We start from the raw sequence: 576,716 nt of genomic DNA on the forward strand, positions 1-576,716 counted from the left end.
GGCATTGTGATTCCGTACACTTGCTGCAGGAGCTTCAGGGCAAGTAAGCCAAGCTCCATAACTGTAGGGCATGCATAGATGCCCAAAAATGCATCAGAGTCACTAAACATGACTTTGCTGGAACTGAGATGGCAGCGTGCCGCAGTATACTGCCACTATTCGTAATGAGCACACCTTGAGCACACTTTATACCAGCTTTTGAAACCAGTCCTCACTAAAGCTGTGAAAGGCCAACAGATGCAACCCCTACATCTAAAACCTAGAAAGCAGATAACAAAAGTCCCACATTAATTGTCTAAAAAAAATTTAAGACACTGTGTATTTTTTACTTCAACACTGAAGAGGTTAAGAGACAGTCGCTTGGTGTCAGTTCCCCTCTGCTTAGGGAAATTCAGCTGTGGGTGTGCTGGGAGGAGTAACTGCAGCCTGTATGTCAAAATCTGAAGGCTGCTCAAAAAAACACGTCATAAACTGAGCTTTGCCATGGTGAGAGCAGCACTGGCATCCTCCTTCAAATGGGAAGGACCTGCCCAGCCCTGCCACAGCAGCAGCTCACCTGTGAGGCAAAAAACACCAGAGCCAGGCTGGGGCTGAAGGGGAGACCTCGCTCCCCTGCCCCCCAAGCCAATGGTACCAGCAGCTCCCCATGGGACCAGTTTTCCAGCATCCCCAATACCAGCCTTGGTTGCCCACTGTGCTGTTTCTGGTGATCTGTGCAAAACCAGAATGGGCATTTTTGGAAAGTCCCTTCACCAAGCGGGCTGGGGCATGGGGTCCAGGGGTGGGGCTCGGCCTTAACTGGGGTGCGCAAGGCAAGTTGGGTTTCGGGAAGGCACCCGCCCACAGCCACCACTCTGACTTCCTCCTTTCTCCCCTACCAAGCGACAAGACAGAAGGAGGAAAGATCTGCACAGTGCAGAGCTCCCAATGACCGGCTGCTGCTGCCAGCCAAGCTAGAGAGCTTGAGGACCACCAGCCTCACTTCAGTCCCAGCAGAGGAGCCAAAGAGAGGGCTTGATGTGAGGCAAGTATTGCGTTTTGGTTTTGTACACCTCTTTTCTTGGGGGAGGCAGATGGGTGACAAAGCAGTTTCGTAGCCAAGGAGTTTTCAGTGAATTTGTTTCATAATTCTTAATCCAACCTCCTGTCAGGCAAGTGCTTGGGTGTGCTGCGGCTTGATGTACAGCCACGGGGCTCATCGCTCCCTCTGGTCAAGCGCAGCCTTGCCAAAGGCAGACTTGCCTGATCTGCAACATTTCTGCTTTCAGAGGTAGGAGAGAGCCTGGAAGTACAGGTGGTTATTATGGGCAGGTGTCGGACCCTCAACAGCTCCTTCCTCACCTGCCTGTGGGCCTGGAAAGCAGAAGAGAGTTAGTGCAGTACGGCATGCTCCTGCTCTGACCCGGGGTGATCCCATCGCACCCTCCAAAATGACTGCTGGGGGCTGCACCAGATCCTTTGTGAGAGCCACCCAGAGCAGCCCCTGTCCCCCTGGTCACTCCTGTGTGGCTGCAGGACGTGATAGCTCCAATGGGGAGAGGGAGCTGGCATGTGATGGGATGGTGAGGCACAAGGATGACAGGAGGCTTGGTGCAGGGCCATTGCTGGCACACAGGCACAGAGGAACTTTCCCTGAGCGCAGGTCACACCTTGCTCCTATGAACAACCTTGACTTTATTGTGAGTAGGGGTTGGTGGCAAAACAGTTGCAAATGGCCTGTCCCATCAGGGCTTGCTAAATGAGGATGCCTTCACCAGGGAAGGTCAGGGATAAGAGCTAGGAGAGGGGGTGAGATCCTTGCTCTTCTCCTTCATCTCTCTCTGTATGCATTACATTCTGCAAATGGCCACTGAAAACACATGGCAGAGGCAGGGAAAGCAGCAGAGGCTGCAGGCGAGCTTTCCCTGGGCAGAGCAAGTCCTTCACCAAGTCTCAGATACACAGGCTTGCTCACTAATGCAGCAAAGGGAAAATGTAGGACACATGAAGTACACTTCACGTGTCATGCAGAGGCCAGACAGACCGCCACTGTTTGGTTTTGAATCAGGCTAAAGCAGACAAACTTCCATTTTCGATTATTTTTAAAAGCCTGTCTCCCAGCCTCACAGGGAGATGAAAAGCAAACTCACAAACGTTCACAGAGATACCACGCCATGCGGCTGACACGGGTGCTCGTACATTGCTGCTGAAAAGTATGAGAGCTATAAATGTTGCATTTTTCTACCACGGTTTTCACATCCTGCTTTACTCGGCAGTTTTACACTCTGACGACCATTACTCATCCCAGGGCTATTTCAACTGCAAGTGACCTCAGTGGGTTAGTGATCATGATGCCTGGCTTATTTTCTCAGAGGAGGACACATTGCTTGAAACATGAGACAGTGGAAGTCTTCCACATCTGCAGCCTCTCTCCTGTGCCTCTCAACACAGCTCCTTGTGCCAGGATCAGAGGCGAGCCACTTCTCCATGCCATTGCCAAGGGGTGGGATGCTCGCCAGGAGGCATGCAGTCAGAAAGCACTGAGGACACAAGAAACAGCTTGTCTGTTCCTAAACAGTGTGTGGGTAAACATGTCCCTGGTTAGTCTAGGACAAGCGCAACAGGACACTGGCACTGGTGACAGCAGGAGGCTCTGATCAGTGATCCAGGCAGACCCTGAAAGGCTGTTTTATATATCCATATTTATCTATCTCTATATAAGCAGTTATAGATAGATAGATAGATAGATAGATAGATAGATAGATAGAGATGATGCAGGCAGACCGTGCAAGGCTACTTTTATTTACATATATATATACACATACATACATAGAGATAGATGTGTGTGTATATATAGACATAGGCACACACATATTTTGCACAGAGGGGATGCATTTGTCTCAGCCAGAGATTAGCACTGTGTATGTCTGTCTGCTTTGATGGAAACTATCCATCTTGCCCAAACTAAGCAAAAGAAGTGAGATCTACCTCCCCACCTTGCTGCGTCCTATACCACTCATCATCACACGTGCATGGCAGCCTCACTGTCACAGGCAGATGGTGCAAATGTTCTGAGAGTCCTCCCAGGATGCTGCACATGGGAGACCATCCTCCTATTTCACAAGAAAACATAGACAATTAGCAAAGCAGCGAAGGAGATTTACAGCCTTAAGACCGCAACACCCATCTCTGCTGTTGAACGCCTCTTATTTATAGCAATGAGACTGCAGCTAGCTTTGACACTTCCCCTTCAGCCCTATTTATAAATCCCAGCTTGCTGCCCAGTGCTGCTCTCCAGTCTGCTCCATCCCAGCAGCACCCCAGCACCCGCCAGGTGCCCCGTGAGGCTGCCTTGCTCAGGTTTGCTCCTGCCAGCACGTGGGATAACAGCACCTGGGGCTGTCCTTGCACATGTCCCCTGGGGCTGCCTTCACTCTGCCTGTCTCGCAGAACCTGCCAAGCAGAAGGATGAGCTGTGTGCATCCCTCTGCTTGCTGTAACTTTTGAAAGAAAGGGGAGAAACAAACCTGTCCCCAGCAAAGGACAGGCAGGAACAATGCAGGTGGGACCAGCCATGGCGATACAAGGCCGGGACTGAGCCACATGGATGGCAAACGCAGATGGAGAACATGCTGCAGGGGCCTCTGCCTGCGGCCTCCTAACACAGTCAGACAGAAACCCTTCTCTGAGTGCTGTGAAGAGGCAGACAAAAGCAGAAGCCCCATTTGTTCACTTTGAAGGACACCCTACGTCACATACACACTCATCCACCCACATAGCAGTGAATAACTTCCCACCACAGCAGAAGAAAAGGAAGCAATACACTTTCTGCTGCTGTTCTCCCCTTTATACTCCTGCTGTGGGGAAAGAAACAACTGTTAACGTTACAAAGGCATCCAAATGGAGTCCAGAAAATTAACCCTACAGTACAAAATTCATTAGCAAACAGAGCTGGGTTTACATTTTGGTTCCCAATCTACTTCTGCAGACTGGGAGGATTTTTTTAATCCCGTTGTAATTGGAGACCCACTCCCTTTTATGGGATGAACCTGTCAGTATGAACCTACTAGTTCCAGCAAGCCAAGTACAAGATGCTCACAGAGCCTCAGTCCACAGCTGAGGCTTATACAAGCTCCCCCCACCCCGGCTTAAATAAGTCACACACAATCAAAGGCTTTTTCTTCCACGAGGGGGAGAAAACTGGCATTAGGTGTCATTCTAAGAGGCAGACAAGAGGTGCACCAGCTGTGAAACCCAGCAGGAGCCAGCTTGTGAGAACATCAGGAGTTTATCCTTCTGCACCTATCCCCCAGTTTCTCCTCTTGCAACAAAGGCTTTGCAGCAATGCAAGCTCATGCATTTTCTTCACCCCTGGTCACCACGAGTGCACTGCCACCTTCTGAGCATTGGGCACACCTTGTCCCAGGTTACCTCATTGCGCTCCCACCAGAACGAGGATCTCTGCCAGTGATAAATCTGCCTTTAGCAGTGCAAGAAGGAGCAGGGAGATGAATATATTTTCTTACAGACCTGGAGAGAGGCAGCTGTTGGTTACTGCAGGGCTGGAAGTCTTTTACTGGGAGCAAAACTATGCATGTGAACCAGCAGAAAGCTGGAGTTCGCCCCACATTACCAGAAGCTTTTACTGCTAAGACCCTTTACCTTTCATGACTTTAACAACTTTTACCTGTTACCTGCAAGCCCAAGAAGTGCTGACAGAATTTGGAGGTGACCAAAATGTGTTTGTTGGCCAGCTAAGCAATGTGCAAGTGGCAAGTGTGTTTCACGCCTGTAGTCTGGTGGAGACCAGGCCATCACGTGGGCTCAGTTCATACCTTACCATGACATTTAAAGCAGCTAAAAATTAGCTGATCCATTAGGAACTAGAAAAATAATAGATGTGGGACTGTTTGGGAAATGATTACATGGCCCAGGCACTCTTCGCCCCTGGCTTGTCACCTGTGGAATGCCCACAGGGACGCAAGGAGCACAGGCATAGGCAAGGATGGGGCTGCCATGTGCATGTTTGCTTGACAAAATGGCATGGCAGAATAGAGTCCTGTGCTGTGTCACCACAGGGGTTTGACCTGGTATGTGCAGATGTGAGGTGGCACTGCTGTTGGAGTGCTGCTGGGGAGGTTGGCTCCAACATGGGTCTCCCAAGGCTGCAGATCTTCACATTCAGATGACTTCCACTATAAGCCGTGGTGGCAGCCAGCCGTTGTGATCCAGTCACATCTCTGAGTCCATAGGGCAGCTAGGCACCAAGCCTCACTGCAGTTGTCACAGAATGACATCCATCTATCTCCCTCAGCAGCCTAATAGAGCTAATAGGCTGCCCAGGAGAAGACCAGACCTTTATTCAAGGCTGACCAGTGTCATCCTTGACTTCTCTGGTGCCCTACAGCACCCAAGGAGCTAAAAAGAGAGACGTTCTCATGCTTCAGCAGCAGATCTGAGGAGCCGTATTTACCCGTCTGGCCTCAGCACCTTTTGAAAGTTTATCTCGCCTCTCATTTCCTTTTCACTCAGAGCTGCTCAGTTTGGCAGGTTCGCAGGAGAAGCTGATCGCACTTCACAGCACTTGCAGGAACCAGGGAGGGGCTGGTTGGTTGCTGAGAGCAGTGAAAGAGCTATTACAAAACCAATGAACTGTCTTCCTGATGTTGTGTCTAATACTGTAAAAAAGGGAAATGTTTATTGTTTCTCCATGCTTTTTTTTTTTGTCCTTTTCCTTTTTTAGCAAATTCCTCTTTTCTCATTCACCCGAACATGTCCGTTTTGTAAGGCCACAACTCTGTCAGGTTTTGCTCCAGGACTGTGCTGGGGGAAAGGTGCTATGAGAAACAGTGGTGATAATGAACATAATTTTATCAACAGCGTAGTAAACCACTGCTTGTGGTGCAGTCCGGAGTGGCCACACAAAGAACCATGCAGGCTCACGTCAACTTATTCCCACCCTGCTTCAGCACACTGCAAGTGGGTGGTGGCAACACACCTCCACTGTCTCCTCCACAGCAGCCCAGGGTGCTGCATGCTTGTTGCTTACCAGTTCACATTTCTGCTGATCCCTGAGAACAATTTAGCCACTGGGTGGCTAGCATTAGTTTCTGGACTCAGGAAATGTACTTTGGAACAAGAAGCAAGTGGTGTGAGCAGCCAGAATAATTTGCACCTGGGAAACAAGTTTGAGAACAGGATTTCAGTCATGCTGGGAACTGCTGGTGTTACAGCACAAGTTGTGCCTTGAGGACAGCAAGCACCCAGGGGCTTAAAGGAGCCCTGGGCTATGTGCTGGGTGTCCCTCCCTGCTAGCTGGTCAGAGATATGCAATCTCTGTGCACAGAGATGTGCAAAACTTCCACCCATGGTGCCACCCTCCAGCCCCCTCCCTGCTGCTCTAGAGCAGTGTGGATCTGATGCCAGCATCCTGCCCTTCCTCTTCATCCTGCACACTTGCACAAGAGCCAGTCCAGTGGTTGCCACACTGGACCCCACCAGGCAGCTGGAGTGAGTTTCTCCACTTCCCTTCAGTGGCCTCGCCCAAGAGATGGGACATGGCCCCCATGGGCGTGTGTACATCCTATACGTGCGGGTGGGAAGGTGCCACCAGTCTCTCTCATCCAGCATGGATGAAAAACGCGAGCCAGGGAAGGAAACACCGTGTAAAGTTTCTAAGTCTCTCTTTGAAATAGCATCAGTTTCTCCCTGTGGAGAAGGAGAAACATTTGCTCTTTCCCTTCTGCTCTCCCCTCATCAGAGCTGCCTGGTCCCTAGTCCTAGCAGGGTGCTGCCTGCTGTGGGAGCCTTTCTGTGGCGTAAGGGAGCATTTTTCTGATATTTTGGCCAGTTGGACTAGTTCAGCTCATAAAAAAAAGTTAAAGTTAAAGCCGGCAGTAATGAGAAAGGGAGTTAGAAGTTTTCTTTTCCAGCACTTATCCCAAAATTGTATTTAAGATTTGTACTGCTTGTTGGAAACCCTCATCAGAAAAACTTATATTAATTCACTACATGAAATATTTAATTTCCTTGATGTATTAGTTAAATGTATAGAAAGTATCAACAGACTTCTTTTCTGTTAGTTAATTAATCAAAAGGCTTCTTTTGTTTATTTTTTCTCCCATGTCCATCCAAATGGAGCTTAACACAGAAGCTGAAAAACTTCACATCTAGTAAAAACTAAATGTGGCGCTCGAGATTTTCCAGTATTACATACATGTATATATGTAAACACAGATGTAAAAGAGTCTGGATAAATACCACTTCAATCTATGTAGCAGTTTAGCTGGATGCGTACTGACACAGTGCAAGTTCCCGCCCTGCTGACTTTTGCATTTCACCAAAAAGATGCATTTCATTGCTGACCGACTTACTTTTCTAAGAGCGTGTGAGCTCTCACAGAGGGCACTCTCTCAGGACGTACTCTGCAGTGGGAAAGAGACATCCACCTGGTGCCACCACCCTTTGCAACCACTCTCTGTTGGGTTTGATGTCTCCCTTCCCTGTGGCTGCTGTATGCCAGGTTGTCACAGGGGTGCCTTTTGTCTTGCAGAAAATGACACGTGACTGCTGCTTCTGGCTTCCAGCAGTGACCTGGGTGCTGCTGCTGGTGACAATGGGTGAGTCCCACCTGTCCTTCCTCCCTGCCTTATCCTGGTACCTCACGTGGGCAATGAGACAGCGCTGGAGGCAACTGGAGGCAGGCACCAACATAGCACTAAACATGGCACTGACAGCCATGCAAGGGTCAGCCCTGCATTTCCCAGGATCTGGTGTTAACTCAAGCCCGCCTGGCCAAGGGGCAGCAAGGCAGGGCCTCCAGCAGAGGTCTTCTAGGCTAAGTGGGCTCAAGTGGTTGTACAGTGTGGGTGCCCACTGCTGGAGTCTGAGCACCCCACAGCTGCTGCTGGGGTGGGCTGGCTTCTCCTGGGTGTCCCACCATATCAAACTCATCTCCTCCCTGTTTCAGCCTTCACCATGGAGTGCCCCAAGATCAAGGTGGGGACGTGCAAGGACTGCATCCAGTCTGGCCCTGGCTGTGCCTGGTGCAAGAAGTCGGTAGGTCCATGTAGCCCCCCATACCGTCAGTGAATGGAGAGGCACCCTGCATGCTGCACTAGTGCAGGCCTACTCTGTGGCAGAGCAGGTGGACAGCATCCTGGGAGAGTTTCATGCCCTCCCTGCACAATGAGGCCTTCCTTTCTCCACCCATATCCCAGAGACCCAGCAGACATGGTTCGGGAGCTGGGTAGTGTGGTAGGGTGCCTACTTATCTCCCACTCCTCTGATTTTTCCTGTTGATGTTGCAACACAGAATTTCACCAAAGCTGGTGAGCCGGACTCCATCCGCTGCGACACCAAAGAGCAACTGCAGCAGAAGGGATGCCCACAGAGCGAGATTGAGTTTCCAGGCAGTGAAGTTAGAAGGACACAGGACAGTGCATTGAGCAATGATATACAGCTGACTCCCCAGGAGGTGCACCTGAAGCTGAGGATAGGTACGGTTTCTGCGGTGTTGGTAATAATCTTCTGCTCACCTCCAGGCTCAGCTGGGTAGCAACTAGAGCTGGCCAGCATTTGTTACACACGCTTTTTGCCCACCCACCCCGCTTCAAAACTGAATGGGCTGTTGGCAAGAGATCACTCCTGCAGGGGAACTGAGGGATCTCCTGGAGAGAAGGGAATTACAGAAGCTGAGGAGTCCCAGAGGAAAAGCCCCAGTGGAGATGTGAGGACAGGTGACAACTCAGAGAGGGCAAGGATGGAGCATGTAGCTATGCTGAGGCATGTTGTAGGTCACATTTCCTCCACGTTTCCTCCCAAAGAGAGAAGGATCCCAGCATGGGGTGGGTGGTGACACAAGATATGACCCTGCACAGCACAGCTGCTGATCCTGCTGTCCCCATCCCACAGGGCAGCCCGCTACATTTGAAGTGAAGTTTCGCCGTGCCATGGGGTACCCCATTGATCTCTACTACCTCATGGACCTCTCCTACTCTATGCTGGATGATTTAGAGAAGGTGAAGAAGCTGGGAGGGGAACTGCTCAGAGCACTGGAGAGTACCACACCCTCTCGACGCATAGGTAAGCCTGTCTGGCACAGGGCCCCCACACAGCTGTTTGCTGCTGGGAAGAGCCGTGCTCTGCTGGAGGGCAGAGCAGACTGTGGGGTGCAGAAAGCATGAGCCATCCTCTGCCAAGCTGCATGCCAGGGCAAGGGATGTGTACACATACTTGGCACCCCATGTGGGAGCCAGGAGGTTGTCCATGCCCAGTGCCATGGGGACAACCACTAGCCCTACCTGCTTTCGCCCCTAATACTGTGGTCCTGGGCACCTAGGTTTTGGCTCCTTCGTGGACAAGACAGTTCTGCCCTTCGTCAACACACACCCTGAGAAGCTGCAGAACCCTTGCCCCAACAAGGACAAGCAGTGTCAGCCTCCCTTCGCCTTCAAGCACATCCTCTCACTGACCGACAATGCTAAGAAGTTTGAGAGCGAAGTGGGGAAGCAGTTCATCTCGGGGAACCTGGATGCCCCAGAAGGGGGGCTGGATGCCATGATGCAGGCAGCAGTGTGTGGGGTGAGTCCCTAATGAGCTAGCCCCATGTCTTCCCCGTTCGCTGCAGCTGTGGGTAGGTGTGAGGTCTGCTGCCTCTGCTTACAGCTCCTTCATCAAGAGCTGGCTCTGTCCCTCTCCAGGCAGGCTGCAGGTACACATTGTGTAATTTCAGGCCTGCAATCCGTGCAAAAGTACTAATTTGGCAGCCGGGCAGGTTATGCCCAGGCTGGGTACAAGAGAACATTTCAATCCAGAGCCTCCTGAATCTGATCCCCGTGATCCTCCTCCATACCCCCAACCCCTTCCCATGGCTGTTGTGTCCCATGCTTTGGCAATGGCAGTGCCGTGCCCAGGCACCCTGGCCCCAGCCCTGCTCAGGGACAGGTCTCAGTGCTGTCCATGCCACTTGCAGGACTTGATTGGCTGGCGCAATGTGACCCGCTTGCTGGTGTATGCTACCGACGACGGCTTCCACTTCGCTGGTGATGGCAAGCTCGGGGCCATTCTGACCCCCAACGACGGCCAGTGCCACTTGGAGGACAACATGTATAAAAAGAGCAATGAGTTTGTAAGTACTCCAGGCTGTTTTCCCGGGTTTGCTCAGTGGCTCCACACCCTCAGCCCTTGGGGGCATCTCCTGTTACCTCTGCAGTGGAAGCGGGCAGCCCCTGCGGGGCCCCAGGAACCTGCCCCAGTGTGGCAGGGTGATGGATACAGTGCACCCTGGGAGCAGAGGCAATGCTCCCTTGGGTGCCCCACCTCACGCCTCTGTTTCAGCACTCGGCATCAGGCAATGAATTGCTGTTTGGGGTGCTCTGTGTGACCTTCCTCACAGCAACTTTATCAGCAAAAGCCAGGCACTGACCTCAGAGGTAGCATGGAGGTAACCTGAGACATCGCCATTCAGGTGGCAGTCTCCCTGTGTTTTATCCTGACTCCGTTCCCACAAGCAGAAAAAAATGTCACTTAAAAGCATATCGCTGAGACCACAAAATCGTCATAATCTCAAAACTGAAGAGAGCTGCACCTGAGCCTAGGCTTCCTTGTGGCCGTGCTGCCACAAGCTGCTGGTTATGCCGGGACCGGATGGCGGCTGCACAACCCTGGCGGCCCACCTGCCTGCTGGTGGGGGAGGTCACGCTCAGTGCAGCCCCCTCTCCTCACACAGGACTACCCCTCTGTTGGCCAGCTGGTCCAGAAACTTGCCGAGAACAACATCCAGCCCATTTTTGCTGTCACCAGTAAGATGGTAGACGTTTACAAAGTAAGTAGACTTCAGTTGGTTCAGGTGCTTCCTGTCCTTCCCTGTAAGGACAGATGTGCATCTGTCCTCCTGCTGCTATTGCTGTCGTGTGGGGGCTCACTCCTTTGCTCTCCATTGGCAGAAACTCAGTGAAATGATCCCAAAGTCAGCAGTGGGGGAGCTGAATGAGGACTCCAGCAACATAATTGAACTCATTCAGGTGGCCTACAATGTAAGTGATGGATAAGGATGTATTTTACCTATCTGGCAGGAGTTAAGCAAGGAAAAGTTCCCATTGTATATCCTCATCGTCAGAGAGCTGGTGGAACTGGGGTTTAGGGGATGGGACACACTGAGCCACTCTGCCCACGGCAAAAAAGAAGTTTTCACCTCTCTGATGCCATTGCCTGCCATTCCCACCCCACTGCAGGAGCTGAGACTCTGGCCTGGAGTGCTCCCTGCCCTTGTACACTGGGCTGGGGGAAGCAAGCCCCATCCTCTTGCTTCTGTCTCTTCTTGGGCTGACTGCACTCTCTCCACCATTTCCGCACAGAACCTCTCCTCACGGATCATCCTGGACCACTCCACCCTGCCAGATGTCCTGGATGTCAAATATGACTCCATTTGCAATGCAAAGAAGGTAGTCTCAGATGAAGCAAGAGGGCAGTGTGACAACGTAAAGATCAATGACGAGGTATGTTCTCCTGTATTAGGAATGCCATGCAGCTTGCAATGTTCCTGCTGCCTTTTCTGTCTAACTGCAGGAACACAGACTGTTGTTCCAGAGTTTTTGTTCTCATGAATTTAAGGTCCAAAGTGTCCGAAGCACAGTGGGAGAGGGGTGGGTCCTCCATTGTGCTGGATGTGTGTGCTCAGCCTAGGGCTGATACAACCCTCTTATTACGGAAGCTATCTGATGGTCTCCAGCCCTTCCCTTCCCTTTCTCACTCTGCACCTTCTAGGTGACCTTCAGAGTGAAGGTCACAGCAAAGGAGTGTATCCAAAGCCAGTCCTTCACTATCCGGCCGCTGGGCTTCACAGACACGCTCACCGTCCACCTAGACAGCAACTGTGACTGCAACTGCGAAGAGCAGCCTGACCAAACAGCCTGCAATGGAAAAGGCAACATCGTCTGTGGGATCTGCAGGTGAGTGCTGTTTCCCCCCAAATATTATTTCAAATGCGGCCAGAACTGGGGAGCTGCTAGGAGAGGGCTGTTAGGACAAGCCAAGGGCAGCTGTGTGCTGTGCTTGGTTCCTCACAGCAACTTTGTGCCTGCAGGATGTGGGGCCTGGTGAGGGCTCAGCAGAGAGATTTACACTGAGCAGTCAGTCATGGGCTTGCCTGGAAGCTTTGAACCAATTTTCTTATTTGGAGAGGAAGTTAAAGCTTGCGGTGACAAGGGACACAGTGAGGTCTCTTCTGTTTGTGGAGTCTCTGATGCTTTCCAAAGGGCATCCATGCATCTGCCCAACCATCCATCCACCCACCCTTCTATCTATCCAACTATCCACCCATCCAACCATCTACCAGCCCATCTGTCAAGCAGATGCTACTTTCTGTAGAAATCTCTTTAAAATCCCACTTCTGAGCTGCAGTTCGTGTACATCTTTAAGCATAAGTGCTGCTTTATGGCCCTTCAGTGTGGGAGAGGAAAAGACTGGGTTTCCTCAGGAAACACTCAGATCTCCTTGCAAGGCTTTGGAAATTATAAATATAATAATGATTTCCGGGCAACCATTTGGTGTTGTAAATATAACCAGCACAGAGAGCAGCATTTCTGAGGTCTCCCACTGACGTGCTGCCCAGAATTAGCACCAACACGTGGTGGTGCGGACGCCTGGTGACATGTTTGTTTCCGGTGAGGCTGTCCCACATTTGCTCCACTTTGGCTGAGGTCTGAGCCCAGCCCCGCACATGCTCTGCAGCATTTCTGGCAGCTGATGACCCAGACTTGCTCCTCTCCTCTCACGGCAGCTGCAATTCAGGCTACACGGGGAAGAACTGCGAGTGTGAAACCAAGGGCAAGACCAGCAAAGAGCTGGAGGGCAGCTGCCGGAAGGACAACAGCTCAGTCATCTGCTCAGGACTAGGGGACTGCGTGTGCGGGCAGTGCGTCTGCCACACCAGCGACGTGCCCAACAAGCAGATCTACGGCACCTTCTGCGAGTGCGACAACATGAACTGCGAGTTCCACAACGGCTCCCTGTGTGGCGGCACCGGTGAGCAGCTGGGCAGAGGGAGGGTTGTCTTGCTGCCTGAGCTGCACGAGCATATTTTCATGCTGCCCTCACAAAACCCCTCCCGGAAAGGCAGCCTTAGTCCCAGCACAGTGGCTTCTTCCGAGCAAGGATGTGGCCAGAGCTGGCAGAAAGTGACCAGTTCCCCCTTTTCACTCTTCCCCCATCCCCATCCTCTGTGTACCAGGGAAGATACCTCTGGATAACACGTGGGTAGAGTAGATAAGTTGCATTGTCAGGGCAGCTCCCTGCAGCCCCCTCCTCTGCAGGCAGCCCTGAGCCTTTCAGGACCATGAACAGAGCGGTTTCCCCCCACAGAGCGAGGGCAGTGCGACTGTGGCAAGTGCAGGTGCACGTCTGAGTACCAGGGCAGCGCCTGCCAGTGCAAGAAGTCGACGGAAGGCTGTTTGAACAGCCGGGGGAACGAGTGCAGCCTCCGCGGCTCCTGCCACTGCAACCGCTGCCAGTGCCGGGGGGGCTATCAGCCCCCGTTCTGTGAGGAGTGCCCCGGCTGCCCCTCGCCCTGCAGCAAATACGTGTGAGTGATGGGGCTTAGTGGTGGGGCAGGGGTGGGGACAGCCACCGCTGTGGAGGTAAGTCACATCCACCTGTGTTGCAGCTCCTGTGTGGAGTGCAAGGCCTTCCAGAGTGGGCCACTGGAGAAGAACTGCTCGGAGGCCTGCAAGAACATCCAATATGTTGAAGAGCCACAGGCACGGAGCCGGCAGTGCAAGGAGAAGGACTCCAAGAACTGCTGGATCTCCTTCCGCATGTCCCAGGATGATGGAGAGGAGATGTACACTGTCACTGTTGACCCTAAGAAAGGTACCCCCGCCCCACTCCTTGTGCCCCAGCCCTACCAGCTCTCCCGGGGGCAGCAGATGAATTGTCTATGTTTGCTCTACAGAGTGCCCGGAGCCTCCCAACATCGCGCTGATTGTAGGTGGGACCATCGCCGGTGTGGCTCTCATCGGCCTGGTGCTCCTGCTGATCTGGCGGCTCCTGACAGAGCTGTTTGACCGCCGGGAGTACCGCAGGTTCGAGAAGGAGAAGTCCAAGGCCAAGTGGAACGAGGTAAGAAAAATTGTCTGCAGCAGTGGGGCACACCGGGCCTTGGGACACCTGCATGCAGGGAAGATGGGCATGGACGGGACATCACTTGCAGAGGCAGCCACAGCTGGCAGTGCCCGGAGTGTTGCAGACCTGGATCTTCCCACTGCTTGACCTTGGGGCTGCCAGTGCTGTCTGCATCATTCATAGTCAGGGTGGGGTGAGTAACACACTGCTGAAAATCCAACACTGTGCAACACTGAGGGACTTTCACCCTTATCCTTCCAGGCTGATAATCCCCTATTCAAGAGTGCCACCACAACCGTCGTGAACCCCAGATTCGATGGGCAATGAAGTGGAGCAACACTTGTCAGCACTGGGCCTCACCATTAAATAAGGAAATGCCAAGCTAAGGAAATCTCAAACTAAGGCTCCTACCTCTTCTTCTTTATTCTGCTGGTTTGTTCCCTTCTTCTAAAAGGCCACCAGCACGTCATGTGCTGACTGAGGGCCTGCATGGCACCTGACTCTCTGCATGGTGCTCGCTGGTTGAGTTTTGGGAGGAGAGAAGAGCAGCAGCTTTGCCATGGACAGAGCTGCAGAGTAGGTCTCACCAGCAGGGAAGTACCATAGCTCCCATAGCAGTTACTGTCTGTCTCAGCTAACTTTGCCTTGTGGCATGACCTTCGGAGATCAAGTTCCAAAAACAGCGTAGTGCACATAGTGCTTCCGGCTGTGATTTCAAAACTGCTATTACCTTTCTGCTCCAGCAGGCTCTGCTCAGAGGCTCCTCCACGCCCAGCCTTCCCCTGCTTCACTGCTCTCCACTGTTGCATTTGCAGCTCATTTCTGAAGCACTCACTTCTGAGAAGGATGTGGAGGGCCCCCAGGCTGGGGGGTCTGCTCTGGATGTTGCTGTACCTGGAGGTGATGGGCAGCAAGGAAACATGCACTGATTTATTTTTCTAAGTCATCAGCTGCTCCTCAGTGTTGATCCCTTCTCAGAGCTATGACGGGCTCCTCCACATTTCTACCTGGGCTCCTGCAAGCTTGGCTTACCTCCAGCAGGCCTTGAGACTGTTGCATGACAAGGAAGCAAAGCAGCAGCAATCTGAACCATAGAACATCAGCACCAGAGGTAATGAACGAGTGAAACATTGCCTACAGCTCAGACCTCAGCAACAGCTTCTTCTACCATCTTCCAGGTCTAGATCTACATCAGACATGCTCAGGACCAGGAATGCAAAAGACTTGGCATTACACAGAGCATCTCCAGCTCAGTGCTTTTTCAAATTCTGCACAGCAGCTAGGTCCTCTTATGCCATCATCATTATTTTGAAATGTGTACAGTTCTGTATTTGCTTCAAGTTTGGGAATAATTTGCATATAGCTATATTATGTCAAATCTCTGTTTGCCCTATGAATATGTTTAAAGTTAATAAAAATTAATATATAAATACATCTGCATACGTCCTACTAAGAATCAGGTGCTAGGGCAGCAGCTGAAGCACATATCAAAAAAACTTCAGCCAAGTCTTCACCCCACACCTGGCTGTGTGAAGACTCCAGAGGCACCACCCTAGGGCTCCAGGTCTGTGACGCTATGCCCATTGCCAAGTACCCAGACAGAGGCTTTTATTACTCAAATACAAAGAGAGAATCTCCCTTATCAGTAGCTGTGGGTCTCACTGCTGGTGTAGGCTGTGCAGTACACGCACAAATATGAACAAGTTTAGCAGAACAGTTAGAGAAAATCAATGGGGAATGCAAGCACAGAGATTCAGACCTTTTCTAAGAGAAGTATGACCAGTAATTGCACTAGACAGAAGTATATCCTAGGATATGTACAAAAGCCAAGAGGGAAACCTGAGCTAAGAGGGTCCTTCATGCCCCTTGGTCTTGCTTTAGTCCAAAGACTTGGTGGTGGAGCCTGTGTGGACATGCCTGCAACAGTCATAAGTATTTCACAGGCAGGTGTGAAATGGCCCTTCCTCCAGACTTCAGGCAGTGACACTGAACATCCTTTCTTAAGGTTAATTTATTTTTGATAGAAATGGAACAACTGTATTTTCCTTGCCTTGGCGAAAGGAAGCTGGCTGATTTTCAACCAAGAACCTTCCAAACACTGTTCCAAAATCACAAATTAGCTCACGTTCCCAAGTTCACCTGAAATATAGCACATCTAAGCAGGGCACAGCTTTTGAGCACACTGGCCAGTGCATAGGCATGGACACTGAGATAATATTGTTTTCAATGTCTTGGTGACTACTACTTGTGAGGGGCACAGGAGGTAAGGAAGCCAGGATAGAGGAACTTACCCACATAGCACACAGACAGCAGTGGAGTTAAAAGAAATGTGTCTTGACAGAAAAGCAATAAAGAAAAAGGGTTGCAAATTTTAAATAGCATTTTCAGATGCAAGAATTGCGGGCAAAATACGTACCTAATTTCAGTACTTAAAAGGGGAGTTATAGAAAAGATGGATAAAAACTTTTTTGCTCAATCAGATAATGACAGGACAAAGAGGAACGAATTTAAACTAAAAGAGGGGAGACTTAGATCAGAGGTTAGGAGGATATTCTTCACACAGAGGGTGGTGAGGCACTGCAACAAGTTGCCCAGAGGGGCTGTGGATGCCCCATCCCCGGAGGTATTCAAGATCAGGCTGGACAAGGCCCTGGGCAACCTGATCTAGTGGGTGGTGTCCCTGCCCATGGCAGGGAGAGTTGGAACAAGATAATCTTTAAGGTCCCTTCCAACCCAAGCAGTTCTATGATTCTATGATCTATTTTTCAAACTATGTGGTAGCTTTTGAATTATTTATGAGAAAATACCAACAATATGGCAGGGATATGTTTCTTTCACAGATTAATAAGGTGTTTCAGAAGGAGAAATGTGACCCTGCCTGCAGAGTGCCTCAAAATGGGTGCTGCATGAGCCTGCCCAGCTCTAGAGGCATGGGTACAATAGGCAGCCTCATGCCTGCAAGCCAAGCCTTCTAAGTATGAAGCTGAGATACCTGGAGATATCTCTCATCCAACTGGAAAAGGGCGGAGGGGAGGATTAAAAGTGGAGCAAAAACAGATTTTGGTAAGAGTTGACTTCTGAGCCAGCAATACTGGGACGGTCCCAGTATGGACTGAGACACCCTGACCCATTCAAGTGTCTGGCTGGCTAGAAGGGTGTGCTCCCCACACTAATGCACACAAAACCCATGCCCAGCCTGTGACACACAGCACTGCTCAAGAGGCAATGCTACTGAGATTAGGCAGAGAGACATGAGTCCTTGCAGAGGCTCTGTAGGCTCTCTGTAACCCAGTGAGTTCCTCTGACCTGGAGAGAGGAAGAGGGACCACTGCTTCCCTTGGGGAGCAGCAGACAGAAGGGCTGCAGGAGTTGCCAGACTACATTCCAAGAAAAATAAAATACATCAAAGTGAAACAGACACCTGTGCCTTTGCTTTATTACATCCAGGACCTCCCCTTACATTTGAGCCACTTGGGTGCTGAAGGGAAATTTTCCAATACTCTTGATGTAATGGCACCAGCCCCACAAGCTCTGTATGAAGATGTCTGAGTTCCATGTCAGTCTTTTTATGAGCAGGTAGGTGCCGCCTAGTCCTGCTGCCCCCATGATGAAGAGCCCTCGATTAATTATCTGCAAGTACAAAGAGAAATCCTGAGCAACCAGCGAAGCCCCTTGGCCAAACAGCTCAGATGCCTGGTGCCAGCCAAAAGAGCAGCCCTCACCCAGAACGTGTCAGGAGGATGTCAGCTGAAAAGGATTATCCGGGCTGAAGGAGCAGCTCCAGGCAAGGAGCTGCCAGCAAGGGAAACACAGTACCCTGCACATGCATGGCCCCCTAGGCTCTCCCCTGTGCCACCCTCCTGCAGGTGGGCTGTCTCAACACCTTCACCCACCTGGCAATATCCCACCACCAAAGCTCTCTCCCCTGCAGCTGAGCAGTGCCGGTATGCAGGATGTGGGGGCTCACAGCAAGGGGAGGATGACCACAAACTCTTACCTTTTTCTGCCATTTCCAGTGCTGAAGTGCCTTGTGGTAGCGAATTCTGCTGAAGGTCACCTGGGGGGATTGCATGGTCAGGTCACCAGCTCTGAGACAGGTGGGAGCAGCTCACAGTGAGCTAGGATGGTGGGGAGCAAGATTTGGCCTTACCATGGTGTAGAGCGGTATGATGGTAGAAGGCATGAGGGCGTGGAGGAAGTTGTCTACCCGCTTTCGGAAAATGAACCATGTTGAATTGACGTGCTCTCGCATCTGCAACAGAGCAATCACCACCTGGATGTCTTGGCAGAGCCCCATGCTCCTTGACAGCTCTTCCCCAAGCTCTCACTGCCTGTCTCAGGCAGGCGCCATGGGGAGCAGAGCCCGCCCAGCCTGAGCATTCCCAGCACAGAGCAAGTAAACAGACAAATTTGGATGACCCCTGACAGGGCCCCAAGGCAGCACTGTGAGAGCTGCCATCTCCCTGTCCACTTGTGGGTTCCTCACTGGGTAACGAGGCAGGACACCGCTGCAGGGATAGTCCCCAGGACCACAGCCCGTGTGCTGTTCGCTTACCTCTATGTAGTTGTACATGGCTAGGTCTGAGATTGCATGGTCATCTGGCACCCTCAGCCTAGAGAACTCAGGGAGGCAGGCACCTGGGAAAAGAAAACAGCCGCTCACAGGCAGCTCCCCAGCAGGGCCTGCAGCTGCTTTCAGCTCCAGAGAGCTTCCCTTCAGCCATCTCACTCACCAAGGTCATTGTGGAACTGGTCCATTAATTCATCAAAGACCAGACAATCCTCAAAGCCCTGGGAGGAAGATGGGAGGGTAAATAGGCAACAGGAGTCACACATTCACAAGAAATGCCCTCATATATTCTTAACTAATGTAGCTGTTGGCAAGCACAGTGTCTCGCTGACCACAGCTTCACAGCAGGAGGCTTCCTGACAGGGATCTTGCAGAGCAATGGTAGTAGGTGGCCTTCCTAAGCATCCTGGGTCTCCTACTGGACCACCCATCCCCACCCGCCCCCAGGTAGTCCTCTGCCTCGTGGAAAGGTGGCACCACTGTCCTGTCCCTTATCTGCTCTCCAGAATGCAGCCAGGTCCAATCAAGCAGACAGGTATCTGGAAGGAGTTCAACACCTGCCCATGCAGAGGACATCAAACTGTGGAATGGGTCAGCCCATGAGTTCTGTGGAGCTACACTCTAAAAATGGGCATTTCTGGGTGAAAAGAGTGGGGACCTGACTGACACAGTCCAGAGCAAGCTGTGAACTTACTGCATTCATGCCTTGTCCGTAGAAGGGCACAACAGCATGAGCAGCATCTCCCATCAGCACGCACCGGGAAGCAAGGTGGTAGGAGGAACACTTCACAGATATCATGGCCTGGGCTGGCAGCAAAAAGTAATCGTGCTTCAGCTCTCGCCTTCAGGCAAAACAACAGATACTTCACTTGGTGGGACTGCAAGAGACAGCAAGAGCAAACCATGCCACGTCCAAGCTTGGGAAGCTAAGGCCACAGGCATTGTCTGCCTCGGTATGCAAAAATCACACCTGTTCACTGTTATATTTGTGCTGGTAAAAAAAAAAAAAAAGTGGAAGACCTATTTCATGAACTTCCCACTACACATTAAGCAAGCATGATGTATGTACATTGAATAACATGATTTCACAAAGGCAGATAGCTTTGCTTCCCATAGCTGTGGCACAATATAATCAGACCACTCTTGCTCGGGATCCTACTGACACCAGTCAGTATGTGTGCTGGAAAGGCTGGTTCTGGTCCCAGCCCCCCCCCCCCCCCCCCCCAGGACCTTCAGGGGTAGTGAGATGCTCCAGCTCCATGTTGCTGCCCTGGTGCCATTTGCCCAGCAGTGAGAGCCAGCCAGGGTCCCACTGCACGGGGAACATCATGCTGCTGGGAGCTGCCTGCTCTTGTCTCAGACCTGACTCTCGTTCTAGCTACAGCTAAGTGCCAAACTTCGCATAGTCAGCACAGTTTGTTTGTTTGTTTTTCCAAGCATGATATCTGCCAGCCTAGCTTTTCTCAGTCTGTTAGCTGAGTTACACAGATGCTGAGATTTTAGATATTTCAACAGTGGGACTAGCTTCACACTGCTGTTTTCTGTGCACAGACCTCACCTTAGTTCTAGTCAAGCCACTTCATTCACCCAACCCTAGTATCAAAAAACCCCATAGGTTATTATCTGCTAATCCATCTCCTGAGTTCAAGAACTTCAACAGCAATACAGAAGCAGTAGGAGGTGACCCACTTTTCACTTCCCACAGTGGCAGGGCCTGGACTGTACCTCCAAGGTACAGAACAGTGCTCAGTTGTGACTTAGAGACTACTGCAGGATGGGACTGTGTCTTGCTGCTGAGTCTGTTACTCCACTGAAGAAGCAATGTGCACCCAAAACTCTCTGTTCCCCCTCTCCTACAGACCATGAAGAGACACTCGAGCAGGGTTCACATGATGCTGGCCCACCAGCTTCAGCAGAGTCCCTGTCACGGGGAGCACATCCCCTGGTGTGGTGGTACTGTGCTGAGGAGCAACAGGGGGCAATGGGGACACTTACTCTCCGATGAGGGGGATAGAGTCTGGGAAGTAGGTCTGGAAAAAATCCAGTACTTGCTCGCCGGTCGTTAGCTTCTCGAATTCCTCAAAGGGCATGAAGAGTGTGCAGGTGAAGGACTTGTCCTGCCAGCAGGGGAGGAAGATTGGAAAGAAGCCCAGAGGCCACAAAAAGTACCTGAAGTACGGGCCAGCAGCTGAGTGCCCGGCCTGCTGGTCACCCAGCTGTTGCAGTGGCCAGTCTACCCAGTGGGGACCAGCACCTAGACACTCCATGTTCCATGGTTGTTTACATGTCCTGGGCGTTGCAGGGGTGAAAGGGGTGGCAGACAAGGACAGTGCAGGATTTGCTAAAGCAGGCCTGGCAGGCTGCATTTGTACTCCAATATCTGATGGACATCATCCAGCTGCAGATAGAGAGGCAGCTGAGGTACCTGCTCAGCTCTGCGGGACAAAGCTAGCTCTGGGGGTGCTGCCCTGCACCCCCCAGGTGGAGGAAACTCCTGGCTCAGGCTGGAGGTACCTCCAGGCACCTCTCCAAGCAGGCATCAGCCCCCCCAGCCCACGCCACGCGTCTGCCACCACAGCCAGTTCCTTCCCACAAGCTCCATTCCCATGCCCCAAAGGAGCGTGCCTATGGGTTATCACCATGTTGGGCAGTGCAATCATCATGAAGGTGTTTCTTGGCCAGATGTGGAGGTAGTTTGGTTCCATGGCAAACTGAAAGAGAAGTAAAATCACCTCATATCCCTGATCTGCTGGGTCTTCTCCAGACTAGCCTCAAGTTCCCTCCACACCAGTACACCAGTTCCTGTCCCTTGTACCTCAGGAAGAAACAAGGACCTCAGGGCCCCTTTCCACTTCCTATAGCATCTAGTGAGGCACAGAGCAAGAACAAGTGCAGGGCAAACCAGGGAGAGATCGGCTAGTTTGTGCCCGCTGTTGTCCACACAGGCACATTTGCATATCCCCAAGAACTCCCTGAGTTGGCCCCACCAATGAAACAGAAACTCCAAAAAAAGCAAGAGATGCGTACCTTCTCCTAGAAAAGCTTTAAGCCCTTGTGAGGCTGACTGAGCCCCAAGTGAGAAGTGAGTTCCTCTAGCACTGCTGTAACAGAACCACTATGAGGGAAGTGGGTGCCACACCTGGAGAGGCTGCAGCAACCCTGGGACAGGCACACTTACATCTCCATCCCTTGGGGGGATGGTCAGCTCCATGTAGCCGTGAGGAATGTACTCGTGACTGTAGTTGAAGCGCGTTTGCCTCATGAACTGCTTTCTGACAGTCGAGAAGGCTCCATCGCATCCCACAATGAGATCATAGGTGACTTCCAAGGGCGGCTGGTCAGACCTGGAGGCAGGAGAGTCCCTTGGAACAACCCCGCCATAAACCCCAAGCCAGCTCATCATCCCAGGGCACAGAAGACCTGCCTTTTGCAATTTGCTGCAAAAATGCCTGGGTCACCTGCAGCATTATTAAACTTCCAGGATATGGGGAGTGTCTTTCACTGAAAACATCAGAATAAGTCGTTATTCTGCAGACTGTTGAATGTGTAATTCTGCCAGATATGTCCAAGTACACAGCAGGCACTGTTGGTATAACGCTGCTGTTGCATAGACCCTCCATCCCCAGATAAATGGGATGACACAACCAAAACTTAACACAACTGTGAAACAAGGTCATTACTTGCCCTTTCTGGTGAGCAATCTGACCCTGAAAGCCAGCACTACCGAGACTGGCACATTTACTTCTTGCACAGGTCATCAAGCGTGTGTCTCACCTGTTACCAGCCTGCTGGGGGAGGTACTTCAGCTTTTTCAGTCTCTCTGTGAACTCTGCTTTGATATCTCTGCTTTCCAAAGCTGATACCAAGTTTTGTCCACTCAGGAGTAACACAGTAGTTTTGAACAGAAATTGCTCAATTGTTTGAGGTTTTATGAATTATTAAGCAGAAATAACCAAACACAGCACTTTATCCCAGGCTTGCACGGGACTTACCTGTTTATGGTTAACGTCCCCAACTTTGCATTGCACTCCATGAGCTTGTGTCCAAAGTACAGTCTAGTGTTGGAGTACTTCTCAGCAGCTGTGAAAAGACAACTACAAGTAGAGGCTTGTACTGACCCCAGAAATATTTCCAAAGGATCCCTAACTTACAGGGATTTTTTGTTGTTACTGCAAGTCAGACTGTTGTGCTGAGCAGTGGCAGGCAGGTGGGGCACACTAGGATGTGTTTAGTTAACTCTGGTGAAAAATATTTAAAAAGGGCAACGAAACCTAAAAAGATTTCTTTCTTCCCTGCAGGGACATGGGTATTCACCTGTCTCCACCATCATTATGTTGTATTTCAGGACAGGACACAGTGCCTGCAGCCAACAGGAAGTTCAGGGCAATGTCACCGTCCCTGGGGGTGTTTAAGGAAAGGTTGGACGTGGTGCTTAGGGACATGGTTTAGTGGATGACATTGATAGTAGGAGGATAGTTAGACCAGATGATCTTGAAGGCCTTTTCCAACCTTAATGATTCTATGATTCGACTTGGACAGCACAGATTACATACTTGGCTGCAGTTTCTATTTGGCTAATACTATTGTGGGCTGCAGAAAATGTCACAAGATGTAGGAGATACCTCCCGTTCTGGCTGGCAAAGCCCCAGTCAAGAGCAAACATGGGGAGAGCTGCTCCTTGGCGGTTTCTGCACCTGCAGAAAGGCCTCAGGGGGACTTGTCTGAATATACTTTTGCTGCAGAGGAACAGCAGAGAACCAGCACAGGAGAAGAAAGGGAAGACAATGCAGAAACACCAGCGGCAGCAATGTAGCCAGCACAGCTCTGTGACAAGCATATAGCCACAAAGACAGGACTTTGTACATTTTTGTAAACAGAGAGGACTGTATCCAGGATAGCAAACTGCAGACTGCTCCTGCAAACAAAAACTCTCCCAGGCTCCATGTCTTGGCTAACCACAATGGATAAAGCATTGTTCTTTCTCAATTCCTCAAGTCAATTCCTCAAGTGAGTCTGAATTCTGCAAATTGCTCAGCTGGCACTTCCCACACTCAGCAGATGATGTGTTGTTCCTACCCATCTGAACCATCTGTGGAGAGGGTAATTAACTACAGAGCAAACAACCTCACCAGACCTTCACCTCTGTAACGTGCAACGCAGCTCCTGCCTTGTGTTTCTGCTCATTTCTTACCTACAGCTTGCTCTTCCATGGATGCTAGAAGATGGTGTTGAGCACCTGAGTCTCAGATCTACAGTGCAGGCAGAGGATTTCATTTCAAGTGCTACTGCTGAATTCTTCTTAGTAATGCAGGTCGATTGCATATGTGCAAGAAAAGCCTGGGGCTCAAAGGCACTCAGCTGCAGTCTCCCGTTCATCAGGCAAACCCTAAATTTTTGGTGACTAGGGTATATAAGTGTTTGCAAATGGACCTGGAAACTTACCTGTTAACAGCTCTCTGTTTAAGTTTGCTCTGTCCACAGAGAGAATGTACTGCAAAACAAATAAACAGAGAGTTCAGAAAGCATTTCTGAAGGCCATTTTTCACAGAAAGATTACGCATGCCACCTCCTCAAAATCTCCTAGTAATGACCCTGCTGAAACTGGGGTGCTTCCTTCATACAATCCCATCCCCACTCACAGCATTAAGACCATAAGCCCAGGCTGGGCAGACATTTCAGGCAGGAAACCAAAATGAGACTGACCCAGGCACACTGCAATGAATGTACTAAAGATGAGCTGTGCAGAGAAGCAAGGGAATCAAAACATGCATGTTGTGTTTGCCAGAAAATGGAAGATCTTTACAGAATGATTGGGATGCATCAATGGCTACATCAGAATAAGTATGGTAAGTCTGATGATGCATAAAATCAATGCTGTGTATTTTTGCAGGATGGGGAGAGAGGAAATCCTGAGATGAGGGTAACCTAATTTCTTCCAGAATGCTGTTGTCTCTATTTTGGCAGGTGCACCACACTCCCTTCCCACCACCCATCACAGAGACCCCTTGTACTCTGTGAAGCACCCCCAAAGTGAGAGCATGAGACAAATACCTGGTTCTTCTTGCCATATGGAATGGAGTATTTCTTCCCAGATGGCGTGTGTATTCTCCGTGCATGCATGGGGATGCCTTTGGACACAATCTGAAATAGAAGGGAGGAAAACGCAGTTTTCCCACCAAAGCTGAGCCATCAAGGGGCAGGACACAACCCACCTAGTGCCATCCCCCAAACACCACACTCCAGGCAGAATGGAGCAACCTCTGCTCGTAGGGTTTCTGCAGCCAGCCAAATGGCATGGGAAAAAATTGCAAGGTAAATGCAGCATGCAGATGTTACATGGCAGTGGGCAGTTCAGGACAGTGCTGGGTCCTGATCACAGAAGTCAGCATGCAGGGGGACCAAGAGTCAGTCCAAAGCTTGCTGAGGAAGCTAGAGAGAAGACCAAGCCTAAAGGTCAAGATCTGGGGGAAAAATACAGATTTTGGCATGTCAGAGGGAAAACTAGCCCCTTCATCACATCCTTCTGTCACTCTTTTGGGAGGCCACTTGCTTGTGTCCCTTCTAGGAGGGAGGAGAGGCGGGCACTGGCAGGAGTTGCCTGAGTGGTGGCAACCCAGCGAAGCTCTCTCTGCCACACACAGAGCCCAGCTGCCTGGGGCTGGGCATCCCCAGCAGTGGCAGCAGTGCTGCGACATGGCAGGGAGCCAGGCTGGAGGCATGCTGCAGGGGGGCTTGGCCTCAGCCTCCCTGAAAGCAGAGCTGCCCCTGCAGTGGCACCCATCCATCACCAGCTGAAGCCAACATCTCGACCCCAAAGACCCTGCACCTATAGAAGCAGTGAGGGTACCTGCTCTTCCATCCCCACAGCCTGGAGGGCCTGGCGTCCTCTGTGGGACAGGGCCAAGTTAATGCTTCTGCCACGGGCAAAGCTGGACATCCGAATATCTGCACAGAGAGAGCAGTTGGTTACACAGACACCTTCTGCATGGCTGCACCATCCGAAATCCCTGCAGTGGCAGCAGGTGGATGGTGGGGAGTCTCCCATGTTCCCCCAGCCCTCCAGCTCTGAGACCAGCTCTGCAGCATCCTGCTGAGAAACCTGGTCGTGAGATGCCCCTTCCTTGTATGGGATGCTGTTTCACATGCCATCCACACAGCAAAGTGGGCAGGTCACGGTCAGTTGCTGGGAAAGCATCTGAGCCACTGGAGAGGGGAATGGGCAGCTGAGTGTCCCTTCCTCTGTGCCTTCTCCAATCTCAGAGAAGCTGCTGCAGCTGAGTGCAGCAAAGGAGCCACAGGGTCCTGACACCTCTTTGTAGCACCAAAGGACATGTTATCAAAAAGAGAAGCTTCCCACCTCAGCAGAGGGAGCTGAGCAATTAATGTCTGACAGCTTCCCATCCTTTGCTGAGTGTCACTGATGCTTTTCAGGACATTGGCAAGTCATGCTCTCAGATTTCCCTGGCTGTTCAGATAGTGTGTGTCACAGGGCCTTGTCCCAATCCCGAGACAGATGCCATCTTAGCAAGAGCCACAGGCCCAAAGATTGGGCAGAGGGGTAGGATTCATCCTCCCTGGAAGGCAGGTGAGAACACCCATCCTCCTGGCAGCAGCCAACTTATGGTGCTTTGGCAGCAGCAGAAGTGGATGGACATGTAGCGTTGCTTCCAGCGCCTCAGTCACTTCAGGAATGGTGAGTGTTATCCTCACAGTAACAGCTGAATGCAGCTTGCTTCAGTTAAATTAACCACAGGCTTTTTTAACCCAAGAAACTTCTAGCACATACAACATCCGGCAAAGAGTTTAACAGTTCAACAGCTGTGAAGAACCATTTCCTTTTGTTCTGAACTTGAAACATGCTGCCTTCACATGAGGCTGGCTGCTGCTCCTGCCAGAGTGAGCTGCAAACAGCTGCTCATGATGCCTTCACCATGCCCTGCTGTAGGTGTGCTACTTCTGGTCTTAGGAGTCTCGGCTGGGCTGGTCCTCCCTGATGAGAAAGCTGCTCCCCACACCGCCCATCCTGAGACCTTCTTGTTGATAACTGCTTCCTGCTGCAGGGGCTCAGAGCTGTGTATGGTGCTCAGGATGGGTGCCTGGGAGTTCTGGCCTGCTCCAACAACTTCCCAATCAAGATGCTATCAGAGACCACATTTCACACAGAGCTTCTCCTACTCTCACTGCACATTTCAGTTTAGTTTCACCCTCCATAAGTGTCATTCTCATCTTCCATTTTGTTGCAGAGGTGCTGAAGGCAGATGATTTCTCTTCCTTTCAACAAGCACCTGGGCACTGGGCTGTGCCAGAGCTACAGCCAGTTCAGGCAGGAACGAGAGCAGCTCTCTTCCACAAGCTGCAGTCATGTCACCCTCTGATGGCTCCCTCAGAAGTCAGTGCCACTGCACACCAAGCTTGTCTGGGACACTTCAGAGCATGCCCATACACACTACTGCAGCAGTGCCATGTTGCTGCTCATCCCTCCAGTACCTGTAGTACCAGGTACCCTCCAGTACCTCCATTCCTGTTTGCGAAGTCCTACTTCTGCTACAGCTGGAGCTCAGAGTAGGGGCATGTGCAGCTCACTTTTTTCCCCGTGACTAAAGGTCTTCATAACCTTCAGCTTGCCCCATACATTACTCTTCAACTCACAGTCACAAGCAGAAATGAGGAGAATGAGGAAATAACCTGACAAGAACCATGCTTTTCTGACAGCTTAAGAACTCACTTCTGCAAACACCCATGGCTAACACGTAGTGCTTGCTGTAGCATGCTGTGCCAGAGATGTGCCCACTCATTCTGTGCATCATTTGGAGTCTTTTCAATGTGGTACCCAAGTTTCTGAGCATGAGCTGTGATGTTCCAGCTCCTTTGACAGCATAATGTAACTAGTAAATACAAACACTACTGCATTTTGACAGAGGCAGACAGCTCTGCAGTAGTCATGCTTCTGTGTGCCAGGGAAGATTACTCTGAGAAATGGAAATACTCCACTGAGGGCCTCTTGTGAACTGTCACACTTACCAAAGTGTTTGTTCCTCCCTAATAGTTTCTGAACTTGTAGCTTTCTTCCAGTGCTTCCAGACTTTGCTACTAGCCTTTCTTGAAGGCAGGGACAACCCTCTTGTTGAACATGGATTCACTACGCTTAGTGACAGGAGACCCTCCTCACCACTATTAATGGCATTTAGGAGTCAAGTCAGTGCTTTTAGCCCTAAGAGCAATGCTGCAGTATTAACAATAGCAATTGTTCTCAAAGTTCTAACACCTAGTTCAATGGCACCGTACTATACTTCTTAATGCAGAAAATATTTTTTGAAAAATAAGGATTTGAATCAGTATTTAAACCAAGGCCATAAAAAAGGGCAATTATTAATATTAAGTAATATCTGAAGGGCTGGTTCTCTCCACACAAGGCAGTGTATTTCAAATAAATGCTTCCCCCAACCACCACAGATGCTAAAGGAAAGAGTGAAAAGGACATCCACAAAGTAACACTTTCAGATTCTGCTTTCTCCCTGCAGCTTCAGTGAGGTCATGCAGTTCCTCTTTTGCTTCTTAAAGAGCTATTACAAGTAAAGGGACACAAATATATTATTAAAGCAGTAATGTTCAGGCTGCACTTACCTTCTCTGGCTTCATAAACATCAACATGGAAACCTCGTCTAGCAAAGAAACAGGCATTTAATGCACCCACCTACAAGAGAAGGATCAGGAATGATGGATGAAGTGTTTCACTATTAGCTATATCACAGATCACTATTGAACTGCATCTCCTTCACAACGGAAAACAGCAGTCAGAGGGTGCAGTCGAGCAGAGATGAAGAGACCCTTTGATCAAGAACCATAGAGGACTTCTTCCTAGAGAGAAGGACTCTGGCACCCCTGATGGGCCTGCAGAGCCTCAAAGATCATCGTTACAAAAGTTAGCCATCATGGCTTGTTACATAAAGTAATATCCAGCTCGGGACTTGCTTACTTGTCAGTAATTGTGCAGGGCTAACTCATTCAGCCAGAAACAACAGGAGCTGGTGCAGGCAAGCTCCCTTCTCCTCTCTGAGCTATATATAGACACTAAAGGACGTGGTGTAGTGATGGGACTCAGTGATTTGGGCTGATGGATGGACTTGATCTTGAAGGTCTTTTCCAACTTAAACGAGTCTATGAATCTATATTTGTATTTCTTGGAAAAATGTTAGACCTCTGCAAAAGCAAGATATTACCTTAAAAAGGACAGCACTTTTCATTTAAACGGATGCCTTTTTCTTCTTTAACTTCCATCATTAATCATATCAGAACGAACAGAACTACAGACTCTTCCCACTCTTTTTCCAGCAACATAGGGACCAAGAAGGTAATGGCCAAAAAAGTCAAAATGGAACTTCAGGTGCTGTAAAGCTTCATGCTGTCTTTTAAAGTCAGACAACTCTGCAGCTAGCAGTGGAAGAAAAACGGTCCCAAACAAAAATGGGAAGGGGAAGGCATTTTCTGTTAGCTTAGCATTTACCAAGTCTCAGTCCTTGCAAAACATTTCACATTAGGGACTTGGTTAAAGCCAGGAACAGCCAATGCAATGAAAGATCTGGCAGCTGACTCTGCTTTAGGTGCCCTGAAAGGACCAAAGTGGAACTTGTTCATTCCCCATCCCCCTGTGACTTATTCTACTGTGTGGGAAAGAAAAGAGAAGTACCTGTCCTGGTATACGTACAATACCCAAACAAGGGCTGTATTAAGTGTACCTTTAAGTCTCTGCAATATCTCAGCAGCAAAGCTTTCCCTCAAAGATCCCTTCTCATAGTAAAAAGTCCTAGTTGCACAAACAATCCTTGCTGCCTCCTGCAGTAAGACCTCAGCCAGCTCCCTGACAATACCCTGCTCTCTGGCAGAAAAAAATAATTTCAAGAAAAATAGGATTAAAAGGAGTATTGAGATTTGAACTCAAGAGAGATGATATTATTCCCTTAATTTGCAAAACAAATCAGTTAATGAACTATGTTTCAAACAAGCAAACATCATACAAAGGTGAAAGACAATATAAGCAAGAGATTTGGCAATATTTTTCCTTTCCCATGCCAACCTGCCTGGTTACAGTGTGCAGAGCAGCTCACTTGTGCTGGAGCTGCCTTTCCAGAGACCTTCACGTTCAAGCTCAGCTAGGAGCTTGGAGCTCACCTTCATGTCCAAGCCAAGCAGTCACCCACTCTACCTCCCAGCAATACTTGCATAGCCCCAGCTCCCTGGGGAGCACAGACAAATAGCAGACAGGTTGTATTTCCTACCAGACCACCTCCAACAATGGCAACTCTTTTCCCATGTGTGTTGCTGGACTCCATTGCTGTGACAGCCTCTCGACAGCGAGCTCTGAGCACTGCTGTCCCTGGGGAGGCTGGTGTCTCCTTCGACCCTGCTGCCTGCTCCCTACTCCCCAGAGGGCGGAGAATGGAGAGGATGTGGGTGGCCGCGTCATGCCTGGGTTGATTCCCTAGTTAACGTTAAAGCTCAACTCCCACCCCAGGCTGCCAGCACACCATGCTGAGCCTTAGGCAGAGATGCTTACCTACCTTGGTGTGAATGTGGTGGTCTTCAACACAGCTTCTTTTGAAAATGGCAAAGCAGTTCTGCAATCTTCAAGCACATAATGAAAGGTTGCCTCCCTGCACGTGGAATAAGAGGAGAACTTGCATGGACCTGGCTTTTGGTTGCATTGTGCTGCTCGTCCTTGGAATGACTCTGCTGAGACAGTGCTGCACACAGGAAGCTTTTAAGAGGGAGGAGTTAATTCACCTGTTTTAGTACTGGGATGTTCAGGAATAAATAGTAGCATTCTGCTTGCCCTAACCAGGGGACATACGTGTTTTGTTATTCAACCATAAACACATATTTTCTGACCGTCATGAAATTCAATTTTCCACTGTTCCAATAATGTTTATCCTAGACACAAAAACTAAAGGACAGTGAAAATACATACATTAACATTCAGTAACTACCATTTATTGCAAAGTGAGCAATGCACTGCCCAAAACTACATATCTGTTTCAATGAAGCACTAGACACTTGCCTGGCCCACAGTGCCAGGCAAGGCGAGCAGGTCATGCCCAGGGACAGCAGCACAGGGTCAAGACAGAACTATGGAGTTAAGAAAAGCCTGAGGTCAGGACCAGGTGATGGCAATCAGAATCAGGCACAGCCTCATAATCACCAGGCACATCTATAATAGCAAAACCACCCTAAAGTTAGCCTACACTAAATAGTCAACATGATCCATTAGCCACAGGTCCAACCTTAAAGAGATTGCTGCCCACCCCTAAACCTCAACCCTGGTGGGGGCCCCAGGTGAGTCTATTCATTAAATTAACGTTCTGTAAGAAAAAATCATGCCAAAAAAAAAAATAAGGAAGAAACCTGGGATTCATTTTATTTTATTTTATTTTATTTTATTTTCCGAGTCTAAATCCTGACTATGTGAGGGAAAGGGTGAGAAATAATTAAACAAATATACATGCACAAGTCCAGGCTGCTTAAGTCACTCTCCAAAAACTCTGGAAAGAAAACCGTAGGTTGCACTGTGAATGTGAGGCTCAGGAGAGACTGAGAGTCAGAGCCCTCCTGGGGCAGAACACATGAACTGCAGATAGTTGGAGGTACCAGCATTGCACTTAATGTTCAAAGCAGATGACTGCAAAAGCAATTTTGTTTTTCTCCATTGAGAATTATTTATTCAAATACTGAAAGCCATGTCAATCTAACTCATGCAGTTAGGGCAGAGTGCTGATCTTTAGGAAAATCAAATGCCAGGATTTTGCTCTACTGTGCAAGTAACTGGCATTTGGACTGTTCATGTTCATTTTTAATTCCCCGGACAGGTAACTCCTGCAGCACAAATTTATCTGTGAGAAAGTAAAACTAAAAATGTTGAGAGAGGTGCAGTGGTTTAACAACACTAGGCAGCTCAGCACCACCACACTGCTCTCTTACTCTCCCTCCTCAACAGAACAGGGGGAGAAAGTACGTTGAAAAAAGCTTGTGGGTTGAGATAAGGAAAGGCAGATCACTCACCAGTTATTATCACAGGCAAAACAGACAAAGCATGTGAGAGATTAATGTAATTTATTACCTATTGATAACAAACTAGAGCAATGGGAAGTAAAATAAAACTAAAAACACCTTTCTCCCCCCATCTACTCTCTCTGCCTCCTCCCCTCAAGCAGCATAGGGGAACAGGGAATGGGGGCTGCAGTCAGTCCATAATGCTTCATCTCTGCTGCTCCTTCATGGTCACTTTGACGTGGGGTCCCTCCCATGGGATGCTGTCCTTCCCAAACTGAGCCTGTGGGGGCTTCCCACAGGCAGCAGCTCTTCAAGAACTGCTCCAATGTGGGTCCATCCATCAGGAGCAAACTGCTCCAGCACGGGTCCCGTACAGTCAGCAGCTCCAGCCCGGGGCCTGCTCCTGTGGGGGCTCTCCATGGGCCGCACCCTCCTCCAGGCCACATCCACCTGCTCCACCGGGGGCTCCTCCACGGGCTGCAGCGTGGAGATCGGCTCCATGTGGGACCCATGGGCTGCAGGGGGACAGCCTGCTCCACCAGGGGCCTCTCCACAGGCCTCAGGGGAACTGCTGCTGCCTGCCTGGAGCACCTCCTGCCCTCCTGCTGCACTGACCCTGGGGTCTGAAAAATTCTTTCTCAGTTTCTCACTTCTCTCTCCCTGCTGCTGTTGCACAGCATTTTTTTCCCCCTTTCTGCTGTCACATAGGCACAGCCAGCATTGCTCACAGCCCAGCTCTTGCCATCAGCAGGTGCCTTTTGCAATCCACTAGAGCTGGCTGTTTCCTCATATGGGTAAGCTCCAGTGCTGTGCTCACAAAGGTCTCCCTGCAGCCCCCCCTGCTACCAACACCTTGTCATGTAAGCCCAGTATAGGAAGAACACGTTAGTTGATGAATTCTGGCAATTAATCCCTCATTCAGGAATCCTGTGTTAGTTTGCATTACACTCCCCAGGAAGGGAGCTGTCCACTCAGCAAAGGAGCATTTCCCCAGGTTACTGTGGGACTGTTTGGGACAGGATGTCTTGGTTCTGTGGAAATAAGGCAAAAATATTGTGACTGCTTGCTGCTGCTCTAGGTTTGGAATATGCGAGGAAACAATGGACAAGCAGAAATGGGTAAGCAGATTGCAGGTGCGTGGTACATTTTTTCTGAGGATCTGCAGTCTTCCTCTTGCTCACTTCTTGTACCAACAATATGCAGATGTACAGACATCAGGCTGTCAGTCAGATTATTTAGTAACTCTTCAAATACAGGTTGACCTCCATGATGGTATGGTACACTTGCAGAGGAACACATGCTGTCAGTATGTGGGCCACCTGCAACAAGAAAAATGTCTTTATTGTGTTTGGTAATAGCCAACAGCACATGCTCGCTGCAGCTGCAAAAGGACAGTATAGATGTATAGAATCTCATAATTCACAGTGAAAGGTAGCTAAAGAGGGAGAAGACAGATTAAAAGTCATGAGAAGAACAATTGTTTTCTCCCTTTGCTGCCTTCCCCCTCGCCCTCCTAATTAAACCACTCCTTGTATCAACCCACAAGCTTTTCTTTTTTCAACATATTTTCTCCCGCTGTCCTTCAGAGGAGGGGGAGCTACAGAGCAGTGCGGTGGAACTTAGTTGCCCATCCATCAGCATAAAACCACCACACCTTGGCATGAGCAGGCTGGCTTATGGGGCAGTGTGGCTGCTCATGTGCCCATTCAGGTAGTAGTCCCTGGTATCATCTCCTTGCACCTAGACAGCAGACGAGGACAAGCTTCCAGGAAGCAGCAAAGGCACAGGCAAGTGAGCCCTGTGAGGAGAGGGCTGTATACCTCTGCTTGGGGACTTCAGGAGTGTTTCAAGAATATAAATCCCATGGGGAATGTTGGCTTGAATGCAAAACAAAGCCAACTCTTATTTAGCAGGTAAACTGGCTCATATCGTCACAGTCCATTGACTTACATCTGCACAGCTGGGAGTGTGCTGCTGGCCCAATGACTAGCTGAGGATGTAGGTGGGAGCCTTCCGCTTGGCATCAGGAGACCCGCAGGCATGGCTGGGGGTAGCAGCCCCGGGGGAGAGTAATGGTGGTGGTGATGCACCGCGGACAGCTGGGGCCTGTCTGATTTCGTGGCCATGGGAGTGGCGAGCTGCAGGTCCTAGTTGGAGAGAGGCAAAGGGTGATAAGCTCCCAAGAAAGGGAGCTTAAGGTCTCCAGTTGAGCAGCTGGTTTCCCATTCAGTCACCTCTTGGTACAGGAAGTTCATCTCATGCCCAGAGATTGGTTTCACAGGCTCGAACATACAGGGTCTGGCAAATGCTCAGTGAATTCAGATTTCACCTGGATGTTCAGAGTAGTTTGTCCCACCACGCTATGTCAGAGAAACCTACATTTTTTTGGTGGAGTAGCCCTGAGAGGAAGGTGGAGAACAAAGGGTCACTCTGTTCATCTGCTGCCTCCTTCAGACGCAGACCCTTTCACCCAAGGTGATGCTCAGCACAGCTCTGACACATTTCTGAGGAACTACTAGTGCCACCTGCCATGTCCACAATGAATCTGTCCCAGGACAGCTGTTGGGGAAATAGATGATCCCTTGCATGCCATGCTGGCTATAGTGGTGCTGGCTCCTGAGATGTCAGTGTCCTGAAATGTGAGAGTGAGCAGCTGCTGTTGGCATTCCATCTCAGGCAGACATTTGGTCTCAACAGCTGCAAAAGATGTCAGCTTCCAACTGCACAGGCCATGGGGATGGGTTATGGAAGGCTATGTTTCCTACCCTGCTCTTAAATGTAGGGGATTTTAAGCCATTTGTTGCTTTTGCAAATAGCAGGTAAGAAAGGTGGGAGTGAACTGGTCAACTACTGCAGAAGCGTGGGTGTTGCTTTCTTAATAAATGGCAACCTCAATCACCAAGACAAAGAGAACAAAAATTCTTCTTGCAGCACTGGGAAGTCATGGTTAGCCTGAAAATGGAAGGGATTTCAAAATATAGGGGAAGACTTTACAACACTAAGATATCTCATCCTCCCTGAAGATTAACAGTCCTTGCTGCTTAGGTAATAAATGCTTCAGATTAGAGACTAGAAATACGTTTTTCCAAAGCACTTAAGGTAGCTAAGGAGCTATATATCACCTTGTTAAAAATAGCTTAGGAACTGTGCACCTAAGGATATGTTCAAAATTACCTACATTTTGTTAGGCACTAGACAAATTTTGGAAACAAACCTATAGGGATCCACACACAAAAATATCCATAAGACATGTCTTTTCAGACCTTGCTAGTCATTGATTTTTGGTGAGACAGTAGCTAGAGCTGTGAAGCTCCAAGTATGACCACAAAACCTGTGCTTCAGCTCTAGCCAGTTTTAAACTGCCAGGTCAAATTTCACCAGTTACAGGGCTTGTAACACAAGTACAGTTCTGCTGCTTGCAGCAAGTGGACAAAAGTCAAGCCATACTGCTACAGACTAAGTAAATCACTGGTGCTATGAAGACACCTGTACACACCAACACAGATGATGTTTCAATGAAAGTCAACAGGTGTCAGGCTCCCAAGGCTCCAGGTGCAGCAGCAGATGCCTAGCACAGACCTCTTCTCTGTATGTTAGTACTTCAAGTGTGTAGGCCAGATACATTTTAAGAGCTGGACTGAATCTAGTCTGCACTTGCGCGTTTGACATCTTCTGTTGGGTCCTCACATGGTGCTGAACAGAACTGCATGTGAGACCTGCGGGACACCCTGGGCAGCAGAACTTGTTTTGTGCAGTTCCTGCAGCCCCCAAAGGACAGTAACTATTGTCCTACATGAGCAAGGATGCCCTTTGGATGCTGTGTCATTACCTGTTGTCTGTGCTGAAGGAGGGGAGAGCTGGATCCAGCAGGTTGTGTGAACGCCACTGATGGCAGAGACTTCAGCATCATATTCTGCATGATGATCTGGTGCATCTGTGCATTCTGCATCAGCATCATCTCTACCATATCTGTGAAGAGGTTACCCGAAGGAAAAAAGCAAGAGCTTTATCAGCTACAGAGGCATCTCAGTAGGGACTGCCCTCCAGCTTACAGACTGGTCACTACAACTGAGATAAAGCAGCAGAAAGGGAAGGTTGGATAATATTAGGGTTATGTGGCCAGGTAGTGCAAAATGAATGTCTACAAATAAGACCATTAAGACCAGGTCTCCTGTTTCTCCTCCCTTCCACAAGAAAGCTGCTGTTGAGCATCTTCTCTTTGTTAGTTCCCCTGCAAGTCTACCCCTCTAGCTACGCTCATTGGCAGGCTGGGGGAAATCTGTGCACTGTAGCTCTCTCCAGGAGACACTAGGAGCATGGACAGGCATCTTATGGCACTCTCCATGGCTTTGGCTCCAGATTATTGTTGTCCACATGAGAGGTTTCTTTGATTTTACATGATATTGCAGTGCCACCTTCAGATTCCCTTCTATGTGCATCACATCCATTTACCACGATCTCTGGATCCTAATTACAAAGGACCTGTGCAGTAGAACTATTTTAAGTATGACGAGGAGGAAAAAATAAATAAAAACAACTCTTCTTTTTAACTGGTCATACTGTGCCATAAGGAAACCTTTGACTGAAGGTTGAGACGGGGAAGTCACCCCAGGTTTATGTATTATTTCACAATAGCATCCACCTATGTTTAGAAACAAGCTCTTCTTATTGGCATTGTACTATATTCAGAAGAGTCTTGTGTCCAAACATGGGGCATAACAAAGGCCTGTATTGTTCTGAGGAGATTAAACAATAGGTTAAGAGGAAACATAAGAAGAAAAATGGAGCTTAAAAGCCAATTTGTGAATTTTGGAATCATCCATTTGCATGAATTTGACCTTGCTAATGTTACTCAGTGTCATGGCTTGAGCTATTTTTTCTTCCCCAAGCTTCTCTGGCACCTTAACCTGTCTTTGCTAAGTTTATTGTCTTTTATTTTTTTACATTTTTAAATTTATTCTTTTTTATTTTTAATTTTAGTAATAAGAATTTGTCCAAAAGTCTCTCAGAATTGGTATCTAGTTTTACAGAGTGCTATTCCCACAGCCCTGGCAGAAGCCTATTCGCTGAGTTTTATGCTGTCCCCTGACAGCATCCAACTTCCTCTCACAGTGGTACATTTCCTGGGTATTCGCCTGTGCTCAGTGATGGGACCTAATTGCTAGACCCAGGGAATTACCTTCTTTAATGCTTCCAGAGCGGGGAGCTGCAAAAGGTTGGGCAGGAGGTATCTGTGCTATCAGCGGAGGCAGCTGTGGTAGCTGCTGGATGATAGTAGCAGGCTGAGGAGGCATCTGGATAAGAAAGGAAAATGGAGAAGTCAGGATTGTTTTTGGCCAGTGTTTCGTAGGAGTGAGGATCCTTACCGCCTGCTGGATAATCCTTGGTGCCTCTGCTTGGGGTGCTGGAAAAGGTAACTGGTAGATGTGGGGGGCGGCAGCGCTGCAGTTCCTAAGGTGTCCCCCAGCCAACACAGAAGGCTGTGACAGCTCTTCCAGAAGGTGCTGGTCCTGCAAAATCAGGTATCTGATTGAGACCTGCTGCTCTCCAGCCCCTCTGCCTGACTAGCAGGACCCAGCTAATGACTCTAAATGAGAAGAGAACTGAATACTTCGCAAAGAATTAAAGGACAGAAAAGAGCTGAATCCATGTGGGCAGCAGACATGCAGATAACCTGGCCCTTTCAGTTGTGTACATAGAGGTCTTTGCCTGAGAGGGCTCAGCTCAGGGAAGCACAGCAGCTCCTCGCCCATGTTTGCAGGAGGCACTAGGATTAACCTGCCTGGATCCACCACTGGGCATGTCCTGAGCACAGGCTCAGTCAGCAGAGCACATGGGCTTTCCTCAACTTCCCATCAGCCTCCTTCCTGCCCTTTATTTGGGAGGCATGCTTTTCATAAACCGGGCTCAGTGCATTCACACTACTTGTTTAAAGTTAACATCTAATTTTATCATCAAAAGTGTACTCTTGTGTTCACCACATTAAACTGCACTCCTCACACAGTTACTTGACAACATGGAGGGCTCTTACCCTAAGCTCCTGCAGGAGATCTTTCCTTCGCCTCAGGGCACTTTGAAGCATATCCTCTTGTCTGTTCCCTGAAGGAGGAAATGTCCATTATCTTTTTAAAGGATCACAAAGACAGAGCATTATAACACCTGCATTATGAGTTTAAGTCTGGAAAACATGTTATGAGATAGCTTGATTTCTTCTAGAAAAAGCTTTAAGCTACTTTTCTTGTCAAATCCATGAATGGATACTGACTTTATAGCCCATGTAGACACAGCTGCTTGGCAGCTCTACAAAGGCAATGCGCCTTCTCTGAAAATAAACTTTTCAGATTGCTCTTTAAAGCCCCCTTTTAACCTCCTTAAAAGAGCTTCAGGCTTAGAATATCATTTCAGCCTGAAAATTTCTAGTTGTACTGTGCACAGTTTATGGCATATCAAAACAAATTCAGTTTTGAAAATCAACTTTTCTGTTTACATTTTGTTCTGAAACATTATCTTTTTCAGATCTTCCCACAGAAGAAACTGATTTTGAACTCTGCTGAAATGAAAACAAACAAACAAACAAACAAAAAAACATATTCAGATACATTGGAGGCATGCCTAGCATCTATTCTGAAAAGCATCACTTAGTATTTTGAAGCTGAACGTTGAGTTTTTAATTTTTGGCCACCACATTGCAAGTTTTCAACTATTTGCGCATCATCTCAATAAATATGAGCTCAGAGTAAATTCTAGAAATGTTACTGATCTTCTACTGGTTGGCTTTAATCCACAGATAATACAATTATAAGCACTGCATGTGTAATTAGATCCTGAATTTGGTTCAGGTAAAGAGCAGGAATCCCAGCTTATTTATAAGGTTTTTGAGGTTTAGACAATTCTTTATGAAAGCTAGAGAACCAGCTAGAAGACGATAAATAAGGGAGTTCAAAATAACTTGTGTCTTTATAAGAGTCTTTTAGCAGCTGCTGTGATGGTTTACTCATGAGTAGCATGTTCCCTTCAACACTACTTGTGTGGAAGCTATGCATGCCATGTACAATGTATGAACCTTTTTGCACGGCATTTCAAGTCTCCTGGTAAAATGAACATTGGTGTTTCAGCTCTTACCAATCGAGTCCTCCAGACCAACTTTTTCAGTGTGATGATTTGTTTCATAAGCTGAGTCACTTTTCTTTTAAATTGGAAATCATGTTCTGGTCTGCATGGGGCTGTATTGTTCAGGTTCAAACATGCAGAACAGCATTAGTAATAGACTGGGCCTTCTGCTTGGACTCCTCAGAGAGGCATGGCCATCATAACAACTCTTTTTCAAGCACATGATCACTTATGCTAAGCATACAGATGGATTAGGACAGGGGCTCACTTCTGGATATAGGTGTTAGCACAACCAAAACAACCAGCAGTGTGCTTCAGCTTAGCCAGCATCCACAGCTGAGAAGCCACAACAGAAAACCTCTGCAGGAAGGCATTCTTTGTTATGGTAGCAGACCTGACTAGCTGATTGTTTGCCTTTGGCCAAAAAAAAGTTGGAGAATTTCAGAAGGCAAAATGCAGACAGCTGCAGTGTTTAGCAAGGTTATTCTCCTTGCATCAAGACTTCTAAGGTTACTGGCTTGGATAGGACCAAGACACATATGCTGATTAATATTGTTGTGCATGCTTCACTGGGACTTGCATTGGCTACCTCAGGGCTGTATGCATACTTAGATACCCAGACTGAGCTAAACCAGCACAGACTCAAGTTTGGAGCCTCCCTCCTGTCCTCCAGACAATGTCCATGCCATCAGAAGCTGAGACAGATAAAGTTCTGACTATTCAAATGCCCAGACACTGAGCACACAGGGGCAGATGCTCCTTCAAATTTTTAGGAAGGAGATGTAATCATCTGAAGTGATCCACTGAGGGACATGGCTGAGAACATCACTAAGCCCTTTCTGTATCACATCCATAGCCAGAAAAAATGTTTCTCTTACTTGCTCTTGGGACAGGTGAGTCCATCTTCCCTAGGTTCTCCTGTTCCTTTTCTAGTCTCTGTTGGTAGAGCCGCAACAAAAATGATTGTTAGTTAGGCAGCAAAGTTCACAACAATTTTCAACTCCATATTACAGACATGAGTTTGGGATGGAGGAAACAAAGCAGAAATTGAGGTAAGGGACACTTTTAACTGCTAAATCAGCCATCAGAGCTAGTGAGGGCTACTAAAAGTATAGAAGTATATAGAAGTATGAAATGTCTCACTATAAATCTAGTCATAGCAAAAGAACGGTAATGCTTTCAACTGTAATGCCATCCCAGACCTAGAAATTGATAGCACATTGAATCAGAAGACTTATTTTTTAGGGTAGAGAGAGAGATCATACAAAGAACTGGATACCAGACAGTTTTGGATACTCAGTGCATTTATAGGCCCAAATGGCTCTGACCAGCCTCACCTGGGGCTTCCATCCACAACCTGTGCCCATATGCCAGGGAGCTCCTTTAATCTCAGCTCTAGGTCTTCGGTTCTTTCGTAAGCTGTGCTGGATGAATACTGGTCTCCAGTTCAACCACAGCCATGCAATTGAGTGGTCACAGATCCTGTGAACCCTAATCCCAACCTGCAGACATTCCCCATTTTGGCCTCAGATCTGCCTTTTCACCACAAACTTAACTGATGGATCTGGACTTTTAGTTGAACCCTGCCACCATCTCGAGCTCTACCCTGCTTGCCTTGTTTGCCCTGTCCTACTGGCTGTGCTGTTATGGTCAACTCCCAGCTCTGCAGGGAGCAGCTGCCCCTTGTGGCTCCCTGATGCTCAGAAATGGGAGTGGAGACCTTTCCCTGATGCACAGGCTCTTTTTTTGTCTCCTGTGTTCTGCCCAGCTCCATACTTGTGAAAGCTTTCCCCTCAAGTGTCTGGTACATCTAAGACAAAAGACTACACCTTGAAGAGAGAGGTTAGATGCCACTTCAAGCAAATTGTTTTCCCTTATAGACAATCTTTAAGTGGCTTTTACTTGTAACACTACTGCACATTGGTCTGCCTCTGCTTATGTGATGATACAAGTTCTCAGTTCTGCAAGTCCTCTTTTTATCTCAGTAGAAATATAATTGTTTAAAATACAGTGTTAATGCATAAACACGCAACAGCAAAAAGTAAAGCAAAGGTGACCACTGCAGAATTATTACCTTACCTTTTCTAGGAGTTTGAGTCTCAGTTGGGCCATGTGATCCACCACTGAAGGATCTGTCATTGTAGTAGTCCCCCAGAAGAGCAGGCAGGCAAAAGAGTGTTAAATAGCTAAGCAAAGGCAAATAGGTTTTCAGTGGTCTCTTCTTCCAATCCACAATTTCCTAGAAAAAATCCATTGGGGGAAAAAATAAAACACGATTTGGAGAAACAGGGGAAGAAAATAAAAGCTTCAGTTTCACTGCCAGGTCAAAATGAATAGAGATGTCCACCACCATATCATAGACACGGCTTTTTTGTTCATTTCTGTCAATGCATTTTTGTGCTGCTGGTTGCAATGGTCACAGAAGGGTAACTCAGCGTGAGTATTTGTCTATTCTTAATGGTTGCTAACCTCTCAGTGGCAGTGTCTCTAAACCTTGCCCTCTGGATTGATAGCATAGTCTTCTACGTAGCTCTGAGTTTTGTTCCTGTAGCTTGGTTGCTAGGTTTGCAGTGCCATTCCATAGCATAAACAATTTAATCTCCAGGTGTAGAAGTTTGCATGTAAATATCCATTCACATATGGGACAGGGAGAAAAAAAAAGTTTTTTTAATTTTAACCATAAGCCCAATGTCAAGGTTCAGAATATGATCTGATTGATTGATACGCGACAACAATATTTATCTGACTGTAAGGGGCCCATATGCTTTTTACATAGCCTTTCATGAGTTTTCATGACCAGATAGTAAAGAAAAAATGAAAAAAAGAAAATAAGGAGTAGAGCTGGAATTCACCCCAGGATGAGTAATCAACAAAGAGACTGCATTATAACAGTCTTTTGCTTACTGTCTTCTGAGCAATACCCCTGGGCTGCCTTCTCCCTCCTAGCAAAGCCATATCAGCATAAAATACAAAGCAACATTTACCAGAGACAGCCATAAAATCAAAATCAAGGCATGAGAAAGAAACCAGGTGATATATACTCTTCCTTGATATCATATTTCAACCCAGCTCTGCCCCTAGGAGAGGAAATTTACAACCCCTTCCTTACTTGAAGGCCATGGAAAAGCCCCAGCTGAGCCACTGCTGACAGCTGGAGTGGCAGATAGACAATTGTACCTGACTGTGTGGGAGCAATGCAGATCACCTCCTCTAGCTGTGACCCACACAGCACGTATGTGCAATCTGTCCTTAAAAACACACAAGTGGGTAGTCACTGGAGAGATTATAATAACTGAGACATGTGGGTCCCAAATATAGCTGCACTGTGACAGACCTGGGGGTCAGCTTTCTTTGACAGGACTCATTTTTGATTGCTAAGAACAACAAAGCAGAACACAAAACACTGTCATCTGCCAGCAGTTTAACATTTTTTATCCCTTCACCTTTTTGGAAAGTGCAAGAGCCTTTGACAGGGAGTTGCCTAGGTAACAACTTTAGCATAAGCCTCATTATGCAAGTAAACTCTGTAAATATAGAAATATAGTTTACTTAGGCAAAAGAAACAAACAAAAAGGTTTACATTTAGGTTGTTTAAAATCTAGATTCCCCCCAAAATTACTCCAAACTTTAAAATTTGTTATACAAAATAGCATTTGACTCTTCTCCATGCTCTTTTCCTGGTATGGAAAACGTGTCTTATACTCCTGTAACACATCCCCATTCAGATGTCTTTTTTTTCTAAGCTAGAGAATCTATTTATATCTTCTTCAAGCAGCAGATTTTCCTTACTCATTAATTTCACAGCTTGGAAGAGGCTGGGAAAATATAATGCAAGTGCCCACAAGGACACTTCTTCTATCCATCTCTTGGCCTCTGCTATCAGCCACGCTTAGGAGGTGCTGCATGCTACACTTCTGATCAGACCTTGTTTGTCTGGCTGTTTGTCTCATGTTTATCCTAGTTACTTGTCTTTGTACATTTCCATTTCATAAACTCTCTTGTGATGGGGTCACCGGAGCTGCCTGTAATATTTAGGCAGTGATGTAGCAAAGCAAGAGCTGCGTTGATGTTTTCAGACAACCACTGTTACTATTCATTGCTGATGGCGTAGTAGCCTTTTTGACTGCTGATGAATTTTAAGTTGATGTTTTACCATTAACTGGTTTACTAAAGTGCGCCCTAGCAGTTAAGTTTCTAGACCCTTCATTGCAACAGAAATATAGGGTTACAAGAAAGGTTGACGAAAACAACCAAGTTGAAGTATTAAATTAAAATATAGTGAGTGTTAAACAACTGAGATGACATATAAAAAAGAGCAAGAGAAATGCTGTGGGTAGCCCAGAAATACATTAGCTAAAAAATGCTTTCCAGCAAATCTGTTAAGATTGGGCTTTTCTCACACTTCTGGATGTCCTGGTCACAGCAGGATCCCTACTGCTTGGATATCTTACAAGCTCCTAATGACTTGCCAGCAATATACCAGACAGACACAAAAGTGTATTGTAGAAAATGATCTATAGTTACAGTGAATCACAAACTAGGGATCACAAATGAACATGAAGATGCAAAAAAAGCAAAACCAGACAGTTTTAATTCTACAGAGCATTAACAGGAGTGTTATGTGCACCTCACAGGAGATAATTATTCTGCTCTATTTAGCAGTGCTGAAGTTATTTTGAATACTGTGTCTAATTTTAGACATGGCAGTATAAAAGGGAAAAGGAAGTCCAGAGAAAAAAATGCTAATAATGGTAAATTTATGTAATATAAGTACTGAAGAAGACTGGGAAGAACAGGCTTTGTTTAATTTATTGAGTAAATGATGAGAGGGGGTCAACTAGCAATATTTAAATTAGTGAAAGGAAATACAGGTCCCAGACAATTTATTAGTAAATGATGGATCAGCAATGTAAGAAAAAGCTTTCACAGAAGGTGTTTATAAACAATTTACAAAAACAGCTGTGATGAACATCATAGGCAGATTAGATCCTTCTTTAGACACAAGAATTGCTTAGATGATGAGGTCCAAACCTGTACCGCTATTCTATGATGTCTCTTATTGATTTTGATACTTTATGCCCTTGATTTTAATTACCATGATTTCTAAAACACACTAGAAAAGGAACCAACCAGACACACATGGAAATATCAGGAGACAATAAACTCTTGTGCTCAGGTCCCATAGAAAGGATTCTTTATCATTTCTTGGAAGAGGGTTTTCATTTATTAAAAGAGAGATAAAAATAATGAAAAGAGTATTAAGAGAACGAAAAAGACGCACACAAAGAAGTTCACCAGTGGAGAGGTATATGCACTTTCCTGCCGATCAGTTCTTTGCTTCTGCCAATTTTAATGCAGCAAATTAACAACCAAGAGCTCTCAAGCTGCACTATATATATAGCATATATATAGTATATACAATATATACATTATATACTATACACTAGATATACACTATACAATATACTACATATATACTACATATATTATATATTATGTATATTATATATAGAATATATATAGAATGCATATATATATTCTATACATACTACATATGTATTCTATACATACTATATATAGTATACAATATGTATAGTATATATATGGTATATTGTATAGTGTATATCTAATGTATAGTATATAATGTATATATTGTATATACTACACATAATATATACTATATTATGTACTATACATATATAGTATGCTATATTATTTAGTATGCTATTGTAATAGCATACTATATATATATACTATATATATACTATATATAATATTTAGTATATATATAGTATATATATATTATATATAATTATAATCATATATATTATATAGTATGCTATTGTAATATAATTATATATATTATATATAATTACTATAGCATAATATTATACTATGGTATATAGTATATACACCGCATATACAGAGGGTGAAGCGAACTGAGCGCCCTGCCCCTGAGGGGCGGGCCGGTGTTCCCGGGGCAGCAGCCGCCCTGTTTCTATTGGCTGGCACCGCCTCGGGGCGGGGCCTCTGCGGGCGGCCCGTTTGAAAGTGTCCATCCAGCGCGGGCCCGCCCGCAGCGCGCCGCTCTCCCATTGGCGGCCGCTGAGAGGGGGGGCGGAGCAGAGGGAAGGCCCTGGCTCACGACGTCGATCCCAGCAGTCAGTTGGCAGGGGGTGGGCGGGGCGAGCCTAACGGCCGCTCCCTCTAACTGGCCGGCGGGCAGGCAGGGAGCCTCCCGCCCGCTCCCTGATTGGCCGGCGCTGGCTGCGGCCGCTTCAGCCGAGGCGGGCGGGGCGAAGCCCGCGGGGCGGCCATGACGGAAGGCTGCCCGCGCGCCGCGCCGTGACAGCGGCGGGCTCGGCCCCCAGCACCATGCAGGCGGCGGAGGCGGACGAGGAGGGGGCGGCGGTCGCGCGGCGGCGGAAGCTGGAGGCCGGCAGAGCCAAGGTGGGGGCGCGGGGAGCCCCGGTGCGTTACGGGGCGCTGTGAGGGGCGGGGGGGCCGCCGGGCGCTGCCCTGGCTGCCGCAGCGCCCGCTCCCGCCCGGCAGCTCCGCGCCTGCCTCGGCCTCGCAGCCCTCACACCTGGTGTGTGGGGGCAGCCTCGTCCCTCAGGGGGTGCGTGGTTGGCGTTTGGGTTGGTGCTGGGAGCGAGAGCCTTGAGGACAGGAGCTCCTCGGGTTGGGAAGTGTGGTTACCTGTGGCAGGGCTTCTCCTAATGTTTCCTGTCCAACTCTTCTCTAAGTGCGGTGTCTGCTTATAGTTAAAAAAAAAAATGCGTGCTTGCCTTGAACAAGTCACTAGTTCCCACCTGTTGTACAGCTGTTGTTTGCCATTGGGGAAAAAAAGTAAGTAGGGACCTGCATTAAGTTTCAAGTGATGTCTGCACAGCCAGTACTGCATCTTTTTGTTTGTTTGTTAAACTAGGTGCCAAATATCTCATATCTTACTGTTTGCAAACAAAAATCATTAGCAGCCTTGTCCCTGGCAGCTCCATCAATGCTGCTGCCTTATGGCAACCAACAATAAGAGCAAAGAGTGTAGAAGTGTGGAAAGGCAGAGATGGGTGTAGTGCTCCCTTTGCTTACTAAAACGTCACAGAGTTCCATTATTTACCTAGCAGACTGTGGGCACTAGATTTAAAAAAAAATAAAAAAATCAACACAACACCTGGACTAATTAATAGAAGAAATGTTTATTGGGGCTCATTAAACACAAAGATCCTGTGTTTTGGTATAGGAAGGCAAATGCCAGCTATAGATTCCTTGGTATGCTCAGCTGGCTTCTAGCCCGTGGCTATGTGCTTGCCCTGCTTTTATGTCTTTACTTACATGCCTGCATGTAAGATGGACATTCGGTCTTATTCAGTGGTCCTTCTCATGTTCTTAAGCCCACAGTAGTATTTGGTCATGTCGCTGAGTAGGTTGGCTACTGGACTGTAACTTGTTTAAGAAACTTCCTTTGGATAGCTTGTATTTTTGAGGAAATCACTAGGGAAACATCTTTCTTTAGTGTTCTTATTCGTGTTGTCCTTGTGAATGCAAATATTGTTTTGAAAGTGACTAGGTGCAGTGTTTTCTTCCTCTGGTGAAGCCCTACAGCCGCCTAAGGCAATTCCACCTGTGGGCCAGAACAGCAGCATTCGTTGTTCGTCCAGGTCAGCTTCCTGAAGCATCTCCCTGTGGTGCTGCACAGGACAGGAGCGTGAGGCTTGTGTGTTGCAGGTGTCTGGTTACAAGGCAGGTTGCTACAGCAATGTGGTCATGCTAACCATGTCTGATACTGCTTGGATCTGGAGGTGTGAATTGTTGTTTAGTATGTTGCTTGTCTAATCCAGAAGTCTTGGTCTGCTAAATAATGATTTGGGAAAGGGCTATCATGCGTATGATTTTCTCTTTAAAACAGTGCCTGTGGTTTTTCATGTGGGGATGAAAACTCCATTATTGAAATGTATTTGAAGTTGCTACCAAATAATAAAAACAAACCCAACTTCTATATCAATTAGAAATTGACATTTGGCAGCTACTAAATACTGACTGTGTCAGGTTTTTCAAATTTCCATTTCTCATAAATGTAATACTGATGGTGAGGGTAATAATTGGAAAACGTAACCAAAAAACTCACACCCCAACAAACAAGCAAAAAATTGTGCTCTTTTTCCTCTCTTCTCAAGTTAGGTAAGGTGTGTGTTAGCCTGCTGTACATCTGGTTACAGAGCTGTGTGCATCATACCTTGTGTGATGTTTCTTCTGTTCCTGCATTTTATGTGGTAGGAACTCAACAAGGAGTGCATGTTTCCCAGGAAGTCTTCCTGCTTCATGAGTTTGAGATTCTTAGAAATTCTTTCTTGATTGTCCAAGAGTACTTGCTTATGTTTACTGTATCTAAGAGGTGGGTGTCTGATTAATCTGTTCCTATTTGGGTGCTGATGTGGTGTTCTGCTCTGTTGCATTTTCTTTGGATGTTCTTTTGGTACTGGTTTCTGAAATGTGTAAAGCAGTAAGTCAGAGAGTGAATGATGTTCCCAGGAGGCTGGGGAGAGCTGAGCTGCATGCCATTTGCTGCAGCTTTCCTGTACGCTGGCCTGTGCCACTGGTGTTAGCCTAGGATGCTGCGGGGGAAGAACGTCACCATAGCAGTTCCACAAAGGGGGAAGTAAACCCTTGTGGGCCTGTTGTAGTGCCAGGATGTTCCTGTGGCTGTACCAGTCCAGAAGTGCCATGTGGTTGCTGTTTTTAACTGGCTTAAAAACAGCAGCTGACCGGTGGAAGTCAAGTGAAGTTTGAATCTATCTGTAGCTGTGAAAAGGCTACTTCTGTGCTGGGAGCTGCTTTGGATACTGTCATGGGCAGTGCTGTTGGTGCAACGTTGGTTTACTAAGTCCTGGCTAAAAGTAAAGGTCTCACCCATGTATGTGCTGCTAGAAAGCAAGCTGAGGGTCAGGTCGATCAAAAGGGGCATGACGGGATCTTACTGTAATGGAGGAGGAATCAGTGCTAACTGCTTTCTTCATATTCATATGTACTACTTTGTGTCACTTGATTGTGTATTGTCTAATGACACTTAAATTTATGTAGCTCGTTAAAGGCTTTGGAAACCTGGTAGTGCCCTAAAGGATGCTTTTTCTCACCCAGTGATCCCATAAGTTTGCAATTTGACTCCAGACACTTTCATGGGATAATAAATCCAGTAGGTACCAGGACTTTTGGAGTAGTTGGTAATTCTTGTATAATGCTTACTTTGCCTTCATTTTTTAAATATATAAGAGTTTGACAAAAATTTCTTTTTTGGTTTGTTTTTGAGATGTGCATTTAAAAATTTGTACTTGTATAAATGTGCTGTCATGGTAAATCTTATTTTTTAGTGACAAATACCTTTTTTGGTCTTGCTTCATGAAATCAGTGACTCCTTTCTAGGATGAGAACCCTCTCTGCCTTTTGTTTCTCATCTTCTCTATGCATTTTACTCCGATTTTCTTTTTTTTTTTTTTTTCTGCTTCAGCAGCTTCCTCTACTTTCTGTTATTCTGCAGGTTTTCTCCTGTCCCCTTTTCTTGTGTTATCAGCTTAATTAGTGCAGTAGCTATTTTTCACATACAATGCCATCAGTAAGTGTTAGAGTTAACACCTGACATCAGCAAATAGTATTTGTCTCATGACAGCTTTATTTAATGGTCTGCAGGATTTAATCATTAAAAAAATGTTGGTATATAACTTAAATGCTTGCGAGAAACCGGTGTCTTTCATATCTGCATAACATGTATATTTGCAGAGTGTAGATACTGTGTATCTGCTGAGTAGTTAAACTGTCAGACAGAAACTTCTGTAATGAAATTGACATGGGTGTAAGGAGAGAGAATCTGAGCCAAACAAAGGGGCAAGATTTTTCTGCAATGTTTGCTGTATTACAGGAAAACCAAGCTAGAAAACAGTAGATTCTCTCAGATATTGCAAGTAGAGCATGGCAGTTGTGAGTACTTCCATGCTGTCATTATTTTCACTATCTATTGTATCTCAGTGTAGTCGATAACCTTGGGGAAGGCTTTTTCCCTACTAGGTGGATGCCTGGATTTATGCTGTGAGGGAGATGCTGCTTGGAAATGCTGCCTAAACATAATACTGGAGTTGAAAATACGATAATCCTTTTTAAGCTGTTTAAGGTGCTAAGGAAAGTTGGGTAATAAATTCTCTCAGTGACATTCTTTGCAAGTCCCTGGTGCTTCACAGAGCTGTGATAGTCTGATAAAGTAGAGCATCTGATTCTTCAACAGAAGAAATTAAAATGACCTGGCTTAATTAATTTTCTATTTATGTACTATAGTCTGCGTTCTTGCTGGGAAGTTTTGCTGTATTCACTTAAGGGGGTGGCAGGGAAGGAGCATGAGGACTTACTTCTGATAATTTTAGTCTTAACGCTTATGCTTGCAAAGATCTGTTTAATGCATTTCTAGGGGGTTACTGGTTTTGCCTGTCTTGCAGAAAGACTGTTCTTTTTTTCCTGATGATAGTAGTATATTAACAACTTGTTCCTTTACTAATCTGTCCTGCTGTAATTCTGAATTATCGTTGACAAGTGAAGTTTCACTGAGTAAAATTTGATTCCTGTGTTGAAATGAGTCTTTATAGTACTGGTGTGAGATTTCTTGATTAATTGCACAGTTACCCAGTATATTCTGAATGCGTAGAAAGTAGGGAGATAAAGCAGGTTTTCAGCACATGTATATATTTTGTCAAGCTGGGATAGTTCTCGTCACCCATGAGTGCGTTAATTTTGTGGTCCTGCTACCTTTTCCTCACTTACCTCTCCCTCTACCTGTTCCAATCTTTTCTGCACAGTTTGCTTACTTCAGACAACGAAAAACAAAAGGCGACATCGCGCAGTCGCAGAAAAAGACGGCGAAGAGGAAGGGCTCGTCTGTCCACACGCATGACGTTCCGCAGGAAGAGCACGCACTAGTGGCCCAAGGCTGTGACTCTCCAGATGTTGGTAACGGTATAGGGAATCAGGCTGAAGACACCAGCCTCTTAGAGACAACAGCAGAAACAGAGGTAAATGTTAGTATTTCTTGTGTTTCACTTCACTCCACCTGCAGATAGCAAGTATTCCAGATGATTGTTATGTTTAATTGCGTATTAGCTCTCTGGCATTGTCAGCTGGCTGCTATTGAGAAGTAAGGAAGTGACCTTTTTCTTTTGTCATAGTTAATTCTCTTAAGGTGATATAACTGGAAAAAAAAACACACTTTATTTAACAGGTAACTATGCTTATGCCTGATGTATTTGAGGATGTTTGAATGGGTAACCTACTAGAGGAAGTGCTGTAGGCATGTGAATAAACATGGAAATATATAGCCTGTGATACAGCTTGAGATAGCAGTTGTCTACTAATAGGTTTACTCATCTGTTTGAATTAAGCAGTTGCTTTCTTGCTTCAGCTCACCAGCAGTTTTTTTGGTCAGCTGTGGGTAGTCACATAGCTTTTCCATCTTTCTTTCTCATAATAAAAATGTAGTTTTGAACAATATTTTTTAATAGGAATTTCTTGCATTGGAAATGGCTGACTATGACTTTCACAAGCCTCAAAAGCTACAATTCAACTTCCTGGCTACCACAAATTGTATCCATCTCAATCTGGGATTTTACTTAAAGTCATTTGAGTGTGTTTCAGCACTTTCTCTAAGCAAAGTTTTTTCTCTAAGCAAAGTTGATTTGGGAGGGCAGTGCATTCTGCATAAAAAGCAGCTTGATGTATTTTCAGAAATACAACAGTAGCATCAAACTAGGATATATGCAAACCTGAAACAATGCAGAATACCATTTTGTTTATTATCCCGTCTGTTGTGACAGTATTGCTAGTGCTTTGAGGATATCTTGAATGTATCACAAGAATTAGAAAGGCTTTTATAAAACTGCTTGCTAAACTGTCAGCATTAGAAAAAAAGTTTGCAGTATTTTTGTCACTTAACTGTAGCATTAGCAGCAGTGCTCTTGTTAAATTCATGTGAACTTAAGAGTTTTATTTTAAGTTCATTGCTAGTAAAAACCTTCTGTCATAATACCCTGCTTATAAAGTAAATGGAATTGCTTTCTAGGTGATGTAGACAGTGGTCAGTGGAGACTTGGTGCTGATTCAACATAAAAGCAGGGCTGTTGGCTCCCTTTTCTAAATAGTGCTAAAGTCATTTTATTTTGTGTTATGGGTAAGTCTGGTGATAGTTTAATGTCTTTGAAGATACCATGCTACAGTAAGAATATGCGTCAGAAAATAGTATTGCTTTTGTAACTGAATGAGTTTCATATTTCTTAACTCATTCTGTCAATTAACACACTAATATTTAGTGGTAGATTAAAGAGTGATCAACTGTACTTGCAGGCCACAAAAGCAGGAGATAAAACATTGAATTTCTATGGTGAGACTTAGCCCTAATTTTTTTTATTAGTCATTCATAATAATTATAAAAATTCTGCATTTATTTAATTGATTTGACCATGGATGATCATCCAAATAAATGTTTAAGTCAGTCTCTCTCTGTCATTTGTGTGTTGTCTTGCAGTGTGGACCTTTCTCGCTTGTGCTTAGAGTGTTTCCAAAATAATTCTGCTTTTCCTTATGTACCTTTAAAACGTCTGTGATTTGGTGTTTGTTTTATGTTTGCTTACCAGAGGAGTGCTGATATGTCCATCCATGATGCAGTGGATGATCATGCTGCTGAAGTAAGTGTGAATTCTTTCTGTACACTTAGTAAAAGGTGCTGATACGTATCTAAAGGAAGAGTATAACTGGTTACTAAAGTGCTGTGTGTATATAGATACTCAGCATTCTTATCAAATGCCTTTTATAGTTAAAGCTGGCATTGACGTGCACATGTGTACTAGTTGTGAAATTGGTTGGTAAGAAAAGTGTACTGAAATCATAGGACTTGTCTGGATGAATTTGAATTATGTTTTTAATTTAAAAGTAGGCTTATTCTTTAATTGTTTCATACATTTAAAAACAAAAATAAATACATCTGAAGTGCAAGGTACTGTCTCTTACAACAGAATTGTAATGATATTGCTTCTAAGAAGCCACAGGGTTAACTGTAGCAATTTTTTCTTTATACTCAATTTTTGTTTTGCTGTTTGAAGCCAACATGGCACTTTGCCACAGTTTGGCTCTGTAGTATCACAACTCTTCTGCCCTTTATCTTGTGAAAATGTTACCTATGGAAAAACTATTTGAATTTTTAAAGAATTAAAATAAATTATTTGAAATAAAATTTAAAGAACTTATAAATATTTCTTTTTGTTAAATATGAAGTTTAATTGTTGATTTACTTTTAAAATAGAATTTGCCCAGAATTTAAGTTTGCATCTGAATTTGTAGCCAGAATTGTCATAAAACAGAAATGGTATATTGTTTTGGTGAATAAAAAACATTTTTTCTTTTATGAAGGAAGTTACAATAAATTCTGCTGCAGAATGCAGTGAGCTTGATGCTAAGATGTGTCAAACTAAAATAGCTGAGTTAGAGGACAGACTTCTGGAGAAACAGGAAGCGGTTGAAAGGCTCACTGCACAAATGGATGAACTACAGGAACAACTTACCCAGCAGAGAGACTCTATGCAGCTCCAGGTATGTTTGATAGAAATAGACAATGGGGTTAGTATAACTTTATTTTAATTCAAAAATATGTAGGACACAAAACTCTAAGTGTTGTTTTTTATTGAAAAGTACTTCACCTTATTAGCATGTGTTGCCAAAATCAATACTTATATTTTCTCTTCATCTGTTAGTGTAATCAGTGTCCAGGCCTTCATATTATTTGTATCAAATGTGGATGAAATTAGATTTGAAGTAATTTTATTTTGAGAGATTTTGTTGAAATGCTTAGATAAACATTTCTAAGCAGAAGAATTTTGATATTTCCTTTTTTTTATTAATTTTTGTCTTGCTGTATTGAGGAGTGAATCTTTACAGAATCATAGAATCATAGAATCATAGAATATCCTGAGTTGGAAGGGACCCTTAAGGATCATCAAGTCCAACTTGCAAGAAAATACTTGCAAGAATCACTAAGAAAAGCAGCATTAATCATTAATTGAATTGGGGTTCAATGTAAAAGTATAGAGCTTATATTTTTACAAATACTGATGTTAAAAACATATACATCAAGGTCATTCTTTCAAGTGGTGGAAAAACAAGAACAAAAGAATGTATTCTTCAAACTATTTAAAAGGAAGAGCTTACTGAAGTGTCATTGTTCCAGTGGATATATACCTGAAAACCACTTAGTAGATGTAGCTAGTCTCCTTTTAAAATATTCGTGCGGGTGGCAGACCTCCCTCTTTCCCCTCTTTTCTGCTGAGATGACAAAGATCATTATGCTTGGTTGTGTGTTTTTTCTGGTGCTTTTTTACAGGTGCACTTTTTAATATGGACAAGCAATTAAGTAGGATAATGTAAATTTTATTAAACTGACATAGATCTTTCTCTCTCCAAAAATATTAAAAAAGATATTTTAAATTTCCCCTCGCTAGCATTTTTGTGTAAAGGTAAGTTATCGGGTGCATCTGAAGAATAATTTTCTCTTTTATGTGTTTTTTTCCTCTTTTTAGGATTGGGAAACAAAAATGTTTCCTGTTGGTAAGGAAACACCTTGAAAAGATAGATGTGATTACCAAAAGTTGTTGTTAATGTATCCCATCTCATTAGCTTTCTCTTGCATGGCTGAAGAACTGACATAGGAAAAAATTTAGGGGGTACTAAGTAAATCTGTTACAGCCTGTGGAAGACTTAAACTTAATTGCTTTTACATCACCAATATGACCTACAAAATTTCCAAGTAAAAATATATTTTTCATTATGGTATCCTGTCATTTGCTTAAAACAAATGAGTTTTAGTTAGCTTCTGTATCTCTTTGAGATCAGCAGAAGATTTCTCTTTTATCACTCCTGTTAACACGTTTTAACAAAAATATTCCTAATCCTATGGTGTGAACTTAATACAAGTTCCATCTAACAGTGGATTCTAACAGCTTTGCTTTAGGCAAGCTCACTCTGTTCATAATATGCTAAGAATATTTTCATTTTAAAAAGTGTATTTCTTGTGACTCACTTAGGAAACAACTGTTCAAGAGCGAAATGAAGTTATAAGGAAAGTAACAAGCTGCCTTCAACAGGCGAAGAAGGATCAAAATGACCTACAAGAAGAGGCTTCACATGTAGCTGATCAGATCCATGACTTACAACTTCAGTTACATCAGGTATGCTCCTTCTCTAATTTTAGCTTCCTTACAAAGGCAGGTGGAGGGAGGGGGAACAGATTTTGAATTTAAACGCACAAAACATCCCAAGCTTATTACATACCTCTTCATAGTTCAGTTTGCGATGCAGCAGTGAAAATGATTTCAGGGCAAGGCAGAGTTGTGGTTGTGGGTTGTTTTTTTTCAGTTGCTGGAGAGAACTTCTGAGACATTCTTGTTTTTCCACTTACTTCTATGTAATATTTGGGAGGTCATTATAATCTTGTCCCTCAGTTTAGTATCTTTTAGGGAATTTTCCATAATACTTTGTGTTTGGGATCTGTACACAACACTTGCTGTAACAATGTGACCAGTTTACCTTGCCTTTGTAGAAGAAAGCTCTGTGTGGCTGTATAATGCATAGAGAGAAATGACTGTAACAGCTGAGCTGTAATACAGAAACTTATGTTGAGGTAATGTGTATTGTTTCAAAGAGGGAGATTGTTGATGTAACCCCTTGATACATAGGAACCTGCTTCTGTGCAAGAAGTTGATCGTGGAACTGAGACCCTGGATGCTAGGACATATTATGTCCTTTCATCTGCTTTTTTTAATGATGTTCAGTGGCTACTTTCTGCTAACACCTGAATGCTTGTTCTTTGAGGAGGCTTGTAGTATGTGCCAGTAGAAATAATTCTCTGCTGAATGAAATTCTGACTTTGGAAAAGAACAAAAAATACTGCTTTGTGTACAGTTCTAAATGGTATTGACAAAATATTCAGTAATGGTGAAAACTGTTCCACAAATAATTGTTGGGATTTCCTCCGTAAGCTGTTGAAATACAATAATAATGCCTCTAAATAGCAATTCAGGCATATTTTAAGTAAAGGCTACTGACATGGTGCAAATTGTTCATGGAATCGCGTCAATTTTTGTAAAAGGTAAAAATATTAGTACTGTCTTGAATATATTGATATTTTTATTGGTTTTAGCAAAGTTTTTAGAAAGCATTTTAAAAATTTAAAGTTAATAAAAATGCATTCTATTTTGCCCTCAGACTTCTTTTTTCTTTTTTTTTTTTTTAAATGGTGGTGGTAAACATTTTACTTTGATTTTGGAGGAGTTGGGAAGTGAAAAACCCTTTACTATTGAGTTGTAAATAGTTTGGAAAAAAGTGTTAGTTTTGTTCATTGTCTTCTTAAATGAATGTCCATTCTGTTGGAAGTCCTGTCTCATTTTGGGAGCTTCGTAGAGATGAATTACTTAACAATTTAACGTTATATTTTTACAGTTCTTAGACACCAGTTATGTTTAAAATACTGACTTTTTAGGAAGTTTCGTATCCACTGAGAATGAAAGAGACAGTAGATCTATATTAAATGAATATGGTATATTTTATGCATGCGGTGAGATTAGTGTAGGAGTTAATATAATATAAATGTTCTGATTGTGAATACATATGTGCTCAGGTTAATGAGATGCTAAAGAGTAAAAGCACTGGGAAGAAAGAGGTATTAGAAGCCCAGCAGCAGATGTCCTTGTTTCAGAACCAATTTAAAGAACAAAATATACGCTTGGAGATGCTGCGTCAGAGAGCACATGACCTAGAAGTACAGCTTGAGTCTTCTCAGAAGGTAAAACTGCTTGAAGTTCTTTTATAATTTAAGAGTTCTAGACAGTCACGTTTTTGTTTCAGTTGTGTAAGCCGAGTTGATTGTTTTTGGAGGAAGAATCTGTAGTGAACGTTTAATTTGTGCATGAGCTAGTATGGTTGCTTCAGAACTGAAACTATTCTTTAGCCTGTAATTAAAACTACTCTTCTGAAGGTAAGAAGATAAGGCAAAATAGCTGTTCACAATTTAATTTTTTTGTAAGAAATGAGAATTCAATTCTGGCTCTTTAAAATTTGCTTAAATATTGAAATTACTCAATCTGTTTCCATAACAGAAGAGATGGTCTTTAACTCTGTTACTCAACTGTTGTATAAGAAATTGCAGTCAGAAATAGGACTGCTGAACTGACATGGGAAGGTAATTGGCAGAGGCTTCAAGGGGATGAAGGTTGCTGTGCAAGCATGTAATAATTTTACTGTTGCATTTGAACGGTTACTTTTATTTTGATATACATTTTAACTGTATCTCTAATTATGTTAGTTTCAGATACAAAAGAGAAAACCTGGAGGGAGCATTTTCATGTAAACATTTCAGGAAAATAAATAAAGTTGAAAAATTCTGCCACCTTAAATTACATGTTTCAAATTTGGTGATAATTCTGAACTGCTGAAGTGGTATGGTCATGGGACAAAACAAGTCTGTCTTTAGAACCAAATTTATAGGGATTATGGTTGCTATTATATATTGAAGGAGTATCTTAGAAGGTCTGATTTCCTTTAAGCACACAACCAACCATGCCATAGGTAGAAGTCTTAAATTTTTAAGTCAAAGATGAATCAAAATTTGACATGGCTGTTCTTTGGCCTATTTCTCCAGTGGAAGGTGTTTTCTGTGTGTAAATGGATATGAGATGAAGAGGTGTCTGCAGAATTTATTATTTTACTCACTTCTATTCAAAATACATGGAATTTCAGACAGTCTTCCTTTCTCTCTGGAGTCAGTGGCATATTATTTGTTATCCCATGGAAAACTTGATATTATCATGCTGATCAGTGTTTCAGTAGTGCATCCCATGGTCAAGGATATGCTTAAAAATCATATTGCCTAGGCCAATGATGCTCTATGCGCTTAAGGGTATATATTATTTGTGAAGAGACATGAAAAACAGGAGGTTTAAGGAAAGTAAAACATCACATTTCATGTATTTTATTTTTAAGAATACCAAAGATAAGGAAAATCTGCTTGTTCTAATGGAAGAGGGTACGAAAGATACAATACAGCAGCTATATGAAAGCATAGGAGAAAAAGAACAACACATTAAAAGTCTTCAGGATCTCCTAACATCAGAAAGATTTAACTTGTCTGTACTACAACATACTCTTTCTCTCCGGGACTCAGAAATAACAGAATTAAAAAATGAAATAACATTATCAAAAATGAAAGAACAGCAGTGTACTGAAGAACTGAAAACTAATCACGAAAAGGATATTTGCAAACAGTTAGAGAACTTGAGGGTTGAGCTAGAGAAATGCCACAGAAAAGAGATTGCAGAAACCAAGCAGATATATGAAGAAGAAATGATTTTAAAATATAAAAATGACCTTGAACAGTTAAAAAAAGAACTCTCTGCTCTGAATTCTGAAGAACACAATCAGAATTTGAACAGCATAATAATCGACTTAAATAATAGTCTTCATGAGTCTGAAATTCATAAAGAAAATTTGAGGAAGAAACTTGAAAACCAGCAGGAAAAATTCCAGAGACAGAAGACTGAAATTGAGGTTCAGTACAAAATTTTAATTGATGTCTTTAAGTCTCGTCTTTCTGAGGCAGAAGAGCAGGTCAAGGAGGCCCAGCAATATAAACAAGAAAAACAGCACTTGAATGAAGAGATTCAGGAACTGGATTCATGCATACACGGATTACATAAAAAGCCTCTTTTTGAGGCTGAAAACAGTGCAGATGCAAGGCAAGAATACAATGAAGAGATTGTCTCCAATAAAAATCTAATGATCTTGAAGGAAAAACACACTTTACCAGATGCTTCACTCTCTGCAGCTCTGGTACTTGAGGAGGTAATGAATAAACCATGTCAGTTTAAAGGTGAGGAAGAGTTTGTTCCCGAAGAACTAGAGTTCCAGTGCGAACTGGGAGTAGACTCATCAAGAGGTGAATCAAAAGAAATAATGAGTTCAAGGATTGAAGAAAGTGAAGGTAATGAAGGAGATTACCTGTCTGAAGAACAATTGTCAGAACCTACATTTTTCACTGTTGATGAAGACATGCTGGCTAAATATCTCGTCTCCACAGAAAGGCCAGAGCAGTCATATTTGTCAGGCAGTTCTGAAGGTTATGCCATTGAAGAAGATAGATGCAGTAGGTACAGATTAGACAGTAATGTGCTTTTAGAACCCAGCATGGATTTTAAATCTCCTCTATTCAACTTTGGCCTTGATGAAAAAACATGTCATAGCAGTTTGGCTCAAGAGACTTTTGAAAAGACTGAGGTGGAAGTAGAGGACTTCATTTCATTTTTGTCAGATGGTTCCCTGCAGCAAAACAAAATAAGCAACTGTGATGTTGTGAAGGATGATGAGAGAGCTTCACACATCTGTCTACTAAACCAGCTGACAGAACAGCTTCATGAAAAGGAGTCAGCCTTGGAAACATCTCAATGGGAGACCCAAGAAGCTGCTGGAAAATGGAAAAAAGTATTAGCTGAGCTCTCTCTTATGCATGTGGAACTGAACAAGGAACGTGAAGCACGGGTTTGTTGTGAAAAGCAACTTCTTCAGAAAATAGAAAAGGAGAAAGAACTTGAAAACAAAATAAGCCACCTAATAAAGCAACAGGGTGAGAATGGTGGCCAACCTTACCATGCTGTGGAGCCTTTAACACAAACGTCAGAATCCTCTACCTGGCAACAAATGCTGAAAGACCTCCAGGAAGAAAGAGAAATGTTGATGGTGCAGCTGCGAACTCAGGAGCAATTAGTGAAAGAAGTACAAGAGCAGAAAACAGCTTCTGATTCTGTAACAAGTGAAGTACAGTCTCTCTTTGGGCGTCAGTTGGCTGTTCTGCAAAGTCAAAGGGATCAAATGCAGACCCAGCTTGATGCTCAGAAGGCTAAAAATCTGACAATAACAGAACTTCTTGGTCAGAAAGCTGTACTTGAAGAGACATTGCTAAAAGAACAGGATTTGCTCAAAGCTGAAATCAGTAACAAAGAACAAAATTTAGCACTCTTATTGAAGGAAAAAACAGTGTTGTGCAAGAGATTATCATCCATGGAGAAGGATCTAATAAAAGCAGAGAATGCTTTAGCAGCAAATGCTAGCATCATAGCAGATCTTGAGAAAAACATATGTGAACTTAATACTGAGGTGCAAAACCTCAAAGAAGTACAGGAGTGTGAAAGATTGGGATATGAGGACAAGTTGAACTTGAATAATGCAGAAATTAATAAACTTAATGCTGAAATAGAGGCAAAAAGTACTGAATACAATGTGAAAGAAAGCCAGCTAATTGAAGAAATAACTCATTTGAAGAAGGTTCAGCTGGAGCTTGAAAATCGCTTGCAGGAGTCCTTTCAGTCTGCACAAGCTGTGCAGGAGGCACAGTCTGAGATGGTGAAACATTACAAAGAGGAAATTGATAAAATGGAGTCTCAGCACCTTGTGGAATTAACTAAAGTGAGTTTGACACACAAGAAGGAGGTAGGCAACACCAATAATGGCAGTTTTGGGGTTTCAGAATACTTAACGTACTCACTGCAAATGTTTCTATCTCTGTTTTCAGATAGAAGAATTAAATAATGAAATAAAAGATAGAGCTGAAAAGCAGCAGAAGTTAGAGGAAGAAAGAAAAGAACAGCTTGCTTTAATAAAAAAGGTAAATGGGGTAATCAGGCTTATTTCAGAAAAATAAACTAATCTTGCGTTGTTTGTCCATAATGTTTTGGAGGTGGAAAAATCTATTTGTAACTGTTTTTATTTGTCTTTGATTTGGGGTCTTGGGGAAGGGAAGATTTTGACCGGTAACTTTTTAGTGAGACTAACAAACGCTGTTTTGAAGAAAAACCTTTACCTGAGTGTTCTGTGCAGGTACATGAACGAGAGCATGAACGTGAAATCTCTGAACTAATTACTAAGCATGAAGAGGAAATGGAGGATCTCCGTGCTTCACTAAATAGAGAACACCAACACCTGTTGGATGAACTTCAGAAACAAATGGCAGCCACACACAAAGCAGAGATTGAGCAAGCCCAGCTCCAATCACAGGTAAAATAAAGAGACACAGTAATTACTGTATTTCTTGCAAAGAGAAGGCTCCTTGATTTATATTTTTTTTTTTTGTTTGTCATGTGTATGCTATTTTATGAAATGCTGAAATTTAATTAAGAATGTTTCTTTAGTGGGCAGTAGTTGATATGTTCTGAAAGAGCTCCCTAGGATCATCCTCACTGCTATTGTATATTGACATTAATTTCAAAGGAAATCTGATGCTTCAATTAATGGCCTAAAAAAAACAAAAAGACAAAACAGTCAATTTTCATGTCAAGTTTGACAAATTTATAAAAATAAAATATATATTAATGTATATATTCCATTAATGTAATTTGTATTACTTCTGTGTTTAAGTATGTAAACCTGACTTTCCCCTAAGTATTTACTGGGCTTTTGAACACTTCCAGTAAATACAAAGTAGAAATGGTTAAGAACGTGTCTAGTCATAAGTCTAATTACAAGATACTGGTATACTATGTAGTTTGTCCAGGAATAGGAAAGTTGTCAGCCTGTTTTAGCTGCCATTTCTAACTGATGGATGTTTAATACTTCTGGTGAATTTAATTTCCACTTTTCAATACCACTTTAGAACTTTGCTTTGAATCATTTTATAAGCAATAGCAAATAAGAGGAATTTTGTAATAGACAATGAAGGGATGTGGTGTGCTTGTGTGAAGAAATTGTGAAGAAATGGACAGACGCAAGGTATTTGGTTGGAGATAAAGTTAAGAGGCAGGTAAGGGAAACCACCTACTTTACATGGAAAATAATTTTTAAATCTGTAATAGAAGTCAGTTGATTTTGGGGTTCTGTCCCTGCCATGAAGAAACATTTTTCAACTACAGGAAAGCAAAACTTAGATGCATTAGTAGTTGAAAGCAATTCAAACTGAAGCTAGTGATGAAAACAGTGAACAGGAGAGGGACATGCTTTTTCTTCTCCATTACAGACCCTGCACAGTCTCGAATTGGAAGCTTTACGCCTAAGCTTAAATAATATGCACACCTCTCAGCTTGAGCTTACTCAGTCTAACTTGAGAAAAGAAAAGGAAACTGCACTTGTGGAGCTACGGGAGATGCTCAATGATAAGCGTGCTCAGGAAGTAGCAATTCTGCAAAGCCGCCATCAGCTGGAGTGGGAGAAGATTAAAGAACAGTGCTTGAAGGAAAAAGAAGACCTTAAGTCAAAGTATCAGCAAGAATTAGGTATTAAAATTGAAATCCAATCAGTATTATTCTATTCTTTGCTATCAGGGTGTAGAGCTGGCCTTTTGACTGAAAGCTGGCATTGCCTTGATTAGGGGCATTGGCTAGGCTTGCATGTGCATGATGACATCTTACATGCAAAAATGAAGTTGTCTAGACCTAACCTTAATTCTTCTTCAGCTACATTGGTGTTTTGTTACTACCTCTGATTTAAAAAGAAAAAAAAAATACTGAAAAAACTAGCTGGTTTTAGGAAGCATTAGACAGAGATGTCCCAAAGAATTTAATCGGTGCAAAGTGTAGAGCTTTTACCCTATATGTTTAATGGTCTTTTATTGTCCTAAGTCAACATTGGCTGCTGTGTTCCCAACAAGATAGAAAATTCTTCCTGGCTTGCATGCTTTTATGTTTCAAAAGTAGGAGAAAGTAGTTGGAAAGGAACTGAAAGGCTCAGTGAGAAATTGAACCAGCTGTTTTTTCTGATATATTTGATATCAGGTTGTGTTTTGTCATGACCAAGAGGAATGGTGTAGCTATTAGAACTGAAGGCCTGCTGATGGTGGTCGGGGCATTTTGGAGACTTTTTTGCCCCCTCCCAGGTCAGAAGAAAATTTCTGAAGAAAGATAAGGCCTGCAGCAATTTTACTGAACAAATTTTAGGAAAAGTTGTCCTTCCCTGAGAGGTGGATGATGTTTTGGGTGCTCTGTCTCTTTGACTCAAGAATAGAAAGGCATTTGCAATCACCAGTACAATGAACTGATGGCATGGTGGAATTTGGGAATAGGAAGAGGTCTGGGCGTAGTTCTCAGGATCAGTGTTCTTTACATTTTGGTGCTGTAACTTGATAGGAATGTAACTGCTTCAGAGTGCTTGATTGCAGGGACTGAGAAAAGTCCAGAATCAGGTGAGGCAGGAGAGAGGAGAGAATTATGGATGCTGTTACCTGGAAGGATAGAGGGAGGTGGTGATTGGGCATGGCCTTGACTCATTTGGGTGTTGTGACACTTGTCTTTTAACATAGATGAAATTTTGTCCTCTTCTTGACCACTGGCTGGATAGCTGGTACCATCTCAGTCTCTGGGATCTTGTTTCTCGCTGAGAAACTTCAAGTAATGCCTTAAGATAAGGCAACAGTACGTTGCAGCTGTGAGGAGGGGACTGATAGCACTTCCCAGAGTTCTTACAGACCAAGAAAGGTGCTGAGTCGGAAGTTGGAAAGAATCTGGGGAGGAGTTGAGAAGGTGTCATTGACAATGGAGCAGACAATAGCATCTGACTTCCATTCTGTTTCCTAGGCATTTTTAAAAGACACTTGAAAAGAGGTTGCTACTTGCTGCTGCCTGCTAATTCTTTTGCCATGTCTCTGAAGATACAGATGGTTCTAACGCTTGAATGTTGTGCAATGAAATACTGGCAACTAAAATGATATTGATACGCATTTGAATAAATATGTTTAGGAATAAAGGAGGTGGTTCATATCCCTTAGACTCAAGTAAACTTCGCTTTGCTAATTAAGCTGACTTTAACCTCTAGACTTGTCTTAGCAGTTTTAACTGCTAATATCTATCATTTTCTAAACTGGAAGTGACTTACTGGGATATACATAACAGTAGATTTACGTAATGGGTTTAGATAGAGCCCAGCACCTTATGCTGCTGCATGCCTACCTATTCAAGACCTGAGTTTGATGTTGAAAATGTGTATTTCACCTATATTTCTGCTTGTCATTTAAGCAAGATATTTTACATACATTTATTAATAAATAGTGTTTTATTTCACAGTTGATCAGAGAAAGAAAATAGAAATGGAAATGGAAGAGAAACATATCCAGATATTAGAGGTATAAATTCTATTCTTATACAAGAAAAAATGGAACTTCTTCCTGCTCTAGTTTAGTGAAAAAAGTCCTGCCTCTACAACATATTTATTTAAAAAAAAAAAAACAAAATGGGGGGGTGGAGGGGAAACAACTAAATGTGTTTGCTTTAACAATGTTCATATCTTGCTCTCTTAGACTGTCAAAAGAGACTGGGAATTAGAGTCCAAGATGCGTTTAGAAAACATGTGCAAAGAGCTCTCTGAAAAACATCAGACTGAGATGGCAGAACTGCAAAAAGCTCTGGAAATGGAATTAGAAAAGGTCAAAGTGGAGCTGGGACATGTTTCTCTTGAGAAGGAACAGTCTGAATGTAAGTGCCATGGTCTGGGAAGTGCTTTTCTTTATTGAACAATAAGAAAGCTAAGTGTTCTAAAACAGACATAAAAAGCAAATATAAAATATATTAATGTATTACTTCAAAACTGGGTTGATGGCATGAGACTGTCTTGAAAATAGGACCTGAGTCTTCATAGTCCTTCCTGGTCATCTGTTCTACTTCTTGCTGCTGAGTGTTGTTGGAGGAATTCTGTGTTCGTAGTCCATAAAGAAATGTTTGATTTCCTTTTACTGGTAAATGTGCTTCTAGTTCAAGGTGCTTGTTTATATATACAGAGAGCAGATGCTCATCTCTCTGGTACTACTGCTGGTTACCTCTTAGTTAACAGTGTGGGATATAGAGAACTAGGTAGCTCTGTGTAGAAATGTTAGACTTTGAAACCCTTTATTTTTCAAGATTTTTGTAATGATATGGGAGTACTGTCACGTATGGCTGTGAATCCTGTAGGAAATGTCATAAGCCAGCATTCTGTCTGGACATATGCCTTTTTATTTTCATCACAGTATGGTTACGTAGGTTATTCAGCATCTAGGATGGTGATGTAACAGAATTACTTTTTAATTATAGTAAAATGTATAGATCTTGAGAAACAGCACCAGTTAGCCATCACAAAGTTACGTGAACAGCTGCAGACTGAACATAACCAACTCCTAGAAGATATAAAGATGAAAAGCCAAGAAAAAGAGCAGAATCTTCAGAAGGAGGTAAATAGAACTTCTTAGCTTTGAAGGGTTGATTACTCTGTGTGTCACAAAAATAGACTATATACTCATCACTTAGGTAACTTGTTTGTATTTAGGGGTTTTAAAGAAAATGCAAAGTACGTTCATAAAATAGGTATATACTCTGGGTCTTTAGGGATTCAAAATCTTCTGAACACAACTGCTGTTCTGCAATTCAGTGCCACTCCTTCTGTATTAATGCACTTGATGTTTTGGTACCTAAGTTACTTTCTTATCTAGCTAATACTTAATTCTTGCTAGTGATGACAAATACAGCATCAGGAACAAAACCCTCTGTTAGAGGTGTAGGTCTAACAGTTAAGTACTACTCAGTATCTCTGGTAACCTGGGTCAGGATCTGAGAATCTGCTTGTCACTAGTGTTTCTACCTTGTCCTGACAGAACTGTCTATGTTGCATGATAATAATCAATTAGAACAAAACTATTTATTTTTTCTCCATAGCTGGAAAAACTTCATAACATGCATGAAGAATTCAAGACTCAGTCACAAGAAGAAGTCAGGCAGCTTTGGTCTCAACTTGACAGTACCCGAGCAAATCGGCAGGAGTTAAATGGTATGTTCAAACTGGATGCGTTTTGTTCATGTGGAACTATGCGTTGTTGATATGAAAAGCTTTTAATCATGTACCAGAAGCACACATCTAGGTCACAGATGTGTAGAGTAGGTTATACCCTAGTGATTGTGTGCCTAGAAGGTTTCTGAAGTGAGAGGCAAGTCAGCGCTGTACTAGTCAGTCCTGCAATGTCAGAAAGCGTGGTGTGGCTGTGACAAAATGCTCACTCTTGTCGTTTTCTTTTTCCCTCCTGCTCTACCCCTGCATGCTATAAAAATCTTTAGTGAAAAACGCTTTAATTGCAGCTTTAAATGTTATGTAGTTCAAATGGAGAAAATGCTGGTCTATGGAATGTGCTCCTATTTATATTCAGTAGAAAAAGGGCTATAAATTCAGTTGCGAAAACTGTTAATTGTAGCTAGACAGTAAAGATGACTGCTCGGTTTTCACGAAGTTTGGTGCAACTGTGAAGGTGTTCTCTTTTATTTGGATATAATTAGGATATCAGTTTAGGTTGTTGATTTATTTTTTAAAGCAGAAATCTTTCAAAAACTGAGTGATTAGGTTATGTCTTGAGGTAAAAATGTTCTATTTCCTCTTCAGTTGTGAGATGAGTTAAATAAAAGCCTTTTTCATTGATGCTCAAACTGGAGATTCACCGTCCTCTGACTCTTCTGAAACGCATAATTCTTAGATATAGAAAAGCTTCAGATTAAATATCTGTACTTTAAAAATAGAATAACAACCTTCAGGTAATACTACTGAAATCAGAATGAATGATGTTGTTTTCTTGCAAGGCTAAAAATAAGCTGCTTTTTCCAAAAGGATGGTTTAATTTTAAAAAACAAATCACTTAAACAGGAGCAGTGTTTGTTTTTTTGTTTTTTTTTTGTTGTTGTTGTTCGTCTTATATGTATCTGCATTAAAGTTTTAAAAAAGTCTTAAAGCTTGAAAGAAAATCTCTGGGGTATTGACAAAATGTGACATGGTGAGCTCTATATATCTTAAGATTTCTTACTGACATTATTAAACTTAGCATAGTCAACTTTATGGTGTAGTAATCAGTTGACACTTTTGGTTGAAATGAAATGTGAATCTCTCAGGTGTATGTGCACAACAGATGTATAATAAATGAAAGAATTAATTTTGAAGAGTTAAAACAGCTAGGCAACATAATTTTAACATTGCTGTATGTGTTTCCTTTGTATTCAGACAGCACGACTTAGTATTTGCGTGAACTCCTATATTTCCTCTCAGTAGCCCTAATCTTTATTAATCCTTCAAATGTCTTTCTATGTATCTAATCACTCACATTACCATTATTTGGACCCTTTCTGTTTCTCCTTCATCATGCTTGAGATGGTGAATCCAAGATGGAAGCCCATGTTCCAGGTGAGGGTATCTCTTTTTGCATGAGGAGATCTTAATGTTTTGTTTTACTCTACTCTTCTCCACTCAAGTCATCATTTGACAACGCATTTGAACTGGTTTGAGGATTTACCACAGTGGTTTCAGAACACAGAGCAGCATTCCAATTACCTAGCTGCTGACTAAAAAATTATATTCTAATTCAAATTGTCTAATGCTTTCTTATGTTAATGTTATGCCAGCAGACTGCTGGTTAGGTAGCACCTACCTGAGATTGGACTTTCCTTGCCTATGCTATTAGTGTTCTCACCAGTCCCTGCTTGTCACTTGATTCCTCTGGTCCCTGTACCTGTCAATGGCTGCCTTAAGAAGCAGACTTAGGCCATGTGCTTACTGCTCATATTCTTTCTGTTTGCATGTTTGCTGTGAGGATTCTTTTCTCCACGTGTGTTTTCTGGTGGGGTATACAAAAACATACTGTGACAATCAGCTACGTTGCTTCTTGAGTGGCATCCTCTTGGGCTGTGCTGTGATAAAGGGTAGCTTGCTGAAGCAGCCAAGATGACTGTTTTCTACTGCGGTTGTTCAGTCTGGAGAAGAGGAGGCTCAAGGGAGACCTTATTGCTCCCTACAACTATCTAAAAGGAAGTTGTGGGGAGCTGGGGGTCGGCCTCTTCTCACAGGTAACTAGTGATAGGACTAGAGGGAATGACCTCAAGTTGTGCCAGGGGAGGTTTAGATTGGAAATTAGGAGACGTGTTCTCAGAAAGAGTAGTCACCCACTGGAATGGGTTGCTAGGGGAAGTGGTGGTGTCACCATCCATGGGGGTGTTTAAGGAAAGGTTGGGCGTGGTGCTTGGGGACATGGCTTAGTGGGTGACCTTGGTAGTAAGGTGATGGTTGGACCAGATGATCTTGGAGGTCTTTTCCAACCTTAATGATTCTATGATTCTATTTTTTTTTTTTTGTCTACGTGGCTTTTTGATCAAGTGAATTTGGCTTTTGTGCAAGCTTCTGATGGATAGCCAAATGATTATTAAAGTATTCCAGACTTTTTTTTTTCTTGTGCCATGTCTTTCTGCATAGTTCTGTGCTAAAGTTGCTTTTCTTTGGAAGTTTTCTCATGGAGCAAATTAAATGATCTTGACTGAAGATTAAGCGTTACTGCAGAGCTCTACATGTCAATGGCCTAAGCCCAAGGCACAAAGAAACTAGGGGGGCTAACAGTCTGTTGAAAGTTTTGATTGTTGTGATAATGTTTTCTCTGAATGCAGTATAAATGGCGAATGTTGTTTTACTGTCTTCTGAGGAAGGAAAGTTTTGGTTTTCAGAAGTTCATTTCCTTATGCAGTTTGCAGGATAGCGTTTTGCTGCCATCTCAAAAACTAAAATTTGGCTGATCTTCACAGAATGACTTCTTGAGCTGTACACTATTGAGTACTTACATTGTTCTTGTCTCCATTCCAGAATTAAGAGAGCAGCTCCTGGCTCGTGCATCACGGGTGGAAGAAATAGAGCATTTAAAACAAGAATTTGAACAGCAGCGTCAGCAAAGAAAAAGTGAGCATGAGACTGAATTAGAACAGTTGAGACTTTACTTTGAACAAAAGTTGAGAGTTGCTGAAGAAAACTACAGAGAAGAATTGACTTTCTTGCAACAGAGACTGGAAGAACTGAAAGAATATTCATTGTCAGAGGAGGTGGTCATGAGCCAGGATCAAGCAGGGGGTATCAGGTAGTCTATTCCTTTTCTTTTCATCTCATGTTATGACGGAGTGCTTCCATTCATTTGTATAAAAGGTGATGTTAGCCATTAAGTATGTTGGGACTGGACATGAGGTGATTTGAAGTTAGAAAGCCAGCAATGGAAGTTGAATATGACTTAGATGGGATATTAGAGAAAACTTCTTCACTGAAAGGGTGGTGAGGCATTGAAACAGGCTGCCCAGGGAAGTAGTGGAGTCACCATTCCTGGAAGTCTTTAAAAGACGGTTAGATGTGGTGCTTAGGGACATGGTGATCTACATGTGACTAGATGGGGGGGACATGATAGGGACATGTGACTTAGAGGTTTTTTTCCAACCTAAATGATTCCATGATTCATGAAGCTGAGTGGAGCTGAGTAAGGCAGCCCAATTTACAATATGCATTTATAAGTGATTTTCCTTGAAAAGCAAGGCATAAACATTGAGAATAAAATGAATAAAATAAACTTTTTGAAGTAGATTATCTTCCTATGAAAGGATACAGAAACAAGTATATAAAACTCCCCTCAACAAGGAAAACTTCTATTCTCCTCTTTTGAGACGGTCTCTTCTAACTCTCTACCACAAAGTTGCTAATCAGTTACTTCCACATAATCCCTCTGCAAAAGTACCAGGATTTGCAAAGTCCTTTCAAGCAGCCTCCAGAGAACACAAGAGCAATCCCTATTTTTACTGGTACCAGACCTGTAGCAGAAAGACATGTGGGACACTAAGCCTGCTGTAAGCAGCCTATTCTTCAGTTTTAGTATTTGGAAGTCATTTTTACTTATTCAAAGCTGTGGCAACCAATCTTTACATACAGCCCAGAGTTTGTTCCAGTACCTGACAGTGAGGGTGTCACATGAAGCACTGACATTGTTATGCTAGACTTTATCCTCACCAAGAAGGAAGGGCTGGTGGGGAAAGTGGAGCTCAAGGGCAGCCTTGAGCTGTAATGTAATAAGGAGGGATTACATGATCTTTACTATCCCTTCCAACCCAAAGCATTCTATGATTCTGTGAACGTGGAGGATGCTTTCCCATGTAGCTATTACTGTTGCTCTTTGCCTACTTTCAATACCATATTGTAAGTCAGCAAGTTTGTTTAACCTAATTTGTGACACGTGATATGACTTTAAAACTCTTTCTCTCCTTAGTTCTGTCACAGTTTTTGGTGAGACTGCTGAGAAAGAGAGAAGAGATCTTCATCTTCATCAGCTAAGTCAACAGGTGGAGCAGCATAAGGTAGTATTTCTGATCTATTGAAGTTCTTCTAGTCAATATGTGATCCGTATGAAAATTATGTCTAATTCCCAGTTATCAAGAAAGTTAATTATATTTGAGATGTTTATTATGGCTTAATTATTTTTGCCAAATGTGTATTAAATCATCAGTTCTAAATAATTCCCAAATTAGAATAGATCAAATGTGAGGGTCTGTGTGTCTTTTATTGGGGTTACCCTGTTCCTAATAAGGACAGAGTTCTTATCAAATCTCTTCCACACAAGTACAGATTTCACCGAGTTTTTCTCTGTAGCTTCTGTAGTGATTGTGCTTTTCATTGCTCTCTGTTTTCTGAAGTGTAGACACTAATTTGCTCTCTTTTACGTATACGTCTATTTTCATGTCCCTTGTAAGTTTAAGATAAAACTTACGTTCGGTTTAATTGAAGTTGTCTAACAGTTCCCAAAGATTTCTTTTTCATTTTAAGATTTCTAAATTACCTTTAAAAATATTAATATTTTTAGTGAGGAAACAAGACCTGCACAGGACAGCATGAGCTCAGTTTCATTAGTAATATACACAAAATCTCAGTGATAAAACAAATGAGAAGTATATATAATTTTTTCCTAAATTGCTGTAATTTGTTTCCTAGCTGAGTGTGAAACTGCATTCATAGATTGATGTCTAGGCTCTGTATGTAGGGAAGGTGGGGGGTCTCTTCAGTGTTGAGAGTTGATGGTTTCTCCACCCAGATGCTTGTGGGACCTTCTCTATTATACTGTCAAATGGCTCCTGAAACTCTGCTGACTTGTCGTGTGATTCCAGAGCATATATACCTCGAGGGATTCTGTTGCAGTAGTAGCAGATGAAGTGGCAGGAGCAAATCAGCAGGGTTTTTGTAAGCCAGATAGATACATGTCAAGCACACGCTGCGTAGTGCAATTAATTTACTGCTCCCCTTGAAAGAATCTTGGCATGGTTTCCTCAACGCAAAGCTGAAGATGTCTTTTTAATCCATTTTTTTTATATAGGGAGAACTTGCCTGTTTGCAGGTACAACTTAAAGAACAGCACAAACATGAATTAGATTCATTAAGGTCTTCCCTTGCACTTCAATATAAAGAGGACCTAAGGAAAATGAAGAAGGATCTGTCAGACAAATATATAGTAGAAATAGAGGAAATGAAAAGAAAGCATTGTTTAGAACTTGAGCAGCTCCGTGCTAGGCTTTCAGATGAACATATCAAAGGTAAGATTAACTGACAAACTGGGAAGTAAAATGGTAAGCTGCTTGTGTGGCTTATGCTTTTCTTTAAATATTTAAAGGTTATCTGATGAAATTAACTTTTTGTTGTTTTTTTTTTGTTTGTTTGTTTTTTTATAAAGAACACTTAACACTTCTTAATTCCTAATGTTGAGCACTTTGCTTTTGACTTTTATGGTTATGTTGAGTTGTTCATGGCACCAGGCCTGTTGGGCTCTAAGAACTGTTTGGACTGTGCTCTTAGTCATATGGTCTGAATTTTTGGGTAGAGCTGTGTGGGGCCAGGAGTTAGACTTGAGGATCCTAGTGGGTCCCTTCCAACTCTGGATATTCTATGATAATAGGTTTTATTGGTGGAGGCAGCAGATGACAGCACATTGTCACATCCACAAAGCTTATAATGTTGTCTCACATGATCTTCTCAGAAATAATACAGCCAGGCTGTCTAGGAGACTAATTACCTAAATGAAAAAGGTTCCTTTCAAAGATGTGGTGACCAGAAGTTGCTTATTCTGTGGTAAAAACCTACTGCAACTGAGGAGCAGTTGCTAAAAGGAGTTAAGTTTACATGATGTCTAGACTTGATATCTAGAAGGTTGATGTCAATTTGTGAATTAACACTAAAAAACACTAAAACACTAAAACTTTCAAATAAATATAATCTGTCAGGCATGTTAAATACCTGATATGTTTAGGTGAAGTAGGACATTTCTCAGTTCATTCCACAGAATACATCAACTTCCGTTCTTTGTTCCACACCTCTTTTGCCAGTGTTTTTCATAGATTTGATTGCCCTCTGTTCATTTAACTTCAATATTATTTTCCTCCCACATTTTCCAGTAGTTGGTATACATATTGGAATGAATTTGAGAACAAAAAGGAAAGTATTTATGGAGAACAGAATTTACAATAGGTAACTTTAGCTATAGAATTCAAGATAAAGTTCCTCTTACAGCTAAGTTTACATAAAACTAGCCACATAAGTCGCATTAATTTCTTAACAGTTGCTGCTTTTCTTGAAAAAAGCACTCTTGTAATTTATATAAATATGCCGGCTCGTATTCAATAGGAAATGCACGTATTGTTGAGGTGCAGATAAGGAATCATGGCAGTTCTTGTATTTGCAACCTCTTTCTGAGAGCACAATATTACACACATTTTAACTCATCCATAACTCACAGTTAACTATGTAACACACAACTGTATCTGTGATTCTTGTTTGCCTCTAGTTAGTATGACTACTGATAAATTGCATCCCTGATAATATTCAGCTTTATTACTGTGCATTACTGTGACCTGCTAAATAAATTCTAGAAAGTCATTTCAGTGTTTTTTGTTTGTTTTGTTTTCCACCAGAAATCACCAAATTACGCCTACAGAGTGCTCAAGATGCAGCACGTCAAGTTGAAATGGAGGTTGCCACAAAAGTGTCTGTGCTGGAGGAAGAGCACAAAGTCAAGCTTTCTCTCCTCCACTCTGAGAAACAGCATATTGCAGAGCTTTCAGATGAAATAGAGCGTTTAAAGGAAGAGATTGCTAAACAAAAAGATATTTCAGTGCAGAATGAGAAGCATCTGAAAAGGGAAATGGAACAGGTAATCCAAGTTACAGGGCTGTTTGTATAGAGTTGGGTAAGTGCAGATCTGCTAGGTAGGCCAGGAGAAGTACATGTGGCACTTATTTTAAAATGTGCCTAGTTGGTGATGGTAGCTTCAGGTTTAAATAGAGTTGCATGGATACGCTTTGATACTGGAATGCAAGTCTGAAGTTCAGAGCATATTAGCATTGAAGAAAAGTTAATCTGCAAGGGAACTAAGCATTTAAGAGCACAGACAGCGTGAGGGGACAAATGTTTCAAGGGTTGGTCCAGTCTACCATTTTCATTAATGTGGGTCAAGCATATGTACACTGCTTCTAATACAGGCAAGTACATAAGTTCATCCTGTGGAGCAGCACTTGATAGGTCTAAGTAAGGTCATGCACTTCCATACTGTGATGTATCACGCAGTAATGGAAAATTGAGCAGAAAGCAATGTGGCAGGCAGATAGAAAAAGCCCTTCTGCTGAATATGTTACCACAAAGCATTTTCTGGTTTTGATAGGACTGTCTTCTGAAGCAAACAATCAGAATTCTTTATTCTCTTCTTTTCCCCTACCCCAATTAATTCTTAAAAGTGAATTGTCAATTTATAGGTACTTGAATTCATTTTAGCCTTTCTTTTGTTTGGAAGAGTGACTTGTCTGTGAGAATCAAATCTCTCCAAGACATTAAATGCCTGGGAGTATTTACTTCAGTTGGGTTCTGTTATTTTATGCAATTTTAATAAATGTGTTCGCAGGTAAAATATAAAATTGCTGAGAATCACAAGAATGAATTAAGGGAAGCCAGAGAAGAAATCCAGAAAATAGAGACTATGTACAAAGAAAAAGAGAATAAATGGAAACGTGAAAGTGAGGACCAGAGAATCCAAGCAGAAGAAAAATTATCATTGTTGCGTGTAGAACTGCAAAATAGATTGGAATGTGAGAAACAGAATTTGCAAAAGGAATTTGAAGTTCGTGAAGCAGAAATGAATCGGCTCCAAGATTACCAAGCTGCCAGAATTGTAGAATTAGAAAAGTTAGTAAAAGAGCAGCAAAACAACTTGCAGCAACTGGAGGACAGTCTTGCAAGTGCACAGGCTATCCAGAAATCTCAGGAACAATATGAGAGTGATCTGCAGGCAGCCAAAGTGCTCATGGAAGAAGAAATGGAAAAGGCCATGCTTTGTCTGCAGAAAGAATGTGCGCTGAAACTTACGGAAGCACAAAACAAGTAAGTCTTAAGTGAAAATGCTCAAGTACTCATGAGGAATGATTAGTCTCTCATTCAGATGTTTTCTTATTTTAAATCTGGGAAGTGACAGTGATGTAGGTTTGTCACTTGATGACACCAGATTACTTATATATGTAAAGCTTTATCAAGGAACAGTAATGCTGTCCATTACAGTTTCTATAGAATTTTACTTCAAGTAAATGCATTAAATCTAGTCTAGCAAACGTGGTCTAGTTCTGACTGTTATATTTCACTTCAGTTAAGAATACACCATGCAGATGAAAATCCTGTATTAGTCTTAGAGGAAAGGAAACATTTAGGACATATAAATGGGAAAATTCTTGAAATATTTTCAAGGTTGTTCAAACTATTCAAACGAATTTGAGCAAGCCTTCCCCAGTAAATGAAGCTTTAGTTATCCACTGAATGCTGAGGTTGATGGTTGATACTATAATTAATGATTACTGCAAATTGGAGCATTTAAGATATTAAATCTTCTCCATCAAGCTTTTAAGTAGACCTCGGAAAGCTGAGATTAATTTGGAGAAGCTCATGTTTCCCTCATATGCTTCCACAGTGGTTTTAAGTCTTAGTCTAAACCTCATACATTTAGAGATGTTGTCTGCAAGTAAACAGTAATAAGGCACACACTTGAAATGTATGTACTATTTCCTAGATGCTTTTGTATGGCAATATTTGCTCAAACTGGTTTTGAAATTCATCTTGTATTTGTGGCCTCTTTGTCAGTGTTAATTTCCTGTACTACCCCATCAATGGGCTTTAAATGAGACTGAGAGAGCAAGGTTTGCATGTTACTCTGTATTAGTAGGAATTTAATAGGGGTTCCAGTCTAACTAATAATATCCAGGTATGACCAGCTTACATTGCCTAAACTGTAACTTATGTGGCTGTGAAATCATCGTTGTGGTTTGCTTTGAATTAGCTATGTATTAGAAACATAAAGCTGAAGGTGTGGAGGCTAAATAAGGCCTACCTCTTTGTTATTTGTTATTTCAACAAAAAGTGCCTTTTTGACAATATTCTTTCAACTTTATTGGAAATAATGTAGATTTATGGAGGAACAGAAAGCTATGACTCAGAAATTTACTACTGAGCAAGAGATTCTTCTCCAAGAGCTGAAGAAGAAACATGTTGATGAGCTAGAACTCCAAAGTCAGCAGTTACAGGAAAAGCATAAGCAGCAAATTTTGTCTCTTACAACTGAGTTTCAGACAAAGCACCAAGCTGAAATTGAGTTGCTAAAATCTACACTAGAAAGTAAACATCAGATTCAGATTGAAGCTTCTGTTGCTGAACTGCAGACAAAACATCAAGCACAAATTGATGAACTGGAGGCTAAACACTTATCAAACCTGGATTCCTTGGAGTCATCCTACCTGTCAGAAATTCAGAATATAAGAGATGAACACAGGCAGGTTCTTGAGAAGCTACAGCTGCATCACACAGAACAGTTCCGTGAAAAGGACAGAATGGATCAGGCACACTTGGCTCAAGAGATAGAGAGGTTGAAATTAAAGTATGCCGAGGAACTTCAGCTTGCACAAAACAATTTGAAAATTGAGCTAGCTACTGTGCATATGGAAAAACTTAAAACTATGGCTATGGAAGCAGAAGAATTTCATAAGGTGAGTCAGAAAGAGAACTTAACATAGAAGGTGAAATTTCATGTTATGTTTTTAAGCCTGGCTAAGTGTGAGAAAATGTTGAAATGCATGGGATCACTTTTTACCCTTGTTCTTTGAGGGTGTTTTCTACAGGCTCCTTTGTGCCAGCACTAAAACTTGCATGGTCATACTGCGAGTTGAAGTAGGAAACCAAAGATTAAAAAGTCTGTCTGTCATCCCTTCCCCAAACACTCAGACTAATGAGTTTTCTATCTCAGTGTATGGAGAATATACGTGAGATGCAAGTTTAACATAATTTCCAATTGGAGGGTCTCTGCTTTGTGGCTCGGAGTTCCTCTGTCTAGTAGAATTACCATGTAATTCTTTAGAACTGAGTGGTATTGAGTAAATGTATTTCTGTAGGTTAAGGTACATCTCTGTGAATCGCAAGGTCCTCCTTAGTGGTATAGACCTGAGGGAAGAATAGAAGAAAGGTACTCCGAGTCCTAGGTGGGATTTGGGGAGTGGCTGGTGAGTGTGTGTGTGTCTTGTGTTAAGGTGCTTAAAAGGAGGAGTACAAAGCACAAGTGTGTATGGACAGACATCTGAGATCTTTTATGGTTTGGGTATGTAAAAAATGATATCAAAATTTTTCCAAGTCAAAGAGGTAAGAAGGCTGTTATTTCATAGCTGATACTTGACAATCCTCCAGATAGCTGTAATGTTTGTTGTCGTGGTTTTAGTTTCGTTTTTTGACTTCTCTCACCATGTCCAGAAAAGGCAGGGGACTTACAGAACTGTTAGAGATGGGAAGCATAAACCCATTTCAGTGATACAGAGTATGTGCATGTGTGTGTATACTTCTTATTCATGAGGCAACGTTGATCATGTTTACTTAAACTTTGATACAAAAGGACATTCACTTTACAAATGAGTTACAAAAATATTTGTACTTTTATAACCTTTTTACTTTTTTTTTTTTTTACCCTTTTTAAATTAATACTTATACAGAATGATTTGAAAACAGCTCTTCAAAATCAAAGACGTTTGTTGGAAGAAGAAAAAGATCTAGCCCTGGATATATTACGTGAGGAAGTAGTGCGTATGGAAGAAAAACATAGAAAGGCGCTGCAAGAACTTCAGGATCTTCATGAGGCAGAAATTAAGAAACATAAGGAGGAATACTCCAGGGAGTTGGAGGAAGAACTGGGGAAACTAAAAGCACAGCATGAACATGAACAAGAGGTCAGAGAATTGCAAATACCTGAACCTGAAATAAGCCATTCATTCACACTGAGTAAATTCAGTTTTATTAATTTTAGAAGTTAGGGAATATTCCTAGGTGCTTTTTTTTTGGTTTTCTTCTAATAGTATCAATAGGTAAGAAGGGACAAAAATAATATTTGTAAGCCATGCTCTATCTAAAAAGAACTTAATAGTTCATATATGCACATTAGCCTTATTTTTTTTTTTAGTTTAAATCCTTGTCTATAGTGTTTCCTCTCTACCTTTGGGGTGGGAGGGCACTTGCTTTTTTTTTTTAATTCCTGTCCTTCTGAATTCAATATTTTAAAGCTTCCATATTTGATCACAAATAAATAAATAATGATTTGGGTTATTAACTATTTGTGGAAAGTAACTACTCACTTTAAGCTTTTATTAGTGAGCAACTTCACTAACATTCATTTATTTTATTAGTGAAATTATAGTAGGTAATGTTTTTCAAATAGGTCTACTCAAGGAAGATTTCAAACTGCATTGTTGCCACTAAAGCTTTTCAATTTCTTGTTGAAAATGTTTGTGTAAGTTTGATGTTTACTTTCACAATGAAGGCTAAAAAGTGGAAAGTTATTTTCTGAAGACATTACTAAATGTCTTAAGCCCTTGATTCAAGAAACAGGATTTCTCTCTATTCCAGTGACTACAGTGACTCTTGTTAGAGGGTGTTGGGGGGAAAGCTCTGTACATTTTTGGTGCACTACCATGTTTGAAATATAGTCACTCATGGCATAAAAGCATTAAATATAGTTACCTAACAATTAATCCTCTTTGCAACAAGCATGCTCTTGGTGTATTTCTTTCCCTCCTCCTGTTCTTTTCCGTTTTGGAATTGTAGAATGCTTTGGGTTGGAAGGGACTTAAAAGAACCTCTAGTTCCAACCCCCCTGCTGTGGGCAGGGACATCTTCCACCAGACCAGGTTGCTCAAAAGCCACATTTGACCTGGTCTTGGGCACTGCCAGGGTTGTGGTATCCACAGCTTCTCTGGGCAGCCTGGGCCAGGGCCTCACTGCTCTCTGAGTGAAGAATTTCTTCCTTATATGTAATCTAAACCTACCCTCTTTTGGTTTAAAGCTGTTCCCTCCTGTTCTATCACCCGCGCTCCATGATAGAGTCCATCTCCTGCTTTCCTGTAGGCCCTCTTTGGGTGCTGGAAGGCTGCTATCAGGTCTCTTTGACTTTAGCCTTTTTTTTTCTTAGGCATATGTCTGTTGAGGAAAAAAGTAAGTGGGGTCTGTTAGGTTGACTTGATGGTTTCATGAATATAGGAGATCTTTAGTACCTTATATATTTTTGTTGCTTCTTACCTATTCTTATTGACTTGCTTTTCCATAGTCAGTATGATGATAGATAGCAGTTTTGTATGGCTCTGATGTCTGGAGACAATTATTGTGAAATTTCTCTTACGAGTTTCTCTGGGCTTTATGGTTTGTTTTTGTTTCTTCCTTAGTTATAACACTAGCTCAAATATTTTGTTATTCCCTTGTCTGCAGATGTATGCTTCTGCATCGGCCTCTGAAGTAGAAAATGTGAGGACAGCTCTTCTGTCTCAGTTTGAGGAGGTAAAAATGAAGCAACAGCTTCAGTTCCAGGAAGAGATTGAGCTGCTGAAGTGTCAGTCAGAAGTGCTCCTTGAGCAGCAAATAGCACAGCTGAAGGTAAGGTCTAATTAAAATGAACTTCAGAGAATGTACTGGTAGCTTGCTTTTTTTTGAAAATGAACGATTAGTATATGTTATTGTATTTCAGCTGTATGATCTTTAAAAGGCAATCCATTAGTTCTCTTCCTTGCTTCTCAGTGTTAGAACTAGAAAAGCAGTGCTAAAAATAATATAGTGTTCTGTTAAGGAGTTATAGTATTTACCATAGGATTCACTTAATCCTGAATTGGTTGTGAAATGGTGCCCTTTAGATTAAAAAAAAAAAAAAAAAATCAGTGCTAAGTATTTGCTCTGAGAAACAGTCCTTGTGTAGATTTATGTTCATTTTGTTGCTTGGAACTTGATTTTTCTTCTTAGTGTCTGCAGAGACTGTATTCTTGATCAACCAAGTATTTCCTTGTCTACAGCACTTGTGTATGTACAGCAAAAAATGTTCAGTTTTCTAAGCTTTTGTCAACTGTTTGATGTCTGAACACTTTGTGCATGTGAATTTTATTTGTTGGTCTTTTCTGCTTTCATCATTTTGATTCCAAACTTTCATCTTGATGAGAATATCTAAAAATTATCTCTTTTTGGCATCATTTATAATGTAGTAATTGCCTATCATCTGTGCTTCATGCCAGATGCCGTGGTTGGTTGGTTAGGTGTCAAGCACGCTCAGTTATAAGTGGGAAAGATGCACTGTGGTTCGGAAGAGAGAGGGAAACTCACCAACACCAACATCAATGCTTGTATGCATCTCTGTTATTGCTGTGCTGAGCATGTGTTGAACTCAACATGTTGATCAAAAATAACTTTTATATTTGGTTATCTACCATCCTCTGTATTTGTGTCTCCTTAAGAAATGTCAACAGAACCTTAACTGTATCTCTCATCTCTTCAACCTGAAGTAGGATGCTTCCTAAGAGTTGCACAAACAGTTGCAACTGGATGCTGTGGACATGCAGATAATTCCTCTTAACTTCCTGCCTCTGGCCAGCTGCAAGATCCTATCACTTAGATGCAATCTCATACCTCTGTGTCTGGTGGATTATCTTTTGAATCAGAGGACATGTATCTTGAAGTGTATCTTGAAAAGCTGCTCGTGGTAGGGCCATTGCTGTCCTCCCTACAGGACTATGTGGGTTGGTTTTGGTATGTTGATTACCTTGATGACCAGTTTCTTGTCCCAGAAGAGACTGACTGCATCTCTTGGCAATGTCAGGCTGAGCTGCATTATAGTCTGCTACAGGTTTTTACAATGATCCTTCATTGCTACTTCCCCCATGCTTGTTTATGGGGTTGTCTTTGCGCCAGCCAGTTTCCTTGTTTTTTTCCCTCTAAGCAGGAAAACTGATGGAAGATCTGACAGAAATCTGGTGCTTTAAGTCATTCAGAGTTTCTTTTGTACAGTCTTACATTCTGTATTAGTGGATGCGTTGCTTCTGAGAAGAATAGGCAGACTGTTGGAGAGACTTTGACAAGCAACTGTCTTGGTTCTACCTAGACTTCAGCAAGACCCCTTAGTCTCCCCCAGTATTCTCCTGGAGAAGTTGACAGCCCATGGCTTGGATGGGTACACTCTTTGCTGGGTTGTCCTCTTCTCACAGATAAGACTAGAGGGAATGGCCTCAAGTTGCACCAGTGGAGGTTTAGGTTGGAAATTAGGAGGCATTTTTTCTCAGAAAGAGTAGTCAGTCAGTGGAATGGGTTGCCTGGGAGGTGGTGGCATCACCATCCGTGGGGGTGTTTAAGGAAAGGTTGGACGTGGTGCTTGGGGACATGGTTTAGTGGGTGACATTAGTAGTAAGGTGATGGTTGGACCAGATGATCTTTAAGGTCTTTTTCAGCCTTAATGTTTCTATGATTTTGTGTTTTCTGTCTTGCCTACAGCTAGGCACTCTGCTGTTTGAGTCTGTAATCCTGATGGACATGGCTCTTCTGCTTTGCTCTGTCTTGTGGACTCCTGGTAGGAGTTTGTATTGTTATTGCTTGAATGCAAGTCTTGGTCTTGGTCTTGCTTGAGATGGCAGGCCTTATGGTGTCATCAAGCAACATGTAGTCATCAGCTGAGGAGGTGGTGATGGATGGCTTACCTCTGCTCAGTATAAACATCCTCCACAAAGGATCTAGGTGTGTTTAGGTGATGTCTTAGGTTTTGGTCATATGTTCACTCATACCCTGAATTTTATTTTATTCCTTGGGGGGAAAAAAAAGCAGTTTTCTTCACTTAATGCTACTCGCACTCGCACTCACACTCACACACACACACCCCCCCACCTTAAAGGTATCTTTCACCATGGAGTTTATTGATGTTCATAGATGTGAACTTGCATATATTTTTTGTAGTGTGATCATGACATCTCATTCCCCAGTTCAGATTGTTGCAGGGTTCGTTTTAGCCTCTTCATGAAGGGATCCCTGGGCCTTGTTTCATCTCTCTTATTTGCTGATTCACGAGTGGGTCATATCTAGAGTAGATACATTCTTCTGAGGTAGGCAAGTTATACGTTGTAAATTTACAATTTTTTTCTTGAAAATCACTTGTCCTGTGTGGAACTCAGTGCTATGCATGTTGTATTACTTGCAGTTGATGAAAGTGGCTTTTGTTTGTCTCCATCTATCAGTTTTCTGTTTTTCATTATTGTCTCAGCAATTTGAAATGACACGGGTCTTAGGAAGTGCACTCAGGTAGTTAATTTAACTAGTCTTAAATCATAATTTTGTCATTAAAATCATAGTTTTGGCATTATTTTGTTGATTTGGGGTTTTAACTGTGTAAGTTATTGCTAATTAATCTGAGAGGTAAGGCTTTGTGTATTTAAACAAAAAAGGGGGAATATGTTGATGTGTATGGCTCTTTTTGTTTGCTTTTCTCTTTTCCTTCTCCCTGTATAATTCAAATTATATGTCACTAATACAGGAGGAATTTGAAGCTGAAAAAACAGCATCACTACATGAGAAGTTGCAGGTGTTAACTCAGGAGAGGGAGAAGTCACTGGCTGTTTGCCAAAAGGAGAAGGAGACATTATCAGCACAGCTACAGGAAAAAGCAGAAAGAATTATCCAGGTGTGTGGAAAAATTTTTAAATTAAATTTTGGTTGTCATGATTATATTTTAGCACAGCGCTTTCACCTTTCTGAAAATAAATGTAGAGAGACTATGCATAATTCTTGTGATTGCTAGTTTTCAAGGGTTTCATGGACTCTGTCTCTTAACTGGAGTGCTACAGTAGTCATGTAGAAATTGAAACTGGGTAGTAGCTTGAAAACTGCCTTTTATATGAAAACATTGGATGTTTGCATTTTGTTGTCTATGTACCGATGCCATTTGTTTTTATTGCATTTTTTTCCCTAGAAAATAGTGTTCTAGCTTTTGTTAGACCAAGTGACCTATAATTTGAGGCAGGTGAGACAGGCAAGTGAAAAGTATGGATCCAGAAGTGGCAAAGGCAATATTTGTTCGCCAAACAAAGCAAAATATTATGCATCCTATAAAGCAAAACTATCAGCTGAATCTAGGTTACCCAGAAAGCTTTAGATATGGAGGAACAGCATGAAAAAGGTGTTCGTCTTACACTTATAGAAATATAAATTGTTTTCAGTGATGTAAAATAATAGCTTCGAGTTTTACTTCATTATTATCTTCTGCTTTGAAAATAGTGATGTCTTGCATTTCAAAAGGCTCTGACCAAATGTAAAATTGGTGTATTGGAATGTTCTGTTAGACTTTTATGGCTAGCAGGAAAACTGAGAAGTGGTAGGAGTAACATTAATGCATTTCTTACAGTAGGTGAAAATCTTACTGTTTTCCTGTTGTTCATGCAGGATTTAGTGAGAGGTGAGAAAGTTGGTAGGGAAATAAAATGGCTTTTCTTTCCTTGCTGTGCCCTCCCAAATAGATATTTTGATTAATTTGTTGGCTTACTTTTGAGACGGTTTGTAACAAAATAGTACCAGTTTGGCAGTAAATTTGGGAGTTAGGGATGGGTGTATAAACCAGTATAGATACTTATTTATATTTTTAGTGGGATAAAGGTGTCATCTGGAAAGAATTATGGGGAGAAAAGGCACTTTATAGAAAATTCGCTCAGAGAGAGCTTATAAAGGAAAGAAGAAAAATGGTTGAGCGATTATAGTGTATCAGGTTGCTGTTCAGGTTTGTGTTCTAGTGTCAATGTATTCTTGGGACATTGCTTTGAGTTTTTAAGGCATGAACAATGAAAGCAATCTGAAAGTAAAGTAAGTTTTTACAAGCTCTTGTACTGCTTGTATGCATTGAATCTGAATGCAAATGAGGCAGCCTCTTGAAGTAAAATCTGCATGAAAAAAGAACTTTAAAAACACATACAATTTTACTGTGCCTGCTGACACAGTGACAACTCAATAACCAAAGTTATTAAGCAGGTATTCTTTATTACAGCGCCGGGTGTGGGGGGGGATTGCTCTGCCTAACACACACACACACACACTAAGGGTTACTGGCAGTGTGCTTATATTAGTGGGACAAATACATGTTAATTTCATTTCCCATAACTCTGTTGCATATTCATCAGGTCTCCGAAGAATCATTAATGTAGGTTCCTGCCCCTATTTGCATGTGTACTGGAGTCCTTGGTTGGTCGTCCAGCATACTCTGGTGATCTTTTGATGAAGGCCAGAAGTCTTACTCACTGCTAAACTCCAGACCCTTCCTTTCTTTGACAGACTTCAGCAGTCAAACCAGTTCTTTCTGATTCCATTATCTATGCATACAGTCTTTTATTTCCTTATCTTTGGGGTCATTAACATACAGTTGTGCTAGCTAAGATCTACAGAATCATCCTTTATCTTTTTCCCTGTCTCACTGCTGTCCATTTCTAGAAATTTTGGAAGCAAGTTTACATAACAGGTGATGATTGTGATTATACAGAAAGTAATGGAGGGTAAGATCACAAAATCACAGAATGCTAGGGATTGGATGGGACCTTGAAAGATCATCTAGGCCAATCCCCCTGCCAGAGCAGGAATACCTAAATCACGTCACATAGGAACACGTCCAGGTGGGTTTTTAAAAATCTCCAGTGAAGGAGACTCCGCAACCCTCCCAGGCAGCCTGTTCCAGTGTTCAGTCACACTCACCACAAAAAAAAAAAAAAAGAAAAAAGTTTTGTCTCATATTTAAGCAAAACCTCCTATGTTCTTGTCCTGTCATTGGATGTCACCAAGAAGAGCCTGGCCCCACCCTCCTGACACTCGCGCTTTACATATTTATAATTGTTAATAAAGTCACCCCTTAGTCTCCTCTTGTGCAAGCCAAACAGACCCAGCTCCCTCAGCCTTTCCTCATAAGGGAGAGGCTCTACTCCATTAATCATCTTTGTGGCTCAGCACTGGACTCTCTCAGGGCAGTCCCCAACTTATACTAGTGTCTGGGATTGTTCTTGCCCAGATGCAGGACTCTACACTTGCCCTCGTTATATTCCGTTAAGTTTCTCCCTGTCCTATTTTCCAACCGGTCAAGGTCCTGCTGGATGGCAGCACAGCCTTCTGGTGTGTCAGCCACTCCTCCCAGTTTTATGTCACCAGCAAACTTGCTGATGGCCCACAAGATCGCTGATTTGTCTGGTGCATTGTTATTGTATTTTCCACAGCTGGAAAAGGAAGTCGAATCTTTAAATCATAAGATAGAGGAGATCAACTGTGAGCTGGAGACACTTCTACAGCAGCGGGACAGAGAGAACCAAGAAGGAGGGAATTTGATAGTCATGTTGAGGTCTGATATTGAGCAGTCCAAGGATGAAAGGTTTGTCCATCTTGGGTTGTATAATGTTTATTGGTTGTTGTTATTTCTCTCACTTCTTCACAAATAACTAAATTAAGCCAATTTAAATTAACAGAGTAAGATAATGACAGTATTGGCTTTATTTGCAAACATGTTTGAGTTCTGTTACTACCAATCTGTATTGATATGGAGAGCAAGTTTTTTTTCCTACTTTCCCTCCCTCCCCCTGGCCCCTTGTGGTCTAATGGAGACTTTGGTGTTTTGGGGTCTCCACTGTCTATAATCTTGGCAAAAGCTAGGAAATATAGAGAGTGCCTCTTTACTCTAGAAACTTTTCAGTGCAATGTAGATCACTTTGATATGTGGTTGGAATCTGTGGATTGGAGAGAAGCTGTCATGATGAATAATCTTCAAGAAGAATTCCATTTCTAGCCTTGCTAAAAACAAACAAAACTTGCTTACTGTTTTGTAAGCTTGCAGGGTTTAGTGGAGCTTCTATTCCATAGTTTGGTTTCCTTTAGGATATCAAAGTGTGACAGACTGCTAGTTCTTGTCTGTTCTGTGCCTGCCTTGGGTATTTCTACTTATTTGTTCAAACTATCATGAGTACCTGCAGCAGGAATTATAGAATGTTGCATGCTTCAGAAGTAGTATCAGTATTTTATTCCCCTAGTTACTTTAATGTCACAGGTACTGCTGTAGTAAACATGTTTTGCCTGCTGGTGCTTGATGTTTCTGATTGCAGTATGATCTCTCCATCCACTTTTTAAGATACCTATGTTAGACTGTCAGGTTTTCAGTAGGTTTGAAGTCTCTTCAAACAAGTATATGCATTTTTTTTGCCATGTTCCATGTACTTTTGTTCTAGGAAAAAAATGCAGGAATCTTATCAGCATACTTTGAAATTGCTTATGGAGTTGGTGAAGGCTGCAATAGCTATTGAGGACCTTATCTGTAGCAAGATTGGTCTTTGCCTTGATGACAGTTTGGCTTCTGGAGATTCTAGGGAAAGTCACAGTATTATGGAAGAAATGGGATTTGCACAGTATTTTAAAGCCAAAGAGAAGTATCATCTAGAAAAATGTGAGTACAAATCAGCATAACTATTTAGTTGATTCATGTTCTTGAAAAATGACTTTTCATTTCATATTATATGAAAGAGGCTCTGAATGGGTATCTCTCATGTTTTTTTCTTAGTTTCAAAGTTTTTCCACACTTAAGATGATAGTATCTATCATTGTTCTTTCATTTTAATTTTTAGTAGTGAAAATACTAAACTGTGACTTGAAAAGGATGAATGGATCATAGGACAGGAGAGATTAATCTGATGGATACAGAACCACAGTCCCTCTTGTATATAGCACAATATTTCCAAGCATTGCGAAAGACTGTCTTAATGCGTAAACATCAAATAACTCCATGCTGACAAGTTTTTTTCACCTTGTAATATATCTTCAGGATTAAGCAGTATTGCTGGCTGATGTCAGTTGTTATTTGAGTGGCCAGTTCTGTGTCATTTTCCTATGTTTTTAAATAGATTGCTTATTTTCAGTAGATGAACTGCTTGATGAAACTCTCACAGAACACAACCAGCTGTCTCCAGTGACTGAAGAGGGGTCTGAGTTGAGCCAATACTTATGTGAAAGTGTTTTTGTGAAGCCAGAAATGGCATATGAAAATGAAGAAATGATAATGAAAATTAGTCATCGTTTGCGCACTGCTGTGGAAAAACTTTTGGAACTTGTTGCAGAATCAACGAAAGAAGTAAGATAATGTCTTTACCTGTATAGAGGTATAATTATTCTGAAACTATGAAATCTGTTTTAAGGCTTTTGTATATTTAGCACCTTGTGGGATTGGCTACCATGAGGAAAAATGTATTTTCTGAATACATGACATATTATCAGTAAAGGGAAGCATGTGAATCCCCTGCTTCTTACAATGAATATTTGGCCTTTACTTGAGTATTTCTTGTAAATGAGAGCTAATGTGTTGTGTGTTTTTTGCTGTGTTTTTTTTTTTTTTTTTTTCCTTAGAGGAGATCCTGTATGAAAGAGATAAGTTGCCTTAAGTAAATTTAAATTAGTATTTTGGATGCATTTGGTAACTTCTGGAGAACAGAGTTAAATGCGATAAAACCTCTCAAAAACTTGACATTGATGCTTCTCCAGCACTGATGAGCAGATTAAAGAAAATTCAGTCACATCTTAAAATGTGCTAGGAATATGTAGATAGGAGCAGGGAAACATCTTTGTAATTACATAGTACTGGGTTTTAATAAGAGGAGCTGGACTCAGTATCACAAAAGAATTTGAGTATTTCCCTACTAAAATTACTGCCAAGATATTCAGCTTTGGGAATAGGCATCATAAATCTGAGGTAGATGCCAGAGTACTCTATACGTTTAGAGGACTTAATTCAGTATAGTAATTGGTTTGAGAAAAGAAGCCCCTAATTTAAGAGAAAGTATGAAGGGAAAAATATCTAAAATTAGTCTTCTTGTTAGATGATTATCCCTGGATTGCACAGAATACCTAAGTGAAATGTTATACTCATGGCCCTTAAGAATCCCTTCTAGAATGAGGTGATGCTGCTTTTGGGTACTGATACGAGTTTAGTACCATGTAGCCAACTTGTTAAAGAATTTGCCTAAGCCATGAAAGATCTAGATTCTAGGTTACTTTCATCGGCTGCATTCAAGCATACTTTGCTCACTTCTGTGAAATGTCTTATCTGCTGGGATAGGTGCCATATCTTGGAAACCAGATGATGCATTTACTTCACTGTCTGTTAGTGGGTAAGACTGAAGGAGAGGCTGAGGTCACTTGGTTTCTTCAACTTGGAGGAGACTGAGGGGAGACTTCAGGATGGCTTGCACCTTCCTCACGAGAAAAGCAGGCACTGACCTCTGGTGACCAGCAATAGGACCCAAGGAAATGTCATAAAGCTATGACAGGGGAGGTTTGGGTTGGATATAGGAAAATGTTTCCTTCACAGAGAGGATGGTTGGTACTGGAACAGGTTCCCCACAAGAGTGGTTGTAGCACCAAGCCTGCTGGAGTTCAAGGAGCGTCTGGACAATGCTTGCAGTCTGATTATTAGGTAGTCGGTGTGGTGTTGGACTCAATCCTTGTGGGTCCCTTCCAACTTAAGATATTCTATGATTCTTGAATTTAATAAGTGCAAGGATGCTTTGAACTGTACATGATTCAGGGAGTTGAGCAGCCTGGCCAACAGAGAGATACCTCTTTATGCACAGTAAAGAAACTCACGTGCCTAAAGAAGTTTTGTAGTGAAAATACAAGTATGTGAGTACATGGAATCACTAGAATGCCCAGGGGTCTCGGGCAAAAACAACCCAATACTAAAGCAAAACTTCAAAAGCTGACCCTTAATTTTTGATCGTTACTATGCATTAAGGGTAGGTTTTTTGTTTAAATGCCTGTAGTTATTGTTGCACTGCGTGTGCATCCAAGATCTCATGCTAGGTGATATTGTTCATTTTTAGCTGGAGAAAAGGCATGAAATCCATGCACAATTTGAAGATGAACTCAGCCGCCAAAATCAGGAGACTGCCCAAGTGGTTAGTCAGCACCAAGAGCTAATGGAGTGCCTAACCGAAGAAAGTGAGGCCAAGAATCAGCTGGCACTAGAACTTCATAAAGCAGAGGGTAAGAGAATGAAGCCAATATGAAGAGATTTCTATGTCACTTATTCATAACTTACTACTCCAAATATTTATGATATGTGTTTCATTGTTGATTGCCTGTCTGTAATCCATTTTTTGCGTTTCAGATTACTCAGTTACTTAAAGCGTGGATTGTTTCTTTCAAATCTAGTGCTTGATTCACTTTATCAGATTTGTATTTCCCTGGGGCAAATATGATAGTGTTTAGTCCTATACTTATTCGATTGACTGCATGTGAAAAACACCGTAATTTTTAAAACAGCAGTTTGTGTTCCTGCATGTCTAAACATGGGAGTTTGGATTATTGTAAAGATGATGTACTCCCAGTATAGATCTGCCCACCTGTATGACCCTGGAAATGTTCAGCATGAACTAAGCAGTGTTTGGTGGTAGTACAAGCATAAAGAGATTCTAGAGGAGACAGGAAGGCTGAGGCTGTTGATCTCAACACTATCACAGACTTCATATCAACAGTTTTATTCTCCTTTGTGAAGATTAAGACCTGAAGTATGCTGACTTGGCCTGTATTTTTTGCCTTTATGCAGGGGAATCCTTTATGGTTTCCATGTTCTGGAACTGAAGTCCTTAAAGTTGATCTTCTCTTCCTAATTGTGGCATCTGCTTTCCATTCCTCTTCAGTCATATTCCTTTAGGCTTACTTGGTCTCTCCAACATCCTGTTTCCTTTCTTTCTGTGAATCATTTGTGGATTTCTTGGGCTCTGAATCTAGCACTTGATCTTACTTCTTGGAGAGATTGTTTCTTTGAAGGTTTGTCCCCTGTAAAGGACATATCAGGCTGCCCTACATTCTGAGGTGATCCCAAGCCATCAAGGCTTGATAATCCCCATGTACATTCCACTTTTTTGAGGAGTTTTGTGATATGACAGCCTCATAAAATCTATTAGAGTATATAACTTGTACATGTTTTTCCTCAAGATTCTTGAAAAAGCCTAGCTACAGTATAAGCTTGTCACCTTGTACTTCCTTTCTACATCCTGCCGTTCTTTGTTTACTCATGTTTTCAAGCTGTTTTTTTTCCAATATATGAGTCTGTCTACTGCTTTATTTGCATTCTGACTTGGGATTTCAGGCATTATTGAAGGCTATGTTGCAGAAAAAGCTGCGTTGGAGGAGGCTTTGAATCTGAAAGAAGAGTCTGAGCGTCGCCTTGTTGTGGAGCTGGAGCATATGCGTGAACGTTTCCAGGAACTAACCCAGGAGCAGGCAATTCTTGGTGAGGAGTGGTTCTAATGATACCAGTGAATTGTCCCGATCTCATGGTTTGCTATCCTTCTCTGTGCTGCTTTTTGACTCTGCATTGAACGTTTCAAATAGTGCAATATTGAAAAAAAAAATGTTGAAAATATTGAGAATTTGGTGTGTGGGGCTTAAACATGGGATTGGAGCACATCTGGAATGAAATGAATTTGTAGGAGTGAGGATCTTTTGTGCTTTGCAAAAAACCTCTGGGACAGAAGGGGTGTGGAACTGAGGTTGAAAGGGTTGACTGAGGGAGGGAGTTTGAATGACTCCTAGTTAGGAGCCATTTTCTTTTGTAAATATGGTAGTCTTAACAAAGAGGTTTTTAAATTTTTAAGCACGCAGTGGGCAGCCAAGTATCTGATTTTCTTTTGTGTGTGTTTTTAAAACTTCTGGAGATAGTCAATTTGCTTTTGTTGCTCTCAAAGTACCTGAACATAATATTTTAAATTCAGAGTGGCTTAGGGTTTTTTTGTTGTTTTTTTTTTTTTTGTACCCTACACTGATAACCTTTTTATTTTTGTGTTCTTCAGGTCTACTCAAGGAAGTAGAATTATTAGCAAAGGAGAAATTAGAGCTTCAGTGTCAGGCGGAGAAGGACCATTCCAACTTACGCTCTCAAATGAAAGTTTTGGAGGTGGAATTGGAAGAACAGCTGCATAGTAATCAAGACCTGGCTAAGCAGTTACTGGAGGTTGCTGAATTAAAACAGCAAATCCAAGTCCTTGAAAAACAGCTTAAAAAACAGCGGCAATTCATGGATGTAAGCAAACTTGATATCACACTTTCGTGGTTTTGGATATGATAAATATTCTTCTTAGTTGGTGATTGTGACTTGGAAGATGGTTCCTAAAATATGATGATGATTCTTTTCTTTAAATCATGGTTTTGATATTCTAGTCTTGCAAGACTAGACTTAAAATAAAGAGGAGAAAAATAAATCTTTTTCTGTAGTATTATGAGACATTTTATCCTTTTTGGAAATTAATTGCTGATGTTAGTTTGTATGTACGTTGGAGTTAATTTTTTGTCTTCCACTAAAATTTTAGCTATGCTTTAAGGACTTCTTCACAGCATTAAGAAAAAAAAAAAAGTTTTGTTCTCAATATTTTAATGAAATTAAGAGTTTCTAAAAAGGTTTTTATTTTCTTTGTCTGGTTCGGTAGGAACAAGCTATAGAAAGGGAACACGAACGTGATGATTTTCAACAAGAAATTCAGAAGCTGGAAGAACAGTTAAAACTTTCAGCAAAATTGCAGACTTCAGGAGAGCTGAGAAAGTATGGGGTGAGTAAAATCACATTTAGCGGCTAATGGAGGCTTACTACAATTAAATGCCAAAAACTATATCTGCTTTTGGGGACTGGCTCTTGAGAGACTTCTTTCCTGTTGTCCAACAGAGCAGGTTCAACTGCCCCCACACCCTTTACATGCGTTCCATGTCTGGGCTACATTTAGGGGTGAGGGATTACTTGCATTGCTTAAAGAGGTAGAAATAAATGCTTTATTTGAACCTATGCATTACAGTAAATGTTCACAACCTAGGCATCTGGTTTACGTAACTATGGAGAAGAAGAACACGGACGCTCTGCTCTACAAAGCACATCTGAGGAAAAGCTTCTGGGTCCCAAACTGGTTTAATTTTTCCAGCTATACCAGTTCTAATAAAAGATATTTTGTCTTTATGCCATGTCCTATTTAAGCTTATAAATCAGTCCTTTTGTTCAGATGCTTGTTTGTTTCATACTTGGTTTCAAAGATTAACTTCTGTTTTTCTTGTGTTTTTTTCTTTTTTTTGCATAAATGAACATTATACAGAACTATGAATTGATTCTACAGGTAGGGAAAACAACATGAACATGTCTTTAATCTTTCTTTCCTTTTCCTTTCAATCTCTTCTACTAGATATTACTATATATGCTTTTTTCCCATTCTTCCTTTGTCAAGTCTGCTTCAGCTTGACTCAAAGATAAGGATGCATGTTTTAGGGTGGCAGAATTCTTGCAGGGGCTGGGAAACTGCTTTCAACTTAATTTTCTGTCCATAAGTATTTGATTCTTATGGATGGGGTACTGCATCCAGTTCTGGGACCCTCAGAACAAGAAAGATGTCGACCTTTTACAGTGGGTACAAAGGAGGACCCCAATGATGATTAGAGGTCTGGAGCACCTCACCTATGAAGAAAAGCCGAGAGAGCTGGGGATATTTAGCCTGTACAAGAAAGTGTTGTGGGGAAACCTTATTGCAGACTTTCAGTATTGAAAGGGGGCTTATGAGAAAGACGGAGAGACTTTTTACAAGGGTGTGTAGTGATAGGACAAGGAGTAATGTTTTTAAGTGGGAAGAGGGTAGATTTAGATTGATTATAAAGAAGAAATTCTTCACTATGAGGGTGGTGAGGCACTGAAACAGGTTGCCCAGAGAAAACGTGGATGTCCCATCCCTGGAAGTGGTCAAGGCTGGGGTTGGATGGGACCTTAAGCAACCTGGTCTAATGGAAGTTGCCACTGCTTATTGCATGGGAGTTGGAGTTAGATGATCTTTAATGTCCCTTCCAACCCAAATCATTCCAGAATTCTTCTGGCCTGTTGTTCAGATATATTATCTGCAGTTATTTACATTAAAATTGCCTTTTGGCATGCAAGGGGAAGCTGAGAAATGTAATAAAGATAATGGAATTACAATAATATACTGTACCACAGCCTTCAGCTGTTGTTTGTGGCACCACTCTTAGCAAAACTTCAATGTGTATACTAAACAATTTTCTTTCCATCAATTCATTTATGTTCAGTCTATGAAATTAGAGATGAGGAAAAGGCTGAGGTGCTCAATGCTTTCTTTGCCTCAGTCTTCAGCGGCAAGACCAGTTGTTCTCTGGATACCCAGTACCCTGAGCTGGTGGGAGGACATGGGGGGCAAAATCCACAAGGAAATGGTTGGTGACCTCCTACAGCACTTAGATGTATGCAAGTTGATGGGGCTGGATGGGATCCACCCGAGGGTACTGAGAGAACTGGTGGAAGAGCTGACCAAGCCTCTTTCCATCATTTATCAGCAGTCCTGGCTATCAGGAGAGGTCCCAGTTGACTGGCAGCTAGCAAACATGACACCCATCTACAAGAAGGGCCGGAGGGTAGTCCCGGGAAACTATAGGCCTGTTAGTTTCACTTCAGTGCCAGGGAAGCTAATGGAGCAGATGATCTTGAGTGTCATCATGTGGCACTTACAGGGCAACCAAGTGATCAGGCCCAATCAGCACGGCCTTATGAAAGGCAGGTCCTGCTTGATGAACCTGATCTCTTTGTCACTTCTATGACAAAGTGACACGCTTAGTGGATGAGGGAAAGGCTGTAGATGTGGTCTACCTTGACTTCAGTAAGGCTTTTGACACCATTTCCCACAGCGTTCTCCTCAAGAATCTGGCTGCTCATGGTTTGGACTGGCATATGCTTTGTTGTGTTAAAAACTGTGTATCCGGGCCCAAAGAGTTGTGGTGAATGGAGTCAAATCCAGTTGGAGGCCGGTCACTAGTAGAGTCCCCCGGGGCTCACTACTGGGGCCAGTCCTCTTTAATATCTTTTTTGATGATCTGGGTGAGGGGATCGAGTGCACCCTCAGGAAGTTAGCAGATGGCACCAAGTTAGGTGCGTGTGTCAATCTGCTCGAGGGTAGGAAGGCTCTGCAGGAGGATCTGGATAGGCTGCACCGATGAGCTGAGGTCAACTGCATGAAGTTTAACAAGGCCAGGTGCCGGGTCCTGCACCTGGGGCGCAATAATCCCAAGCAGAGCTCCAGGCTGGGAGATGAGTGGTTGGAAAGCTGCCTGGCGGAGAAGGACCTGGGAGTATTGGTTGATAGTTGGCTGAGTATGAGCCAGCAGTGTGCTCAGGTGGCCAAGGAGGCCAATGGCATCCTGGCTTGCATAAGAAGCAGCATGGCCAGCAGGGCTAGGGAGGTGATCGTCCCCCTGTATTTGGCTCTGGTGAGGCTGCACCTCAAGTACTATGTTAAGTTTGGGGCCCCTTGCTACAAGAAGGGCGTCGAGGTGCTTGAGCAAGTCCAGAGGAGGGTGACAAAGCTGGTGAGGGTTCTGGAGAACAAGTCTTACAAGGTGCAGCTGAGGGAACTGGGATCATTCAGCCTGGAGAAAAGGAGGCTCAGGCGCGACCTTATCGCTCTCTGTAGGTACTTCAAAGGAGACTGTAGTAAGGTGGTGGTTGGTCTATACTCCCATGTGCCTGGTGACAGGATGAGGGGCTAAAGTTGTGCCGGGAAGGTTTAGGTTGGATATTAGGAAGAACTTCTTTACCGAAAAGTTGTTAGGCATTGGAATGGGCTGCCCAGGGAAGTGGTTGAGTCACCATCCCTGGAGGTCTTTAAAAGACGTTTAGATGTAGAGCTTAGTGATTTGGTTTAGTGGAGGACTTGTTAGTGTTAGGTCAGAGGTTGGATTTGGTGATCTTGGAGGTCTCTTCCAACCTAGGTGATTCTGTGATTATATAAATCAGTGTTATAGAAGCAAATCATGTATGAACAGCTGAATCTGTGGCAGAGTGTATTATCCATGCTGGAAGACACCAGATTGTCACCTGCCTTCTGTAACCTCTGATAGGAGCTCATTAGATTTATTTTTAGAAGTAGAGTGGTTATATATCATTCTGCACTCATCTTGGTTTCTCATTTACTTTGATACCATGCATTATGACTTTCTGAGGCTGTATCACACATACAGCCTACATGTTCTTTGTATTGTGGCAAAGATTTTGCTTTGAAGTCCATGTGACTTGTTGAAGGTAGATCTCTACCCAGAAGGTATACCTCTGTGGCAGTCTTTCATTAACTCTTGAACATACAGAATCATAAAGGATGTATGTAAACTTATTCAAAGTATGTCAGAGTGTTAAGGCCATATCTTGCTTTCCATCCAAGATTGTTAGATGGATGATAGTTGTTTAGGAACCACTAGTGTTTATGTGGCTTAGTAAAGGGAAATTTTGAAAAACATAAGACAAAAAAATAAGACATAAGAAAAACATAGATGATGTAACTATTTGCAACCTCTCTCAAAAGGATCAAAATTTAATGGAGAAAGGGACACAATGGAGGTAGCTAAGCACATGACATTTGTGGATAGGATGAGGTATGTCTGCAGTCTGCCAAAACACATCAGAACAGTTCTTACATAGTTGCTTAGTGAATCTGTATTGTCAATAACTGCTTACCTTGCACCAAAACAACTCAGTTCATTTGAAGTTTTAATTTCTGCATGTAGTAGTTAGAGGTTCATAGTTTTTCCCTTTGCTCTTCAAGATATACGAGTGGGATTATTTTTTATTTTGTGAAAAAGTGCTGACTGGTGCTTGGAACTACCATCTGAGAGTTTTCCATGGGGATGAAGGTTGTGGAAGTGTTTCCTTATCTGCAGAATTGCAGCACTAGCTTTCTAGCAGTGTGGTATTAGACATTGATTAAGTTGCATATTTTTCTTTCAATTCTTGGTGTTTTCTTTCAAACTGTAGTTTCCAGAAGTAATGAAAAAGGCTTCTGAGGTTATAGAAATACATCCAATGCTATTAGTAATGATCCATTTAATCTTGAGTATTTTATCTTAAATTAAATAAAGTTCCTTCTGATGAGCATTGGGACTATTAAAAATATAAAGTGTGTGTAATCAGTTTTGTATTTAAGAGCCACTGCATTTGGAAAACAAGACTTCAGAAAGTTACTTTTTCATCCTTTCTCCATGTCTGATTTTATTCTTTTCTGGGATCTTAGTATTAGTTTAGTTCATAGTAGAATTCTTCGTTCTTAGCATGAAATGACTCTTGCCTCCAACTGGAAGCTTCTTACGTTGCCTGAATATCTATATAATGTGTTTTCTGTATAGGTAGACTCTCTGCAAGCAGAAATAAAAGAGAAGATGGATGATTACAATAAGCTGTTATTAGAAAATGAGGAAAAGCATCAAGAAATCATAGCTCGTGATAAAGAGATAGAAAAACTGGTGGCACAAGTACAAGAACTGGAGCAGAGCAGTACTGAAGTCTCAAAGACCATTAACTACTTGGAACAACAACTACAGAAAATGAAGAAAGTAGAAACTGAATTAAAACAGGTAACTTTAAAATACTTAGTTAATTGGAAAGACGTTAGGCAGATAATGTCTTTGTAGCAAATATCAATGACTCTGTTACAGTGTTCTTTGAGACTCTTCCTTGCATTCAAGGGTGAGTTAAACCATTTTATTAATGGCAGACATTGCAGCCAATGTTTTAAACAACCTCTGCATTTATGGACCATAAGCCGACTTATTATATTGACAGCTGTCATGTTTTGGTGGATCAAAGGTTTTCTTCTCTGGAAGTTCCTGAGAGATAGTATTACTAAATATTAAATCTGGTGGATCTTCAATAAGCAACTTTGTTAAAATTGTATAAGCTTAATCAGTAGCTCTTCTTGCTATATGCCACTGGAGCCAGGTTTTTTGCCATGCTCCCAGAATTTGTTTTGTTACTACAGGAGATTTAAATACAGCTTAATTAATGGAATTGCATACTGCTTAGCAAAATTGTCTCCTCACAGACATCTCAATAATCTTTCCTACCTTGTTAGGCTAAATGTTTGTTTCCTCCCAGCAGTTTTCCTTCAATAAATGTTGTTTGTGTGTCTGTCAAGTTTGAGGATTCGAGAGTAGTGTGATCTAAACTAAATATTCTCTATTATTCTGTAAATAGTTGCTTCCGTTATTTTTTACTTTAAAAATTGTGAACAAAATATTTTTATTTTAACTTAAGCTGAACGTGATATAGACTAGCCAGTTTTAGTGTAAGTACTACTATTACTATCTATTTGGCACTTGTGAGATTGTATCTGGAGAATTGTTCAAGACTCCCCTGAACAAGAAAGACGGGAATACTAGAGCAAGTTTAATAAAGGTCCAACAAGATAAGATGGTTGGGGGACTGAAGTAAATGATTTATGAGGGGAAGCTGAAAGACGGGGTTTGTTTGTCTTTGTGGAGATCATATTGTTGCCAACAACCATATAATGTGAAGTTAGAGAGAATATGAAACCTTGAGTTGCATGCTGAAAGGATGAAAAAATACAAGCATAAACTGCAACAAGGAAAATTCCAACTAAATGGCAGTGGAAAAAGTCATACTGGGGTTAGTCAATGTTTGAAAAAGATATTCAGAGTGGCAGTGGTTTCTCTAAAATGTCTAGAGTTTGGCTGTCCAAGGCCCTGACCAGAGCCAAGTTTGTTCTGCTGTCAGAGGTTGAACCAGAGACTCTAGAGACCTAAGCTATTTGGTAATTTAATACAAATGCGTGAAAGCTTTGTTTTTTTTCTGTTTAGTTTGCTTTGGAGTGGACAGAGACTGCAATATGTTTGTTCCTGAAATTTTGCTTTTTGTCCAGGCTTTCTTTTATCCATGTGAATTAAAAACATTCTTCTAGCTCTCTGAATGTCCTAGTCAATTGGTTGTTCTTAAAGCTCATAAGCCAAATTTAGACTCTTTTGAGAAACTAATTCACCAGTTTTAAACAAGGTTACAGCTTTGAATTTACTAACAGTAGTCATTGTAACGTGAGGCAATTCTGTGCAGAAAATAGATGTCAAATGAGCTCTCAATGATTGCAAGTCATGAAGTTTTTCTATAAAAATACATTTGATTTGAATGGCGACTATAATTTTTACTACCCCCAAAATTCCAACATACAAAAATACAGGCACTGCAGCTAACAGACTAGTGCTAATATGAAATAGGCCTTGGAAAGAGTAACTTTGAATATGGAACAGTATCTTTTTGTGAAGAACAGTGTCTTAATTCACAGTTATCAGATCTATTTATCATGTCGTCTGCCTAGAGTAGGTATTCTTTGTTCTTTTCTGGCCCAATTTCTTTCAGCTGCCCAGGTTGTTGGTAAATAACATTGATGGTTTTGGTTAGGGTTGTGCTGGGAGAGGCTTGGCCCTTCTGAGTTGATGGCCCATTCTTTTGCTTTGAGGTCTTGCAAGTGGGACTCACTTAAGGAGCCTGTTATCCTTATCCGACATGTTTTGCAATCAGACAAAGGTGGTACCACAGTATGCCCTAACTTCACGGGCATCCAGAATCAGGTTTTACATTGATGCTTTGCATAAAGCTCTGTTTTTTGCCTGGGTTGCTGCTTGCTTTTGCTGGGTCACTGTTATGACCTTAGAACATAGCAACAGAAGAATGTTAAGAGAAACATCACTCTTGTGTGCTGAGCTGTGCAGACACCATGACACACTTGTAGCTCTGCTGTGCAATAAATGGAAGAACATCTGAGGGGAAGTGGCCTGGTTCTGCAGTAATCCAGATCTGCATGTAGTTATTGGGAGCTTTTTGTGAGTGATCAAGATGAACTTCAAAATGGTGCGGATAATGTCTGTCTTTTTAGTTGACATCGAAACTGAAGATAGACACCGGTGTTGTTTGGGTTTCATCATAGTGTATGGCAGCAGAAGACCTGAGGGGCTGGTTAATATCACAGATACTGTGTGATGGCAAGAAAAATTCATCATAACTTAACTGGCTGTATCCCCTGTAATTTCCCCTTTCCTCTTGTGTGTTTTGTGTATGTGGGGACTGCCCCAGAGCTGCCAGAAGGCCAGTGGGGAATGCTTAGAGGCTGGTGGGTGGAAGTCCAATGGACCCTTCAGTATCTGCATAAAGTTTTGAGCAGCTCTTTTAAATACGTGTTGTTGGGCGTGCTGTTTTGGTAGTGTGGTACAACATAAACTTTCTGATTTTTTTTACTTTTATTGACGTCTCTTTCATTTTAAGATCAGAAGGTGCTGTCGATGTACTCTGGGTTTTAACTCTCTTTAATTAGATAATAAATAGTAAATTTATTTTTGGCAAATTATATAATGAATCGAAAATAATCCTTCTGTTAGAGGTTTATTGAGCTATGGTCAGAATAAGTGTTGAACAGCAGAGGCAGTTCCTGCTGTAGGTTTCATGTCCAGCTTTCCTTTATCGTTTTAAGTACAAATATGTATGCATGCTATTTGGATGACTTCCTAAGTGAATCTTTCTATGTTGGACTGACCCAGATCCTGAGGACTGTGTTAGAACCACAGAGAGGACTGAAGGAGAAATTTAAAAATAAATAAATGAAGGAAGAAAACTATGTCAACTTGTTAGACCACAAATCTGATGCAAAAATGTAGTGCTGGTGCTTCATTTTATGATTTATCATGATATATTTGTAGGAGATGTTTGGTCTACCCAAAACTCTCCACCTCTTATATTTAGCTTGTTCTTACATTGGATTTTTCTGGGAAAAAGAAGTTTTCTGGTAGAATTATTCTGTCCAGATGGGTTTGTATATTGACAGCAATTAACTCTAACATAAAAATTCCTTTGCAGGATAAAGAAGCATTGCAACAGCAGCAGTACAATAACCTTATTCAAATCTCTGCCCTACAATCTAAATTGGATGAAGCGAGGCACAGAGTACCCACAGAAGGCACTTCTGACCAAGGGCTGAAGGAACAGTTACAGGCAGAACAGGAAGCACTTGAGAGGAAAGAGGGAGAGGTAATTTGAGTTTTGTTAGTGTTCTGTAGATTTTTGGGTCGCTTACATAATTCTAGAATCATTTTGTGCAAACTTGTAGCTGAGAATTTAAGCCATTCAAAGATCAAATGACAAAAGTTCATGTACTAAGTGTGCCTTTTTGACTAGTATTCTCTGTGGTTTGGTGTTAACTAAGCTTCCACTTTTTTTCTTTGTTTTATTGTCCCTCTGTCTGTTTCCCATTCCTCTGGAAATTGTCTTGTGATGATTCATATCAGCTTTGATTGATCAATTTCTGTTGTAAACTGATTTTCTTCCCCCCCCAAAGTTGAGGTGCAGCAGGAAACAGATAAATTTTTGTTTGAGAGTAAGTGATGATCCTTTTAAGAAAAGGAGGGCCAGTGATGCATAATGGTGTCATCTGACCCTCTACAATTTGTGGGCCAGAGAATTTTGGCGATGAGTACTTGTACCAAGCTAAGCTAAAGTGCAATATAACTGATAACATTATTTAGACCTTTTTTTGGGTGCACATGCACACCCACATACTCATCCCTCATGCAGTATTTTTATGTAATTTTGCACAATTACTTTTGCGTACGTAATATACAAACATACAGCCCAGTTTAGGTTGTGTGAAGAAAAATAACGTATGGATGACCCTTCAGTTAACTCTACACCTTTGTTTCAGAAGCAGTAAGCTAATAAAAACTCATTTTTTACACATTGAAGTTTGTATCTCTACAAGTCTTATTTCAGGATTCACCAGTCCCTCTTAAAGCACTTGAAACTCACTACACAGTAAGGCAAGAGAGAAAAACCATGAGAAATATGTAGTTACTGACTCTTACAGGGTGAAGTTGTCAATGTTCAGATTTCTTCTAATAGTTGTGTACTGGGATTAGCACTGCAGTGCTAATTTCCCTCTTTTAAGAGGAGGAGAATGGTGTTTGGGTTACTGTTTATGATTACATTAAACATCAAATGCTAACGTTTCTCACTGCTATCTCAAACTACATCAGCGGTCAGACCCTGATTGTCAAGAACGTAAATTAACACATCTTTTATGACCAGTTAGATTTTATTTTAAAGAAAACAGGCAACCACCATTGCAGCAGTTTGGTACCTAGCTGAGGAGCTGGAATACTAGCTTCTTACTCCTTTTTATGTCTCAGATATTTTATTAATTTATTGAATTTAATTAGGGAGAGTTTAAACCATAGAATCTGCTGAAGCTACTTGTTGTAACTAAACATAGCAATGAATGAAACTTTATTTCCTGCTTAAATAGGAGACTAAATTAAAACAGCTATGCATTTTCTTATTTCTAGATTGCAAGCTTGTTAGAGCAACTAGATCAATATAAAGATAAACTGACAAGTAAAAATGAGGAGATACTGCAGCTGAACTTGCAGCTAGAGTTGCAAAAAAACCTTAGCACCTCCAGCATCAGCCAGCTTCAGCTAGAGAATGCGTGCTTGAAGGTAGGTTTTCTTGGCTTCAGCGTGTTTCAGGTAAAACTTCAGATACCTCCTTTCTTGAGTGTTGTGGTCTTTATCTCATAATGTGATAAATATGTACTTCGTTTCTGTTGTCAAGTTATTATTGTATTCCTATTGGGAAAAGATATCTAGAACAACAACAAAAACAAAATACTATAGATTCATGCTTATGGCATTATCTTCTGTGTTCATTTGACACTAAAAGCTTAGCTTTTCTTCTGGTCCTGATAGATTGAGCCTGCAGCATTGCTGTATAGTAAACATGACACTCTTTTGTATGCATTCCTGACTGACCTCTATGACCACAGCAAATGTTGTTAAGTTATAAAACTGGTTGGTTGTCAGTATGGCAATTAGTGTTTATCTGTTACCTTGAAAGTTAAGGAACATTGTGACAATTTAATCCAGTTGTACAAAACCAAATGAAGGAGCTATTGTTGTGTTTTTTTTGTTTTGTTTTGTTTTTTTAATTAACATTATAGTAAGGAGGAGGGTGTTTAAGTAAAGCCCTTAGGTCTGTTTTGCTACTAGGCTGGGGGAGAAAGTAAGTCCTTTTGAATGAGACTTCTGTTTTTCTCGACAGGAGGATCTAACAAAACTTCATGTAAAGCAAAATCAGGATTTAGGTACTAGTGATACCTCAGCTCTGTCATTCCCGGAAGCACTACTTAAAGAAAAGAATCAAGAAATTGATCATTTGAATGAACAAATGAAAAGACTCAAGCATGAGCTAGAGAACACTCTGGAGAATACAGTAAGAAAGTTTACTAGAAGTTTAGTGCTTTATTTTGATGTAAACAACAAATACAGAATCAAATTGCAAATGAAGACTATTTGATATTTCTCTTAGGAAAGTAGAGAGTATTCTGAGTAGCTACCCACCTGAAATCTGTAATTGTTTCTGCTATCAAATGTGTGATTTTAAAAAAACGAAACAGAAGTAGTTTGAATTCTATGTGCAATAGCAATTCTTCCTACGCATATTAATATTCAGACCTTATCCTTTTGCTCAGGTTGTGGAAAACCAAAAATCTGAAATTGAAGAACTCAGATCTCTCATTGAGCACCTTCGTAGTGACCAGGAACGGCTGCGTAAGGACAAAGATGAAGAGGTAGAGCAACTTCATGGTGTAATTGAGAAACTTCAAAAAGAGTTGGCGCAGTTTGGACCAGTATGCCATGAAGTTAGTGACAACCAAAGTGATCTTTATCAACTTGGATTGGAAAAATCAGCAGAAGACCTTCAGAATGAATTGAAGGGATTGACAGATTTTCAGGGTGATACTGATGTGGACAGAAGAAATGCATTGCTAATCACCAGTGTGAGAGAACTTCAGGAGAAGCTAGAGCTTGTCTCAACTGCTAGAGAAGCTCTGCAGCAGCAACTGGAAGACAAAGAATCACAGTTGAAAATGGAAGTGGAAATTTTAGAGAAAAAATGCCAAAACGCACAGGAGTCATCAAAGCAGCACCTTGCAGAACTAACCTCTCTGAGAATACAGTACAATGCACTTCAGGAAGAATACAGCCTTTTCCAAAAACGCACATCTCAGAGAGAGGTTGAAGCAAGAATTACTACTTCTCGCATTCAAGAACTTGAAGAAACTCTGAAAGAGAGGGAAGCAAGTATTCTAGAAAAAGATACACAAATGAAGATAATGACAGATCAGAGAGAAGCTGACAAAAATGAGTTGCAATACTTAACAAAACAAGCAGCAGAACTTGAAACTGAATTGAAAAAGAAAGATGCAAATCAGGCTCAAGATGTTTATAGTCTTCAGTTACAAGTTTCTAGACTTGATTTTCAGGTGCAAACACTGAATCAGAAAGAAGCAGCTAATCAGAGAGAAATCAATGAACTGCGAGGTAGCACTGCAAAATTGAAAGATCAGATCAGGGCATACGTGAAAGAGCTTGAAGCCTTACAATTGGAAAGAGATGAACTTATTTCACAGTTGAAGTTATCCAAGTCAAAGGAGCAATGTAATAATGAAGATGCTAACTTTCTCAAGGTATTCAGCCAAGGAGGAAGAAAAGGTGAAGCCCTTAAAAAAGGAATGGAGGAATTGGAAGGAGTGGAAGCTTATGTTGATCAGTCACTTCCAGTTTTGCTTTCCCCAGCTGATATACTGGTATGTAATTATTTTATTAATACTATTATGCTGTTGTTTTAAATAAGCCAATATTGTGAGTCTCTACAGCCCTATCGTTATTCCTTTCAGTGCTGTAATAGTAGAAATAAAAGTGCTGATGGCCTGTACTACTACAGGTTCTAAGAAAGAGTGAAAATGAATATATAAATGTTATATAAATGGATGTAATGAAAATTAGGAAATTAACCAAAATGAAAGCTGGAGGTGCAGCAAAAAGGTGTTTGTTTCTCCTGGGCTGAAATGACAGGTACAGGAACTGTACACAGAGCTTTTTATTTTAACTGTTTTGTTTGTTTGTTTTTTTCCAGTGCCCTGGGTCAGGAATTAAGATAGTTAGGGGAGATTTGTCAAATCAGGAAAGCAACGTGTTTTGATTTTTATTTATTTAAAAGTAGGATGATCATCTACATAGCTGCAAGGAATATTGTTTTTCCTGTTTGATGAAAAAGTCAGCTCTGCTGAAATAGGTACACTTTCTTATTGTATGGGATTTTTTTTCCCTTTGATGATACACTTGTTAAAAAAAAGCCCGTTTAGTTTGTATATCAAATAAATGAAAGTGTTGGATTATTGTATAAAATCTGGGAATAATAATAGATTTGATTATAATTTCTGCAATGAGTTTTTAAATATATGTTTTTCAGTTTGTAAAATCATATTTAAATTGCATTAAGAAATAGTTTTATCTCGTTGTAGGAAAAAGGTGAAGTTATGTTTGACTCTATGACTCACAACACAAATATAAAATCTCAGATTAAACAATCACAGGAAGATATCTCAACTCAGGAAATGGACATGATGAACAGATCTGAAGAGAAGCAAAATTTGAAAAAGCATTGTCAACTAACATTGGAAAATGATCAAAGTCCTGATTCTCCAAAAAACAATTTGAACATCTGCTACAGTAAAGAAACACGTAAAGATTTCCAGGATTTCATTGTGGATATGGCTTTGTGGGGTTCACCTGAGATTGTGAGGAAGGAAGATGCAAGCATGGAACTTGAACCAGTGCTTCATGTGACACCCTTTTCAGAAGCTGAAAACACAGATTTTCAAGTGGTACACGTTAGGTCATCCCTTCAAGGAGATAATTCTCTTTTGATGGGATTTTCTAACCTGTATGAAAATGGCAGTGAAGAAGCAGTACTGGGAGTAGATGTAAAATCTCCAGTTTTCTCTGAAAGTACCTATTCTGTTGATGACAATGAACACGTTATCGAGAAAAATTTGTTGGTAAGTGATATTTCATACCTTGATTTCATTGTATTTACACAAGACTGCTCAGCTCTGTTCCCATCCTAAATCATTGTTGGATGATTGGCTCTAAGTAGTGGAAAATTACACACAGACACACAGAGGGTACGAATAGCGTTGTTCTGGATGTACCACTGTTAGAACCTCTCTCACTGTCAGATACTGGAGCAAACTCTGGGCTGTATGTAAAGGGAATGTCTTCCTGCAGAGTTCAGCTTCTCTCGGACACACACAACTTAAATTGACAGGCTCTGATAGAGGCCAGAGAATTTGGGCTTGTTTGGGTTTTTTGGCTCCACATGAAATTTAGCATGGCTCTTATTGTGCTGGTGCAGTGGGCCATTCATGAGAGAGGTTGCCCTTTGTATATTGGAACTTTATATTGAACTTCTAACCCTTTTTGATTTGAAAATGAATAATCTTCTGGATGCTGACACAACAGTGGATGTTGTGTGTGTGATTTCAGGTTGGCTTTTAGGGAACCTCATTGTGAGCTGTCCTTAAGATCCAGTCCACTGTTATACCCCCCATAGACTGAACAGATTTCAGTAGAGGCTTATAATTTCTCCTCAATTACCGTATTTTATATTTTAAATTGCACAGTATTGAAATTTATTTTCATGCTGCAGAAAGCAAGTTTTTGTTCTACTTGCAAGTTGTAAAGTGTATGTAACGTTCCTATTTCTTCCATTTTGCTACAGAAGAAAAGTATCTAAAGGGAAATTATTTACAGTATTCCTCAGAATGACACGTCATCTGAGACTAAATGCGAATGCTTCTCTTTCAAAGACTGTTCTGTTTCTTAAGGCTACTGAAAGAGAAAAATGTAGACAGAATGGTTTTCAAGGAGTACTGGTGCTGCATGTGCTGTCATTTGCTGCCTCTAACTCTTCGAAGGAGTAGGCATTTACTCAAGTCAGCACCAGTAACAAAGGTGCTGTAAATAGAGACATCTCAACAGCTGGGTTGAGAAAACTAAGTTAATGTGAAAAATTATTTCCAAGCAGATGAGAGAAGCAGATAATCTAACCCCATCTGATTTGCAAGATGACATAAGATCAAGAGGATCTGCCACAGATGTGATGAGCAATGAATATGGCAGCAGTAAGTTCAACTTTGTAGATTCCTTTCACTTTTTTGATAGCTTCAGGAGAAAACTATTCTAACGTTGCCACTTTCCCTGATTTTCTTTTACTGTGCATCTTTTTTTACTGTGCATCTTTTATTTGATATCTGTGCCTTTCTTAGTTGGTTCAGAAGACGGTCACGCTAGTGAAAGCCTACTTTTCCATCTTCGTCCCCTTTCATACTGGACAGGAGACATGGGGTTTTGAGTTTTAACTTAAAATCATCATTGTCGTTCCTGGTGCTAAAGGCGACTTCTAACCTTTTTACCTGATTAAGTTGGTTCGGGTTGAAATAACTCTTAAGTTATTTCAATCAGCTAACCATGCGTTTATGCTAGCAGAAGGAATCACAGTTATTTGTAAGCAGTTATGCTGTTTTCATGTTCTCTTCAGCTTTCTAACACCTGGGGGCTGTCTCTTTCTCTAGGTACCAGCTCAAATTTGGCAGCTAAACTAAAGCAGGAGCTACAACCATCAGACCACCTAGATGCAAGTTTCATGGCTTACATGCAGTACCGAGGCATGTTTTCAGATGTTATGGAATCAATGAGAGAAAAGGAAGTACTTTCACCAGAGTTGAAGGTAATATATTGCTAACATAAACATACTATCAAATTAAAACTGAAACAGTAGAAATGAAATGCTAATATAAAATGGAGTTAGCTGTTGGTTTCTAAGCTAACTGCTTTAGAAAATTTACACAGTGAACTGTTCTGCAATGGTTTAAACCTCAAGTTGATTATGATTCTTGAGACAAGCAAAAATGACTCATATATAACAAGCCTGTTGACTTGCTTGTACTCGCTAGAATTACAGAAGTTTTGTTAGGACAACACTGGTGATGTTCCAGCATGTGGCAGGGCTGATTTGTTGATTGATGAGTTTATCTCAGAGGCTTTACAGAAAGCTGTTTCATAAAGAAATATATATAGTTGAAATGGTGCTCCCTTGCCTGTTTTTGACATTCTGATCTGATGGAGATCTGTGGAAACACCACTGTATGGAGGGATCTTTCAGATGGTTCAAAGAGGAGGAAAAAATATACACAAGACTGAGCAATGATTGCTTACTCCAGTCATTAAAGTGAGTTCAAGAAGGTATATATCCCAGGGACTCTTTTGGTGCTGTAGCTGAGCAAGCTCTTTGTGATTCCAGAAATTCCAGCTGGTAGAAGGGAAAAATTCAGTGTTCCAAATCATCTCCTGTGTGAGGATGGCAAGAAGTACAAGGCTTAGTGTGGTAGACTACAGGGTTTTCTAGTACAATACTATTTGAAGAAACTTAAGTAATGTAAAACTAGAAGTATATTTCCCAGTGTGTACTTGCTGCCTCCCAAAATGTCTAACAGACACTTTCATCAAGCTCGGAAAATGAAGGAAGATTTGAAAAAGTAGAGATTTATTTTTTTTATTTAGTTGCTTTTATGGATCATCAGTTACTGACTGGAAGATCTAAGTGCATGTTCCGATGCTGAATGTTTAGTATGACATTTCAGTGTGCTTCTGCTTCTCTTGTTAATATTTACTAAAGGGTTGCATCATTAAGCATTCCTTCTTGAAGTATTCAGTATTTTGATTCCAGATGCAGAAAAGCAACTTGGGTTGATTCAAAAGTTAAGTCATGCAGAGAAGTGCAAAGAAGAATACAAAAAGTTAAGGAAAAGTACCTTGTATTGTTGTTGTGGTAGCAGTAAGTAGTAAAGAGAAAAAGTTCTATGTCAAGGTTGGGTTATTTCTGGTTAAATGTACATAGAAAATGATTTAAATCTCCAGTGACATTCATCATAATGAGACCAGAAAACATTTGTGCGTGATGTAATAACTTGTGAATGGAGAATTTTATTTAAAAGAGATTATTTTACCCAGTAATATCAAAGGAAACAGTTTCTACTGTGTAAATTAAGATTATGTACAAATAACATCTCTTGAAATAATCAATCTGCTAAATTAAGCCAAGGTTGTCTAAATATATAATTTTCTATCATCACTGGAGTTTAATAATATGACTTGATAGAACTTGACCTATTCCCGGAAAAAGTGTTTAAGGGGTGTGTGTGCATATTCTGAGTTTACTAAGCATGTTAAGTACCAGGGCAGAACTTCATGCCTTTACTGATGTTACAGCCTAGGACAGCCACCTTATTTTTGTTGTCTAGTCCTATCAGACTCCACTCATACATTGTCAAGATGCTGATGCCTGTTTCCTAATGTTGAGTGTTTTCTTTTTGTTTTTTTTTCTCTTGTCAGACTGTGCTGAAGATGGTATATGAGGAGAGCTGCAAAATATTGGCTTTGTCAGAACATTCCTTTGGTTTTAAGGATCAGAAAAAGATTCATCAGACCACAGCAATGATGGAGGGATGGCAGAAGGAGGGCATCGCCTTGTTGGAAGCTATACAGTCACTGAAGGATTATCTTAGCAAGGTGGCAGATAGAGGAAACAAGGTATGAAAATAAAGATGTCTTGTACCCTTTAAAAACTGGTTAACTTGTTTTGTGTGTGTATATATGGAGAGAGAGATGTATTTTATATATATATATACTTATATATATAAAATAAGTATATATATATATATAAGTATATATATATATAAAATAAGTATAGTACGTATTGTATGTGTTTATATATGAGGAGCGGGGGACTCTTTCTGAGATTTGAACAGGCCTCTCAGACACCTTTGGTCTGCTTGAATTAGCAATTAGTTTTATGCAGTAAAGATATCAAAGATATCTGTAGGTTACAGATTGGTAAGAGGTGCCTTTTTTTTTTTTTTTTTTTTTTACAGGAACATTCAGATATTACTGCTGACTGGAGAGCAGAATTTCTCCAAGCAGTACAGAGTGTGTTTGAGAAGGAGAGAAATGTGTTGCAAATTGACTTGAAGTCTCAGTTCTCCAATCCTGGGTGTGGCGATGAAGTTTCATTAGCAGAAAGGCTAGAGTATATCATGAAACAACAAGTAAGAAAACCTTAGTGTTATGCTCCTAAATCACTTCTATTCCCCATTCTTTATTTGGGGTTAGATCTGGACATGTTGCATGGATACCACTATTATTTTTATAAGTTTGTTACTTCCATTGTTAAATAATACCATGTGCATTAATTTGGATTTTGTATAGGATGAGTAGGCTTTTCTAGTCTGTTTTGACACTGTTTTTCTCAAGCTCTTCTATTATAGAGCCTATTGATTATTTTACCTGGCAGCCAGAAAAAAATAGTGAGCAGGAGACTGTGATAGGGAAAAGGAAATATTTGATAAAAGAATCCCATCTGGAGCTTCACAAACTTCTGTTGCAAAGGGTGTATCCTGAGCTAACTCCATAACTGTTTGTTGTTTTTTTTAATTATTATTAGTTTTCATCTTGGTAACTGCTATGTATGAACTATTATTGTTACTATTATGCTATTTCGAAGCTAATGAAATGAGGTCTTTTGTTACTTCATTTTAATTCAAACAGTTAATGTTAAATATTTATTTAGTCATTTGAAGTTGCCTCTCTGTAAAACTTGTACTGAGTGGTTCTCTAGGGTTTATCTCTGTTGAAAGAAAAATGGAGATAGACTTGTAGATTTAATAGTTGTATCATTTTCAGGAGGAACAGAGGCAGATGGTTGTAGAACATCTTTTCTCTTCAGATCGAAATAGCTTGCTCTCTGAGATACAGGACCTTCGAGCTCAGCTACGCATGACACACCTTCAGAACCAGGAGAAGCTGCAGCAGTTACAGGAAACCCTTACAAATGCAGAAGACCATGGGAGCAAACAAGAACACCAGCTTCGGAGGAAAGGTAGTAATTGCCAAGTTCTCGTTGCCCAGTTTTCTCTGTCAGTTCTTTCCTTTTTGCATAGCAGATAAAAAGCCAGTTTTAGCAGAGGAAGAAGTGGGCCTTTTCTTCTTTCTAATGTCATTGTTTAAGATAAATCTGTGAAAAGCAAAGAGAAACTTTAAAAGAACCCAAAGCAATTGAGTTGAAGGCTGACTCTCTGTATGTATACAGGAAAGAACATTAAGTCTAGTAAGACACCCGTGGTTGTTTTCAGGGAATTCTTTGTATATATATATTTGCTAGTAAATGTATCGTTTTGTTTAATGAGTTATAGAATCTATGAGTAAAAGGTTATTTGCAGTATATCACAGTAGGTCTTAAAGTCTCACTCAGTTTTTATATCCTCACTTTTCCTGGTCCACTAGCAGGCAAAGCTGTAGCATATGTATGCATCTTTCTGCTTGTTCTTATAATATTTGAAAATAAATAACTTCTCAAGACAAGAATGCTTTAATACAACTATTTTTCTGCAATTTGAAGCAGTGTAACTGACAATATATTGTCAAATTCTCTGTAATATAAATAACTACTAACATTTTCTTATCCTAGTTGAATTATTAGAGTATAAACTTCAGCAGGAAAAATCAATTGTAAGTGACTTGCAAAGCTCATTGTCTGAGGAGCAGAAGAGAGTCTCTGAGACATGTGAACTCTTGAATCAAGAAAAAGCAGAAGTATCAGCCCTGAAGTCAGAGCTATATGAACATAAGCAAGAGAATGAAAGGCTACAAAAATCCCTAGAAGAGCATCAGAGGGAAATAAACAAGTTCCGGTGAGCAGTAGATTTTATTTATTTAAATTTATTGACAGGTCTGAAAAACTTTTATACTCATTGGGATCACAGATGTGCCTCTGTCACTTTTCATGGATATGTTTGCTTTTTTTTAGTAACAAATTTATTTATTCATTGATTCAAATTCAAATATTTACCTTCCCAGTAGCACTTAGTTCATAACCTTCTCAGCAGTCAAGGCATGTTGTATAACTGTAATAAAAGTACACAGAGAATTGCCTCTTAGAACCACTTCTGTTCTACCAGGATAGATAATTTACCTATATCTTTTAGTAGGTACTAACTAGGACAATTTTAGTTTTGCTTGCACTGAAGTAAGCTGTTTTAAAATGCTAAATAGTTGTGACTTGAAACTGACCTTCTTAACTGAGGCTAACTCACAAAAAAGTAATCCAAAATCACTTGCAATGGATGTTCTGTTCAGAACATAAAGTGTCATTTTGAACTTTTCAGTTTTGAATTGGAAAATAAAGAAAAGGATTTGACATCTGCTCTCCAAGAATTGCAGACCGAACGCCTGAGAGAAACAGAGCTGCAAGGCTTGCTTGAGGAACAACAGTTCCAGCATAAGAAAACAGAAGATGAAAATAAAAAGGCCTTGGAGGTAATGCCCTGCATCTTAACTTCGTGTACAAAAGAAGTGAATGAACGCATTTTTGCACTGTTTTTTGTATCCAATGTTTTTGTTCAATAACAGTTTTTAAAAAATAGAAGTTACTTCTACCCATTGTGCATAGCATTTTTTCCCTTGCAGAATTAAAGCTTTCAGTTACTGTCTGCACATACAGAAATAAGCAAATGTTGTATGCATCTTTTTTATATCTTAATGTTTTCAGAGCCTTATACTTTCTCTTGGGGTCAGTTTTGTACTGCCCCTACTGTACAGTGAAAGCCAGATTCTACAATTGTGTAATTGCACCCTTTATTCCAGAGCAAATATGCCATGAGGATGTGCTGTGTATGATCAACTAAGATTATAAAGAAAACCATTTAATGATACATACACTTGGCAGAGAGTATCTGGAACCTTTCTGATGTAAAATTTATTTTTGGAGGTTAACCAAACTTTATTTATTTCTGTACCCTTTCTTCTGAACCGAATAGAAAACAAATGAACAGCTTTCTCACTGATACTGTGATAGCAGTGACTTAGTTCTTGTAAAAGACTTTAGAATGACTAGAAAATTATGATGATTTAACATAAACCTTTTGCAAAATTAGAAACCAAAGCCAAACTCTAACTCCAGAACAATCCTGGTTAGATAACCAAAATGGGGAGAGACAGTTCTGACTCTGTTTTTTCTAGTCTGTCTTCTCATTTGTTATCTTTCTGATAGGTGTTTGAGTGTGTAGGTGTTTTGTTTTGTTTTTCCTGTTTGTGTGGTAGGCATGGTGCTAACATGTTCCATCTTGTAAAAGGACTGCTCAGGCAGAGAAGACAGGGACCACCTTATTTAAAGGCTAAAAAGAAGTGCATGGCCCAAGATATGGAGTTATGCTACAGATTAAACTGTTCACAAGTGCCACTGCAGAATGCTGATGGAATACCAGTTTGTGCCAGATGTCTGCCCTATAGCCACATGACCTAGATTCCTATATGGCCAGAGAAGATCTGGTGCTGACTGGAGGGAGAGGGTAGAAACTCCTCGTTAGGACTTCAGCAGTGCTAGTTCTGTCTGCAAGCATTGTGAGACTGCCCATTCAGTTGCTTCTTTCCCTTTTAAAGATGTGGTGATGGCAACGCACTACCTCACAAAATTGACCTGAGAATGGATTATAATCATCAGTCTATGCTGTGTGCTTCAAATAGATGGGCTGTAAAATCTAGAGATTTTACAAATGCTCCTACTGCTTAAGCGTGTTTGGTTCTTTTAAATCCGTACAGTTTTTTCTGCTTCAGGTGTCATTTATTAAGGCATTTGAGTGATGTAAAGAACATTGACTACCAATGAGGATCATACTGATTGAAGAGGCAAAAAAAAAAAAGTGCTGCAAGATGTTTTAGTATGATCTTTGGTTTTGTTACTTGGTGTCATGATGGTTCAGGTTAGAAATTAGGAAATATTTCTTCTCAGAGTAGTCAGGCAGTGGAACAGGTTGCCTAGGGAAGTGGTAGAGCCACCATTCCTGGGGGTGTTTAAGGAAACATTGGACGTGGTACTTAGGGACATGGTTTAATGGGTGATGTTGGTAGTAGAGTGATGGTTGGACAAGATGATCTTGGAGGTCTTTTCCAACCTTAATGATTCTATGCTTCTGGCACTCATAATTAGAAAATTAAACTTGTAATTTTTAATTAAACTTTTTAATACCTGAACTGCTCTAATTCAATCTTGAATTTCTCCATGGATAAAACAGAAGGTTGAAAATTGAATGCTTGCCTACTCCAACAAAGGAATGTTTATGCTAGAATATTAATTCATGCCTCTCCTTTTGAGCAGGATTTGCAGGCTGCCTTGGAGCTGCAGTCAGTGCAGAATAGCCAGCTGTCTGTATCCTTAGAGCATGAGCAAATGATAAATGATAATCTCCGCAAGGAACTTCAAATAGAACACTCACGCTGTGAAGCGTTGGTGTCTCAAGAACAGAAAAAAGTGTCAGAGCTACAGAGAAATTTGGAAGCTGAGAAAAATCGTTCATTGGAGCTCTTGAATTCCTTGAATCATGAACGTGTTTTGACAGAACAGTTGAGCATGAGAGCTAAGGAAGACGCTTCTTGTCAGCACAGGGCATCATTGCTGGAACAAGCCTTTATCCGAGAGCTTCAAGCCAAGCTGGAAGAAGAGAGGTCCCGAACAACAGAGCTCACTGCTATTCTTGACAAAACACACCAGAAGGCTGTTCATTCTAAAAGGCAGCTAGAGGCTGAAGTACGGATGCGTTGCAAAGAAACACAGAAGGAAAGAGAGGTCAGTAACCAACTACAAGCTACAATGAAGTCTCTTCAGAGTCAAAAGCAAGAGGTAATCCACTCCCTAGAGGCCCAGAAGGAACGAGAGGGAAAGCTGAAAGCTGATGAGGAACAATTGCAGTTAGTCTTTGAGACAATGCAAGAACAACATAACAACAAGAAAGAGGAGAAAGAGCAGAGGCAACAAACAGAAATGGAAAAAGAGACAGACAGGCAGAGAGATCAAGAAAGACTGGTAATAATGTTTATTCAAGTCTTCTCTTACTCTGGAATAGCCATAAACAGAGAACCTGTAAATAGTATTCTTCAATTAAAATACCTGAAACAAATTGCTCTGAAAAAAATCATTAGACAGCTGTTTTTCTGCTTTTTTCACCATTCTTGTTTCCAATTTCACCCTTCCTGTTTCTTAGCTCCTTTCTCGTTAGAGGCGGAGGGAGGCTTTGTAGACTCTGGAGACTTGTCAGTCACAGAGTCTGGAAGTTTTGGAGAAGATGCCTTATCTATAGTAATTAAACGGCTTACTGGTGGCCCTGGAGTGCAGTAATATGTCTTCTCCTATAAGGGGTTTGTGGGTTAAGGAACGCACTGAGATGGGTATGTTAGTTGGGTGTGATGCTTTTATTTCTGTTTATGCAGACTGAGAATATATTATATTTTTATATAATCTGTATATGTATGCATAAGTAGCAATTTATTACTATCTATTCTGTTCAAATAGAAAAATTTGGAACTGCAACACCAGAGGGATGAACAAAAAATTAAAGAGCTGCAAGGAATACTGGCAGTATTAGAGTTAAGAGAAAGTCCTTCGTCTTCCAACAATCAACGAGAACTGTTGTGTGCTTTAAACAAAGATCAAAATGCCAAACAACCCATGACAAAAGAAAGTGAAAAACTGAACTTGCAACAGCAGCAACAGCAGCTGGAGAAGATAAGACAGCAGTTGCTTTTTGTAGCTGCATGTCTGAATGAGTTCATATATAAAATAGTAGATAAGTGAGTAGCCATTTAAACTCTGTTGTGGAATAGTAATTTTCTTTCCATCCTGCTTCTAAACTCATGTGGGTCATGGCTGAAAGCCCTGTGCTGAAGGAAATGACTAGTGTATCACTTCCTCTGCTTACAAGACCTACCTTGTGTGAAACCATGGTTTCATGGTGGCAGCAGACTGTTTAAAAGGTTGTCATCACACTGCAGCCATTCCTGTTAGAAGCTTGTGTGCCTGCTTTTGAACTAGATCTGTGAAGTGACTTTGCTTAGAAAGAACAAATCCATAAAGAAAAACCTTGAGTTGGAAAGAATTTTGTCAGTTTGATAACTGTAGTAGTTTGATTGGAGAGCAATCAAAAAAAAAAAAAAAATCAACACAGCTTCAGGTTTGGAATGGGAAAATCCATCGAGCATGGAAGAGAAAAGGTAGTCATCAGGAATGAGTGGCCAAGCAGCAGTAATTATTTTTTTTTCTTTGGCAACAAAGTAAAATACTGTGGTAACATTTAGCTGCAGCCTGAATTTGTATAATAGAATTTCAGGCTGGCATAAAGTACAGGCTTCTGAATAAATTCTTGTGCAGCAGTATTTAGAAATTCTACTCTTTAATAAAAGCTGTTAATTTCTTTGTGTATTTGTAGTATTTTGTGTAGTAAATAGTACATAAAGACAGCATCAAGATTTTAAAAGGTATTTCAGTGGGGAGAAGGAATCAGATGTATACTAATCTCAATACAAAATTACTACAAATCAACCTGATACTGAAAAAGTATTTCAATTTAACAGAACAGTTAATGATTGGTCTGCATCAAATAATGAAGCTCTAGCATCTTTACTGCAGATGTTAAAGGAACTGAAATCAGATTTATTGTCTCCTCCTGCATCTCAGGTGAGGAAAACAGCATATATTTGATTATTATGAAGTTGTTCTTTATTCTTTGGGTTCTAATATGTACATAAGTTGTAGTGGTAGTGATTGTTGTGTTGTGTTTTTGTTGTTGTTGGTTTTTTTAACAATTTTTCCTTTTTGCCGTTGGGATAGGAAAAAAAAATAGGAACACTTCTATTTACACCATCTTTATGTTCGCATATTTAATATCATACTCTTGCACTTCGTGTATTGTGAAGTCTGTTTCTGATGCCATTTTTTTCCTAGCTATGTAATAAGTATGTAATAAGCTTGAGGTTATCAAACCCTGGGAAATGTTGCTGCTTCTTCTGTATGCATCCGGACACAGTTATTTTCCATTAAATTGCCAAGCAGTTTTCAAAAAGTGTGGTAATGGTTTTTCATCTCAGGAGGCACGTCTTGTTTCATGTTTGCGGTATTACAGATATCTTATACCTAGGGATTATTGAAAACTGAACTCGGTTCCATAAAATTCCATATTATTCACCACAGAAGTTTGTACTGTCATAAATATCTTTCTTTTCTATTTAAGAGAGCTCTTCAAATGCATTGCAGCCATTCTGACCTTTTTTTGATTTATGGCTAACAATCTTAGTTCTGTTAAATTCATCCTTCCTCTACTCCCTCATCTGCTTGACATACAATTTTGTAGAAGATCCCCCAAAAACCTACCTTTGAGAAAAAGTTGTGACTTTTCAGAACATGAGGCTTTTGGTAACTTCTTTTCTCATGTTCTTTGTAATACAAGTCTGATCTATGAACAGCTGGCTAGGCATGGTGCAAGCTCTCTGGTAGGTGTCTCTGAAGTTGATTTGACTAAGCCTTCCTCTCACAAACCTATATGGCCCTCTGCTGTGGACAAAATGGTCAGAGAGCTTGTGGGGAATAAGGACAACCTAATGGCTCCATTTAAACCTGACTTAGCAGAGGTAAACTGTTTGTCTGGCTTAGCTTACTCCAAGTTATTACTTTACTGGAATAGGGGAAAAAAAAAACTGAGAAACATGTTTGGGTCCTTTTTTTTTTTTTTTTTTTTTTGGTATAATTAGGCCATTGTCTTCAGAAACTCTGCTATAAATGCTTTTCAGTGCTCCTAAATTTTTCTGAGGTCATCTTCTGTTAGCAGGCCTCTTAACATTATTTTTTTGGTATTCTTGGTATAACAGTCTGTTCTGTTGTTGGATCAAACTTTGGTACTGGAGGAAGCAATTGTAATGATCACAAAAAATACAGGGACTCTATTTTTGTTTAATGAGAGGTTCCACTTAAAAACCTAAAGACGTGCTTTTCTTTAGTTTAGAGAACAAATGCACCTTGATGTCCTTAGTTCTGTGGTCACAAAGATCCCTCCTCTCTGCCCTCTTTTCAGGCTTTTATGTTCTCTAGAATTGCCTCTTGTTTCAGGTTCCTCCTTGAATTTCTCCTTCAGTTAAGTGTGCTGAACTACATGCTCTGGAAACTGAAGGCATTTACTTCTGTTACTTCCTTGGGTTGTGATAAGTAGAGGACTATTAGGTATACAGGCAAAATGCTACAGAGGAATTTGTACCAAAACAAATAGGCAGTAATCGTGCCAAGTGATGCAGTGGAAATCAACCTGATGGATATCAGATAGGACTCCTCAGGTATTACAAGCATCTGTTACTGCCTTCAAACTGAGCTTTTGCAGCTCTGTCTACAGAATGCCTAGGATGGCAGGACTGTAATCCTTACTGGGATGCTTGCTGGCAAGACTAACGTAAAGTAGCTTCCGTCCAGTTCAGTGTAATACAGATGGGTTTTGTTTCCCATGTTTGAACTATTTTTAATAATAATTTGAACTATTTTAAATAATTATTATTTGACATAATTGTATGTCCTCTGCTCTTGTTCTCAAGATGCTATTTTGTCCCACCTCTGAAAGTATAGTGGCACTGATCAGACATATACAGAGGGAAGGAGTGATTTGATTAACAATTAATTTGTAACTTCTTAACTAGGGCTGCTTGTGTATTTCTGTTTACTTTTGTACCATTTTGTCCCTGAATGCCACTAGTGACTATCAGGATAGCTGTTTTTTAGTCTGTCCGTAAAGTTAGGTTATTACTTCCACAGCCAAATATTTCAAGTCAAATAATGTGTGAGAACTATCACAGCTCATGTACTTTTGTTTTCTTTTTAGATCAGATCTACAGATGATGCTGATTCTGTTCAACAACTGGAAAGAGACGCTTGGCAGCAAGAGAGAAGCATTCTGCAGAATGCACTGAAGCGGGCAGAGTCAGAACTGGCTAAAGCAACTGCTGAAATTGAAAACAAACCAGTGGTAGAAACTTCCAGTCCTAAGGTAAAATGATAGTGATGGCTAGCCAATGGAGCATCTGGAGCTTCAGGAGCAGACAGTGCTGGAAACATTAGCACATCATTTAAACCGTTGGCACTTTGCTCTCAGTATCTTTGTCTGTTGCACAGATTTGCTGTGTGAGAACTATTACCAACTCAAGGTCATAAAACCGTCTGGAAAGTTCAGTCCTTGGATTATCATTCTTGATCATTGCCTAAGTGATTATTGTCACATGTAGAGCAACTAATTTAGTAATTCTGCTTGGGTTGTCTTTATTATTAATATGATAAAAACTTGCTGTTATAGGGGGGCAGGAATTGCGCAGTTCAGATTTGTAGGGATGAAATTGTTTAGGTTGGAAGGTCTTTAAGACAACCAAGTCCAACCATCAGCCTGACCTACTGAGTCCCATCACTAAACCAAGTCCCTCAGTGCCATGCCCACACGACTCTTAAATACCTCTAGGGTTGGGGGACTCTACCACTTCCCTGGGCAGCCCATGCAATTCTTAACCACCCTGTCTGTGAAGAAATTCTTCCTAATGTCCAATCTAACCTCTGCCGTTTCCCCTCAGCATCCTCCAAAACAAACAATCGCAGTCCCCTCAGCTGCTCCTCATAAGCCTTGTTCTCTGCTCCCTTCAGTGGCTTCCTAGCTCTTCTCTGCACATGCTTAAGCAATTCAAAATCTTTCCAGTAGTGAGAGGCTGAAAACTGAACACAGCATTCAAGGTGTGGTCTCACTAATGCTGTGTACAAGGGGACAATCACTTCCCTGGTCCTGCTGGCCACGCTGTTTCTGATGCAGACCAGGCTGTCATTGGTGTTCACTGCTTGCTCATGTTCATCCAGCTTTCAACCAGCACCCCCAGGTTCTTTTCTGCTGGACACCTTTCCAGCCACTAAGATTTTAAATATCTGTCAGTTTATGGCATTTAATTTGAATTTAATGCTGTAATCTTTTGCTGTAATCTTTTCAGTTGCCATTTTAAAAGGTGATCTTATAGTTAAATGATTTCAGAAGCTGCATAGCTGCATATTAAATTAGGAACATTCTTTCCTCATATGTCCTATGTCAGAAAAGATCCTTTTTAACTTTCTTGATATTAGACAGAAACTTGCACCAAAAGTCACCTACCTTTTGGAATCTCTTTCTACATTTAAATGTGAGGGAGATCCGGATTTCTTGTCAAAGCGTGAAATTATCAAACATCTAGATTTTCATATTTCTTTTTTCCTAATCTTAAATACTTTTATTCTGACAAACTTAATTATAATTAAATTAGGTGGGTACTTAAACTGATGTGCTTTATGGTTAATATTTTATACAAGTGCTATTTTAATTGTTAAGGAGTAAAACAGTTTTTGAATCTCAGGTATGACAATTTTGTTGTGAAACTTTCAGGACATTTAAGGCAGTCTGATACTCCAAAGTTGTGTGCTTTTAGCTAGGTACAGAGGTGTTGCGGCTGCCCTTGTATCTGTAGTATAGACACCACATGAAGACAGTACACCAATCAGACATCATGCCAAAACTTTAGTCAAGTCAAGACTCCGTGGGTGTACAGAAATTCAGTAGACTACTACAAACCTTCTTATATGGTGTTCAAAGTACAATACCACTACTTTGTGACTTGGACAGTTTTGGTGCAGAGTTGGTAGTACAGATACTCATTCAAAAATTCATTTTAAAGAGAAATGTACAGTTCTTCCATACTTCATAATTATTAAATAGCTTTCTACAGTATCGCAAAGCAAAATAAGTTTAAATAGTGATGCATAACTGATTTGTGGAAAACCTTGCTGGAAAAAGGAATCAACTTTTCTGGGCTTGATGTAGCTAAATTTTAATGGCTGTTTGTTTTTATTTTTTTCCTCCAGTTGCAGAAATTATATAGGAAGTATCTAAGAGCAGAGAGCTTTAGAAAGGCTCTAGTTTATCAGAAGAAATACCTCTTGCTGCTCCTCGGTGGATTTCAGGACTGTGAGCAAGCAACCCTGTCTCTAATAGCACGTATGGGAATCTACCCTGCACCTGCAGACCTGCAGCTTTCTGTTTCCCATTCTCGCCCTTTTACCAAGTTCAGATGTGCAGTCAGAGCAGTCATCGCTGTATCAAGGTAAAACCAGAACATTTGTTTTACTGGAAATATAAAAAATGAATAGTTCTGATGGTTTATGATACTTAATATTAAGCAAAAGCTTTCTCCAAAACTAGTTCAGATGTGACTCATTAGCTGTAATTTTGGTCAGATTTCTATTTCAGAGTCAGTGCTAAGTTGCATTTGTACTAAACAAAAGATTTGTAAAAGCTGTATCTGTCATCTTGAGAGATGCTCAGATGCAATATATTTGCAAATCAATGCACAGCAATTAGAAACTGAGATCCTTTCAGTTCTTATCCATTTGGATGCACTGGAAAAATGTTATTAAGAAGCTAAAGACTTCCAGGAGATGGTACAGGATGTCTTTGTACTGTTGTCTTTGAGGTAGACGCTATGATAGCCATATCAAAGGATGGAGGAAAGTGACCTCCAAACTAATCCTCTGAGGCAGGAGGAGCTGCCACAAAACTCCCTGGAGGTTAGAGTCAGAGTGGAAGAGCAGTGCCAAAACTTGCAGACATTTCCAGTGCCTTAGAGCCAGATACAAACGAAAGGTGTTATCTACCATCCCACAGCTCACAACGTCAGCATCCCAAGACTCAAGAGGATGTTGTGGTTAAGCTCCAATGTCTGTTCCTTTTTTGCTATCCAAACTTGAACCATTTTGAGGGACTGGATTACTGGATTTTTCTTCTTCCCTAGATGTATAGGGTCCCATAGATTGTGTTCTTAAGAGATTTCTTCAGTGTTTAGTAACTTCGGGGGGGGAAAAAAAGTACGTAAAGAGATTTTAAAAAAAAAAAAAAAAAAGTCATTTAAACAGTCTGCTGTTACCCCTGGCTCTTAAGCTCAGGTCTTCCTGGTGCTGCATAGTAGTTATAGGCAACATAATCCTCATTGGAGGACACTGGCAGTAGCTGTGCACTGCACACTGCTGGCTCTGGTGTAAGCAGAAACTTTCATAAATTGCAGTGAATTTAGTTTCTGACATGGCCTGTGGCAGATTGGAGAAGAGCTAGGGTTTCTTAGGCAGTGTTTGCTTGCTCTTTTCATTTTCATCCCTTAGTTGGCTGAAAGCAAGTGTCCTGTGGGCTGCATCTAGCTGTGTCTCCATGATGAATCATATCCATTCAGTTAGCAATATAATGAAAATGGCATTTGAGTCAGTGAAGCCAGGTGTTCTGGGATTTTATGATGACAGACTCCTGTCAGCTCTCAAGAATTCTTATGGATTGTTGTGTTGACCTGCTAGACTTTAAATGTTATTTAATGTAAACCAAGTGTAAATTGTGCTGTGCTTCTGGAACCCTCGGAGTATTGTTGTAAAGCAAAATGGTATAAGCCTTCATTTTAAGGACTGAAATTGAAGAATTCTTTCTCCATCCGTACAAGGATTGTTACTTATATTGTTTCATATGATTTGTACCAACAAAGAGTTTAATATTAAAACTTAGTTTATTTTTGCTTGTTATTAATGATCATACAAATTAATTTTGTTATCAAGGTTGAAGTTTTTGGTGAAAAAGTGGAACAAACTTAACAGAAAGAGTGTACAGGGTGAAACCATTCCTCACAGTACAGGAGGTAATACAGGTAAGGCGTTGGGGTAGTTACACTTCTTAAATCATAATTTTTCATACGTAGTTAGAGCAAAAAATAGTTATTAGAATTTCTCTGGGGGGAAAAAAATGCTTGTGTCAGATGTTCTCCATTTGCAGGAAATAATTTGAACACTGAAATGTCAAACTTCTGTTAAATTTGATTTAAAAAAATACAAAAAAGGCATTAGCTGAAATATATTTTTTATCGATGCATTTAAAACCAAAAACAAATGTATGCTGCTGCAATTCTTGTGTTTTTATTTATTTATTTATTGGTTGTATTTATAATAGGCTGCATTGAGTGGCTTCTCAGTGAATATTTTTTTAACTGTTTTCTTCTTAACGCAGCCTCCGGTGCTAGAACAGAAATTCTGAAACAGCAGCAGCTTCTAGCTGTTAATGTCAGCTCTCCTCCAACCCGGGACACTGGGTTGTGTCACAGAACCAGCTCTGGGAGATTTTTGAGCCACTCGCCCAGATCCTCTCACTGGTCACACAACAGGTTAGTCTGTAGTCTGCATTCTGTGTAATCGCCATATTGGGCTGTCTTTCCTAAAAATGTAACCACTTATTGGAGGAGGTACTTGAACAAGAGGAGGCATTTGTTTTCTTAGGTCTGGTAAGTATTTAATTTGGTTCAGGATGCTACAGGAGAAGAAAAATTCTCATTTCCTTTGAGTATGTCTGATGTTCTTTGACTGAGAATACTCCTAGTGGCATTCCCCGATTTAATTTGGACAGGCTGAAGTATTTAAAATGGTAATGTCTGTTACCTTCTTTGAGGAGTAATTCTTGCTGCTTTTGCCTTCTAAACTGGAGATTTACGTTAAGAATGCAAGAAAGTAGGTTCACCTTCCAGCAGAAGTGGCTTTTCTACCATAGGACAACACTGCATTAGTATTAGTTGCCTTTGGACTGTGAACACACTTGAATGGGAGGTGGGGAACTTGCTGTGTGTGTTTTTTCCAGTTTTTCATTAATTATGTCCAGTTCTGCACAGGAATACGATCCCAGATGATTGTTGCTGGGTTGTATGTCACAGGTGGCATTTTGCACAGTGTTGCTAAGAAAATGCCTGAGCTGCAAGCTCAGTGCTGGAGCTGGAGGGACGTGGCCTTCATTTGTCACTGACCTTCCCAGTTCCAGACTCTCCAAGCACCCAGAGTAACCTCAGATAATGCATAGCCACAAGTTATTCCTCATTTGTGGCTTCCTTCTTATAATACAGACTTTTAGCAGTTGATGTGAATGGTAGTATTTCACATTTCCATCAGCATGGCATGTTTTTTTTTAAACTTTCTTATTATAAATTGGGTACTTTATGAATAAAATTATAGTCTGCTGGTTAAAGAAAACTGAGTGTTGTGATTTAACCAGGTAGGCTGCTGAGTACCACACAACCTCTCCCTCACTTCTCCTCATTGGGATAGAGGAGAGAACTGTAAAGGATAAAAATGAGAGAACTGGTGGATTGAGGGATTGAGATAAAGATTGAGGGGGAGGTATAGGGGGAGGGATGGACAGCTGATGTACAAAGAAATTGTTTACCTGGGCTGACATGCCCATCCAGATCTTAAGCAATAGTAGCTTAAGTAGCTATCCCGGAGCAGCCAGTCCCCCTACCCTGTCTAGCTCCCCCATATTAATTGTTCAGCATGACCTCAGATGGGATGGAATACCCCTTTGGCCAGTTTGGGTCAGCTCTCCTGGGTCTGTCCCCTCCCAGCTCCTGCTGCACCCCCAGTCTGCCTGCTGGCAGGACAGTGTGAGGAGCTGAAAAGTCCTTGGTTTAGTATAAGTACTACTCTACAACAGCTAAAATATCAGCATGGTATCAATGTTATTCTCATCCTAAATCCCAAACACAGCACCGTACCAGCTACTAGAAGGGAAATTAACTCAATCCCAGATGAAACCAGGACAGTGTGCAATAAGAACAAAACTCTGTGTTTTCCTTTTTAAGATCGACTCCATCCACAAGTTCAGCTTCAGAAAAGTCATTTGTGCCTACTCAGGATCCTGAACGATCACTAACAGAATATATCCATCACTTGGAGGTTATCCAGCAAAGACTAGGAGGTTTGCAACTAGGTAAGAGGAACCACGCTACCTCTCAGAACTGCGAGCAGTCTGGGATTCTTTTTACAAGGGTCTTCCTACAGTACTTAAAGACTCTGCCTATAATACTTAGAGAATGTAAAGAACATCATTTTAATTAATAATTTGGGGGGGAGGGAGGGGGATAAAAAATAAGTCTCTGAAACTAAACCTTTTTGTGAATCATACCTAAAACTAGTCCACATGTGGCATTTCTTTGAACAACTTCAGTGAAATTCTTCAGAGATCAAGGTGAATAATTTCCATGCGATTTTTCCTCTCCTGTTATCAAGTCTAAATTAGCAAGTTGTGTATTTTAAATGAATTTTATGGAGTTAACTTACCTTCAAGTCAGAGAATCATTGTAATAGCTGAATAGGGCTGCCTCTCTAGCATGAACTATCGTATTTCCCTCATTTGTCACTGTGTCACCTCAACCACTCCCCCTCCTCAAATGGGGAGACAATATGATGGAAAGATATGATTAGATGTGTTTTCCAATGTTTTCTTATTTTTGGGACTTATATCTAAACTGTTTCTGGTGTATTAGTATTTCTGGATTGCAAGCAATGTGGCTGTGATTGTCAGGGAAAAGACAAGTTTGCTTAATTCAAGTATTTATTAACAAGAAGTTATTAAAGAAGTTATAAAAGTATAGTGAAGTTAGTGAAGCAGTAATTCTAAATGAAAAATTTATTAAAACAGCAGCATAGTATTTACAATATGCACACACAAAGGAGTGGATCACACAGCCCATCCCATGGCTGCTCCAGGGAAGATCATGCCTCTGCACACCAATCCCAGCAGGTGGCTAGGGGAGGGCACCCATGCTAGCCCAGGTCACTGACAGGAATGAGATCATGCTTTCCACAGTCCAAATCAAGGTGTAGCACATAACTTCATCCCCTTAGCGGGGAGCAGTACAAGGCTCCAGTGCTTCCTGCTGCATGACTCCACTGACTCTGTGCAGTTAGAAGGGCCTGCTGGCCATTCCTCTTTGGAGCATATTCCCCAAAACTTGCTTTACCCATCCGGGTTTATCTTACTGAGTTTCCTGGTCTCAACATCTGTGGACCATCAAGTCAGATAATGTTATTAATGTTTTTGTCCAACTGTTACCCCTTTTGTCTGCTATTGCTCCTTTCTTCCCTGTATTGCTTCTAGCTGCTCATTCCCAGGATCAGTTGTTTAATTCAGAAGGTCAGTCTTGGGTCACTACGGTCACTGTTTTCCATGTTTCTTCCACTGAGCATAACCACTGTCAACTGCTGTTTCCCAGCAGTCTTTCATTTTATAACTGTCCTTCAGCTTATGCCCAAAGATGTCTGGTTTCATGTTGGTTGACCTGAGATGAGGAAAAAAATACTTCAGTGAACCAGCAGACTGACTTCTGTGGCAGTCACTTGTGTTCTTATTGCTGGCCACTTCTTTGGTCTTTACCAGCAGATCATCTCTGAGGTGATTTTATGGGAGAAGGAGTAGGCATTCAATTGCTGATCACAGTATTAAATAGTGACTCTTGGCCCTGCAGTTACTGCAGATGCTCATTCAAAACACATCTACTTCACTGGTTCCTCAATTCAGTGTTCAATCTGAATACTTAATCTACATTGTAGAGATACTGTATTCTCATTCAGTTCCCACAAATTATGGAAGGTATTGGTAATTGTGAGTAGTACTTGTTTATGCATTTGGAAAAATAACTTAAAGGTAACTTCTGAGGCAAATTCTTACACATGTTGCAGTCCTAGTACATTTTTAATGTTCACCTTGAAAATTTAAACTTGAAAATCACATGATTTTCATTACAATCACAAACCTCTGTAGAAAGAGAGAAATGCTGGCTTTGAAGTTCATAGGAGCCTGGTATAGCTGGACAATAGCTCTGGTGAAAGTCCAGAACGTTGCTTGTTTTTCCCTCTGACTTGATCTAATACAAGTTAATAAATAAATAAATAAATAAAGTTAGAAGTCTAACTTTGCTTACAACTCCTACTCTTGCTTATATCTCTAAAAGCAACAGCTACAGTGACACTTCCATATGGAAACTCTGACATTGTTCTCAGCAGGACTTTTCTTAGAACCCTTAACATGACTTTGTGTTTTGTTTTTTTTTCCTTTTCCTGAATACTGTAATCGTTCATGGCAGATGCAGGTAACCAAGAATTTCAGAATTGAAACCTGATAGTATTTCATAGAATAATGTATTTTTGTGTTATGCTAAGTGTGAAGTACTTTACTGGAATACAATTTAGAGCACAGTGCATACCATTTTTGAAATTTTCAGAATGGAAAGATATGGTATTGTAAGGATGACTTTGTAAGGAGTTACAGAATGATGCAGTAACCTTTAGAACAGTGCTTTGAGCAAAATGCGTTCCTAGGTGCTAATGAACTTTACAACATCTACTCAATCACAATACTTGATCCAGCAACAGAATGCACATTGAATCATTGCAAGATGGGTTGGGTTGAACTAAGCAATTCTGTTGCTGTGTGTAGAGTATACCTGCGATTGAGCATTTTTCTTGATGTGTGAATGTTTGCTTTGTTAGGATTATAAGCTTTCAAGTCTTGTTTTGTATTGTTCCTAGGTGGCTTGTGAAAATGGTAATTGCTTTCAGTGTAGCTCATATGAAGCACATTGAGGAAATAACATGCTGCTAACTGCATCCTGTTGGTTCATAACACAAGCAGTTTTCTAATATTGCTTTGTTTTATTTAAATTTAGGACAAGTTCCAGGCCCACCTCGCCAGAGAAACATGAAAAAGTGATCTGAATGCTTCTGAAATCCGTACCACAAAACCTCCTAGTTATTGGTTCCTTCTGAGTTATTCCCTGGCGAATGGAAGCACTTGTCATCTCTTGTGCAAATGAATAAAGGGCAGTGCTTTTACATCAGATTTTTATATGACTTTTTATTATATTTTAGTACTTTTAAGAGGAGATTACTTTTCGCTAAGAACAATGTTTTACATTGTCGTATGGAATTACTACTAAGTTAACAGCTGAAGTGTGCTGGCATCACTGTTATTGTCAGTTGTCTGTTTATTTTTCTATAGTGTATAGCTGGATTCTTTGTTAAAAAAAAGTTATTAAAATGTCATTTTATTAGTGAATTCTTACAGTGTATGGTTATGTTTCCACCTTACAAATCTTTACTTTTTTTTCCTGTCAAAATTATTTGGGTTTTAATATTTCTCTAAGATCATTGACTAACACAACTTTAAAAAAAAAAAATACACAAAACAAAACTCCAAAATCTCAAAGATGCATGTAGTCTTCTGTGAATTTAGGATTTGCCTTTTTTTAATTTATTTCCCTCAGTCTCATGATTTTCCAGTTCAGTGTCAAGCCACTACTCCCTGAATTCTTCTGTGATTGAGCTTGTTCTCATACAAGTAACAAAAAAACTCTAACATTGCTTTCAAATCCTACTCTTGCTAATATCCTTAAATCAACAGCTAAAAGGTGCTTCCGTATGGAAACTCTGGTATTGTTCTTAGGACTTTTCCTAGGAACTTTAACACCATGACTGCACTCACAATATATTTGGTGTTCCTGGATAATCAGTATTACTGTATTCATGCCTGGAGTTTGTGTCACTTGGCCTTATGGATGTGGAGGTCTGGTACCAACCTTTGGAGCAGGAAGATAATGCTCCTGACGAGTTTTGGAGGTGCTGGACTGCCCCTGCTCCTCTTGGCTTCTCAACAGTTGTTTCTGCCTGTTGATTGTAGCCTGACTCAACAAACTGTTGTCCCTGACAGCTCTGGGTATTTTTGTCATTTTCTGGTGGGAGCACCCAACGCTGTATTTCTGGGTTACAGGAGCAGAGCAGGACACTATGCAGGCTCATGCCTGCAGCCCTGAGAAAGCATAGCTGCCCTTGGGCAGTGTTGTGACTTGGTGATGAATCTCCCATGAGTCATTAAGCACCTAGGTGCTATTTCCCACAGGCCTGGTGTAGGTGGAGTAGAGAACATTTCAGTTCTTCCTTTGCCCCTTGCCAGGCTGTTGGTTCCAGAGGCAAGCATGCAGACAGGAGCCACGTGGTGCTCTGCAGACCACAGCTGAGCTTTGTGCCAGCCCCTTAAGAACTTCTATTAGAGACAACACAGCAAGACATCCTGGCTATTCTTCAAGAAATTAATAATGCACTGCCTCCTTCATGTTCAGTAAGAGCTTCTGCAATGCCTACTGTCACTAATAGTGAGCTAGCACTGTGCTAATTCTATAAACTTTGAGAGCTTTTCCTAGACGGGCTGAAGGTTGCATTGGGAAAAAAAAAAAAAAAAAAAAGGATCTCACCCATGTTGCTGTGAAGGCTGACTCAGTCTTCCACTATCCCTGATAATGGACCTGTACATTGTCCCATACCTGGGTTAGGGTCAGTGTGTGCATATGATCCAGTCTGTGCAATGTTATCTTCACACATGTACTGACTATTCTCCTATGACAGCTATTGGAGAACCTATTATACCTGATTTGGCCTGAATTTACGAGATTTAATGAAAAAAAAAACAGTACCTAATTTGATATAAAATCTTGGCAAGAATAAGTTAACTTCTGCAAAGTTCTATACCCATTCAAATTGACAAAATAAATTTATGCTGGATCAGTAACTTTAAAAAAAAAAAACAATCTGTTGCTGGAGAACAGAGAAGGTTGTGAGGGACATGGCAATTGGCGGCCATCTTGGTCATGTGAGGGACATGGCAATTGGCGGCCATCTTGGTCATGTGAGGGACATGGCAATTGGTGGCCATCTTGGTCATAGTGACCATGAAGTGGTTGAGATTAAAATCTTTGGTGATAGAAGGAAAACTGCTACCAAAACATCAGCCCTGGATATGGGGAGAGCAGAATTCAGGCTGCTCAGGGAACTTGTTAGCAAGGTCCCCTGCGAAACTGCTTTTGAAGGTGTTGACATTCATCAGTGCTAGTCAGTCTTTAAGCGCTGCCTCCTAAAAGCACAGGTTCAGGCAATTCCAAAATATCAGGAAGTCAAGCAGGCGGGGCAGTAGGCCATCTTTGTTGACCAGGGATCTTCTGGATCTTAGGCATAAAAAGAAAGTGTATGTCTGCTGGAAGCAGGGTCAGGCAATGTGGAAGGACTACAGGTATGATGTTCACATTTGTAGGGAGAAAATTCATGCGGCCTAAGCTCAATTAGAGTTGAGGCTGGCTAGGTCTGTGGGAGAAAATAAAAAGGGCTTTTTTAAATATGTGACGAAACATCACGTCAAAAAACATCACACGATGGGTGAACAATTGGCTGACAGGTAGGGCTCAAAGGGTTGTGGTAAATGGGTCCATATCAGGCTGGCAGATGGTCATCAGTGGAGTCCCCCAAGGCTCCATTTTACAGCCAGTTCTCTTCAATGTTTTTATAAATGGTTTGGATGTAGGACTAGAAGGTATTTTGAACAAATTTGTTGATGATACTATTGGAGGAGTTGTTGACTCTGTTGAGGGTGGAAAGGCCTTGCAGAGAGATCTGGACAGATTGGAGAGCTGGGCAAACACCAACCGCATGAAGTTTAACAAGAGCAAGTGCCGGGTCCTGCACCGGGGACAGGGCAAACCTGGCTATACGTACGGACTGGGGAACAAGACATTAGAGAGCAGCCCCACAGAGGGATCTGGGGGCAGTGGTTGACAGCAAGCTGAATGTGAGCCAGCAGTGTACCCTGGCAGCCAGGAGGGCCAAATGTAACCTGGGGTGCATCAAGCAGAGCATCGCTAGTCGGTCAAGGGAAATGATTGTCCCGCTCTACTCTGCGCTGGTGCGGCCTCACCTCGAGTACTGTGTGCAGTTCTGGGCACCACATGCCCGGAAAAGAGGAGGCTGAGGGGAGACCTAATTGCGGCCTACAGCTTCCTCATGAGGGGGTGGAGGGGCAGGCGCTGATCTGTTCTCTTTAGTGACCAGTGACAGGACCTAAGGGAATGGACTCAAGCTGTGACAGGGGTTCAGGCTGGGCATCAGGAAGAGGTTCTTCAGTGAGAGGGTTGTCATGCACTGGAACAGGAACCCCAGGGATGTAGTCACGGCACCAAGCCCGTCAGAGTTTAAGAAGAGTTTGGACTGTGCTTATGGTCTGAACTTTTGGGTAGACTTTTGTGGTGCCAGGAGTTGGACTTGATGGACTTCCAACTCAGGATATTTTATGATTCCACGATTCCTTACACCTGTGACACAGGCACCTCACTAGTGAGTTGTCCTGTATTCAGAAATAACTCTGTCATTTTCTTTCCTGCTGAAGGGGACACCAGCTGTGGTGGAAGGGCCATGTTCTTCCGCCACACCACTCAAGAAGGAGCAGGTGCAGAAAAAACGTCTACTCTGAAGGCTCAGGGGGGCTGCCCTGCCACTGCCTCGCGTGTGAGGAGACCCTTCCGCGGGCTTCGCAGGCGGAGGCGGCCGGCTCCTCCTGAAGCCCCCTCCCGGTGCCAACCTCCGCGGCGGGTCCTCGCCCTGCCTGCGCCGCCAGGGGGCAGCCTCCGGGGGCTGCGGCGGCGGCTGCGCGGTGCGCGGGGGCCGGCCCGGTGCGGCCCGGTGCGGCTCGGCGCGGCGCTTCCTCCCGCTCCCCGCCCGTCCCTCCCGCGCCTTGCGGCCGCGGCCGCTCCCCGTCCTCCCGCCTGGGGCCGCGCTGGGCGGCGGCTGCGGCGGGGCCCGCGCCATGGCGGCGGAGCGGGGGGGCTGCTCCCTGGACGCCGTGCCGCTGCCGCCCGAGGTGCGAGAGAGCCTGGCGGAGCTGGAGCTGGAGCTGTCGGAAGGTGAGAGCGGGGCCGGGGGGGGGGCTCGGCTCCTCGGGCCGGGCCGGGGCGCGGTGCCTGTGCCGGGGGGTGCCGGGGGGCTGCGAGGCCGCGGCCTGGCCGCCCTGCGCCGCCTCACGCCGCGCTGCGGCTCTCGGCGGGCGGCTGGGAGGACGCGGCCGGGCGGGGTGGGCCCGGGGGGGCTTCGTTCCCCAGCGGGTCGCTACAGCGAGCCCGGAGCGGCTTCTCAGCACCCGGGCTGAAATGTGCTCTGCTGGGCTCAGGTCAGAGGGCAGTCAAGTTTCTTTTTAAGCAGCTATTTGGATTCCAGTAGGCGGGTAGTTCCAGAAGTCCTGTTAGTGGCTTTCGCTTGTGGTCTCTGTTATGTGACTGGGTTCTGTGAAAATATCACTTTTTTTTTTTTTTTTTTTTTTTTGTACCATTTCTTAATAATAGCTAAGATATTAAGCTTTTAGCTGCGATTCAGAATATTTTTATATTTTTCACTGTCCCAAGGACCAGTGAGGGAAGGAGGTTACATTCCTCTCCTGGCCTGGTTTCACAGAGATGCGCTGGCAGACCGAGGTTTCTCTCCCGGTGCTGTAGTTAAGCCCTTCTGCCTGTTTGCTGTCCCCAAAGGCACGGTTTCGTCCTGCTATCTCCACTCATGTTTGATGATGATGATGATGCTCCTATGACCCTGTGGCAATTACATTTGTGTTCTTGGATTGCTTTTATTTGTTTGTTTTGTGCTGTTGTTAGACTGTTTTGGTTGTTTGGTTTGTTTTTTTGTGCATTAGTTGCCTGGCTGGCCACATGGACAGGCAGGCTCTGGGTGCTGCAGAGCAGGCAGGGCAGGAGACCAAGACAGCGCCTTCTGGGAGCAGGTGCTCGTTACGCTTCCCCCGGCTATGTGGTTGGACTATACCTCGAAGTAGAGTAGATAAAAAGCTATTAATACTGTGGCCCTGAGGTAGAAGCAACTGATCTCCTCCTTGAGTGTTGCAGTTTTCAGATCAGTGTGTTCAGGTGGGCAAAACCTGGGTTATTTTACCTCAGGTGTGCTGGCTGAAAGGTGGTGGTTTAGGAAATGGTTCACAGGTCAGCTGTCTTTCCTCAGGTGTGGGACCATTGCTGCAGAGGTAGGGGAGAAGCAGAGGAACAGTAATGCCGGGTTCTCTGCATTTAACCTGCTGCTGCACGGCTGCTGGGTGGCCGAAATAGCACCAGGGCTTACCGCTGCCTGTGTGGGAGATCTGATTCCTTTTTTTGCTATTCCTTTTCTGCCTTGCCCAAATGTCTTCAAAGTGTTTCTGGGTAGGAATCCTTCAACATCTAAAACTATTTTATGCATTTGTGTTCTCTGATCGCCTGGTGTTTGCACGCGCTGCTTTAGCGGATGTCTCTGTAATCAATATTCAGATCTTGTTTACTTGGGCAGGAAGGAATAGTGATCTCAAATTATATATTTGTATTTTAATCTATGTAAAATAGAGTACAGCACAAAATTCATATCTACTTCTGGAAAGAGTAAGTTGATACTTGCAGAGATGGTCAGTTATTTTGACCTTCTATAGACAGGGGAGTATCCTCCTCCGAGATGGACTTACATGATGGGATTCTTAATGCTACAACAAAGCAACAGGTATTTGTGGTCTTTAACAGATCACAGTCCAAGGCCACTGTTAGCTTCAGTTTGCTGAAGTTGTCAGAAGCCTTTTTCCTGTATGCACAATGCTGTCCTGAGCTCTGCGTGTGGATGTTGTAGTTGGCCTCTGCCTTAACCGAGGCTGGGACTTTTGCAGGGGGGGGCATGAGCAGGCTGAACAGAGGTTTGAAGGGGGATTTCTTATGGTGAATAAGCTCTAGATTAGCGAAGGTCACACTTGGAAGGATGTTTCCATAATGCGAGAGGAAGTGTCAAGGGAGGAAAAGGAAATTTGAGATCGAGTGCTTTCCTACTTTGTATGTGTATTTTGTTGAGATGTCATGCGTGCTGTGTTGGGACAGGAATAAAATATGTTCTTTTTAATTAAATTATTGTCTTTTATAAATAAATCAGGGAGATGATTAAGAATTTCCTCTCCTTTTTATATACAACAGGTTGTTGTAATGAAAGTTAGGAAAAGTGTTTGCCTTTAGAGGAGGAGAAAAATGAAAACAGACTATGCACATTGCTTCCTTCTGAACAATTCAAAATATGAGCTGAAGTGCAGCAGTTCAGCTTATAAGAGTTTTGGATGGAAATGGGACTCTGACATGCTGCGGTTTTGATCTTGTATTGTGTGATGCATCCTTTCACTTTTACAGGAGCTCTCTTAATGTTTTAAATTACAATTATTTACATTCTTTAATGGAAAAGTAATAGGTGGGGGAAAAAAACAGATGTGAAATTCTACTGTGTTACTTTGTTTTAGCAGCATCATAATTGCTTTTATTGCTTGACTAATAAAGATAAGAAAACTAAAAGGTCTGCCACAACCTCTTTGGGAGATAAGGACAATTTTGAGGAAGTCAGCAGCAGCTAAGCTGAACTGTATCTCATTAACCTGTGGACCGTGTGGAAGTTTTCCTAACTTATGACTGTAAGATGCTGCAACTTCTTGATATTATGGAGAAATGAGTGGTTCCCTAATGAGCTTACCAGGATGCTTGGTAAAAGCACAAAAGTAGTGATGATAAAGTCAAGTACTTCAATTCTGTATTAGTCAGTATAGTTCTCCTTGAGAGGGAAAAAAAAAATCTCCCTTTTTTTCTTAAAAGTAAATGTGCAGTGGAGATTTTGTAAGATAAATGTCAATGTGTTTGTTGTTTTTTTTTATTTAAGCCTCCATCTCTTTTATGATAGCATATCATGTTTATGTGAAATTTTATGTCTATAAAGTATTTGTACAGTGCTTTTCGTTAATATGTGATAATGTTGAATAGCAGTTCTCATTTAGACACAAATGCTACTTATATAATTTATCCATTCACTAAAACCACATTTTATTTTAAAACTCTGTCGGAATATGTTTTGACTGTTCTCTTGTGCTTTCTCATAATTTTTAGCTATATTTTTTCCATGGTATGTTACTGCAATTTGCTGGCATTTGCAATTAGATGCCTCTTTTGAGTAAGAGAGAGAAGCTTGAGAGGTCATCAAACACTTCCTGTGATAGAAATAGCTCCTGGTGTTTCAAGAATTTCTGAAGCTCCGGTTTGTCTTCTAGAGATGTTGGTTGTGGTACGTCCCTCAGCTTGTGGCTCAGGATCTCACACAACATAAGACTGTACTCGTGTCTTTTGCTGGACTCGTGTTGTACTTGTTGTTATGCAGTTCTTATGAGACCAGGTCGTGTGGATGCATAATGTGATTTGCCTTCAGTAGATGTTGGACATTTGGAGACGAGTGTGGGATAATGGGCCTTCAGGCAGCTGTTTGACCAATGTTGCAATGGCACAAGGCTTTTCTGCTTGTTTGCTTTTGTTTGTTTGTTTTTGGGGGGAGGGTGTCTTAATTTTTGATCAGCTTTAAAATGCAAATAAAAGGACTTGGATTTTCATCTGTTTACTGGGAGTTTTGTAAGTCAGGCTTATTTTGGAACTGAACTGAAACTTTTAGCAAAGATTACCTACTCTAAATAGGCTTCTTTTTTTTTTTGTTCTTCTCCCAATTCAAATAGTTATCCCCAATTCAGTGTTCCCTCAATTCAAATAACAGTTACACTGCTGATTGCAAATTTGCCTGATGGCAAATTCTCCTCTTGATGATTTCTGTCAAACAGTCTTCAAAATCAGTCTAGAGACAAAAGTGTTTGTATTTCCTTAGTTGTAACTTTATTTTATTGTTTATTTGGGGTGTTATGTTTTCCAACCCTTAACGCATCACTCCAAAGTGTTTCCAGTACCTAGTTAAGTTAGTGGAAATCATGACATTTTAGCCTGGGATTTAGATAGAAAGATAGAAAGTTTGATGTGCAGATTGAGATGTTTGTGTCTGCTTAGCAAAAAGCTCAGTTTTGCATAATACTGATTCAATTATTTATTTCTCTTATAAAAAAAAAAAAAATGTGTCTGACAAGGAGACTTGGTCTGTTTGTCTTGGCATCTTTTGAGATACTGCAGTTAGTATAATGCATACATCTGAGTGGAAGAAGGTGCCAACTAAGAAGGGTTTCCTGAAAAAAATCAAGATGTTTTGTGTCTGACTTTCCTGGCTATTCTGTGACTCTAGCAAATGGTTTTTGTAATCTCTGCTAGGCAGTGTTTGCCTATACTAACTCTCAGGTTGGGTTTTAAAAATACAATTGATAACAACACTTTTTTGGACAGAATACCTTTGTTAAAATACCTAAAGGTGGAAGTTAGAACTGATGTGCTTAAATTAATTTCTTTTGTTACACTAGCAGGATTGACGTGGTATTAAAATACCGCGTATAAAATCAGGTGATGAAGATGCACACACAAGTTAACCTGTTTTCCTTATGATAAAGTGTGTTGTTTTTTTTTCTGGTCTCAAGGTGGGAGTTTTTCTATTATGAAAATCTTGAAAACATATGTGTGTAAGTTACATTTATTTACCACTGCTGTGATCATTTTAATTTTGGAAGCAAATATAATCTGAAGATTGCAATGAGAACTGTTAGGACTGGAGAGACAAATACTTTGCAAGTGGATGGTAATCTGTAAAACTTGACCTGCAACATCTTTGTTGCTTAATTTCTGGGCCTCTCCAACAGAAACTGTTAATTGTATGATAATATGTGAGGTATGCCAAGTGCCCATTGGGATTGAGTAAGTCTACAACACTTGTCCTTGCATGTTACACTTGACACAGTTCTCAAGTAGTGGTTCGCTGATGAACTTCCAGGATAGTTGATACCCTTTGATCTGGTTTGCTACTGAAATAAGTCACCTTCTATGTAAAGGAAGCAGATTTCTGATTTTTTTTTCAATTTATTTTATAATAATGGTCTGACAGATTTTGATTGCAAAACAAAAGTGATGTCATGAACATTACCCTCCTGAAATATTTGGAGAATATAATTATCATGGTTTGACCTTGTGGAAATCATTGTTTTGCTGCTGTGTCTCTAAGTGCATTCACAACTTTTGTCACTCTTATATTTCTGTTGTGTAATGCATGTCTGGAATTGTTATTAATAAGAGATTGTTATTTTAAGAAGATCATCGATTTGATAGTGCAAAGGGGGGATTTACACAGCCTGTAACTGACCTCTAGGTAGAGGATTTCACTTGCTACTGGTTGAAATGAAGATGGTGAATGTGCATATGGAATTCCACAGCTCAGAGAGTGACCTGGGAGTCCTGGTGGGCAGCAGGCTAACCGTGAGCCAGCAGTGTGCCCATGGGGCCAAGAAGGCCAGCGGTATCCTGGCCTGCTTTTGGAAGAGTGTTGCCAGCAGGTCAAGGGAGGTGATCCTCCCCCTCTGTTCAGTCCTGGTGAGGCCACACCTGGAGCAATGTGTCCAGTTCTGGGCTCCCCAGTACCAGAGGGACATGGAGCTACTGGAGCGAGTCCAGAGGAGGGCTACTGAAATGATGAGAGGACTGGAGCGCCTGTTGTACAGGGACAGGCTGAGAGAGCTGGGCCTGTTTAGCCTGGAAAAGAGACGACTGAGCAGAGACCTCATCAGTGTGTCTAAATATCTGAGGGGACGGTGCCGAGAGGATGGAGAGAGTCTCTTTTCAGTTGTGCCCAGTGAGAGGATGAGAGGCAACGGGCCTACACTGAAGCACGGGAGGTTCCTGCTGAATATGAGAGGGCATTTCTTTACTGTGAGGGTAACAGAGCGCTGTAACAGGCTGCCCAGAGAGGTTGCAGAGTCTCCTTCTCTAGAGATATTCAAAACCTGCCTGGATGCCATCCTTGCAACGTGCTGTAGGTGATCCTGCTCGGCAGAGGGGTTGGATGAGATGATCTTCAGAGGTCCCTTCCAACCTCAACCATTCTGTGATGATGATGGTCTGTGAGATGATGAGGGACACCTATGTACAGAAATTAACAATTTAATTAACAAATTAACAATTTAAAAGGAACAGAAACTCTCTGGAGCTGGGAACCATGTTAACATCTCTACTACAATTCTTCCAGATTATTCCATTTTCCAAGTAAGAATTCATATAGCAAGTCGATAAAGGAGGAGTTTTTTTGATCACTCGTCCTGGAAAGGGAGACCAAGCAAAGCTGCCTTCCCATCTTTCAGGTCCTGGCTATTTGAGGTAGGATCTGTTGCCTGAGTAGGAATTAGCCAAATGGGTCTCAGAGGCACGTTACTGATATGATTAGAAACTGCTCCACATGGATCTAGTTCCCTTTCTCTTCCTGGCGGAAAACTATGCAAGGTTTCTCTAGTTCATTGTGTGCTGTTTTACAAGTTTCTGTTATTAAAAGCAAGGTCAATAAAATTTCACTTTACCTGAACCAGGAATGAGAGAGAGCCACAGAGCTACATTTTGTAGACTTTGACTCTGTGGTCTCTGGAACGGCCTGTGCCTCCTGCAGCTCTGTACTAGCATTTCCAGCATCCAAAGTTTTTGTTTTAAAAGAATCTAAACAGCCTGAAGTACATCTGAAAAACACCTTTCATAAGCAAGTGAAGATTCTGATTTGCTGTAGCTTAATGGCCAATTTCAGGTGCTGATAAAAATTGTAACTTGATATCCTATGAAAATAAAAATAAACCAAATCAGAATAGTGTCAATATATGACAAAAACCACAGCTTCATACTCATTTAGGCAATAGTTGCTGATACTTCAAATCATGGCATCACAACAGGTTTGAAAAGTCTAGAAATACAGGGGTAAATTGGTCCAGCCACTTTAATTAGAGCAGCATTTCCTGCTATAAAAAAAATACTCATTTTCTTCACATGTTCCTTCATCTGTCCCACAATCACATTAGTCAACTACTACTGCAATACTTCTGTGATAAGTCAGTTCACTGCATTGCTCAAGAAAAGTAACCCAAACCCTCACAAACAAGGCTGATGTAGCTGAAAACGGAGCACAGAGACAAGGGCACACAGTAACTCTAGCACTGTGCTACTGCTGACACATCAAGCTACGTTTCATGATTTGACCACCACAAGATAATTTCTCAGTTTACTAAACTACTCAAGGAAGACAAACTTGCAACCAGCAACACAGAAACACAAAGCAGCCAAAATAATCCCTTTTCTTACTCGTGTCCTTTGGGTAAATTATGCGTGCAACCAGAAGTCAGTGGAGACCATACTGAACCAAACTGGCAGAGCTCTGGACTGAGAATCCTTGATGCACATACTCATGGAATCATCACACAGTTGCACTAGAACAAGGAGAAAAAGACCTCTAACTCCTGCTTATTGAGGGCTCTGGGTTCATCAGTTTTGACTACTGATCATTTTCAGGGTCATGAATTTTACTGTGCTTAAATGTAACCCAACGGCATTAGAAACAAGGCAAAGAGCAAAAACGAACAGTCCAAAGTACAGCCATTGTAATTCACACTATATATACTGTAACATCATCTAGCCATTTTCTATAGTTTTTAGTGAGGTCTACTCAGACAAAAAGAAAAAAAATAATGTAAGTACTTGCTTTCTTCAAATACCAAGTTTCAGATTTTTTTTTTCTGAGCATTATTTTTTAAAGAAAAATCCTTACCTGGTTCTTGTCTCTGGAAACAGAGAGTACTCTTTGCAGACTGAAAGAGTTCCCACCAAGTACAAATTATACACAAACACCTGAAATTTGAAACTTAAGTATTTTTGTTAGAAAACAATTGTAAACAAACATTTTCCAGTGATCTTGAATGTTAGTTCCAAATCTAGCCTTCCCAGCGTGTTTTAATGACACAATATGCCAGACGTTTTCTTTGTGAAGACAGATCTCTGCATTTTCTTAATATTCCTTATAATATAGGAGAGATCTCATTCCACTGAACTTTCACAAAAGTCAGTCATCACTCCAGGAAGCAAAAGGACCTCAAAAGATGACAAAACACAGTAGCATACCTTTTACCCCTCAGCTGCCCCTTAACACAGTTTTACCACGTGCAGAAAGTTGCTGCCAAGAAGTTGATGCACAGATCAAAGGTGAAAGGCATATAGTTATAAAAGCACAGGGCATGCAGGGGTAAGCTTGAAGCCCACCTTGTTTTATTAGTAACAGGATCATAATGCTGAAGCTCCAGGGTGGCACAGAGCCTTGCACAGGGGACAGTAACAGGGACGTGCAGCACGATGTTGCTCGTACACAGCATGTGCCGCTAGCATCAAAGTCGGACCTACCAGCAGGTCCTGAGCAAGGGGCTCTGCTGACATGTAACATGGCCACGTGAAATCCTGAGAGGGCAAAGAATCTTTTAAAGCCTGGTGAAGAGGGAAGGCACTGCATCAATGCTCACCATTAGCCCCCTCTGCCCTTCCAAATTACATGTTCCCACTATTGACCTTGCATAGCACGTGGTACTTACTGAAAGTGGTAAACTGAATCTGCTCAGCACAAAAAGTGGTCATCCATAGTCTTTATACCATTGACAGGAATACTCTTTTCAGCCTCACTGTTGCATTGTTATCTTCCACATCACATATACCCTTACTGTTTCCTTTCCACCCATATACCTTGCTGCAAGACAATGGAAAACAGAACCCCAAATCCCCAGCTTTTCTCATCTCCAAAGAAGCTGCAGTTCCAGAACCGGCCTGCAGAATCCTCTTCCTGGTGGGGTGGAGTTGAAGGCTCCAACTTGTATTCAGACAACCTACCATTACAGATTTTCAGTTTTCTGTATGCGAGTGGCTTTTTCAAATCCTATCTGGTAACATATCAAGTAGCTTGTATTTTCCTTGCTTCTGATTAATCACAGGTCTGTGGTGCACTAACGTATTGATCTTGCACCATGCAATTTTTTATAATTCAAGTTCTAGAAAAGCTCTAAGCGCTGCTGTAACCAGCAAAGAAAATGACTCATTCCAGACTGAATCCAGGACAGCTCTGGAGGAGAAGAAGCACAGATACAGGCAGACACCAAAACAACTTATTTTGGGCATAGATTCACATTGCAGTGGAGCTAAATCACTAAGTCCTGCTCCACCCTTCTCCTCAGGATTTAATCCTGCCAGTCAGTGTAAAACCCATCTGCTTATGTGCTAAGTCAATTCAACTCACTAACTTGCTTTTAAAAAGTGTGCTTTTTCTCTCATGCTAATTCTTCTCCACTGTACCACACCACCAGACAGGCACCAGATATATCTCAAGATAAAAGCCCATGGACAGGAATTCTGCTTCTGGGCAATTGCTGCTTAGTCTGGTGAAAGAGCGCCCTACACAGAGAGGGGGGACTGCAAGAGACAACCTCCAACCCCCCTTCATAGCAGCCAGAAAACAAAAAAGGCGAACAAGATCCTCATTGTAAACACTGAGAATCTTTTGTGCCTAAGACGGGAAATGGAAAGAATGAGCTCTTGCAGAAGCAGAAGGGTGCCCCAAAACTTGATCAGAAAACCATGACACAAAGGATAATAGGGCACAGAGGAAGTAGCAGAAATGCAGCATTACACTTTTCCAGTGGGAAGGAAGGAGACGGCCTATAAACTGATACTTCCTGTAGATACATAGGCACACACACTTTCTAAACTTCGACGTCAGCCTGTGAAGTATAAACAGCGTGCAGTAGCAGAGAGTATTGTTTTAAGGGTAAATGAGAAAATATTACCTCACATCTCTCTTCTAAAGTAGCTCTTTACTTTGAAAGCAGCCTAGGGGAAAAAAAAAAAAAAAGAAATAGAAATAAAAGAAACAATAAAATTAGGAAAAGAACAAAAATGGATGTCCTTACATCTGCAGATTTCAAGTAGGCAACACTTTCACTAAACACGCAACTGCTTTCAGTAAAAACAGCAGAAGATAAGAAGTGTAAGGATACTCTTGGCTAAGACACACACCAGACTCATCCTCACATGTCCCAGAAAATAGGAAAAAAGGCAGAGGGAGCAGAATAACGCTGACAGAAAATTAGAATGATGGAGAAAGAAGCAATCAGAGCAAAAGGGAAGGAGTATTATAGACAAAACCAAGGTCAACCATATTACTCCACTTTCCAATAAGACTTTCCAACATGGTTACTGCTCATCTTTAAGGCCAACCCAATACTCCATAATGACAACCCTCAAAATCACTTCTCACTACCCTCTAAAATAGAGGGGAGAAAAATTTCCAGTCTAGTTGTACAGGTCAATTTGTTTTTATCTCACAGCCTTAAAGAGGGATACGTAGGACTTTGAACTCTTAACATCAGTTTTGTAAACTGCCATCTCTCTTGAGGCTTGGGTAGTAACAATAGTACATTTCCTCTGCAGAAGTAACTGCGCCTCCTTTTTAAGGAAGAGACTTTTAATTTGAAATAATTAAAAAGGGGGGTGTTAAATACACCAGTAAAAATGTGAAAAACTCATTTTCACTGTAGTAATCCAACGAACAGGTAAAAGACTCCCATTTATTACTGCTGCAATTATATTAATGTGCTTGGATAACTCTGAAACATTGGGGATAGTTCCACTTACAGCATCTCTCAGATTACAAAAAAATCTGCCTCTGATTTTGGACGGAACACCTCAAAAGTACCACTCACCTGCCCCATCACGGGTAAGAACAAGCTTTGCAAAGTCAGGAGGCTGAGGCACAGGGTGGAGGAGGACAAAGACATAAGGGACAAATGCTGTCACCTGAGTGCCAGCTAAACCATAGTTCTCCTGCTTAACCCAACAGCAGTGCCTTTCTCCTCGGTCTCTTCTTCCTTCTCCTGCTCCGCCAGCACACCAGTTCACTGTTTTGGTAAGGTTTGATGCCTGAACAGTTTTAGAAATCTGCTCCAGCCAAAAATAACGTTTTGGATGGAGGAAGCATCCCTACTTTGCTGGCAAACTAGCCAAATAGCGTTACTCTGAGAAGACACCTGGCACTTCAGTCCTACCTACCCTGAGCCAGTGAGCAGTGAGAGTCTACACTCACCTTCCAAAAGGAAACTCCAATCTAGACCGTACAAAGTAAGGATGATATTTTCATTTTACAGTCTAATAACAATAATATTATTGAAGTCATCATAAGTAACTGTCCAGTAAGGGAAAATCTTCCTTCCAACCATCACCTTAATAGGCAAGTTAATTTGAGTTTTCTGTCAGAATCACAGATCATCACAGAATGGTTGAGGTTGGAAGGGACCTCTGAAGATCAACGTCCAACTCCCCTGCCGAGCAGGATCACCTAGAGCACATCACACAGGATGGCATCCAGGCGGGTTTTGAATATCTCTAGAGAAGGAGACTCCACAACCTCTCTGGGCAGCCTGTTACAGCGCTCTGTTACCCTCACAGTAAAGAAATGCCCTCTCATATTCAGCCAGAACCTCTTGTGCTTCAGTTTGTGCCCGTTGCCTCTTGTCCTGTCACTTGGCACAACTGAAAAGAGACTCTCTCCATCCTCTCGACACCATCCCCTCAGATATTTAGACACACTGATGAGGTCTCTGCTCAGTCGTCTCTTTTCCAGGCTAAACAGGCCCAGCTCTCTCAGCCTGTCCTTGTACAACAGGTGCTCCAGTCCTCTCATCATTTCAGTAGCCCTCCTCTGGACTCGCTCCAGTAGATCTATGTCCCTCTGGTACTGGTAGTTATGGCCTCAGCATTGTAGTCTTACACTAGTGTTAAGATTATAAATAATATTTTAGATATTGAAATGGCTGTTTATAATTCCTGTTATTTATAACTCTTGCCCCAGCAAGTTATATGGGTCTTAAATTTTGAGAAAAGTCTGTGTGCTGCAAAATCCTAGCAGGCTTGGTGTGGTGAAGAAGGTAAACCCCTAAGTAGTGATCACAATAAACTAAAAGTGACATCAGCTAAGTAATAACAAGAGGTAGTCTTGCTATATTAAAACAAGCAATGGTTTGAAAAGTCAAATAGAATTTACTAATTATTTATAATTCTCTGTGGTGACTGAAGCATATTGTTGGACAAATCGATGGCTCATGTAGTACTGACATTATGAAAACTGTTATCACATAGATTCTCAGTGCCCTTTTATAGGGAAATGCTGAACTTCAAGACTTGAGAACTTACATTGCAGTTGCTTTCACTGGAAATCATATTTGGTAGAATGACTGTAGTAAAATTGTTGACCGTTGCTGTATAAAGACTGTTGTGCTTCTAGCACAACACCGGACAATATGACTGTTAATTGGAAAGGGAATAATATTGTTGTGTGCAAGTGGTAGAAATATCTTTGGCAAAATGTGGTTCCAGTTATTTTAAATCAAGATATTTCTGTAAGTGCAATGCTTCTCCATTGTGATCAAAGGGGGAAAAGTTGATTACACTGATGCACTGCTTTCGGTTGATGAATCAGATGATAAAATAGGAACTCTATGGTGATTTTATGCTCACAGAATCACAGAATGCTGGGGATTGGAAGGGACCTTGAAGGGATACATGTCCCTTAGGGCTACAAAGCCGGTGAGGGGTCTGGAGCACAAGTCATATGAAGAGCATCTGAGGGAGGAGGGGTTGTTTAGTCTGGAGAAGAGGAGGCTCGGGGAGACCTTATTGCTCTCTAGAACTACCTGAAAGGAAGGTGTGGGGAGCTGGGGGTTGGCCTCTTTTCACAGGTAACTAGTGATAGCACTAGAGGGAATGACCTCAAGTTGCCAGGACCAGATGATCTTGAAGGTCTTTTCCAATCCTAATGATTCTCTGATTCCATGTTAAGAACATTACCAATTTCCAGCTTCTGCAGGAATGGACTACACTGGTAGCTCTTACAGTGAATTTTATTATCAGTTATAACAAAGGAAGTTGCAATAAGACCTCAAGGAAAATCTGTGCAGAATAGTGACTTTGAAATTACTTTTTGTTTTCCTAGCTGCAGTGACTTGTCAGCGATTAGCAAAAGCTGTACGAGTCATCAGAATTGCTTGCTTTTTCAGTCTTTCTTCTTCTGAGATGAAGGTAGAATAATGTTGCTTTCAAGAATGTTACAGGAAGGGAAACATATCAACTATAAAAGTTTTAGAATTTTAAACTCTCAAAATATTTTCCATTATCTGTGAACTAAAATTAGTTTCTAAATCTTTGAAGAAATCAGTATAGCTGTTGAAAGAAGACTTCAGTATCTAAGAGAAGTATATGAGGCTTTAAAATTATTATCCACTTGTCAGTTTTTAACCCCATGGTTTATGTGTTAAGTCATGTACACTGAAAAAGATGAAAAGTAAGACAGTTCTGGAAAACTCCCTTGCCCTTGTTCCCTAGAGAAGCTAAAAATGTTGCATCTCATTTCTGAAGTGCAGGAGGATTTATCCAGAAAACTCTATAGAGAGTCTAGGAATGTTATGATTCAGTTATTTTCTTACAGACCAAGATATGTGCTAAGAAACATTGACTCATGTAACATCAGAAAAATTTTGCAGATTGTGGATATTGAAAAACTTAAAATCTGAGAGCTTTGAAAAACAGAATTTTTAGTAATGTTTAGTAAAACAGTATTTTCAGTAATATACTAAGGCAGTTTTCTTGGGAAAGGAATTACATTTCCAAAACAGAAATCTTGTACAAATACGCCTCTACTAGTACTAAGGAGATTTTCCACAGAAAAAAATCTGCACGTAAGGAATGAAGGTGGTACATAAGTGCGAAGTGAACTAGATGCTGCTCAGGCTTTGAAGGGCTGGAGCTGTAATAGAAGAGCCAAGTTCATAAAATCTTGGTTGTATTGCTTAATGTCAGTATTTCCAGAGATTGCGTATTAGCCATTTATTGTTTGTTACCTATCTGTCACTTGAATTTTTAAGGAGGATGCTGTTACAGAGCTTGGGAGGTTATTCCTTGGGTTATTCCCATAGGAAATGATTTGTAGTTTTTTTGGAGGGTACTCAGGAGCTACCTCGCTGTCATTTTCTAGTAGAAGTTTATTACTTAAGATTACCAGATTCTGCCTTAAAGAATATAGTAAATATTACACAGAAACCAGCCTTCTCTATTCAAAAAAAAAAAAAAAAAAAAGAGTTTAAGTGTCATACTAACAGATAATGGGGAAGTTGATGTAACTCCATATGCTTTTGCGGCTTATAAGAAGCTGTCCAGCAAACTCCTGGAAAGGCTATATTTTCCAGGAATAAAAAAGTAAAATGATATTGTGACTTGATAAAGCCATGGCAAATTCGTGGATAGTAGCTCAATTGGATTTTTTTTTTCTTCATATAAGGTAAGAGTGCAGAGGGAAGACTGGGGAATTTCTGATAATCCTAATCAGTTTGGATGAATGAGCAAGTGAAGCTTGCATTTGTAGAGGAAATGTGGGGAACTTCTACATATTAGATTAACTGGGACTTAATTGATTTTAAATTCCACAGCTGCTTATAAAATGTGCTGAGACTATTAAAGTGTCTTCTGATCGTCACTCAGAATGAAGGGACTAAATATAGCTGTTTGAAATCCTTTACTCTAACAGTACCTGTATTTTTTGTATTAGTTATATAAGGACTTCTTTATTCCCGTGTAAAATAATATGCAGCATTGAAATGTTTATCTGTTGGAAATAGTAAAGAGTTTGACTTACGAATGTTTAAACCAAATCATCAAACAATTTAAATGTGATTTGAGGTGTCCATTTAAAAATGCTAGTGCATTTCCTTTGTTATCTCCCAATCTTTCAAGTCTTGGTGGTAATAGCCATATAAAATGTGGTGTTGAGGCATAACTGTGTATTATGTAATGACTTACACTGAAAAAAGTAACTTAAAATTCATAACTTTCAGATAGAACAGTCCTTTTGTTTATTTATTTATTTATTTATTTTTGTAATTGTGTGGTTAGATGTCTATGCCCCAGTCCTTTCTGGTGGGAACAGAAGGTAAATATTGTATAGCTTTGTAATGCTTTCCTAAAATTGCAGCATTCAGACCTCATTGGTTACTTAAGAAATAATCAACATCCTTTTTAGAAGCACTTCTGCAAAACAGATTTTTTTATAAATTAGTGAACTGCTGTGCTGGAAACAGATTTCAAGTAGCCTGTTAAATAAACATTGATTGAGCAAGTACTGGGACAGGTATTTAACATGGCATCCATGCCATGTCCCATGTCATTCCCCTGCCTGCCTGTCTATCTTCCCTGTGTTGTGTGATCCCCATCCATAAGCTCTGTTCTGGAAACCCATTTGCTTGAAATTTAAAAGGAAAAACAAGCAGCCTTTTAGCTTGATCTTCTGACAATTTTGTCTTTGTTCTGACACCTAAAGATTTAATAAACCATGTCTAGCCATTAAATAGTTGCTGCATTTGGAAGGGTAATGCCTGTGGTGCCTTAAGTTTGCCAAGGCTTATGGAGTCAAATGTCAAAATCTATTGCTTGATACTTTTTTTTTTTTTTTTTTGCCATTTTGGGTACCACAGTATAAAAAGGACGTGAAACTATTAGAAAGCCTTCAAAAGAGCAACAAAGATAGTGAAGGGTCTAGAGGACAAGACGTATGAGGAGTGGCTGAGGTCCCTTGGTTTGCTCAGCCCCGAGCAGAGCAGGCTGAGGGGAGGCCTCATGGCGGCCTGCAGCTCCCTCACGAGGGGAGCGGAGGGGCAGGCGCTGAGCTCTGCTCTCTGGGGACAGCGACAGGACCCGAGGGACGGCATGGAGCTGGGACAGGAGGTCAGAAAAGGTTATCAAGAAAAGGTTCTTCACCAGGAGGATGGTCAGGCAGTGGACCAGGCTCCCCAGGGCAGTGGTCATGTCACTGAGCCAGCCAGAGTTCAGTTTGGACAACACTCTCAGACACATGGTCTGATTTTTGGGTGGTCCTGTGTGGAGCCAGCAATAGGACTTGAAGATCTTTGTGGGTCCCTTGCAACTCAGGATGTTATATGATTCTATAATTCTAGCACGATTCTGCTGCTAATGAGTTTTCCACATACATTTTTTTTATGTTCTGATCTCTTAAATTGAATTGCAAGAGACTGTGTAAAAAGCAACTTAACAGTTGATAGGTCAGCTTTGTTCTGCAGATATCTGGAAACTGTTTTGGAAATGCAGGTTATACAAGGTGAAAACAGATCCAGGTGTTATCTTTGGAGACATCAACTTCTGTACAAGTGGTGCTATTTTTTATTTTTTTTTTAATTTTGGTGCCCTGCTTTCCAGACCGTTACCAGACCCAGGTGTTCTGCAGGTTGTTGCTGCTCCATCAGGCTCCAAACACCAAGAGCTGCCACTGGCAACCTTAGGGGCACCCCTGAAATAAATCCCCATGCAGACTAATCTGAAGATAGGATCAGATGATTTCTTGTACCATAACTTACCTGAATTGAGATCATTTTGTGCATAAATAAGTTCAAATTTTTTGAGGGTGAGAAAGTACGGCCACGTTGATGGCGGCCCAGTAACCTCTTCACAGCTACCCCCCATTCAGTGCCCTGACTGTGACCTTCTTCTGGCAATCCTCTGATCCAAAGGCTGTTATATCTTGGCAGGAGAACTTGAAACAAAAAACTATTCAATATTCTGTTCTTTGAACAATGTTTCCTCAGTGTACTGGATGAGTCAGAGGTCTTATTGAAAAATAAATGTGATAATGTAGATTTTCTCAGTACTTGCCTGCAAGGGGACTACATTGGATTGAACAGACAAGCTTCAGTCTGATGTTTTTGTCCCATATTTGTCTTTGTAACAGTAATGTTTGTCTATGCTTGTATTTTGTGCAGAGTTTTTATATTTGTACTGAGTGGCATTGTTGTTTTTTTTGCCTTAGAATTGCAATTCTAGAGGAGGTTGTGCTGTGCATCACTGTTAAGGCATCCAATAGGTGAACTTTAAAAAAATTCATAGATGAGTACGATATTAAAAGTATATATTAATAAAGAGATTTCAGGAGATTAAGTGATTAATAATCACTTAATTGTGATTGCTGTGAAAGAGCTGTGGTGAAAGCTACTAGCAATAGGAGAGCTCAAGGAAAACACAACTGTGCGCTATTATTACTAAAGAAGTTTTTTACCAGTGGCTGGGATCGATCCTCTATTCTAACTGTGGGACTCAACAGACCCTTCTTGTGAGTCAGTTCAGATCACTCACTTGAAAGAAAAGAAATACTCCCTACCTACCTAATTTTTTCTCAAATATATGTAATATATTTTGCAGGGTTGGTGAGCTCAGCCAGGCTTTGGAAGGGTCTGAATGCTGGTGCAGCATTGTAGCAGAAGCTGTGGTTCAGGGCATGCTGAAGGGGAGCAGGTTGGTCTCTTTCAGCCACAATCCTGTCTCATTCAGCCGCACCTTTTGCCTGCTTGCCAGGGTGAAAAATAGTTTTGCTGCCACACCCCTCTTCAGCCACCCTCTTAGTGAACTGAAGCAATTTTCTGCACATTTCAACGTCCTTTCAACAGCGCTTGTATTCGTAACAGCACCAAACTTGCAGACCAAATATGATACAAGCTCTGGATAAAGCAGTATGGTATGGTCACGAGAAAGATGGTGATCGCATGTGTTAGAGAAGAAAAATGAAAACCTCTTGAATGAGTTTGCCTGACTTTGGCACTCATAACTGTTCTAGTACAGTTACATTTTCTCTGTAGTTTATTGATATTTCATTGTAGGCAGATGTCAAAAGTGAAAAAGAGGATCTAGGATCTGTAGGAAGGAAGAAGACCTAGCAGCTCACCTGGCACTAAGTGAATCATCCTGGCTTTTTCTAAACTTGCCAGGTTTGTGTTTAATTCCATGTACTTTGTGATTGCACGAGCTCTAAAGCTGGGAAGATGCAGTGACTGGGGGATGTAGGCAGAACTATTGGGTCTTTCAGCAGCAGTAACCTCATTGGTTTTCTTCAGTGTTTTCCTTGAATGCTATTTCCTTTGTTGTCTTTCGGACTTGGCTTAGGAACTTCCTTAGCTACTACACTCACTACCTTCTGTTAAGCACCTGGTCACTTTTAGAATCTTCACCTGCCTCTTGCTGCTGTTGAACCTGCAAGTGTATTTTGAGAGAGAGAAAGTCTGTGGTCTTTTGAGACATGGTTTTGTGCTGCAATATTTCGGCCACTCTCCCAGTGCTGATCAACAGTGGGTGAATATTCTTGTCTTTGTTACCTGAAGTCAGACTTCCTTTGTACAAGATCCATATTGGGGAGTTGGCAGAAAGGAAACACTGTGGTTTGGAAAAACAGGCTGTGGCAATACAGAGAGTTGTCTAAGTAGTTATCATTGTCTCCAACCTGATTTGGGAAGAGCTGTTTCCCAGACTCAAGAAAGCAAGAAACTGGCCGCCATGAAAACAGAGGTTTAATATTGGCAGATTTTAAGAGCTAAAGCAATTTTATTCTCCGTATCTGGAGGCAGATGGGAGAAGATGCTATGAGCAATATAGAATACCTCCTCATCCCTTCTTCTATAGTTACAAGTGTTGTCGTGCCTGGGTTCAGAGCGCAGAAACATCAAAGCATTTTTTGAAAGATACGTAGTACTTGGTTGGATATTCCAGTTCACAAAAGAACATGTGCCTGTGGAGAGATTTACAGTCCTTCAAGGATGGCAGATTATCCTGATGTGCAGGAGACTTTGGTTAAAAACTTTGCCCATTTTTTATGCCTATCAAAAGCAACCATAAAGATGAATTAGGAAAGGGAAGAATGAAATTGATGTCAGGTTACATGAGTTAGAAATTTGGAGCTACCGAGCAGAATAAATATGTGACCCACTGAGACTGAAAGAATAAGTAGATTAAGGATGAAGGAATCCTAAGTAGTATAGATTATTATCATATCAAAATTACAGATTTCTCAAATAATTTGGGAAAGGTAGAAATACTTAAAGGAATTCCCTGTTGTACATAGGGAAGGCACAGAAGATGCTCTTTTTCAGCAGTAATTGGGAATGTTTAACCTAGTCCACTGGAGTGAGACAACTTTAAATCAGCAGCTGAGGGCAGTTTGCATGCGTGAGGCTTTGAGAAGGGGGTGGAGGGATTCTAGTGGAGATTTTTGAACTGTTGTCCCTCATCTTTGAAGAGATCATCCAGAAGATAGAGTCAGGCTCTTCACAGTGGCACATGCAGGGAGGGTGGGAGGCAGTGGACTTGAAATGAAGCAGGACTGGATCTGGCAGGAGATACGGAGAAGGATTAGGATTGCCCTTTTTCACCCTGAGGGCAATTGGAGTACCCAGAGAGGATGTGCAGTTTTTGCTTTTGAAGGTTTTCAGGACTATATAAATACCTGAGCAACCCAATCTGACCTTTTAATTTTCCTGCTTTTACCAGGAGGTTGGACTAGAGATATCTTAGGGTCTCTCTGAGCCTGAATTACTCTGATGTTAATTTCTTTCAGTGGTACTAGAAAGAGAAGGAGAAGAGGAAACATTTCAGGAAGGCTTTGCTTGAGAAATGGAGGAGAAAGATTTAGGAGGCTTACCAGGAATACTCCACAGCTCAGAAAGATCCATTAAATGTATCCTTTGAATGAATTAGGATGCATTGAGTAACACAGGCAACGAGCAGACAATAGATGAGTATATCCTAGGACAGGATGAGGTACATATGAATACAGAAGACTTTAGAACCTTGTTTATCTTTAAGGACCAAGTACTGAATTGTAGGATTGCAAGGGATCTCTGAAAAAGTGGTCTTTGAAGTTAGTGATGTGATTGTAAGAAACTAGGAAGATTAAAAGTCACTCAGAGTTATCTAAAAAGCAATTCAAGGTTGGGACATTAAAAATGCAATTATAAATAGGGCTACTTCCTGAATAGAAACATTTTTATTAGACTTCCTAGGTTTGGCCTGATTATAGACACTTTATTTATCTCAAGCAATTGTCATCTGAATACTAAAATTTTAGATTACAGTGAGAGTAATAAAGGTAAGTAGATAAGTAGCTTGAAAAGTAGGTTTAGAGGCAACATAAAGTATATGGCTGAATCCATTACTTATTTGTAGTCCTTAGTAACCTCAAACTCAGTACAAGTTGGTTCTTTTAATCTTTGAAGTAGCAAGGTATAAAACCATATCACTAGTTACAATTCCAGCACTGAAAAATACTGTATTTGAGTGTTTGTATTCTTGAGTAGCAAATAAAAATTTGCAATGGAATATCATTTTTGTAGATAAAAATAACTGAACCCCCCGTTCTTGATTAGTCTTTTACCTGCAATTCATATCCCGAGCAAGTGAAGGTTGAGTCTGAGCTGTTAATTTGAGCAGATATGAAAAATACGTGACTACTTGGAGAAAGGTAAATTGCTAAGTTCTTTCTGATGTCAATACTGTTTTTCTAGAAGTACTAATACTTCCAAAGTTTGTGCTGGGAAAAAATGTCAACGTGATGCTGCTGATGTAGTTCTTGATGACAGTCAATAATATATACCAAGGGTATATATTGATGCATGTAACTTTCTTCAGCTTGTAAGAGGACACAGGGATACTCATGATTTATGTCATAATGCTATAGGAAAGCTGGATCTGGTTTGATAAATTGCATTTATAAACTCTGGGTGAAGATTATAATAATTTCACAAAATATATCAGTTGAGTGATTCAAAAAGAGTTTTCATACTTAAAAATGCCTGATGAAGTTGCAGTGGTTTGGAAATGCATTGTATTTTGAAGCTCGTGTCTGTGTGGAAATTCAGACTTGTAACTTAACAGGAACGTAATGAAAATAGTTCTTCATTTCATCTTCTGGTGCAATAGTAGGTAAGATTGTGTTTCATTGAAGGGAAGCTTCTCAACTTTTTAAAAACAGGACTATTTAAAACTATAATTTTTAATAATTACAAGGGCAGGAGCCAATGTCAGCCTGGTATACCTACAGAGGTAGCTGACATCTATCAATCTCTTTCTCTATTCTGTAAAGAGCCCTAATGGAATAGAAGGAAAGTGGCAGAAATTGGGCTTTTTCCTTCTCTCTGTGGAGTGAGCTTGAGGATTTACTGGAGCCATGTATTATCAATGCATTAAACAGACTGACTGCGCCTGGAAACTTGCCAGATTGCTTTTGTGATCCAGTTATTTAACCTTCCTCTACCCTGCCTGACTCTGTACCCTGTCTACCCCCAGTGCTGACTGGCAGAAGAAATAAATAATGACTTGTGAAGTAGCACTGAGAGCTGCAGAGCTGCTCTGTTTTCTTTTCCTACATGCTTCTGTCATCAGCAATTTCTTCAGGACTGGTTGCTACATTATTTACAGTGGAAGACAGACAGCGTGAGAAACCGGGCCATTTCTTCCACGGTCTGCATGGTTCAGTGTTTGTCAGAGACACCTTTTGATTTCCCAGCTGTGACACCAAGTGTTGCTGGCTTTTCTGATTGTTGATTCTCGTCGTAGTTCTTAGAAATGCCGTGCTTTCACAATGGACAAAAATCACAGATGCCAGAGTAATTATATCTTCCTTGATTATTTTTGTTTGATTTTGAAGTAAGTCAAAATCAAGTAGCAATGCACTGTTCCTTTTTTAATACTCTAGAATTATGTAAAATAAAACTTCAAGTTGTTTCATTTAACAAATACTTACCCAAGCATGTCTAAGAAGTAGAATGTGATGATTGCTGGATCAGTTCTCCCATCCCATCAATGCTCCAAATATGGTGACAGCCTGTTCCGAGAAACACTGGACATTTACATGACATTTTTGCACAGGTGACTTCTGTGTTATGTTTCAGATAGGCAACTTGCCTGCCTGTTCAAACCACCAAAGAACCATCTCTTCTGGCAGTGCCAGTATTCACACTGTTGACTTCCACTTTATAATGAAGAAGTGGTAAAAGCTTCCGCAGTGATTTGTCAATAGATGATAGTCCTGAGATTGTAAATGTGCTTGCCAACACAATCCATACTAAACTGTGGAATCCTTAAAGATGTTAGACTTGCAAGAGAAAACATTTTTCTTTCGATCTGTATGTTTAATCCACAGTCATCTTGTTCAGAAATGTCTCCATTGACCTCTGCAGATCGTCCACCAGGAGCCATTTCCTCATCCATAGGAAGTACTGTGCTCTCACACTACTTAGAGCTGCTCCCAGCAAGAATTTAAGTGCAAACTACTGATTAAGGACTGGAGAAGTCGCTCAATTAGTAGCAAACTCACCTTTCCATGAGCTTTTCTCCTGTCTCTGACTGTTCCTTATCCAGCAGAAGCTCCTTAGGACTCCTCAGTGCACAGAGCTGAAGCCACAAAGGAGCTTGGCTCCCTTAATCAGCAGCTATATGCCTGAATGGATTTGGGGTAACTACATTATAGATTCTTTGTGCACAAATTAAGGAAATAATGGTTATAGATCACTTCAACATTTTCATCTTTGTTTAGATTAATTTTGTTGGAGCCTCTGACATATTTTAAAATATGTCAGGTATCCCAGGCAGGGTACTGACAACTCAAACCATCCAAACCACTGCCTAACTCTGTGGTGTTCCCAGCTGGTTCAATGAGGCTGAGAAACCTCAGATTGCTTTTGTGTCATCTAATAACTAGGGAGAAAGTGAGGCTAAATGACAGCAGCTGTGGCCCTGATGTACCAGATGTGGCTCAGCATCTCTTTTGGGAAGAGACAGGGATTACAAAGAAGCCAAATAAAGTGGGTTAATCCCACTGCACCATAGCGGGCAAGGGGGTGGGGAGTGAGTGTTGGGGAGGATCCCACTGCTGAGCTTTTGAGAAAGGAAGAAAGAAATCCTTGTTAATCTTCTCTGACCTGCTGTTGGGGCTGCAAAAGTCTACGGAGATGCTTTTTGACTTTAGACTTTTCCTAACACGATTCAAGGAAAATGCTTAGAGTCAGCATTCTTTTTTTATCCACTAAAATCAATGAATTTTCAAATGCAGTGGGAAGCAAAAGTTTGAGATTCTTGTTTAAATGAGACTTTCTTTCCAACCCTGTCTTCTGAGCTGCTGCTTCTACACCATACCTCTTCAGCTGGGTGATGCCTGACAAGGTAGCTGATCTGCGCAGAGGTTTGATTTAAGGATTGAATCCTTTATGGAGCTGTGATAATGACTGTCCTCAATGAAGTTGCGGTATGGAAAATTTGTATTATGCACAGCTTTTGTCACATAAAGAATTTACTGAGGGATTGCTTTGGTCTTCCAAATTACTTGTGTTTTAAGATACTGTTCTTCCTGCTTGTGCTTCTTCGATGTTTTCTTACCGCCACCACTGAAAATGATACATCTTTTTCTCTGGTATTTTCCTTCCTTCTTTATAGAAATGACTTATTTAAAGAACATACTTTGTCATTTTCATCATCTATACCGAGACACATCTGACTGTGCATTTGTGGTTTTGTTTAGGTTTGGTTTTTGTGTCACATTTTTATATAATTGTATAATGATATATAATATTAAATATAATTATGTTTCCACATATTTTCTGTTAAAAACTTCTCTGCTTAGCAAAAGTGATTTGATATGAAGCATTTACGCAGGTTTCTGAGTAAAAAGTGGCACATTCTGTTTGGTTGCAATGTGAGGTACCTGCAGGGACTGAGGCATTCTGCGACCTACCTCTGTGGGGTTTTGTTTGTTTGTTTTTAGCAATATCTTCAAGCTCTCATTGATTGTTTTTTTTGTACACTGTCAGTAACTCTAAATGGTGCATATTCACGTAATTGGTGGGATTTAAGTTACTTTATTTCTGTTACTGATTGCTAATGGTGATTGCTAATGTAGGAGGGACATGGATGGATATTTGAGGAAATGTTTAGAACACATACAGCTGCGGATGGTATTTAAAACCAAACTTATGTTTTAAGACAAATACCTGAGGAACATTGGAAATACAGAGGGAGATTTTTTTTTCATAATATCCAATGAATGAATAAAAGTTGTTTTGAGTTCTGCAAGCCTTTGAGAAAGTGTGAATTTTGAGAGTGAGAGTGGTTTTAAGCTTGTTTGTGATCACTGTTTTCATGTCTATGCTGCAGTCTAGAAAATGGGCGAAGCTCGTTAATTTTAAAAATAAGAACAACTTGTTAAGCTTTCCATTAGCAGTGCATGAACCCTTTTTGTTTGGTTAGTAGAATCAAGGAAGTACCAGATTCTGAAAGGTCCTAAACTTATTTGGGGTTATGTAGAAGTTTTCCTTTTATTCTATGTGAAAAGATGCATCGTGTCTTAACAATGAAGACCACAACACAAGTTTACAATTAGACACCAGATTTCAAATGTGAATAAAACCTACTGCTAGGAGCAGCTTACTGCCTCCTAGAATTTGAAGGCAGAGTGAGTGGAACAATCTAGTTTTGAAAGGTCTTGCACAAGTATCCAAAAGCGTGGTCTCTTAAGTCTTGTTACAGGGAGAGTTTCTGATGCCACAAAAGCATGCAGAATCAGGTTTGTTATCTTCAATGGCTTCTATTACGCTGCAAATCTCTTAGGCTGCGTCCTGCATTATGGCAAATACATCCAGAACCGGGTTCAATGCAGCGCTGCAGACAAAATAATTATTCCTGTACTGTATAGCTCTAAGATTTAAGACACTTGTACTTATATGTGGGCAAGGAACGCTGCATGGGTGTGTACATGGCCATGAATTGTTTCTCTGACAACCACCACACATGCTGAGTTCTTTGTTGCTAATGTGACTTTTCCAAAGCTAATGAGTTTATTCATAGCTATTATGAAAATGAGGTTTATTTAAGTACTGTTCCAAACAATATGAATTTATTTCTTTGTTTCTTTAGGAGACATCACTCAGAAAGGCTATGAAAAGAAAAGAGCAAAGCTGTTAGCACGGTACATACCACTAATTCAAGGTAAGAGACTCATAAGTTACACCTTTTACAATAAATCTATGAAAATATGTAATGAAAAAGTTATCTTTAAGAATTAGTAACATTTGATTGACATAGCATCTAACTGTTAGTAAAGAAGGGCTACTTTTGTGGGAAAAAAAAGAGGTCTGCAATGTTTTTTAACACCAAGCTGGGGGAAAGTGTCGATCTGCTGGAGGGTAGGAAGGTCCTGCAGAGGGAACTGGACAGGATGGGTCGATGAGCAGAGGCCAACGGGGTGAGGTTCAACATGGCTGAGTGCTGGGTCCTGCACTTTGTCCACAACAACCTCATTCAGCACTACAGGCTTGGGGCAGAGCGTCTCAAAAGCTGTGCAGAAGAAAAGGACCTGGGGATGCTGACTGATGCTCGCCTGAATACAAGCTGGCAGTGTGCCCAGGTGGCCAAGAAGGCCAACAACATCCTGGCTTGTATCAGGAATAGTGCAGCCAGCAAGAGCAGGGAGGTGATCGTCCCCCTGCACTCAGCTCTGGTACTACACCTCGAGTACTGTGTTCGGTTTTAGGCCCCTCACTACAAGAAGGACATCGAGGCCCTGGAGCATGTCCGTAGAAGGGCTCTGAAGCTGGTAAAGGAGCTGGAACACAAGTCCTGTTGGTAGTTGCTCTTGCACTGCAGACTGAATATGTATAAAACTTGCACTTGACCTCCAACTTTGTCTTTAGGTTTTCTTGAGGATAAGTCTGTTGGTTTAAAAAAAAAATAGGTGCTCTCTTAAAGAATATTAAGAGCCTCTTAGGAATTGGTTTTTTATTATAACTCAAAAAGAATTCCAAGCCAAAGCAGAAGAAATGAGATTTAAAATATATATATATAAATACATATATTGCTGTCGAATTCTGAGATGACAAAAAAGACCTTTATTGACTTGAAGGTACACGTAATTCCTACATTTTGAGACCATATTTTTGCAGTCCGTAGTGGATCTGCATTGAAACATCCAATAAAAGATTTGTTCTGGATCAGCTACATGGTTGTAATCGGCCACAATGCATAACAGTGTGTTCCTGTTAGCTTTTTTAGTGTTGAGGGGGTAGCGCATGTCTGATCTAATATATAAATGTTCTTGATGTGAAGTTGACTAATCAACTTTATGAATATGTTTGGATTAGCAGAACACATTGGATCATTTTTTCATTAACTATGATGAAGCTGCTCTTTCTGAGATGCCAAGTCTTCAACTTGAAGGTCTTGGAAGTTTGATTACTTCAGTCATGTCAGTAGTCTAATGAAATATTACCTGACCCTCTGTATGTCAGTTCTTTCAAATATTTTTACAGTGAATTAAATAGAATAATGGATGGACTGACAAATCTGGAGAGTGTTTTGTAGTTAGAGAACTGACTTCTTGTAAAAAGTACGTGCATCTCTTGAAGGATATCTGTTCACGTTATTGATAAGACATCTCGTGAAGGGAACTGTTAAAATATGGATGTTTTCCATTGTGAGCTAGTCTGCTTCAAGTATCACCAAGGTGTCATGTCTCTTGGTAGGTACAGAAACAAATCTGCTACAATAAGAAATGAGCCAACAAAGCCAATCATATCTCAGGCTGCATCAAAAGAAGCATGGCCAGTAAGTCAAGGAAGGCGATTCTCCCCCTATACTCCACTCTTGTGAGACCTCCCCAGAGTACTGCACCCAGGTCTGGTGTTTCCAATACAAGAGAGACATAGATCTATTAGTGAGTCCAGAGGAAAGCCATGAGGATGGGTGACCAGAAGGCTGGAGCACCCCTCCTACAAAGAGAGGTTGAGAGAATTGGGGTTGTTCAGCCTGGAGAAGAGAAGGCTCTGCAGAGAACTTACTGTGGCCTTCCAGTACCTAAAGGAAGCTTCCAGGAAAGATGGGAAGAGATGCTTTACCAGGGTGTGTAGTGATAGGACAAGGGGTAGCAGTTTTTAAACAAAAGGGGAGTAGATTTAGAGTATAGTGAGTGGGAATATTGCTAGTGGGAGTATCGCTTGCTAGCCATATAATAAAAGGGAATTCTACCATCAAGGTTTCTTTAAGGAGAGAAGTATTCTACTAGCTGGTAGGTCTGGTAAAAGTGAAACACAGGGATTGTATGATAAATCTGAAATATTTTTTTTCCTCTTCTACTTGTCTAATTCTTCCCAACTATTACTGGTTCTAATAAAAGATAGTGTTTTTCTGCACAATTTTTTATATGATTTACTTTACAGTTTTCCTCTGCTCTAGATTTACCGTTTTTGGCTTTCTTTTGTTTTGGTCATTTAAAATCCTCAAAACTTACGTGTTACCTCTTTTTTTCTCATTTAGGTATTCTTGAAAACAAATGAACGACTGTGGTGGTTTTACCTTGCTGGGTGGTTAAACTCCACCTCAACCGCTCTATCACTCCCCCTCCTCCTCAGAAGAGGGGGAGAAGAAAGTATGCTGTAAAGAAAAAAATAAAAGGGCTCATGGATTGAGATAAGGATAATTTAATTAAAGGGAAAAGGAAGAGAGAAACAAAAACAAGCAAAGGCTGTGCAGAAGCACAGAGGAAAAAAGAATTCTGTACTTCCCATCAATGAGCAATGATTGGCCATGACCTGGGAACCTGGGCCTCAATATGCATAGCGGTTGCTTGGCAGGACAGATGTCTTCATAACGAGAGCCCCCCCCTTTCCTTCCCCTTTTTCCCCTTTTCTTGCAGAGTGTGACATCATATGGCATGGAATATCTCTTTGGTTGGTTTAGGTCAGCTGCTGGGAGGTGATACTAATGCAGTTCTAGCTACAAGTGCAGAGCACAACACTTTATGAGCAACTGCAGGGAAAATTAACTCCATCCCAGCCAGACCCCAGTACAGCTACTTTGGCACCAAGGCATAGTCAAAAGATGGGGGAGGATTTATTTACAGGGAGATTAGGGAAAGAGTTTATTCCTCAATATAAAACAGGTTATGTAAGTTGGATGGCTGCCCCAAAGAATCATATTGCAAAACTCCTTAAAATGTTTTCAGATGGGTGTGGTAATGGCAAATAGGAATTAGTTGCATATTAGTTTAGCAGCTGAGAGGTTTGACAAAGGACTTTTCATAAGCAAGCCTCTAGATAGGAATACCAGCCAACTTTTCTAGCTTGTTTAGAGTTTTCCTAAGTGCTTAAACCTAGTGTTAGTTACTATATTCTGACTAATTCTTTGGTACTGTCTGAGCAGGGAAAGCAACCGTAAAATCCTGGTACTGTCAGAAATCTTCACAGGTGGTTCACAGTAGAAACACCTAACACAGTAGTTTCCTTTTTGAGTGGGATTCTTGCTCCCAGAGAGATATCTATCAAATCAAAAGTATCTGTCTGATAGGGCAGACACATATATGGAAGCATTCCTCTTCATTAGGTTGATGCCTTCTCACATGGAAAATTCCTTCCTCCATTAGGTCTGCTAATGGAAGTAGAATGTCTTTGTGATCCTGATCTTGTTGAACCTCTTCTCTCTTTTATGGATCTTAAGACTTAACTGGGTCTTAACTGGATCTTAAGACTTTGGGCCATTGGCCAACTGCAGTGTGCATGCTCACATGCTGGGCAGGTAATCATTGCGTCTGCTGTTACTGGTAAGGCCGATACGTGCTTTTAAACCTATCTAAACCTATTCTAAAAGCCTGGGGCCCAGGCTTCTCTGAAGAACTAGGTTCATCATGTTCGCTAAAGAAGCAGGCCTTCTGTTCTGATTTGAGGAATTTACACTAAAGGAAAAAGTTATTCTTCCAGTGGGTATTTACAAGGTTAAAGGACTTCGGTTTTGGCTAATGCTCATATGAAGTATAGAAAATAAAGGACTTACTTCTTATACTACAAGAGTTTTGGCAACTTGATAAACAATGAGTGCACATTGTTAGCTGTGCTGAGTGGAAAGGCATGTTATACTGAGATTAAGACATAGCTAATGTAGGAAACTGGGTTTAAGACTGCAGTAATTGGAACTTTCTGAAAAAAAAAGGTCTCGGAAAAATGTTTCTGCTGATAGCAAGGATACACACTTTTTCTACGTAACTGTAACTTATTTATGTATTTCTGCTTGATGTTTTTTCATCCTAGAAATTCTATTAGAATGGATTCTATTAGAATAGATTCACAAACCTTACAACACTTTGTTCTCTAGCTCCTTGTTGAAGGAATGTGCAATTTGCTCTGGTGCTTTGGAGTCTGTGATAGCATATATAATTTCTTTATGGACATAACAAAAAGTGCGGTTGTCTTTCTTGATGCTACTGAATTAAAAGCTGCTATTTCGTATTTCAGGCATAACAGCTCTGATCAAATTATGTCCAGATCTTAATAGGCTAATTTGATTCGATCTTAGTGTAATTAGTTGAAATTAAATATATGAAAACTAAATGTGATCAGGTGGGCTAGCTGAAGAGCTGTTTATAGCTTGACTGTTAACAGTTTCTGAAAATAGCAAGAGATTACTCTTCATTTGCCTTTTTAATTAAGTGATTTTAGTAATGCAATGGGAAACCTTTATGGTCAAATATCCTACTATGTTGTTTTGGGAGTTGAATGTGGAAATTGGGCTATTGGATTGACTTTTTATTGTGGTAAATCAAATTTTCATAGATTTTTTTTTTAATCCTACCACCAGTCTAGCTGTTATCCTTCTAGGTACAGAAAATGTTTTCGAGTTCCCTGCCAGTGGAAGAAACAAAATGTTTGCAATTTCACTCTCTGAATATGAAAAAACAAACAAACAAAAAACAACAAACAGAAATCAGTCCTCCAGGTGGTTCTCAAGTAATCAAATTCAGGAATCAAGTCCAATCAATTCATCTTTTGCCATGGTTCATTTGGTAGTAAGTTGATGGTTGCCACCTAAGTACCTGATGGCTAAGTCTGCCTACATAGCACAGAGCTTAGTAATCATGTTTTTTAAGGGTGGTATATTCTGTATGGATGTTTCTGCTAAAAATATTTTGTTTGGGATTTAGCAGCAGTGCAAACTGTATGTCTTGGCCTAAACCTTTTGATGTAATCAGGAGCAAATGGTCAAATGCTCTAGAGTAACAATTAATGGGGAAGGTGAGAGTATTTCCAGCATGCTTGGCCCTGCCCTTGCTCCTTGCTTATGTTATCAAAGGGCTGAGAACCCTGTCAGGAAGGACCTTACCTATTCTTATAGGTGACCTGTCTCTTATTTGGGAAGCTCCTGAAACTCCTGCTGGCAAAAAGGGCTGGCAAAAGTAGAGAGGAAACTGTGAAGTACTGCACTCCTTGGCAAAAACCTCCCCTAGTGTGGTCAGATCCTTGTGTGAGCACCACTTGTGTGAAGTTCTGTAGGTCTTGGATCACAGAGAAGTGGGGTGGAAACCAGGGCAGGAGAGGAGGGGATGCACTGAAGAGTAGCAGCAACAGGCTGGCTTGGGGGTGCCAGGGGCAGTAAGGAAAGCAGCATGCTGCAGGCTGGATAGCCAGCCATGGTCTCTGGGCAGAGCCGGGTGCAGAGGGGACAGCGGAGAGGGGACTGGAGCAGGACTGAGAGGTTGGCCTAGAGCCTGACCAGCTGTTTCCTACCCTTGTTTTATTTTCTGCCTTGTCATACACCTTTCCCTGTCTTTCAGTGCTTTGAACATGTTTTGTTCCTTTCTAATTTACAGAGCCAGTTCAACAGCAGCAAAACAGTATAATGGCATACAAAGAACCTAAAGCTTCAGCCTCCTCTTCCCTTGTCCTCTCTGCAAAGCTCTTTAATGTGCTACATCATATTCTGTAGACAGCGGATGGTTGGAAACATGGTATATAACTGTGTGACAATGCAAGGAAAACCAAGATGAGTGATTTGTTGCCATGCTATTTTAACTGCTTTGGCTTTACTTTTCAATTTACCTTTAAAACTTAGAAAAGTTGAATCTTTCAGGAGTATTCTATCAATTTAGAACTGAAATTACTTTGGGGAGATGATTTTGGGGATCAGTGTTTCTGCAAAGATAATTAAATTTGAGTGCTTAATAGTCATTTCAAATAAGAGTTTGCTGAGATGTTGAGAAGTCTTTAAAAATGTTGAGTTTGATGTTAAGACATCATGTCTGATGCAGTTGAATGAAAAATGTGATAGGGCAGCTGTTCTGCAGGTAGATTCCCCAGGAAGGTTGCCCAGGAAAGTCCTTTAGCAATAAAGTCTGTGCTTTTGCTAGATATGAAGAATAAAGCTTTTTGAATCAGAAGTGGGCAACTTTTCAGGATTGACTATTAAACAGGAGTTTTTATTTGGTAATACGTTCTTTACTCAAATGTTACTCTCTACAGAATGAAGCTAGTGTAGGTTATGCCTCTTAAACTTCTGCTTTATTTGAATTTTTTTCTTCCCAGCTTTCTTAGGATTGAGTAACGTGTTTTCACATACTACATGGTCACATATTTCTTGCATTAAAATATGTTGCTCATTTTTCTTAAAGTGGAAACTACATGTGTATGAATCACAAATTTTCTTACTTTCAAACCCGGGTCTTCTCTCTTCATTGCAGTATGCTGTGGTTAATTTTTTTATTTTTTTTTGATGTGTGCAGGCATATCATACTAGTTATGGGGCTAAGTATGAAAAACTTGTTTGTAGCTATATTTGTTAACATACAGAATAGTTTACAAAACACTTCTCTCTAGCATTAGTAAAATAGTAGTCTTATAAGTGTGTGTTCAGGAGTTCAAGAATCGTTTGGGCATACAGTTTAATTTTTAGGTAGTCCTGTGTGGAACCAGAGTTTGGACTCTGATCTTTGTGGGATCCAGCTTGGGATATTCTGTGCTTCTGTGAACATTAAGAATATAAGTTGTACTTGTTCCATCAAAGCCATCTGTTAGTTGATATTTATGGCAGTCTAAGGTAGATGGTCCAGAGCAACTGGCTATATAGGTGCCTTTCTATAGGACGGCAAGTGTACTTTTTAGACAGTATTTATGGAAATATTACTTCAACATTTGTTTTATTCAGAAATGAATATATTGAAGAATATGACTTTCCTACTGATAAGAACTTCAGAGAAAGTGCAGGAAAAAGTGTATTCATGTTGCTATTCACTATTCTGTGCAATTTCAGGTGAGGTATTTCTACATTGTGCTGAGATTTCTGTTCAAACATTTAAAAAACAAAAAAAAAAAACAAAAACGAACAAACAAACAACAACAACAACAAAAATAGCACTTAACCCCAAAGAGCTCACAAACTCTAACTCTGTAACCTGAATGAGAGATATCTACTGATGCCTTGTTTTTGAATTTTTTCTCTCTGCATATCTGATTACAGATGTGTTTAGCTAGGCATATTCCTGTGCAAGGCTAGCCAACTGTCTTTGACTATAAATTGTTCAGTGCTGTTACAGTAAAATAATTTTTGCTTGTATGAAATAAAATTGCTACAAATGTCATTGTTATCTTTGATTCTTCAGAGTTAGTAGATGGAAAAACAATTCTAATTCAAATATTAACTTTAATCTCTTCCTGTACAATCAAATTGTTCAGTTAATTGGAATAAGTGTATACCTAGTGGCCTCATTAAAATGGCGTTTTATTTTTGCTAGTTTTGGCTAAGTTAAAAACAGACAAACTACAGTGATAGTGGATCATGTTTCATTAAGTTATATCTCTTAAAATGTTTTGTGTGGAAAGATTTTCGATGTGAATAGAGGGAGTTGGCCTAATTATCCAGCTGCTTTTGCTGAAGTTTAAGGTTGTGATTTACACAGAACCAGAATAAATTAACAAATTCACCAAGCTTGTGAAACAGGATTTTTCTGGCATGTAGTTGTGGGAGAAAAAAAAGAGAAAAACAACACAACAGAGATTTAAGCTGAACTATACTGAACTGCCTGCTAAAAAGCAAGGGGTTTTGAATAAGACATTAGCCTCTTACCCCCACTAACAATTAATAACCTACCTTTGAAGGAAAAAAATGGCACACAGTCATTCTCCCCCTCTTTTGTTGCCTACTTCACTTGAAAAGATCACCCAAAACTAAGCACATTGTTGGGTAGGAACTTTATTAATGAATAATTGCTGTTTTTTGAATGTTTCATAGATGAGCAGTCTATTTTAGGGAGACTTCCAGTTTAGCTGCTCCTCTTTGTTCTCCTCCTTTTCACCACCTTCATTATCATGTTATCTGTTGGCATCTGTTCTTTTCTTGGCTCAGGATTTTAGGTGGTGACTGGCCTCAATCTTTTTTATGAAATATGAAGTTGTTTGTAGAGCGACAAACCTCACTGGACTGCTGACTTTAGGTTATGTGAAACTTTTGTTCAAATGAAATGTGAAATGCAGTTCTTAACCACTCTTTGAGAATTAGATGAATCGAATCAATTCCGTTTGTAGAATAAATCTGCTAAAGTGTTTCAGGGAACATTAACCCTTTGTATTGGGTAGTAGCTGTGTCCTTACTTGGCTCCATCTTCATCTGTTTTCCTTTGGAACACTTCAGTTTCTTTACTAGTCCATGTTATTTCCCCTATTGTCAGAGTGGTTGATGTTAGTCTGTCACCTACTTCAAAAGTTTTGCTTTTGGAGAGTGGGAAAACTCCATTAGGTTAATTTATTTGGTTTCAGTAGTAAATTGTAAAAGCCAAGCATTTCTCCGGAGCTGGATTAACTTCTAAAAACTTAGGTTAGTGTGGTTTATTATATGTTACTTCCTTTTCCATTACTGAGACTCATACATTTTTATTCTTTTTCCCACTAAGAACTCCTGGGTAACCCAGGGTTGACATCCTGAACATCTGGAGGTTTTGCCTGTTGGCTGCAGGTTGGGGTGGGGAAAGTGTTCCAGGCTGCATTTACCTAGTGGTCTTAGCAGGTACCTAAGAAAAGTCTTGTATAGCAACTGCTTTGGTCAGGAAGATGGCAAAAGGCTTTTCCTGTGGATATTATATTTAAAGAGAGTATTTGAAGGTTCCTTTTGATCAGCTGAAACAACTGGTATATACTGTTTGAAAATTTATACCTCAAATGTAAAGACCAGGTCTTACTGAAAGGTCTTACTGGATAAAAATCTCTTATAATTGCTAGATTTATTAATGAGTGCTGATTTCTTTTTTGGTACACATTTACGGGAGAGGGGAGGGAACAGAAACCCCCCAAGAGAAAGAGGAATCTTTTCTTACTTTTTAAAGTAATGCATTGACTTCCAAAGAAGCTGGCAGCAATCCTTCTAAAATGTCATCTTCAGTGAAAGCCACCATCTGTAAACAGCTACATTTTGAAAATACTGCTTCTTGTTCTATCAAAACTGAGAGCAGGCAGGAGGGCAGAAGCTATTCAAGGGAAGCAGAGACCAGAATGACAGATAGTACTCAGCCCTGTATGGTACAAGGGCTAGAAACATAGTAAACTTGGTGGAACAGGTCTTCATGATTTAAGGAAAGTTTGCTATTGAATGCAACACTAATTCAAATAGCCACATTGATCAAAAATTGATGATGGGTTAGCACAAAAAACAAACAAACAAAAAACCACATTCCCACTGCATTATAATGCTACAGATGTTCTACATGTTCTGTAGTGGCTGTTGCACTTCTGAAGGCTGCTGTCATCCACCAGTCTTAAAACAGTGCAAGCTACAGTACTTCTTTGTTCCTTTATGTTCTTTCTGGCATCTCAGTGCTTTCAGTGTGATATGCATCTTCAGAACACCTGCAGGGGGTTCAGTTCTTGGTTTTGTACTTATGTGTAGATATATAAGAGATAATAAAATTGCAAGTTCCTTGTTCTAATTCAATTTTGTGTAGTCCCTGCAGATGCACCAGGAGCCAGTAGCATGTCTCTTTATTTGGGTGGATGGGGAGTAATAGGGAATATTTATTTGTTACTGTCTACCTCTTTGATTTCTGATTTCTCCTATGCTAGAATATAAAGCTGAGATTCACCTTTCTGAAATTCAGCCAGCCTAGAGGGCTGCTCTGGGTTATCCACCTAGAGTCACAGAATCACAGAATCATCTAGGTTGGAAGAGACCTCTGAGACCACCGAGTCCAACCTCTGACCTAACACTAACAAGTCCTCCACTAAACATATCACTAAGCTCTACATCTAAATGTCTTTCAAATACCTCCAGGGATGCTGACTCAACCACTTCCCTGGGCAGCCCATGGAGTCCTATTCTAGGCAGGTGTGGAGAAGACAACTAGAGAGTAGTTCGGTTCTTTTTATTTTGTGTACCTTTTATGGGGGTGGAAAGATCTGTGTTCTTGTACTGAGTAGCCAATCTAGATTAGAGGAGTTGTTTCTTAGACAGCCGAAGGTGACAGAATAGTTCTGCCCTTAATGTCTGTGAGATGTTTATTAGAGAGCTGTAGAGTTCTTGTAAAATGTGATTCTTCTGGTATTATTCCATTAAATGGGTATAGATTAAGCAGACATGCACATTCTCGTTTTTGCTTAATTTAGCAGTCTTGTTTTTAAAGCTGAAATGAATTTGACAGAATGGTTCAAGTTATATCTAAAAGGTAGAGCAGTGTAATTGTGTATTTTCAGTATCCTCAAGTATGATGTATAATTATAATTATTGGGTGAAATGCTCATCATAGAGTCATAGAATGGCTTGGGTTGGAAGGGGCCTCTAAGATCAAATAGTTCCAACCCCCCTGCTCTCTGGGCAGGGTTGCCAACCACTAGATCAGGTTGCTCAGGGCCTCACCTAACCTGGTCTTGAACACCTCCAGGGATGGGTCATCCGCAACCTCTCTGAGCAACCTGTTCCAGTGTTTCACCACCCTCTGACAGCAGATTTGGTTTTAGTTTAAAGAATTTAAAATGTAGATGGAAAATTAGATTTTTAAAGGTACAGACTTTGGGCTCCAGTAGGATTTGTAAGTAGGTGTCAGGGCTGGTAGAAAATGTTAAACATGAGGAGCACATATTTTATGTGAAAACCTGAATTTATATTGAAGGAAAACTATATTTCAGGTGTGGATCCATCCCTGCAAGCAGAGAACAGAGTCCCAGGCACCTCACAAGCTACGGCTGCTGTGTCTAAACAGCAGAAATCACGTTCTACTAACTCAAGGGATGAGCGTTTCCGATCTGGTAAGTAAAAGATAAGTAGCTAAAACACCAGCTGTCTTTACTAGAAAAAAATTACCAGTACAGTAGTATGTATGCCTAAAGAGGAAGATGGAAGGGAAGATCTAATGAATATTTTTCAAGTAGCTTTATGTATTTCTACACACAAGAGTTTTTGTTCAAATCCGGAATGAAGGAAGTACTGGGAGAGGAAGAAATTGTATCCATGCTTTGTGACTTTTTCATTATTGTGAACTTACACCATGCTTAGCACTTTTCTCTTGTTTGTTGATTGGCTTTCCGGTCTCTAATACAATTACTTAAATGTTTAGAAGAATATAGTATGTGGGCTGTGGGTTTAATTTTGCTTGGTTGGCTGGGATGTTTTATAAAGGAAGGTTGTAGGATTTGAGTATTTGCTGTAGCTCACTTTCAAATATTTCCTGGTTTAAAACAAGTGCACAAAAAAGGGAAATGTCACAATGGATACTCTACATCAGTTTTAAATGGACACCACTGTGACAAACCTGTTTTGGAAAATCATGTGAAAATACCAATGTCATCATCACATCCTGTATCCATTGTTACTTTTCAGGTGGTTACAATACAGTTTCCCTGTGAAATTCCTTGTCACAATAGCAAGAAAAGGCAGGTGTTTGGAAGCTTTTCTCTGCTAAATACCTTTGGATTTCTAACTGGAATTTTTCCTTTTGCTTTCAATGGAAATTATATATCTTGGATTTGGGTATGAGGAGTGCAAGTAATGACATGTACCATAATGGTACATGTGACCCAGTTAATCTTGGGTCACCTTGCATTGCAATTGCTTCGTCATGGTAGTTTATTGGATCATATTTACATTGCTGACATTTAAAACCTTGCTTCAGAAATGGAGTTGATATGTCTACATGCGTTCTTTATGAATAATTGAAGGATGAATGGGATCCTTAAATGTTCTGAGGAACATATATGGATTCCTTGGAAAGATATATATAGTCAGCTGCACAAAGAAACTTCTGAATTTCAATGAAGATTACCTAGTATTAAAATTAACAAAAGGAGAATTTGACTAATGTACAAATTTGTTGTTTAAATTTATTTTTGCATTTCAAATGTATCTTCAACAGTAGAATCTGTTGAATATACACTGAAAAAGTAGATTGATTGGTTGAATTGCAACCATGATTTCCAAGTTACTTTGTGAAAAAAAGAGTTTCCAAGTAAATTACAATCTGAGTCATGGATCTGATATAAAGTAATTCATTTAAGTAGCACTTATTTCTGTTAGTTTAACAACATCAAAATTTGCAAGAAGAGCACAATTACAACAGGGAATACTTGGGAGCCATTAGCCAGGAGAGCTAAAAGGGTCTAGAGCAATGTTTTCTCCATGGCTACTTTTCCTGTCTTAGAGCCTCAGATGCCTTACTTAATTTGCACCAAGGATACTTTAAAGCAAACAAACAAAAAGCAACTAAACAGCCCTGCCATATTACTGGTATTGTTTGGGGGAAGTTTAGCATTGGTCTCTTTAATTGTACAATGCAAGACATATTACTATACGTAGGTGGATATTAAACAAGTTCAGCTAGCATATTTGCTTCTGAATGTACCTTTTAAATATTAGTCTATCAGTGCTTCATCTTTTCCTAGAGATAATATCTCTATGCTCTTGTTGATTTAAATTTCTTTAAATTAACCTTCAGTAAATCTGTACAACTCTACCTCGTTGGTCTACACGCAGCCTAGTTTCAGCAAGTTTGCAGATGACATACATATTAGTGATAGGACAAGGGGGAATGGTTTTAAACTAAGATGGGAGATTAAGGTTACTTGTTAGGAGGCAGCTTTTCACTCGGGGGTTGGTGAGGCACTGGAACAGGTTGCCCAGGGAGGCTGTGCATGCCCCATCCCTGAAGGCACTCAAGGCCAGGCCGGATGTGGCTCTGGGCAGCCTGCTCTAGTGGTGGGCAACCCTGCCCAGAGCAGGGGAGTTGAAACTGCGTGATCTGTAAGGTCCTTTTCAACCCAGGCCATTCTATGATTCTATGTTAAATGTTGTGAAAAATGAACAGCTTTAAGCAATAATTTTGGACATTACTGCTTCTTCCGTTAGTTGCATGCCGTATGTGTTCTTTAGACTTGAGGGGGGGAGAATCTTGTTTCTTTTTCTGTTTATTTCCTTCTAGCCTTCTATTTATATCTTCCCCCTTGCATCTCGTCAGTTCTGCTATGTCCTTTGCAAGAGTAGCTGATGAGGTTGGAATGCAATTTTTTATAGAACAGGATCTCTTTCTGGAGCAATTATAGTACTTTAGAGCCATCAACATAAATTATTTTAAATAAGCAAGCAAGACAATTATGCCTTTTTGTGCAATTAATCTGCCACTTACTAGCTGCAAGCAGATTTTTTTATAGTTTTCCAGAATTGTCTTCTATTTAAGTTAACTAAGTTTTATCATCCACAGATTTTTGTCTTAAAGCAGTAAATCTTACCCAAAAATTTGCAACAGTGAAAATATGGTTAAAAATACTGTAGGCTAATAAATTTCCTAAGTGTTCTCAGAACAGCAGTTAACATTACAGTGCTTTAACTAGATTTGCACTCTGTTAAATGACAACAGTGTGGTAGAAAAGCTGAGAAAAGCAGAGACTTCGCAGGCATTTGTGCAGGCTGATAAGCACTAAGTACCTTGTGTTCCACAGTTCAGAGGACACTTTAAGCCACTATATTGCTGTTGTTGCTGCTGGTAGTTCTACCATGAGGATGCCCGATTCCTAGTGAAGACTCCTGTTCCTCCTCTTGCTTTAGCCCCACTGTGGTCTGGTTTTGGCTAAGAAGACATGGAAGTTAACTGGTGAGCCCTTAGGGTGTCTGAAGATGCTTCCCCAGCAACTATACTTTCGCTTTCCACTCTCACTTTTTACTAGTAACTCTTCTTCAGCCTCTAACAGCTGGGTCTTTACTGCTAATGGCCTGTTGGATGTACTGCTGCAGTATACAGCCTGTTCTCCCAGCTTGCCTGAAACGGGCTACAAGGATGTGTCTATTCCAGCTGATACACAGGTCTGTTCAGTGTGCAAGTGTGACACCTGTATAGCAGTGTGGAAAATACTGTATTTCATGTCATGTGACAGAGCTTGTTCCTGCAACAGTCCTCTCTTCTCTATCAGCCTTGCCAGTCATACTTGCTTTCTTATTGTGGGAAGCAACACTTCAGTAGTAAATGCAAAATTCCAGTAGAAAATACAACAAACTAAAGAACTTGCAGTGGAAGTTTTTAATGAAAGAGAAAACCAGTTCCACCAAGAAGTGTAAGGGATGCAACGGTGAGTTCATGGCTGCTTACAGAAGTGTCAAATTATCCATAAAAACTAGTTATTAGTTTGCATGGTTTCCCAATGGGTCAGTTAGCTGGTACAACCTCTCTTCTAGTCTATACACAGTGCTACTTACAGTTCAAAGGTTAATCCCAGCGTTCTCTGAATGTTGTAGTATAATTAAGATACATCCTGAAAATATTCTTTTTTCTTTTTTTTGGCAATCCTTGTCACAGGCATGCAGTCAGATGGGACACTAGTTTGCAGCAGCCATTGTTAGAGGCCCGATGCTTGAAACTATTCCAATTTTCATTAAAATATATACTTAATACCTGTCCTTTAGCTATCTCTTGCTTTGTTAGAATTAATTGGAATTGATTGGTGTATTTGAAATAATCTAGGAAGAATCTCATGCTCAAGAACCAAAGAAGTTCCCAGGACTAGTACCAGAAATCAGTTCTTACGCTTTTTAACATGCCTTCTAGCTCTGCATTTGTCTAAAGACAGATTTTCTGTCATATCATTACTGATCTTGTGTTACCATGAAGCAACGTTTAGGATTCATGCATCATGAATGAAATAACATGCAGAGTGTAGTTATATCTACAGGGCTGAACATGCTTGGAATTTACAGCTACTGTACTGAACTTGAGCTGTTGTTTGTAATATTTGTAAATAGAGTAAATTACATATCCCTTAATTTAGGAGTACTTTTTAAAACTCTGGGATCCTTTTCATAACACAGTCCTTTAAATATGGATGGATGTATTGCAGGTGAGCATGACAAAGGCTTGTGTCTGGTAATGCTGCTAAGGAAGTGAGAAGGTGCAAGTTTTCTTTGGTACTTTTTGTACTTTAGCTTAAAACAAAATCAACACAGAGTTCAGTAACTTTGTTCTGTTGCTGTTCTGTAGCAGAACTGAAGAGTTATAGCTCAAAGAATAGTTTTTTGTTGTTTTGTTTCTTTGTTGTTTTTTTTTTAATGGACCCTAAAATATGGAGTTGTGGCTGACAACCTGTAGTTGGCATTAAGGTTAATTGCTCTAGGTACAGGACAGAGAAAGGATATTTCTTTTAATGTACATTGTGTAAGTGTATTTGTCACATACCTCTGGGTTTCATACTTTGCATATGTCTACCAATCTCCTGTTACATATTTTCAGCCTTAGGTGGCTTAGAATGCATTTTTATATATTTTTCAAAACTGGACTTAGGGACATGGTTTATTGGTAGAGTTGGCAGTGTTAGGGTAACAGTTAGACTTGATGATCTTAGAGGTCATTTTCAACTTAAATGATCCTATGATTCTTGTACAGCATCTTCCATGTGAAATGTGATCATGCTTTTTCCTACCACAATACTTGCTTTTTGGCCCTTCATCAGTACATGTTGGTGCATATCCATTTTATCCATTTTTCATGAGTTTAAATCTTAGTTCGTAAGTCAGTATATTTTTGGTCTGTCTCATTTCTCCTTGACATCTGTTCACTTCTCAAGATTTATTTTTTTTTACCTAAGCTTTATGTGTTTAAGTGATGTCAAAAGCTATGTTAAAAAGAAAAATCTGTTGAAGACAATTTAGAATTACTTGAATACAGTATTTTTTATCTGCAGTATAGTCTTGATTGAACACTAATTCCTTTTTACTAAACTCTTTGTTTATGGCTTAAAAATAGCAAAATTTACAGTATACGCTTTGGAATTTACCAAAAATTAAAAATAAACGAGTACTGAGAATTAATGTGTTAGGTGTGCTGTAACTTCAATACCGGTTGTCAGGGTGTTCTTCCTGATGATACTAGCAAAGCCTTTTTAAGCTGATTTCATGATGAAAATATGTTGATTTGACCTCCTTGTATTTTCCCTTGAGTCTCTAATGAATTGCTTCTGAACTGCATTTGAGTGGAGTGGGAGGCAAGTGTATTTGTTCAGTCCTACTGAACACCCTTGAAGGAAAAGCAACTGATAAACTTGTCACAGCTTTGAGTTCAAAACCACATTACTGGAATTCAACTTTGGACCTTTCTGCTGTCCAAGAAATGCTTCCTTTGAGACTGAAAACCTGCTGCTGTTTGTGAGCTAAGCAGTTGGACTAAACATAGGACAAAAGCATTAAGGACCTTAATGTGCAATTCATATTTTGTATTTGAGCTGTAAAAGATGACATTCATGCTTCCTATGTTTTTAGAAAGAAATTATGATTGAACTTAATTTCTCTTACTTTTTTGTTTGTTTTCTATGTAGATGTCCATACTGAAGCAGTACAAGCAGCTCTTGCGAAATACAAAGAGAGAAAAATGCCCATGCCTTCCAAGAGACGGTCTGTTCTTGTGCACTCTTCAGTAGAAACATACACACCTCCAGGTATCTATTGAGTTAAAGTATTTAAATGTTGCCAGGTAAACTTGTTATCAAAACATAAAAGAGCAAGTTGCAATGAACTTTTTCCATATTCATAGCTGTATTTGCTGACATGTTGCCTGGATTTGTTCCTTGATGTCTTTCCACAAAATTTTTAGTGTTTCATCTAGAGATGGTGTAGCTAATGAAGATACTCTTGAAAGCTACAAGGGAGTGTGAGCAGTTGCCCTGTTGGTTCTCTTACATAGTCTTACTTGGAAAGAGAGAATCTTGGCAAGTATGTCAGAGTTCTAAGCACCTTATTTCACATTGCATAAGATTCTTTTTCTTAAGAATTAAAAAAGATATACATGGGCGTTAAGTTGCTCCATTAGCTTGCAGAACACTCATCAGATTGTTCCAATTGTGAGCCATTTAAGCCATTCAATGTCATATGCTATAATTGTTCAGATTGTTTAGGTCAGGATGTTTCCTTAAATTTTTTAGGAAAAACGATAATCTTCCTATTGCCTCAGAATGAATTCTCTAGAGGTTAAGCAAATCTTTCTCCAGATACGTCTTGGTAGCAAGCCGCCAAGTATTTTGGGGCCAGTATTGTATACAAAGAAGAGTTTAGCTCTTAAGCTGTGACTGATGTGCTCTTGCCATTTCTAATATGCCCCTAGAGTAGAAGCACGCTGACCTCTAGTGCCCTTCTCCATCAATTCTATTTCTTAGTCCTGTAAAAGAGCAGATCTGCTGTGCTGCTCTGTTGCTTCCTAGGCTCTATTTCTTCTGTCTGTCATTTACAGGAAGTACCAATTTTCTTTGCTAGTTGCTCAGTTGTATTTTTTTGTTTGTTTGTTTTCGGTGGGGATGTCTTTAGTTATTTCATTAGTTAAGAAAATAATAAGTATCTTCTGTAGTCTTAAATCAGATCTTTCTTCACCTTTACATTTTCCCTTTAAGATAGGTTAAGGTATCACACTTCTTGATTAGATTATTCCACTTCTTGTATACTTGGATGCCCATAAGGACAATTAGTGCAGTTGGGTGGTTATCATGCTATTGAGTTTTCTTGTGTACAGGTTGTTTATGTATATATGAAGTTTATTGAGAATTGCATAAACTGAAATCTTGGAGAAAATTCAGTTACAGTGACCATCTGTATACTGAAGCTTCAAGAGAGAGGCTGTGAAGTTTCTGTTTATAGCTTTTGAAAGCAATATTAAGTCTTACTGTCCAAAATAAATTCCGATGTTACAATCAGTAGTGCATTTGTGCTGGTTCACTCTGTCCTTCTGTCATTCGTGTAGTTTGCCAAATCACTGTGTGTTTGGGTTGAGGTGTATCACAATAAGAAAAGAACATGCTGTTATTCTGCCTAAGATTTCCTTGCTGAGGCGATTGGCTCTGGGGCAGATGTGTTCTGCAGCAGAGTGGGGGATTGAGATGGGCTGGGCTTTTTTTCTGGCATCATGGCCACTCAAGGCAGCTAAGGGAGCCGCCAGGACCTGGCAGCCCTTACGACGGAGGCTGACGAGGTGTAGGCAGAGCCAGCAGTGGCAGCGGTGGGCCTTTCAAATCAGGTGTTGCCACCATTTTGTAGCCACTCACCGAGGTGATCGGCTCCGGGGCAGATGGAGTTAAAAGTTGGGTTAAAAAGTGGCTGGATAGCTGGGTCTGAAGAGTTGTGGTGAATGGAGTTAAATCCAGTTGGAGGCCGGTCACTAGTAGAGTTCTCCAGGGCTCACTACTGGGACCAGTCCTCTTTAATATCTTTATTGATCATCTGGATGAGGGGATTGAGTGCTCCCTCAGTAAGTTCGCAGATGACACCAAGTTAGGTGCGTGTGTCGATCTGCTCGAGGGCAGGAAGGCTCTGCAGGAGGATCTGGATAGGCTGCACCGATGGGCTGAGGTCAACTGCATGAAGTTCAACAAGGCCAAGTGCCGGGTCCTGCACCTGGGGCGCAACAACCTCAAGCAGAGCTACAGGCTGGGAGAGGAATGGTTGGAAAGCTGCCAGGCAGAGAAGGACCTGGGAGTATTGGTTGATAGTCGGCTGAATATGAGCCAGCAGTGTGCTCAGGTGGCCAAGGAGGCCAACAGCATCCTGGCTTGTATAAGAAGCAGTGTGGCCAGCAGGGCTAGGGAGGTGATCGTCCCCCTGTACTTGGCTCTGGTGAGGCCGCACCTCGAGTACTGTGTTCAGTTTTGGGCCCCTCGCTACAAGAAGGACATCGAGGTGCTTGAGCGAGTCCAGAGAAGGGCGACAAAGCTGGTGAGGGGCCTGGAGAACAAGTCCTATGAGGAGCAGCTGTTCTCCCACGTGCCTGGTGACAGGACAAGGGGGAATGGGCTAAAGTTGTGCTGGGGAGGTGTAGGTTGGATATTAGGAAGAACTTCTTTACTGACAGGGTTGTTAGGCATTATAATGGGCTGCCCAGGGAAGTGGTGGAGTCACCATCCCTGGAGATCTTTAAATGGTGTTTAGATGTAGAGCTTAGTGATATGGTTTAGTGGAGGACTTGTTAGTGTTAGGTCAGAGGTTGGACTCGGTGATCTTGGAGGTCTCTTCCAACCTAGATGATTCTGTGATTCAGTATACAAAAAATAGCTGGCATCCAGAAGCTCTGCTGGGAGAGATAAGGGAGTGGGAGGACAGCTAGACTTCCCTGTCTCCTGTCGCATTTAAACTAGAATCTCCTGGCAGTTTTTTGAAGAAAACCCAAGTATTCCTTTTTTGGATACCTTCAGGACAGATTTGGAGCAGCTCTGACAGTGTCCCTACCTGCTCCATCTTGGGTTTGTGTGCTGCATTAAAGGATCAAAGTCCTGGGGGCTTGAGAGAATCTAGGTAAAACATGTGATAGCTTCCTTGTTTATAGTGTGGAGAAGCTGTGAGGTTATGTGATCAGTGCTCATCTGCACGCCTTCAAAGGAGTACAGACAAACAGTGGTAGGTTGGGGAGCCCAAACAACACCTTGCCCCAGCTATTCCCAGCCCAGCCCAGAAGTCATCAGCACATCACAGATCCATCTTCACAAGCCCACAAGAGCACCGTGACAATGAAAACCCAAATCAGTTATTCAGAGGAAGGGTTCACCCTCTCCAGGCCCCTCCTGGACTGTTCTTGGAGAGCCTTGGCCATGTTGTCCAGACATGCAACCTATCAAGTCTGGTCAGCACAAGAGTACCTTCTGGTCTTGGGGAACATGTGTGTATGGGACACATTATGAGATGCAGGGAAAAGGCATTTTAGGATTGCACAAGATTTATTATGGGTGTTTAGGTGAGGAACCAAAAGTGGGGGAAAGGATGGATTTGGGTGATTTGTGGAGAAACAAGTACAGGGAAAACAAAGGGGTAAGAAAATTTAAAAAAAGAAAAAAAGGCCAATTGTGTAAGTGGTTCGCTTCCCTGGCTATGCCCTGCACATGACCAATTTTGTCTGTCCTATCTCTGTTACAGTCTATTTCTGTTGATTTTTCTGGGTGAAGGACTTCCTGTTCAGTGTGTGGGGAGAGGCTGAGCTCTAGCAGCTGAAGTTGGACCATGGGTTGGGGGACTGTGCCTGGGTGCCAGCAACTGGAGGGACCAGTGAGCGGACTCAAGTGTCATCAGTGAGTGGGACCACAAGTCACTCAGGCCTGTGCGTCCATGGTGCCAGCAGCAGGAGTGAGAGCCTGAGTGCCAGCCACTGTGCTGGGACCAGCAGCCAGAGGCTCTGGGTCCCACTAACCAGGGAGATCAGAGTGAGAGAAACCAAGCACCATGCCCTAGTGTGGGACTCAGGTCAGAGGCCTCTGTCATCCAGGAAAGGAAGCAGAATGAAGCTGTGGGTGCTACCAGTGTGTGTTATCTTTGTGGCCAGCAGTGTATGCATGCACGTGGTGTCTACATGTGCTCTCTGCATGTGTGTCTACTGAGAATACACGCTTGAGCCTCAGTGCTGCTTGGACCTGGGGCATGGAGCTGTGGCAGCCTCGCCCCTCTTGGGTTAGCAGATTCAGCATTGTATATATTCCCTTAAGAGAAACCGTTTATATAGCTGCAGTCATATCAAATTCCAGCCTCCTTTGTTGTCAAGTGTGGTTACAGAATATAGATAATCTTCTGTGAAGTACCCTGGTTAGGAATGCAGCTGGATTTACCAGTTAAAGGAGAAGAGATTTTTTTGGCTGTTTCTTCTTGGGGGGAGGGGTAAAAATGCTATCAGACAGGAGCTGATAGAATGTCATCTTCTAAGATGTCTGTCCAAGTGGTTAGCACAGAAGTAAAAATATCCAGTGTGGGCTTCAGTGGGATACAGAAAAACCCTAACCAAATTATTGTGAAAGAAGAATAAAGTATTGTCTCTGGGATCTGTTGTGCAGCTTATAAGAGAAGATAACTTGTTATGAGATACCCTTAGAAGAGATAGGACAACTAGATGTATTACTGTATCATGAGAGATCAGGCCATTCAAAAATGCTGAGGAGTTGCTTCAGCTGCATCAATGCATAAAAATAGTTGTTTTTTTATGGGCCTTATTTTAGAATCACGGAATCGTCTAGGTTGGAAAAGACCTTCAAGATCATCAAGTCCAACCATCAGCCTGATCTGCAGAGCCCCGTCACTAACCATGTCCCTCAGTGCCACATCCACACGTCTCGTAAATAGCTACAGGGATGGGTACTCAACCGCTTGACTACACTCTTCCTAATCTAAGTGTGCAGTCTGCTTGACCACACTCTTCCAATCTAACCTCCTCTGGCACAATTCTAGACTATTTCTTCACATCCTATCACTTTTCACCTGAAAAAAGAGACCAACACCCTTCTCCCTGCCAACACCCTCCTCCCTGCAACCTCCTTTCAGGTAGCTATAGAGAGCATTGAGGTCTCTCCTCAGCATCCTCTGCTCCAGACTGAACACTCCCAGTTCCCTCATTCAATCCTCACAAGCCTCACTTTCCTAGTCCCTTCATCAGCTTCATTGCTCTTCTCTCCACAGTCAAGCAACTCGGTAGCTCAGTAGCCTTCCTGTAGTTAGGGGCCCAAAACTGAACAAAATTAACTGCAAAATTAACTCAGCAAGAAAATTGCAAAGAACCCAACTGGCTTTGAAGCATCTAATTTTACTGTCGAGCACTAGCAACAAAGTTTGTTACTCTGGCAAGGAAGTTATGAGACTTGCTGGATCTGGTCATTTGTCTTTAAAATAAATAAATAAATCTCTCAGCCTGTATCTGCTGGTAAAGGTTTCAGGAACGTTGTTCTGTAAGCATTGTCATGTTACCAGAGTGCTTAGAGCTTTATCTAAATGTGAGAGCTGGGCAAAAAATTTCAGAAGTCTCATTGCTCACAGCCTGCACGTTCTCTGCACCTGAATGGGAGGCATTCCCTCTATGTACCTACCCTGAATTATCCTTTTTAATAGTGCAATAACCATGAACTTAGGATGGTTCAGGAGTTCCACATGCCTTTGTTATTATTTACTTTTGTCAGTTCAGATCTCTTTCAAAATAATTTTACTAGCTAATTTGGCATGGTGAGCTTAAAACACTTTTTTTTCCCATTTCACATTACTGGGGATGTGTAGACCTGAGCCAGTAAGCCACTACATTACAATCCTTGTATTTGCAGAAATGAATGCAATTAAAATCAGACATTGTTAATACTTAGTAACTGAAATGTTGTTACATTTAGTTACCATCCATCACCAGGAAGGAAGCACTGTGTTCTAGTTACAGTGTTAAGTTCAAAGCGAAGTCCCCTGGCCAGTAGTAATGGAAGTGCTTTTATTGTCTGTCTTTCCAAAAATTTTGATGTGCTATTGTTTATGTCCCATTGAGTCTCTCATGCTTCCCATACACATTTCACATGATCAGAACTTGAGATGTTGTCTTGGTACGCGTTTGGTCCCTAAGGCAGTGGTTTCTGTGGCTATCATGGGTAAGCTCCCAGACAGGAAGAGCTGCAAGCCAAGTACATAGCATTCTGTCCACAGCACGCTGAGAACCAAGATTTAACTCCTGTGATTGTCACACAGCCAGGTGTTACCTGGCTACTTTTCTCTTCCTGGTAAAATTGTTTTAATATTGGGAAGTTTTTACTATGAGTATTTCCATTTCATATTCAGTTAATACTTTGCATTCTTTACATTTAAATGTGTTTGTTGTTTTTTTTCCTCGGCTTATATAAGATATCTGAAAGTGTAGAAATTTTAGATAGACTTTGTTGAACTTGTAACTGGGTAACGGACACCATCAGAATATGTATCCTCTGAGAAACCTGTGTTTTCCTGTGCTTTTATTTCTTATTCTGAAGTGATAATATATCACAAACGTGTTTTGTTTTGTTTTGTTTTAAACCTGACTATAATCCTATTTTGTTATATCTTCCTGGAATTGTTTATTTTTGCCTTCCGCCTAAAAGAAAGGGAAGGTTGCAAGCACTACTGGGCTGGTTTGGCTCCTCTCCAGAGACAGATGGAGTCAGAAGCCAAAAACTAAAACTGTTGTCCACAAAAATATCACATGAGGCGCAGGCCTAGTAATGGTGATCCACAGCAGTATCTTCTCAAAGATCAGTTGTTTGTGTATATTTATTCAAAGCTTGTCATGTTTGACTAGGGATGGCCAAGTAATGGGAGATTTGTGATTTAAACTTTGAAACAGCCCTTAAGTTAAACTGGATTTCTAATTTTGTGTTTTCACACTATTTAAGAACAATTATTCTAGAGCTGTTGGAAATGCACATATTCTTGAAAGCAGAAAGTTAAACACCTGGTGATTGAAAATTGTTCCCAAAGGTGAAGAAATGATTTTCAGTATGGCTTCAACAAAATTTTGCTATGAAGTTATATATTGCTTAATCTTCTGTGTTCAGTAAATGTAGAAAAATGCCAAAGCAAAGGCTGCAGGTTTCTGAGGTAACCAATCTATGTTGCCCAGGAGCTCTGTGTCTGGAAATGACTGGAGTACAGCAATGGACACCTTGTCTTTTTCATCAGGTGTTTGTTTTTTTCTTTTCTTTTCTCATGCTGACTTCTTCCTGCAGTATCTTTTCTAAATTCTTCTCATCATTGTGTGTGACTTAAAACCACTGTGTGCAAACTGACTTGATTTGAGCTTTATCAGTACATGGGCAATACATTGTTTTAGGAGCTTCCCTTTGACTACCGGAGTTGGAGGATGTTATGTTGAGGATCAAGTTCTTAAAATACCATAGTTTATTTAGGAAGAAACTGAACATCCAACTTATGTAATGTGTTTTGTGGCAAGCCTCAGTTTCACATTCTAAAAATTTTGACAGGAGATCTCAGACTGAAAAAAGACAAGATGTCTTTCTTTAAATTTTCAGTCAAAATAACAGATTTTTTTTATATTTTAAAAATTATATTAAAAAAACTTTTTATTTGCTTTTGTGTAGATAAATATAGACAGATTGGATGCAAAAGGGAAGCTTATGAAAACCTGTGAATAACTGGGTAATTAAAATGGGGACGTTTCATCAGACTTTTAACAGCAACAAATATACATCTACAATGAAAAGATTCTATATTAAGCATTTATATATTGTGCACATTAATATCACTTTATGTGGTTAAAATCCATGCTTTTTAGTTCCTCTGTTTATTCTTAGATTAATGAAATGACTTTTTCATTGAACTTTATAGCACTGTGTTGGGTTTTTTTAGTAACTAGTTGAAAGAAGTCAGAAGAATCTAAACATTAAAAATACCCAACATGTTTTTTCAGTTTGGATGAAGTTTCACTTTATCTGTTTAGAACATAAATATTCCATAAGCGTGGTATGCTCACTTGGCATGGTTAGTAAGTACACTAGGTAGCTTAGGTAGAAGGTTTTTTCAAGCATTATGTCTTCCCAAATACAGGAGTTAAATGAAACTTTCCTTCATGTTTTTTCTTGTTATAACATGTATAAGTTGTCACATTACGCTGAAAATGGCAATAAGCAGAATTTGTGCATGCGAATATACCATTAGCTTTAATACACGCATCTCATGTGTAGCACATGAGAACACTATGCGAAGAACATGGAAATACTTCATGTTCCTGTCTGTTGGGTCATTCCTACATTACATGCCTGTCATCGTTATTTTAATCACAGACACATCGTCAGCATCAGAAGATGAGGGCTCGTTACGTCGGCAAGGGCGGATCACCTCCACTCCGTTCCAGAGCCATTCCAACGTAGAGCCCTGGCTTAACCGTGTTATTCAGGGCTCGTCCACCTCATCCTCTGCATCCTCCACCTCATCTCATCCAGGAGGGAAACCTGCTGCTGCTTCCAATACTGCTACTGCCACCGCTGCTGCCACTGTGCTTGCAGATCTCATGGCACACACCCAGCTAGGTCAGTAAAGAACTGCCTGTGTGGTTGCAATAAAATGGAATTGAAAATCCCAAAGCAGAGCTAAATGCAAAAGTCAGGTATGAATGCTGTACTTCACAAGGAGACATCCACAAATAGCCTTAAAATGTACAATCCACAGACCAGGTATGCGTGATATATGTGTATTTTAATTTAAACCAAACCAGTTTTTCACAAGATCTGAACATTCATTCTCTTGATAAAATGCTTAATTTATCAGGAAGCAGAAGTTAAATTTGTAGTTGTCTAAAAAGTGGAATTTCAAAAGGATGATATTCTTGGTGCATGCTTTCTGATCTATGTGTATTTAAGCTAGAGAATATCGATGGATTTCAAAGGTGACTTGATTGGTAAACATCCAAAAAACAAGAGAAACATCCAGAATCTTTTGGAATTTTATGAAATTAGAGGTACTAACAAAGCTAAATTTCAAGCTAAAACATGATTTTCTTTTAATTAAAGTTTGTAATGATAAAATTTGTCCTTTATTGTGGGATTAGAGTGAAAACATAGAAGTACTGTTAAGCCAAAATGTAAATGTGAGTTTTTTCTCAGTCTCTGTAACACTGAAGGTCTGGAACTTCATGTTACCTTTTTTTTTTTTTTTTTTTTTCCTAAATGCAGAGCATTAGTCTTATGCCTGTGAAATATTTGGTAGGGAGGGAGAAAGGCCATCTTTTGCACTGTGGAAATGATTTTTATAATGTTTTTGTACACTCTGTAGTGAAGAATGACAGTGGGTTTCTGTGTGTGCAACAGATGCACAGTAATGTAAAGGTACAGGAGGTACAGGAAGGAACTTAGTGGTGCAGTAAAAACATTTTATTTCAAATAATTTATCTTTTTTTCAACATAATTAGAAAATCTAAATACTACACAGATTCATAGAATGGTTTGGGTTGGAAGGGTCTTTAAAGACCATTCAGTTCCACACGCACCACACCACACTCGCTCCCCTCCCTGCCTTGAGCAGGGACACCTTCCACTAGACCAGGTTGCTCCAAGCCCCATCCAACCTGTCCTTGAGCATTTCCAGGGCTGGGGCATCCACATCTTCTTCGGGCAGTCTGTTCCAGTGCCTCGACACACCCAGTAAAGAATTTCTTCTGAGTATCTAATCTAAACCTATAGGTTTTTTTTAGTTTAAAGCCATTACTCCTTGTCCTGTCACCACATTCCGTGAAAGAGTCCCTCCCCAGCTTTCCTGTGGACCCCCTTTAGGAACTGGAAGGCCACTATAAGGTCTCCCCAGAGCCTTCTGTTTTCCAGGCTGAACAAACCCAGCTCTCTCAGCCTTTCTTCTTAGTCTTCGTAGGAGAGGTGTTAGGAGAGGTGTTCCAGCCCTCTGATCATCCTCATGGCCTCCTCTGGACTCACTCAAGCTGCTATGGGCCCCAGAGCATGGTACATGATGAAGTTCCTGTGTTTTTAGTACTATGCAGTGTGTATCACATGTATTATTCCTGATATTTTCAGATTTTGGCAGCTTTACTACACAACTTTTTGCTTATCTGTAGCTGTATGCCTACATAGACTATACAGAGTTTTCTCTTAATTCATTACAGAGAACAGGTTAGGTTGAATATGGAAAACAGTGAAATGCTTCAGTAGACTTAAACTGAGTATACAGACTTCTGTATGCTGAGATTAAATACTTACGAGGTGTCAATTGATGTGATAATTTAAGGCACAAATTTATTTCTCAAATACCTGTTAATTGAGCTAGTCGAGCTGTTACTGTCAAATTTTGTTGAAAGCCCCATCAGGTATCCTTTAGACTTCTTTTTGTAGATGATAGTGTGTTTATAGTATGAGCAAGGTAGAGGTTGTGGTGGTTTTACTTGAGTGGGCAGCCAAGCTCCAACACGACCACTCTTTCACTTCCCCTCCTCAAAGGGAAATGGGGAAAAAATAAAATGCACAGGGCTCAAGGGTTGAGATAAGGATGGGGAGAGATATCGCTCAGCAATTATCATGACAGGCAAAACAGACTCAGAGTAGGGAGATAGTAAGATTTACTGCCTATTACTAGCAAGCTAGAAAAGTGAGAAACAAAGGAAATAAGCAAAAACCACCTTCCTCCCATCCACCCTCCTCCATCTTCTCCCCCCAAGCAGCACAGGGTAACAGGGGAATGGGGGTTGTGGTCAGTTTATAGCACTTTGTCTCTGCCGCTCCTTCACGGTCACTCTCTGTCCTTGCTCCAACATGGGTTCCCTCCCACGGGATGCTGTCCTTCCCAAACTGATCCTGCGTGGGCTTCCCACAGGTGGCAGCTCTTCAAGAACTGCTCCAGATATGGGTCCATAGGAGCGACAGAGATGAAGTGCTATAGACTGGCTGCAACCCCATTCCCCTGTTCCCCTCTGCACCTTGAGATGCAAGAGGAGATGGAAGAGGGTGCATGAGGGAAGACATTTTTAGTTTCATTCATTTGTTTCTCACTTCTCTAGCTTGTTAGTTAATAGGCAATAAATCTGACTATCTCCCTACTCTGAGTCTGTTTTGCCTGTCATGATAATTGTTGAATGATCTCCCCATCCTTATCTCAACCCTTGAGCCCTGTGCATTGTATTTTCTCCCCCTTTCTCGTTCAGGAGGGGGAGTGAGAGAGTGGTTGTGTTGAAGCTCGGCTTCCCACCTGAGTAAAACCATCACATTAGGTCAGAACTTTTCTAAAGTCTTTGAATCTTCAGTATAAGGTTCTTCCTTAGAGATCACTTTCTGACTGATATCTAGCTTTTAGATTTCTGTATTGTACATCATACTTCTTTTTTTCTTGGGCTACTGCCTTCCTTTACATTTATCTCTGTGTCTTCTAATCAGTAATTGAAATGTACATGTACTTCAGTTTAAATCCAATTATCTTTAGTCCCCGAGTTACAAGTCTGTTCACAGATGCTTTACCGGCTTTTCTCTTTATGTACTTTGTCACAGTATCTCTAGATGATACAGATTAATTTCATGGGTTTTTATGGGTGTATATGAATAAAATGCCTAAATAATTAATGAGGCTAATGTAATTTTCATCTGAGCATAAATCCTGCAAATTGAAATTACTCCTTTCACACATATAATTTTGCCTTCTCAGGGCAGAATTGTGAGGGAGGCTCTGTTCTCTGTTGTGTGTAGGATAAAGTAGCTGTGGACAACAGAGCTGTTGTTTATAAGCACCCCTGGCATTTTCTTTCTGTGATTAGGGACATCGATTTGCATGAAACTTGGCTGTGAGATGCTTGTGAAATACCTGAATTCTGTAGAGCAGCACCTCCATATATAGTTACTTTATGTGTTTTCATTTGGGATCATTGTTTTTTGTTTGCTTTCCAAGAATTTTCATTTTCTTGTGTGATTTCTTTGAACAGTTCACAAGTACACAGAACTTCTGTAACTGTTCCCAAATAGCTTCTTCCTTGTGTTACTCTCTGTGCATCTAGTTGCAGAGCTTTTATGTTTCAAAAATCCATCTTGAGTATGCGGATGGAAGATGGCTTTTTGCCCAACAGGAAAGTGCATGGCAAAACCCGTATCCTTTTATCATTTCAGCTTCTGATCCAAGTGCACCAAGTCGCGTTGTGTGTGTGTCTATTGTTCTCTTTCTTGATTATTTGTATCCATATGCATATGATGTCAAGTGCATGGAATAGATTTATGCTCTGAGTCACCTTAATGCTTAGTGGTTATGACATATTATATGCAGAATGGTATTTTGGGGATTTCCACTGATAAGGTGTTGTGGCTTAGCTATGTTGCCATGTTTTCTTGTTACTGGTTTTAACTCCCACCTTTGTCCGATCAAGTGATATTCTGTCCTTCTTGTATCTTTACCCATAGGAAAGAAATTTATGGTCCTTGCTTAGTACCTGGCAAGACAGATCTCCCTAATACAACAATTGTCATTACAGTGATGATGGCTGCAAAGTATAAGAATGGATTTAACATTTTCTGGTGATGCCACTAAAACTGCTTAGAGCTGTATTGGTGGTTTGTATTAAGCTCTGGAAATCTGTGAACAGAGCTAGAAATACTTTTTATGTTAGCGCTAATCACTTCCTCAAAAAGAGTGGGTTAATACATATATTTCCCAGCATAGCCTTTATCTACCTAGGTTATCTCCCTAGGGTTCTTACTGCAGAATTTGTGCCATACAAAGGTTCTTTGAGGGTTCTGTCACTAGCAAGCTGTATGACTGCATCCAGTTCTTCCAGCACCGCTGTGTCCAGCAGCATTGTGTTCATAAGCTTTTTCCTGTTACAGTTCTATTCTTATTCATTAGGATTCTGAACATTTCAGGCCTCTAGTTCTTGGTAACAGTACTTCAGGTGTTCCTTATTTGAACACTTCTTCCAAATAATTAACTATCTTAACCTGTGATTGTGCAGAAAATCATTCCATAAAATAGGTCACAATTTTGGGATGACAGTACTCGCTAGCATTCTTTAGTAGTACAGAAACGCGATGCAGTTCCAAGCAATACAGGTTTTTGCCTCAAGGTTGTTATAAGGTGCTTCTCAAGCCCCTTGAGTATATGAGAATTTGAGAATTGCACTGTTTTCCCTATGTAAATGTACATTATAAAACATTTAAATATTAACTGCTTGTATCACACACCGTTGGAATTAAACAGCTTGTCATGTCAGGCCATACCACATCATGCCTCAGAAAACCCAGTGCTTTTTCTGTTGTGAGCAGCGGTGCACAAAACATGTGAGGAATAGCAAGAAGGCTGTAACAAACAACTTTGGATGTACTGAGTCTTAATGTGACTGATGAGTTCCCATGTCGTTCTTACATTTCTACAGATAACCACTCTGCACCTCCTGATGTAACCACTGGTTTGGTGGAACACTTGCATCATGAGCGACCACAACTGGCATCAGTACGAGGAGTTCCCAGAGGCTACAACAGCAGCATTTTGGAAACTGCAGATGGTGATTGTATTATAAATCTCCCACCTTTCCATCTATGTCCCTTTTTCTGAATAAGCAGATGGATAACATTGTGTGTCATAACCCCTCCAAAGCTCTGCAGTACTATGCTGTGTATGTCAGACTGCAAAAGGAAAGGAAGCTGTTTTGCATTTCCCTTGCTCTGCCACTGGGAACCAAGTGGAATCCATGTCACTGTTTCAGTATATTTTTATAGTAAAAGACAACAAAAGCCCTTTAATCTCACATTTTAAATATGTATTGTCTCAAAACTGTAAATGTAAACAAACACGCGTTGTTAAATGCTATTGAATTATAAATAAGAATATAACATACACAAATGAAAATCAGCATACAACATGGTTTTGTGTTGTGGTTATTGTTTGCTAGCAGTATAAAATATTGAAAGATTCACTTATTTTTTCCATAGCTATCTTTATTCAATTTTCACACTTCCAGTACTGACTGAATGTAAAATGTAGATTAAAGTATGAGAATGTATATGTATCAGTCAGACAGCTAGGAAACAGCATTGTTTTAAAGGACTGTGGTGATGTTACACCGATGCCTAGCTAAACTTCACAACACCACTCTCTCACTCCTCCTCCTGAAAGGAACAGTGGGATAAAATACCATGAAAATAGTCTCAAGGGTTGAGATAAAGGTAGGGAGAGCACTCACCAATTACTGTCACAGGCAAAACAGACTCAGCATAGGGAGATTAATTTATTGCTTATCACTAGCAAACTAGAGCAGTGAGAAACAAAAAGCAAACTAAAAACACCTTGCTTGTTGGTTCAGCTCTGGCCAGTGGTGGGTCCCTTTTGGAATCAACCAGAGCTGTTTTTATTCTAACACAGGGCAGTTCCTGGACTCTTTTCACATATGCCAACCCCCATAGCCCCTCTGCTACCAAAACCTTGCTACGTAAGCCGAATACAAACAAATAAATCTGTGTTTGAAACTGTTATTTATTAAAGCTTTTTTTTTTTTTTTTTTTTTTTTTTCCCCAAACGAGCTACTCATTTTGAATAACTCTTCCATCTGAAAACTATACTGAGCTTCGAGTGATGTTGTCAGCAGTGTGGAAGCTATATTTTATTGTATGTGTATTAATACATGGAAAGTAATGCATCTTTTCTGCTTGACAGGTGTCCCAGTGAATAGCAGGGTGTCCTCTAAAATCCAGCAGCTTCTAAATACCTTGAAAAGACCAAAGCGCCCACCTTTGAAAGAATTTTTTGTTGATGATTTTGAAGAACTGCTAGAAGGTTAGTTTTCTTTTAAATAAAAATTTCACTCTTTGTGTAATCAATTCAAGAAAGAACTGTTATGTCTTAGCAAGTATTGTTTTCTTTCTTTCTTCCCCCCCCCCCAAAAAAAAGTGATAGAATTATGATATCATGTGACCTTTCTGTCTCTAATCTTCTGTCTCTAATCTGTCTCTAATCTTTCTGTCTCTGAATCTTCTGATTCAGCTCAGTTTGGACCAGTGTGATGAGCTGGTGAATACTAGAGCCAGTGATTTACATATATTTGGAGAATTTCTATTCACACCTTTGTTAAGAACTACACTGGGAGATTCAGAAATTATATCATGTTTGGTGATGGGCATGCAGTCACTTTTTGCTGCAGACATTTTATACCTAGTCTTACAGTAATCAGTGAATTTGTAGTAGGTACTCACTGGAGTAAATCAAGGCATAACCAAAGTGTAACTGATCACAGGATGGACCTCTGGAAGCCTCTGACCAACCTGCTGTTCAAAGCAGGTCTGAGTAGGTGTTGTGGTTTAACCCAGCCAGCAGCTAAACACCACACAGCCGTTCGCTCACCCTCCCCCCTCCCTCTCTGGGACAAGGGAGAGAAATGGAAAGTGAAGCCCGTGAGTTGAGATAAAGACAGTTTAATAAGACAGGAAAATAATAATAACAATAATAATAATAACAATATTAATAATAGTACAATGATGATAATAGTACTACTACTAATAATGTGTACAAACAAGTGATGCACAATGCAATTGCTCACCACCCGCTGACCAATGCCCAGCCTAACCCCGAGCAGTCCAGCCCCCTCCCCCTGGCTAGCCACCCCTATATATTGTTTAGCATGATGTCAGATGGTATGGAATACCCCTTTGGCTAGTTTGGGTCACCTGTCCTGGGTCTGTCCCCTCCCAGCTCTTGCTGCACCCCCAGCCTGCCCATTGGCAGGACAGAGCTGAGAAGTCCTTGGCTTGGTATAAGCACTGCTCTGCAACAATTAAAACATCGGGGTGTTATCAGCACTCTTCTCATCCTAAGCCAAAACATAGCATTCTACCAGCTACTAGGAAGATAATTAACTCTGTTCTAACTGAAACCAGGACAGTAGGTCAGGCTGCTCAGCGCTTTGTCTAGTTAAGTTCTGAGTATCTCCTAAGACAGAAATTCCATGGCCTGTCTGGGTGCTGTACCAGTGTTTGACCAGCTTCAAAGCAGAAAAAAGGGTTTCTGTATACCTGGTTGGAATTTCTCATGTTCCAGCTTTTGCCTTTACTGTCTTTCTTCACAGTGAGAACACTTGTTCAATTGGCACTGAAGGCATTCTTTCTGATGATGATTCTTGACTTGGTGTAGGCTTTCATTTAAACAGATGTTAGAACAAACAGAAGAAAATAATATCCTCCCATAGTAGAGAAAAAGTGAACTCAGGATTCAAATTCTGTTCTGTGGCCAGCTTCTTTGAACAATGTGGAATCAGAACTATAAAATGTTGGTAATTACTTTTTGTGAAGCCAACAGATGATTAGCATGGCATCATCATAAAGCAGGGTAAAAGCAGTGATAGCTCTGAGGAAGGATGAGAATAGTTCATAGAATTGCCTTTTAAGTGTAATGTGCACTTTTGATAAAGATTGACATTCTGCCACTTTACTGTTCTCTGGTTTTAGTGCAACAGCCTGACCCAAATCAACCAAAGCCTGAAGGAAATCAGATGAGTGTTCTTAAAGGTGAACCCTTAGGTGTGGTAACCAACTGGCCACCTTCTCTGCTGGCTGCCCTGCAGCGCTGGGGAACTACACAGCCGAAATCCCCATGTCTGACTGCTTTGGATACAACTGGGAAAGCTATTTATACACTTACCTATGGTAGGTATTGGTGAAAACTGTAAGAAAGAATTAGGTGTTCATTGTGAAATGAACAATTGGCTTTACTTAGGAGGGACTGACTGTTCAGGACAGATCATTTGAGATTTCTACTCAAATAGAAGTTAAAAGTTCATTGTATATGAAGAAGAATTTTGAAAGTTAACAAAGGCAAAATAATCACATCAGTTCTTTACAAGTGGCTATTTATAAATTTCAAACAATTTTGCTTAAAAAAATCTGCAAAAGAAAGCTAAAAAGAGACTGATGTAAAATAGGAGAAAGTAGCAGATGACTACTAATGGACTCTTAAGATTCCCAAAGTAGACAGAATGCTTCAGTGTGCATGTATGTTCTTGCATATCCTTATAGAGAAAACTTGTACTTCAGGATATTATTGAGGGAAGTGAGACTTGACTGTATCAGTGAATTAGAAAAATTACAGTAATTGTGGGGGTTTTTTGAAGGTAATCTTATCCCTCAGGGTAGCTAACTCTGCAGCATGTTGCTTACATTTAATCACGCAGTATGTTGGAATATTACATTTTCTTGTTTGAGTTCTTGCAGGTGAAGTATGCTTAGGGAAAATATAATTGAGTAGATGCATTCGTTTCATTACCTTGCACAGGAACTTTAAGAAAGTGAAAACTGTTTAGAAGATCATGTTTAGTTGTATGTTTAAAAAACAAAATGAACAAACATAAAAATAAAAAGAAGCCAAGTTCTAAACTGTACTTGGATTCTGCCAACTTATCTGGGCAGGTCACAAAGCCATAGTATTTATTTTGATGAACTTGAGTCCTGCACCTGTTTTGTGTTTTTGTTGTGTGTGCTTTTTTTTTTTAATATACATATATATATATAACTTATAATATATAAACTTGCATATATGTTACACAGCAAAAAAAAATGTTGAACTGGGGAAGTTTGAGATTGACAAACACAAATTACCTGATGGTTGGCTACATGGTCTGAAGAAAATGGATGCAAGTCCAAGACACCATACTAGAAAACTGTACCAAATGCATGCTACAGTGTGGCTCCCTGGGTTCTACATGCTTTGATTTGCCGCTAACAGTGGAAGGGTTTTGCTGTTGCTCAACTTTTTATGAAGAGTTTGTTTTAATAAATACTCTTCTTTTTGGAGGATTATTGGAGATTGTCTTCTATACTGTGTCAAATAAGTAATTAGGTTTTTGTCTTTGTATTTAATAGTTTGGATGCATTTTTTGTTCTGAATTATTGAAGATGTAGATGTGTAGATGACTATTGAGCACTGAACTGGCATTTCACAGAGATGGATATTATGGCATTTATTTGTACCCTTTGTTTCTTAAATTTCAGTTATTTTTTGGCCAAATTAGAATTTTTATTTTTATCCCAGGCAGTTTGATTTCTCTAAGAACCCTTAATAAGGAGTTGTCTTAGTTTTTTTGGAAATACACTTAAGTTATATCAACCAGACTATGTGTGTATATCAACCAGACTATGCATGTGTGTGTGTGTGCACTGATACTGCAGATGAGCTCAGCAGGTTTCTGTGATGTGATTGCTTTTGCAAAAGCAGTGTTTACTTTTCCAGAATGCTTGTGTGACCGCTAATTCTGTTTTCACACAACCAACTTGTGTGTATATAGAGCATCAACATTTGCCAGTTAAAAGCTGTGATTTTAGGCTCTATTTCTTTGATTTCTGCATCATCTTTAGGCAAACTGTGGAGTCGGAGCTTGAAGTTAGCGTATACCCTGCTAAACAAGCTAACCACTAGGAATGAACCACTACTGAAGCCTGGAGACCGGGTAGGTTTGTTTGATTGGTCTACATGGATAAAACAGACAGTGTGGAACAGTTTTAGCTAAAGAAAGCTTTGTAATACTGTGATTTTTAATACTGTATTATCAGAACATTCAGTATTTCTGCTCCTAGTTTGTGACCCCAGCAGTGTTATGACAATTTTTTCCCACAAACTTAAAAAACCATCCCCCTCCAAATAACAACAAAAAGCATTTCATGTTTTTTAATATATTTTTGTAGGTAGCTCTTGTATTTCCTAATAGTGATCCAGTTATGTTTATGGTGGCTTTTTATGGATGTCTCCTGGCAGAACTTATTCCTGTCCCAATAGAAGTTCCACTAACCAGAAAGGTAGGAAAATATATTCATTTTTTTTGGCTTCACAAATGAAGTAGGATCCCTAGTACCCTGCATGTTTGAAAGCAGTATGATGCATCAGCTAAATTACTTACTCTGCTTCTCAGTAGTTTACCAACTGTAAATACATGTTAATATGTTCATAAAATGTATAATATTTTGAGAAGGGAGAAAAAGCTATGAAGCAAAGAAGTTAGCTATTTTAGGATGTATACTTGTAGATTTATTTTTTTTTTAAAGATGTGTGAAATTATTTCTTAAAATATACTACAGAAATGTGGTATTTTCAGCTCCCAGTCTATGTAATGGGAGCAGAGACAGGCAGAGATATCACAGTTTTGCAAATACGTGGATAATCCCTCAAATGTTGGAAGTTATTAGAAGAGGTGTGAAATCAGGCCTGAAAAGCTACAGGCTCTGTTCTTCAGTGCCTCGGGACTCAGAGGCAGCATAACACCATCTCTGTGTTTTGCCAGAACATATGAACTTACCTGCAGGGTTCGAGAAGCACGCACAAATATTGTTTTGCTTCCATTGTTTATCAGATCTACTGCCAATTAGTTGGCACTAAGCAAAAGTTGATGCATTTTGAGTGTAAAGTTCAGTGCTAACAAAAAAAAAATATCTTTTGACCTAGGATTTTCTTTTCCTGTGATATCATTCGTCTTAATTTCAAAACATGGAAAAGTTGCAGTAAACTGTGCTAAAGTGTGATTTATTACTAAGTTTGCTAAAACTTCGTTTCTCTGTAGGATGCAGGCAGCCAGCAAATTGGATTTCTTTTGGGCAGTTGTGGAGTAACACTAGCTTTAACCACTGATGCTTGTCAAAAAGGCCTTCCTAAAGCTCAGACTGGTGAGGTAGTTACGTTCAAAGGTATGTTTCTGAGCTACTCAAATTTCTTTATACGATAAAGGATGTGTATATTGATTGTTGGTGTTAAGCCATTTCTTTGACTTTGCTTGTATGCTTCTAGCTTATGTATAAAGACAAACTGCCATAATTGTAAAGAGAGTACTTAGTGCTTCTTCTTCCTGTCAGGGGTGTGATGCTGCAGCATTTACTTGCTACGTGTCGCTATCCCAGAATACTGGGGGGAAAAAGTACTTTGGAAGTATAATAATACTAACTTTTTTCTTTTTTTTTCATTTGAAGGTTGGCCTCGTCTCATTTGGTTTGTGATTGATGGGAAACATCTGGCAAAACCAGCTAAGGACTGGCATCCGCAAGTACGGGATGCCAGTGCTGAGATTGCTTATATTGAGGTGATCCAGTATAATATGCCTAACTTATTATTACACTATTCCTGTTTATGTCACAGCACATTTTATTCCTTTAATCTTCTGATGCTACAAAAAAGATGACTGTAATATGTATAATTGTGGAACAAGAGTGTTTTCCTCAAGGTTACCAGGAAAACTGGTGTGTGAGTGGTTATACTGGCTTTTTAGGATCCCTGGGAGAATTTGTTTAAATGGGGTAGAGAGATGGTCAGGTTTCCTTTGATATTAGAATATTTGCTGAACATAAATGCATCTCTTACATAGCTCTTTGATTATTAAAAAAAAAAAAAAAAGTTCACCTTTTTATAATAAAATATCCTTTAAGTTCACTACATTAAATTTTCTTTATTTTGTTGTTAAACTAATGAGTGTGTAAACTTTCTCTTTTCAGTACAAAACAAGTAAAGAGGGGAGCACAGTGGGCATTACTATATCTCATGCTTCCATGCTGGCACACTGTCATGCATTGACTCAGGCATGTGGCTATTCAGAAGGTAAGTTAACTACAACTTTAGAATGATGATCATAGCTTTGATTATCCAGGAAAACTACATTGCCAAATCATGTTTACTGTCTTAAATGAACTTTAAATAAGCTTTAGATACTTTCTCATACTTCAGATTCTCTCTCTGAGCATCATACAAAATCTGTCATAAGATTCTGTGAAACTGCCAACAGCCTTCTACCAGCCAACACTTACATATGCACTCCACTTTTCCTGAAGGCTGAAAATATTCAGGGCTATAGAAGATGCTCATTTCCTTAATTACAGGCTCACGAGGGAGGTGGCGGAGTCACCATCTCTGGAGGTGTTTAAGGAAAGGTTGAACGTGGTGCTTAGGGACATGACTTAGTGGATGATCCTGGTGGTAGGGGGGTGGTTAGACCGAATGATCTTGGAGGTCTTTTCCATTTATGATTTTATGGCTGGGATGACTTATGTGCCCTTAGAGTTCTCAGTCACCCAGGGAATGAATGGGTATGTGACTGGCTTGCTGAAGTATTCTGTTTATTGGGAAATAGCTGTGTATTTTCTTGTATTTTCTGAAAACATAACAAGAATAGTAAATACCTTGAAGAACCATTTCTTTTACGTGTAATCATCCTACATCAGTGGTAAGCAAATTTCACCTGATCAATAAAAGACATCCTTCTAAAATCAGATTAGATTTTATGCCAAACTTTGATTCTGTGTTTTGAATCACATAAGGCTTTTGAAGAGAGAGCATAGAAGAAAATTTAGTACAGCCATGATAATATTTCTCAAGAAATTAAGAATCAAGAATTTAATTCTTTCAAATATAGCTAAACAATTTTTAGTTGAAAATTTCAGCAGTTGGCATCAAAAGCATTGTTACAGTCTGCATAGCCCTTTGGCAAAGGTAACAAACACGTGGAAGTGGTATTAAACTGAAAATTAGGTCTTAAATTCTTTGTAATAATCTAGTCTATAATTGTACTTTTAAGATGACTGTAGTAAGTAACATAAGACACTTTCAGATTAAGCAGCCTATATACCGCTTTTTAAATCTGATATTTTTTTCCTTTGTTTTCAGCTGAAACACTAACAAATGTCTTGGATTTCAAAAGAGACGCTGGCCTTTGGCATGGAGTACTAACAGTAAGTATTTGAATGAATGAAACTGTAGCAATAAGGTTCTCTTTGGGGTAGTGCATTAGCATCAGAATGCAGTCATAAACTACAGTTTGAGAACTATATTTAATTATTTATATTTTTATTAATAAAATAGTCCCTTTTCACTAACAGACTGTACAGATATACCTTACATTTTTATTGACTGTACACATAATTTTCACTGATAGTGAAACGTGAGAGTTATGCTGTAGCTGTGTTTTTTAAAAAAGATATTGGTGTGTTTGTTAAAAATATATTATGTGTCTTTGAACCACTTGAAACTTTTTTTTTAATATTTTTCTCAGAGTGTTATGAACAGGATGCATGTCATCAGTATTCCCTATGCGCTAATGAAGGTTAATCCACTTTCATGGATACAGAAAGTCTGCTCATACAAAGGTAACCTTAAAGTATTATTACTTTACCTACCTCTTCTCTGATGATTTATTAAAAACAAAACCAAAAACAATAACAACAACAACAAAAAAAAAAACAGGCAACATTAAATTAAAATCTGTGTAAGATGTCTGCTGTAGGCAAGGCCACTGGTGCTTTATCCAGCTGACTTCCTTTGCCACCGTGATGCCTCAGCTTTAGCAATCAAGTACTGCAAGTACAGTGTTAAATGTACTGATGGATTGATTGAGAAGCAACTTCGATGGCTTATTCTGATAGATCTTTAATGATGACTATTTCTCATCCTGTTAATTGAATTTATAGTAAGCATTTTAATTCTATAATCAAGTCCATTTGGAGACAGGTCATAGTAGTTAAATAGTAGTAGTTTGTAATTTGTTTAATAAATTTATGTAAATACGCAAAAATATTTGTATAATTTAATAAATTTTGTCTTTATTTTGTTCTGCACACATGCCATAATTATTTTCTTCTTTTAATTTTCAGCCCGTGTCGCAGTAGTAAAATCACGTGATATGCACTGGTCACTTTTGGCTCAGAGGGATCAGAGAGATGTCAGTCTAAGCTCTTTACGAATGTTAATAGTGGCAGATGGAGCTAATCCATGTAAGTACAGGTGTATTTTCTGAGCTGTCAGTCCAAGGTGAACTGAAGTACGTTCTAAATCACAACACTGTTTTTGTACTATAGGAGCTCAGCAGTTCATCTTCAGAAAGGCAGACAGCAGCATTTCTTTGCTAAGAACACCGGAGAGAAACTTTCACAGAAAACATTCTGTTACTCTTTGCATAAAAAATAGTTGGCAATGTAATTTGAAACAGGATTTTTAAATTTAAAGTAAATCATAAGGTCAGTTTTGAAGTAGTTGCTCATGTAGTGCAGGTAGAAAAAGTCTTTGAGTTGCAATGTGTCTGATTTCTGTACATTCCCATAGGGCTTCCAGCTCTTCCTGTTTGTTACCCATGCTGTGTGCATTGGTGTGGATGCACTTCAGTTTCACCATTGCCCTCACCCCCAAGCAGCGTGGGGGTCAGTCTATAGCACTTTGTCTCCGTCACTCCTTCTCAGTCACCCTCTTCCCTTGATCCAGTGTGGGTTCCCTCCCACAGCATGCCATCCTTCCTAAACTGATCCTGGATGGGCTTCCCACAGGCAGCAGCTCTTCAAGAACTGCTCCAGATACGGGTCTGTACCACGGGGTCCATCCATCAGGAGCACTCTGCTCCAACCTGGGTCCCCCAAGGGCAGCAGCTCCAGCCTGGGGCCTGCTCTGGCAGGAGTCTTCCACAGGCAGCAGCTTCTGTCAGTGCAGGTCCACCTGCTCCACTGTAGGTCTCCTCCAGGGGCTGCACTGTGGAACCCTGCCCCACCGTGGTACTCCATGGACTGCAGGGGATCAGCCTGCTTCACCATGTTCCTCACCACAGGCCTCAGGCGAACTTCTGCTCCGGCGCCTGGAGCACCTCTCCCCCTCCTTCTTCACTGACCTTGGAGTCTGCAAGGCTGTTTCTCATTCCTCTCACTCTCCCAGGTGCTGTTCCCCAGCAGTTTTCTTTTCCCTTTCTTAAATAGGCTTTCACAGATGCACAGATAGGCTTTCTGGCCCGGTTCTGGCCATCAGCGGGGCCCTTACCTAACATGGGGCAGCTTCTGGATTCTTCTCACAGAGGCCACACCTATGGCCCCCTACCAAAACCTTGCCACGTAAACTCACACCTGTGCACCCACTCCATCTAGTAACCACCCCAGTCCCCTGAAGTCCCTTTTGATAGCCCTCAGGCTTCTCTCAGCAGTGTCATTGCTGCCAGCCTGAACTATCACTAAGGAGTAATTCTGTGGCATCTGAAAGAAACACTTGTATAGGAATTTAAGAACTGCATCATTGGCAGACTTTCAATAATGTGAAGTTTTATGGATCATTGCCTCAGGAAAATTATGCAGAATTTCATAAATCTGTTCTGAGTATGCAAAGTGTCACAGAATTTCGTTCTGTGAATTTGTTAAACACTTTTTTTTCTTCAAATCTGGAATCTAATTGTAGGCTACCGTGTCCTTTAGGCAGTTTGAAAGTGTGTAGTTTCTGTGCAAGGATACAGTCTTTGTACGACTGGGCTTAGGGTAAACATAGATTTTGAAATTCTGCAGATCAAGCTTTCCTGCACTTGGCAGAAATGCTTCCAATTGTGTGCCTGTTCTTTTTAGGGTCAATATCTTCTTGTGATGCGTTCCTGAATGTATTTCAATCCAGAGGTTTGAGACCGGAAGTAATCTGCCCCTGTGCTAGTTCCTCAGAGGCGCTAACTGTTGCTATTCGCAGGTAATTCTTTATTTTATTTTATTTTTTCTGAGAACTGGGCTGAAAACATTTCTTGACTATTGAATTGTGTCTGGTGCTAAGGTAATTGTCAAAAAAAGACAACTACATACACAAAGGTGATCAAAGACCTAGACAGAGGAAGTCTGAGGCTTGCAGGTTTCACCTTCACTGAAGGAAGTGGGGATTTATATATATATATGTGTGTGTGTGCGTTTGTTTATTTATTTATTTATTTGCTTATTTATTTAAAATGTTATATTTTCCAGAAGTAGTCAGCCATACTGTTTTTTAAGCGTTTTGGAAAACGGGGTCTGATCCTCACTGAGTTTGCTATAAGACCTTTAGGAAATGCCACTAAAATCAAGATTTCGGCTTACTTGGGAGGAAGAAGATACTGAAAATTCAATTAATCAATGACTTACATATTTTGTCTTGTAATAAGGGGCCAAAGAAAAACAATAATAATTGTAATTGGCCTGGAAAATTCCATTCAATTTCTAGAGATAGAAAGTGATGTGCTGAGAAAACAGCATGCTTTGCTTATGAATAGGCTGGATTTTTTGGGCCATGGTTTTGAACAAAATGTACTTTTTTGGGGAAAACACATTTCAAGAAAATTTGATACAAAAAAAAACATAAATATTGGAGAATCTTCTCTGCTGCAGGAACTGACGTTTCCCAATAAATAAATAAAAGATTTTTTTTTTATATAACACTTGAATTCTTCTGTTCTGTGTCATCACAAAAGGTGAGCAACTGCACAAAATGGAGTTGTTAGTCCTCAACCAATACATCTCAGAGAGTACTGTCAAGCCTACGAACACTTCCTAATTTTTCTGTTGGACAGAAGATACAGCCTTTGAATACTTATTCTTGATACTTTGCCCGTAATAGATCTTACTCCTCTCTGTAACATTTTAGGGTGGGAGGAAGCTATGTGACATTTTGATCTAACTGTTTTTTTAATCTAGTAAAATACGTTACCAGTCTTGAACTCTTGTTTGTGTAGGATGAAAGACCATTATTTTGGTTATCCTTAAAAGACCTGACAGAATTGCACTGTGTTTTTGATGACCCTAAGCCCATTGGTCAGTTGGTTCATTCTGATTTGACTTTCTGTTTTTCAGACCTCCAGAACTGGGTGGGCCTCCTCCAGGAAAAGCAGTGTTATCTATGAATTGTCTTAGTTTTGGTGTGATAAGAGTGGATACAGAAGAGAAGTTGTCCATTTTAACTGTACAGGATGTTGGTCAGATTATGCCTGGAGGTAGGAAAATATTTCATGTAGGTTTACGCAAACTCCATGTAATTTATCTTTTCTATTATGCTTATGCTGATGAAACAAGTGAAATTGGTAAATGAGAATTATCTTCAAGGTAGTATGACTTACATTTTGACACATTACCCGAACACTTCAGTATTAAGTACTGTCTCAACTAAATTATTAAATGTTTGCAGTAGAAATTAACTGATGATAAACTTGAACAACTATAGGTTTTGGTGTGAGCAGATGCATTTGACTGGTTTTCAGAGTTGTGATTTTGTACATTTGTTAGCATTAGTGCAGACTGATTTACAGCTATGTAATAACAAGTACAGCAGGAAAAAAAAAAAAAAACACCTTAAATCTTAGTAGGAAATGTTATGTTTTATCCAGCAGTTGTTTCTCCTAGTGATAGTCCATGTGTTCATACTGAGCTGCAGCTGCTCTGTGTGCTGTGACAGTTCTTTTTCTTCAGCAGCCCCTGCAGCAGTTCTCTAAGCCTTTTTGTGTACCACAGGAGCATGTGTAGTCCAAGATACCTGCTCTGTTTCTCTCAGCCCTTCACAGTGTGATTTAGTGAGATTGTTCAATATCTGGCAGCAATTTACTATTTTTGAAGGCTTTATTTTTATTGCTGCTTTTTTGTTTTTATCTTTAGCTCTCCAACATTCCAAGACCTAGCTTTGTCCTGATGTGGCTTTACCCACCTTTTAGTGTTTGTTTATGGCCTAGAAACTTAGGTTAGCATAGAAATTTGTCATCTTTGAAACTAATAGTGAGTGTGTATGCTGCTGCCAGACTCTCATTTTGAATTGCTCTAGAGTATTTGTGAAGAATATATTTTATCTGGTGCTGGATATGCAATTAACAATAATAACTTAAAAATTCAGGAAGTGGCAATTTTGGTATTTCCTCTTAATAAAGCCGTGACACTGAAACTGTGGGAAATCAGCATGCTGGGATGCCTCTCTGAAGTGAATTTACACTAATGCACGCAGCGTGAAGAATAAACATGAGGAAGTAGACATGTACAGTTGCAGGTCTATAGTTGTGTTGGGATCACAGAGACATGGTGAGATGGCTCTCATCACAGAATCACAGAATATTAGGGATTGGAAGGGACCTTGAAAGATCATCTAGTCCAATCGCCCTGCTGGAGCAGGAACACCTAAATCATGTCACACAGGAATGCTCGTGGCTGGAGGGTTGCAGTGGAAGGCTCTTTAGGAAGGAAAGGCTGGTGAGATTAGGAGGAGTTGTTTCCCTTTACGTGATAGAATAGTTAGAGTGCATGGAGGTCTGCCTGGGGATGGATGAAGAGACATCTAAGAGCTTATGGGTAAGGGTAGAGCAGATTGGTACAGGTGACATTGTAGTGGGTGTCTACTGTAGGCCACCTGACTGGGAAGAAGTGGATGAGGCCTTGTACCAATGGCATCCTCAAATCTATGGGCTCTGCTTTTCATGGGGACTTCAAACACCCTAATGCCTGCTGGAGGGACAACCCAGGAGGGCATAAACAAACCAGGAGGTTCCTGGAGTGCAGTGATGACAGCTTCCTGACACAAGTGATAAAGGAGTCACTGAGGAGAGGTGCTCTGCTGTACCTCATACTCACAAAAAAGGAGAGGGGAGATCATTGGGGATGTGAAAGTTGAAGGCTACGTGATCATGAGAGAGCAGTATTCCAGATCATGAAAGGAAGGAGCAGGGAAGAAGCATGATCACAATGCTGGACTTAAGGAGAGGAGACTTTGGCCTCTTCATGAATTGGCTTGAAAGAGTCCCATGGGGTAACATTCTGGGGAGGAGAGAGGCCCAAGAAAGCTGGTTAATATTCAGAGATCTCTTCTAAGCTGATATGTTTTAAGATGTCATTTACAGACAATTGGCATCACTATCATGATTTTATATGTCAGTGAGAAACATGGAGTGACTTGTCTGATGAGAGGGATAGTTAAGTGTGTATCCGTCTTATGCCTTGAAGTGATATGACTTGTAGTGGATGGCTATTTATATTTTAAAAGAAGTAGTAAGTGGCAAAACTATGTGTAGGTTAAGCTGATGTTAAGTGACTTAATTCATTAACTGTTTTAAAACTCTCATCAGCATCAAGCTATTAGTCTATAGGGCAGATTAATTTCAATTTGACAGAATGATAAAAATTCCATGTCAAGTATAGTTTAGCAGAAATGTCTCTGTACATTCTCTAAGTCAGAACATAGATAAGAGGGTGCTTTCTAGGTGATAATCTAAGAATTTTGTTGCCTGTGACTGTCTCTGTAAAAACAAAAACAAGCAGTTGTTTAAAGATTTATGCCAAATGAAAAGAAATTGTTGTCTTAAAGAACTTAATGAATTCTTTCAAATGAGTCGGCGTGTACATTCTAGTATTGGATATACTTGTGCCTTGCCTTGTAAGTTTTATGGTTTTTCCTGTGTAGTATCATGGAGGATGTGCTCTGTCCCTTCTCACTTCGTGTTTGGCACACAGGAGAGAACATACCACCATTTCCTTGCCTGTCACTTGCCACTTTGAATTACTCTAGTCTTCATCTTTCCCTGTTTTTCCCTTTCTTTAGATTGCAGTGCTTTCACCAAAAGCCTAATTTGAGTGTCATGCTGTCCCTGAAAGCTGTATTCCATACTTAGTGAATACTTCTGTAAGGTCTTGGAAGTCACTATATGCCTTAGGCATTCAAACATCTTAAAACATAGGAGCTCACATTCCTGAATTTCGTTTGGGCAAATGAAGGTTGGACTAGATCTCAGGTCCCTTCCAAGCTGGGCTTTTCTCTAATTTCTATGAAATGTGCTATGAAAGTAGTCTCCTAGCCAAGAACAAGTAGTCTTGCTGAGGCTTGTTCAGTCAAGCCACATGGTTTTGATTTCAGTACCTTGAAGATCCCTGGTGTGCTTTATACAGGAGCCATCTTCTTAAAAGGTCATGGACATAAAGTGTCCACTTCTGCCGTCCTTTTCTGCAGACCTTGCTATTCGTTCTGAGACACTGTGGGTCCACCTTCTTACAGTGTCTTAATCAGCAAATAAGACAGACCCCTTAGCACCAGCATGATGTCTTATGTTGCAGCTGTTTAACCCATAGGCCACTCTCAATGCTGTATTCTCTTCAGTTGCCTTGGCTGTTCTCTTTGATTATCTACCATGAATGCCAATCACAAGAGCCACCGGGGAAGTGCAAGCATCCACAAAGAAATGTCTGCATGAAAGATAGCATGGGAATTCTTAGGAGAGAATCTAGTACGCATTTCCCTGAAAACTCCTATGTAGCTTCTGGAAGGATGATGTTTCGTCTCACCTGTTGATGAGCTTGGGCTATTTTGCATGCTTTCTGTCTTGGAACCAACCTTGGTAAGAAGCAGTATTTGACTCATAATGGTCTTTAGTCCTTTTTTTTTTTTTCAAATTGGACTGGTAAAGATAGTAGTGAGAGTATCAAACCTGTCTTCTGTTTTCAGCATCCAACTTTCCCATCAATTGGGATACAACCAGCATGTCACCTATCATCTTGGAAGCTTATAATATCTTATGCTAGGATGTGGATGGTCAGGGGGACTCAATTTTGCCTCCCTGCTCTTTACCATTTCCATTGTTTTGCAGGAATTTTCCTCACATTGTTTCTTTGACAGTAGAATAACCCTATCAATCCAGATCATCTATATCCCTACAGCTCCTAATCATACAAAACCTGGTTCATAGAAAAAGTGCTGCAGCAGTTACTTTCTTACATTCAAGCAGAGAAGTTTGGGTTGGAGCCAGATCTTAAGCTTCTGTAAAAAGAACAGGATGTTAAGATGCTTCCTTTGTCTTCAGTTTGTAGATGTCTGTGTCTCAGCAAACATTTGTGCAGATTCTGGTGGTTATCACGATGCTTCTTCATTGCAGAAAAATTTAGTTCCTATATCTCAGTGCCTCTTACTGATTTTTGAAGGGAGCTGTTACAGGACAATTTCATGATGCTTTTCGTCTTATTCCTTAGATTGTGAATGTGAAGAAACAGTATTCCATCTCAGTTCTGTGTTCCATTTGGCTTCAGACTGTCATGTGACAGCACAACACCCTCCCACTATAGACCTACTTTTGGAGATCTGTGGTGATGGGTACATTTATGATGAGATGTTCTCTTCCAATTTAAATGCTGTGCTCTGGATACTTGCATGACCTCTTTTAGAGTCTAGAGTCTTGTTCATCTTTGTCTATGAATGACCTTACTTTATGCCTAATGCCCTTTCCAGAAGACAGGGAAAATATTCAGGTCCTTCTATTGAACAGCCTCATATGCTGTTTCCTTCAAGGATTAGGTTTCTCTGGAACTACTGCGAGTGCCTTCAACAGTGGCAGTTAGAGGTGTTTTATCCTAGCTTTTTGTTATTTTTCCTGAGGTTTCCTGCCTCTATAACAGAAGCTGTAAGTAACACCTGCAGTGCTAGGAGGGCCCTCTTTTTATTTTCATGGCCCCAGGCCTTTCAGGAAGACTTGCTCCCTACAAGAAGATTCTGGCATTCCACTACTGGCACACTGTAACAGTTGCATATGGTTCTGCCATGAAACCATGAAAATGGAATGAAAACACTTTCTAACACGTATCAAGCATCTTTGGTGGCAGTAGTTTTCTGTTCTAGCGATCTGCTGTGCAAACCTCCAGAATTCTCACATTCATGTAGTGCTGTTCTTGAAATATTCAAAGCTAAGTCCACTCTTCAGTAGGGGTATCAGTCTGGTCATTTATTTGCACAATAGGATTCTCATCCTCTGCCAGAAATCTCATGGCAGGGCTAACTCCTGAGACTCCATCTGTAAGAATGTACATGTGGACTCATTTGAAGAAAGGAAGTTTTCCTACCAGTAATCAGTATTCTTCATGATGTGTAGTCCACATGTACATTCCTGTCCCATCTACCTTTCCCTTCTCTAATTCTTTTTCAGATGCGATGCTGTTGAGAGACTGAAATGGTGGTAGATGCGCTCTCTTGTATAGCACACATGAAGCAGGAAAAAAAGAAGCCCAAGTACAGGCTCTACAGGTACTGCAAAAGGAAAACCTTGCAGTAACACATGGCAAGGCAGAACTATGCCTGCTGTTAGAATGTATGTGTAGACTACCTATTTCATACATTGGTTACTGGTAAGTATTTTTTTGACTTGATCAGGGTGATAGGATTGTCCTAGGGCTTCATGGATGGAGCATCAGTTCAGAACCGCAGGCTAATTGGCTGTGCTCTCTGTGTTTGTGAACGAGTTGAAGACTATTATTTCTTGTGGTAATAAAGTGTCTGTTTCAATTTGTGACAAAGGTTTGAACTGCCTTTTTAAAAGTTTCTAATGTTTTTAATGAGTTTTTCTGAATGACTAAATTATGAACTGGTGGTTCTTTCCAACCTTGTAGTTCACACATATTTTCAGCAGCTGAAACTCCTGTTCTGCTTTGGAGTTGGACCTGTACCAGTCATTGACCATGCAGTCTCCTTCTTTCGTCAGCGAAGGTTAATATCACAGGGTCCCACACTCTTTATTAATAAACATCTGTTGTTCTAAAAATTACCTATTTTTTATGAAACCAAGATAATCTAGAGGTTGGTCTATTTGTAGGGTGAATTATTGTCTTTCCTGTTCAGATATAAGTTGTTGAGGACTGAATACTTCACTGAGGCTTGACAATGTCCTTAAGCACTTTATCAACTAGCAACTTGGTCCATGCTTGCAGCAGAACTAACTGTATCATGTGTTAGTTTCGGATAAAATGTTCTATGTTCCCTTTAGGATTTCTTTTTGTTCTGGTTGAACAATGGTAAAAGTAAGGGCTATCTGTAGTATCGGTTAAGACTGGCTAAATTGGAATGCAATAATACACTCCTTCATAATGGCTGTTGTCAGCCATATCTAGCTTTCATATCTGTCATATGTTCCATGTCCAAAACGTTCAAAGGGTCCTGATAAAAATCTTTCCTTTTTACATATAGTACACTTGACAACAAAATACTCTGATAATCTGGATTGGAAGCAGGTACAATGGGAAAGGGCAGAAAATTAATTTGTGCCATAGTTTGTGTTGTTTTTCAAATGTTCTGTTTATTTCATATTGGCTAAGATGACCCATTTGATTTCTTTTTAATCTTGTCTGTAAGTGCTAAGATAAACTTTGTTGCTCTGTTGTGCCTTCTCCTTTATTGTGCTTTTTCTTTTCACTTTGGTGATGGGAAGAGACAAATCCCAACCGCTATAAGCAAAGGGTCTGCTAGAGAAAAGGTTTCTGCCAGAGAAACTTCTAAAAAACAGTTACTTCAGAAGTCAGATATATAACCAGTGGCCAGAGCAAAGATCGGCGTTATATTTGGTTTACAAGTGTGTATTTGCATGATTAAAAATAAGAAAATGTCAGTGTTGGAAGATCTGAGATTTCAGAAGAAAATTAGTTTTCTTCTAAGTAACAGGAGGATAATAGTAGTAGGACCTTTATGAAATGAAATACTTTTAATGATTTGAAGAAAGTTGTCACAGAAGATGAAGTCATCACACTGAAGCTTGGAAAGAAATAATGTATTGTCATGGGATTAGGTTCAGCAAGAGACATCTCTCTGAAAGATGGTAGATGGAAGACTGCTTTAAAAGAGGATGGGAAATAATGCAGAAAAATCATGACCTGGCAGTGAGAAATTATAATGGCCTAATTTTCGTGCCATTTCTAATGTGTTTCTCACATAACTTAAGGGGTGATACTATGAAAACAAACGTGTAATAATAGAATAAAAGGTGTGGTATATCTGTAACTTAATATCTTTTCTTTTTCATCTTTATTTTCATATGAGCTTTAATTTGAAGAAACTACCTGCCTTCATATTGAAAAGCAATTGCTACAGTTTTGGAGTCAGTTGCATCTGATACATAGGCTATGAAGCACTGTTAAAAAAAATGCATTTGCAAACTTGTATCTTTTGTCTTGGAGATCATATTGCACAGGCTTTCAGAAAGAGAGTTCTCTTGCATGCTGTGTTTTTTCCTGTAGCTGTTAGATAAATTATATTAAAATTTTTATTTGTCTACCAGTAGCCAAGTAACTTCTATATCAGTTGCTGAAATATACCAATGTTATGATTCTGTTTTCTTCCTTTCCCTTTAGCAAATGTTTGTGTCGTGAAGGTGGATGGGACTCCTTATCTGTGTAAAGCTGATGAGGTTGGAGAAATATGTGTGAATTCAGGTGCAACTGGAATGGCATATTTTGGCCTTCTTGGAATCACCAAAAATGTGTTTGAGGTTTGTATTTCTCTGTGTAATGTACAGTTGTTGTAACTCTGTGTAATGTACAATTGTTGTAACTCTGGTATTTCTTCTTGAAAATAATATCTTTTCTTCCACTTATTTATTTATTTATTTATTTATTTATTCATTCGTTCATTTTTATTTATTCCACTTTTTATTTTTTATTACTTCCCCTTTTTTAAAAAATAAAAAGCCATGGTGAAATACAGTGTCCTTCATTTTTCATGTCAGAACTTGAAATTCCTTCTCTTACAACCAAAATACAACGGACCATCAGCTGTCAGTCAGCTGCCTCTATATTCTGCAATACAGTATTGTGTCCATGTTGGCATTTAAATTTATCTCCATTAAGTCTTACGTAAAGTTACATGAAGATATTTCAATTTATTGGTGCATAGCTTGGGACAGAGAGAAGTTAGTTTGATATTTATTCTGCCCATATTTTTCCTCACATTGGTATCCTAATTTCAATTTTTCCCTGTTTTGGCAAAAAAGGAGAGGAAGTAGTAGTTTTGCAGTAGTATTGCAGTGGGCAAAAATTTGGAGGCTTGGCTGAAGTATGGAATTCTAGCAGAAAGGTGAGAGAAATCCTGGCCATGGTCTTCATTTTCAAATAAGCCTCTTTCCGTCATTTTGCCTAATCTTAAAACTTTAAACACCTTAGCTTTCAGCACTATAGTTAGCTAGTGAGAACAGCAGTGAGATACCTGATGTAATGCAACAGTTGAAGAAAAAAAAAAAAGGCAAGGAAACCACCTGAGTTAGATGGACTGGTGTGTTCTTCATTATTCTAAAAGCTGTTGTTCATACTTGACGTGATAGTGAATGTTGTCTTCAAGTAATTTTTCAGCTGAATTTTTTGGCTGCGGTGAACAGAGGCAGAAAGTATTTAAACTTTGGTTTTCTTAGTACTGTGTGTGTGAGTATTTCTTCTGTGTTCTTTTAGGCCATTCCAGTGACGGCCACCGGTGTGCCTGTTTCAGATCAACCCTTTACAAGAACAGGATTACTTGGCTTTGTGGGTCCTGTAAGTGTGAATGAGCAGTTTTGACCTCACTTTTTCCTGACACCCACATCTGAATGACACATGCCCACCCCAGTTGATCTGGTACACAATGAAGAGGAGATAGGTTGTCAGTGGGGAAACAGAACAGAAGAGCTTCTATGACAGCTTGCAGATGAAGCGAAGCCAGAGTGAAACAAAATAGCATCTACCCCTTGAGGGAGCAGTATTTTCATTTATTTTCCGTAATAGTTGGCCCATGTCTTCAACTGCCTCTTGACTGGTGGCAGCTGTGGTGATACTATTTCAAGTCCATGCTGGAAGTCAGTGTATATGCCTTGAGCTGTGCAGCCCATGTAGGCAGCGAGCTGGCTCCTTTGTGACCATAGATGCACTGAGCACAATTCTGTGTCAGGGCAGTGACCTCATACCAGTATTGTGAATATCATTGGTTTTAGTCAGGCATATTGCCAGGAGGTTTTTCCTTATCTTTTTCTAATCTTGTCTTCTTTTCAGGACTATTTGGTGTTTGTGGTAGGAAAATTGGATGGCCTAATGACAGTTAGTGGTCGCAGACATAATGCAGATGATGTAGTAGCCACTGCATTAGCAGTAGAACCAATGAAATTTGTCTACCGGGGAAGGTGAGTATATTATAAACTTTACCACCATTGATTGAACTTTGTTGCTCTTTTTTCATCTGCAAGCAATGAACAAGCAATATAGTGTATGTGGGAGTTCCTCATGTGAATTTTTACATGTTTACTTTCCAGGAAAGATGGCACTAGGTTGTCGTATGCCAAATAAGAACTTGGCTGTCACTGCTAATTTGGAAGACAAATAGTGACATCCTGCTTCTTGCATATTAGATTTCTGTATAATTTACAATTATCTTCATATATTATAAACATCAAACTTTAAGTGTCTGTTTAAAACTTCTTTCAAAGCTTCTCTTAAGACAGTCAAATGAAGCGTGATACAGAATGTAAAATACAACTCCCTTTTGTCCACCCGAGCAGTCTTATGCAGAGTGGCCTAGGGAAGAGCTTTACAATGTTCTAAAGAACAAACTGGAAGTGCTGTTGAAGGGCTTTCAAAGAGTGTGTGTGCTGTATCACCAACCTTACTGCTCTTCAGTTGAGAATCCTTTAGTTCAAGTGTTTTTCTTCTGCGACTGTGACAGTGACACAGAACTATTACCGACTCACAAAGTTGAGCTCTCTTCATTTTTGCATCATTTGCTCAATTCACAGGTCATAAAAATAATGGCAGATACCTGGTTAAGACACGATTAATATTTTGTCCTAGAAGTTGCAAGCCTAAAACTAATTTAATTCACAAAAGGGGAGTAAGTATTCATCAGTGCAAACATCACTAGACATGCTAGCCAGTAATTTGGCATAATTGTTGTCTTTCAGGACAGATGAAGTATGTAAGAGCAACAGGTTTAGTGTGCATGATGGAGCTATATAGGCAAGGTTTGCCTAGCCCTTGCATGTATGGAACCTGCCCATGTTAAACACATCTTACGTTAGTGACTGCAAATTCACTTGAACCCCAGTAGAATTTTACAGAAATAAACTTGCATTTGTTCTAAATTTGTCTGTGATTTTGCGATGATCTGGCATGAATAGTACTTGTATGTGTTGAAGCAGTACCATTGAAGATTGCAGTCATTGCCATATTATAGTAAACCATGCTATGTTCATCATATGTTGCATCCTATCATTCTTCTATCCTTTGCGTTTTAGGATAGCAGTTTTTTCTGTGACCGTTTTGCATGATGATCGAATAGTGCTTGTGGCAGAGCAGCGTCCTGATGCATCAGAGGAGGATAGTTTTCAGTGGATGAGCAGGGTTCTACAGGTAGTCAGATCTGTCCTTTCTCTCTTTCCAGGTGAATAAGGCTAATGAATGAAATGAGAATCTTAGAGCATCTGTTTTCCATAAGAAAAAACTTCCAGTGTAACTAGAGTTACAATATGCTGACTTTGAATGTATTTCAGAGCTGACAGTTAACAAAAAAAAAAAAGTAAAAAGTAAGACTTCTTTTCAGAATGTTTTTGAACTTAGTATTACTAGGATGACAGTTTGTGTGTTTTAATTCTATGGGTTTCTGCTGATTTCATACTGGCTGGGAGAGTTAAGACTGAAAATGTTTAAGGTTACTTAGTGCCAATTAGCAAAACAGACCCTAAAATCTAAGTCACTAATGTTCTTATTCTAGATCTCCAATAGTAAGCAGTGAAAACTTTTTTCTCTTGTTTACTGCATTGTGCTTCCTTGGGGGTCAGGAGGAATTCCAGTAGTTGCATTTAAGGATTTCAGAACGAATTGAACAGTTATAAGAAAGTAAAAAGTGAGAGCACAATTATAGAAGAAGACTCTGTCAAGGGGACAAACTAAGGGAAAACTAGAGAAAACAAGGGAAGATAGATACCTCTTAAGCACAACACAGTTTTGTAGTTACAGTTTCTGTCTAATTTCAGTTTTTAATCTTTTTGGAGGGCATACCTGGTAATAAGCTGTTTTTCACAAGAGAAATTTTAGTTATTTCTATTTTTAGAAGTATCATAGCTAAAATGGACACCTCAGTTTTAGGTAGCAAGATGTTTCCCTTCCTATTTTTGTGGTTTTATGTTCTACTGTGCTTCTGTGATCGTGCCATACGTGCTAAATTTGCTGTGATATAGTTTTGGCTTTTTAAAATCTCTGCACTTGTTGCCCACTTATAAGAGACTTTCCTAATCCCTGATGTGCAGGTGGCATCCCATTGATAGCGTGCACAAGCAAAGTCCTGGGTCTGCTCCTGCTCCCATTGAAGTCATGGCACAACTTCTATGAGTTCAGTGAGTGCAGAATTGGACCCTTTATTTGCAAATTATGGTGCAAGTAAAAATTTTAATGTTATTAAATGACTTGAATTCTTGCTTTGTCTACATCCAGTTGATAATGTGGAATATTTTGTTGTTGTGTTGTTTTTTGTTTTTTTTCTCTCTCTATCAAGGCAATTGATAGCATTCACCAAGTGGGCGTCTACTGTCTTGCCTTGGTGCCAGCCAACACTTTGCCAAAGGCACCACTTGGAGGAATTCATGTTTCAGAAACCAAGCAGCGCTTTTTAGAAGGTGCTCTGCACCCTTGTAATGTCTTGATGTGTCCACATACTTGCGTTACTAACCTGCCTAAGCCTCGACAGAAACAACCAGGTAAGTAAAACAGAACATGTTGCTAAGGTCTGCATGTCTGTTTCTGAGGGCAAGTGTAGGGTGACCTGGTAGCAATGTGAGAGCTCAGGGTTGTGCATCTTGGATGGCTTCAAGATGCCTAACTTAGCAAAGCTAGTGGTGTTGTCAGAGCAGCCTAGAGCTCAGTGGGGGCATTATGGTCTACCTTGAATCCCAGTTAAATGCAAAGACAGCATGTCCCATTTTCCTGCTTCCATAAATATATTGTAAATTGTTCCAGGACTGGCAATCTTGCACAGATGAGTCTTCTTACATACTGTAACTCACATAAGAGAACTGAAGTACAAATAGACCACAGCTTACTGAGTCAGTACTAGACTGCTTTAGTGTACCATATTATCCTCGTCTCTCTTATTCTACGGAATATGGTCTTTGGTTTTAGCTTTTCATCTTTTCCTGTCTACATTCCAAGTGGCATTTATAGCAATCTACAGTCTGAATTATTGATTGTTGCATGTTTATTACATTTTATTTTTCTTATTTTGCACTGTTTTTTAAAATGCAGATGTTGGTCCTGCTTCAATGATAGTAGGAAATCTTGTTGCTGGAAAGAGAATTGCACAAGCCTCAGGGAGAGATGTTACCCAGTTGGAAGATAACGATCAAGCAAGAAAGGTAATGCAAGCATCCTAGTAATATGAAGTATTTGAGTTGGTTTCTTCAAAGTTAGGGAAGAACAGTCATGGTATTCTGCTGAAACTAAGAATGGGGCATTCTTAGTGAATCTGAATGTTTTCTATTATTCTTTTTCTGTTTCAGTTCCTGTATTTAGCAGATGTTCTTCAGTGGCGAGCTCAGACAACTCCAGATCATCCCCTCTTCTTGTTGTTGAATTCCAAGGTGAAATGCATCTTAGATTTTGCTTTAAGGTCAAGATCAGTAAAGGATTGTTTGAATTAGATTCACTAAGTTTGGAAAAGACATCCAAGATCTCTAAGAATTCTAAGACAAAAACACATAGAAGTCTTTTTCCTAAAATGCTTCAAGTTATTTTAATGTGTGATGTCATGGTTCTGAAGCAAACATAAATCATTGGTGGTTAGAAAGCAGCATAATTTTTCTACATCTAGAATTTTATTCCATGTCTAAAATTCTAGTGTGCATTTTGCATTTCTAACTTAAAAACATATCGGCAGTTGTGTTTCCTGCTGGAAAACAACTTCCGTCATTTTAATGGAAGTCACAGTTCAGTTTTTGTTCCTGAGCATAAGGCAAAGAGGAAATCACAGCTGGAGGTTTTTTTTTCATTAGAAGATACAGAGCCTAGGCAGAGAACCCCCGGAACAACTTTGGAGTCCTGTTTCCCAGAAGCACTGCATACTCTTTAGGAGACAGATGCCTTGTCTTTATGAGCCTTTCCCCCCTAAAATGGATGTCACTCCAACACGAATAAGTAAATGCTTCAATTCTGGAGCACAGGCAGTGTATATGTGTTTATATATACATATTATTTAGGGCTTTTGTAGCCCTTATGATATATGACAAGGCAACAGTCGTGTTTCTTAGTGTGTAGATCATATTTGCTTGTAGTTACTCTGTTCTGTGCTTTACTATCAGTAGTTTTGGAGTGTTCACAAACCCCAGGCATCCAACACTTTGTAAGGAGATGTAAAAAAAAAAGAAAGAAACCTGTGCTTTTTTATGTTCCTCAGTATTTCAGCATCCCTGAGCTTGAGGAGCACTACTGCTGTGTGTATTTCATAATATTCAGATGATTTAGATTCTTCTGCTTCTGTTCTGGCATATTTCCCCCCCTTGTTCTACCTTCCTTTCTTTCCAGGAGGCAAGATTAGTCTCCAGGAGTCAATTTTGGTTTGAGCCTGTACTCACTAGCTACTCTTCCAATGATGATAACAGCCCAGTGACAAATTGGGTCTACCCTGTGCTGTACTGTACCGCAGATATGTGAAATAACATATGGGCTTCCAGAAGGTCCAGCAACAGTCCTGTGAAGTAAGGGATTTGCCTTTGGGTCTCTTGTTCAGACAGGCAAAATGGTTTAGGACATGGTTCAAAGTTCTGACTTTTCTCCTGAGACTCTGGTTTAGCATAAGAAACTTCTTTATTATGGTGAAACTGCTTCATTATGGTTATAGTTAAAAGCCATCCATAGAATTGGTTTACCTCTCAGAGTAAAGAGGAAAGTTTTTAATGTGAAGTCCCTTTCTAGGTCACTTTGTTCAGGCAACTTTTACTTTTTGCAAAAAGGTGAAGGGTGACTGCAAAAAGACGATACAGAACTTAAGCTCAAATAAATTATCTTACTGTGAACACGTGCCTTAAATAGTTTGGACTAATAAGCTGCAATGCTAAACAATTGTGTGTTCACCACTCCACATGAGAAACCCTTCTGTTCTATACCTTTTCATGTCAATCTTTTTCTCCCAAGTCCTTGAGCTGCAGAAGTTCCCATCTCACTTGTGTGATTTTACTGTTCTTATTGTGTATGACTAGCTCACAGATTTGCACTTCAGCAGGTTTTCTTAGTAAAACCAAGCAGGATGACAGTGCTGTCCTGCATCAGATTAGGCTTTGGATCAAACAGCTTGGGCTGAGGCAGCTTGTTTTGGGTGTGAAACTGGATACCTATGTAACAGACATTTGCTGTGATAATCCTTATCTGCATAGTGGGAGGCTTGATTTAAGTCTCTGTTTCCCTCTGAGGTGGTTGTCCTACCAGTTTTTCTTACATCAGATTGTAGTCTCATAAAGGATAAGTTATCATTTCCTAAGACTGGGAAGCAAAACGACCTTCACTGTCTTCACATCAAAATCTGGATTAAGCCTTCAGTAGTCTCCATGACTTTTTGGTGAATGCCTAAGTAATCCAAAGATACAACTATTCCCATTTCAAGATTGTCCAAATACACAGTTTCAGGAAATGTGCTTTCTATCTACAACATGGAGATGCACTGATGTAGAAGTGACAGTGCATACCAACTGCAGCTCTGGTTGCTTCTCTGTCCGTTTAATAGCATATCTGTATCAAAGGCATTGCAGTGTTCTCTTCACACTCTTGAGAATGCTAATTGCAAAACCTGGAAGTTTAGTTGTGTATGGTAGAGTAGTTCTGTAGTCACCTAATTCCTGAAAGATAAAGGTAACTTTCAGGTAACCTACAGCTGTGAGGTTTGATTGCTTAGTCAGCCACTGTATGTACACCTGGATAAAGTGCCACTGGAAGGAGATAGGAGGGTAGGATTTAATCGCCTGTAATTTGAAGTTTTTGACCGGGTGCATACCTGCCTTCTTCTCTGTTCCAGAAGCTCTGTGGTTAAGATTTTGTGATTATTTATTCTTTTGTTGTGAGCGTAGAGAAACCATTAAGGTTTATGGCCTAGCCATATAGCAGAGCCAAAGCCTCTGGGCTCTGCTGTTTATGCACTATGTGATCTCACAGTGTAAACATAGGTTTGGACAGTGCCTCCAGATACATATATTTGGCAACCCTGCCCAGAGCAGGGGAATTGAAACTAGATGATCTTTAAGGTCCTTTTCAACCCAGGCCATTCTGTGATTCTATATGGGCCCCTTCTTAGGCCTCTTCCCCACGTGGTAGAACAGAAATGATTACAGTCACTACCAATCTGCAGAGAAGGTAATAGGAGATAAGGAAATAGAATAAAGAGTTGTTGAATAAGAGGAAAGCACTGCAGTCAGTGTAGCGTTAACAATTTGAAAAAATTGTTTGATTGATAGCTTTCTGTAACCCATGCTCATATACTCTGAAATGAAACAAAGCAGATGAAGTGCTTCAGTTGCTGCTAAAATAACTGTGATACTACTGTTTTTTCTCCCTTGGACTATAAATTTCAAATATTTGTAAGGTATTATTTTTGTGGTACCAAATACATTTAAGAACTGCTTCTGATAATATCTGTACAATACTCTAACATGCTAAAAGTTCATAATAACAATTTCTGAAATGTGAAGCATATTTTGACAGAGTCTTTAAATCTGCTGTATTGTTAAAATAACTGCTATGAAATGGAAATATTGTATCTGCAGCATGTACTTTATTCAGTGTCAAAATGTTTTCTGCAAAGTTTTCTGAAGTTGCCTATGTTCTCTGCAGGGCACTGTAACTAGTACTGCATCATGCATACAATTGCACAAGAGAGCAGAGAGAGTGGCAGTTGCACTGATGGAGAAAGGACGACTGAATGTTGGTGACCATGTAGCCCTGGTTTATCCTCCGGGTAAGGCAATACAAACAGGAAAAGTCAAAGTCAGACATCATAAAAAAAGAAACAGCTCTTGCCAAGAAAACATTCGAACATCCTTTTAATATAGTTATATATGGTAGTGACTTAACATGTCAAGGAAGAGACTTGTTGTTTTATTAATAAGCTGCTTCTCAGAATGTCAAACTGAATTTACCAAACTCTTTATCTAACCACTCCAGATGTCTGGACAGTTATCCAAATATAGTTTGTTCTAAACCACATGAAAAATTTTGGATTTTCAGGCTCAGAAAATTGAATAAAACTGGATATGTATCCATGGAAAGTAAGATTAGGGATGTCAGTGTTGATATTTTCATGACCACCTGTTTTTTTCTGAATGACTGCCTACAGAAGTGAAATCTGGACCTCAGAATTGCATTATTAGTGTGTATTTACAAGTGTACCTCAGGAAAAAAAAAATCCTCTAAAAGTGGGATGACTGAGTATTTCATAGTTACAGTTGTGAAAAAATACTTTTAAAAAGAATTTGAGTCATCTTCACAACCTTACAGTACCTTCTTTTTTTTTTTTTAATATCTTTTATGCTGCCTGTCCATGAAAATAAATTTCTAACAATTTTAAAGTTTTTAGATTTTAAATACTTTTTGCTAACTGTCAAATACAAATTATTTTAACCTTATATGATTGAGTTTGGCCAAGAATAGGCGGTTGCTTTGAAAAGACCTTTGTGACAAATCCTTACATCTTAATAAAATAAAATTTCTCAGTGCATATTTTGATCTTGCTGAAAGGGTTTGGCCTTTTGTTCTGATAAAATAGCTTTAATTTCACAAATATTCTTTACAGGTGTAGACTTAATAGCGACTTTCTATGGCTGCTTATATGCTGGCTGTATACCTATCACCGTTCGCCCACCTCATCCACAGAATCTTGCTACCACTCTGCCCACTGTCAAAATGATTGTAGAGGTACGTATAAGACATTTCTCTTTTAATGCTTGTGGTGGGTGTAGGTCAGTTGATGCTGATAGTGACATTGCCTGATAAATTATTTTGCCACACTCAGTGTAAAATAAGTCAGAAGAAAATCAGTGTGCAGTGACTGAGTCAATCAATACTTCTTTTAAAACTCGTTTAAAATGTTCTTTCTGCTATTGTAAATTATTTTCCTTTACTTCCGCTGCTTTTCTTCATGTATTCAGCTTACTAGTTATCTCGTTCACATGGATATGAAATTCCTGGAGAATTCGTTAACTGGCTTTACAATGTTTTTAATGCTGTGTTTTGTTTTTACAGGTCAGTAAGTCTGCATGTATACTTACCACACAAGTGATAATGAAACTGCTGAAGTCCAAAGAAGCTGCAGCAGCTGTAGATATTAAGACTTGGCCCACTATTTTGGATACAGGTACGGAATGTTTGTCCACTAGATAAAATGTATATAGGTTGGAGACGGATTATTGTTGTTGTAGTTATACCATAGCTGCCTAATTAAATGGATGTCTCTTGCATTGCATTGACATAGCCATCCAGGACCTATAGAAAGCATCCAGTGTTAATTCTGTGAAGATACATTTTAATCCTGTGGTCTTTCTAGATGATATGCCGAAAAAGAAGCTGGCTAATATTTTCAGACCTACATCTCCAGATATGCTGGCATATTTGGACTTCAGCGTGTCTACTACTGGCATATTAGCAGGAGTAAAGGTAGAGTACTTGAAGAGAGGCTGTTAAATTTAATTTTCTTATGTATTGGCATATTTCACATTCATTCCTTCTGCCAGTGGGTCATCTTAGTGTTCAGAAGGCTTATTCTAAAATGTGCATGACATTAAAGTTTCTTGATTCACTTTTTGGAAGCATTCATTCCTACCTGGTTGTATGTGAGGAATCACTGAGGGGACTAAAGGGAGGGTGTTTGTGGTGAAGTTCACAGATGTTTTCAATTGCAATTTATCACAGCAATATTAGACATTCCTTGACATTATTTGACATCACAGGTATCACTTACAGATAGCCTGATAAGTAGCTAAAAATTTGGGCTTATATCCCTTTCCTGTTTCACAGGCATGTAAAAAGAATCACTACCAGTTGCTGTATCTTCTACAACAAGCATTTCTGTTGGTATTAAATGTGATACCTCTTTTTAAAAAAATCCTTGAAGACAGCCTGCTTTCTTCTTACAGATGTCACATGCAGCTACAAGTGCCTTATGTCGTTCTATAAAGCTACAGTGTGAGCTATACCCTTCACGTCAGATTGCCATCTGCCTTGACCCTTATTGTGGTTTGGGATTTGCACTATGGTGCTTGTGCAGGTATGTTACTGAATCATAGGCTTTCTCATATGTCCCCATCTTTCTCCTCGCTTCTGTAGAATCCCAGCTAGTTGTAGTGGATGAGACTATAAGAGTAACCCCAGATTAACTTTTTGTAGGCATTTCATAAAAACATACAACATTCATACCAATATGCATTTTGTAGTAAAAGAGTTGATTTAAGTCAGTCAGTTACTTAAGTAACTTTGGTTTTGCAAGTGGAATTAATTAGACACAAAATCCAAGGGAGGGAAAAAAGGAACTGAAGTGTTTTCATGGTTATCTCCTCTGATGGTTTTGAACTTCTGAAAACTTTGAAATTCTTTGAAATTGCTTTCTTTGAAACTCTGATGGTTTTGAACTTCTCCCCTGAACAATGTTCATGTTTTCTATTCTAACTGTCACCTCCCTGCAGAAATATCATTCCTACCAAATCTCTCTTCTCATTCACCACGCAGATTTAGACAGGTGCTTTTCCTGGATGCAGACATGAGTGGCGTTTGCTGCAAGGCACACAGTCTGTGCTGGATATTGGGTGCTTGTGGAGAGGGTGAGAGAAGAGTGAGGAGGGGCTGTGAGTGTGAGTGAGGTGGGAGCCAAAGAGCATGAATGCTTCCTCATAACTCTGAGTCCGCAGTGAAAGCTGCCAGGGCGATGTTGATTCTTAGGTCAAGGCTAGGCAGGCAGTGCCTCTCGTGCAAGCTGTGTTGACTGCATGCTATGCCTAGCAGGCAGAGATAACAGGTCTAAGAGACAGAGCTGCAACCACAGCCTGCCATGGGAAGCAGGCTTTGCAAAGAAGGCACAGGTTTGTGGGATGGCACATGTATTCTTACCCTCTCTCTTACTGTAGTTTACATATGTGAAAATGAAAAGTTGCCTAAATTTCAAGGCATTGAGAATTTATTTGCCTGTAGTTCAGTGCAACTTACTGCAGGACAGATAAATTCACCTTGAAGTTTGTGGCTTAACTTTAACCCATAGTGCCTTGCCAACTAATCAGTTGAAAATCCAGTGAGATGCTTGCTTTCTAAAGAGCTGATTTGAAGTTCATATCAAGCTCTCACTTTTCCTGTTGTTGTTTGGTTCCCTTTTTCTTTGAGTAACTTCTCGCTTTTTATGATGGCTTGAAGTTTTCATGCTTGTTTTCTTCTTTTCCTTAGTGTATATTCAGGTCATCAGTCTATTCTTGTCCCTCCTCTGGAACTGGAGAGCAATGTATCTCTCTGGTTGTCTGCTGTAAGTCAATACAAAGTGCGTGTCACTTTCTGCTCGTACTCAGTGATGGAGATGTGCACCAAAGGGCTTGGAACACAGACCGACATGCTGCGGGTAAGTGGACTTGTCTCTTCAGCACGCTGACGTACAAATTAATGTATTTTCCTAAAAATACTTCATTTTGTCCTATAGAACATGGTCTTCTAAGTGTTTCTTTGAGAGCTTTTAATTATCACTTGTTTTGCAGGAAATGTTGAGATTGCTGAAAGTTGCATCTCTTGCATTTCTGAGGGGGGAGACATCTTATGTTCTCAACTGTTCATTTGTGCCTCCTCCGTGCTGCTGGGTATTTCTGAAATTTTGGACAAAATACTTAGGAAGGCAAAAATAAAAATAAAAACCCAGCCAAACAGACAAAACAAAACACACATGAAAAAAAAAAAAAAAACCTTCACCCCCTGACTGCCCAACCCCACACTTGCCAAGTCTCACCTGCTTTTGGGTCTTTTCAGACAAACAATATTGAATTCTAAAACTGATGTAATCTTTCCAACAGTTGTAATTGCACACTTTACACCCATTTATTTTGAGGAAAATCTCTTAACTGAAGTTTAATTGATTTGAGAAAGCACTTCTGTCTCAGTCGCAGGAGAGTTTCCATGGCTTTAGTAACTAAGCTGCTCAGGACCTCTGCTGGGAATGTTTGGCAGCTTGTTGCTTGCAAGAAGGCAACTACATTGTGCTTATTCTCAGTATAGAAAGAAAACAAACCAAAACAAACAAACTAACAAAAACTTTTGTTCCTCTGTTCTCCTGGGCCTCACTGAAGGGAATCTTGGCCCACAGCCAGTTGTTTTGGTTTCATATTGATGCTGATGAGTATTCATAACATCTTGAGTGCTCTGCCTTTATCTGAACTGTGTAGCATTTGGAGCAAGCAGGTGTCTTGTGAGCTTCATGTGGATGCCTGCCCCTCCCTGAGACACAATAATGTTTTGTGTTTTTTCAGCTCAAAATGATGAGTGTCTGTCACAGCTACGTGATGTGAGCGGTTTCTGTCTTGCGCATCACACTGTGACACAAAACTGCTTGGCACAGTTTTAGAGGGCTGTCCTCCTTGGCTGGAGCCAAACTGAATGCAGTCTGTGTTCATATTGTGTAACGAATTCATGTCAGTTTTTAAAGACAGCCAGTTCCACAAATTAAAATGGTTTATTTGCAGAAATGCTGATTTCAGACTTAAAATGTATTGTTTTCTTTATTTAACCCCTCAGATGAAAGGAGTTAACTTGTCTTGTGTGCGAACATGCATGGTGGTTGCAGAGGAGAGACCAAGGATTACATTAACACAGTCTTTCTCTAAGTTATTCAAAGACCTGGGCCTCTCTGCTCGTGCAGTGAGCACTACATTTGGGTGCAGGGTCAACGTAGCAATTTGCTTACAGGTGAGATTAAACTGCTTATTCCTTACTCTTACACACAGTATCTCTGGGAACTTTATAGGAAGTCATATTCAGCTGTGTGTTATTTTTTTCTAATAAGCTACATAATCTAGAGCTCCATTGCTTGCTGTTTCTTCACCAAGTTGAATAAACTTAGAAGTTGTGAATTATAGTGTTGATTTGCCTGTCTAATTTGGAGGATCAGCATTACAAAACTTCTTTCCTTCCTGCTATGCAGGAACAGTACTAAATTAAATACATATCTTCCTGTTCATAAATATGGTAAATATTTTGAGCAATGCAATCTCAGCTTTCATGTGATTCAGATTTTGCCTGTTGAAAAATAGCTGATGTATATGTAGAATTAAATGAAGATAAGAGTTCCTCAAATAAAAACTCTTATCTCAAAGACCCAAGACAACTATCAAGGTTGACAGTTTTCTTTTCACTTCGAAAGAGTTCAAATGAGCACTGTCAACATGCAAATACGTTTGTCTCATTCCATATAAGAGTTGGACTTACTTTCAATTAAAGGTATAAAATGGGAAGCTTTGAGAGGGAGAATAGGCATGTGTATTACACATCCCCGTGTCACAGACTGGAGACAATGACATGCAGTTGTCCAGACGTGTCTTTGATAGCTTAGTATTCAGTTGACACTAATCTCATATGTGTAATTTAACCAACAGCTTCTTAAATATGTTGTCATTCATAACTGCTCATTTAGTTTCTTTATTTTTTTGCAAATATTAAAGGAGAAAATATTAACACCCTCTAGATAACCAATTATAAAGAAATATGGCCAGAGTGATTTTATGAATCAGTAGAAAAATAGAAAAAATATAGATATAGATGAAATGAAGAAGATTGTGAAGAAAGACTGAAAGTTCCTTGAATAGAACATTTCAGATGCCAAGGGTCAAAGAATAACTTTCTGAATGGCCTGTCTGAAAAAGGATTTTAAAAATATATGTTGGCTATCTGTTGTTCAAACTGTTCAAACTAAATAGGCTATACCAGTTTGGGGCTAGGTAAGAACTTCCTGTGCAGTCTAACTTGGAGGCACATACCTATGACATTAATCTAAGAGCAGCCTTAATAATCTAGAAGACCATACTTAGAATAACACTGAGCTATTCTATCTTGATGATATCAAGAACTTCTGATAATTCACAGGCAGCAATATGAGAAATCTTCAGTCTCTTTTTATGGTAGAATACTGTTTGTCTTAAACTAGCATAAAGCAAGCAAAAAAACAACAACAACAGAAACAAACAAAAAACACCAAATCAACATTTTTTCCAGGAGAGTATTCCAGGATAATTGTGAATAATGTAGGGCTTTTGGTATTTAAGCTTTCTCCTCATTTTATACTTCTTTATCTTTGTTTTCATTCTATTTTTAGTTTACTTTTACCCTTTCCCACATTCTTCTAAAGCATAACTGTATCTGACATTTTATGTTGTTGAATTTAAATGAATATATTTGTAGCCAAACTGAGTATTTGATACAATTTAGCATGCAAATAAATCAATGACAGCTTACCACCTTACTGGACTGGTCGACTGAGAAGTAAAAGTTACTTCTGAAGTTACAAGTAGCATTTAGATGCTTGCAGATGGAGGAGGGATTTATGATAGGACAGCAGACATTATGTATGATCTGCCTTAAGCCTCTTGTTTATTTACTGGGACTTGCATGTTTCCCAGTGAACCACTTTAAAAAAAAAAAAAAAACAAAAAAACAGGCTCTTAAGTAATCTGAAATGCGAATTTTCTTTTCACTCTGAAACAGTATGAGTTTTGTTTTCTGTCTTACTGTGTGTATCTTATGTCTCCAGTGCCTCTTTGTTTGTATTTTCTTCTTCCCCTTTTTCTCTGTTTCACACACTTTGATGGCTTCTGTTACTTCTGTTTGTGGTCCCACTGTCAGCCAAACAGGCTGGGCAAGCTCGCTGAGCAGGTATAGTGATGCATGTGTGTGCTTGTAATGTCCTAAAGTCAGTCTGGTTCAGTGGTAAAACTCTGTAAGGAATGTATCCTAGTTGAGGGAGTTTTCACTTGAAAGAGGTCAAGTGATTTTTTTTCTAAAGAAGTGTTTTGTGTCTGTCTGTCCTCCCCCCCCCCAAAAAAAAAACACTTGTAGCTGAAATACAAAACCTCTTTCTCAAACAAGCAGTATGGGGCTGTAGCAAGGAATTATGTTAATGAGTGGTATCTTCCTAAAAAGTAAACACCATAATGCCAATCTGGTATGGCCTTAGGTTTCCCTGAGCCTTAGCAGTGCTACAGATTTAGAAAGCAATGCCATTATAAAGACATTGTTACTGTTCTCCAGCTCCCTGCTCTGGAGCGGACAAAAAAGCAGCCTAATTTTTCAAAACTTCTAAAATGAGCAGCTATGCTATGTTTCCCTGCATGGGAGAGAATAATCACTGACTCTGCCTACATTTTTTAGCTTAAATATGCATTTCACAGTAGTTTCTAGTTGCCTTGAGATTAAACTCTGCTGGAAAAAAGAAAAAAGTCCCCTGTTGCCATGTTGGGAAATTAATTTATTTTAGGAGTCTGACCTTCCTCCAGAGTTGGTCAGAAGGTTTATCTTCTGACTGCAAGATGTCTGCCTCTGTCTAGGCCATTACTTGCAGGAGCATTGAAAAGATAGCGGATGGTTAGAGGTATGTTTTAGTTGAATGTTTTTTTCTTCAAAGTTAGCAAAACTTCTATGAAGTAGAACAGCTGAGCTTTAGGAAAGGGGTTATGCCCGTGTAGGTTTATGCTCACATACTTTGCACTTGCTATGTAGTGTTTTTAAAAGAGGTGTAATTTTGTAAAACTTTGTAAACTTAAAGGTTTAACTGTATATATACATACTTCACTTGTGCATTGATTTACTAATTTCTACAAATAAATTTACTAATTTCTATTGTAAAATGCAAACATTTCTGAAATTGTTATATAATTGCATAAAACATCAATGCTTTATGACAGTCACTCTAGAGGGTGACTACTTTGACTATTTTTTTGGTAGATTAGGACAGTACTTTATAAGTGTCAGTAAAAGAGGGAGAGGGATTTTTGAGTTTATATGGCCATGAAAATAGGATTTTCTGGCTTCTGTTGATTTTGTTTCGTCCTTTGTATTCATAGGGAACAGCAGGACCAGATCCAACAACGGTCTATGTAGATATGAGAGCACTTCGACATGACAGGTACGGATTATGTTATGGTACATAACATAACATTAACCATTAAATGACTGCAGAGGAGAAAGTTCTATCTCCTCCTCCATCATTTCTTCTGCTCTTCCTTTTTGCACCCTAACTTAAGTTGCTGTCTGTTCATCCATATTCTATAATCCAGACTCATTAGCTGTTTCGTAGTTAACTGTACCACCAGCAAAAGGTGATTTCCCAGTTGGCTGGTTAGTCACAGAATCACAGAAAGATTTGGGTGGGCAGGATCTCAGGACATCCCTCATGCTCAATGCAGGGCCAACTTCCAAGGCTTCAATGCATTACTGAGGGCCAGGACCAGTTTTGTTTGGAAAATCTCCAAAAGTGGGGATTTTCCTTTGGGTACATGTCCTGAGGCTGACATCCAGCTGTAGGACAATAAATTTCTTACTGTTGTCTCCCTTCTTGCAGCTTATGTGCCTGACCTCTTCTCCTTATGATGTACAGCTCAGAGCAATTGGGCTTCATCTTCTCTATAACAATCCTTGAAATAGTGGAAAAATTACAGTTAGCTGTACTTAGACTTTTTTTTTCTTCAGACAGAACATGTAAACATCATCTGGAATCTTGTTGAGGATACATTCTATCAGTCTTAATTCTGTAGTCAATAATTTTTGCATTATCTTGTCTCTTGGTTAACTTAGCTGATAAAATTGCTGGCATTACCAAGTTCAGACTAATTTTAGTAGTGTTCATACATCATACGTATGTTCATACATATTTGTTTCTGTACTTACTTTAAGAAACTTAATATCAATACTTGGTATTGATATAAAAAAATCTTCTTAATTGATTGTTTTGAATCAGGGGCTTATTATTTCAATCAGGGGCTTAACTGGCAGGTTTTTTTTTTGACTACTGTTCTGTAATTTTTGGAAGGTTAAATCTTAGTTACTAGAAAACAAGCATCATGTGCATGATCTTCATCTGGCATTTGACCAGATCCATGTAAATTGCTCATTTTTTCTTTATTTAATATAGCACTACGATTTGCCTGAGATACATTGTTAAGTTCAGCCATAGCCTCAAAGCTCCCATGGTGCTAATCAGTTCTAGCCTATGTGTATTGGTTTAGTAAAATAATGCATAGTGTATAGGAGCCGTTTCTCTTGTACACCTCTCCTATTGCACTCAATTTTTGCTCCTTCTGCAACTGTAATATCTTCATAAGTTATGCCACTAATGGACAGTGTAATCCTTTTTTTTTTTAGGCTTCTTGCTCCTTACTTTTTGTAATTCCTACTGGGGCTGCTATGGTTCAGTGTGGCAAGCAGAGGTCCAGGAGAGTTCAATAAAGATGATGAAAGTAAAAAATGCTGGTGAAACTGCAACCCTAGAGCTCTTCTGGAATGAGTTATTCATCTCTCTGGAGAGATGAGTTTCTGATTCTTAAAGGAAACGGGTATATGGGAACGCTAATACTAAAGTCTTGAAGACAGCTAGAAACTCTTAACTGTCTTGTGAATAATTGAGTGTCAGAAGTTAAATAAACTTAAATAGACGTGCTTCACGATATCCAGTGTTATCCTATCCTTAGCTGCACTGATATCATGAAACACGTCTATTTAAATTTATTTAACTTCTATTTAAGTTCATGGATCTCTGTACAAATGCATTTTTCTTTTATTTTCTCAGGGTACGTTTGGTAGAGAGAGGTTCTCCCCACAGTCTGCCACTTATGGAGTCTGGGAAGGTGAGAGACTGAGAGCAATCTTTTTTCCTCACTATCCCTATCTGGATGGTGAACTGTTTCTCTCAGTACAGAGTCTGAGCAATGTCAGTCTGAATGTGCTTCAGTAATCACAGTGTATCTAGGAGAGGCACTAGAGAGAGCATGACATGAACAGCTGATAAAAGTGAAGCAAAGATTGTAAAATGAAGAAATAGGTAGTATATGTTGCTGTAACTGAAAAAATCACAGGCCTTCACACAAGGCATTTTTCAGGTGTGAAAGATCAGTTCTGTAGCTAAATACAAGCTGCAAAATAGCTGCTTAGAATTTAAATGATTAATCAACTTAGTAGGAAGAACTGATTGATACCCATGGAGTAAAGAGTAGAAAGGGAAGATTTGCATGGATTGACTTCTGTGGCTTTGCATTATTAACTTACCTTTCTTTTGATGAATTCAACTTCTGTTAACTTCAGTTTTAAACATTTGTTTTCTGTTGAAGATTCTTCCAGGAGTAAAGGTCATCATAGCACACACAGAAACCAAGGGACCTCTGGGAGACTCACATTTAGGAGAGGTAAAGCTTCCGATATTTTGTTTATCAGCAGTGATGTCATATATAGATAAATCATATTAGGTAAATGCATGTCATACTTAGCCACAATCAAATTGATGTGGCAAGGAAATGAATTCAGCAGAGAGCTGGAATGGTTCGGATATTTATGTGAATGTTTGCATGGATTTCTCCCTCCTGTGCCAAACTATTGCATGCTAGGACCACGTGGCATCAGTTAACGAGTCTGTGTCTGATTGGTAGTTACATGAGGAAGTGAGTAGATACTGTGTATCATTATACACTCCATCAGTGGATGGTAGTAATGAGGTAATTTGCTGCTTGGTTTAATCTGTGTTTTATATACATTTGGATTTGTGCTTATTAAGATGCCCTTCTAGTAGAAGATAGCTGGTTGGTGGGTGTCCTTTTCCAGTATGTCAAATGCCTAGTTCATTTTTTCTCTTGACTGTCCCCAATTACATGTATGTAAAATGTTTTTTAATCCTTTTTCCTGGTCATTTACTCTGAGCCAGAAATTAATTATTTTAGTAAAACAACTCCTAAAATTTAAATCAATAAATTACGCTGCCCAGATCTGGCAAAATCACCTTTATTTGTATTGGAATAGTTCTCTTTTTTTTTTTCTTTTTCTTTTTCTTTTTTTTTTTAACCCCCTAGATATGGGTGAGTAGTCCGCATAATGCTACTGGTTACTACACAGTGTATGGAGAAGAAGCACTGCACGCTGATCACTTTACTGCTCGATTGAGTTTTGGAGACACTCAGACCATATGGGCTCGGACTGGATACCTTGGCTTTCTGCGCAGAACTGAACTTACTGATGCTAGTGGAGGTGAGAGGAAACAGATACACTTAGAGAAGCATGTGCTGAAACTCATTGGGGTAGCTGAGCTAGCAAAGAATAAGCTGTCCTGCAAGATTATCCTGGCTTCCATAAGAGAGCTGAATATAAAAGGAATCTTTACTCTATATACGTTCATTGATTATAATGATACTGGGTAATCATGCAAAAGGAGAAATTCGTAATGCACTTTTCATTTAGAAAGTAGGATCCTCTTCCTTTATATCCATTTAAACAAAATAATATGAGTGTGCTTGTTAAGAGCACTAGAGACTTTCTACTTACTTCTTGCGTAAACCTCTTTTGTACAGAGAGAATACAGTATTTCAGTGCTGATCTAGATAATACTAATAATGGTAAGTCATTCAGCAGTTCTAGGACATGCACAAATATCAGCAATTTCCCAGCCTTTCAGAAGTGAAATGTCTAGAGGAGTAACTTATCCTTATTTTTTTCCAATATATAAATAGTGTTCATCTCCTTTTTTTCTTTCTCTTTTTTTTCTAATTTAAACCAGTGTCTGAACTTGAGAAATGTACACAGATGGAAGAAAAACTTGTTAGCAATGTACCTGCGATTGCTTGTGATTGAACTTAAATGAACAGTGATATCTCCATTGATAGTATCTGTCTCCCCCTCATTGCTGTCACTGGATAAATAGGGCGTTCACAGATACCTTTTATAGATCCTGTAATCGCCCATGATACAAGATAGAACATTTTTTTTTCCACTTCTGGAAATGTGGAGTGGCTCCCTCTTCTGGAGAAAGCTGGTAGTGGAAAGAAAGGGGAATTGCAAGCAGATGTTCACAACGAGAAGTTGCAGATGGCAAGGCACTAGATTACTACAGCACTTTTTTGTGTCTTGTAGCTTTCTAAAAAATCACATATAAAGATATTCCTGCTGTGGAGCAATGTCAGTTGTCCTTAAGTTTGTTAGCATTTGAGAGAACAGCTGTCATAAATTACCACATTATTAGCAAATGTGAATGAAAGATAGTGCTGCTTCCCAGTAGTTTTTAGTCTCGTTACATGACTGAGCAGAATTCTAAAATAGGTACAGAAAAAAAAAGAACAATTCCTTTCGACAGAGTTACAGGATGAGCATGTCAGTTTGGAGAGCGTGTTCTGTAAGGTCTAGAAGAGCTTTGTGTGTTTAACCTAGGAAAGCTAAGGCAATAGGTTTGTTCTCTTCATTAACTGTGGGGAACTTAAGTTGAGAAAAATGTTGCTGTCATGAGAACAAGTGGGTATAAATTCTTTAAAAATAAAATAAAAAGGAAATCTCTCCTCCTTTTGATTGGAGAGAAGTTCTTTGGTAAGAATAGTGGGAGGAAAAGATGGATTTTGATTAGTTTTATGAACTGAGATCATGTTATGTAAGAGAAGTAACAGAACTGGATAACAGAAATTATTTTTAGTCTGGTTTCTTTTGCTTTGAGTCAATATACATAAGTGCTAAATGACCTCACAATTCTTCATCTTTAAAAATGGTAAAGCATGATGGGTATTATGGACTTTCTCCTCAGAAGAACCAGCAATGTCTTGTAACATCAGGAATAAGCACGTACAAATGAGGATGTCTGTTCTTCAGATCTGTTGATGTTTGTAATGTCTGTGTTCTGTCGCAGAGAGGCACGATGCCCTGTATGTCGTAGGCTCTTTGGATGAAACACTGGAGCTCAGAGGAATGAGGTACCACCCCATTGATATAGAGACATCTGTAATAAGAGCACATAAGAGCATTGCAGAATGGTAAGAGTTATGGTTCAGTTATTTTTCCGTATCCTTTTATATCTTCCAAAATAGAAAGAATCAAATTTTGCAGGACAGCAAGCTAGATTGAGTTAGTTGAGTCTATAGCAAGATATAGAGTTGAGCTTACTAAAGCCTTGCTTAGAAAATACTGCAGTGAGAATAACCAACTGAAATATAACACCTTTTTTTACCACTCAAACAAACAAACAAAAAATAACAACAATAAAGAACTCCACACCTTCATCAGAGTTTGATCTTCAGTCAAAGACAAGGAGAGGGCACAATATGAACAGGGTGGCAGAACACTTCCAAGTTGTATTGCTGATTTTCACAGTGGTCAGAATGTATGCCCTTGGATGTTGTACATCTCTAGGATTTCTCGAATCATAGAATGATATCTTTTAACATATATTATTCTCATTTTGTACTAATAAGATGATACATGCCATTTGGCTGTAGGTCCTCTTCAGTCACAAAGTGGTAGTGCTTGCTTGTTGTAATTATTGTGTGTCTTTGTCTTCATGGTGGTGAAGATGTGGGGGAAAGTCATACAGGAGGTTGTCTAGGGCAAGGAAGTCTATTCCATGCCTCAATACTTCCTCCACCAAGAAGGAAAGAAGGGTAATGGTTGCAGGCGACTCCCTTCTGAGGGGAGCAGATGGCCCCATATGTTGGCCAGACCCTCCCTGTTGGAAAGTCTGCTGCCTACCTGGGGCCTGGGTCGGGGACATTACCAGGAAACTTCCTGACTTTGATCACCCCTCTGATTATTAGCCCTTAGTGATAATTCAGGCTGCTAGTGATGAAATTGCAGAGAGAAGCCTGAAGGCTGTCAAAAGGGGCTTCAGGAGACTGGGGTGGTTAGTGGGTGGAGCAGGTGCACAGGTGGTGTTTTTGTCTATCCCTTCAGTGACAGGGATAGATACTGAGTGGATCTGGAAGGCCCAGCTGGGGGTCAGCCTCTTTTCACTGATAACTAGCGATAGGGCTAGAGGGAAAGGCCTCAAGTTGCACCAGGGGAGGTTTAGGTTGGAAACGAGGAGACATTTCTTCTCAGAAAGAGCAGTCAGGCATTGGAACGGATTGCCCAGGGAAGTGGTGGAGTCACCAACCCTGGGGATGTTTAAGGAAAGGTTGGACGTGGTTCTTAGGGACATGGTTCTTAGGGTGACATTGCTGGTAGGGTGATGGTTGGACCAGGTGATCTTGGAGGTCTTTTACAACCTTAATGATTCTATGATTCTCTGAATCTCTGGAAATTTATAAAAGTACATTAATAGCAAGCATGCACACACTGATTGAAATCTCAATGGTACTTATGTTAATACATAAGTGTAAAGGACTTCTAAATATGTGATTGCATGCATATAGGAGAAAAAGACCCACTTAGAGTTTTTACAGAGACAATTTGAGAAGTGGTTGGCAGAGAATATCCCTAGAACTTACAGCTTTGATATCTCTTGATTTATACATATTCATATTATTATACTGCTTTTTCACATTACGTATATTGTTCAAGTCCTTACACAAATTATTTGCAGTAAGTCTGTCTTTGGTAGCTTCCTTTGACTGTGGTTTGTTTTCTTTTTCTCACCATTAATATTTACATCCTGCCGACAGTGCTGTATTTACATGGACCAACTTGCTTGTGGTGGTTGTGGAATTAGAAGGCTCAGAACAAGAAGCATTGGACCTGGTTGCACTGGTAACAAATGTGGTTCTGGAGGAACATTACCTCATAGTAGGTGTTGTAGTCATTGTGGACCCAGGTGTTATTCCTATCAATTCCCGTGGTGAAAAACAACGAATGCACTTGAGAGATGGATTTTTAGCTGACCAGCTGGATCCTATTTACGTTGCCTACAACATGTGAAACCAGAAAATCACAAGGCTAAAGCACCAAAATCTAGGGACTTTCTGAATAGCATCTGAATTCATTTGTTATGTTTTTAAAACTGTTGAAAAACTTAGGAAAATGGAGATACTAATCTTCACAGACCTTCACCTTTCAGATTGCATTTAATTTCATAAATCCATTATAACAGTTATTGCTGTCTTAGAATGGAGAATTGACTGGAATTCCTGAAGGAAACTTACGAGAACTATCATGGACCAATGTGCTTTGTTTTGTTGTTTTGTTTTTGTTTTTGTTTTTTTTTACAATAATTATGAATGTCAGTACTTGATGCACTGCATAAAGGGACATAAGGTGGGGTGGGGAGAGTACACCAGCTGTGAGGAAGACTCTTGGAAATAATTCTGAAAGTTGTGAAAAAACATTTGGACTTACCCCTCAATGAGATTGTTTGCAATATATTGGTAGTACCTGGGTTGGGACATAACTTTCAAGATTGCACACATCTCTAGCATATTCTCCTACTGTACTGATAGGAATTCTGCACATATTTCAGGTTTAAAAATGCAGCCTTTTTATTTTAAATCACTGATTCATTCCTATTCAGAAGAAACAAGTTCATTCAAATTCTAGATTCAATCTAACAAGAGTTATGCTGCTGTTCAGCTTTTTTGTACCAAGCAAAAGCAAATACTGCATCTGTAACAAGGTTACATATTGTGCCATGCTAAACTCTGTAATGCTATGAACTTTATAATAAAATATTAAATTAATATTCAGTTTTAACTACTTGATGCAGGAGCCTTCACTGCTCTTGCTGTTGTAACTTTATGTTAAAAGTTGCTTGTTTTCATAGCATTAGTTGTTTATTACTGCCCTGCATAACACCAAGTACTTAAGAACTCATTCCAAAGCCAATAGTCTCTGAATTGTTTGTACAAATGTTTACAAAGCATGATCTTACACTATGTTTTCCATGAATATCCTGTGATAAAACTTATGTAGTAATTTCTTCCACCGTGGAAAAGATATTCAGTGTTAGGTGGATCTGCTATGGTACAAGCCTTCATCTTTTAGTTCAGTTTAGACAGACCTTTTGTTCAAGCTGAAATAGCCTGGTGGTTGAGTCACGCTGACTAAACACAGTTTTGAAATTTCTGCCTGATCTAATACTGCAGTGAACCTAATTCAGAAAGAGAATGTGAAGTTATTCAAATACTTCATGTGTTTGAAGGTAAGTAAGAGACTAGCAAATAATTATTTTTATAGAGTTAATAAGGAGTTTGAGTTACATTAATTTTTTTATATTTTTTTTTTAGTAATGCTTGGGTTTGGCAAAAGAGCCAGGTTTTTCTGCAAGGCAATTTTGCCTGGATCAGTGCCTAAGAAAGATGGATATCAATATCCTGGTAAGAGGATATCAAATGACTCTTGGTCGAATGAGCTATAAAATCTTCTACAAAGTGCTTTCGTATATATTAGTTCTTTGCCCTCATGGTGTTTGATTGTGGTGTATTATACAGCTGCATACCCTCCTATGACTGTAATTATGTACAGCACGTGTGTAACTTATTGTCTAAGTACAGCAGCCTTTAGCAGTGGACTGTGGGACACTCCTCATAACAAAAGAGCTGGCAAAAAAAAAAAAAAAAAAAAAAAAGAAAAAAACTACCTAGCCCCAATTTGAATGTTGTAGTTTTTTAGCAAATAAAACATTGTAAGATTTTTGTATGGAGATGTTGGTTGACAGTGAGACAAGTTGCCTTGTAAAGTAAGACTTAAAACAAAAAAAGCATTAAACATTTCCAAACAGCTGCTGAACGCCTGACTCGCTGCCTGTCGGCGCTCGGCCTGTGCCGCTTTAGCCCCGCCCTGCGCCCGGCCGCCATTTCGCGGCCCCTCCCGCGGCCGCCGCGGCTCCTCCCCAAAATGGCCGCCGGGCGCCGCGGGGCCGTGGTGGTGGCGGTGCGGCCGCGGGCGGTGCGGGAAGGCGTTCGCGCGGGCCGGCGGCCTCGCCAGGCAGCGCCGCGGGCGCAGCGGGGAGCAGCGGGGTGAAGCCGTTCCGCTGCCGCAGGGCCTTCATCTCCTCGCACCTCGCCCTCCACCTGCGCTGCCACGCGGGCGAGAGGCGGTTCGGCTGCCCCGCCTGCGGGAGGCGCTTCCTGCAGGCCTCGCACCTGGCGCGCCACGAGGCCGCCCACACGGGCGAGCGGCCCTAAGGCTGCCAGGACTGCAGCCAGTGCCTCGGGCGCGCCTCGCACCTGCAGGCCCACCGCCGCCTGCACACGGGCGAGAGGCCCTTCAGGTGCCCGCAGTGCCAGAAGGCCTTCACGCAGAAGGCGGGGCTGGTGCTCCATGGCTGCCTGCACACGGGGGAGAGGCCCTATGCCTGCAGCAGGTACAGGAAGGCCTTCAGGCAGGGCTCGTCCCTCAAGCAGCACCTGAGGACCCACGAGGAGCGCGAGCCTCACCGCTGCTCGGTCTGCAGTCGAGCCTTCTCCAGGGCCTCCTACCTCCAGCTTCACGTGAGAACACACAGCGGCAAGCGGCCGTACCACTGCTTGGTGTGCAACCAGACCTATGCCAAGATCTCCACTTTTGAAAAGCACTGTAAAAAGCACCAGCAGGAAGAGGAGAGGTCCAGTGTTAGACCTGGTGCAGTGACAAAAGCACTGGCTGGAGAAAAGACTCAAGAACTGCAGCACCAAGGTGACGACCATGAGCAACCTCACCAGGCTGACGGAAGGCGGCAGCAGGAGGAAAGGCTGTAAGAGGTACTAAAATGAGCTGTTCCTTGTCGTCCCCAGTGTGACTGGGGAGAGGTACTGTCTGGTTTAATTTTTCTTGAGTGAAGATGACATGCTGCAGCAGTGCTCCCAGAGAGCATTTCCAAATGGACTTGTTCATCTGACTTGGAGCTTCAGCGCAAACGCTTTTTTGGGGCATAGCAGACAGAAACTTGCAGAGGCTGCTTGTAGCCAGTGTCATATGCAGAACTCTGCGTTATGGAAGGGCTCACCCTGTTCACGTGCCCTCGTGAATGTTTTTACACAAGCAGCACTATCTAATAATGACTTCCAAAGGTTTCTGAGCAACTGAAACACCCACTTTTACAGAGTGATAAATGGATACTTCTGTGTATGTGAGAAATACGTTAAGTTGTAGTTTCTTAAATGAACATAGGTTTTATTTGAAGAGGAAAGGGAGGTGGCACACCCACAGAAAACAGATGGGTACCAACAGACGGTTTAGGAAACACGCAAGAATTTCTCCTGTAAAGTGTGATTTGTTTTTACAAGCATTGTACATAGCCAGAAGATAGCAACTTTGAGCCTTTTTCATTTTCTGTTAATTACAAGGCTTGTACATAGTATCCAGATAGTGCTGCACTGCGTGTTTTATTGTGACATTACCAAAGCAGCTTAACTCATCAAAACTGAAGAGGACAGGTTTAAAAAAATCCATTTTTTTTTTTTTATTTTAGACTAAATTACTGGGTATGGAAAACACTGTAATAAACATGGTAAGCCCTGTTTTCTCCTGAATTAATAAACTGTAGTTGGTTAAGCGAGCTGGTTGTGCCACACTGAGGGAAGGACGTAAATTGTGGTGAAAGGGTTGCTGTCAAAGCAGAATTTTCAAATACACTCAGTTGTGTTAGGTAGGATTCCAGTGACTACTGAAGATCTGAGCTAGCACATTGTACTGACTTTTTATAAGCTTTATGTCATTCTAGAAACAGTACTGTGAGGCTATTGTAAGCCTTTATTTGTTGCTTACTGTTACCCAGGAATGTATTATAGCAGAAAAAAGGAAGCACTGAGTTAATTTTAAATGCCTGTTCCTAATTTTCTGTACAGAGTTAATGATTTTTTAAAGTGATCTATTTTTTCCCTGCTATCATGTGAATACATGTATTTTGCACTTCAAGGATTTTAAAGCATATGGTTTTGGTTTCTGCAGCATATTCATAACTGTGTTTTAGCAATTTTATGAAAAGGGAATTTATGAAAGCTTGCACACTTTAAGCATTTAAAGAATTGTAGCGTATCCGGTCAGAAATCATGTTAGCGGATAATAGAGCTGAATTACATCTAACTAGTTTACAGTTAATGAAACTGCAACTTTTTTTTTTTTTTTTTTTTTTTTTTTAACTTCTTGCACTTTGGGATTTATTTGATGCTGCTTATACTAAGATGTAACTCTTATTGTTGAATTAATGTTTATATTTAGCTGGTTAACATACTTTAAATATTTACATGGCCAGATACGTTAAATGAGATGTTTCTAAGCCAGAGTTTGTTGTCGTGACAAATTCTGTTGCAATTTTTTGCTACAGTCTTTAGATTTTGTTTTGTGACCAGTGTTGTTGTTCAGAAGGAACTAAACACACTGTGTTTTATTTACAGTTCCGTTATGCCAATGCCGTAAAAGCAGAGTTCTATCATTTTGTATTTCAGTACATGTTGTTATTAAAATAATATACGCCGCTGTCTTTTCCTCCGGTCACTTTTAAAATCCTGTTCTCACCTAAAATAAGAGCTTGCTTATAGAGGTGACAAACGTTTCCTAGTTCTATTATTCCTTAAAACTTAGCTTGTCAAGGTAACTGCAAGACGGCAGTTTGTTTTTATTTCTGGCATTTTTGCTTGCCAAATGTGTACATTAGTGCCACAGTGACTGTGATTATACTTGTAATGTTACAGTGGCGAGAAAATACAAAAATAGCCTTAATTGTTTTGGGGTAGGTTTTTCGTTGTTTGGTTATTGAAGTTGGTTTATTTCCTTTGCTTTTAAAACAAACAAACAAAAACACTTTGCATTTTCCTCTTCTAGTTTCCTGCTCTGTCAGCTGCCTTGCCCCAGCAATTGGAAATCCACACTATTCAGGATGCAGGATGACCTCAGACTTGGTACAATAAAAGCCAAGAATATTTCAGAATGAAGAAACTGGAAGTATACTCTATTGCCCTGACAGTTGCAGTACAGTAAGTAAAGCTAGGCAAATCCTTTAGATTTAATATCTGGTAGGGGGAATAAATTAAAGCCACAGATCACTCACAGAAATGCTACCACTTTCTTCTGAAATGTACTTTTCAGCTTAATGTAGAGAGGGAGCAGGGATGTGCTTCTATGTCATTTAGACCACCAGGACAGAAGAGCACCTCTCAGCTTGCAGTGTGGGAAATGTGGCGCAGTACTTTGTTTACGTGGTTGTTTTACCCCATCCATGAAGGTCAGGCTCTTCTCTGAGGACTGTATTTCAATATACAAAATTTTGTATTGAAATACAAAAAAAAGTCCACGTTTGATTTGTGGGAAAACCATTTTGTGTTTTTCTGTTTAAATCTATTGGGTACGTTATTTTTTGCACTCTTAGCATGCAGACTCTATGCTGTGACTCTTCTACATTGTTCTAATTCTTGTCAGAGCCTAGAGTGCGCTCCTTCTTCAGGGACAGCATCAATTGCAGTCCCTGTCTCCCCTCCTGGAGCAGCTGCTGCTGCCTCCGGTGCAATATTGGGATTATAGGGAGCATAACTTGATTCCTCCTCTGAAAAAGGATTCTTATTGTTTACATATAAATTTAAAGCCTCAAATTTTATAAGACCCATATTTTGGCCAAAACACTGAAGCTCCTTTTATTGGCTTTTTAGGCCAGACAATTACACAATATCTAACCATGTGTGGGGTTTTTTGTTTTGTTTTGTTTTTTTTTTTAGTCTTTTTCCCTAGGTTTTGGGTTGTTTTTCCAATTCCTTATCATTCTCTCCAAATGACTGTCTTTAGGCACAATCCCGGGGTCTCTGCCCCCATGCTGCTGACTCTTGGAACCCTTAATCCCCATCTCTTCCTGATGTGCTGCTGTGGACTTTACCTGTCCTGTGTCTGTGGTGTGTCTGTGCTGGCCTCCCTTCTCCCCAGAGCATCTATGATAGAGGTCTGTGTTACCAAACTATGAGACTATAGAGGTCTGTGTTGCCAGCTTCGCAGAGCATTGTAGACAGAGGTCTGTTACCAAACTACCCTTTCCAGAGACTGTCACCTTATGTCTGCACAAATAATAGAACTGGGGGGGTTCTGAGCTCTGCTGGGTTTGGTGCAATGTCAGATCAATCTCATCAGTGCTAGCTTCAAACACTGCTGGTGAGGTGCTGTAAGAGGACACACACCTTGGGTATTGTTATAAATGGCTCAGGATTCAAATTAGAATTAAATGAAAAATAGGATTTATTAAAGGATATAAAGGAATAGAGGTAAGCAAACAGCGCTGGGTGCACCGGGAGTCTCCGCTCCACCAGGACGCACACCAATTACATCAAGCAACTGATTTTTATGCTCCTAGACTAATACATATTCATTACTACTTCTAAAAAAAATAGATTATTAAAATTAGCTTCCGGGGTGCAGTCCCTCCTACTGGAGCATGCGCAGTCTCCTCTGGGGTCTCTTCTGGGGGTCTCTAGGGGTCTTCCATGCTGAAGGCTCGCAGTCTTCCTCTTCCCCTTTGTACTTACTGGGCACCATCCCAAGTTTACGGAACACCTTCTTCAAAACACCTTCTTCAAATCTTGTCTCCCAGCCGCCTTTCAGCTTCTTTCTCAGCCCCCCCCCCAACCAGATACCAAAGATCCACATAGTATCCCATAACAGTCACTAGTTGTTATCAGTTGTTCTGAAACTCCCAGACACATGGGTAATTAAAACATTCTTCCCCAGCCATTCACAGACACATCTATAGCAGTGTTAGAAATAGAAGTCTGGAACAAAAGAAAACAGGTCCATAAATTTAAGAAGTGATAAATTGGCTAGAATGAGGAATGAGGGGGAGACTGGGACACACTGCAGCTGTGGTTCAAGCATTGAATTGCCAGTGCAGGGCCCAGAGGCAGACAGGATTCAAACATTTCAAACAGAATTGTTCTTTATGGACACGAATTGTTAAAACATTCCTCACAGGTATCTAGCTGGCTGTTTCTTTTGGCTGGGATGGAGGCATAACAAAAAACTAAGAATTTCATTAGCCTGTCATATTCACTACCTGAAGACTGATCTGCCACTGTCAGAGCCTGAAAAACAGTGCTGGTTTTCAGCAGATCTGTTGCTGCCAGTACTGGCACTTTTAAATATCTCCAGTCTGTTACTGATGGGAATTTAGTGAGTTAGGTAAGCTTTCTGAGCCTGCCTCAGCCCTGCTGTGATGTCTGCCTTCCCGAGCTCTGAAAACAAGCAGTTTCAGCCCCAAAGCTGAAGTGACTTCCTTTCTCTAGGGCTTGTGTAGTCTCTGGGGACCTCAGGTGTTGGCAGTAGCACTGTGTGCAGGAGGGCTTGGCAGCGGTGAGCTGGTGGCAGGGGCACTGCATGTTTCCCAAACTGTTTTGCTGGCCTCACCCAACAAGTGTGTGTCTCTGCCCGTTCTCTCAGCTGAGGCACCACCTATGTCAGCAAGCAGCGGGACACAGCAGGAGCAGTGCTGTAGTGCAGACCAGGTGGTGCAGATGCCTCTGTCTTTGCAGTCTTTTTCACTTCAGCAAAGTTCTGCTTTCCTCTGTGGGTGCAGTGCAAAGGTGTGTGCTGCACTTGCAGCAGCTGGGGGCAGTCATCTCGAAGGAAGACGTGTGCTCTTCCTCCCTGATGAGAGGCACCAGTTCTGCTCTACCTTCTATGTAAGGCAAAGCTCCTGTTTATTTCCAGCCATGGTGTTGCTAAGACAGGATCAGCCTTACTGCCAGCAATGTGTGCGTAAACCTCTTGTTTCACCCCCTGATGCTGCTCTGGTTGCTGGCCGGGGGACGGGACAGCCTGCCCTGGGTCTGGCCAGACGTTGCACTGCAGTTCTCTGCTGCTGCAGTGCTGTGAGGGTGTCTTGGGGAGGGATTCCTCATGTGTGAGCACTGGCAGTGCAGTGGGGCAAAAGGCAGGTGGGTGCCAGACAGCCTCACCTGCAGAGCCTTGTGCAGCACGTTAAACCACTCTGCTAACCTCAGGTTCAGGTCTGAGGCAGGGTTGTGAGCATTACAGATCCCCTAACCTTGGGATGCTCTGGGACAGACAGTGTCCTCGGGCATTGTCCTCACACATGGCCTTAGGTCTGTACAAGTGCTCGAAATGGCTGACAGAGAGCAGTAGCAGGAACTGGTGAGAATGTTAAAAATGTGGTAGAAGTAACTTGGATGCTAAACAAGTTCTCGGCAAATGAGTGCTACCCTAGCATGGCAGAATTGCCTTTTTAAATTCCTGATGGAGCAAGAGTTACCTTTCTTGTATGCATGTTTCTGACTGAGTGTTCTCTTTCCTCCTCGTGACGAGGCAGATAAGCTGGTCTCTGCTGGAAGGCAGGGCATTCTGCTTATGGAATCTTTGTGAAGTAAAAAACCATGGCGACATCCACAGTCATCTTTATTGTGAATTTATGAGTAGAGATGTTGCTGTGTTGTTCCTGTGCGTGAATGCCTAACTTACAGGTGTGTCTGGTCTGGATGGCAGGTGCAGACTGAAAAAAGACGGGCACAGGCTTCAGGGAAATTGTCCTAGGCTCAGTTTGGGCTCTGCAGAGGCTCATCAGTGCAAGCCTGAGGATGACCCTGCCAGAAGCAGACACGTCCCAAATGGCAGCAATGCTGCTGAGGTGCACTGTGTTCCTTTGGCCTCGCAGTTTGGGCAGTCTGGTGGAGCACAGTGGGGGCAACAGCCCTGAGCTTTTTGACTGGCAGCAGTGGTGCCAGGGAGGAGTTGAATCGATGCCCAGTTATCAGCCTACTGCCAGCGTGTGCCATGGTGGCACTCCCAGCTGTGTCCTTCAGATTCCCCTCTGACAGTGCGTAGTAGCCATAGAGGTGCATGGAGCCTGGGACAAAAGGACACATTTTTCACTAGAGCCCAGTTGTGGCCTAGATAACAAAACATTTTTATTCTCATTGTTTCCACACACTCTGGAGGCTGCAGGTGGTAATGTTGTATGGATTCCCCTTTTCCTTGGGCTGAGCCTGGAGACCTTACCAAGGTGCATTCCAGGCACAGAAACTGCCCCCAGCCCAGGAGCCTCGTGTGCTTTCACTTCCAGTTCTGCAGGCTGCTAAAAGCAGGAGGGTTCATGGGCGAGAGAAAAGCTTGGTCTGTTACGTGGTTATGCTTTGCCTTTCAAACTAGGAGTGTCTCGAGTTGCCAAGAGCTGCATGGTCTCTGCTGAGCCCCTGTGATGGGACTGGGTTAGTACCACGTGCAAGGTGGTCAGAGCCCACAGCATCACCAGGAGCCTTTCCACTGAGGCCAGTGGGCTCAGAGACAAGCTTCTGTAACCAGCCCCTCTGCGTTACCCCCCCACCTCAGGTCTTGAGTTTTCCTTCTCCTTTTGCAAACAACCCCAGATTGCAGTGGCCACCTGCCTCCAGCCCCATGCTTGTCCCTTGTGTACGGCACCAGGGACTGAGTTTGAGATGAGGCATTCGTGCACACTGCATCCAACCTGGCGGGCACTGGTCAAGAGGCTTTCCTGAGCCACCTGGGTGCTTCTACTCACAAAGCTGCAGGACTTAATAAGCTGCTTAAGACTAGCACAAGCTTAACTCCAAGGAGCCCCTAAGCATACCCAGTCTTTCTTTCCCAGGAGACGTGGTACTGCTCTGCATCTCTCCAGCTTGAGTGGGAGGTGCTCAGCTGCTCCCCACTGGCTCACTCATGCTCAAAGAACTCATGGCAAGCAGCGGTGACCATGGCGATGAAGGCTACAAACTCCTGGAAGTCACACTCTGCATCCCCATTGCTGTCCAGCGCCTCCATGACTTTGTCCACAGTCTCCTGGTCTTTGATCTCCTGAAGGGATAGAAACAGACAGCCGAAGCTGGGAAGGATCAAAGCGAGAGGCCTGGGCAGTAAGATGTCCCTGTTTCTTGGCCACTCCTATGGCTGAATTCTGTTCGGACACATCCCTAACAGTTCGTTGCTGCTTTATGTGCTTTCTGTGCCTGCAGCTACACCTGCGCAACAGCAGCCCTACTGAACTGGAAATTGCAGCCCCAGGAGTGCTGGTGGGAAGGGGCATCTTGAGTCCCATGGGGCAAGGCTGTCACCTTCCCAGGGAAGAAAATGTATCTAGTTGCAATCAAATCCCCAGCCCCAACACAGGCTGTTGCCCTTGTCCAGGCACCTCTTGCTCCTGTGGAGCTGTAGGGAAGTGTTTTGCACACTGCTGCGTGAATAAACCCTTTCCCCTGTACGTGCTGCCCACAGGAGACAGGTGAGCAGAGCCAGCAGCTGCTTGGCACGGCTCAGTCAAGCATGCGTTGTGGAGGGCAATACTCACACCAAGGAAATGGGGCAACTCATTGTTAATGAGCTCCTTCAGCTCTGATTTCTTCAGCTTGTGCTTGTCTCCCTCTTTCCCCGAGTACTGGTGGAAGGCATCGATGACGGCGATCATGGCCTTCTCCAGCTCGGACATGGTCACGGTGCAGTCCTGAGGACAGAGGCAGGCGATGGGTGCGTTAGCCGAGTCGAGCAGCAGTGATGCCTTCTGCTGCGCAGCGTGCTGCCCTGGGCTGCCCCCCAGCATCTGCAGTGCCACCCCCTGCACTCCAGGAACGTTGCAGAACAACCCCCCGCATTTGCTCTCACTTCAGGGAGGAAGATCCCAAGAGACCTCAGCTCTGTCTCGGAGGGCCCTGGAGTCAAGGAGAGCTACAACACAAGCAGTGCCTGTTGTGGTCTATCCCCAGAGCAGGCACAACCCCTGGGACCAACGTGAGTTTGGCGCCTTGGGTCTCTGTTGTGAGCAGGGCATAGACAAGAAAATGAGGTGGAGAGAGATGGCAAAGCCCTGCAGGCTTCCAGCAGACGTTCCTGCATTTCCCGTACACACAGAGCCAGCTGTCAGATGGGATTGTGTGTTAAACCTGTGTTGCTGATGCCCTTTGGGAAATTCTATGGAGATAAGAAATGGGCTGCAGGAGCATAAAGCACTGGCCTCTGCCCAGGACTGGGGCTTCATCTTAAAAAATGCATTTATTTAATCATACATGTTGTTGCCTCACCTATTCTTTGGTTCCTGTTGCTTAGCCCATTGCTTTGCCCTGCTTGCTTGGAATGGGAGCAGGCAACGGGGTGAATTTCCGAAACACTCTGCTTTCTACTTCCATGCCATATGCCTCTGCCTCTGCCTTTTCTTGCCTGCAGTTACATCTCCAACTGAACAGGCGGGGGGATGTAGGCAGGAGTCAATTCTATTGGATGCCAGTGGGAAAAAAAATAAAGACATCTTTAACTTCTTTCCTCCTGCGCTTCCTCTGGAGACCTTCTCGGGAGTATTAATAATTGCAGCGTTTTCTGCGGATTTCACAAACAGCCAAACCCAAGATATTCTGAAGGGGAGAAATGCAAAGCACCCAAAGCTGCTGAATGCACTGACACTGGGGGGAAGAAAACAACCAACCATCCAACAACAAAAAGATTGTCTGACGCTCATTTAGTGATAAGCATCTGCCCTGGTGCCTGGCTCCTGTTTCATCAGTGCTGGGCCTGATGCGGAAGGCACTGAAAGTCATCCTGCAGATGCCCTCCCCTCTGAACAGTTATGTCTGAACTGCAAGGCTGTTTCCAAACAGTTAGAAAACATTTCTGAAGTATTTAATCTATGCACCCTAAAAGCTGCGCATGTGCTTACGTCCTGCCTGCGCCATGCTGAGCCAGTAGCCAGCAGCACTGCCTGTTTCCCATCCACCGGACCCAGGATTATTTCAGCTCCTTGATGGTCTCCTGCATGAGGGCAGAGCTCTGCTCCAGCACAGCCGTCCCCGAGCCGCTCCCTCCCACCGCACCAGCTTGCCGGCTGCAGCAGCGAAGCACCTGCCCTGCACCCCAGCCCCTCTCACCTCCCTGCTGACGGTGGAGCTGCAGCCGGCCGATGGTCAGGAACACGGCCGGGCCCTGGCACCTGCTGGCTTCTTATGCCTGGGGGCGGAGAGCCCCGAGCCGTGCCGCAGCGCCGGTGGCACCAATGGTAGCTCGGCGCGGGGGTGTCCCGGGCTGCAGAGCCGCACTGCGCAGAGATGCACACAGCACGGCTTTGACTGGTGGCTGGGGCGCAGCAGCTGGCCGTGGGAGCTGCTGCAGAGAAAGCCACCATTGTGAGAAGGAAAAAAAAAAAGAAAAAAAAAAAAAGTCAGCAGCAGAGCCAGCCTGGCAGCATCTCTGGTGCTGCAGCTTTCACCCACAGTAAAGGCTGTAGGTTGTGAGCAGCAGCTGGGTCAGGGTCTCCACAGTGAGGCTGAGGTTCCCCAAAGCCAGAGCCGACCATGTGGGAAGGATGGAGCCCCCCTTTCTCTGGGGACCCTGTCCCTGGGCTGCAGCACCCTCTGAGACAGAAACATTTTTTTGTGTGTGTCAGAACTTTCTCTTGCTGCAGTTTGTGTCTCTGGCCTCTTGTCCCTTGCTGGGCACCTCTGAGATGGGGCTAGCTGTGTCTTCTTTGTGACGCCCTTTAGTCTGAGGGACAGCAAGAACCTTTACATCGGGGGAGATGACTGTATCAGGCTGCAAGTGTAGAACGACAAAGTTGGTAGCAGCTGCAGTTCCTTTCTGATGCATATAGCTGACAGATGGTGCCAAATCCCTGGGCGTGCCCTCCCGCAGCCTCACGAAAAGCCCCACTGAAGCTTTGAGCTGCAAAGGGTGCCTGCCTGGGGCTGTCACCCAGCCAGGAGCTGTGTCCCCGTCCTTCTGTTTGGGGCCCAGCAGGAGGCCATGGTGCACCCGCTGCCCGCTCACGGCCCCCTGCCTGCTCAGAAATCACCTGCCAGACATGGCACCCGCTGCAGGGACTTTTATTCACAAGAACAAGCTGGGGGCTGCCATTCCCGGCAGAGCGGCTCCGCATTGGTGCCCAGCCCTGAGGGAGGTGAGGTGGGGACCGGGAGCTGCAGGGGGGCTGGTGAGGAGCAGCAGGAGCAGGGAGCAAAGTAATGTCCCCAGTGTGAAACCTGAGTGCACTGACACTAAATGTAGCCCTGACCACTGAAATCTTTGCATTTATGGCATTGCGATCTGCAGCAGTCAGTTACCTGTGCTCTCATAGGACTGGCAGGGCTAGGAGGTGCTTTCGGGCAGTGGTGTCTCCAGAGATGAAGTCATTTGTCAGCAGTGTTGCAATGTTCTATTTTCTGAGGATAAATGTATTGATATAAGAGCTGGGTGTAAGTGGTGCTTTCAGCTAGCAGGAAAGAAACAGTACTTTTCTCCATCAATAACAATTTGATTTTGGTAGATATCCTAGCTCGGTAACTGGCCAAGAAATGCATCAACGCACATCATTGCTAGTCCGAGACAACAAGCTCGAAGCTCTGCCTCTTTCTCCCATTTTCTGATGTCATTCCTGATGTTAAAACGGACCTGTATTAAAATGGAACAGAAAAATGAGTATTTGGCAGATCAAAACTTGAACAGTTTTGGAATTCTCTGTCCTGCTTATTATGGCCCCAAGTCATTCCGATGCATATTTTACAGGGAAAGATCTGCTGCACTGGTAGCTAGTGTAGTAAGGAGCAGCAGGATTATGTGCGAACAACAGGAACCTTGGCCCTTTGCTGCTTCTGCAAATGAGCAGCTCCAAGTGACTTTCCAGATCCTCCCCAGGGTCACTGCCCAGCACACAACCCCATCCTGCTCTGGGTCCTCTCCGACCTGGCACAGGTGCCAGGCTGTGCCAGTCTGGGAGCTTGTGTTCATCTCCACACTTAAATTCACCCACTTCCATGCTGTGCAAAGAACCGCTTCCATTATTTGAAAACTCATGGCCGTGGTCTTTCAAAAGGAGACTGTGACCCTGGGGCTTTTTTCCTCAGGGTCACTGCTTTTTTTGCCAGAGCTTTGGGCCAATGTCTTCAGAGAAACAGAGGGTTTTACATAGCCTAAGGCCGAGCGTGATATTTCAGCCCTCTCCTTGTCTCCCCCTTCCCAGTAAAACACAATGTGAGCTCTTCATAGCAGGCCCTGGGAGAAAAGCCAGCGTATTTCTTTGTGTCTCTGGCGTGTGTGGCACCAGGCTCTGCCAGACCACGAGACAAAGGCTGGTGGTCATTGAACTGGGAGAAAAAAGTAATGAAAGGAGAAGAATTTGGGTGGGAGGGGGACGATGTTTCTGCCTCTGCAGGGCTGTGCTTATATACTAGCATATTGGAAGTGGGATTCTGCAGGTTCCCCAGCTCTGTGCCTTGGTCACTGTGTGTGTATGTGAGCCAACAAATACATTGGCCAGAGATGAGCTGGGCTCCTAGGGGGAAGCCCTAGAAGCAGAAGCAGCAGCACACAGCTGAGAATGGGGCTGGTGCCCATGGAACTCTGGACAGAGACAAGGAAAGGGGCTCAATTCAGTGCCCTGCACGTAGGTTCAGGGCCTCTTCAAGTACCTGATGTGTGTTCTCTCACCACAACCGCGCGTCATGTTTGCAAAGGAACAGCTCTGGGCTCCAGTGCTGGCCCACCAAATAGCCTCCCTTTGGTAGTTCTCATGAAAAACACCAAACAGTTCTGCTGCCACTGCAAATTCTCTGATGCTGAAAACATTGGGATGCTGTAACCTCAGCTGAAACATGGCCTTGCGCTTAGGTCATTCCCTAGCTGAACCAAAGGACTATTCTAGGTTCATTAAAAATATATGAATTTGTTCTCTGTGAAACTGGCCCTGAGAGAAGGCATTACAGCATCAATTTGCAGTGTCCCTCCTGCGCCTGGCACAGGGAGCAACCCCAGGAGGAGAGGACTGCAGGGGGTATAAAAAGGGAAGGTGTGCTGGTGCTGAAGGGTGCTGAAGGCTCACGTCCTTGCAGCTCACATCCAAGCTACAATAACCAGCACAGAGGAAACCAGATGGCGTTTTTTTGTTTTTTGTTTTGTTTTGTTTTCTTTGTTTTTAAGGTGCTTCTAAAATACCTGTGTTTCTGTTGAAAATATTGTGGCTACCAGTGTAGAGTGATTCAGGTCTACCTTCTGTCAAAGCAGAGATGACTGTATTTAGACCATGTTTTGTGAAATTCCTTTGATCAGATCCCTAAATCCCTTTTAAAACAAACTAGATGATATCCCATGGCTTTAAAGTACCGTAGCAATTTTTGGTCTAGAAACATAACAGGTAACAATTGGCAGATGATACCTTCTGAAATGAGTCTCATGTTCTAGACTGAACTATAAGGGGGGGAGTTGTGGTATTTGCTTTTTTGAGCTGACTGTATCCTCGCCTTGGAAGAATACTTTCAGCTTCTAATGTCTCTGCCAAGCAGAGCTCCCACAAACAGCAGGAGCAGAGCACTACCCTGTTAACTCTGATCTAAACCTCAGAAATGTAGAAATTGTTATAAAAATAATGCCTAGTTACCAGGAGTTTGGCAAGTAAAGTTTCATAACTAAATCTATTTCTAAGGCTGATTCTATAAAGACGGTTCACCTTCCATCACTGACTTTAGGCAAGTATCTTCAGAAATTATCTGAAGATTTTGACAGCCACAGGGAACTGGAGCTCCTTACGGGACGCTCATCTCAGGCAGACCATTACGACAACTTTTTTTTTTCTTCCAACCAAAATAAATAGGCTAAGTCCCAAATATATCACCCATATCAGTGTTGCAACCAACTGCATGCATTTAAACTGTGCAAAAGCTCCACAGCTCTCCCTAGTGAGGACTGTCAGTACAAGAGTGGAGGTGTTTCTGAGCACGGGTTGAAGATGATGTTTTCCTTACACAACAACCCCTCCAGGGAGTACGCCAGCCCTGCTAAATTATTCAGACAAAATTATACTACTAATGAATGCACCCACGGCTGAACCTGTGTGTGACCTAAGCCTTATTTATAGAATAAATACCTAATTATTTCTCTAATTTCTAAATAAAATTAATAAATCACTGTATTCTTCCCAGGTAATCCCTGATCTTATGCAGGACATGAGTGAAAAGCTATTTGCTGGCAAAGGAGTACTTAAAATTCAACTTACAGTGTGTGCGTATATACAGTTGTATATATTAATTCACAGGCATGTTTCTGTCCCGGGTTGCTGATGAGTGCCACATTTGGAAGTAAGAGTTTGCATCCCTGCTGCCTCTCTCTTGCTCCCCAAGGCTCCAGACACTGCTTTGTGATGCACTGCGCAGCCACAGTCCCTACCTCCCGGGCATTAAAATCAAGGTTGGATGTTAATTGCAAGTATTTATGGCAATGAGTTTGGGTTTTCAACCTGAACTTCTCACTGTCTCAGGTCTGATATTACCTCTGCAGTACGAGGAAATCCAGGTAAGCAGGAACGGATTTTACTGCCAGATTTAAGTTAGTCTGCATTGAGTCCCCACCAGTCTCTTTCAACAAAAGGCAGCAGCAAGTAAAGCATCCCTGGCTCACATGCTTCCTTTCAGTAAGTTTTTACAGTGGGTGTTACAAACTGTACACATCCTTGGAGGGACAGATACAGTATAGGAACTGTGTTTGCAGGAGGAAAGGGGAATTGGTTCATGCTGAGGACACGTGCTTCAAGTCATTGTCACCGCAGTCCTGGGATGGGACAGCAGGACACATTGCACAGGGTGTGGAGTGTGGGGTGGGGAGGAACAGACACAGCCTGGCACATCTCCATCACTGGGTCTGATGGCAGATAGCACTCCTGCCCCCACGCTGGCAGTACCTGAGCTCAACCTGTTTGTGGGGGTCATCAGCAGGGCCCTGAACCTTCTGCCCTGCAGCAGCCCCTGTAGGGATGTGACCCCACACACTGGCGCCCACGCACATTGCCTGTGCTGAGGGCACCCCATCAGGGTTCATGGCTGGGACACCTGACTCAACCCATCACTTGACGCCAGCGCTGAGGCCACCACCCATCCTCACCCCAACCTTGACTCCGTTTCTCTAAGGGGTGGCAGACCTTTGTTTCAGTACTGTATGCGACATGTGTCTGTACTCCCGCTGCTCCATAGTGACATGCAAAACTAACAGAACGGTTTATGGGTGACACGCCTGCCTGTCACACCTTTGTTGTCCTGGCAGGGCCCTGTATTTAAGGAGTGCCCAAAAGCCAGCCCCGCTACCTTGGGCTGCTGTGCGAGATTGACAGTCGGAGCTACAGCGCTTTCAGACGGGGCTGTTCTGCAGCGTAGGTAAATGGAAACAGTCCCTGAGGTAGCAGTGTCGGGGGGTTGGAGGGCAGATGGCACCAGGGCTGGCACTGGGACTGCCCACAGTCCCTCGTGGTTGGGCACAGGCTCAGCATATTCCCCAGTGCCTGGAGAGGAGGTGTTGGGCTGGGGTTGGTTTAATGATGGAAGCTGTGTGTCCAGGTTGCAACAGGTGTTGCAGGGGTGAGGGCAATTGCTCCCAGGGTCTCCAAAAGGGATGGGATGGCTGTGGGGAACTGCAGAGGCTCCAGCCCAAGTGTTGCCTCAGTGCTTGGGGGTATGTGGGGCTTCACCTGGGACGGTGGCTCACGGCTACCTGCAGAAATGCAGTGCCCCAGGAGAAGCTCCGCACCATGGCTGTGCACTGTGGTAGCGCACTGACAGAACCTGTTCTTCCCTTGCAGCTCAAAGGCCGTGAGAAGATGTCAACCCCCCACCCAGGTGAGCACCCATGGGTCTGGGTCCACGCTGTGGGCAGCGCGCACTGTGGGGGCTTTGGGAAGGGCTCGGTGCAGCCATCACAGGCACATGAACTCCCAGGCTGCTCCTGCCCCACATGTCCCCATTGCACTGCCAGGGGACCTGGTCCTGCTAGGTGCAGTAGCCAGGGTGGTGCCAGGAGGTGCTGTGCCTACCAGGAGAGCCCTGTGGCATCGCTGCAGTTCCTGATGTGTCTCCTCTTCCTGCAGGACCACACGGAGGGCCGCCACCACCACATCCTGGGCCAGGGGGGCCACCGCACCCAGGGCCTGGAAAACCTGCACCACATGGACCGGGCCCCCACCCGCCGAGTCCCCACCCCCCAGGCCCCCACCCACCGGGCCCCCACCCCCCAGGCCCTCACCCACCGGGCCCCCATCACTAGGCAGTGAGGTGCCAGCAAGCGGCTGCTCCCTCAGGTGTGCCTTTATCAGCCACCCACACTGCCAGGAGCAGGCTGGGTGAGGGGGACTGCTGCTGCTCCTGCTGCTCCTCACCGGCTCCCCTGCAGCTCCCCATCCCCACCGGGCTGCCAGGGGCCCACAGGGGCCTCGCCTCCCCTCAGTGCTGGGCACCAACGTGGAGCCACTCAGCCGGGAATGGCAGCCCCCAGCTTGTGCTTGTGAATAAAAATCCCTGCAGCGGGTGCTGTGTCTGGTGGTGATTTCTGAGCGGGGGGGGGGGGGGGACGGGACCGTGAGCGGGCAGCGGGTGCAGCACGGGCTCGTGCAAACAGGACGGGGACAGCTCCTGGCTGGGTGACAGGAGCTCCGAGCTTCCGCGGGGCTCTGTGAGGCTGCGGGGGATCACGCCGGGGGGCCGTACCCTGCTGGGAGCCCCCGCACGGCTCCCGCCGCCAATGGGGCCGCCCCCGGCGGGGCGGGGCGGGGCGGGGCTGCGGGGGCGCCTGGCGGCCCGATTGGCGGCCGCCCGTGAGGCCATGTGGGCCCAGCGCCGCGCGGCCCCGCTACGGCCCGGCCCAGCCCCAGCTGCGGCCCGGCGGTGCTGATGGCGATGGCGGACGGCGGGTGAGTACCGGCGCGGCGCGGTGCTGTGCGGCGGTGGTGGCCTCCCCCGCGGCTAACGCTGCCCGTCTCCGGCAGGGCGGTGCGGAGGCGCGGCGGCCCGCGGCGCTCGGCGGCAGCCACGGCGCTGCCCGCCTGGCGGCTGCGCTGCGAGGGCGGCCGGCAGCGGTGGCGCTACCTGGGCGACGGTGACGGCGAGGGCGAGCCGGCCGGGGAGCGGCGGGCGCAGACGGCGCTGGAAGCGCACTGCCTCGGCCTGGACACGGTGCGGGGCCGCCGGGCTGCGGGTGCGGGGTCCGGGGGCGCTCCCCGCGCTGAGCTGCCGTCTCCCCGCAGGACGAGCTGCTGCGGCCCTTGCCGCCGGCCGGCACGGCGCGGGAGGCGGCCCTCAACGGCATGCGCTTCTACGCCGGGCTGCAGGCCGAGGACGGGCACTGGGCCGGCGATTACGGCGGGCCGCTCTTCCTGCTGCCAGGTGGGTCCCGGCACGGCGTCGTGGTGCCGGGGGGCTGCGGGTCGCCACGCCGTAATCCGCTTGACAGGGCGGTTGGGCTGTCCATGGTTGCAGGGCTCCTCATCACCTGCCACACTGCCAAGATCCAGCTGCCGGAGGGGTTTCAGGAGGAGATGGTGCGCTACCTGCGCTCTGTGCAGCTCCCGGACGGAGGCTGGGGCTTGTGAGTAGCGAAGCTGTGCTTTTATGGTGCTGTGTCTGAGCTTCAGCACGTGGAGCTGCCGCTTGACCTGCCCAGGCTCGGGAAGCGGGGTGTTACACCTGCGGTACCCACAGAGGGCTGGGCCTGCTTGTGAAGGGCTATGGGTGTGTCCCTTGTCACAGAGGCCGCAGCTCTGGCTGCTCTGTGGCATTTTATCCTGCTGCAGGGCAGTACAGAGCGTTGTTCTGCCAGGGTTACCTGAGTCTCCCTTTCCCTCAGTTATCCCTGGCATGGCACTTCAGCCCAACGCAGAGAGCCATGTGCTAATGGTTGTGTCCAATGGCTGCGCTGTCTCTGTGTGTGCTCTCAACAGGCACGTGGAGGACAAATCAACAGTGTTTGGCACAGCACTCAACTATGTTGCCCTGAGGATCCTGGGGCTTGGACCAGATGACCCTGACATTGTGCGGGCCCGTGTCAACCTGCACAGCAAAGGTCAGCTCTGTTGTGCCCAGCACAGCAGTTGTGGGTGGCATCTGGATTTTCAGTTATGGTGGGAAAGTCTGTTCCTTTTTTGGACCGCTGCCTGCCTAGCCCTTTTCTGGGAAGTGTGTCGCAGCCTGAGTGACACGCTCCCAAACCTGGGGAGAGGCAGACCCTCGAAGGTGGGAGAGGGCAGGGAGCTGATGTGGCTGCGTTAACACTGAAAGCTAATATCCATCTCTGCAGGAGGTGCTGTGGGAATCCCTTCGTGGGGGAAGTTTTGGCTGGCTGTCTTGAACGTTTACAGCTGGGAGGGAATGAACACGCTTCTCCCGGAGATGTGGTATATGTCTCCTTCGACGTGCATGTGGGGAGTGTTGTTAGTCCTGCCACCAGGCTCAGTCCAGAGCTGCACAAGGCATTGGTGTTTGCTGGGGTAACTCCAGCTGTGGCCTGGATCTGGGGCTGCTCAGACAGCTTGTGAGCTGGGAGGCTAGCAGCAGGGTCAGCTGACAAGTAGATAGCACTGAACGCTGCACTGAAGGGATGCAGGAGCTCAGCCCCACTAGCTTCCCCTGTAGGGTCCATGATGCATCCATCCAATAGTGTGCTCCTTGCCAACAGCGCCTTCCACTCCTGTGGCCAGGCAGAACTAGGCCCTAGCAGAGCAGAGCTTGCCATGTGTATGGCTGCCAGCTCAAACTCCGCTGTCACTCAGAGTATCCTCAGTAGTCAGCTGGTGTCAGAGAAGGGAAGTGTACGGCATTTTCCCGGGAAGATCAGAGGCTGCACAGTGCCAAGGGCTGCTGGTGCTTTGTCAGCGGATACATTTGACAGTTTGCACCTCCACCTTCAGAGTAACATGGGGAAGAGCAGGGCCCCTGGAATGAATTCTCCCTGAGCTTGGGATGCTCTTTGCCCTGTCTGAGCTGGGCCAGGAATGGTGTCTGATGACCCTACTGGAGCAGGATCAGCCCAGGCGGAGAGGGTCCAAGTGGGGTCAGGCAGTGTGAATGTTCCCTTCCTTTTTGCTGGAACTGTAACCCGCAGTAGAAGGCCTAGCCACAGAGGATGGGGAAAGGCGTGTCCCGCCCTGGCTCTCCCCCTGCTGACCCATCATCTTTGCATGCCTCTCTTGGCCCTCCCTGTTGATTCCATAGCACATTCTCTGTTATGAACAGGCTGCTCCCTACGTGGTTCCCAGCGCATCCATCCCGACTCTGGTGCCACTGCCGCCAGGTGTACCTCCCCATGAGCTACTGTTACGCCAAGCGTCTGTCAGCAGAAGAAGATGAACTCATACGGAGCTTGCGGCAGGTGAGGAGCCGGCCCTCCTGGGACTCCCTAACGAGGACATGTAGCTCCCTGACTGCCTGCTGTGCCAGCCACATCTTTAGAGCCAGACTGTGTTTCATCAAGTGGCAGCTCTCGTGCCTGCATGGACAAAGCAGTCCAGGCAGCTGAGCAAACTTCCTGCAGCGAGCTGCCTCTGGGTATTTTTTCCCAGCTTGCCAGGCTGATCACCTGTATTGTCTTCTGCCAGGAGCTGTATGTGCAAGACTACGCCAGCATCGACTGGCCAGCCCAGAGGAACAACGTGGCTGCCTGTGATGTCTACACCCCGCACAGCTGGCTGCTGGAGGTCGCCTATGGTGAGTGTGGTGTTGGCTGGGGTGGGAGGGTCCTTGCTATGAGACTGCCCTTGAGTAGGCTGGTGGTGGAACTGAAGCTTTCTTGTACTAAGGGGGCTCTTTAAGGTCTGCTGCCAGTTCCTGGTGCATGCCCTGAAGCTGGAATGGAGACACTGATTGTTTGGTCTTTGGGCCTTTGCTACCGTGGTAGCAGCAGGACCTTGTGTCCTGGTCCTCAGGCCGCTCTGTGGCAGAGCAGTTCCAATTCTTTCCTTGGCTGGTCATCATGTGAGCAGTGGTGCAGCTGGCCACAGCAAGTAGATCTGTCCATGTGGGGTGAACTTTTCTCTGCGTGTCCCTTTCTTTTCCTGCAGCTGTCATGAATCTGTATGAGGCCCACCACAGCACCTACCTGCGGCAGCGAGCCATTGTGGAACTCTATGACCACATCAAAGCTGATGACAGATTCACCAAATGTATCAGCATTGGTCCAGTAGGTTACGTGATATCCCTTCAAATTCTTGCTCTTGTCTCTTTAGGAACCTGCTTGGGGTCCCACAGTCCTTTATAGTTGTGGTGTGTAACCAAAACCTTTGAATCTTGCTCAGGCAACAACTCCTGCTGTTCCTAATGCTGAAGACCTTAGTGCTAATAGGACACAAGAGAGGCAGAGGGCATGGGGAGAGCTGTGGCCCTAGTGTGGGTACCTCTCCTTGTGGTCCAGGGACATGATTTGAGGGGAAGCCCTGGAGTAATCTTGTGGAATCTGCCCCACCATCTGTTACAGTCAGAGTGATGCCACAGAGAGAGCTGTAAGGGTGAAGCTCAGGACCTCTAGCTGGGTGCTGGGTGGGAGAGATGTGTCTGGGGCTGGAAGATGCTGTAGCCAGAGCAGTGACAGTGCTGCTTTCAACAGATCTCTAAGACCATCAACATGCTGGTTCGCTGGTTTGTGGATGGGAAGAACTCCCCAGCTTTTCAGGAGCATGTTTCCAGGATCCCTGACTATCTCTGGTAAGGACTGAGTGTGATCCGCCTGGCATGGCGTGGGGCTCTGATCCCTGTGCTTTTGGCACACTGTGGCTCCCAACCCTCTTCCTGGTGCTTGTGCTGTGCCTGTGCTGCAACAGTTTTCTCTCCTCCCACAGGCTGGGCCTTGATGGCATGAAGATGCAGGTAAGGTGCTGTGGGATTCCAGCTGCGACTAAGAGGGACCCTGGCATGCCGGGAAAAGACATGCCCCTGCCTGCCCTGTGGCTCAGAGGCTCTGATACTGCATGTGAACTGAGCTGTGCTTATCTGGCAGCTGTCGTGTCCCTTTGCTCAAAATCGCTAGCCACCTCTTCTGTTACTGCTGTGCACAGAGCAGGCTGAAGCAGCTTTCTCATTTCCCATTCCTCTGTTGTTAAAACTATCCACTTTCTTCCAGGGTACAAATGGATCCCAGCTGTGGGATACTGCCTTTGCTGTCCAAGCCTTCCTGGAGGTAAGACTTCCCTGAGTGTTGCATGCTGTCTTGGGAAAAGGCAGTTTTCTAAAATACTGCCCAGATCTCTGCCAAACAGATTGTGGCATCACATCATACAGCCGCATCAGGCAGATGCTCCTTCTCAAAGAGCCCCTTGGTTGTGGCATGCAAGCTTTCCAGAACAGCTGGTACAACCTATCTTTGCCAGTTGCTTTTCAAGCAGGATGTCACAGTGCCATACGAATGGGTCAGGTTAGATTTCCTTGTTGCTGCAGTCTTGTGGTAAAACCCTGGCCCTTCCTCCTTGCTGTGCGTAGCCTCAGAGCATTTCTGTCTGTCAGAAACAGCAGGCAGGCCTGCTTTCCTACAGAAGAGCAGAGGTAGCTATGGTGGGTGTGTGTTTTGGAGGGTGTTGTGGTTGCCCAGGTAAGCCCCCAGCCTGGCGGTATGAAGGGCAGTCATTAATGGCACCAAGGCCAGCAAGATCCCAGCATATCCTCTTCCTCCTGAGGGGCACGTTTGGTGGCCAGAACTCCTTGCTGACTGTGCGCTCTGTTTCTAGGCGGAAGCCCAGAAGATACCTGAATTCATGTCCTGCCTTCAGAATGCCTATGACTTTCTCAGGTTCACCCAGGTGAGCAGAACCAGATGGTGGTGTCCCTGCCATGCTGGCTGTGCAGACTTGGCTTCTTCTGAGAGCCCAGCTGAATACCTCCATTCCCTCTGAAGAGCTTTTCTTCAAGGCTAGACTAGCAAAGCCCTGGGAACAGCTGCCTGTTTGCTGTGCCGTCTTGGTGGGAGCAAGCTTTGCAGCTTGGAGAGGATCTTGGCCAGCCCCAGGCCTTGCTGTGAGGCCCTGTGGGATGTGTGAGTTGGCTGCCTTGGGCCAAAGGAGGCTGGAAAACAGAGCTCAGCCTCTCTGGTGCCCATGTATTTGAGGTGCCCTTCTGGGAAACTCAGCCTTTTTTGCTAGTGACTGCAGAAGCTCCTGCTAGCCAGGCCAGTGGCTCAAGGTGGGGAGGTCACCAGCAGCTTCATGCAGAAGCAGGTGTAGGTCTTACTCACAGTGCTGTCAATGGGACCCCTGAAAATAGATGTCTCACTGCCAGGAAAGAAGCCAAGAGGGGGCTTTAGCCATGCTGAAACCAGGCAAAAATTTGATTTCTCTTCAGCATTCTCTGCTCCAGAGCTGACTGCTTTCCCCATCTGCCTTCCTCAGTAAAGGATAAATGGTGTGCAGTTCCACAGGACTCTGTATCTTTGATGGTTTCACTCTATAGCTCTGCAGGCAGGCAACTTCAACCTGTCCTCACTTGTTTCTTGTTTTCACAGATTCCAGAGAACCCACCTGACTACCAGAAATATTACCGCCATATGAACAAGGTGCAGTGGCTGGAGCTGGCCTACAAAGGGTGCATGCACAGGGCTGAGATTTGGGCAGAGGGGATGGAGTGAATGAGGAGCAGTGCCTTCCCCTGCACAAGAACAGCAAGTTCAGGAGAAGACGCTGAGTCCTTCTGCCCCTTTTCAGGGTGGCTTCCCCTTCAGCACGCGGGACTGTGGCTGGATTGTGGCAGATTGCACGGCAGAGGGGCTGAAGTCAGTTATGCTGCTGCAGGAGAAGTGCCCCTTCATAGACAAACTTATTCCCCCTGAGCGCCTCTTTGATGCTGTCAATGTGGTAAGTGCTGCAAAAATTAGGACTGGGGTAAATGCAGGCAGCTACACCCAGGTAAAATAAGAGAAGTCAAGGCTACATCTAGTATTACTAAGCCATTGTAAGGCCAATGTGGTCATAGGCTCATAGAATATCCCAAGTTAGAATGGACGCACAAGGATCATTGAGTCTACCATCTGACTCCACACAGGACCACACAAAGATCAGACAGTATGTCCAAGAGCATTGTCCGAATGCTTTTTGAGCTCCAGCAGGTTAGTGCTATGGCCACTTCCCTGGGGAGCCCGTTCTAGTGCCTAACCACCCTCTCAGTGAAGGATCTTTTCCTGATATCCAACCAGAACCTCCCTGTTCATGCCATTTTGTAGGGTCCTATTGTTGTCACCAGAGAGGAGATAAGCACCTCCCCTGCTGTTCCCCATCACAAGGAAGCTGTAGGCCCCATGAGGCCTCCCCTCTTCTCGAGGCTGAACAAACCAAGTGACTTCAGCCACTCCTTGTATGTCTTCCCATGTAGACCCTTTACCATCTTTGTAGCCCACCTTTGGACAATTTGTAATAGTTTTACATCCTTTTTTTTTTTTTTTTACTGTGGGGCCCAAAACTGCGCATAGTACTCAAGGTGAGGCTGCACCAGTGCAGAGTAGAGTGGGAAATGCAATGGTCTGGATTGGACCTGCCTGTCAATGTGGTTTGAGATGTGGCTAAACCCATGTGAGTTTGACTTTGTCCTCGCAACTGACTTGGGACCTGACTAGGGGTACTGCCTGTGAGTCAGCCCCATCCCCTCACTCTGCTTGTCTGTGCAGTTGCTGAGCATGAGGAACTCGGATGGAGGCTTTGCCACATACGAAACCAAGCGAGGAGGTCACTTGCTGGAGTTGCTGAACCCCTCAGAGGTGTTTGGTAAGGGGAACTGTGTGGGCCCAGTCATCCTGCCCAGTGTGAAGGGGCTGGTTTTACCCTGTGCCCTTCTGTGGGCTATACACATGCTGTGAGTCTTTGGGAAAGGTTGGTAGCATGTGTCTTGGTGAGGTCCCCAGGAGAGGGACTGTTGCACTGATATTCTTGTCCTGCTGGCAGGTGACATCATGATCGACTACACCTACGTGGAATGCACCTCGGCTGTCATGCAGGCACTGAGACACTTCCAAGAGACGTACCCTGAGCACAGAGCCGCAGAGATCAGGTGAGGCACTGGGAGGGGAGTTGAGTAGGGGAAAAAACAGGCTGCAATGACCCACAGTGCCTGCAGTGGCCTCTGCTGGCACAGTCCTTGCTGAGCAAGGGCTCAGGGTTCTTGCCCGGCCTCTGCACTGGACTGGAGCAGCCCCTGGACTGGCCCTTGGTGCATTCAGGGCTGAGATGCCAGTGACATGTCCAAACGAGAGTGCTCCCAAGATGCTAGCGCACAGACTCACTCAAGGAAGAGGGCACAGGCAGTTTGGGATCATGCTGGGAGAAATTGGTGGATCATCTGCTGCCTTCTTGACTTAGCAGTTGCCTTGATCTTGCAGCCAGTTGTAGGCTACATCCCTGCTTGCATGCTGGCACGTAACAGAAAAATGCCCCACTGGTGCATAGTTTGACTCAGATTCTGTGTGGCACCACCTGTCTGCTTTCTCTTGCCAATCAAGCCTTTAATCAGGGGACCCATCAAATCCTCAGAGATGATGGCAAATGGCTCTACAAAGCAGCCCACAGGGTTTGGGCTGCTTCTGCATCAGGTGTTTTTCTCTTGTCCAGAGACACTCTACAGAAGGGCCTGGACTTCTGTCGCAAGAAACAACGAGCTGATGGGTCATGGGAAGGGTAAGCCGTGCTCCTACTGCTCAGTTCTCCCCTGGCTGCTCTAGCATGATGGGCCACAGGGGGCAGCATTAATGGCTGGTAGGGTGTGTAAGAACACGCATGTACATGCTCATCTCCCTTGGGGGTTGGGGTGGCTCCAACTCTTCCCATCCCAGTGCATCAGCTGATGCCTGAGCAATCTGGGAACAGGTGCTGGTGGTACTGGGCACGGTTGTGCCATAGGCGCAAGCAGGCTGCTGTTCTGCCTGGTTCTATTGTTGCTGTGGATGTAGCGGTGTCACAACCTGCCTCTGTCCCAGTACCCTTAATACTGGTCTCCCCTCCCTCCTAGGAGCTGGGGAGTTTGCTTCACATATGGCACCTGGTTTGGTCTGGAGGCATTTGCCTGTATGCAGTACAAATACTGTGATGGGTGAGTAGGGGTTAGGCAGCTTCTCTGCCTTTGTCTCTGGGGTAGGGTGGGATCAAAGGGTGGGTCTGGGTGGACACACTGTCTGCCCATGAGCACTCCTGCCCAAGATACCACGCCTCCCAAATCTGGTATGATTAGAGCACTTACTTTCTGAGCCTTGAGCTCTTTGGAAGGTACCTGCTATGGGCAGGGTGAAGCACAGCTGCCATTTGTGTCTGGGAAACACATGCAAGCTCTCCTTTGTACCCAACCCTGTCTTATTGTCTGTCTTTGCAGGGTGGCATGCAGAGAAGTGGCCCAGGCCTGCCAGTTCCTGCTCTCCAAGCAGATGACAGATGGTGGGTGGGGAGAGGACTTCGAGTCATGTGAGCAACGCAGATATGTGCAGAGTGCCACCTCACAGATCCACAACACGTGTTGGGCCCTGCTGGGGCTCATGGCTGTCAGGTAAGAGTGGCCTTTACCTGATACCGCATGGTCCAGTGAAATGGAAAATACCTTCTGAATTGTGTGGAAAGGCTGGCACAGGCCCTGGGCCCTGCTAGTGTGGGCCATGCACCCAACCACATTTCTTGGTCACACACCTCTGCAATGGGGGACTGACCAAAGCTGTGGTCCAGCCAGTGAGGCTGTTGATGCCAGAAGAGGGAGAGCCGGAGGAAAGCAAAGGTCTTGAGAATCTTGCTGTATTTGTAATGCCTGGTACCCTGGAGTTGCATGACTTGGTCAAGTCTGGGGCAGACTGGAGGTGGTTGAGTTCCCTAAGCACTTGGGTAGGGGTATGCAGACAGTTTGGATGACACTAAGGTGACTGTATCTCCTTTGTACTCTGCAGGTACCCTGACATTGACGTGCTGGAAAGGGGCATCCAACTGTTGATCAATAAGCAGCTGCCCAACGGCGACTGGCCTCAGGTATGTGGATTCCCTCTTCTCTCTCCAGGGGCTTCCCCAGTGTTGCACATGTCCTGGGCATCATGCAGCCATTGCAATAGTGCTCTCCCTTACCTGGAAGGGAAGTCATGTGTGGCTTTTGCTGGGAAATTCAGGAACATGATGAGCTCAGCAGTGTCCTGGACATCCCGTGGTCTCGTCACCCACACCACCTTGCTGTCTGTCTGTCTCTCAGGAGAACATTGCTGGGGTGTTCAACAAGTCGTGTGCCATCAGTTACACCGCCTACTGCAATGTGTTCCCCATTTGGACACTTGGGCGTTTCTGCCGGCTGCATCCCAATAGCCCTCTCGCTGAGCAGCTGCAATCCGGACCGTTGGCTGGGGCTGGGAAGACTGTGGAAGCGGTCTTGTCCTCTTGAACCCACACCATGGCCTCTGACCTGCCTCAGGTACCACATGCTGCACAGGGGTACGGGTGCTTCCTGCACAGGATCTTGGTGCTTATCCTAACACACAGACCACTGCCTCTGCCAGGGAGGAGAGTGCTGCCATAGTACCATGGAGTCTCTGCTTTCTGTTGACACTCTTCTTAAAATACACTTTTAAAGGCTCTTGCCAAGTATATTCTTCCTTGTGGAACGTGCACTGAAGTGCCTTTTCAGACCAGTCTGATGTTCTGCAAAGAGAAAGCTGCCAAGCCGTGTTGTTTTACAAATCTAGACAGACTCTCTCTCATCCTGGGTAGAGCAAGGCTGGCTTTGTCTTTTTTGTCTTCTCACCTGTCCTGCACCCCCAGGTTGGCTCTCTGCAGAAGGAGTGTGGGATCTGGGGCTTCTTCTGTGCCTAGCATTGTGATAGAGTGCACTGTGAAGTCCCTGGTGAACTGGCCTCTGTTGTGGGTGCCAGCAGGTGCCTTTGAAGTGCTCGCTGCACAGAAGCCTGTGCTGAGAGGGAAGGGTTTCTCTCCTCCCTGAGTTGGGAAAGAGGAGTACTTCACTCACTTTCGCTGCTGTTCTGTCCCACAGCTGGTGGCAGCTGGCTTCCCAGAGCTTCTCAGGTGAAGTCATCAGTATTATTCCCACTTTGGAAAATGGGAAACTGAAGCAGGAAACACTCAGCTGACTAATGTCAGGGCACAGCCTGGGTCTCCTAGGCACCAAGCTTCCCCCATGAAGACATCATCCTAACTACCACCCAGACAACCACCAGAGAGTACTACACAAGTACAGAAGGACTGATAATTAGCATACAAAGTGGGGCTGGGGAGAGCTAGGAAATTAATATACATAGATATTGTAAAACTTAATGCATATATAATACTTTAGCCGATAAAAGAGAACGTGAGTGAGCGAAGTGTTGTGTGTGCCTTTGGGAGCTGTCCCACATGCGCCTGGCACCAAAATAAACCACCTATCTACTTTGTAACTCATGTGCTTTTGAGTTGTAGAGTTCCTCTGCGAATAAATACCACATAATGCACTCCAAAGAGTTAGTACGAAGCATACTATGAAAAAATTATTTGACGCAACAGTGCACAAGAAATTTAAGGGGTTAGAAAATAAATCACTAAAAAATTGAGGTAATAACTACATAGCAGAATAGCATTTAGTAATTAAAATAATTAAACTTACCCCGATATGTGTGATAGGATGAAGGAATGAACGCTAAGTTTAAACAGGTCCCTGCAGAACTCATCGTTCTCAAATGTAATCAATCGGTTCTACTCGCGGCCCGTCGAGGCGGCTCCTACCGTGCTGTGGCACCGCCCGCACCTCAGAGGGATGAGGGGCTCCAGCGATGGCTCCCCGGGGCAGGTAGGACAACAGGGAGAGCGCCAGGGGGCCGCAGGCAGCCCCACCGCCTCCCTCAGGCAGAGCCCAAAATGGCGGCCCCACCGCCACCGACCGTTAGGCGTTGGCGGGTCGCCCCCTGCCGCTACGTTCCCGCGTTCACCTCAGCGGTACCCAACAGCCGCGAGGCTGCTCTTGGTACTGCTCAAACTAACGCCACCTGGCTGCAAGTTGGGACAGTAACACGTAAAGGAATAAGCAACGGGAACTTAACCGAATTTTAAATTCCAATGCGTTCTTAGGTCAAAATTCCGAATTTCAGACTTATATTTAAAAGCCATTTGAGACGCAAAGGCCTCGGCTCGAGGGGCCAGCTCCCGCCTCTTGCTAAAAGCAGGAGCCGGGCCGTTAAAGGCAGCAGTCAGATTCCTCACTTTGTACTCCCCAGTAGCTGATTAAATTCACATTTCAGAAACTAACACATCAGTCAACCTACTTGCTAGTTCTCAGGATTTCACTGCACCGCTTCAGACTGCAAAAGACCAGTGCAACAGCAGGAATCTGGCTGGTGGAGAGAAAAGGAAACCATTATTTACATCATCACCACCACAATTAAAGAAAAAAATGTTTTCCCCTATCATATCTTCAGAGTTTTAATACAATATATAATGTAGCATTGAGGAAAAAAAAAGACTATTTTAAACAAACTAATCATTTAGAAACAGTACATAGTAGTACAATCATTTCTATCAGGAGTTCAGATCAGTTCTTTACTTGCTTTAGATACTTAAAAACAAGAAATTGGCACTAACATTTCTTCATTTTTCTCAACACAGAAATACCCCATTAGAAACAATGGTATGGAAATGCACAGAAACATTTCAATTAAGGCTCCTACAGTGCATGTTCTGTAATTAAACACATATTCTGTAAACTTTAAAATGTTCTAAAATTTTCCAAGTAACTACAACAAAGAAACACTGTTAAACTCAAACTACAATGTGAGGCTTATTGGAATGAAAAGTACCTTGAAAAATAGGTGATTAACCACCAAATTATTTACTTAAGTGTAATTTTAGATGGCAAACCTCAAACCTCATTCATTCATGTACGTTTATACTCGGGTCTTCCAAAAAATATAAACTGGAAAGGCAAGCCTGGTTTGAAATATTGATCTCATTAAGTTAAATAATTTAATCCCTGCTCAACCATCTAAACAAACTATTATATTTCACAATGAGAACAAATCTGGCTCCTAGCTAACATTGCTTTGTTCAAGGGATACTTAGGAGGCCAATTCCTAATAACAATTTCAGAAATTAAATCAGTGATTTCTTTCCTACACTGATTTGATCCCTTAACACTGTTGTGTCTAATCTACACACTTTATGGGAAATATACACTTTTTATCATGCCAAGATGACAAACATCAATCAGCACAGACATTAATAATAAAGCCATTATTAATCTCATCTTCAGGAGCTCAGTAATTCTGTAAACACCACATTTGAAGAAATTGTGATGCTCATTTCCCACCGTGTTGGAAACCTACATGGGATCACTAAGTAGTGCCTCATCCCCTATCTCCTACAGCCAAATCACAAGAACTTCCAGTATTACAGTGGCAGGGAGCAGTACCCATCTCTCCATTTTAATGTACAATGCAGTGCCAGCTATAATTTAGCTCTACAGTTTTGTGAAAATACTTAAGAACCGTAACAACTGACAAAAAAAAATTAATGTCTCCTTCCCACAACAAAGTGAATGCCCTAGAATACAGCCAACAGGTATAAAAAAATTTTAGACACACGCATTAAATAAAATAATGCAAAACTCAACACATATTAAATAAAATATACAACTAGTTTTGTGTGACATTTTCTTGGAAAATAGATTTCAAACTAGTTCTTGCCTATGTCTAAGGAGACTATTTCATCCTATAGCATATCCGTATTTATTCACATCTTCAATGCTTTCATTTTGCCACTTTAATACTGAAGAAAAAGAACAACGGCTGTCATCATCAAAAACCACCAACTGCCACTATTACCCCTACATCGCTATGCAGAACACTGGTTGCTGGAGGGTTCTTGCTTTGCTTTAATAACATCACCTAGTAATTTTAGTTTAGGAGAAGTTTCCAATTTCATTCCAACACAAAACAACAAAAATTCTTTGGGGAGAAATCATTTTCTAGCAAAACAGGTAGAAGTAGTAATATTTTTAACATCTGTGAAATTCAAGTTTCTTTAGAATGACCTCTGAACAACACTATTGCTCGTACCATACAAGATAAGGATAAATCAGTTTTGTAATTATTGTGCATCCTGACTATCAAGACATTACAGGACACACATCTTGTTGGCAAACCAAAAACACCCTACTGTATCTACGTATTCATTAGCTGACTGAAATGCTGTGAAATTAAAAACTTTTGTTTCCTTTACCTACATCAACTTGAAAGAACTGGTTTTATCAGGATCTCTGTCAAGAGAACTAAATGAAGAAGATGAATAAATTGTTCTCTTTTAACGAAATAGCAAACAAAACCCCTGACAATCCAACCTCCTAGGTCTAGAAAATACTTTTTATGACAATTAAAACCAAGTATTATTTTACTATGGTTGTTAACTCTTAGCTTTCTTTAACCCAAACTGCTATCAGCATGAGTAACAAAACACAGGTTGTTGAAGGTATCAGTCAAAAAAGCACTAAATAGTGGATCTTCTGTTTCCATCTATTTCCTTTGGCTGTCTAGGTAGCAACATTTACTAAAGCATGTTGACTTTATGTACTAATCTACTTTATAAAACAAAAAACAGAAGTATAAAAGTTTTCAGTCACATTTGGATATTTAAAAAGTAGCATACATAAAAGATCCATCAATTATATACAATACAAAAATACATTTTTTGCTTTATGAAAGTTATAATAAATGGTTACAACACAGCATGTGTTGAGCCATCAGTTAGTTACAACTGCAAGGTGCATGTTCCACACTATGGCTGGACTCTGGGTATGATATCTCCCTGGGGAAATTCCTCGATTTCAGCATGAAACATCAGTTCTAAAAGAGAGAGAGAAGAATTTGTTTTTCTTGAAGAAGTTTTACCTGGATATAATTTCATTGTTCCAGAGAATTTCTCTGGAATTTCCTGAAGCCTCATGGTTTTCTTCCCAGTCATAATATCAGCAACTCAGTAATGGGAAGAGCTACCACTGTCTTTAGAAAACTTGTTGCTCCCCCTAATTAACAGAATTAGTGATGACATTAGCAGCTGATAATAGGAAATATCATCCTGCATCCAGCCTGGACACTTAAATAGGTATCTGAAAGTAGACTGAGGGATTGTTGAAGTTCATAGTGTCAGAACTAGGAAGGAAGATCTCTGTTTAGAGCCCATTCATTTATGGATGTAAACGCCCTATGGATCCCAGCATAAGTTAGCAACACTACAACCCATGACAGAAAGTATGATTTATGATATTGCTCACAGCTAGTTGTCACCAAGGTAGTTCAGGCACAGGAAACTGCTTAAGGTCAGCAGTGAGGAACTGTGGAGAAATTCAGCTAGGCATGCTAAGCAGCTGATGGGGTAGTCCTTACGGAGTTTTATGCTGCTGAGGGCAGTTTTCTCTTCTCTGGGTTCCTTTACATGTGTACTGTGCCCTCAGCATGGGTGTACTTTCTTACTTGCTAACAGCACATTCAGCATATAGACCAGGTTATGTTTGCCAACAAGCTGTCAACAAGGTAAGATCACACAAAAATCTGCACGTGCAACAGTGCAGTTTCATCTACTCAAGTGTGAGATTCACACACTTATTTTTACTATGCCATCCTTAGTAGATTAACATTTTTCTACTATTTCTGATAGGAAAAAATCCTAACAGAATTTTTCTCTTGAAATTTTTGAAGCAGATTTTCTAATCTTTGTTGGCACCTGTAAATACCTGAAATCTCATTAAAAAATTGACTAAATCCTGCCACTGCCATCTTTGAGTAAGCCTATATTATTTTTAAATGGCTTAAAATACAATTTAGACATCTATTAACAATTTTATGTTCAATTATTGTAAAGGCTGCCAACCAGGGTTGTTTAAAAAAAAGTGTCATTGAGTTATTAGAAATAAGCGGAGTAACTGAGGCCAACTGAAATAAAGAATTGGTAAATTAGAATTCTAAAGTAATCTGAAGAAACGCGTTTAATCTTCTTTGGCCTCCCAAACACAAATCTGTGCTTCAACTCATGATGCTCTTTAGTATGAGTTGACTTACAGCTAATACTTAAGATTTGTGTGTACAACACAAATTGAAGTCACAGGCTACATGCATTTGATAGGAAAGCTTAGTAATGATACACCTTTTGGATCCAAGCTCCAACAACAAAAGGAAGAAGGCTCAGCATGTAGCAAAGTTGCTTCTAAGAAAGGGGATGACCTGCTTGCCCCCTCTTCCAACTATGACCACAAGTACTCCTCATTTGATGCCCTGTTCTGCAAGGTCAAATTTTACTTTTCAAAGCTTGGGAGTTCCCAAAACTACTGCATTGTTCTGTTGAAAATAATACACAGGTGAACTCAAAATGCACTCAGCATTTGCAAAAGGAGCATTAGTAACATTGGAGAATTTTCTAAAACAGAAGCAGAATGAATACATTTTAAACATTCATTTTTTTAGTTGTTAAAGTTAAAATTAATTTTCTTTCTAAGAAGAAAAGACAAATATTTTCAAGTTTCAAAAATCAGCCAGGAGAAACAAGGCTTTTCTTTCCTTTTTAATAACTGCTTCTTCTTTAGAAGATCACACACAGCCATCAGCATCCTAAGAAGCACTTGCTTTTAAAAGTTGCTAGTCCTGAACACCCAATACAGAGCAGAGCCGACAAAAGCCCTAACAAACAACATTTAGCCTATTAGTATTTCCTACCTTCACTATGGTCTAGCTCTGGTCGGTAAGACAAGAAGATCCAACTTGCCCCAACTAGAATAGACACTACCAGATTCACCACAATCCATGGCTGAAGAATTTCTTCCTCTGTACCTGCTATCCTGAGAAAAGTACATCAACCAATTAGTCAGGTTACACACTGGTACATAGGTGTTACAATAATTTCAGCAGAGTCAACTTGCTAAGCTAGGTGTAAAAACAAAGCTACTACTACCATCCTGATGGTCTTTCATTACAAAGGCCTGTTAAGGAAAGTGGATTCCAAAGACAGCAACTCAGCTAAAAAACCCCATTAGCTCACAGAAGTAATTTACTAGGTTTCTTACCAGATGCTGCCATTTTCTGAAGGCGGTGTGTAGAGGTTAATTCTGTCACATGTCATCTGCTGACTTAAGGATAAGATAAGAGCAGTGAAGTACACTGGAAGAAATGGAATTAGTAATGTTAGGTATAAAGCAAAACAAAACAAAAAAATGCTGTCATGACATGATAATTATCACTACATTTTCTTTCCTTTCACTTCACTGCTTCCAATGGTACTGCCTCCTTTAGCTCATTCTCTCTTTTTCAGCATTCTCCCCAAATCTGGGAATTTCGACCCATCAAAGTCTGGTTTTTGCACTTTTGCAATCTATCGGCTACATCAAAGATGTCATCTTGTGATTTGTTTTTTGCTACTTTTGTGTTCTGTATTCAGAAGTGGGAAAAGAACCATCTCAGTAATAGTCCCACTAATGCCATTGCAAATGCTTTAAAAATATGCAGTGTTCACAATCCTTGAATGCTATTTTCAACTACTTAGCAAGTCACTTACTCTAAAGCAGAAAATAACCATGGAGGAAAAATTTAATGAAAATAGAATGTAGGATTTATCCAGTTACTTTCTCGTCTGAGCAACTTCCTATCCCCTTCAGGATACTTACAGAATGAAGCTATTGCTGCTGGGTCTAGGGTAAGAAAACCCCTCAGCGCAACCGATGCTTTTGCCAAATCAATCCTGATTACAAAAAAAAAAAAAAAAAAAAAAAAAGATTCATTAACACAGCCCAATAGGATAATAATATTGTTCCTCTAACAGTATTCTATTTTCTTTTAACTTTTTTTTGAGATACCTTTTTCTGTCTCTTTTACAGTGTCTTAATACACAACTATATCACACACACATGCAATGATCCTTACTATGCCAAACCGAAGAAAGTTTGAAACTAAGGAGGATCTTCCATGAGTTTTGTAACTTTCTCACTGCAGTCATTTCTGGAACAGGGAGAATCTGGAGAGATCTGTGCTCTCTCTAATCCTTGCATTCATTTCAGTGTCCCCAAAACAAACTCAGTTATGCTAATGTAACTGCTTGCAAAGCTTACGCTGGTACAGGAGCAATAAGGAATAAATCAGGCCTCCTCCCTGCCACAATTCATTGAAAAAAGGACACAGTTTCTTCCATAAAACAGACTCCTCCCCTGGCTTACCATGCTGCTGTGGAAACAACCTGTCATTAGAAACACCTATGAAACTACTCTGCTTACGGTCTCTTTGTTCATCTTTCTGTTCATTCCCACTCTTGAGCAATAAGGCTCAAGAAACCCCAGCTGATCTGGGAAAACTGTTTATAAAGCCATGTGGCAAACCTAGCTGGGGAATAGATTCACATGAAAAGTAACTTGACAGAAAGAGTAGTTGTTCCGCACCCCTCTGCCCCATAAAACCATAAGCTCTCCTATTTGATTCACCTCCTGATTACACAGACAGCACAAGTACATTGATACAAGTCAACAGGTAATGGACCGAAATCAGTAACATAAGACTGAATGCAGAAGTACACCTTTTAACTATACAGCCATCCATGTGTAAAATCATTCTCCAAGTGTATCGCATTAAATTATCAACAGCAGATCAAAATAAGCCAGACAAAGAAGGAAAGAACATATTGCATACAAGTTACATATGCCTCCCAAATACAAACAGATTTTACCTATCAAAGGCTGAGACTGTGCTGATGGACAGCAACAAGTAGAACAAACTTTGAGCTGGGTATGCTAGAGCCTTATATTGCTGGAGCAGGTTAGAAACTGTGGAAAGTTGATTTCCTGCCAAAATGTAGATGACAATGATATTCCATACAGCATACCCAGCAAGAAAGCCGTGGGTAAAGAGTCCGATCACCCTGAATGGACAAAAGAACATTAGAAAAGTTTAATGCCTTCAATTAAAGAGCTACAGACAGAAAAGGCCTATGAATCCACCCTTTCAACCCTGCTGCCATGACAGGTTGCTTCTGAGTGTTTTTTTCTGATCCAGTTTTTAAAACCCCATGTGATGGGACTTATGCTTCTTCCCCTGACAGACTGCACTGGCACCTGAGCTGTCAACCAAGAAAAAAGTTTTCACTGATTCTATTGCTAGTTCCCATTTTTACTGCTCCAGGAGTCAAATACTTTCACTCCACACACTCTTCCATTTTACCTGTACCTACTCAAGACCACTGCCCCTTTCACCTATACAAGACTTCATAATCAGTCCTTGAGAGAGAGTCAGCCTTTTCAGAATTTCCTCAAGCTGTCATTACCCTCCTTACCCTCCTAACAAAAAGGTGAAAAGCAAGCACAGGTTTCCAAGTAGAAGACACCAGAGATATGAAAATGGATGTCATCTTCCCATTCTGTATCACAACACAACCACTTGTATAAAAATTAATTTTTTGCTACTGTGTGCAAACTTATGCCCAGTCCAGTTTCACTCCTCCCTCTTTTTTACCAATCAAGATTTTTCGTTGGGAACCATCTCAATGCAGCTATTTTCATTCTGGTCATACTGTAGCTGATGGGTGAATCTCATTTCACAACACTTTTTTTAGTAGGTCCCCAGTGTTTCTGTTATCATTATTAGTCTTTTTCAATTCAGATTTTCTCTGAATCTTTGCAATACAGCTTTCTTAGTTGGCTCCAGCTTGTTATTCTTTTTACATGTTGCATTTCACATATGGCATCTTGACTAGAAACAGCTATTATTGTCAGGAAAAACAGCTAAAGGACTGAAAAGCCTTACACCAGCTGCATCCCCAACCACCACCTATCAGAAATATTCAAAAGAAATAAAGATATATCACAATGATAGAAAAAAGGAGCTAACTTCTCAAGAAGAAAAAAAAAATACTGCTTATTTGCATCAAAATGTTAATCTATCACCTGAAACTTCGGTGCACTGAGAGGGCGACATCTCTAGTGGTCCATGAAGCCTTCACATCCATAAGTACATTGATATTTTCAGTGGTTTTAATCAATTCTGCACGGTCAGCTGCTTGAAAACGCCCTAGATGGATGAGGAAATTAATTTTAGAGAATACTGTTACCTTCATCCATTATTTCTATACTAATGCTTGAACTTCCTCCTGTGAAAAAGTATCAAAATTTCCATCAGATTTCTTCCCACTTCTTAGCCTCTGTCAGCTTACATTCATATCAGGATGCCTTTGTCAGTGTGATATACCCTGATAGATCAGGCTATGGATTTACAAATGTGCAGCACACTTTGTGTAATTACTTAGTGTTCCCTGATACAAAACAAACAAACAAAAACTTCTAGTTGAAAGATTTTTTGAAATACAGTAAATACTTTCTTCTCAATATACTGAGACAGTATTAAGTTAAATAAGCTCAGTTCTGTACTATCAAACAGCCTTTTTCTTCCACAGAATTCAAAAATTTAACTATACATGCCAGCAGAACAACACTAACATTCACTGTTGAATAATTATAACGTGTATTTACTTGGAAAGATATTTTTTTCCTGGAAAACTTGCTCTTTAAATTCCTCCCACTGGTACAATACTTGCATTTTCAATACAATTATGCATTTTTTAATTGCAAGAATTTCCTTAAATTACTTAAATCACATGATACACTTACGGTTTTTTTCAACAAACACCTTGCTAACAGGCTGGCTAACTCCAGTGGGAGCAGCAAACACAGGCTGCTGATCTGGGCTCTTTCTGTGCTCATCTTCAATGATGTCTTCCTCCTCCACCTCCAGCTCATTGGAACAGTGCATTTCTGCTGGCCGAGGTTTCCTATTATCACAGGACATACAAAGGAGCAGAAAAAGAACAAGAAGTAAAATTTTAATGCTGAAGACTGCTATGAACTTTTAACATGTCTAACTTGACTGACAAGAACCGATTAAAAGGACTAAAATTATCATGGAGTTAGCTAACTAAAACTATAAAGCTAATCCTTAATTTTTGGGGTTTTCTTTCAATTTAGATACCTTCTTGTGTCAAAACACCAAGGTGGGAAGAAATACCTACCAAGAGATTAACAATTAAAAAAAAAATACATACAAACTAAATACAAACCGTAATGCACCCAGGCACGCATAAATCAAAAAAGTGGAGGAAGTTAGATCCTAGCCCTGGAAGGGACTGCATGAATAAAGTTTATTTTACAAGCTGAATGGTATCATAGACATCTTTGTAATGTGACAGAGTAAAATGTTAATCAGCCATTTTCACTACTGCAGGTATTTCAAATCATAAGCTATACAAGTTTCATCTCACTTTGTTCTTTTTCTCTGTTTGCGGATCACTGTTTCTTCAACTTCAGGAATATCCATGCCTTTTCCATTCTGAAATAAGGATGCAACATTCTTCTGGGTAAAAGAGGTCTCAGAATCTGAAAATTTAAAATAAGATACATGAAAATTGTATAGCTTTCATAGAACTGGAAATACATTCACTTAAATGCATAAATAGTTATTACATATAACACCAAACCTAAAATCAGAAACTGAAACTCTAAGCTACCATTCACTCAGAGTACCTCCAGCTTTTACAAGAGTATCTGATTTGAAATGTTTTAAACCAAAATGCAAATTGGCCAGTCATATTTCTGTCATTGATTTTTTTTCAGTCTACAGTTGTTTCACATACCAGGAGGCACTTTCTTCTTTTTGCGTTTCCTCTGAGGAGGGACATCATGAGGTTCAGGAGTTAGGGGCTCACTGCTTTCAGACTGCCGACGAACAGTTGCTTGGACAATACCATCTGAAAAGTGTAAGAAAAATTCCAGCAACCTCAATTTAGAGACACTGAGAACACATAATAAAAGTTGCTATTTGCTATATTGTGCAGAATATCTATGCTTGCTCAGCTTACAGCTGATGAAAATGTATTGGCCAGTAAATATAAGAGTTGGGAAGCAAATATGGTAATAAGATTATACAAGGGGAAAACACACAGCACACTTCACCCTGACAATTTCATGCCAGGAGGAAATGTAAGTATCCAAGAAGTAGCATGATTGAAATTTGGGTATATAACTGAGGACTGACTGAATGGAATCTAACACAGGAAAGAGCAATTCCTCTATAATTTTCCTTTCTATATGCAAAGATAATACTGAAAAGGACAGAAAAATTAACGGTTTGAAAAAATTAACAAGATGATTCACTCAGACAGATAAACATTAAGGCAAATTAGTGTAAAAAGGGAAAATCAAATTAATTGCTAAACAAACAGCCCTAGGATACAGGAGGAGCAGGGAAAAAAAGCAATGCTGAAGAATGTTAACTCCAGTCTGAGAGAAGAATTACTCCGCTTTGGAGAAACTAAATTTCCTTGAGAGGTTAACACGAATTTTCATCAAATATTCTAGCAGCAGTAGCATCAATTTGCATTATCTGATGTAGAAAGACAAGCCTTTTTACAGTACTTTCAAGTACTGCAGTTTTTATCAATACCAAATGAATCTACCTTTGTTTTCACTTCAAGTAACAGGTTTCCCCACCTTTTATAGAGTTTTACTGTGCTAAAATGCAAAATTAACCAGCAAAGTAATGGCCAAAGTCAATTGGCCATAACTCAGCTTACTAAAAAAAAATCACAAAACTTCATCCTTGGGAAGCCCTGCTAGCAACAGCTCTACTTATTGCATTCAACAGCCTTACAATGAGTCTGCCATTACATACCCTTCTAATCAAATAAAGGTTTACTTATCAAACCGTCACATGGTCCCAAGTCAACTGATTTAAAGAAATCTAGTAAATCTTATGAAAACATTTTGCATTATCATAACAGATCAGGCTTGTAATTTTGTTTAAAAGGATATCTTTATTCAGCAGATCCACTTGTTGTAAAAATACAAAGCTCTCGTGTTAGTCGTATTTCAGACTTTTAACACTCAGAAGATAATAGAACAGTCAACTTGTAACTTTATTTGGCCTAGGACTTCTTGAGACAATTTGTTAAATGAGTTTCATTTAAATTCATTCAATAAAATCAAGCACTTAACACACTCAACATTGAAAGCAACTTATAGATGGAAGTGACTATTTAGTGAAGTATCATAAATTTTTGGAAAGGAAAAAAAAAGATGAATAAATATCAAAACTTTTTTTTTTTCAGTTCAGTATCAAAATTTGCTCTATTAGCAGTACTGAGAATGGACCTAGGGAAAAGGAGGATTGAAGTTACTTCTGCTAGCATTACAGACTTGTTCTAAAAAGACAGACAGCACTGTAGGCAAAAAAAGAATGCGGACGTACAACATAAAATCAATTATTATAAATTAGCTGAGAAGAACATTATTCAAAATCAGCACAAGACTGAAAAACGTGCATCTGTCAAGAGCTTTGCTACAGTGTAGATCTCACCCAGGATTATAAATCCAGTTTTCAGTCTTGGCAGGACCTTACCTAATGGAGTCTTTCCTTTGGGTTTTCTTCTTTTGGGACGACCGAGTGGAATTTCATCTGTAGAACATAAAACATAAGTCTAGCTACACAACACGGAGAAACCTCCATTTCCCTTTTTTTTTTTAACAGTCATACTATTTCAAGTTCAGAAAGTTAGTCCTTTTTACAAGTGAAGGCATCCTTTACCTTTTACAGATGAGATGACAATTCACCAATTTACACAAGCAGTTACGGTACAGAAGATAGTAGGAAAACAAGATACAAAATCTTCTTAAGTGCGACAGAGGTTAAATATGCATACGCACATGTTAAATGAAAAACTGAAATATTCTGAATAATGCTCTGAAGAATAAAAATCCTGTTTAGAGCACATTGACAACATTCCAGTTACCTTGATTCCATATGGAAATAGAAATCAGTAACGAGAACAAAGAAAAATACTAGATAATTATCACTGTGGTAGTCCAGGTATCCATGCAATTTACATGATTGTCAGCCTGAATTTAGGAAAAGCATAAGGACCCATCTTTAAAGAGAGGATTAAGTGACACCAAAAGGAACTATTGATGTTTACGATTCTCTTTTTTGCCAGAATAACTCACCCTGGTTTCCACTTCACATTTAAGAAGAAAGGTGTTGAAGAGCAGTGTAAAAGGAACAAAGGTAGAGAAGAAAGTTAGTTTTGAATCAATTGCAATTCACGAGATTGACATTCTCACTACTTTTTATTATTATTAATTTCCTTATCCTCACCCCAATTTCTTTTTATGAGCAATTGTGTACAACAGGATTAAGTGCACAAAGCAATCATCAAGACTCAACGCTTTGTGACTGTGCACAGTTTCTCAGTTGGCTAGCTGTAGATCAGATTAGAAACTGTAATCACCTGGATAATTAAAACTCGTCTTACTTCTTGGTATGTAACAAACCAACAAAAGAAGTTACGAAACATTTGAACACACACAGTACTAAAAACGCACTGCCTTTATACATTGTCAAAATATCACATTTGCCTTACAGTACTTTGAAGGAATCTCATTCACCACACCATAAAAAACTATTTAATTGCCCTTCTTTACCCATTGCCCATTAGGATGCTGGAAAAAAATCCCAAATTTCTTCCTATACACTATGTAAAAGTGATAGACGCCTATAACCCCATTTGATAATATCTAGTCTAAATTCAAAAATTCCTATTATGAAGGATTTGTAATTTAAATAAACTACAGAACATGAAACAAAGCAAAGATCGAGTTAAGGAAGAAGAAATTGAAAGGAAGGACATCAATAACACTGAAGTAGATGTTGATAAAACTGAATCTGCTATTTGTCAAAATCTCTTTACAGAGTTTACCTCTCTGAATATTAAAAATGAGATAATAAATTTTCTCAGCCTCAGTGAAACTTTAAAATGCTTTGTATTCCTTGTAAGGGATTCTAGAACAACAAAGTATCAAGAAAAGCAAGTGTTTTTAAAGCCATTATGGCTACACAGATACTTGTTAAAACTAATTTTTCTTCATTTCATTACCTTTAAAAACATAGCAGTACAGAACCATGATCAACTCCACAGAATGACCTGATCTTACCTTGGCACTGGAGGGAGGGCACGCGGGGGACACTGAAAGACAAAAGAGACAAAAGTCAGCTTCTGTCGGTGTGAAACCACCTCTTTTCTGAGCGCCTGTTAAACTACTCCACAGAAAACAGCTCCTTACAGACACGGTCTCAACATACCAAATGTGTTTTGCTACCTATGCTTCTGAAACCAGATTCTAAGCACCTCATACATAATCAGGTATACACATGCATGAACAGTGAGAAACTCCTGGTGGACATGTTTCACAGACGTCATACAGCATGTTCCAGCAGTTCTGATGGGCACTGAACAGGGGACATTTGCCTAATAGCTATGTGTGAGGTGCAGCTTGCATTTTAACCTCACTTCAGTAATTTTCATAGTGCATAGAAGGTACAGCATTCACTGGTACAGCTTGCCAGTCATTCTACTTAAATAACAAAATATTGCAGTAACTTACATAACTGATACACTTGCACAGTGTATATCATGAGCAGCATATTTTCTATTAATGAAGTTGTAAATTTAGAACAGAGCAATACTGAATTATATGAAAAAAAATATAAAATAAACTTATTTATAGAAAAGACTTATGAACTTTTGCAAATATTTACCAAGAGGTTAAATGTAACTAAAAACAAGTATATCCTGTTAACAATCCAGAACTCTTATGCTGGATGATTTCTTCACCTAGGAAAAAGAAGGTAATTTCAGATTTTGTATTATATAATTGTATTTAACAGGTACACAGGAAGAACTATTTCCTATGTTCCAAAAATTCAGTTGATACCAGAAATAAAAAAGACTGTACAACTGGCAAGACTCAAGGATCCAAAAACTTACCACTTGTTTTTTTCCCATATCATCTGAAACTCTTCCCTGCAAGAGGCACCGTGAACAGTTCTCTACTCCTGACGCTGCTCACGCTGAACCTCTGCTAATTCTGAACTAAAAATAAGCTTCTAGCATCCAGGATTAGCTGGATGTGAACCTTCTTGCCCCCGGGCTAGGGTCCAGTACTACTCCTGTTTGAAATGACTGCAGTTTGCTCTGTGAGTTTTCCATTTTATCAAGAGGATGTCCTAAAATGTCCTAAATGCTGCCTGTACTGAATGGCAGGATTCCATATGCTGGTGAAGGTTCAAGTGAGCAAGCGCTCCTAGGTTTGCTTACCTTACGCAAGTGAAACGCCTTGTGTAAGGAAGCACTTGCGGGATTAAGTCTCCAGTCTCTAACCTGGATTTTGGCCATGCTGAAGACTGACAGCAAGTGCTACTCACACAGGTAGGGAGCAGCACACCCTGACCAGCATCCAGCAGTGGCCAGCACTGCTCTCACTATACAGGCACACAATAAGGGAGAAAAAATATTGACAAAATTTGAGCTCAGAGCTCATTGCTTTTATTGATTCCTACATTTTTTGTGGTAGTGATTATGAATTCCCTAGAATATTTGATATTTTCAAAAAGTAAAGTGTGAGAGCTTTTATGTAGCATTCATTGCCTGTGCAGTAGTGTGCCTCTACTCAGTTACCTTCTGCAAAACAAGTGAAAAGAAAATGAATTTCTGTATCATTTATTTTTGACAACAAAGGAAATCACATGCAAGCAGCTACTGGCTAATACTCGTCTGTTCTACCTGTATGAAAGTCCCCAACTCTGCCACACACATAAGAGCTTTATTTCCTTGAAGTTTCCAGTTTCTCAGAATTTGAAGGAACTCACTGCAAACTCCACAGAAAAGGTGAGTTTGGGTGCAGGTTTCCAGGGATGTTTTGTTACTGACAGGAGCTGCTGACCAGCCTGCCACAAAGCGCGCGCTCATTGCCTCACTAGGTAGCTGGAGCCACAGGCAGTTGGCAACAAGCCTGGGAACTCTCACTCAGGAAAAAAAAAATCCACGCAGCTCCCCGGGTGGTCTGTTCAGAAATGCAGGGCAAAAAACACCTTTACTTTCAAGCTCAGCTCACATAAAACGGCACCAAGCAGCTGCATTTACTCTGTGAGGGCGGCGCCGGGAGCTGCTCTCCTCAGGGCTGCCAAGGGGGCAATCATTCGAACTCGCAGGTTTAAGATCCCTTAACCGCTCTTTACGGGTTTCAAGCTTTTCGCGCACCTTTCTTTGCCAACGTACACGAAGGAGAACACGAAAACAACCAGGAAGCCTTTGCCCACGCCCTCAGCCGAGGCGGGCAGCAGCGGGGGGACAGCAGCAGAGCGGGGACGCGGCGCCGCACCTCCCGCCTCAGCGCTCCGGCGGGCACCGGGCCGGCCCCTCCCCAGCACACCGCGGCCCCAGGCGGAGGAGGAGGGCGAGGCCCCGGCCCCCGGCCGCCCTCCCGGGTTGGCACAGCCGCCCCACGCCCGCCCCGGCCCCACGGCGCCCTCACCCGGTGGGGGTCCTTCCCCGTCCCCGCCTTCGCCATGGCCGCGCCCGCCGCCGCCGCCGGTCTCCCGGGAGCCGCGGGGAGGAGCCGGGGCTCGCTTCCGCCACGCCTCGGCCCGGCCCTGCCGCCACCGGGCGGGGAAAGCGAAATGAAGGGGAAAAAAAAACAGCCACAGAGGCACCGTTAGGGGCGGCTGCCTCTCCGTTTCTGAGCGGCACAGCCGGCAGCGGGCCTTCCCTCTCTGCCTGTACTCACCCCACAGCCCGGGGACGGGGGGCTCTGCTCTGCTCTTTCCACGTTTGCTTCTAAACAAGGACTGCTAGGTCTGACTGTACAACATGCAGACATGCCGCTAGCTGCAAGAGGTGGTTTGGAGCAGGCTTGCTATATGAATACTGTCTCTAGCCTGTGAAACTTGCTCTTGTAGATTTTCTCCAACCTGAGCTGGGCCCCTTCAGAGGGCAATATACCTGTAATGCGAGATGAAGAGAGTAAGAAACGTGTTTGTCATAAGCACTGCACCATTTGGTGAAGAGATGGTGCTGCTTTAGATTAAAGCAAAAATGAAAAGGGGCTTCAAAGTCTGTGTCCTTCTTTAACAAATCTATATTGTGGCAGTTTTTACTCACTTGAGTTGATGGGATAGAAGAAAAATGCTACACGTACTGTGAGGATAACTGGTTTCTACAGCCATTTTTCTTGTGGCTGAGACCATGATGCTCCAGTCTTAAGTAAACATGACAAGCAGCAAACATACCTTTATAAATAATACTCTTTGCTCAAATATATCCTGCTAAGAAAAAATATATTCTGGACCAAGTAAGATTTCCAGCATGTACAAGTATCAGAGGACCAGGGTGACCCTAATAAAAAAGAAGCAGGGAAGTGATTTTTTTTGATTTCTGTATAGTTTTTGAATGAGTAAATTATGTGAATACATGCAACAAAATATATTTTCCTTTATTCTTGTAATTGAAAGCTCACATTTCCTTTTTTGTACAAAAATGGATGCAACTATAACACAGTATGATTATATCTCCTGTAGCAGCTTCTTTCCTAATCCTCTTCCAAATCCCTTGCATACAAAGATAAATTCTGACAATCCTGACATTAGGATTATTCGTGAAGTAAAACATAAGCTGTAATCTTTATGAAGCTGCCTGCCACTCAGAATTATGGCTGAGTATCTGAGCATATCCACATTGCAGGGACCCACTGGGGCTCATCCTGTGCACGATGGACTGCAGATAGCAGCTGCGCAGATGCTTCTTGTAAATTGTCATTCACAATCACTTGATCAAAAAACTGACCAAACTGATCTTCCATTTTCTTAGCAGAATCCTCCATCTCCTGTAAATCTTCTTCCTGTGACATACAATAAATTCATAAAGCTCTAGTATCATATAAACATATTTGCATGGCATCTGCAGAACTTGGGCCACATAAACAAGAGGCTCCAAGCCTCTGAAACGCAGTCAATTGCCATATCTTTCCCAATGAACTATCTTGTGTTTCAGCATGTTCCATTTGCTCCCAAAAGCACCATGTTCTAACATTTTATTTCCCCAACTTTCATGTTTCTTCATCATTTTAATTATGATTTATTTTTATCTGCAGTTATACACTTTCTCCAATACTTTAAGATCCTAAACTGGATTATTTTCATGGAAACAGTGGTGACAAATGCACTAGACGCATTGTAAATACAAGCTATATATTTCCTACAAGCAGGATTTGTGTTTTATCTAAAGAACTCACTGTGGAATTGGTACCAATACTGTAATACACTACACAGTGTTACTATATATAACACACCAATACATTAAATATTTAAAACATGGAAAAAAATTTGATTAAATCACTGAAATGAAGTACATTCTATCTACACAATTCAATGCAAACAGTAAATGTGTTGAGTCAACTCTTGTTAAAAGGCAGTTAGTTAAAACAAAAAAATACACCAAATAGCCTCCTTGTTTAAAGGCGTTTGATGCAAATGCCTCAATAACCTACATACAAATTACAATCCCTCTACTTAAAAGAAAATTTAGAGAAAAAACAAATAAATGGACAAAAAGAACTTAGATATGACCCTCAATACACTTTTTTTTTTCTTTTTACAGAAAATTATTACCTAGTAACATAGTAAAATGCATTATGTTCTGAAGTGTAGTAAATTGTGTCTCTTCAATTTCTAAATCTCACCTTGAATTTCATGTTCACATAATAATCTGTAATGATCCTAGCATTTTTACGAGTTTGCCTCATGCAGCTTATGCTGGATGGCTTGATGAATATAATATAGGGCTTCAATTCATGAGTCCGGGCTATCTGGATGCCCTGCAAATTATGAATAAAAAGAAGTTAAAGTATTTCAACTGTATTCATCCCAGCTTTATTCCCATAAAAAGCCAATTGTTTACAATGCACTATTATCTCCAGACCTAGCAGTAATCTTTTCCATGAACACCTACTTTAAAATGACCTCACTAATAATCCCCGGAGCAGACATTATTAAGCAAGTATAGCATACTGGTTGTTTAATTCTGCTTGGTAACCTTATTAGGAGATGCTTTCAATGCCAGTCAGTGTCTGGACATTGTCATTAACAAATCAACAACATTAAAAATGAATGTTGTTTTTTTTTTTCCCTTTAAAATATCGGGTAGCTACCTTTCAAAAAGTACACCTTTACTCCATCAAAGAAAATATCCTGCTTTTGGTAATCTCTGTGCTGTGTAACATTCCCTGATGCTAGAAAGCATTTTTAAACTACTCTACTGCAAAGCAGTGGAGGGAACTGAAATAAAGAAAAAGATAGAAGAAAATAAAAATCGCAACAATTGCAGCCAACCTGTGGCCAACCTGTCAAAGGTGGCCAACCTGTCAGATTTAAAATACAAGTAGGCAACTCCTACCTCCCAGCAGTTACTAAAGAACAGTTATGTGCCATTGCTCCATATCCTTACTAAATATTGCCCCAAAGTCATACCCTAAAAACTGATAGTGGCACATACGTTCAAGCAACAAGATGACTTCTCTCCCTTCTCCTCCCTCTTGTTTATGGGAACTGCAGCAGAAGAAACCTATGGACAGTTTAAGAGTCAAAATGAAGACTGAAGTGAGGCCTCATCTGCTCCTATAGCCATTTGGATTTTGAACACCCCCAAGAGGTAATGTAACTTAACTTTTATTTAGAATAACACAAACTACTGCTAAACTAAGGCTCTGACTAGCTCTGTGTAAGTAGAGGGAAGTTTCTAGGAATGAGTGAGTTGTGGTCATCTCTTTACGTTCAGTTGTAAGTGATGCTCAAACCCAGCAGCCTAAACAGCTCCTAAGTACTAAACATAAAAATAACAGTTAAGTTTAAAGCTGTGTCCAGCAAAATCCTACAAGTCTTATGCCCCTTCTCAAACAGCTAGCATCTGCAAACTGGGGACCTTAGATGAATTGTAGTCTACAGAGCAAGCATTCCCTTGAAGTTCTTGTAGAGCTATTTGGTTACACAGGCCAGCAGCTTACTCACAGCTGTTAAGTTACTTCTAAAGAGAAAGAAATGCATGATAAAATTCCCTATTTTTGCATGATTAAGTTGCTGCTTTTGCTAACAGGTGTTTGGAGATTGCTAATGGAAGGACAAAGCTCTTAACTAACAGGCCTTGGAGAAACAGGAAATACAATGCAAGAGCTTCCACATGAATGAATAAGCCTTGCTGTAAGCAAGTATGAAAACTTTTCTGCATCACTCCAAATGATAATGCAGCTGTTGACTTGGAAACAAATAAACAATAGAATTAGGCAGATCTGTATGTACCTGTCACTGTAGTATTTTTCCCCACCACTAAGATCCATGCAAAGAATGATCTACTATTAATAAGCACCATAAACTAACATGAAATACAAGACAAAGCATCTAACAGTGTTCCAGTAGCTCAAGAGTGTATATAAAATTATTTTTTCCTTCCAGGAGATACCAGTTGTAGATTCCCTGCCCCCTTACAACTCACCTGTGGTTCTAAATCTATTACACAGATCTTCCCTTCATCAAGGACTGTTCGCACTGCATCAACACTTGTACCATACAGGTAGCCTTTGTATTCTCCATATTCCAGCATCCTGCAACAGTGGCAAGGAAGAAGGAAAATGAAAGAGTGCTCGAGTCTCAAGAAGGTTCTATTTAAAGGTTAAAACGTTCAGATCTAATCCACTGATCAAGAATAAATCATGATAAAATGTAAGGAACATTGCTGAACAACCTCTACCCTTTCTCTTGCTTGCTACACTGGGCACAAAATCAGGACTATTACAACTAATCTGAACATCTCAAAGCACGCATTTTTCTACTTATTTTGCTATTATAAATGATGTGTTCAGAGGTTGTGATTCTCGTATAGAAGGTTTTACAATGGGTATAGTACTAATAACTTCATAAATGGGAAGATCTCAAAGCACTTTGCACAGCTAAAGCACTGTAGCTTCTGGTGCTAAGTTGGTCTGTTTTAGTATAGAGACCATTGAAGCATACAACAGAGCAGACAGTTCTAAAAGTTTGGCCCTTACAGTTCAGGTGCTTATGTGATGTTGTAACTGCAAAGGTTCTGCAGTGGAAATGTATGTAAGGAACACACCTTTGGTTTTAGAAAGCAGCCCAGTTTTCAGAAGGGCTCGACTCCTAACTTACAAATGACATATGAGCTTGGAAATGGAATCACACTTTAAGAAGGACTCCAAGATTTATTACAGAGGAGCTGATTTGCAACTGCATGAAGAGTTTTTGAGACAACAGGCTCAAGTAATTTGACCCAAATTTGCACCAAAGATACAGCAAGCCCATACAGAGGAGCCCATACCCAAGCCCTAAGTACAAAACCATCTTTCCTTGGATTTGTTGTAGTTTAAATAACAAGAGTGTAATTTATCTTCGTTACCTGTGGCTGTACACCATGTTTTCAAAAGTTTCTTTTGATACATAGTGATATTCACGACCATTCATTTCATAACTCTTCTGAACACGAGTAGTATCTGGAAGTAGAGATGGGATGGAAATCAATTGCAAGTAAGTTCTTGTAATATTGTAAGTGAAAATGTGACAGCCTTCTTGAAGACACATAACAATATTTACACAAGTAATAAAATTAGTTTTTTTCATGTTTTAGTCCAGAGTAAAAGCATTGTCTTACTACTGGCTGCCCAGTAGAAAGTGCTTGAATGGGAGGAGAGTGGTTTAATCTGAGTATCAGCGACTCAAACCAAGAACTGCTTTTGAACTGGTATGCACAACTGCTTTTCCTCCTGAGGTAAAGTTAACTCAAGTTCATTCTGAAACATTCTGCAAGCCTTCCCACATTTACAGTTCACTTGTTTTTCAGATCCTAAGCATAATAGAGTTCCTAAATTTTCCACGAGATTCAGATTCATATATTGCATGATTGGTTTTCCAAATGAAGAACAAAATAACCACAAGTAGAGACTGTTTCTATGATTATATCAGAAATTAAGCTGTGTAAGTCTCATTCAAGACCAGAATACTAATAAGGAAAGCTGCAAAGCCTATTAAGCACCAACTTCAGATGCCTTCATTCTCATATCCAATCACTTGAATACTATGAACTTACATAGTTCACAGCCTAAGAAATATTCTGATTTCTTAATCTAGAAAAGCTAATGTCATGATTAAACAAAACCACACAGTTTTACTGCTATGTAAAGTTCAATGGTTTCAGGAGCTGAAACTTGGAAGTATCTTTGGCTGATTTGCAAAATGAAGAGAAAGTATTTTAAACTACTTAAATCCTTATAAAACCAAGCAACTCTGACTTGCAGTAAAAACCAACCATGCAGCAAAGAGTAACAGCAAGAGATAGCCCTGACATTTCCTAATCACCACTTTTGAAAGGGGGTGGGGGAGAAGAGGAAGAATGCTACATACGAGGTACAGCACTTTGAAACTCTCGTGGGTTACTTGAGATAAGCCTTCGCCGAAGCTCATTCACACCCACTCCTGCAGGACCTGAATAGTTGAAAAAAATACCTAATATTACTGACAGAGGCACCTTTGGCATGCACAACTCTCATTTTCCAACACATTTACCAATTCACTTGTATGGGCAACATGATAAACTCATGTTTTTAGTAAACAATGACCTACCACCAGAATAGAAATCAGATAGCTACTTCTGTTGCTGGATTTCTTCACAAGTAATCACTCCACAGTTTAATCCTGTGGATTTCAAGTTCCTGAAAAATGTACCAGAAGCGACTGAACCATCTTGATGGATCATGGCACAAATTACTTCCCAGCAATACAGTCACTCCCATGAGGCAACTCAGCAATACCATTTTAAAGTAAAATATTATCAAAACTTCTGGACTTAAAGGACAAGCAACTTTACTAAATCTGCTTCATTAGGAACGCAGAACAATGCAGAAAAACAGATTCCTTTCAGTCACTAAGATTAAAGACTACTTAAGAGACTGCAGCCTGTTTAATATAACGTTTACTATAGCAAACATTATTAAAGGCATTGTTTTCTAGCTTTCCCTTTCACCCACGACTGAGATTTTTCCAGTCAAGACTTTTCAAACATTCTTCTTTGTACTGCCATATCCATGTATTTTTAATTCTGGTTGTGGAAATGCCTCCATGTTTTCCTAGTGAATTACACGTTTTCTCATTGCTTTTTTGTATCAGTACCAACTGAATAATAAGACTAAATCACTTCTCTAATAAAATGCATTTTTAACAAAAATGCATGACTGCATGACTACTACTGAATACTTCTATTTAAAAAAAAAAAAAGAAAAAACATTCACTGTCTCAAGGAAACATGATGCATACGTTAGACTTTAAAATCAACAGTGAGGTCAAGTTTCAAACAATCATTTTGAAATGTTGCTTTCAGAGCTACCTACACAGTAGCCACTACCTGTTGCAATCAGGAGCAGGAAATCTCAATGGATTCTGACCAGGACAGTTTCCTCGCCTCCATTACAGGCTGTGAAATTAGCATCAGAAAGTAATTACAGCTTACCCACTAGTACAATTAGCCTGTTCCGGTCTGCTGGATGCCGCTGGTACCTAACCACCTCCTCATAAGGAGCTGCAAGAGCGCTGTAACAGCTGCTGGGGCACCGAGCATAGCACGACTGCTGGTTGTTCCAGGATTTCCTGCGACACAGGCGCATACTTCTGCGGAATCCAGCTGTAAGGAACAAAGATATCAGCACCCAAAACCACAACTGAAATGCAAGCAGCTAGTTCTGTAACCTAGAATGTCTTCTTCTAAGCTAAACATATGATGCATTTTTGAGGTGTTTTCTTAAACATTCGTTTGACTGCTGTGCTTAGTGTATCAACTTGATACACTGAGCATACTCTGAGCATTAGAAGACAGCTAGAAATGAGGTCAAGTCTCATTGAAAGCTACCCGAAAATTAGCCCAGAATTAAAGACCCCAAAAAGACACCCAAAACAAGCCCAATGAGAAGTTTATAGCCATATAAAGCATCGCTAGGAACAGACTAATTGTGCATTTTTTTTTGGTGGCGGTGTTTGGTTTTTATTTGAAGGTGTAGCTGTAACACTCTGCTAAAAAGATCTGGAATATTTGTTCTAGCCTACAGAATGAATCTCAGTATTTTACAGATTACTATGGTTTAGTAACAAGGACAAGTTTGTTGCTTCATCTTACCATCCAATTCTGAAAGCCTCACTTTTAGGTCTACTTTTCTAATGAAAGCACTCAATTATTCTTGATTTATGACAGACAACAGAACATTATGCTCTAATATAGAGAATCTTGAAATAAGCCAAGTCTAGCAGCCAGTCAAATAAAATGGTGATGGCCAGGTCTCAGTAGAAATCTAATGTGGAAAAGCTAAAATGGAGAAAACAAGTACTAGTATAAGGGAAATGACTTCCTGAGGTCTGGAAAAGAGAGCAAGTAGAATTCAATTCAGTAAGTCTTTAGGTGAAGTGAAGAAACTTGAAGAAATTTGACTGAAGCTTCACACAGACATTTAATCTAAATCAAGCCCCAAACACCTTACTTATCTTCAGTCACTGCATACCAATAAAGACTCGTTGACCAAATTCACCAAATTCTTCCTCTTCTACAATAAGAAAAAATTCTCATGAAAGAAAAAGAAGACTGAAAGTTTAAGAGCTAAATGGCTAGCAATTATTTCTGATCCCACATGAAAAGTGTTGCAATAAACAAACTAGTACTATGATTAATCTGATTTTAAAAGCAGAATACTCCATAATATGAAATATTCAAATGTGACCAATATTTCTATAAGAGAGAAAGTTAGCTTACAAATTCATATTGTTTCTAAGTTAGATGTGGAACTTGATGTTTTATTTTGTTCTAAGATATTTAGATACCAGACAATGTTTCTAAATACTTCAAGTACAACAAGAACTCTGCGTAATTTAAGCTTCACAGATTAAACCTGGCTTAGAAGAATTCTTTAGTTATAATGTTAAAATAACCAATAATTTAACAGCTTAAAACAAGAAATAAAAAATAAATACACAAGTCAATTTCTCTGCCCAATAGCATATTTGGAAAATGCAATACACATCTGCTTAGATCATTCAGGTAGAATGAAAACTATTTTTTTAATCATCTTTATCTGTACCTCAATATCACAGAAAAATCTGTTTCCTCCAATTTCTTTTGCCCCCATTCTCACGATGTTTCTTGTAATAATGTAAGCAATTTGGTGAGTCTTTTTTGGTGAGATTTATCTCTACATGCACTTTAAAGTGAAATTTCTTCTACAAAGCTCAAAAATATGAATTTCCCAGTAGATCAATGCTCTAACAGTTTAAAAGCAATTTTATTAATGTGATTTGAAGGCACTTAAAAATGGTGATGGTGTTCACATTTCTCTTCAAAAAGGACTCTTAATTTTCCCTAATTGTGCATTTAGTTATCCAAGCTGTGTATTGCCTTTATTTAGGCCTTGCTAAATCAAGAATGAGATACAGAAGACATAAGCATAGGCCTTTTTTTTTTTTTTTAATCTTCATTTATTTTGAGCTATTATTCACATCTTTTTTTAAGGACTTCTACTTTATCTACCCTCTGTTCTATGGTATGGAGTGCAGCATGGAGTCCTACAGTGAACAAGCAAATCAGGTATCAGCTATCCTAAGTGGAGTGTAGTTCCTGGTAATGCAATAAGCTCTGTTAAATTCTAAAAGCCTACTCCTTACAGGAAATAGGGAGGAAAGAAAAGTTAGTGTTACCTTCTTTAAGCTCCTCTGAGCGTTCAAACAAAAGACAGATATAGAACAATTAGTAAAGACTGTTTCCTCAAAATTAAGATGAAAGAAACTAACCAGCATGACCCAAAGCTTTTGGAACTTTGGAGAAAGGGTATTGCAGACTTTAAATCCAAAAAGCACCCAATGAAGCATGAATATTCAGTTCCCAAAAGACATTCAGCTACAGCACCTACTTCAGTAATCGTACTTGCAAAATATCTCACAAAGGTGTCCAGCTACTTGTTAAAGTAAAATGAAGGATAGAAAATACTTGATTTTATTCCTCTGTCTACACACAGCAGAGAGCTGACTCAGCAGTGAGTACTGAATAGGATTTGCAAGTGTAATCCTCAAATGCAATTATCACTAATGTCCTAGTTGGAAAAAAAAAAAAGGTCTTGTAGACCTGCTGGTTCTGTGTTAAAAGCTTTGGGCACTGCTTAAGAGGTGGAAGAAAGCCATCTGTGATAGGAGAAAATCCTCCTGGCAAGTCAAATGGAGATTAGTAGCAGGAAAAGTAAGGTGGAATCACATTTTGTCCACAAGATTGCCAAATATCTCAAACAAGAAGTTTAGCAGTAGCAGATTTATTTTAGTGGAAAACTGATTTATTTCAGAACATTTAAGTTTTGCAGATCTCTGAATATGCAGTATGTAGCTTTTCCCTACAAGGACCAGCTTCATTAAAAAACACCACAGATTGACTGTCTTATCTTATGCATAAAGCATTAATTTCATAAAAGCATTTTGTTGATTGTGTGCATGTTTGGTATGCAAGAAACAATTCAGAACAGCTTTCTTCTCTACCACATCAACAGCTCCTACAGACACCGTGGAGTCAGGCCTTCTGTCACACTCAGTAAATCCCATTATCCTTTCTGACATCAATGCAGCCCCTGCTGTCACAGCTTGCACAGGTATAACTAATTAAGATTTGATATATGTATCTGTTACTGATGCATAAGAAACACAATTGCATTGCCTCTGTAGAATAACAGAATAAAAACTTTACTGCTAAGGTAATCTGAGAGGAAGAAAAGACTTAAGCCAACAGGATTTTACAGAATGGCCTTTCAAGCCAAAATGGCTTTTAGAACTAGAATAGTATTCTTGTTTTTGCCATCTGTTTTTTGTTGTTGCTGTTAATTTTAATCCGCTTGCATTTCTGTGGACACACTTCTCACAGCAAAACAATAGCCGGGAATTTTGTTAGGTCAGAGGAACTTACCAGACTCAAATGTTTCTTCATCTTTTTAGAAATCCAGAGAGCAAAGATATTAAAAAATAATTAAATAAGTATTTTCCTCCTATAGATCTTCATAATCAGAAATTAATTTTTCAGACTCCTATCAGTCTGTCTCAAACACAGTTTTCCTCACTTCCTTCTACACTGAGGTGGCTAAAGTGCAACTTGCCATTCCTGAATTAACTGTCTGGTCTCTCTCCAGTCTGTCTTCTGGAAATCTGTTTAGAAACCGAAAACATTTGTTCTCCAATAGCATAACACACAGTAAGTGGATGGGTGTAGGAATTGGAGGACTCTTCATACAGAGTCTGCATTGTGTTGTTTTTTTTTTGTGCGTGTGACTGCAAATCCACGGTACCTACTTCCATGTGAGGCAGGCATTTTCATATCCCCTGCACAACACCAAAGGGGACTCAGGCTCATCTGAGCCTACAGTTAACGATGTGACAGTGACCGCATCCTTACCCTCCAGTTAAGGATGTGAGGGAACTGAGGCCACCATGTTCAAGACATGCTATATGAGCTGTGCCACTTTATGTAAATAGTACTTGCTCCCTAAATAACTATTCTTGCTCGGTTCCTAAAACTGTATTTACCTCAGATCACACACTGTACAATCAATTGTGTGGGTACTCAAAGATTACAATAATATCTAGCATGAAATCTAGAACAGACAAAAATTATGTTAACATTACACAGCCCAAACCTGAATCAAACAAGCTGGACCTCAAATATGTTTTTTTGAGTGGTCCCTCATTTCAGCACAACACCTCACTGTAAACGATCATTCACAGTATGCCAGAAGTGCAGAAAGCTCATTTTAATACACTATCATGTTTCCGAAGTAAAAAATAAAATAAATTCTACAACTAAGTTCACTTTAAGAATGATTCTCTTTACCTGGGAAACAAAACCACACTTTGACTAGCTACTACTTTGAAGTAAACAGAATCATCTCAAGTGAATTCAGTTACCTGTTTCCACACACTTCTCATCAATCTGCATGTCATCTTCTGCAGATCAACACAAGAAGAAAAAAAAGTTATGCGAATCAGAAAAAAATGTGGAGGAAACAAAATTCTTACAGATCTTACAAGACTGAACTCAGACATCAGGAAGATACGAAGCTCAGATCAGTTTTAGACATCTTGATGGACTTCAAGCACTGCAAATCCAACATCATCACCTTTAGCGAGCAAAAGACTGCTCTTAAACCAGTGCTTTGAAGCATTTATGACCAAGAAGTGAATGTTTAATTTGAATTGTTTTTGCAGTAGTAAGATGTTTAACATGTCTGTTGCTCTCTTCACCCTACAGAAATCTATTTATTAAATATTACCATGACAGAACAATTTCCACTCGCTCTATTCTCTCTTATAGCCTGCGTGCACACTTTTCTAGTACGTTTTACTCAAGAAAATGGTTTTGTTTGGTTGATCTTTAGTTATTTTCACATGGAAAAAGAAAGAAAATATCGATTCAGCTCCCTCTCCATGCCCAGACTGCATCAATTCATGTCCCTGAAATCTCATGTCAGGGTTTGGGCAATGGGCTCACAATACTGTACTGTTTGGGTGTTCTTTTCTTGTATGCCCCTGCAGACAGACCCAGCAGCAGCTATTTTCCAGTTGCAGGGCATCTGTCAACCATATTCCTCCAGTCCCAATAAACTACTGCCTCCATCCTAAGCATTTGCCCAAAGGTATCCTTTAAAGAAATACTCTCTTGGAGTTGCTCAGGTGAGCTGCTGAAGATGGGTGAGAGTGGGGAAAGCAGTTCTTCTTTCCTTAAAGCACCCCATCCAAAATCTCAGTTACCTACCAGACAATGCATAGCTTAATTTTCCACCATTAGAAAATGTAGGCTTCTTCTATTTCGAGCAAACAAGTCTTACACACAAAACAGGAACTAAGCGAATGCATGCAAAAGAAACTCAAACTGCCTTGCTTCTGACAACTTTTTAAAAAGCTAAGAAAGAAATAGCTATGTTGATTCTAAGTACGGACATGCAGTGTAGCCCAGGCACCATCTCATACCTTCTTCCACAGTGCTTACTGTCCAGTGTATTATATCCATTGAAGCAGTTAAAATGCAATAAAATTATTGTGAAAGAGAGCTCTAACAAAGCAATCAGTGTTATAAGAATCCTACACAATGAAAAACACTTAATCTGAGAGTTATCACAACAGGAAAAAATATAATTCTATGCAAGTATAAAGAACTAGTAGAAAAAGTGCTGAGAAAAAACAGGATGAACATTCTTTGTTGGGGAGTAAGTCAGCATTTACAGAAAGTTAAATTATAATTGGCAGAGGAAAATGTTTCTGGATTATCACCACAAGTAAACCCACAGGTAGTATAGCTTATCTTACACTGAGGAAAAAAAAAGTTCTATCTTTCAAATCTGTTATGTCGAAGAAATATTTTAAACATGCTGCAAAGCATTTTCCAGTGCAAAACTGTTGTATGTGTCTCTGGAAAGTCACTAGGCTAGTACCTTTGTCACTTCAGACTTCCTCACACACAATTCTGTGTGCACAGAGAGCTCTAGCTCTTACATATTTCAGAAGGAACTTAACTCTTTGCTTCTCTCAGACACATCCCAAGTACACTGGAGATGTAGATCTCCATGGAGATCACAGTCCTCCATGTGATCTATCATTTAGTAGGTATTTTCAAGGGAATACTTTAAACACCCTTCTGAAGTGGCTCCAGAAACAACGTCTTTTAATTAAACCAAATTTGCATGAGCTTATATTTCAGTATTCTGGGAAGCATAAACAAGACTTCTTCCTACTCTACCATTCCAATACATTTTTACTCACACATTGATGATTTGAGACAGAGGTGGGGCTGGAAAGGCTGAGACCACCAGAATTCTCGCTGCTTCCTGTGAAGAAATAAATTTAGCACAGTTAAAAAAAAAAAAAAAAAGGAAATAATCTGTCCATAATGGCATTATGCTCCAATCAGATTCACTGACTACGTATAATATCAATCAGTACAGAGCTAGTAGAAGACACCAAGAACAGAAATATTAACAGTGTTTTAGCCCGTTGCACAGTGCTCAAAAGTAGCAGACACACTACCATAACCATCTAAAGGCAATTTCCAAATCAGCAGCCCCAAAGTATTTTCAATTAACATGTAAGGACAGGCACATTAGCCATACTGTTCTACAGCCTTGTAGAAATTAGAAAAGAGCCTTCTGCTTCCAGTCTCAGTCACAGCCCGGTGTGATTTCAACTTCCATTATAAAAACTGCAGACATTTATATGTAGCATAAATCAAAGTTTATCAAATGGCCCTGCTTGAACAAGAGGGTTGGACAATATGACCTCCGGAGGTCCCTTCCAACCTTAACTATTCTGTGATTCTGTGATCAGAAGGCCTTGCATGGTCTTGTATTTTCCGGAGGGTAATGTAGATGGGACATGGTAAGAGAATCAAACAAGTGTGCCACAGCAGTTTAACTTCTGTTTACAGTGGATGGTTTCAGAAACAAACAATAGGATTATTTATGCAAAAAACAGGCAAGGAATCATTGTTTCTCCTCAAGCATTCCCTCACCCCTCTCCAACCTCCTTTTCATCTAGTCATGAGTTTCGACCAACGCTGAAGAAGTTACTCATGCCTCAATTTTTTCATTTTTTTAATTTTAAAGATAAAACAATGCTCCTATACCATGTTTTTTAATATCCCACACTACTCCCCACAGCTTTTTTATTTTAAATCATTAATGATGGTCCTAAACAGTCAGGGCCCTTAATTTCCATTCAACTTTCAGATGCTATGCTCCATTAGACAGCTTTGCAACTAACAAAAAGACTATGCAACTGCTGTGGACTTCTTAGACTTGGATTTCAGATGGAACAGGTATTTTCAAAAGCATGTTCTCACACAGGTACTCTTAAGGAAGGAGCAAGAGACCAGTAAAAAGACGGATGTTTGCCATACCACCAAATCCTACTGCTATGACTGGTAAAAGTTTTAGTAGCAAAAGCTGAATAACTGGATTATTTTTGGACTGGAAACCAGAAAAATTAAGGCTTCTTTACCTTTTAAGAAGATGATTTGAAGGTATAAGTCCAGCACAGGCACTGAGATCTGAAACTTTCCTGGCCTGCCACCAGAGAGCATCATTCTGGTCCACAATCTGAAGTATTTCACCCTTCTTAAAAGGCAAACCTGCATCAGCACACGGTATGGCAGGATCTTGCAATGGACAGTAATCTGCCATTGCTCGCACATATAGCTGGCAAACAAACAAAAAAACACAACAAGATACAACCTGAGCTTTATAATCACAAAGCCAGGTATGACTGCTACTTAAGTCAATTAATGACGAAGACATTTTCAAAAAAAAAAAAAAAAAAAAGATCAAGCACTAATTCCTATCTACAGAACATTGGGGGAAAGGAGGGCTAACAAAGAAGCATTGTAAATCATGAAAATTCACCTCTACCCTCTAGATGGCTCCAAAAATGTCTTTACCTTTAACACAATTGTATTTCAGCTTACTATATTAACTGCTTCAGGAGCAGCATATTAACATCAGATGAGAGGCAGCCACTAAGGCAAGTAACTCTTTAAGGACTGTGGCAAACTTGTAAGGAATATCGTGTCTTCACATACCAGGGCATCACATCCCTATGCAGATCCTATTGTTGCAACTGCTTACATTAACGGCCTGAAAAAAAGTGCATCTTACTGTTGTTTGGTTGCTGACAGGACGATCAGAAACTGGAATCAACTTGAACATAATTGTTCCCTGAGACAAGGCCTAAATGATTAAAGAAAGGTATAAAATATAGTATGACTGGTATTCAACATAACCAATTTTCATCAGCACAAACTTAACACTGCATGGCTTTGAGGTTACTATACAACAACATCTATATTGCAGCTGGAATCAGGCAGACTGAGTTAATATGACACCACAATTTTTATTTATTTATTTTTTTAAGTAGAATCGAGAAGGAAACTTAAAAATATTTTTTTTAATAATTTTTTTTATTACATCTGTTGTTTCTTTCTATGTTGTTTCATACATGTGGTGTTTTTTTCATACATGTGTTGTTTCTTTCAGCCTGAATTTGCACACATTCTGATTTCATGAGCAGCTGTGAATTTCATCCACAGCAAGGAACCAATCTGAATTTTCTGTTATAAATTTTACAGTAGGCAAGGGAGGTGGAGGGCGCAGACAGGTAGAGAAGAAGAACAGCGTATGGTTACTCCCCAAGCAGAAAAAATTCAAAATAGATTCAATACCAGAATATTAATAACTTGCTCAGGCTCAAGTCCTTCAACAGGAACTCCATTTACTTCCACTAGTTTGTCTCCAGCATACAACAACCCTACAGGGAAAAAAGGATGAAAGCAGCATCAGAAACATTTTAATATAGCTTTATTTCCTAAAATAATTTCTGAACATCTTCCATCTAAACCCATTACACTAATAAATCATGAGACTTGGAAACAGACCTTCGGAAACTCCTTATCACTTGGGTGCAGAGGGGGGCCTTGGGACCCCTTTAAATCTTTTATAAAGTCTTCACAACATTGTTTACTTTTACTGAATAATTAATGTCAATTATAACAACTCAAATATTTACCCAGTTAGAAACACACTCAACTATTGCCTACCATTTCCGTGCAGAGAAGAAAACAGAAGCCAGACAATACCAACAGAAATATTATGATTGTAATTCAGTTTTGTTTCCGACATTTTACATTTTAGTTCCATTTCCAAAGGAACATGGAAAACATGCAATTCTAGGATGACTAAGTAGTAATGTTTCCAAGGAAATGTCATTAAGTTTGCTTAGCAACTAATGCTACCAAAATGTTTAGCTGACTAGTGTAAAGTATTACTACATATTCCTCAGAGCCCTTTATCTTATGGAAGGATATATCTGTAGTCTGTGATTTTATTTCTCCATTAGGGAATGAGCTGCCAGTATTCATATTACATCACAGTTCTGGTTATTAACAATCAATTTCATGACAGATTTATGCATTCTTTCTGCCATCATCTGGAGAATGAAAAGCTGTATTTGTACCTCAACTCTCAAAATGCATCATGTTCATATGAAAATGAAATCAGAATCAAACTCACTGCAACATATCACTGTTTACAGTGCTGTCCAGTGTACACAAGATAAATTGTAGAAGCAAAGCTATTTATTTCAAAAAATCTTATTTCAAGTTTCATTTTGTATTATCTTGCTTCAAATTATACATACCACTTCTGTCTGCTAGCCCACCATTGATCACACGGGCAACTGTTATGTCACCTGTTATCTCATGGCGCTTAATGGTGGCACCCTGGCAAACAAAGAAAAAAACACTGTTTGATCACTGAAGAATCTGCAAGTTTCCTTTCAAATCACAAGCCTTATCTCCTTTGCAATGACAAAAAGGCATTGAAAGATGCACCTTTTAAACACAACACACAGATCTAGCAAGAACATATCAGTAGTAGTACTATTGCATTGTACTAAGTCCTTCAACATCCTCTGGTCCCATCATGCTAAAATAACCTCGATGACCTACTCCGAGACATCTTTATCTCAAACATTACACCTCTCCTTTCCCAAAGAAGATTAGTCAAACTATACAATGTTTTCAGCCTATAAGCACAAATGAACCTTTCTGAGTTCTTCCTCCTTTCCTTTTTTTTCCTTCTTTCCTATTTTGACCAAAGGAATAGCTCTTGGTCCTATTTACATTTTGAATTTTCCAAGATAAAAACATCTGCCAAATGTTCAGACCCTGACTGGACAAGGCTCTGAGAACAACAAGCTCTACTTGTGCCTGCATTAATCAGGAAGAGTTAGATGGTCTCCTAATGCACTTTCCAACCTCAACAATTCTTGTGATTCTCTGATTCTGTACCAACTAGACAAGTATGCACACAATCTCTGTGACATTCCTAGGGAAAAAGAAAACAACACAACAATATGCATGTGAAGTATTATGCAATACTTGAGTAAGATAAAGTAATTTGACAGACATCAGAAAACTGCCTACCAGAGGTTGGTTGTTTTTCACTAAGCAGACAATCCTCATGGCTTCCTCATTTTCAGGTATGTTGTCTGGCAATGGTGGAAGCGTTGGTTCAAAATCTTTCTGGGCCACAGTATCATGAGCAGATAGCATGGCCTGTTACAAAAAAAAAAAACACATCAGCAAAGATCAGACAACAGAATAGGTTTTTATCTGTGATAGGTCAGGAAACAGAAATCCGAGACTAAGTTCTCAAGTAGACATAAGTCCCTCTCGCACCTTGACAACTTCTTCTTTCCACTTGGAAATTTAAACTGTGAAAGAAAGTTTTAAGAACAGTTCCTCTCTTTACTTCCCCTAGAAAACTTACAAAAGATGAAACATTTCTATTTGGAGCTCTAGGGTAAGAACACAAGTTACATGCCACAAACTTTGCTTTTATAGGTCTGTATCAACTGCTCAGAATTTAACTTCGTAAGAAACATCTCTCTCAAATGTAGTCCCTAATAAAATGCAGCACACTGCAGTTGGTGCTTCAGATACAGTCCTCATCTTTATTCTCAACTAGGTTAGCTCATGACTAGGAAACTAAGCCTCTTCTGGGTCCTTTGCCAGTCTCCATGAGCAGCTGTCCATCTGTTTCCATTCCCATTCCAGATACCTCTATGAGACAACTCTTTCTTAAGCAGCACTTGCCCTTAAGTGTGGAGCTTGCAGTAGTCGTCTTAGCTCTTTGATCTCTCCAGACTGAGGGGCTTCACGCAGCAACTCTACCACCTGATAACATAAGAGAATAAGCACAGAGACTGGTTATGGAGGACAATAAAGTATTTTAAGATCTGCATATTATATGACTAAAGAGCAGATACATACAATGCTCTAGAATCAGACCATATTACCATAGTTGCACATTACTCAGGCAGGCATAGTTTAGTTCAGGCACAGTACCATGTGCTCTAAATTAGCTTTTTATATGTTTTAACTGATATCATCATTAGTGTCAGTTTCTCCACTTGGTCATTAACTCTCAGTAATTCAGAAATTTAGTAGTTAATTATTAATTAGAAAAAATACAAAAATACACTTGTCAGGGCTCGTGCAGTCTAGCAATGACAGCTGTATTTATTTCTTATCCCTCTAAAGACAGTTACCAACTGTTGAACATATGAAGAGAGAATCTTTCCCGTTTATATAGTGTACTCACACCTGAGATAAAATAAATATTAAACATGGTTATTTGCAGCTAAGTAAAACAATACACTGTGTACATAGTCTTACCTCACGATTCAGCGCACGCGCCTGCAGTGTGACAGGCATGGGCCTTTTTCCAAGGTAGTTTTGGAGGCATTCGTAAATCTGTTGCATGCCGTGATAGACAAGACAATGCAATGATGACATGATCTGTTCTCTTGACTATATAGGTATCTACACAACATGCAAAGGACAATACTGCATTTCCAGGAGTTTCTCAACACAACTAGAGCCACAGAGCTTGTGATCTCAATCTTTAATGTCTAAGGGATCTGGAATTGATTCTATAATTAATGGTCTTTCCATATTATAATCCAGCTAGCCAGTTATGCTGCAGTTTTTAATTTTCCAATGAGAAAATCTGATTACACAGGACAGTGGCATGACAGCATCAATTCTTTGAGTTGTGGCTTACTTTCTTTCCCAAGTTGTGGGGCCTGATGAACAAAGTAAAATTTAACTTAAAATAAATTGCAGTATTTAGAACTGCCATACAAGCATTATTATCCATTGCATTTTTTTCTTCTTTAATATGTAAGGATTTTTAAAAGCCTTGTTAGAACAGAATTTGTATAGAATTTGTCTTATAAAGAGATACTGCTGTTTCAGACAGAAACACCCTCCAAAATTCTGCTCTGTAACAATGTGCAATGTTCAGCTGAACACGAGATCAGCGTGGCTGAAACCAAATTGTATGATTTCAAACATCCATGCCAAGAAATGGGATACAAAGCCAGAGATTTAAGAGCACAAAAAGACAGCTGAACAGTGCTGTGCTCAGCCTGTGTTTCCACACCCACAGCCTTGGTACAGGCATGTCAAGTAATGACTTTAGTGTCTAGGACACTACAAAAGAGAAAACTTTTTTTTTATCCTTAAAGCAAAAGTGGTTTTGTTCACCTTGACTGCTGCTGTTAGTCCCAAGATTAGGATTGGTAGCAGTTAGTGTAATTAAATTATTATTGTTCAGACATGGCAAAATAAGATAGCTATTCCCTAGATACCACTTTCCAAGAAACCTTCACCTTCATAGCTGAATATTATTTTACCTTTAAAAGTGCTTGCAGCCAGTGAGATCTGAGCAGGTCATATAACACGCCAACACCATTGACATCTCTTTTACAGAGCAAATTCAGTTCTTGTAGCACTAGGGTCAGAATATGAGACAAACCTGAGTCCAAGAAACAGAAAATTGCAACACATTTCAGTACAAATAGATCAAGCAAAGCCAACCAGTGACCCAGACCTCCGAAAAGCAACTTGCCTCTGTTTATACTTCCAAGAAATATATACTGATTTTCTGTTTGCTCTACTTGTTCCTTGCAATCAACTCTGTTGCATAAGATTTTTTTTTTACTATGTTATTCATTAGGGTTAGGTCAATACCAACAATTTTAAAGTTACCTGTGAGAAAAAACACATGGGGAATCCCATACATATCGGAAGTCTGAGTTCAAACTCAGATCTCCTACTGAAAAGAGGCAGGCATAAAAAATTGCCTTGTTCATTTTATAGGCTTTTCTTTTAGATGGCCCACTGTTCAAGCCAGGGACCACATCTTCCTGCATGCTTGAGAAGTACAGACATTCTAGAGGACATCACTAATAAAATATGTCATCCCATTAAATATATACTGCTGTCAGACACTCAGAACACTTCCCAGGAAACGGGAAGAGCTGTTCTTACTGTTCAAAAGTAGTATTTGGTCTGTTAGGAACAGTATTCTGGTACAGTGGGGAGGGTGGGAAGACAACGTTCTTCTAAAATCTCAAGGAACTGAAGGTAAGAGGTGACAAATAGATCAGATTTTATACAAAATCAGGTCTAGATACAGAACACATTTTAGCGAGTGCATGGAATTTACTTTAACCTCAGCAATAAGATTAACTAGAAGCTTTACTTTTTTTTTTTTAATAAAAAAGTAACATTAAACACAGTATTGCTTGTTAAAACATGCTATAATACAGGAAAGATGTTGAAATAGAGGCTACTAGCATCTTGGTTTTAATTAATCAAAATAAAAATATTTCTTAAAACTACAGCTCATCCAACAGACTTACAATAACCAAGTACTCTCTGATGCACATAGCATAATCAGCTGCCATTATCCAGTCACCACAGCAAACCTGAACATAGAAACCAGCTCTTTTCTACTTATTTCTCTCCTGAGAACAATTTTTACAGCCACTGACAGTTGTTTCCTTTATCAACTCTAGACTGTGTGATGCTACCAACACTTGCGTTGGATCTGTCTTCAAATCTAGCTCCATTATGCAAGAATGTATACAGGTACTTCCTTGCTAAGTTTCTGCAGATAGGACTTCTACCTCTATCATTAGGCAGAACTGTTGAATATCCAAACTCTGAAGCCTGGGAAAGTACCTCATTATCAATTATCTGTTTCTGGAAAGCAGACATCTAAACACTTAAATAACGATTAACATCCATGAACTCTGTGAACCCTGACTGTTAGCTCCATAGGCAAATATCTCCCACAACACAGTTAACTTTAAAAAGATTCCTTTCTATGGGTATTTCCTAATGCCTAGTAGAATGGTAGTTTTGGTTGAAATACTTTAAGACCTTTTTCCTTATTACTGGTTACCTCTATTTGACAACTTGCACCACCTAAACATCTCCAAGAATGCTATCCCTATACAAAGTGGTCAAATAGACCAGTGCATTCAATACAGAAGCACAAATCTTTGAAATACAGAGAATCATTTCCTTCAGCAAAAAAAACCCTTGCAGTTATTAGTAACTCTTGATACAGCTGCGGAGACCCTTGACTTCATAAGCCAGAAACAAATGCCAGGTATTCTTTTCTGACACTAATAAATTAACTGCCTACCACCATTACAGATTAAGAATCATTCCCACTATTAGGTAATAAAATTTCTAGATGTGTTCATCTCTCTCATGACTCACATGAGAGTCACATGTACACAGAATAAAACTTTTAGCCAGTTTTCCTTCTCCTGGAAAAAGAGATGCAAGAGTTGTATGTACCATTATCTTGACTGCAGACTTCCGGCACCTCCATCTTCTTCATTCCAGAAGATTCCATCCACTTGTTTAGAGTGCAGCATTCACACCAAGTAGGTTTCACAAAGATAGATGCTGAACTATGGAAAAGAGTATGTTCATATCAGAAAACCATCAGGTATTTTAAATTGATAAGGAAGTAGAAGAGTGGGGACAACCATTCTTATTTCAAGGGCACAATTGATTGCAAGCACAAACTAAAGGCATGTGCCCCAAGTGTTAATTCAGTTACCCACTAGCAACCAAAACAAGACAACTGCAAACTTACCGTTTTACTTCTTGGAATTGCCATTATTATAGACTACTTAATGCAGCAAGCTAAACTGTTCTGTGTATCTTTTGTCCCCCAGCTTTAAGTGCACTACCATGGAAAGTTATCTTTTTTTCCCTATACACAATACAAAATGCTTTACACAGCTTTGAAAAGAATCATATTCAAAACAAAATCAACTATAATTATTCTAATTGATACAATATTAAAATGTAAGGATTCTGTGAGTTTCTATGGAATTTTCATTGAGCAAAGGTACAGTTTTGTAAAGAAGGGAACCCTGTTTCAATAACTTAAAATTTAAGGTCTTTGGAAGTATTTGTTTCACAAAGATTTCATATTTTCCTTTTTATTACCTCAAAGTGAATTGAAAAATAAACAAAAACCCAAAACCGAAAATCCACACCTTACCTCAATTGTATCATCATCTGCCTTGGGCATTTATAGCTGCCTGCTACTTTCAGAGAGAGAAGAAGTTATTTGCTAATCTAATACCACTCCTATATTATCTTTCATTATAAAAAGCAGCATAAACTACTTTATTTTTTTCTTTAAATTTTAACATAAGATTTTTAATTTTGTTTTTAAGAAGTAACGCAGAAACTCATGTTAAATTCAGCGTGGCTTGTATATGAATTAATTTCCACATGTAAGAAGTAAGACTTGCAAGATTTCTTCCAGCTCCCTTCCCTCCCATGAACTTCTGTGACAACCTATCACTACACCATAATGGTTCCTTAGACCAGAAGTAGAAGAAGGTCTCCAATTTGTTTCTAACAAAGCAGTAAGAGACTGTGTTAAAAGAAGAGTTCTCAGAATTCTCTGAAGTTGCATGAAATATGGAAATTAACCAGGTAACACATTTTCTGGCATTCACACAGTCCTGTCCTGACTGATTTCTCTGGAATTGTAAAATATGGTACATTTCTACATCAATTCATCAAGAATCCACATACAAGAGATTTATATTAATTCATCATCTTCATTACATCTTAGTTGACCCAACTTCAAATCACGCTTGAAATTATTCAAATCAAGTTTGGAGATATTGTCATGATCGCCATTACTGTAGGATTACTTGTGAAGGGCTAAATATTTGAACTGGTCACTTGAGAAGATTCAGAGTACAAGTTGAACTGTAACATGAGTTAACTGAGTACCCCAGCCAACAGCAAACAGCAGTGTGACACTATGCACAGTATAATGCCTTACCAAAATCTGTTAAATATATGATAGCTTATCTCCCAGATTAGTAAACCATAAAGGCAGCCATTTCCCTCTAAATTGTTCTGTGGAAAGAAAATATCAAAAGGTACAAACAGGAAATGCCTTATCTTGATCTGCTTATAAAAGCAGAAGGCATTACTGTCACTTTTACTGCAGTTCTTAATACTTATTTTTAGATCATGTTTACCCTCTCCTGTTAAATCACAAAACTGCTTTCAAAAGGCAGAAGACATGAAGGGAGACACACACACATACCCCTGCCACGAAAATCAGAAGATAACAGTTCAAACATTTTATTACTGAGTATTGGTTATTCATTACAACCTACCTCCATAGGATGCTCCATTATATATTTCACTGAGATTCTAATACCAAAGATTTTTACAGTTATATCTTCTTTCAAAAGACCAACAAAATATTGTATGATCCTTCCCCAGTTTCCCCAGTATCCAATGCAACATTCCAGTGCTACACTGCATAATCATTTTTCCATTGAGAAAGATTTGTTTTTTCATATTTTACAAATGTAACACTGAATCCTCCTACCACATATCCATTGGGAACTGTGTTCTAATTTATTTCCCCCCCCCAATAGTCTGAGTTCTGTTCCTTTAAGGGTTTGCCTTCCCCTTTGTTAAGCTTTGTTAAATCCATCATTAGGCAGATCAGCTAAGCAGACCATATAAACCTAGCCATGAATACCTGTTTCTTAATTACAGAAGACATTAGGAGTAGGGAAGAAACTTTACTGTGGGATGGTTTAGACAAGAAAAGAGGAGTCCCTGCATTGTAAAATACATTCAAGGATTCATTGTACCCTGTTTTTTTTTTACTGAATATCAGTAATATGGAAACACAAATAACCCTCAGCTTGGTTGCTCTGTCCCATGTTTTTGGGAGGGAAGAGTCCACAGCTACAGATCCAGTTGTAGAAGTATTTACAAAGCCAATCTGTGAGTTACATCCTGAAAGGAAGCTTCTTCTGACAGCTTATCCTGTAAACTGCATTTCAGAAGCCTCATTTCCTATTATTACTACTCATTCCAAAGCATCTCTTGCTTTTATAACTAGTTACTTAAATCTGAAAAAACATAAAGATAGACATTTCTAACATTCGTTAGTTACCTGTACAATGGCTGCTTGCTTTTCTTTATCAAGTCCAATAGACACCCAACAGCATACTCCTAATTCAAAATCCTGATTAGTTTTGTGATAAAGGATGTTTGAAGACCAAAAAAAGAGCATGTCCAAACATTTCAGACATGCTATAGAGAGATAGTTCTGATCTATGTTTTATTTTGCATATTGAAATCCCAGATTTAAAAGTCAGACATACATACACTCTTCTCACAAAATCAAAGATCACCACACCTTCACAGATCACCAGAGGGGGAGCTGCAAATATATAGGGAAAGACACAAAAGCCAAGAGATCTCTGAAAGCTTATTGATAGAACTAGTCAAAAGACAGAGTTTAACACCAGAACAGACGAGCAAAAAATGTCAACTAAATTTAAGATTCCTGATTAACACTGAAAACTGAGTATTTTTATTGGTGATAATTAGTGTGAATATAGACCTGCTTTGTTCAACTAGTGTTGCTTACCAAATAAGCATGTCACCATATTGACAGTCACCAATGATGTATTCTCTTGCAAAAAGAGAAGTTTTGCAGAAAGAACCCTCCAGTCTACAGAATACCTTAAGTTACCATTTAGTCTTACAAGCCAGATCATGTTTATGATTTCTTCTTACCTTGAATAGATCTTGCACAGCACAATGAGTCAAAATGGGAAAGAACTAAACCAAAGAAAAGTTATCTTGTACCTGTCAAAGAAAAAAATATCCTACAACCTTCTACTTGGCAGTTATTCAATTTTTTTAATGAGATTAATTTCTGTTTGTTTAGGAGTTTTAGACACACTGTTTTCAAGGTTGACCTCAGATTTCCAAGGAAAACTAAGAAAGCTACTGAATGTTGACTGATTGCCTTTGGGTGAAAGCCTTGGATACAGCTATCAGAAAGCAGCTAGGGTTAACAAACTAAGCTAGCAATCCTTCCTTTTTTTACACTACAGTGTTTATGCTCACATTGACAGAATAAGCACTTAAACATCAAAATCTGTCATGTTTTTAACAATGCATCTCACCTCATTCATAAAGCAGTAGCTGTTTCATATTTTCACATAACAGGAAAGCAGCTTCCAACTGTGAAATCTGGTTTAAGCAGCAGTCAGGAGCAACAGACGATGAATAAGTCATTACCAGAAGAGAAAATGAAAAATGTCTGGCTTATTTGAACTTCCTTAGGAAAAGGCCTACCAAATTGCTAGCTTATAGGGAAAACTAGCTAAGACTACCACTTGTGCTTTCATTCCTTGAGATATCTACACAGACTGTAAGGCCAAAGCTCATGGTCTTCTCATTCCAGGGATCCTAATAAATTAGATATAATTTCTTGTTAAAAGGCTTACCTGACTATCTCCCAGACAGCATTCACACATACTGCATGCAGTTACAGAAGCTCATCAAAAAAAAAAAAGACATAGCTCTTTACCTGTTATTAGGGAAAGAACTGGTTGTCCATACTGAGTGCACCACGGTTTGAAGAGTCTAAAGGAATCATGTTACCCCATGCCTATAAACATCAATTATCCCAAATTTCAGCTACAGGGCCTACTCCCTTCAGCAGAAATGAAATTCATTGAAACTAATATCACACAGTCTAGAAGGTCTTACTGATACAAGATTAGAGCTTTTTAATTTTTAATTAAAAAAAAAAAAACAAGCTAAGACATGAGTAGAATAATACACTTATTTTAAGCAAAGACTGAGACACATTCTTTGAAACCATTTATGCCTATTTTGACCCAAAAACCATTACTGCAAGTTTGAGGTGACCCAGGTTAGAAAGCAGACACAAGCATGAATTTTTTTCAGAAGTCACTCTATGAGATTTAGATAATCACACCCACATACATAAGGTTGCTGATGGCACAAAAAATGCCATTACTCTTTGTAATCAGATATATCCGACAATATGATTCTAGATGTATCTGACGATATGAATCATCCTGCCTCCCTCCAAAACAAAAGCATATAGCTCCACTGGTGAAGCCATTATCTTGTTTACATGGGGGTAACACCACCAAAGTATTGCCTCCTAAAGCAAAAGCACATTCAGAGAATACATGAGTGCAACAAACTGCAGTCATGTGAGAGAGGCAGCTTTACTTCCAGCTTCTCGTTGCCAACAACCCAGTCTTTTACCAAACAGAAAACTGACAAGATCAGTACGTTGATATTAAATCAGTTCAAGTGTATAAGGCAAGGTAGTTCAAAGAACGGACTTCACAGTCATTTTTTTCTTCTATAGTATCTCTCACCATACAAGAGATTGTTCCTTGAAGTGCTTCTGAAACAACAAGAGTTGTTGTCTGAAGTGAAGCTATGTCCAACAAAATTAGTCAATGTATAGCACCTAGCATTCAAGTCAGATTATTTTTTAAAAGATTAGGAGTAAAGAAGAAATCTCTTTTTAGTTCCCACTCCCCATTCATACACATTTAGCTAATGGGAACTAACAGCTATCACAAGTTTAATTAGCTTTGCTGTAGCTATGAGAAGAAACTAACTTCAAAATTGCATGCAGGAAATTTATCATGCAGTACAATGGTTTCAGTACAGAACATTTTCTTACCTGTAAATACAGCAGATCACACCATATCCAGCTCATGTAGAATTTCCAGAGGGAAAGAATATTTGTTGGATGTTAGTAAAGCAAGTATCCTCACTGCCCTAGCTAATCTACAGACATCCCCTCCTTTTTAATCCGCAGAAACCTAACCTTAGAACTACTCATTACCAGGGAGAAGAGAACAAATCCCCTTAACCCTTCTCTTGCAGAAAAAGCCTACTTTAAGTTGTCTCACATAAGAGGTTTCTTATTTGCAGCAACCTTCCTAGTCAATAGGACACCTAGCTCTTAAGGTCTGTCTTCACTTACTGTGCCTGTAACAACAAGAACGTGTAATATTGTAACCTTGATCTTCTGTTGCTCATTACAGGATTTCTGCTGCAGCAGAAGAAATATCCAACTTTCAGTTTAAGAAAATTTAAAAGAAAAAGATGAGGAAAAAATGAATTATCATGAAGTAACAGAGATTGAAGTCCTTCAGGTTAACTCTTTTTTTCGTTAGCTACAGAAATACAGAGCTGCTTTGTACTGATTTCCTAATGCATCACAGCCCACATAGGCTGTAAATTGGAATCTGTGTCAGAAGCACATTTAATCCTAGGATTCTCTTCATCTAATAACTAAACTATACATCAGAAATACCAAGAACATCCAGCCCAGACTGTCTGCTTTATATTTATCAGCACGCTAAATTCATAGGTGATATCACCACTTGTTCTAAGAGATTATGTATACAGATAGAACAAGTAGATATATTTTGCTTTTTAACCCCTTACTTTGTAACATTCAAAGTGAATGAAGTTCAACATTTGAAGTTGTTACATATTTGTAGCTATACCTCTTTCTTGAAAGGCGGAAAAGAGAATGGATAAAACCAACCTCTTATCTCCAGTTACATTTTCGGTTTAAAGAAGAGAAGCAGTATAGATGTAAGGTCATATGAAAAAAGCTTTTCACATGGCAAAGCTTATAATTAAAATCCTTTCTTATTCTGAAACACCTAAAGACAAGTAACACTGATGCTGAACAGTTACAGTGAGAAAAAAAAAATCTGATTTTAATGATTTGCACTCTTACAAAAGGTGAAATAAATCATGAATCCATCTTTGCAGATTAAAATTATTGCCATGGGTTTACTCAGCTGTTTAGCATAGCTCCTTATTCAGGAGCAATTCCGCTCCTGCTGTTTTCTGTTGAGTATTTTGTACATTTTGTTCAACAGATGAGTGCATGGAAAGATACCTAGCACAAAAGATTAGGTGTTAGAATTCCTGGCTTACACTTCATTATACTCTCCTCTGCTAGTTGCTTTTTTTTTTCCAAACTTGTTATAGCTCGTCTTTCATGCACGTTATTACTTATCTCTCGCCATACTATTCAGTATAATTGAAAACATGAAGAGGTCTGTTATCTCTATATTCTGTTGCAAATATGAGAAGTATAGCAATAGATTTAGGTACCTCATCGCTAGAATTCTCCTCTCCCTTTCTTCAACAAAATTAAGATTAATTTCGGAAAGACCAATCTTTTTTTACTTTATTATGAAAATTGCTACGTTACAGTCACTGTTCAAAACAGTTTTTAGACATAATGTTTCTTTCCATTTAAGTAGCAATACACAAGCCGTGATTACTATTTCAAAAATATGATTAGCATTATCTATGGTAGTTTGACATAACTTAAACCATTATAACATTCTATAATTGGTCCCCCCCTTTTTTGTGTCAGCCATGGCAAAGAACAGCACCTACAATACCCAAATTATCCATTAGTGGTATTCATATAAATAAGGTTAACCATAAACCACAGAAAAATGCACACACAACCCCCCCCCCCCCCAAAGAAAATTACTTGTCCTTTACATATTCAAAAATGCAACAAGGTGGACTTCTTTCACCCTGACATATAAATAACCAAATAAGTTAGCAAGCAAAAGTCTCAGACATAATCCATTGTCAGCTTATTCAAGAGCACGTTCCCATTCTCCTATCACATGAGCTTCTACAGAAAGTTTGTCGTTAGACCTCAGAGTAATGGAACTAAACACCGTCAGATTGAACATTTAAATTCAGTGCCAAAATTTGAATTTGTCAGTGCCTCTTTATTCATTTCATTAACAGAAAGCATGGTGAATGCCTCTATATTTATAATTCTAGTAAACAGGGAAGTCCATAATAGTGTGATTACTTCTAAAACAGCACATTAATACTGCATTCAGCAACTGTTTCGAACAGATGCTTCAAAATCTTTACAGCCAAAACACACTATAGGATGCCCATTATAAATACTAACATGTCTCTATTCTTAAACCTAAAAACTTAATTCAGGAAGACTGAATGGTTCTGTGGTGCAACTCATTCTCTTTAAACATCTCTGCTGACAAACCAGGAATAATAAAAAGAAACCTACTGCTTTAGAAGCCATGCGGTCCAGACTTTCACATGTACTCTATGTAGATGCCATGCCTTTTTGTACTATTGTTAATTTAAAAGGAGCAAGTGATCTGTTAGAATAGGAAGAGATCTCTTAGCAAGTACTCGACAAACCAAGCTTCTGTCTTCATCAACATTTCACATATTTCCAATCTTAAAATTGAAAGTTCAAAAATAACAACTGAGTATGTTGATCTGTAACAAGAGAACTGCAACAGTGTTCTCTATTTTAAGTGCAATTTCAGGGAAACAAAGTAGTTGTAGTGAAGTTCCACCCGAACAGCCAGGCCGTAAACGATGGTCTAGGTAAGTTTTTCATGTTGAATCTGGTAGTAGCATGCCTGAATTAAAACAAAATTCATTTTAGCATATATCCTAGTTTTCAGCAAGCTGATAAAAGCATCATACACAAAAAGGTTTATTTGCTTTGTTGGATAGGAGAAAAAACGAGGACTAGGCCTTCTGGAAGAAGGTACAATAAAGTAAAATTGTAAAACATTTTCTGATGCAGTAAACAAGCAAAATGAACAGCAGCTTTTAAGTTACAAATTATGTCCAACTCCTAATGAAGCAATACAGCATGATCTAGGACTCTACATAATTTGGTTCCCGACTTTGCTAAGGTGAAATTAATTTTCTGCTAACAACTCTCTTCACCTTTTGATAAAAGGACCCAAAAATGAAAGTATTTTCTTACACTACAAGGACACACAGATTCATACGTTTCAAAAACACAGACTGAAAAGCAAAGCTTCTACCACCTAGATAAATGCCCTAATCTTAACTTTTATATCTGACCTGTTGCTAATAGCTAACCACTCCTTAATGCTGGATCAAATATGCATTTGGTCAGCCATGACAAGAAACTTCATATAATTGTTTCAGGTAACACCAAGTAAGATTGTCTCTACTAAATAAAGAGATTCTCAAAGAAAGTTTAACCAATTCAAACCGTCCTTCTTGCAGCACTGTTACAGGGATGAAAACTCTGCACCAAACTTTATTTCCAGTTTGTACAAACAGAAAACAACAACATTCAGCTAGCAGCTCAGCTTGTGATTTTTCATTTTTCAGTTTAACAGCCTTCCCCTGAAACAGCTCCACAGAAAAGCTCCACACACCTGACTTGTCATGAAACTCACTTGTTTGAACAGTTTTCATGAACCGAAAGAGCTTACTTTCAACTACAGAGGTCCTAGCTGTACAATGGGTTACTACCAGAGAAGACTCTCCCTTTTTCCATACTTATAAAGAGAATACAAATTAGAATGTAGAGAATTTAGATCATGTGTTTTTTTCCATTTATCTTGCAAAATTGAATTCCTGTGGCATCCTGATGTGGTATTTGATTTAAATATCATCAGAATGGTTCATCTCCAAGGAATCACTTTATTCCTCTCATAAAAATTGGAATGAAGTTTAAGTCACAGGGGACAAACATGATACAAGTGAGCATGCAGAATAGTCAATAGCAACTTGTATGACATTTGAATAAAGTACATTTGCAAATTGCACCATTGTCTTCACAGTTTCTGTAATTGTTATCCTAAGCTTTATGTTAAATTTCGTTGTTCATCCTAATTAAAACAGTGACCAGAATATCCAAGTTAAAACCTAATGTTCACAGAATTTTCCCAAACTGATTGTTAGGAATTAAGCAACTTTAATCAACCATGAAAAAAATTAATAACCCTGAATAATTTTCATACCTTCAAGGTAGTGAACATGATGCCTTGTTCCCCATGCTGCAAGTAAGGATCCATCAAGTCTTCAATTAAGTGCACCTCAGACCCCAAATTCCTTATCCTGGTACATGGTGGGAGAGACACAAAAACCAAAAAGGTGAAGACTACACAACATTGGGCAAAAACTATGCTTTTTCCTAGCCTTATTCTGAGGTCGCATCCATTTCAGTTTAACTCTCTAAAATTTATTCAGGCCAAAGCCAACAACCAAAACATAAAATGTACTAAGTTGTAAAAAGATAATAATTAGGCCTATAATGAGAAGTAGGAGTATTTAATAGAAATGAGTACTCATACAGCCTATGATCAGCTTATTGGCTGATACCACTGCTAGCACCTACCTGGCTCGTAGCACCACATAGAGAAAAACAGGAAATAAGTCATCCATGGACCACAGAAAATCTTCCTGAAGACTCTCAAGTACATTCTGAGATATCTCTTCAAAAGTCTGCTGGATCACCTTCAATTTGTCAGCTGGGGTAAACGTTGTACTGTTTGGAGAGCAAAAGCAAATCGGACTAACAATAAGAAGTTATATATCTGCATCTAAATTTGGAAGACAGTTTGCTAGCTAGCTATCCCCTGACCCAAGAAGATAAGACAGATCAATCAAAGCACAGCAGCCACAACAGCTGCAAAGGCTGTATAATAGACCCCAGGCTATAATCACAGGCTCAAGGTTCACCACTGCAAGCAAGACTGTCCTCACAGTTTTAAGCTGGTTAAACATTGTTGAAGAGAAGAAAATATCAGTTTCTACTTCAATTCTTACAGCAGAATTCTGTCAGCTGACAGAAACGGAAACCTCCTGAAACATAGGTCGTTTTGTCATAACTGTTCAAATATTCACACGCATATTTAATTAGATATCTTCCTGCTTTTGATTTTAGGTGTTGTCCTATAGACATTTCTCAAGTACTGGCATTTACACAGCTATACTGCATTTTCCATTGGGACGCTTTGTAACATTTGTAGCAGGAACTCTGAAAGTTCTAGCTGACCTCTACTAGCAAGGTGAACAACAAAAAAAGTGACAGATGAAGAATCATTTGAGTAGATCCACTATAGCAGAAACAGCAAATAACTGAAAGTAACTTCAGAGAATTACCTGATTTGCTGTAAACATTCAACTGCAGAGGCAAAGCAGGCATCCTTTGTGTTTGATGATACCTGTGTAACCGTGAGAAGATTTGTCATTCAGGGTTAGCAACCCACTCTTATGGGGAAAAAGCAGCATATCATGCAACACTGCCATTAAAGCCTTTTTCAGATTTGAAGTGCTATGAGAAGGGAACATGCCAGCAAGCTGAAGTCATCCAGGATACCTGTCTACGTATTATTTGTACGAGTTTCATTTAACGTTCTGGGAATTCTGTACCAAACACTGAATATATTATGAGAATCAGAGACTTTTTGTGTATTTTCATGGTCAAGGAGAACTAAGAATCGGTGAATCTTAATCATTAACAGTCAGGAGGGAACCTTAACAGGAGAATAGTTGAAATCTGGAAGTCATACCGGTCAATAATCACAGACCCAAAGGCTTAGAGCGAACAAAAGTATAAATGTTAGCTCTTAGTAAGTAACTGAGCCAATGACTTTCTGAATGATTATTAAAATCACTCTTACCGGAGCACAGAGATGGAATAACATATTACTACTAATGTTTAATACCAGTGTTCAGCCACTGTCAAGGTAATGACTGAATAGAAATTATTCAATTCTCATAATCATAAAGTGTATAATGGTACAACTCCTAAACACCTTGAAAACTTCCTTGACATTTATTCTCATACTTTTTCTGCAATCAGTGTCCAAGCAAAATGGTTACAAGCATCTTCCTGAACTAGAATTTCTTTCAGAGTAAAACAGTAAGTAACAAAGCCAGACTGACAGCTATTGCAAGAAAATACTGATGTAGCTTTTAAGTAGCAAAAAAAAAAAAAAACATATTAGGGATCAAGATAATATAGCATCTCTTCAGCAGAAGGGTTGGCTGAAAGTTCTTTGACCCTTTATTATCTCAGATTCTTTAACGAAGCACTAGGCAAAGCACACAATAAGCTAAGGCCCAATGAACGTACCTTTCTACTCTCACCAAGGATGGACACAGTTCCTGGCCAAAATTTCCTGCAAGAAACCCAACACAATCTTTTCAGAAATAAGAGCTTATTGGTCTTAAAGTATATTTCACCTTACGAAAATGAAGCCAGCATGTTCTCCTCTGAGAAAGCAACTCTTCCAGCAGGAAGAACTACATCTAACTGAGACAGCTGAAAGATAGCTAGATTTGAAATATCTCCCTCTGGTTTTATAGTGTTACCAACATTCCTTCCTCCTGCTCTCCCCACCTTTTTGCAAGAGGGAAGTTTTGATTCATACTTTCCACCACAGTAGTTAGCTTGAAGATATAGCTAGATACATTTTTATCAGAGAAAAACCACTCAGGACAACCTTTTTTTTTTTTTTTTTTAAATTTGCTTTATCTAATTACATACTATAATCTTATTTTAAATTTTGCTTTATTGTTGAAACATACTCACGCTTGCACTCCAAGAAAACTTAGAAGAGCCGTATCATTTTGTTTGTTTAGACGTAAAACACATTCCCAGTAAATATCTTCCTCACGCTCATTGTCTAAGGCATATAACATAAATAAAGGTGGATAGAGTCGTGGCAGTAATACAGGGAGCAGCAAGCCAAAACTGGTTACCACATACCTAAAAAAAATAGAGATGGAGGTCAAGAGAAAGACTTTAAGAAGAAGCACCTATAAAAATGGGATGAAGAAAATTAATGATTAAAACAAACCTTTAGTTTAGTATGAGCCTGTTCTATGAGGAAAGATAATACAGTAAACAAACAAACAAAAAAATCAATCAAGTAGTATATGTGCTGAGAAATACTTAACAGTAACTTTACAGTCCACACATAAGGCATCTTTTGAGGGTGGTGAGGAACCACAACAAACAATTGTATTGGGCTTTTTTTGTGTTTTAAGCAGAGCATTGTATCTCTGACCTATAGAACATAAAAGCCAGATACTTCATTACAGTTCAAATTGGACCTGCATCTTCAAGCTAATCATTTTGCCCTCATTCTAAGCCACTCTGCTGATAGCTTAACTTCAAATCACAATCTACAAAATAGTCAAAGACCCATGAAGGTACCTGACCTAGCTCCACACACTCACACGAACGAGTGAGGTTTAATGACAAGTAGCTACTGAATTCATGAAGCTGCAAACCTAATAGGAAAAGCTGAACATGGGGTACCTACTAATACCACCTGCACAGCTCACTGGGGTCTCTCTGCTGATCCCTCTTTCCTCATGCTGCCCACAGCTGAGGCAGCTGTGGACATGACAATGGCGGACTCAAGGCTGAGGTCCACATCACTTTTACAATGCAGTATGCATGCACTGGACCTGCATTAGCCCAGTGCTCAAACACCAAATATTTTTCTGAAGTTCAGGCCCAAGTCTGAGCTTGTTTCCTACCAAAAGACAAAAGCAAGTTTGGGCTTAAGTACAGAACCATCGCATGGAACAGGAATGAAATGCTTGCAGCCAACACACAGAAGTTCACTTAACCAAATCTGTCATCAAAACTAAACAAAAAACCATCCGTTTATATGCATCAATTAAACCTGTGCTTATCTTCATTTCTGTTAACAACTCTTTCTTGAAAGGGATGGGAAAAAGGTAAGGCCTTCATTAGCTCACAGCCACCACCATCCCTCCCTGCCCTTTACGTACCCTGGTTCAGGAGATTCTGATCTGGAGTCAGACTTCCCACTGCAGAATGATCGCCTTCCCTTTGTCTCTGTTGCCACAAATGGGATTGTGCTGCCCTCTTCCGGAAGATCAGGAAACAAGAACCTAAATGGCAATACATATAGCAACTTAAGACATCAAGAAGATTACACAAAATAAAGCATCAGAGGAGATGTTTGGAAAGAAAAGTCAGCTGAAATAAAACACAGCAGACTAAGACAGTATAGATAATAGAAGCCTTGACCAAAGGGAGATGATGTCAGAGTAGCAAAGGTATCTTTAGCATTGTAGGGTATGGTCTTTATAAGTTTTATTCCAGGTAAATCATACTGTACATCTAATGGTTATTAATTTGGATTCTGGTAATGAGAGCAAAAATACTCCAATTAATGCTTTAATTGCCCTCAAGAATCTAAGCAAACACTTCATATCAACATGGATGAGCCATGTTTCTAACAACTTCAGTGGAATACTCTGCAATTCTGTGTTATCACTGCTCTTTTGAAGAATAAATATTCACGGTGTGAAAAGACAGACACTAAATTGGAAATCCATGTTAAACTCTCTCTAGGTGTATTTTAAAAAACAATGCAGGATGTAATTCCCTGTGGTGAAGATTTTTTTTTTGACGTAACACGCAAAACTCCTTAAAAAGTTTAAGAAAAGATAACTAACACCCAAAACAGAGTAAAGATGTTGGCATACTCGGACTACATAAACACTAGACTGATTCAGTACACACAGTATCTTCAATGAATTCAGCAGTAATTAGACTTTAGAGTCTTATTACCTAACCAATTGGAAGATGCGTTTGAGGTAGGACTTGATCTCTCTCACAGCTTCCTGCAGTAATCGTCGATTAGCTCCTACTCCAACATAGGTCATTCTGTAGACAGCTACCAGTGTTTCCACCAGCTTGCCCAACGGATGGAGAGGAGTATCACATGCCTGATGTGAAATATTAATTGCATAGTCAGATAGGTCAATGCTAGACAAGCTGTAAAAAAAAAAAAAAAAAAAAGAACTAAAGACAGATCAGAAATCCAACAACATAATTTGAAGCAAAAATGACAGACACATTAATTAAAAAATCAGCAAACTTTATAAAAACACTTGTGATGATAAGATATAAAAACATTTGAATGATAACATTTATGTATTAGCTGAATACAGGCTCATACAGGAATCAAGACTAATCAGGAATTTGTGCTACTACTTGGACAAGTCATCTGTCCAATACTATTAAAACTAACATCAAATATTCAGCAAGCATTTTATCATGGTCTACTAGGATCCAACGCATAAAAATCAAAACAGTAACTCAGCAGAAACTGAGGTACTATCCATTAGATGCACAATGATTTTAGTCTTAGTTATGGATTAAACTCAATTATTTAGGAAGTTAAGAGTAAATATGAATCGATATAAACATGGATTATAAACATAAACGAAAGGGGTTGAGGGAAGCTCTTACACAAGTAAATGAGTTTGGTCTGCTTTGCCAACATGCTACTTGAGCTTTTAAGAGTCACAATACCTTTATCAAATATTTTTTGATATTTTCATATTTTTCCAGGGTAAAGGCACCAATGTGTTGTGGAATGAATTCCAAACTTTCCAGTGTCTGAGTATGTGAACGGCTCAGTAATTCTGGACTGCAGTTATAAGAAGGACAAAAACATTTTACAGATTGTTTGAGACACATAGAATTAATAAAACTGAAGTTAAACGTGGAAGCTACTACAAGAAAGTGATGAGCCATAAAGAAAAAGATGGAAGCACACATAGGAAACTGGTCAATCCGCTCGTTCCCCTTAACTTTAAAAGTCTGACAGAATTCTTCAGCCTGAACTTCTCCATTTCTCCCACACTTGCTGCACAAAAATTCTACACCTTTACTTCAGCAAAACTGAATCTGAACCAGCACTGTGGAAATAATCACCCATAGACTTATTTTAACACAAAAGTCTCAACTCTGCAAAATCAGGAACATGGAAGACACTGATGCCCACCCTGACAGACAGCTATTACTATGAGAAGCTTGTTACTACATATTTCCTGGCTATCAGCAGTATTAACTGAAGTCACATTAGCATTCTTATGGTAAATTTCTTGCTGCTAAAAAGCCAGTTTCCTCCACTAATCCCTTGATCTTGCCTACTCAGTTCTCTTACCTTGCAGAGACAAGTCTGTGAAATGAGATTTTTCTGCAACATCCTGAGAAGGCTTTTTCAAGAAGTTTCCTTATACTCCAAACATCAGTTTCCAGAAATACTGTACTTACTTTCGAAGTTCTCCAGCTCTCCAAGCCTTCCCACCCCTTGAATTTTCATTCACTCTATTTCCCTGCTTTTCTGCACAGATTTGAATTATGACAACTGAACGTTCCCTTCCTGGGCAGCTGGACACAGTAACTACCTAACAAAATATTGATTTTCTGGCAATAATCAGCTAGCACCTCATTCATACACAACAAAGCATTTAACAGACTGTAACAATCACCTAATCCTAAACATCAACATGTCCCTGAAAGGGAGATGTTTGCAGTGCAGAGTAGTCAGAGTTCTGATTCTGTTTTTTATTTCTTTGTTGTTGTTTGTTTTAACTGAACTTTTACAGTTAGTTTCTGGCCTAGACTAGTAATGAATTCCAGTTTCTTTCTGAATACTTTCTTCAACATGCTGACTACGTTCTCTAGGAACTAACCTGTCTTTGTGTTGCCGTCGGTTGGTAGTCAGGGCCACTGCAATGTTGTCCCAAGCCTTCCATCTATCCCCCTGACCTGGGCTCTCACAGCCAAGCTGGTTCCAGCACTCTTCAAATACTGCCTTCCATTTCTCATCAGGAGGCACTGCCAGGATCCCAAGTTTCCGCCTAATAAAACCACCAGTTAGTCTGTTAAAATTGAATAGTCTTGAAACAACACATACAGCTACAAAAACCACTAAGGTGAAGTTAGGCACAAGTATCTCAAACTATTTTAATCAAAAACTGGTATACTTAGTCTCTTACAGTTTATCACTAAGAATAAACCCAGACCTACTTACATGCATGTCTCAACTCCAACACCTCTTAAAAAAAACTCACAAAAAGCTGGTAAAATGAAATTTAGACAGAAATCATTTATCCTTACCATTTTTATCCTCATCAAGGAACAGCCTTAAAGCATACATTAATCCATGCAACAGATTATAAAGTTACAAGATTACAACATTTTTAATACCTACATGTAGGAATAAATATGAACATTATAATACACAAGTCAGTCTTACTCTTTCTTGTATTATTCCAAGGAACAGCTTGTATAAGCAGGAAAAGCATTGATCTGATTTCCAAGAAAATAGGACATACTGCAATTGAGGGGGCTTATCTCCACCACTGGTATTATTCATTCACAAGGCTTAGGACACATTGATATAAGAATATAGTACAAAGATGTCCCAAACATGTCACAATTCTAGAATGTACAAAAAGCCTATCCACACACATAAATAGTGAGAATGAATCTATGGTTTCTGTCCCTGAAGTATTATCTACAGGTAATGCTGCATCACATACTAGGGACATGCTGGTTGGGAGTAAAGCCAGTGCAGGCATCTTTTCACTGATAGCCAAAGCTCTGGGATCCTCTACAGCCAAAATAGAAACCAAGATGTGATGTCCCCCCTGTATATCAAGCACACAATGAAATTTAGGGCTTTGAAATAAACACTGCCTGGGTTAATAGTTTTATCTTGATTTAAATTAAGTAGCAGAAACTGCCAACCTTCCCTATTTTTTTCCCCCTCCCACAAAATTCAGATGGGAAAAAAAAAAATCAGTGTTATTAGTTCCCATGTTTCCAGTCTCACAAAGCAGAAGTAGATGTTAAGCCTTTCCACAAAATGATATCAGAAGATTTTCAACTTCAAGAGATCCTGAAAAGGGTCGATGAAACCCTCATTTCCACAAGCAATCTTCACAAATACATACATACATTTATTCATAGACTCCCTACTGGGGTAAAAAGCAGACAGCTGCTATGGTTGCAAGTGTTCAGTACAGCAGGGAAGCCTGCTTAACCTCACATCCTGTTGTAGTTGTCAGCACTGTCAAAAGAAATTATCAGTGAATGCTTCAGGAAGCACACTGAGAAGTAATCTAGGTTAAAATAAAGTTCTGTTTCCCATTTTAATAGGAAATTTGAGAGTAAGCTTCAAAGATACTGAAACCTGTACAACTATTACTAGTATTGAAGACCAGCACGTAGTTGTACTAAACACTGAACTTTCATCCACAACTCTTAAAATTTACTTAAATTTCTTCTACTGGAAGATCTAAATTATGACTTAAATAGAACAAGTATTTCTTCCGGAGACAATTAGCACATTGATTTAATACAACTGCTACAAATAGTATTACGGATGCTTTTCAATATTATCTTTGTCATAACATTTAAATTTTTTTGTTTGTTTTCTCCCCCAATTCAGCAATTATTCTGTAATTTTCTTATGCTCTGTTTGGAAGAGGTGTAGTAACTATTAAATTCTGTCCAAATGTACCCTCACTGAGCCTATTAAGTGATATGAAATAAATTAAGTTGCCAACAGAGGAATTACACATTTCTCTTCTTTCTGTTAATTGATGTAATCCCTCAAATGAAACTTACTCTCTCTCACAAATACAACCAAATTATTAGCAGATACGAACTCCAGTTCTAACAGTCAGTCCAGGTATAAAAAAATTCTGGGACTGCTACAAGTCAGTAGCAGCATGTCAAATCACCTGTAATTTCACACCATTATTTACTTACCGCTCAATTAGTAATATGAATGCAACAACAGCTAAAGAAAAGGTTACGGTTATTTTTCTAAGGGGTATGGAAAAGGAATAAAAACAGGAAAGGTGTTCTCAAAATCTTACTTTTTTTTGAAAACAAAAAACAGTTTAATTGGACTTTGAAAAAAAGGCCAATAGTTACATTCCAAAATCTCACTGAAACACATCAGAAATTTCTTACTTAATACTCACAATACTTTAGGCTTGTCCTTCTCACTCTCATATAAGCTAGGCTTGAAGTAGGTTCCTGTGATTTTTATCCCAGATCCCCACTCTCCACTGAAGAGACCTTCAATATAGTCTCCATTCGGCAAGGTTAAGGTTCCCTTGAGAGAATAGAGAAAGAAACAACTATTTTCCTGTACTGTTTCCCAGGGGATTTGTTTTTAAGATTGTAAGTAGACAAATGACTAATACCAAACCTTTCCACTCAGAGTCCAGTTATCTGAAAATTCCCCTTCATAGACTGTATCATCCTCAGAAAGCAGAATGCCAGTCCCCTATAAACAGAATCACCAATAACAGAGCAGTAAGTATAACAGAAAGCCACACTGCAGATCTGGAGATACACTGAAATGTTTATTAATCCTTAGGATTTTTTATTTTTTTTTTTAAACACAAAAATAGCAGTTTCTGTAGTAGCACTAGGTAAAACAAAGCAGGGATTACATAGGAAGTAAAAAAAATAAAAATAAAAAATGCAACACAGGACAACAGAAGGTTAGAAGTACAGCAAGTTTTATACAACCTAACATACTGTTGCATGACCACCCATCTACCCCAAAAAGCTACCACACCTAGAGGACTAGTCATTACAGCACAAAGTCTAGTGCTCAACTCACCATCATTTTGTTGGTGCTGAAGGCTCCTTCATAATACAATCCAAACTGAGTAACCACGACACCATTGCCTTGGCAGAGATCATCTTGCCACATTCCCATGTACTTTTCTCCTCTTAAGAAAAATGAAGTAGGAATAATACAATTTAAGTAGTACATTTATATCCTTCCTTTCTTTGGCGTTATTGTGGTATTTGACCATTAGAAACCACTAAAAAGGAGTCATACAGCACTTGTTTCAAGTCTGCCAATCTAGTTTCACTAGCTTAATGGATGCAAGTTTTTTTTGATAGAAAGAAATTGTAAAAAAAAAAAAAAAGTCTTTTCACAATTATAACTCGACTACATCCAAGGAAACTGTTCCTGATGATCTCAAACAGTGTTAAAGCCCGGTTCCTACCCAAAGGAACTCAATTTGTAGTTACAGAAAATAAGAAACAATAAGAAACAGGGAAATTTAAGTCTCATCTAGATCAGCAAACAAGTGGTACACAAGGAGAGACCTTCAGCTTCACTAACATCTAACCAACATATTTGACAGTTATTTAGAACAGATGCAATAAGCTTATTTTAGGCGATTTGTTTCCAAAACTTTTGACTTCTTTACCTAAACTCAGATGATTCAATTTGAAGGGATAATAAAGAAATCAAGTTGTTCTACCTGGGGACGAAGAGGGAGACCTACAACATCTTATGACATTTCAAAAATAATACTGGAGCAGAAAAATTGTGAGGAAATAAGGCTACAGTGTAGCAAGTCTTTGGATAATATAACTGAAAAAAGGTCATGCTAAGAAAAAAAATGATAAGACAATTAAAGGTTTCTCAAGTAAATATCCACCTCTTTCAGACTATTTAAAACATTTGAGTGTTTAAGTCCACAGATGTCAGATAAGTGTTTGAAACAAGCCCTGAATCTTTTCAAACTCTCTCTTTCCAGTTGTTCTTAAAAATAAGTTGTTTGCAGTATACAAGCAATAAACAGAACTGACTTATCCGGGACAATTTGTTTAGAGGGAAACTAGTGACTGATTTAACAGAACTCTGTTATTACTGAGCATTTTGATTTTAGTATCCACAAAATTATGGTCACAGTAGAGATAAAATCCAGCCTTCAATGCAAATTCAGGGATATCTTCTAGATGCTTAGACTCACAACCTAGCAGGATGCTGGTCTGATATCTCGTGTCTGCTACAGGGGTCTCCGCTGAGTAACAGCTTCTTAAGGAGACAAATGCAGCATATGCAGTTACCAGATGGACAAATGACAGAACAGAAGCCCTGCTTACACGGATGTCTAGTTTGCAATAATGACAAATTATGGAACGATTCTGCAGCTACACCTTATTTTCTTGGGCTGAAGAGTAAGAAGTGAAGAAAATGAATTCTTTGGCAACAAACACACTCATATAACCTTCTGAGATAAGAAGGAAAGGGACTCAGATTTGAGTAACTGCAACAGAAAGCAAATGCCACATTCCCTCCTTCACCACCCCCATGAACTGCCACTACATATACAGATTCTGGAGGTGAGTGGATCTGCCAGAAAAGCTCTCATCTCTTTAGCTTGTCTTAGGTAGATGAATAAGGAATGCAGAGACATCTTATGGCTAGAGTATAATAAAAAACAAAAACAAAAAAAAAAACACCACCACTACCACATCAAGACTAAATGCAAAACTGAGGTCAGGTAACACTCATAGGTGTTAAAATAGCTCTGTTTCAGAAAAGGACACATATATCTTTCCCCTCCAGTCTTTTTACTGAAGTGAGCTTTCATGCCAATTAAACTAAACCTGGTTTCTTGGGCTCTCACCAAAAGACCTTTTTTCAGGAACAAAGCAGCATTGAATTGGTGACCAAGAAGACTACACTGGTCTGTGCTCAGACACAATTTATTTTATGTATAAATTTACTACAATTTGGAAACAGTTCTGTTTCTGAAACCTTCACTAAACTGCTCTTAGAAGAAGCATCTTTCCTCCACTGCACTGAAAGAATAAGCCAAAGCAATGCCCGAGCCTGAGATAAAGTTTACCTAGCCCTGGATATCAGATCACTAAGCAACTCAATCTTATAGGCCTGAGACAAAAAGAATATTCCTCTCATACTATTCAAAAGAAACATTTTCAGCAATAACACAGTATCCCTCAGTGAGATACCATATTCAGTGCTAGCTGTCAGGCAGGAATATGACAGGAAAGAAGGGCTTAAAAAAAATGCAGTAACAACTCTAGATACATCAACAAAACCCCTGGATCCATTCTTTAGATTATCAACCCAGAATACCTTCTACAAATAGGAACATAAGCACCTGTACTACTACTGCTAGTACTAGATCAAACCCTTTCCCACTCTTTCTGCAATTGTCTGTCACACCAGTGTTTAAGGATTCAAACAACTGAAGTGTTACCTTGTGATATCATCAAAAACCCCATAACCACTCTTCTTATCCATTGTCCACTGTCCAATGAACATACTGGGAGAGGAAGAGGTCAGCTTCCCACTGCGCAACAGACCATGGCCGTGACGCATATTATCCTGAAAACACCCTTCATAAACTTCACCGGTAGCATAGCTATAATGAAAAAAAGAGTAAGATTCCCATAATCTGCCCCCCCCCCCCGCCTTTTTTGCCCCATCAAATCTTCCTCTTTTCAAAACAACAATGCAGCCACACCAAGCAAAAACTATAATTAAAGGATATTTGGGATGTCAGCAAACTTTTTATGTTTTTGAATTTGATGTTTTGTTTTAAAGCTAACCTCTCCCCACCAAACAAGGATATTAGAGGTTATATTTATCCCTCTGAAAAAAGAGTATAATGAATTATTGGGAAGTGTTAGCAACACTGTAATAGATATTAACAACAGAACACACTATGAGTACAATAGCGAACAATCCACCAAAAATCAAAGCAGAAAATAAACCAAGCTAACTATAATAACGAGTCTGAAATGCAACTAGAAGACTACATACAGGGATACAGAGGCTTTGTAAGAGAACTGTGTGCCAGAGCATGAGCCCCGCTCTCCTCTCTGCAATGAGGGCAACGCAAGTGCTATGTTACCTGTAGACTCCATGCCCGCACATTTTGCCTTCCTTCCAGTATCCCACATAATGGTCATCCTTATTCAAGGCTTTGTTTGGCACTCTGTATTCACCATATCTGTCAGTGCACAGAAATGGAACATAAGCAGCCGTAATACAAATGCATTTCATAAAAAAGACATCACATTCGTTCTAAAATCAGCATGCTCTATATTATTTTAATGCATCTCTAACTACAACAGCTACAGCTTTATTTAAGGAGCAAAAGCAGGAATTTCAGCATCACTAGACCAATTTAGTCTGTACTGCTTTTCTTGTTTGATTTTGGTACGTTCTTGTATGTGTTTCCCTCTCTACCACACAGCAGTGTTCTTCTCAGCTTTGTAAATGCTACAAGTCTTCTCACATCCTAGGTCTACCTTTGCTGTCTTCAAGTCTTGGTAACTCAGATGTACCTTTATTCCATGGAATTGAGAACATATCACTATAAAGAACATTAAAACAAAACAAAAAAAAAGTAAAGATGCTAGCCTCCGATCATGCTCAAGAAGTTGTACAGAATGGTTCATATTTTCAATATGCCTGAGCAGACAACTTATTTGCTGGTTTTGATCTTGTGAAGAGATTAAAATCCAGTTACGAAGATTCTCCTGAGAGCACATCTACCCCAACAACATATTACTATTGCTGAGTGTTGAGAAAACAGCATGCATGCTGAAATATAAGTACACGCATTTGATAGTCACAGCGATTATTGAAAAAATACCAACGCATTTAATTCCTGTTGTGAATTTGTTTGCAATATTTCCATCTCCAACAACCCCCAAATCACTATGGTTAATTAATTACACTTACTGGTTATAAATGACCAAAGTTCTAATCTGGTTTTGTAGTTTGACATTAGCTCGACATAGCTAAGGTGCATTTTAAAAATGATGGAAGCCTGACCACATTTCGGCTTCCTCTCCAATTCAAAACTTTGAAAATACAGCTGGAAACCAAGAGGACCATAATATTATTTCTCAACTGTTTTACTACTCTCTCCCTCCATCCTGCACCTGATTACCTCAGTTTCAGTTTTTATAAAATAACAAGTTTTTAATCACACAGTTACAGAGTCTGTTGGGAAGGCAGTGAGCATACCTGTGGATAAATGAGGTTATCTAAGTATCAACATATAGAAAACTCTTAACATACATAACCCTGAGTAAATGAGACTCACTCCAAAACCTTTATTTAAAAGGACTTAGAGTCTTCTTATAATCTTCATAATAGTCTATAACAAAAGGTGTTCTTTGACTTCTATCTCTGTAAGTACTGGGAGATCTTACCCATCCTCCAGCCCAGTCCGGAAAGTCCCAGAGTACATTCTTCCATCAGCCCACTTTAAGGTCCCTCTGGAAAATATACAAAGTCATACACATGTACCAGATAATTAATTCACTTAACAATTCCCAACTAACATCTGTAAATAAGCCTGCTTATTGATGCAGCAACCACCTCACTTTTTTTTTCCAAGCATTACGTTCAAATGCTTTTACCTGCCGTGTGGTTTTCCTGAAAGCCATCTCCCATCATAAACAGCATCTTTAAATCGAGAGTCCTTATAGAAGGTGTATTTGGCACTGCGAGAAATAGGAGGTTCCTGTCTTGAAACGTTCCCACCAGCTCCATACAGAAATAAGTCAGAAGTCCCTCTAAGGGCCTGATCCACTGCTTGGCTTATTGCCCTCAGCCACTTTGTCTGAAACAGAGTTTTAACCACAGAATTTAGCTAACAACTGTCTTAACTGTATTTGCTGTAGAGGAGAGATTCAATGCAATCTCCTTTGTGCTCTGCAGTACAGCATTGGAAGCTGTAGCACTGCTACAGTCAAGCACTGGTCTAACCTGCATATCAAGTTGTAGGAATATTTAATTCTTGGTAAATACTTAATGAGTACTTCTTATTTGGTTTTACAGCAGGAGAAAAATTCATTCATATCACTGAAGCCATGAAAAAGTTGTTGATATACCTACCTTTTCCTGTGGCGTGGAAGAAAGCAGAACAAACTGTTCTTCTGGTGTTGTAATCTTCAATCCATTCCTACATTTGGGGGGGAGGGTTGTTGTATTTTAGTCTAATGAAATGTCATCCCAAAATAAGGCAAGGTTTCTTAGAGTATGAATATTTCATCTCCCTTCTCCCAACCCAACTAGCATTCACTTGAATATTAAGTCATCACTAAAGAGAAGCAGAAAAGACTACTGGCTCACCTCTTAATTCTACCTTATTCTTTTTTTTTAATTATTATTATTATTTATTTTTTTCTACACACAAATACAATAAAAGCTTTCTAAAAGAAGAAAAAAGGGGTATACATGATTGCATCCATCCCATTCTGCTCCTTGTTTACAGTAATTTGTTAGAAAACCTTCATCCTCCCACACAAGACATCTGATTATTTCAGCATCACAATCAATAATACTCACACATTACCAGATTCTTCTGAAAGAGCTTCTACCCACAGCGTGGACAAGGAGAAAATATGGTGTGTTGAAAACTGCAGGCAAGGAAAAGGGAAACTTCACTGAGTACCGACTGATCCATTACCCTCGCCCCAAGCTTTTTCTGCACTGTTTTTTTTCCTTTGAGGACTGAAGAAAACTGAGTTTTACAGGCTCTTTGTTTGCACCTTCCTCCTGGAAACAGCTAAAAGAAACCATGCCAATAGTAATCAAATGTCTAAATATAACATTGGAACATGAAAAAAGATACCACTTACTGTTCAAACAGTATTGCAATGAATGCCGCAAAACCTTACCTTCACTGTAAGAAAAACAGGTCATGTTATTTGAAAGAGAAAAAGCTTTGCTCGTGGATACGTGTTGGCTTACCTGAGCGTGCACCAGAGCATCATTAAAGAGGATGAACCAGTTTACAGAGAATCTTCCAGCATGCTGTAGGGACAACCCCCTGTTGCTGCTTTCACAGATTAAACGCCGGTCTGGCTTCCGCAAGGAATCCTACAGGTAAGGGTTAAAGATCAAGTTACAGAAGCTGACTTCTCACCAACTGTAATTTAAGGTCAGTGGTAATTGTCTGTCATAGTAACCTTTCACAGGCCAAACCTTTCTAAAATTAGAATACTACAACAACAACACAAGGCATAAAAATGGGAACTACAGATAAGTAGCATCAATAATGGACACAGGATAACATTAACAGCAAGATATACCACCTACTAATTACTAACGGACTGAACTGTAATCATACCGTCATTTTCCCAGGAAAGGTCTTCCAGAAGCCAAGTGTGTATTCTGCTTCTTTTCTTTTTCTGCTAAGAAGGACAGCAAGGCTCTCATAACAAGAACTAGAATCCTGTAGTTTCTGGTATTCTGGAGATGCCTATAGGGTACAAGGCAAGGCAGAGCTAAGACAGTTTTGGAGCACACCTATCAACAACACTAACCAAGTTGCAACACAACAGCTCATTTTGTTAAATTAGCACCGAGTGTATGACAGCTGGTCTGGTTAATAAAATAACAGTGTAAGCTATTTTCTTGGTCATGTGCTGGGAGTTTAAGTCACATGAGTTCCATGAATGCTAACAGCAGACTGATTAACATACAACTACATGATTTACTTTCTTACAGCTTAACAAAATGTAGCATAGTGCTAATAATTTTAGGAAGAATACTTTAAATAACTAATTGGGATGAATGTACAAGTAGCTCTTGTTCCTGGTTAAGTCATCTCTTCTTTCAAAAGAATGCAGTTACATCTAAATGGATAGTAAAAGTCTACTTAATATTTACACAGTATGTTTAGTAGTGTTAAAGCCAAGAACTGCTATGCTAATGATGCCAGATGGAACTGAAAAGCAGTAGGCAAACATCAAAATAATGTATTTGCAATTAAGTGCTCAAGCATACCAACAAGTTCTGGCAGGGTAACAAGTTTCTGCCTGTCATGTGATCTGTGCAAGTACAGTTTAAGAATGTGCTAGTAAATATGCATGATCTTTCCCTGCAGCAAATCTAAGTCCGAGGTAGCTTCACTGAGGGCTAAGCTACCTCTAATCATGTGGCGTCTGCTTTACACTGTTACTTCCTAGCCATAAGTTTCATGTGCATATTTATTCAGATACAGATACCAAAGACAGCTTACCACTTCAAAACACGTGGCAAGCTTTAGCAAAGTTCTTGCATAATTATGAAGCCGTCCAAATGGCATGAAAAACAGAGCATTCAGAACTTCCACTAGCTGCAGATTTTCCTCATTCTTCTCAGACAGCTTCTGTAACAGCTCCTGGTTTTTACTCAAGAAGTCTCTAAATGATAGGGCCATTAGGGAACAGAGGGAGAAAAGAAGAAAGACACTAAAACATCAGTGATGTTTTACATCCATGAGCACTGACACAAGCGCAGAATGCCCTTTTTTGGATTTTCATACAGAAACAGGAATTATAAAGGCAAAATGCATGCTGCTTATTAACCTATTCCCAATTTAATTTAAGGAAATAATGATATACAATCATGTCGCTTCCTACCAACTTCTACAGAGCTTCTACTCTCACAAGCTCTGTCATTACACTGCTTAAAGAAAGCTGACTAAGTTGCCCCACTCGGAAAGTAACTAACTGCCTTTTTCTCTTTTGACACTCGATCAGTAAAAGAGCTAAAACAGATGGAATGACTTCCCCATTACCACTGAAGTAGTGATTTTCTAGAACTGTTGACTCATACAAGAGGGCCTGAATGAATTTTAACTTTGTTCCAGTGCACTTTCCTAGATATATCCAGATAATCTCTTCCCCACCCGTTGTTCAAGGAAACTGACCAGTTTTTCCCCTAACTAGAAAAATTACATCCTACCTCAAAGAAAGGCAGGAAATCTGTTCAATCCTCAGTCTGATTTCCAAGAGGGAGAACTAATCTAGTTCAGAGAAGAAGAGGGAAATGATTCTGAAGACAATGCATTAGTATACAAAACCAGGATTTCTTCATTAAAATGAAAACAAACCTACTTTTCCCTCTCCTTCACCACATCTGTGTGCACACATGCTAGCACATGACATATCTGCATTAATTCACATCCAGCTGGGATGCATTTGAACCACAAGCTCCAAGAATCAGATGAAACTGAGAAAGCAAGTCCCAGGGACAAAGAACCAGATCAGAGAATCGCACAGCAGGGTCCCTAAGAATTGTACATGATTGACTCAATGCATGAAATGGCACCTTACTAATGTACCTTGTCTCAGCCTGTGAACAATATTGAAGAACTCTCTTGTTCAACAAACATTACAGAGAAAGTTCTTTATAGAGAAAACTACTTCTTAGTTGTAAATTTAAACCAAGTTAACCGCTTGGATAGCTTGCATTTCTGAAGTGCTTTTAGATCCTTACATGGAGGTCTCTCCATAGAAAAGTGTCAAATAACAGATTCGTAACATTAAATGTACATATGCTTATGTACCTCTATACAATATGTATATATACAAATAACTTCCTACTGAAGCTAGCCATCACTTTTTTTTTTTTTTTTTTTTTTAAATTGGGGCTACTCCTAACATGTTCATGTTGTGGAATATCCATAAAAGGCTGACATCATTAGCCATTGATGGAGACAATATTCCTTTGGAAAAAAGGAAAAATCATTATTGAAGATACACTTGACTTCCCTTTCCAAGTTAGAGGACAAAACTTCTAAGACATCTCCTCCCTGAAAGTTTCAGAATCTGAAAAAAATATTATTCACCTAGTGAGACCCCAGTTACAATAGAAGCTGTGATAGTAACAGTGACAACTGATGCAAATAATTCAGTATGTGTAATTTCAGGATCCAGAACTTTGCAGGGCTAATTATAAATATGCTTACACATGATCTCTGATTTCTTACAGTTCACCCTAAGTATTTTATTCTAATGTGGAAAGGTTCTGAAAGTCTCTGCAGTGGGACTTTGTATTTAATCATTGGCACTAGTCCTCAGGTGCAGATGATTCCTTGTACTAGATACCCTGATATTTCAAAGAACTTCCAATACCATTGCTTATGCTACATTTGAAGTGCTCCATAAACAGGAAGGAATGAAAGCTGGTAACTCCTCTGACCTTTGAAAATTTGCACTGCAGCAGTTTCTTCACAGCACTAGCATGAAAACATACTTTATCATTACTCTCCTAGGCAAAAATACTATTTGAGAAAAAGCTCTACTCTTAGATCTAAAAGCGTAATTCCTTACTCACACTTAAGAACACGTATACATGAACAAAAGCATCCCTGAGAGGCACAGAAGATATATGTGCAGAGATTTTATTTTTGCATAATTTCTGAGAGCTTCCATGAACTTAAAGAATTCATGCTAAACTGAATTTACAATATCTACTGTCACTAATTCTTATAGAAGTGTGCTATTCTGTATTTTGTAGACAGCAGGATTTGAAAGAAGAAAATACTGACAAACACTGAATAGATTATAAAAAAATAGCCTCAAGACTAAGCTTTCCAAGAATTATCTGAAACCTATTTAGGCCTCTTTCAATGAATTTACAATCATGTATGTTGTGTTTGTTTTTTTTTTTCCTTCCTCCCTCCACACATTCAAGATAAAGCAATTGAACTGATTCATCAGTATTTTAGTCCAAATCTTAATCACAATTGAGGGGGATCGATATTTCTCTTCTGATAGAAAATGAGTTAGTGTATTTAAGTATGCTGAAGCTAAGTCACTGCACATTCATTACTATATACATACACACACTTCTTTAAAACACATTTCTTCACTAGTTGATCGAAAACTCCAGATAATGGTAAAGGTTTGCTTACATGGCTGGCTTTGCAAGGAGTGTAAATCCTCCCATTACCAGGAAATTTGTTACTGAAGTACAATACCTAAAATGATAAAGAAAAAGAATGTTCTTAGTTCAAAACTGATGCTTTCCTGGAAATGGCAAATAGTATAAATTCTAACTGCATACCAATAAGATCTGTATTAACTACTGTACAAGTCATCAAAATCATCATAGAATGGCTTGGGTTGGAAGGGACCTTAAATATTACCTAGTTCCAAACCCCCTGCCAAGTGCAGGGACACCTCCTACTAGACCAGGTTGTCCAAGGCCCCATCCCGCCTCGTCTTGAACACCTCCAGGGATGGGGCATCCACACCTTTTCTGGGCAACCTGTTTAAGCATCTCACAGCTCTTGAAATAAATAATTTTCTCTTAACATCTCATCTAAAGCTCCACTCTTCTGGTTTAAAACTATTCTCCTTTGTTCCCCCAAGGTCTAGTATCTGGATGTTTCTCGAGTATTTTATGTTACCAGAACACTGAGTATTCACTTTTCATATGGAGGATAGGCATTATCATTCTTGCTGGTGCTATTACACTGCTGTTGCCATTAGCGTAACACATAAGAATTACGATGCAACAGAAACTTGAATTTGTTTGTTTGTTTTCCCAAGATCTGGGCATGTACAGAATAGGCCATCTGTTCCAATAGTTTAATACTGCTAACTTCTAATTATATTAAAGACGGGAATTTCTTCTTCCTGCTATTCACCATTCTCTCTTTCACTTCTCCCCTACCAAAAAAGAAAATTATTTAACAATTTGACCATCTAGACATGGTTCCGTGCAACCTGCTTTAGATGGTCCTGCTTGAGTAGGAAGGTGGACCAGAAGACCTCCAGTCTTTTCTTCCTTCCCTTTTAAAAACACCGTTCAGCCAAGGGCAGAAATCTCAGTTTAACCCAATTAACAGGTAATACTTAAGTGGCTTCTAGGTATTCAGGTGAAAAGAAAAACTGAAGTCAGAGTATGGAAGAAATACATGGTCACAATTATGAACAAATGATTTGATCAACAGAGGCAAAAGCTTCTTTCAGGGTAATATGACAAAAGTTTATCACTGATCCAATAAGAGTGATAACTTGTGTTAAAATAAAAGTGCAACTAGCTGCACATTCCAAATACTACTGCACAACAGGTGAAGCTTATGAGTTTATGATTGTGACATTTTGCTCCCTTAGGGGTTTTCGGTTATCTAGTAAAACTACATTCAGATAGGACATGTTTAGACTCTTCCCTCCATTAAACCAATATTTTTCAAAAAGCCTGTAAATACGAGGTATGAGATTTCTGCTAGATTTAGATGAAGTTATCTAGCAGTTACTGAAGTTACTATGGAGAAAAATAGCAAATATTCTAAGTCTTCCTCTGCCTGAGAAATTAAGCTATTAAAATAATAACCAGGATACTTTGGACCAAAGTTTAAGCACTAACACCGCTGTCTTCTAGGTGAAAGGTGTGATGCTAGCTATTTAGCAGATACCAGCACAGAATTGTTCTTCTGGGAACAATTTTTTAGTTAATGACTTTTGAAAAGACATTTTGTAACCACAGTAAATCTCCAAAGGTATTTTTACTTACTGATCTACCAATAGCAACTCTATTACATTATATTAAAGATCCTCAACTGAAGTAACAAACACGTCAGTCTTTACATTTATATGCAGCAATCAAAGAAGTGTTTTTACAGAATTTTACATTAGGAAGGCTGAAACTGTCCAGTATGTTCCACTGGCAATGAGTTCATATAGCTTAACTACAAAATTAGTCTGTGTAAAACTGCATACATTTTAAATTGCAAGAACATAACTTGCACGATCATTTATGTAGCTTTCCTTATGATCTACTTTCTCCTAATTCAGGGCTTGCTGTAGTCAGTAGATTAAGCCTACAGACACTCAAGATGAGGAAGTTGGATACTTGCTCTGTGTAACTATCCAAAAACAGACTTGAATGCTTCAGGATGGCCAAACTCCTGGCTTCTTTTACTCCATGAAGAAAGCTACTTAAAGAAGCTCCATGTTGACCGATGAGATAGCATAGCTTGCTGAACCTGCTTGCCATTTCCTGCAACAACTGGATTGTATTTGCGTTGCCCAAATTATCTGTAACAGACCAGACAGTGATTTAGCTTACTTTACCAAAGAATTGCACCCATTAATAAAACAGAATTACCCCAGTGAGTTGTTTGGATGTTTTACTGGCCATTTCAATTCAATGATTTTAGACTACAAGTAAAAATATCTTGGCTTTAACTTAAACATAGGCAATGACTTAAATCTCTTACAAAGTTGATAACAGAATATAAGGGAAATAATATCAAATAAAATATAAAAATAAGTTCTTACCTAAACCTAGAAGAGGTCTAAGAACCTGAGATTTGATCTCACTCAGTCTGAAATAAAACCTTCGCTCTGTAGAAGCTAACTCATGCAAACTGGCAATATATCCCATTATGTTTTTGTCTACCAAGACCAAACAGTTTTCACCACCAGCTATCACATTGCTTATGTATCCTATCTGAAAAACAAACAAACAAAAAGCAGCTTAAAAATTGAAAGTAAAAATAGTAAAGATTAGGATCATACAGAATAAAAGATATCTTTTTTTGTGCCAAGTGTCACTGTAGGTTGTTAATACTTAATATCAAGCACTCCGTTCAATGTTGGGTTAATACAAGATTAATAAAGTAGGAAGAACATTTAGAGTCAATGCTGTTCATTATGTTAGTACTGACATCCTGAAAAAACAAAGACCATCTTGTAAGGCAATTCAATCATTGCTTGTTCAAGAGGAAGTTTAGTCACTTTTAGAAAATAAACCTGCATCAACTATGTTGTCATCAACATAATATCACATCACCTATTTTTCCTTTAATTAGGAAGGAAGATTAATAAGTGTTTAATACACCATCTGCACTCTGAAATGCAGTCCTTTCTCAATGTGGAAAATATCAGTTTATTAGTAAGAGCAATATTACAGCATTATTAAACTGGACTAATACCAATACCTACACTAACACCACTTTTAGCTCACAGCTGTTGGAAATAATTCTTCTCTGAAGCCAGCATGAGTGTGTCTAATGCACTGTGGCTCCTCACTAATTCTAGTTCAGATGCCACACCATAAGGTTATTCAGACCTAGAGGATCCTTCAGAAACACCGAACCATCAGTGTTCAACAAGCAATCCATAGGCCAATTTTGATATGCAAGAGCCACCTAGACAATATACTAGAATTGTCTAACAACAGTCTTATAAGTAGGAATAAAAGTGTGCATGCATGCACATACGCATGGAGCCAGTATATAAATCCCCATCCTCCTCAAAACCTCTCTCCAATTGCTATTCTGCTAGACATAGGGAAGTAGAAATGAGACCCAGAACAGGTGAAACAGAAGAGCTGCTTTCTACCCAAACTATCTCCTTTTGCCACCTTAAACTCAAGTTGGTCTGAATCATACAAAGAGACTAGAAGACACACAGACTACATGCTCCCTCACCTCAAGCCAACTTTGCGATAGCTACAGTAATATTCAGCTTAGTGATGGGAACTGCATAGAATCACCCCCTCTCTCCCATAAACATTTTAATGCCTTTGCTCAGTTTCCCCTTTACAGCCATGATAAAGACTGATGCTGGGGAAGCAGACTGTGCAGAACTCAGAGGTACCTTCTACCCACTCACAAATAAAATACATATGAAGCAGAGTGGCAAAGAGCACACAGTGCCTCCAATCACTTAACAGGAAAATGAAGAGCAATAGAACCAACAAATAAACACATGAAGATAGTGGTGAAAACTGAGCACGATATGAGGGTGCACTTCTGCAACATGCACACATGACAGGAAATGAATTAGACACCCCAGAAACACCACCTCACTTCCCAAGCACAGGGAAAGACCAGGGAACATAATAATACTAATTAAGACTCCTCTGCCGCTATGAGTCGCGCTCCTGATTTGACTGCTAAGAATCAGTCACCTTACTTGACACCCATAAAGCTGGCTGAACAACCGGCACTGAGCTATTTCCCAAAAATATCAGTATGCATTGCAGTAACTTAAAGGAAATACAACTCACCTTACTACAAGAGAGTAACAGAACTGGACTCTTAGTAGAGTTACTTTCAGACAAATTATTTTCAGTTTTTGTCTCTTGGCCACTGTAATATAATCCAGGCTGGAAGTCTTCCTCATCTGCTAAGAAGAGAGAATAATCTGGTCCTGCTGCTGTACTCCAAACACCATCACCACACACCTAAAATTCATGAGGAAGAAGACATTAGAAGTCACCACTTGAAACTGAAAGATGACGGAAGAGGAGACTACCTAAAGTTTCTAGACAGATACAGAAGTAATACACCTGACAACAAGCAAATGTGTTAGAGTAGCTGATAATTTTTCAAAAATGTCTTGTCACAAATACAATTCCTGTACTCCACTGAAAGTAATCTCCTTCCAGTTTTCTTTCTAATGGCTAATTTTTTGCCTTTAAATTATAAGCCGGTTTTATTTTTAAGTAGGCATCAGGTAAGTTTGATGAAAGTAAGGACACTGTACTTTCCTCTTCATATCGAGGAATTTCAGAGACTGCTAACATCTTGTACCTTAATTTGCATAACACCCAACCAGGAAAACTGCAGACAGTTTATCATTAAGACTGGTAAGCACCAGGAATTCACCATCAACAATCTGATTTAACCCTAAAATCATTATGTGACTATTCGCTCAATGTGATGAGAAGTTCAAAACAAACTGAAACTAAACAAGCAGTATTTAACCAACAGCTCTAGAAATACAGTAGCAACAAATACAGTCATGGTCTAGCAAAACTAAAAAAGCCAGAAGCAACTGTTTAGAATAAAAACAGAACAGAATTTCAGTACTTCAACAACTGTATCAGAGAAGCCAAGTGTAAGGCAGAAGTGACAGTGGATAAGATGATAAAAGCAGTTACATTTCTCAGTTTTAGAACTTCAACGTGGTCAAGAACAGTAGAGGTCTATATAGAGGATTTCTTGGTTAGATCATTCACAAGCTCATTTAAGGAGCATAGTCACAATATAAGCCAAACACATCCATCAATACAGTCAGTTTTTAGAAATTACTCGGCACGCACTTGTATAGGAAGAAGACCTAAACTAAAAGAAGAAAAAACACAGAAAACAAAATACCTTTGCAAGACGAGGGACTGTTGTTGGGGAGTTCAAGTGACCAAGCTGACCAGAGCTATTACTGCCCCATGAATATACCTGTAAGAAACATGGCTACCATCAACATTTAACAGTTTATATACACAGAGGAATACTGAGTTGTATTAGTACAATGCTTCAAGTGCGTGAACACACACAAGTCAAAGGTATAAGATGTAGGTACCAAGAAGCACTCCTCTAATTTCTAGCATATTCCTGAATGTGAGGAGGTAATTTGAGAATAGAAATAGATATGCATCAGGTCACTGAAAAATTTAAATATAATGTTAATGGACCATGCAGAACTTTCTAATATGAAACTTTTTAATACAATTAGAATGCCATTATGCACACTATTTCCATTGTCTCCTCCCACAAACAGGAAACAAAGTTTAGAAGTTGAATAAACATAAAGCTAGGAAACACTCAACATGACAATTACATCATAGATAAGCAATAAATGACAATCACTTGTACCTGGGATTTGGCAGTGAGTGCTAAGGAATGATGGCCACCAGCAGAGAGATGAATCACTTCTTTACCATCAAGACTTTTCACACACAGTGGCTGAAGCCTGACAATTTCCAGAACACAAAGAGGATGTTAACAAAAAAATCAGAGGCATTGTCAATGTGCAAATAGATATCAAAGTTCTTTTGCTCCCCCCTCATCCCCCCAATAAAGAACAGTAGAAAAAAATCATATGCATGGAGTCTTTTGGTAATAAACCAGTTAAGTCACAAATGCAAAGAAGGACAAAAGTAGATGCTGAACCTCACCCTAGTTTGGACAAGACAAATCAAAATATCACTAAAATTTCTAGTAATTACAAGGGAGAAATTCCAACTGAAGTTCAGTAACAATACAGCATAAGACATTTTGCTTGGAAGACCTTAGGTCAAAACACCTCAAAGAACAAGAGCAATGCAAGGCAGTTGACCAAATCTAAGGAGATATAACCTGACATACTGAATAATGAAACATATCAAAAAACATCTCACCTTGGCAGAACATCACCATGTCCTAGCTGTCCATCCTTCCCCTTTCCCCAGCTCCATACCTCTGTTCTTAGAGATGGTAAAAGAGCATCTGCCTCACCACTATAAGTTGGAGTCAAAGCTACAGTCCTCATTTTTGCCCGCCCTACTTTCCGTAGGAGCCTAGGAGAAACTGAAAACATACCAAGAGGAAAAAAAAAACATCATTTTAGATAAACACATCACTTACATAGACTACATGTTACACAGTAGGAGTATCAAAGGGTAACACTCCTAAGCCAACCAAGCTTTTGATTTTATTAACATGCAGTATTAGCTAGTCTTTACTTCTCCAGTCATCTTAAAATAATAATTCATAAAAACCTCCACCTTTAAATTCAATAAATGCTTTTATTTTATCAGTTATAGCCATCCACACTATTGTAACTTTTCAAGTCCTTTGTTTTTTGTGTGATTGTTTTTTTTTGTTTGTTTGTTTTTTAAAATACCTTGTGACAAGAGGCCAGGTAGGGAAAGTCTTCGACTCCCTCCTTCAGACTCTTCCTCTCTAATATCTACTAAACTGGAACTCTTCTTCCCCTGCATGGATTCCAGTCTGACCTGCTCTTCTCGACTGTCTTTCAGAGCTTCAGGCCCTGGGGAACCGCTGCCAGATTGTGATCCTGAATCATTTGAAGGTGTGCCATAGAAGTTCATTACTTTCTTCAGAGACAAGGCTCCAGCTTCATACGTAGCAGCTACTCTCACACCAACTGCTGATGCACAAGAGGCCACCAAGCTGTTTAAGGCAGATGTGCTTGCACCTGGAGGCCCAGGGATACAAGCACTAACTTGTTCTTCTTGAGAAGGCTAAAACCAAAGAAAAAGGTAAAAATATAGCAGACAGCATGTAACAGTGGGACAACGATAGACACATTCATTAATCAAACTACTATTCCTGAAACCTTGTGAGGAACAAGGAGTTAAGAAAGAACATGAAACTACTAGTTTCAGTCACTTTCTAAAGACAGGAACAGTTGCATGATCCCAAAGAGCTCACAACTGCTAGAATGCATTTGTGTTAGCAAAAGGAAGGAAAACTGTGTCCAGATGGTGTTTATATGAAATTAATTTCTAGTATTTTGTTTTTAATACTTATTTTAGCATGCAATGGCAATAACAAAAAAGCAACTATTTATCAGCTGCCGGTAAATTGTGAAATTTACTCCCTAGAACCACTGTGAAAAGTTTCTTGCTGTAATCGTAAAATGCATTAAAGACATTGATACACGCTCAGCATCTGAAGTAACAAGAAACTTACAGAATTGTGCATATTGGGCCACAGTGGCAAAGTTACCAAAGTTAACTTTACAACAAATCATCCAATACTTGTGTAAGTACTGTTAGACAGCACCACATAGTTTTGGATTATGTTTTGATCTAATAACTTCTGGGTTATATTCCCCCCCCCCCTTTTTTTTTTAAATGGTATATATCGTGTTTTGGAAGGGAGCTGGAAACAGCGTTTATTGAACCTTCACATCAAACACCTGCTGTCACTCAATAAGAAGTTTTAATTCACTGTTCTGCTACACCATCAAAACATTAACATTGAACTATTTTCTGCATCACACATACAGTAATATATCAATATTTTTCTCCCCTGTTTATACAGTTATGCCACCCTTATATGATTAACATTAGAACCCTTTTGTTCAATACTTTAACACTGAGAAATCAGATTTGTGAAGAACTCATTCCATGTATAGAAAAGCAAGTTTTACCTTGAAGTCAAATTTGTCAAGTCTTACACAAATGGGAAACCCATACAACACAAAAGGGCTAGAGAAAAGAATGGGAAATAGGCTTACGTGGCTTTGGTACTGTGGACCATAAAGAAATGAGACTACAGTACTGTCACAGATGCTTACATTGAAGGTTTACAACTCAACAAAAAAATCTCTTCCACTACAAAGAAAAGAGCCATCCTAGAAAAAGAAACACTTTGAAACTATAGGAATATCACAGCTACATTAAACTAACAGAATATTTCATTTGTGAAAAGACGAACATCAAGCATAACATAATACAATGTAAATTGTAGCATGCTAAGAGCAAGTTACTAGCTACCAACCTGCTCCGATTCTGTGCAGGTATTCTTCCCCAGGGTCTCATTTAATGTGTGATCTGATAAACTGATTAAATATTCTTTCACTTCTTTTTTGTCGGGGAACAGAATATTTCCAGGACTAGAAATTCCACTATCTTCCTGTCCATCATTGCTGGAAAGCACACTTGCTCCATCAGATTCTAAAGCAACAAGCCTGTGTTCTTCCACAAGTGGTTTCTGACAGTCTTCACTCTGGCTACTTGTCACACTTTTTCCTTCCAGGGTCTCCAAAGAAGGACAGAAGACGTGGTTTTCTGGTTGGTTATCAGCCAGTGCTACACCCAGTGGGCAACAGTGACTATCTGAAATGATTACGTGATCTTCCTTGTCTGTCATGGTAATGAGGAGTTGGCTGCAATGATTGCACCGCTCTGGAATAGGCTTCATTTCCTGCACAGGGAGGCATTGTACCAAAGCCAGGCTGTGGTAGGCTCCACAAGCAATCTGGAGCACAACACGTCCTGCCAGGTGTTCTACCTTCTGTGGCTTTGTCACTGGGAAAGTTGTTGTTATGAGACCTAGCTGGCAGCCGCTCCCCCAAGCCCATATCTCTCTGCTTAGCGATAGCGCCAGTGTGTGCTCTTCTCCACATGCCAGCTGCAAAATCCTTACTGACAGCAGAGGACTGGTTTCAGAATCAGAAATACTGATGGGTTGTGGTTCTGGCACATACAGTTGATTAGCAACTGCACACTGGCCAGCAGAATTGTTCCCCCACATGTACACCACGCCACCTTCTGTCACGGCTCCATTATGGAAGCTGCCAGCTGCCACTGTAATAACATGCTGCCCAAGCAAAGCTTTTTCTAAAATGGGACTCTTAGCACACAGCTCCTCTGGTCCTGATCTCCAGGGTAGCTTTCCGAAACTGTAAACTTCTCCACCTATTAAAAAAAAGGGAAAAAAGAGCATGATTCTAATCAAGTTAAACCAACAGAAAAACTTGAGATGAGTTTCTGATAAAAATCAGTTTTTAGCTTAATCCTTGATCAGCAAAATTATGGCTATTGATACAGGAAAACTGCTAGTAGCTCTCTGCTACTGCTGCTTCTAAGTTCTATACCAATGTTAACATCACCCTCTGCATAAGTGTTCACTGTTAAACCAAGTAATACTTCTCTGTTAAAAATTCTACTACACTCAAATGTATTTATTCTGTTTTAAGAAAGGACAAATTCACAGCAAATACACAGATGAACAAAGGCAATGTGTCTGACAAATGCAAACTGCTCAGAGAAAACAGTACTGTTAATAGAAACTACAGAAGAAACATCTTAAGAGTACCTAATACACCGTTTCTTAATGGTCACATTCTTCATGGGCTGTAAAAGTCACCTTGGGAAAGCACAGCATACCACACAGCAGTATGCAACTTCAATTTATACTTCAGTCTTTCAAGTTTTCCCTGCTACGTACTCTATACGGACAGCCATTCTTGAAAACCGTAACACAGACAGCTTCTCTCTCCATACCAACATCCAGTATCACTGAATTGTACTGTCTGCTACCCTACAGTGAAACAGGATCGACCTATCAGGTGGAAAGGGGAGGGACGAGGTTGAGGCACACACTACTGTTTGGTGTTGTACTGCAGCTCCTCCAATATTTCATTATTTTTACCTGAAAAGGTCACAGCAATGCCAATTCAAGAAAGGCAGAAATCTATTTTAAAGATGAACAGTTGTCTTCACAGCAAGAGAAAAATGGCAAATCATATCCACAAACAGCATCACTCATAAGGCAACATACACGCATGTCCTTTTAATTACTAAAGAAACATGTTCCAAAGAAACACCGGAGATCTTTCACAATTCTGGTAGGTAAGAGATGCTTATAGCAGGCTCATCGACAAACTGGTAACCAATACAATCTTTTTCTGAAGTCCAGTTACATTCAACAATTTAAATTCTTTTTCCTTCAAAAAGTTCAGAAGGGAAAAAAAAAAAAATAATAAAGAAGCAACTTCCAGTTAATTCGTTACCACTGCACACCAGTTGTTGATCAGTGCAAGTAAGGGCCAAGCTACACAAACACTTAAATGGACTGTATTTAAACATGCTTTTTTTTTTTTTTTTTTAGACCACTCACAAACTAGATTCACCCTAATGCATCTGCTAGATACATGTTTTTATCAGAAGCACACAGAAAAACAAGGCTCTTACATATCAATAGAACTTCTTGCTGTACTGTCTTTTTGGAAGAAAAGATACCATTTTGAGTTAAGGCAGTTCAGACTACATTACTATCTTTAAAAAGGAAATCCAGAGCCACTGTTAAAAGGAAAAAAAAAAGTATGAAAGCACACTCTGTGCATCTAAGCTTTATTCCAACACAGTTTTAAGAGCCTTGTAACTATGAAAGAAATACTGACAATGTTAAAAATCTAAGCATTCAAAAGTTGTGCATGAGACTTACAAAGAAACAGTCTCAAAGACAGACTGGCAATAATTGAAGTTAGTTATTGCTGCACATCTTTAAAATTAACATATTTATTACCTTCTGTTAGAAGCAAGCCATGATTTGTACCAAGGGATGCCTGTAGTACAGTCTTTCCACTGAGACCCAAAAGCCGTTCTGGAGTTACAGAGCAGGAACCAGCCTTCCAAACATAGACCAGGCCTCTCTCTTTGGCTCCTTCTGCCTCTTCTGAGCTACAAAAATATTGGAGGAAACAGAATCAGCCTGAAGTTTTCTGTGATAGTGCAAGATGTAGTTTGCTTTTTGCATACATAGGAAAGACTTCAAAGTTCAGATACTAGTTTCAATTTCACGAAGTTAACAGATTTACAATTTGGTAATCTTAAATGTTATTGAAATTAACAACAAAAATAATCTATTTGAAGGCATTAGCTTTAGTTTTCACTTGCAGTTTACCAACCAGAAAAACAGCTGATCTTTCCACTAGTAACTTTAAACATACATTTTGCAATTAGTACAGCTGATTACATATTGTACTTGTTCACAGCAAGGGGATCAAATTAATACACAACTCTGCCACCGTGCATATGCTGGAGGACATAGTTGCATCAGTTCTATTTACATGTAAGCAGCTCTGTACCTGTCTAAATAGAGAGACTTATGTTAATTCTTACCATGTTAGAAAATAGAAGAAACATTTCTGGGTTATTAGGTTTCATTCATATTTTCTATTATTTAATTTTGTGAAATTATGAGGCAGGAAAAAAACAGCTTGGCTCTTTAAGTGAATTTCTCAGATTCAAATGAGCCAATCATTCAAATCAATTGAACCAAAGGGGAGGGAGGAGAAAAAAAAAAAAAAAGAAAATCCTGAAACTCTATGAAAGTATCTGGCCTCCCAGGAGTGACTGCAGCTATCCGCAGGTGCTTTAACACTTGACAAGCTCTGGTCTGAATGCTCAGTAAACAACTTCTCCCATTCAGCAGAAAGAAATTCTCTGGTATTTGACAAGCATAGTTCTAATAATTTGTGGAGACCCTTGGTATAAAGAAAAGTAATTTTAATTTAACTTGAAACTCTATACTGATGTTTAAAGAGTTTTCTTCAAATTCATTTCCAGTTTTATACAGAACAGATTCTTACACACCCTGCAGGGAAAAAATAGGATTACCTCTTTATTTGGCAGCAGTCATTTATTACCTACATAAATCAGCTTTTGCAGCTTTACATATAGCTGAAGTTAAATATAAAAGGTAGTGAAAGAGCTTTGATGGAATAGCCGTGTTTGCCTATAAGAAAGGGCACAAAACAACAAATGCATTCCATTACTGAAGCAAAGCCAGAAAAAGCTACTCTGACAGGTCTCATTGTGTATAACACAGAAGTAGCACATTCAAAAACCATAAGGCACTACTCATGCAGACTATTGATTTTTTTCAATTAAGTTTTGCTCATTGCAGTGCATAGGCTGAATACCTTCACATAACCTGGTGCTGAAATATTTAAAATGATAATAACTAGCAAAAGATGGAATTCTTGTTCTTTTTTTTTTTTCCCTTGTGTGGAAAAAGAAGGTGACAGTCAAGAACTCATCTAAGATTCAGGGAAGTAACGTAATCCAAATAACATAGTATAAAGCTTTCATCAACATACTGTGCATTAAATTTAGCTTACAGTCTGATACTTTGGCTTTTATCCATTTAAAAACTCTTCAGAGACCAGTGTACACCAAGTATGCACATTTATATACCAAGCCTTATTACAAGATACCCATTTGCCATCCCAAACCACCGAACCCATCAGGTCTATTAACATAAAAAAAAAAAAAACAGGAGCAAAAGAATAGTCTGTTGCATGACTATTAATCCAAAAGCAAAATTCACACATACAGACAACAGGTATGATTTTACTATTCACCACAGAATGTTACTTTTATGTTTCCAGCCATAACTATCCATCTACACATTTCAATAATCAACTGATAAAACAAGTTGTTGTTCTAATAAGTTGAGTGTTCCAGAAACACTGAAAGTCAAACTAAACTAATCTTCTCTCCTGCAGCTTAAGTTGCATAAAGAGTATGTTGACACTACTTAATAGTTTTACAGGGTGATCATTAGCTGGCACACTGCTGGGAGCCTCTGTGGCTTCACCTAGCTGCTCACTCACCTTCTTTCCTGTGAGTCCATCTGTCAGTGGCAGCACTCCATTACCACCAAATCATTCCTCTTTCAAAAGGAACAATACAATCTCCACAAACTGTAAAACAAACAAGCCAGCTATTTAACTGCAAATAAAGTTAACCTGAAAAAACAAAAACACAACCCCGCAAAACAAGAAGAAAAGCACTAGATCCCATGTGTAAAACCCACATGTAAAATCGCGACGCACTTCCACAACACAAGAACGGTTCAGTTCACTCACAGAGTTGGCAGACAGAAGCCAAACAGCCAGACTTGTCCTACCTACTCATCTCACAATAGGTCTATTGTAAGAACAGAATGAACAAAACCTAGTTCAGAGCCAGAAATTAACATCTCTAATTTTCAGTACACCCTCAAGAAGCAAAGCAGAATAAATTATCTAATTTCAGCTTAAGAATTCTATGCTCAAGTTAAATTTGTAAATGGCAAATACATTTGTATGAGCAAATGGTTAAGAATTTAATTCATAACCTTCATTCTGAATCAGATCACATACTACTGTATATAATATAGTACAGTTCTACTAAAGCCTATGCAGAAATCCACTTTAAGAATTCAAAACATTTCTTCAGAGTATCAATAAAGATAATACCATAGAAACCAGCGTGAAAAAAACAAGCAGCTACTCTACTTATGCTTTTACTCTTTCAGATTTTGAATTTTGAAAGTTCACCCTCACACCTTTCCATCTTCATGAAGAATTTATCATCTTGTAAGAAAAGTGACACTATAGATGAATTACTAGATGAAGTATTAAAACTTTTAATAATATTGACATATATATGCGATATTTATTGAAATGAAGTAAGTTTCAGACAAATTCTTTATACCATGTTGCTGTATTATAGTTGCTGTCTGATATCTACTGTAACAAAAATAGAAAACAAATGATTTAACACAATGGCCTTTTACAGCAACACATCTCCAAGAAAATATCCAAAATGTCTGAACCCCTTACAGAGAGGAAATACATGTAAAGTACATTCAGTCTTGATTGCGAGAGACACTATATGCAAAGCTGTAATCTGTATACACACAAGTGTCAGTTCACACTTAGAGATAATAATCATCAGGTCGATAAACGACTGAAATAATTCACACAAATTACAACACTTTCACTCAACTACTCTGATTAAAAAAGTACCAAACAGACCTTTACAGACAAACAGCCACATCTCAAAGCAAAAGTTTTCAGTTTCCAAATACCGAAAGAGTGATTTGGGCTTCAGAATTGGCAAAGAATATATTTCAAAATAAAAGATTCCATGGAAATAATTATAATAAATCAAATTAATACAATAAAATAGTATTATGCTAAATCACATTTTTTGTTTGTTTGTTTGTTTTTTAAGAGCAAAGTGCGTAAATCAGACACCTTCTAGGAACAGAGTCCCATTTATCACCAGAAAGACACCACTTTCCAGGTATTTCTTCCCCTTCTTCCTCAAAGAAAAGGAAACAATTTTTAGAGCATTAAGAGAGGAAGTCTTAGAAAGATAAACTGTTATGCAACACTTGAGTAAGAGAGGTGTTGATGAAGCACCAAAAGAGACAGAAACATTTCTAGAACTTGTGGTTTTGTGATGTGTTCCTGCGTGCAGTAGGTCCAAGTGATTTATATATACAGTGTATATATATTTAAAGCCAATTCAAAAACACAGAGCTCCACAATTCATTTTATTGAAGATGCTGGCAATTCTCTGGGAGCAACTGTAGCTTCATATATAAGTACCCATCAATAAATCTGATGAAGAGATGGGAGCTTTGATAAGGTTGGAGTATCAACATATCTGAGTATGAAATAAGTCTTAAAATCCTTGGCTTCAATAATTGAGTTATTTTTTTAAGGGCTTAAAGATGTTCTTTCCTTCTTGTGAGCGTGCACTGCACAAAACTTACTATATTACTTCTCAAAACTTCCAATTACAACAAAACAGAATTAAGACAGGCAACTGATTAGCTGTTTTGCAAGACCTTACTTCAAGGCCCCATTTGTGAAATGATTACAAGGTTTGCAATGCAGGCGGACTGGAATGGAAGAAAGCAGTATGATAGTGGCGATATGTTTTGTTTTCTTCATAAACAGCTCACAGTTAAGGTTGCATTACTAGGCATTTATGCATAACAGGGAAAACAACAGTTAAACTGTGTTCTTTCCATTAACGATGCATTTCTAAGAAATTTAAAAGTCATTATCAAGTTCAGCCTACGTTTTCATTCACTCCTAGTACATTAGAATATTATTGCCATTTCTCAGCTAACACAAAATAAGTCATTTTGTCAGAGCTACAAACTAAGTCACTTTCTCCCAACTGAAACATTCAGTTTTCTTAGCTGACTTTCACCTAGTAACACTTTTATACAAACTATGTTGCAGCTTTATAAATACATTATTTCTTTTCCACTAAAATTATCTAAGCTTTTAAGTAACAACGTTTAACATTCACATAAAAAAAAACAGCTACTATACATTGTTCTCTTGGTAGGAAAGATTGGTATGATACCTGCACTGCTCTGCCTGCCCACTTACTTTCCACATTTTAATTTCAACACCACAAGAACGAAACTGCAAAGAGTTCCAAATAGAGCCAAATTATGAAACAGATTTGTGTTACAAACAGATGGTCACTACCGTGACGCTGATGTCATACTTTCCACTCGCAGAGCAGATTGCTAATTCAAATTCTCCAGAAATCAAACACTATCACATTATAACTACTGCTATGGCAGGGAACGGCCTGGCGTAAACATTACTCTGATTACTATGGGACCATGTCCTTCACTGGACATTGACTGCTCAGGAGCAAGCACCATAGATATAAACGGAATCTCATATTCAAGGCTGAACAGAAACAACACGTATGCCCCTTGCTTTCCAAAATATAGTCATCATGTGCCCAATTACCCACTACAATTAATAGATAACTACAAATATTTCTACAACTTCCTGACATATTTACTTCCTAAAAAACGTGTGTCCAAAGAGGTAAGTTCATTGCACCATACGTAGCAGTAACTTACACTGACAGGACTGCCAAGTTTATTGTATAAAATTATCTGCACAGCTTCTGAACGCTGCTACCCCCAAGCTTCCTAGTTCACAGCTAAGTTGTCAATATTAGTCTTGCCTGTATGTCTGCAGCCATTTCTGAGTGCTAACTGTGGTTCCTACACGACACGCTACCAACTCAAGAAGTCCTTCAGTTTTGGCCACCACCAACTAGGTACAATCACTATTTTTAATACTGTTTGATTAAAATCTGCTCAGAGCAAAGCCAAACCAACTTACTGTTACAGGACAGCAGTCGCCCCTTCAGATGAGGGCTCAGAGCTTTTTTAGTGCCAGTTCCAGTGCACAAGTGACAGCCTTAAAACATTATCAGTAAAAATTGAGGAAAAAAGGCAACACAGAAAGCTCTTAGCACCAGCTTAAAATAACTGTTGGAAGACACCTGCTCCACCACCTCACTGATAATTTAAGATCCACCGAGCAGGCAGGAGGCTCACAGGTTATGAGGCAGCCCCTTCCCTGCTCCCCCCCCTGCAGCTGCACCTTCCTCACCCCGCACCTGCCGGGCCGGCCCTTGCTGTTTTCACCCAGTCACGGCGCAGTAACGGCCGCGGCCGCCTCCCCCCCGCGCCGCCCGGGGCCCTGCCAGCAGCCCGCCGCCCCCCGCACCTGTTCCTGTTCCCGCCGCCGGGCCGGGCCGCCCCGCGCTGAGGGACGAGGCCGCGGGCGGGTAACGGCGGCGCGGAGCCGCTGCAGGGCGAGCAGCGCGCGGCGCTTTGCTCCTTCCCGCCCCGGCCGGCGCCACGCGCAGCCGCCGCCGCCTCTCCCGCCTCACTCACCCGGCGCCGCGCTCGCTGCGCCCCGCCCCGCCGCCCGGCAGCTGACGGACGCGGGGCGGCGCCTGTGGAGGGGCGGGGCGAGGGCGGGGGCGGGCCGCGCCGACGGGTCCCCAGTGGGGACAGAAGCGGCCGCGGGGCGGCCCCGGGAACTGCGAGGCGCGGCCCGCGGGCCCTCGGCGCGAAGCGTTGGGGCTTGATGCTGAGGAGACAGCACCGAGCTTGGCAGCTCCGGGCTTATGGAGCTAGCCCGAAGCTAGGAAGAGAGTAACAAATAAAAAAATATATAAAAAATAAGAATAAATAAATAAAAATAATAAAAAATAAATAAAATAAATAAATAAATAAAAGCAAATAGCCAGTCGCTACTACGAGGCTTACGGTGTATGGCCCTGTTAGGGCCGAATCACCAGGCTGTGTGAACTGTGCAGGGGTGAGAAAGGCTTAACCTGAACCTTAAGGGGGGGGACGAGAAGATGGCATAACTTTAAATTTTACTCCTGCATTTGTTTTTTAGTCCCTGCCCTAAAAGATTACTATCTGGAGAGGAATAAAGGTAAAATAACAGAGGCTATTACCTTAGAGGCTAAGGTAAAATAACATATTTAGAATGACACGGGCTGAAATTCCTTCAGTAGTTACGGCAGTTTTGTCTTTGCGTACTGTCAGAGCGAGTGCTGACGCTTACAAAGATGAGCACATGCAGGCAGTTGCTCCCTTACGGATGTGTGAGAAACCAAAACTGAGATACGTCAGTGGTGGGGAGGGAGGTGGAAACGAAGTGCTCAAAGCCAGGGCAGTCAAGGAGAAAGGAAAGAACCACATCAATAAAACAGTCTGATAGAGTTTGCCTTCTTTTCCTGTGCCAGCTGATGGATATAACCAGAGCAACCCTTGCTGTGCCCTCACTGCAGCCGCAGCATTTCCACACTCTCTAGAGTCGAATATGCAGGATGTGGAGGGCCAGGGGTTGTGCTGGTCCTTTCCAAGAGGAGGATGTTGTGGACAGGTTCAAATGGGTAAGTATGCAACATCCACAAAGAAAGGCAGAAACTATTTCATCCTATCATTATTCCAACCATGAATAGGCAATTAATTGCTGAATGACATGTCAGTAGCTTCTTGTTCTGCACAGCAATCTGAAATACATGCCACTTTCTTCATGAAGCAGAGACAAGGCATTATATTTGGAGCTGCCACATCCTATGTCCATCTGGAGGAGCTGTGTGAAGGATCCAGTGCAACTGTTTACAAGGGGATCAGCAGGTGAGCAAGGGCCACCAGTGGCACTATTCCATGCCCAATGCTTACCACTTATGGGAATCGTAAGAATGAGCTTGAAGCTGGGCAATTCAGAGTACTTGTAGGAAAATAAAGGCAAATCAAATGTCTGGCTTTGCCTTTCACCAGGATATTTGCAAAGCCCCATTCAATTTTTTTCAGGGAACTCCTCCACTTTAGCAGTGGAGGCTCCACCAGGGCACTTTGCTGCACGGCCATGTGCCAGGGGACTGTTTGCCTGCACCTGAGACAGAGCAAGGGTTTTTCTTGGAATGAGGGATTCCTGCATGATGGCGAGGAATTGGGGCGAGGGCAAGTTGCCATTACATGGGAGCAGAGAAGCTGAGACAGGGCAGAGTGGGAGCACTGACCAAAGCCACAATCCAGCAATAGCTGGTCAGCAGAATGGTGCTGCTCCAGCCAGGTGGGCTGGTTCCATTCTGCTGCTGAAGAAGACAAGAGGAGGGGGTTGCAATGCTTTTCTAAGCTTGGCCTCAGGGGGAAGTGAGCCCTAAAAATTTTGCTCAGGTGAATGTGGAGCACCCTGGGAGGTCGCTAATACTGTCATCATGCCAAGCACTGAGGTGCTTTGTGTGACCTTTCACTCTGACCTAACAGGATCAATGCCCAGTTGGTGGCACTCAAAGTTATCAGGCTGGAAGCAGAGGCGGGAGTGCCCTTTACAGCCATTCGGGAAGGTAAGAAATCAAGATCCTTGTCAAACACACCAGGGGTGAGCAAGACTCTTTATGGCTGTGTAGGACAGAGAAGCCTCCCCTCCTTGTCCATATTTCAGGCAATAAAAATAAATATAGAAGTGACACCAATGCTGACATTTGTCAAATGTGCTCTCCAGAGCTGTCCCTGGGTGCTCCAGCACTGCCTGTGGTGGGGGCAGACTACACCTTTATCGATACACTGCCCTGAGCAGGGCTGGACTCACCCGCCTTCTGTTCTGTCACACACTTCACCTCCCTGGCATTAACCTTGCCACGTGCTGTGCTCACCCTGTGTGCTTGTATGGATGTAACTGCACTCACGTCACACTTCTTCACTGCAGTGAGTTCCTGAAGGGTTCCAGTGCTCAAAGGCTGGTGAATCTGGAATGCAAGAAATCCCTGGAGGGACTGGAGGAAGTCAGTATCACGCACTGCATAACCCCCACCCCAGACTACATGATTGAAACAAGAGGAATGGGCATTGTCCCATTAGCCACAGGGGCAGCAGATAGTTTTTCCTATGCTTGCTCTGGCCCCCACCTCAGCCCTTCTGCCAGAGAGTTGCCTACTGACAGAAATGTTCACTGCGTATCAACAAGGAGTCCATAGGCCACTCAGCCGAGTAAATCATTTCTAAAACTCCCTTTTTGCTGTGTCAGTGTTCAATATTGAAACAGGCTCAGATTCATTCTGCTCAGCTTTGAACACCTAACTGCAACACATGCACAGTGTTGTTAGTGCGGAGAGGCAGGGATGCGCAGACTGTGGACATGCCCTGCAGAGATGTGAATTGTCCTCCTTTCAGTCAGCACAGAGCCACAGTTACTGTCCTCCCAACTTAGAGGCCTGAAGTGTGAAGCCTGAAGTGAACTAGATTAAATCCAGATGCAGCTACACTGCTATTATCTTTACAACTGCAAAGCCAAGCAGGCACTTCCACAAGCTAGGTCCCCTAGGAACTAACACAGCACAGCAGTTTTTGCACTGGGCAGCCATAGACTAGAAGTCTCTGCTTGGTGTTAGCAAAACATAGCTGATACCTGGACATCACACATCCCAGCTTAAAGATAAACACTTTCACTAAAACCAAGGCTTAAGAACATTTACTGTTTCAGCCTGGTGAGAAATGCTTTCCATCGGTCACCTTCAGAGAGCACTGGGCAAAGTGCAGCTTTCTCAATTTCTTTAAGAAATGCTTTTTTTTTAAGTGCCTGATTTTGGTCAAATGTATTTATGTGTCCCTACAGACACAAGTTCACAAACTGCCTGCTTGATTAAGGCTTCTATTTTCATCTGTGCTACAATCCCAAGAGGACCATAATCCAGTTTCTTCCTTACACAGAAATATGCAACCTTTGAGCCACTCTGCTGTCTGGTATTAGTGAGAGCTTTAAATGCAGGAGGCCACGCATGTTTAGTTCTCTACTTCTTACTGCAGTTCAAAAATAGGGTAGATTTTTGTCACCGAGATGGAGTGTCAGAGGACAGATGTGCCAGCATTTAGAGCAGCCCTAGCACAGAGGGGCTCTGACACCAGTCAACTCCATGTGAAACTCAGAAGAAACAGATGTCAGTGGACCCTGTACAGGTTTATACCAACGAAATTAAGATAAGAAAGTTTACAAAGTCCTTAGTCCAATTCTGAGTGAAAGCAGAGAGGTAGCTGAATGTCTCTTTACAGAATGGCTTGTGCTACAGTTTCCCATACACTCATTTCCTCTGGTGGTTTTGCTCTGAATTTACACTTGCAGCCCACCAGTGAAATACGCCTTAAAAGCTTTATCTACACAGAAGTAACGATGCTCTAAAGATCAGCACCCCTTTAGCATGCTCTGCTGGACAGGCTGAGAACCTTAACTTCATTCATTATGGGAGAAAACAAGGGTGATCCCTTGAAGGGTCTACTTTAAATAGATCTTTTGTGTACTACTGAGCTTTGCAGCATCTGACACCTCAAATTTACAATGTAAGTCAGTAGTGCAAACAAAGCACAAGATTTATTCATGTGGAGCATTCTCTGCTACCCTGGAGGAATGGCGTGCCACTGACAAAGAGCCGCTTCACCCCAGGAAGCCCCACAGAGCCGAAATGCGTTTAAAGCTCAGTTCTAGCTGTAGCACCTGACACCCCAGCAGGGGGTTGTAGAAGCAACCAAGTGAGGAGAAGTTCCCAGGGGCCTGATTCAGGCACAGGGGCTGAATTCTCCATTTTTCTGTGAATCCTCTGTACTGCTCCTCTGGAGCAACAGCTCAGTCTGGTCGTATGGGATTTTCAAGGTACCACAGAGGCAGGTTAGCAGTCCCTTTCCATGGCAGATAGGCTCTGGGATACAGCCAGAGTATCTTTATTGTGTTCACAGGCAATTAGGTGCCATGGAAATATGCAGAGGTGCATATTTAAGATTCATACTGCAGTGCCCTGGAGAAATATTAGCGGTAGCTGAATGGACTAGTGGCAGTACCAGCAGCAGTTTAGCAGCAGCAGCACAGAGCTGTGTGCAAGAGGTAATCTACATTCTGCGCTGTTTCCAGTGCTCGTGCTGAATCAGGTATCCCATACTGCTCAGCAATTTCTGAACTGATATATACGCTTAGGCCACAGTTGGTTAATACAGTAAACCTGGCCATAGGGCTTTTAGAACCAAATGAAATCATTATGGTCACAAGATGCAAAGTGCTAATCCAGTGTAAATTTGCTTTGCCAGCATGAAACCCTTCAAATATTGTTTGCAGAGTGCTTGAAAAACAAAAAGCAGCTTTTATTCAGGACAAAAAGGCATTTGCCCTCCCACTGCCAGACCCAAATCTGTATTGTGCACTTTGGCTAATTCAGCAGAAATGAAGTTGCCGACCCATGCCTCATGTGGAAAAATGAGTACCACTGTGTGGTCCGACAGTACCTCAAACTGGTTTTAATCAGCAAGGAAGGGTGAGCCTCAGGCTTTGCTGATAGATGGTTAGGCCAATAGGCAAAACCTGGCAAAGCTGTGTAAATACAAACAAGTTACTGGTCAGTCAGTGACTTCGTCTCTGTTCTTCGAGTTTGAAACTGGAGAAATGTGTACTTGCACACTGCCGGCAATGTGTACTTGCAGCCCAGAAAGCCAACTGTATCCTGGGCTGCATCAAAAGCAGCGTGGCCAGCAGATCTAGGGAGGGGATTCTCCCCCGCTGCTCTGCTCTTGTAAGTCCCCACCTGGAGCCCTGCATTCAGCTCTGGGGCCCCCAGCACAAGAAGAACACAGACCTATTACAGCAGGTCCAGAAGAGGGCCACAAAGATGATCAGAAGGCTGGAGTGCCTCTCCCGTGAAGACAGGCTGAGGGAGCTGGGGATGTTCAGCCCCAATAGAAGAAAAGGCTCTGAGCGGCCTTCAAATAAAGGGGGCCTACAGGAAAGCTGGGGAGGGATTCTTTGTCAGGGGGTGTACTGACAGGACAAAGGGTAATGGCTTTAAAGTAAAAGAGGGTAAATTTAGATTAGATATTAGGAAGAAACTCTTTACTATGAGGGTGGTGAGGCACTGGAACAGGTTGCCCAGAGGTGTTGTGGATGCCCCATCCATGGAGGTGTTCAAGGCCAGGCTGGATGGGGCTTTGGGCAGCCTGGGCTGGTGGACGGTGTCCGTGACCATGGCAGGGGGTTGGAATTTGATGATCTTTAAGGTCCCTTCCAACCCGAACCAGTTTATGATTCTATGAAAGTTATTGATATGTTTTCTCAAAGCTAAAAGCACAGACCTAAATTCAGCCTAGTATCTACAGTGATTTCTTTGGGCAGATTTCTGCACAAAAAGCTAGAAGCTGGTAGAAACCTACCTGTCCCCAGAAGTCTACTAAGGGCTGAGGATGCAGGTCAGAAGATGGATGGCAGAAGGAAGGCGAAATTCAGTGGTGGTGGCCCTGGGCTGCTGCATTCTGGCACTTGGATCTCTCAGCCCCTGCCTCTCTCAGCATTTGCCTTGAAGAAATGGTTTCTCCTCAGCTGAGAAGGTGACAGCTGAGGACAGCTATTTCTGAGAGTCAAGATCACACTTCTGAGGGAGGGATGTGTTCCTGCCAAGCCCAGAGCACTAATTCTTGCTTCTCTAAGAAGCTCTTCCAGAACCAGTATCTGCCACCTCACAGAACTGCTAAGTTTGGAATATTTACCCTAAGTTTTTATTTTCTGCTCCATGTACTGTCTCCTTCCACTACCAGCAGCAGTGGTGATGCTGATCTTCCTTTTTATGTTTCCCCAGCTTTTCTTCTCAAGCATTTGAAACATGCCAACATTGTCCTGCTTCATGACATTTTCCAGACCAAGGAGACATTAACATTTGTCCTTGAGTACATGGTGAGTTTCTCTTTTTCTAGCTTCCTGTGAAGCTAGTAATGGGAATTACAGGGAAAAGACCAGTGGCTGCATCATGAACTTGCTGCATTGCGAGACAGCTACAAAGCAACAAATTGCAATCCTTTAATGCAATGACTGATTTTCCTTCTTAATCTCCTACTTTCCAGCCATGTAACTTCATTCTTTTCTTTCTGTGTATGCAACAACTGTATGCAAAAATGAATCCACATCTTGTCTCCACTAGGGTCACAGAAACAATTTACCTCCATTTACAAAGCAAAGACAGGGAAAAATGATACTAGCTCACATCCCGTCAGCATCAAATTTGGCACTGACCCCATGTGGCTCACCATGACCAAGCTGCACGATTCTCTCATGGGCAAGATGCCAATAAATGAGCATGATCCTTGTTACTTTTGTTGGTTTTGCTAATAGCTATCAACCAAATTATAAGGAAAAGACAGGGGATATGTCTTCTTCTTACTGCAGCTTTATGATTAATTCTGGCACAAGTATGAACTCTGTTAACTATCAGCTTCAGGTCATAAACTGCTACAGTGAGATAACGGGTCAGCCAGCTCCCCGGCATGACCCAGCACTTAGGCACATCCTTGTGTACTCCATCAGATCAGATCTTCACCAAGGTGATACATATCCTTGGAGCGGTTGTGTATTTTTTCCACTTACAGAAGAGGAGCTTTTGGTAAAAGTATGTTACACTTACAGCTCTGCCTCAATTTATCTGTTTTTATTTAGCACACAGATCTGGCACAGTACGTGGCCCAGCATCCTGGAGGACTTCATCCCTGGAATGTTATGGTGAGTTTTTTAAAAGATGAGTAGCCCTTAAAGCATAAGGAAGTATGCTATTTTCCACTATACATGATCACTGTAAATTGCTGCCGTGCTTAAAACATTTTTAAGCTCTTACTAATATCTATTTGATCCATACATGACAAACACTTTGGAGAGAAGCTGCCTTTGATAAAGAGGTAACAGACTACCTCTCAGTCTCTAAAGACTTTTTTCATTTAGTCTCTCGTCCCTGAATTTGCAAGAGCACATTCAGCTTTTGTGGACAATTACATCTTGTGACAAGCAAATTCGTCTCTACAAAATTTTGTATCCTCTTATCATTAGAATACATTATTAATCTCCCTAATTAAAAGCTCTTAAATCTCAATCTCTCTTCATATGAAACTATCTTTCTATTTACAGTCATTTAAATCTCTTTTGTTTCTGCTACAGCTTTTTGGGATAGGTTGACTAGAACTGAGCATGGCTGAAGACATACCATTACTTGGTAGACTGATGTTATAATAGTCTTTGACTCTCCTTTGTACACATCTTCACATTTAATTAACTTTCAGGATTTTTGCTGCATACTGACTTACAGTTTCAATGCAGATGTCCTCAGTGAATGCCTGGGTCCTTTTTCTGAGTAGCTTCAGTTAATTTATCTTACAGCTGTCAACAATAACTTTGTACCTTATCGAACTGCCTATTCATCTGGCTTTGTCAGATCTCTCTGAAGTTTTTCACTGTCACTTCTTATCTTGGCTAATCTAAATACTTCTGTCATCTTCAAATGTTGCCACCTTGTTCACATCTTTTTGCAGATAGTTGTTAAGCAACACCAATTCTAATGAAGTTTCTTGGGGCCCCAGATTTTAAACATCCTTAAAGCTCAGATATGTCCAAGATGCAGCGTCGTAGTTTTGGCACATATCTCAAGGACTCTGCTACCAGGCGGGCTTGTAAAGCACATGGAGTGCATGGCTGTAACATGTACTCACTGGCACTTGTGTGAGTAAACACTAGCCAGCTGCACTGCTTTCCTGTCTCAAACCCTCACTGTCAGCAGCAATCAAACAGAAAAAATGATTTACCATTCCTTTGGGGGGGGGTCATCTAGATTGCTTCATTTTTGCTTGGCCGATGTTTGCTTTTTATTCTCTGATTCCTATCAAATATGATGCAAGTATGCAGAATATTACAGGGACACTTTTCTGGTACAGAAATGACCTATGGGTGTCACTGTTTTTCCTCCTCTTCAAGTTAAGTTTCTGGTGAAAAATATCTTTTCTCTGGTAAAGTCTATTTACTTCTGCTGTCTTTTGTTTTCTAACCACTATGCAATTTCATACTTTGTTTCTGCCCAACTTATTCTACTGAAGGCTTATTAATGGTGTCATAGTGGTAGGAGCTAGACATTTTTTTCTTGCTTTCTCTTCTGCTTGTTTTTCTGCTTTCCCGACTGCTTCATTCATTCATCAGATCTTATCTGCCGTATGTGTTAGAATCATAGAACCATAGAACCGTTTGGGTTGGAAGGGAACTTAGAGGTCATCTAATTCCAACCCCCCTGCCATGGGCAGGGAAATGTTCAAATCAGATCCTCGTGTTTTCTCCCAGCTCGAGGATAACAACTCACATTTGTCAAATGAGTCAGTTCACTGGTCCAAGCTCACAGTGGGGAGAGACAGTGCTGGTGTGAGCAGTGGCCCCAGAACTCCCTCTGCTGGTGTTAATCGGCTCAACTGGGCAAAACTTCCAGCTCCTTAACACTTCATTCTACTTAGCTTTACATCTTTATCAACACTGAAGTCAGAATATCTTCTGTTCTGAAAGCTGGGTCTGTGTTTCAGCAAGCTGTGTTTCCTCCTGCAGTCAACAATCCTACATTTCCAAAATGTGCACTTAGGAAATGTGCTGTCCTCATGAACTGTCCTCATAGACAAATATTCCATCCCAAAAGCCTGAGGGCAGTCGTATCCCACCATTTTCTACTTCTCAGCCAACACTACAATTTGCGGGATTTTTACTGTTTTCTCAATTGTTTTGTCTCTGCCTTGTTCTAGGGCTTCTCCTGAAGTGCATAATTAATGTATCACAGCACTCACACAAAATCATTTCATTTTTTTGTTGGCTTTTTCTAGCTCTTCATGTTCCAGCTTTTGCGAGGCCTGGCATACATCCACCAACAACACATTCTTCACCGTGATCTGAAACCCCAGAACCTGCTCATCAGCTGCCTCGGTGAGCTCAAATTAGCTGACTTTGGTGAGTCACAGTTTGGATACTGCTAATATATCTGCTCAGACTGAAGATTTAGCATGCATATAGATTTGTGTCCACAGCCAATTAAGGCACAGAAGCATAACCTCTTACTGAACTTCAAGAAAGTATTTCTGTGGTCAGTCCAGCCTTTCTTGTCTTCGCACCGATGGGTTCAGGAAGTAGCCTCATGTAAGTCAGAGCAATTACTGCCACGTAAAACTGGTTCAAGAGAACTGAGAATCAACCCCTCTCTCTTAAGAAAATAATGTGACATGTTAAGTCCACAGCAGTGTGCTGAACAAAAAGGTTTTCTTGGCATCGCTTTGGGATGGCTGCTTCAGGCACAAATGGTAAAGCCCTGCAAAACAGCGTAATGCTTGATCTGACGTGCCCCAGAGGTTTATTTGAGATGCTTTTTTCTTTATTGCTTGTAAGTTGCGTTGGGGTTGCCTGTGTTTAATGGACCAATAGAAAAATAATGTTCTGTTTCCAATTATTATTATCATTTATGTGTTGTACAGGTGGAAAGACTGTACTGTCACAGCACTCAATATTTTTTATTTTGGCAGGCCTTGCTCGTGCCAAGTTCATCCCCAGTCAGACATACTCCGCTAGAGTGGTGACACTCTGGTACTGTCCTCCTGAAGTTTTGCTTGGAGCTACAGATTACTCTTCTGATCTGGATATCTGGTACTGACCAATGCCAAAGCATCTGGGGTCTCTTGGGGAAAATCATCTTTTTCTGAATTAAATGAAGTCAACCAAATTAGAGCAGATACAGTTGTAAGCAGAGGAATTAACACTTGCAAGCAGAAAATGTATGAGCAGTGGGGAGTTTTGTACTGTGGGATTCACAGGTGTTTTTGGGAATGATGTTGCTACATATCAGCTGTGGAATGATATGTATCTCATCTGATAATATTTATGAGGTGTGTACATCTCATTTGGTGACATTTATGGAGCACTTTCAGGTCTTGCAACATAGCATGTTTCCTTAAAGCACTTATTGTTTTGGATATATGTGGTTGGCTGACTCAGTAGTAGCTCTCTACAGCTATGGCTTTGTGAAGAAATGATGGATGCAATCCCAACTACACCAATGATGACTTTGGCCTTAGTTAAATTGGTAAAGGCTTTTGTTAAAGATGGTATTAAAGGGATTCTGAATAGGTCTGGAGATAGAAAGGTGTCTGAGATTTTAATTACTTCCATGATACTTTGTCTTTCTTCTCTAAGAACATCTCAGGTGCACTCTGCACTTCATGCAGAAGGCCTGTTTTCAGTTAAATCTTCTTGTTTTATGAGCTCTATCACAGAATCTTAAAATGTCTGGGAATCGTAGGATGCAAGCTGCACAATGGCACAGCTGAAGGAGGGGAGGGGGCACTGAGAGCAGGAAAAAAGCAGGACAGGCTGAGGGTTTCACAGAGGTCTCACCACTCTTTTTGGGCTGGTCTGGATGTGCAGCAGGGTCATAGGGTTCACCCGCTTTCTGGCTCACTTCTTCACCAATCTGAGCCCACTCCCAGCAATACAGTCCTGACTTACTCACGGACAGCATGAATTTCATGAGGGCAGAGCAGAGCATCAGTATTCCCAGCAATTTTACATCTATAGATAGTTCTGCTGTTTTACGCTTTGTTCAGACCAGTTAATTCTCTGCCTGTGCCTTGCACACCAGGACTTTTATTAACTGCTATGCAGAGTCAAAGGCTGTGAAAGGGTGGGAATGCAGCAGGCTTAAGTATGTCTAATAAGAGGGTTTGGTAAGTTTACAAACAGCAAAGCTCCAGGTCTTCCAGCAAGTATTTCCTGCCAGAGATCTGTGACTTATCGGACACTGTGATGGGCCTACGTCTGTAGGGCAGTTCAGGGAAATGGGGGATTTTAGTTTGTTCACTTCCCTAGGGCTGATGTTAATAAAATTGCTTAGGAGGAAAACCTTGCTAAATTCTAATGGCTTCCAGCTGCTAAGCCAGTCTAAACAGTCCTGTCATCTCCCTTGCACTAGTTGCTACCTCTCCCCTCCAGACAGTCTCTCAGGAACGTCTGTTCTGTTTGAGGAAGATGTCTGCCTAACAGATTGGAGAGTTATGCATTAGGTAGATGCTGGTAGTAACCTGTATTTTTTTCCTTGAAAGCTGAGCCCTGTTCAAAGCCCCGGCTGTACAGATAAAGCCCAGCATTTCTGCCTGTGCAAAACCAGCAACCCCACTACAGAACCCTGCCCTGGTGTGTAGTGAATAGCAACAGAGGGCTGGTGTACAAAGATCCCATCCAGCACTCTGACCAGCTCCAACAGCACAGTACTCTCAGTCCCACTGAACTACATTCACACTATAGGCACCTTTGTTATAACGCCTCCTTATAATAACAACATTCAAAGTGTTTGCCCTACAGAAAGATATCATGCTGAGAGAATAGAGTACTTCAGTGAGCTCTATTCAGTAACTTCCTCTAACAAGAGTCATTTATTATCTTGATGTACACTGCATTTAAGTTCAATTTTTGTCTATTAGGAAATAATGTGAATTCACACAGATGTTACTTGTCTGTTGGGAAGAAAGAAGAAAAAAAAAACTATTTCTTTTGGATACTGCAATTTACATGAAGGCAGGTCAGAATGCCCTTGGTAATGGCATGAGGCAGTGGGTGTTAAAGCCTTGGTTTAAAGAAACCAATTATAACAAAATAAAACATTATGGCAATTCATGCATAGTGTGCTTGAGCAGCAATACTGTCAGTGGGAGGCACATGGGAAGTGAATGAGGCCTTGAATAGATGAAGAAAGAGATACAGAAGGAGACTCACCAGCTCTTGGACTAACTAGAAAAGCTGCTTTAATCTCTCTGTATCTTTTTATTCCCCCTCTTTCTCCCTCGCTATCTCTTCAAGACTTTAGAAGATTCAATTAAGGGATTTCAGGGAGACTAACAATGTTTCAGGGAGATTATGCTGCATATCAGGGAGATTTTTTTTTTTCTAAACACCAAAGGCTTTATGCATGTGCAGCACTAGTTTTCAGAAGCTTCTAACATCACGAGTACCTGCAGTCATCACTTCTTCAGACAAGCTTTCCTTGTGTAATATCTTCTATGAGAGACACAGGAATCTCCACAGGTAGAATCACTAGAATAAGAGTTCCCGTGCAGCCATTTAACACAGATCAGCCAGGACCATTACAGCCTTCTCCCCAGTCTAGTTCGCACTGCTATGCCAAACTGGGAGACTTAGACCAGGAGCTCCAGTGTATAGAATTGTTCTGTAAGGAGCAAGAGGACAGATATACATCTGGCTAAATGTCAAATTGCTATCTTCCCATGCCAGAGAAACTGTGGAGAGGGATCTCTGGGATGCCACAGAGATACCTTAAATCTTAATACTGATGAAGGTGTTTCTCTGCTGTGCAATGCAGCACTGGAACATGAGGAGTAAGTTCAGTGTCCAAACCTGCCCCAGGGATTGCAGGCTGATGTGACAGGGCTGTCTAAACCAGACCTGTTTACGCTCACTGGAACTAAATATCCCTATAACCAGTTATACCTCTCCTCATACTTTAGCAGTCCGTGTCTTGCTTCGCATGCATATCTGGCACATGCTGCAACATCACGTCTAGGCCCCTTCCTGAAAGACACTGTGAGGGACTACAGATGGTACCACTGTCTGTCGCTTTTTTCACGCTGGATGGTATCAAATCTGCTAAATTTAAGAAGAAAAAAAATAAAAAATAAAAAAAAAAAAAACACTACTCCAGGAGGTACCACATCCCTGATCTTATTCGCACTGGTGTAACTACTGATCTCATCAGGGTTCTTCTGCCTGACACCACTGCAAGAGACACTAGCACTAGCACTGCACTTCTGTTTTCCTCTCTCACTGTTGGGAACCAATCCATGAAGCTACACCAGTCTAAGGATACAGCAAGCGTGAGGAGATACATGTGACTACTGAACAGCCACAGAGCAGGGAGTGGAGGGCTCCTCTGGATTTCCTCCTCCTGACAGAATTTGCTGTTTGCCCACCTAACTTGTCTGCACAGAACAACGCACACCTTCCTCTGCCCCAACTCTTCCCTGGGCAGCTGTATGGGACTGACACACTTCAAAAAGCCTTACATCAGATGGTAAGGAGGAAAAGGGGAAAACAAAACACCATTTCTGACCTAGGTCTAAATCTTTAGAAATATTTAAAAGTAAAGGGTTTTTTTTGAATCATTTTTATTAAAAGAAGGATCATTATAATGCTGCCAGGGCACTACCTGTAAATCCCGTATCTCAGACGGAAAGTTGAGGCCTTTACAGAAAGGGTAATACGATGACTAGCATCAAGGAGGCCTTGTTTTCAAAGTCCTACTTTAAAAGATAGAAAAAGCTACCTGAGAAACCAAGGTGGGTTCCCATACATCAGTTGTTCCAGCTACTTCTGGCCTTTTTGTAAGAAAAAAAGCATATTTCAGCCTGGAAGCACACAAAGATATAAACAGTTATAATTGCCACTGACAAATCGATTCAGTATCAAGCAAGCATTAAAGGCAGCTGGTTAGCTGAGTCTCACTACAGGAAACAAAAAGTCCTTCCTTTCCAGCAGTTGTGGTTGCTCTGGTAGTTTTGTCTTTATTAGAGACACTGAGGCTTAAAGGCATCCAGAGATAATTGGAATAAACTAGGAAAATAAAAGAGAGCTCTATCAGAAGGCAAATTGGTAACAACCCAAAAGTTGATCCTCTCCTCAAACCAACAGCTTGCCCATTAGCAAAAAGACTTTTTTATTAGATTTGAATTTCTGAGCTATTTGCTCTTGGGTAATTATTAGCAAATTCTACCTAAATCTAGAAAAATTTATGAAAAAAAAAGGTGGGGGGGAGAAAAAACCTTCAATATTTCCATTTATTGCTCTGTCTGAATTTTATGCCTTCTCAGCAATAATGGAAGCCACAGCAGATCTGGTTTTCTGCCAGCCATGAATTCTGTTGGCTTAGACCTATGCTTAAGAGCATTTTAGGTCATGAAGACCACATTTACAGAGCACTCATCATTAGAAGCTCTTTTCCTTAGTACTGTGTAAGCCTCTAGTCCCCAGGTCCTCAGGGTCTTAAATTCAATTTACAAAACAGCACAGACAGCGCTGTTCATCAGGAGGAACCTCTGCAAAAGATCTAGTGGTATTTCTCTCATCTGGGTGCTACAGTGAGTCCATACAAAGTTTCTGCTGTTGCCAGTTTAATGGTCATTTCTAGCTATGATATCAGAACCCAAACTCTGTGTAAAAGTCATGATCATTTGCTCCAAAAACATGTGGAGTTGATTCTCTTCTCAGTACAAATCGAGTACCTAAATTGCATTGACCATATGTGGTTAAACTTGTGCAATGTGATCAGTGGATTGCAGCAGCCCCTGTGGTTGCAAAATAGGGTGAACCATTTGGACACATAAAACAGCTGTGAAAACAGAGGGTTGGTATGACACTGGTCCCAGTAAAGTCAATCTGTGGGCTCACAAACAACAGCTAGTGATGTGGTAGTAGTACGAAACACAAAAATCTGCGTCGTAAAAGCTGTGGGTTAAGTTTCATGATAAGCCTGGACCGTGTGAGAGCACATTTAACAAATAAGGAGCTAAGCTCACAAGACCCAAAGTAAGGGTACAGGAAGTTAAGGATAACTGCAACAGAAATGTTTGTGAAAACAGCATTAGATATGGATCTGCAAACAGGCCTGGCATCACCTGATGTATGAGGATGACCAAAATTAATTCCGCAGATGAGTTGCATGTCAGGCTTTCAACTGACCACAGCCAGGTGTGAAAAGCATCTACAGCATTGCAAAAACAAGGTGTAAGGAGTAACAGATGACCAGAAAAGATTACTGGTTGTGGCTCAGCTAGTGAGAATACTTTTGGAGACTGTTAGACAAAGCTGGGTTTTCAACATTTAAACTTAAGGGACTCATATCTGGTATCACAGAAGAAGATTGAGACTTAAATTTGAATAGTTGGGATGGGGCTTAATGAAAAGGCTGGAAAGCTAGAAAATACTTGATGAAAAAAAGAAAAAGTAAATGAGCAGAGTTTTATACCATAGAATAAGAGATGGAAATAGTTGCCAACAGATATGTCTACCCTGTCCACAACTATCTCATCATTATTTCCAGCAGGACTAATCCACCTTAGTAAAATTAAGCAGTTTTTGCAGCTCTTTTTTTTTTGTTGTTGTTATTCTGGCACAAATGCAGATCAAGAGATGTCATAAAAATGGGATTACTTTGACTAGCTTTTGCCACTGAAGTCTTTATGCTATGAATTCTTGCCTTCTATTTTCCAGTGAAGAGCCAATTGCTTCTGAAGGGAAATCATTCTAGCGGCTGCTGCCTTTGTGTTCTTTCTAAGTCTATTCTTCGAGACCATATAATGTCTTATAGTTTCCCTTTTATTTTTCATATTGTTATCACTCCAATTCTGCACCTTTTTCTCACTGAAAACAACCTACTATTCCACAGACTTCTGCCCTGACTATCTGTTTTTAGGTGGGTTTGTAACAGGATAGGCTGAAAGAGACCTGAAACTAACTGTTCGCTGCTGGAAAAAAGACACCACTTAGTGGGTTTCTCTTTCAAGGATACCACCTGCCTTGTTTTGCTGGTGAAGGGTGTTGTTCTTTTTAGTAGGCAGTGCTGGTGAGAAAAAGCAGATGGGACCAAAACTCATACGGAACTTTGACTGCTCTCTGCTATTCTAAAATATTTATCCTGGAGGGATGTGAATGTGATGAATCTCCAGTCTCCTCCCATCCTATTTTACTTGCTGGGTTTTTAGGTCAAGTGTTTCAGTGTGTACGACTGAAGTGGCCTTCAATGGAACCTTTATTTATTTACATGTATTCAGACACTCCACATCCTGCCTTGCTTCCTACGCACACACACACTGGATGAAAAGAATGTAGGCAATACCTACACATCAGGCTCGTACTTTTCAAACATGAGCTGCCAAACATATAGGATTTACAACTTAGATCAGGATCTATGCATTTACAGATCAGGATTTCTATATTTCCATTCCAACAATTGTTACCTCTCCCCTGCCCACCCCAGATTCATCTTGTATATATGATGTATGTGCATGAGTTAATACCTTGGGTTTCTTGCAGGAGCGCAGGCTGTATTTTTGTTGAAATGATCCAGGGTCAGCCAGTATTTGCAGGAACTTCTGGTACTCCTGAACAGCTGGAGAAGATCTGGGAGGTGAATACAATATATCCTGAAATGGGAGAGAAAAGAACGTATTGCTCCAGCTCCCTACTTAATTTTGAAGTCCTGAGCATAGGTCCTGTGAATAGCAGAATAATTTGGTCCGATCTGCCAGGTTCATAGCAGACTTTGTAACCCATTTTATATTTGGCAACTTTCTTACAGACACCAGAGTAAATCAAATGACTTCCCTTTGATGTTTGTCATCTCATCAAAAATTTAAAGCCAATTAAAGTGACATCAAATTGAAGCAGGCATAAAAGGTGTGCAGGTACTGCAAATTCTGTTCCTTCTTGTTAAATCTTTTCCTTATTGTAGGATACAGCACACCATAATCTCACAAAGAAGCTCTAATACTGCTCACAAACTGTCTTGAAAATGGCAGGGTCCCGAGGTTTTTTGCAGGTCCTTTGTTATATTAACTTGGAACATTTTGTCTCATCCAGTTTATGGTGCAGCCCTAGAGAACGCTTTGGCATAATGGGAAGTGTGATAAATTACTTTATAAAGGCAGCAGTGAAAAAGAGCAGAGGTATTCAGGATCCTCTTAAGCTGTATTTTCTGCTGGGGAAGCAGAAACATAGAGCTACGCCCTCAGTGCTGCTTGGTAAAATTGAGGCAGTTACTGGCACTGGTGGATCCTGTATGTTCACGACTGCTCGCTGCTGGCTCCGTTACTGATTCTTCAGAAAGGTCAACCCAGAGGTTCCCACTGGATGTTGCTGCAGGTATCTGCCCTTTCACTTCTCCCAGGGATTTACTCTTCTGCATAGGCTGTTTCCCAAACATGGGTTTTCAAAGGATAAAGTACAGAAAGCTGCAACTAGGGAAGTGGTGAGAGAGGACTTCATAGCCTCAAGTCTGTGCAAATCAAGGTTTTCCTTCTTAATCCCTTTACTCAGAAACGCTTCTGCCAGGTTGGGTTTTCCTCTCTGCTTTTACCTAGAACGTGTTAAAAATACAGATAAGCAAACCCCGTTATTAGACTTGAGTTCAGCCCTTTTAAATAAATGCTGAATTACTCTTTCATAGAAAGTGGGAGAAAAAAAGAATTACCAAGAAAAAAAAACATCCATACTTGGCCAATTAACACAGTTCAAAACCAGGGCAGGGCCCAGTTTTGCAGTGTGAGTGAAGGCTATCCTTCCACGTATGACTGAAATCTCTAGATACATTTCCTGTGGTTTTCCAGTTAGAGGGTTATAGCCCTATCGTCATTTCTCTGGTATTATAACTGATACCGTGATTAATAGGATTTGTGCTATAGAAGGCAAAAACTTATTTAAAAATCATGAGGAAGCTTTAAGAGCCATGAAATAATTAGTGCCTTTCACAGAAGGTTTTATGTTATTATACAGCCTGGAATGAGGCTCTGTGTTAGGCCAAAATTTCAAAGCTCCTTAGAGGCTTTCGATGCCTAGCTTGAGATATTTTGCCGAGCGTGAGGTTCAGAATGGGGATTCCCACTGTTTTCTAATAGTCAGCTCCTTTCATGTACTAATAATAGAGGCACCATGCACTGATTTAGAGACCATTTGCAATTATGTGCATGACTTTATGTCATCCGGAGTGCTTATCCCCACACAGGACTGTTGGTTCAAACACCATATAGACATCTCGCTGGAAAATCCCCCTGCTGTGAAGTATGTTCATCCTGTTGAATTATCAAGACTGTCTAACTGTGATTTCACCAACACTTCTCCTAGAGGCAAGCACCACCTCAAGTGGTCTCCATCCTCCCCTCTGTCCCTGACTGCTCATTCCTGCCTGTGTTACCCTCACTTAGAGGAGTTTCTATCACAGCTCACAGCCTGGGTTGCCAGAAAATATTGGCTGGTGCCAGTGCAAGTGGGCAGAGTAAGTCCCCAGTGCAGTGCTGGCACAGGAAGACACTTCCAGCAGTGAAAGGGATTGCACAGTGTGACCCCTGGCTGGTGAACACGTGTAAGTGACACCTGGCAGTGAAGCTGCACACACCTTCAATGATGTTCTCAGCAGCAACAACATTACATCTCAGCAGGACCCTTTCTGCTGTAACATCAAGTGCTAAAATATCACTGTCATTTATGTGCAGAGATAGATCTAGTACCAGCTAGGGCAGGGGGAATCTGTGCTGGTTCACAGGAAAGGCCACCGGCTCTCTGTTGAGACCAACTCCTCCACCTCCGCACCGACGCAGCATAGTGGCAGACAGGCCACTGCTCGTCTCACTCTCCTTCTTGTTTTGCACAGGTATTGGGGGTCCCAACTGAGAACACCTGGCCAGGACTTTCCAAGCTCCCCAACTACAAGCCAGGTAGGACTTACCTCACAAGAACACCAGCTTTTTCTCTGAGCCACTAACCACTTAACAATTTGGGGATCACTAATTCATATTATCAAAAAGCGATGTTTCAGAGCTACTAAATCTCTTAAACTACTTAACAGTAGTGTTGCTTTAGGACCAATGGCCCGAGATACAAGCAAAAGTACACATGTGGCAAAGCTGCCTCACTGAGATACGTTAGGCTGCTGGAGGATTTCATTGTCCCAAGTGCTAACAATGCAGTTAGTCTCCACTCCTCAGTGCGAAGGACCAATGTCTCCTGTTCTGCACTAGAAAAGCTGACAGGTACCAGGGGACATAGTTTATCTGAACTCTCCTTATTTTCATGGAGATTGGTTTGGGGGCCTTTAAGCCTCAGTTTTAAAGGTCACTGTCCCCGATTTTCATGTGGGCAAGGTGAGAAATCTGTGTGATTTATAAAGCTGGCTTCTTTTATTTCCACATGGGCTGGTAGAGAAGTCTGTGTCCTGGACTTCAAAGGGCCAGTTGTCTCTTATTTTGATGTGGGCAGGTTGAGAAGTATGCTTTGAAAAGCTAGCTCAGTCACTCTCCCTCTCCCCCTCTCTCTTTCCCTTTTTCTCTTTCTCTCTCTTTTTGTTTAATGTTTTCTCTTGGGAAAATATATTCAAGTGTCAGTGAGGGGGAAATGATGAGCACTGATTCTCAGCCTCTCAGCAGGATCATTCTCTAAGAGAAATATAAAAGTGAAATATTAAAAACCCTAGAATGTGAAATCCACCCATCTGCAGTCTAGCCATTCTCTCTCGCTTGTACCCTAACAGAGTGGTGGGGGGAGTCTGGCTCTCTGGAAGGGAAAAAAGAGAACAGGGGGGAGAGGAGGAGGGAGAAGACGTGCTTTGAGCAAGAGGTTTACAGGTTTAGTAGAGCATAGTAACATCTTTTCAAAGAAGTGGGTGTTGCTCTGTGACCCAGTCCAAGATGCCCCTCCTTTGATTCTGGTGCATGAACACTAAACAGCCCCCATTTTCACATGGTAGCCGCGATTGGCTGAACAATAACCTGGTCTCACAGTCGAAAGGGCCGGAATCTTTCACACAATTAGCTGAGACACATTAATCAAACCAGCGTGAAATGGGAATGTGTCGCTGTCCTCAGCAAGTTTAATTTGGACAGGGAGCAAGCACAGAGCAGACAGCTGGAGGAAGCACTTTCTTCTCTGACTTGTTGAAGGCTTGGTTGGGTACTCTACAAGTTGTGAAAGGTAGTCTGGGAGGAAAGAAATGCTTATGTGTGGGACAAATTGCTCACAAAGAAGCTTTTGACGTCAGTCATCTGTGCATACAAGGCCAAAAACTCTAGTGAAGCCAATTAGGTATCCTGATGCTATATACAGGTACAATTGAAAAATGCAAGCATTAAACCGTAAACTAATGGAAAAACTGGTACAGACAGCACAGAATAGCTGAATGTCCACAACTGCCCTCAGCTTTGCACTGTTTTGTCTGAGTAGCAGTGCTATCTGCGTCTTGGGATGGTGCCAGTGGCAGGGCTGGAAGGGAGAAGACAGGCACCTAGGCAGCATGGAAATGGCTCCCGTGAAGACACATGAAGTCATTATTAGCAGTTTTCAAATCTGAATTGTTATCAAAGTGGATAGAAAGATTCCCTAATGGACTGCAGTGGGGCAGAACTAACCTGTGCTGTGATCCTGTGATGCTGGTGCCTTTTGTGGCTGGCACAGACAGAAATGCAGGAGTTAGAGGACACCCTCCTGGGGAAGCATCCTTCTGTGCTACCAGTAACATGGAAGAGGGGTCCTGAGCCGGTGTTTGGGGCAATACCTTGCCAGCTGGAGAGTCAGCATCCCTTTCCCCTCTTCAGATCCTACCGAAGGGGCTCCGAGCTGCTGCAGTCATACAGTGGAACCAAGCACTTGGCTCAAACCTGGGATATAAAGAACAGTCTGGCTAGGATAAGGCTATTCACATACAGGTAGATTGTTTGCCCTCGTCAAGAACTCAATCAAGTCACTTTTTGATAGGGCTGCCAGTAAGAAGGCAAACCAGTCTCTTTGAAGCTATTTGCTATTCACATGCTCAGAGAACTTCCCCTGCTTCCCTGAAGCACAAGTGCTAACTGTCCCCCCCAGGACACGCTCACCAGGTGAAACTCTGCAGCCTGCCTGAGAAAGCCTTCGCTCTTGAGGTTCTTTCCAGCCCAGTTGTGCAAATCTGAATGCCTGGGACAGTTCAGATAAGCAAACAAACTTTGGAGGCTTCCCCAAATCTGATGGCTTGAATGCTTTTAGCTAGTCCTACTGATGTTCACAGCGAGCGCAGGCAGCAAACAAACAAACAGGTTCCTGCCTGAGGCAAAGCACGAACACGCGCAAAACAAAGCTCTGAGGTGTGATCCTATTCTCATTGAAGTTGATGGCAAAACTCCCACTGGATTCAGCAATGTAGGCTCAGCCCCAGACTGAGGTTGTTACTGGAAGGGTTCCTGGGCCAGGTGGGTTAGTAGGAATCTTTCAAACGAAAACTGGAAACCTTTAGATGTTTTCCTGTCACTGCTGTGGGCTGAAGCACATCCTGCTGCAAACCCTGTAGAGGAGGAGATACAGCCTGGGGTCTGCGAGCCAGGCACAGCTGCAGGAAGGGCAGCTCCCCTGCCCTCTCTATGGGCAACTGGCAAAGGAAGAGCCGTGCAAGGCAATGCTTGTCCACCCTATGCCCCTGTGCCTTCTTGCACAAAGAAGTTCAGAAATGGGCCTCATGTCCATTGCTACAGTCTGCCGAAATCTCAGCCTGTGCCTGAACCCAGGTCAACAGGGAAGATGGGTGAGCAACATTTCCATGGCCAACCCTGCAGCCTGTGATCTGCCACTCGCTCTCCAAGAGGGAAATGGAGCCTGAAAGCACAGTGTTCCCCCCACCCTGGCTTCAGGACTGGTTCCTGCAGAAGGCGAAGGGCTGGGAGAGCTCCTGCCCCACGTCTCGGTGCACTCGCTGGCCCTCTCCCCAGCTCCCCACGCTTAGGAGCCCTGCCCGTAGCAACAAGGCTTTGCCCTGTGTTTGTTCATTTCTTCTGTTCCCCTCATTTTGCTTCCCCTGAAATAGGCAGTTGTAGCTCTGTTAACACTATTTTTGAAAGCTCTCATGCTGTGTGAGCTCAAATCCTTGCATTAATCTACTGCTGTGTTCATTTCACTGCGCTGAAAAGCAGGGAGTTTAAATCCCCTCTAAACACCACTGGTGACACCAGAAGGCCACTGTTTTGATCCAGCCCCATTAATGGTTACAAGTTTGAATCTAGACAGCGGGGGTCAAGGGCAGGAAAGGATTAGGAATCACAGCCCATGACATTAAGCTAGTGCTTCTGCCAAACTGGGAATACTGGAGCACCCAATGCATCGTTTAATGCCTCCTTTTCCTGACATTTGGATTGCAAAGAGGAGGGAAAAGTGCTTATTTGTTTGTAAGACGATGAGCTTGCTGTGAGTGAGCTATAACTTGCTGCGAGTGAGCCCTGATTTATCGCACAGGCTGACCAATGAAGTTTCCTGTGCCAGGTAGTATCATTTCACTTCATTGGCACAAGTTTTTCACTGCACTTCTTCAGATGCAGCAACCGTTTTTAAATTAAGTCTCGTTTTCCGAATGTCTGCAGGCTTTGCTATCATTTTTCAAATGTTGGTAGGCTTTGCTATGCTGAATGAGATTAGAAGCTTTCCATAGGCAACTTTTCCTGAGCACATTTTAGTATCTGTTGCTTTTCCAAACTGCCACCAGCAGATGGAGGCAACAAGCAGCAGGCACTGAGACACAAACTTCAAATGACATTTTTGAGAATGCAGATGAAGTCTGAACTCTGAATCTTGTTATTTATTTATTTATCTTATCTCACTTTTTATGCTGATGCTTCGTTTAATAAATGGGATGGTTGGAAACTGAATTCTAAAACGATGAAATTTTTATTGTCATAATAAACTGTATATGGCTTTGATCCCAAAGGGAAAAGCAGCACTGTAACTGATGCACAGTATATGCTGGCCAGGCTGCAGGGAAACTCCCTTTGTGCCTGGCACTGGGCACAGGCTGCAGTTTGCAGTCTGCCACACAGACAGAGCTCTGATTCTGTCCTGCAGCCACAGAGGTTTCACTAATGAGAGAAATTTTCTCTGTGAGCCTGCAACCTCAGCACCTTCATCCAGCAGCACAAGGCATCCTCTTTCTCTCTCTTCATCAATTAGGAAAGTTTAACTTTTGTCCCCTGGCTTGCTCGCCTCATTATCAGTTCATTAGCCACTTCCACCTGGGTTTGCATATAGGAAGGTATTTCCTCATTAGCACAGACTGCACTGCATACTGATAGAAAATAACAAACCCAAGCACCACCTTTCCGATCTCCTCATACTGTTAAAAAAACAATCAGCCCTATACAATCCCATCATTTTATGTGTGTACATCATCACTGTAAAATGATTAAATCTGTAGTTCATCCACTTCTTTGTCTGATCTCACTCACCTTTAAGGAGTAGCTGTTTGCACTGTCTTACAGTTTTAGATTGGTCTTAATCTTTACAGTAGGGAAGATATTTACTGCCCTGTCCTTACCCAGCTCAACAGAATGGGGCCTCAGAATCCTCTACGGGTTTGTCTATATGGGGTCAGTCAAGAGATTAATCTGAACTGATTTAAAGTGGATTAGTTAACTGCATTAAATCCTTGAGTAGAAACACAATGTTTTCTTACCCATATCTTCCATTTATAATCAAAGCTTTGTATACTCGAAGTGGCAAGTTTGTCGGTCCTCACTCAAGCAGAATTCTGCACAAAGATATTTGTTTGGACAGGGAAAGCAGTAGTTGGCTCACTGACTCTTACACTACCCCTTGTAGATAATTATTAATCTCTGTGTTATATAAATGTTAAATCAAAGTAAAGAATCTTGGTCAAGATACAGCAAAGATTATAATTCAGGCATTTTTCCCAATTCCCAGTAAGCAAACAGATATTTCTATATGCAATGTAAAGAAAATCTTGTTTCCTCCTTGGAACGTTAATCCTGGAAATTTACTTAATAAAAACAAAATGATGTTTCAGTTAGATATCACTGAAACCCTTTGCCCTGCCATTAGCAACTGCACTTGCATTTTTTAACTTTTATTTTAAATTTATTAAAGAATATTCATTTTAAAAGATTTCACTAAAGTACAGTATTTAAGTAATTTTGACATTTTAATTAAATATTAAAGGAAATTGATATATTGCTATGGAATGTTTCCATCTCACTGAAGCAGAACTTTCTGGCTGAAAGTTGCAGCATCTGAAAGTTTTTGGCCAGCTCTGCGAAGAGGTTAAACCTTCTACCTCATGCAAAAAAATTTTATGCTTTTCCAAACCCATTTAAACTCATTTTTCTTCTATTTTTCCTGGAAACTTTACATTTCTACTCAATACGGACAATTTATTTCTACACTTTTATTACAGCTGAGGGGGCAAAGTGAAAGAAGGAGGATCTAGAGAATAAGTTAACAGTGATCCAAGAGGAACATCCTGCCAGAGTTAATCTCGGTGATTGACTAGGGAAGGGGCTACTAAAGATACAGAACTTCTATATAGTGCTGGTAATTCCAGAGCTCTGGCACCTAAGCAGTCCTGAATCCCATCCCAGATGATCCTGCCATTTACTGCTTCAGCAATTACCTTAGTATTTGGGTGTAGGAGAGCACTTCAGTTGTGACCTGTTACTTACACAGTGACAGACAGGTTTAACAACCTGCTTGCCTGGCTTAATGGTGAAAGATTGCTGCGGGAAAGGTTAAGTGCTGAAAGTTCAGTCATTTGCACGTTTTCAAATTGTCTGTGCCTCAAGCCAGACACGGAGTGACCCAGCCCCAGGGCCTGCCACCCTGGAAATGGCCGCGCAGGCTGAAGGCCGAGGGGACTCTGCCTTCGGCTGCATTTGGATGCTTCTGTCCTTGAATGGTGAGGCCGAGCTGAGCAGCTTGCCGTGCTCCTGACAGAAAGCAGGGGGAGATGCTCTAGGACTGCAGGATAAGCCCCAGCCAAACTTGGAGGCTGTTATACGCCAGTCTATTGGCAAGAGAGTAGTGGTGCTTGCCTCCGGGTGGTCTCGCTGCTGTGGGGAATGCTTTTCCAGGCCCTAGCTGGAAGAGAGGGCTGCACCACCCTTCCTGCTCTCATTTCCATGGCTAGAGCACCTTTCATCTCTGCTGTCAGAAATGGTGTTCAGGAAAATGTGGCTGGGCATAAATTACAGCCTTTCTGATGCAAGAAAATGCCTTTGTTAATCAGCCGTAAGGGTAATCTTCCAAGTGTAAGTCATTTATTCATATCTAAGCTTGTGAAAATCCCTGGGTTGTACGAAAACATTTGAAGAATGTATTCTTCCACTTATTCAACATTTAAAAATGTGTCCTTGAAAACCGGCAACAACAACACAGCCTTCCCAAAAGTGCCAACTCTACAGTGTTCCAGTCTGCTAGAGATGCTTGAATCAGTAAGTGCAAAGCATGCATGAAAATGGTTAACATGATGAATGACAAACTGAGCGAGGGACTGACAGCAAGAGCAGTGCGCAAAAGCAGAGTGGGATCCAAGTGCCTTTGCTTCATCCCCAGTCTTTCCAGCAGCTCCATGCAGAAAAGCCCCATATGCCCCCAGGGGAATACAAGAACCTCAGCAGCTCTTTAGTAAACAATTGCTGGAGATGCAGGCCTGCAAACCTCCTTCTGCTTCCTCAGTGCGAAGGACTTGGGGAGTTAGACTGAATTTATTGAAGTCAACGCAAAGACTCACTGAAACAGATGGAGGCCCAAGGCCTGCATTCACAATGTGTGAAAGGAAAGGGTTACAGAACTGGAACAGCCTTATTAACATCAATGCTAGTACTCAAGTCCTATAGGAATAATGTATATTTATAAATACTAAGATGACAGATTCTATAGGGCCCTTTGAAATTCCAAGCACGTGTTTTTGTAAGGGCTCAAAGAATGATTTTTGGCTTGATTTTTGTTTCATCCTGTGATTGCATATTACACTTTCTAGAACTGGTGCTTCCAGGAGACCTCAGAGACTCCGAGTGATCTGTGACAGGTAAGCTACCTGTAACGGCAGTGTCAAAATGGCCTCTGGGTTTATTTGTTTCTTTATGCAATCATTTAACTTGAAATGAGCTCTTTTGGCAAGCTGAGGAAGAGCGAGGTGGCTCTGTAGTAACAAGCAGATCTAACATCAGCTAAGGAACTGATTTCAAGAGATCGCAGTAGAGGCAGGCACACAGTGGGTTTATTACTCTCCCAGGAGAAGTGATTGTTCTCAGATAAGCAGCAATTCAAGGACATTGCGTGCAGTTTTCTGAGGGGCACAGCTAAGATTCAGGCGGTCCTACTTTCCCAGGCCGTCTTGCCCAGACTAAAGACAGGCTTTGTACTGTCCCATTTTTATTTTCTAGAAACATGCTGTAGGAACAGCACTCAGCAGTGGTAAGGAAGACATACCAGGACAGCATTACATGAGACAATGAAACAATCTCCTGATTAGTTAAGAGAGGAAAATTCACATTCTTCAGAAGCCAAAAGCAACAAGACAAGGGCCATGGTTACACACCTCACCCTGAGCAAGCACCAACACCACCAAACATTCCCGAGAGTGTGCAGGGAAGGGAGCATTTTTCAAGTGTGTATGTACACACACACACACACATATATGCCTAAATGTATCAGTGAAAGAAATTTATAAGGAGGCGAGGTGCCCTAATGTTGCTCAGAGAGTTATTAAAATAGCATCCCCTCAAACTGATTTTGAGGGAGCACTGGTACACAACAGGCTTCACAGATGCATAGGAAAAGGATAGACATGATCTGTCCTCAGGATTGTGTTCACACACAGGTCAAGAATCAACTATCCTTTGTGGATGTAGCCACATTTTTCAGCAGTGCTGTTTATTATCTGTTCAGCTCATCGCTTTGGATTCAGTGCTGCTCTAGGCTGCCATTCAGAGCTGGGTTTCCCAGACTCTGTTCTGAATTGCTGAACGAACACGCTGAAGTTTTCAGCAAAGCCCAGGTTGCCAAAATGCCAGCCATTGTCACACACATCTTCAGAAAGACACAAAGCTCCACGTGTCTCAAACCCTGATAAGACAGGTCCTAGAACAGAACAGGCCCTCTCCCAGTCTGAACAAAGACATAACTATTTTCCTTGAAACTCTGCTCTATTGCACTTCTGCTTTTTTGGCCACAATCCCTTGGCAGGCTCCATTACCTCTGCATGCTGCCGAGCTCTGGGCTGCACGTGGTCCTGCCCCGGGCCTGCCACAGCGTCCTTACCCTGGGATGGCCAAACAGCCACGCTAGCACGCTCGGCTCTCGAGAAGGAAAGAGCTGCTTCATGCAGGCTGCTCAGCCATGAGTCTCCACGGCCAATTAGGAAATCAAAGGGGAGCTGTGTGCAGAGCTCAGCCGTCACCAGGAAGCCTGAGCAGCAGCGGGAGGCAGCGAACCATCTCGCTGCCTGGTGTGGCAGCCTGCAGCAGTGGGGCCCGAGGGGCAGAGGGGCTCGGGTAAGACCCTGCCACAGCCAGGGCAGCCCGTGCTGCAGCTTTGCTGAGCAGCCTCAGGCTGAACGCTTGGGCTCCCTGTCCCGTCCCTGCTCCCCAAACAGCAGGAGCTCAAACTGTTTTGCTGGAGGTGAGAATTCAGCAGTTACCTACCACTGTGAGGCCGGATACCTTTTATAAATGCTTCTTAGACCCTCTCTCTTTTTTTTTTACATTTTATACCCTCAAAACAGAACTGCCAGCACGTCAAATGTCCTGTGCAGGGAGGGGGAGCGTGGGGCAGGGGGATCCCAGCCGTGGTGTCACGTGGAGGGGAGCACCGGGGGGGCAGAGGGAGGAAGCACAACAGGCCGTGATCCGATGGGCATCCTGATACTGAAACCTGAGCAGAACAAACAAACAAAGTAAAAGCTGTAAAACTAAATGACCATTTTTATTTGTTTGCTTGTTGGTTTGTTTTCTCTCCTCCACTTCCTCGTCCCCAGCTGTGTGCTTCTCTAGGAAGCAGCCACTTGGCATTGGTGTTTGCTGGGCACAGAGCACGTGTGTGTTACATCTGTTTTAAAGTCTCATCCCGAAAAACAGATTCCTCCCGCTGAATCCCCGACACATTTTACAACCAGCTGCATGACTGGTACTGGGGTAGGAAATGAGGAACGGGTATTTCTTTAGTTTTTTAGTTTTGACCTCCAGTCTGCTCAGTGAGCCAGTCAGGTAGTTTTGTGCACTTGCAGTTCTCATTGTAAATTGTTAACGCCAACCTCGGCCATTCCAGTTATGCCGTGTAAAATGTAGTCCTCCTGGCAGCAGTTTCCCTTTTACTCACAACCTTTTTTTTTTTTTTTTTTTTTTCAAAATTATCCTGAAAAGACGAGTCTAAGCTGAGATCCTCCATATATACCCCAGAATAATCAAACTCCCATGGAAAAGCAAATGTCTTTGGTGCCATATATCTGGGGTAGGACCCAGCTGCCCCGAGTCCCTCCACTGCCTCTGCCTTAAGCTCTGAGAAGGTCTGGGTCCAGTCTGATTCTAGCCTTCTGGCCTGTGCTCATCTCCTGCACTTTTTCCTCCCATTTTCCTAGGCTGAGCAGGGTGCCAGCAGCAGAGGATCTGGCCTCCGGCATGCTCACAGCCTTCCCTCCACGGCAGATCTCTGCACAAGATGCCCTTCTTCATGGCTTCGTTAGCCCTCTGCCTCCACAGCTCTATCAGGTGCCTGCTGGTAAGTTAACTCTTGATTTCACCTCACCAAGAATGACCTACTTCACATGCCATTTATTACAAGTTTCTTCAGTACTTCGGACCCAGACACTTTGTCTCTGCCTGCCCTCCCTCCCCGTTGCTGTATGCTGCAAAATCTACATCCCAGTGCAAATTCCACAGCTTGTTTTTCCATTTTCTTCCACAAAGTTAATAATAGAAGGGGACCTGGATGGGGTGCCACCACGGTGCACTCTCACAGCTGAGGTGTACATGCTTTGATAGCGCCTTTCTCCCCCATTCTGTAACCCCAGGGACCCTGAGCTTTTCCTCCGGCTGGCTCACGCTGTGTATTCAGCGTAACTCACATGCCAGTCCCTCCTGATGGCCTGAATTCCCAGCTGCTCAGCATGATGTGCTAGCCCCAATCCCCTTGGACCACTCCTCCTGCTCCCTTTTGATGTTCAGAGGCAACAGCTGTTCCTCGTACCCTGTCACACCACTTCTCCCCCACTTTACCTGCCTTACTTTCTTCTCCCCTCACTGCCTTCTCTTAAGCACACAGTCACACAGACACATCTCACACAGACCTGACTCTCCTGCCCTAAGCTGAGGATAAACGCAGGGTCTCTCAAGTTCTAGGTTCTGATCCTCACTACGAGAAGCTCCCTTGTGTTGGGAAACAGGCCAGAGAGCCCTAGCATGCTCTGTTGCCTCCTGGGCACCAGCTATGCTGGTTTGTTTTGTAGTGTGGGTTTTTGTGTTTTGTTGTTGTTGTTGTTTTTTAACAGAGGGGCAATTAAGAAGAAACCTTCTTAGACTGTGTTGTCAAGCTATTTGAAAACTTAATTTCTGGCTTCTGTGACATATCCCAAGTGAAGGAGCAGCCAGCTAGCATCTCTCCCAAACTGCCGCCCTTCTGAAGGTGCTGTGTGTGTGCGTGTGCAGGAGTGAGAGACATCTGCATTCCTTTTCTGTTCACCCAGCCACAGAGCACAAATCTACTTTGACACTTTTAGAAAAATGAAAAGATGGAATCTCGCAGGAGCCTGCCTGTGCCGGGGGGGGAGGAGGGGAGCACTCACAGCAGGAGGGAAGTTGACTTTTCTTTATACATATAGGGTTTTTTCCATGCAGAGTTTAAATTATGCCTGATAAAAGGAGTTTCGTGGATGTTTCAGTTCTTTCAAACCCTCCTGGCTTCCTCCCAATTAAATGAGGTTTGTCAAAGCCACAGGGCTCTGCTGCTGCCGGAGAGGCGGACAAGCACTTCCCGCAGTGACATCTCCAATCCCCAAGGGAGAAGATGAAAGTGTCAGTGCCAAGAGAGAGAGAGAGTGTGGAAAAAAACAGGTACAGAGACAGACAGTGTGAGAGAAAGGGAGAGAGTGAGAAGAAATAGAAGGAATGAGAAAACAGATTGGCATAATGTGTCAATCTCTCAGATACATTTCCAGAGAGGGGACAGATTCACCTGGGTTTCTACAGCATCCCCTATTTATTATCCCCCATATTGCAGCGAGAAGTACCTTGTGGACAGGCAACTGCACGGCGTTAACATAGCAACCAACGTGTCGGGAGCAGAATCAAAGTGCACAGGGCTGAAACAAGTGCAGGATGGTCATGCAAGACCATATTCATGAGTAACTCATTAAGCCTGTAAAAATTAGGCAATTCTGAATAATTCCCTGTGCAGCCACCCCTATTGCCGTAATTGTACAAGACATTTGTTCTCTTGTGTCATGTTGGTGACACGCTAGTTTGGAATTTAACTGTATCATTTTAAAATTCTGGTTGCTATGATAACACAGTGCAGGTTTTTTTTAATATATTCCGTGCCTACTTTGTTCTGGAGGATGCTGGCTATTAGTTCCCATCCTCTGAAGGAGAAAGTTAAAGCAGAAGGGCAAAGAATGAGCTGGAGATGAAAGGTGAAAGGAGGAGGGGGTTGACCCCAAGGTGTGTGAGAGAGTAAGCAGGAAACAACATTGGAAAAAAATAAAAGGTTCCCCTAAGAAATTATTTCCTATTGTTATGAAATAATTGTAGCCACAACTGTCCTTTTTATAAGTTGCTATGACAAGCTGGAAGCCAGAGGATATTTTTCAAAGGTCAATTCCTGGGAAAAAATAATTGGAGAAATCAGAGTTTTAAAAGATAAGAACCCCTTCGAATAGCATCTTGCTGATTACCGAGGGGAATGCGAACGGCCAGACACTGGCTGCTGCCCTGGGAATGGGGGGGGAGCAGGGGGCTCTTCACTTTCTGGTCAGCTCCAGGAATGGGGAACAGGTTGCTGCTGCTTATGCTCACCTGGGTGCAAAGTGCTAGGAAAAAAGAGTAACGCATGCGGTAAGATAAGACGACTCTCTGTCCCCTGAGAGCATTTGCTGGCCTTTTTCTGGCCTAAGCCAATCCTGAGACAATTATCTTTGTGCAGTGCAGCCTTGTGTTACAGCAGCTCTGATAAAACTTCAGCCTAACCCTTTGCCACCTGCTAAAGCAGACTGTCTTCTGTCCAATTAATCATTCCTGGAAGATGAGATCCTTGAATGAAGAAAGCATAAGCTGTGCTCTCAACTTCTTGTCAGCCCTGAAGTGCAAAGGGCCTCCTGAGAAGGGATCTCACTCTGCTGTCAGGTCAGACGCAGTACCCATTGCAGCTTATTATTCCTAGCTATGAATTCTGTTTATTTCCATCTCTTTTGGTCTCAAACGCTTTAGAACAGGCTCATAGGCAGGGAAGGTGAGCAATTTGGGATTAACACCAGTGAGCTCCCAAGAAAACAGACATGTGAGCAGAGCTTTGGCCATGGGGCTGCAGGGCAACTCAGGCTGGGAGCAACTTGCTCCCTTTGGGTCCAGGTGGTCTCCCCTCAGCAATTCAAAACCACTGTGTCAGGTGTTACTGTACTGATTCTCCTAAAATTTCCTGTTACTCAGGCCTTCGGAGACGAGGAGGAGGAGGGATTCTGTCTTGGTTCTGACAGAACACTGTAATTTTAATGCCTGTTGCATCTAATCGTGTTCAAAGCAAGTGTAGACAACGGGGAGGTTAAGGCTGTGAGCCATCACCTACCAAAAATCCCATTTCCATTGGGATCAGCCAGCTCTGGTAGATGTTAACACAGGGCATGTATAGAGAAGAGCTGGCTTTCACAGACACCCTGTTTGGGTTGGCTGCTTTCCCTGTGTTCCCCTACGTAGCTGAAAGGTTTATACACTCACTTATATTTTTTGGCTTGCGTGCTTTGCCACCTCTGCATACAGAAAATGGACATCCTTCACTGAAAATCAGATACAGACACCTAGAAATTGAAGTTCTCACCAGGTGTATGAATCTGGTTTATAGCGTGTCTGTAAGGGAATAAACCAAAGCTGGTGTTGAGTAGCAACTCAGCTGTCACTCCTGAACCAGAAGCAGTCATTTCTGTGAACTGCTGAAGCCAATCTTTACTTAACTCAGGCAAAACATCCCTCACTTCTCCTGGCCCGATCTCCACAGTGGTGGAAGATTTGCTTATGAAAATACCAAGAGGACACTGAGGTTTTGTATTATGACATGAAGCCACGGTCCTCGGAAAGAGCCATTGCAACATCACGGCAGATGTTTCCAGGAAGCAGCACACCAAGGGCACGGGCCCCCGGAGACATCCTGCTTAAGCTCCTTGCTGGGCATGGGTCTGGAGCAGCCACAGTGCTCGCAGATTGCAGGCCCTGCTCAGGAGCGCAGGGCGACGAAGAAGACAGGACAAGAAGGAAGGTTTCCTTTGCTCGTGCTCTTGCAAAAGCACAGAGTGGCACAAAGTTTGGCCCACATGACATGTGAAAACAAAGTCCTACAGACATGGATCAAATGCTCTGACTCCCATTGATCTCAGGCCAGAGAATCTCTATAAAGGTCCTATTGTTCAGGGAGATGAACTGCTCCGGGAGGGAGTGCTGCCAATACCCTTCATAGAGGCAGACGCTATTGCATCAGAAGTTGGCAGACATTTTTCTGTATTTTGTCTAATTGCAAAGTTATATCTGAGATTTCTTTAACTTCCACTTTCCTTTCAACATTCCTAAACATGAATCTGAGAAGATTTAGTTGTCTTCTTTGCTGTGAAAGACATCCGGACTGAAACTCCCATGTACTCATTTCCCATCTTCAGGTGCACTTCTGCCTTCACCCAGTTATCAGCAGAAAAGAGCAAATGGGGATGCAGTGATCAGATTTCTAAGGCACAAAAGTTAAAGCTAAGTTTGAGATTATGACAGCAAGCAGCCATGAGCCTAGGAACTCAATTAGCCTGAAAGACAACTATCTCATTATCTTTCCTAAAATGATATAAATACACAAGAATATAAAAATTTAAAATAAACTCTCTCTCTATTGACTGTCTAGATGACTGAATTTCACTGCTCAATTTCTTTAAACACCCACTTTAGTATTTATTTATTCTAAGCGTGAAGCAGCTACGATAATTAGACTGTCAGATTTGGTAAGTTAATGAGGAGTCACTGGAGTGGAAGGTTTTGCATTTGTGAGATTGCTGAAGGAGAGAAGCTCCGTGCCTTCGCTCTATCTCTTTTTTCTTTTTCTTTTTCTTTTTTCCCCCCTCCGCTGGGTGGGAAGGAGAGAGCTTGGCAGTGCAGAGATCCATTTGAATCCTTTTGATTAGCGGGTTGCATTCCCACCACTGTTCTACCAAATAATCTTTTGCTGGTTGCTCCAAGAAAAAGAAAAAGAAAAAAAGAAAAGAAATCATAGATGAGATTTCTAGAGAACGGAGCCTAGATTAAAGAAATCATTTTCCAAAAAAAAATCAGGAGCAATGGAGCTGTGAGAAATAGGATCCTGAATGAGTTCATATTGTGGGCAATGTCACAGAAGAGTATTAGCACAGTGAAGGAAAAGGACCTTTCTGCAGCTTCTTCTTTAACCTGATTTTGTTGTTGTTGTTTGCTTGTTTATTTTTCTACAGGACAATCAGTGCTCACAGTTCCAGCAGTGACACTGCAACCTGAAGTCTGTGACCTGTCTGCTCCTTACCAGAAAGGCCGTCTCTCAGAACGTTCAAGCAAGTTTTGGTAGAAGGCAGAACTGACTGACTACTTCTTGGGTAACCATGCGGTTACCGCTGCCAAAGCTGCTGCCATCAGCCAGAGCACATGAATTCCTCTGGGCACTGGAGGTGGGAAAGCAAAACCCATACCCCGAGCTGGATCACCACACCCCAGGCTGAGGACAAAGTGGGAACTTTTCTCACATTCAGAGGGAAGAGATCGGCAAGCCAGTGGCCCCCAGTGCACAGTGCGCAGTAGTATGATGGGAGGTCTGGGTTTGTTTTGTCATATTCCCGAATCTCAGACCAGTGCCCTTTCCTCTGATGCCTCCGCAGTCAAAATATGGTTTCTTTTCCACATTGTTTAAACAGACCAAATTGCTTTTTTTGCCTTTGTCTATGTCTATTGAGTTCACATTTTATAGCTTACTTGTTTTGATTTAACACACAATGGAATTTGCTCAATGAAGTACCAGAAATGACAAAGAGCTCTACCCAGGGGGCAGAACAGCAATGTTGCAATGGATGTTATGACAATATGTACATTCCTCCACTGCAATGAATAAAGCCATAGCTTTACCTTTCTCGGGTTCATCCTGTCTCACAAAACCCTGCCATGGTGACCCACTGATCTGCAAACTGGAGTTTCTCATTGAAGTCTTTTTTTTTTTTTTTTTAACTTAGGACTCCAAACGGTGTTGTTGTTAGAAGCAGACATTGGGCATTTTCTAACATAATTCAGTTACCCTGCCACAGGTCGTACTTTGATTTCATCTGTGTCACTGTGTCAGCGTAACACTGGACCAACATCACAAAATGGAGTTTAGATCAGCCAAATTTTATGATAAAATGTGCTTCCTATGCATGTGCCAGAGCTAGGCAAAATCTCTAGTTTGTAACATCCCTGGTTTTAACTGAGCTGTAATTTAGTATGAGACACTAAAATGATGCTCCAGCATCATCGGTTTTCATTTCTTTTTTTGTTACAGAAAACCTCTATTACCAAAAGATCACTTAAAGTCACTGTTAATGAAGGAAGTTACAGGAACATAACCTTTTAATATATCCTGTGTCTTTGTTTACTTTGTGCATTTGTTGCAGCATGTGTCCAGTCAGTGTTGCTGGCTGGGTCTGTGCTTGCAGGGCAGACCTGGCAGCTGATCTTACGGCCAAATTAGCTTGACTTACTGCCTGCAACCTACCTGCGATAGCAGGACAAACCTCAGCCACCCCTCTGTGCTTTCAAAAGCACACAGACTGCCTTTACTGCTATAAGATCAGGTCCCAGCACTCATGGCTCAGTCTCGCAGCCTCACTCTCTTCCATCTGTCCTCATCACATGGACAACAGCAGGCAGACAGGACAGCCTTGAGTCTTTTCGAGAAGGACCTGATGTTGCCAGCCCTACAGCCAGATTGGATTTTGGAATCAGCCTGAATTCATTCCCTGCTCACCTGCTTGGCTAAGGGCAGACACGGTGGTTGTTCACTCTGTGATCAGGGAGGAACTAATCCTGCCAAAAAACGGTTGTCATTTCCATTAAGGCTTCTGGGATGGCTCACTTGAGGAGGGCACTCATGCTTCAGTGTTTACTGAACTTAGTTTTGGCCAGTTTTACCTTATTTTGAGACTATTTCACAAATACATAATTTAAAATAGTGAAACCATGAAGAAAGTAGGAGATCCTCCTGTTTTCTTCTGTTTTTTTTTTTGTTGTTTGTTTGTTTGGTTGTTGGTTTTTTGTCTTTTTTTCTTTAATATTAACCTGGCTTCAAAGTGACTGTGTTCCTTTGTGTTCCTTTTTTAGGCTGCTTGCAGAACATACTAAAAAAGCTCAAATGTCAACCCAAGTATTCTTCTGCAGTTAATTACAGGAAAACATTCTATAAGTGATGTTTTCAGATTATTAAACTTTTTTTTTTTCAGGCATCTGGATTCAGACATGCAGGCAAGGTTAAAATGAAACGGTAATTTTTCTGTCATTTTAATAGGCTACCAATGGAAAGCAGGGGGTTCTGTGTGCTTTTTCAAATCTAATCAGAAGTAGATAGGCATCTAAAGCACAACAGCCTCACGCTGCTATATGAGAGAATGGAATTTCCTGGGAACATAATAAAACTGGCCAGCCTTCTTTCAGTGGCCAACCTGAGTTAGGTTACAAAAACAGACAAAACCAAATAACTAAACATACCAGGCTCAATCATGAATCCGTGGACCCCAAGACACACAGTAAGAGACAAAACATCATCACAGTCTCTTCCTTGTTCTCCTTCTGGTTTCAGGAAGGGACCAGATAGTGCCAGGCCTCTATCCCAGAGTGATATATGCTCCGTGCCAATACACCATCTATTTTCTACTCTGTTCCACCTCCTTCCCTCTATCTGCTGAGCAGAAACGTATGGATCATTGGAATATGCTTACTTTGCATGAAAATGCAAAGAGAAAGCAAAGTAACTGAAGTCACTAGTCCTGAGAATATTTGGCATTAGGATTTATTTGTCCTTTTGATTCAGGACTTAGGCCATGTATTTTTATTCTAACAGAATTCCTTTGCAACAGGGGCAGATTCTGCCCTCCATTACAAGGACATTTGAAATAACTCTTGATATTGATGAAATGAAACAAAATCTTTGCGTGTATAAAATGAGGTCAGAGTATGGTCCAGGGTGACTTATTTTTTAAATTCACCTTTCAGTAGAAGAAAAGTGTGCAGATGTCCTGCCTTTTGTTTTTCAGAAAGCAGTGTCAGAAAGATTGACTTGGCAACGAAGATGTAACAGCAGAGTCTGGATGCTGGACTTGCAGAATAAATGCAGCCATGTGTCACTTAATAGAGAGATCCCTGGACCAGCAGATCGATGTACAAACAGGACAGATGGGGACTGACAATTGAAAGAATGTAGAGGCTGATCCAAGGCTTACAGAGACCTGTCATTCCTGGGGTTTGCCTACAATCTCCTTCAACAAAAGAGCTCCTGAGGGAAGGAGGGGATTAGTCAAAAGTTGAGTGAAGTCTCCAGGGAAGATGGCTTCTTGGATAAAGTTGTCAACAAAAGGAATTGTTTAAGACTATTTGTTATAATTTCCTAGAGGGAGCTTCTGCCATCACTAACAGGATTACCAGCATACTGGTTCCACACCAGCAGAGCATTAGACATACGCATTGCAGACTGGTTGCTCAGAGCTGAATTCAGGGGTCTTCTTATACTGGGTCCCAAATATGTGCAGGTGCTGATGAGCAGAGGGGAGATGGCAAAGCACTAAGATGAAGCCAAATACAGGTCATTTCTGGTCCAGCTGTTGCAGAGAGCCCTAGCTCATTAATGAGTTACCAGGGTGTTTTAATCCCCTTGATCTCATGGTTGCTGACAGACTATGAGAAGGAAAACTAATCTGAGGTGAGTGCTGATCAAGATACATGGGGAAATGACCAGGAGCTCCTTCCCAGCTACAGTTACTGTGAAATTTCTCATAGACTTTCTTACTGGAAAAATCAGAAAAACAACTTACTGCATTCACGTACTAGGCTGCTTGGTCTCAGTTATCTGGGATACTTTTTCTCACTTCTGGGACATCAGAAGCCAGAAGCCTCAGCATAACCTCACAGCAGATGTGGAAAGAAAAAGGAAGACAGAGCTAAATAATTAAGGTGTAGGCATGCAAACTTTCTTGAAAACATCTTATTCATCTGAGTAGTGTCACTGGCATGACCAGGGGAACTTCTCTGAGTAAGAATTATGCAGAGCATTGAGGTATTGAAACAAAACCTGTCACAGAGCTATGACAAAATACCAGAGAAATGAGTGGCAGCCATAGTAAGAGCAGGAAGAAGGCATTTTGTGCTAAGGAAGCTGCATTTCTAGCCCTACCCCAGTCCACTGAGTGCTAACCAATCACTGCAGACCTGGGCAGGAAGCAGCACAGATGTTTACGTTCCCCTTTGCCCTTTCTAAATCCATAATTACAGAGAAAAAGGCATACAGGCTAGCTGCAGGCACTGCTCAGTAAAGAGCACAAAAATTATTCTTTACGTTATTGTCAGAGTCCTTAATGATCTCTGCCCTGATAAAAAAGCCAGCTATGTTCCAAAAACATTTCTACTTCTAGATTGTATGGACCCAGATCTCCCAAATACCAGGCACTTTCAAAATGAGTGCAGATGCCTGACTTCACTTTGCAACGCTAAAATGAATTTTGTCTCAGTATCAGGACCTTACACATTTCATTTGTTTTGCAATGAATCTGGAATTACTACGACCTCACAGCAGTGTAAGCAAGATCCAACTAGGGCCTATAGAATTCTGCCTGGGCACGTATCTTTGTGTCAGCTTCCTATGTACAGGTTTATTTGTGAAGAGAAGGGCAGTTAGAACCCCTTTTTGAAGAAAAACAATAGCTCTTACGCACATTGGCACTGGCTGTTGCATTGCAAAAGCTTCTAAAAACTGCTACAAAAAGATGCCTTTCAAAAGTGGATTGCAGGCTGTGTTGTAAGAGATAGCTCCCCACTTCTGAGTTACGCTGAGTCACAACACTTCCCAGGTTCGGACGGGGGTCTGGCATGCCTTTTGCTCTCTTGGAGATGGCAGTGAAGAGCAGTGAAGATGCAAGATCTCTAATGCCTGCCATGGTTCTGGTTGGATGTCTGGTCCTAATGGGGAGACCCTAAATGCTCAACATATGTTAAATGAAAGGATTTGTTATGCATGGACAGCAAAGAATCTAATGGTGGGAACTGAAGCACTTTCCTCATGGTGTTTATCAGAACATCAGTGGTAAATTTCTTCTGCCCTGGAGCAGCAGAGAGAATGGCTTTGCTGGTTTTGCATAGCTGCTACCCCGTAATGGTCAAAGCTCTTATGCTCAGTTGCCAAAGGGCCAAATGATACCTGCTACATCTGTATCTCCAGGGTGGGAAAGCCAGCAAGACCCTGGCAGAAGGATGGGCTGCAACCCAGCACTCTTCCTCTGTTCATTAACCCAACATCAGAGGCCCAGTGCCCTAAATATGTCAGACCAGCGAGAGAAATTGCCCTGGAACCACTCCTCTCCCACACTAATGGACTACTGTTTACATCAGGAGCACTCATCTCAGCAGATTTTCCATCCCCTGGGCTGCCCAATCTCAGGCACAACAGCTCTCAGGGAAAATGGATGTAGTGTTGTAATGAGTCAGGAAGAGTGAACAAGACACGCATCTCAATCTATGTACCTAGTTAGTGCCACCCAAAAAGGGGGCCTTGATTCCCCATTTCTCTCTCTGCTTATAGCATCACAGTCTTTCTCTCTTTTGTTCTCTGGCACTTTTCTAATCCCTTGATGAGCTGATATAATTTACTAAACAGGTGGAAAACAATTCGCTCTTTTGCTGGCTCAGTTTTTCATTGCTTTATTGAGCTGTATCAGATTATGAAGGGGTCAAACAAGTACCACACTTCATGCACGAATGAGTGTGGCGTGGGAAAGGAAGAGCAGGGAAAGACCATGAAGTTCAGACTCCTATCTCCAACCTACCCACATCCAGTTCTTGAGGGTTGTAAACCCTTGTCACATCTGGAAGTTTGGTGTTCTGTTTTGAGGTAATGACTGAACAGGTTCTGTTGAGTAAATGCTCAGTGCTGCTATGTTGTATGTGGGCCCATCTCAAACCTAGCTGTTTGCTGTTGAAAACCTCACAAAAAAACCCAGACACTGGTAAAGAAGTGCAGGACTGACCTTTTTCCAGAAAAACTGACTTTCTCTTGGCAGAGGTAGGAAGCCTTGGTAAAGCAGGTGAGAGTTTATGAAGTGCACGTAAATGGAGATTTTTGTTCATGAGGGTCATCAAATGGTTTCTTCTCACCACCTAATAAAAAATTAAAAACAAATTGAAATTTTGGAGAAATCCTTTAATTTCGAGAACATCATCTTTTATGCAAAGAGAGTTTAACAGCAGACTTAAATATTTGCTTTAAAAACATCCTGAAGTAAATGAAATAACTTTGTTCCCAGGCCAAGATTCTGTTTTACTTCAGGCCAGAGCAAGTTCGTTGGCCAAATTACATATCCCCAAGAAAAAAATCAGAGGGCTTTAACATTGGCAAAAGCCTGCCTGTAGTGGTGCAAGTGGGCAATGCTCTTTAAAAGGGAAAAAAAAAAAAGCGCCAAGAAAATCCCCGGTGCAACCCAGCACCGCATTTGGGGAGCACAGATGAAAGCCCTGATGTGGGTCATGTGACAGGTGTCACTTCAGTAATGATATTGGGGCAGAGATAAAAGTCCTCGCCGGCTGCTCATGTGACACAGCTTCATTACTCGCACAGCAGGTGGTCGAAGAGTCTCAATGCCTGTATTTTTTTATTATTTTTTAATTTTTTTTTTTTTTATTCTGTGATAATGAGAAAATGTTTAAACTTCCATCCCTGTGTTTAAACACTTCTTCATGCTGACAGCAGCAGGAGATCCCTTGATCAGCTGTCAGATTGGAAAGTGCAATTTTTCTGGAAAGTAAACAGCGTGTTTGCCAGTTGGAAATCATTTTCTGTTTGTTGGGACTGCTCGTCGCGGAGTGATGGAGCCATGTCACTGCAGCTGACAACTCGGCAACAGGGAATAGAAAACAGCCTGAAAAATGGTTTTTAGACTCTGCCTCTGATAACAGGAGCCTGAGATTTCCAACACTTCCCTATTGTTATCGTGTGAAAAAACGCCATTTAGGGATTGCTTCTGAAACTTTTAAGGCAGCGCCTCAGCATCAGTGTGAGTATGTAGGGCCTTCTAAAAGAAGCTCCAACATTTTAATAAAAGCTTTCAGAGAGAAAAACGAACAGGACACACAAAGGAACGGGGTGGGTGTGCAGACACACGGTGGTGGAGGTGGCCAGGACTCATTCCCAGTGAGCAAGGAAAAACAACAACAAAAGTCTCCCCATATTGGAAAATATTTCCTGGCTCTGATGTCACAGAGGCTTGGGGAAATCAGTGGGAGTTTCAGGTGAGACGAGGAAGGCAAATGTGGTCACAAGATTACGCCAGCGAGCTCAACCCAGTCACGGGGCTGCCCGGGCCGGGCTGAAGTTGGAGCCCAGCTCGGCTCTTCTTCCTGAGCGCCCTGGAATCCAGCTAAGTGCACTCTACAGGTTAACCACATTTATTTCGTTTCCTATTAGGCAAATATCTTCTCAAAGTCAATTCTCATGAAGAAGAAGAGATACAGATATAATGCACATAATTTTAATTAAAATTAAGGTTTGAATGTGCATATGCAGAGGCATACACAGCATTTTTCCTATGCAGACACAGACAACATCTTATATGCAGAATCAACAAATCAACCTGATTTCAACACTGGGAAAGTTAATTACTCAGAACACGGCTTGGATCGCCTATTAGATATTTGCAGCAATTACATTACGTGGAGCCTTGGTAGTCTCCCAACAAATGCTTTTCCCTGACGGCTGTGCTGCAGTGTCCCACAGGTGTGCTCTCCCCTCCGCAAAGCTCCCCGTGACGAGCTCCCCGCGTATTACGTCTCCAAGTTTGGCCTCATTAAAGTGGAAGGCTCGGTGCCCCGTTGCTATCTTACTTGTACCAGCAAAGCCCTCGAGCTGCTGCTTTGCTCCCAGCTCAGCACTCTGCGCAGCCCAGGGCAAGGCCCCACGGCCTCTGGGACGTGGACAAGGACAGGGACCAGGGATGGGGTTAGGGACAGGGGCGCTGCTCTGCTCCTGCCCAACACCCAGGGAACTGGGGGCAGGGCCGGACAATCAGCAGAAATGATCCCAAGCAAAAAGATCAGATCAGAATCTGGCCCTTTGTTAGCAGTCATTAAAAAACATAGCACTTTTAATAGGAGCTTATTCAATTAGCAGACTAACAGGCTCCATCAGATAAGCAGGGGATTTCCCTGGGAATCTGAGTCACCGTGGCACATAATGCTGAAGCGGCTCCAAACCCTATGATTAACCCTCTCGGCACTGAACCAGATGAAGAGGCCAGATCTCAGGAAAGGGGTTATTCCTGGATTCTTAAGGGACAAGGAAAAGCTCTCTGCTGCATCTCCGAGCCCCTGAAAGGTGCCAGTGCCGAGTGTGAGTCACACATGCTGGAAGGAACCAGGAGGATCGTGGCACCAAACTGTAGCTGCTGCAGACAGGAGACTCGCCTGATCTCTGATAAACACACTGACATTTGGCAGCCTGACAGCTTCACAGTTCCATAAGAGGCTTCCTAATTAGAGCCTGGGTGAGAAATAATCCACAACCTGAAGTTTGTCTCTAGCTTCCTTGCTGTACTTTTTTCCCCTCCTCTCTGCGCGCTTTCCTCCTTTTCAGTGTTTTCTCTCACACATTCTCAGCACATCCCCTCCCTGCAGGCGGAAGCTGTTTGAAACACCAAGCAGGAGAAAGGTTAATTTTTGCCTGTCCTCTCAGCTCAGAACAACTCTCAACAAAAGCACCCCTCTTGCATTCCAGCGTTGCCCTTGAAGGAGGCTGGGAGATAGCGCAGGGGAGAGGACAGGACATGTTGGAGTTTATAATGAGGCAAAGTACAACCAGGCTGGAAGGAAACCAAAGCAGTCCCATTCATTCCTAGTCAAACGAGTAGGGTAAACCCAGTGCTCCTAGCAGCAGGAGAATGGGGACTCTGGGTCGGGATCCAGCCCCGCATTTTGCTTTGCTCCTGTTGCCCAGCTCCAAGCAGCTGGCCCCAAACAGCGCATTGCAACATCCTGAGCCTTTCAGCTGGAGCCAGGCTCTGAGTTTAGCGCTGCCTTTAGGGCTTCCAGTTCAGTGGTGCTGCTCTGTCATAGCAGGACCTTGATCCAGCTGGTCTTACAACGAAATACATCTTTCAGAGATATGAACGGTTACAAAGGCAGATCTTTCAAAGCCACATCATGTTCCACTCACTTACCCCATCAATCCATATTCCCTGAATAGTTCCAGAAAAACTCCAAATGCAATAACCTACGAGTTTGAGATTACATTAACGAGCAACATCTGCTGAGCCAAGTCTAACTCCTGTACTGCGTTTATTTCTTAGGGAGTTACTTGCTGATAGTGGGATTGTTCCCTGTTAATATCCCGAAGTCTTTTCCAGAGTAATAATAGGGGTAGCAAAGCTGTTCAAAGACAACAGCCAGTATGCACCCTACAGTAACTGGGATACAGACACAAACACCACAATCCACATTATATTGAGGGTTTTCTATTTCCTGTTCTCCTCAATTAGAACAATATTCCCTGGATAGCTACAAGAAAGGGGAAGAAATGGGATTCTCCACATACATCTCCCAGGACAGCTCTATGTGTTACCACCATTCAGCAGGACCCCAGATGACAACACGGGACCAATACCTGCAGATATTTAACTTCAAGCTCTCTCCAAAGGAAAATAAATAAATAAATAAATATTTCATTCAAAAATATGCACTTGAACTACTTCCAGGACAAACATTTTTGTTGCTGAGATATACTGGAAGATCAGTCCTACAAAGAGGACTGGGAGGTCCTTGAGGAGCGTTCTCTTTTGAGGTTTTCCTCTGTGGGTTTTGCTATAGTTGCTGATGACCAAGTGCTTCACATGCAGGAGATGTCTATGTATTGGACGGCTATGAGAAGAAATATGGACCTACACCTCTGTGCTGGGGAGAACATCTCTACATGAGGACTGGAAAAGTTTGCAAAGCCATTCTTGGCTGTAATGCCTCTACTGCTAAGATACTGAGGCTGAGAAAATTGTCTGCTGAACAGATATTTTCAACAAACAGATGTCTATGAAGTAAGCAGAGCTGGTCCCCGAGGTTCTAACTTTAACAAATTCCCCGAATAGATTGTAGCTGTGTGTTTTGTACCATTGCTTTCTACAAAAAGGAGTGTGGATTAGTACACTATTTATAGAGCCCAACCCACTCACTTGCTCGGAGCACCCCTGAAGCTGAGGGAGATGTGAATTTGTAGCCAACCACCACCTCCAGCGTCCATGTAGCATCATACCAAAATTCTGCCTTTCAGCATAGAAGAAACCTTGGGGAAAAAGAAAAAAAAATAAGCAGAGGTTGTTCTGGACCCAAAATAGCTGGCTCCATCCCTGCCCCGATTTTTTTTTCATGATAAATCAGTAGAGATGAAGATGGAGGAGAACATAGACGTGGGGAAAAGCTCTTCTGGAGGGCTGCCTGGGGAGCACATGAGGCAGGGCTGGCTCTGGCCTCCCTATCACTGCAGAGTGGGCACAAAGGCCAGAAGAGCGGCGTGTTACACAGGCATGCCTGCTAGATATGAACCTTTTTAAAATTCAGATGAGTCAGCTGCCACGAAGATTAGTCAGGGTGACATGGTGTAATACCACAGGAGAAAAGAAAAAACATGGATACTTTTCAATTAAACTTTTTTTTTTTTTTCCAGAGTTTAGAATTTCAGTCATTTTAATCCATTTTTAGACTAAGACCTGAAATACAAATACACAGTCTGGAGGAACTGCTTTTAAAATCTATGTATTTTTTGAGGGATTAACTCAAGTTGATAGATTTAGTCCGTTTTCTTAATTTTGTTCATTTCAGATGTTTAAAAAGAAATTTAAAATAAACAAACAAAATCCAGTCGAAAATTTGGCAAGGGCTGAATCCTTTGGGCACAATTTTCCCAGGAGAAGCGCAGATCTCTGATAAGCAACAGCAAAGATGCCGCATTTCACAGCTGCATTGCAGATCTGTGGCCTCTCCAGAGACTTACACACTCTAAACAGGGATTTCTTTAGTTTAAATGCCAGATCCGCTGTGGTCCCAGTGGAGCTCCAGAGGGGCATTATCTAGGAAAATGGGGCACGTTTAATCCACTCCATCAGTAATGCCGAGAATAGTCTCAATATTTGTGAAAATCAAAACCAGGCGTGATGAAAGGTCCTTCATGTCTTGTGTAGATTAAACATCACTCGCCAGCCTTCCCCAGGCAGCTGGGCCATAGTTTGTTTGCAGTATCTCTGTTTATGATATATACATGTAGGTCCTCCGGTGTCTGGATGGAAGCAAGTATGAGCTAGAAAGCTGGCCTGGCTGGGCAATTTCCTGAAGGATGTGCTGGCAAGTTGAGTTGTTTGATAACCACAGGTGCAAAAGGAAAATAACAGCTCTGTGCAACACAGGCTAATTTTGGCTTCACCCTTCTCACTGGGAACGGCTGTTGCATTTTCTGTGCAGAACCTTCCCTGCTAATGAAATCTCAGGCTGCTTTGCATTTTGAATGGAATTAAAATAAAAAGGATGAAAAGATTCAGGGCCTCTGAACAGAGCTTGAGTTCGTCACCGTGTGACAGTACTACCACGGCCAGCTATCCCCGTCACAGGGTCGGGAACAGTCCGAAACACGATGCTATTTCATACATCTCCCCCAGGCAAGTAGTGCCTGCGCTGATGCTGGTGAGCCATGGGGTAAGCTGCACAAACTTGCATCCTGTAAGTGCTGCAAGGCTGCAGGGTGTGCTGCTCTGACGTGCTGAGGGCTTCTCGCTCGATTCTGTCTGCTTTTATACAGGAGCCTCTCAGAAGCCGTTCAGTTGGACACAGACCTGAGAGATTTCATTCACCCGAAAGCAGACTGTCTGCAAGAGATCTGTGAGCAGGGATGCTGATCGTCCCTCTGTGGATCCTGTGCAGAAAGGGCCAGGAGACAAACCTGGAGACCGCTGTGAGGCCCCAAGCTCGAGCTGTGTATGAGGCTCCTGCAAGCAGAAGGAGGAGGCTGCTGGGGGGGCTGGAAGGAGGCGACCTGAGACCCAGAAGCTCTTTGGAGCTGAGGGAAACCCCAGAAAACATCTGCCCAGCCTGTGGAGAAGAGATAGTTACGGTCTGGGCACAATGAATGTAAGCAGACAGGTCACCAGCTCTCACTATGTTTGCAGGGAGCTGCCTGCCTGTGCCAGGCTGCACCACGGCCACTGCCGGAGGTAGAAGATGCTCCACTTGCTGCAACTTTGGGAAAAATGGGCAGGCCTGGTGCCAGACAGTGCCTCGGGCAGCTGTGGAGGAGGTGCCCCTGGAAGGGCTACTGTCCCCCCGGCTCGTAGCCGTGCTCGTGCTTTGTGCAGGCTGACACCCCCGCTGCCGCCGAGGAGGGAAGGCGAGCCTGGGGCAGCCGAGCGAGCCTCCCAGCGCGATCTGCACGCTCACCAAGCATCCAAAGCGCTTTCAAGGGGCTGAACAGATCTTTCCTTGCCAGCACGATTACAGCTGTAATGAGATTTGAAGCAAGCCGTTTCTTCTAAACAATGGCGCTATCTCATTCTGCCCCATTTAGATGATAATCTGCTCTTCCAGATATTAATATTTTCGTATTAATGTAGATCCTTTTATCCCTGTAGCTTAGAACTGGGTTCTGATTTATTAATAGCTGGCTCCCCCTGGACCAGGGGAGCAGGATGCTGCGTTGTGACGAGCTTAATAACTCACTGCTCCCCATTAGTAAATCACAGGCTAGCACTTCAAATTTGCTGCGAGATTTGGGCTGACTTTCCCTCATCCCTTGAAGCATCTTAGGGCTGTTGTGCAAAACTCTTTGCTAACAACCTTGCTTAAATGAGCCAAGTGCTCTGCTCCGGGTTCAGCCCACTTGACTGAACTTTTACCAGTATTTCAGGGAGCAAGGGCAAAAGCAGAGCTAACAAATTTCACTGGCTTTTCCGATCAAATGGTGCCAGGGCACTTTTCTGGAGCAATACGTAACACCCAGCAGAATTAATGTATTTATTATTTTAGAAGAGCTCATGTTTTTTTAATGTCTCCCGGTTTGAAGGAAGGGTTGAAAGTAAGGGCAGCCTATTTGCATTGTGAATAAAGTTATCTGCCTCCTCCACCCCCCGGAATATGCAGAAATAAATGCCTTCTAATGAACCCTGGGGGGCTGCAGCTTTGATATGGATCTTGCCGGGGGTAGAGTGGACGGGGAGGAGTGCTCGCCAGACTGAAAGGCTGCATGGCATGGGGGTAGGCAGTCTTCCTCAGAGGGAGAGAGAAGGGAAATTGGATTATCTTGCTAGCAGTTGGTGTTTTTCTGTCTCCAAGAACTTGCAGATGAGAGGTCCCAGTTGGGAAGTTAAATTCAGCCCTCTGCAAACAATATTGTGGTTTTTTTTTTCCTCATCTGAATATAAGAGATGATCCTGTCCAAATTCTGGAAACTTTGTTCTCTTGCTCTGGCTGGATGCGTGTGGGCAAAGAAGAAAAACTGCAGGATTTGAATTTTGGTTTGGTGGCTGTTGAAAGTGTTCCCTATGTGTGTTTGTGTGTTTGTAAACACAGATTACTCTTTGAATGTGACATCTGGCTTTCAAGGAGCTCCCACAGCAGGCAGAATCACAGCAGTACACACTTCAGTTCCCTCAGACAAATCTATTGTAGGACCATGTTTTGCAGTTTACAGCACACCAAATAAGCTCAAAAAAACAACAAATGCAGCTGAAGCCCCTTAATAGAGACAATCTGGTTAAATGGGTCGCTTTCTGGGAACAAATTGTTGAATAAAAAGAACACCCTGGCAATGGGAAAGTTTTCTGTGCTGCCAAGAGGTTCCATAAAAAGACCATTTTACAGCGTTAACCCGTTCCCTGTACAAGCCCGAGCGCACCGCAGAGGATCCCATGCTGCTGGGAAGCAGCAGCGCCGAGAGCTGAAATACAGCAGCCGGGGACAGAAATGGAGCTCGGCATCCAGGGTGGCTGCGCCTGCTCCCCAGGCAGCAGCTAGCAGGGGATGGTGCCACGGGGGTGGCACCAGGCCAAGCAGCTCTTCCCCAGGGTGCAGACACGATGGTTTCCTAACACAGGGGCTACACCAGAGTGCTGCACAAGCTCCTGGGCACATGGGATGTGCCGAGGGAGAAGCAAAGGGAATCGCCGGATTTCTGTCCTCTCCCACAGGAGGGTAGAGCAGAACTGATTCTGCAAGGTAACTGGGACAGACAGGAACAAATCAAGATCTGAAGTTGTGCTGCTGTTGGTTTTCAGTACCGGGATGCCACCCCAGTAAGTTTCACAGGGTTGCAGCATCTTTATGCAGAGCCCCAAAAGCAGCATGTTGGAATGATTCGCCCCGATTATCTGGGGAATTTCTGCAGCCTTTTTGAGAGAGGAATTTGTCCCCCTCCCCCTTTCTGTGCAAGCAGCAGGCAGACCGTGACACGGAGAGCACTCTGGGCAGGCTCTGCTATCAGGCTGCAGCTCCAGTTTTGACTACGCGGCTGCCTGCGTCAGCTGAAGCCATCCTGCTCCTGCTCCCCTTCCCCTCTCTGCTGCTCCCTGCCCCTGCTCCCTACCAGCAGCTATACCAGCACACTGGCTGTGTAGCACATGCTGAATGAGAGCAGAGAAGTGATCCAGAGAAAAAACAACCCAAGGGAAAAAAATGTTTATTTTTCAGCTGGATTGGCTCCTGCTCTGGGTCACTGCACAGCAGGGTAAAGCAGGGATGAGAGCAAGTGCCGAGGACGGGGTCTCTAAGCTGTCAGTCAGTGAAGGTCCCCATAACCACTGCCCCTTTCTACCCCTCTGTGTGGTGGTTTACGTTTCATTTGCGATGGGCTTTCCTTACTTTCCCCCCAAATTTAGATTTCTGCCACACGTGGGCTGGCTTTAGCGCCAACCGCTTCAGTACCAAAAGGTGTCACGGAATTTTAATGACCACAGATGGCCACAACTTCTGTTCGGTGTCTGATCCGACCCCCCTGCCCCCCAAACCACCACCACACTGCCACCACAGGCCCCTCACGGCGTGCTGGGGAGAGCTGGCTCAGGTGAGTGAGTGCCACCGGTCCCACCCCGCTGCTTGCTGCTCAGCCTGCATTGCCCTGCCCTAACACAGGCGATGGAACTGCACGTAAATACCGGGGAGTCGGCAGCAGAAAATTCTGTAGGTGAATGTGGAGTAAAATCCTTGTGATCCACCTCCTTCAAACCATTCCAAATCCATGCCCTCGGGGGCTTCAGGAGCCGTATTAGCTGGAACACCTTGTTTCTGTACTGGAAGATTAGATTCCCACATTTTTCCACAGGCAAAGGAAGCGTGCCCAGATACAGTTCCTAGCAACTGCACAAATTCAGTGTAAGCAGTGGCCAGATGTTGGCAAGCAGAGGCTGAAGAAAAGCGCATACTATTTTCTCATTTAAGTATATAGGAAAATGGATCCTCCTATCCAGCTGTGAGCCTTTCCAGAATACATCCTGGAGTACAGCTGATGTATGTGCCTCCCACAGCTCGCAGGGTTTGATGCTGTTCCAGGCATGCTTCATGGGGAGTATTCCATTCAAAATAATTATCAACTTGAACAGAGTAAGTACCAAGCTATGCAAAAGCCACTCTGGCTGCTGCCTGGGAATAGATTACAAGGCGCATTTGGCTATTGTGTGCATGCTTGTAAATTTTAAAGTGCTGGGTGAGATCTCTGAGTCTGGAGAGCATCAGAGGGTCTTGAGAGGAGCAATGAAATGTGGGACCCAAATCTTTCTCCTTCTTCCTCCCAGAGGAGTCCCAGTCTCTATTTGGTAAAAGTCACCACAGCTTCAGTAACTCCTAATAAATCTTACGCTAGCTTCAGATTTGGGGATCCCACACAGGAAAAACCTGCTCCCAAACTCTCATCTCCCATCTTGGTTACATTAATTTCTCCTTGTGGTCTTTCCTTGACATCCATAATGCTCCACCTCCAGTCCAGACACATCAGAGCGGTTCAGATCTGACTCAGGCAGCGTTGCTACCACACTGATTGCTCTCCCTGAATCCTTCCACCATGGCACCCTTTCCATCACACCACGTCACACCGCTTTCAAGCTCCTCCCTAACCCTGCTGCTTCTTATTTACCCACCAGATCTTCCTTTACAGTCAGTAGGACTCAGCTACCCCCTTCACTGCTCCAGTGCTAGCTGTTCAGTTTCCTCACTTGCATGAATTTCTTAAATACAAGAATCCTTTGCAGTAGCCATAATAATGTGTCTAAATCAGTTCCAGACTTCTATACTTCATGTCTCTGTGTCTTCCTCTTAGGGGAGCAAGGGCAGTGTTTTCTGAGGTGCACCTCAGTATTGGAGACCCTAAGGCAGCTGAGACAACCTTTTGTGTAAGTACAAGCATGCAACGAAGTCACTGAAGACGCAGAAGGTTTGAAAAGCGCCTCGCTGTGCCCTAGAAGCAGAGCCAGCTGAGGTGCAAGTGTCCATTCCCCACATATGATCAAGGTCTGTAGTCTGGGCCACAAAGTTTTGAGACTTAGGCTGTGGTGTGATTATAAAATAAATCTGACTTTGTGGTTCCCAGTATTAGATCAAAAATGCCACAGCCGTATGACATGAGGCAGAGATCCAGCCTGAGCTCACTTCTCCAAGTGCATTTAGAAAATATGTTTAGAAAATGTAGATAAATTTGTCTAAATGCACTTAAAAATTAGACAAATATGTTTGACGTGGCAAGGTGTCACAACAGGCTGGGTGCCATCTGCCTACAGCAGGCTACTTTTCCTGCCAGCTCGGGTACAGGCTGCCCACCACAGCCAGTCCAAAACAGACATAACAGCAAAGTCACATCAACTCTGCCTTGTGTGCTCAGGCTGGTTTGGCAGAAATGCTGTTGTGTGCCCAGGACTAACCCAGGTGAAATGGAGACTGCTGGGCGAGCTGTTAGTGCGCGGATCCACTGCGCCAGCCAAACCTGGGCCTTCAGAGCACGGGTGGCTTCTTTCCTCCAGGACATGGCAACGTGTTCTGTGTTTGCAGCTGCGTGGTTCACCCTGCTGCAAAGAGTTTTTCAAAAACTGAGGCAAGGCAAACTGTGTGGGCTGCAGGCAACGCCGAGACACCAGTATAAGGATACAGTGTTCAGACTGACAACCAGCCTCCTGAGATGAAGACTCTCGCAGGCAAAGACTGACTGCTCTAAAGAGCATCATGTATTGTGAGGAAAACTGTGCTGGGTGCCCCCTCTGCATCTCCAGCATCCCAGGAGAGGGCTGCACAGCTGCAGAGATACGCTTGCGGACGCAGAGGAGGGAAGGGGTTAACTGGATGCGGGTACCCCCCTCTCTGTTGAACTCATTGATTCATTTTCTCTGTTCCTATTTCTTTCTCTCACTTTCTTCTTCTCTCTCTTGCAGACTGATTAAAAACTCTTTGAGTTTGAAGGTTTTTGTGTCAAAACAGCTCAGCTGCCAGCTGGGTGCCAAGCAGTGAATATTCATGGTATTTAAATGTGACAGTGCGGTGGGGGCTAAAGGACGGGCTAGTTAGCTCTTTTTAGATGGAGATTAGCTGCCTCTTTGCTCCTAATCACCACTGTTGTTGAAATATTACAGCTTCTGTTACAACTATTAATGTCCTAAATGAAGAACAGGCTCCTCTGAATAACATCAAACACGAAATGGTCACTTCCAATTTCAGCCCCCTTCGCTCCTCTTTGCTCAGGCGTGTTTCCATGTGCAGCTGGAGACCTGCCCGGGCACCCCGCGCCTGCCTTCACACCCTGCTGCAGGAGGGGAGCCGCCCCAGAGCCTGACGGGCATCTGCCTCTGAAGGGCTGGTTCAGGGCAGGTCAGTGGGTGGCCAGAGGTTGTTATTTACCTCGTAAGGACAGTGCCTACTTGGAGGCAGCGGCCTCACAGCCGATCCTTCATAGGCGAGCTTTCAGAATCTGCTGCTCTAACTGGAGCCCTTGTTCGCAGCCCCAGCACAGGATGGAGGGCAAGGAGTTTTTTCTTGCACCTAGGAAAAGTCTCAGCAAGTGTGCGCCGAGGCCCGTCACGGCGGTGATGCACAGGCTGGCACGGCGCCGCGCTGCTCTCCAGGCTGCTGTTAGCTAGGGACAGACGAAAACCGCAGCCCTCGGTTCCTCCAGGACCGCTACTGACGGTGAGGTAAGCTGACAGGCTCCTGCCTGGGCTTTACTCAGATAAAACTCCCACTGAAGCCAGAGGCTGGACAGAATTTGTGAGCGGGCAGTGTGAGTTAGTCCTTTCACAGCAGGATCTGGAGGGAAGCCTGACGGAAAATACTTCGCAGCAAAACCTGCCCAGATGTGCGCTGCTTGTTTGGCCATTTGGAAGCTCTCCGCATTCATCCGCAGAACTGCCCGGCGTTACCCAGGAGCATGCCTGGCAGGGTGACGAAGAGGAGGGAAAACCCATGTGTGGTCCTTAGGCTCTGGCAAGAAATAGCAGAGCAGAACACCAGGCTATTGATTTCGTGTTTGCTTTAAAAACAACCTAAGTGCATTCCTGAAGCAAGGCTGGTCTGGAAGCCTAAATAAAATAATATTCTTCAGCCTTGAAAACTGACACTAGACTTCAGTGACTGCTTTAAAGTCCTGTCCCCCAGACTAAGTCCCGCACATTTCCTAAGCTCTTGTCTACACACAAAAATGGTGCTCCTTCAACAAGAACCAGTGTAGCTACAGCAACACAGCTCTCCCCTCTCCATCCCTCCTTCCTTCCCTGCGTGAGCACTGTTGCAAAGCACATTTATTTTGACAAAACCTTCCTTATTGGAGGAAAATATGCTTTTACCAATATGGGGCATATTAGGCGCAGCACACCTAAGCGGGTTAGTGATGGCATTACTATTTTGGTAGCAAAAAATCACATTCTTGCACTGTCTCAGAAGGGATGTGCGGAGCAAACCTAGGGGAAAAGGCAAAGATGCATGAAAAGAGGTCTGATGCATCTTCCCGCTGCCAGGACTGAAGTGCTGCATTCCACAGGACACAAATGATCCCATCTGAGCTAGGCAGGGGCTTCTACAACACTCCCAGGCAGCACAGTATCTGGCTAAAATGTGGGCTCATTACTCGTAACACACAGGCAAATCGGCACCAGTCAGACCTTCCGCAGTACAAGCAGGTCAGCAGAAACTGTGTTAGCTCAGTTCTCTGGAAAACAACAAACGAAAAACAACAAGTTACCAAAAGCCACGCTGCATTCGCAGATACAGACAATAGGTTTGAGCACTGAGCTGTTAGAAATGCTATCCAGAAACGATAACAGAAATATGTGGACCTGGCCCTTTAAAATTCCTGCCTCTCCAGGAGAATTGCACTGAGTAACGCTGTTCTCCCAAAGAAAAAAAAAGAAGCTTTTTTTATATAGGATATACATCCATTCCCTTCTGGCAGAACATCAGGACTATAGATTTCGACAGATTGCATTTGTTATTCAAGATGCTTGTGGGCTATGCAGTTGCAGAGGAAAACCAACATGATTTCTCCTTGGTACCTTCGTAAAGGCAGCCTGCTTTAGATGCTGATAACAACAACAACAACAGACTCCCAGCTTCTGTCTTGACACTCTCAGGATTTCCTGCATCAATCCCATTACCACTCAGACTGAACGACTTCCCAAGCTTCTAAATGCGGTATTTAAAGCTTCACCAGTTCTAATATTCTCAGTAATAATATCAAAGCCTCCAGGTGTCTCATCCCTTGAAGTCAGGATGACCTGAATTGCATTAGGTTTTCCCTTGAACAGTGGTTGCTTCGTTCTTTCTAAGTAAATCAGATGGTACTTAGTACATACTTCTGGAGGAAGCAAAAACAAAAGACAGATGGATGTGGCTCCCAGCAGGCAGCAGTTTGAAAACACGGCACCAAATACATCAATAGTCCCAGTCTGTTCTTTGACATACTGGAGTGCCTCTTGCCTTCTTAAAATAATTTTCTTCAAATCTGTTCAGCCCCACAAATTGTGAGCTCCAAGGCTGTATGAAACGGGAATATCCCCAGTGCAGGCGTAACTGAAGCTGCCAAGTGGTACAGCTGTACAGGCAGAAATGCAAGAATCCTCCCCCTAATCCATGGACTAACACAGGGGAAATTCACAGGCAGGCAGTGTTAGACAGCAAAAATGAAGGGAACAGTAAGAGGGCACAGTGCCTGCTGTGGGGCTGGGAGCCCTGCGCTCAACGGCTGCATCAGCGAGCTCCGTGTCCCCAAAAGGAGCAGGAATGCTGAGAGCTGGTAAACTAAACTGCAGCAAGACAGGAAAACGGGGGCAGAGCTCTCCAGGCTGAAAGGATACTCATCAAATGGGCATATTTTTCACAGGTGGACAGTGCACATCCCAGCACTGCTGCTTGTTAGTCAGGACAGAAACAAAATGATAGCCTGTGCTGACAAAGGGTGGGCTATGAAATTCCTAACGCCTGTCCTTTCTGACACCAGCCATCACAGAGTGAAAACCAGCTATCGGATCAAGTGTCCTGCCTCCCAGGAGCCCGACGGAAAGAAAGGACACAGAGAAGCAGGCATCACTTCTCTGGGTCAGAAATGTGTAAGGGCATCCTCCTTCCTTCATAACTCCACGTGGAGGGCTGCTTAAGCTGTTAGGGAACAGCAATTTCTGCTCATGAGCAGAATGAACAGAACAGGCATGCCCATCTTTTCATATCGCTGCTGCCACATAATCTCATCCACGCCCTAGTTCATCCAAACCTCAGCATCAGGTTGCCTTCCCCTGCTTCACTGCAAGCCTCGCATCGTCCCTCTCTCCCACCCATCTGTCCTCCTTCTGCAAGCCTCCAGCCGCTGACCCCGTGCCCCGCTCAGTGCCTTCCCCTTCCTGCTCCCTAGCTCCTTTGTGTCCTTTCAGCTCCTCAGTCTTTATCATGCTGATCTCTCCTCCCCAGCACAGTCGCCCAGTTTCCAGCCACAAAGCCTTCCCCACCTCCTCCAGGGGCACCACTTTCAAAAGCAGTCCCCCCTCATCACCAATACCTCTGTTATCTCACACCCCTCCTGTGTTTGTTTCACCTGCCTGGAAGTGATTAGGGGCAGACAAGTCTGCGGGCCAACGTCCAGCTTTGATTTATGAAGTGATTGATTAATGAGGATTTTTGTCTGCTTTTTACGGAGGATAAGCATGGATGTGCACCACCACCGACCTCCACCATTTGGAAGTTGTGTCAGGTCCCCACTGTCTCCTGGTGGTCCAGATAGCCCAGCTCAAAGCTTTCTTCAAGCTCTAAAATTTCCTTGGGACAGGGCACCTGCCCTGCACACTGCATGGGGTCATCCTCAAGTCCTCTGGCTGGAGCAAAACGCAGCTCAGCTCAGAGGAGTCATGCAAAGGTCCCTGAGCTCATGAGGAGCATGGTCCTTCTGCAATGGCCAGGCTGCAAATGGGCTCTGAGGAGTACCCTGGGGTTCATCTCACTATTTTATTTAGGTCCTGCTGTCTTTGAGATCATCTCTTTCTTTTATCTAGCTAAGTAAGGACTAGTTTACCTAAGTAAAGACTAGTTGGGCATCTCTGCTAACAATTGCTGGGCAGCTTTCACCTCTGACTGATGCGACTTAAAGCAAGGACCAAGAGCGCCTGGGATAAGAAAGTATTCCCTGAGCAAAGCTGGTGGTAACCAATCTTTTCCTAAAAATGAACGAACAGAGCAGTCTGAGAATGGCTGGCAAAAACACAAGCACCTGTTCCCTTTCCCCAGAGCTCGAGGCATCCAGTTGCCCACCTCCCTGCTGCATCCCTGCAAAACCTGGTGTTACGCCTTCTCCAAGTGTATCGGAGATGCCAATGTCCCTGCCTCCAAGGACGTTATTCCAAGTGGCCTGTTTTCCATGCACTCATTTTTAGAAGTAATTATGTGATTAGTAGATAGAGGCCAAAGAAATAAATGTTCTCAATCATTCACCTCCAACATACTTGAATTTTCTTGCCCTCATCACCTTGCACCTACATCCTGGTGGCCGTGTGGCACGCACGGACTTTTTTAGGACTTCTACATAAAAACTACACTTCTGTCTTGTCCGTTCACCAGCAGAGACAAGGGTACACCTCACCCCAGAGAGCCCACCTGGGCAGGCTGTGGCAGGAGGCACAATGACAGAAGGCTCCCAGGCCAGCAGCTGCCTGTTCACTGCTCTGCTAGCGCCTGCCCTTTGTGGTGCTTGACCCTTCCAGCCCAGCCCTTCCACCAAGCCGCTGTCCCTGAGGAGAATGACTGCATCTGCATTTTCCTCTCACTCTTTCTTTCCATTGACCGGATCTCTGTTTGGTTACTTTCTAAACTTATTATTCCCAGTTTTTAGCAAAGACCATTCTATCTCATTATGGTTTTGCTCATTAAAATGTTCTGCATTTTCATGGAGAGGGAACTTCTCAAGGCACGGTGTCGCTGCTGCTTTGTCAAGCAGAAGCAAGCACAAGGAGGAAGCTGCCTACAGGGGCTGGATTCTTTTCACAGAACTGCAGGCCAGCTTTCCTCCAGGAAAGCAAAGTCTCCGCGTGTCCCCTCTGCCAGCCAGACCCACGGCCAGGCTCTGCACGGAGCTGTGAGCGGAGCAGCCCTGCTAGCAGAGGAAGGGCTGGGTAATGGCCCGGCCCCATAAAGCACACCCAGCTTCAGAATCCCAACCCTGGACAGGATTAATTACCCAGCAAGCGGCTTGTTAGAAGCAATGTTGGCACGCAGATAAGGGAACTGAAATGGAATCAGCCAATTAGCCAGCCGATGGTGCTGAACTAAATGTGACCCCATCGTTAATTGTGGTTGTTTCTCAGCAGTTTTTTCATCGTGTTGGGTGCTCGGGAGAAGGGAGAGAGAGAGAGCTCATCCAGGTGCTTCATTTATTTCTGCTCGGCAGCAGGAACCGGCAGATACAAGCTTCATGACAATCGCACAGCAGAGCTTTAAACCTTATCACACTTACTCTTCCTGGAAGTTAGATGGGAGATGAAAGTCCTGGAAAAGCAGAAAAGAAGGGCTCCTCACACTCTTTAGCGGAGTAAACAGCTGTTCAATATAATGAAGCCTTCTTAGCGTAGTTTACCTGAAGGTAAATTTTCTATGTGAGCGGAGTGGGAGAGGAATTCCTCTCGCTCTGTGTGCTGCACGGCCCGTGGCCCAGCTGCCCCATGCAGAACGGAGCCGGCGCTCTCAAAGCAAGTTGACATGAAAAGCTCGGGATGGCCCCGAGCTACAGCCGTGGATCTGGCTCCAGACTTCCCCTCGGTTCAGAGGTGTTTGAATCTCAGCCCCTCGCGGAGCCTTTGAGCCAGATGGAAAATCCAGGCATGAGTTTCCTTAAAGTTCAAGAGGGTTCAAGAGGTTTTGGTTTAAACCCATCTCTGGGGATGACCTAAAGCAGTCAGTGATGCAGAACAAAGGTCTGTCTTCTTGTGACTGCTCCCCTAAAGGAAGTAGCTGGACAGTTCTTTGTTATGAATTAATCTCACATGCTCCTGATCAGCTAACACTTCCCTGGAGGAGGAGCGTGATGAAAGAGCATCAGTCACAAGAAGCAGTACATTAATTGCTAAGGGTGGGCTTGTTTCCTGGACGTAGCTGAGCCTGCACTGATGTAGCCACAGGCAGGCCTGTAACACCTCTGCCATCCCCAGCTTGGACATCAAGTCCCTCTTTTTCTGCATCCTGTCTGGCAACAGCCACCGTGGAGGCTTAGCGCAAAACCCAGGAGCGGAACAGAACGGAGATTCTCCCAGTTTCCTGCAGCCTGGAGCATAGAAACTTCCTGAGCTGGAGGCTGCAGCTACATCCCTGAGTTTAACAGCCCTTTACTAGCTAACCCCTTTGAAATCATCTATAACCAGTCACTGCCTGCATCTCGTGGTTTGAGTTCCAGGTTTGGCCATGTATTGATGAAAAACAATTATTTTCATTTTCGTTTAAAACTTTTCCTGATAACTTTGTTTGATGCTTTCCAGTTCCCGTGCTGTGAGAAACAGAGCAGGATCATTCCTTTCTCACATCTCTGTGTACTTCGTGGCTTGATGGGTCTCTGACATAACCCCCTCAGCTGTCACCTTCCTGAGCTGCAGCCCCCTAGCCCGCTCAGTCCCTCTTCATAAGAGAGTCATTTCATACCTGGTGCCTCTGTTCTTGCCACTTCTGACCCACAGCTCTGCCATATTTCTCCCTGGGGCTGCTCCCACCTCTCCCTGCCAGGCGGAGCCCCCCATCAGCCAGCAGGATGCCTGCCAGCACTGCCACACTTTTTCTCATTCCACTACATCCTCTCTGGGGGACCAGGGACTGCATGCAGCATTCAAGACACATATGCGCCGTGGATCTGTACAGCAGTATAATGATGTTTTCTGTTTTGCTGCCGGCTCCTTGCCTAACCCTTCCCTCCCCCACGTTCAGTCTGACTGATGCTGCACAGTTTTCCTCCCCAGGATGGCTCCGGATCTCCCTTCTGGGTGGTAATAGCTGCTGTACGTACGCATCCACTTATCATTGTTTTTCCCCACATTACTTCTCCATTTATCAACACGGAATTTCATCTGCCATTCTATCACCCACTCACTCTGTATCCTGCAGCTCTTTGTTCATTACAGCAATCTCATGGAAAAACAAGCTCATTACAGTCGAGAAACTCACGCCTTACTCCACTGACTGAGGGGCTGCCTGTGTTGGAGGTGGTGCTGACTGCTTGAATTTCTTCCCAGCTATTAACAGAGGGCCCAGTGTGCACTCCCATCCCCTACCCAGAGGGGCAGGACTGATTGAGGCTCCTTCATCAGCCAAAAGGGCAAAGGATCACATGCACAACACACCATTATTTCCCTACTACTGGCAACTTTCTCCCAACAGACTGCTAATGGCAGTCACCTACCAGACTCCCTCCGAAGCCACCCTTTCCCAGCCCTGCTGCTTCTGAACAGAGGGGGAGAGATCAGCTGAAGCAAGACCTTTCTCAGCACAGCCCTAACTTTACGCCGAGGATCCACGTAGAGCTAGAAGAAGGGAAGTGCTTTGGGCAAAGCTATCAATATCAACCATAACACAGAAATAAAAAAAAAAAAAAAAAACAGAGCAGGGAAACCCAAAACCTTATCACAGCAGTCACTGGGACCCATTATCATGGAAGGGATCAGGGCCAAGCAGCAGCCTCAAGCGTCTTTCCTCCAGCTGGGTATGCCACGCAAAAACACTTTCCCACCTGTCTCTGCAGAGGAGACTTCTCTGTGTGGTACCCCGAGGAGGAATGACCCAACGTCAGTGTCAATGCTGTTTTATAATTTTATCTCCTTGTTCCTGGTTATAGGCTGCTACAGCCACTGAAACCATTCCCCTCCCTGGTGGAGCTCACACCTGGCAAGCACATGGACACATGTAATCTCGTTTTCTCAGGCCCTTTCTTATCTACATTACACTTATTTACTTTTTTTTCTTTCCTCACCCATCAGCCTCTCAGGGCCTATTGTACATCTTGGTGCCTTTCCCTGAATCCTCCCCGATTTATCTAAACCTTTCAGCTGTGATGCAGCCCAGAACTGCAAGCAGTATGTTTTGCTTGGGATCTCATCAGAAGCACCGAGAGGAACCAGTGCCTCCCTCGGCTGCGATCTGATGCCTTTCCATATGGAGATAAGAATCTCATTAGCTGCTTTCTCTTACTACCATACCACGCTGCAGTCTCACATGATACGCAGTTTGCTGTCCACTAGCACACTCCCATCTCTTTTAGCGTAACAGCTTTCCAAGTCCCTCTTCCACTAAGTTGCCATGGGCCAGCTGACATAAATGTAGCACACTGACTTGCCCCAGTCACAGATCGGGCTCTTTGTTTGGAACGATTCCTCTTCAGGCTAACCAGCCGTCTTTATCCCAAGTCACACCTCGTGTCTCTTCTCTTGCATACTGCTGAACTCTGCAGCGTCAGGGGGATTTTTGTCCAAGAGGACAGCTGGAGCTCTGTGCATTTCCACCAGCACAGCCCATGAGGTGACTGAGCACTCTGCCTCTTGAGACACTTCACCCCCTAGAATTTTGCCTTTAATTTCTACCATGTACACATGGCCTACACACGGTATATTGCCAGTCACCAGCCCAGGTATGAAAGTTCCTTTCCAGAACGGCTGTAAATTTGTAACTAAAACAACGCTGTGCCTGATTTTTCACTTCCCTCCTTCTGGTTTCAGTGGCAGCAACCCCAGCACAAGGCAGAGCCCAGGAGTGCTGCCCTGAGATCTGTGTGCTGGGAGGCTGCCTGCGTCATGGGCACGCCGGGTTTCGGATTTCAGACAGTCCCGTACAGCAGGGCTAGCTCCCACAAAGCCCTTCCACAACTAGCTCCTACAGTGCACACGCCTTTTTGCCAGCTGCCCAAAATGTTGCACAAGAGTTATCGGGATTTAGACCAGAATAACAAGGCGGATTTTGGCCTGCATGCCCTTACCAGGAATGGGAGGCTTCGGGGAAGCGGTCACAAGGCCAGGAGACTCCTCTCATTGTGCTGCCGACTGCCTCTTTGTCACCATTCATCCAGCAAAAGGATGGGCTGCTGTGTGTGCCTTTTGCTTGCTCTCTGGAGAACTGCCATTCACAGCTGCAGAGAACTGTTTGGTAGAGCTTCCGAGCCACAGAATACAATAACCAGATGGAGAGCTGCTGGAGCACGGAAGAATGCCAGGGGAAGACAGAAGGGGCAAGTATCTTAGCCAGCTTCTTAACACGCTGGCCTTGAGAAGCAAAGAGAGTCCTTCGCAGCCTGCACCAGTAGGCAAAGATGTGCTTCGCCCCCCTCTGTTAAAGCAACACCCCATCCTGTTCCCATGAGCTCCAGAACCTTGGGTCCACGTTGCACAGCAGCCTTAACAAAGCCACAGGTTCTGCGAGCGCTGGGCAGGCACAGAAGTTGGAAGAATCAGACTCCTGCGGGGCAGGTCTGAGAGCTGGGGCAGGGTGCCCACAGGCCTTTCCCCCAAAAACAGTTTGCCCATACCACAGCCACTGCCTGCACAGCTCCTGGGGAGAAGGTCAGCCAGCTTTGCAATGAAAGGCCTATGGCAGGCAAAATTTCCTTCTCTGTGTCTATTCTTTATATTTTCTCAACTGCAAGTAAAAAAGTCTGTACAGATGGGTTTGCAAGGCTACGACTGGCACTTTGTGAACATTTTAAGCCAGAATAAGGCAGCACAAGGGAGGATAAAGGTGCCTTTACACAGTCATATGCTCCCTGATCAGTTCTTAAGCTGTCAGGAGCTTTCTCAGTCTTTGCTGAGCACTGGGGCTAGAAGGGACTGATCTCATTCATTCTTGGCCTGCCAAAGTCTCCGTGAGCTCTTGTAAACCGAGCACAGCCTCAGCTATATTTGCTATACTGGCCATTTCCAGGGCAAGTCAGCTGCATGTGCATACCAGGGAATTCCACAGATTCTTGTTCATAGCAACATTAAAATCCCCTTAACGACAATTAGCACAGATAAGGGGGTAGTGTGGAACTAGAGATCTGCTCCACAGATTTTCCTTATCCCCTGCAGAAGATCTGGTAGCCTTTCACACCTCAGCCCATCTCCTCAGCCTGTTCTCAGTACCCACCCAAAGACAGAGCACAGCGCTGCTGCTCTGCTTGCAGACCTGAGGTGTCACTTGCCAGCCCAAATTTACACCGAACATGTTAAAGAGGTAACTCTGTCCTCGCAGACTTGATGCTGGAGCAGGTACCACGTTATTTTCCACATCCTCCTTCCCTGCAGCTGACAGAAGGCAGCAGCACGCACTGTGCAGTTCAGCTACCTGGCAGAAAGTCATTTGGACTCCCTCCTGCTGCAGACAAAGTTGCACAGCCTGGGGACCCAGAAGAGCAGAGGCCTGGCACTAAAAAGCAAGAGCCATGCCTTAAAGTAGGCACCTACACGCTGGGCAGCTGCACTGGGCAGCTTCCTGCCCATGCCCCTCCATGTTCACAACTGTTTGGTAGCAGTGAGGGGCTTCATCCCCTCCAAGATCTGGCTCCTGCCCCCCAGGGGTTTAGGAGAACAGATTTTAAAGACCCTCCTGGGAACTCTCTCAAGCTCTCTGTTTACACAGCAGATTGGTGGCTTCTCGTTTGAAGTCAGGATTTAAGCTGTTCTTTCTAATTACAGAGAGACTCTGAAACCTGAGAGATCTCTGCTGCTTAAGACTAAGCAAAGAGACAAAAAAAAAAAAAAAGAAAAGAAAGAAAAAACCCTCCACAGTTGCATAGGTAGAACAATACTACATCCAAAATCCAGTGTTTGCTTTAAACAGAAGGCCCCTGCAGCAAAATAGGACATATGCTCTTATTCGTTCCCTGTAGTCTCTTTTCATCACATTATTTTCTGCTCATCACCCCTGTTCCTTACAAGTTATCACCAGCACTCAAGAACATTTGTTCCACTTTGTCTACTACAGAGGATGGGGGATAAATGTCTGAATCCCATCAAACTTCCCTAGACAGGTAAATGAAAGTTTGGGTATTTCCATCCTCTCCGATCTGACAGCCGCCATGGGATCTAACTGCATTAGCACATTATAGATTGAAGCTCATTTGAACTGATCACTCAATAATGTTGCCATTATGAGAATAAAAAGGAGTATAATAGCACCCCGTTTCAGAAAGGCAGTTAGTTACACTTCTTAAATGATTCTTCAGTAACTCAAGTGTTTGTAAGAGCTAGAAAATCCTGGCCCAGCCCCCCAGATCCTTTGTGGTGTCAAAGCTTTTTATGCACCCACCTCTGCAAGGACAGGATGGAAGAGGAGACCTGGGGCAAGGTGGGAAGCAATGTTTGCTCCCTCCCAAAGTGCTTTGTCTCCCAACAGTGTGAGGTTTTCAGGGAGTGGGGCTGGTTCCCACAAACCCTCACACGACAGGGCCCTGAGCTTGGCTGGAGCTTCCAGACACCACCATCAGCTGCGTAAGAAGGGACGCTACCTCGACTCCCTCGCTGCCACCAGCAAGTGTGATGTTTTGGCAGTTGACAGAGGAGGCAGGAGGTGGAGGCAAGGTGAGAAAAACACTTTGGAACTTTCCCAGCACATCAGAAACAGGCACCCAGCAGCACAAAACCACAACTGACCGGTTCCCAGTCCATCTTGGGTGCATGAGCCAAGCAGGGAATACGTTAACTACAAGGTGGAAAGTAGCGTGTTTGAAACAGGCTGAAGCACATGGGGCTAATCACAAGCTGGAAACAAGTCCGGTCCTTTTCTCACCTGAGTCTCCTGTGCCAAAGAAAAGTGCTGTCTGCTGGCTCAGGGTACTGCCTGTCCCCTTGGTTCACTCTGGTCTGAAAGGGTAGCACTTCTGTAATCAGATTAAGAGCCTCAAACAACAGCTGTGTTTGTTCTCTGAATTAAAGGCAGAATAATTATAAACAATTGTTTTCCTGCATATTAAAAGACTAACTGTCTCCTCTCCTCCTGATTTCCAATTTGTTCCCTGAATAAATACACTGCAGCATTAACAGCTATGAATTATTGCTGCTTGGATCACAGCGATCAGCGCAGACTTTCTAACATTTATAATCTCTTATCTGAAAATGACTTGAGGGAAGGGGGCCATAAATCCTATTGAAAGCAAATTCCTTCCAGTATTATCCACTATTCAAATGGATATAGGCTGAATAATTGGACCTGATTAATTAAAAGCTGCAGGGCACCAGAGGGTAAGACTAATGTAGGTCTTCACTTAACCCCTCCACACGCATTTTTGGGGATTATTTTTAAAGACACAATGCCCTGGCTATCCTGGCTTCGTTTCCTCCAAACCAAGTGACACCAGAGTGGCACACTTGTCTCCTGTACCCCTGCTGCCAGGTTCCTTTCATCCTGCAGGGCAAACAGCAATTCCTACAGCACTGTGCCAGCCTAACGTGGTAGCATGGGCTCCTCCACACAAGCTGAGGGATTCCTTGAACATGCAGCAATGTGCTTCAGCTTAAATGCTTCTGCTTGGTGTTTCTACCAAAAATGATCACACTAGCAACAAGAAATTATTACAGGGACTTATCCTCAATGCCCTGAGACACAAAGGAACGTAATCCTTCTTTGAAGGAAACTGAGTTGTGGTTGACGTAGGGACACAATCCAGATCCCGAGGTGGACGCAGCCGCAATACCACTGCCACCTTCCTGCCCACTGCTACAGCTCAGGACTGCTGCTGCTGCAGAGAAACCACCATGGAAGTGTGATGGTATTTATGTGGCTGAACCAAGGTGTGATGCTGAGATTTCGATGCAAATTTTCTGCCCTCTGTTCCCAGTTTTAATGACATTTGGGCACCAAAAAACTCAGGGAAACAAGACAGTGCCAGAGCCAGCCTCTAAGGCAAAACGAGTATGATTTGATGGGAAGCAAATGAAAATTCCCTCACTTCTCACACCCAGGACATTATTTACTTACCATATTCTTTCTTCCCTCTTTCCCCTTCACCCATGCAACCAAATCTCTGAGAAATCTCCAGCGGGTGTTTCATGATTTGGTAACAACTTCAGGAGCTGAGCCTTCAGGACTCGGTATTAGGAGCAGAAATTACCACTGTGAAAGCTGAGACAGTTTTCTCCCAGCACAGGAGGAGAGGAGTGTCGGCAGAGCTGAGAAGCTGCACCAAATCTGCAGTGTAAGTCATCTTTCTCCTGTTTCTAAATTAAAAAAATCACTGGCTTTCCAGCTTGAATATTAAGCACAGAGCAGCAGAGCAACAGTGAGACAGCTGCGGTGATGAATTTTTATTCCTTTATTAATAGGGGGACTCTGAAGGGAAAATAGTGAATAAGGGAGGCAGGGGAGATGGAGAAAAAAACTAGCAGATGTTTCTGGTGCTGGGAAAACTGCTCATATTGAAGTTAACAGTGTACATTTAATTTCAGAGAAGAAAAAGAAAAATGACACCTACTAGTGTGACACCTGCACACACTTCACCACAGCCACCGTCTCTCCCTCGCACTGAGCTCGTCCATACTGATGGAGAGCCAGGGATGGTGCCCAGGCCAGGGGACCCCACAAATAGCACTGGCAGTGCTGATGCTGGGCAGCCTCCGTAGGGTCCAGTGCCAAACACCCCAGTGCGGTAACTTTTGCTGGGGTGAGAGGCTTGATGTCTCACTAGAGGCTTCTCTGCTCCCCCTTCCATATACATAAGGATTTTTGGTCCTTTTCCCTCAATCTCCAGAGGGTCTGTCTCTAAAATGCCCACCAGAAGCTGGTTACTCTGCTGCACTCGAGCAGCCAACAGCAATTAAAAACACCCTCAGCTCTTTGGATTGCACTGAGGTTTTTTCTTTAACTATCTGTCACAGAAAAGGATCCCCTTTAATAAAATTAAAGACAGATTCACAATTCTGTTACTTAGAATAACCCCCTCCCATGGCTAGCTTGGCTTTAGCCCATTGCAAGCTCCTGAGGATAAGAAATATGTTTTCTCCACCTGAATGTATTTCTGGACTTCAATAGACTAAATCCTCTGCAATGACAGAAAAATATGGTGAAATCATTGAAGCTAAGCATCATCATCATGTTCCTAGGAATTACTGATTGAGATCTACAGTTTAGAAACTCCCTCTATGAATCTTGCTTGTTGAAAATCTCCTAAAACCAGTTTCTGACCCTCTCTGCTGTCACACAGAGTGATCAGAGACATCTGAAGAGGCCAGCAAGTTAGAGATGTTAGGACATACTAACATAATATGCTGGCTTGGCAATTATATGGATTAAGAAGTTCCTGCCCCTCTCTCTTGTTGTTTCTCCTCAGCCACGTTACAGTTCACTGTCTCCTCAGCTGTGCCAGAAGAGTTCTTAGCCCTGATGCAAATCAGGCTGAATGATCTGAGCAGAAGAGTAACATCTTTATTTTTATTTCTGTTATTTTTGCAAAGTCAACTGTGTACTAGAAGATTAAAGTGACTTTTTCCTATGGGATAATAGCTTCCCTACCTCCTGTTAGCTTGCTACAACACCTAACTAGAAAATAATCCACTGACTTATTTGAAACTGTTTTTGTGTCTAGAGAGTAGGAGGGACAAGTAGGTCATCAGAAAATGCTCAGTCACTGAGAGACTTCTCTGGGTAAGGGCTGCAGAGCTGGATTTCCTTCTTGGAGGGCTGATCCCAACATCTGGTTTCACCCACACCTGTTACAAATTGAATAGTAGCCCCTTAAAATGATAGAAGAAATGGAAAGCTTCCAGCTCAAATTCACTGGTACCCTGATGGTGATGGTTTTCATTGCACAAACTAAGCGTCAGAGAATGATGGATTTCACTGCAGTTCCAGGCAGCTTTCCTGAAGTTTTGCAGCAGATAAGCACTTCTAATCAGGTGAGGTCTCGTGGCAGATGCTCTAGCAGCTGCTGCACCATGGCCAGGGCCAGCTGCCCCTCTCCTGGCACTTCAGAAGTGAGCCAGGGGCCGGACTGTCATCCTGTAGGGCAGACAAAGCTGCTGTTCTGCAGACAGTCTCCTACAGCAAGTGCGAGGGACAGCAGAGGGAAGCTGATGCTCTTGTTGGGCGTTTTGGGGGTTTCATGCTGTTGCTCTGACACCGGGGCTGTGTTGGCGTGGGGACCACAGGGCTGGACAAATCCCTTGCTGCTGAATGAAGCAAGGCAGACTTGGCAGTGCTGAGCTACCCTGGACCTCACAGCCTGCCCTGGCACAATCCCTGACTAGCGAGCAGCAGGAGTTCACAGGGAGCTCCCGCATCCCATGCCTGTGAGCTGCTGCTGGCCTCGGCTCTCTAGGGCTGAGCTGTGTCCAGCTGAGATACGAGGGGTTTGGTCTCACAAGGATGGGCCAGCTCAGACTTCAGTGTCTAAGGCTGGGTTTCAAGAGTGCGTAAGTCATACACACAAAGGGCTTGAGATGCTGTAAAGAAAACCAGATTCTCCGGGGTATGAATGGGGGAGTGGGGGTGGGCCTCTATATAAACACTACAGCAAGGTCACCTACAGTTTAGGGAAAGGTAAAGCCATATCAGAACTGAAGGACAGAGAACTGTTGGTCAGAAAAGGGTCAGCCAGACCCAGAGGAGGAGTACTCCACTCCCCCTTGAGAAGGTCGACGTCAAGACAGTACACTGAGGGTAAGTCTGCTTTGCAGAAGTGTTCACAAAAGCATCAGAGCAGGCACCCTCTGCCTTTCTAACATTGCACAGGACACAAGAAGTTGCTGTAGCAGAACATATTCCTTGTACCTGCACTGTTAAAGTTCGTGGGCTGCACAGACTGGGGAATCACTGGGGAATCTGGAAACTGTTTGACCATCTCTTAAATCCTCCAATGTGTCCTAGTAAGGGAAGTTCTGAAGTCTACAGCCACTGACAGCGGAAGGAAGAGGTGTGCCGTTTTCTGAAGGTGACAATAAAAATTCAAATTTACAGGCATTGAATTTTGTCACAGTTAAAACCAAGAAGCCTTGTAAAATGAAAATGAGTCACGTAGCTGTGTGCTGTGCAGCACTTGCTGAAATAAGGACTCCAGTTATTTGTGTGGGGGAAGGGGAGGCACAGTTACTCTTTTCTCCTGCTGTGTTTGCTTAAAAAGTCCAGGGCACGTGATGAGCTGGTCCTTTCCTATTTAATGACTCTCAATTTCCCTCTCCTCTAACGCTGTAGCCAGCCTCCTTGCAGGGAAGGTCTGTTTCTGTCTCAGGTGTTTGTCAATTTGCTCTTCCAGGGCTTGCAGTGAAGGGCCCCTGACCTGCTGGGGGAATACAGAGCTGTACAGATGTTTTTGCAACACTGAAAGGGACAACAGGGCCCTGGCATCCAGTTCCTGGCTCCACAGTTTCAACTAGGTCTGTCCCTGTCTTCTGGCCAAAGAGATAGCTTTGGAATGGGAGAAGCTGGAAACCAACCGAGCCTTTTTGTGTGCAGCATGAGAGCACATGGAGCACTGACAGAGGGAAGCAGAGGAGGCTGAATAACCCTGATAAGGGAGGGGAAGAGGGGGAGATTGGGAAACAGTGTACAAGGATGTCACAGAAGGATACGAGGAGCTGGGAGGTGTTCAAAAGCTCAGCCTGTGAAGTTAGGAAGCAGGTATCTCCCCATTCCACCCCAGAGGGACCCAAAGACAAGCCAGTGCAAGAAACCTGCTCTCTCAAATTGCCAAATGGAAAAACGTTTGGTGCTTTGCAATGAGTCCCCATACTACACCAGAAAAACACCCTGATCGTACTCCTGTGAATCATCTGCAGTCCTGCAGCTGTCTGCGACCCTGTGGTGCCCACCTGTGCAGGTCCCCCCAGCCTGTACAAGCAACGAGCAGTGCCCACGTGCAAAGCTGTGCCAGGACACAGAGGTGACCCCCAAGCCCCTTGCTGAGGGTTGGACACAGAGGTGCTGGGCTCCCAGAGCTGCACTGTGGCCGCGCAAGGCTGAAGCACCACAGAGAGCAGGGAAGCTGCAGAGGATGCAGGAGGAAGAGGTGCAGGGAGGCAAGGCAAACCACGACTTAAGGTAATGCATCTTGAAGGTGCTCTCTGCAAGCCCTCATCAATAATAAAGCTACTGAGGGCGAGGGGGATTGGAGGGGGATTTGTAGTTGCAACACTGAGGTTAGGCTAACCTAGCACCCTGCATCTGCACACCTGAGGCATGTGGAGCCTGAGGTCTGACTGATGGGACCAGCTCACGCACAAACACCTGCTGTCCATCATTCTTCTTTTCAGAAGGGCACTTTTCTGCCTCTGTCAAACTGGAGAAATTCTCCTCAGCAGCAACGATAATCAGGAATTAACACTGCAACAGATCTGTGTCCCCGGCTCTCATTGTGCTAAACACGACTGCCTCTTCAGCACGCTGGCAGCTCAGCAGACTTGGCACAAACACTTGGCACTGGTGGGGTTTCACAGTAGGGCAGCTTGTTACTGCTCATCAAATACCAGCAGCTTCCACCGCGCGCTGCAGAAACTCAGCGAAATGTGTCTCATCTCATCCAGTTCTCACATGCGACTGTATCAGCATTTTTCTGAGATGCAGTTAGCTGGGTGCTAGTACAAAACTGTCACTCCACCTTTGAACAGATGATAGTAACATTTCACCTACCCCCAATGAAAGAGACACTTGCTGGAGATTAAATCTTAAAACCCTGTCACCCTCCACCACTTTTCAAGCGCACCAAGTACTAAAGCCTGCATCTCTGGCAGCAAAGAGCATGGCAATTAGTGCAGAAAATTCTCACTGAAATGCTTCTTGCAAATGAAATGCCTGAGACCTCCCCCCAGACTGAAAACACAGTAGAAACAGCCAAGAAGGACCACGGGCTTTCTAACGACACTTTCTCCACGCAGCCCTCTCGCTACAGACATGGGGCTGGAAGCAGAGAGCTGGGGCCCAGCCCCAGCACCGTCTGCAGCACTAAGAGCTCCCAGCAGAGGAGAACAAGCCTCGTGTGAGCTGCCAGAGGGCATCTAGTTCCTGTTTCCTCTTTTTTTTATTCCTCAACGAATGCTTATTCTTTTTTTTTTTTTTTTTCTTTTTCTTTTTCTTTCCTTCTTTCAAAATCAGCCTGAACACATTCTAGGCTTTAACGCTGAATAATCATTGGGTGTTTCTCCCTGTTACCTTCACATGAGCTACATCATCTTGCTGTGCTATTTCTTCTCCCATTATGATTTCCAAATCTCAGTACCATTGTCAGCTGCTGAACACACTCCTTAAGCTTAATGGCTTCTGAGTGAGACAGAAGAGAAGCCTCCAAATATTTTTAGAATCCACCTGGAAAACCAAGTAGGTGTCTTGCAAACCAGTCCGAGCTTCTGTAAGTTCACTTTTGCCTTCACACTAAAATTACACAAAGAAATCACAAGATCATAGAGTCATTTAGGTTGGAAAATACCTCACCTGGTCCAACCTTTAATGCCTAAATAAAAGGCATTAGCTGTAGTGACTGGGTTTATGAAGCAAATTCTAGAAGCTGGAAACAGGCTACTTGCTGTGCTGAAGCAGAGCACCCTTGCAGTAGGCTATTTCTGATTTATAACATGTAACTTTGACACTGCAACAAATTTTAGCTCCTCGAATTTGTGGCTAGTATCTAAAAAAAGTCTGGCAGCGAACAGCAGTGCAGCAAGGTCTGCCCACACTGTGTGTGCCTTGTAAATGAAACAACTGGGATCTCCCCAAACTAGAAAATACATCAGCGACATGTACCTAGGTTCAGGATCCCACCAATGCCACTGCCACGTGGCACCTAAAACCCTTGCCGTCAGATACAGAACCTGTGGTTCAGCCCTGGGGTGCTGACAGAGCTGAGAAAATACTCAGCAAAGCAAGGCTGGCTCCCAAACAGCACTGAGCAACTTTTAGAAGGTGAGAAACAATGAGAAGGCTAACAGGTGCTGTAGGGAGCTGCTGCAGACAAAAAGAGAGAAGGCTACACTACACACAGATGTAGTCTCAGTAGTGAAGTGCTCATCAAGGAGAAGGGCTCCCTTCTTCTCATCTGCTGCTCCCTACTTTTATTCCTGCTCCTGTTTCCCAGCTCATCCTTTCACAGTGAGCCATATCTAGCCCTCAGGCTACCTGCCAGCAGGCCATTCTCATTCACAAGGAGCTAAAGAGAAGGCACAAAGGCGGCCAGTCAGAGGCATATTAACCAGGCCTCGCAGACAGCAAGTTCCTTTCTGCCCTCCCTGAGTCCATTCAGGGCACAGATTCTTGCTATGCAGAGAAAGACCTTGGATATTTCAAAGCAGAAAAGGCATCTGTGCTTGCCTTTGTCTGGGGATTTAAGCACCAGTTACGTGTTTGTCCCAGAAGGTTTAGTCAACAAGAGATTTAGTGAACAAAGAAACACAGGCCAACCTGGACCAGAATGGGCTGGAAGGAAGGCAGCTCAGGTTTCCAAGGCGGTTATGTGGGAAGCCATCATTAGATGCTGCAAAGTGCTCTCCGAGTTTCGTGCTCAAGCTGAACTCGATGCAATCAATGCCAGTTGTTCCATCAGTTTCAGTGAGATACTCGTCAGGCCCTTTGACAGTAAACTGTAAATTGCTACCAGTTCTCCCTTCCTGAATAGAGCTGATGCTCTTTTTCCCTTCTAACAACACAGGTTCCCACTTTCTGATGGATGCTGGGCTGATAGTGGTGTTCTGACAGCAACTGGGCTGCAGGAAAGCTTAACAAAGGATAAAATAGGCAAAGCTTGCTTTCCACAATGATTACTCACAAGTGAGTTGCTCAGACTGCGGACTTCCAGCTGTCATGAAGCTACAGCGCGTGCGATTCCCTCTGCCAGGCAACATCACTTACAGAAGCACCTGTACTAGGTACTGAAGGCACTGAAGATGAGTAGGGTGTTATTATCAAGCTATCCCACCCGAAATGGTTAGTTTTGAGCAGCCTTTCAGGACACTGGCTATAGCCACATTGTCTTTGTTATACAGCACACCATGGAGCGGTCTGGGTCCTTGCTTCCCAAGGCAGGCTGTCAGGAAGGTGCAGAATGCCTCAGTACCCTACTCTCTGATTTCCCTGCCAAAAGAAGTGCCTGGTACCAGAGTCTGGGTTCAAACAATGCATGCAATACAGCATCTTGGGGTTGGAAGGCTGGAGTGGAATAGTTTGGATGCTCCAAGTCACTCAGGTCACAGAGAAGTAAATGCAATGCTCTTTGCTTGAGCTGAAGAAGCACAGGAACAACTGCTCAGCCATGCTCCAGCTTCCCTACAGCACAGAGAGTTGGAAATTCAGTCAGATCTCCACTTTCGGACAAGAAATCTTTAAGTGGTGCACTACAGCCGTTGATCTAATAGTGCTTGACACTGGCAAGAGGTTCTGTGGGGCTGACGAGAAAAGAAGGACACAAAACATAAAAGGAAACAGGCTGTATCACCTCTATGAAATCCAACCATTCCTGGATTCCCAGAACAGCTCTTTTGGACCTAGCTGTCATAAAGTGTGGTTTACAGATCAACCCAAAACCATTAAATGACACTAGGATTCAGGAAAATGCTTTAAACAGACACTTTTCCTGTAAAACCTATCAGCTTCCATTTAGGACATGAAGCTCCTTCCTCAGGGTATCCTCAGAGCATTGCCTGTGTCTGCCTTTCCTGGCAGTCTCCGGAATTTAGGCACCAGCCCATTACAAGTGCTTTAATTCCTGCGACTTGATAATCCCAGCCACCGTGCACATTTGCAATGTTCATACAGCACTGAAACACGTGTTACACTGACAGATCAGCTACATATACAGCTGGTAGCTGAGTACTTTTGAGCCAGGAGGACTGGGCAGCCTGCAAGAAGACCCTCACTTCTATTTCCATCCATTCTGCACAGCTACAGAGGCCTTGAATTCCATCAGGAGCTGCTTCCTCTCACCTGGTTCTGAGTTTCACACTTCACGATGAGAGTTTGGCTGGTGCTCACTGAGTTGGACAGAAGGATGTGTGAAACAGCTCAGCCTTCAAGCCAAAGCATTCAGTAAGCACAGAGCAGCTAACAGGGATTTAACCATATAATTCAAGGCTATTTGGCTTCCCAAAGCAGTTTTGCCACTCTGTAGTTTAGAAGCCACTAACTGATGCGTTAATCTCAATATGAGCAGGCCTTAAAACCTTTTGCACAGACCAGCTCTGTGCTGGTCCCGGGCTCTTTTCTTCCTCAGGGCACGTGTCTGCTGATGCGCCTCGCACCGGGAAGAACTAAGGGCAGCCTCAGCAGAATGCCAAATGCCGCAGCCAGAGAAGAAGCTGGTCACCAACAGTCCTGATGCAACTCGTATGGGAGCTGGCAGGGCCCAGCTGCTGTGCCAGCTGTTGAACAAACCCTCCTCACTTCCTGCCTCTCTGCCGCCGCCTCCCACACGCCGCGCTCACAAGGGCTGCATTGCTGCATCACACACTTCATTCTCTGCTTTGAAAGTCCAGGCTAATTGAGTGACAAAGTCATTCTGCCTTGCATCTCAGCAGAGGATTTTACTCTAAAGATCCTTTCATCTCCTGACCTTCTCCTATCTGCCTTCCTCGAGGCCCGGCTATGCCAAGGCCCGGAGGGGCACACAAAGGGGCAGCTGATCCTTTCCCAAGGCACCTACTTGTGGTGCTGTCCCAGCTTCAGCCCCACCACTGCTATTGGTGCTGAGGGAATTCCTGGTTGGGAACCCAGGGAGGGAACTGCCAGCGTAGCCAGGCTCTCCGGGCAGTGTCCAGCCCCTCCACAAACACTATGTCATGCAAGAGCCTGCACCCGTGTGCTTACAGCACTCTTCTTCAGAGGACAAACTCCTCTCGTTCCGCAAGCAAGATCTGCGTTACAACTGCTTTGACTTACGCTGTTCCCAAAGGCTTGAAAATTAGGATTAGGGCTCTCTTGCACAAACACTGCAAAAACATGACCCAGCAAGGTCCCTGCCCTTGCCTGCTTCCAGCTCGAACACAGTGTAAGACAAGGGTGGAACAAGAAGTGGAGATGGGAAGGATAAGGCTTCCAGGAATCAGATAACGTTACTCAGGCTGGACATGGTGATGAGTGCTACATGAATCACCTATCCGACTGCTCCGTTCTGGTGAAGCAACTTCTTTGAGGCAAGAAGAGTAGTAGAACTTAAAGAACGTAAAAAAAAAAATAAAAAATAGTATGGACTGTAGGTACATTAGCCCCCAAATTTCATATTAATGCTGGTTTTGCCAGAACAGCAGACCGGTGTCTCTTACACTACTTTGCTTTCACAAACTTTATTTTTTTTCCTTCCTACCACACCTGTACAACCCACACTGCTGGTCCTGCAGTCTCTTCTGCCAAACGTGGCTGGACTTGATGATCTTGAAGGTCTTTTCCAGCCTAAATGACCCTATGATTCTGTGACTCTATAGGCTCACAGGGAAGGCAGACAAAAAGCAGAAGTGTATAGCCATCATAATTCCCCCTGATGAATGCCCAAGTATTGCCTCCTTAGAAGACATGTGCTTCCCCTCCTGTTTGGCCCAAATATCCTCTCCCTCCTCTCACAATCCCCTATTCTCATCATTTCAGGGGAATACAGTCCATTAGTACAGTTGCCCACAAAAAAGCACAAACAAGTAACATCTGAGACACTTTGTAGTTAGGCTGCTACTGATTAAATACATGGTGTTTTCTCTCTGTAACACAGAGATAATTTCAGAAAGTGATTTTTTTTTGCTAGAACTGCTGAAGTGCACTGTTACATTCACACTTCAAAGTGTGTGATTCCTCTCTGCCTCCCCAAAATCTCTTTATTTTAAAACTGATGCTTTCTTTCACCACCTCTACCCTAACCAGTGCAATCCACGCCACAAGCAATCCTCCAAGATATTCCCATCTGTTCTGCTATGTTTCCAGAGCAGAGAGGGAACCTCTGCTTGGGCAGTGTATAACACCGCAGCAGAAAATGGCTAGCATGCCGCATACCTTTGAACAGTGCAGCGCTTAAAGCTTTTCCACACGAGATGAAGAAGGGCTGGTGCCATGCTTCTTCCTGTTCTCAACACTGAAGTGAAGTAATATTATACTACTACAGTCTGCACAATGGTCCCAAAATGGAAAGCTAGACGAACTACTAGACATGATTATGAAGTACTGTAAACGCTGTGTTAATTCCACACAATAAGTGGCTTCATTTCTAATGAAGACGTTCTAATTTTACCCCTTTACGAATCTCCGTGAAGAAGAGCATGAGCTGAATGCAAGTATAAATTGCAATGTAACATTATACTTGCTTTATATTAATTGCATAGATGTGTATGTACACACACATCCACATTTAGTATCTTGCAATGCTAAATATTAGAGAAAGAACCAACCGATGCACGGAAATTATTTTTCTCTTGCAATGCAGCTAATTATCATCAGGTGAAATGCAAAGATTCTTTTCATTAGCTTATACCCTTCTGGAATGGTGCTTTTAGTCTAAAAAGCAATGACAGGCTCTGTTTTGAGGGTATAAGGGCTACTTTGCTCCTCCGACTTTATTCTGTGTAAGCATCCAAAAGGAAACCATCTGGTCTGAAAGATGGCTATGCTATCAATTATCTGTGAGGGTGCATTTTTAAGTGGAATGATATCCTTTCAAGGTTTGGCTAGTTTGTTGACGACTTTACCAGTGGAGAATTTTCTTTTAGGTTTCGTTAGTGTATAAAATTTCAAGACTGAATATTTGTGAAATAACAAAATTTAAAAGGTCAAACAGAAAAGGGAAAGACAAGCTGGCTAGAAACTGTACTATCAGTGGCATACATTGTTCTGCCAGACATCACCAACTGGGAGGTATTTAAATCTCTAGATAAGTAAAGAGAAAACACCAATAGAGAAAGAGATGTCACAGATAAATGTGTGGTGTGCAGAAGTCACCAGGACAGATGGGTGAAGTAACAGGGAAAAAGTAGAAATAAAGATTCTGCTCCTACTTGTACCACAGCAAACTACTCAGACACAATGAGCACGAGTAGCAGTGCAGCAGAGCAGCACAGAGTTAGTCCCTCTCTTCAAAACATGACCAGCCTTGGCTCTGGCATCTGGAGTAACAGCTGACTGATATAGGTAAAAGATTATTGCATCCATAGTATTGACAGCTGATGTCTCAACATCTCTGCTGTTCTCTTCCCAAGGACTGGGGAGGCAAAGTATGGTGGATGAGTACAGCTGGCTTAGCAGGGCTAGGTAACACTTTCAGGAAAAAAAAAAGGCAAGTTTGAGATCAGGAGTCAACTTTGTATGATCCCCAGGGTGCCATGTGTGCCTGCTGGGAATTCTCCATTGCTGTTAATATACCACAGACAACACAGCAGCGAATACCTGCCTCTACTAGTAGAATAAATACAGCCTCCTGGCATGAAGGTAAAAGGATTCCTGGAAGGTGTTCAGCTGAGAGGAAACAGCCAGTTCTTAAGATGTGTTTCTGATCTCTCCCAATTTCAGCCAGTGTTAAGTCCATTTCAAAATACATTTCTCCGTTTGGGCTTGGACCTCCCATTTAATGTGATTGATTTTACATCTTTACAAAACACTGTCATGAGGCTTGTTTCCTGAACTGATAATTGCTGCATTCCTTCAGTTCCTTCAGTTAGAACAAACTTTTTTCAACTTACAGTAATTCTGATCTCTTTTGGGGTTGTTTGTCATCATGCAACACAGTATTCAAAACGTATCTGTAGCCAAACACTTCCATCTGAAGTGAGTAACCTGATTTTTAGCTAATATTTGTATTCTTACACCACACACATCTAAGGAATTCCATTAAAACTGACTGATATTATTGCCATCCTGTTCACCACCAACTGTACAAGCCAGCTGTAGCTCAGTTCCTCCAGAGAAGGGTGAAAGGAAGAGTAAATGTCAGTTGCAAGCATTTAAAGGAGCCAGGAAACTGTATACTACCTCTGTTGACTGATTCATGTCTATACATGCAGCTATTAGTTACAGCTGCTCCTGATTCTTGTGTCCTGGAAGAACTGTATTGCTGCCATCTCCTCTAGAAAGTCCTGAACAAGACATCTGCAGCTTGATAAATCCCATCAAACCTTCTGTGATCTACCGAGCATTTTACCTGAGACCTTGCTGCAGAAATACACGTAGCTTCATGCCAGCGTTAACCATTCACTCCATCCAGATCTTGCAAGTACGAAGGAAAGGTTCTGCCTGAAGATCTCTTCCTCTGAGCACAGCTGGCTATGTAACTCAGAATTGTCCCCAGCATACGGAACTATGCCTGGCTTTAGGGCTTTGAAACAAAAACATTGCAGCCACATAACCTAAGATGCTGACCTCATGTGATTGTACTGTTCAAGCTCTAAAATGTTCAAAGAATTGCAAAGGCTTATCTTTGTGCTCACAAGCTTTATGCTGGATTTGTTACTTTTGATTCATGACACTGTCTTTGTGAGAACCAGATATAATCTCTCCTTTTGCAGCCAGAATAACTCAGGGAAAAACATATCAGCAGTTCAGTTGTGTGTTTATGGCTGATTTGGATCAAATGTGTACTCTTAGGTGCAGAGTAAGCAAAACAGCAAAAATCACCATATTCCCGCCCTAGCAATGTCCTGGAGATCCCAAGGACTGAGGCGTGCTTATTGCCCATGCTCATCCAGAGCCTCTCCCATGAGCTTTTCTGCCCTTCTACCACAGGCTTTGTACCACCAGCTATTGTTCACCATGAAATGTGGGCTCCCAGCAAGACTGGGCTGATCATGTTGAACGTGTCCCGTCCCCCACCTCAAGTACCCCATTCAACCCGTACCCCAGATCCGGTCCGTCCAGCAGCCAGCACTGACCTTCCCAGCGTGATGGGACGTGGCACCCACACAGCAGGCAGGAAACAGACTCCTGATCTGACACCAACTTTGCAGATCACCTTGGGGAAGCCACGTCGTCCCTCCTTGCCTGAGTTTTCCCAGCTGTGGACGTGGATAAAAATGTTCTTTGAAGTCTATCCAGATCCTTTGATAAAGGACAAAGATTTTAAAACATGATTCTTGACTGCACACTCTTCAGAACACAAATTGCGTCTTTGGCATGGGAAATCCTCTAGCACACCGCAAGTGCCAACACTGCCCCAAAGAGAAAAGAACAAAACTCCGCATCGGCTTATCATTACAGGCACTGGAAAAATACACTTCAGTTGCTGATACACTCTCAGATTTTGGCAAGTCTGTGTGTTATTTCTGAACACAGTCGCAAATTGCTCTGAGTTCAAAGAATTATTCAGCACTGCTCAGGGTTATCTAGGAGGCAAGCCAACCTCCGGCCGTATCACCCCCTGTCCTTGGGAATATTTCTCTGGTTTGATCTGAAGCTGAGTGGATTGTGAAGACACACAGCTGGGTTTCTGGACATCATCTAGTTCTCCACAAGCTCTGACCAATGTATTTTACTTGCCAGGGAGAGTTTTAATTTTCTTACTTAGAAGAATGAATTCATGTCACGAGTATTTACATTGGCTCTGGGCAATCATTTTTTTTGTTCTCCTCCATTCCCTTAAAGATCATATAATATTTGTTCTAAAGCACTGATGGTCGACGGAGCATGCACAGCCCCAGCTTGGAGCAGGGAGGGTCCTTCTTATGTCACTGCTGTCAACTTAGGACAAAAACTGCGATGAATAGGAAAAAATAAATAAATCTTTTGTTTTCAAAGCTAAATAGCCAAAAATGCAGCTAGAAAAGTTCCATAAAGGTTTAGCTTTCAGCAACTTATAGCGGAAACAAAGCTGATTCCTCCTCTTGCTGTGCCCCCTGACCTCAGAGTTTTATATGTCACTGCCTAGAAGGCCTCTAGTCACGGCAGCCTCTGTGCACGGCTTTCCCAGGACTTTCAGGGTTTTCCTCGGGGGATGCTTGAGTTGGGGAAAAAAGGGCTTTAGCACCAGCCTTCGATTTAAAATAGCAGGGGGAGTTTACTAATTAATATTCATGAGGAGGGAACAGTCTGCTTTTTGTTACCGCTGCCGTTTCCCATGCAAGGTGGGTTGAGAGGGAGGAATACATTACGAAACATATCCTACTGTCACAAGTGCCACCACCTTTAGAGATACAGAAAATCAGGAGCCTGAGCGGAGCTCAAATGGTAAATATTTAACAGGGAGAGGACTTGCCTCCTCTTTCTGCCTGTATATATTAAACTCATTATTTCATTTTAACAAGAGAACTGTGTTTTCCTGAGCTCTCTATCCCCACCCCCGCCCCCCGTTTAAATTCTGGGCCTAAGTGGGTAGTTCCCAACATGCTATAAATCCCTTCCACCACTAACACAATTGCATGCATTGCCCTGTTTGCTTGGTTTTCAAAGTCACTGCTAACTCTCCTCTAGCTGGAAATGTTACTGCTATTCACTGGGGCACAATGAAGAGCAGACTGCTTCCCTCGCACTTGTACCAAGAAAATTCAGGGATAAATCAGTCATTTTCATACCAGTGTGAAGCTGCCATACCAATCAAGTGTGAATGAGGCAAAGCTTTTCCAGTGCAGCTCCAGATCTGGGGTTCCTGTGGTCTGTGGGCTCAAAATATTCTGCCTCTCACTTCCAAAAGCACAGAGCGTAGTCCCCCCCCTCTTCTTCCTCATTCCTTTTGGTATCCCAACAGGCATCCAAGCTCAAAGGTCCCAGAAACAGGAGCCATTTCTGGAAATTACACTTAAGGGTCCAAAACCTCTCCCGTGAGGATGAGTAAAGGACTCCTTAAATTCTGTGCAATCACTGGGAAAATACACCAGCTCATTTGACAAAATCACCTGTTATTTAGTAACACCTTAGAGATGAGAGAGAGGGCTGCTAAGAGCTGCATTACTCACCTCCATCTCTGACACCAGCAGTGGATTCAGGGAGGAACTGAGAGACCTCTCCAACATACATGGAGCACCAAACTGATGTGAGCACTCATGACCCTCTAACAGCAAGGTAGGAGCAAAGTAGCTGAGGGGACACCCAAAAGAATTACCATTTGACATCTTCTGTGGTGAGTGGAACAAACTGTGCTGGCAGAACCACACTCCTGTTGACACCTTTTCTCCTTACCTCCACAGAACACCGGAGTGTTGGTGGACCAAAAATGGAAAAGCAGGTGGTCTGTGAAGGAACACACCTGCCATGGAGGGCAACAAGGGCTTTGCTCTGCTGGCAGTGCCTGGGGCCAGTCTGGGGCTGCATGCACTGTGATCCCAGCCCAGCCTCACTGTGCTGACAGATGTCCTTAAACTAAGCGCTGTTAAATGGATTGGTACAGCCAGCTTCACCTGGGGGAGGGGGGAAGAAGGGAGGGATGGCGCAAGGAAGGACAGAAGAGAGAAACGGCTGGTCTCACCCGCAGCAGCTGTCCCTGCCCCAAAGGATACCACTGCAGTATCCCTCTATTCCTACAAGATCAAGCTAGGAGCGTTTGCCAGTGGAAACATCCTGGGTCTGCACTTTTACAGAGGCAAAACCATGAGGTAGCTGTACCGACTGAAGTAGTTTCGCTTGCATAGTGCCTGCTCCCTGCAAACAGAAACATGTTACTTCGGCACAGGACATCTACTACTGGGAGAAGATTCACTTCCACTGCTAGGGTAACAAAACTGCTGTAGTAGTGCAGATAAAGCAGATGACGGGGTGACTCCCTGCCACTCCAGCAGTGTGTCAGGGTGGAGGCACTGCCTCTTGCAGAAAGGTTCGTGGTTAGGTGCTTACACGGCAGCTCTGCAGATGCTGCTCAGTTTGGCTGTCTCCAAAAAATTGCTCATAGCTGTGTATCATAGCTAGACCACAAAGCTGGGACTGCTGAAACCAGAGAGGCGTGGTTAAGGTTTGGCTTCAGGATGGCCTGAAGCATGAGCAGACATTGCACGGAGATATGAGTAGGTGGTCTCGCTGCCTTAGCCAAGGCTAAGGGAAAGCTGAGGCTTTCTGAACATGGCCGAACAGAGGAGGGTTATGTGCCCCTCGTGCCACCTCCCTCACCTAGGCTGTGGCATGCTCTCAGCCCACACAGAGCAGGCTTCACTGGAGCTCTGGCTTTGAAGACGTATGCCTGACTCCGAGCCGATTGTGAATGCAGAGCATGACCCATTTTAAACAGGTAGGCCAAGAAAACCTCCATCTCTCTGCCTTTAGGGACCTGTTTCAGAATACAGCAGACTTACCTTGAAAATATTTTCCATACTGTTTGATGTTGTGGAACCGTCAGTGGGAATACTGAGAGCATTAGAAGCCTGGGTGGCTTATTGATTTGTTCTAGTTTTATTAAATTGACTAAAGTTCATTCAGCAGTCTCCCTTCCCTGCACTCAAATACCCACTCTGAATGCTGTCTTGAGAGGGGCAAAAAGGAAAGAAAAAAAAAAAGGAACTTGAAAGTTGAAAAATTATCTGAAGAAACCTGTGATGTGAAAATGGACTTCATAAAAAGTTTATACCACTTGTATCACTAACATAGTCTTTTGGGTTCGGTATTTCTTGCTACTTAAATTCTAGAAAAAAATGTTTGCATGTGCCTGATGTTCCTAATGAACACGTGTGTGTGTGTACAGAGGAATAAAGACTCAAAGAGAAAAGGCCTCCCAAATACATTAATTTTTCTTTTGTCAACCAAAGAAATGAATGAAAACTTAAGACTACTACCCTTTTTGTGAGCAAGAAAGATGAGAATTACATTCCTGGTAACCTATACCCATGAAGTAATGACAGACAAATTAAATGGGTGAGGTCACACAAGACCAGTCCAGACCTTTCCCCTTCCCCCAACAGTAAGATTAGACACCCTGGGAGATTTCCAAGGAACTTTACAGATTAAAGTAGAAGTTGTAAAAATCACCAGTGTTCAGCCTCCCAGAGAAGGAAGCCAGGACAAGAGAAAGGCAGGGTGCAAACTGCTCAGGGCTGGCTGAAGAAGTGCAGAGGGAGACGAGGGGTTGCGCTGGCACTGTCAGGTCCTGGGGTATCTCCCAGTGCAGGTGGGAACTGCTGCCAAACGGGCTTAGGTCAGGCTGCAGAAAACAGAAGACTGGGGCATAACACATAAGTGTCTCCTTGGATCTAATTCCAGATTTATCCACACTGATGTGATGCAGAGATAAAACTTCAGTGAAGTCAGAAGAACTACATCTGTGCAGACAGGTGTGAGACCTGAATCTGATCCCTCGCTTTGCTGCTTCTGTTGCTGAAACGTGAATTCATTTCCATGTTACTAATCCTGATACTTAACTTTTGTTATGGTATCATTTAGCAATCAGGAGAGATTTGGAGACTTATTTTCTCAAAAACAAACAAACAAACAAACAAACCTTTCTCCACCATCTCTGTTTCCTAAGAAAATCACCAGAGATTTCATGTGCTGCAGCTTTACATCTTTTTTCTGAAAAATACTGATAAAACAGCTTACTACCCCACAGCAGATCATTTAAAGGCACAAGTAGGTTAAAATTCATAATTCTTCGTGCTGTCTAATTCTGGATGTATTATAAGATGCATTTGTACTTGAATGAAATCTTTTTTAAAAATCATTAATTGAAGCTGTCTGGCTCTGTCATTCTGCCCTCCCATTCTCCACCCAATGAATCAGTAAATTGTAACAAGAGAATCTGGCCAAACAAGTTCCTAATTCAAACGCCATCTTATGGACAAAGAAGTCTTTGAAAATAGTATCCGTCATCTGGTTCCTTGCGATGGAGCGGAAAGTTGTGTTTTTACTTTTCATGGAATTCATCTCTGCCTTCAGCACTGTCAAATGTCGAGTGCGGTACAGTAGAGAGGGGAGTTCAGTGAAAGGAGAGAGCACGGGGAGGCCTCTGCTAAGGCAGCCCAGGGCAAGCAATTTCCTGCCAATTAACACAGGGCTACTGATAATATTTCTCCCAAGAAAAAAGATCCAAATAGGGAGAAATTTTATACCAATTGATTCCAGGTTACTGATAGAGCTTCCTTTTCTAAGTCCTAGTCTTCTGCTCACTGAAATAAGCGGTATGGGGTCTTAGAGTGCACGAGGCAAGCTTTTTTGATCACCGAAATGCGATGAGTGGCAGAAGAGTCCCACGTCCTGACAGGGTAAGACTGCAGCAGCAGCAGCCTCTGACGCTGAGTGTGCAACTCGTCACGGCTACTTGTGTGCGGCGTCACTGAGCGGTACTTCTCCCTGCAAGCTGCGTCTGCACTCACAGCCTGCGCTACACAGTTCATTCACTCCTCTGGGGGAAGCGGATTCAGTTACTCACTATTCTGTCCACAGCAGTAATACCAAAACAAACTGCTATAAATCTATCAAACTAAAACTGATTTCAAATGTGTCTAATAAATTTGTTATAAAGCAACTTACCCCTTGCATGTGTGGTATGTTCAGGTTTTTTGCTTCTACTTTTTGCCTGCTGGAGTACCTGGGAGAAACAAGAGCCTGAGGGAACTGGAATAAAAGACATTTGTTCTAAGTACAAATGCACGGGGCCTTGGTGTGAGGAGACCGGAGCCTTTGCCTTTACTCTCCTGCATCTTGTAGCCTCTTTGAGGAGGCTGGTGGGAAGAGGTTAAAGGTTACCTAGAGCTGCCAGTAAGAGTGAAAAATGGTGGACAGTGCCCCTGTTCTTGACTGCAAGTTCCTTTATTTCCTTTTGTCATGGCAATACCTTCCCAGGGAAGGCCTGAATGTTGCAAATTAGTGTTCCAACTTATCTTTCTAATTACCTCTTCAGGTGTAACAGTGAGCCAGCTGCTTGCCTGAACAAAAGAAACTGCTCAGTAGTGCCTGTGCATCAGCATCAGTCACAAACACACTAAGTTTATAAAGTATCTGGTTGTTATTAAAAAAAAAAAAAAGTCACAGTATTTCCCCCTTTTCTTGGGGAAGTAAAGATCTTGCCCTGACAACTTCAGGCCGGTACAAAAAGTCCTGGGAAGAGATCTCACCTTATAGTAACATCTCTGAAGACGGTACAATTAGGAGAACAGCTGATAAAATCAGATGTATGAGCTGAGCTTGAAGAAACAGGAAGTGTGCATTACTAAAAATGAGACAGACAGAACGAAATGCCTGAGTTCAGGGAGGGGAGGCTAACTTCTGCCAGAGGTGCCTGCAATAAGAGCTGCAGCTTTTATTTTCCACATTTCTCAGGCACAAAAGAAAACTCCCTCTGATGGGAAAGGATGCAAAGGGAAACAACCTGATTTTGGTGACCACGCACAAAAGGGTCTCAGGAAAAAGGTTCAGTCCTTGTGCTTGTTCAGAAAAGAAGCCCTAGAAACCTGAAACGAATTCCCAGGCACAGCGTCATCTGTCACACACTCCGGCTGCCTGTGAGTACCTGGCTTTTCTTGGGAAATGGGGTGCTGCCGTGGAGGACTCCTTCCATGCGTAAAGAAGCTGTGGCATTCTGCAAGAATTTTCACCAATAAAGAACTGAAGTGACTCAAAAGACAAGACAAAAGATAATAGCCATTGTTCAGGACTGTGTTTGTAATCATAGACAATACACCTTGAGGCAGGATACCAAACCCATCCTGACAGATGATGGTCCAGGAAGAGAGATTAGGTTAACTCAGCCAAGGCTGACCTAAGCAAACTGGTAAATCTGGCAGGCACTTGAACCAAGGCATCAGAATCTGATGTAAAACCTACTGTAGTGGAAATATCTTGCACGGAACACCATTAGAGCAGACTGAGCTCTTAGTAACACCAGAAATGCACACACACGCACAGATACATGTCTTTACATGGGATCTGTGGTCGAACAAAGGTCGTTGTGAAGCCACATGCAGGTATGGAACCTCAGTGAGCTGCAGCAAGGGGAGAGCTCAGCACAGCGGGTAAAGGGCTCTCTAGGTAAAATCAGAACTGTTGAGTATCTGGATCTAGCTAGAAATGCTGACTCATTAAAAATTAGCCCTCAAGCGTTTTTGTGAATCTGGCTATGAAAATATACAGATTTTCATTTTCAGCACTGAATGGCAAATCCTGTCACTAAAGAAACTGGTTTCAGAAACAAAAAACCTGAAATAGTATATTAAAAAAAAAAAAAAAAGAAAAAAAAGATAATAATAATAATAATAAATAAACAATCAACTAACCAAAACAGCTTTTACATTTAGGTAATGGATACAGGGAAAAATCTATTTCTTTATTTTATTTGCATTCCAGGGGGTGTTTCTACATCAGGGTTGTAGTCCAGAGCAGTAGTAAAGGCTTGAAGCAAATACAAATTTCCTGAGTACCCACACTTAGTAGGAACTGGTTTGCTTTGCAGAGTGGTTTTGGTGTGCACCAGCTTGATTCCTCCTGGATGCTAAGCCAGAACTGCTGTGGATAACAAGCTAATGAGCTCCACTCTGTAACTGGTCTGAGTCAATGCCTGCTCCTTTGGGCAGCCTCAAAACGCATCTTTGGGGGAATAAGCCATTCATGTGAGCATCTAGTCCAAAGTTAAACTCCCAAACCGTCAGCAGTGCATGTGTAGGGGTCTCAACACCAAGTAACTTCAATCTACCAATCAACCCACGTCGCAAAAATTACTTTAGACACTGTCTAACTGACTCAAAATATGCCAAGTGTTTATTATTCCCTAATGAAGAGCTGCAGAGCTGTGATTCCAGCTCAGAGCAAATGATTACAGCCAAACTATACTAAATAAATCAGTGTTTATGCCAAGTCACAGGGAACAGTGCAGCAGATTAAGCCCTCATTAGAGATTAATTTCCAAGCTATGGATTGAACAAAGAACAGATGCGATACAAAAGTTTTCACTTAAACAAACCCACAAGGTTCTGGTCATATTATGACAACGGCTAATGCATTCTTCGTGGCTTTTTATGTTTAGCTTATCCTGAATACTGTTATTAAAATTACAGCTTCCCTCTGTGTTCTCTGTTTGATGGTCGAACATTATCGTCTTGCCACAGAGTAAGAAGGAAAAGGTAAAATTCAAAGTGCTTTCAAAAGTTCACTTCAAAATCACCCATGGAGAGCTCTTTGATGGGCGCTGGTGTTGCGGCATCAGAAGTAATTCAGACACCTGATCGAGTTCATTCAAGTCCATACTCAGATGAAGAAGTTGTTTTTCCTCTCCCTTTCACACCCTAGACTTAAAGTCACTTGTCAATGTCAGAGCTTACAGATTAAAAGTAAAAGCCTCTGCATCACAAACAGACTATTTTTCTAGAAGGCAGAGAACATTTTTCAACTGCTATTACATATAAGGGATAAGAAAGACATCCTGAAAGATTCAGACAGCTTCAGACATCAATAGAAAATACTGCAAATATTTCTTCAGCTAATACGTCGCTTTTCATCATACGCTTGCTATATTGTATGCTTATACAGCTCAAGCATATGGTCACATCGTAAGAATAGAGCCGATGCCCACACTTGGAATTTTCTTTCCTCTCATATGTAAGATTTTTCCACTTGCTAAAAGCTAAATTCTACTGAAGATGACCTATATTTACTGCACCATTACGTGGTATCTTCCCTAGCAGGCTGCTCTCAGGAGGCTGGGATGTTACATACCACAGATGGAGATACACACAGGTTTATATTCAAGATTTCAGCAGATTCATTTCAGTGACACAGGGCAACAGAATGGCAACCAGGTACGAATCCCATTAAAAGTAAATTACTTGAAGGAAAAAAGGGAATCCTTCTTTTCCTGGCAGTTTCAGGACATGACCCTATTAAGCTATATAAAGTTACTTAAATGAAGTGAGACTCATATATTAATGTCTTGATACTAAAGGGCCTCCCGTTTAGCACAGAAAAGCTGTACGTCCAGGTGATTTTAACAAGGGCAGCAGGCGCTTTGCATGTAGTAGGCTCACCCCGGGACCAGCAAGACCATGTGAAAATGGACTTCTGGAGACAAAATGAAACTTTTACACCAGGAACTGTGCTCCCCATGTAAGGTAATTAAAGTGGGTACATTCTGAATACCAATTTTACACAATTATGCAGGTCTGGCCTTGTTCCAGTTCCATGTACTTTGATAAGAGTGTGGGGATCTGACTACACACGTTGGCTACTGTAGGGCATCTGCAGTGAACTGCTGCTCCATCACTTCCAATCCCCAGTTACCTCCACCCTGCTTACAGGGAGAAAAAATTGAGAAACAAAAGGCCCCATTTCCATTGCCTTAATGTAATTACTAAGCAGCAGGTTCATGAGTTGAGAGGAGCCATCTGCCAGGGAAGCAAAGCAGAGGGTGGGTGAATGAGGCAGGTACAAAATGAGGCCAGCCAAAAATTCCCCAGAAAGTAATATTTAAACCCAAAGACAGCAGTGCAGAGAGAGTAAGTGAAACAGGGAAGACAAGATGCTTTTTCCAGCCTGGCTGATGACTAATCTGAGTCTTGAAATATGCTTTTTGCCTGTCTTTGAGAGACCAAGGCACTGTGTGCCTCAGGGCTGTGCTGCCTGCCACCACAGGAGGGGTCCAGGTGAGAGGCCCCTTTGCAGCACCCCGTCAGGGTGGCAGCCAGGGCTCCCCAGCTCTCCTCACCCCAGCTCCAGGCAGCAGCCACAGCCCTGGCCTGGCTGGCAGATCCATAGGTGTTCATCCGAGTCACCGTGTGTACACAAAGCCCATAGCTCAGGCAGATCTCCTTCGGTGCCTTCCAACCGAATGGCTGCGAGCCCTAGCTGGGAGGCCGGGACAGACAACAGCTTTTTTTACATCCTTCTTGTACAGAAAAGTCTGAGAGCAGGATGGTTGGCCTCATCCGATCTCCTGGCTACACGGGATGGGCTGTGTTCAGTGAGAGAATTCAGATCATCCCAGATATAGAGGTAGAATTGAACGCAAAGACATCAAACTTCTACGCACAGATTTGCCACTAAGCACACATGGTGAATTAAGAGAAGATTAGAAATTGGGAAAGGAGACTATGTGGAGTGAAACGAGTACTTCAAATGTTGATCCTGTGGAGAACTTCACACTAATTACTTTTGAGAAACACTGGGAACAAAAGGCTGCCTCAATATGTTAACATTACTCACAGCAACGGGTGGTTTTAGATGCCACAGCATTCACGTTCTGCCTGATCTCTCCACATCTTGCAGACATCCAGCAGATGGCTTAGAGCATGGCTAACACATCTGGGTTTAACTGGCTATGCCCTCTTCTGCCCACAGATCTTGTCTGGGAGGAAGGGATAATTGCAGGAGTTTCTTTACCTTTGTGGGGGATTTCTGGGAGTAATGGCCCAGCTGGAAGTACCATGTGGCAGCAACCCCCAGGCTACTCCACGTCCAGAATCCCCAGACATTTCTATAGCACTGTACTGATCAGCTGCCATCTGAGTCCAACACTTCTGCGAAGTGTCTAAGGGGCTGGTGGTGCATGTTGGAATCAGCTGTGAAGCCAGGGCAGAGTAAATTCAACATTTCCCAAAGCACTAGGTTTGCGGTACACGTGCAGACCATCTGTACAATGCACAGATGATCTTCCAGCATCACCTTGCTATGTTTTTTTCTCCACAATATTTTGGCAAACATTTCTGCCCACAGTTCTCCAGAAAGAAGTATGGCAGCTATGGACTAGAAAAAAGAGCCCAAGGAAAAAGATTTGATACGAACCCCAACTACCATTGCTGCTGTAATTAGCAAGGTATTTCTGAACCTGGCTCCGATCAGCTCCAAAGCTACCAAACACGGACCCAGCAGGGTTAGAAGTCGCAGTCCAGAGATCCCACACTGGCACCATGCAACTGAGCTGTTGGTATGAAGAGAGAAAAAATATCCTGTGAATGTGTCTGAGAGGGGTGGGGGTGTTCAGCTGCTGGATAGGAACAGAAAGGAAAGGTTATTAAGTTTTCCTTTCACTAGAAAGTCAAATGCGGCAGAATCTGACTTTTGGTGGACATCAGGGTGAAAAGGAAGATGCAGCTAAACCTTTCTAGCCTCTTCCTTGCTTCTGAAAGAACTCAAAAAACTATTTAAAGAGAGAAGGAACTGCAGCGCTTTTAATCATCACCAGCAGGTCTTTAACCTCACAGGAAACAGAAAAGGAAGGACAGACTGTAAAATATCCAGACAGACTAAAGGTCATTCTTCTTTCCCTTGGGATGAAACATTGCAAGTCGCCTTCAGGACAAATATGCATCTGCTATATACACTCTGTCACACAGAACATCCACATCTCTTCACTGTCACTCGATAGTGGCACACCAAGTTTACATTTCAAAATGGAGATAGGCATGGCAGAGGTGAGCGAGCTACAAGGTAGACAAAGAAAAAAAACAAAGCGCTTCCTCCCAGCAACAGAAGGATCAACGCGAGTCAGATACATTTAGCGGACACGTAGTTAAAATAAAGTGCACTCTATCAGGAAGTTTTCCTGTGGAGCTTGTGTTGGAGATGGGAATTTGGACTGATGAAGCAGCCCAGTGCTCTAAGAGCAGAAAACGCTTCCTAGCTATCTCCAGCTCTTCCCCTCCCTGATTCTGGGCAGTTCACAAAGCCTGCGGGGCAGCCAAAACCAGCACAGAGCTAACTAGGCCAGCTGGGGTGGTAACGGGAGCCTGAGGGGCAGCCAAGTATGTGCCAGCCCTGCCTCACCTCTTTGCTGGGACAAACTTCTCTGACCCACTCTACTCTCTACTACTCTGCCGCCTTTCCCAGGCCACCAAGCTATCTGGGGAACCCACTTTTCATCGCTTGGAGCACAAAAAAGGGAGATTTTCATTTCCAGCTCTTTGAGCCTCCAGAAAAAGGGTGGAGATGGGCCTTCCAGCAACACACCGCTGCTGCTAATGAGAAGGCAGAGGGGGAGCTGTGGGCAGGAGGGAGGAGGCTGAGCACGCACTGAACACACGGATGCTTCTTGCTGCAGTGCCTCAGGATCTGCTGCTCGCTCTCATGTGCTGGCAAATTGCTTAAGTAGTAGGCAAAGAGAAACACTCTGCAAAGCTTTCGTTAAATGGGTTATTATCAACGAACTTACTCTTTAGTAATAACTTTTAAGGACAAATGACAAGAAATTACTGTGTGGAACCATGAAATAACCCAAACCAGCCGAGCACGCTGTGCTCCCTGGTGCAGGGTGAACTTTTACACCCTCCACGCCAAGCCCTGTGCAGAGGCATGCAGGGAAGTGGGCAGAATCGGCTCACACCAATCATGTGCACAAGCAAAAGCAACGATAAGCTCGTTTCTCAAACCTGTCTAAATAATGCTTTCAATCTTTGAGCCTCGACTTCGGTTACTCGCCCTTCATACAAACATTTCAAAATAGAAAGAATCAGAAATGCCCCTTTCCTTGCCAGATGCTGGATGCTGCCCATTTCTTGCTGTTCTCCACCCAGCACTCCTGCCATGGACAAAGTGACAGGACTCACCTGCACACCAAGAGAGAAGAAAAGTGTGGGCAGGTACAAAGAGGTGAGTCAGAAGGGAACCAGCCAGGAGAGCCGCTGGCAGAAGCTGATGTGAGCAGCCAAGGACAGGGCCAGACGCCCCATCACAGGCATGAACACCCTGTACACAGGCACTGCTGTCTGCCAGCGCTCTCCCCGTGCCGTGCAGTTGCAGCCACTTCTGCAAAGGGCATCCACCATCAGGGCAGCTGTGTCGGGCAGTTCGGGGTCTGCTGTTCAGGTGGGCCCAAACAGCTGGGCAAAACATCAAAACCCATTGAACACCTCACTGTCACAGAGAAGAGCAGTCAGCTCCCTCATCCTGCAGCATCACGGCTTAGGTAGGTTCATTTTCCAAGGGCTTCTTGTATGTGCTGTGACAGGAAGGGCTGCCCTTCTCTAAGGAGCAAGGGGCTGGGGTGGCCCAGCACCCCCTGCCCCACTGCAGCCTCCTGGGAGCCACGGGCTCAGCGGCTGCAGGGGCGGTGGTGTCACAGCACCCATCGCTTTTGAATGCTGGCACTGCTGTCCCAGCCCAGCCTCTGCTGAGGACTGGCACCGAAGTTGTTAACTCTCCCTTAGGGGAAAGCAAGCTGGGATTTCACATCTTGAGGAGGCCAGGCTTTCAGCAGCCACACCGCAGAGGGTGGGGGACACAAATCCCCTTAGACAGAGCCTGAATTGCAGCCACACTGAACAGCTTGAGTTGCAGAGGGGCCAGAGGAATCTCTCACTGCTCCACACCCTGTAAATCCTTTGCTAATTGCTTTATTGCTGTTATTTGCGAAGATAAAGGAAAAGGATTAATTAACTAAGAGAGAAGAGCACACATCTCCCTTGATGGGCTTCATTAATTGATACGGGAGAGAGAAAAATCAATTAACAAATTCCTTTGCCTTCCTGATCAGTCTGGAAACAGAGCCCTGGCACTTTTTTGTTTGGGACTGTGAATGGTAAAAACGAGCCCGCTCCCCTAGCCAGCTGCGAGGGATTCATTCATTAGTTCGCAGCAAACATCCTTAAACACAGTGGTGCACAGGCTGTCCTTCGCAGATGCTCTGCAGTTCTATGACAACGGGCAATGACGTGACAATGTCAGCGAGGTGACGCTTCTGGGCACCAACTCTCTCATTTGGATGCTTCACGCTCAGGAGAGCTACTTGATTGCAGCGAGACAATACAGCTCTAAAAATAATTATAACACAGGCACTGGTGTCCCCTGACACTTGAAGCTAGCACACGATTTTCCACAATGTATGAGAAGCAGCAAAAGCAAGCATGTATAGGGAATACTACACATTGCATGTATTAGTGTCATTCTTTATGTTTTCTTGAACCTTCATACAAATTCGGAGCTAGACGCAGACACAAGAATCTACCCAAGATTCCTTTCACGTGGCGTATTAGTTGAAGGAAATGAATAGTCCCCAGGGATAAGGCCTCAGAGGGAAGGAAGTGTTTGATGAATGAGGTTAGAAAGGTCTCAGTGTAGCTGTGTCATGCCTCGGTAAGGGCTTCTACAGAGAAGAATGATAGTGGTTTCCATTGCCTACACAAACAAGGAAGGATATTCAGCAGCTGTGTTGCAATGTATAAAAAACAAACAAACAACAACCATCAAAAATCCAACTCACCCCATTTCTACAGTTTTCATCTAAAAGCAATTGGAGTGAGCCAGATGTAATATATTCAATTGTTCAAGCACTATAAATCACTACTCTGTGCTAAAAACACAGATGGGGGAGAGCTGTAGTTATCAGCTGGGAATTACACAATTTGAATCTGATGTCTCAGACAGCAATTCTTAAGTTTCACTGTCACCGTCTCCCAGGGACGAAATTAGTGAATAAAGGAGAAAAAGAGAGCACAGGCATTGAAACTGAGAAAAAACTGCAGAAGAGGGACAGAGCAAGCTAATAAATAAAACAAGAGCCTGAAGGGAAGAGCTGCTTTGTCAGAATATAAATATTTCCCTTCCCCTTTTATCTTTAATGTGGTGCGAGGAGCTTATTAAGGGGAAGTGTAGCTCTGTCCCTGGAGTCCATCCACATAACCATGTAGGGAGCTCAGCCCAATGCAACCAGCACAGCCACTCACACAGCAACTCTCTGCTGCTGGAAACAAATGGAACGTACCAAGCAATAAAAGGGAAAGCGGGAACCCGTAGCGGTCATTACAGCTCTTATCTTGCTGGCCCTGGTGCTGCTTTACGCTTTCCATTACTCGGCAGCAGCGCGGGCAGGGGCCCGGGCTGGGGAGCTCTGCTCTCCTTGGCTCCAGCGCTGCCTGCGTGAGCCGTGTCCTGCCGGTGCTGCTCCTCCGCAGGGAGGAACCGATGGGACGGTTTGTAATGAAGCCAAACATTATTTTGGGATGAATAAAAAGAGGGAGGGAGGTGAGTAAAGAGGGGAATGCTGACAAGGGAGTCCTTTGGTCTCCCCCAGATTACTGCAGGGCACGCTCCCCGCACAGGACATGCTGCGCCCCAAGCATGAAGCCCGTCCTTGTAACTGCACAGCTCCCCGGTGCCGCCGCACCTTGCCTTCCCCCCACTGCGCCGAGAGGCCAGCGAGCCTCGAGGGAAGGTTATGAATTAACGGCTCCTCTCCCTCGAAGACCTGCTTGCCGCTAATGACTTGGTTCGCCTTCCCAGCGCTGGCACCAGCACCTCTGCGCTGGCCCTTCAAGATGTTCGACCATATGGCTGCACAAAGCTGCGCCATCCGTCAAAGCGTCCAAGGCAGGAAGGGGTACAGTTTCAAATTGCTGCCAGCAGATTCCTTCCCACTATTTCCCTTGCCTGAGCTGTCACAGATACAGGTGTCAACCTGGCTCCTTTACTGCCTCACTCTTTTCATCTACCCTTGGGAAAAAAAAAAAAAAAAAGAAAAAAAAAAGAGAGAAAAAGAAAAGCTTTGCATTTCCTCTGCTCAGGCCTTAAATTGGAAAAACTAAGGGAATTCATTGTTGGTGCTTGCTGATCCCTCCACCCCTACTGTTGCACCACTGTGGCCCTTTGAGCATGACAAAATGAGCTCCCCAGGCTTGATTATGCAAGAGACTAATTCCTCCTGGAGTCCAGGGGGTGCCTGTGCTCGCTGGCTATACAATTTGGGTTTACCCAGCTTTTGTTTTTGCTTCTGTTTATAAACACTTGGAATTTTTGCATTAAAAATGGACCTGATTTTTCTTTTAACTGTATGCTCGTGAATAGGAAAAGAATGTCATGTACGCCTGAAAAATCCTTTTTTCAAGTATTTTCAGAAGAAAATGTTGGGATTATTTACATTTTGGGTCATCCCCACACACATGCAATGCTTTCTCAGGAGCTTCCACCTCAAGTACTGGTTTTTATCATGTTTGAAAAAGAGACTGCCCTAAATGCCACCAATAAATTAAAATTTCTTTTTAAAATTTCAATGAACAATTATTTTCAGAAGTGATTTTGATAAGAGTATAGTTTAAAAGGTATTCGTAAGCAAATCAATACTTTTAAAGATGAACAAAAGCAATATGAAGTTTCATATAACCCTTATACCCGTCCTGGGATTTTGTTTTCAGCTGACCCTGCTAAGAAACAAGCCCTTTGACCCCAGGGAATCCATCTAGCAAAATACCACTTGTGCCGGTTCCCAGCTGCCCACCTTCAGTTCCAGCTCATGAGCAGCTTCCCCGGGGTGGCTCGGTGCCTCTGAAGAAGCTCAGAAGCAGCCTGGGATCCCACCAGACTCCCCTGTTCCTCGTGGTTTGTACCCAGAATCTGAGAGCATCTTAAAGGGGGAACCAGCCCTACTTTAAAAACAATAAAACAAACAAAACTCAGCTTTCAGAAACTTGAAAGCTGGGGACTAGATGTTAGGCAGCTGCTCAGTTTTTTTCAGAGATCCCAAACTTAAGGTATCTGCATAATATCCCAACAGCAACTCCTACAGACAACAGTAACACCACCACGTTTCAGAGGCCTGTTGCCTCCCTACCCAGGAGCCACGGGCACTACGCTGACTGTGCCACCCTTCAAATTCCCATTTGAAGCACCACGCAAATGACCACAGATCCCCAACCTTAACAAAATGCTATCAGCGTCCACAAGAAGTCTCCAGGATTAGCACTCCGCCACCAATGCACTGTGTGGGACAACTCTGAAATGCTGCAGGACTCATCTGCTTTGCACAGAAACTCATTTTCATCTCAGCCCTCCTCTTCCTGTGTTGCACAGCCCCACAACAGCCTTCACAAAAAATAAACTGGTAGGAGCTTGGCAGACACCAGCACTAACATCTCTGCTTCTGCAACTGTACTTTGATAGCACTCAGCAGCTGGAATTTCAGTTTTCCCCAGGCAAAACGTTGTGCCTACGGCAGCAGAGGCCTGCGGCGCAGGGGCAAGCAGGAGAGTGCCACCAACCATGCTCCGAGCACCACTTGGCACACCGCAGGTCTTGCTATGATGCTTGCTCCTCAGGGCACCAGCGTGTGCAGCCAGACACCGCACGGTTACAAGGTCCCTAGCTCACCTTGGGAAGAAAGCAGTAACCTGCCACTGCTGCACATTTTCTTCAGACTCTCATTTTTTTTTTCCGTGAGTTGTAACTTCCACTCCAGGCAAAACCGTCAAACCCATTCGTAAAAAAATCTTGAGCAGCACAGATTTTGAACATCTTGGAGTCCTACAGTATTTATGCTTTCAGAAATGCCTTGTGTCCTTGTAATTTTAAAACACTCCTGTTTTTTCACAATGGCTGGTGGATACTCCAGCATATTGTGGTTTCCTTCCTCTTGAAAAATACAGAATAAACATGAATGAGTTGGTCACTAAAACCATAGCTTTACTGTACACATGTAGCAGCTGATTAGAACATGCTTTTAGGGTTAGGTATCAGGTCAGTAAATCAGAGTTGTCAAAAGAAAATCATCTCATGCTAACAACGAGGTCCTGCAGGAGTCCCAAAGCAAACTGAGTTCAGTTCCACTTGTGCGAACAAAGCAAATGAGAAATACAGCGTTAAAACCAGAACTTGGGTGCTGTATGGCTCCCCTGAAGGGGCTGAGAGTTTGCAGTTATCTCTAACTCAAAGGGATGATCTGTGGGAGCAATGAGAGCAGGACCTGCTATTTTTAGAAGTCAGGAGTGAAACAGTCTACCACATCAAGCACCTAAGAATTTGGCAGCAAATTAGGATTTGAGAGCTCTGAGCACCTCCCCAGACTGAGCCTGTGGATTACAAAAGATTGTAACCATGTCCTCACCGTGAACATTCCCGTAGCGTTTTAAACCCTTTTTAAAAAAATGCAACGATTGAGAGAAAAATATCAGATACAGATATACACACATTCACTGGAAAAAGTTGAATCTCCATTGTTATGAAGGAAAAAAAAAAAAAAAGAAAAAGAAATTGTAACTATGGTCCAGGAAAACACAGGGGCTGCAAACGCCTTGCAATATTAGGCTAAATTCAGAGCAGAATTTCAGACGTTACTTTGAATTTCCCAGCTTTGGTAGGTGCAAACCAGACATATGATGTTATTTCTTTTCAGCCCATATGAGAAAATGTTACATGCAGCTGAAATCTATTTCAGACAGCAGTGTTTCTTTAGCAGAATGGGATTTCTCTGATGCTTTGCTTTGCTCCATATGCTTCTAATTATTGCTCAATTCAAACAGCTATTTCTGCATTGACTTGCAGGAATCTCAGAAGGCACCTTCTACGTAGGCAAGAAGCATAGCCCATAAATAATTTCAAAAAGTATTAAAGAGGGGAAGCTTCATAGCTTTTCATTCCAATCTGACTATGTGGTATTTAAATAAACCTCTGTGGCTTTCCAGTAACATAGTAGGAACTCCCAGGTGGCAGGGCTGGAGGAAGAGAGGGAGGAGAGCACTAAACATACTAATGAACATGTAATTAAGAAAATGGGCCCTCATTCCCTTCAGAGACTCCATGAGGAGGGAGCTTATTTAAAGTGCTTCTTTCTGGTTCCCCTCCTTCCAGGGAAGGAGATCAGCGCGGTATCTCCAGCACCATTCAGCACTATTGTTCCCCACTAAAAAGCAGCTTCAGTCAATGCAGGCTGACACCGAGAGAGGAATTACAGTTTGGAAATGCCTGTTTAAAAGAAAAGGCATAGAAAAGCACAAGATGCTGGTCCTCACAGTCCCGGTTTCTCAGGAGAGCTGTCTGTCGCTCTCTGTCCCTTTTCCTTAGCAGCGCTGCTTCGCTGAAACGCGCTTGGGATCACAGGGCAAGAGAAATGCTCTGCACAGAGCAGCGCCCTGCGCCGGGGCCCATCTCCAAGGCTCGGGGGGCTGCAGCGGGCAGAAGCCCAGGCAGCACAGCCTCACCTTGCCTTGCAGCAGGGAACCACCTCGGGAAGCGGGTCCCCGGGGCACGATCGAAACCCAAGGAGGAAACAACTCTGCTTAACGGTTTATCTCTACTTGGGAAGCGAGGGGGTTGATTTGTGCAGGTCCACAAGGAAGAGCGAAAATAAAAGTAATTAAAATGTTTGTTTCTTTTTCCGAGCTCATTTTGGAAGTGAAGTCAGTTAAGGAAATTTCACCCCAAACATAGGATGGTAGCAGTGATTTGTAATTTAAGCATTCATGGGAGGAGGAGAGAGGATTTTGTAAACAGAGGCTTAGGAATTCCTTTGCCTCTTTAGACATCTGGCAAATTCTGTATTGAATAACAGCTCTTCTTCCCTTGTTTTCTAAGCTTTGGAAACAACGTGGTGTTTCTGGAGGCTGCGCTCATCTTTAGCGGGCCTTAATCAAGCAAAGATAAACCATTTGTTTGAACATCAGGCAGTGGCTTCCTGCCAATATGATTGTTAGATGGCAGAATCTACATCCCACGAGAAATAGCAGTGCTCCCATTATTCAAGGTATTTAAAACTAGACTAGTTAAACCACTAGCATTTATTAAAGCAGGGACTGAGCAATATAATGGCTCTTTCCCATTTCTTATTTTGGGCTAAACTCAGTTCTCCTTCCTACATAAACAGAATTCGAGGCCTTGCCTTTGTTTCCATTGAAGCAAGTGAAACATTTCCCGTTAACACAAGCAGGACAAATGCAGGCCCTCAGCCTCTGCATTAAAGAGTTTAAACTATGATCTCAAATAAATGGGACTATGAAAAGACAAAACAAGGCTGGGCATAAAGGACAACAATACAGCACAATACACTGCACCGCTGCATTCCCCACAATCAAAGGGTATCAACAGGAAAGTGATCAGAGCAGCCAGCCACTAAACCCGCACCAACCTGGAGCAGCTGGAAGCAAAATGTAATTCAAGCGGTCACAAAAACTGTGCCACCATCTGCAATGAGATGGGAAATTTCTGTGTAAACTTGAGGAACATGGCTGGTTTTCATTACATTGTGCGTTACATACCTCAGCCAGCCAGAGGCGGGTGCAGGAAAGCTCCTGGATAAGAGATTTCAGTCACCTTAATGGCAGCTACACAAATGGCAGAGCTATGCAGAATCAGCTGGCTGAAGCAAGAACCAGGCTTCTCTATTTTTTCTGCAGACAGCTGGGCTTTGTAACTGTGCTGCTCCTTCAAGAAGGACACAGAAATCAGGTAGTAGCACTTGTCTTTGGCCTCAGAAACTGAAGGGGGATTTATAGGTAGGGGAATTACACACAAAGAATAAAATTGCTGCATATTGGAGGAAAAGGGATGACGGACAGAGTACCCAGGCTAGTTCAATTAAATTGGCTCACAGCCAAGAAAAAATAGGCCTTCCTGTGGGGGAAGGCCCAGGGAGCCTGGGGCAGCAGCGTCCCAAGCCCTTCCACGTGTGGTGCTCCCTCAGCACGTTCATATCCCACTACACAACATCAGCCAAAATCAGCTACAGCAGTCTCCGAAGTGTCCAAGCACTGTACCACACCAGAAGTACCTTTTAAGATTGAAAGAACGAGAAAGAAAGTTTGCATGTGCCTATGCTGCTTCCAGATTCTCAGAGCAGCATCTTCCCCTCTGGTGGACAGGGAACAACAGACACAAATGGCATTTTTACCCTCCTGCCACGGGAAGCTTCCCTCCATCCTGTGATATCACTGTGCCCAGAGGGATGCCAGGCCCTGGCTGCTAATACTGCTGCTAGCAGACAATTTGTCTTGTTCAAAAAGCACCTTGCTTAGAAAAGTAAAAGTGAGAGGAGGAGTTGTCTGCATTTATACCAAAGGCCTCTGCAACCCCAAAATACTGAGAAAAGAGAGTAAACCCACTTTAAAGGAACAGGGGAATTCAAAGAGTCACGCAAGGGTTAAAGTGTAACTGATGTCCTCACTGAGCTGCTGAGTGGGGATGAGCTGATCAACTTCAGGTTTTGTTTTCTTATTCATGGATCTCAGAGATGAAAGCAATCACCAGCCCAACAGTCCATCTTTGTGAGTGTTTCCTAATGTTTTCTTCAATTTGATCGTAAATGTGGAAGGCAGTGGAGCTTCCACTGTATCCTTTGGGATACTACTTCATAAGCTAATAATTATCTTACAAATCCATGATGCAACCAGCTTTTACCTCTTTCACTGTGGGAAACCACATCCCCTCCAGCAGTATCCCCTTCCTTTTGTCACCTGTGCCCTCCCCATATGCTCTTTTCAATCAGTTTCTTATGCCTTCAATCTAATTTCAAATTAAGGCTCCATGGTGGGGGGCAGGGACTTCCCTTCCCTGCTCTGCCTGTGAACTGCCAGGCTCTCCTGTCTCATTACAGAAACACCAGACTTCTTTGGTGAGCTCAAACAATACGCAATTTAGAGTAATCTACCGGACTGATAAAAATGCAAGCAGATATAATACTGCAAACTTATTTTATTTCTAATTATGCAAATCATTACGTAGAATTTACATGCATCATTTCCCCCCCAGGCTCCTGGCATCTCCCCACTAAGCTTTAGGGAGTGCAAATTTTGATGTTCTTAGCTCAACAGCCTGCCTGATCATGTAAGAATAGATGTGAGTGTGCCTCAGAAGGCTGAGATGGAAATTGTCGTGGAAGTTATTTAGTCATGTAACCTCAACGAGTCTCACAGTTCAGCTGGCTCCATCGGGGCAGGGTGGCAGGAGGGCTGGCGAGAGCCCTCCACCAGCAGGGAGTTTCTGCAGAGGGCGGAAGGAGCAGAGGGAAGCGCTGCCCTTTGTTCTCCTGAGGGCAATGAGGACTGGAAACCTTGCAGCAGATAATCTGAAAATGTTCGCCCTCAGGCACCCAAAATAACTACTGGCTGGCAGGGTGGGGAGGGGGTGTTTTGTTTTGATTTCCCTCCCCCCATGGGAAGAGTTTTCTATCAGATGGGATAGGAAACAAGGAAAATGATATTGGCAACGTTTAAGGAGGCTTTAAAACAGCAGGAAAAGACATCATGTCGGGATTGCTGCTCCTCACTCACACTTAGCTTGGAAGTCACACTGGATCTATTTTTAAATGTGTAAAAAGACATATAATTGTTTGCTCCTAACCATTTCTCGCTGTGTAGAGCAGTGTAGTCAGATGGCTCCAGAACTGGTACCAAAGTCTGAGCCTCTGTAGTTATTCTGGTATTGAGGACTTACCAGGGTTTTGGTCTTCAAGGTTTATTGCTGGCAAACAAGAGGCAACGTGAGATACTCAGGACATCAGCAGCTGGGAGATTTTTAGAGAAAACCTTTTAAACTCCTGTGTGGTTGCAACAGACAATTTCTCAGTCTGTGAAGTCCTGTGCGGCGCAATTGCTCTGGGTGGCTGATAACCTCCTAAGGTGGCTGCATGTGCCTTCGTGCTGATGAGAGTCCCTGCTGCTGTGAGGAAGTTTAAGTAACTTTGCAGGCTAAAATTTGTGAATTTAGATGGAGGCAAAAACAGGAGATGAGCACAAATTTGCTGCCATTTGAAACAAGATTGATGCTACTTACGGAGGCCCTGTTTGATTTGGGGTACCCTACATTCCAGAATCCTGGATTTTGCCTTTTTTTTTTTTTTCTTGTTTGCTGAAAGCTGTCAGGATGCCTTAGACTGACTTGGCAGTCTGAGATTTTCCCAGGTCACAATCTGTCATTCTGAGAGTGTCGTTCCCTCTCTCAGTGACTGTATCCCATCTCCCAATGGCCTAAATATGAAAAAAAATGGAATTTGCCTTAGTGAATTTCTTCCTCCATCTTAGTAAATACTGTTGTACGTTCCCGCCATCTCAAATGTCCTAGCAGTGTCATTCCACATGATAAGTTTACTCTCTTCTTATCTCACTAAGAAATAACTGAAGATACGGCTTTCCTTCCTTCTTTTCTGCTTACTTTTTTTTTCCTTTTGCTTCTCTGATTCTGTGTTACGTTCAACATAAATGTGATGGAGTCATACTGCTTTTACTGCACACACCAGAGCTCCCAGCCGTCTTTTCATTCATACTATGGTTCACAGCAATGACTCTAATGAATGGGACCAGCAGAGAACAGGGGGAACCACTGATGCCATCTGCCCTGTCTTGTAAATAAATACCCAGTAAATGTCTTGCCACTTAGTTTGACATTCCTTACCCTGAATAGTTTCTGTCACTGTATCCATACTGCTGAGAGTTTCTTGCAATACCATTTTACTAGCTCAGAATGTGTCTCACTACATACAGAAATCACAATGGTCCACTCACAGGATAGAAAGTTTGCAGCTCCTTTCCTTTCTCTGCATTGTCATTGCCTGCCAGTGAAACATCTCCTTTCCTCTAACATTTTTCATACTGAATGTCACAAAATGCTTTGCAGATGAAGTCAGTTGTATAAGCCAAAGTAAAAAATAGAAGCTCTAAGGTGATTATTACAGATAGATGACTCAACAGCTCATGGAGTGTTACGGAAAGATGGGGTGGGGAAATAATTAAAAAAAAAAATCAGAATAATCTTTTTGAAGGTTGCTAACAGCCAGAGGGGAAAAAATAGTAATAAAAAAATAACAGTAAATAAGTTCGTGGAAGATTTTACCATGGGAGGTTATTTAGGCGAGCGTATCAGAAAAACCTGCTTAGTCACTAGGTGTATAAAAGCAAGTAATTCAGATAACAAGCCTGACCAAACTGAAAAACCAACATTCTTAGGCGCCCTCCAACAGCTGTAATTGAGAATGAAGAAAAGACTTCATTTCTATAAGCAACTGTTGCAAGCACAAGTAGCTAGTCCTGCCATGTACATATTTCAGAGAGCAGAACATTATTTTTAAATCCATGTCCAGTTTTAGAGAGTAAATTAATTTTAGTAAGCCCATTTATAACTGCCAACTTCTCCTAACAAACATAACAAAAGCTGAAGCTCCATGGTCTTACTGGTATGAGGACACATTGTTCATGGGCAGGAGAGGATATGGGAAACATTTGTCCAACAATTGCTGTTGGAGCTCCCTGAGCCAAACTCTGCTTTCTCGAACAGCCTTACAGGCACCGGTACAGACCGGTGTATTTGCTTAGGCACAATACAAGCGCAATCCTGAATACAAGAGTAAAATAAAAGTAGCAACTTGAATAGTATAGTTCCTCTCTCCTCACAGAGAGGGATGGGGTGGATTGGATAAGACTTGGTCACAGCCTGTCTTTGACCACAGGCTCTTGCAGGCCAGCATGAAGGGGAAAGCAGTCACCACTGTAGGGCATTTGTTGAGCACTCCCCCTCTCTGTGCTGCCCAGGACACCCTCCTTGCCTGAGCCTTCCAGAAGCATGATGGTTCCAGCAATCTGTAGCTTGGTGGTGCACTTCAAAACACAACTATGCTGCAAAAACGCACACTTCTGTCCCTAGTAAATGCATGCTGGTCTAGCTCTAGATCTGCTCATCACTTGGCAGGCCGGTAACATCCCTCCCCTGACCTACGTGTTTTCTCTTGCAGACAGGCAGGGTGTTTCCATAGAGGAAATGCTGCTTTTCTTACAGCCTTCTGGAGTCTCTTTAAGGGCTTGCAGCAATACGGTTGGGGATATAAAATTTCTCCTCTTAGCTCCAGTAACACTGGACGTTTCAAAAAAATCAGCTTTCCCCTAGCTAAAGCTTAGATCTGCATGAATAAAGCGTTTATTCTGCCAGCAAAAACCAACGGTCATGCTGTGATAACAAATCAACCCCCCCACGCTGGGGGAGGCGTTGGCGTGCAGACACGAACATCCCAACAACGCAATCAGCTCATTCTGCAAACGTACCCAGGCGGTGCATTTTTATTTTTTATTTTAATAACTCTGGGCACAGGCAGCTGTTTGCATTTTCAAAGCCTGCTCAGAAAGCAGCCAGTTAATTTTAGTTCGCTCGGGCCACCCTGAGCGAGCCCCCCCGCCCGGCTGTGCCCTGCAGCGTGGAGGAGAGAAGAGGGGTGGGGGGCCCCGGGGCGGCTCCCCCCATCCCATCCCAACCCATCCCATCCCATCCCATCCCATCCCATCCCGTCCCGTCCCGTCCTATCCTATCCCGTCCCAACCCAGCCGATCCCATCCGATCCCATCTCATCCCACCCCGCCCGGCCGCCCCCGGCCCGCCCTGCCCTGGCGGCGATGGGAAAAAGTTGGGCGCAACTTCTCCGCCGCGCTTCGGGCCCCGCCCCCGGCGCGCCGCGGGATTGGCGGGCGGCCGCGGGGCCCGGCGGGCGGGCGCCGGGGATTGGCGGGCGGGCCCCGCGAGGCCCCGCCCCCGGCGCGGTTTGTGAATGGGGCCGGCGGCGGGGGCGGGGCCCGGCGGCGCGCCCGCGCCTATATGGGGCTTTTTGTGCCCGCCGCGGCCGCGGGCCGGGAGCTGCGGGGCGGGCGGTGGCGGCGGGACCGCGGGCGGAGCGGAGCGGAGCGGGAGGCGCGCACAGAACTGCCCCGGCCCAGCGGCGCCCGTCGGGAGCGGAGCCGAAGGGAGGATCGCATCGCATGGCACGGCGCAGTAATTGGATTTTCCAAGTTCTTTAAGCCCCCGAGTGCAAGACACGGCTCAGCCGGGCGCGGTGCTAATCCGCTTAGCCGCAACCCAAAGCCCCGCCGTCGGGGCTCGGCAGCCGGCCGGGGAGCAGCCAGCGCCGCGCCGCCACCGCCGCCGCGGGACCCTGCGCGGAGCCGGCGAGAGCCGTCGCCGCCGGTCGTGCCCGCGCCTCGCCTCCTCCGGCGAGAGCGGCTCGGCAAACTTTCGCCGGGGAAGCGCCGCCGAAGCCGAGGCGGCAGCCTCCGAGCCGCGCTCCGCCGCCGCCCTCCGGGCGCTGCCGATGCCCCTGGGGCGCCGCGCCGCCCGGCTCTGAAGGCCTCCCCGGGGCCCCGGCGATGCGGGCCGGAGGAGGAGCAGCGGCCGGCGGCGGCTGCCCCGTCCTGGGCCCGGCCGCCCTGCTGCTGGCCGCCCTGCTGGGGGTCCCCCCGGCGGGCGCGGCGGCCCACCAGTACCACGGCGAGAAGGGCATCTCCGTGCCGGACCACGGCTTCTGCCAGCCCATCTCCATCCCGCTCTGCACGGATATCGCCTACAACCAGACCATCCTGCCCAACCTGCTGGGCCACACCAACCAGGAGGACGCGGGGCTGGAGGTGCACCAGTTCTACCCGCTGGTCAAGGTGCAGTGCTCGGCCGAGCTCAAGTTCTTCCTCTGCTCCATGTACGCGCCCGTGTGCACCGTGCTGGAGCAGGCCATCCCGCCCTGCCGCTCCCTCTGCGAGCGGGCCCGCCAGGGCTGCGAGGCCCTCATGAACAAGTTCGGCTTCCAGTGGCCGGAGCGGCTCCGCTGCGAGAACTTTCCCGTCCACGGCGCGGGCGAGATCTGCGTGGGGCAGAACACGTCGGATGCCCCACCGGGGCCCGGAGGGGCCGCGGGCCGGGGGGCCACCGCCCACCCCACAGCCGGCTACCTCCCCGACTTCCTCACCCCACCGCAGCCTGCCTCTGGTTTCTCCTTCTCCTGCCCCCGGCAGCTCAAGGTGCCCCCTTACTTGGGCTACCGGTTCCTGGGGGAACGGGACTGCGGAGCCCCCTGCGAGCCGTCGCGGCCCAACGGGCTCATGTACTTCAAGGAGGCGGAGGTGCGATTCGCCCGGCTGTGGGTGGGGGTCTGGTCCGTGCTCTGCTGCGCCTCCACCCTCTTCACCGTGCTCACCTACCTGGTGGACATGCGCCGCTTCAGCTATCCCGAGCGGCCCATCATCTTCCTCTCAGGCTGCTACTTCATGGTGGCGGTGGCCTACGCGGCGGGTTTCTTGCTGGAGGAGCGGGTGGTGTGCCTGGAGCGTTTCTCCGAGGACGGCTACCGCACCGTGGCCCAAGGCACCAAGAAAGAAGGCTGCACCATTCTCTTCATGATCCTCTACTTCTTCGGCATGGCTAGCTCCATCTGGTGGGTCATCCTGTCCCTCACCTGGTTCCTGGCTGCTGGCATGAAGTGGGGCCACGAGGCCATCGAGGCCAACTCCCAGTACTTCCATCTGGCTGCCTGGGCTGTGCCCGCTGTCAAAACCATCACCATATTGGCCATGGGGCAGGTGGACGGGGATGTGCTCAGTGGGGTTTGTTACGTAGGTATCTACAGCGTGGACTCGCTGCGAGGCTTTGTGCTAGCACCCTTGTTTGTGTACCTGTTCATTGGCACTTCCTTCTTGCTTGCCGGCTTCGTGTCCCTGTTTCGCATCCGCACCATCATGAAGCATGATGGCACCAAGACGGAGAAACTGGAGAAGCTCATGGTGCGCATCGGGGTCTTCAGCGTCCTCTACACGGTACCTGCCACCATTGTCCTGGCGTGTTACTTCTACGAGCAGGCCTTCCGTGGCACCTGGGAGAAGACGTGGCTCCTCCAGACCTGCAAAACCTATGCTGTGCCCTGCCCCAGCCACTTTGCCCCCATGAGCCCAGACTTCACAGTCTTCATGATCAAGTACCTCATGACCATGATTGTTGGTATCACAACTGGCTTTTGGATCTGGTCTGGCAAAACCCTTCAGTCCTGGCGACGCTTCTACCACAGACTGAGCACCGGCAGCAAAGGCGAGACGGCAGTATGAGACCCTCCTGCCCTTCCTGGCGCGCACACATGCACACGCACACACACGGAGGAGAGGGATACTCAGCAGAAGGGAGGCAACAGCTCAGCTCCCTCAACACAGAGGAAGGGAGGCTTTTCAAAACTTTCCTTCTCCCAGAGGGTTTAAAAAAATTATTTGCATAAGGGACCAGATGTACCGTGTCCAATGGTGCTCGTGCCCAACTAAGTGGAAGAGCACAGAAAGAGGCTGCTGCTGCGGTGGGAGAGTCCTTCACCTGCCAGGAGTCCCCTTTACCTCTCTCTCCCCCAAGGCCCTGATGCAGGAAAGCAAAACCAGCCCAACTAAAACCATCCTGCCTCGCTCCAGAGGAGCAGAAGGGGAAGCCTGATGTGTCGAGCTGTCCCTGCCGAGACGTAGCCAAACTCTGAATTGCTTGGGTCAAACTGCAGCCCACAGGGCAGCTCCCGAGCCTTAGGTTACTGTCTACTCCTTCAAACGTGGAGCAATCACGTGAGTACTCTATAACCAGCTACAGCCCAGATCATGTGCTGGTGAGATGCCTCTGTTCTGTCAACTTACAAGTTCTTCTTTTTTTTTTTTTAATCTCAGTGATACCTGTTTTAATGATTTCAAAGTGAGAATTCGGCCCTCAGTCTGTTGTTCTTGCTGCTGTGGGGAAGGAGGGGGTTGCTATTCCACACCCTGAAAAGAAATGACTTGTTGCTTTTCAGCAGAAGGCTTTTCCCCCTTGCCTTTGTTCTAGGAGACAAAGGGGGAAACAAAAGTGTTTTCTGTGTAGAAAGGCATAAGCATGGGATCGGTTTTTATGGGCAAACTAACAAAAAGAAGTCGTTGAGGTTCACCCTTGGATGTGAGGAGCTCACAGAAATAAACATTCCTTTTATGAAAAAGGAGGAGGCAGGATGTTCTCGTACTGTTCAATATGGGTTGCTTTTCTAAACTGAAGGAAATGCAAGACTTAGAGGGAAAGAAGAGTGTAACTGAGAGCACCTGCCAAAACAAGATCCATTAAAGTATATAACACAAAGATACTATTTTTTTTTTCTTTCCTTCCCATAAACCTGCTTTCTCTCCTGCTTTGTAGTGAGATTGCTGCAGGTAAAGTCAACATACAGCTGGCTTCTGGGGACAGGAAGAATACTTTTGGCTCATGATGGACCGATTTACTTGCTCCTCAGATTCCCTGAACTGCATTACAATGACTCATGGTGCAGGAGGGGGCTGGGGGGACTGGGTTTTGGTTTTAAAAGAAAGCAGTTATCGCAAGGGAGAAGCCTTTTCATTTTAGCTAAAATACGTCTGTTTAAGTTTCCAGTGATCACATCTTGGAAGGAAGGACACTGAGAAATTAATCATTAAATCCATCGGTTTTGTTTTGAAATGTGACAGATTTTTTCTATTAAATTTTTATGTTGACTTACTCTTTTTTTTTTTTTTTTACATAACTACTTTACCTTTATATTCACTGAAGGGTTGTTTTTATAAGTATATATATGTGTGTGTATTCTTGCCTAAGGACAAAATAGGAAACTCTGGATTTTCAGCAAGTCTCCACCCTATGGCTGCTCTTTTTTTTTTTTTTTTTTTTGGGGGGGGGGGGGGGAATTGTCTGGAACTAAACTTAAAGAGGAGGAAAAAAATGTTCAGGGTGAGGGTGCAGACTGCTGGCTGAAGGCATACCAGTAGTCTGGGCGTGAGCAATGGGCCCATCAGCCAAATCCTTCAGTATATCTGATCTCAGACTTGCAGGGCTTGAGTTTTTGTCTCTTACAATGTGCATGTGGAGAAAAAAGAAAAAAAAAAAAAACAACAACAAAAAAAACACCTGTAAGACAAGTGCAGTATGTATATTTTGTAAATCTCATTTTTTGTAAGAAAATATGTATTTATGTTTTTACTTGTTTTTGGTTTGTTTTTTTTTTTTTTGAAGGTCTGTATGAGGCCCTGCTTCATCCCATGTACAGATCACTAAATAAATGATTTTTAATACAAGGGCTCTGAAATTCTTTTAGTCTTGGAACATGTAGCATGTTATAGAAGGGGGACAGCTCTGGGAGTGTCCTAGCCCTGTCCTGGATCGCGTTTGTGTCCATCCCCCCAGCTTTGTTGTGAGAGATGGAAGAGATGTTTGGGTAAATGCACAACTGATCAGAAACTCAGCATGACTTGAAACTAGTCTTTCTGAAGTCCTGGCTCCTAACAATAGAACACAGCATTTTGAGGCTTTTCCAAATGTTTGCCCTTGCTTGAGGCTTTCTTCCAGGCTCTGCCTCTTGGTAAAGGCAAGCTGATAAGCCAGTTTTCTTATCTATTAAATAAGGATAATGCTCTCTTCCCATTCCAAATGGACTCTGAAATTGAGGAAAGGGAGGGTGCTACAGGTCCTATAAAATAAATCATAACTTCTTTCCTCATCTGTGAAATGTTGATAATTTCCAACATTTTATTTGTAATGACTTCATCTTATTTATTGGGTTCGTTACCTTTCCTTTGCCTTAAACCATGACTATATCAGAAGTTTAGTTACAAAACAGATCTAAGATGCCACAGTGGCATGCCATCATGGTAGCTCTGGCTGCAATGTTTCACGTACTGAGCACGCTGCAGCAGTTGCTCTTTCTAGGCACTATTTTATTTGGATGCTGTGCTTTAAAAAAAAAAAAAAACTTTTACATTTAAAGTTTATAAACTACTTATTTAAGATGCTTTCGGAGCTGTCCCCATTTCTGCTGCCTTTCTAGAAAAGCCCCATCTTTCATTTGAAACCACCGCTATGCTCCCTAGAATCTTTCACTTGTCAAATTTCCTTTTTTGAAAAGGCCTTTGCTTTCCCGTGAGCCAGGCGGCTTCAAACTGCTTTATGACATGAGCTCACTGATAATTGCTGAGGGGTTCACTCCACTCGCTCAGGAAACCTGAACCTTTCTATAAACATTTCCTCCCAGTAATCAGCCAGTGCCGGCCGGAACGAAGGAACGGCTAAAAGAGCTCGTGCTCAGGACTGGGGAGCAGCGGTAGGACCGGTGCCCCTGCGCTGTGCAGCCACGGCTGCCTTGCTAAACATGCAATTAATCCTTAATACATCACAAGCAGCCAAGCTTGCCATTTCTGCAAGCTGCCTATCTCCCCGCTTTTCTCTCTGCTCACTGTTCATCCCTGTGAGCTGGATGAGAAACTGCATTTAGGTGTGATAGCTATTTTTTGTTGGTATGTGGAAAAAACTTAAATTAGACTTTTGTTTTAGTTCACATGAGATATTCATATCTGAAAGGAAACGTTTCTGTTTCCACCAGAAACCACTGAAGTTGTATGCTTTTATTTCAGGATTTCCTATTAGGTACTTCTGGATTTAAAGTCACTTATACAAAACTATCCAAATCCTGGGATGTAACTTGATTTTTAAAATTTGAGACTGTAGGTGAAATTTGATGCTGGTATAAAGTAGGAGCAACTGCTATTAAGTTTTAAGCAGATGTGACTCACATCAAGACTGAATTTGCTCACAGTGGAAACAATTTGGAGAATTTCAAGTAGCGATAGCGTCTGGCCTTCTGGAATAAAAATCTGTACCACCGATCCGATAACAAAATAGCAGTTACTTTACTTTCACAGTGAAGTACAATTAAAACAAATCTCTCTCTGAAGCTGCCTGGAAAAAAAAGGGGAAAAACAAGCCTTTACCAACCTTTGTGAATCGCTGCAAAACAATTTTTCTTTGACCAAATTCCCTACCCTTCTCCTTTGACCAACATGCATGCAGTGTTTTCTGAATCACAAGACCTAGGCAAGTAATAGCTATCACTGACAATTATCCCTGTGAGGTTAGAGCACATACCACATTTTCATGAAAATCCAACACTTCCTGTATGGTTTTTATGTTTCAGAGGTATTAGTGCTACTTTCTATAAGAAAACACTGCTACTTCAGGCAAGTTAAACAACATGCTTGAAAAGTTCTGTAATTCACAGATAGCAACAGCAACTGAATGTCTACACAGAAAAAAAAGTGCTTTCATAACACGTCAGTGTTTGTTTGGGTTTATTTTTGGTGGAATACCCACACCAGCGATTGAATGTTTTTGTCTAAGTACTTCACCCACAACCAATAGCTTTGCATGCAAGTAAAAAACCACACACCTCTGTTCAGCAACTGGCAACAGTAAACATTATTTATAATTTCTCATGGGTTTAGAAACCAAATTACTAGCTTGTATTTAAATAGTCTTTTCTTTCTCCATCTCATTCTCACTTCCTTCTAAACCTTACAGGTACTTTCTATACAGTCTGCTCTCTATACTTTCTTCCCACTCCTGTTTATTATTTAAAACCATGAATCCAGCTGAAAGAAATTTAGTTTGTTGCTTGGAGAGGAAAAGAAGACTCTGAATCTTTCAGCACTATGACTGTTCATTGAGATAGACTATTGCCAAGCCTGTTCTATATAAACCAGGATAATTATTTCATGCCAACACGAGCGTGTGGTTTTGGCAGCTACAGCACTGCACAGAATAATATAGGATTGGAAGAATGGCAAGTTCCCAAATGCCCCACTTAGAACTGACAAATTTTGTCTAAAATGATGCCCAGACTATAAAATACAAGCATCGGGGCTTAACACCGCTCAGATGGTATTTGCTTTGCAGATAGAGGACTGGGTGGTTTCTGACACTGCTTAAACCCGAGGTCCAAGGTTGCCTGTTTCGGAATGCCAGGCACTGCTCATCTCAATACCAGGGCAGTGGGAGCGTGACACAGCACCTTCTCCTAATGCAGGTAAAGACCAGGCTCGAGCCCAGCACTGCCACTGCTGCAGCCAAGTTGGATTCAGATGAACAAGGCTCAGTGAGAACAGAGACCCAGCAGGGCCATGATGAACACACACTCCCCTACACAACTTGGTCCTCTCCATCCAGCATGCTTAACCATGCCCAGGAAACTATGGAACTGGGATAAAAAAAAAAAATACGGATAAAGAGCAGGAACAGAAAAGGCCTAGAGCACATTTTTAATAGCATTTGTAAACTGGCGTTATCACTTAACCGTATTAGTAAGGAAATCCCGCTAGCAACAACTTGTTTGTTTTGACTGCCCTGGCTGTGTCACAACAACTTGGTTTGGTTATAAGCAACCCTTCGCTTAAAAACATCATTCTTACAAGTACAGGTGGAAAATCAGTGTATGCTGTTTAGGGGTGTAGTCTACATGATTAGGCTTTGGCTGCACAGGTCTTGGAAATCAACACCATCCTATGGCCACCAAGGTAGCCATGAACCCTGCTATTAACACCAGGTTCCCAAAAGCCAAGAAGACAACTGGGAAAAAAAAAAAAAAAAAGGTCCATTTCTCAACTACCTCCAGCTTTACTGGAAGTATTAGCAATTCTAGCATTGTTCTCAAAACAATCCACAGAAAGACAATGCTGTTCTCAGGGCAGGCAAGGAGTAACATTATTCCCCCATTGCTGTCCTTTTCCTTAGGCTAACATGCCTAAGTGGTACTTAATGAGAAGCTTCCAGTGAATGGGGAGTTCTAACAGGGGGTGTAGGAGAAGAAAAATTCATTATCCATTATCTGGCTCAGATGGGCACAAAAGGGTATTCAGCAAGTAGGCACTAATCTGGGATTTGGAAGACAAGTGCTTGATTACCTGCACTGTAACAGATGGTGGACAGATCACTTCTGATCAGACTTTCAGCAGCATTCAGGCAGCTGAAGACGCACACAGGTACATGGAGAGCTCTTTTTCTAAGTGCTTAAATTGCCAGGTGCATGTCATGAGAATTGACTGAAAAATCTCACCTCTGTCTCAAATTCCCCGTCTGTAAAATGGTAACAGTGGCACTTCCCTATATCATAGGAATGTTGTGAGAATAAATACTCTCAAGATCAGAAGAAATTAAATACTATGACAACAGGGTTGATATAAATACCTCTGTCAGATCTTTATCCTGTATCCTGAAGTTTCGCAAATAGCTCCCATTCTAGAGAATGCCGAATTAAGACCACCAGCTGGAACAAATGATTTGTATGTTTTCCAATACCTTATCCCAAACTAGGCAGGCTGAGCACATGCTTTCACAGGAGTATCACTCTACCCAAAGCTCAAACATAAGGTGTGAGAAGCTATAAAGATGTAATTAAAAATTAAGATGGAGTGAGGGCATGCATGAAAATCAAAAGCCACTGACTACAATCAAACAAAACAGACTTGTGTTACATTGCTGCTTATGCATAACAGAGAAAAGGATTTGGGCCCATCTGTGCTGGTGGTACACTGTGCTTAGCTCTTCTAGTACTCTCCGATCTCTCATTTTCTGTGCCATGAACAGTTATTAACAACAGACTCAGTGACACCACTGTATTCCTATCTTAATTATAGTTAACTTCAGCTTGCTGCAGGCAGTCTCTAAATCACAGTAGAAAGCCTAAACCAGAGAGATCCGAGGTTTCATGACAGCTCTTAACAGTGAGAACCCACCTTCCCTAACACGTCTTCACTTCATCACTCAGTTCCTCAACGTTTTTTTCTGTTACCATGACCTCCAACAGCATTTTTCTCTTTACTAAAGATGGCCAAGTGGAAGGATTAGTTGGCTGTTTGGACGTTTTCCTGCCTCAACAACAGGGAACAGCATGAGACTACTATCCGTCTTTCACCATGAAATACAGAGGGAACTAAGCTGCCTGGGGTAAACGGCTGCGTGTTGCCTTGGTGCCAGCCTTTCCTGCAAGAGACTTCTGTACCCATTCACCTTCATCACACGTCAGTTTTTTGTTGCTAAATATTCTAAACCAACAACACAAACAAGATTCCTAAATACACCAAAGCATCCACCAGACAATAAATCCCCTCCACACAAAAAATACCTGTAACTTAGTTTTTTATGGAAGACGGTCAAAGGGAGCTACTTCCTAAAATATTTACCTCAAGCATGAATTAGATCAGTTGCCTGACATGGCTTGGCTTCCTTCCAGAAATTTTCCATGCGGGTTGCGTGTATGTGTGCGTGCATGTGTATGCACATGCAGTGTGAGTGCATGCAAGTGTAACAAGTTTGAGTTAAAACTGTAGGTAAATCTATCATCAAAAAGCCTTTTAGAGAGAAAATCAAAAGCCCCTTACCCAACGCAGCTGTCTGCTAATTAAACACTGGTGTTAATTGCAGTAGTGTGCCTGGACCCTGTTCCCTGTGTTTGTTGTGGTGCCTGCAGGAGCCTCACATCGCTCAGAACTTCCACATTCTCACAGCAAATGAAACCACCTATAAAAGGAATGAAAGGCTGTGATATGTATATATATCTATAGGGCTATTTTTAAAGAAAAAAAAAGATTTTTTGTATGAGCTAGTTCAAAGCCAGCTTTGATTATCTAAAGCATGAGTCCATCTTTAGAAAGGGTAAAAAACGAAATGTAAAGATGGAATCTTTTTTATTTAATCCATGATGAAAAGACCATTTCCTATTTGTAACACTCCTGCCTCTCAATTATTTTTTTTCCATTAATGGCAAAACGTAGAAGTTTCAGGCAGCATTTCCCACCAGTCCTTCACAAGATGTGCAGAGCTGCATTCCAGTAGGGCCAGTGGCCAGTAAAAGGGATGCCATTCGACACCCTTACACAACATGCGCAGCAGGCTGGGACAGGGTGGCTTTAAAGAGTGGATAGAAAGCCCTTCTCGCGAGGGGATTTACTCATACTGACTGGTTTCCCTTACACACACTGCTCACTAAGACAGTAAATCAGCTATTGAGTTTGCAGAAGCAACCCTCGTGATGGCTAAAGAATTCCAGCCCAGAGCAGAGGAAGGCAGAGATGTGGTGACCAGGAAGGGCCCGGGCTGTGCCCATCCCCGCTGGGGCCAGGCAGCGCCTGAATGCTCCTGCCCCAGGCCGGCTCCAGAGCCAGAGTAAAACCCCAGTGCCACTCTGCTTTTAGGGCAGGCTGAGCCAAACCCCTGCACCGGACATTAGAAGACTTCAACAACTGTATTTACATTTACCATGCACCAGAAAGCATGCTTTCTGGTAAGAAATTGCTTATCTGCAAAGGTGACTTCATCATTGGATAGCTTTGCTGTGCTAGGAAGGCAAAGAGCACTGCATCGCTGCCAACAGACAGGGATTTCTTCTACTGTCTCTGAGAACCCATGAAGTTTTTGCTATCTAGCTAGCAGAGCTGACATTAACCAACGGAGTTCACAATTTAACTCTATGTCTCACTGTCTTCAAGTAAGGATTTTGCAGTGCTGTGTTCTGAATCGTATCTCAATAAAAACTTCTCAAATGAGAACTGAAAATAAACATTTCTCAGAAAACAATCTCAAGAGACTCAGCAATTTCATTTAAATGACTCTTCTGTTTTGCTATCAATTTTCATTAAAATCAGGTTTGTAATAAAACGTCCTTGGGCCAGCTTTTCAGCACTGCCCTCAGACTCCATACATTACTTGAACACAGACATTAAAGGCGTAGTAATGTGTTAAGATGCATAAAAATAAGCCCATGAAGGACTCTATCATGATAACTGCTATTTTCACAAGCTCTACTACTCAGTGTCATCCCTGGCTGTGTCTTATTTAGCTGGTAAAGTTCTTCGTACAGATACCAGCCTATTTTATTTGTCCTTAAATGTAATTCTGTGCAGACAGCGACGTTTTTATTAGTGAATGAGAAGCAGCGTGTGCCAGCAGACAGGACCTCAGACAAGGGGTCAGGAGACTGGCATATTTTTCCCAAACTTGCCCATGGTCTGCCAATTCTTCCAATCATCCTTACCTCTACTTCTTTTTCGGCCCTTCTCTAAATAGGATCATGCTCTTTGGGACAAAAAAATGGTCTCTATTGTCCCCGTGTACGTGTTGGTGCTGTTCCCATCTTGCTGGAGCCCTGATCTTGACAGGGGCCTCTCAAGATTCGGCACAATGCAAGAGGTTCCAATTAAAAATAATTGATCATTAAGAGGCAGAGAATGGTAAAGAGTGAGCTGGCGCGTTTCTCTCTATGGGGAAATAGTCAAACACTAGTGGCAAAGTAGAGACATGTGATGACACTGAGTCTTCCCAAAGAAATGAAAGTGGGAAGTGTCACTCATCACCTTTGGGGCTTTTGTGTAACATGCGTGAGGAATGTTCCTTTCTCTGAAGAGTCTCTGTGGACTCTTCAGATGATGGGATTTACCATCACATGCCCTCTTCTGCTTGTCTTTTTTTGGTTGTTGTACAAAGTGCTGCCATGTGGGGTCTGTGTGATAGCACACACTGCAAAGTATCTCCAGCTGAGCGGAATTGGTGCTGGCCAGTCGGCTTGTTAGCTGGCTGACTATTTACTAAAAATGAAAACCAGACACTGAGGAAACTATCTTGTTCATAAAAGGAAAATATTTATCTGCAATGGAAAAACACTAATTTGCTGGGTATTTCATTAAATGATCACTAGTGAACCAATTAAGTAATTGAGCAGCAGAGCAAGGACAGAGCCAACTACTACTCCCCCACACCACCAAAATATGGATTAGAATTAAGCAAAACAATTTACCACTTCACTCTGAATTGCTTCAACCGAAGAAGAAAACAAAGGGGGAAAGCTGAAAATGTCTGAATGTTTTGTTTAAATGCTTCTTAAAGGAAGCAGTTCCAAGTCTGAGTTTGAAAAGCACCCAAAATGAGTGAAAAACATTAGGCAACCTTATCAGGCTCAGCTGGAGCTAAGGGGCAGCCTGGATGGACCGAGGCAATGGTCAAGACAGACAGACAGACAGGTGAAGACAGACAGCTTGGCTTTGGAAACACAGAGGCATGAGGCTCGGATTGCGGGCAGCTTGCCCGTATCACTGAGAAAGTCTGACCCACTCCACCAGCACAATGCAGGCCTGGTAATAAGGGGCACTGGGTAGGTAGCAAATGGAAACTTTCTATTTGACTTGATGAGATTAGAAATGACATATGGGGAGTGTTTGTGGAGAGCAGAGAAAGAAGAGAACAATGAAAACAACTGAGATTGAGACATAAGACGTGTACGGGCACAGTTACAGCTACATGTACGCTTGCCTTTCTTGGATTTCAGGATGGCCAGAGAGAAAGCATCTCCTGTGTGAAACCAAGCCTCTGTGCCTGCTCAGCACTGAGCCCTTTTGGCCAGCTAACACGTTGGGCTGGCTTGCGGACTCATCTGGCTCATAGCCAGCCAGCCTAGAGCCCACACAAGACAGATATGTGACTGCCTGCCCCTGTCCAGGCAGGTGTTACTCTGGGATTCCTCAATGCTGTTTTGTCAACAGGGCAGGCCTCCAAACACAGCAAGCTGCTGCCTCTGTCACCCGTCACGCAGGGTGAAGTGGCCAGGCTGCGGAGGAAAACTTAGCCATACATAGCTGCAGTAGCATCTCCGGAGCAAACTAATAGCTGACGGCAAACTGCTGCAATCAACGTCAGTGCTCACCAAAAGATATTCCAATTTTCAAAAGTAAGATGTTTGCTGACAGAAAAATTCAGGAAGGTTGCCAGGAGCACACAGTACCCTTCCAGAATGTCGATCCTAGCTATTACCTTGGAAACCAGTAAATAAAGAGTTAAGGTATGAGCAAACACAACCTTAACTGCTGTTTGAGCGATGCCCCAATATGGCCATAACACACAGAGCCTGTGCTATCTCAAAGGCAGAGTGCAAACATTTGGGGAATAGGGCACATGACCACAGGACAGAGTCTAAAGACGCTTTTTTCCAAGGGAAAGCTCCTCTGTGCCAATGCAGCGGTGACTGGGGGAAGGGGAAGAACCGACACCAACCTTACCCTCCAGAAAGCTGGTCCCTTCCCCAGGACTAACACCTCCTCTCTTTACAAACCCCATCCTCACAGACTGCCACAGGATTACTCCTTCCACCCTGCAGCACTGAGCCCGAAGCCCATCCTGCCCTGACCTTGGGTAGTTCCACTCATTCCCTGGGGGAAAGAAGAGCTCTAGGCACCGTTATTACCAGAATTTACAAAGTCAGCGCCAAAAGGAGACGCTCCTGAATCACCCGCACAAAAGAGGGAGGCAGGGGAAGAGGCAAGCTGCCCTGCAGAGGGACGAGGCCTTTCTCATGTCACAGGCAGCTGAGCACCTGGGCTGGGCCTCTGCCAGCCCCCACAGCTGACCTGCCCCATCCCCTGCAGCGTGGCTGAGCCCCAGCCAGGGCAGGGGGAAGGTTATGCAGGCCCTGCTTTTCAAGAGGCTTAGGCTTTGCCGTGCTTGACAAGACAGAAAAATGCAATCAAGATGCTAGCAGGCAGCTTTGCTGCTGTGTCAGCTAATGCTGGTTGTGGCAGGGGAGGGATGGCAGAGAGTGCCACCTCTGCTGTGGTGTGCGCACCGCTCAGAGCTGCATGGCACAGCCGATGCAGCTCACACACTCTTTACTGTGGCAGCAGTACACTCAGAAGTGTTGTGCTGTCCCTCTTCTCTATTTATTTCTCTTTCTCTTCTCCCTGGGAAACTGAGAATCACATTAGTGTCTCCCTCGGTTTTGTGCTACTTTGAAAGCTGAGTAGCTAGCACCCATTATTCTGTGACAATGTCCCATCTTACTGACATATCTTGAATATGTACATTTTTATACTGCTTTAATAGTGCTATTTTAAACTTTAAAGCCTGTCACTTGTCCTCATGAAAGTCAGATGGAAAATAATGCTAGTCCCATATTTTTTCTGGTCTTTACATCCAAAGCAGTATTTCCCAGATTAAGCCTATATTCTCCTGTTGGCAAGAATTTATGTAGCCGGTTTGCAGGGTACTGTCCTGTGACTGCAACTGAAGGGCAAATTTTAGTACTACAACTACAGCACATCTGCAACATGCAAGGGCTTGTATTCCATCAGTTACAACACCTTGACTTGGCGTTTTGGTTGAGCAATGAATGCAGTATCAAATCAGAAATAAATACACAAGTCAAAGACCACAAAGCCGAACACCACGTGTGGCTGTTCCCACCTTGGTATGGACACAGATCTATATTGCTAGTGGTACAATAGCAAGAGATCAAGAAGTGGATCACAAAACAGGGTCTTGGAGATCAAGAGGACCAGAGAGTCTTGAATTCAAACTGCCTTCAGCCTCAGAGGCCCAGACTCCAGTCTCAGCATACAGGTACATTCCTACAGTTTAGGATTCCCCAAAATGTCTCAGAAGGAAGAAGCTTTCCATTCCCATTTACAAAGAGCCAAAACACAGAACCTATCGCACAGTAACAGCTGACTTCATAGGATTTTGATTGTTATGCTGGCAAAATTCTCAGAGAAGTGTCACTGTCTGAAGCAGCAGCTCAGCAAATGGAGCAGACTGCAGTGGCAGCAAGGGTGAAGATGGGCCAGGCTGTGACACATCGCCTGCCCACGGGCACGTTCTGCAGCAGACTGAGGGACAAGAGCATCCTCACAGACCTTGGAAATCCTCTCCTGACTCTGGGTGGGGTTTCAGGGCTGCAGACTTGACACCTAGACCCGAATGCTCTCAAGCCTCGATCACAAGCCCTGGGTGCAAAGCTCTGAAACTCTTCCTACAGGCTTAGGAAACCAGACTGAGGCTTGCTCTGCTTGACAAAGAAATATCCTGCTGCAGAGCTGGCTAGCAATAACCAACACAACTTGACCCATTTTATGCACAGAGAAAAACAGGTCAGTGAATACTGTGAAGTGTTGAGTGCTCTCTTGGCCTCTTCCAAGTGATAGCCACTGCATTTTCCTTAGAGCATGACCAGGAAATTAAGAATTAACCAGGAAGGTCAGTCTGCCAAGGCACTTACCATGCATCTGTGGACCAAAGAGCATGTATCTTATTTATCTCACCCTGCTTTAAAAAAACATCCTCTTAGATTCAGGTGTAAATGTCCGTCTTCCCAATCTACCAGGTGTTTGTCAGACTGAGTGTCTCTAGGGTTAAAAACCTCCCTAGCATTAAGCACTCTTGTAAACATTCCCTATTTATCTGCAGAGTGAGAATCCCAGCACTATTGGAAACAGATATAAGAGGAAACTGTTAAAAAAATAATAAAGAAATCATTCAGCATATGTTAAGAGTAGCAGTGATTTCTGGCAAGAATTAATTAAACCAGATGAAACACTTCTAATACGATTTGTGCCATCAGATCATTTAATTAGTCCTGGCTTTTAGTTCATCGTAACAAGCTTCTGTGAGGGTGAAAAAGAAATAATTGTTTATTCAAATGGCAATAATTTGGGTTTCTTTAATTGACTCCTAGTGTGAAAGCGTTGATTCCTGCTGTTTTCTAAAATGCTGGGTGGAAAAGCTCCAGCGCGAGCTCCAGTTCCGGAGGCCACTGAGTCCGTTTCCCACTGCAGCCTCCCATCTGCAATCTACCCTGCTCAGTCCCTCCGCTTCTCAGGGCTTGCCTGTGTGCCGCTGAGCGCTGAGGCAGGGCTCAGCCATTCCAGAGTGCTAGCGGGCTTATTGAGTATTCCCACCTGAAGCCACTGATGTGCTCATAAATAATATTGCTGGGACTGAGAAACATTTTCTTTTCCATCAGGCTGGATATTCTGGAATGGAGGTGTTTTAAAAAGAAAAAAAAAAAATAGATATCTGAAGTGCATCTAAAAGAGAAGAGGTTTTAGATGCTACAAAATATTTCCCTTCCTGCCCCAAAAGTAGTTTTTTCTATAACTAAATTTAATTCACCAGTCTTTGCCCAAGGACAGGGGAGGAAATTGATTCTGCTTCCCTATCAGGATACAGCATAGAAATGTCACTGAGCCTACAAAGACGTGCTAGCAGTTTTAAAAGTAGGGCTGGTAACTCCTGTTTCTGCTGATTTCTAATTTGTTGGGTGCGAGTCTGTAAGAAGGTCCTGTGATTCCTTCTGGGTATAAGGTGGTACAGGACTAACACATGCAAACGAGACTTAAAAAAAAAAAAAAAAAGGAAAAGAAAAAATCTGCTTTTCTGTAGTTTGAAACTGCATGGAAGCATATCGCAGATTTATGCCTAAAACAATGCTGAATTATGGGTCACTGCTGTAAAAACAGAATTCCTTACATTACTTACTCTAATGAGGTCAATGGCAGAAGAAAAAGGCCCCAGTTTGTAAGATCTAGGGGGCTGAGACCTTATCTGCACACTTTCCTGTAAAGCTCCAGGTGCACTGTAAGATCTATATCGTCAGTTCCATGTTAAAAACTATGTTGTCTAAAACAAAACAATCAAAGGCTGAAAAATGAGGCTCTCAAATATCATGAAACAGCAAAGCAAAGGTTGCCTAATATAACCTTCCTTCTGCCTCCGGGTTGAATGGTATAATATACTGTTTCAGTCTCTGACCAGGTACTACCCCCACATTCATTTTTTTGGCAAGAGCCCCTGCTTCACTCCAGGCACAGGGTTGACAGTGCTCTGCATACAAAGCAGCTCTTCAATATTCTTTTTAATCTCGGTTCTTCAGCGTGGGGCTCAGCTAAACCTACTACAAACTGTCGCAACACTGCATGAACAAGGATACTTTTCCATTCTGTGTTGGTTTTGCTTTGCTCTTCAGCATCAGAATGCCAAATGCTTTGCACTAGTTAACACATTTATCCCCAAAACACAAGGTGAGGAAATATTATCGCTAATGTAGAGAGTAAGATTGAGTTACTTTCTGAAGAAAGTAGAAAAGAAGCAAGAAAAGAGACCAAATCTCTGGAGTCCCAATCAACCACCTAAATCGTCATTTTTACAGCAGGCCTCTGGCCTTTATTCACACCACACAGCTTCTGCTAGAGGTTAAGCAGCAGCACTGGAGACACAGCCCCATTCACTGACGTAACATAAATCTACTACCGTGGCTCCAGACCAATATATTATATGACCCTGCTCCAGGTCTACTTAGGGTGAAATTCAGGCCTGTGCAGAGGGTTGGCATTTACGTCCTTTCTCAAAGGTCTGCAGTTGTGTATGTGCCTCATGCTTGCCCTCTGATCTTTTGGGGCAAAGAAAAAAGTAGCGTTGCTTATCCGCGACGCTGCGATCACATAATTAGAGGCACATGTGTACCAACTGTGATTAGAAGGGGCAGAGTAAAGGTTACACGGGTTTCTTGAAAGCACTTTGATCAGCTAAAAAGGAGGAAAATAAACTAAAAAAAAAAAAAACACAAACAAACTCTACATTAAAACTCATTTTGCCCAATGAATTACAGAGCAAAATAATCTCCACTACTCAGCCATCGGCTACATAGCAAGAGCATGTTCTGTATACTTGAATGCCTTCAGTCCACAAATCAAGAATGTATTAGCTATTTAAATGCACCCCTCGCTATGTGAAAGGAAAGGCCTCGGATTTCTTCACAGAAGTAGCTCCTCAGTTATGTGAAGGAGAGGACTGACACAGCATACAGGGCTCGCTCCCTAACTGCTTTGCCAAGTTGATGTATTTTAAAATATCCATCTTCACGGCCAGGGGAAGCTTGTGAAACCCGCTAACAGGTGCAAGTTCCCTGCCCTTCTGCATCCACAGGTGATTCCCAAACCTGCTTTGTTCCAGACTTTTATCGTAAGCCAGTGTGCAACTAAAGAATGTTTTCCAAAATCATAACTAAACTAAAGAAAACCTGGTTTGCACTGGAGCAGTGACATCTACCAATTACCCACTGAAGTCACAGTCTCACTGCCTGCTTTGAGGCCCATAAATCAGTCAAAAGGTCAAGATTGTCAGCTCAGCAGAAAAACTGCAGCTCTTCACACGCATGCAAGCACACGCACTTCCCTGGGCTTTTGAAACGTTCTGGGAGGGGGGGAAGACACCACCACCCACTGCACTCAGTGTCTGAAGCAAGTTTACCAAATCAGATACTTCATGTTCAAAACTGGTGGTGTTCTTGTAGTTCTAATACTTGCTAAGGGCTCCTTTTTCAGTGAATGGGTGGTAGTAAGTTTAAATAAATTTAATTAAGTTACACGTTAGTGAAGAAAACAGACCTATCACATTCAGAACATCATTCTTTACTGCTGTCATTTCCAACAAAAGCTTTTGATTTTCCTCCTATAGAATATATTTTATCTTTATATATTTTATCTATACATACATACAGACTTTTCATTGTGACCTTCTGTTAGCCCACACTGGAGACTAAGGAGCTAGGTCTGTCTAGCTTTGGTTCAAATCGCTGTAGCTCTGCTCTTACACTTCTGTCATGCCTGGGCGTTCCAGCCACAGGCAAAGGCTTGGGCAGAAAGAGGAAAGAGAGCTGGGGCTGAGCTGCACTTGCTGTTCCAGCTGCTGCTGAAAAGACGAGGGGCCAGTGGCAGCGAGCCGCTGTCTTGCCCACTCTGCTCAGCCCAGGCAGCAGCGGCTGCCAAGGCAGCTTCCCTGTGCTCTGCCGCAGCCAAAGGAGTCACCGCAGCTTCACTTCTGGTTTGGCTGCCCTTGGTAACTGCCTCTTTTGCCTACCTCCAGACTTTCCCAACGCCACACAGAGGGGGAAGCTGCACCCAAATTCCCAAAGTCTCAATATAGTAGCTTAACCACAAGTCTGTCTTCCCTGGCTTCTTTCTTAGGCGTACATTGCCTCAGTCTCTGTGTCAAATAAACCATACAGTGTTTCAGAAAACAAGGTTTCCTTCTCCCCAGCTTGAAAGGAATACAATCACTTACTGGTTTAAAAAGGGTGATGAACCCGAGGAAGGGCTCTATCAGGAGACTGTGGTTTACCTTAAAACCTAACCAATGCAGGCACAAATTCAGACTGGTGTTCTCTAGCAGCATATATTATGGCTGAAGCTGTACTGCTGAAAATATGATGTGCTCTCCAGCCCCAATTCTTAAATCTGCGTTCACCTGCCTGCCCAAAAACACAGAGATAAGCAAAGAAGGGGGCTGTCTGGCCTGTGTGCTCTGCCTGATAAACAAGTAACTGCTGGCATGCACACATTACAGTGCACACGCTGTCTCTCCCTGTGCTTACCCTCACCTACATATCTGCTCTCTAGCTGCATTGCTCCTGGGGACTGCAACTGTCTCTGAGGGTTACATAGCATCCTGCAAGGCTATCTCCAAGAATGGCAAAATAAGGGAAAAATTTATGTCATCTGACGAGTCAATGAGAGCTCCAGTCATTTAAAAGGACAACATTTCTATCAGTGGAAACACGATGCAAGGTGTGCTAATGCCCAAGCTTGCTGATCACTCCAGATCCCGAACTCTGCCAGACACAGGCAGGCATGAACGCTAGTGGCTCTCAACTTCTATGCAAACTCTGAAGCTCCAGAAATCCCAACATATGTAACCCTTGAGGAGGCTTAATGTGAATTCTTAGCTCCCATTGTTCTCCAATTCACACCGTTCATATGGTGGAGACTTCTTCCCGCTTCCTCCTTGTCAGTGGAGACAGCTTCAACTTCAACAATATGGATTTTATTGTACCCCCCCTTACATCCCACTTCTGCCCCTTGTCAATAGCACAGAGGCCCAAACGCCATCTCAGCTGCGAAGAGGAAATGACTATTCACAAGACACAAAGGTTTATGGATTTCTGCCTAACAAAAGATTATTTCTAAGCAGACTCTTCGTGAACTGATGCCTCAGTTCTTCCAGCAGGAAAGCAGACAGCCTCCAGTCTGCCCAGGACAAACCAGTGAGGGCACTCTTCAGGGCAGGTGTACTACGCAAGGTAGCCTCTTAATCTTCTCACATGCACAAGCACTATTTTTCATACCAGCTGCATCTTAAACACTCGGTTAAGATGGTGATTAGTGGTGGTGGTAGGGTGTCACAGTGGGAGCTTTCTTAAGAAGAAAAGGCTTTGATTGAGCCAATGAAAGCTGTTGCCAGGGAACCAGATGCCATGAACACACCACTCCAGCAGTGCAAGAATACAAACCATGTGAGCGCTGGACTGAGCTTTAAATGCATTTGCTGGTTGAGGCCTGAACACACCATTAACCCTTTCAGTACCCAACAGAGCTCACACAATGAACGGGGAAGATGGGAATCTGTTACAAGCTCAGAGGAGCAAAATATCTCCTGAGACCTCTCTATTACACCTGGTTGATTCAGAAGAAAATCAGAGGGGGGAAACTTTTGACCTTTAGTTTTTGACTGGCAAAGCAGGTTTGTTTGTTTTTTGAAAGTATGTGAGGAAACTTTCTTCAAACAGTTTTACACTAACGTGAAAAGGAATCAGATAAGTGCTCAGACAACCCTGCAAAAGTACTAATTTTGTTTTTGTAGGGGGTGTTACACATGAATTTTGATGTGCACAGTGCATTCACCAGTCAGTTCCTCTGCAAGAGGAGCAGAATAGCTTAGATTCCACTTTTCCCAGATCTGAGCTGGTTTCCAACACAAATGTTACCGATTTGAATTTTATCTGATCAGTTGCCAATTTGTTTCAAAGTTAACTTTCCACTCTGATTACTAAACAGCCTTGTACTCCACCGACAGAGCATTTTTTTTCTTAATGTAAATTCCACAATGCTCTGCAGTCCTACCAGTAAAACACAGCTAAAGCTCTAATTAAAAATCATGCCTGCCATATGTCAATTCATAAGAACTAAAATTAAACTAACAAGGGGCTGTAACCAAAACTTTTTTTGAACACAGTAGCCTGCCCGCTCCATTTTCAAGCAGTAATGTTTGGAAGCAGTTCTTGCGGGACAATGACTTGTCCCAGACATTCTCATCTTTGGGCTTCCAGTTTGAACCTAGCACAGGTTCCTAACTACTAAAAACCATTCCCATCTGAAAGCCCCTTCCTTCCTGAGTAGCCAACATTAGCTGCGTGCAACTGCTTTGATCCCCCAGGGTTGTTAGCTGTGTTGAACAAGTAAGATGTTGCTGGCGTATTAAAGACGACTCCCCCTGCCAGTCTCCATTTCAGCCTTTTTATACCCTGTGGTAATGCCGGCTGTCTAGCAAGCCCTGAGTTGGGGTCCAGTGCACTATTGCCTTTTTATTCCTCTCCCACAGCGTAGAAGACCTGGGGGAAAGGAGATAGCAATACCATCACAATGCCTAAGTGGCCATAAAGTCCCACTGTGAGTCCTAACCATCTGCACATATTGTACACAGGTACAATAAACTTTGGGCCCATCAAATTTATGCTAGTAGACTGGCAAGAGTGGATAGTGCAAAGCCAATTTAAAATACTCCTGCTCAGGTTGGTGATGATGGAGAATTGGACTCCTGGTTGTCCACAGCTGCTCGTTGTCAAGATGACACTTCAAGTTTGTCTCCCAGAGCCCCTCGGAGTTCCAGCTAACAGTTATTCCGTGGCTGTGCTACATAGCTGTGAAGTGGGAGAACACAAGTGAATATGGCAAACTGTAGTGCAGACAGATGTACCATGTGCCTCCACAGAGAGCTCCTGTCTCACCAGACACTGAATGGATTTACTTGAGGGTCCGTGGGCCTGCTGTGGCCCTGAGACCCCGCATCAGTTACTGCATTGCCATGATCAGCGGCTGCCCGCCTGCTGCTGATATAACTTCTGGGTTTAATCTGCAGATAGGCATGCCAGGCTTACTGCAGTTGTTCCCACTGCAGAACCCCCTCTCAGGCAGGGCACCACAGACTTTTTACAGAAGTTCTTGCGTAACCCTCGTAAAATAGGGAAAAACAACACTGCAACTCAGCTTAGGTTAGCCCTGGATAAGTGGAAGAACTGGAAGAAATATCTACAGCCAGAGAGCAGTTATCTAAACACAACTTTGGCAACGTACAAGGGCTAACAGCCCAGTTTTATAACCAGTTCCATACAAAATCTCCAATGATCAAAAACAGTGAGTGTCTGCACTTTGTATTTTGAGTCTAAAACATGCATACACCCAGCTAGATATTGCACAGTGGCAAAGGAAGCCATTCTGGTGCGCTGGCTTAGTGGGACATCGGGATGAAAGTGTCACTTACTGAACAAACATGCTTCCACGGCATGTCAGTGACCTCTGCAGAGCTCCATCTAAGATCCTGGGCAGATGTGATCCTGCTCAGTTTGCAAGAGCAAACAGAACTACAGTGCAAGATGGTATTGTTACAGAGGCTAATAAGCCAGCCTCTGCGCTACAAAGAGGCGCGGACGTGCTGAAGTTATCGTGCTGGCGAGTGACATTTAACACTGGCTATTGCTTTCCAACTCCTGCTATGTGTTGCTTAGCTCCTCACCGAAGATAATCATCCCCAAACATACACAATCTTTACATTTATGTTCACACAGGCATTTGTGCTGCTATGGTAAGAGGGATTTCATTAAATTTGCAAGCTGAAGCCTTCAAGAAACACAAAGTGCAAGAAGTACTGGTGCATTTCCAAAATGTATTTCCCTCTTTCTCACACACAGGAAGATCTATGTCCCAGTTGACTAATTGCATGTGTTATGTCCCCCCTGACCTGTACACATACTCTGGATCCAAGCGGCAGTACAAGGTTTACACCTGCTCTGGGGCAAAAATGACAGCTGCCTGTAGGACTCTGATACATCATATCCTTGGTTGCAGCCAAGTGGAAGATGCACATCTGATGAGGCAGAAGACAGTGTGCAAAAAAAAAGGAGACTCTCCTGCACTGAGGGAGCTAAATGCTGCACTAGACAGCTAGAGTCCCCAGACACAGCACTTTCCCTGTGCTCTTTCCTCCAGCTCCATACCCAGCACAGATTATCATGTCCAGCTCTCTGACAGACCTCTGCAACAAACCAGTCCCCAACCACCACTGCAGCCCACATCCCCTTCAGTTTCATCCCCACTCATGCCTCAGTCCTTTCTTTTTCCCTCTCTGCTCCCAGCACCCCATGTCCCCTTCCGCTTCTTAGTGCTGCCAATTATTTTCCATTTCCTTCCTCAGGTCCTGCTTCTGTTTTCCTTGCTCAAATTGTTTCCTCCTTTGCTCTCAAGCCCACCTACATTCGGACCAGCATCTGGTCCTACTTTGAGTTTACTCATTTTTCCCAAGCAAACTCCTCACTGCAATCACTATCTCAGTAAGATACCCTCTGACACTCAATGACAATGCATGTTTTCCATAGCTGTTCCATACCTACAGATTTGGACAGCCTAATTCAATGATATGTTGTTGTGAATTTTCACAAGTTAATTTTAATGGCATTTAAAACAGACCTGATGCAGCACTCAGAGATGGATTTTTATTTGTAAAATACATATCCTTCTTAGATATAAACTAAGGGAGACTCGCCAATAAAACTGACAACCGTAAAAAGCAGTGGACAAACGGCAGTTGCCACATCCCCTTCCCACAACATTAATGAAATGTAATTAAGCACTGCTTAGAAACTATGTGGCACAGCCTTGCAGAAGAGTTGCTACAGAAATGCAAAGCAGAGAATCAATCACAGGCTTTGGAAGTGAATTTAGATTGATATTCTCACCTAAATCTCTATTTTCTTAACTTAATTTACTTTTGGTTTAACTCATTATAAAGTCATGAGGTACAATCATTTGTACATCTTGGAAGAAAATTGTCTTAAGCTGGGGAGAGTATTTAGGATTGCCTTGCCAGCACAGGCTCATTTCTATTGCTGTTCTGTTACAGGAAGTGTCGTTTTTGCCAACTGAAGAAAGTAGCTCCTCTGTTTGAAGACATACTTTTTTTTGTACAATTTCTATTGCTGTTTGTATATTGTAAAGCACTTTGAGCATATGGAGAGTGAAAGACACTGTATAAAATAAAGTTAAAAGTTGCAGTGTTGTAGTGTGCTGTAAGTCTTTGTACATGGCAGCAGGGGGCACTTCCACAAGATGATGCTGAAGCGCAGTTGACAGACTACCCTGGTTTCAAGGCCAGGCAAAAGCACACACTGTGTTCACATCTCACTTCTGAAAGCAGAGCAAGCCTGTACTCAGTGATGGCTCCCCACCCGTCTTGTTCCCACTAAAAATCCTCACAGCAGTTGAGTAGCTTAGCGAGAAATTAAAGAGAAAGAAACTTGTACCTTTAAATGAAGCATAAAGAGAGTAAAGAATCGCACATCTGAGCACAGGAGGAAGCAAATACCCGAATAAGTCCTGGCAACCCGTACTACCGTGGGGCCCAAAGAACAGGATCCCTATGGCAGGAGTCAGGAACACAACTGAGAGGCTGAGACTCTTATCTTCCTCTTCAGTTACCTAAGAAAGGTGAAATGTTCTTACAAAAAGCTTCTGCATAAAGAGTTGAAGAACCAGTGACAAAGTCATTCAAGTTACATAAAGACCTACACAAATACACAGGGGATGAGTATTCTACAAAACAATCCCCAGAACTGGTCTCTTCCAACTCCAGTAATACTGTTTTTCTCCATTCTCAGCTAACAAATAATGGAATCTGGAGGACTTCCATAAAGGAAACTAAAATAAAATAAAGGTCACAATAAAGCAGGTTGGGAAGAATAATGTCGTTCTGTCAGCTACAGGTATTTACTGCAGGACAGCACATTCTTTACATCTGAACCTGCCCCTTGTAGTATTTCCGTGCTTGCTTGTGCTCTCCCTCACTCTCTCCCTGGCTGATGTAAGGAACTTAATTTCAGTTTGCCACCATAGCAACATAGAAACAACCTCTGAGCACAATAAGGAGGATGGTGGCAGTGGTTCACAGATCCTGAGATGTTGCAAAGCAACCAGAGTAGAGAGAACAAGTGTATGGGACATAGAGGAGAAAAAAGTGACCAACTGCTCTGGACCACCCTCATGCTTTTCAAAAACGCAGGATGCAAGTCTGGCTTTTCTGCTCTTTGGAGTAGCACACTGACAAGGCACAGCATTTATGAACTAGTGCATTTCTGAACAACGAATCTGGCTGAGTGCTCTGATAGTAAATTTGCAATTCCAGCGGCAAACTGCAATCTTTGAGAGCTTGCTGACCATCCTGGAGTCAGGGAAAAATGCCTAATCTCTCCCTGCTAAGGCGCAGCAGTAGGAGGTGATGAAAAAAGACCAGGAGAAACTAGGAGCGCTTTATGAACTAGAGGTGAGTAGCTGTAAGAAAATTCACCACCACAGCTCTCGGGGATTGAAGCTCTTCCATTTTGGAATGTTAACTTACAGTGAAATAATCATTTTAATGCCAAATTATTTTACAACATTTATTTGCAATGACAATTAAGAATGCCATAATAACCAACGGGACAACATAATACAAGATACATGTGTCTGTTGTAGCTAAAACCGAATAATCTTAAAATTATTGTTTTGAAGGTCACGACACAAAAAAAAATACATATTTCTATACAAAAAAAAACAAAAACAAAAAACAAACTTCTTGTGTTGTTAAATGCCAGATCAATATATAAACCTGCTAGTTTCTGGATTTGTATGCCGGGTTGTGAGTTTTTTGAGCCTACATCTGTTATACTGATTTGAAATATTTTGTTTGAATAGTACATACCATCACGGGAGTTTCACATGAGCTAGAAGAACAGATTCATTTATATGATGCTCTGCAGTGTTGCGATGAAAAGTGAATACATCAGAGCCACAGCCAAAGGCAGCTTTTTCCTGTGAGTTCATACCAACAACACTAACCCTGACTCAATAGCAGTCAGAATTATTCCTAAAAGGAGCACATTCTGAACCTAGTTATGCAGAAGAAACAAAATACTAAAGTGTGCAGGATACAGATAAGAATTTATCTCAGACTTTCCTCCCAGCTGTATCACAGCAGCATTACCAGAGTCAGGGCTGGAAAGAAGCACCAACTTTGTGAATTGCTGACACTACTTTGAGGTCAATTTTGAATCTCTGTTGTACAGCCCAGAAGAACCATGACCATTTCCTCTGTTTAGCATTACTACCAGAAAAAATCACCTAAGATATAATTTTCGGTCAGTGGGAACCAGAATGTGACACTAACTTTACATCAAAGAAAGTATGTGAACACCTCAATAATGAGAATAATTTGGAAACCTCTACTTTATTAATTGCATTCAAGATACCAGAGAGTCTCCTGAGAGAAACTGTTGTATACAAGTATTACTTTTTTCTCTCAATGATCCATGATAACTGATTTATCAGAGCCCTTCTCACACACCTCGTTTAAGGCACACCAATGGAGAACAGATGCAAAGCATCTATCTTATCTGCGGCCTTTATAGGGCAGCCATTCCTCTAACCTCTGAGTGCACAGGGAGATATTTCAGACCAAGATGGACTCCCCCAGTCAAGATAGCATAATCTGTTTGAGATGCATGGCTGTTGCTGCCTTCCCAAACATGCTGAAGTTTGTGAGGGAAGCCCCAGTTTTTGAAGCAGACCCCATATTAAGGTCTTTTTACATTAACCTCCTCTCTCTTGCACATTTAACTCTCTCTTTGCTGCTGATGACTTATGTAAGGGCTTGTGTGAAGAGAAATTTCTCAAGCTAGCAGGGGCCAGACTTATCTATTCACAGAGGATCCAGCATAAAAAAGCCATGGCCTGATTTGAATGCTACAGAAATAATTATTATCTCTATAACATAACAACTGCCTGCCCCACCTGAGGCCAGGGCCACGCTTCTGAAGCTGGTACCCCCCTTTCTAAAGAGATCAGTTAAACAAAGAGAAAAGGCAAAGATAAAATTTAAGCTGAATCAGGAAGTGAGCTACAATTGCTTTATTGATAACACATTTTATCCCTCTACTTTTACATTTCAAATCCATTAATTTGCATTTTTTTTAAAAAATCATTTCACAATAATAGTAGTCATGGATGAAATGAAGCAAACCAACATGACTGCTGTAGTCTGTGACCCCCCAGTCTTGAAGAACTGGTGTGATACAAACCATATTGAGTACTGACAGGAATATGGCTTTAGCAGTCAGGCTTATCAACAGACATCTGTACTACTTTCTTAGTACAGCGATATACTATGCATGACACAGCTTGTATGTAGAAATTCTCAGGGAAGTGTTTAATGTCTTCAATACTGCCCCTGAAGTGCTTCCCATACTTAGAGCACTTCTCAGATTCACTCAGAAGTATCCTAAGAGCACTTTTACTTCATTTCTTGTATTCTATAGCCCATCAGACACTCTGGTCTCCACGTAAAAACTGAAGTATCCCCAAAACGTTTCTAAATGGGCATCCTTTATTAACATGCACATGCAGACTGCGCCCAGAACTGTGCCTTCCACTTCTCAGCAATGGGGGCAAAATGCTCCCATGGCAAACTGGGGGCTGCAACAGCCACAGGAATGGGAGATACATCTGAAATGGGCAGAGCCGGGAGAATAAAGGCAAAGCTCTGCAGACGTAGGCTCCTGCCACTGAGATAAAGGGAGAAAAGCCAGAATGCCCCTGTCAAATGAGACTCCACCCTGGTGGCAGTAGCAGTAGCTGCCTGGCCTTACAGGGCTGAGGTTATACACAAGGTACACTGCACGCTCACAGGCACTGCCCAGCAGGCCTGCTACCCTCAGCAAACACCTACTGTATCTTCAGGTAGAACAGGACTTGTCTGGACCTCATCCACAAAGCCGTCTTCCAATCCAGGAGGAGTCAATCCAAGTCCCCACTGAAATCATCTAGTATGTTGCCAGATTCAAAGTGGGCTAAGTCTTGATCATTAATTCATAGCCTGAACTCTGGCTGTTCAGTACTTTCTGCTGTAGGTGATCTACTGGAAAACAGCATAGCTCAGGTCCTAGCCGTGCTGTACAGTGATTCTTAGGTGCAGACAACAGAGCTTGCTGATGGCAGCAGATAAAGCCACAATGGTGAAAGCACGTAAGGAAAGAATAATTTCCTGTGTAGTAAGTAAGCCACAAATAGCCCAACTCCAAACTGATAAAAGATTTTCCTTTGCTTTTACCCCTTCTCCTTTTTTTTCCCCTTCTGTTTCAGGATTATTTGAAATGGAAGCCTCATGACAGTCACTCCCATGTTAGCAAGACTTCAAATGCAAAGCGCACTATGAAGGACTGCTTGGGTCTGTGTCTTCCAAAAACCTACAGTACGAGAGTGGGTGCACTGGTTTTGTATTCTGAGAAACTGGCTGAGCCTTCATAGAAAATGGGCAGTAGCAGAATGCATCTGTGCGGCCACAGATATGGAAGAAAACTACAGATGAAGTTGCACACCCTGCAAGACTTGCATAAAGCCATCATGGCATATGGAGGAAAGCAGGTAAGAACCAACAACTTACATGAGGCCCCTGGCTCTGTTCCTCTAGATGTTAAATTACACAACCACTCCATGAAACCTCAAAAAGACTACTGCTGTTTGCTGATGTTAATAAGCTGCTAATAAAATTAACCCAATACTGAAACATATTCTTAGCATCATCTTCCCTATAATCTTCCCCTCATTTCTTTGAAAGTTATCAGCTATAGTTCATTTATCATGATTAAATTTGTACCTGTTCTAAGGTTTTAAATGGTGCCAACATGGTCTCTGTGTCTCTACATAGGGTGAATTATTTCTCAAACACATTGCTGTATGGAGAGCTGCTTCCTTTGAAGCCCACATGGAGCCGGATTTTGGCTCTCGTAAAGTCTGCTGGAATTTTGCCATCAGCATCAACGGAGCCAGTTCATGTGTGGATTTCGTGTCTATGAACCCTGACAAGGAACAAACCTTCTCAACTTCTATTCAACTGGAAAAAAGTTTTCATGCTAACTAGCTGAGGCTTTTTTCTTCCTTGGATTAGAAAGGGAAGTGTCAGCCATCCCACATGATACTCATCACTCTGGCTCCCATATTTCTCAAGTCCTAGTATAATATTCAGAGCAATTACATAATAGTATTTTGTATTCTGCATAACTCATTGCTATTAAAACAAGTAAGCTACACCCATGCCAATGACATGATTTTTTTTCTGCAGTGCAGCAACTCTACCTTAAAAGAGGTAGAAAGCACACTGAGGCTTTGTAAGACGACAAGACTTATTCAGCAATCACTGATGGTGTGAGATACTGTAGAGCTGCTACCAGATTTGTCTGTGAAGACTTGGCTTAAATCGTTCTTGGCTCCACCATCAGTGATGTAATGAGTTCATCCCAAACTTGTGGCAAGAATTTATTTATTCATTTTTAACAACATCCTACATCTTGATCTGTTCTATATATACACCCAGTTATAGGTTCACAGATGTCTATGACAGTAAATTCTCAAACTAAGCAAGACTAAGCTGTGCCATTTTCCTGATAACCCAGGATATTAGTAACTTAGGATGAGCATCAGGTAGCAAGAATCCTCATCCAGTATGATACATTTTCTGACAAATACTTAAATATTGCTTGCTTTTATGCTGGAAGACAAGTCAGAGTTGACCAAACAATTTACAAAACAAACATAGGCTGCTTTTTTTCTTCCAGCCACTTCCTAGTGGTTGTTCATTTTGTTTTCCTGCAAGTCTGTCTCCGAACTAAATGTCAGAGACCAGGCTCTTGTTCCAAAACTGTCCAAAGAAGATGGAAAAGAAAGCCTTTTCTCCTGATCATCGTAGAAGTTGGACTCCAACTTGGGATCTAAATCATAATTCTATGATCTGCCCTCTACTTCAGGGTCTAGGTACAGTGATGGCACTCTGATGTGGGTTGATGGAAATTACATTGCTTGTCAGTACTATAGCAGCCCTGATGAGCAACTGCTTGGGCACAGCGAGCTAGCTAGGTGACAAAAAGCGTTGTGCACAAGTATGACTGGAAACCACCCTTTGTAGTTCCTTGATCCTGGAATTCTGTGGCTTAAGCATTAGCTACTTCACTATTATCCAACAACCTCAACAGAATTAAGGCAGCTGAGGATTTTGGCAACATCTTCACGTCTCTAACTAAATCCCTTATTCTTTGGGAAGGAGAATAGGGAGCCCCTATCTTGGTTTTCTAATACTCCACTCAGGGATTTCCCAACACTGAAGGTTCACCTTAGGAATCAAACAACTTTAGACACCAGTTAAAGAAGTGACTGATTTATCTAGATGTGCAATTTTTTATTCCTGCAATAATGTAAAAACAGTAGAGTGGAGCCAAGGATTTGCCTCACAGTGATATGATACAGTTAACATTTCCTTGTTAGAGTGCCTCTGCGCTCATTTTCTGGAGATAATATTGCAGTAGGTTGATCTTAGCATTTAGATGAGGCATGGGTTGAAGCTTGCCAAATATATTTTGGAAGCATACCCTGAGGGTCTGGGAGGGCATGGAGCAAGAAGCAGAGATACTGCCTTGCAGAGTGTCACTAGCACACGTTCTGCAGGATCCAGCCCACACACCTACCAGGAGACTGAGACTGCCAGACCTGATGTTCAGAAACACTCTCAAGCCCAGCTAAAGTCATCAACAGCTGCAGGTGTTCTCAAAAAAAAACTCTGGCTGCACAGAGTAGATGTTTCCTGAAAAACAGCATTGAAAGGTGGAATTCAACCTTTGATTGGGAAATAAATTACAACAAAACTATTTCCCCTCAAGTCTGTGGCACATCTAAATAATCTGTGGTCACAGCCCTTAAGGCTTCCCTTTCCTTGGTCAGCTGTCTATCCACACTATTAGTTTCATTAAGGAAGAGTAAACAGTCTCAAGATTGGAAAAAGAAAACAGTACATAGTATTTACAAAATGTGTGCCTGCATGTGTATGTGTTTAGGACTGTACCAGTTGGAGAACTGAGAATTTTTCTTCCTCTCTATGTTTTAGCTCAAATTAATTTGTTGGAAGTCACAAATAGCAGGGGATAAGAACACCAGCCTGGGATTCAGAAGACCCGAGTTTAACTAAAAGGGGTCACCACCATTAAAATATAAAGTAATCAGACACCTCTGACAAACAACTGCGTCACTAGTGCAGGACGCTGAGGGCAAACCGCAAGTCTGTAATAAAACTGGCAAAGTTAATTAGAAGTTAGTCAGCAGACAGATCTGCAGCTGAAAGATTTGTTTTAATCCTATGACTAGTTGTTACTTTCACAGCTCTGTAGAAGCTCACAGAAGCCCTGCTACCATCTTTGGCAGCTCTGGCAACCCTATCCCAAAAACGATCACCCCAAAAATCCACGAGTACAAAGGGCGACCTTCAGTCACTTACGTAAGGGACACTCATGAAAACACAAAACCAAGATCTCTTGTCTGTCAGCTATAATACAAGGTATTTATGTACAATTAAACTGCTAAATTATTTTAGTTTTTTTTAGTCATAGAACAAGGTTAACGAAATTGACTTTGACACATAAATGGGTACGTGTCCATCTCCCATCCCCTCCTATCCCTTTCAAGGTCTACAAGTTAACCTTACAGAAGTGAGGTAATGCTTCCTGGCATCCAGAGAGTGGTCTCCCTGCTAGTTTGTCAATAATTAACAAATTATCTGTTCTGCAGTAACTGGACCAATACCCCTACTTAATACTATGTTCTCCCCTTCACGTGAAAATATCCACAGCCAAGCTATCAAATGGCACCAATGTTTAGTTGTTATTCTGACCAGACTGAAAACAACGATCTTGTAAGAACACTGACTTACACACAATTTCTTAAAGCTGTCTGTACTTTCTCATTTATCTATCATGACCCTACAAGATGTTTGTAAAACCATTCAAGCACAAGACAGTTAATTATAAAATACACAAGAATAAAAGTTGAAAACTCCAATTCTTTACGAACTCTATCTTGCAAAATCATTTGGAAGCTTTGGCAGTTGCCTCATTAATGTTTTTATTTCTTGATAATGCTATTTTATTACCTTGGCTCCAGAAGTATCAAGAGACTTCATCCCTATTGTGCTAAACACTATACAAACATGGAACAGATCAACAATCCTTTCTTCTAAGAGCTTGTATATAAAATCACCATATTCACTGATATCATAAGAAATTTAAGGCATATGCTAAAACTTAATGCTATTTGTAGGTAAAACATCAGGAGGAGCCTTAAATATTTCAGCACTGTCACAATCACGTAGCTTAGAGTGAACAGCAAGAGCAACCTTTAATCACAGGAAGCAATTTGGCTAGTCTTAATGATCTCAGATACCAAGTATTCTGTACAAAATACTTTGTATCCCAGCAACCCCCCAAATTACTGTTAAAATCTTAATCCTACAGCTTTACATATGATACGAAAATTTGACCTTTTATACAAGTGCATACTATTAACACCAGCTGAACAGTTTGAAAGGTGCAATAAAATACAATCCTATTCATTCTCAGAAATGAACATTTTTCATGTTACTGATAAAAGGCATTTCAAAAAACATGCATGTGCACTGTATGGACTTGAATGACGGTGCAGATATGTACACACAAATACTTTTGAGTTTTAGTATTTGCATGAGCCTTAAGCTAGCTCTATCACATCTTGCATAGTAACGATATCTGCAGAGATAAAGAGTGAACCTCTACAGAAAGAAAGCCTTTAATCAGTCTTCTAATCGGAGTCTGAACTAATGAGGAAAGTCTCAGCGCAATCTAGGTAACTCTTGCTTAACTGCATCTGACATTTTGGAATAGATTAGGTTCTAATGGTCTATGGCAGAGCTTTCTCTTTAGAAGCCTTGAGATGTCATTAATAAATATTGGTCATCGTAGAAGGACTCCACACCCCTGTAGTCGAGACAAAACATCTTATAGGAAATCACTGCCTACTGTGTTGTGAACCACATCAGTGAAGCCAGGCGCAACATCCATCAAAGATTAAAAGAGCAGAAAACGAACACTGCTGTGACCAAACACTTGAAATCATGTGCCGACTGCCACAAACAATTAGAATTCAGCAGGGGTATTCTCAGGCATTCACAAATCATGACCGCAGGAGACCTCAGGAAATGGGGCCACGATTAACCCATCCTGCTGTCCGCAGCCGTAACAACAGGCTGTTATGGGGAAGAAGCTGCAAGATTTCTCATCATGAAAAAGACTCATTTTCCTAAGGCCTTGCCTTCTGATCAGGCTTGAAGAATAGTTTGTTATACACAGAAACCTGCAGTTAGAGAGCAGGAAATCCATGCTTAATTCTCTTTTTTTTTTTTTTTTTAATATTATTTTTTTTGAGCTGGGACAGAGATATCTGGGTTAGGGTTCTCATTCAGCAGCAAGGGTTCAAAGGCCCCAGACTTGGGGTCTCCAAGGAAGGCAGATCCTCTTGTCCCTCTGCCCCCATGTCTAGTGTGCATCGCAATGCATCTTTGCGGAGCACCAGTAGGCTCCCAAGTACCCAACCTACTTGTCATCATGCAGCAAGCAGATCAACACAGGAAGACAGATTGGACATGACACTTGCTGATTCTGGGTGGTGGGTAAAGGAAAATGGAAAGCCTTTCTGAACACCACAGCATGTGGAAAATGTGGTACAAACAGCAGGATAACATTCTGGATTCAAATAATATTATATTTGATGCTCAGAAAAAGGACAAAACCAAGCTACCTGCGGCATTACATCCATGGACAAGAAATGTGGAAAGGCTTCTCCTTTTTTCAAAAACAACAACTCCTTTTTATTTAAAAATGGGCCAGCTGTACTGAGTTCTATATTCTCAAATTTGCTGCAAGACTCCCTAAGATAGCCTGAGAGCTGAAATGGAAATTTTCCCACCTGTCATTTAAAAAAGACAGATCTAGATTTTCATAGAAAAAGGAAAAAAAATAAACAAACAAACAAAAAACAAAGAGCTGCAAGGTCTAGCTTTGCTGGCTAGCACAGCCCAATTGCTTCTCAAGACTGCCTGCACTGTTTCTTATCTTTATCTGAATACCACAAGCCCCCATCCAACCACTGCTCCCGTTAAAACCTCGTTCATGTAGCCACCCTTGCATTGCCTCAGCAGCTGCAGCTAGCTGCAGAGCTGGGAAAGACAGGAGCTAGTATAGGAAGGAGTTTTGATCATTCTTCAGAAGCTTTATCTTTTTTCTTTGTAAATTTAGGCTTCCCAATATTCTTACATGCAAGCACACTGGCTAGCAATACCTTGACATGCTGCCTTGACTCCAGCTCAAGCTGAGAGTGCCCAGTACCTTAAAGTCCTGCCCTGCACATTTTGAGAGGGCTCTGAGGGCTGAGTGGGCTCAAAAGCAACTACCAACACTGATGTCAGTGCAAAATTTGCTACTGCATGGAACCAACCCACTGTTTACAATGGCAGTTGCTCGAAGAAATGATTGAATGCCAAGGAGAAATATATACAGGGATGTAAGAAAAGAATAATCAGATGCAGCAATTGGCTGTACTGTAAAGGAAAGCGAACAGGCTTCAACATGCCTGCTATACTGTAAAACATTTGGGCAAGTACAGGGTGGCCTGTTTTGAGAACTGCCAATAAACACATTCCATGAGTCTACAAAAACTAGAAGCTGACTAACTGGCAGATAGTTATAGTTTTAAAGAATTTGCAATTTATGGAGACAACTACTGTTTAGAGCTATTACTCCTACAACTCATTTATTCATTGTTTAAGAAAGCACTGATTTTCCACGTGTCCTTTCTGTTCTTTGCACACCTGCTCACTGGCATGTTGGGAACCCAGACCATTTACAGCCCATGAAGAGTACAGGTCTTCCCAGGTTAGTCCTTCGTAAGCCACAGAGGTGATGTGAGACACGCTTGTCCTCATCAAGGAAAAAGCAGGGTAGATTTCCGAGTCCTTGAGATAAGGCACCAAGACCCCATTAATTTACTCTCAGCTCCTACACTGCACACCACTGCAGCTCACTCAGAACATCAGCAACAGAGTCAGAGCCCGGAACTAGGGCCAAAAATATAGGAGTTGTCTAAAATCAGAACAGACTAGAAAGGTAACTGACTTTGATTACGGTTCTCTAGTGAAATCTTACTGGTTTAGCTGCTTACCTGTAGATGTCTTCAAAAGCACTTTGTGAGTTATTGATTAGAGCCTGTTAGCTCATCAGCTTCAGGAGATGGAAGAGAGGCACTGAAGTCCTCCCATATGCGCTATTGTTGCAGAAGGGTGACGAAAAAATGAACACCTTGGCACCCATACCTCCAATTCCTGAACAAACCTGATAACCACACTGACTGACAGAATCACCCAGGCCATTTGGCCACAAGGTACCTCTTCAGACTCTCTTGAACCTGGGATCCCAACATAATACAGACTCCAATGTGCGGGCCAGTGAGATTTAAAAATCATTTATATGATCTTTAAGGTAGCTTTTTATATTTAAAGAATTATGCAGTACGTTCTTAATTCAATTGGGCAGTTGAGAAAAACTACTGCATTATAGAGGGGGAGATAAAAGAAGCGAACACTTATGCACACACTCTTTCCTAGTTAAGCAGAAGGAAAACAGCAAATCTGCGTAGAATCTGGAGTGTAAACAAGCTTCCTATTCAAGTAAATTAAAAGATATAAGTAATTTATAAACTCTCACGTCCGTGCTCTCTGGACCTAACAAATGAAGACCCATTAAGACAGAAGAGTCTGTATTCTGAATAAATCTGTGTTCCCCAGATTTGGGACGTAGGCTTTGTCTCTTAAAGCTGTAAAAAGTAGCCACAAATCTGTAGTACATAAGCAACTTAAACTTCCAGGCTACTAAGATACAGTATTTTGTTTGAAGACAGCCTCTGGCTGGAACCTCATTTTACATCATTTTCACCAGTACAGTGTCCAAACTAGCTATTGTTAAGCTTTCAGACAGCTCCTACTCATGTAATCTCATCTCCAATAACACAGCCAAGTATGAACAACTCTGCAACAGATGATCGCGTTTATGCTCTTACTACACTCTGTCTATAGTAATTGCAATAGATTTAGGAAAGCGTTTAGAATGCAAACAAATATATTAAAGAGATACCGTAAGTATTTGCAGTTTTTCCAAACTGTTTAACAAAAGCCTGATTTGCAGTCTATTGGGATTTTTCTTCCCATCATAATTTTAGCATCAAAACAAAAAAAAAAAAAAAAAAAGGAAAGTGGAGCATTGTAGTTTATTCCTTTTCAATGTCTGAGAGACTCGGATGGATGAAGCTTTTTAAAGTTCCACTAGTACCCCAGCAATTTGTAAATATAAACACTTATTTGTACATTTGCAACCTTTTTTCCTCTCCCAAACACACATTTTCATCAATCACAGGCAACACAATTAACATTATATGCTCTCCTGCCCTAAGCCATGTATATCCTTACTTGCAATCTATCTATTCCATGGTATATGAGGGATCCATCACTGTTTCAGGAATATTTCCGGATTTATGGAAAGATCCAAAAGGACTGTACTGCTGTTCCTGAAAAATCTCACCTTCTGCCTGTACCACCAGCTCTCTGCAACAAACTAAGCCAACAAATCCACCTAGCTATTGCTCAAGTCTCTAGACAGAAAACATGATCTAAGCCTGTAAAATCGCAGAGAGCATACAGAAAATGAATAGGGATTTTTTTTAGCATTTCTCAAAGGATGTTTTGTGGGGGGACATTATGCATTATTATTGGGCATATGAGAAAGTTTTTTTCACACACTGTGCAGTCTAACTGCACAACTCACTGCCACAAGATACAAATGCTTGAAATGCACGATTAAAAACAAACAAACAAGCAGCTAAACCAAACAATTATTTGACAAATCCAGGGAAGAAAAATAATAATCAAGGACTATCAAACCTACAGCTCCTCCTCAGCTGTTCCTTCCCAAGCACTCAGAAAATATAATGGGAAAGCAGTTAGCATGTTTCTCCTGTTCCTTCATCCCACTCCTAAGCGTGCTTTACTGACCACAGAGACAAAATACCCGGCTGTAGACATTTGGTCTACACCAAGCAAGGCCATTCCTATGCAAGTATCTGCCCCATCCCAGTTGAGGCTAGGCTTAATTTCCCTTCAGAGGCAAGCCAGTGTGCGGCAACAGCACAGAACTACTGAAGTTCAGAAGCTTTGTTCCAAGCTAAGGATTTCTTACATGTTGCTGTTGAAGTAATGGAAAGACCGTATAAACTAGACAGCGTGAGGAAAACTCCCAGTACAATGTGCCTCTCCCTACATCTGCCTCAGGCTTTTAAAACTCATTTCCATAGTAATTTCCTTCTCAACTTGACATTGCTTTGCTCCTAGTTCAATGAATACCTCCCCTGTTTAGTGAAATTCCTGCTAGGATACAGGATGTGAAGGCTTAATACAGTTTGCATTCAAATTACATTTCTATGCCTTCTTCACGATACATAGTTTTAAATTCCAAAGTACTGGTCAACACCTTAAAGAAAAACAAAATCACTGAGGCAAAACCCCACTTCCTGGAATACAGCATGAATTCTCAATTAGATTATAACTTAACCTGAGCCCATGCACATTAAGAGAGTAAGCAAGGAGCTTTCCATGCTCTGCACAAGAACTAATCTCAACTGCTCTCCTTGAAAGCAAACTGCTGAAACTCAGCCATGCCAATTTGTGAATTCAAAAACCAGCATCATTCAGATGTCACTGAATGCATCAGGATGTATACGGATTCTTGTAGCCAACCCCATGACCTTACAAGACAGTATAGCTCTCAGTGGTGGACAGAGAAGTAATCCCACAAAATTTCAACCTAAGTAAGTTAGACTTGCTCTGATCTCTCACTGATACTGCACTTCTGCTTCAGACCTCACAAACTTCTTTCAGGACAGAATTTTTTGTTGCTAAACAAGCTTAAGGACAGAGAAAAGCTTGCAAAAACTATGGAAGTCAAAAAATATCTGACAGGAGGAAAATCCAAATACCTGTTCAAGCATTACCAATAAGATGGAGAGCAGGGGCTGCAAAGGACATGACCTGGAGCCCAAGCGCCTCCTGTTCAGGAGTTCCACAGGTACCCATTGTTCACTGCTCCACTTTGCCACCTCTCAGGCAGTTCCTGGCCTGCAGCTCTGACACCCCTCAGATGCCCCCAGAACTTGTACAGAATGGGCAGGACAGAGTCTGTCTCACAGCAAAAACTGTGCCAGCATAGGCTCTGGTTTCAGGGCACAACAGACTGTAGTCACGCTGTTCTACATACACCTAAAGTTGTTTAGAGACCAGAAACATCCAAATCTTAAAAGATGACAAAATGTTTGGGACTATCTGACAGTACTGGGGCAAAAAAGGCAAAAGGTTACCAGTGTAAGCACTTTGGCTAGAAACAAAGAATAGGAAGAATAAACTTAAAGCTTACTTCCAGTCTAACAGTGATCTATAAATGGTCACTAAACAAAAAACAGGAACTGAAATAGCTGCATATCCACACGTTGTGGAAGTTAGGATACAATTCAAAAAGCAGGACTTAGCCACTCACTGCCATCAGAAAGGCTGGCTTCCCCTTCCTCTAGGTGTAGAGTTTTGCTCCCTTTCTGCCTGCTGTAGTATTCACTTGATTCCTAGAAGGGCTGATTCAGGTCACTACACCAGTAGAAAAATAGCCCAGCCAGGAAATAACAAGTGAATGCAAAGAGGAAAAAAAAAAAAAAACTTTATCAAAAGATCATTTTGATTAGAAATTGGGTTTTGGACTAAGCATAACTTTTTGAGAGTGTCTGTTTTCTGCAGAACACTTTAGGTTTGTCAAAAATGAAGACCATCTTCAGTCAAATGACAGAAACTCAAAGAAAATGAAGAAATCAAGCCCAGAGGAGATGGAATTGCATGCTGTTCTGCCCTATGCTTCTACGAAAGTTTTCTTCTTCTTGTTTCCTATAGCATGTGGCTGAAAGGTCCCCAGATTGTGAAGGCTGCTACAGCCAAGCACAGGCATCAGCAGAACTACACAGAAAATCCAAGGGGGACTGAAATTCTAAACAAAACTACAGGGGGCTTCATTAGGAACACCACCATCAACATCTCTCATCTTTTGAGACATCCCATTCCATTTTCTGTGGAGGCTACCTCTGTGTAAGACAGAAGCTCTTTAACGATATGAAATATGTATGCAATTTCCCTGCAAAATAGCAGGCATGTTTGTCCTGAACTTGACAGATTCCTGAAGAGTGACAAGGCTTTCAAATCTGTTGCATACAAGGATGCACGGGTTTGATGGCCACTGCTGTCACTGTTAGCTGTGACTCCAGGGCACAGGGAACATGTCGTAAGTATACCTGAAGTCACGGTTATGCCCACGTGTGGCAGTGTTCAGCACGTAGCACTGTTGCAATGCAACCCATTTAGAAGTGTCATAAGGCAACATCCCTCCTCCACAGGGGCATCGGGAGTGCAGTGCCTTTTTGCCATGGCAGGTTCGGTGACAGGGTAAGTCTCCTACTTGGAGAAGCTGATCTGTCTTTAGCTGCCATTATTTATGCCATCTCCTGTTCTGTCATAGACAAACGAGAATATGTGAAGAGCCTGGAAGTTAAAGTAAACGGACTTCTTCATGAAAACAGGTTGTTTCCTCCTATTCAATCTGGCATAGGCTCAGAACAAGATGTGGTAACGGAAGAACACGGAAAGGTCAGGTTTTTTTCTTTAAATACTTTTGTGGCTAGAACAGCTTACAAAAGTGTCTCGGGATCATAACTTAAACATGATAAACAAAATGTGTCCAGGATCTTGCCTCAGATTGACTAGCATTGGATTCTTCCTAAGAAGGGGCAAAAAGTGAACAAAGAAATTATGAGTGTTTTGTCAGTGGAGTGCCTGCCCTTAAAGAAAGTCCTTCTTGAACATCAACAGTTGGAAACTGATCTCTGAGCTCAGGGTCCCCAAATTAAACTATGTAATTAACAAATGAGTACAGTACTTTTTTGGAATAGAGTCTGTAATTCTGCAAGTACTTAAATTATGAAATAAGGGGAAACTAAAAAGTGCATACTACTACTTCTTTAGAGCTGCAGACAGCAGCAAAATGCTGGAAAGGCTGTGTAGGGGCATTTGTAAGTTCATCCCTGGGGCTGATCTAGGCACCTGGGATAATGACATTTGAAATGCAACAATAGCTAGTGGTGTGACTAGAAATATGCCAAGGAAAAGCACTTAAAGCCCCACCCCATGCTACTAAAATGAGCAGGGCTGTTCCTTGACTTTGTTACAACACTGTAGCTGAGCTATATGTCTAAGGTTATATTCTTGTTAGAACACGATCAAGGTCCCAGCCATACTGCATATTTTATTCATGCTGTAATTGCACCAGGGGACAACAGCAGGATAACCAGGTCCTAAGATACTGACATATTTGAGGTGGAGTCAGAGAGAGCAAGAGAATATCCAGAAGTAGAAAAGACAGCATATATGAAGTGCCTTAGGGGAAAAGGCTCATGTCTGCCAGAAAGTCAGAATAAGATGGGCCTGCATAGAAATCCCATGATAGATTTACCGGCGCAGCAGTTTGATAGGTATACTTGCAGGTATAAATTCATTAAGACTTGCTCTGGTTAAAAATCAACCAGTGTGCCTTGCAGTGGAAGCAAAAGAAGTATGCTGTGTAATAAGAACAGAGAACTAATGAGAATTCTCCAAGCATGTATCAGAAACCTCTTGATTTTCTTTACTACAGTATTCCTCTGGAGAAACCCCCCATTCCGATAGCTGGCTACTCCCTTAATAGCACTGAATCACCCACTTTATCTTGCCTTTACCCAAAAGACTGCCCCTAGCATACTGTGGTGCTACTCACTCCATTCCCTGGAACTTTCAACAAAAAAAACACATTACTGCAGAAGGAACTCAAGTCAAGTAACACAGCTGGGCTTAAAAAGGAAAAACTGTGTGTGTGCATGTGGAGGGGAGGATACAGAGATAACGATACATATCATGCAGGCCAACAAGGCACCCCATCAGAATCAGGGGAAATTCTTCAGAAGCTGCATCAGGCCAAACATGCTTGCTTTTATGGTGCTGAGAGTTTGGCAGGTATCATCATTTGCTGTCATCTCTGTTGACCAGATACCTATTCATTAACTATTCTTCTTTATTTGTGTTATTTATCCTCACTCTAATAGCCAAAGGTTCTATCAGTTACCAGGTTGAGATAAAAGCCAGATTTCAGGGTTCAATAAGAATAATAGATAGAGCTAATACATGACCAAACTGCAGCCCTGAGAATTATCTCCAAGTTTCAAAATATACAAAGCATCAAATAGGAAGGAGTAACAGCATCTCATTTGCATTCATACAGCTTTTAATGTAGTACACATACTATGCTGCTGAACAAAGAAATAAATCCAAGTAGTTATTTTATTTTTTGATGTTAAATGTGCAAAAATGCACATAAGGGACGCAGAGTGACAAAGTATGTGTCAACAGGAACTTCAGCATAACCATGGTCCAGAAGAAAATGCTGACTTCGGAAGCCCAAGACTCCCAAAAGCTGGAGAGCATCCCAATGGGAGGCTTCTTCCTAATATACAATGTCACTTCTACTCTTCCTCTACAAGTCCATTATCAACTACGCTGTGAGACTGAACGCTGGTCTAAGGAGTGCTATATGTCTTAGCACTCTCAATCCAGCCATTTTTATGGTGTTACTCATCTGGATTTTAAAGTAATATGAAAAAAACTCCTCACTCCACTGAACTTGCCTTCACGAGACTACAAAGCAAAGAATCATATTCTAAGAGAATTTTGGTCACTTGGTCACTTTTGGTCACTTGACGTATAGGGTTCACATTTTACGAGGAATACCAGAAGCAATGAAGTTACCTACAATGTCAGAAGAGTTACCTAGAGTTTGTGCACACTGTAAGAAACCTATGAGATGCAGTGAAACCCCAAAGGAACTTCTGGTCATCCCTTTGCTTGATCGGCCACAAACTCAACTGAAGACCAGGAATCCTAAGGGTACTGCCACAGAGAAGTAAGCTACATGCAGAGCATCTTGTAAGGTATCTCGTCTGAGTGGGAGAAAGGGATTGCTCCAAGCCTGAAACGCATCCAAGCAGAGTCAGCTTTTGCACCCTAAATCTGAAGGCCTCTCAGGGCAGGTGTCTTTCAGACTGTTCATGTTCAAAGATGTGCCAAGGCTCCTTCCTCAGCTGTCCATGTCAAAGTAGTGTAGTGTCTCTCTCTGCGTTGGACAGAGTTAAAAAAAAAAATCACATCAGATAAACCCAAATTTCAGACTGCTTAGCTGAAGCTTGTCTGAATGAGCCAGGTCTCTTTGGCAAGCAAGAATTGGGCTGGGTGTCTTGCAACAACACCCCTTCTTGAAGCAATCTGCTACTTCCAGAAGTTTCATCCATTCCTGCACAACATGAGATTGGCCATCTTAGAGGAGATAAAATAAGCATCTGAGAAAATCCGGAAACCAAAAGCAGAGCATATTACTAAAAGTAGGGCTACCATGCTATATAGCAGAATCCCCCATTGCAATATTGGGTAGGTAAGAGAAAGACAATTCTCCTTACAATTGGGAAGAAGAAAAAAAATCCTGCCTGTGGCCAGAGCTGCATCTACGATGTGTTGGTTGGAGCAGTCTGCAGCCACCTTTATCTTGAATGCTGAGGTGTGGCTCATGTAGCTAGCACGCCCTAACATGCAATGCACATCTAGATTTGAGTGAGCTTTTATCAGATCAAAATGAAGTACTGCTTGCTGGGACCCGTAGTCTCTGAGGGCTGTATCTCCTTATAAGAAGACAGAGGGCCACAGGGCACGTCACGGAACTCCACAGATTGCATGTGGCCCTCCCACGGTTAGTTTGCAACATGACACATTGCCAGGAGAGAGATCAGATTGGAAATCTGGGCTGACAAGACAACAAAAACTGAAAAATCTTATGAAGAGAGATCTCTCAGCTTAGAAAAGCAGAGGAAGAAAACACCTGAGATACGCGAGTCCTCCAGCAGGTACACTGCATACTTGTTACTTTTTCCCTCTACATACTAACAAACCAATAGCCGTGTATTTTATTTAAATTGGCATTAACAGGAAAAAATAATAATAAAAAAAAAAAGTGGGGGGAAATACCTTTGCTTTTCCCTCTCAAAAAAAAAAAAAAAACAACAAGTTGTTAATAGCCATCTGGTCACCTCCTTTCACAACAGTTTATTACAACCAGCCCAGAACACAGAAGACTGTTATCAACCAGTCTTCTAGGTTGTATTTGCATCTCAACTATTACCTCTCCAAGTAAGGAGGTCCATCACTTCAGCAGAACAACTTGTAGAATTAAGTTTGTTCTTTGCTGTGCTTTTATTTTCCAGGCAAATCTCTGAAGAGTTAAACCACACTTTACATGGACAGCATGACAGCTTTCGGGATACATTACTTGAGATGGCGTGGGGCTTTATACTTGTTTTGTGAACAAGAAAATTGAAATACCTAGGGAAAGCTTGGTTTGAAGCAATCCCTGTTTAATGCTTAAATGCTTTTTCCCTTTAAAATGCAAAATTTGGAAAATGTTCCTGCTGTTACTTCAAAAAGCAATGACTTTCCCCAGTATATCTGGTGTTAATGTGACTCTTGAACCGTGTCACACTCAAAAATCAAAAGTTTGCGAACTGAAAATAGAGAGATGTATTTTTCACTCCTGCCTTTCCCTTTAGTTCACCTCCTGGTCTTTTCAGTTTCCCTAGTTCTCCTGCCTGTGCTTTCACAAAGCTTTAGAACTAAGAGAGACCACTCAGAGTAAGTTGGTCTGCCTGCATGTGTAATACAGGCCACAGTATTTTAGTCTTCACTTGCCCTTTTCCTTCTCTCTATCGTGACTGTCATCCACAGCTGCTTTTCTGCTCAGACTGACTCATCACCTCAAAGGATGAATTTCCATTTGGCTAACAAATTCCACTCTCAGAAAAACTCTGCACCACAACAACAAAAGGAAAACTGACAGCTTCTTTTTAAAAATATTTTGACATATTATAAGAAAGTAATGTCCAGAAAACATTATAAAAATACATATAATACAGGCCACCATAATCATCAGCATGGCCAATGATTCTACACTTAGACCAAAAAGAAAAACACATTAAAAAGGTTTTAATCACTCCAGGATAACTGCAAGGATAAGTGCAAATGTCTCGTGTGTGTGTGTGTATATATATATATAGGATCACAAGCCTTTAATTATATAAATAAAGTATCACAAATAAAAATCACAAGCACTGTTCTTATCACTTTAGGGCTTTATTCCATGTGCATACAGCTCCCAATCAACTTTATGAGTCACATTCATTTACAACTATGACAGTCCCATTAATAGACACCTCTGATTTGAGTAAAATCTCTGCTAATACTTAATAATCAAAGCTGAGCAAGAAGAAAAAAAAATGTGTAGAGAAGCCCACCACACAGTTAAATGGGAATAAACATATACAGCATACCTGAATTTTTGCCCCAATTTCTAAGATTAGAAATTATAAAACAAACAACTAGCATATGCTCCTAGTTAAAGCGTGGTGGGCTATCCTAGTTGGCAACTGTTATTCCAGCACTGCACAAGGGTGAGGAATTAAGTTGTATTTGTCAGGTCCCTGACATCAATAAAAATGTAAAGACGCTGCTCAGAGCTATTGTGCATTCTGACTTTGCCAAATCTAGTCTCAAAAAAAGTAGAAAATAAAATAAAACAATACAGAAGAACAACAGGAATAGAGCCATTCGGAAACTATTTTTTCCAAGAAACTGGTTAAGGGTATGAGTCACAAAAACACTGACTAGTATTTTCATTTACCTCTCTTACTCGAGGAGCTCTTTGTTACATATCCAAACCCGGGACCAGCAGCCATGAGAACTTGCTGGCTCCCTCCCTACATGATCTCATTTCTGGTCCAGAAGGTACAGCTAAGCAACAGCAGATGGCCATTGGAGGCTATCCAGACGTACAGAGAGGTAGCTGCACCCGATCCCCAACAAGCAATCTAGCATTTGCTCTAGAGGAGGGGAAGGCAGAAACGAGAGATGAATGCTGGAACAGAGGACTACAAGAAAGGTCAATCAGCCCACATCAAAAAAAGACTACCTTCACCTAATATATTAGTCATACTAATTTAATTTCAGTCATAAAACTCACAAGTTTCTAGCTACTCACCACTAAATCACAACCCTCAGCAAACAGCAGCCGATTACAAGCATCGGATAGATCAAAATAATTTCCTTCCTGTTGAAATACACCTGGACTGCGCTTTGCATCTACATTTTACACTGTTCAGGTGACACAAAAGTGTCAGTCACTATACTGCAATGTTAGTTTATACCAACTTTTTACAAGGCTCAAAACATTACAATCAAAAAATTATATTTTATGTGCACATGATTACAGTGCTCTCAAATCTTTGTTGAGCTGTTGTCACTACTAATGAGATGTAGAACACCTTGCAAATGTTTTTACTGCTGTGCAGTACCACAGCTCCGCTGAGGATGTGAAATGTCTACACTGACCAACACGTCAGAGGAAGTCTCAGTAGAGCGCATGCGCTAACTGAGCAGGAATTCAGCTCAAAAGAGCAAGAGCTCTTTTCTAGTGCTCTGTATGCATCCTCTTACACAGCACAACATCATTCAGCATCACAATTACATAAGGTTTACAGCTTGTAGGAAAGATATATGACAAGCAAAACTGTTTTCAGCACTCGAGTTAATTCACCTAAGGCTATCTCAAGTGTGCTTGTGATACTCTGCAGCTATTTTGTGACTGCAGTGCACACAGCCTTCCTAGAAAATAACTTTCTAATGGAAGAGACTATAAATACTTGCTAATTCAACCTTTTCTGTACTAAATTCCTTCTGGAACTGAAACCCTAACTCGGAATATCCATATAAGAACAGAAAGGGTGGCTATGCACCTAATATTTTACAAGTATTAAGGCCAGTAAGGTTGTTTTCTCTAAGCCAGCATAAAAAATTCAGTATGCAATATTGCACACAGTTAACCAGTAGAATATAAGACAGAACAATTATTTTTAAAAGCACTGGACAAACACAGTGCCTTGTTTTGCAAAAGGATGTTATAAAGATACCTTTCTGTACAACACTATAAATCCAGTACCAGATCCATTAAATCTTTTTCAAAGTCCTACAGTTTGTACTTCTAAGAAACAGTCTGAATTTCTTTTAAAATACTGTAATTGTTCACCTATTAAGATTGACAATTGTAAAAACTAAAATGAACACCAGCAAATGCCTGAAAAATGAAGATTGATTAGATGGCTATTGATAAAGACTACCAATGTGGAAATCGCAAGTTACCTTTTATCTTTATATACTCATTTCTAACAGCTTTCCATGGATTACTGGCTTTCATTCTTCCTATTTCATACAGTGTTTCATTATTTTCCCCACTATGCTTTTTCCACTGAAGATGATGAGCTATGTACCCAAAACACCATCCCAGCATTAGGTCTCCTGCCACATATAGATGTAAAGAAAATCCAGAATGCCAGGAGAGCTCTCAGCATCAATGTCCTCCCAGAGAGCACTTCCAAGGCTCTCCCTGCAGGGAATACATGATGCCCTCCTGGAAGAGCCAAAAGGTAACAGGCACTGCTGTATGTGTGTTCTATGAGCGGAATCTATAATTACTGCTTTTAAACCATGGAGACTAACATGATATTTTTACAAGGAGCCCTGGAAATTTTAAGAACTGCTTTTATTTTGTATTTATGTGCAGAGGAGAGGGGTGTGTGGATTCATTTCTTTCAGTTCACAAGTGCCAGATGCTACTGGAAAAGGAGGACAAAAGTAAGAGAATTAGAACTCCTTTATATACACCTTTATATATTCCCATAGACTTATCTGAACACTTTAAATATTCCCATAGACTTAACAGTACAGAAACAGAAGGGTAACCCTGCCTTGGGTTTGTTCCCACCCCCATCTCTTTCTAGCGGGGTCTAGACAAATGCATCTCAGAGCCCAAATGCACTGCTCAACAGATCACACAGCACCTTGCACACAGTGAGCCCATGAACTGGCCTCTTGCTACAGGCCATCAGGCACCAATAAGATACCTGGCACTTTTGGTATGGAAGAGCATTGCGTGACAAGCAGGAAGCCTGAAAACCAGCAGGGCAACAGCCCCTGTAACAGACGAAAGCAGGGCTGATGAGAACTGCCAGATTTGTTGCAAACTGCAAAACTCTGGCACAAGAGTCAATTGCACATCTAACACTCAACGTGTGAGGCTTGGTAAATCTTGTCATGAATGCTAATACTTCACTAAGGAAAAACAACAGGAGAAAAAGATTAGTGGTAAGACTAAACTCTGCAGATTTTCCATTAAAAAAAAATTACAGGCGGTGAAGCCACCACATTCATTGCAGCAGGCAGATGTTTTGTAAAACGTCTGTAAAATACATGCTTTTGTCTATTGGCAGCTCTGGATGTCAGACCAGGCTCATGCCCAAAAGCAATGGTCAGTTAGCATCCACCCCTGAAGCCACTCTCATATTGGAAAGGGTTAAAAAAAGAAATGTACCTTCACTCAGGAAGTTTAGAGAAGTGGGAGAAGTGTATGGAGAAAACCCAAGTGAAAGTTCCTATTTTGTAGACTACATATTTGTACGTATATTCAGGAGCTGCACTCCTATGCATTATGGATGAAAGTATCCCATATGTGAGCTTGGGAACTGAACACTCAAACTGGGATGCAGAACTGCATTTTGGTGGTCCATGCAGTTCACACCGAGAAAGATCAAAACCTAGCCCTACAGAAAACAGCCAGCACATCTGAAAACACCTAACAAGCTGGATTTACTTTTGTGCTACAGATCATCCAACCCTTTTCAGCCTCATTCTTCTCGGAATTACCAGAGAACAATATAAACAGTTATTTAAAGAGCTCAAAGCATGTGAAAAGCCTCTCTCTAAAAATGCTTTAGCTCTGATGCTACAGATTGCTAGTGCTGCTTGCTTTTAACAGTGCTTCACTAGGCAGTTTCATCATGGTTCCCGATAATGAAGTTCTTCACCTGTCATTATCGGGGTCCTGTTCATTTCAGCTATAATCCAGGTTAAGACTTCAACCCAAAAATGACTTTAAAAAAAAAAAAAAAAAAGCTCTTGAATTTCAGACATCCTTGAAAAATAAACAAATAGGATTCAGTCAACATTCTTCCCACTGCGACAGAATGCCTTCTGCTCATTCAGGAACTTTTGCTAACATCTGCACAGCAAGCTCACCCAAACAAAAGAAGATCTCAGCACAGCTATTGAAGGGTTGAGGATACTGTACGAGAATGAGTGCCCTGGAATTTGCCAGCTGTAAAGCCTGTATTCCTTTCCTTGCAGTGAATGTTAAAGGAGGCAGCAGCTAGTTTATAATCTGCTCAGCTATTTCAGCTATGTACCTCAGCTAGTCAATATGAATCATCTTCTGTTATGCAGTTATGCAGTTTCCAAAAAAAATAAGTGGCAGGCTAGTTTACAGTAAAAGAGTAGGTCTTGTTTCAGGTAAGGGCCATCACATACACAACATACATCCATGAGTAACTAACGAACAAAAAAAATATAACTTGTATCTCAGATAACTTCCTTGCTGTTAGGAGTAAATGGCAAGCAAGTGGGATTAGGTGACATGCAACACAGCCAGTGATTACTGATACAGTAAACCAGTCGATGGAGTCTGGTTCTGGGAAGCTTTAAGAGGAAGACTACTGCAGAAGAAAATGGCTATACCATTAGACATAAGCCAGGTCACTTGACCAAAGCCTACTCTGCATGACAGCCATGTAAACTGCGATGCTGTTTGTACTAACTTGTGACTGTCTCCAGGACAGGGAAGAGGGCATAAACCAGAAACTCCCTTCTTCAATCCCTCGTCAGTATCTTAATGCCCTTTGCAAAGACAGGGTATGTTCAAACTGCTGCGCTACAGCTCTCCCCTCAGAAGCCGCAGGCAAGCAGGCAGAGGTGAAGTAGCCCTGCTCTACAGGGTATCATATCAACTCCTTGTCAATCTCTCAGAATGCAATAGATAAAATGGCCCAAAACATGCTCCCTACTTCTTTCCTTTCCTGATATTTTGTACAATCCTGTTACTGCACTGACACACTCTCTTAAGCTTCATCTTTTTTATCATTAAAATGTTTTGCTCTGGGTTTTGAAAGCCCATGCAAGGGCAGGTCATAGCAAAACCAGCTGCCATTAAAATGATGTTTTCTGTAACTCTTTTTTTAGACTTGCTCTGGTACCTGAAAATCAAATGTGACTTTCATTTTTCTTGTTTCACCTCCAGTAGCATGGGTCTTAAAGGCCAAATTATGCCTTCAGTTACACATTTACAGCTCTACATACTTGATACCCTCTCCCTGCCCCTGTAAATAATACATGTAAAAGCTCAGTGGAGCTACAGGAATTGGCACTGTGTGGCAAGCTTTTCTTTATTACCTTCTCAGGGAATGGACAAAACTGGCAGCTACCATATTTTAACTAAGTTTATTAATAGATCATTTACTAATTTTGCTGTGATTCAAGCTAAATTCTATGGTCAGTGACTGTTTCCACAATTCACATTTCCTATACATGCTCTTGTGATTGCTACACATAGATGCCTGTGTAGGATCAATTTTGCTTAGCTGTTATTATCATCTACACTTCTGCCTCTGCAGTACCAACTTGAGCTTTTTGTCTCAATCAATTTCCCTGTAGAGGCCTGAGTTCTCACACAGAGAGGACATGGGACTGAAGTGGATGCACACTGACTGCCTTAGGATCTACTGACAATACTGAAAATAACTTAACCTTCATCTCCAAACAGAGATATCCTCATTGAAGAATTCCTCTCCTAGAGCCTCTTCCAGTAGGATTCAGAAGAAAAAGAATAACTGCACATATCTGCTATTTGATATGAGGGCCTTCGATGAGCTACAAACCAGCAATACAGTTAATCAGAGGGAATTCCTCTGGATACAATGAAGTATACTCTAAAGCCATCAAAGCAAGAGAATTCAGAGTAAAAACAGAGATGCTTTTCCCACCCTGAACATGAGAAAGCATCTCGGCCCATTTCTGTTGCACAGATAAAGTCAAGCCAATGGGATATCGGGAGAATAATTTCAGATCAGGATACACATTTATTGTAAAACATGTTTCAAGTTAAAGCTTGTTCTTCTTTTTTTGTAATACAGTGTTACTAAGATAACCTAAAAACAAGAAAAAGCAAGAGACCTCCTAGCAATACTCATTTAGCAGAACACCTGAGAAAAACATTTTAGAAAGAGACTACGTAAGGTTTCAAGCAATTCTCTTAAGTTAAAAGGGAAAATACTCTAGCACAGTATTAAATGTATCCCCTTCAGTAAGAAACATCACATGCATGGCATTTTAAAAACATATGAATTCAAACTGCATAGCTATTTCTTCTAAAAATAAACCTTCAATTACAGTTATTTGCTGAAGTAATACCTCTGCTAACTGTTAAACCGTTTTGAATCATTACTAAAGCTGAAGATTGGCTGACCTTTACTAAAATTAATAAGCATGAATGCTATTTTGCGAAGAGCATTACTCCTGTGGCATGTTGACTGAGAATATCAAAGATAGATCTTTGCCAGATGTTCAGACATAGAAGAATCACCAAAATATTTTTAAACCATAGCAATAAAATACAGTAAGGTGTACCTTATAAAACTACTGGGATGTAATCCCAAGAAGGAACACTACTCTGGACTGCTGTGGGAACTGTGTTAGACCTTTGATGGTCTGAAAGGCAAGAATCATTAAAATACTTTCTCTGATCACTTGCTAAGACATCTTTGCATAACTTACAATTTAACATAATTGTTATTTTCAAGTCTCATTTGTACATTAGTAGTGACAGTGGGGCTAAGTGAAATATCCTTTCAGGAGAAACAGTCCTGTGGAAAACTAAGACAAAAGAGATGAGAAGGCAGTATCAATGGATTTTCTCCAATTCTCCTTTACAAATTTCACTGGACGATGTAAACTGAAATTTCTTAAAGGTTTATAACTAAACTTTAAGAACTCACCACAGAACCAACACGAACCACTAATAATATTAAAATTGTCCATTATGCATCAAAAACTTCACGTATCTACTTCAAAGCATCAATTTCAACTTTGCAGGAAATAATTCTAAATTTTTTCCCTAACTCAGACAAGGAAACAATTTAAGTAACTTTGAACCCTATTTTCCAACTTATATTTAAAAATGCTTGAAGTTACGTTTCAGATTTTTTCCCAAAACCACAAGAGGTATATTAATACACTCTGTTTAAAGATGGAAATTAACACCATTATGGGTGCTGACTGCATTATGGGAACTATGGGAATTCCAAACATTATTGGAAATCATTCCAAATCAAGAACGTTAAAGGAATATTTAATGGGGTAAAACACAATAAAATACAAATAACTGACTGGACTGGAACACTCTAAGAGTTGTATGTAGTTCACACATTTTCCTCTGCATTATCAGATTTTTCTAGATAGTGCTAGATCTGTAAAAGAAAATTAACACTTTCACTAAAAGCACAGAAGATAATATTAAAAGTCCAGGAACAGCTAAAAGAAACATAAGGCAACATACATTTTAATACTTATTTTCTCATCAGGTACATTATTCTTTAAATCTAAGTGATGGTGATTGTTTTTTGGGAGAGCAAGAAAGTGACTTTTTTTTTTTTTCCTTATAGCAGTTAACACTAACTCAACCCATTTTTTTCATTAAAAGTTACCATAAGCACCATCAAAAACCTCTGAGTTCTGCTTTAAGATAGCTCCCTGGAATGAAGGTTCCCAATTGTCCCAAAGTCCCTTCAATGTTGGGATGTTGGGACATCTTAAAAGTTAAGGAGAGTGTACAGACAGTACTTTCATCTGTTAACTATTTATGACCAGACCTTTCCCTGAGACAATGACTTCATGCTTGGAAGAATATGCTTATAGTTGAGTAATTTTATAGAAATAAAGGCAGAATCAGTTTGGTTTTTTTGTTTTTTTTTTTTTAATGTCAAAATACAACAAAAACAGTGTTGACTATTAACTTTCATGTCAGTATTTCAACTGAGGAAAATAAAACCTAACACGTTTGTCAAGGAATAATATAGCCAGCAGTTTAAAACAAATGGCCTGCAAGATAGTCAGCCCAAGAAAGTATTTTCTTACAAGCTGAAATAAAGACTTTCCAATTTCATTTATATATTTTAAGTATTCAGAAACAGACTCGACTAAAGAACAGCAGTTGGGGTTGTTTTCCTTTTTTCTTTCTTTTTTTTTTTCTATGTTTTCTAGCCAACAGATTCACAAAGGATTTAAGAAGATTTTTTAAAAACAAGCAAAAGTCATGAGGTCACAGATACCAAGTTTTCCTCTTATTATAAAAATGTAAATGCTACTGGTTTACAGTATAGTCTTCATATTTGTTACAGGACAATCAGCTACAGGGCCTTCTAGTATTTTAGAGCAAAAGCACATGAAATTTTTAGCAGCCGTTCTCTGGAGGGAAATTTCAAGGTGACTAGAACAGTCCTTCATATGAATAAAAACATGCTTATAATTAAAACAGACTTCTTATATGATCATTTTGCATTTCTCATTCATGTTAGCAGACTGCAAAAAAGTTATGGACACTTGAAAAGACAAAACTATAATTGATGTTATTTTAATTTTGTATTATAAAGAAGCAAGCTATATAATCCTGTTTAGAACTAAAATGCTACTTGAAAATAAACTAAAATTCTACTTGAACTGAAATGCTTCTTGAAAGTCTGAGAGGCTATGGGGAGCTATTCATTAGCAAGACAGTAAAACAGCACACAAAGTTCACAAATTATTCCTGGATTTCACAGCAGCACTTGAAGACTATCACACAAAATGCAACAAATGAGGTTGCACAAGAATTTGAGACGTGAGGAGGTCTCGGATTAAAAGGGTAAGGGCAAGCTCAGAAACATGGAATGTCACATTAAAGTCAGCCATCTAGAGTTTTCAGTCCTTTCTCTAGCAGCTTGTGACTGTGACCCTGCTCTTGGTGCAGTTGGTATTTGCAGGCAGTATTTTAACTATGGAGTCAGCCTGTCTAAGTACACTCAGGCAGCCGCTAACAGGAGTCAGCTGGAGACAGCTGCTTTCCCTCAGCTGATAACCAGCTCTCCAGGTTCAGTCTCCCCATGAAGAAACACAGAAGACACTTCCACCCTGCATTGCCTGCAAATATGCAGAGCAGCGGAAGACCCTCAACAAAGTTCTGCACGACTTTTATTTCCTCTGCATGAAGTTCGCTGGGCCTTGCCCAGTCTCGTCTTTGAGCCTACCACCACACAACTGCCTCCCCAACTGCTTCATTAAAGTCATCTAAGATCTACATGGCCCCTACCCTGTCTTTGAGTACTACTTGCATAATAGGAGGCTTATGTATGCAGCAATTCACAATGCTGTCGTTCTGTACGAGAAAAAAGGGATTAAATTTGTTTTCAGGGCTGACAATTTAGCTTGTTTTGTTTGTTTTTTTAAATAATAATGATACTAAAACTCTCTATAAGCAGAGAAAGAGGAACTATACAAGATCCTGATCAAAAAGCTCTCAGGCAGGAGACTGACTTACCATTTGAAACAAGAACCAATCTTCACAAGTATGCACATCAAACTTCTTTAACTCAAGAAATGAGTAATAAGGTATAAGCCATACCTACCTATAAAATTTGCTACGATAATACTCAAAATATTTCTGGGAAAATGTAAGCACATTGCAGTAAGTGAGTACATAATCAGCATACCTGGAGAAAGGCTTGGAGATCTAAAATCTTACTTGTTTTCCCTTCTTCCAGATATCTCAGCCAGTCCAGTCTATTAAAAGAAACTACCTTTCCCTACACATTTTCCCCTGCAGAAACGTGGATTTCTTTTTCAGAATGCTCTGGTCATTCCACCACCACCACCCCCCCTCCGGTTTGTACAGGTATCTGGATTAAGCCATATCCTGCCATTCAGGAGAAGAAAAATTTGTCAGTGAATGTGCAATAATGGGCAGCCCTGAAGATACAGATGTAATGACCACTAAATCTCATCTGAGAAAGCAGTTTTTTTCTAATAAAACCTGTGGATCAGTACCTAGCCGTATTAAACAGAGGGAGAAATAAAGGTGGGCCACACAGAAAAAAGAGATTAAGGTAGGGCTTTAAACTGGAATGCTTACATTGGAAGGTCTGCATTATTTTAGACAAAGTTAGAAGATGGAAACAAGTCAACTTCAGTGTGAACAATAAAAAGGGGACAAAGCATCAATAGTCTCTATTTAGGCAACTTCCCTTCCCTGTGTTGCTTTACACCCTTGCAATAATAAAAATATACAAACACAAACGTATTTTACACAAAGCTACATAAAATAAAGCTTTGGGAATCAAGCATATGAAGCACTTCAGTTTTGTAGCAAACCTTCTGATATACCTGTAATTTTCATATTAAGTATAGGACAGAATTATCAGGCTGTGAAGGGAAACTTTTTGCTCTGTTTTGCTGCTTCCTTTCCTGGTGCCTCAGCTGGTCTCTCAATTTACTAAATTAAAGGCTATTTTTTAACAGTGGGAAGATTGTTCCTTATCGGACACCATTCAGTCCAGGTCCTCAATAAGGTGTTATTGGCAAGAACTCCAAAACCTGAGAGTACAAACTGAGGACATCAGGATCCAGTTACATCAACGCAATTCTTTTACAAAGGGATGCAAACAAGAATGCCTCATATCTGAGTTGGCAATAAAATACCTCAAACTTGGAAGTAATGTTTAAAAAATAAAAAAAAATGTTAAAGGAAGTATCTAATAAAAGTAGTTGTTTCTTTCCCCATACAGTCCCACCCACTTTAATTATCTTTACTCTGAACTGCAGAACTTTCTAACAAAGCAAATAATTGAGTGACAGCAGAAGGGGGAGGGGGGCCAATTTATTTATGCATTTATTTTTTATTACAGGAAGTTCCTGGAATGCAGGCCAGACAATCTAACAAAAAATGGTGAGCAAATAGCTACTGGAAGATTTCTCAGGATTTATGAAAGCAATTGTCCTGATTATCCTCTGCCAAGAATTAGAGGAAACTATTCCCAATGCAGTGGCAAGAAAACATGACTGGGGTCACTGTCACTCCAGCCTAATGCTTAAATCTGTTACTTTGCAATCAAAAATCAGTGACTGTAGGCATAATCATTGTCCTGGTCCTGCATATTGCACAAAGGTCCATAAAATTACTCATGTGCTTAAGTAGTCCCACATGGTTCAGTGGGTCTCATTACGTAAGTGCTAGCAGGGGTCTCAGGTCAGGATACTGCATTCCTTAAACCAGACAAATTCCCACTGAAGTGATTAGGAGCACTTCATTTGCCGAATAGAAAGAATTCCACAGGTATTTGTTTGAAGTGTGAGACAAATTTACTTTAGCCACATTTCCACCTTTCTTTAATGTTTGCAGGAAAAAGCTATTTGAGTGCGGAGGGAGTATTAATGACCAAGGCAAATTTCAGCTGCATTCACAGGCATTTGCAACAGAAGTTTGTGTACTCAGCTACTACCACACAAGTTACCTGATCAAATCACAATGAAGCAACAAGTCGAATTTCTGTATCATGCACACATACTTAACAACTCCTTGGATATGTAGGATTTTTATTAAGTTTTATACATATAAGGAAGTGGTTGCCCTTCTGCAACTGAAAGGTGGGCTACATTCACTGCATTAGGCTTGAGCAGTGAGCACGAGCTGAACAGCAAAACAATAAATTAAGCAGACATCTTGCTAAATCAGCGACACAGGACTGAACCCTTAGTGCTGTTCACTACAAATGGATCTGTTGGATTATGGGTCATTAGTTCAACCACCTTCAAAAAGTACAACCCAATAGGAATGTTATTAAACATTTATCTTCAGGGGTAGATTTACTGGAGAAGATAAGGAGGTTGTAGAGACACTGTTAGTACTGCCTATTTTGGCATGCATTCCTGTCATAAGCACCTTTCATTCATAAAAATATCTCAGGAACCCAAAGCATCCTGCAGATGTCTGCCTTTACATGTTGGGGACTGCACGCTGGCACCCTCCAGATGCTGACCAGTTATTTCCAATACACATTACCTGTTAACCTCTTGCTGCCTTCCTATTCCACGTTGTCAAGACACTGGAGCAAACTATGTTGAAAAAATACAAACTGAAAGCTGAATTTCCCAATATACAGTCAGTCCTAAGGACACGGAGCTTGCTCCTAACAGCAGGCCACCCAAATTGTTTTCAAAAACCAGAGGAATTATTTAGAAGTGGAATTTTCACGCTCCTATAGGTTTATTTAACTCTCACCTTGGGCCTCCACATGTTTGAACCTGCCTCCTTCCGACCCTCTGAGTGGCTGGAGCAGGAAGGCACAAGGCAAAGAACAGGGCCTGCCTGTGAGCCCCGGGAATGCCTTAGAAAAAACTGAAATTCTCCCAGATCTTTTGCAGGTCTTAATCGTAGGTATTCAACAGGCTCCCCAGCCAATCTGTAACACAATGGCAACAACAAAAGTGTCAAAAAGAGACGTTGTTACTCCTGTAACAATGGTTTGTCATGGCAAAGACACAAAGACCATTAGAAGAGAAATCAGAACTAATTACCGTGTTGGCTGTAGAGGGCAATGGATCTTACTAAACTACTGTTGAAACTGTCACTGCCACACTAAGAAAGAGGGTAACTGGACGCAAAAGCAGTTTCTCTCCTTTCCTGGGGAGGTCAGTTCAGGTTCTTGGAAATTTGTACTTTGGCCAATGTGCCATAAAAAAAAGTAAGGAATTAATTAAGCAGGAGGAAAGCACAGTTTTCATCACCCTGGTCTATTGTTTCAGCCTTTGCAGGCACTAACATTTGTCACTGCATCGGTTTACACTCACCCATATTTGTGGTTTCCCCACACGAAATCATAACAATTTAAATTTTCATTTAAAGGTCAAATTCCAGAAAAAGAAGTCATCCTGTGAGGAGAGATGAGTTGAGTGGATTTTTTTTTTGCAGGTTCCAAGCAAGGAGGTTGCAGCCAAAGGCTGAGTGCAGTTAGCTAGCTTTACTTCACACTTATTCTGATGGCTTCCTCATTGCCTCAAAGGAAGGCTTTGTTCTGATTTTAAAAGCTGTATTAGCGTTTCTAGGTTTGAAGCTCTGTATGGAAGAAGCTTACCATACTACTTTCAATTTCTCTATTATTGATATTCATGAAAGCTGGGTAGTAAAAGCTCTTTTAGATTAAAACAAATCTCATTCTGCCCTATGAATTACAATATCAATAATTATTTTTGTTGGAAAACAATTGTGACAACCAGGTCAAGCTGAGCACTCATGACTATGCATCTAGTCTCTAGAAAGTCAAACCAAGTCCTGATTTTGTGAACAAGGCAGAACCAACAACCTGAAGAAGCCCTCTGTCTTTCAAGAGTGGGTCACAGAGTTTCATATCCCTTTCACCAAGACTCAAGCAAGCTAGAGTGTTATTCCATTCCAAAAAATTAATTCCTGTTTTCAAATAGTCACAGAAATACAAACTGCGGCTTAACACACCCTAGTGGTATGAAGGATAGCTAGCTGAAAAACAAACCCAAACGAGCAACAAGAAACACCACACCACCCAAAAAACTCATACCCCCCAGAATCTACTCTGGAAATTAACAAAAAGGCAGCATATTTCACTGCTGAAAAGCACAATTTTATGGAAGGGTGTTGGCTCTTATCAGCTGCCATGCCCTTACTAGCTAGCTCTTAAAAGTAGAACAAATGTTAGGAACTTTTATGACTGGATGGGGAAAGGCAGGAGATAGACTATTAAAAAGGTATGGGGAAAAGTTAGCACAGAGCCAAAACAATCTTGCAGCTGCATTACATTATCCCAGTGGGAAGTTGCCAGGCTGGCACCAAAGTTAAGCTCTATGCTCATGAAAGTGAAGCACTGATACCACCAGCTACAACTTGCATTAAATGAACTTCCCACACCTGTGTGCCAATCCAGCTCAGTCCTGATCTGCAACAATTGTGCTGTTCCAGCCTTGGGCTGGTTTTACGCAAAGGTTGCCAGTCAATCTGTACATCCAAAATGTGCAGTGATTTACAATTAAGTTTCTTTCATTCTACCATGATAGATAGTGAGGATTATTATATGTAAGCAACAGGAGCAGGATGGGTACTTCTCTGCAAGTTACTACCCATCCCATCACAATCTAATCATAACACTTAAAATCTATAACCCTAATGAGCTCCTATATTATTCAAGCTAATTATTTTATAGTATCACAAATGTACATGGTACTTTTTAAAATACAGAATAGAGACATTATCTTTTTTAGTTGGGAGAGTTTACACTAACACAGGATAACACCTTTGGAAATATAATTTGTAGAAATAACTGTGGTAAGAAAAAACATCTTGGAAAAGCTTCACAAGGAAAAGTAGGATCGTGAAGCAATACAGTGGATAAATATCAAAAGGACAGGCTATGCATATGGTAAGACAAAGCCTAAAACTTTTATTCAGGTCCTTGTCAGCATGACAGAAGCTTAGCATGCCAGCTGAATGCTCTCCTTCACCTACAACAGTATCTCCATGGCCACCCAGGAGACCTTTTAACACGGTCCAAAACCTACTGTTTCCAGACACTGCCAGCATTTGAGGAGACTTTCCCTCCTGATGTTCAAGTGGAGCCACAGTGCAAAAGCCATAGTGTGGAACACCACAGAAACACACCAACCTGCTTTTAGCTCTTCACAGTTACACAGGGACACATGCAGCGTCAGTTTACTGCTGTACAGCTCCTCCAGCTTACACAAGCTCAGCACCATCTCAGGGAGGAACAGATGTTGTAATCACACAAAATTCCATGCAACTTAATTCAAAGCACTTTAGAAACATTTGAAAAAAAATAAACCTTTAACTATGAAAGCATATTATAGACAGGATCACATCACTGGTGGAACATAGCTGCCTCTGCTCTGCAAAACTGTGGCTGTCTTATTGTTCCCAGCAACATTAGACCACTATCCAAAATCAGGAAAAGGCCTAACTATCAAAGCCTATCTGGAACTACACTCAGGAGTTAATTTTTAATATTTGCAATTATGAGAACTATTTCTGAAAATATTTCAGATATTAAATATCATTCACTGTAGATCATTGATCTGAAATTCTTATATTCACAGAAAACTCCATTTTTCTGTGAGACAGCTGTCCAGAAGAAAGGAGAGCCTCTGAATCTTAGAAATACTGAGATCAGCATTGTGTTTTTGGTTTTGCAACAACCATTTTTGTGTGTTGTGTAGTATGTTGCCATATACCTTTATGACAAACTTAACTTGCTAACTCGAGAAAAGGGAAGCTTTCATTTGCAAAAAAAAAAAAAAATAAATATAAAAATCTAGATTATTGAATTATTCAGTAACTAGTGGGCTGGATAACATTTCCGAATAGCAAAACTGGCATAAAACAGCACTCGCAATTTGAGATTATATTTAAGAAACTGAGTAAGTCTTCTGTCAGTGCCCGTGTTGTGACCAGACAATGGCGTTTGCAGCAAGGCAGGAATCAGCTCCTTCAGACAGCTACTTTTTATCAGCTTTATCTCAGTGCTCAGATAAAAATGTGGAATGATGATGAACAAACACAAAGCAAGGGAGAGGTAATACCTCAGTGCTTATTTCCAAACTAAAGTTTTGCTGTTTTGAAATATATATATAAAATAGCAGAGTAACTCAAAGACCTTGTGCAAGGGATCTTACAGTTCAAGGACATGCCTCAACTTCCATCCAGAAATGTGTTCCTACAGATCTTGTTGCAGAAGCAGGGTCTGAGATGACAGTCAGAAATCTACAAAGACGGATGAAACGAGATACACACTGAGAGAAATGGGAAAGACAAAAGCCTCCTCCTGCACTGTTTGTTCTTCCACAATCACATAACATTACCACACAGCTACAGAGCTGCATCAGCCACCCAGAACAATACATTTAGCACTTTCAGAACATATTTCAGTGCATTTCAGTGCAAAGAGCAACACAAAACCCAGCACCATCACCTGTTAATGCAGCCTAAACACATAGTTAATATTTCTATGGGGAAACAAAGTCCAAAGAAATGAATTCATCTTCTAAAATCCTCGCATTCACTGATTCCACAGTCCCCAGTTTACCGCTGTCCTTTGTGTGTTTCTGGTCTTTGAAAAGTTTAGTAAATAGGCTAAAGTTAACATAGTGTCAATGAGCAAGTTAATCAGTTCCTAGGTTATAGTTTCACACTGTCTCCAAACTCATGTAGGTATTGTATCACAATGGCTTACATTAAGTGTGTTTTCACAGCTTTTTGAAGTATAAACCTGAGTTTTGCTTTGATAAAGTTATTCCAGAGCACAGATCCACAGGAACTGATCCATTTGAAGACAAGGAGTCCCATACACTTTGCTGTAGTTTTCAGTAAAAAACACTGAGTCTGCTCATCTTTAATGGGCAAATGCAAATACCTTTCTTTATTAAATGTACTGCCTGTGGTGCTCTAGATTACACCTTCCCGACTTGATTAGTTATGGCTCCGTTTTCTCTTCCAACAGAAAATTCCCACTAAGATTCAGAATTACACACAGGTAAATGATGTGTTAAAAAAAATAAATTCTTTACCATCACCAGGAACAAAGATGGCTCCCAGTTGTTGTGCTCATGTCTTCATCTTTCCCCAAGCATCTTTAACATTTACAATAGACTAATCTTTTCTTTTGCTAGATTCTATATGGATGCACTGACTCCTCCTCTAACATATCTAGCCACAATACAGTAGCTTCAGGGGGAGAATTTGTTAGAAAAATGCCATCTGTATTTGTGGTGCTCTATAAACAAAGATATCACCAATCTGATACACTATAGGTCAACTCTTCCTTTCTTTGGTGTGTTCACTTTTCAGCAACTGAAATCACAAGGCATGAAGTCAATAGATATTTGAGCTATTTAAATAGCTCCAAGGATAAAGGTCATGCCTCTGATGTGATTTATCTTCACAGGAACCCACCCAAATCTTGGAAACCACTGCCTTGGAGATAGGAGATTCTGGGGGTTGTATAGATAAGAGGTTGGTATATTAAAACTAGAGATAGCTTTTTACCAGTGTGTATTTAAATAGCTTAGAGCAAGGCCTTAGGTTAAAAAAAATTACCACCAGTATGTTATACTCAGGGAAGTGCCCACGAAGTCACAGAGTTGTTCTCTCCCACACCGGCTAAGAGACTGGCATCTTCCAGTGCATCCAGAGCCTGGCACAGTAAAGGAAATCAGCAGTTGGGTGTTTGAGCCACTGCTGCTTCATGACCCAGCTGTTTTTGGCCATGCTCCTAGCTCCACTTCCAAAATAAGGATAAGTCTCCTAAACGGGAGGGAGACAGCTTATCCCTTTGCAAACCTCAAGTGTAGTTCAGTGAGCCAGGCTAAACAGCCAACCATGCCAAAGCAGGTAGTCCCACACTACCATCTTCCCCCAGCCTGCCACATACTCCACTCCCTGCTTCCCTTATGCCAGACCTGGCATTTGTCTAACTCCTCTGTGAATCCAAAAGCTCGAGTACTTAGCCAGAAACTAGCCCTGAAATAAGTAAATAAAAATAAAACTGACAAAGTAGCAAACTTAGTCAAAGGTCAGCTAAGCATGAGAACACCAGCACCATCACTGCACAGCCACGTGCAAACAACATCAGCAAATAACTTGGTAAATACAAGTGGTGAAATCAGACAAACCTAACGAGCAAGGGCAGTATTTCCCTGACTTGCTGTACATATCACTACCCACACAAAAACAACTGTTCACACTAATTTAAAAAGTTTGACCAGTCCTGTGATGTCTGCTACAAGACATTTTATTTTTGTCTCAAATTTATTCTGTACAACAGAACTCCAGCTTGTGTAACAGAGACAGCAGCAGCACAATTAAAAAATTCCACCTGAGGCCAGCTCTGTTCAGCAACCAGAGGAAAGGAAGAAAGCTAATTAAAACCATGTTCCCTAAAATCACGAGTCATTAGTTGCACGTCCCAGATAAAACATAGTATCTGTCACAGATGTCTGACCTCAAAACAGAATAGGGAGCAGGGGAGGTGAATGCAGTTACAACAAAACACAGGCTAAAGGAAAATGTGATTTAAGAGCTACTAGAATCACTGGTATTTGTGCTTGGGTGAAAAGGAGAAAAGTGGAGCTGCAGTGGATACTAAGGGCACATTCAGGCAAGCCTGGCAACAATAAACCTTATGATAAAATTGTGAGTATTGCCTATTTTCTTAGAGATCGGTGTCACAATGATTTAAGTTCTCTTAACTAATCAGCCCAGATAGGAGGGATTTCAGATTAATTAACTACAGGCTTAAACCTGCAAAGGTGTATTCTGCATCTTGAGACCACTGCACACCTTGCAGAGGAGCTGGAAGTATCTTTTGGGAACAAACATGGGATCTGTTACTGTTTAATTTCTAAGTTCTTCTTGCAGTGCCCAAAACACTGCAGACTGCAGCAGCTACCATTTTTGCATCTACAGCAGTTAGAAAGTTCTTGATTCATTAACATGGGAACATCAGTGCTGCTGTTACTCCCAGACATTTCTTTCTTCACTTTCCAATGTTTTCTCTGTGCTATCTGTCATTACCTCATTTTATCATTTTTCTTTTAATTAAAGATTATTATTCAAGGGAGTAAACAGCACAATTTGAGAATTCATTCAGCATGGATAGACACACATATGATATAGTGACTTGAGCAGGGGATCAGGAAATGAGATGCTTTAAGACCTAGCCTGACAGTCTCTCTCCTGGTCTTTATGCTAGTCATTTACAGTCAAATATTTTTCCCTTCCCTCAGCCAGAAGTCCAGCAGGGGCTCAATTCCTTTGGACAGAAGGAAGTTACCCAACAAATGCTGATGCTCCAACTTGTAGCTACACAGTCCTCGTGCAGAGAGCAGACAGTTTACGTTTATCCTCACCATAGTTACAACACAGATGATCTCAACTATGTTCTCATCAGGTCAATGCACAGCACAGCTTTACAAACACCACAGGCAGGACAAGTTATGTACACCACATCAGCTGGTCAAGGCAAAATTTGACCTAGATGAGAACCTTCTCCCAGCCTGTCTGAAATATGTATCTCTTCCTTGATCTAGTCTGGCTGCAAACTTGATAGCTAATGCTGACCGATTAACCACAGTCGTCCCATGAAGACAACTCACTGTGGACAAAACCCAGTCACCTTTTGTTGCCCGAGTCACACGGCATTGAGATTATGGAGGAATTCCAACAGAACAGGGCTATGCAATGGACAGTGAGTGGACTCCTGGTGCAGCCCCCCCACCCTCTAAGTATCCCTCCTTTCTTATCATGTTGAAGAATCTTCTCTGCACACACCATAGTATTACAGACAGGAGTAGCAATGCTTCTTTCAGCCTCTTTAGTTTTCCACTGGATAATTCCTACTTGCTTAACAAGAGTTATGGTTAAAAAAAATCAGTAATTCACTTCAGCATTAATGTGTTTCTTTTTCAACCACACAGGAAAGCAGAAACGGACAAAAAAGTAGATCCCTACCTGTAACTAGCTAATTTCCTGGTATGTTACACACAAGTAAGATTAATTATTGTGGCACCACTTATTGAGTATATGTACCTGTATCTAGTTCATCCCTCATTTTTCCTCTAGGAAACAGAAGCACTGTTTCCCAACTCAGAGAGCTGCAAAGTCAGGATGGTGTCAGTCTGGAAGCTTCAGATTAATGCAGGATAAGCAGACTGAGTCAGACTTTAGTTCCCTTCTGCATCCTTATGAGATACTATGGGTACCCAAAGCAGAACAGCAAGGTGACATTAATCCTGTGGAAGGTGCAAAATTCACAATCCATTTCTATCTTTTATATGCAAGCAGGAACATTTTCAGAGCATCAAGGATGAAAGAATCTTCTTAGTAAGTGAAATACTAACAGATCAAGTATGGATTAGACTGAATTAGCAAAACTGTTCCTGTTCACTTTTTGCCCCCCTAAACTTATGTGTTTGCAAGTCATTGCTTTCCTTTCTTTTCTCAGTTAAGAGGAAAAAACAAATAACCCATCTTTCAAGGTTTCTCCAGCAGTCACATTTTTCTGTGCCAAACAATTATGACAAGAATTCGCAGCAAACTGGGGGCTGTCCAGGCATCTTCCATTAAGTTTCAAAACAAGCAAACATCAGACCTGCCACCAAAAAAAACCCACATCGCAAACACCCATTTACCTTCCCTCCCTTCTCTCTTCTCCATATTCTCACCCCAACACTACATTGCCTCTTCCATATATGCCAACGAAAGCATTTTATTTGAATGGATCTGAACTGGCAAACCAAGTAAAGAAGGAATTTTGTGAACCTCAATGCAGTTCACTAAATAGACACATACACACATTTGGCCAGGTTCAAGGACATAGTGTGCAAAACAGACTAATTTTTCTCAGTAACTGTCAACTGTCGAAAAACATCAATGAAAATAACTCTCTACAAGGAATTATACTGAAACTTCCTGACCTAAGTTTCTACATTCCCAAAGCTGTATTAAGAAGTGGAGGATTTTTTTTGAAAATACTGTTTTCCTCCCTTCTGAAAAAAAATAAGCAGAACAGTACTTATCTTAGTGGACAAAGACAGAATTCTACTCAACATCACCCATTCCTTCAGTAGAGAGGAGGAAGTTTGGGTTCAGATTTGGAGGGCACTGGCTATTCAGCATTCAATCACCATGCAGGCATTAAGCAGAATGTGATTTACTTCACTTTCAAAGCTGAGTGAGCTGCCACAGGGAGCGGCACCATTACTGTGCACTAAGAATATCCAAGCACAGGGGGAGCGCAGAGGAGTTGGGCATTGTAAATTCATATTTCAACTTATTGCACACTAACTTTCTTGTACAGACAAGCCCTTAGACTAATAGGCACCTGGGAGTCTTCAAGTCTGAGTGCCCAATAAATAAAAAGGCTATTTTATTATATATTTTTTTATTGGTGCTCTGGAACCAAGCTCTGATGTCCCTACTCAGACAATGCTTCCATTGAAGTCAAGTCTTGGTCTATTATTAAATACTGTTTCTTTTACAGCTGCAAGCTTTCTAGGTTAGAGGATTTAGTATCAAGCCAAATCACTAATCTCAGTCTAAAGGGAACTGTGCATGCATTTATTTTGATTTTATATAGGTACCTAGATACTGTTAGATTCAATAGACTTGTACTCATGTCTAGTGAAGTAAGTCTTTTCATGTCTATCAATTGCCAACTCAGATAAACCCAAAAGAAAATCAAAATTCAAGTTTCATCTCGTTTTAAAAACTGCTCCAGATTCAGTTGTTTGTGACAGTAACAAAAATCACTAAAAGGTTTGAAAGTCATCAACAGCTTTCAGTTCAAATTTACCAAGCTTTAAATGCATGATAGACACTCAGAACAGAAAATAGCATATATTTGAAGGCCCCGCTGCAGTAAGTTCGTATAGCATTAATCCCCTAGGTATTCTGAGCTGCTACTCCCTACCACCACAGCTATCTTTCATACTGACAGACAAAACTTGAGTAGAGCCCACTGGATTCAACGAAACAGCACCAGAGATGAAGTTGCCTAGAATGGACAACCCAATTTATCAACTCCCCAACCACAGCGAGCAGCAGCCATGTTACAGCTAATCTGGCTAGCCAGGCACTACTAGGAATTATTTATGCAATTCTATGCAGCTGCAAGGAAGCAATAGCAGAAGTGAGCCCTAGACTAAGAAAGCAGATCTGGACAGCATTTGCTTTTTAGCTTCATCTGCAAGAAGCTGCTCAGATTCTGACAAAGGAATCCATTTCCCCCCCCTTCCTCCCCAAGATACCCAGCCAGCACACGAAGGAAGCAATCACTTACATACATGTTATTTTAACTTCCTTCCTGCTACACTTTTTGCTTTTTTAGAATGATGGGTCAACGACAAACATTTTCCTTCTAGGCAGCTCACTCACAGTGGTGTTCATGGAAAGTTTGACAGCTTTATCTTCCTTCTGAGCTACTTACAGCTGTGACTCCATTACTTTGAAGTCAACTTGGATTCACTTGGAATGAAGTGCAGACATCAGTGACTCAGGCTTAGCGTGTCACCTGTGTTTGTTATCTTGCAGTAGACAATTTAATCAGTTTTTTTTGTTGTTGTTTTTTTTGTCTAGGCACAACGACAAGAAAAAAGTTGATCAGCATTTCACAGGCTTGTTTCTTCACTGCTAGCAGGCCATTTAACATCTGATATACCATATAAAAAGGTCTTCCCAGGGACTTACAGTGTTTGGGTTGTTCTTTTTATAGTGCAGAAGGTCATTAATGAGCAAGTGAAAGCAGCATGGAAATAGCTAGACAAGTCTTGTTGAGTTAATAAGAAACTGTCATTCTGCTTCAGTACTTTCTCATTAAGCCTAGCAATGATCACGTCTACAGAGACTGATGGTACAAATCTATTTTAATGCTCAATTTAGTTCCCCAAGTCTTGAGTCCCGTCCCCCCCCTTTTTTTGAAGCATGGCTTTTTCAGTTCAGAAATTTGAGGAAAAACACTATACTTCAGCTTTTACAGAGGCAGTTCAAAAGCTAAAATTCCTGTTAAAATAGATAAATGTACCTTGACTTTCTGAAAAGACTAGACACTCTAAATCAAATTTGTCCTCCTGCTCTTATGACACAGTACATGTTTCTCTACAAAGTCACTCACCATATTCTCATACTTTGCATGTCTCCCAGGACTAGCATCCTTTGGTTGTCGTTGAGTTTAAGTGTCACACAGAAATTAACTCCTCATTGCTTAAATAGGAGCAAGGCACAGACACCACCTTTAACTGAGTCTTAAGTATCACAAGCCCGTCATGCATCACTAGCTAACAATGAGTCCACAAAGCCACTTCTTTCTAAGAACTCCATTACAAGAAAAGTTTTAGTAACTCTTTAGCTGCACTTCTCTCTCCCATGTAATTTCAGTGCTTCTACCTAGAAAGTTAATCACCTTTGTTGTTGCCAGGTCTCTTTCCAGAGAGGATTATCTACCTGTATTTCTCAGCTTCTGCTACCAGATCCCAGCACTTTCTCTTACACAGCTTTTACCATTGTGCTTATTATTCCAATCAAGTGACTTGGAAGAAGTTCAGCATCATACAGGTCACAAGGAAAGCCAATTCATGGAAGTGACCTCTGTGTCACTCTGAGGTGCCATCAGGTCACTTAAGGCTCCATCTCTATATACCACCACCCCTGATCACACACACAAAGCTGTGCTGGCAGTGGTACAGTACTCCGTAACTTAGGCCTAAAGTCAAGCATATGAACGAACTCCAAGAGGAGGATGGAAAAGATTGGAGCAAAGTTCAGCAAAGAAAACCGTTATGTGTTCCCTTTTGTACCTCACATGTACAAAACCTTCATGTGTGTATCAGACTAGACCGGCTAACACTGAGCAATACAAGCTCTCTCCTGCTGTTTTTTAACACTAAAGAAAACAGTGCAGTGCATTAGTGAGGGAGTTTCATTCTCTTATCTGTTATTCTCCAGCATTTGTTAGCTAAACCTCTTAACTCTCCCAGCTACCCATTGCTCACACCAGGGAAGTTCCTAAAGCACACCTTTTCACACAGCATGGGTTTCATCTCTTAGTTGATTTCTCTTTTCTGAACTCCACACATATGGAATTTCTTGTTAGTAAGCCCGTAACGACTGCACATCTCGGCTCTGAAAACTCCCTCTAGAGCTGCTTCCACAGAACTCGTTTTTATGTTAGTTTCTTTTCCTTTTCTCCTTACAACAACCTACCAAAAGTCCCTAGATCTTTCAAGGCAAAGTACTACTTCCTGCAGAGCAGATACTGTGGTAAGGTTCCTGAGGGCTTGAAATCTCAGATCATTAAGGTCACATAAAGGTGAAAAGTGTTTAAAGGACACTGAAAAAGAGGTGAAAGATAAGATGCATCCCAACATGCCAAAAATACTGCAGGATTCAAGTCATGTAAATAAAGGGGTTTCCATTATAGGCTATGCTGTTTTGGTGGAATGCTTCATAAACCCACCAATCTGATGTAACTGAAGAATTCTCCCATTATTCTAATTCCGTGAGTGCTTCCCACCTTTTCCACTGTTGCACAAACAGTACAATGCAACTAAAGAGTGTTTTTCCCTCCCAGTCACACTTCTGCCAGCTGAGCACTGGTAACTTTCTCAGTATTACCACTCTAGACATTACTGCTGCTGCCAAGAAGGAAAAAAGCAAAGAGTTTAGTTAAATCTATAGCATACACCCCCATCTACCTTAAAACACATTTAGCACCTGTGTTGGAGTCATGACTAGCATTACCACAGTATGCTCTGCTGACTGTACTCTGGACTACATGAAGACAGAGCAAACAATAGATTGAGAACGTAGAAGCAGCAGTAAGGGCTGGTGGAACTGACACCACAGAGCAGCAATTGCTTTACAGTCAAAAGGCTTATTTTTTTTTAGCTGTACTTTCCTGGTGAGGCAGAAGGTGGGCAGCAAAGCAGCAGAAAGAGCATAGCCACTCTTAACACCTATACACCATTCAGAGCAGCAAACATGTATTCCCTTATTGTGTTACTGGTTCTTTCTACACCTAGTTAGCTCTGTGACATCAAACCTTTTAAACTTAGTACAACACAAAATAATAATAATTTTAAAAAAAAGCCTGCAAAGGTATTAGCAAGAACTCACACAATGCTTAAGAGCTTCTGAAGGCTTAAATATAAAAAAAAAAAAAAAAAAGAAATAACAGACCACAGCCTTGGGAAGTTTCCTCTTTTTTTGTGTTGTCATTGGGGGAAAAAAAAAAAAAAACAAAAAACACCTATTTAAAGACTTATCTCCCTCTAGGTATTTTTATTCCATAGCATGCACCACAGAGGTTCAACTTTTCTTACTACACACTATCATTTCTCGATACCTTAAGAAATCTCCCAAAATCACAACCTCCTGACCACCTAAAGATGATGTTCTGTTTGACAAAAGGTAGTTTCCTTGCTCTTCAATCTGCACTTCACAACTTCTAGAGACAACTGCAAGAGGTATCAGCAAAGTCATTTTTCATGCTGCCATCACTGCTTTCTTCTTGCTGTCTCATCAGGACCAGCCTTTGGTTGTACAGGGCTCTACATGTCAGTATCATATACAAGCTGCTATCTTACTCCTTCTTCAATTTTGATTAAATCAATATAATCGGCGAGCATGGGGGAACCATGCAGGCGTTGCCTCCTTTCTGGAGACAGGAAGATACTGGAGTTTTTCTCCCCCAGGCAAGAAATAAGAGGTGTGAGCTGTGATTTGTGATGAAATTCAGAGCCATGCAAAACTTGCCTGGTTTCAGATTTCATTACTCCTGCACTAGAAAGGTTTGGCAAGGTAAAAAAAACCTCCACCAATTAAGGTCATGCAACATCCAGAGTTCAGGAAGTTTCCAGCGTGCAGCAAGGTGGTAAGTCACAGCTTCAGTCAATTCTTCTCTTGAAATCTGTTCAAGTTCTCAAGTCCCATAGGGTTTTTTCATGGGCCAAGAAGCTGCCAAGAAGCTACACATGCCCCAACAAAAGTAAATAGGCTCATTTTAACTTTACAAAGAGTCTCAGGGAACAGAACAGCTGGGAATGCTATGTTCCTTCTTGGGCTTGAAATATCAGCCTTACAGCCAGAAAAAGACTGGTGTACCCCTTCAGAAGGAAGCTCAGAACAAGACAATAGCAATTCCCCCACTCTAAGGATTCAACAACATTTTCAACAGTGCTGTAAGCCTCAACAGCAACTAACTTCAGAAATAACTGTTCACATTGTTACATAGAATTTGATCCCCACCACATTTGACATAAGTTATGAGGTTTAACTACATATTTAGTTTGAATTCACATCTCCCTCAGCCCTTTCCTGACCAACATCCTAAGAGACATGAGACTGCTCCCACTCTGTAAGACAAAAAGCTCTGCAAATATCCTAGGTCATTCACTAAAGGCTATACCCTGAGTACACTTCTCTGTTAGGTGATCCTTAGGCAACTTTGCCCTAAGTTTGGGAGTGGTGGAAGGCATAAGAGGGGAAGATCCATCTCCAAGATCCTTTTTTCCACCTAAAAAGTAATGTGATCTTTTGTAGTAACTCATTTCAGTGTCATGCCCTGACCACAAATTGCACCCTTCTACAATGCTTTTCACACATCCTTGAAACAATGGCTCTCTCTACTGGTGCCTTAACATCCTATGCCACAAGCCAACTCCACAGAGAAAACCACTGCACACCCACAGCAAAATAACTTGCTTTTTTCAGGGAAAATTCTGCTCCTCTTTCTCCAGGCTTGAGACTCCCTCTTTTAGGAGGTGGCTGCCAAACACTGTCCTTAAACATGCATTGGAAAGACATCTCCTACTGCTTAAGAACTGCTTATTTCTACAGTTTAATCGCACAACTTCAACTAAAGCTGGTAAGCAAACTGCCTCCTGGGGCTTTGTCAGGAAGTGAGAGCACTATTTTACAGATCCCCTTGTTTTATTTTCATTGTTTTTTTAACATGGAATTTCCCTAGCAGTTGAGGTCAAATAATAGACAGCACCGCAGTTACTAACCTAGCAGCTTCAGTATGGCTCATAGGTCACCTGTAAGCTTCTAATTAAAAAACATCCCTTCATTACTGCTGGCTGCTTTTAGGTTTCAGGAGAGATGTTTTACCCGTCATCATCATTTGAAGGCTCAATACTGGTTCAAGGATTTGGAATCAGACCTGAACTCAAGTCTTCAATTCTAAAATACACCTAAAAAGCACCCAAGAAAGGGGAAAAAAAAAGGAAGAGCAGTATTATTGTCACTTTTGACTCGACAAAGTCAAAACTCAGTTAAGACTTCAGTTAAAACTTGGTTAAAACCCCAAACTTATCTTTGAAGGGTTGTTTTATTATTTTTTTTTTTTAGCCTTAACCCTCAATTCCCAGTTTGAGCCAAAATGTAGCCAGTAGCTACTACTTAAGCTAAGTCAACCTTTTTACTACACTAGTCATTGAGAAAGTATACATTTGCCAAGACTAGCAGAAATCCTTAACTCCTTCCAGAAGACGCTGTGACATCAAGTCACAAACTTCTCTAAGGGTAAGGTCGTTAAAAAACATTTTTTTTTTTTTTTTTTTTTTTTTTTTAAGAACTAAAGCTATTCTCTCATCCTATGGTTTGGCTACTTGTTTACTCAGACCAATGGCACTGAACCACAGCTGCAGCACACATGTTCAGTGAAAAACTATTTTGCACAAACCTGAGCCTGGTCTAACCTGACCATGAGTTTATCTTCATTTTCACAGATCTGACGGAAGGCCTGAATGCAGTATTATACAAAAAGCAACCTGCTTTGACCACTTAGTGAGCTTTACTAAAAAGATTTAAGTTTACAGAGGAAAAAAAAAAAATTAACTTCTATGAATACTACTAAAAACAAGACAGACTTGTTTTCCACTTCCTTTGTTTCTATATTAGTCAGGCATTTTAATTACATTATTGTCTATCACAATGTGTAACAGCGAAGCATCAGAGTGGAATTTCTTGGCAACTGTAGCCCAACAATAGTGGCCTCTCTGATCTACATTCACAGTGAGAAAGGACAGCCACTGCCTCCTATTTACACAGACAGATCTCTTGCCAGATTTCCTCTCTCAAGATTAAAACATATGACAATAACAGCACATAAGCATTTTTAGGGCACTTGCACGGAAACACGGAACCACAGAATATCCCAAATTGGAAGGGACCCACAGGGATCATCCAGTCCAACTCCTGGCTCCACACAGGACCACCCAAAAAGTCAGACTGTGTCAGAGTATTGTCCAAATGTTTCTTAGCTCCAACAGGCTTGGGACCATGACCATTCCCCTGGGGAGTCTGTTCTGGTGCTCACCCACCCTCTTGGTGAAGTGCCTTTTCCTAACACCCACTCTGAACCTCCTCTGATGCAGCTCCGTGGTGTTCCTTTGGGTCCCTGCACTGTCCCCAGATACCAGAGATCAGCACCTGCCTCTCCACACCATGAGGCCTCGCCTCAGCCTTCTCTGCTCTGGGCTGAACAAACCAAGTGACTCTGGCCACTCCTCATACTCCTTACCCTCTAGACCCTTCGTCATCTTCATAGCACTCCTTTGGAGGCTAAATGTTTTATGCCCTTCTTATAATGTCATAACTAAAGCCCCACAGAGTGTTGAGTGAGGCTGCACCAGCATGGAGCACAGCAGGACAGTCACCCCCATGGACAAGCTGACTGTGCTTGACTTGATGCACACTTTCTGCCCTGTGTCTGGCCTTGTCTCCTTGGGAAGAACATGCTTTAAGTGGAGGTTTTGCACTTTTAAGTTTCATTTAATTATTCCCATTCTTCATAGTAAATAAACAGGTCCCCATCCACTGCACTTCTCTAACATCCTGTCTATTGGTGTGAAAGTGCTTTCTGCTTAATGAGACTGCTTTAAAACAGGACTGTGAAAAAGTAAAAGGCTACATGAAGTTTGTTGTTCAGGTACATATCAATTCACTCAAATTAAAGATGTAACCACGCACTCCAGACTAGATGGGTGTTAAAGGAAAACTAACAAGTTACACAGAAAACACATTACCAGAAACAAGATATATGGTGATTGCAGAAAACCAGGTAGTTAAGTTCTGCAGGCCTTTATGCTATTTGAGTCATACAAGACAGCTATGTATTAAACACCAGCTAAGCTGGGTTTCTGACTGATACAATGCTAAGTACCAGGGACTCCAGAATCACAGGGATAAGTCCGATAACACAGACTGCTCTCAGTCTAGGCCTTGACAAGTCTATCAGCATTTATTTATAGTAAGCAAGCCCAAGGAGAGGGGCTTCAGTAGAATTTATAGGAAACTACCTCAAAGCAGCAGTCTCTAAAGGCAAGATAAAATAAAACAAAAATATCCAACTAGAATAACAAAGTTTTGGGCCTTACCCCTCACTCTAATAAATAAAATTAAGTGTTTTATGTAATTTTTTTGTTAAGCTCTAATTATATTTCATGCTCAGAATTAGTGTTTTTTTGACTACTCTGATATTCTTATAAAAAGAGCAGTGTGCCATGAGAGCGCACACTTAATAAACAAAATTCTTGCATTTAGGTCACACCTCTCAAAATCAACTGCCTGCTCTAGATCAATTCACCACAAGACAAGAAGCAAAGTGAAGCTTTTTTTTTATGCTGTTTTTTTTTTATGCTGTAGTTCTACAAATGCACCTCTTTGAGTCATTTTCAGAAAATATATTCCAAACAAGTCTTCACAGAACATTCATGCAGAAGTCAGTCACTGAAATGTGTAATGTAAGTTTTCTATGAGGATTAAGCTACAAAAAATAAGCACTTACTGCTGTTGCTAAAGTCACTGGAACCTATGGGTTCATGTCACTACTAAAAAAAAAAAAAAAAATCAGACCACAATCTTCTAACATACTTCAATATCTTCGAATGAATTACATTAAATGAAACAATTATTAAAATACTAACCACTATTAAATATGCAAGGCATCTACAAATGAGTCTGGATCTTCATTGCACCTTAAGAGAATGGGACTTGCCAGCCTCAGTAAGAGACAAGTGATCTCCAAGGAGAGAAGCAGCTACCTGCTAGGGCCATTACAACTGTATGAGCTATTCATTATATAGTACTGACATTATTCTGAAGTTTCAGGGCTTACAATTGTGAAAAACATGATGAAGTTAAGGCAGAACTTCAATCAAGCCTCAGGATTTACCTATACTTTTTTTTTTTTTTTTGAATCAACAGTTTAAATTTTGATGGTTAATTCTGTTGTTGCTCTCTCAATTTCCCTTTTTTATTTTTAAAAACAGGATTTAGAGCCTGAATCTGGATCAGGTCTTTTGAAATCTTCCAGCCATCACAAAATACAGAAAGAAGTCTGGAATAAAAACAACTCTGAAAAACAGTAACAGAAAAGAAGAGAGACTTTCCTAATTGCAGATTTAACAAAATTTCCTGTCCCTTCTAGGGGAAGGGCTATGTACTTACCTTAGGGACCACTTCTAATTATGGTTCAAACTCAGAATGCAACATAGTAAGCGCTGTTGGGCTTGTGCTACAGATTGCTTCATATCATCAGTATAAAGTTAAGGGAGTATAACATTCACTCACTTGTAGATCAAATCATATGCAGGAAACTGTTGAGACGTACATACTTGACTCATCCACATACAGACACCTGATTAACGGTAGAACACTGTTCTTCCTTATAATCCCTTCATAGGGACAACTGAAAAATACAGCTGCAGCAGTGGAAAACACTTAAGGCCTGGTAAAAAGCATGTTTTGCTTTCCCCGCACTGGTCTTTGGGCAAAGTGAAATAGGTGGGTCCCTGTGCACAGTAAACATCTATATTAAAAGAAACCACAGGTACAGTTTCATTAACAGCAGATAATACAGGGCAATACAAGGCGAAAATAAAACCCAACAACCACACAGCAATTCTTTATTTAATCAGCAGACATCAGGATTTATGCTAAAATCTAAACCAAACTGATTTATGGCGGAAAGTAGCTTCCTTCATATTTTCCTCCAATTTATCATCAGTAAGTACGCACAACTTGAAGTTATCTTCATGCTTCAGGTTCTTACGCACAACTTGCAGACACAGTAGCACAGGAACGCATTTCAGCTGGGATACAACCGTGGACTGTGGCCATTCTAGTAAAGTCCTAGTGTAGAAATACTGATTTTCTCTTACAAGCAATGCTTTTGAAGCAACAAAAGTGGTACAAGAATCTGAGCAATTGCTGTTTGCGAGGAGATTAATCAGTACCCCTTATCACCACATAAAAGCACATAATTTCTAGAATAGGGGTGCTGCAGAGACAAAAGCCATATAGAACTTCGGACAATCTGACAAAGGTAAATCCAGCATTCAAAACTCAAAAAAAAAAAAAAAAAAGCAGCTATAAATACAGACACCACCACAATGCAGCATTAGTTGTACATACGGTTAATGAACAAAAGCAGGTCTTTTAGCATCTTCCTGAACATTGCATGCATTTTTCTAATAATTTCAATGGGACATATAGCACGGGTATATAAAGGAATAAGATATTATAATCAATCACTACAAAACAGAATAAAAGGGAGGGATCCAGACAACTTTATTTCCAGGCTTTTGTTTAGCAGTTGCTTACAAGATCAAAGACGAAGGAAAATTCATGTCTTCAGGCATTTTTTTTGGTGAATAGTAATGATCAACTTCTATTAAAAGTAATTCAATTATTAAGCCTCAAATAACATACATCAATCATCACCAATGGTCAGAAATATCGTAACTACACAAAGTACAATATATATATTTTTAAGTCAAAAGTCAAGGATCATTAGTTGTATTAAGTAGACATGATAATTTTTTTTCTTCTCTAGACCACACTAGTGAAGAAGAAAATCCTTAAGGTTTTTTTGTTTTTGTTTTTTTTTTTTTTTTTTTTTTTTAACTAGAGTGTATGTTTACAACAAACAGGCTGAGGTTATTTAGGCACACCTGTCTGCATTAGGGTGGTACCTAGAAATAAAGTTGGATTTTGTGGAGCCCTCTTACACTGTAGAGAGAGAGGGTCAAAACTTGTGTTAGGTTAACCATGAGGCCAGAGGTAGCTTGAAGCTCAAAACTCACCAGTCTCATATTCCAGTTTCCCTCTGCTAGCTATCATGGCCTTCTACGATTTGTCTTCAGAAGACAGGTAAGTGTAAGCCTCAGCACATCGGAGAGCAGTCAGAGCAGCAGAACAGCTAATTAGGACAAGATGATTTATTAAAAATTAATAGCTTTCTTAACATCCTCCACCCCCCCCCTTTTTTTTTTTTTTGGATGTTCACTACAGTCCTGATGATTTGTTGCATCTTTTCCACCGTAAGTGAAGATTGACAATAAGATTCTTTGATTAACTCAGGTGGAATAAAGAACAAAACAGGGGCAAAAAGAACAAAAATCAAGTGATTTTTTTTTCTAACAGTCACAAAGTTATAGGACAGAGCAAATTCTCATACTTAGAATTACATTAAAACAATATTTTCATCCTATTAACAACTTGACACATTCTTCTCTGACAAAAATATTACATAAAAACGAACACATTAATAGAAGAGATTTACCTCTAAAATGTTTGTAGTCTGAAGAAGCAATCACTAGAGTATTCAAAAACTTACTGCCCGGATCAATATATACCACTTAAATAGTGATTTGGCCATATTTGGTTTGGAAAGTCTTGTGTGTTTCCCAGGAAAAATCAGAAGAGAAACGTGGGGATGAAAAGTGCCTATGTGGAAAAGGCACAAAGCGGAGGAAAGCGACAACAGGGGAGAGGGGAGGAGGCCCAGCCGAGTCGCACAGCAGAGCAGTGGGCAGCCTGCCTGCTCTTCTGAGGAGGACAGAACCTCCCGATGAGCTGAAAGCTGTCACCTGGTTCAGGCCACTTGCCTCCAACAGCCACCTCAACCAGCTGCAGAGTCGAGAAATGGCACTCATCGGTGCTAACATGCACTTAAACAACTCCTTCATGACGAAAACACAAAACCAAGGCCTATTTAGTGCGGCCTTACCTGCTCCCACACAGCGCCACAGCTCCGCTGCCCCCAGCCTTCGCCGCCACAAAATGGCCGCCCCCTCAGCGTGCCTCAGGCCCGGCACAAGGGGAGGGAGCGGCCCCGCCCCTCAGGGGCGGTTTCCCGCCTCACGGCCCCCTCAGCACAGCCCCGTCAGCCCCGCCGGAGGCTTTACCTCAGGGGTGCCGCGCGCGAGGGGCTCCCGCGCGAAGGGCTCCCTCCCTCCTCCTCAAGCAGCAGGCTTATTTATTTGCCCAAGAGTTATCCACACAGGTAGGTGTGGGAGAAGCTGCCACTCATGGAGGCTTTCTGGCAGGTTAACATTTGAAAAAAAAAAAAAAAAAGTCATGTTTCAGCAGATGAGGGCAGCAAGTACCTCATGAGGAGCAGCAGGTGAGCCCAGACAAGCCCCAGCTCCAAGCAGCCTGCCATCCCCAAGGAGGGGTAGAACATAACAGTCCCTCACCTCACCCAGCTGACCTCCTCCAGCCAGGCAGGTGCAAAGCTATGCTCCCTGACAAATTTTTAAGACCACTCTTAAAAGAGCTAGGAAATGGAAGTAGCTCCTCTATGCCTTCTCATAAAGGGACAGCACAGACTGAGGTTAAAAGGATAATTAGATATGCTTTAGAGCAGCATCTTAAATAACTGTAAATTCTGGAAAAGTTTTCTTCACTGAGAAGCACCAGTGACTAGAGCCATGGTGGGAGGACAGGGAGGCTCCCTGAAGCATCACTGTAAGACCAGTTAAATGATCTGGTACAGTCCTCTCTTCAGCATTAGGGACCCCAGCCTTGCTTCCACTGATACAGGTTCTTTCCCGAGATCCTGTGTCCTAGCTCAGAGCTTCAGAAATGGGTTCTGTAATACTGACTGTTCATAATGTTCTGATTTCACTGCATTGATCCTCTGACACATCAGAATTTTAGGCTTATTTTAAAACTTCACTTGTTTCCTCAAAATATCATTATTTTCTGTGACAAAATAAATACCCTGTTCTTGCTCCCTAATAACTTTAAAACATGTGGAAAAAAATACAAGGAAAAATACAAACTTAGATGTTCAGAAAATACAGCTTAAACAGCAATATATTGGGACATGAAATACTAGGAAATGCGTAAGAGTCATCAGGTATCATGAAGGTGAGTATCTACAGAAAGAAAAATAATAGAACATGCATTCAACATAGAAAACAGGCACTGTTCACCACAGCAACCACAAAGGAAGAATCCCACAAGTCAAAAACTACTTCAAGAAGTACATAAAGCATATATTTCAATAACTTTGAGTATTAGTGACATTCTATGAATTATGATTTATCTGTTAGCTCTAAGCATATTAATTATATTCCTTTTCAGATTCCTCATGGAAAATGGCAAGAGTAGAGATCTCCACAGGAAAAAGAGCAAAAGAAGACAGAAAAAAAAGGCAGCTACAAGTGGAGGGAAAAGGAAGGAATGAGAAAAAAAAAAAAAAGAGCATCAGGAACAAATGGAAAAAGAAACAGTAAATTTGGAAAAATAACAGAGGATATGTGGTTAGTGACAAAGTTCTAATTCGAAAAGGGAATATGTGAATGATAACAAGGCTACTGTAGTCTTTCCTTTTTGTCAGCCAAAAATGCATCCAAACCTTTCAGTTTTCCAGCATGATGAAACACACATAACCAAGCACTATCTAATAGAAGACTAATAGAATGTAAGCGTGAAGGAGTCAAACTGATTTAGTGAACACAAATTCCAATCTAGAGGAGAACAAGTATTTTAATCTGAAATTTGTCCATACATAAAGCTGCATCTTTTAGCAGTGCACTATTTATTTATTTTTTACTAAATGTAGTATCTTCTTAAACTTATTTTCAAATACTTCATCCATTAATTATCAATCTGAGTCTGTCCTAAAATTATTTTCCAAGAGATTAGTAAAAATTAGTGTTGTTAGTGAACCACTATTGGTCATAAATTTATTTTTTCAGCCAATTGTACCCAGCTTAGTGATTTCATTAAAACTATATACTTGCCAGACAGCACCAAAACTATCTCATAGTAACGCAGGTTCCTTCTTAATGACACAAAATTTTTTATACTACAAAAACACATTAAGAGCAATTTTTGCTTGTTACCTCTGCAGACATAGATTTACATAAAAAGTAAGGGCAAAAGTGAGAAACATCAATATCAGAAACAAGCCCTGGTAAAACAATTACCACATTTATGTTCAACTTTGGAAACATTCTGCTTATACAAAGCAGCAGATAACACTTCTAACATCATCTTTTTGCTTTGCTTCTCTATTTTCTCTCTCCTTCTCTATATAGAAAGAGTATTTATTGGGGAAAACAGCGACCTCCTTTGGCATTTTCAAGAGTTACATTCTACCTAGAAGTGACTGAACACTCAGTAGGGATATTCTCTCATCATGGGCATTTATAAAAGAAACAGGTTTATAGAAGTAGCATCTTTTGCTTTGTATCATCTTCTATTAAATCACATGGTTGAAACAGATGGACAAACCTGACTTGGTAAGCATTTTTGGAGATTAGTGGCCATACCCAATTTAAGTGGGGAAAAGCAAGTAGACATTCAAGTCAAACTGCCAGACTGAAAAACTGAGAACCATGATCTTAAACATTAGTCAGTAAAGCAAAAGACCTGAGTTTGATTCTCCTTAAGTTCTTGTGCCCAAAATAAGGAGATTATTCATTCTCATTATTAGCGTCTTTGACTTTTATGCTCCTTACTCTTCCTGAATCTTCCTGCAAAGAGACTAGACTACCATTCTGTTTATATCTAAGTCTTATCCAGCGCATCTTTTGGATTCTTGTTCTAGGTTTCTTCCTGTTCCAGGCTTGTTCCTGTTTCACAAAGCTGTGCTTTACTTTTATCTCACAGCTCTTGTTCCCTGTACTTTACGTAGCTGTCTCTGTGCTCTCCTCCATCCCTTGTCTCCATATCTTTGTCTCATGTAAACAATATACTTGTAACCCTATCTTCTTCGTCTCTCATGTGCTTGCCAAAAGCATGCAGCTAAGACTTATAATTCAGGTTTTCACCTTTCCCCCTTACAGATGGTAAAAGGTACACAATATGTTTAAAAAAAATACTAATTTGCAGAAACAACCAGACATATGCTAAGTATCACTAACTAGCACCTGTTCTCTCTTTATTACAGTCTCTCTGTCCTTTGTTTAGGTTATCTGTTTAGCTTTTCAGGCTAAGAACCTGTTCTGCCAAGATTGTTCAGCAAACTCGAGGTTACTACAACAATTGATAATCATTTATGTTTTAGGTTACAGAAACAAATTAGAAGAGTGGAGGTGCCAGGAAGAGGTGGCAGCAAAGAAGGCACGATTTGAGAAAAGCCACTAGAACATATTTGGCAGCAGAGGGATTATCACAGGAAGTTTCTGCAGTTCCAGAAGACAGCTAGAGCAACATGACAAAGCAGGTAGTCTTTGGCTAACACAGCTTTGGCTGAACTGCAGATAATTTGTCTGAAAAGATCATTTCTAGTAGAGGCAATTTTGTGCCTTTACCATGCAATTCCTTTGACACTAAGTCCCAAATTTGCAGCACTTCTGCTGCTCCTGTTAGAGATGGTAGTAAGTCACCTCTCCCATGGTCCCTGCAGCCTGAAAAAATTCTACAGTTTGGCTATGAGGCAATAGTACAAGATGCTAACAACAAAAATATTCATGCTACATCTTAATTTGATGTTCTCCATATATTTGATATATTTTCTGAAATTCCCAGTCCTGGTAGCTAGACACTTCAAGAATGATTCTACTTCTAAAAGGTGTCTGTAGAGAAAAGCTTGAAAATCCAGATATTAAATACCAGATTAAAGAAACAAAATAAAGGCAGTTAAATGATGTGATTCAGGAATAATTCCAAGACAAATTCCTGGTTTTGAGATTTTAAATACTTTTAACGTGATTATTCCAGCATTATTTTCATTTGTAATTGATGAAAAAACATTTCCTAAATAGGAAGCATGTGAGTAACCAATAGCTGTTGGTGATCTGTTTTTAAGATGCAGAAAAATGCAGACAAAGAAGGAGCAATGTGGTTAGAGGAGGAATGTCAGCAGCTGGTGGTAATAGCAGAACACTTGGAGAAGACACCAGGAAGAGAAGGCAAGGTATGAGGCTAAGGAACGGATGAAAAAAGACACTAGGTAAGCACAGCTTTCAATCAGGTGTGTAGCTATCATACAGAAAGTGAAGTTACACTATTATTACTAAGAAAAAAAAAGTATTTATATACTTAGTGGCAAAATATGCAATAATAGTTACTTAGTCAAGACTCCAAACAGCATAGTTCACATTGAAGAGCACCATCCAGGAGTAACTTATGCTACCTTCAATGTAAGCTCCAAGACATAATGTAATTCTTTTGCTATTTAACCATTTTTTTTTCCAATATTTCCCTTAATTCCACCACCAATTTGCTTATATAGTTTAAATATACAAATAACATCCATTTGCACTCTAGAAAGCACAATTAGATTTTCCTACACTTGAAATTATGATTACCTTTATGTAGTCCATCAGAGCAGACTCCAACACAGCGTGCTTCCAGAACTCATTCCTACCAGAACCTCAGAACACAAGCTGGGAATTTACACATTGCATACCAAAGCACCACAAGCAGTTCCTTCTCTGAAAGGGAGCCTAGATCAACTGCTCAGTTACAAAGCACTACAACAGATGAGAGGATACATGATAACTACAGGTGAGCAGAAGGAACTATATTCTGTCTGCTCTATTCATGCTGTTGTAACAGTAAAACATACTGGCCAACAAGCTATAAGCTTTTTTTTTTTTTTTTTCCACCTAGCCTGTTTCAAAGCTTGCTCAAAGCCAGCTCTTAGGGGCAACTGCATGCTCCTGTCCAGGCTCAGTGCCTCAAAAGGTACTGTTACATATAGGTAAAGTCAAAGAAACTGCCAGTGAACCAGCCACGAGCCTATTGAGCGTGCACATTTTGAGACAAAACATTGGTTTTCTAATCCAAGGAGGAAGTCTGACCTGTGTCTTCAACCCATTTTATTAACGGTGTTTGCAGGCAAAGAGCAGACCTGGAGCAGTGTCTGCAGTTCCCACAAGCACTGTTGACAGAAGCTACCAGCTCAAGATAGTTCTCATCCATGGGTTTTATTTTCAGCTGCTTGAAAGAGCTAGGCCAGAAAACAATACCAAAGAATAAATAAATGCTTGGTGCCAGGTATTTGTCATTGAAGTGAGCTCTTTTAGTTGAAGCCTTCCAACTTGAAGGTTCCAACCTGATTCAAAAGACCAATGTTCCTTTACCAGACAAGTGCTATTCTCCTTCCCTAAGCTGTTTTCCCAAGCTGCAACTATAGTCTGTATAGACAAGAAATTAGACAAGTAAAAGCATCTGTTTTTAACAGCAACCAGAAATGAACCCAGACAGACCATGATAACCTTTACAACCTCTTGAGGTGTCAGAATACATTTCATTTATCATTTGCTGCTTCACTGTAGATTCTTCAGTTCACTTCAGTTTTAAGAAGAAAAAACAGAACTATCAGTTTACAAAAGGTATGAAGATCATAGTGCTGACTTTGGGAAGAAACACCCAAACCAATCAATTTGTTACTGTTTCAGAAGAGTTTTCGTTATCAACTATAAGACAAGCTGTAGCAAGCTAAGAACTTCATTGCAAGTTCACCTTATTTTCTGCTTCACTAATATTATCTAACAAAAAAAATGACATTTATAGATTTAAATTGTATTGCCATTCCTGTAGAAAGTCTCCCATAGAGAACAGTAATCAATTTCTGAGATCTGTTTAAGCTGAAGTTGAACTTCACTTTAAATAAACACACATTAAGTATTGGTTCTAAAAGTAAAACAAAGCCAGTTTACTTCCAACTTGCACTGTTCCTACAGTTATCTGTATGGTGTCTCAGAAGCTTATCTTCTCATTTGAGAAAATTTACTTGTACAATAATTAAACAGTACATACAGAAGATGCCCAGCTCAGCACAGATACATAAGTATTGTACTCTTAAAATAATTCTAATTCCAAGCAGGAAAAAAAAAAAAAAAACAAAAAAAAAAAAAAAAACAAAAAAACAAAACCACCTGTAGTATACAGTTGTAGTGCTTCTAAACATGTGGTTATTCAAAATTTGTGACAGACTTCAAGTGCTAGTATCATCTGACATTATAACTGAAGTCCACTATCTGCAAGCATTTACAAGTTTAACTTCAAAATCTCATTTTGCTGAATTTAGATATACTTATATTTAAGAGAATAAACACTTTAAACATAGCAGCTTTAAGAACATCTTCATGGAACCTGATCTTTCACAGCACTTAGCAATACAGCTTCTATACAGCATAAAAGTGAACATTAAATATATAAACTTCACAATTAGAAATATTTAAAGCAAATATTAGCTTCTATATTCTAGTGCATAACAGACTCGGTGAATATTGTTTAATTCTCTGACAATCACTTGTTTCTAAAAGTAAAAAAAAAAAAAAAAAACACCAAGCAGAAGCAGTTATCAGCAGCTGAACTCAGTTCTTCTAATATCTAGGTAAGCACATAAATGAAGATCAAAGAAAATTTCAGGAGAAATAGTCTTTTCTTTATTTTTTCTGCAGCATATGAAGGCCAGTCTGACTTCCAGTCATGAGCTTCAAATCCATGAATTGTTTAGAAATAATCTGGACCATCTTTTCAGAAAGAAATTCTTTGAGAAGTACTACTTCTTCCAAAGAAGTGAAAAAACAGCCTTTGTACACTCAACTTCAAAATTCAGGTTTATTTCAATGTACAATTTCCAAACAATGAAGTTCCTTAAGAAAGGTACCAATGCATGAGTAGTTTGTGTATCTTCTCATTTTATATGGAGCTCTCAATATTAATCTGAGTCAGAGTACAGTATTCTTGTTATTTCTGTCCCATCAACAGTTCTAACTGTAAAGATGCTGCTTTAGACCAGCAGCTCTGCTCAGGTACTAGTTCCTCAAGGCTTGATAACTGGTCAGTAAGAGGTTAAATCAGTTTGCCACTGGTACCATATCCACTCTATGGAGACGTGTTTCAGGACAAGGTTACACAACAGAAGAAAAACTGAGCCTTGAGCTTCGTCCCACTGAAGCTGAAATAGCACTCTGCAGGAAATCCTCCTCCATAGTCTTAAGAAAGTGACAAGCAGTGCTTCAAAACTAGGAAGTTAATATGGAAAAGCATAAAAAACAGACTTGAAAGAGGAAAATGAATAGTAAGAACTGAAGAAAGCTGGTGCAGCAACAAAAGCACTGGCATCAAACCCAGTGGAAATGGATTCTGTTCTCATCTCCACTTTCGGTTTAAGTAAACCACTGTCCCCCCATGCCTGTTCCTAATTTGCAGAATGATAATGGGAATGAGCCTACTAACAAGATCATTACACAAATTTAAATTAAAAGATGATCTGATAGTGCTCAATAGGCTGTTTTGTTTCTGATATCCCAAAGCAGGTATATTTAGTATTCTCAAAAAGCAATCAGAGATGATTCCAAAGAAGCTATGTTACTCTGCACCTCATAGTAGCAATTCTTTCTCGTCTCCAAAATTGACTTACATAAAATACTTCGAAAAATCCCATATTCCGACATTCCTGACAAAAAAAATAATCTTTAAAATTCTTCGTGCAACTATGGGTACAGAAGCATTACTAGATCAGAAATAGGACAAATCACCAGAATGAAAATTCATTTATAACTTTACAGCAAGTACCATAAAAACTTGATCATTCAAAACCTATCTGTAACTTCTTCCAAGTATGCCAGCACTAAAATGGGCCTTTATGAATGCCAAATTCATGTTAAATGAACTTTATTTAAAAACCAAGCCAGGAACAAGTTCCATCTATCTGCTGAAAAGCAGAAGCAGGGAGTGAAGAAATCTTCTCTATGCTGCCCTGCTTATAACCTTCTGAGCTTTCATTCCCCATTATAGGTTCTCTAACTATTTTGAACCTGCAACCAGCTAGTAGATAAGTGGACCCTCAGTGAGGCCTCATGTATCATATTCACACTTCTACATCATCCGTCACAGAGAATTTATTCAATGTTACCATAGTCATATGAAATGTAGACATTACAAACAGTCCTTGTATTTCCTTCCAAGTTGCCTTTTTCAGCCTAACCTTTGTGCATGAAGTGAAGCAGTACGTAACTATGTGAATATTCCCTAACAGGACAAGAAACAGCTAATAGTATGAGTCACTGGCAAACCAAGAACAGTTATTTTACTTGGGCAAGTAGAAAAAAGTAGATGTTTTTATATGAGGTATACTTACAGAGTGCAACTTTTTCTGCCTTCAGTGTAGAGGTACTAGAAAGGCATGCCCCAATCATCACTTTTTACATTTTCACTCATTTCCAAACATTTGAAAAGAAAATGCAAATTGTTTATAAAATTGTTTTTGTTGTTTATTTTAAATGAAGCTGGTACAGACAATGTCCATTCAAAACCCACGTCCCAGGCCAAAAGGTACAAACAAGAGTGTCAAAGTAACACCAGTTGTCTGCTGCGAACATCCTTGTATGAATACCTGCATGTACTAATTCCTATATGAAGTTAAAATGCTTCTGGGATCTTCCGGCAAGATTTAAGAATCATTAGGGTTTTCAATTCTATGTCTTCAGCAAAGCCATCTCTGGAGCAACGTACAGATGACAACAGTTCTAGCTTTTCCATTTCCAACTCCGATCTTCTTCGTTGGGCCATCAGCGCAATTTAAGCAAAATAGCTCTGAGTTATGGATACAGAATTTCTCCACAGTTTAGTTCTGAAAAACTTCATCTCGCACTGAAAGTTATAGTCCAGGAGTGAAACAGTCACACATCAAAACTTCAGGGCAGATATGGAAGTCATTAAGAACACTCGCCCACCTGGCAGATCTTACAACCTTCGTGCCTGAAATGCACGAACCTAGTGAACGTACAAATGCATGTGTGTACATGTATTTCTAAAGGGGAGGGCAGGAGGGAAAAGGAGAGCAGGGTTGCAGCTGGATCACAAAAGTTCAGCACAATGAAAACAGAAACAATAGTGTATAATGAGCACGAGAATTCAAAATACCAGACGCTTGAAAATAAACTCCCAGAGATGGGGTGCCAGTTTCAATTCAGTGTTGAACACCACATTACAAAAGAACTATTATTTAAAAATAAAAAAGGATTAAGGGGAAAGAAAGCAAACAGAAGGATCTAAACTGTTGAGTGACCCCCCGTCTGTTCCTGATAAACTTCAATCACATCTTCCTCCTCCATCCCCAGCTGTGAGAACAGAAAAAACAGCACAATTGTTATAAATCTGGTGCACTGAATTCAGAACAGGTCCTAGACAACCCATACAATGCTTTGTTCTGATGTCCCATCATAATTTGTCAGAAGACAAAGGGGTGATAATTTTTTTAATTAATATTTCACTATCCATCACTCAATTTTTATTTTATTTTTTTCCTTTAATCATAGACATCTCAGCACATCCCAAAGTCAAAGCAACAATCTTATCTGTGAAATCTAAATCTACTTGGGAAGCAGTACACATCAGCCTGGAAGCAGCTAGCTCTACTTTTCTCTTAACCCCTTCTTGGGTAATGGCTGCAGAAGAATGTAACCAACAGCATAGTGCAGTATGCATAGTACTGCATAGTAGCACCAGCTGTGTAGCCACGTGGCTTATCAACAGCACACTACTACAGCACAATACAGCTAAGACCTAAAGCTTGCAACTCAAAGCCTGTTTACAACTGTTCTTTTAAAGAAAATAACTTGTTGAATTTCACAGTGCACAAGTTCGACTAATTTGTTCCAGAAGCTCATTATTGTAACTCATTTTTTCTTCCTGCTTTATCATTACTATCAGTAGAAGTCACTGGACAGCAGAAGTAACCTATTTTCTGTTTACTTACACTTCCATCTAATAAATGTGAATTAAATACATGTTTGTTCCAAAGTCAGACTGAAGGTCTATCTCAACAACTTACCAGTTCCCTTAGTCTTTTTTCCTCTGTTAAGTAACTACACCTCCCTTCTGAGGGAATATTACACATGTAGGTCCAATTAAAGTTTTTTTCCTAATCCTTGTATCAACCTTTTTTATAGATTCTAGTCAGACAAGTGTAGTCAGACTACATTTGACTAAATGTAGTCTAAGAAGGTTGACTGTATTTAAAGAAACATTTTCCATCAGATTAACAGGCTAGCAGAACAGATAGACTAACCAATTTTGTGTTTAGTTTCTCCAGTGAACTTGGTATATGCAACACTTTCTAGACAGAAACTCACCTCCTTGGGGGTATGATTATCAGTAATTCTCTGACCCTCGAAGAGAAACCTGAGTGAATTCATTGGAACACCCTAAAAAAAAATGCACAAAAATCAATTGAAACTTGCACGTATTCATAAGAAAATGTTTTCAATAAAACCACCACACGTGAAAGCCAAAAAGGAAAGCATTAGTTCCTGTTACAAAGGGAGCTCAGCTATTCTGTTACCCCCATGTAGACTGTAAAGTGACTCAAAGAGAATGACAGTGCTGAACTCGTGTTTATTCTGAAGTTGCACTGGAGTTCTAGCTCAGCAACTGAGAAGTTTCCTCAGCTTTGTTTTGTACAGTGCACCTGTATTAAAGCTGAATACCATACGTCAGTAAGTAAACTGAACACCTCACCTTTTCCTCTTCTTTCACTTACTTGATGAGCATAAACCCAAGTGAAATATGACCTGTTTTGGGCATTGATTACATCTCAAGTATTGCTTGCAAATTTTTAGGCATAACAATTCATAGGAAGGAAGGAGAAGCTCTTCACACTGCTCCAACAATCCCTCTTGGCCAATTTGGAAGAAACGTTTGTGGTCCCTCTAAGAGAAAGATTACTTGACAGCAAAAACAGCAACTCTCCAGAATCCAGCCCAGGAGACAGATTTAGCTGTGTCTGTTGAAGCATGTATTTCTCGAAAGTAATCCGCACACATGCATTTCCATCAGTCAGTATGTCCTGCATGAATTTCCGGTATCTGTTTTCAAGTTCTTTGATGAATCCCAACTTTAAGAATTTGTATGTGGCTACAAGTATCTGGTGTTTAACCTTTTATTTTCTCCTCTAATGGGATAGCAAACCATATAGCAGCATGCAGATATCAGCATAAAAACACTGAAAATCTAAGATGAACAAGGTATTCCTACAGAATTGACAAGTTCAATTTGTATCAAAGTATTAAAATAAAAAAGTATTTCATACGATTATATCTGGATATAATCGTATATAATATATACAAAATGAACTAAAACAGAAGTGCTCAAGGAAAGGCCACAAAAGGCATCTGTCCCCAAAGCTGGAGGCAAACTAGGCCAGGGCTGCTGGAAATAACAGCAGTGAATCCACAATACCTGCCACAGAACCTGGAAGTGAAGTTACAGTTACTGCCCTGGAACAGTAGTTACCTACATCAACCATTAATATTGTGTATTTCTTCCGTTTTAGGGCATAATGGGCAGCATTAATTGATCACCGTATTAATGATAGTAACAGTGTCTAAGGCTGCCCTCATCTTAAGCTGCAGTCTTCCACAGCTTTAAGGGAATTTCATTCATTTGAATCAGGAAGATTTTAAAGTAACTATAAACTCCTGTCTAGGCATTTTAAAAGGTAACTTCTACACCTTCGGCTTAGCCATTATGTATTCAGTATCATTGTTTCACACACCTGTCTTTGACAGTACGATTCTTTGAGTTTCTTGAGGTGCGTTGTCATTTTCACCTTGAAGTGAATTTCACTGCTGTCCTAAGAACAGAAAAGAAAAAAGTTACTCTTTCTAGTAACTACGTATTTTATCTATAGTCATTTTAAGACCTTCATTGAGGAAAACTTACATAAAACTAGCATTGAACAGTTTAACCATTCATTACACAATTTTAACTATCCCTGGGCATACCTCAGTGGCTAAGTCATCCTAGAGGTCCATATTATGCACTGAATTAATTACTTTCACAGGAAGTTCTATTTTAAAACAGGTGGCATAACATAACCTTCATCTCACTACAGACATCTTTGGATTTAAAAGTACTAAATACCATACTTGTTTCAGTCTGTGCTCCCATCTTTAACCAGCTGATACTCGTAGAAAATCCAAACCTACATAAGCAGGGGAATTCTGCTTTAAGATTCCAAAAGACAAGTTAAAACTTGCATTTCAAATATATGTGAAACCTTGATCAATTACAGCAATTATCCAGAAGTTAGGATACAGGCTGACTTGGCAACATAACACTAACCTAAAACAAAATCTTAGGTTTCATTACTCCTTAGTCCTTTCTACCAGCTATAAAGTATAAATAACTACGTCTGTCAAAATGGCCACAGATAAAACAGATGACAAAAGGCTTTGCACAAAAATCTCGTGGGTCACATTTAGCTTTTGAACGTGTTCTTGTCATTGCTGATTAAACCAGCAAGAAGTTACTTTATGTTAGCCCTACTCTATGTCATCTGTCTCCAGTCAACAGCCTAGCAACCACACCAGTATTCTAACAAACAAAACCGAGTTGAATCAAATGATTTAGGGGTTCTTTGCAGAGAAGGAATTGTGTTCAAGAAGTATCTGGACATCTACTCAAACAACTTCAATTCAGACTTCTGATTCACCACTTATTACCCACAAGCCTACCAACAGAATCTTCTTTCTATTCCTATCTAGGAGAGTTGACCTCACAGTTAGGGTACATGAACTCCAAAGACCTGAAACTAAGAGTATGCTAATACACATTGCCAGCAACTGGTAAATAGCTTTTTTTGGAGGTTGGAGGGGAAGATCAGCATTGGAGAACTGAAAGTATTAACTTCCATCTGTTCATTTCTATAACTCAGAAACTCACAGCATCTACCAAATGTCAGTTATGTAAACACTCACCTGCCCAATGACTTTGAGTTTAATGTATTCCCCCTCTTTCTTATCTCCTAAGTCCTCAGCTGAAGGCTTTGCTTCCTGAAAAAAAAAAATAATCAAAAATCTGTAATCAAAATCCAACACTTATTTTCATTGGACAATATGATGGCTGCTGTATTAAATTCAAATTATTCGAGGTACTTCCTGTGTGTGTGAAAATAGTAACATACAATTATGATAGGCTGTCTGCACGCAAGAAGTTAAAATGGAAGAAACACAAAGAACATAAAAAGGATCATTTGAAAAGATAACATGCAGAAATTGGAAATATGATTTTATACTAACTCCTAATCAAACAGAAAAAAATAGCAAACACACCAAGAGACTCAGATACTTGTCAAAAATGGACAGCACGAGTAAACAGAAAACACTTATGACACCGTATCAGCGTGAAGAGTGAACCGTGAAACATTTTTCCATCTAATCGCATCAACAGCAGTTACTGCTTTCAAAAGGATGGTGAGCTGCCTTTTCTCCTATGACAACAAGACATCAACTAATGGCATCCTTCTGGCATGTTTGTTACGAGATTAATTCTTAAATGTTAAAGTTGTACTTCTAAGAACTACAATGTTTTGATATCTTTCCAGGATAAGAATTAATTGTACAGGCAAGTTTGATTCAACAATTCAAGCACTAACGCTCTTCAACTTGGTTTAAGTGTTATGCTCTATAAGGCACGAATCAAGGACATCAAAGTTTTCATGTTCACTGTTGATAGATCAGACAAACCAAAAATCAGGCACTATTAACTGTATTCCTTGCCTGTCACTACATATTTTGGATGAGGCCTTTGGTTACATTCCATTACAACACAAAGGGATCTTACGCAGACACTGCCACAGATCCAGATGGTGCTTGATGAAAAACCTCCCAAGAAACAATGATATCCTGCTGATCGTATTTCAGATCTACCTTTTATATTCCATTGCTCATCACAGTAGACAAAATAAACAGAGTATGTACAAGTACCTAAAGCTTCTGCTTTCCTAAACTGGGGCTTTTTTGTTGAGTATGTAGAAATATCATGAACACCACCTGGCCTGATTTTTTTTTTTTTTTAAATATCCACCTGGCACAACCTGGACTGCTGGGACTGATGTATTACTCTTCCAGCTCAAACAAAGAATTGACCTCAAGCCTTCAAGAAACTAAACACTCGCTCTCAGGTCTCCAAGCAAGTAATTTTTGAAGCATTGAAGGAGTCTTCAGCAGTAAACAACAACCAGGCTCCCCAAAGTTTTCCCTTCCTATCATATCTGAACTCTAATCTTGTGGGACTATTTTAAGGAATAAAGATATGCTGGCTTCCAGTCCTGACTCAGAGGAAAAAAAAACAAGAACCTGAGACCTGTTTTGATAACTTGCACAGACAGCATTTTTACATGCACAATTACTAACCTCAAGGAATCAGAAAGATTCAGATCTCTACTGATGCAAAGTATGTAACAAATTGTCTCCTGTTTTTTGCTATCACTTGAAGAATTTATAAGAACATCTTGTCTTTTTACATGACATTTCCTATCAGTCACTTAGTTTACCTTTGCATAAGAACTGAATTGCGCAGCAGCATATTATCCTAACAGTAGAAGTATTTGTAATAGTTTATGCACTTCTACGCATTGTAACAGATTCACCCATTTAGCCCTCCCAAACACATCATCTTGTAGAAGGTATGACAAAATATCAGTACTACTATAACAGCACGTCTGGCCAATACAACTGGAAAGGAGGGATTTGTAAGATATTTGATCCCCACTCTCAGGGAAAGAAAACTTAAGTACTAAGAATTAATAGGGAAAGCTGCAAACAGTAGAAAAAGTAGAGGGAATCAGAGTTCTGAAACACCATACTATAAAGGTGCTTGTTTAAAGCCCCAGAAACCTCTCACCCACAAAAAACAGGGCAGAGACAGAATTCCAGGAAAAGAGAAATTGGATAAAACCAATATTGACAAAAAAAGTCTGTTTTTTGAAAAACAAAAGGTTTGAAACCAGAGCACAACACCCATCAAAACTGAAACAGCTCCCTGCATTTTGTCAGTGCTAGCTCTACTGCCACTCAATGCCAAATGGTAAAGCCAGTAACAACAGCAACAAAAAAAAAAAAAAAAAAAAAAAAAAACACTTAAGAACAAAGAAAACAAGGAGATAGCAAGTTACTAAACTACTACCATTGGCTAACAAAATCCTGGATAAACAATCCACAAGCCAACCTCCAGACTTTTACTCAAACTGTGAAAAAAAACTAGTGTTTATTGGGGCATCATGAAATTTACATTAAATGAAAAATGAAGAAAAGCAGCACACAAACAGCACAGGAATACCACAATGCTAAGTTCTAACTTCACATTAGATCCCTAAAGTTTTAAAGGCTTTGTGCCACAGCTTAACCTAAACAGCACAACATGAAGTACTATCTCACATTGCTATCAACACCAATCTCACAACCTTAAAACATCTGATGAAACTGGATGAAATGCACTGAGCGTGCCAGGTATTTGCTGTTGCAGCTATCAGAACCACAAAACAAGCATTGTAAAGTTGTAGGCTGCAGATTTCCTCCTCCAGTTTTCTGGAGTACTTAAACTTCAATGTCTAAGACTTACAAAGAACATACTCAGTATACTTTAGAACTTTTAAACTCGAAGTTATAAAAGGAATAAGATTACAACACACTTCCTAACCAAGCAAATAAACTCTTGCATTTGTTACAGGAATGAGAAATTACATAGTGCTGTATTTGCTGTACATGAAAAGAAAAAATACCTGCATCTAGATTCAATTAGAGCAAGAACAGCCCAAGATTCTTCATAGCAGGGATTTTTTTTTCTCCTTTGCTGAGATCCCACCAAGCAACTATGTGTTTTTTGAAGTTTGTCCTTCTTAGAAGTACTTTTATCAAAAAAAGTTACTTTCCTATTGGAATCAAAGTAACTAAATCAAGTGCACTTCTTGATTTATACCTAAAAGGACAAGCCAAAATTACAACTAGGGACAAATGGTGTCATCTTAAGAACTGTCTTCCTTGGGGACCTGTAATTAACTATAAGCAATGAACAATTGTAGGCAAACTGATTATTCCAGTGGTCTTGATAAACGAAGGAATAAGACCGACAGTTCTGCATTACTGTACATTTCATGGGTGCTTCAGAAGCTGTTTAGCTGTTGTTGCACAGTCCCCCCAACAATGTGATACAATATATGATAAGGTTTATCTTATCTCCAATAAATACATAAATAAGGGTCATTAACCAAAGCCCTTTAAGATAAGCACTCAAAAAGGACAACATATACAGTGAGTTTTATACACTTCAAGCAGCTCCAGAGAGCAAACATGTATGTGTTATGTATGTGTTTTACCAGGACTGGGCTGGAGAAGAAATTACCTAATGGAAGCTATGTGTTAAAACATGCCTTAGCTCAGAGCACTAAACGCAGAGCACTAAACGCAGAGCAGTACAGAACGGGTCATGTGAAGACCAGCCTTCAAAATCTAGTTCAGAATTTACTATTTCTTCACATGCAGCCACTTTTGTGTATTTCACTACACGGGAAGTGCACCCTGATCAGTTTCAGCAACAAGCTGTGCTCATAGCTGCACACTCAGGGGGCAGAGACAGACAATAGCATCCTCACCCACAGAGCTGCACCAGGCTTGAAAGGCAGGGGCCAGGGGAAGAAAACCACTAGCAGGTAACAGCAGTGGTTTTTATTCATGGGTCACAACGTATCAAGGCTATTCTGCTAGGGAGACACAGTATATACTGTTTTGGATACTTTTAATTTCCTGCCTGGCACTAGAACTATTCCAGACTTCACAGCATTGCAGGAAACATTTGTAGACACTGACATTGATTTTTCCAAATCCAAACTGTCACAGAAAGATTAAAAAAACACTGCCATCTGAAAGCAATAGAAGAGATCAAGTGCAACAGAACACAAAACTCAATGCTGTTTTAACTTTCCACCAGCAGGTCACATAGCCTAAAGCCACAGATACAGCAAAGGGCTGTGCGTGCACCGTGCCGAGCGAGGCGGGAGCTCGCTGTACGAGCAACTCTTCGCGCCCCTGCCTGGGAAGCAACACTGCGAGGTACGAGAACAGAGAGCAGGGTCCCGGTGGGGTTTGATGAGGGCGATGCCGAGCGGGGAAGGTTTGGGTTCTTCCCCTTCCTTTTCCGCTCCCCAGGCAAACGGAGCAGCTGGCAGGCCGGGCCAGCTCCAGGGAGCAGCGCCCTGCCGCACGGCCGGGAAGCGGAAAGCGAAAGGAGGCGGCTGCTCCGCATCGCGGCCCCGCTGCCGGGGCTGCCCCGGCCCCATCCGAGGAGCAGACCGAGGGCGGAGCGCGGGGCGCCCCCCCTGGAGCCCTCCCGGCCCCGCGGCCCGCAGGGGGCGGCCGGGCAGCTCCTCCGCCGCCCCCCGGGGGCCGCGCCAGCCCCCCGCCGCCGCTCCTTCCCCTCCGCCTGGGGCTCCCCAGGCCGGGCCGGGGGCGGCCGTACCTGGTCAGACATGGCTCGGCCCCGGGGCGTGCGGCAGGCTCGGCTGGGCCGCTGCAGGCGCTCGGCTCCTTTCTCTGCCCGCAGCGCAAACACAGGCCGCGGCGCGGGCGGGATTTCCTGTGCGCCTGAGCTCACTTCCCGCACGGCCGCCCCACGGCTCCTCCCCGCCCGCCGCCCACGAAAGCCCCCCCGAGCCCCGCCGGCCTCCCCCGGGCTGCTCACGGCCCTCCGGGGCTGGTGGCGGGGAGGGGAGGGCTTCGCTCCACCGGCCGGCCCGAAAAAAGACAGGAAAAGGGTAATGGAACTGTAAATTAGCTCCGCAGAAAGAGGAGATGCGTGACCGCTAGGTAGGTTAGCTTTTTTTCGCTGGGCAGAGCACATCGAGCCACATGGCCTTCAATCTCCATTTACTGGGTTCTTCTGTAACACTAGCCACTGGAGCAGCTGCCCTTTGTTTCAGCGCTGCTGTGCCTCCCTGACTGAAAGACATGCTGCAAGTGTGACAGCGTCAGGAGATGCACCTTTGTTAGCCAGTGAAGCACTGCGCAATGTTTAAACTTGTGTGAATTAGTTTTAAGTAAAACTACTAAACTCAATCAGAAATAAGAAAAAAAAGGCAGAAAACACACATTATACAAAGTTATAAAATTAAGATGACTTCTCTCTACAAAGCCTAGCAGGCAGGAAAGCCAAATTTGTTAATACTACACCAAGCTGACAGTAAAAGCAAATTATAAGTTCAAAAACACTATAGAAACCAACAAAGCAAACCATTTAAGGGCTTTAAAACAACATACAGTACTAAGTGAATTGAAAAGGACATACTTAATATTACTATAAACATGGTTGCTACTCACAAATGAAGCCAGGTTTAAAAGCAGAAGAGTGGCCTTACAGTGATATCACTATAGCCTCAGACACTATCATGAAACTTAAGCATAATTCTTAGATTTACTTGTTGTTCCGTACAGTACAGTCAGTAATAACAACTAAAGCTCCCACGACCTGGGGTTCAGTTACCTATCCCTATACATAACGTAAAAGCACAACAAGGAAATCTGCATACATGCTAAATACCCGCAATGCTGACTCTCTGCCCCTTCTTACTCACTGTGGTTACAGATATGTTACGTCCCCAGGGTACAAACCATATTAGTGCAGTACCTGCAAAACTGGTCTCTGTTCAGCCCATAAGACACAGGCATGTCAACAGAATTCATAGTTTCATTTTTTAGCAACCTAAACATAACAGAGAACACGTTTAAAAATAAAAATAACACTTAAAAAACAAACAAACAAAAACTACCTAAGTCCCTTCCCCAAAAAGCCCAAAGCCCTTCTTGCTCCTGCAGCCACCACCAAGCCTGCATTACTTCCTTTAATAACCTCGCTTAATTCTCAGGTGTAGTATCACTTCTCTAATTTCTCTCATTTGTAACTAATGTCAAACAGCTGAAATCAATTATCATTTGCCTCTAGTAATTCAGATGGGAGTTTAACTTCCTTCTCCACAGCTGTGCATGCAGTTCAAGAGGCAAGTGGTGTAGTATTTTTAAACCCATTGGCCTACCTATGCTGCACAAAGGCTCTCCGGTCTGTCAAAAACAGCTTTCCTAAAGCTGACCTTCAACCTACAACTGATCTGTAATCTCGTAATAGCAGCGCAGGTGCTTGGGAGGGGTTAGTGCTGGTAAAAAGGATGAATACCATGTTCTAAGGGCCTCCCTGAGCCAGCAGCACTGAAGCAGTGCTTTAGAAGTAGAGAGAACCTGGAAATTGCCCTTTTAGCTCAATGCCACCTCTGTGGTAACGAGTTCCTGGACGTGGTTTGGTTACAGCGCGTACAGGGCCCGCTGCCGGCGCTCCGCAGCCGCTAGGGGGCAGCAGCGCCGCGCGCGCTCCCGCCCGCCACGTGTCTCGCGGGCGCGCGCGGCGCTTCCCCCGCCGGCGGGAGCGGTTCCGGCGGGGCCGCTGCCCCCGCCCCGCCTCGCCCCGCCCCTTCCGCCGCGCTCCCGCTCAGGCCGCGGTTCGGGCCCGCGCCGCTCGCGCACGTGGCCGCGCCGCCAGTAGCCAGCCGGCAGCCGGCAGCATGCTGGTGCTGTTCGAGACCGCCGCCGGGTACGCCATCTTCAAGGTGCGGGCAGCTGCCGGGGGGCGAGCCGCGGGCGGGGTCCTGCGCCCAGACGGGAGGGGTCGGGGGCGGCCGTGCGGCCCGGCCTGGCTCGGCTCGGCCACCCGCGTGGCCACGCGGGAGAACGGCGGAGCGGGCGGCGAAGGGGCCGTGGGTTGGGGCGTATGAGGAGCAGCTGAGGTGCCTTGGTGTGCTCAGCCCTGAGCAGAACAGGCTGAGGGGAGGCCTCATGGCGGCCTGCAGCTCCCTCACGAGGGGAGCGGAGGGGCAGGCGCTGAGCTCTGCTCTCTGGGGACAGCGACAGGTCCCGAGGGGACGGCATGGAGCTGGGACAGGGGAGGGTCAGGCTGGGGGTTAGGGAAAGGTTCTGCGCCCAGAGGGTGGTCGGGCACTGGGACAGGCTCCTCAGGGCCGTGGTCACGGCATTGAGACTGCTGGAGCTCAAGGAGTGCTTGGACAATCCTCTTAGACACATGGTCAGATTTCTGTTTGGTCCTGTGTGGAGCCAGGAGCTGGACTCAGTGACCCTTCTGAGCCCCATCCAACTTGGGACGTTTTGTGGTTCTTTTCTGTGACTTTACAGGAGGGGCTGAAAACAGCCCGTATTATAATCAGTGAAGCCAAAGTCGGCATAAAGCAATGGTAAGAGGAGAGAGATGCGCAAAGAGAAATGCAGAAGTTATGCAGAAGTGCTGCAGTAGCAGACGGGTGCAGATGTCAGCAGCTGGGGCATGGTGCCTGGCTGTGGTGCGTGTGCGAGGCAGCTAGAGGGCACCAGGCAGCAAGCAGCAGAGTTCACAAGCAGGCTTTAAACACTTCCTGTCTGAGAGAGCGGACTGCAAATGGTGCCTAGCTTAGATAGCGATAGAGCTGGGAACCGTCTGCTGGATCTGAGCATACGCAGTATTTTATTAAAATACATGTTTTGAGACAGGCGTTGTTTTTCCATTCTCGTTCTGTTTGCAGTGCTAATGCCAGATATGGAGAGTCATAGCCACACTGCAGGTCTGCAGGGCAGCGAGAGCTCTCTTTTCTGAGACACAGTAGTTGCAAATTTATGTAGTTATATTTGTACATCCATCCTCTATCAAAGTATTCTCTGTAGAGTTTAGCTTCAGTTTGCATTTTTCGCTTTTAAAGCAGCCTCTAGAGATAGTTGCTGCTGCTGTTTTGTTTATTTTTTAATTATTTGAGGGCTGGATGGAATTTGGGCTTCTGAAACTCTAGAAATAGTTGTGGTCGCCCACTCCCATTTTCAGCAGTACCCACAGGTATCCATAGCTAGCATAACTGCTCTACCTTTATGTTTTGGTGGTCAAGTGCTGTTTTCCTCTCAAAACGGTAGGTCTCAGCTATTCTGTCATTGGTGTTGCTCCTATCGAAGAAACAAAGAGTCTAAAGAGAAAGGGAAAATGGTATAACCATGTTGTGGATCTCAGAGGGCTCTTCCCAATGAGTCTTGCTATCATGTGGTGCATAAAATGTCTGTAGGCAGCCATAATTTTTATATGCTAGCAACCTCAGTTTAGCAGCTTGTATATATTTTTCTCTGTGTGTCCACGTCTGTTCACAGAAGGTGACAATTCGGTCATCTTTGGGATAGAAAGGACAAACTGTAGCAAGGAGTCAACAGGCTGGGCAAAGGAAGATTTGCCCAAAGGGCTTTTAGTGCTTCAATGTCCTGTGAGAGATGAGTTACTGTGTTTACTTGCTCAACTACTAATTCAGTTTAAAAAATGTGGTTTTCTTTGATCTGTGTTCAAAAATCTGCAAGGGAGCAGAATCTTGTAATCCCTGGAAGGATTTTTTGCACTGCACTTAATCAAATTGCAGTTGTGTTGGATCTAAGTTGCAGTAACAAAACCACAATATTTTTGACTGAGGTATTAAAGAACATAATGTTGTAAGGATCTTGCCCATGTTGTTCCCCTGAGCACTTTTCTAGGAATTTGCAGTACACTTGGCATTTTATGAAATGTATGTAGGATCTAGGACTGTAATTGTTATTCTCCTGCTGTTTAATAGACTGAAAGGAGATCCCCTTTGACCAGAGCTGGGATTAAGCCATTGCAGCCTCTTAAGTAAATTTTGGCTCATTTGATTACTGAGCTGTGGTGAAAAAGTCATCTATCTAGAGACATCCCTCTTTCTTCCTTGAGTTAGCTCAAATTCATGACAATAACTTGTGGGATCACTCCTTCCTGTGAGGTGTCCCAGACATGTTTGTATTTTCCCAGAGCAGAGGCAGGTTTGGTTTTGGGTCACTGGGGTTGTGAATGAGTCTTGTAGGTGGTAGAGCAATCCTGGTTTTGATAAACAAGGAGAGGGCTTTGCTTTGATGGTGCGGGTTCAGAAGAACCCAGCCATTATTGAGCAACTTCTGTAATGCAGTTGAAAGTAAATTCAATGCTGTAAATATTGTTGTATGCTGGATGGAATTATAAAGGTAAAGTTGCTGAGAGAGAATGGTGAAACTGGAAATCATGGTTGAATTAACTGAATCTGTTGAATTAACTTCCAGCAGTTGGGTATGCTATAAATCTGTTTCAGGTCTTCTGTGCTGAATGCAGGTCTGAAAATTGTTCAGAAGTGCTTTAAATATAACTGTGTTGTTTTGTTTTTGTTTTGTCTACAGGTTCTTAATGAGAAAAAGCTCCAAGAAGTTGACAGTTTATGGAAAGAATTTGAAACTCCTGAAAAAGCAAACAAAATGTAAGCAGCCTTATGTGGGGGTGGCAGCTTAGCTTTTGGAAGGACGCGACTGCCTGTGTAGTTCTGCATATCTGAGGTTCAGAAAGAAGTATTGATTTTAATTTTTCAGTATTTTAAAACTTAAAAGGTGTGAGCAACAGTAATGTGAAATTAGATACTGAGACAAACTTTAGGTGCAATATCAGAGTGAGTGAAAGAAACATATATTTGTTTTTCAACTTGCAGTGTAATTTAGCCGCAGAAGCTATTACTATAAACCACTGAAGCAAAAAGCTAAACAGTATTGTGGGGTGATTTGAATGTTTTGACGAGAATATGTGAGTTTGTAATGCTGAAACTGGCTGGAATAAGGTTTTTGTGCTCACAGGAAATCATTGAAAAAAAAAAAAAAAAAAAGGTTTAATCCATCTGAAACTAATAGCATGTGAATCCTGTAAATTGAGGGTTAGTCTTGTTGCCAATACCATCAGTGACTGTTAGTGCCGCTGAGCAGCTGCACGGGGGGTTGCGGTGTGTGGTGACCAAGCTGGCCTTTCTAGCAAATCATTCTGAGATTGGGAACAATGGTGAATTCCTGCCAAGTCCGTATAGGGTGTTTTTACTGGAAAACTTCTAACCAGCTCTGGTTAGAACAGATACCTCTGAACAAGCTATGCCTTGCGTTTCAGATTTACCCTGCTCTGGAGGAGTATTTAGAGGAGAGGACAGAATATCCCACATCTGTCAGTTTGTAGTGTTGTTAGTCTTGTCTTGGAAACATCATCTTGGCCCCTTGCTAGAGAGGATGTGGCTTCTAATGGATCTGTGCTCCGATTCAGTATTTCCGATCCTGTATTTCGTGTGTTTATGAAAAGGCACCAAAATAAGCCTGGAGCTTTTGTTGGGCTTGAGTTCTTAGCTGTAGCATTCAGCTTTATCTGTGACCTTTCTGCTTTTGCAGATACTTGACTCACAAAGAGCAGTGGTTAATCAGAACTGGATTAGTCAAATGCCTGTCCCTGACAAGGAATTTACTGGATTGTGATAGCTTCTTAACCTTAGCTCTAGGTATCAACACCACAGATTATGTGAGGGGGAGAAGGAACTTGAGCCTAAGGAGCTGGCACAGTGTATTTAAACGCCGTTCATATGATTTTGGCTCCAGTCAGCAGTTTGGGCATGAAAGAATTTTCTGTTTGCTAGTTGTTTGTTTTAAGCTCAACTCAAAACTTGTGTTCTAACATATAATTAATTACAAGGGAGGATTTGAGGATTCACGGGCAATGCATGACTTCACTTTTAAGGTCTTTGAAGGTGTACTTGGTCGAAAAAACAAGTTAAATCTGGGCTGCTCGCAGAGGCAGAAGGTTCCCTTTTGAAGATGAGTGGGAAGGTAGTATCATCAGTCAGCAGTGACACCTACTTAATCAGGGTGCTGCTGTCTTGAAATTCAGATGGTTGGTATCTGTCCTTAATTATGAACTACAAATGAAAAGGTGGCTTAGGTTTTCTGATTGTGTTCATCTTAAATAGAAATACTAAATCAAAATTCCTCCTTGAAAACAAGCTTATGGGACGCAGCTGAAAAGTTACATCAGGTTTGGAGTTAATCAGCAGGTTTATTGCTCTCCCTCCTTTTTTGAGGGTCTGGATATTGATTTCTTGTTCTTTTACAGTTCCTGTCTTGTCTGTAAGACTGCAGTAGTGGTGACAGGAGAAAAAAAGTTAATTCTAGCATTTCTTTTATGTACATTTGTTTACACATGTATTTTTTTCTTCTGTAGAGTAAAGCTGAAACACTTTGAGAAGTTTCAGGACACAACAGAAGCTCTTGCTGGTAAGTGAGAGTTAATGCTGTTCTTACCAAAACCAAACCCACCACACTAGTTCATTCATTACTTGCCTCTGTTCTTGCTCTGTTTTTCCTTTGCTTAGTTTTTAGTTCATACTTTTTTTTTTTTTTCAAAGGCAACTGTTTTTGTTGTTTTGATGTCATCCACTCAGTCTGTAGTGTAACAGAGACATAATGAAGTTTGGTTTTTTTTATTACCGTTATTGCCCAAGTAGTTTCCTGATGAGCATCATGTAGAAGTTGGACTGATGTATGTAGTCTGTTGTCAATGATGGATTCTTGTTGGAACTGAATGTAAGTGATACGAGTCAACATTTCGTCACTACCACTGAGACAACAGACAGATATCAGAGTACATATATTACAAATGCTCTTGTTTTATGGACATGTTGTGCCTGTTTTTTTCTTGCAAAAAATGCTTGTATTGCACTTTAATGAATTTCAGCGGTTTATTGAATATAAGGCCTTCACTTTTTTTTACTCTTTAAGCACTCAAATAACTTGACACTGCAGACTGGTTTGAACACAAATGATAAAAGAGCCAGCTAATCGTTCAGGGATGGCATGATTATTACTGCTGAATTCACTGTTACTGTATGACTTCTGTAAGTGTATGTTTAACATCACACTATCAAAGAAAGGATCTTCATATTCAGATGTAGCAGGGATAGCTTATGATGGAAGGTAAGGAAGCAGTTTAAAAATGGAGATGCTATACACACAAGTAAAATGGCTGAGATTGAAGCTGCTGTATGTTTTTCTCTACCTGGCATGTTTTTTTGGAATATGTTGCTTTTTCTTAGTTTTAGGTTCAGATTGTGTAGTCAGGATTTAAAAAAAAAAAAAAAAAAAAAAAGTAAAACTGAAGTGAAGTAGTAGAGTTTGTGGTTTATTTGGGAAAGGGGGGAGATTACTCAGACTACTTATGTCACATTTATTTTGAAGGGAAAATGATCTGCTTGTTTTAAGTGGCTTAGGAATTATTGGTTAGCTTGAAAGCTTCATGACTTATCTCCATTATAGAACGGATGAGAGGAAGGAGAAATCTGAACACAGCACTTAGATTTTTACCCTTACATTTCATTAAGGTTCTGGAAGTCAAAAATCATTGGCTTCTGCTATATATACTACGGTGAAGATGTTACATCAATCACAGTTCAGTGGAGCACAAAGCTGACCTGCAGAGAGAGTTGTATAAGTGCCATCTTAAAATACATTGTGTGGGATTGTAAAGCTTTTACAGATCTATTAATACTTGAGTACAAAAAAGTCCCTTTAAAACTCTTTAGTCTGCATGGTGTGTATTAAAAGGGTCTGTGTCTGACTTCCCAGTCAGTGTGCTTGGCGTTGTTCTTTGTTGGACATTGATGGATGGTTATCATCATCAGAGGATGCAAATAAGCTGTTACTCAATTTAAGTTATTGTGGCGGTGGATTAAGGGACCTGGAAAATGGTTGGTTAATTAAATCACACACAAAATGTTCTCTTAAAACCTTGCTTTCTGAAATGTGAAACCTATAGCTAAAGTATATGATGTACATGTAAAATTCCTTAAAATGGAAAGAACTAAAACTGAAAGGACATGGAGAAAGGTGAGGCAACTGGGAGAAGGGTTCTTGATTGGGGCCTTCAAAAGGGCAAGGATACAATTTTCTTCTATTGATTTTAGCTATTTCATGGTAAAGTAGTACTGCAACTCAGACTAGAGCTATGGTGGGCAGTCAAAATAAAAGCACTAAGCTAGAGGTCCTATTGTTACAGGTTTTAGGAGGGGAAAGAAACTACATCTTTGGTCTTCTCTTTTTCTACAGCATCCACAGCTCTTGTAGAAGGCAAGCTCAGCAAGAACTTGAAGAAAATTCTGAAGAAGATAGTGGCAAAAGATGCTCATGAACAGTTGGCTGTAGCAGATGCCAAACTTGGGGGTGTCATAAAGGTGATAAATGACTGCCATTTTTCTTTTGTCTCATGCTACTGAAATCTTACAGACAGATTCCAGAGATTTTAAAGTTGTTAATAATGGAACATGTTGCTGATGTTTTGTTTGTGATATGGAAGATAGCTAATCCTTGTGATCAAACATGTCCTTCAGTTCTTGTCTACCAGAGGAAGGAAGAAGTACAGTAGAGGTGGTCTGCTTTCTCTGCTATCTCCTAGGTGTCAAATCCTAGATTCCTGTCTTGTGTTTGAACGTTGCCTGTTCCAAAGACTTTTATTTTGACCCTGTTCTCATCATGTCTTAGGAGATTGGTGTAGGATGCAAAAGGAGTAGGATTCCATGTTGAAGTGAATATTGCCAAGGACAGTGAAATAATTACTCAGTTTTGTGCTCTGAAAAAGATCCCAAAACCTAAAAATCTGAACACTCTATCTTTGAATTTTCTCTCTGTAGCCAAACTCTTAATAAACTGCAAAATCTTTGGTCTTCATTTCTGGTGTCTACATAACAGAGCCTTAACTGTAAATTTCCCCTTCAAATTGTGTGATTGTTACAGTGTAGAGAACTGAGAGTATCACTGCCTTGAGCATCAGAGAAGACTGGACCTGTTGAGTGACCATAGGATGGGAATGGGAAAGCTGATTTTACTAAGATAAGGCTACTGGAAGAAGGACTTTAGAGGAATGCAGTTGTCATCATTGACTTGGATCATTAATTTCTACTCTGCAGGACAAGTTGAATTTGAGTTGTATACACAGCCCAATGGTTACAGAGCTGATGAGAGGAATCCGTTCACAGATTGAAGGGCTTATTACAGGCCTTCCTTCTCGAGAGATGGCAGCGATGTGTCTGGGTCTCGCACACAGGTGAGTTCCTAGAACACCTTTATTTCGTCCCATGTTTTCTCCACTCCTTTGTCCTTAGCCATGTTATACTTGAAGTGTCTGAGTGCATGGCATGGCCTAATATTCACTCGAAGTCACTATGCCTTTGTATCTGGAGTCTTGTTTTATAAAGATTTGCACTCACACTCTGAGGAAACCCATCAACCTCACCCAAAGTCAGTTGATAGCTTCCTTTTGCTTGTTGTTTACTATAGGATTTTGTTTGAAATGTCTCTGTAGCAGTTTCAACCATTAAAACAAGCCATGTATGGTTTGTTTAAAACTCTGCTGCCACTTAGAGACAGGAAGAATGTGATTTGCTAATTTACACTGTCATATATACGTTATATAATGTCTTTCCCCTCTCTGCATCGTTATCTTGTTAGGATTAGTGGAGAATTAGTTAAATACAGAACTGTTGGATCAGCACAGGGTCAAACATTCATGAGTAGCTTTTAATATTCTTACATGTTTTGGTGTAGCTAATTCTTTAAGAATGTATTTTTTGCTGTTAGGATGCCTTGAAAATAGTCATTAATATTGAAAAAGTACTTTGAAGATGGAAGTCCTCAGTGTTATCATGCTTCAGTAGTATACTGAAAACTTTTAAACATACATGGAAAGCCAAATGCAAATAGGCTTTTCCAAACAGTGAGAATCTATCTGTTCTAGCAAGTTTCTTCTCTTACTAGCATTGCTGGTATTTGCTGCTGGGTCAGTAGCATTTTGTGGATCACCTCCAACCACTGCAGAACCAGAAGTGCTGTTGACAGATAGCTTTTGTGGGGAACCATGCAGAAAGAAACCGACATCAGGAAATAACCTGCCTTAGTGTTGGCGTTCACTGGTGCATGTGGTAAAGATAGCCTTAGCTTTCCCTTTCACCTTGTTTGTAGCATGTGTGCATGTACAGATGTCACAGCTGTTGTGAAAGCATGTGTCAGCTGGACTTCGCCACTGGTCACAGGTGAGAGTGGTCAGTGAGATAAAATTGAATGAATGTATGGGCAGCCATACTCCTGTAAAATAGGAACAAGCAGGGCATGCTTTGCGGTGGGGTGTCAGGAGGCTGATGAAACTGTACTTTTGTCTTCCCCAGCCTTTCCCGATACAAGTTGAAATTCAGCCCAGACAAAGTAGATACCATGATCGTCCAGGCAATTTGTAAGTATATTTACAGCTTAAATTATTCATGGATTCAGCTTAAGATAGCTGACTTCTTTACAATGGTTACAGAAAAGTATTGCTGTCAATTTCCTCCTAGCATTTGTCAGTAAATTGGGTAGTTGTGTTCAGCTAGGCTTAAGGTTTGTTTCCTTAATAGGGTTTGCCACAAGCAGAGACACTGTTAGGGTTATACAGTAAACTGATGTCCATTTTCTTAGCATGGAGATTAGCAGGCAGTGTTCAGCCCTCTGAGGACTTTGCTTTCCAACATGCCTGGCCTCTGAGTAATTTTGGGAGAGTGTCAGGGCCCCACAGTCAGAATTTCTTGAGTCTTCATTTTGGTGGTAGCTTGCATAGAGGGTAATGTGGAGACACTCTTACGTTAGATATATAAAAAACAAAACAAAACACTGCAGTATTTAATGCTGTATTTCATGTCCTTGATTTCGTAATGGAAAAGACTGAAATCCTAAACAGAGTTAGGAAAGCCTATTCCTCATTTTACCTTGACATCAACATTGTGATCAGCATACTTGCTGTGAGGTAGTAGTGAGGAATCCTGTTTGGAATATTAATTCCCAGACTGTTGTCAATGATGAAACATAGTTAAGCTGAAAGTAATGATTTAATTCAGCTCCTTCGTCACTACCACTGAGACAACAGATGGGAATGTTGGTATTATGTTAGCGGGAAATATTTTAGCCTCAGGGCTCTGTAGCAATATATGCTGTGGGTGTTACACCGATGTCGTAAATCCAGTTATCGGTCATATCTGGTAACTGGTGAGCACGTTGGATTTGTCGGATATATTTATAAAGGCAATTAAAGGGCTTATTACAGTCAAGTAACTGAATACAAGATCAGTTTCTTACAATTACAGGCTTTTTCTATAAAGTTTATTAGATGGATGATTTTTGCATCAGTCTTGTGTGGGTGGCACGAAAAGTCACGCTAGCTCCTGCCCTCCTTCTGGGAGAATGTGCTTTACAGCTGTTGCAGGAGTCTGTTGTCCAAGATGGTCCCAGTGATGAAACTTCCAGGCTGCACTCAGGGGAATTCTAATATTTCTACAATATTGTGCCTAAGATTATGCAGCTCTCTGAAGAGTTAGGACTTCTAACGTACTGCAGCTTGTGTTTCATTCCAGAAAGTCTTCATAAGGATAAAATACTTTTGTTATTGCCCTTTACATTATTTAAATTTGTTGATATAAGAGTTTTCTATGTTTAGATTGCATTCAAGTAATAGAAGTCCATTCTTCTTTCTCTTAGCACTTCTTGATGACTTGGACAAAGAACTGAATAACTATATTATGCGCTGTAGGGAATGGTATGGTTGGCACTTCCCTGAGCTGGGTAAAATCATCACAGATAACCTAACGTACTGTAAATGTGTGCGGAAAGTTGGTGAGTAATAAGGAGGCATGAGCCTGGAGTATGTTTCATGTTAGTATACAATGCATTATGACAGGGATTTGTAGACCAGCCGCTCGCTCATCCAGCGAGTCATGATCACATACACAGTCCTGCTATCAAGAACTGGGCTGGTAGAAAAGTAGCATATGCTGTCTGTATCTTGATGCAACTTAGAATTCTGAAGCTTAATAGAAAACCAGTAGCAAATGACCAGCCAGTTTTTCATGGACCACCATTTCTTACAGTCCCAATTAGCACATCATTTTGGAAATTAGCTGCCAAATACTGATGTCAAGAGAGTCACTGCCTCTTTGTGGCTGTTCTCTGAGACTACAGCTGCTATATTTTTTCATTATAACAGAAAGAATAGTGAATACATTATTTCAGACCCTCGCTTTTCCTCTTAGGCATGTATGTTGCATAAATTTTTCTTTTAATAAGAATTTTGCAGTTAAGAGAAAAACTTGTGGTTTTAAGGGAACTTTTTTTTTCTGATTGTAGGAAGAATTACTTAGGCCTGGTGAGTTGTAAATGACTGCTTGCTTCCTGGTATTCTTCCTTTGTTAATCTTGACTGAAAATTTTGCAGCCATCAGCTACTGAAAAGGTGAAGTGTTTAGTGTCACAAAACAAAGTCTTTTTTTCTAGTTCCAAATTTAATCTTTCTAACCATTCTCAGATAGTATAAACAGAGTCTGAGCATTAGCACATTTTGGGACTTTAGAATAAGATGATGGCAGACTTGACTCACTGTTATTTTGGCCTTTTATCTTTGTCTGTTCTTTTTGTACTTGTTCATCTTGCCCCCAGTGCAAACATGCTTTCATTTGTCCCCTGCAGGAGACAGAAGAAACTTTGCCTCCTCTGATGTTTCTGACATCCTACCAGAGGAGATCGAAGAGGATGTGAAAGCTGCTGCTGAGATTTCCATGGGGACAGAAGTATCAGAAGAAGATATAAACAACATAATCCATCTCTGTGATCAGGTATGTGCATGTATGTGAGTAGCAGTAGGAACTCGATGTTAGTTAACAATATTAGAGCCTCTTCTGCCAAGGAGAGATTTTCCCAGGCCTTTCTAATACAGTTATGATGGCAGTGATGATTCCTATATTGTTGCTTTCCTGATGTACAAACATGAGGGTGCACAGTCACTACCTCATCTGAGCCATCTCAGACTGCTGGTACCTGCATGAAGTCTTCTGAACGTGGTAGTCTTACTTTTGAGTGGGATTTTGATGTCAGCGTTGTTTTAAGCCCTTGGAGGAATGGTACCGTACAGCCTCTTTCTAACCTGTCAGTTTTGAAGTTAAGTCATAAACCCTGGGTTAAAAGCAGAACACTGAAGTCCAAAAAGAATTAAGAGCCCTATCCTGCTTTCATTTGTACTGCCTGTGAATTCCTTCTGACTTCAGTGGTGCCAATTGTGACTTTACCAGGGAGTGGCAGGGTTAGGAGTAGTGAGTTCCTGTTCTTGGTCTACACTGGGCTGCTTTTATGTGTGTTCTAATTGTGTGTATTTGTATAGGAGAAGTACAGAGCATTTATCCTATTTCAAGAGAATGGTGGCAAAGATTTATGTGAAAACTAAATGTTCCAAAGGTTTTGTCCTAAAGAAAATGTCCTTACTAAGAATTCGTGTTCTGCTTCGCTGTCTTTGGCATGTTGTCAGCTGCTTTGTCAGGAGCTTTGCTGAGAAAATAAGTTGTATAGAGGAATGAGCAATACTGATCCAATGTACTTCGTGGACAGAGCTCTGCTCTGGGAATATGCCCTATATAAAGCTTTCTATTACTGTGGTTCTTGTCTGTCTGCAGTTTGCGCCATTAGCCTCATTGGTTAGAATTCTCAGCACTTCTTCTTTCAATACATTCACCTCTTAGATTTGTCTGTCAGCTAATACTGATTCCTGTAACCAACCTCTGTCTTTGCCAGGTGATTGAAATCTCCGAGTATCGGACACAGCTGTATGACTACCTGAAGAACAGAATGATGGCCATCGCTCCTAATCTCACTGTCATGGTGGGTGAACTGGTTGGAGCAAGGCTAATTGCTCACGCAGGTGGGTCATACTGGCTTAGCTGACCTAATCAGAGGTTTTCTTTGAGGAGCTTGTCAGCTAAAAGCATTATGCAAGGCCCTGATGAGCACCTCTTGTTAAAAGGAATGTGGTTCTTGAGGAGTCTTGAGAATACCAGCATGAGCTTGGTTTGGTAGTAGTCTGTGATGATGTAGTTCTTGGTTGGCCTGAGTTCTCTTTGGAATATGAGGGCAACTTAAGTCACTACCTCTTCTGAGACACTGAGCTCCCTGCTGATAGTCCAGTAGCTATTGACATAAGATAATGAAAAGCTGGCTTTAAGCTTTTACAGTCAGACCATCTCAAGTTAGCAGCCTTATTTTGGGTTATCTATGCTTCAGTTGTGTGGTTAATGCATTATTGCTGCCAGGACTATGTTTTATTGAATTAGACTTCTATTGCTGAAATTGCACCAAGATAGTTAATTTAAGCATGAAAGATTGAAATGGCTTACCTGTCCTTCAGGAAATGAGCATGAAGCAGCCCTTAGAGAAACAGATGGCTCTGAGCTTGCTGCTTTTGAATACTTTAGGAGTCTAGCATCCTGCTTGTTTAGCTCCTCATCTGAAAAATCACTATCTCTGTGCCACCTCTTTCTAGGTTCCCTCTTGAATCTGGCAAAACATCCAGCTTCAACGGTTCAGATACTGGGTGCTGAGAAGGCACTCTTCAGAGCACTGAAGACGAAGCGGGACACACCTAAATTTGGCCTTATCTATCATGCTTCTCTGGTGGGACAAACCACTGCTAAAAACAAAGGAAAGGTGAGTTGCAGAACAGTTTACAGGGTTGGCTTTTTTGAAGCATGTAAGTCTGTTGATTGCTTGAGCTTCCTATTGAGACGCTTTCCATGGCCTGCTCTCTTGTGCTTTGTGATTATGTGGAAAGTGCCACTGTCCCACGAATTTTTGGGTGTCATTTGTTCTTATTGGGAAAGGGGAATGGGGTTGTCCATCAACATAACCAAGTAACAACAGATGCATTCCTGCTAAGTTGTGATGTAACATTAGTTTTCTCAATGTGTATGTTACTACTTCCTTCTATGTGATAGTAAACTATGTAAGCCGTGACAGGTTTTAGTCTTGCTTAAAAATCAAATGTGTACTGTTTGCTAAAGGTAGTAACTTTCGTGGCTTGCTTTAAAGTGCTTAGGTATTTTGACACGTCAGGGTGAAGGTGTGATTTGCTAGGTTTGGATGTTACTCCCTTACGAAGAAAATACGGTGTTAAATTAACAGTATTTCAGTGTTGAAGAATGATATGCTTTTTTTTTTTTTTTATTAAACACTGCTAGTAAATGGTTGCTTTGTTCTTCTGTTTGTGGGTATGGTTTCTAGATCAGAGTGAATCATCCCCTTATGTTCAGTCTTAGCATTTAATATTTTGGCCTTGCACAGATTTCTCGAATGCTGGCAGCTAAGACTGCCTTAACTATTCGTTATGATGCCCTTGGAGAGGATACAAGTGCTGAAATGGGAGCTGAGAACAGATTAAAAGTAGAAACGAGACTGAGGCATTTGGAAGAGAGGGGGGTAAGTACAGTAGAGGACTGCATCAAGCTGACATTGTTGAAAAATCTGTCTCCTATACCTCTTAAGTTTCTATCATATTTTTTGATAAACTGCTTTCAAAGTCTTTGCTAGTGTCATTGTATTTCTGTAGTCTCTCCCAGCCTTGGCTGGAGCAGTAGGGTTTGTAAGCTTGTTGCATTCTTTTGTATCATTTTTTCTTGTTTATGTGCCTGTCTTCAAATATGTTATACTGAAAAGTCTTGATTCTGAGAAAGTAAGATCATATACTTACGATCTACTGTATCTCTGCATTAGTTGTAAAGGTATATTGTTACTTCATAGCTTCTTCCTTTCCCCCTTAGAAAAAAGGTCTTTGGTATCATGTTGTTCCCCAAATTGAACACGGGATGTTTAGTATTCAGCAGCCAAAGCAAGATGTTATTTACAGCAGAGAAGATGCAAATTGCTGCATTACCCTCCCATCACCTAATACATGTCTTGCCTCTCTTTACGTGCTGTTTCATCTGTTGCCATTGGCACAGCATGCTGGAACAATGTCGGGTTCACTTTCCCTCCTTTAGCTGGTGTGCCTTCTGCATGTGATCTTGCAAGCTACGACTGGGTGCAGTCTTCTAAGCTAGAAGATCCGATGCTAATGCTGTAGTGCTGGCATTGCTAGCATAGAAAAAAAAAAAAAGAATCCAGAAAAACTTGCTTACTCCTCTGAGCATTTCATGAGAGGCAGTACTTCCCATGGAAACAGAAGCATGGAGATAGGTTTGTTAATACCAAAGCACCAGGTGATCACCTGACAGTTGCAAATTTAATCCAAATCAAGTTTTGAGCCTGTGCTGTGGTTTTAAGGTTGGCTATATGCCAGGTATAGTGTGATACCTGCCCTGACATGTGATTATCCTTGCTATAAAAAGTGCACAAATTTGAGTTGGTCTTGTGAATTTAGAGGTATGATGCATGTGGCTGTGATATGTTCAATCCTGTACTAGATGCCCTTTAATTGCATTGGCTTCTTGAAGAGCCATATTAGAGAGACACATGCCTTTTTCACCCTGGTTACCTCCCTGTCATTATGCTACTTCCAGGTGTAAGACTCATAGTTACGCCAGAGCCTGACCAATAAAAGCCGCTTATCTTTCAATTTTTTAATTCCCTTCAAAGGTTGTGAAACTTGTGTTGTGAATTGTTTTCATTATGAGTAATTTGTTTTTCACTTCTAAATTTTTATTTTAGATAAGAAGAATAAGTGGCACTGGAAAAGCCTTGGCCAGGACAGACAAGTATCAAAACAAGAGGTGAATGTTTTTTCTTTTCTTTTTCCAGTTTGGCTGAGTGTAAATAACTCTTTGTATTTTTATTCCTGAGAAGCTTTTTGGTTGTGGGCTGGATTGCCTTGAGATCCAGAAAACGTGTTCTTTGCTCTTAAACACTGATAACAAGTCCCATCACTAATTGGAATTTCTATGTTCCTGCATTTTACAGTTGTAAAGCCAGTGAACTGGTGAAACAGTCCTGATTTTCTAGTAGTAAATTACTGATGTTATCAGATAACAAGCAGAGTTAGATACTATCAGCATCAGCCTCAGAAGTTGAATAGCTGGGGAGTTAATATGTAGCAGCTTTATTTAATGCAAGTCTGAATAAGTTAATTTTGAGAAAATCAAAATTTAAATTTCTTCGACACGTTTTGAAGCTGCCCTACAAACCTACTTAGTATTATTCTTAGGAAAAAAAAAAAGTTTTGAACGAAGCTCAAGTCCCATATATAATAATATTCTATCTTAAGCAATAGAGCAGTTTCTGGTGCTTTAAATGACTCTAAATTGCAGCTGAGATGGCTGAATGTTTAAGGGTTGGAGCATGTTGTTAATCTGAGCTGTGACACCTGGGTTTTTCCACTGAATTTGTTGGCAGGTATCTCGCTTAACTTGGCCTTCTCATTCTGGTAAATTTTTGGTGTGCAGAAGGCACATGCTCTGCAGAAATAGGGCTTGGTGCTAGTTCTGTTAGAAAAAATAACACTTTTGCACCTATCTGCAGTCTCCAAACAAGCATCTTTCTCAAGGCTGGCTGTAACTTGCATTTCCTTGTGCTGAGCATCTCCAAGTGTAGTGATGGCTGTGATTTCTGGAGTAGCTTTTGAAAGGACAACCATGTGTCAGTGAATGAAGCATCAGGGTGTATAAGGAGGCAGTAGCTTAGGGAGGAGAGGAGACGACATGAAGGCTTTTCGTCTTTTGAAATGGAGAGTTTTGAAGTTTTGCTGAGACATGTTCCTACTGTTAGGCATGCTCTGCAAACATGTCCAGGCTTGGGGAGAAGAGATGCTGAAGATAATACCTTGCTGTACGGCTTAGTCTGGCTGTTTAGAAGGGGAAGACATAAAATGCTCATTTCATGCATTCAAGGCAATACTGAATTCTGGAACTGTTTTTTTGTTTGTTTGCTTTTTTTAGGAGTGGGTTGAATTCCTGTGAAAGTTAGAACTACTTTGTAACAAGAGTCTAGTGCCTATACACTGACTGAAGCGTCTGTCCAATTATCGTTGTTACCATTGTAGTAGAGTCACGGTACTACTGCTTTATGGAGATTGTATAAAGGGTTAAGCTAATGTTCTAAGGACACTGGCAAGAATCTCCTAGTCTTGTAAGGAACTACAGATTCAGCGTGAATTAGCTACATCAAAGTAACGTTTCAGAAGCTTGTTGTCAGGTAGCTTGCAGAGATGAGGTTCAAGCCAAGTGTTCTTATGCTTTCTAGAAAAAGATGCAAGGGAGTGTTATGCATCGTCATGTTTATTTGCTGATTTTTTTTTTTATTTATTAGTAGGATTTTGACGATGACAAGGAAGCCACTGAGCTCTTTCCTGGGTTTAACTGAAACAGAATCCAGTGTTTTCAAGAGGCTATGTAATCAGTTTCTGCAAAGCCATATGCAGTGGTCATAGCCATAAGAAAAATCTGTGGTGCTTAGAGGAGCAATTGATGGCACTATTACCATTACCACATACTTCCTAGTCTAATCACTAGTCTCAGTTTTATTTGTAACTTGTGTAAGGTAGCTACCTCAAATTCCTATGTTACAGAAGTGCTTAGAATATGGCTGGGGGAGAATAGTGTAGGGTTACTGTTTTAAAATTCCTTTCTCCTTGAGTAGTGATTCTCAATGAGTCAGGAAAAAAAACTGCTTTATAGATATTAGATGATTCAACTGCCCTTGAAAAGGTCTGAATGAAGAGCACTGGGTTTCAGAGCAGCTGGTTCTCTGCACCCTTTACAAAAGTTTGAGGCTGAGCAAAGGAGCATACGATATTAAGGAAGAGGGAGTTAAGAGGGAGTTTCAATAAGATTAAGTATTCACCTGTCTGTCTTATCAAGTCAGTGATACAGAGGTTAGCCATTACCTTTCCTTTTGACTTGTGTTCTCTTGAATGTAATGGTGGAGAGGCAGTGCAGAAAAAGCAAAAATTAAGCTACTCTTAATCCTGTATGTCTGTTACCCTTAGGATACACTCGTATGGACCCCAAATTTTGGGGAGCCATGTGCTGGTAACTATCCAGCTGCCATAGGAAGGCTTTCAGCTGCAAAGAGATCAAAGGGGTGATTTAAATGCTCTGTATCTGTAGAGTCTCAAACAGATACAAATCAGAACTGGTATCTTCTGTTCAGATCAGATAGTTGTATTTCATGGGGGTATCTCCTGTAGTGACGATTACTGATTGATGAACAATTCATGTGATGAAGAAAGGACCCGACTGCGTGTAGATGCTTTGCTAGCTGAGAAGGATTGATTTGCTAATGTTTTTGAGAGGTTGTACCGGAAAGCTAATGTTCAACTGCAAGATCTTACCTTGGGGGCTAGCTCTCCTTTGTTACTTAAACCATCTTGCTTCTTTCATTACAGTGAAGTAAAAGTATATGACCCGTCTGGTGACTCCACGCTTCCTGCTGTTTCAAAGAGAAAAAAAATACAGGAGGTGGAAGAACAGGAGGAAGGGGTTGCTGTGAAAGCAAAGAAGTTCAAAGCGGAGATGAAAGGTTAGTTGCTGCAGCTGTGGTGCTGGCATATTGCTGCGTGCATCGTGCAGCGGGATTTAACACTGACAACCAGCCACTATACCTGGTTACTCTCCTCAGTTATGACATAATGTGTTAATGATAATAGCCTTAAACAGTTGTAAGGATAGAAGAACACTTCGAAAAGTAAAATCTCTACTCATTCTTCTTACATTTTCGTCAAAGAATACTGTTTCATTATGGAAGGAAGTGTTTCAACATGTAAACATAGAACATTAGAACTCAAAGTTGGAAGTTTCACTCTGAATTCATGATACGTGAACAGTTAATTCCTGGTGAGCTAAAATGGCTGCGGCCACACTTGTTCTTTACTTCTCTGAGATACTGTGTGAAGAAAGGTTCTGGACTTTAACTACAAAGCACTCTGTTTTTTGTAAGGTGGTTCACTTCAGCCAACATTTTCCATCTTTTCTCCTCTGTGCACTTCCAACATCTCTAAATGGCTGACCTAATCATTCCTACATCAGTGGAGTACCCAGTAACTTGGGACTTTATGTCCTTCTTGTGAGACCTTGAGCTTGAACTGCTTCCAGTTCTGTCAACTGCACATGCATGGAGGCAGGGACTGTTAAAGCCTTCCCTTTCTGCCTTTCTCTGTACTGTTGTGCTCTAGAGAAGTGGGAGGTAGGCTATCATGGTAGCTGTCTATAAGCCTCTTAATACTCAGCTTAAACTGAGGTGAACTTTCTAGATGCTGGTTGATAGTTGGTTTACGGTGTCAGTGTACGTGGATGGAGCAACCTGTAGGAACCTAAATTTAGCTGAGAATTAAAGTTTCACTGGAGGGAGAATCCTTTATATTGTGAAGTTGAGATGTGTGCCCCAGCTTGTTTTCACGTGCTTATAATGAAACAAGGACAAATGAGTACTTTGGATGCCTGAATGTTGCCCATTTGCTTTTTGGACAGTGTGGGTGTTTTCACATCTACTGCTTTTGGTAATATTTTGAACTAACTTCCCTTACTGTAGCCTCAGAATCGTTCCCTTGGGTCTCCCTTCCATTGTCAAAGTGTTGACATCTTGTAGGTGTGAGCTCCTTGCAGGTGAAATATTACAATCATTTCCAGCCTGGCCTCTTACAGTATGAAAAGATTATTTTTATTCAGTGGTTCATGTGTTTATAGAGGAAAACTTCCGTTTGCTTTACTTTTTTGAGCATTGTTACCTCTTAGTTTAGGGGATTGGAGCTTAGCAGTTATCCTTGAGTTACCAGGAATTACTAGAGCTGTAGACAGTGTTTAGAGTATTGGTGAACTGCTGAAATCTGTTCTGTTTAATTTCAAAAACTTGAGAAAACCTTACTGAAAGAGTAGGGCATCCTTCAAAGGTTCACAGCTATTGTTTTTACTCCAGTTCTCTGTATCAAGTGGGTCATTTTACTGGGACACTTGGGCATTAGAACTATGTTCCTAATGTGTGCCAGATGATTCAAACTATGGGAGGAGCAGTTCCAGAGAGCTTATTGACCTCCTATCAACTATATGCAGATCTCATCCTTTCAGCCTGTCTTCCTGTACCCTTTAAAATAGCACTGTCACTAAGTTTGCAAGTTCTTGTTTGACCACCCAACAAAGTACACAGATTTTCCTGACACAGGCTAGACAGACGGTGACCTTGCTCTTTTTCCAGTTGATATGTTTGCACAGTGTGCTGGTGGGGTGGTGGTTAGCCAAGAAGTTTGTTGAGTGGTTCAGTGAGTTCTGCAGTACACAGGAGAGTACACAGGAGGTCCCAGCGTTGAGATTTATATTGTATGTCCACTTGCATATGCACAAGCCTTTCATTTCTGCTGTTCTTGGCCCTGGTTTTTCTGGTGCAGTGCTCTGTTAGGCTTTTCTCTGGTCAGATTACACATCCAGGCACAACGTTGCGTAAGAAGTCTCTGCCCCCTCCTTTCCTTTGCTGTTTGTGCAGCTGCATGGTAAATGGTGCTGGTGGAAAAGATGTTCAGGAAAAAGGTGAATTCTTTAGCCAGATAAGTGTGATCCAGTTCATATTACGTGAGGAAGGTAAAGAATGAGATGGGAAGTTGTCACTGAAAAGTGATTTGTCAGACTATTACTTTATTATTCACAGCAAAGGGGGAACAGTATTTTGCATTGTGCTATCCTGAAAACAGAATGTTACTGCAAGGTGTGGTGTGTGGTGTTTGCTGTCTCCCCGTTGGGAGTGCATGCATGGCAGTACTTTGGAAAGGAACTGCAAATGGGGGCACTAAGGAGGGAGGCATGACTTCAAACCATCGTTTACACCTAAAAGGAAACCAAGCAGAAGGATAGTGCCTGAAATAAGTTACTTAATAAGTTGTTTTCTAATACAAATCTGTGTTAATGGTAGGGGAAAGGAATTATTTTTGTGGCTAGAGTCTGAAACTGGATGTGGTTAAACAGAATGCATACCACTAATGGGGCCAGCCAGTGCCCCCAGTGAACTGCTTAGCTGCAGTGTCAGAATATAGCAGCAGCTACTCACTTGAAAAGGTGTCGCAAACAGAAACAAATTAATACAGGGAACACTGCAAGGCACAAGGCCTTAAATGCCAGCAGCATTATGAGGTGGTGTCTTTGATAGGCTGTGTGACTTGATTCTGTATGCATCACGAGGAGGGGGGGGTGCATTAGACGCTGGTATGTAAAAACTTGGAGAAGATTGGTAGAAAATGGGTGACTGGAACTACTACTAGTGATTTCCAGTGCTGTGCAGGGCTGTCAGTCAAACTGCTCTTCTGGGTGCTGCCTGTTGTGTCTTGGTGCCTGATAGTTGTTATGATACACAGCTGTTGTCAACTGCTGTGTATCATAAATCCAGCTGGGCTTGAGTGACTTAGAACTGTTAGATCTGCAGGGAGAAGAGCAGCACCCTCGGAGCCTCTGTCCTCATTCTGCCTAGGTACAGATATGTGAAGTCCTGCAATGAGCTTTGCTAGAAAGCAGCAACTTAAATCTTCCTGTAGGCGTCTGCTGCCAGCTGTGAGAAGTGACAGTGCCTGTGAGCGTGCAGTGCATTATCTGTGGTTGTAAATTGTGACAAGTTCCACTGCCTGATGTGTCATACTTGAAGACAGAGTAATAACGAGTTTTTTCCAGGGTACCACCCAATGTTTTGCTTGAAAACGCATAGCTTACCAATCCTGCTGAGTGAATATGTGTAGCGTAGTGAAATGGGATTTGTGTACTGTTGGTACAGTATAGCTTTAATGTAATGACTTATTTGTGCCACTGTTTATTTGTGTGTGTCTTATACAAGGAGGTAAGGATACTTATTCTTACATGGTTTTAATCCATTACACTTCACTGTGAATGATGTGTGTGGCAGAATCCACTTAAGGTCATATATACCAGTTCTTTTATCTGGAATCATTTGCTGGCTTGCTTCTGTCACTTTTTTAATGTCAAAAACCTGCGTGTGTTAGCTAGCTGTATTTTGCTGTGGAAATGTCTAGAAGTTTTCTACAATGAAGCCTGTTCTATATCTGGAGGTTATGTTGGAGGCAAAGATTGAAGTATATTTTTGACTCATAATCACATTGCTGCCCTGAGGAACTAAACTTGTGACAATATAATTAAAATGTTAGGAGGTTGGGTGTTTTTTTTTTCTTGTTTTAAAAATAACAGCACTGTTTTTGTTTTTGTTCTTCTTGTAAGTGATAAGTGAGTACGCTTTCCAAAGGAAATGGATTCTGTTTTTTTGGGGGGAGTTCACTGAAAAAATTGCTTCACAGCTCTGGTAGCAGCTGCACATACCACAAATGCTACTAGTTTTGGCATCTTGGTTTTGCAGCTACTGTAGGACAACGGTTGCTATATTATGAATGTACTCATGAGTACTACATACTGAGAAATTTGGTATCTAGCACTGAATCAATTGTGCAAATAAATTCAACTTGGGTACACTAAAGTAACAGCCTGGCTACTGCATAAGCTGTCAGCTGGTTAGTGATTTCTGCTTGTTTTCTTTACCGAGAGGTTCTTAGGACTATGGCATGTATTTTAGAAAGATGAGTGATGGTAAATTATAGTGTCTCTACCACTGTGATTAGATGTGCCAGCTGTCGACGAATAGTTCTGAAAAATAAAGGTAAGAGAGCATTAGTAAATCTCTCCTTGGGTTAACAGTCCTCTCAGCTTGTATAAATAATTCAATTCCTGTCTTCCAGGGCAGAGTTTCTGCTCTTGTATTAAATGTTTTATGTCGGTTCAGCATTGAGATCTTTGTGTTTGCCAGTCTAAACAGTTAAGAAAAGATTGCTGATCTGCTTCGTAGCAGATTTCCAATGCTAAGATAAGGGAATCAGTGGAGAACAACCTACTGCATGCTGAATGCACTTCTGATGTGGATTGTTGAGTCCTTCCACTGCTCTTGTGATGCCGATGAAAATATTTGCCTAACTGTGGACAGTCTGTTTTCAGAAAGAGTACCTGATAATTTGGCAGGCAAATAAAACATGCAAGCTTGTTTTTTAAATGTTGAAGGCAATGTATAGGAGTGCTATTTGTGCTAGGACAGATGAATAGTGTTGTCACACTGTCAGTCGTCTTATGTAGCTGCATGTTTTGATAATAGTAAGGAATAGTTATGCAAGCAGGGGCGAAGTGGAGAAAAAACAGGTACGGAAATATGTAAAAGGGAAGAGTATTTTTTTTGTGTTCTTTCTTAATATTTTCATTGCATCCTCTCATCTCCTAGAAAGCTTTATCTTTTGCCTTAAACGCTTCTAATAACTGACAACCTGCCACTTTTATTCCTTCTGTGGTACAGAAGAAGAAGCAGATGTAGATGAGGGTGAACCTGTCAAAAAGAAGAAAAAGAAAAAGGAAAAGAAAAAGCAAGCTGATGAAGAGGAGTCACAGACTGAGGAACCACCCACCAGCCCCACAGTTGAGGTGAGGCAGAATTCCACAGCTGCTTCACCCTTTTTGGGAATGAATTCCCTTCAAAGCACATGGAGTGAGGGGAAAATATTCTTACCTATGTAACTCAGGGCATACAATGACTGTTTTACTATTTAGCAACTTTATTTTTATTATATATATCCGTCACTTTAAAGTCCAAGAAGATTTGCATTCCAAAATAAGGTCTGGGAAATCTGTGGTGGTAGTGCATCCATGCACCAAGAATCTTTCCTCTCCTTTCCTTAGCACACCCTCAGCTTTAGTCTTCATTATTTATACCTCTTCTACAGAGGTCCCTTGGTGCTAATCCACAGGCATCCCTGTTGTTTAGGGCTCCTGCAGAGCAGAGGCTGTATCTGCTGAATAGATGAAGCATTGTTTGATGTCTCCTAGCAGCAGCAGAGTAGATGCTGTAGCCAAACTAATTTCTCAGTTCTGAAATTCTGCTCTTAACATCAGATTTAATTTTTTCTCCTTTGATTAGGGCAGCTACACTGTCAGATGTACACTGACCACAGTGCTGAGCTGCCAGTGGTTGTGACAGACAGCACAACTTCCCTTGCCCCCTGGCCTCACTGTGCTGTAACTATCAAGTCTATTAGCAGTAGAGGAAGGCTCCATCTCTTGAATTGTGCTGTGCGAAGCGTGGCAGCTACAAGGATGCTTTGAGTGAGCTCTGTTTCTTAGCTACCTGTGTTGCTTTGCTTCTCCATTATAGTTGATTCATAGCAACGTTTGTTTGTTTCCAGAATACAGAGAAAAAGAAGAAGAAGAAGAAGAAACCGAAAGATGAGGATGAAGACTGAGAAACAGGGGGAGACACAGGCCATGGGACAGCTGCTTCAGAGTAGTATTTCTTGACAAATTTTCTTTAGCCTATTACTAAAAACTTGTAACTTCCCAATATTGCAAGAAGGCAAGGAGATGCATTTGATAGCTATCTTTTGTCCTGGAACAGGATACCTCTATGTGTCTGTTACTTGGAAGGATTGGTGGGTTGTTTTGCTGTTTCTTTAGTTGAAAAGCTTGAGTAAATCCTTTTTTCAAATGCAGTCCTCATTCATAAAAAAAAAAATAAATAAAAATAAAAACATTTTTATGGAGATCTTATGCCTTTGTCTTTTAACTTATTTGCTGGCTTTCTAACCATTGTCAGGACCATTTCTAAGATTTATTGTTTTAAGAGAATGATCAGCAAAATCCTCTTTCTAAATGTATAAATGTTCTGTTGTAATTTCTTATCTAAGGAATTCAAAGCTTGTAAATGTTCTTAAGTTCTCCATAAAATTGATACAAATATCAGTGCGTAATATAAAAGATGCATTGAACAGCTGAGCTGTGAAGTCTGCAATGTACTTCTCAGGAAAAGAACTTTTTAATCCTTCTTGAAACCTTTCAGTTTTGTTGCCCTGACTGACGAGATTGAGGTGCAGGTTTTGAAGTAATGTGGGTTGGCTTCCAAATTGCTTCTGTGGTTGTTGTGGTAATTTTCTTCACTTGATTTTTAAAATAATCATAGAGTAAAATGACTTTGAGTTACCTGATAATGAAATAGAAAAGGAAAGTATTTTTTTATTTGTAACAGAAATAGCCATTTGCTTGGTTTGCCATTCTCTGTTGGGGTTACAAGATACACTAAAGAAGCATCATGTGATGAAGGCACTTGGAGCTTAATGTTTATTTGACTATGCTCACCACACCATTCCTTAATTGTCAACATTTTTTTTATAGGTGTAGGAGTAGACTCTTAACCTAAGCGAAATAGCAATGTCATTAGCAGGATTTAGTAACATTTCAGCTAGTGCAGCTGGTGCTTCTCTGTGGAATATAGTGTAATGACTAGCTCTTGTCATCTAACTGCCTGTGGTTGGCTTACCTTTTAGTGTAAATGGACATATTGAATCCCTAACAAAATTAGTAAGGTGTTTTCTTCATGCACTTTGACCGGTATCACAAACATTAACTTCATTTCCTTTTTCTCAGGAAGATTGTGCTGGGTTTAACTGCTATAATTGAGGAGACTGGTCAGGGAGTATCCTGAAGCAGTGTATAAGGACAGTGTTGCTGTACTGCAGCCGTCTCTTATACTAGGTGTTATGTGTGAGGCCTTCTGTTGCAGTCTGCAGTTGTTTTGCTATGCAGAGATCTGGATTGCCTAAGAATACTGAGGCTTTTACACGTTACCTGCTTTTTTGCTAGAAAGGTAAGGTGAATTTCAGCTTAAATCTTTTGACAGGTAGCAAAGGTGTTAGAAAATGATTCATAATGTGATAGAGGACTTGGCAATTAGTACATCTAGCTTTTTATTGTAAATGCATTTTCAAACAGAAATCCTTACAGACATGGGAGTTCAGTTTCCTCTGAACTCTTAACGTAGTCGCTTCATCAAGTCTCAAATAAATTATGTATGTGCTGCTCAGAAGCTGCCCTATATAATTTATACCCCAATCAGAAAACTTGTGTGAACATCAGTTGCCTAGTAAGTCTAATGAGGGGTCGAACTAGAGTGAGGATATTTCTGCATAAACACTTTCCTCACTTCTGCTTATTCCTTAGATGAGTCACATTCACTTGTTACCAGTTTTCATACTCAATGTTTTTAGGGGCTTATTACTGCAAGTCAGTGTCCAGTATAAGTCAGCTTCCCTGTCCCAAGGCAGACTGTTGCAGCTTAATCACAATGTAGCACACCTTTGCCTCTATTCCTGCTGCAGTGTTGGGAGTGTTAATATCAAGTTAACTACAGCTGCTTTATTCTGCTTCAGAATTTCTGAAGTGCAGTAGTTTTTTGTTCTGTTTTGTTTTTGTTTTTTTTAATGAAACTGCTTTGGAGAAAACAGTACTAAGAGCTCTGTGTATGTGATCCAGAAATATTGGGTGGAAAAAAGGATGCGAGTTCTAAGCTTCTCAGTCCTGGATAGATCATGCATTTGTCAGGTACCACCTCTTCTAACCAGGTAAGGAAATAAGTACTCTGTGTTCTGATTTGAACTGTTAAACCTCCTTATCCTAGAAACAATGAGCTGTGTGCCCCAAGGGACTGCTGCTGAGACATTGATAAGTTTATTGAACTTGATTGCTAAATATGATCAGTGAAAATAAACAGCAATGATAGACTGCAGTCATTGTAAGCCAGGGTCACTGTATTCAAAGTTGCTTATCAGTTCAGGCAGATAAGGCTGGCTTGCTTACGCATGGTTTTCCACAAACAAAGGTCTGGGCATTTGTGTACCATCTTGCATCTTTAAAATAATAAAGGCTATGACTACAGTTGGGAAATAATATAACCTCTTTGCACAGGTAACAGTGACTACCCAAGAATTAGATTAGGCCCTTAATTAGGACTTGTGTCTTTTGATGTTTTTTTTTTGTTGTTTTTGTTTTAAAGTAGAAGCTCAAATCCTGAGGTTTGTACAGCCTCTCTTTTAAGAAGTAATTGTACAACAGGACATTTATGTAGAGCCTATACTATAGGTTACTAGTCTTTGCGAGGGACTTGATCTGTCCAAAAAGGGATCTTTCATTTTTCCTGTTTTAAAAAAATGAATTACTAATGTAGGAATAAGGATAGGTGTTTTGATTTACTTGCAGAAAAAACAGCTAGCCATGCTGATGATGGCAGTTGAAGTGAAACAGTGGGATCTGTGGAATAGGAGAATCTGAAACCTTTTAATGTGATTCTTGCTGGTGTACTAGGGTTAAGCCTAGAAGAGCGTAAAATTATTTTAGAAGAGTAGCTGAAAAGTTTAAAAGCATTTCGGATACTTCAGCACTTCAACACTCTTCCCTGCCGTCATGGGATATGATGTAGGACACATTCTGCTTTCTTTGCTTCCTGGGCTATACCAACATTGGAAATTTTTCTTTCTCTACAGTAGATAAAAGACACTAATGGAAGCCACCAGATACATCCTCGTTTCAGTTACTTACAAGGGGAGTATGGCTGCAAGGATGCACACAGCTGTGACTTTGTATTTGAAGAGTTAATACTGTGCCTGGGATGCAGAAAGAAATGTAGTATCCGAACCACTCAAAACAGGAGATTCTTAATGTAAACCACTGGTGGCTTCTATGGTATGTGTCACAGTGATAAGATCAGAAAAAGAGCTGATTTCATGGTCTTGCTGCACTTCTTATTGCAGAGACCTGTCACTTTTCAGGGATTTTGTGGCAGAGTGTTGGTGAGGAGGGCAATCTTGACTGAGCCTTAGACAGTGTGGTCAAAGATCTGACTAGAAGACATTTATCCTTCCCAGGGAAAGTCTTGAGCAGAGCCTCCAGCAGAAAACAGCTTCACCATGCTGCAGGACACATGACCAACAGCCAGTCTTCTTGGAGCTGCTAGATGCTCACGAGGTAACTGTCACACTCACATCTGGAGGATGATAACCTTTCATTTTCTCCTCTGCAAGGGGAGTTTCAAGTATGTGGGCGTGTCTGGCTTTCCGGGCTAGGGTCCCCCACTTCTTCTCCCCAGAGTCAGCCTGGTTTCTGGGTCCCTGTGTGCCCTTAATTATTTCAGAAGTGGTTTGTCAGTGCTCTTAGTGCACATGCACAGCATTACAGGCTGGTGCAGGTAAGTGTGAATGAGGTTATGTGGCCATAGCTGAGGTGTGACTTTCAAATCCAGCTAAACCACTTTCATTCATCTTCTACATTCAGCTTTGGTTCTCGGGTGTCAGGTTGTTCCTCTAAGCTGTGAGCATCTATATTGAGTGATTGTATTTTCAGTAACACTGATCTACGGTAGAAGGGGCTTCAGATCCAAGGGAAATCTAGAAAAAAACCCTCATTTGGATCAGCAGAGTTGGTTGGGTTTGCCATGTTTATTTTCTGATCTTCACATTCCACCCCTAAAAGCTGAGCTAATGCTTCCCAAATCCTAGAAGTGTACAGGGCTCTCCATCTGTTTAGGAAACACAGTGAGAGCTCTGAATGAGATGTGAGGTGGTAGTGTGGGGAAGAGGAAGGAAACTTGTCTGACAATGCAATGGTTACAAACGAGGTTGTCAAAGTCTACGGCAAAACCTCTTGACAGATCTGCAGACATGTTAAAGTCTTTCTCTTAGATGGGGTTGAAGTCAGATGTGTTTGAACGTATGTGTCCTTTTGCATAATGTCAGAGCAGAAGTTTGTTGCTGCAATGGTGTAGAATCACCTGGAAAATGACCTTTTAAGACTGGTGGTAATCAGCAAGTGGGGGAGAGCCCTGAAAGCCAAGCTCAGGCTTTGTGGTGCTCTGCCACGAGATCAGAAAGGCTGTACAAAATGGCAGCTACCCTGGATGGGAGGCCGGCTTTTATTTACGCGCCTATGAATGCAACACCACAGCACTGACAATGGGAGTAAAAGAACTAAAATTGCCTCTTACCCAATTGGTGCATTGCAGCACACTGAAGCAATATCGGGCAGCACTGTGGCAAGGGAGCGCGCTTCTTCCTCATAGCCAGGCTGCCCGCACAGGGGTGGGCATGAACGGAAAACGCAAAAACAATTCTTGCCCTTTAGTCCCATTCTCTGCATTTTTGCTAGGTTGAGGGCAGGCAGCTGCAGGAAAGGCGAGTGGTGTGCCTCGCCAAGTAGGGTGAGTACCACCAGTGGGGCTCCTGCACTTCCCAGCCTGGTGCTGGCTGCCCTGTGCCCTGCAGGGAGGGGGCTGCGCTCATACTCTGCACCGCAATGTTGGGTGCTTTCTCCATACCTCACCATGTGAAAGTGACCCCTGTGCAGGAGCCTCTCGCGCTCCTCATTTCCCACTGAAGTCTCTGGAACAGGACTGATGTGAGGTGTAAGCTCCATGCTGTATCTCAGGATGCAGTTTCAGTGGCAGGGGGTGGTGGTAGGCAGCTGGTTCTCATTCCCCGCTGTATGCTGTTGCTGCCTGATAGTGCATTCATGTGTATCCATTTCAAACCTGGGGGGATATAGTACCATCAGGTTGTAGTAGTTAAATAAAATAATCAGAGATGTTTAAACCATCCCCAGCATCTCGTGGATATGTGAATGTGTCACAGGTAGGAAGAACATAAACATAGAAATCCAATTTCTAGGATCTCTGCCACAGCATCTTTTAAAAATGTCAGCAGCAACAAACCAAAAAAGCTGCCTTTGTCTAGACGCTTGTTTCCTAATGCTGAATGCCAGGAGTTATTTCTCTTGTACCTTTCTGGAGACTTTCTGGCTGGAGAATGTTCTCTTTCCAGAGGAAATCCTTTTAACTTTTAGCAGCTTGAGACTCTAATTGGATGAAATAATAGCTTGGCACTCCCCCAAGCAATATGATTTTTATCTTTTTTGTTGTCTGCAAAAGTCTGGCTTGTTCCAGTCTTGTGAGTCACGGAGGGAATGTGGATGGCAGAGGATGCTGGTGTCCAGACCGGGCTCTGGGTGATGTAGGCACGCGGTCCTCAGTGGGACATGGCCACAGAGGGCTGAGGTGTCCTTCCCAAAGCTGGGGTGGTGCTGCCTGCCCCAGGGCTGGCATGCTCTTGTCGCCGATGCTGGTGTGGCTCTGGGCAGCTTCGTTCTCATTAAGTTATTCAAAGGGGATTTTTTGTTGGCTACTGCTCTAGTTTCTCCAGGTGACTCATCTTCTAATAATTACGGATTCGTGCTTTGTCTCTGCCAAACACTAACTATTCATCAGCTTCAACTAGCATGTTTTGATGTTTTCAGTGGAGACTTAGATTTGATGGTTTATTTAGCCCAGAAATAAGCCTGATAGAGTAAACACCAGAGCTTTGAACCTCTCTGGATTTTGTTTCTGTATGGCAGATTAAACAAACCAAAGCATTCGGCGCAAGTCTCTTCCTGGGGCCTCAGGGTGCAGAGGAGCAGCCATTGCCTTTGCTGGAACACCCTGCCCTCCTGTGTCCCCAGGGCAGGGTGGCCCTGCCTAGCCCTACTGCCCTCAGTGCGGGCGCCAGGGAGGGTGGCTTACCCGGGCGAGGACAATGCTCTGGCTTCGCTTCTGTATGTGCTAAGCAAAGGTGGTTGAGCTGCAGCAGGAAGCTGCAGGGGATCTCCTCTCGGATTCTCCTCTGGCTTATTAGAGTTTATCATCAGCTGGCTGAATGCCAGCAGGACCGCACTGACCCCACAGCTCCTCCTGGGACTCTCAAGGCTGGGCTGCGCAGGACAGGCTTACACTGAACAGAAACGAGGAGTGTTGTGTGTCCCCTTGCCCTTCCCCAACAAGGAACCGCCAGTCTCCCATGCCAGCATCGCTTCCCTCAGGGTGTTTCTTTCCCTTCTCCGTTTACCATCTTTACAGCTTGTTTTCCCTCCGGCATCTGCACGGCTGCCTCCAACAAAGCACTGGCAGACAATCTTATCTCAGGGCACAGCCCGTCCCGCTCTGCCTGCTGCGGCATCTCGGTTGCAGCAAGGTCTCTCTGCAGGATGCCACAGCAGCTCCGCTCATGGAAGGGTCAGTGCTGTGCTGGCCATTGCTTGGAGGGAGAATTATCCAGGTAGGAGGGGTGACTGAGGCTGTTTTCCCCCTCCTTGGCTTATTTGTTTTATTTGCAAGGCTTTTTTTTTTTTTTGTGTGTGTGTCCCCTGGGTTTGTGGTTTTTGTGTTTTGGTGATCCAAACAGTTGTGCTCTGTGGCATCTGTGGGAAAGGGCCTTGCATGGATTTCAAGAAATGAGGCTTTAAACCTGCCAGGGAAGAGAGGTTGAGAACTTTCACTGCTCATGCCTTCAAGCACATATCCCTAATAACTAATGCACCTGAAACTATTAAAATACAGATACAAATAGCGCCAGAATTAATTAAAGAAACTTAACCATTTCTCTTGCCCAGCCACACCTTGCAAATGAGGAAATATTTAGTCTTATGCAAAAATTTGAAAGAGATCAGCCTGAAAGCCTTGTGGCATATGTTCCACGCACATTGCTGGGGCAGTATCAAGGCATTTTGCAGAACTCCTAGTGAAAGGTGTTTATTCTCTAAAGGCTTACTGTTAGAGCCTCATGTCTTCTGCAGTCTATGGGAGGCTGAGAGTTTCTGGGCACAGCGCTGAAGACTGGACCTGTTAACAGTGAATGGTAGTCCTGTTTGCTTTCCGAGGAGCTCATAAATGGGCTCTCAGATACCCCTGTCAGTGGGCAAGCGCTCAATACGACTGGTGTTGTAGTGAGGTGAGTTCTATGGTTAGAGCCTCGTTTAGCAGCCAGCCATCCGCGTTATCATACTGTTTACTTTGGTTTCTGAAGTCCAACACATGTGCATCACTTTACTGAGCACAGGGGCCAAGGAACTGTTATATGCCACTGCTTTTGGCTGGCTCCCAACATATGCATTTTTAGGGTTTATTTTCCTTTCTTAAAATAAAGTGAAGTTTAGAAACTTTTGCTGACAAAAGCTGAAATACCAATTTAATCATGAGCCTACAGAGCTGTCAAAAATATCAAGTAGCATGAAGTTTGCAGTAAGTCATTGGAACTTGGAACCCTGCTGCTGACAGTTGAGCAACTACCACTTGCTGAGGTCAAAACTACAAAAAAAAAAAAAAGCTTTAAGTGCATTTTTAACCTTAAAGAAAAGGTCAGTGTGGAATAGCAGAATATGTGCTTATGTGTTTGTGATCTCTCCATCAAATTTGCTCAACATGCGATGTGAAATCCAGGTTTTCTTTGGCTGTCAGATATTAACCATCATCCCCGTGTGAAACCCTGCCCTTCAGAAATGGCGGCAGTCGGTGGGTTTTGCCCACCTTGTAGCTGTGCTTCACAGGTTCCTGGGGAGAAGGGGGAAGGCTGAAAACAAGCACGGAGCCCTGCGTGGCCGTGCCTCGCGCTAGTGACCACCAGGTTCCCGTCCTGAAGATCTGGCTGTGCTTGCACCTGACCCCGGTGTGCACCTCTGCTCTGTCCTGGGAAAGATTTGGGGCCAACCCACTTGTCTTTGGATAGACTGGCTCTGGAAAGCAAAACTGAGTGTCTGTGTGCACACTGATAAGGAGCGCTGGCATGCAGGGTTTGATGCAGCTCTGGAGTTGCAGTGGGTTGCCACGTGTTCGTTGTACCCTTTGTTGGATGCCGTGAGTCATCAAAGGTGACGCCTGCAGGAAAACGAGGTGGATATGGCAATTTCTTCCTGCAGCTGCTTCCATGAGATGGACAGAAGTCGGGTGTTCTCTGACCTGGTTTTGGCTAAGTGATTTGCACAGAGCAGGCAGTTTTGCCTGTCTTTCAAAGACTGAGGGTAATGGAAGCTTTTTTATATAACATCTAGAAGGTGATATTATGATTTAGGCCAAGGAGTACTTTTTTCACATTAAAATGTTTACGGAAGCCAACAACAAAGAAGCTGACATTCCTGCTGAAGCAGCTCCTTCAGCACGAGCCGCGTTGCCCAGCTGCTGTGTGGCAGGGGGATGCGCTGGGGACCAGAAGCTTTGGTCGTGCCCGTTTCCATGGGTGTTGTATACGTCAGGGCACTGCTGTTGTAATTCTGGTGGTGCAATCCTGCCACTTCCTCAGTAACTCAGAGTCTTCCTGGACAGGATGGGAAAAGCAGAAACATCTGTAAAGGTCAATGCTGAAGTCCTTCAGAATTAATCCCCAAGACATGGAAGAAACAAGAATAGAAGTGGTGCAGAGGTGATTCGTTTTTTATCCATCATTGCAGATTGCTTTCAACTGTGAATTTCTTGATGAATATTTAATATTCAGTACAGAATTCCATTTTGACATGAAATCTCTAGGGACGCAGTCCTGATACAGAGGGAGGAAAAAAAAAACAACAACTAACAAAGTTAAACTACTCCTTTTCCTGCTTGTGGTATTTATTTTAATGTTTCCAGGTTCCTGCAGTGTCTTTGCATGTCATTGCTCACTTGTTTTCTTCAGAATCCTTCATTTCTCACTTGTCTGAAATTGCTGCACTACTATTTCGCTATGGAAAACAAATATTTTTCCCTCAGTGTTTGCAAAGCTACCCACAGTGCAGCAGACCTCCCTGAGCTTCAGTGGAGGTGGGACTGCTGAACTAAAGGGGAAAAGCTCTGTTGGGCAAAGTACCACCCTGCGTGTGCGGAGCCATCCTGGTCACCCCCGTATGCTGCCAGGGGTCTGGCAGGGCTGGGAGCTGCTGCTGAGCGCCGTGGTGTGTCCTGGTGTGATTTCATAAAGTTAACAGCCAGGGTCGGGTGATGCGATGCGCTGCCTTCAGACACAGCATGCGTAAACCCAGCCCGCTGCTGAGACAAAAGTGGCTTTAAGCCCTGTCTATCCATCTATCTCATCCATCTGGTTTACTTTTGCCAGCTGGCATGAAAGGCTCTTTTATCTAAAACTATTTCCAGCTATTTCTCCTTTCAGAAACTCTTGAGTGTTCGCATGACTTTTAAAAGCTATTTCCAGCATTTTTGGCTGGCAAGCATTCCAGCTTCATACTTTGTGGCAGGTATTTGAGCACATTCCCTTGCTTTACGAACGGCTCCGAGAGCAGTTTGTCATGCCCAGGAAGGGCATGTCTCCCGCTCAAAATACCCATTATTTTCTCACATTGTGCTCGACACCCCTTGAGAAGTTGCAGGTTGGCAGCGTGTTGTTCACAGGAACAGGCAGGGGCTGTTTGTGCGCTCCATCCTCTCAGGCCAGGCAGCGGAGAGGAGCTGGCAGTGAGCAGCATTGCGCGAACCTGCCGATGCTGTTTGCCACCTCTTGAAGAAGCACTTGATGCGAAGTCAAGGCTGTTGCTGTTGTGCAGTAGTTGGCTCGCTTAGAAAGATCTTCTGTGTGTTTTCTTTCCCCCCTCAGATGTAGTACTTTGTGGCCAAATCACACAATCTCAAGGGAGCATTCTGGCTGAAGAAATGACTTCAGAATTTGACCTAACATAACTTTAAGATAAAAGCTTTTATGTAATCGCTAATTCACAGTCGCAGTTGCTTCAGTTTCTCTCGTTATCATTCTGAAGTTATTTTTTTCATGCTGGGAGTTGGATTTTCCTGGCATCGCGTCTGTTTTCAGAGATGTATACACCACAACTGCTGACAACTCAGAGCCTGATCCCATGTTCCTCGACCCTGGCTGTAGCTTGTTTTTTCTGGCACCACTTTAAAGCTTCCCATCTCCGCTCGTCTTCTGATGACCAGTGGCGGCCCTTCAGCTGCAGGAGGAATGCCCGATGCTGTCCTGCTCGTCTCGAGCTCTTCTGTTCCTGGGACAGCAGTGCAGTTTGGTACCAGTCTCTCTGAGGTTGCTCCACAGCTAGCTGTGTGCTGGACAGTACAACAGTATGCCTGTTTATCTCCCTTTTGTCTGGGTTTACTTTTGTTGTTATTGTTACATTCAGTTATGTTTTTTTCCCTAGGCCTCTTTCCTCGCTTTTTCTCATCTTAACTCAATCGTTTTTTGAGTTGCCTTGGTACTGAGGGGGGAGCTCCAGTTGCCGTTGGGTGGCATGCAGCAGCCTGCTGTACGCGCTCCTTCCATGTCCTCGTTCAGGTCTCAGCGTGCTTCCCTCTCCCTGAAGCTTTATCTGAGCCTTGTGGTTTCCATCACAGCTGCACACAGCTGACGTGATGCAGCCTTCATCCCATAGAGCTGCTGTTTGCTTTGAAGCAGTCAGCCTCTTCCATCCTTTGCTTATCTCCCAGGCACAGCGTGAGGTTGTGCCCACTCCCGCTGGCGAGCTGCTTTGAGATCCTCTGATGAAAGGTTTGCTGTAAATGCCGAGGATCGTCATAGTTGCGTGATCACTTCAGCTTCCAGGGAGCTGTCTAGCAGGCTGTAGGTATGCAGCATCCTAACGAAACCATGGCAGAAAATGCCTGCCAGCAGCAGGCTGATGCAGGGAGCAGAACTGAAGCAAGGAAGCTGGCCCATCCTTCATGGCTGTCTCTTGTGGCTCCAGACAGACCTGCAGGCCCACCGTGCAACTGCAGCACGGAGAAACATCAGAGAAGCAATTCCAGCATGGATAAGCCTAACTCCTGACAGTCCAAAGCAAAGCAAGGATTTGCTCTGAGCAACAGCTGGAGTAAGTGGAGCACATATCTGGTCTCAGCCTTGCTCGGGCTTTCATGATGGTCTCCAGCCACAACAGCCTCATTTTTCAGACACAGGTTGCTGCTGCTCATCAGGCTTGAATGAACTCTGGCCAGGCTTGGACCTCTACATGCTGGAGCAAAAAAAAAAAAAAAAAAATCAGAAAACAAAAAACCACCTCAGGCTACAGCAGCAGGAGGCCAGAGGCGTTGGAGAGACGGGGCACTGTGTTTGGATACGCACAAGGCAGCCTCTGTTCCGCTTAATTTTGGAACAGCGATTAGCTTGTGACCTTCCGCGCTCAAGGTGGCGGGCCGGCCATCCACGGGCCTGGTTGTTTCAGGCTGTGGCTCCCGGGCGCAGTGCCTTTGGCAGCGCGGGCTGGTGCTGGCATGAAGGGCCTGTTGTTGAGGTGCCTCGAGTGGGCAGCAGCTGCAGGGAGAGGCTCCTCGGTGTGCCAGGGGCCGTAAGCAGCAGCGTGCGTCAACTGCTCACACCTGCAGAAGCCGCAGGAGGAGATAGCCCGGTAGCAGCAGCTGCCCCCGAAATTATTTGTGCACATGTTTGGCTCCGAAGGCTCCCGCGCAGCTGGCTGGAGGTCACTGCGAGCGCTGATAAGGATTTGCCAAACAGCAAGAAGACGGGACAAGGTCAGGGGCTCTTCTGGTAGCGAGGCAGAGCATGTTTAGCAAACATCATTATCTTCTGAATTGGGGTGAGAGATTTCATCGACAAAACACATAGGGGAGGTCTGGACACTAGCAGAGGGCAGGAGAAGTCTGCTTTACAGCTTTTGGCTGAGTTGAGAGAAACATGGGAATTGCTGCTTCCTTCCAAAACTGAGGATTAGCTTCAGGGAGCCAAGGGCTAGATAGAGAGAAACTTTCGGACCTTTTCCTCTTGCCTCTGAACACTGCACAGCTGGCGGCATGGGTTCTCCATCACACACAGCCTGTTGCTGCTACCCTATGGTCTGCTTGCTGTGTCCCTGCCTCCCAAGGGGAGACCCGGGCCTGGGTCCCCAGAGGATGGGGAGGAGGAGCAGAGCTGTGCAGCTCTGGCTCTGCACTTGGTTATCCAAAGTCAGGCACAGCTGAAGGGAGGCTTCGTGTCTGGTAGCTCCTTGGCTGGTTGAGCAGAGGGGAGCCCTGATGCAGCTCATGGGCACGAGGAAAGCAGCTGGGAGGGCTTGCAGGTGCTTGGTTCTTCTGCACGACGGGGTGGCTAAAGGCAATGTGTGGCCTTTGAACCCGTGCCTCACCTGGGGAACACGTCCCTGGGCAGGGCAGCTGCAGGTCAGACACTGCACCCAGAAGAAGCCATCAGGGCTGAGGGTAAGGGTGGTCACAAAACCCATGAGAGGGAGTAGCACAAGTGCCTGGGGAGGGGGTGTTGGGTGCACCCCAGCAGAGGAAGGAAAAGAGGGACGGGTCTGCCTGGGGGAGACAGGCATTAGTGGGATGCTGAGGTGTAGGGATTGATCAGTGGCCAGAGGGAGCTCTGGGGGAGCTTGTCTCTGTGGGGACGTGCTTCTTCCTCCAGCCTCCATCCACTGCTGCAGATGCAGATTTCAGCCCTTGCTGGCAGCACGTAGCAGCAGCGTGCCTGTATCTTGGAAGGTCTGGAAGGCTGGAGACGTTTGCTGTTCTTGCTGACTTTTAGTCTCTGATGGCAGAGCAGCAAAGCCCCCCGCATGCCTGCCTGCATGGTTGGTGGTAGCACCGCTGGGCAGGCAGACCAGCACCTCTGCACTGACAGGCCAGGGCTGGGGGTTCCCCCCTCTTCTCCACGCCTGGGGGGTTCCTCCCGCTGCTGTTCTCCTTTCCTTGTAGGGCTGGTGGGGCCAGTACCCAGCAGCACCTCTATTACCCTGCAAATAGTTGCCTCTAGGCAAAATGCTAATCCACAGAGAGGCTTGGTAGATATCAGAGGTCTGAGTTTAAGTATTGCCTTTTTTCTTAAAACCACAAATGTAAATTCTGAATTGCTTAACCCTCCCCGGAACTCTTCCTCTTTTTTCCCTCCAGGCTGCCCTCTCTCCTGCCCGCAGCTTTCCTTCCTGTTTCTGTTCAGCACTCGGTTCAGGTGTCTGATCCTGTCTGCTCTCTCTTTGTGTCCCCCTCCACCTTCCTCTGGAGAGCTGCAAGCTCCAGCAGCTCCTGGGGGAGAGGTGCAGGGGGCCATTTATCCTTGTGCTGAACATAACCTCTCCAAAGTTGTCGAGATGTCTAAAAGCAAATGTATACAAAGGTGAAACTGAAAAAAAAAAATGCTAGAGGGGATCCCCTGCTCATTCATGGGTTTTACTGAACTCTGCAAAGAAGAGTAGAAAAATAACACTTTTCTTTAGAAATGAAGGGGAATATTTCCGTTATCTCTCTCTGCCAACTTGTTCCCCCTGCTTATTTATTTGCTGTGTACTTCTAATCATGAATCACAAGCAGAGGAAGAGGTTTTGTGGTGCAGACTGTGCTCCCCAGGCCAGTGGTTGGTCAGCCCACTTCATTCTGGAGATGACCTGTGGAGCCTGTACCTCACTTGCAGATCAAAGGTTTTCAGTTCTCTGGTGTGGAAAAACAGAGGAAACAGATGGGTTTTGTTTTTCCTTGTAGACCTGTGAGAGGCAGCTAGGCCACACAGAGACACGGGCCCATTTTTTGATCTGAAGGGGTGTTCTTTACAGATTAAAATGTTTCCAAATTGTCAGGCAGCAGCTGCCTTGTTACAGGGACAGCCTTGGAGGAGAATCACAAGAAAGGCAGGGGACAAACACAGGTCCAACCATGCCCCTGTTCCCACCAGCTGTCCTGGCTTGGAGCATGGTGTGTCCTTTGGGAAGAGGAGTAATGTTGAGGTGTCACATTGGTAAGGCTTGGTGTCATTCTGGTGCCGCCACTGCCACCACTCAGAACAGTTGGGGACAATTTGCATGCGTGGCTGTTTTGCCACTGAAATAGTCATTGTAAACCAGCAAGTAACTCTTGTATTTTGTAGTCACTACTTTTCTCTTTTAGGAGAATGGCTGGCATGGTGTTCATGGACAACCAGCAACAGGCATGGTCACGCTGCTTCCTGTCTTTCTGCCCCTGCCATGGCAAAGGGAGTGCAAGTTCACCAAGGCTTCATCAGGTGATTTCATTTGTTCTCAAGGGGCGTTTATGTTAGCTTTCTGCTGGAAGTGTTGTGTTGATTGGATAAATACTCTCAGGTCTAATTGTCTGGGAGAAATTAGAGAACAAAAAGGAAGAGGTGGCTTCTGAAAGCCAACCTGGCCTTGTACTGTCAACTAGCTCATTTAGGGAATGATTAAAGGGGGGGGGAGGGAGGAGGAATGTAGGAGTAGGAGGAGAGTGTTGGAGATGCTGTGAGCACTGCTCCCAGCCGCCTGTCGTGAGTGTGAGAAGGCGCAGGTAGCTCTCAGGAATGAAGCCCTGCAGGTCTGTGGCAATGACATACCCCTCTGCGAAGGACAAGAAGATAGTTCTGACACAACTCAACCTATCGCTGCTTCTGACTAAGTCCATTGTTGGATTTAATGAACAAGTAAGTGATGTTTCAAACTGATAAACACCCTGCAGCAAATTTCCCATTTTGTGTTGCAATGAGCAAGCCAAGGAAGTTTGGGCAAGCTGTAAAGGGCCTTCAGTGTACGATTTAAGTCTTTATTCAAAGTGGAGGCGTTTCTCGGAGCTAGCATGAAAGTTTCTCTCACCTCCACCCCCAAAATGGAGATAAAGTTTCCACAGACTAAGCAGTGTTATCTCTAAAACAAGACAGTGACTGCTACGAACATTGCTGGTAGTTCATTATCACAGTGAGATATGCATTATGAAACATAAAATGTCTATTAACTGTTTCACTGCTAATCCTTCTAGATACTAAATATTTCAGTTGTGTGTCTATCCTGCAACATGCAACTTCCTTCTTCTCCTTGACCACCAAAAGCTTGCCTGTCCCGTGCCCACCTGCTTACGCTTCCAGGCTTGAGACTTGCATCTTTTTGTAATACAATTCTGTGTTACCCATAGGAGACCATTTACTATCCTCAACAGGAAATGTGGGGCCAGTATACAAGAAAAAAAGTTCAATATCAAATCTTTCCAGGGACTGCCCTAAAGCAGTGCAATTTTTTTTTGTTGTTGTTAAATTAATTAAAAGTCTATTGTTGAAAGGTAAGCAAAGCTGCCACAAAATTTGTCTTTTGATATAGGATGATGTCAAAGACTATGGTGAGTTCATTGTAGAATATGGCTTGTCTTGCAGTAGATTGCATAAGAACAGGGTAGAGTTAGAAATATCCAGGGCTGAAAACAGTAACTCATACTTGCAAATACTTGTTGTTTTCAAATGATGGACAGTTGCTGCTATTTTCTCTGATTGGGAGACAAAGAAGAATGAAGCCATAGTAGCCTTCAGACAGGCTTTTATGAGTCTAAAGGCCGAAAGTAATGTCTGGCACAGATTATTTAACTGGGCTAAAGGGGAAACAAATTCCCTCTGAGGCAGGAAATTCAATTTACCATTTCCTTAAAGTAGTATCGTGAGAGTGAGAGCAGCCTCTGTTGCACGGTGCCAAGGAGGCTTTATCAGTCTGAGATCTTGGCAGGACAGACCAGACTGGTTGTCGATTGCTGTGGATAGTGCTTTTCCTGCCGATCAGAAAGAACAGAAAGGAATTGACTTTCCACCACAAAGGACTCGCCCAGGGTTTCAGTCAATCTTTTCTCCATTTGAGTCTGAGAGACTTTGGCTATGATGCCACTTACCCGCTTTTGTCACAGCTTGGTGTTTGTCTGACCCTCTTTTGTGGAATCCGTTTTCCCAAGATGAAGCTGAGCCCTGGAAAAGGAGCAGAAACCAGCAGTCAGTTCAGGCGAGGTGTGAGTGATGATGGTAGGCTGAGGGAAGGCATACAAAGGAAACGTGTCTGTGCTGAAGAAAGGTACTTCGGGAGCCAGAGTGCTTCTGAAATCCCCGGAGGACTCGCCGTTTCTCTTTCTGTGTATCACGTGCCCACTTTCCTATAATTACAATCTTTCCACAGCCACTCTCGCTGTTCTGACCTTTAACTCCTAGGGGACCTACAGGGGGGCATATTAATGACTCTGTGTGACACCCCAGATTTAACCCTGATGGGAAAATCTATGTAAAATAAGTAACTGAATGCTTCCAATGGTAACAGCGTCTGCGTGTGATTACTTGTTTGGCTGCATTGGCTGAAGCTTTAGCTGCTAACTCAGCAGACTGTGAGTAGACAGTATTGTCTTTTCAGTTCATTCTGGCTGCAGTTCATGATGTTAATAATAATCCAGAGAGCTATATAAGGCTTGGATCCTAGCTATCGGAAACCACCTCTCTCTCGACCTCCTGGTACAGGAGGTGAGATCTGGGAGATGATCCTGCTGACAGTTCCCTCGTATTAATGAATGGGAGGCATTCATGGTGGGGACTTGCATCAAATCCATTATTTATTTGGGTACTACTTAGGATTCAGAATGGGTGTACTTATTTGTAGGAAAGTCTGTGAACATCTTGATTACTGTTTTAGCATATGTTTATGCTTCAGAGTCAGTGCTATGGGGATGCTTTGTTTTTAAATCGGGAACAGAATATGCCCTGAAAACTAAACATTGGGCCATGTAGTTATTCTCTTTCCCCAACACTTATGACAGCACTGAGAGAACACTCTGGCCAAGCTGATAGGCAGCCAAGTATAATTTATGGCTTATTTTAAACTGATCTGTTGACTTCATGAAAGGCCCTGTCAAAAAGAACA

General features: G+C 42.0%; 14 protein-coding genes across 32 annotated transcripts; 7 read left to right on the forward strand and 7 right to left on the reverse strand.

Moving 5' to 3' along the window:
• Positions 1-885: 885 nt before the first annotated feature.
• Positions 886-15,487, forward strand: ITGB2 (integrin subunit beta 2). The gene is made up of 16 exons (XM_084288995.1): positions 886-1,024; positions 7,532-7,598; positions 7,949-8,037; positions 8,294-8,477; positions 8,893-9,063; positions 9,320-9,561; positions 9,953-10,108; positions 10,709-10,804; positions 10,926-11,015; positions 11,337-11,477; positions 11,746-11,930; positions 12,761-13,005; positions 13,342-13,561; positions 13,643-13,848; positions 13,931-14,097; positions 14,362-15,487. The coding sequence occupies exons 2-16, from the start codon at positions 7,535-7,537 to the stop codon at positions 14,425-14,427; spliced, it is 2,322 nt and encodes a 773-aa protein (XP_084145121.1). The 5' UTR covers positions 886-1,024; positions 7,532-7,534; the 3' UTR covers positions 14,428-15,487.
• A 2,069-nt stretch (positions 15,488-17,556) lies between these two features.
• KMO (kynurenine 3-monooxygenase) lies at positions 17,557-30,000 on the reverse strand (the record flags this gene model as incomplete). The annotated part of the gene is made up of 15 exons (XM_084289518.1): positions 17,557-17,730; positions 18,098-18,157; positions 18,251-18,373; positions 18,656-18,738; positions 18,834-18,891; positions 19,365-19,512; positions 20,666-20,787; positions 21,310-21,381; positions 21,849-22,065; positions 22,663-22,750; positions 24,113-24,161; positions 24,722-24,811; positions 25,518-25,615; positions 28,295-28,364; positions 29,947-30,000. The coding sequence occupies 15 exons, from the start codon at positions 29,998-30,000 to the stop codon at positions 17,557-17,559; spliced, it is 1,506 nt and encodes a 501-aa protein (XP_084145644.1).
• Positions 30,001-33,133: 3,133 nt separating this feature from the next.
• LOC311210994 (uncharacterized protein C21orf58) lies at positions 33,134-40,963 on the reverse strand (the record flags this gene model as incomplete). The annotated part of the gene is made up of 8 exons (XM_084289415.1): positions 33,134-33,149; positions 33,665-33,861; positions 35,544-35,683; positions 36,894-37,008; positions 37,081-37,224; positions 37,746-37,813; positions 39,703-39,760; positions 40,904-40,963. 8 exons carry the CDS (start codon positions 40,961-40,963, stop codon positions 33,134-33,136), a joined length of 798 nt encoding a protein of 265 aa, XP_084145541.1.
• A 4,190-nt stretch (positions 40,964-45,153) lies between these two features.
• PCNT (pericentrin) lies at positions 45,154-124,599 on the forward strand. 7 transcript variants are annotated; one of them, XM_084289264.1, is made up of 54 exons: positions 45,154-45,274; positions 49,660-49,872; positions 51,487-51,537; positions 52,259-52,438; positions 53,926-54,069; positions 55,518-55,682; positions 56,879-59,353; positions 59,460-59,552; positions 59,765-59,941; positions 60,897-61,152; positions 62,935-62,993; positions 63,168-63,342; positions 63,937-64,073; positions 64,555-64,666; positions 66,026-66,058; positions 67,502-67,769; positions 68,937-69,024; positions 70,035-70,251; positions 71,623-71,861; positions 72,606-73,081; positions 74,151-74,727; positions 75,718-75,951; positions 77,480-77,644; positions 80,550-80,696; positions 83,260-83,411; positions 84,259-84,473; positions 84,943-85,154; positions 86,899-87,061; positions 88,170-88,313; positions 88,873-89,102; positions 89,506-89,625; positions 90,157-90,177; positions 94,226-94,453; positions 97,740-97,910; positions 99,221-99,373; positions 99,975-100,145; positions 100,405-101,523; positions 102,241-102,777; positions 103,803-103,902; positions 104,353-104,507; positions 106,172-106,369; positions 106,711-106,884; positions 107,519-107,714; positions 108,303-108,525; positions 109,000-109,150; positions 110,988-111,692; positions 112,179-112,456; positions 113,237-113,339; positions 115,522-115,686; positions 117,564-117,802; positions 119,292-119,380; positions 119,737-119,890; positions 121,352-121,479; positions 124,217-124,599. In XM_084289264.1, exons 1-54 carry the CDS (start codon positions 45,200-45,202, stop codon positions 124,258-124,260), a joined length of 13,494 nt encoding a protein of 4,497 aa, XP_084145390.1. In that variant the 5' UTR covers positions 45,154-45,199; the 3' UTR covers positions 124,261-124,599. The 7 variants fall into 7 exon arrangements, with proteins under 7 accessions (XP_084145390.1, XP_084145395.1, XP_084145391.1 ...); XM_084289269.1 differs by having other exon boundaries at positions 110,988-111,455; XM_084289265.1 differs by having other exon boundaries at positions 103,806-103,902.
• A 3,439-nt stretch (positions 124,600-128,038) lies between these two features.
• On the forward strand, positions 128,039-236,165 carry DIP2A (disco interacting protein 2 homolog A; the record flags this gene model as incomplete). 7 transcript variants are annotated; one of them, XR_014618569.1, is made up of 42 exons in its annotated part: positions 128,039-128,269; positions 152,948-153,019; positions 163,957-164,076; positions 169,618-169,737; positions 177,835-178,080; positions 182,901-183,029; positions 184,178-184,297; positions 185,962-186,159; positions 187,864-187,955; positions 188,191-188,301; positions 189,060-189,183; positions 189,463-189,572; positions 189,982-190,084; positions 191,147-191,211; positions 191,532-191,625; positions 192,130-192,249; positions 193,846-193,960; positions 195,088-195,227; positions 202,363-202,499; positions 203,452-203,532; positions 204,025-204,152; positions 205,260-205,374; positions 206,516-206,717; positions 207,262-207,371; positions 207,516-207,596; positions 210,832-210,955; positions 211,790-211,911; positions 212,239-212,350; positions 212,540-212,649; positions 213,129-213,259; positions 214,423-214,591; positions 215,752-215,922; positions 217,852-217,881; positions 219,069-219,130; positions 220,790-220,847; positions 221,328-221,402; positions 222,060-222,234; positions 223,874-223,997; positions 225,621-227,089; positions 227,175-227,264; positions 230,692-230,843; positions 235,463-236,165. XR_014618569.1 is itself a non-coding variant. In XM_084289424.1 (39 exons), exons 1-39 carry the CDS (start codon positions 128,173-128,175, stop codon positions 225,871-225,873), a joined length of 4,746 nt encoding a protein of 1,581 aa, XP_084145550.1. In that variant the 5' UTR covers positions 128,039-128,172. The 7 variants fall into 7 exon arrangements, 5 of the variants coding, with proteins under 5 accessions (XP_084145550.1, XP_084145551.1, XP_084145552.1 ...); XM_084289424.1 differs by lacking the exons at positions 230,692-230,843; positions 235,463-236,165 and having other exon boundaries at positions 225,621-227,484; XM_084289425.1 differs by lacking the exons at positions 217,852-217,881; positions 227,175-227,264; positions 230,692-230,843; positions 235,463-236,165 and having other exon boundaries at positions 225,621-225,873.
• On the reverse strand, positions 232,142-255,423 carry S100B (S100 calcium binding protein B; the record flags this gene model as incomplete). 6 transcript variants are annotated; one of them, XR_014618571.1, is made up of 3 exons in its annotated part: positions 232,142-232,616; positions 236,159-239,238; positions 255,174-255,423. XR_014618571.1 is itself a non-coding variant. In XM_084289429.1 (2 exons), the coding sequence occupies 2 exons, from the start codon at positions 236,405-236,407 to the stop codon at positions 235,528-235,530; spliced, it is 390 nt and encodes a 129-aa protein (XP_084145555.1). In that variant the 3' UTR covers positions 232,623-235,527. The 6 variants fall into 6 exon arrangements, 1 of the variants encoding a protein (XP_084145555.1); XR_014618572.1 differs by lacking the exon at positions 255,174-255,423 and having other exon boundaries at positions 236,159-237,957; positions 238,911-239,029; XR_014618573.1 differs by lacking the exon at positions 255,174-255,423 and having other exon boundaries at positions 236,159-237,074; positions 237,723-237,861.
• LSS (lanosterol synthase) lies at positions 244,708-254,930 on the forward strand. Its single transcript, XM_084288963.1, has 22 exons — positions 244,708-244,772; positions 244,844-244,982; positions 245,076-245,184; positions 245,537-245,658; positions 245,893-245,989; positions 246,828-246,963; positions 247,190-247,298; positions 247,652-247,770; positions 248,194-248,291; positions 248,426-248,453; positions 248,707-248,763; positions 249,308-249,379; positions 250,078-250,128; positions 250,277-250,426; positions 251,233-251,329; positions 251,507-251,612; positions 252,170-252,235; positions 252,567-252,647; positions 252,924-253,094; positions 253,483-253,561; positions 253,776-253,991; positions 254,568-254,930. Exons 2-21 carry the CDS (start codon positions 244,904-244,906, stop codon positions 253,959-253,961), a joined length of 2,013 nt encoding a protein of 670 aa, XP_084145089.1. The 5' UTR covers positions 244,708-244,772; positions 244,844-244,903; the 3' UTR covers positions 253,962-253,991; positions 254,568-254,930.
• Positions 255,424-258,319: 2,896 nt separating the features above from the next.
• On the reverse strand, positions 258,320-270,974 carry TMEM237 (transmembrane protein 237; the record flags this gene model as incomplete). Its single annotated transcript, XM_084289416.1, has 12 exons — positions 258,320-258,399; positions 260,263-260,384; positions 260,610-260,703; positions 261,207-261,280; positions 262,256-262,447; positions 263,469-263,592; positions 264,189-264,349; positions 264,836-264,950; positions 265,208-265,321; positions 266,971-267,027; positions 268,502-268,591; positions 270,665-270,974. The coding sequence occupies 12 exons, from the start codon at positions 270,972-270,974 to the stop codon at positions 258,332-258,334; spliced, it is 1,521 nt and encodes a 506-aa protein (XP_084145542.1). The 3' UTR covers positions 258,320-258,331.
• Positions 270,975-271,950: 976 nt separating this feature from the next.
• MPP4 (MAGUK p55 scaffold protein 4) lies at positions 271,951-292,787 on the reverse strand (the record flags this gene model as incomplete). The annotated part of the gene is made up of 21 exons (XM_084288953.1): positions 271,951-272,300; positions 273,141-273,275; positions 274,946-275,054; positions 275,867-275,960; positions 276,868-276,948; positions 277,970-278,140; positions 279,009-279,050; positions 280,195-280,209; positions 281,441-281,461; positions 282,433-282,471; positions 283,495-283,512; positions 284,284-284,348; positions 285,517-285,713; positions 286,170-286,241; positions 286,733-286,818; positions 287,707-287,788; positions 288,494-288,625; positions 289,166-289,246; positions 289,748-289,825; positions 290,770-290,891; positions 292,730-292,787. The coding sequence occupies 21 exons, from the start codon at positions 292,785-292,787 to the stop codon at positions 272,109-272,111; spliced, it is 1,890 nt and encodes a 629-aa protein (XP_084145079.1). The 3' UTR covers positions 271,951-272,108.
• A 6,255-nt stretch (positions 292,788-299,042) lies between these two features.
• ALS2 (alsin Rho guanine nucleotide exchange factor ALS2) lies at positions 299,043-338,306 on the reverse strand. 2 transcript variants are annotated; one of them, XM_084289578.1, is made up of 34 exons: positions 338,270-338,306; positions 334,386-334,475; positions 332,294-332,448; positions 329,762-330,681; positions 328,137-328,497; positions 327,652-327,820; positions 327,128-327,224; positions 326,633-326,710; positions 325,540-325,716; positions 323,805-323,976; positions 323,381-323,561; positions 321,431-321,496; positions 318,770-318,932; positions 317,876-318,007; positions 317,497-317,625; positions 317,092-317,162; positions 316,639-316,705; positions 316,161-316,363; positions 315,951-316,016; positions 314,639-314,737; positions 313,982-314,146; positions 311,572-311,683; positions 311,152-311,229; positions 310,922-311,055; positions 308,618-308,785; positions 307,449-307,566; positions 306,702-306,859; positions 305,894-306,016; positions 304,680-304,856; positions 304,221-304,266; positions 303,245-303,306; positions 302,478-302,627; positions 302,101-302,197; positions 299,043-300,732 (listed from the first exon to the last, which is right to left on the reverse strand). In XM_084289578.1, exons 2-34 carry the CDS (start codon positions 334,403-334,405, stop codon positions 300,694-300,696), a joined length of 4,953 nt encoding a protein of 1,650 aa, XP_084145704.1. In that variant the 5' UTR covers positions 334,406-334,475; positions 338,270-338,306; the 3' UTR covers positions 299,043-300,693. The 2 variants fall into 2 exon arrangements, with proteins under 2 accessions (XP_084145704.1, XP_084145703.1); XM_084289577.1 differs by lacking the exon at positions 338,270-338,306 and adding an exon at positions 338,100-338,246.
• CDK15 (cyclin dependent kinase 15) lies at positions 337,933-372,056 on the forward strand (the record flags this gene model as incomplete). Its single annotated transcript, XM_084289419.1, is given in 15 exon segments — positions 337,933-338,454; positions 339,136-339,201; positions 339,205-339,285; positions 339,435-339,532; positions 340,166-340,245; positions 344,506-344,600; positions 345,357-345,419; positions 347,540-347,663; positions 348,230-348,350; positions 354,801-354,894; positions 357,133-357,196; positions 364,261-364,263; positions 364,266-364,308; positions 366,859-366,998; positions 371,947-372,056. Coding segments are annotated over 15 exon segments (1,704 nt in total).
• A 68,241-nt stretch (positions 372,057-440,297) lies between these two features.
• FZD7 (frizzled class receptor 7) lies at positions 440,298-443,983 on the forward strand. Its single transcript, XM_084289507.1, has one exon. The coding sequence runs from the start codon at positions 440,761-440,763 to the stop codon at positions 442,480-442,482; it is 1,722 nt and encodes a 573-aa protein (XP_084145633.1). The 5' UTR covers positions 440,298-440,760; the 3' UTR covers positions 442,483-443,983.
• Positions 443,984-525,234: 81,251 nt separating this feature from the next.
• Positions 525,235-534,397, reverse strand: SUMO1 (small ubiquitin like modifier 1). The gene is made up of 5 exons (XM_084288840.1): positions 534,285-534,397; positions 529,748-529,822; positions 528,544-528,621; positions 527,123-527,194; positions 525,235-526,108 (listed from the first exon to the last, which is right to left on the reverse strand). The coding sequence occupies exons 1-5, from the start codon at positions 534,294-534,296 to the stop codon at positions 526,040-526,042; spliced, it is 306 nt and encodes a 101-aa protein (XP_084144966.1). The 5' UTR covers positions 534,297-534,397; the 3' UTR covers positions 525,235-526,039.
• Positions 534,398-536,264: 1,867 nt separating this feature from the next.
• On the forward strand, positions 536,265-560,042 carry NOP58 (NOP58 ribonucleoprotein). The gene is made up of 15 exons (XM_084288661.1): positions 536,265-536,418; positions 539,051-539,127; positions 540,891-540,943; positions 542,771-542,895; positions 543,628-543,764; positions 544,882-544,946; positions 546,221-546,355; positions 547,204-547,349; positions 548,299-548,425; positions 549,044-549,207; positions 549,841-549,975; positions 551,203-551,264; positions 553,874-554,007; positions 558,805-558,929; positions 559,688-560,042. The coding sequence occupies exons 1-15, from the start codon at positions 536,374-536,376 to the stop codon at positions 559,742-559,744; spliced, it is 1,587 nt and encodes a 528-aa protein (XP_084144787.1). The 5' UTR covers positions 536,265-536,373; the 3' UTR covers positions 559,745-560,042.
• Positions 560,043-576,716: the final 16,674 nt, after the last annotated feature.

This window comes from Netta rufina (genome assembly GCF_964035555.1).
Source record: "Netta rufina genome assembly, chromosome: 6".
Classification (NCBI taxonomy): domain Eukaryota; kingdom Metazoa; phylum Chordata; class Aves; order Anseriformes; family Anatidae; genus Netta; species Netta rufina.

What these genes read in the sequence shown, in the direction of transcription:
- ITGB2 (XM_084288995.1), top strand. Translation starts at nt 7,535, where the DNA reads ATGACACGTGACTGCTGCTTCTGGCTTCCAGCAGTGACCTGGGTGCTG. An exon ending in ATAAAAAGAGCAATGAGTTT is followed by an intron (nt 10,109 to 10,708) that starts GTAAGTACTCCA and finishes CTCCTCACACAG; the next exon opens with GACTACCCCTCTGTTGGCCA. An exon ending in CCAAGGCCAAGTGGAACGAG is followed by an intron (nt 14,098 to 14,361) that starts GTAAGAAAAATT and finishes TTATCCTTCCAG; the next exon opens with GCTGATAATCCCCTATTCAA.
- PCNT (XM_084289264.1), top strand. Translation starts at nt 45,200, where the DNA reads ATGCAGGCGGCGGAGGCGGACGAGGAGGGGGCGGCGGTCGCGCGGCGG. An exon ending in GAGCAGTCCAAGGATGAAAG is followed by an intron (nt 83,412 to 84,258) that starts GTTTGTCCATCT and finishes CTTTTGTTCTAG; the next exon opens with GAAAAAAATGCAGGAATCTT. An exon ending in ACTATGAATTGATTCTACAG is followed by an intron (nt 90,178 to 94,225) that starts GTAGGGAAAACA and finishes TTTTCTGTATAG; the next exon opens with GTAGACTCTCTGCAAGCAGA.
- LSS (XM_084288963.1), top strand. Translation starts at nt 244,904, where the DNA reads ATGCGCTTCTACGCCGGGCTGCAGGCCGAGGACGGGCACTGGGCCGGC. An exon ending in GCTGCTGGAGGTCGCCTATG is followed by an intron (nt 247,299 to 247,651) that starts GTGAGTGTGGTG and finishes CTTTTCCTGCAG; the next exon opens with CTGTCATGAATCTGTATGAG. An exon ending in CCAACGGCGACTGGCCTCAG is followed by an intron (nt 253,562 to 253,775) that starts GTATGTGGATTC and finishes TCTGTCTCTCAG; the next exon opens with GAGAACATTGCTGGGGTGTT.
- ALS2 (XM_084289578.1), bottom strand. Translation starts at nt 334,405, where the DNA reads ATGGACTCACAGGAAAGAAG. An exon ending in TCAGCACCAACAAAATGATG is followed by an intron (nt 311,230 to 311,571) that starts GTGAGTTGAGCA and finishes TTCTGTTTATAG; the next exon opens with GGGACTGGCATTCTGCTTTC. An exon ending in GAATGTTTACAGCAAATCAG is followed by an intron (nt 302,628 to 303,244) that starts GTAATTCTCTGA and finishes CTCTCCAAACAG; the next exon opens with TACAACGTTTACCCCAGCTG.
- FZD7 (XM_084289507.1), top strand. Translation starts at nt 440,761, where the DNA reads ATGCGGGCCGGAGGAGGAGCAGCGGCCGGCGGCGGCTGCCCCGTCCTG.
- SUMO1 (XM_084288840.1), bottom strand. An exon ending in AATCGTACTGTCAAAGACAG is followed by an intron (nt 527,195 to 528,543) that starts GTGTGTGAAACA and finishes ATTTTTTTTTAG; the next exon opens with GGTGTTCCAATGAATTCACT. An exon ending in ATAATCATACCCCCAAGGAG is followed by an intron (nt 526,109 to 527,122) that starts GTGAGTTTCTGT and finishes CTGTTCTCACAG; the next exon opens with CTGGGGATGGAGGAGGAAGA.
- NOP58 (XM_084288661.1), top strand. Translation starts at nt 536,374, where the DNA reads ATGCTGGTGCTGTTCGAGACCGCCGCCGGGTACGCCATCTTCAAG. An exon ending in CATGATCGTCCAGGCAATTT is followed by an intron (nt 544,947 to 546,220) that starts GTAAGTATATTT and finishes TCTTTCTCTTAG; the next exon opens with CACTTCTTGATGACTTGGAC. An exon ending in CCACCAGCCCCACAGTTGAG is followed by an intron (nt 558,930 to 559,687) that starts GTGAGGCAGAAT and finishes GTTTGTTTCCAG; the next exon opens with AATACAGAGAAAAAGAAGAA.